General features: G+C 39.7%; 6 protein-coding genes, 4 long non-coding RNA genes, 4 other non-coding genes and 3 pseudogenes across 20 annotated transcripts; 6 read left to right on the forward strand and 11 right to left on the reverse strand.

Moving 5' to 3' along the window:
* Nucleotides 1-8,588: 8,588 nt before the first annotated feature.
* On the reverse strand, nucleotides 8,589-35,764 carry SINHCAF (SIN3-HDAC complex associated factor). 2 transcript variants are annotated; one of them, XM_070453893.1, is made up of 6 exons: nucleotides 35,563-35,764; nucleotides 21,715-21,862; nucleotides 20,198-20,297; nucleotides 18,388-18,514; nucleotides 12,938-13,088; nucleotides 8,589-9,207 (listed from the first exon to the last, which is right to left on the reverse strand). In XM_070453893.1, exons 2-6 carry the CDS (start codon nucleotides 21,840-21,842, stop codon nucleotides 9,048-9,050), a joined length of 666 nt encoding a protein of 221 aa, XP_070309994.1. In that variant the 5' UTR covers nucleotides 21,843-21,862; nucleotides 35,563-35,764; the 3' UTR covers nucleotides 8,589-9,047. The 2 variants fall into 2 exon arrangements, with proteins under 2 accessions (XP_070309994.1, XP_070309993.1); XM_070453892.1 differs by lacking the exon at nucleotides 35,563-35,764 and adding an exon at nucleotides 26,679-32,423.
* Nucleotides 35,765-73,010: 37,246 nt separating this feature from the next.
* On the reverse strand, nucleotides 73,011-76,727 carry LOC139030689 (uncharacterized). The gene is made up of 3 exons (XR_011483098.1): nucleotides 76,284-76,727; nucleotides 75,768-75,886; nucleotides 73,011-73,435 (listed from the first exon to the last, which is right to left on the reverse strand). It is a non-coding gene; the product is annotated as an uncharacterized lncRNA (long non-coding RNA).
* Nucleotides 76,728-76,980: 253 nt separating this feature from the next.
* LOC139030620 (uncharacterized) lies at nucleotides 76,981-119,688 on the forward strand. Its single transcript, XR_011483012.1, has 3 exons — nucleotides 76,981-77,049; nucleotides 108,132-108,211; nucleotides 119,055-119,688. It is a non-coding gene; the product is annotated as an uncharacterized lncRNA (long non-coding RNA).
* DENND5B (DENN domain containing 5B) lies at nucleotides 91,665-310,961 on the reverse strand. 3 transcript variants are annotated; one of them, XM_070453894.1, is made up of 22 exons: nucleotides 310,540-310,961; nucleotides 209,869-209,934; nucleotides 206,892-207,001; nucleotides 196,886-197,552; nucleotides 173,322-173,509; nucleotides 167,638-168,174; nucleotides 164,725-164,956; nucleotides 159,661-159,811; nucleotides 141,270-141,363; nucleotides 136,495-136,626; nucleotides 134,859-135,011; nucleotides 133,886-133,964; nucleotides 124,568-124,649; nucleotides 113,855-113,983; nucleotides 111,164-111,285; nucleotides 105,832-105,977; nucleotides 104,129-104,247; nucleotides 103,329-103,516; nucleotides 101,234-101,316; nucleotides 100,898-101,024; nucleotides 98,164-98,338; nucleotides 91,665-96,683 (listed from the first exon to the last, which is right to left on the reverse strand). In XM_070453894.1, exons 1-22 carry the CDS (start codon nucleotides 310,664-310,666, stop codon nucleotides 96,500-96,502), a joined length of 3,891 nt encoding a protein of 1,296 aa, XP_070309995.1. In that variant the 5' UTR covers nucleotides 310,667-310,961; the 3' UTR covers nucleotides 91,665-96,499. The 3 variants fall into 3 exon arrangements, with proteins under 3 accessions (XP_070309995.1, XP_020735499.1, XP_070309996.1); XM_020879840.2 differs by lacking the exon at nucleotides 209,869-209,934; XM_070453895.1 differs by lacking the exons at nucleotides 209,869-209,934; nucleotides 310,540-310,961 and adding an exon at nucleotides 292,429-292,507.
* LOC110128836 (glucose-6-phosphate 1-dehydrogenase-like) lies at nucleotides 113,990-119,079 on the reverse strand (annotated as a pseudogene).
* On the reverse strand, nucleotides 158,102-158,173 carry TRNAC-GCA (transfer RNA cysteine (anticodon GCA)). Its single transcript has one exon. It is a non-coding gene; the product is annotated as a tRNA-Cys (tRNA).
* LOC139030619 (large ribosomal subunit protein eL24) lies at nucleotides 160,635-161,183 on the reverse strand. Its single transcript, XM_070453896.1, has one exon. The coding sequence runs from the start codon at nucleotides 161,140-161,142 to the stop codon at nucleotides 160,669-160,671; it is 474 nt and encodes a 157-aa protein (XP_070309997.1). The 5' UTR covers nucleotides 161,143-161,183; the 3' UTR covers nucleotides 160,635-160,668.
* LOC139030745 (U6 spliceosomal RNA) lies at nucleotides 285,979-286,085 on the forward strand. Its single transcript, XR_011483147.1, has one exon. It is a non-coding gene; the product is annotated as a U6 spliceosomal RNA (small nuclear RNA).
* LOC139030621 (uncharacterized) lies at nucleotides 310,890-312,971 on the forward strand. The gene is made up of 2 exons (XR_011483013.1): nucleotides 310,890-310,975; nucleotides 311,642-312,971. It is a non-coding gene; the product is annotated as an uncharacterized lncRNA (long non-coding RNA).
* Nucleotides 312,972-339,981: 27,010 nt separating this feature from the next.
* LOC139030759 (U6 spliceosomal RNA) lies at nucleotides 339,982-340,084 on the reverse strand. The gene has a single exon (XR_011483161.1). It is a non-coding gene; the product is annotated as a U6 spliceosomal RNA (small nuclear RNA).
* Nucleotides 340,085-365,054: 24,970 nt separating this feature from the next.
* LOC139030733 (U6 spliceosomal RNA) lies at nucleotides 365,055-365,161 on the reverse strand. Its single transcript, XR_011483136.1, has one exon. It is a non-coding gene; the product is annotated as a U6 spliceosomal RNA (small nuclear RNA).
* Nucleotides 365,162-397,051: 31,890 nt separating this feature from the next.
* ETFBKMT (electron transfer flavoprotein subunit beta lysine methyltransferase) lies at nucleotides 397,052-409,465 on the forward strand. The gene is made up of 4 exons (XM_020879833.2): nucleotides 397,052-397,189; nucleotides 401,629-402,062; nucleotides 403,753-403,883; nucleotides 408,424-409,465. The coding sequence occupies exons 2-4, from the start codon at nucleotides 401,737-401,739 to the stop codon at nucleotides 408,765-408,767; spliced, it is 801 nt and encodes a 266-aa protein (XP_020735492.2). The 5' UTR covers nucleotides 397,052-397,189; nucleotides 401,629-401,736; the 3' UTR covers nucleotides 408,768-409,465.
* An 8,225-nt stretch (nucleotides 409,466-417,690) lies between these two features.
* AMN1 (antagonist of mitotic exit network 1 homolog) lies at nucleotides 417,691-495,511 on the reverse strand. 4 transcript variants are annotated; one of them, XM_070453898.1, is made up of 7 exons: nucleotides 495,378-495,511; nucleotides 457,507-457,639; nucleotides 455,848-455,992; nucleotides 453,184-453,401; nucleotides 452,814-452,870; nucleotides 442,514-442,625; nucleotides 417,691-419,379 (listed from the first exon to the last, which is right to left on the reverse strand). In XM_070453898.1, exons 1-7 carry the CDS (start codon nucleotides 495,413-495,415, stop codon nucleotides 419,306-419,308), a joined length of 777 nt encoding a protein of 258 aa, XP_070309999.1. In that variant the 5' UTR covers nucleotides 495,416-495,511; the 3' UTR covers nucleotides 417,691-419,305. The 4 variants fall into 4 exon arrangements, with proteins under 4 accessions (XP_070309999.1, XP_070310000.1, XP_070309998.1 ...); XM_070453899.1 differs by having other exon boundaries at nucleotides 495,398-495,489; XM_070453897.1 differs by lacking the exon at nucleotides 495,378-495,511 and adding an exon at nucleotides 464,750-464,933.
* Nucleotides 495,512-495,555: 44 nt separating this feature from the next.
* Nucleotides 495,556-498,610, forward strand: LOC139030622 (uncharacterized). Its single transcript, XR_011483014.1, has 2 exons — nucleotides 495,556-496,202; nucleotides 498,440-498,610. It is a non-coding gene; the product is annotated as an uncharacterized lncRNA (long non-coding RNA).
* An 11,679-nt stretch (nucleotides 498,611-510,289) lies between these two features.
* Nucleotides 510,290-512,331, reverse strand: LOC110153039 (protein NipSnap homolog 2 pseudogene; annotated as a pseudogene).
* An 11,123-nt stretch (nucleotides 512,332-523,454) lies between these two features.
* On the forward strand, nucleotides 523,455-524,972 carry LOC110129587 (tigger transposable element-derived protein 5). The gene has a single exon (XM_070453071.1). It carries the CDS (start codon nucleotides 523,536-523,538, stop codon nucleotides 524,970-524,972), a length of 1,437 nt encoding a protein of 478 aa, XP_070309172.1. The 5' UTR covers nucleotides 523,455-523,535.
* A 26,660-nt stretch (nucleotides 524,973-551,632) lies between these two features.
* Nucleotides 551,633-562,118, reverse strand: LOC110153041 (protein Mis18-beta-like; annotated as a pseudogene).
* Nucleotides 562,119-576,716: the final 14,598 nt, after the last annotated feature.

Raw genomic sequence — 576,716 nt, forward strand, 5'->3', positions numbered from 1 at the left:
GGGCTTGATAACTACTAGTCTCTGTTGTATGGCACCAGCTTAATCTCCAAATGTACACTGGGCAGACATCCCAGCTGTCCTAAATCTTTAGGACTATGGCCGCAGTATCTGTGATATTCAAGAACTGAGTCCCCCAGTAGCATATGTTTATCCACAACGGCAGTCTTCTGGGATTGGAAATTAGAAGAAGGAAAACACAAGTATGTTTTATTTCTCCTTTGTGATAATTTAACTGCAGAAAACACTAAGGGTTGGCTTTCAGTTCTTAAAAAAGATTTGTTATCTTGCCCAAGGAAATACAAATATATTCTCCAGACATTTTAAATATGTTTCTAAGACTTATATTTAAACTAAAACAACTGTTTAGCTGATTGTGGATTCAACAATGGATTAGCTCCAGTTTTAGCTCTTCAACTAATGAGCTAGGTGATCCTTTGGTAAATATCTTCCTCTGTAAATGAAAGCGCTAAACTGGATGGCCCTAAAACTATTGTGTGACTAGCACCACCTTGTGGATATTCATGTAATAACATGAGAAGGGAATCTTGGTGGCCCAATGTCCAGCCTCCTCAATAATGGTTTAAGTACTTCAGAAGAAAATGAAAATTAAAATTTTTAATTATGTCAGATTTCTTTAACAATTAACAGATTTTAATCCCCAGGATGGTCTAGAAACAGCCAAAGATACCCCTCATCACTCGTTTATTTGGGAAAGAAAGAAAACATTAGAGAACCGAACTCTGTCCCACGGAGTTTAGGAAGAATTTCAAGCTGCTAGAGCCACAGGCATTCCGGAAATCATGCACTCCACTGACATTATCTTCAGTGCTAGCATAACAGGGGGCGCAGTGGAGGGGGCGAGGAGGAGGGACAGCATTTCTGTAGGATATGAACGGTTCACCCTTGGAGTTGTTCCAGGAGGTTAGGCTGGCCAAAGCAGGCAACTGGTCTGGCTTAAACTAACTGAAGACTTAGGCCTTGAGGCTAAGAGGTATGTTCTACTATTTCACCTTGTTTATGAATTGGTTCCACTGTACTGTTACAGCACAGCCAAATTTAACCATTCAAAAACCATCCTGCAAGCCTATCTTGGCCACTCCCTGGATCTCAGCACACTTTTGGATAGTGTAATTATATTTGGCATCACTTCGTGTCCTCTATACAATTTCCCAATCCTGGAATTCGTGTGCTGCCAAAGGGTAATTATCCTGCAGTGAATACATTCTCTCCTTAAAGCACTGAAACTTAAGAAAGCTTTAGGGTTGTAGTTTTTTAGAGGGGATGGTTTGGAGGAGGTAGTTGTCTTGATGTGAACTCTTGATGACCTTTCCTGTGTTCACCATAACTACAGATAACAAAAAAAGTTTTCATTTCTCCATATCCAAATAGACCTCGGTGCTAAAAAGTACAAGTGATAGCACAAAGCCTCACTGTGCAGTATTCATTTTGTATCACTCATTTCATATTACTACAACTCGGGTTGCTATTATTTACTTCACTTTACAGAGAAGGAAATGATCTCAGAGAAAATTTACCAGAGATCATAACGCCATTAAACACCAAAATCAAGATCTGAATTTGAATCCAAGTCTTCTGACTTTAACTCCATTGTTTATTCATCTATGCCCCAGTGACATTAATAAGCTCACACGCCAAACACAACCCCTATTCCCATCCATCACCCCTCTACTTCTGAACGGGAATCACAGGGAAATCAAGAAAATCAAAGTCAAATGGCAAGAATAAGCAAAGAACCTCAGCAAGCAAGGATTCTCAAAGGAATTAAGGATTACATGATTTCTCAAGCATCAAAGGACTGTTTAGGACATGTAGGAGGATCTTGGACATATGTGCTCAATGAACACTTGAATGAAAATGTATTTTAAAAGGTTTACAGTATCATCCCACTGATTATTCATTTACAAAAGGCAAAAATGTACTTTGAAAATACCTGGCTGTCACTACCTTAAACAAGTGATCATGTTAGCATCACCAGCACCTCTATTGATGTGCTAAGAGATGAACCACACAGAATGAGCAATCTAAATCTATGAAGAAAACAATTAGAAAAAATTTAAGATTTAGGATGTTATACACTGATTTGGAAATGTGAAAAAGTTCAGTGAAATGAAGAAAAAAAAGCAGAAAAGGGCTAATCTTGATTAAATGAAAAGAGGAAGGACATAACCAAATAAATAAACTTCGACTAGATTCTGGATGAGGAAAAGTTTTAAAAGACACGTTAGGATGACTGGGGCAATTATTCCATCCAGATCTATCATATTAGATATTACTGAGCTATTTGTCTCAGGTGTGACAATGGCACACCTAAGGATGTAGAATTCCTAGGAGATGAATGCTTATGTAGTCAGGGATGAAGTATCAATGGTCATAACTTAATTTCAAATGATTCAGCAAAGCAGATAATGTACTTGTGGTAAAATTTAAAAGTTGGTGGGTCAAGTTTTTGGATATTTAAAAATTTTTCAAAGTCAAAATATTTTTTAAAATTCTTGAAATTCATCAAGACCATTAGCATAAAGTCAACTCTTTTATGATCATGACTTATAAAAACACAAAGTTGTAACCAATGAGTCAATTAATAAATATTTATTGTGCTCCTACTCGTATACTACTAACAACCATACTAGATTCTGGGAACTAGTGTGGTAAAAAATAAACATGGTTTCCGCTTTCATGGGACCCACTTAGCATACAATTCTCTGTCTCTGTGTGTGTGTATATGTGTTGGGAAGGGTAGTGATTGTTCTGGAAGCCTTCCTCAGGTGGTGCCTAAGCTGAAACCTGATGGATAAGTAGGTTTTACCGAGCTATAGTAGGCTGGGGAAATGGATCAGAGAGAACAAACAGTATGTGTAAACCAATGATGGTGTAGGTCAATATGAAGTGACAAAAATATTTATTCCTATGGCTTCACCATGTCCCCCACCCTTTTTTACATCAATAATGCCCTACTCCCAACCCTTAGACCCAGGGGTAGTTAACAGCAACCTGAGGTTACTAGCAACAATGTTACCAGTCCTGAGAACTGCATCCTCCTTTGGAGTTTCCCCATGTGCACAGCTCTGTCAAGTCCCTTTATTAAACTTCCCTCAAATTATCCAATTTCAAAATGCCATCTGTTTCCCAGTGGCACCCTGATGAGATAGACTTGGGAGATGCCTGCATGTTTTAGATGTTATTTGGAATCTTGGTAATGGAGATGGTCTGAGAAGAGGGCTGAAGATGCACCCAGGTCCAGTGAACATCTGAAGTAGGAAACCTGTAAACAGCAGCCTTATCAGCCAGGAATGTTTCAAAAGAGAAACTACAATTGTATTAAGTGCTCTTGAGAGGCTGGATGAGTAAAATGAGGGCCTTGGAATTCCCCATGAGAAAGCCATCCTTGGGGTGGTGGGGGCAAAATTAACTTGAGTAGACTGTAATGGTGGTTGGAGGCAAAGAACACACTTGTTACCCTCAGAAAAAGACACAACTGTTCAGGTTCCTATTTTAACTTTTTAACTCTTCCAGGGACTTTCTGAAGAATCTTGAGATCTTAATTTTTGAGGTGTAAGTATAAACATAAAACAGCCACACTTCCTCGCAGTTGCAAAAAAAAAAAAAAAAAAATACCTGGACAATACTAAAGCTAATGTAAGCTACAGAAGTGTAGAGAATCAAAGCTCTAAAACAGAGTAAATTACTTCCCCCTCTTTCAGTCACTGAGACAAAAGGCAAGCTTTGCCAAAGTCTTTTCAACCCACTCCAGCATTCTTGCCTGGGAAATCCCATGGACAGAGGAGCCTGGCGTGCTGCAGTCCATGGGGTCGCAAAGAGTCGGACACGGCTGAGCGACTAAACAACAACAAACAAACTGAAAGATTAAGCTCTTTTACACTGAAGCCTGTAACTAAGCATGTCCAAGACCCCCCTACTCGACATAAAATAACAAGCAGTTTCTAACCAGGGGCAAGATATTTGAAACCTAAAGCATTCTCATGATCACAATGAGTAACCAAACTCCATGGCTTGAGAAATTGTTAGAACCCTCAGATCCCTTTCTTTGAGAACATGAGCCTGTGAAATATCTAACTTTGATTCAGTTTGGCTTTCTCCTCCTTCCCAGTTCACTGAACATCACACAACAATGACTGCCAGGGCAGCACAATGCTAAATCTGGGTGATTGGGAAACCGCTCTAGGGCCGGCGCATCAAGAGGCTCCCCCGGGATCTTCCGTTCTTTAGTACAGAGCAAGCAGTTAGTTCTGGCTCCTTTATTTAGATGATTCTGTGTTTTACTAAGCCTCCTGGAGACTACCTTCCCCACAAAAATATATACTATGCATTTTCAACATCAAAATTATCAGAATTTGAGTAACTGGTTTAGACAAAGGTCAACCTCTTTGCAAGGGTGAAACCTGCCTCATCTGCAGCCTTCAGAGGAGACGAGTTAGAGCAGGGACAGGGGCTAGTCTGGAGAGCAAAGACTTTGCAATCAGGAAAGCTGATTTAAATTATACGGCCCCCTTGCACCCCTTCACTACCTGTAAACGCATTTTTTGTTGTTTTTTTCTTTCACTTGTGAGGTTGCTTGAACAAAGTTTAAAGGTGCCAGGCCCACCACAGTGTTTTTCCTAATAGGAGGAGCTTCTTTTTCTTTTTTCTTGCTACACCAAATGCTTGTATTATAGGACACTTTCAAGTGGTTCATTTATGAAAGAGGTGCTGTGGCAGACCAAACTCGATGGTTCCCAAACTCCACCACTTGTGCTCACTGTAATGACCTGAACGTGGACCAAACGACACTTGCCTGCGGACTGGCTCTGGAGACCTGCCGGCTTGGTGCAGTCTGTGCCAAGCTGGGAAACCTCAACAGATCCTAATTCGGGGCAAGACTGAGGGCAGAAGGAGAGGGGGCAACAGAGGATGAGATAGTTGGATAGCATCACTGACTCAATGGACATGAGCTTGGGCAAACTCTGGAAGATAGTGAAGGACAGGGACGCCGGGCATGCTGCAGTCCATGGGGTCTCAAAGAGTCGGGCACAACTGAGCGACTGAACAACTGGTAAGGACCAAGGGGGGCCCGCCATTCCACAGCCACAGGGAAAGAATTCGGTCAACAACCCAAGCGAGTTTGGAGTGATTTATTCTCAAGTCATCTGATGAGAATGCAACCAAGTTGACACCTATTGCAGCCTTATGAGACCCTAAGCAAAGGACCCAGCCACACTGCACCTAGATGGAAACTGAAATCAATTTCTTGTAAGCCGTTAAATTTGTGGTAATTTCATTAAACAGCAATAGATAATAATGTAGGTGCTATCATCTTTCACTACCTAATTTAGTAGCTTCACAGTAACTAGGTTAGGTGCTGGCAAAATCACCTGGATTATCCCAAAGCAAATTTAACTGTAGTATAAAAGGTTTGACCCACAGAATATACCTTGCCCAAGTAACAATCTGTTTTTAAAACTTTGATATATGAGAGTTCCCTGGTGGCCTAGTGGATAACATTCTGGGCTTTCACTGCTATGGCCCCAGTTCAATCCCTAGGTCAGGGAACTGAAATCCCACAGGCAGAGTGGTACAGGAAAAAAACAAAACCCTTTGGTATGAATTATACCTCTTGGTTTCCTCATAAATCTAGAAAAAATTCTGTGAAGCAAAGTAACATAAGTTAGTCACTCAGTCATGTCCATCTCTTTGCAACCCCATAGACTACAGCCCGCCAGGCTCCTCGGTCCATGGGATTTTCCAGGCAAGAACACTGGAGTGGGCTACCATTCCCTTCTCCAGGGGATCTTCCTGACCCAGGGACCGAATCCAGATGTCCTGCACTGCAGGCAGATTCTTTACCATCTGAACTACCAGGGAAGTCCTTAACAGAAAATTTGGAGACTCACAAAGTCAAGTGACTCACATAACTAATGTAGGACCAGAAATTAGAGAACCTAGGTCTGATCCCAATGCCAAAATCTGTCTCCAAACAATTTTTAGTTTCTCTAAAGTCTCAATGGTGCTTCCCATATGTACAGACAACAGTAATAAAAACACTGTGGTCATTGAATCACCGGAGAACTTTTGTTCTTTATTGTTAAAATCACTTCATTGTGCACATCAATTAAAATGTCTTTTATAGTCCATCTCTGGCTTAATGATGGTTCAACTGAATTTTTTTACTTTACGATCGTGCAAGAGACATGCTTTCAGTAGAAATCAGACTTGGAATTTTGATCCCTTCCCAGGCTAGCAATACACAGTAGGATACTCTTGTGATGCACCGGTAGCAGGGAGCCATAGCAAACCACAGCTCCCCATCAGCCACATGACCCTGAGGTAAACTACCAGTATGTTTAGCCATTCTGGCTTTCACTTTCAGTGCAACATTCAATACATTACGTAAGACATTCAATATTTAATTAAAAATAGGCTTTGTGTTAGATGATTTTGCTAACTGTAAGCTAATGTAAATGTTCTGAGTATGTTTAAGGTAGGCCAGGCTAAGCTGTAATGTATTAAATGCATTTCTAAAATATTTATTTCACTTAGCATGCAGGATCTTTCCTTGCAGCTGACTCTAGCTGCTGTTGCACAAGGGTTCAGTGGCTCTGCAGCTTGTGGGATCTTAGTTCCCAACCTGGGTGTTCCTCACTCCCTCTCCCTCCTCTCCCCCTACTGTAAGGCGGATTCCTAACCATTGGACCACAGGGAGGAAAGTCACTTAAATGCATTTTTCATTTACAATGGTTTCAACTTGTATTTATTGGGGTGTAACCCTAAGGTAAGCAGAGGAGATCTGTATTTTAAAGTCTGTAAGTGTTAGTCGCTCAGGCGTGCCCGACTCTTCGCGACCCCATGGACTGCAGCCCACCAGGCTAGGCAAGGATACTGGAGTGGGTTGCCATTTCCTTCTCCAGGGGATCTTCCAACCCAGGGATCAAACCCAGGTCTCCTGCACTGCAGGCAGATTCTGCAGTCTGTATTCTGTATTTCTTGGAAAAGAGGACTTTTTTTCCTTCATGGCTTCTTACAATACAAAGGGCTTATACTGAGTAACACCTGTGAGGGCCAAAAGTATTAGTTATTCTTACTTAAGAACACCTTTCAAACAAAACCACAAAACAGCCTCTTTTATTTTCTAATAAGACTAAATTTATTCAATACCCTAGTAAAAGTTTTGATTATAAGTATCCAACAGTATAAAAAGTACAAAACAGATTTGTAGATTTCTAATATATTAATACAAAGTGCATGACTACATACAGTACATCCTACAGGCAAAGAGAGGTGGAAGGGGGAAAGAAGACTGTGGTTGAGGTCTAGTAATAAATAAATAAATACAGAAGTAGAGATGATCCATATTATAGTATATTCTACCACCAATACTGCAGCCAAAATGTACAAAAAAAATTTCAAAATAACTCAGGAGGAAGATGATAATGGCTGGGGTTCTTGTAATACACCTCAAAGTCTGTGGGAGCACTGACCCAACTCACTGTGTAGTCTGTGCATATGGTGGCTTGTAGTTTTTTCCAAAGGAAGAAATATAAAATTTTAAGTTGCGATTAAAAACTATAAAACTATAGGGTGCCCATAAAAAGTGGCTCACTCTCTTGTTACGTATACTATCCAATCTTTAAAATCCAGTTTTAAAAATAAGCACTGAGTCATGTTTTACCAGGGAGGCTAACGATCATTCCTCATTATGAAAACGGGTGATATATTTTTCCTGTACTTTTAGAAAAGAGGCAATAGATAGTACTTTGGTTTGGGTTCAAGTAAAAGGCTTTTAATGAAGGTTTTAGAATGGAAGAGCTCCACATTTAGGATGTATCATCTAACACCTCAATGTTCAGAAAGCCTGACTAAAAGAAGCCAAACCAAAACCAACCCACTCAGCATTAACACACACCTCTTTTCTTTTAGTAGAATTTTAATATAGAATGAAAAAAAAAAACAAACCCAAAACCCTAACAGGTTAAAACAAGTCAAACAACCATTCTACACAGATAAAACCTTCACAAAGGTCAACTGAAGTAATCCAGAGCTAAAACTGAATTGTGCAGATTTTCAGTGAAGTCACCAGTCACCTAACATAAATTATTTACATACTTGCAAGCCCTCTAAAGAAACGTGCCCCAAGAAGCATTAACCTTTGTTTTTCTCGTGTGCCATCCTAAAGACTTGCACATTGTTATTTTTCAGATAATCTAACATTTTCAGTAGAGAATGTTCTCTACCAAGTGGTAATGCTTTGGTACTATTCATATAGGATTGCTTATTCTAAAGACTTGACATTTCCCCAAGAGGAACTTTGATTCTGCTTTAAGTTTTGATTCTGCTTTTTAAGTTTCATATAAATTAAAATCTGTATCAAATATCAATATGGAGTGAGGTGACACAGGATGCAACATATACAGTCAAGTTACCTTTGCCTATTTAGAAATTACTCCTTCAAGATATTTGCACCAGAGAGCTGTCTGTCCTGCTTAATATTCAGTAGTACAGGTTTGAATCACCAGAACCTTGGCAAGACCTTAATATTTCAGTTATTAACAACTACCTCTAGGGGCAAGTCCATGTTTACTGAGTTATGACAAATTTATTATAACGAAGGAAAACAAGTGTAGCCAGCCATCTTAAAAAATGCCCCAACCACTGCTTCTCAAAATAGAAAGACTAAAACTACATACGTATATCATACAACAAATCCCATCTCTGTCCCCTGAAAATTCCCCTAATTTCATTCATTAGAAGGGGATTTTTAAAAAAGACTTAAAGAGCACTTTACAGCAGCATTCAGCTTTCCTATGAAATACTCAGCATCTTAAATATTATGTACACTTCTTTTTTATCTCTTAGTAAGCTTCACTGGCTTCAGAGTTTGTGGAACTGGAGGAAAAATAACCCATTCAAAACTATTCTACAAATCCATCTTTTGGCAGAATAGCAGGTATCCAAATTAAAAATAGGAGGGTCATTTTGTTGCTTTGTTTTCCAAAATTTAAATCATTTTTGCTCCCCTTCTACATAAAGCTTAGTCACCACTCCTGAGTGGAGATGGGCAGAGGCTCTGGCCCCTGCTCCTCCGGCTTCTCAGCAGCTGCTTTCTTATTGCTGCAGCAAGGTTTGAATAGATGTGTGTCGATGAGGACTTCCCCAAAACGGCCTTTATAGATAATGCCACAGCATATTTTCTGTCTAAAAGAAAAAATGGAGAGAGAACAAAATATATCAATAAGGCAGAAAAAGAATACAAAAAAATGAACAATCCACCAATCATTCTATTAGTTTAATGGTGGCTCAGATGGTTAAGAACCTGCCTGCACTGTGGGACACTTGGGTTCAATCCATGAGTCGGGAAGATCCTCTGGAGAAGGAACTGGCAACCCACTCCAGTATTCTTGCCTGGAGAATCCCATGGACAGAGGAGCCTGGCAGGCTACAGTCCATGGGGGTGGCAAAGAGTTGGACACAAATGAGTGACTAACATAAACACATACACACCAATCATTATAACTAGTAGAACATGATCAAAGAAAGGTTCTACTTCCATCATCTCATCACATTTCTAACGGACGGTCTCCTAGAGTGACCTCAATTTGCCAGGAAATGGGAAGTACCCAAGCGCCTTAAATCCCACACTGAGTAAGTGAGTGAAGGTCACTCAGTCATGTCTGACTCTTTGTGATCCCATGGACTATACAGTCCATGGAATTCTCCAGGCCAGAATACTGGAGTGGGAAGACTTTCCCTTCTCCAGGGGATCTTCCCAACCCAGGGATCGAACCCAGGTCTCCCACATTGCAGGCAGATTCTTTACCAGCTGAGCTACAAGGGAAGCCCAAATCCCACACTGAATCTTATTAAATATTAAGGGGGAGAAGGCATTCCTCAGTTTCAAAGGCTGCTCCTAAAGTTATTAACTGTTTCCTCCAAAAGTCACCACATCTTAAAGAAAAACAGCCACCATGAACAGGCTGATACAGTTGGCGGTTTTATTTTGATATTGATCAGACAAAAAATATACACACATATTATCATACACATTAAGGCATACAAAATGACAACATAGCAAATCACCCATGGATCACACACTCTAAAGAAAAAAAAAACAATTACTTCCTATGAAATCCCCCTGTATGCCCTTCTCAATCCCACTCCATTCAATCTCATTCTCTCCTTAAAATTTTAGGTTTATCATTCCCCTTTTTCTTTGTATACATGTTTGCATCTCTAAACATATTGCTTGCTATCTCATATATGTAATACAAAAAATAAAAAATATATACAGAAATGCACATATATGGAATCATACTGTATGCTGCAATTTTTTTCCTCAACAATAACTGAGGTTCATATATACTATACTGTTACAGCTTTTTTTCATTTTAATTTATGTACAGTATTCCACCATGTGAATATACCACAGTTTGCACACTCTCCTTTTTAAAACTTTTTATTTTGCATTAGGATACAGCCAATTAACAATGTTGTGATAGTTTTAGGTGAATGGTGAAAAGGGCTATCCACTCTTCTTCTGATGGGACAATTTTTGCTATTACAAACATGCTGTACATATCAGTGCACATGTCTGAAAGTTTCTTCTAGGTAATGTTGCTGAAATATAGGAATGGGAACATGTTCAATTTTACCTGAAAATACAAAGTATTTATCAGTGTGGTTCCCTTCTATCCCTATTTTGCTAAAGGTTTTATTTTAAACCTTGAAGCAAAGTTCAAATTTATCAAATATCTTCAATACACCACTAAAACAATAGGCATTTTCCTCTCTCCTTTAGGAACTATCAAATTATGTTAGTTGGCTTTCTAATGCTTAAAACAATCTCACATCCCTAGAATAAATCTAATATGCTTATAAAAAACTTTTTATAACATATCAAAGTTATGTTAGCCTCACAGAATGCTTGGAGCCTAGGCCTTGTTTGATCCATAGTCTGGAAAAGCCAGTGCAAGATCAGATTCATTTGTTTCTGGAACATTCAGTAGGACTTGTCTACCTTAGCCTTGGGTTTTTTGTGGGAAGACTTCTGACCACTGAATACATTTTATTATGCAACTCTTCAAGTTTTCTACTATTTCTTGGCACAGTTTTGGTAAACTGTCTTCTTCTACTAATGTATCCACTTCACCTGTATTTCAAATTTATTGGCATAAAGTTGTTTATAATATCCTTTGTCTTCTAAACTTCTGTTTTTCTAGGGTTGAATATCACTTTCTTATCCAAGAAATAAGAAGGGTACCATCTTTTTCTTGATCTGCTTTATCTCTAGTAACTTCTTTGGTCATCTTTTTCAAGAACCAACTCTTGGCTTTACTGATACTATTCATTCATATTGCTTTTCTACTCCATATATTCCTACTTCTATCTCTAGGATTTTCTTGCTTTTATTTTTCTTTATATTGAGCTTCATTAATCTATAAACTGGATATATATAACTTCATTTATTTTAAATCTTTGTGTTAAAAGAAAGTATTAAAATCAACTTTTCTTCTATTTACCTCTTTAACTTCATACCACACATTTTGATTTGTGGTATTTTCCAGTTATTTTTTAGTTATAAGGATGTTCTAACTTACACTTTCTTCTTGATCCAAAGTTTCTTAATTTACAAATATACAGAAGTTTTCATCATTTTATCTTGTTAGGTATAAATTCATGGTCTTTCACTTCTTCTCTGGAGGTTTTACATTCTATTTTTATTCTTTTAGTGGTTATACAGTTCATTAACCAAGCTTTAAAGTTATTCAATATATTTATTCTCAACAATACAAAGATATTAGGACATTTTAACTCCCATTACTTCTACTACTTTGATTTACATTCTATTGTTGTCATGTAAGGTCTTCCCAGGTGGTGCTAGGGGTAAAGAATCCGCCTGCCAATACAGGATACCTAAGAGACATGAGTTCGACCCCTGGGTCAGGAAGATCCCCTGGAGAAGGACACGGCAACCCACTCCAGTATTCTTGCCTAAGAGAATTATCTCCCAGCTATTATCTCTGGGGCCACTGCAGGTGTTAAATCTACGGTTTTTTGGCATCCTTTGTTCATGCTGAGAACTCAGCTTGTGTGTTTGTTGTTCCTCTGAAAATAAAGTCATTATTTTCTCACTAACTGTTTTGCCTCCCATGTTCCACAGTTTATGGGTGAATTTTCCTTACCCATAGGTTAACTGCTTATTACCTTGCTTTTAACTTGTTATAGTCTTCCCAAATCTATGAGCTACAAAATCCTTAACCACTTTCTCTTTCAATATTCTCTCTTTCCTGGTCTATTATCTCTTTTTTGACTTTGGGGTTTCTCATTCACATGGCATTTGTCCTCTGGTGATTCCTTATTAGGGGTTTCCCAGGCTGCTAAGGGGTAAAGAACCTGCCTGCCAATGCAGGGGCCGCAGGAGCCACAAGCTCGATACCTGGGTCGAGAAGATCCCCTGGAGGAGGAAGTGACAACCCACTCCAATATTCTTGCCAGGGTAATCCCATGGACAGAGGAGCCTGGCAGGCTAATCTATGGGGGTCACAAAGAGTCAGACACAACGGAGTGACTGAGCATGCATATATATTTCTTATTAACTTGTACACTTGTTAATGCCATTTTTAAAGACATAAAAAATATATATATACTTCTAGTCTTTTTACTCTTTTTCAGTGGGAGAGTTGAATACCTAAGTATAACTCCATTATAGCAAATTTAGATTCCTTAACATGGTTTTTATTTTAAATCAATTTTAATAGGAAAAACACACAAAATCCAAACTCTCAGCTCCATTCTTGCCTAATCCACCTCCAACCACACATGCTACCAGCTGTTTGCCAAATGCCATATAATTGCTAAGGAAGTGGGAAACAGTTGCCTATAATTAAGAAGGTTTGCTGGTTAGAGAGATATTTTCTGTTGCTTTTACCTTTTCCAGTATGTGAGATCTAAAAAGGAAAACACTGGCGTTCTGTTGGAGCCAGAAGCCATCTCTGTATCTGAGCCATCATCTGACTGGTTACTGTAACAGGGAGACTGAGCTGGAGAGGCACTTGAGGTTGTACTGTGAGCATCAGAATCTGAAGTAAAGAGAAAACAAAAATGATCATTTCATTATATGCCATCGCAACTAAGCCTCAGCATAAAACACAGCGAAGGAGATAGTTGAAAATGGAAAAAAATTATTGTCTATTCTACTGTATTTGTACTAAAGTGTATCTAAAAGAAAATGAGCTTCTGGTAAGACTAAGAGTAGACATACTTTTCTCTCTTCTGCTAATAAGTACAACTAGAAACATAAAAGGATGTAACATGCAAAACAAAACTAAAGCCTCCAAAAGTTGGCAACAGCTACAGGGCTTAAGACTTAAGTAAGGATGTGGAGGTGAGCACCCTAGCTTTTATAGGGTTTATTTTTGCCTTATAAATCCCAGTCTTGAGGCTGAAGAAGCCAGCAATTCAGAAAAGCCAGTGGGTACACAGTGAGACACACACACACACACACACACACACGCGCGCACACACACCCCCCAACAAAGTCTGCTCTCTCTCTTCAGAGGACCAAGAAAGGGGCAGTGTAGCAAGACAGGAAATCTTTACAACACAATAACCACTTTACTGCAGCCAAACAGAAAAAAACAGGTCCCTACCCACACCCACCCTAGCAAAGGCCAACTGGAAAGCCTAGATTTCCATCCTATCAAAAGTGTTATGAGGCCTTCCCAACACCTTCACCAGGGTGATGGCAGTGGAAGTGGACTAGAGAGTCTGGGCTTTCACGATGGCCCCCCAAGAACAGGAGGGCCCCACCACGTGGGAGCCTGAATTCCCACCCCACCCCCACCCAGCTGCAGTCAGGAGCCACTCCCACTTCAGATATCTATAGAGCTTGGGTGGGGAACCTGACTTTAACACCACCCGGCAGGAACAAGGCTGTCCCCTCTCCCATTTCCCCCTCTGACCAAAAAAAAAAAAAAAAAAAGCCAGTTAAAACAGAAGGTTTAAATAAAACTCAGTCTCATCACACAATTTTTGAATGTCTAAGTTTCAATAAAAAAAAAAAACAAACACATCATATCCAGAACCAGGGAGATCTCAAATTGAATGAAAAGTCAAGTATATATTAATGCCAAGATGACAAAGATGCTAGAATTATCTGACAGATTTTAAAGCAGCCATGACAAAAATGCTTCAGTGAGCCTTTATAAACAAGCTTAAAATAAATGGAAACATAAGCTCAATAAGCAGGTCTCAGTTAAAAAAAGAAAAAAAGCTATAAAGAACCAAGGAACTAAAATCCAAACTGCAAAAAATACAATAAATGGCAGGACACTGGACAGGCTCAACAGCAGAATGGAGGGGACAGAGGAAACAATCAGTGAACTGGAAGAAAGAACAACAGAAATCACCCGACCCTTACAACACTAAAGAAAATAAATGAAGAGCCGTAAGAGACCTGCAGTCCTGAAGGACGAGGACAAAGCAGGCGCAGGTGAACAAGTACTCAAATATAACGGCCAAAACCGTGCCAAACTCGGCAAGAGACAAACCTGCAGACTTAAGCTGAGCAAACGTCACACAGGATATATCCAAAGAAACCAATGCCAAACTGAAAGTGTTAGTCACTCAGTCATGTCTCTTTGCAACCCCATGGACTGTAGCCCACCAGGCTCCTCTGTCCATGCGGTTCTCCAGGCAAGACTACTGGAGTGGGTAGCCATTCCCTTCTCCAGGGATCTTCCCAAACCAGGCATCGAACCTGGGTCTCCTGCAATGCAGGCAGGTTCTTTACCATCTTTGCCAGAAAACACACTATAATTAAACTCCCAAAAACTGAAGAAGAAGAGAAAAATCTTGAAAGCATCAAAAGAAAAACGAAACCTTACCTATAAACCAAAAACAACAGATTCTAACTTAGTAAGGAATAAAGGCAGTTAATCAGATATAAGCTACACATGATTTAGTATTTTTGCCCTCAGAAGATATCACATACATTTACAAACCAGAATATAAATCTTTTGGTTAATAGTCGCTGAGCTATAAAGCCATCCTACTGCTATTCTCAGCATCAGAAATATCAGTCAGGGGCTGAGTCTACTACACATCTCACCTTTATCTAAAGACTCCCCCCTCCCAGGACAGGTGGATAGAACAATCCTCCAATTTAGAGAACCAATCAAATATTCATGAAGTATCCACTAGACAACAAACCCTGTGTCACACCCTGCATGGGGAGAAACAAGACTCAAGAAAGCTTTTTTGAACAGTACTCACAAGTGTTTTCTATTAACAAAATTTTACATAAAATAGCATAATATTAAGTATCTAAAACAAAGAAAGCACCATTACTGTTTTTAATATGTTCATTTACTTCCAATCTATGAATAGTTTAACTCCATGGGAAAAAAACAACCAAACAAAATCCTTAAGAACAGCAGGCTTCACATAAAAAAGAACAAAATAATACCATTTGCAACAACATGGATACAACTAGAGATTATCATACCAAGTGAAATAAGTCAGACAGAAAGACAAATACCATATGATAACACTTATACATGGAATCTAAAATATGACACAAATGAACCTATGAAACAGAAACAAAATCATGGACATAGAGAAGAGACTTATGGTTGCCAACGCGGGGAGGCTGGGGTGGCATGAAGTGGAAAGGTAAGCTTAGCAGATGGAAGCTTTTACATATAGAATGGATAAACAACAAGGTCCTGCTGTATAGCACAGAGAAATATATTCAATATCCTATGATAAACCATAATGGTAAAAGAATATTTTTTTAATGTTAAAAAAAAAAAAAAAAGAGTAGCAGGTTTTAAAGGAGTAAGGCTATGGGAATACTAAGACTTCCCTAATAATTAACAGCAATGCTGTGCTATGCTTCTGAAGAAAATGCACTATCCTAGTAAGTGCTTCATATCTATGAACCATTTGAAATTACAGTTATATTTATCCATTTCTAACTATATAAGAACTGAAATTTTTAAAATCTTAAACATTAGGTAGGATTTGGAAATCCCATCCCCGACATGGGATAGACGGGGATGATGAGCAAAGTGATGGCAACAGAATACACCATGCACATTAAGGGAACTGACCCTTTCCCTAAAGGAGACATCCAAAGACTTGCTAGGGATTTTCAATTTTATTCTATAGCAGCTAGAATCATGGCAGATTTTAGGGAAAATGACAAAAAAAAAAAAAAAAGGCTAACATTTCTAGAGGAATTTTTTTTGTTTGTTTTACAAAAGCCCTTTTTACTTGCTTTATCCTTACTTCTCTTGATTAGGAAACTGTGGTTTAATGTTAAGCAACACCAGGGTCACATATTTGTTCAAGAACTCAAATCCAGATCTTCAAGCCTTAGATTCAGTGCCTTTCCAGTATATCACAAAGGAAAGAACATCCCAAGGCGATGAATACATGCCAGGTACACGTAAGATGCGCAGAAGTAAATACATAACTAGAGGCAGAGAAACCATTTAGTGGGTGACGTGTAAAAATTCAAATATCTCAAAACTGTTACATTGAGCACAGCTGCTAGCAAATTCACAATGCACCTAGGAAATCTTGTTTCACTGAGTTTCCAAACCCATTAATTTTCAATCTCCAATCCCTCCACAACATAGCTTTATCACAAAAATCTGAAATTACACTGGACATATTCCCTTAGGTAAGGCAAAAGTTAAGTGTCACCTTCCCTATAATTAAAGGAAGATGCTAAGAATATACATACAAACTTTCAATTTCTCTACTCCTCAAATGATAAGAAAATTACTGTTTTCTAAACGTTCACTAAAACATTTACTGAGAATAAAGGGTAGTAGAGTCAGTTTTTATTTGCCCCTTGGTGGTAGTTGGTTAAGAAACAAACATCTATGATTAAAATATACACATATTTGATGTTATCTAAATATTTTACTACCAATGTATTATAAAAGTTTAGCCAACGATTAAATATATATTAATTAAATATATAATTGATTAAATATATTATCAAAATAACTATGGACTAGTAACAACAACAACTTACTAGTAACACCAACTTAGAGCATGGAGTCAGTAGCAGATCTGCAAAGACTTTGGGGCCCTGGGGCATAAGCCAGCTATGCTATCTAAAAGAGCAGGATGATTGTGTAGAAAGGGCACAGTGTTTTGATATTAGACAAACCCCAGGTCAAGTTCATCTCTACCACTTATTAAATGACCCCAGATCAAGGTGAAATCACTACCTTGTTGTACTTTCTATCCTAATCTCTAAAACTGAAATCACTGGGATAATTGTAAAGTGCTTGGTATATATATCAAAATGCTCAAGATATGATAGTTCTCCTTCCTTCCTTTCCTTCTGTCTGATCAGTAAATTTAACTGTCTTTCTCCATTACTCTAAAACAAACATTGGTTAATAATACTTTGTCTAACAAGGGCCTACAGATCTTTTTTTTAGCCACAGCTCATGCCCCATGCAGTGGCATCCTAACCATTAGACCGCCAGGGAAGTCCCCAGATCTTTTTTAATCCGGAAAACTCCAATATAGGTCCACCTACAATTCTGAAAAGGTTCTTAAACATTTATTTCTAACCCATTTGGCCACAAATCGGCCTGATCTGGACCATAATCAGGTGGGCAAACATGACTAGTTTATTTACAGTTAGTTTATCCCACTGATATGAGTATGTCTCCATTTCTCCTGCAGAAACACTATTGTGTTTGACTCAATAGTGCTGCCTCAAACCCCCTGGGGGTAATAACATTATATACAGTGGATTTCCTTTTCAAAAGTTAAATTCCTAAATACAGAAGTACTACAACAGATCCCCTGCCCCCAATGACTTCCCATAAAAGTAGATGAACTTATTATTAATTTATCATTTCTTTCCCATCCTCTGACCCAACACACCAAGCCCCTTTAAACCTAAAAATCTTGAGGCTGCACTATGTGAGTTATGATTTCCAAAATTACTCTCCAGAAAACCTGGGTTTTAGTCTCGGGTTGCCCACTAATTATGTACATGCCTTTCTGCATATCTTCAGGCCTCAATCTCCTTAAGGATAAAAATCAAGTAAACACACTTGAAACATTAATCTTCTAGAAAAGATGTCAATAAAGAGATGAGAATGGTCCAAGTGTTCTAAGTACAGTTTGAAGAAGTGGCTAATGAAAGTACTTTTAAGACATCAAAATCAAAGATAAAGTTCCAAGATTTCCTAGAAATAAAATATCTCTACCAAGTCAACATTGCCTCCCACTCTTTTTTAAAAAAGCAACAAAAGAAAAAATGGTCTACATATGCCATGTGCCACCCGCAGACAAAAACAAAACATCCATTCTTAAATCCTCATGTCTCAATATCCAACTTACTGTGGCGTTTAAATTCCTTCTGCAGTTTACTGATCTGGTTACTTTTTATTCTGTTTCCAGATAGAGTTTTCACTTTCTTTGGTTTCAGTGTAGTCTTTAGACTGGGTCCTGCCCTTGCATCTACCACCTGGAAGAAAATACTGAATATTTAATACCATTTTAAAAATGACACCTCTGTATTCCCTTAGTTCAGATGAGTGCTTATTTGAAGGAGCCAAATTTGAGAACCATAGTTTTCTACTTAGGTTTAAGAGCTCATGTGCACTTTGAATCATCACATGGTATTAAAAACAGTTTATCTACAGTTTTTTTTACTTTGAAGTAGTAACAGCAGGAGTTGCTGGACAAAAAATTTATATAGATTTTATATATGGTGAAAATGAGCCAAGTAGGTTAAGAAAAACCAGACCTTACAACAATTAACATTCCTACTGGATGATGTCTGCAGTTTACAAAACGTTTTCATATACTTTTGATTCTAACTTCACCACAAAGCAGTAAGCAGTAATTTGTTATTCCAATTTTAGGGTAAAGAAAACCAAGAGATATTAAACTATGTATTTTGCCTTATTTCACTAAACTAGTAAATAGGCCAAGGTAGGTAGGGAAGGTGGCCAGACTCAAATCAGGGTTTTCAGGCCTATGCTTTATGCTCTTTTCACTACACACCCTTAAGCCTGAGGTCAGCCACGTGTGGGCAATGGCATGTTCTCCCACAGCCTGGTAAGGCCACTGGTCAAGCCCCATATGGTCTCATTTCTCAAGTCTTCATTCATATTTACTATTTACAGATTTCTATCCTCATGTAATGGACAGAGGAGCCTGGTGGGTTACAGTCAATGGGGTTGCAAAGAGTCAGACACAACTGAAGCAACTTAGCATGCGTGCATCCTGATGTAAAAAGGTTGACATCACCTTCAAAATCACAATTTGGATCTTCCCCACATAAGCTATTAATTAAAGAAAAACTCACAATGTTAGAAGTTAACAGACACACAGAAACCTATTATAATAATGTAACATTGTCACCAAAGAACAGCGTAAGGCTAGCGTAAGAAGAAATGTAAAGAATAAATGCCTGCCTGCTTAAAAGCAAGTATCTTGTATAAATGTCATAAATCTTCTGAAAGTTAGCATATAGAAAAAGAAATAACACTTAACAGTGTTGTTCTGGTCACTGAAAATATTTTCTGAAGAATTCTAGTGACATTATAAAGTGAAATGCAAATCTCAATTTAACATAAAGAATAAAAACAGCTTCTATTTAACTGAGTGATTACTAATTATTCTTTTTACATATCATCTCATTCAGTTCTTACAACAGTTCTGTGACATGGCTATTACCCTTTTTTGCACCTAATAAATAAATGTCACTTGTCCAAAGTTCACTCAAGTAGTGAGTGGTAAAAAAGGAGGGTTTAAATCCAGTTCTGAATGTAAACCCATGTGCTCATTAGTACCAGCTTGAGTTAGGAAATCTGTTGTCCTAAGAGATGAAAAAAAGGATTCATGTCTAATTAACTGGAGGAATTTCTGGGTTGAACCTAAAAATATGTTAAATGTACACTGCGAATCTCCAAAATGGGTATATTCAATACAACCTCAGGGGAAACGCCATACCAAGCTATTAATATTTTGCTCCCAAACATGCCAAAATGTTAAATGATTATATCTAAGCAGCAACAAGTATTTTTATTTTTTTCAGACTTTTCTACCCCAGAAACATATTATTTCCTAAATTAGGGGAAAAACTAGTGTTACTTTAAATATAACAGAGGTACAACTGAGAAAGAGGGAAAGATAAACTCACATGATTCCAGTTTTTTTTTGATCCTGCTGGCAATTTCTTCCATCTTTTCACAAGCAGGACACAGGCATTACAGATATCTCCTGAACGAGTCTCATGTAACCTGATAAGAAAAAGATCAAACCTTTACTTGTCTCCTTTACATAAAAGAATTCATGCAAGTACATTTCTTTTAGAAAAAAACAGTATTTATAGTTTATAGATGTTATTTCCAGTTGTCTGGGGTGATCCAGTTCTACTGTTTCTGTAGAATATTTCAGAAGTCTAATTAATTAACTCCTATGTGCTGCAATTTGGTCATTTTAAAATAAAGAATGTTTTTTTAATTAAACAATGGTAAAATTTAAGACCTAGAGAAGAGCCTGGTCACCACGGTTTTAAACAATGATGTCAAATTAATCTATCTTGAAATGTATAGATACATAAGCAATAAAACGCTACCCTTTAAGTAAAATAATGTGTCATGATATTCTAGTTTCACAACAAACAAAACCATAGAGGCACTGTAATATTATTTTAATGCATGTATCTGCATAAGGGGAAATAAATCTATAGTTTCCAAGTTATTTTTTAATTGTCCCTCTGAGGAATTTTTCATTTACTACACATATTCCTATATTACAAATATATACAGGAAAATACTAACAGCATTTATTATATATATAATTGGAAATAAAGACATTAAGAGAAAAATGTGACTTCAAATGGCAACGTTGGTTGCTGGAGACTCTTTGACAATCTTCAAAATAAATACAGTCTAGGATTAACAATAACTAATCAACAGAATGCTTTGACAAGAAAATGTAGGGGTGAAATTAATTTCTAACATCAAAAATGGCTCAACATTAATATCTTGTTTTGTTGAAGTATTTTTTGGAAAGCAAATTCCATTTTATTAAGCAGAGGTTTACTGTCAAAAGATAAATAAAGAACAAAATTATAAAATAAAACTAATGTACCCTGATAGGTTTCAGGGCAGAATATTAAACCCTGTTAGTATCCTCAGCAGATTGCGTTAAAATTTATTTGTATAACAGAAAAACAATACAAAGTACAGAAAACTAGTAAAGGACAATTACTCTAAGAGAGAATAAGGGTTATTTTTTTAATCTCTTTATACATCTTGAAATTAACAATGAAAGGTTCTATTATAACTTTTTAAAAATATATTTTTAATTGGTGGATAATTGCTTTACAATGTTGTTTTGGTTCCTACTGTACAACATGAATCAGCTATCAGTATACAAGTATCTCCTCCCTTTTGAGCCTCCCTCTCAACTCCCCCATGATTAAGGGCTTTCACAATAAACTTGGTAGTTTCTCATAATCTAGGGGGAAAAAAAAAAAAAGGTATGCTCTCAGTATTGTTTGGATTTAAGAGCAAGTGCCTTGAAACAACCTAGATTAGAATGAGTGATTTTAATTATTATTGCACTGTTCCGATCCCTTTGCTTAGAAATATTTCCTTAGACTGTGATCTTCTTCACTCTAAAAATGGTACAAACATCACATGATCTTACCCAAAGCAGCTCTGGAAATCCTTTTCATAGCGCTTACTGTCAGTGAATCGAGAACTGGAGGATTTAGCTCTGCAAATACAGCAGCCCTCTATACTTCGGTACATCTTTGGCTTGTGAAAACCAAACATCTTTTCTTCTGGGCAATAGCCTGTAAAGCCAAGGGAATTGACACAGCTTTGTTGAGGGCTATAACAAGAAACCATTAAAGCAAGCTCTCTGCTCCACCCCGCCCCCTGCAACATGGTATTACATGACCAAGCCAGACAGCAGGGCTCTGGTGAAGACCTCCTGGATCTACCTCAATTCTTGGCACACGAGCATGCTAAGTGTCTAAAACAAACAGAATAGTTTACATATATAACAAGGCTTCTCCTACCTCCTTCTACTCTCCTGGAAAAACTCACTCTAAAACTGCAGGAAGCAGGCATTTTCTAAAATTCAAGATTCTAAGTAGAGGAGGACAGGGAAGCCTAGCGTGCTGCAGTCCATGGGGTTGCAAAGAGTCAAATGCAACTGAATGACTGACTGACAACAAAGTAGAGAACACAACAAATTCTCTCCACTATCCTGTGAAACGCCGGAATCATACCTAGTGGAGGACACATCCTAAAATTAAAGGTACCCCTTTTTACTCTGCATGTTTGCATTACTGTGATTCCCCTCTTGGAAAGTTCTGAGCATTTACCACAGGACTACAATTTGATACTAAGCACAGAAGTAGCTCAATATGCATCAACCCACATTACTTCGCCCTGTGGGAAATCAGAGGGGATTTCTCTGTGATAAACGGGGAGTTCTAAGCAGGCAAGTTATCCTTGAATTGAAACTACGGAAAGGAGGATGTAAAATATACAAAAAACCAGGGTTATAGTTTAAGAATGCTAATTTCATAAATCATTAAGACAGATTAAGAGTGAGCTCATGTTGCCTGTCCAGTGGTCTGCCCCTCAGTCGTTACAGAGGTTTTTGAAGTTCTTCAATGAAGTGCTGTGCCTGAGAGCTGTAATAGTGGGAGGCAGATGTTCAAAAATGTAGAGTGAGATAAACTGTGATTTCCATGATCAAAAAAAAACCCTCAACATCCATCAAGGAAGGAAGGAAGGAAGAACTCTAGGGCTAGTTGCAACAAAAAGGCAGCTGGTAGTAAACACATACCTTATAAATAATTTAGAATATCCAAACCAAGGACCAACTTCACAAAACATCTGGACTAAGAGGTGATGTAAATGTAATGAACAGAAACTAAACCCCAAAGGACAAATCCAGAGCAGGGCGTGCGCGCGCATGTGTGTGTGTGTGTGTGTACATGTGCACACACAAACATCACATAAAGCGTAAGAGAAAATTATTAATATTAACTAGATTTGTACCCACAGTTTCAGGAGTTGTAACCACGTTTTAAAAGGAATGCCATCCTTTTAAAAGTTCTTTTAGAAATACACTCAAATATATGAGTAAAACAAAAGCCTTGGTGTTTGTCTTTGAATGACCTCTTCCCTAACCTCATTCCACTACAATTCTGGTTAGCCATACCAGAGTAAGTATTTATGAAAGTGATTCAGAAAAATAACCAAATAGTCAGACTCTGTGTGTGTGAGTGTGTGTGTGTTTGAGACGAAGGGATTCTGAAATACAAAAGATTTAAAATTTGCTTTTAAGAAAATAATTTATCAGCAAATAATTAGCCAAACACTTAAGTTTTCCTTTTAAACAGGGACTAGTGTTCTTTGATGTTTTTGAGAGGCAAGTAAAAGAAAGATGTGATGGATTAGAAGGCCACTGATGCATTTCACTAATTAAGTCTAAACTAAAAATTAGTTAAAGAATTGTTAAACAAACAAGAACATAATATTTCTAATTGTTTTCATTAAGTGAGACTTTTTGAAAGGAAAAAAAAATGAGAAAGGTGCTCCATATATAATAGGAAAAGGCATAGACCTGTGAAATGAGGTAGATTTTTTTTCAGTCTAACAAAACTTCACATGATAAATGAAAAGAAAATTGCCTCCTGAAGAAAATGGCCATGCACTGCTTCGGAAAAAACAACGTCAAACGACACAGGTTTTACAAACTTTAAAAGAAGTACTGAGAAAGTAGAAGCTACTGCTTTAATTTGTATATTAAATATAACAATATTTTGAGGCAAAAATGTAACACAACTCTTTCTAGTCCTTACACCAACCTGTGGCCTCTCCAAATTCCCCTAATACCTTCCATTATCACCAAGGTCAAAAGTCCACAGTTCCTCTTGCAGTGGGCCAGCTTCATCAATAACTCTAGGAAACTTCAACCTCCCTTCTCCCTTCTCAGCAAGGACAGAGGAAGTACAGCAAGAAAGGTCAGTTCATTCCATTAATACACAGGCCAAATCCCATTACAGAACAGACTATTTCTACCCTCACAATCCCCTTCCTTCCACAAATAATAAACATACTATCAAAACTATAAAAATTCAGGTCATCTCCAAGATATGAACGACTACCTTCACTGAGGCTGGATTTGACCAAGAAGTCATAATTTGTGCCAGTTATCATGCTGGCAAGCTGCTAAGGAATATTAAGGCTATAGCTAAATATTACTTTCCTTTTCATCATCAGTGACTGTGAATCAATTTTTGTTGGTGGTAGGAATCGCCACAAAACTGACCCAATAGTAAGTGAATCAATCCACTCTTCAGCCTGAGAAATGTTCTTCTTAGACATCAGAGAAAATCTAATGGCCTGATGTCTTCTGACTGATATCTTTTATGTAGCTCTACAACCTTGTTTTTCCTGACAAAATTCTTCTGCCTAAACAGCTGACTGGGGAGTCTAAATTCTAGGGTTCACCCTCTTTCAGTGCTAAGTGCAGTAAGGAGGCAGGCACCTGTCCTGATGCAACACACAAGTAGCACATGAGCCTTTTAATGGATGATTACTTAATAAACCTATTAAACCTTTTCTGAGCTTATTCCTGCACTTGAGAGGCACCTGGGAATCTGCAGCAAATACACAGGGGTTTCATTTTGGGCTTTGTTTACAAGCAGCCCACTTAAGCAGTGATTGGTGTTTAACCATTTTGAGCTTTGGGGAGGCCAGAGATTAACTGAAAGTATTTTCACAAAACCTACAGACCCACTAATGTTTTAAAAAATTAAAAACCTTATCTAATCTCTGGGAAAAAAATAAGACACAAAATGGCTCTGAAACCAAGTTACTTTATATATTTGAGCAGGTGGTGAGTGAGCATGGCACAATTTGATTTTAAACTTGGGATTTCTGTTATCTCAACAAACTAAGTGGTCTTTAGAATACTTCTTCCCTATAAAAATACTGAATCACTATGTTGTTTTGTTTACCTGAAGTTAACATAATAAAAATAATAAGTAACATAATAAAACAATCAACTTCAGTTTAAAAAAAAGAAAAGAGTATTTCTTTCCTAAGCTCACATTTGTGCAGTATTAAATGATCCCTCCAGAAGAACCTATTTGTTCAAATTATTAGTGATTTTTGCATGTATTCTTACAGATGTCACATCACTCAGCAGTGTTTTAATAGAAGGAAGCCAATGCCATCTGCTTCCTAACTGATGAATAGTTATAGATGAGAGGAGACTCCATATAATATCACCCTTAAGCATGTATTTGCAGAAGCAGAAGAAAATTTACCTTTGAAATAAAGGCAAAAAGAAAAAAAACTTAAAATGCTGATTTAAAAACTCATTTGCCTGCTAAAAATAGACAGTAGCAATGGTTGCAAAACTCTAAATATACTAAAAGCTACTGACTTGTATACTTTGAGAGTGAATTTTATGATACATAAATTATTATAATAAGCTTGTTTCTAAAAATAAAAAGATTGGGTTTGGAATTCTCTTGACTTTTATTCATCTTTGTAACCTCAGCACCTAGAATATTATCAATCATGTAATATGTACTCAATAAATGTGTGGATTAAACTTTCTTAAAAAACTGTCATTTGTACAGTACTTCATGTTAGATAACGCACTTTCACTGACATTTCTTTAGCTACTGTCAGCCAAAAAGCCACAATTTTTTAAAAATATTATAACAGTTAAAGACAAACCAACCATGCTGAAATTACTGTTCTCTCCAATTTAATTCAATCTCAAAGATTAAAGCTAATAGCTAAGTCAGCAAGAGCCATAAGAGAAATAACTGTAATTACATGAATAGCATACAGAGACAGCAATGTAAATTTTTAAAATGCAACAATCAATTCTGAACATTTGTTTTGATTGGTTTATTGGGGTTTCATCTATTTTAAGACTGTAAATTTCATAAAAATTCAATGATCAGCTTAATGAAAGGATGCGGAATGCATCCTTAGTGTTGAAGCAAGGAAAGCGTGAAGTAACCACTGTTTACCAAGATGCAAAGGAGCCAATTCTAATCTCATTTAATGAGACTATGAAGCCAAAGAGAGGATGATGTCTTAGCACACTTAATACGGCACACACAATGTAAGTTTACTGAGCAAAATATAATATGATGGGGAAGTCATCTTCACAGTCAATAGTAAAAGGCTGTGTAGGTTTTCTGATAGTTCCAAGCTTAAAGATGATCTCTTATAATTTTTAGTAATACCAAATACTTAATTTGGTATCAACTATGGAACAGTATGATTCAGTATCAACTAAAAAACAGTATGAAGAATCGTGAAAAATGCAAATTTTAGAGCTTTTAGTACCCTTTTTACCATGGAATTAGGAGACAGTGAGGTGAAGATCTTAATTCTGCAGAGTCTTTTCTTATCTTTCAAATCTTATAAGGGTGTGATTTTAATTAACACTTAGGAAAATGGAGAAGGTTCTTACTATGATGTATGTAAGTAACATCTATTAGGTTCACCTCAGTTGGTAGGCTTTGAAGGACACCAATAGTTCCTCCAATGTAATAACTTTCCCAATTCCATTTTCTAGATTCCTTCTGGGCAGTTGTTTTTCTTCTATTCAAAAAATACCTTTCAGGGGCTTCCCTGGTGGTCCAGTGTTCGCCTGCCAACGCAGAGGACATGGGTTCCATCCCTCGTCCAGAAGATTCCGCATGCCCTGTGCCACAACTGCTAAGGCTGCATGCCCTACCTAGAGTCCAAGCTCCACGAGAGGCCACTGCGATGAGAAGCCCGCACACCACAACTAGAGAGCAGCCCCAGCTTGCTGCAACTAGAGAGGTTCCAGTGCAGCAAGGAAGACTCAACACATCCAAAAAACAAAATAAACAAATGTTAAAAAAATTTTTTTTTCAAAACGCAAAATGCACTGGATGGACTAGGTAGAAGAAAACAGAATATGCCAAAGATGATGATAAATCAGCTTTTATAATTAACTTCGTAACTTGTCCATACCATCTTGAGAAGTGAAATTCTGATGCACAAATCAGGGGTGCAACCTCCCAAATTAAAACGTTTCTAAATTGTTCTTCATTTTCAAGAGACCAAACCCTATAGCTTCTAATCATTTTTTGTAAAAAAAACCAAATGACCTAGACTTTTTAAAAAAAGCACACATGTGTGCATGCATGCTCAGGCATTGTGTCCGACTCTTTGTGACCCCTTGGACTGCCAGTCTTCTCTGTCCATGGAATTTTCTGGGAAAAAAATACTAGAGTGAGTTGCCATTTCCTCCTCCAGGGAATCTTCCTGACCCAGGGATCGACCCCACATCTCCTGCATCTCCTGCACTGTCAGGCGGATTCTTTACCACTGCGCCACAATGTAAATGTCCATGGATCCTCAGACTGGTTAAAGTATGGTGTCTTCATACTACAGGATACCCTTTCAGCCCTTAAAAGGCAGTAGATCTACAACACGTGCAGGGAGGGAACTTTTTTTCCAAGATTATCTTGTTATATAGTATGTTTTTAATGAGATCTTGAATACACAAACTGGCTTTTTAAAATAGACTTTTAAGAACCAATAACTAGCAATTGTCTCTGAGGGGTGCAAGAATGAAGGAGGTTTACTTTCACTTTACTCCCTTCTATATTGTTTTTTTTAATCAAGAACACCACACCCCAAAACTTTAGTCATCATCACATACCTTGACTTAACTTAAAGAGGAATCTGAAAAAGCCCTAATAACTTAAATAAACTTCCTCAAAGACATATAGATGAAGAGATACCCATTAGGAAATATACTCCACAAGAGAGCATACAGAATAGTAAAATCAGAACAGACAGAACAGAATGGGAAAGAAACTGCAGAGACGAGACAAGCAAAAGATTTGTAAAGTGGGAAGGAAGCAGCAGTGAATAAAGACGAAAGGAACCTAGAAACCAGAGACAACTCTGAAGTGAAGGAGAGGCATTTTTTAGAGCTGCACTTTAAATGACATGATTCTGGGAAAGGAAGAGAAATAAATACGAAAAAGCACTTCTGATCCAAAGTTAAGTGCCATCTCAAGTGCCTGAAACTGGTAATGCCACCTCCACACCATTTTAGTCAACGGTATGCTATCTTTAATCACATGTTAAGTACAGGATCCAGTAAACACTAACAGTGTAACTGTAGCAACACTCTTCACAAAACGGGTCAAATAAGATTGTTTTGTGTTCTCCCACTGCTAGGCCACTTGGTTGCAGTATTCCCCTACAAAAAGATACATTTCAGTGGTGCTTAAGGAAAACCATGGGGCAATCAAACACTACTATTTCCTTTTACCTGCTTCTAGTAGATACCTACCCACATCCCAATACCAACGTTTCTAAATTTATTAATTCACTTTTTAAAGTGAAATTTAAAAATTTAAACTTGCCTGGAGAAAAACAGAAAGACGTGGTAGATGCCCACTTGTCTGCCAATAGCTTCTCCAAACATGTACCCAGGCTGAGAAATTATATGATAAAATATTTACCCAGTGCTGCCTATGGAATCCACGCTCAGTAGAAGACCCTAGAACTCCTCTGACAGGAAAGGGGTCAAACTCAGAAATTAAGTCTTCAGCTGACATAGCACAGGTTAAAAATAAAAATCACAAATCCAGGTCTCTGCATTTTAGACAGTGTAAAAAGAAATACTAGGTCTTCCCATTTTGATACTGTAAAAACAAAACAAACCTGGGTATTCCAACACTAGATTAAAAGCAATTCCAGTGAATGAGAAAGTTAAAAGGTTGGGGGGATAGTACTTATTTGCTTTTAAAGGATGATTATTAGTTAAGAAATATGACTATTTTGAGTGTGATGAAGTCAAGCTGGAGTCTATATTTCTGCTTTTGTCTTTACAAGTAAATAGGAGGTCACCTCAAATTTTACTTGTCCTCTGTAATATTAGGGTAAAATCTTACTTCTACTTTCCAGGGATGCTGTGGAGCAAGAATATGAAAACATCAGTGTATATATACCATTTATTTCCTTGAATTTATGACTTGCACATTATAGAAATATAAACTCTTATCTGTCCCAAGACACACCCAACTAATTAAAATGAGGGTAGAATCCTGATTTCTGAAGGTTTTAAGAACAAGTTTGTGGGGAAGGAGGAACTTAAAATTTCCAGAGATTTTAAGTTTATGAAACAACCATATTCCTTTCCATGAAGGTTGTTCTCCATTTTCAAACTTGACAAAAATGTTAAGAAAGCACATACCTGGTCTAACCCAAATCTCAGGAAAGTTCCTCAAGTTCTCTGAAGCACCAATAAATACAAGGACTGGCAGTCCTAACCTTTAAATGCCCTCCTGATTATATAGTCTTCTCTTTCAAACACATTCTTTTTGTGTTCACCTAACCTGACTTTAATCCACATAATCACATAAAAAATCTGAAAGTCAACCAGGTGCTCCCTTCTCATCTTCTGCAAGATCTCTACCATCTCCATGATGAAGTCCTTAGAGAATCTGTTTCTTCTTTCACTTCTCTGGTTCATATTCCTTCTATTCCCATTGCCTGTTTGTTCCTCATTATGGTGTTTGAACTTCTGTCACAGCCTCATAACTGACTTATAAGGCTGCACCCTTCAAATAGGTGGTATTGTCCTAAAGTTCAAATATTCCTTCCAAGGTACCAACACTTGGATATCAGGATAATATCCAAACTCCTTGGCAAGAAAATTCAAAGCTTTTCAGGATCTAGTCCTGTCTACAAGCTACTCCCAACATAGAATTCTGATATTCCAGGAGTGTCAAATCAACCTTAATAACTAGCAACATCAATACTTAAGTCTGCTATTTCTGTCCAAATGGTTTCTCCTTCATCCTCTTAACCTAAGAAATTATTTGAGAATTACATCTTTTTACAAAACAAACACACTGGATTTCATGTACTTGTTTAAGGTACTGTTCCCTCTGTGCTTAGTCACTCAGTGATGTCTGATTCTGCAACCCCTTGGACTGTAGCCCACCAGGCTCCTCTGTCCATGGAGATTCTCCAGGCAAGAAAACTGGAGTGGGTTGCCATGCCTTCCTCCAGAGGATTGCTCCCTCTACTCAATGATAAACTGTTACAGGACAGAAACTATTAATAAGCCTTATATTACAACCAGGTGCTGACTGTACATCGTATACAGAACTGGGTGGAACTTGCTAAGTGTGGGGTAGACAAAATGGACTTGGACAGTGTTTTTAAGGGCATGAAATAGGAATGGTGTCCACAATAAATTTTTTTAAAAAGTGTCATTTTTAATATTTAGTTTCTAGACTTTTGCACCCCCCAAAAAAGTGAGCTTTAAAGATTTCCAAAAAATGTAAACCAAATGAATGACTTTAATCAGAAAAGACTAACAGCAGACAAATCAATGTTTTCATAATAATTGGTAGAAAAAATATTTCTTGCTGATTTCAAGCAGGCATGTGTAGAGGAAGGGAGGATTAGGAGAACAATGTGTGTAGAAATGAATCTCAAAACGAGAGCTATTTAAACTCAGCATACATTAACATCAAACAAATTAAAATAACATTAAGCCAAATCAAACTTATAGTAGGTGGAAACAACTAAATATGAAGCTAGAAAAAATTATTTTAGTTAAATTGAAACTTTTGTACTTGAATATGTAATAGCAAATGTGTCTGTGACTTCTATATTTCTAGTACAAAAAGAAAACTCTCCCTTGAAAATAAAACTCCTTTCTTTTGGATTAGCTGCATTTCCATAATACAGAAAACCGCTCAGTTGCAGATTCAATTAAAAGAGAAACTGAGAAAGAGAAATTGGAGAACCAAAAGATAACAAAATATTTTCAATTTATAACAGGACACTCTTATGGACAAATCAGAAAGAAAATGGTATTTTCTAGATTTCTACCGAACTTTTTGATGTTACCTGGTGAATGAGAATTAGATTGGCAACCAGGAATTTAAGGCAGTGTCTTCCCAGAAAGTTTCTGAAGGTGGGGGATGGGGCCAAAAACAATTATTCTTTCCATTTCTCATTTACTAAATTATGCATTCCAGCAAGGAAACTGATCCAAACCTGTTTTGTCTTCTGCAAAATGTCTACTTTCCAAAGTTGTGAGGACAACAGGTTGTATTACCAAGCACATGATTTACTTAATTTACATCCCTGAGAACCAGGTATGATTATTGCTATTTTGCAGATAACAAAATCTGACTACAAAGTGACTTGCTTAAGATGATCACGTCTTTGGAAACCAAGCATTTCAACCCCACAGACTTCTGAACACTGACCTAGTGACTCAACAAATATGCTCCCCTCCTTCTTAGCCAATTATATGCCTAGCACTGCTTAGGGGAATAAAAGAAAATGTAATACTTTTAAAGCAACCTACTATGTGCCTAGCACATAGTAAATTAATTTGTCCTTGCAACAGCTTATGACGTTGGTCTACATTTCAAATTAGCTTAAGTTTTTCCCAGTGAAAAACTTATTTTACATGGAAAATCATTCTCAAAGTGCTTTTGTGACATAAATCTGCCTGACTGTAAGCTTATGAGCCAGGTTTTCCCAGGGTCTGACTGCCAACTCTGGAGAAAAAACTGATCATTCAGGTTCCAGATATACAGAATAGTACTGTGCAATAGCAGCCATAAGACCCACCCAAGATTCTAGGATATACTATGTATTGAACTTTTTATCTCCAATCTCTTGCAAAAGTAACGCAAAAAGGGAAGGCAGCAGAGACCTTGTCTGTGTCCTTCCCACTCTCAACTCATTTACCTTGATAAACCAAATCTCTGCTGCACGTATCATCTGATATTCATAACAAAAGCCTTAAATCCTACATACATTTGATATCTCTCAGAATACTGAAATCTAGCTGTAACTTGGCTACAAAATACTAATTAAGAAAACAAAGAATCTCAGTGTATTGGCAAAGCTCCTCATATGCGTTTTATTAATAAATACCTGACCCAGAGAAATAACTCCCCAAAGGAAAGCTATAAGGTTATTAAATCTGAAGTTTCTCATTCTCTTGACAAGATCTTTCTATTCATTTCAGAAATGTACTAATATTGGCAGCCTTTAGGTGTTTGTCATTTGGTCAACCAAAACTTGGGGGAAAAGAGTATATTGAATAGCAAAACAATGAAAGCACAAAACTGGTTTCAATTTGTATGGATATTCTGGTATGTGTGGGCGTGGCCCTCAAAGGATATTTTTATTTTTCAGTAAAGGCCACCTTTAGATTCTAACCCTTAAACATGAGGAGAAATAAGGAAAGAAACAACAGACACGGTGCTGCTTATCGGATGTCTAGACTGCAAGCAAACCCCAAATACCAAAGAAGCATCCATGTGTCAAACCAGCATAATTTCTGAGCTATGCCTGGGGCCACATACCAAAAAAAAAAAAAAAAAAAAGTTAGCTTGAAAAGAAAATCTAAGAGGGGTAACCAGCAGGTCAATCCCAGTTCACAGAACTAGGAAGAGCTAGCAGGGACAGCTAGCCATTACCTTGTGTCATCCCCCTGAGCAGCTCCCCCCACCATCCCCCACAGAAAATCTCCTAGAAAGGCCTAACTCCTGTGTGCTAGCTTTTTCAAGGTCGTCCAAAGATAACGCAGGAACTGAGCTGAGCATACCTTTAGGCCAAAAGATTCCCCCTTGCCCAAACCATTACGTAAATACTTTAAATGTCATAGCCCACCAGAAACAAAGTCCCAGAAGTTTATTTAGATTGAGCAAGTAATAAACGCATTCGGTTTAGTAACAAATTATGAAAACGCGCTTCAAGAGTGACAAACTCCAGTTAAAAAACAGGTGCTTTGAGCACTTTTAATGACAAGGTCAAATTCTTTTTTTTTTTAATTATTAGGAGAAAGGCGCGGGGGGTGGGGGAACTTTTCTTAAGCTTCCTTAGGATAATTTGACTGAGGAGTGCGGGGGTGGGGGAGGACGGATGGGGAGAAACTGTCTAGCACTGGGTTCATGTTTGGCTAAACAGTAATTCTTGGTCTTCCGGGTGCCTGGAGTAATCGAAGATTAGAACGAGAAAATAAAAACAAAGAAATCTAGTAGGGGTCAGAGTTAGCAGAACAAACTCTGCACCGCCCGACCACCCCAAGTAGCAGCTCCCCAACCAAAACAGCCCTGGCCACAGCCGGCCCCCTCCCACACGTAAACACACAAAGACCAGAGCTGCACGCACGGTTCGCCCACAGTCCTCACTTCCCTTTGTAGGACAACGGGAGCCCCGAAGTTCCCTGCCGTTGCTTTTTGGGTGTCGTCGGGGCTGGGTCCCCTGAACGTGCGGGCCACGGCTCGGCTAGGGGCAATGGGTGCTCGCCGGTTTCCCCGAAAGCAGCAAAATGCCTCCCCGTCCCGCCCCAGTCCTCCGCGGTGGCCCCTGGCTGCGCTTCCCCCCACCCCGGGCACGCGGCGACGGCCGAGAGAGAGACACCCAGGCAGCAAACAGAACCGCTCCCCAGCGGACCCGTGGGTAAATACAGCAGCTGGGGTCTGGAGGAAAGTTCCAGTGGAGAGCTGCCCGCAGGGGAGGGGGTGGCGGCAGGAGGGAAGCGCGTCCCTCTCCGCCGCCTCCCTCACCTGCGCCGGAACAACGGGCCCCGCGCCCGCCCACCCGGTCGGCCCGGCGCCTCCCGCAGGCCGCGCCTCCCGCACGCCGCGCTGCCGGGGCTTGTTCCTCCTCATGGCTTTGCCCTGACGTAATTCAAACATGGCAACAGTTCGACTTCAAAGGCGGATCCACAGACCTCCCAGACGCAGGCTCCGGCCCCGGGGAGCGGGCCGAGCCCTCGCGGCCGCTCTCTCCCGGGCCCTCGGCCGTCGCGGCACCCGGCGCCCCGGCTCCAGCGCCAAGCCCCGACTGCTGCCCCTCGGCCGCCCGCCGCGAGGAAGCACGCCGCCTCCCCCCGCCCCCCCCACCCCCGCCGCGCTCCGGCACCGCACCGCGCACAAGTAGCATCGCCAAAGTTTCCCCGCGAGGGGCCGAAGGACAAAAGCCCCTCCTGAAACTCGCCCAAACTTAGGAGGGCCCGGCCTGCCAGGCGGCCGCCTCTAGCGCCGGCCGGGCCCGCACCGGCACATGCAGCTCTTTGTTTTCTGTCCAGCCGGGCGCTGCCTACGTGCAGCATCAGGGGCGTGGGATTGTTTCCCAGGGGGAGACACTTGACGATCGCCCAGGGGAAGGGTCCGGACCCTGCGCCCCGGGAGTCCGGAGCCGGTCCCGCCGTCCTCCCCAAGCAGTAGGCCCATTTAATCAAAGTTTTGCAATGTCCTTGATGAGAAACGCCCGGATCCCCCGCCCCGCACCGGCCGAGAGTTGGCGACTTTCACTCTGCTTTTTAAACTGGCAAGACGCCATCATCAGCAAGTCACATTGTCCTGCCGGCCGGCCGGCCCCGACAGCGCCCGCATCTCCCCGCTGACCGCGAGCCGGACGCTCAGTCGGACCCCGGACCAAACCGGGTCGCAGCCCTAGCACGTGGTCTGTCACGCTCCGCACAAAAAGCAGTGCCCTCCGGAGTTCCCGCACTCCTCTGGCGCAGACAACGCCGCTGCCTCCATCCCGGAGTCAACTCGGCTCCGACTGGCCATCTTAAGCCGCGCACCATTGCCCTAGAGAGCTCCGCGGCGCCCACTTTATACGCTACAGGTGAATAAATTTGCGAACCAAACTTAAGGCTCCACCGACACCCCGGACGCCCGCGCTGTTTGGGCGCGGCCCGGGGAGAGGCGTTTGCGAGCCGGGGCCGCTTCCGAGCGGCCGCGTGTTGCTCATTGTCGCATCCGCATCCCTCCGGAGTTGGGCGGACAACGCCACCCGCGTGCACTATGGCCACGCCGGCACCGACCCGAAAGGCCGATTTAAACCCCCTCATCCTTCCAGCTCGCAAGTAGGCGGCAACTTAGTTTCCAAGCAAGGGGCGTTCATTGTCCACCCTCATGACAACACGCGCGAGGGGCCGCAAGAAACTAAACCACGAGGGCCAACAACGGCGCCCGGCCACTCCCGGGCGCGCGCCCACGCGGGTGCACAGACCCGGGGCCCCTCTGCAATCGCCAGCAAGTCCTTTTCTCTGGGGCCTTTAAGCCACCGGGCTCCCTTTCGCCAGCGAACACTGCGGCTGCGAAAAGTCATTGTCACCTTCAACGTGGATCCCTCAACTCCGGCGACTCCTCACCCCTTTCCAGGCTCCGTTCACTTCCCCCACCCCAAGACTTTCGCTTTTCCTCAAATACCCTCCCCAATTAAAAAGGGCACACTAAACATGCAGATACAAAAGAATCTGAGGTCTGAAGATCACGAAAACAGCGCTCCTCGAAATGCCATCTCCAAGACAAAACTTCCTGTGTGTATAAATGTGTGCGTGTGTCTGTGGAAGGACTGGGGGAGGCAGTGAGGTGAGGTGAAAAGAGAAAAGAAACCACTCTGAAATCAAAGCCTCGTGAGACAGTTTTGCACCACAGAAGTGGTTCGAGTTACTCACCTTCCAAAAGCAGCCGTTTCACGCGCAATAACGATCCCGAGGGGCGCAGTGCACGCTAAGTCAACCCCCCCTTCAATCGCTCCCTCCTCCTCAACAGCCTTGTCTAGAAAGATTGTCTCCTGCAGTTCTGCAGTTGCTACCGCTGGCCGGGAAGGTGTAGATTCCGCTTTCCCTCTGCGCACGCGCGGCTCCCGGTACAAAATTCTCCTGAATCGAACTTATTTGCATACGGGCGCGCGCGCGTCGAGGGCTGGGAGGGGAAAAGGCCCGGCGGCCGAGCGCGCTCCCGAGGCCTCTATTGTCCTTTTAAGGGGAGAAGCGCCGTGGCGCGGGAAACGCGGCGGCCAGAGGGAAACGGGGGCGGGGGCTGCTTACTACGGCTGACGTCACGTAAACAAACGCCCTCTGCCTGCAGGCGGCGGCCAAGTGGGAGTGGCGGGACGGGAAGGGCGGAGAGGTTAGCAAGCCAGGGAGAATACTAGACTGCGTGAAGTGGTTTCCACCTCGAAGCTCTTCAGGCACACCGTTTCGCGTTAGAGAATAGTTTTGAAAGCTGTTTTTGCAAAATTCTCATACCTGTGGCCGGTTTCTGGCCTCAGTGATAGGGGAGGTGGTCTTGCAAGCGTCCAGACTGAGTTTATATGTTTCCCACAGTTGCTAAATTCTGTTTGAAAACAGGTTTTTGAATCTTTTTTCTGTTTTAATCTTCTGGGGCCAGTAGAGGTTCGTCTGTCTTGCAGTTTTAATGAGTCATTTAGTAAAGTCCCATTTTAACACTATCCATTCACTAACTCCTGTCTGCCCTCCTCAAACAGTAACATAACCCATGACAATCCATTTTTTTTTTCTCCACTTCAGCCTTAAGATTTCAAGCCTGAATTGAATGGTTGTTAATTTCCGTGGGAACAGTGTCGCTTTCCTAATAGACTAGTTAGTGGGAAATCAGTAATCTAGCTAGAAATGTACATACCACCTCCAGCTGCTAGTAAAGGTTGTTCCACTCACCCAGAAATAATATTGATTCTACTAACTGATGGTCTTGGGAATTGAAAAAGTAGCCAGTTAAATGCGGACTTTCCCTTGTGGAATATATAATAAACAATCTAAATGCTTCTTGCCTCAGGAGAGGAAAAAACCTGGAAAAGCTGAAGTAAATCTTCTCAGATTGGTAAGTGAAAAATGCAGAAAGAATGATTGAGATACATCTTTATTCCCAGAACACGTTTAACACCAACAAGCTGAGACCCAGACTTAATGATAGAGGGACATGGGGAGGGAGCAAGGATGTTTTTCCCAGAAACTTGATATTGGTCCCAGGATACAAAAGTGTGGACATCAACCATAAAACTTAATCATCTGCTGACTAGTTTCACTGCTTTCACTGTAGTGTCAACAATATGGATTTAAATAGCTTCTGAAATGCTAATTTAATGCGACAGTCAGTTCCTAGTACAAACAAGACAAACCCACTTTTGAAGTCTTCAACCAATGCTTCTTCATTTTCTTTAGGTTCTGTAGCATCCTACCTGTAACTGTTTGTAAAAACTATATGCTAAATACCTACAAAGGAGAAAAAAACCTGACACCTGTCACTAAAATGTCAGCTCCCTAAGGGCAAGAATTTTCTGTTACATTCTTTTTTGTACCCTAGTGCCTAAAACAGTGCAGGATATGTAATGAACTCTGACAGACTGCTTGTAAATAAGAAATCAATGGACGTTTTCATATTTATTACAGATTTATTTCACATAAAAACAGCTTTAGTTAAGAATTTTTGTATTTTATCTAAAATGATTTTGGAAGTTATGGTCCTTAAATCATAATAAGTAAAGCAGAATAAGATTCATAACCATTTCTGGACTTTGATGGCAAATTGGACTCTTAAACATAAATTTCTATTTTCTTCTTTTTAAAGAGGATTTTTAAAATGTGGCCCAGAATTGTCTCGAGTACTTATTTGGTTTATGACAGATAGTCCAAAAATTATTTCACATTAGTGTATGCTTCTGAAAGGATGGAACTTAACAAGTATAGTAATATTTTTCAAACTTCAATTATTACTTATAGAATATATTTATATAGTTTAATATACATATGTGTGTTGAATATATGTGTAATGCATATTCATGTAAGATATAAATATGTACTTTCAATGCCTTTTCTCTTGAAAATTTATGTAAAGAATATATATTGTAAGCCACTGGTTCTTAATAACTTGAAGCAGAGTATAATCTACAAAAATATTGAATTGCTATGTTGTACACCTGACATTAATATATTATAAATCAACTATAGCTCAATATAAACAAAAAAGGACATATATTTTAATACAGGGATGACATAGGTCCAAATGTGCAAGGAATGTGGTAACTACAGTATTTTGGATATTTCGTGCTGTGGAACTAATACTATACAACAAGACTTCTACTTTCAGAATAGAGGTCAAGAAGCAATCTAGGTAATTTCTGTAGGAAAGGTAGCAACAAAATCCTTAAAGAGAAATTTCAGTTCCTTAGAGTCTTAAAATAAAAACAACTGCTATTTTTGAACAAGCTGGTGCATTCCAAAGGTTCTTTTGTTCCTTTCATTGCTTGAACACGTTGTTATAGCTGGCTCTATCCAGGGCCAGCTAATAGCTTCATTTATGAGCTACTTTTAAAATAACTAGCCTAAGTGAATTTTTTATAAAGAAGGAAGGTAGGACGGAAGAAACTTGTAATATACAAGTTTAGATTATATTTGGATTATAGGAGATTGACTTATACCATGTTCGGGAAATATTTGAGTATTTTTAGTGACTGTAGTGCTATTTTGAACTCATAGTTCTCAAAAATATTGAAATTGAAAATGTAGTAAAAATTGAAATTGAAAATAAGTTACCAGATAAGCCAAGTACCTTGCTTGTGTGTTGTCCCCGTTGTAGAATTATTCCTATTGCCCAGGTGTTTTCAATCATTTAGCAACATTTAATAATCATAACTATGTGCCAGACAGTAAAACCATTTAAGAAGTAGAGAGACTCAAGCCCTTCTTACCTCTTCTAATTTATTCCATTTTACTTGCTACTTTCTCTTCTGTAGCATTTGTTGTCTTGTTTTGAGGATTAACTATTATCAGCAACTTTACAATTTATTATGATCTTGGAATGGAGGATAAATTCTATATAAAGGACTGAAAAGGACAAGTAGTGCTTGGCAGTGTAGGATATCATCAGCAATTTAGTAAGGTTTGTAATGACCACTGAAACTAATGATGATTTTTTAAACGAAGTCTGCTACCCTCATCAGAGGCTGGGACAAACCACATCAAAACATTTTTGTTGAGCCCAGGAAAGAGCTGATTATTATTATTAACCATTGGGTTTGGATCCTTAACAGGTAATAGCTATAAGACTAAACCTTTTCCTCACACCTAAACAAGCACGGTATTTTGTTACTCATTTGTTTAAGTCCTTTTGAAGTTCAACTAGCAAGTGGACAGAGCAAATCAGATAATTTTAAACTTTAAGTATAGAATTGGTTATGTAATCTAAGCAATCCTCCAGCAACTGTTCGCAGCTGCCAGAAAAGGTATCTATTACTTAATCAAAATTAACTTTTCAAATTTCTGAACTTAGACTTAAAGAACTGTCACGAATTTATTCTTAGAGCAACCTCTGAATTTTTTTTTTTGTGTGTGTGTTTGTTAATTGTTTATTTATTGAGAGACTTTCTCACCCCAGATAGTCATAGTTTCATAGTTCAGGAACACAGTAAAGTGACAAACTTCCATGGAACTCAACCCAAGAAATCCTTTATATTCCAAATCACTTTGCACTCTGAAAAATACCAGCCTTCCTCATCTCCTCAAAATCTTTCATGGAATCATAATTCCTGTAGAAATCTGCATATGCCTTCTTTCTTCGTTCAGCCACAGCAAACTTACAGAAAGTTGCAAACCCCAGGGAGACCATGAACGCTCCAACAATATGAAATCACAGACGTTTGGCCAGGAGGCCACGCATCTGAGGTTTTGCCAGAGCAGTGGACATGGTAGTTCTTCTCAGCGGCTCAACCGCAACGTCCTTCTAGGCTGATGGAGCAATGGGGCCGCAACCTCTGAATTTATAGAAATTTTAAATACTATGATATTAGCATACTTTAAAAATTATTTTTAATAATAATAATAATTAGGCTTCCTTGAGAGCTCAATTGGTAAAGAATCTGCCTGCAATGCAGGAGACCCTGCTTTGATTCCTGGGTCGGGAAGATCCCCTGGAGAAGGCATAGGTTACCCACTCCAGTATTCTCAGGTTTCCCTTGTGGCTCAGCTGGTAAAGAATCTACCTACAATATAGGTAAACCTGGGTTCAATCCCTGGGTTGGGAAGATACCCTGGAGAACGGAAAGGCTAACCACTCCAGTATTCTGGCCTGGAGAATCCCGTGAGTGGGACATGACTGAGTGACTTTAAATTTCAAAAATTAAAAAATTTTAAATTTAAAATAAAATTACTGGTAACAAAAGTAATTTTATTTCAAGAAGGACATTGACAAACTGGAATGAGTTCACAGGAGAGGAAATCAAGATGATGAAAGAGTCCAGAAACCACAGCATAAAAGCAATAATTGAAGGAGGGGCTATGTTTTGATTGAGCAAGAGAGCAATCTTTGACTACCTGAAAGGACCATCATTAGAAGAGCAAATGGGCTTATTCTTTTATGCTTAGGAGCCAAATTCATCTTGAAAAGCCCAAGAATGTCTTGCTAAATATAAGAAATATTTCTAAACATTTGAATAGTCAAAGGATGGTTCACGATACTTCAGAAGTCAAGTCCCCATCATTAATGATGGTGTTCACAAAAATAAAACCAAGACTTTTATTTCAGTGAGTTACATTATTTACAGTAGAAAGCTTGCTATCTATTCCTACTGAATTCTGTGAATCTGTGATTCCTTAGGATAAATGAATGGCATCAGCAAGAGGATTCTTAAGTTCAGGAAAGGAATTTGTTGATTACTGTGGCTGGAGAGGTGAGGAATGTCATTTTGGAGTGTGTGAGGTTGGAGTTTGGACATGAATTCATTGATTCATTCAACCAGTACGTACTGAGTATCTACTAATTGCCAGGCTCTGACAGTAAAATGGTGAGCAATGCAGAAACAGTCTCTCATGGAATGCAGCAGGCATTCCAAATAACAGCACAAATATGATGACAGACCATAAGAAATAAAAGGAAAAAGTACTGTGAACCTTATCATGTATAGCAAGGAGATCTGATATAATCTGGAGGTAAAAGCGTCTTTGAAGAGGTAAAGTTGAATTATCAGCAGGATTAGATGGAGGATTGGAGGGTGGGAAGAGTGTTGAACCAATGGCAATTTTAGGAACAAGTTCTTAAAGACAGTCAAGTACTTGGGGTGGTGAGAAAAGACATGACCGGAAGAATCATAAGTTTGATTGAATAAAAATCACACATGAATCTTGTTTGAGGGAAAAGATCATGTCACGTGTTGGAGTCTAGTAGAAATCAGAATGTAAGTCCTATGGATTTGGAAGTACCTGCACTGAGTTGGAAGTAGTTGCACCATGCAAGTGCAGAGACTCCAGAGACAAACCCTTGTGATTAGATTACAACTGGTATGATCAATATATATTTCTTCTGCAAATTTTATTTTCTAAATGTCAATAAGAAATTGATCCCCCAGCCATAGAATCCACTTCCTGAAAGAATCCTTGTTCTCATTATTCAGATCACTACTCAAGGCAAATATGCTACATCAAATGAACAATAGGTGAAGAGGTGAACAAGCAGTTACATAATACAGAAAAGTAAAAGATACATGCTGAGATGCCATTTCTAAAAACTTTGAACCTAGGAACCTAGAAAATTTTGTTGACAGTTAATTTTTTAAAACATTTAAATATATATTTTAAAGAATTTGAATTTTTGTGCATGATTAAAAAAAAAAGAATGCAACTTCCTAGCTTAGCTCAGCAAATAAGAGATACTGGTTTCAAGGTTTCAGATGATGCAAGCATTAGTAGTTTATCTAGATAATATTGCTAATTTGGCAGTGCTTTAATGCTCCAGAAATGGAAATACAAAGCAGAGCAGATGAAACAGAGGTAATCAATGTACTATATTGCATCTGTGGCAATGGTTAGACATGATGGTATCAGCAGAGAATAAAACATTACATACTGTTTTGCTAGCAGGCAAGGTTTAGACTATGAACATAATTTAAATTTCTTTACAGTAATAAAATTAAAACATACCCTCAAGCTTGTTGAAAATAGGGGGTGTGTTAGTACTCAACTGTTGACAACTAAAACTCTACTATAATGCCAGCAATGTAATCTATACTTAGACTAATAATTTACAAAATAATACTTTATGGAGGAGAATACAGGACTCCCAGATCTTTAAAACGATTTCTGAAAAAATGCATTCTTTAAAATTTTACCAGTCATTTCTTCAAATCAGAACAGTTGCCAGTGAGGCTAGAATAAATTTCATGTTTTGAATAATTAACTAATTTTGTCCAAATTCTTGATTTGGAAAACTGAACATAAATAAATCACATTCATTAACTTTTACCATAATTGATATAGTATAATCAGAAGATAAAATTTATAAACTTTTCCCTGTTTTTGTCATATCATGAATATTATTTTAATAGAATGTTGCAATTAAAGACTGGAATTTAAAGTGAAAGTGTTAGTTATTCAGTCATGTCCTACTCTTTGTGACTCCATAGGGTGTAGCCTGCCAGGCTTCTCTGTCGATGGAAATCTCCAGGCAAGAATACTGGAGTGGGTTGTCATTTCCTTCTCCAGGGGATCTTCCCAACCCAGGGATCAAACCTGGGTCTTCCGCATTGTAGGTAGATTCTTTGCCAGCTAGCCACCAGGGAAGCCCTGGAATTTAAAATTTATATCATTTTTTTTAATCCTGGAATGAAGGAATTCAAAAGACTTGAAAGATTAATAAATTTAACTACATAAAATTAAAAAATTTGTACAAGGGGAAAGATATGATAGTGCCAACGAAAAAAAGTCAAACTGAAAAAATCTTGCAAAATAATTTCTTAATATGAGTAAGAATATAAAAAAATAATTCACCCAAAAATATATAAATAGAAATAAACACATGGAAAAAGGCTGAACTTTAGTCATACTTTATAATAAGATTGTTTATTTAAAAATTTCATAGTAACTTTGTTAATAATTTTAATATAAAGAAAATCAACCACTTTTATCTAGATTTGACTATAAATAAATTTGATAACATCCAGGGTTGATGAACATGTAGGGAAACAACAACTGTCATATTCTTTTATTGGGAGTATACATTATTCATTCCACTAGGATACCAATTTAACATTATCTATTGAAATGTGGAAATTTTGTTTGGTTCCGTTTCTGGGAATTTCCCCTAAGATATATTTATACAGAGCACACAGATATGTCTAAGGATATTCATTCCAGCATTATTCATGATGGAAATAGCCAAAGTGCTTATCAATAGGTAACTGATTGAAGAAATGATGAAATGTACATAAAATGGAATTCTATACTGTTATTTCAAAGAATGAGGTTGCTTTATATATACTGACTTAGTAAGATACTGGCACTCTGTTTAAAGTGGATAAAAAGCAGTTTCCAGAGCAGCAGGTAAAGTAGATTTCATTTGAGAGGCAAAAAGAAATACATATATAATGTATTTGTATGTGCACAAAAAGTGATTTTAAGTAGACATACCACATGTTACGTCTGATGAAGATAGAATTGAGAAAGTGGGGGTAGTAAATTTTAGGTTATATAATTTTTCCTCTTTGAACCTTTATGAACATCTATTATATATACTTGTAAAATATTTTAAGGTAGAAAACACCTATTAAAACATATGTGGCACATTAGGAATACAAGGAACATTACAAAAGAAAAAGTGTCTGCATCAGTTTAATGAATGAGTTACTAAGGTGACTGTTAGCTTCTTGAATTAAAGATCCGTATCTGATTTGACTCCAAAGCTTCTAAGTGTTTTGTATGGTACATACACATAAATAGCCATAAAATCATGCTGTCCATAAAAACTCTTCTTTTTTTTACTGGAAACATTTTCCCTCTCAGGTCTGAATGTTTAAATCTTATCCATCCTTCAAGGCCTGACTCAAATGCCAGCTCAGGTTCAGACATAATTATCATTTATTGATTGCCAGCTCTAGATCTGGCATTACTCTATGTGCTTCCACATGTTATATCTCTCTTCATTGTTTAAAATCTTCATAAAAATTCTGTGACAGATGTGAGTCTTTGTCACATTTTTTTTGCATATAAAAACTAGGCTTAAAAAAAAAAACTAGGCTTAGCAGTTATGAGGCTTACTAAGTGTCTCATATGTCATAGTAAGAGGCAAAGATGAAAGGAAACCAGGTCTCTTAGACTGAAATTCTGGATTAATTCCACTGTACTTCTTCATGGACTTCACCCTGATTCCTCAAACAGCAAGTGATATTTTCCAATAGTTCAATCTTTGCAGTGCGTGAAAATCACCAGAGAATATTTTTTCAGTTTTTTTATTGTGCTAAAATATACATAACATAAAATTTATCTTAACCATTTTAAGCATACAGTTCAGTGGTACTAAATACATCCATAATGTGCAACCATTGCTAGCATCCATCTCCATAACTATTTTCATCTTGTAAAACTGAAACTCTATACTCCTTAAATAGTAACTGTCCATTCTTCCTTCTGGAGAAGGCAATGGCACCCCACTCCAGTACTCTTGTCTGGAAAATCCTGTGGATGGAGGAGCCTGGTAGGCTGCAGTCCATGGGGTTGCTAAGAGTCGGACACAACTAAGCGACTTCTTTCACTTTTCACTTTACTTCATTGGAAAAGGATATGGCAACGCACTCCAGTGTTCTTGCCTGGAGAATCCCAGAGACAGGGGAGCCTGGTGGGCTAACGTCTATGGGGTCGCAGAGTCAGACACAACTAAAGTGACGTAACAGCAGCAGCAGCATTCTTCCTTCCCCACAGCTCCTGGCAACCACCATTCTACTTCCTGTCTATGATTTTGACTAGTGTAAGTATTTCATATAAGTGGAATCATTCCATATTTATCTTTTCATGACTGGTTTGTTTCCCTTAGGATAATGTCCCCAGGTTCACTCACATTGCAGCTTATGTCAGAATATTCTTCCTTTTTAAGAATAAATAATATTCCATTATATGTATATTACCACACTTTGCTTACCCATTCATCTATCAAGGGACACTTGGATTGCTTCCCTGTTTTAGCAGCTGTGAATGATCCTGCCATGAACATGGACATATAAATATCTCTTCAAGTACTTCTTTTCAGTTATTTTGGATATATATCCAGAAGTAGAATTGTTGAATCATCAGTTCAGTTCAGTTCAGTCACTCAGTCACGTCTAACTCTTTGTGACCCCATGGACTGCAGCACGCCAGGCTTCCCTGCCCTTCACCAACTCCCAGAGCTTGCTCAAGCTCATATCCCTCAAGTTGGGATGCCATCTAACCATCTCATCCTCTGTTGCCCCCTTCTCCTGCTTTCAATCTTTCCCAGCATCAGGGTCTTTTCCAATAAGTCAGTTCTTCGCATCAGGTGGCCAAAGTTTTGGAGCTTCAGCTTCAGCATTAGTCTTTTGATGAATGTTCAGGATTGATTTCTTTTACGATTGACTGGTTTGATCTTGCAATCCAAGAGACTCTCAAGAGTCTTCTCCAACACCACAGTTCAAAAACATCAGTTCTTCAGTGCTCAGCTTTCTTTATAGTCCAACTCTCACAACCATACATGACTACTGGAAAAAGCATAGCTTTGACTAGATGGACCATTGTCGGCAAAGTAATGTCTCTGCTGTTGAATATGCTGTCTAGGTTGGTCATAGCTTTTCTTCCAAGGAACAAGCATCTTTTAATTTCATGGTTGCAGTCACCATCTGCAGTGATTTCGGAGCCCAAGAAAATAAAGTCTGTCACTGTTTCCATTGTTTCCCCATCTACTTGCCATGAAGTGATGGGACTGGATGCCACGATCTTAGGTTTTGAGTGTTGAGTTTTAAGCCAACTTTTTCACTCTCTTCTTTCACTTTCATCAAGAGGCTTTTCAGTTCCTCTTCACTTCCTGCCATAAGGGTGGTATCATCTGCATATCTGAGGTTCTTGATATTTCTCCCAGCAATCTTGATACCAACTTGTGCTTCATTCAGTCGGGCATTTCACATGATGTACTCTGAGTAGAAGTTAAATAAACAGGTGACAATATACAGCCTTGACATACTCCTTACCCAACTTTGAACCAGTCCATTGTTCCATGTCCAGGTTCTAAATGTTGCTTCCAACCTACATACAGATTTCTCAGGAGGCAAGTAAGATGGTCTGGTATTCCCACGTCATAAAGAATTTTCCACAGTTTGTTGTGATCCACACAGTCAAAGGCTTTGGCATAGTCAATAAAGCAGAAGTAGATGTTTTTCTGGAACTCTCTTGCTTTTTCAATGATCCAACAGATGTTGGCAATTTGATCTCTGGTTCCTCTGCCTTTTTTAAATCCAGCTTGAACATCTGGAAGTTCTCGGTTCACATACTGTTGAAGACTCGCCTGGAGAATTTTGAGCATTACTTTGCTAGTGTGTGAGATGAGTGCAATTGTTCAGTAGTTCGAACATTCTTTGGCGTGACCTTTCTTTGGGATTGGAATGAAAGCTGACCTTTTTCAGTCCTGTGGCCACTGTTTTCCAAATAGTCTGGCATATTGAGTGCAGTACTTTCACAGCATCATCTTTTAGGATTTTAAACAGCTCTGCTGGAATTCCATCACCTTCCCTAGCTTTGTTCAGAGTGATGCTTCCTAAGGCCCACTTGACTTCACATTCCAGGATGTCTGGCTCTAGGTGAATGATCACACCATCATAGTTATCTGGGTCATTAAGATTTTTTTGTATAGTTCTTCTGTGTATTCTTGCCACCTCTTCTTAATATCTTCTCCTTCTGTTAGGTCCATACCATTTCTGTCCTATCTTTGCATGAAATGTTCCCTTGGTATCTCTAATTTTTTTGAGGAAATCTCAAGTCTTTACCATTCTATTGTTTTCCTCTATTTCTTTGCATTGATCACTGAGGAAAGAAAAAGGTGAAAGTGAAAGTCACTCAGTTGTATCCAACTCTTTGTGACCCCATGGACTATACAGTCCATGGAATTCTCCAGGCCAGAATACTGGAGTGTATTCCAGTATTCCCTTCTCCAGAGAATCTTCCCAACCCAGGGATCAAACCCAGGCCACCCACATTGCAGGCAGATTCTTTACCAGCTGAGCCAGAAGGGAAACCCAAGAGTATTGGAGTGGGTAGCCTATCCCTTCTCCAGTGGATTTTCCCACCCAGGAATTGAACCATGTCTCCTGCATTGCAGGCAGATTCTTTACCAGCTGAGCCACAAGGGAAGCCCACATCACTGAGGAAAGCTTTTTTATCTCTCCTTGCTATTCTTTAGAACTCTGCATTCAGATGGGTATATCTTTCCTTTTCTCCTTTGCCTTTAGCATCTCTGCCTGTTTGTAAGTCCTCCTCAAACAACCATTTTGCCTTTTTACATTTCTTTTTCTTGAGGATGGTCTTGATCACTGCCTCCTATACAATGTCATGAACCTCCATCCATAGTTCTTCAGGCACTCTATCAGATCTCATCCCTTGAATCTATTTGTAACTTCCACTGTATAATCATAAGGGATTTGATTTATGTCGTACCTGAATGGTCTAGTGGTTTTTCCTACTTTCTTATATTTAAGTCTGAATTTGGTAATAAGGGTTTTATGATCTGAGCCACAGTCAGCTCCTGGTCTTGTTTTTATAAACGGTATAGAACTTCTCTATCTTTGGTTGTAAAGAATATAATCAACCTGATTTCAGTATTGACCATCTGGTGCTGTCCATGTGTAAAGTCCTCTCTTGTGTTGTTAGGAGAATCATATGGTAATTCTATTTTTAATTTTTTTGGGAAAACACTATACTGTTTCCCACAATATACACCGTTTTGCACCCCCACTAACAGCACACGAGGGTTTCAATTTCTCCATATCCTCACCAACAATTGTTATATTCTGCCTTTTAGACAATAACTATTCCAACATATATGAGGTGATATCTCATCTCACTGTAGTTTTAATTTGCATTTTCCTGAAGATTGTTGCTATTGAGCATATTTTCATGTGCTTATTGGCCATTTGTATATTTTCTTTGGGGAAATGTCTATTTAAAGTTTTTGCCCATTTTGGGGGGACTTCCTGGTGGCCCAGTGGTTAGGACTCTGCTTCTATTGCAGGGGGCCCAGGTTCATCCCCTGGTCAGGGAACTAAGGCCCCACATGCCACTTGGTGCAGCCAAAAAGTAAAAAAAAAAAAATTAAAGCATAAAGTTTTTGCCCATTTTTGAATCAGGTTGTTTTGTTATTCAGTTTTAGTAGTTCTCTTTATATACTGGATATTAATCCCCCATATATCATATGCAAATATTTTCCCCCATTCTTCGAGTTGACCTTTTACTTTGTTGATGTTGTCTTTTGATGCAGAAAATGTTTTCATTTTTGTGAAGTGCAATTTGGCTGTTTTTTCTTTTGTTGCCTGTGCTTTGATGTCCTATCCAAGAATTCACCTCTAAATCCAGTGTCATGAAACCTTTGCCCTAGATTTCATACAAGAGTTTTTTAATGGCCATTTTTTATTGGGGAGGGGGGAAGGGCCCACATGGCTTGTGGGTTCTTAGTTCCCTGACCAGGGATTGAATCTGGGCCACAGCAGTGAACGTGCTGAGTCCTAACCACTGGACTGCCAGGGAATTCCTTTGTCTAAGAGTTTTTATAGTTTTAGGAATTATTTTAAGTATTACAGTCTTTAATGCATTTTGAGTTAGTTTTTGTGTATAGTATTGTATAAGTTCCAACTTCATTCTTTTGAATATGGATATTCAGTTTCCCCAGCACCATTTATTGCAAAGATTACCCTTTCCCCATTGAATGGTCTTGGCATTCTTGTCAAAAATAATTTAGCCATGGGTTAAATGCATCGGTTTGTTTCTGGGCTGTCAGTTCTATTTCACATGTCTATATGTGTCTGTCTTTATGCCAATACCAAACTCTTTTGACTGCTATAATTTTCTGGTGAGTTCTGAAGTCAGGAAGTATGATTTCATACTCCAGCTTTGTTCTTTTTAAAGATTATTTGGCTATTCAGAATCCTTTATATTTTCACATAAATTTGGGTATGGATTTTTCTACTTCTGAAAAAAAAATCATTGGGATTTTTATAGGGATTGCATTGAATTTGTAGATCACTTTGAGTAGAATTGACATCTCTTAACAATATTAAGTCTTCCATCCTATAAACATGGGTTCAGTCAGTTCACTCGCTCAGTCGTGTCCAAATCTTTGTGACCCCATGAACCGCAGGATGCCAGGCCTCCCTGTCCATCACCAACTCTCAGAGTCCACCCAAACCCATGTCCATTGAGTCGGTGATGCCATCCAACCATCTCATCTTCTGTCGTCCCCTTCTCCTCCTGCCCTCAATCTTTCCCAGCATCAGGGTCTTTTCCAATGAGTCAGCTCTTCGCATCAGGTAGCCAAAGTGTTGGAGTTTAAGCTTCAGCATCAGTCCTTCCAGTGAACACCCAGGACTGATCTTCTTTAGGATGGACTGGTTGGATCTCCTTGGAGTCCAAGGGACTCTCAAGAGTCTTCTCCAACACTGTTTTCAAAAGCATCAATTCTTTGGTGCTCAGCTTTCTTTATAGTCCAACTCTCACATCCATACATGACCACTGGAAAAATCATAGCCTTGACTAGATGGACCTTTGTTGACAAAGTGATGTCTCTGCTTTTTAATATGCTGTCTAGGTTGGTCATAACGTTCCTTCCAAGGAGTACATTTCCATTTATTTGTATCTTCTTTAATTTGTTTCAACAATGTCTTGCAGTTGTCACTGTACAGGTTTTCCATCACTGGTTAATTCCTAAGTATTTTATTCTTTCTGATGCTATTGTAAATGGAATTATTTTCATAAGTTTCTTTTCAGATTGTTTAGTGTTTGTGTATAGAAATACAGTGGATTTTTGCAGGTTAATTTTGTATCCTGCTACTTTGCTGATAACCTCAGATATGCAGATGACACCACCCTTATGGCAGAAAGTGAAGAAGAACTAAAGAGCCTCTTGATGAAAGTGAAAGAGGAGAGTGAAAAAGTTGGCTTAAAGCTGAACATTCAGAAAACTAAGATCATGGCATCTGGTCCCATCACTTCATGGCAAATAGATGGGGAAATATGGAAACAGTGATAGACTTTATTTTGGGGGGCTCCAAAATCACTGCAGATGGTGTTTGCAGCCATGAAATTAAAAGCCGCTTACTCCTTGGAAGGAAAGTTAATTCAATGAACATGAGTTTGGGTAAACTCCGGGAGTTGGTGATGGACAGGGAGGTCTGGCAGCTGCAGTCCATGGGGTCGCAAAGAGTCAGACACAACTGAGCAACTGAACTGAACTGAACTTTGCTGAATTCATTAGTACTAATGGTTCTTTTTGTGGAATCTTTAGGGTTTTCTACATATAAAATACATATCTATGATGAGATTTAAGACATGCAACCCCATAATATATGGCTTCCCTGGTAGCTCAGTCAGTAAAGAATCTGCTTGCAGTGCAAGAGACCCAGGTTTGATCCCTAGGTATGGAAGATCCCCTGGAGAGGGAAAAGGAAGACCATTCCAGAATCCTTGCCTGGAAAATACCATAGACAAAGGAGCCTGATGGGCTGCAGTCCACGGGGTCGCAAAGAGTTGGGCACGACTGAGCGACTGACACTTTCACACTTTGACCCCATAATATGGCACCTTGGTATATTGGATATTTTTGGCTAAAGGAGTTTGAGAAAACAGTGTGAACAGGAAAGTAATTTTCAGCTTCCCCCACAAACTTTCTCCCCTGAAGCAAGTCACCTTGTTTCATGAGCAGGTTTCATCTCATGTGAGAGATGCCCTCTGTTTACCAAGAGGAAAGGAGCATCCTCATCTCCAAATAAAGGGTCGCAAAGGGCTTCCCTGGGGGCTCAGCTGGTAAAGAATCCACTTGCAATGTCTTAGACCTCAGTTCTATCCCTAGGTTGGGGTAATGGCTACCCACTCAAGTATTCTGGCCTGGAGAATTCCATGGACTGTGTAGTCCATGAAGTCACAAAGAGTTGGACATGACTGACAGACTTTCACTAAGGAAAATCTAATCAAACTGGCCTTGCTAAGTTTCATTCAGTTTACTATACTTCATACTCTTTGAACTATGATTTTTCTTCATAACTCTCTACACTTTATCAAACTTGGCATAAAAATATCTAGGTTTAACTGTTTCTTTGGGTCTCTGTTTCTTTATGAAAGTTCTCTTGCCACATAAAACAACCAAATTTTTATGGTTTTCTCCTGTTACTCTGTCTTTGCCCATTTAATTTTCAGGTGCAACCAAGGGATAAGAGGGTTGAGGGAAATCTTTTAGTTCTTTGCATCTGCAAGCAGAGATAATTTTATTTCTTCCTTTCCAATTTGGATATTTTGTATTTATTTTTCTTGCTTAATTGCTCTGGGTAGAACTTCTAGTGCTGTGTTGAATGGAAGTGGCAAAAGTGAGCATCTTTGCCTTGTTCCTCATCTTTTTTTTGTTGTTGTTCCTCATCTTAGAAAGAATACTTTCAGTCTTTCATCATTGAGTATGATTTTCACTCGGTGATTTTCACAACATGGATTTTATTATATTGAGGGAATTTATTTATATTCCTTGGTTGTTGAGTGTTTTTATCATACTAGAGTGTTCAATATCCCAAATGCTTTTTCTGCCTCAATTGAGGTAATCATATAAGTGAGGGTTTTTTGTTTTTGTTTTTTGTTTTTTTGGTATGTTGAACCATCCTTTTACTCCAGAAATGAGTCCCACTTGGTCATGGTATGTAATATTTTTAATATACTGATATATTTGTTTTGCTAGTATTTTATTAAGAATTTTTGTATCAACATTAAAAAAACAAAATTTTTTAAAGAATTTTTGTATCAGCATTCATAAGGGATGTTGATCTGTAGTGTTCTTTTCTTGTAGTGTCTTTGTCTGACTTTGATATTAATAGATGTGTTAATTTTTAAAAGATGTTTAGACCACAGACCAATGGAATTAGAATTTCTGCAGTTGATACTTGCATATTAAAAAAAAAACTACATAAGCCATTTTGATGCATACCAAGGGTTGAGGACTGCTAGGCTTATCCACACTTTCCATAGGCTTATCCACACCTTCCATAGTGCTTTGTGAAAAGCAGTTGCCTAATAATATTCGTTGTTATTCATAATCATTAATGATTTTTGTAAATTCAAATGTAAAATTAGAGATACATCTTTAGAAAGAAAAGTCCAAGTGCTTGGGTGATACAAACACTGTGAGGATAAAGTAGCATAAGCTCTAGGGAGGTAGTGGATGATGAAGTTGAAAGGTGAAACAATTGGGGCACAAAGGTGTGCTCAAATGTATTTTAGATGTTAACATGGAAACAGGCATAAAGAATAAGGAAAACAGGCTTATTAGGTCATTCCCTCAGGCTACATTGGAGAAGGAAATGGCAACCCACTCCAGTATTCTTTTTTTTTTTTTTTCACTCCAGTATTCTTGCTTGGAAAATCCCATGGATGGAGGAGCCTGATGGGCTTGGCGGGCTACAGTCCATGGGGTTGCAAAGAGTCAGACATGACTGAGCGACTAACAGTTTCACTCAGGCTACATACTGCCCTTTTATGATGGCTTTGCTCTTCGTTTTCCTTTGAAAGACACCCTTATGTTATCCCAATCACACATGCATAAAAATGTTTATGCTATATTGGGAGAATAAGGAGTTTGCATTCATTCTGCTCCTGGTCCACAGATGTGTCTCTTGTTTCAACAGTATTTGGTCAGAACAGACCAGGGACACTCCTTCTTCCAGACTTCTGTCATCCTCCAACCTTTCTTCTAGTCACAGTCTTCAGAACCAAGCATTCAGCCATCCTCAACCTCCAGGACCAGCCAACAGTATGGAGCTTAGCTCCTTATTGCTGATCAACCATAAACTTCCAGGTTCATAAGAATTATTCTGCCAAGGTGCAGGCCATCGCCATCCTACCTTTCTCTGGGCTTCTGCTTTGAAGGCAGTGATGTGGCTCTGGAGGGTGTGAGCGACTTTTTTCATGAATGGGCCAAGGAGAAGTGTATCTCTTGAGAATGCAAAACCAATGCAGTAGCTGAGCCCTCTTCCAAGACAAGGAGAAGTGTTCTCAAGATGAATGGGGTAAACCCAGAATGCTAGGTTTACAACCATCTCATGAACCAAGCTTTTTGGATTTGCATGCCCTGGGTTCTGCCCTTACAAACCCCCATCTCTGTGACTTCCTGGAGAGCCACTTTCTAGATGAAAAGGTGAAACTCGTCAAGAAGTCAGCCACTATCTAACTAAACTCAACAGGCTGGAGGACCCCAGACTGGGCTAAGCGGGTATCTCTTCAAAAGAGCTCACCCTCAAGCATGCCAAGGAGCCTCTAGAATGGAGCCCAGTGTCATTTAAGGAGCTCTGGCATCCCCCTGCTTTTAGGGCATTGGCCTGAAGACTCCCTGCAGCCACTAAACAACATTTTAAAAAATTTATTTTATTGAAGGATAGTTGATTTACAATGTTGTGTTAATTTCTGTTGTTTGGAACAGTGATTCAGTTATACATATATATATATACATTCTTTTTCATATTCTTTTCCATTATGTTTATCACAGGATATTGACTATAATTCTGTGTGCTATGCAACAGGTCCTTGTTGTTCATCCATTCTACATATAATAGTTGCATCTGCTAATCCCAAATTTCCAGTCCACTCCTCTGCCACCTTCCCTCCCCATGGCAATGGTAAGTCTGTTTTCTATGTCTACGAGTCTGTTTCTGTTTTATAGGTAAATTCATTTGTGTCATATTTTAGATACCATATGTAAGTGACATATGGAATCTATCTATGGTATATATCTTTCTCTTCCTGACTTACTTCACTTAGTACAATAATCTCTAAGTCCATCCATGTTGCTGCAAATGGCATTATTTTATTATTTTTATAGATGAATAATATTCTGCTGTATATATGTACCACATCTTCTTTATACATTCATCTGTTGACGGACATTTAGGTTGTTTCCATGTGCTGAGTATTATAAATAGTGCTGTTGTGAATATTGGGGTGCATTATCTTTCAAATTATAGTTTTGTCTGGCTATATGCCCAGGAGTGGGATTGTTGAATCCTATGGCAACTCTATTTTGACTATTTTTGAGCAACTTCCATGCCATTTTCCATAGTGTCTGCACCAATTTATATTCCCACCAACAGTGTAGGAAAGTTCCCTTTTCTCTATACCCTTCTAGCATTTGTTATTTGTAGAATTTTTTTTTTTTCTCAAAATCGTCCTGAATCAGGATAGAATCCATGTCTTCTGCATTGGCAGGCAGATGCTTTACCTTTGAGCTACTAAGGAAGCCCCCATTTTGTAGGATTTTTAATGATGGATATTCTGACCCATGTGAAATGGTACCTCACTGTAGTTTTAATTTTCATTTCCCTAATAATTAGCAATGTTTAGTATCTTTTTATGTGTACTGGATAGCTTTTTAACCACCATGGAGCCACTCACAAGAAGTGGACCAAGTGGAAATAATATTTCTATGAAAAAAAAAAGCTTGCCTTGACTCTCCCAAATTCTCTTAAATTTGTAAGAAAGCAAAAGAAGACTAGAACATGCTGGCAGTGCTTTAAAATTAGATGAACTTATCTAGGAGGAGAAGGGGATTTAAGGGGACCACAGCAAGAATGTGGTTGAACAGGACTGACTACAAATGCTGCATAAAATATGGTGTTCCTTACCTAAGAAGTTATCTATTAAAGCAGCCCAATTTTGTTGATATCTCTGCCTGTCAGTTGGATACTTTTATAATAACAAAAAAGTTTTTGTGTGTATGTGTAATACATACTAACTGATGCTTCACTTTTCTCAGTCAGTCTTTTGTATTAACGATCAGTATAAGAATTTAGAAGTCTTGTTAGAATCTGTTGTAATTAGATTTTCCTGGAAATGGGCTGCTTTCTTTACATGATAGAGTTAAGATTGCCAAGTGAAATATCAACAACCTCAGATATTCAGATGATACCACTCTAATGGCAGAAAGTGAAGAGGAACTAAAGAACCTCTTGATGAGGGTGAAAGAGGAGTGAAAAAATTACCTTAAAACTCAACATAAAACAAACCTAAGATCATGGCATTTGGTCCCATCATTTCATTTTAAACAGAAGGGGGAAAAGTGGAAACAGTGACAGATTTGGGCTCTAAAACACTGTGAACAGTGACTGCAGCCATGAAATTAAAAGACACCTGCTTCTTGGAAGAAAAGCTATGACAAACCTAGACAACATATTTAAAGCAAAGACATCACTTTGCCAACAAAAGTCCAGATATTCAAAGCTAAGGTTTTCCCAGTAGTCATGTATGGGTGTGAGAGTTGGATCATAAGAAAACTGAATGCCAAAGAACAGATGCTTTTGAACTGTGGTGCTGGAGAAGACTCTTGAGAGTTCCTGTAACAGTTATGAGATCAAACCTGTCAATCCTAAAGGAAATCAACCCTGAATATTCACTGGAAGGACTGATGCTAAAGCTAAAACTCTAATACTTTGGCCACCTGATGCGAAGAGCAGACTCATTGGAAAAGATCCTCATGCTGGGAAAGATTGAAGGCAAAAGGAGAGGGGTGACAGAGGATGATATGGTTAGATTGTATCACCAACTCCGTGGACTTGAAATTGAGCAAACTCCAGGAGATAGTGAAGGACAGGGAAGCCTGGCATGCCACAGTCCATGAGGTCGCAAAGAGTTGAACACAACTTGGCAACTGAACAAATAGTAAAGTATATCCTTGAGGTGTTTTTCATAACATTCACAATAATAATCATTAATTAATATCTTTAGAACATTAGCTCCTGGTGCACTGGGAAGACCCAGAGGGATCGGGTGGAGAGGGAGGTGGGAGGGGGAACCGGGATGGGGAATACATGTAAATCCATGGCTAATTCATTTCAATGTATGACAAAAACTACTGTAATGATGTAAAGTAATTAGCCTCCAACTAATAAAAATAAATGGAAGAAAAAAAAAGCAATTAAAAAAAAAAAGAACATTAGCTATTTGATAAGCATACACAATATTATAAAATATAATTCCTACCTTAAACGGGCTTCCAGTTTTACAAGGGAGATATAACAGTTACATAAAAAGTAATTACCCAAATACACAAAGTAATATAAGTTCTGTATTAAATGAAATATACTCACCATATTACTTTATGAGTTCACATGGTCTGTGTCCGTAAGGAGCTTGTAACGATTTTGGATAGGTAAATAGATAATTTCAACATAACATGGTAAAGTATGCACAAGGTACTAGGGAAACACAAGACTGGAATGTTTAGCACAGCTTGTTGTTCAGAGAAGATTTGGAGAAAATGCTGCTTGAGCAGACCTGGAAGGATGAATGTGAGATTGACAGATGAGCAAACACGGGCAGGCCTTTCAAAGTTACAATAACTGCTTATAAACAAAAGCTCTTAAGTGGGAAAAAGCATGCCATGTTGAAGGAACATGCAGAATTATTACAGTGTCAAGTGCATGATTAGGATTTATGGGGGATAAGTTTGGTCAGGTCATGAAGGGCCTGTGAGCCGTGCTAATGAAGAGCTTGAACTTAGGCTCTAAGCAGTGGGAGCCATTAAAAGCATTTAAGCAGGGGGATGACATAATTAGATTCATGTTTTTAAATATCTAAGTGCAGCATGGAGGACAGATTAAAGGAAATAAGGCCTCAGGCAGGCTGATTACTTAAGATTATAGTGCTGTAGTTTAGGCAAAATATCATTAAGGGCCATAATTGGATATAAATGAACTATCCAAAGAGGACAGATTGGAAGATTTCAAGGAGGGAAAATAAGAAGTACTTGGTTATTTATTGGATATATATGAAGGAGAGCATAGCGTCTGGAATAAGTGGTTTTTTTTTTTTTTTTTTTAATTTAGATAATGGTCACATGAACTGAGATTGAGAAAAGTGGGAAATCAACAGGTTTAGAGGAATATATGAACAGATCTAATTTGAGGAAGGGAAGGAGAAAGGAGAAGCTAGAAAGGAATGAAAGTTCAAAGACAGTTTTTTGTTTATACATTTTGTTATGTTTTAGTGTGAATAACTTGATCATGCTCATAGGCTATGAGACCCAGCATTGTATCTTATGCTGCATAGCACTCAATAAATTATTTGTTGAAAGAATGCAAAGAATGAGTTGAGAGGAAGATGTTGAAGATAAAGAGGGAGCATGTCTGATAAAGCAAGGTCCTGGGAAAACAAGAGATAGAAAACCCAAGGGCAGAGGTAGATGAGTTGGCCTGGAGCAATAGAAGGATATCTCATCCTTTGAGACTGGTGGGAATGATGTGGCCATGGTGGGAAATGAAGCCACCACTTCTAGGAGTGGGAGAAGTTTAGATATCTGTTGCTTGATGACCTTGATTTTGTTAATGAAATGGAAGCAAGTTAGCCAGCTTAAGAGAAAAAGTCAAGTGCTTGAGTGGACTGAGAAGAATTGTGAGGAAACCATTGCTGACTGGAGTGGGGGAGAGTGCTTTCATCACAAGCATCCTTAGAAGGTGGCAGAGGGAGATTTTATTATGAGAGAGAAAGCCATTTGACAATGACAGATGCAGAGATTAAAGTGATGTGCTTTGAAGATGGATGAAGGGGCCACAAGCCAAAGAATATAGGTGACAGCTAGAAACTGAAAAAAGCAAGTGAATATATTCCCACCTTCAGAAGAAACCAAACTTCCTGACATCTTGACCTTAGCCTAATGATTTTTGACCTCTGACTTTCAGAACTATATAGCAGAACAAATTTGTGTTGTTGTTTTAAGCTACTAAATTTGTAGTAATTTGTTACAGTAGAAATAGGAAAATAATACAAGGGTAAAAGAAGACTTGTCAGAAAAGTTAGACATTGGAGGGATGGTAGGACATCTATAAAAGAAAACAAGGGAATGGGGAAATGGGTGATAAAAAATGCAGATAATAAGAAGCTGACAATGCCCACAGCATACTCAGGAACTAGGAGACTAGAAGAAAAAGTGTGCTGGAAAAGGAGGCTAAATTGGTGGGGTCCATCAAATGCTGAGGATCTAGATTGCCTCCATAATGAGTTGTGCTGTGTTCTCAGGCTTAGGAGAGCACCCAAAGGAAGATAACGTTGATGTATAAGACTTTTGAGCAGAGAAATACTTCCAATAGGAAGACTGCATAAGTTTCCATTAGTATAAATATTAGATGATAAGTGGTAGTGGCACCATGTATCTCTCAGAGTTCTCCAGAGAAACAGAACCAATGTATGTATGTATATACAAAGAGACTGATTTAAAGGAATTGGCGTAATCATTTGTGGGGGCTGAAATGTTTAGGGCAGGCCCGCAGGCTGAAGACTTAGAATTCAGGCAGAAGTTGAGGAGACAAAATCACTTCCTCTCTGGGAAACCTCAGTTTTTGTCCACTCAGAACCAAACATTGGTATAAAGATTATCTTAAGTTGAAGATATTTGAAATTCAACAGATGGAGAAAAATTGTTCTCAGAGCTCATCTTATCTGACTAAAAACAGCAACTTCTGGGAAATTAGGCTACCATAAATTCTTCTTCAAGGTAGATCTAGTCCCAGAAGGGAGACTATGAAAAAGAGCTACCGCTTCTACAAAGGTTTCCTTATGGTCCTGAAGGAGTAGGAAAGACTACTCATACCTGTATAGACAAACATCATCACAACCTTTCTTATCTCCTGTTTGTTCTCTCAAAAATCCATTATCTTTATAAAGATAAATGTTTTTCCATAAATGCCTTTCTCCATCTTCCCTTCACCTAGTATTAACATGGTATGTAAATCCCAAATTCTAACCACTCCTTTGAGTTCTTACAGAGTTCTCCTGCTCTATGCACATTGCATAAATAAACTCCATTTTCTCTTCCTGTTAATTGGTCTTTATCAGTCTAATTTGCAGCTCCCATTCACTCAACCTAAGAGGGCAGATAAAAAGTTTTCCTTCCCCTACAATTTCAGTTGATTGTATGAGGCCCACCCACATTAACAAAATAATCTCCCTTACTTAAAGTTAATTGATCGAAGATGTTAACACATCTATAAAATACCTTCACTGTAACCCAAACTTAGATTAGCATATGATTAAATAATTGGGTAGTATAGCCCAGCCAAGTTGACATATAAAACAAACCATCACACAAGGGAAAGAAAGGATGGATAATGTTTAAAAAAAAATTGAGAAAACATTATGAAGATTTGGTGATTGGCTAGAGTGTGGGGGTTGAGGGCTAAAGACAAAGGAGGTCCAAGGTTTTAGGCTTAGATGCAATGGTTTGCAACTATCCTCACTTCTGGCCTACCCTTAACTTCCATCTCTTTTCCTACCCTGAACAATGGCATGCACATTTCTAACAAGGATTGGGGTTAAGGACACAGTGTGTGGCAATGTAACAAAGTTCTGCACAGGGATGATCAATGACTGTGGCCCTATAGGAGTAACGCTTTAGGTAAAAGTAATCATGATGGGGACTTCCCTGGTGGTCCGGTGGCTAAGACCCCACACTCCCAATGCAGGGGGCCCGGGGTTCAATCCCTGGTGAGGGAACTAGATCCCATATGTTGCAACTAAAGATCCTACATGCTGCAACTAAGGTCTGGTGCAGCCAAATAAATATTATAAATAAAAAGTAATCACAATGGAAGTATTACCATGGCTGTTACAGAAAGAGCAGTCTGTTACCTAAGAACTGAATAATCAGACAGGAGAAAAAAAGAGCAAGAAATGATTGTGAGAAAATTTTCTGAGGTAATTCTCTTGAATTGTCACTTTCCTCTGGGCAGTGACATACTGACTGGTTAATGCACTTGGTTTAGTCAATTGAAAGTTAACAATTAGTGTAACCTTGAGCACAGTTTACAAGTTTTCTGCACTTAACATGAGATTCATTTATCTGGGTTGGTGTTTTCCTGAGTTTCATTTCTATTTTTAGGTTTGGGTTTCTTTCTAAGTGACACACGGGTAATACTTGTAAATTATAAGCTTGGCGTTTTGGCAACGGTAATAACGAAAACCTGAAGCATGGAGATTAAAAGCCCTGCCTGGCCAGGTTTTAAATTGAGTCTGGATGCACTTCACTTACTCTGTTAGACTGGTAACTTGTTGCCAACAGAAACCTAAAGAAGCGCTTTCTGCAATTAATATGTTAACTGTCATTAATGGCTTTCTTTTCTCCAGACAAGCCTACAACATAGGCATTAGCCTTTAGTCTTGACAAACTGGTTCTCAGAAATGAAAAAGCACCTGTGTTGGGGAACGAGTACACAAGCAACAGTGAAGCTAGCAGCGAAATGCTTTTTACCTCCAAGGTGAACTATAAAACCTTGAACTTAGAAGCCAATATGAGGGACTTTATTTAATGTGTCAGAAAGGACACAAGCTTTATAGCCTCCAGTCCAAATCTGACTAAGCCAGCAGACCACTTTCTACAGCCCCCAGGGCACCAAGCCTCTGGCACACCCACCACCCACTTCTCCAGACCAACACGTCTTCACTCTGTAGCAGCTGTTCTCAAAACCTCATTTGATTCCTTATACTTTCCTCAAGATGTCTACAAGCCCACTTTCCTACATTTCAGCTATAATGTGAAAGTCACTCAGTCATGTCCGACTCTGTGACCCCATAGACTGTAGCCTGCCAGCTATAGACCAATGGCTATAACACAAAACACCAAGCACTTTGCCTACTTTATCTGGTCTGTCACTTTGTTAGGTAGTTAGAATAGAAAACAGGAGTCCAAAATGGCGGTGGCTAAAAGACAAGGAAGGGAAAAGCCCGCGAAAATAGAACAAAGGAAGGTCCAAGGACCGGAGTGAGGACTTCAGGTAGAACAGCGCTCCTGGCCAAGCCCAATTTGCATGGCCAAGCCCAATTTGCATAGGGCAGGCCCAGGAGGAAGAAAAAAACATATAAAAAGAAGAGCCAAAAGGCTCTTTCTCTCTCTCTCCCACGTATACAAGCGCACTTTCTTCCCTTCCCCCTGCCCCGGCACGCTGTGGCGCTCTTCTCTTCACGTTTGGGTCGACGTGCCCTCATGCCTTGAAGATGGATTTTCCTGCTATTATCTAAATAAAATAGAGCTGTAACACTGATTTGTCTAAGAGCTATAACACGGTCCAATCGAGACCTGAGAGCTGTAACACGGTCTGTCCAAGATCAAGAGCTGTGACACGCCAAGGGCTTTAATGTCCATCACACCAAATCTTCGGTGTGGCAAGACAAGAACCGAGGAGCGTAAACTCGCTTGACAACTTTATCTCTTTACTTTACACTGTTGCTGTGAACTAAGCATTATTATTGTTATCACACTCATTGTATCACTGAGCAAAGTGAGCTTGAGAGAAATAAAGTAAGACCTCACATCTTATAAGTGATAGGAATGAGGTTGTACCCCAGCCCTTTTTTTTTAAATTTATTTTTAACTGGAGGATAACTGCTTTACAATATTGTGCTGGTTTCTTCCATACATGAATCAGCCATAGGTATATGTATGTTTCCTCCCTCTTGAATCTCCCTCCCACCTCCCACCCCATCCCACCCCTCGTCCTTTTGAATCCAAATATTGCACCTATCATTTTATCTTCTTAGTTTATATAGGATCATTTTCTGAGAAAAGGGTGGCTTTTCTCAGTTTGCCTATCAATAAATGTGTGTCGAGTAGTCCTACAACTTAACTACATGGTGGACATTTTCCAAAACCTTTCTTTACTTTGCATAAACAAAGAGTCGATTTAGGCTTCTGAACTGTGAAGCTTCTAAAGTACACTGTCCATCTTCCATTTTGAATCTCTTTGGTGTGATGGAGGGGCTTCCCTCATAGCTCAGTTGGTAAAGAATCCACCTGCAATGCAGGAGACCCCGGTTCGATTCCTGGGTGGGGAAGATCTGCTGGAGAAGGGAGAAGGGATAGGCTTCCCACTCCAGTATTCTTGGGCTTCCCATGTGTTGGAAGAGCTAAGGGCCCATTGGTAAATGGAGCACCACAGTTGGGGGATTCAGGGAGGCTCTGTAGGCTCCACACTCCCTGGGAGGAGGAAGGGTTATTGGCTCACAGACCCTGAACTCTAGGGTAATACCATGAGCTGCCAGTTCCCTTCCCCCACCACCATCACACAGCAATGTGAATGCACTGTTTTCAAGAGGATTTCATATCCATTATCTCATCCCAACTGTAAACACTATTTTCAGAAAATTAAGTTATGAGAAACCTCTATTCTATCCTCCACTTTGTGTGCTGGTACAAGAAAGGTAACAATATAAGCCTCCTCCTGGTTAATTGCAGTTAATTCATGCCTGGTTCCAGTCTGATTGTCCACAGGAACCAAATCATTTCTCAGTCTCAGTTTTGCTTGTGAGAACATGAGCTGAATTCTGTGGAATGATGATTATCTGTGAAAGATTCCCAGGTGATGGGGTTCAGGGCACTCACAAGGGGCTTTCAGAGCTGAACTTCAAATGCGGGCTTTTTGTTTCTACCCCCGTTCCCTGTCCCTGTTCTTAGAGGCTGACAATTGAGGGGTGTTGTCAGATTATCTGAGATTGTTTCATCATCTACATCTATCTCAAGGGCAATGAAACTACATCTATAAAGACACAGTTAGAGCTTTTCTTGGAATTTTGGGTTTAAACTACCAAGGATCTGCCATTTATCGGCTCTAAAAAGTTATGAATTACTTAACTTCTCCTGGTCTCAGTTTCTTATTTTCCTAGTGGAGATAATAATAATAAAGACCATGTCAGAGTTTCTTATAAAATAGGTAAGTAATAAAGACCTGCTATCTTATTAGAGCACAGGGAACTCTATTCAATACTCTGTAATGATTTATATGGGAAAAGAATCTTAAAAAAAGCATGAATATATGTATCTGCATAACTGATTCACTTTGCTGTCCACCTGAAACTAACACAACATTGTAAATCAACTATACTCCAATAAAAGAAATTTTTTTAGTGTAAAAAAATAAAAGATGAAAGGAGGGAATTCCCTGGTGGTTCATTGGTTAGGGCTCCGCACTTGCACTTCCAAGGGCCAGAACTCCATCCCGAGCTGGGAAACTAAGATCCCACAAGCTGTGAAGCCTGGCTGGGAAAAAAAAAGATGAAAGGAGGTAATACCTGTGAAATTAAGATGCTCTTTAAAGGTAACTCCTGTACTTAAGTTAATTATTATTAGTTCTTACTAAATGATACTTTGGGGCAAGAATAAATTTTACTAGGTATTCCAATCACACCACCCAGGCTACCTTGGGACAGAATATTTCTCATTAGTATAGTATCTAAGGAAAATGGAAATTCTTTCCAAAGAACAAAACTATAAAACCAAAACACAACACAAAGACAGACGTAGACTCTGACTCACAGTTAAATGATTCACGAAAATGAAGCATTCTTCTGCCAACCAGAAGGAGTAGGATGAGGAGGAAAGGTCATCAACAAAAGCAACACACAGCTGGAGTCAGGTGTTACCCTGCCCAGAGGAGAGTGCCTTCTCTCAGGCTACTTCCTGGATCCTGGCTTGTATCTCCCCTGTGCTTTATCTCCCGCTCAGTGGGAATAATTCTCATTTGCATTCAGATATGCTTTATTATGGAGGAGGAAATGGCAACTCACTCCAGTATTCTTGCCTGAAAAATCCCATGGACAGAGGAGCCTGGTGGGCTACATACAGTCCATGGGGTCCCATAGAGTTGGACATGACTAAGCCACTAACACACATGCTCTATTATCTTTCATATTTAAATCCTGCCCCTCTTGACCCCATATTCTCTCTTTGGTCACAGTACCATTTCTCTGCCTCCCATGGTGAAAGTGAAGTGAAAGTGTTAGTCGTTAGCCATTCCCTTCTCCAGGGGATCTTCCTGACTCAGGGCTCAAACCTGGGTCTCTGTCATCGCGGGCAGATTCTTTACCGTCCTACTGTCCTAGCCACCAGGGAAGCCCTAGAGGGTTTTGCTGTTATTGTTGTTTGGCTACGCCATGCGTTTGTGGGATCTCAGTTCCCTGATGAGAGGTTGAACCCAGGCCTTCCGGCAGTGGAAACACAGAGTCCTAACCACTGGACTGTCAGGGAATTCCCTAAATAGAGGTTTTGAAAGCACTGTCTACACTTCTTCCTAACTCCATTGCCCACCTCCCATTGATCCTTCTACCCTTTCCTGTCTAGCTTACCCTCCCACTGCTCCGTTGAGGAAGCTCTTGATGAGACCACCAAATTCAATACCTTTCCATCCTCATCCTACTGGACTTCACGAGGAGTGGCTCCTCATATCACTCTCCTTGTAGAATCTGTGACACTGCCTTCTCTTGGTTTTTCTGCCATCTGTCTGGCTGTGCCTTCTCAGTTCCCTTTGTTAACACACTGGCTTATACCCAACTGCTGCTGCTGCTAAGTCACTTCAGTCGTGTCTGACTGTGACCCCATAGACGGCAGTCCACTGGGCTCCCCCATCCCTGGGATTCTCCAGGCAAGAATGCTGGAGTGGGTTGCCATTTCCTTCTCCAGTGCATGAAAGTGAAAAATGAAAGTGAAGTCGCTCAGTCGTGTCCGACTTTTAGCGACCCAATGGACTGCAGCCTACCAGGCTCCTCCATCCATGGGACTTTCCAGGCAAGAGTCCTGGAGTGGGGTGCCATTGCCTTCTCCGTTATACCCAACAACTCACTGCAAAAAGTTCCCTCAATCCTTAGGTTCTGCTCTTGCTCTATACTCTGTTCTTAGGCAGTCTCAACTATCCTATCCCAATTGCTTTTTTTCCAGTCATTCACAGATTTCTACCAGCAGTCTAGATCTTCCCTATATCACAAGACTGACTATCCAACTAGTATTTTCTATCTCCACCTGAAAGTCCTCCAAGAGTCTTAGACTGAACATGTTGAACCTGAAGTCACTCTTTGATTCTGCTTGCCTGTCTCTTTGCAACATCCTTCTTTATTATTTCTCACTTCATTTAGGCACTACCAACCACCAAAAGTTCAAGCCAGTAACTTGAAAGTCATTCTCAATGCCTCCCTCATGTCACCTATGATAGGTACACCAGGCCCAGAGCCATAAATTCTGCCTTCAACAAGTGTCTCAAATGCAGACGTCTCTGCCATCATCCATCATCTTCTCTCATCTGAACTATTGCAAACAACCTCCTAATTGGTCTCTCTTTTCTCTATGTCCTTCAATCACTTCTCTTTCTTAAAAGGTGCCTTGGAACATTAATTAGTTGAGATAGACTCTAGGATCTTTACATTAGGCCTTTGCCCATCTCTCTAGGCTCTTCTTAGGCCACTCTACGCCCACCCTAGTTATTCTTCAGCCATGCTTCTCTCTCATTTCTTGTCAAGCTCCTTCTGGACACAGGGGTTTTGCATACACTGTTTCTTTCATGTGGATTCTCCTTTTGTTTCCTGCCTTACCACCCTTCCCCATACCTGGCTAACTTCTACTCAACTTCAAGCCTCAGTAGTCTCAGAGAGGACTTTCTTGACCTTCTGATCTAAAATTCTCAATTCCCATAACTTTTTCTTCACATTTACTACAAATTGTACGTTTAGTAGAATGTTTATTTGTCAAATATCTTTTTTCCTCCATAGAGTAAAAACTCCATGGGAGGGGAGTTCACATCTTTTGCATATCAGTATATAGTCATTCTTACTGCAGTGCCTGGGACATCAAAGGCTCTTAATAAATATTTGTTGAATAATGAATAGATTAATAGTCTTCTGATAGGCATGTTCTGTTATAAAAACAGATGTCAGAGCCTGGTGCCAGTAAACAGTTAAGTCATTCAACTCATGTCAATACCCCTTGCTAGGATTCTAGGCTCATCAGCCAGCCTTTTGATAACTTGCATTCTCATTGCTAATTCAAGTATCTTCAGGTCCTACAGGGTCATAACTGAGTCCACCTCAGTTTTAACACCAAGTTTTCTGATTCAGTGGCTCTCCTGTAGCAAGCCACCTGCCTCAGCCCACGAAGTGTCCCCAAGTATGTCTCAGGGTTCCCTTCTCTTCTGAAGAGAAGGGTTCTAGCCCCTCTGCTTCTCTGGGGGAAGTTATCCTTCCCAAGGGGCTCTCTCCAAGGTTTTCCCAAATGACACAGCCCTCAAGGATCCACTTAATGCTCTTTACCTTTTGTCTTCTCCTGGGACTCTTTTCCTTTCAAATCATAGGTCCCGACTCAAACTTGTTTGAGCACAGAGAAGGCCTGACTAGTTCTCATGACCCTGGAAGGGCCAATGCTGAGCCTGGGGAAAGCTGGGAGCCAGAACCCCAAGCCTGGGCTCTGCCCTCGTCTCAGCTTCTTCGCTTTGGTGGCTTCATTGGCTCATCCTGTAAACGAGTCCTTTCCACTTATTTGGGGACATAGCGCAGCAGGTCTAAGGTTTCATGCCCAACTACCACATCCCAGTGGGGGAGGGCTTCCCCCACCCTGACTCTGCTTAGAGAAATCTGGGGGAAGGGTGTTAACTGACCAGCCACAGGCCCTGCTTGAGTCCTGTGTGGCCAGAGGTGTGGAATCTCAGGTTTGGAAAGAGGGGACAGAAGGAGGGTGGTGCACTACCAGAAGAAAGAATAAGAGTGTGGGAGGCACCATCAGAATGCCCACCATGCATTCTGGAGAAGTTGCCTGTTATGGGCTGAATTGTGTTTCCCAAAAGAGACACTAAAGTCCTAAACCCTGGCACCTCAGATGTGACCTTATTTGGAAATAAGGTCATTGCAGTTGTGTTACAGTTGATCTTTGAACAAAGCAGTTGGGATGGGGGTGGAGGGGTAGGGACAGTGACTCTGTTGAAAATCTGCATGTAACTTTAGTTTGCCCTCCATATCCTTGGTTCCACATCTGTGGACTCAGTCGACTGTAGATCGTGTAGTACTGTGGACCCATGCAGTTTGAACCCGTGTTGTTTAAGGTTCAGCTGTAGTTAAGGTGTCACACTGTGAGTCATTACCTCATGTAACTTGTGTCCTTATAAGAATTATTCTCAACATCATTAAAAAATGATGAGGGAGATTTTATTCAGGTACCATCACAGTGGGTGGTTTTTACAAGTATGGAAGAGAGCTTGGGCTCGATTTTGAACATAACAAGGAAAAGTGGAAATTTATAGCAAGAAATCAGGGTGGGAGGTGGTCAGTGGATGGAAAATCAATAAGAGGAAAAGGCAGCCTCTCTTACTGGCCAGAAGAGAGATCTTTGATTAGGTTGACTCAGTAACTGTTAAGTTGGGCCATTCTATTTCTCATTGGAAATGAATAATTTGGCATTCTGTTTTATACATTCCTGTTTTTGAGCTTTGTTAGTGAGTTAGTATCTGAGTTCTTTTAACTTGGGGCTACTGATTAAAGATTCCTAATCAGCAAAAGTGGAAGCCAAACCTCTTAGGCCTATATGGAGGGGCAATCAGAAAACCAGGTGATATCTGTCTCCATGACATTATCTTATTCCTTTCCATTTGAATGTCTTCGTGGATAAAATGGACTCTGCTCATAACACTCTTACTGCCCACAGACCCCTCCTCTCAGTCCTAATTGAGGATTAGAACTAAATGTGGCAGTTTTTCCACTTTATCCCTAAAAGCTGCTCTGATTTCATCTCTGATTTATTTTTATCCTATAAAAAGTAAAATGCTCCCAACAGATTAACTCTACTGTAATTTAGTGGTTGCATCAAATTCCCAAGGATATTTGTCCTTGGGCATAATTTTTTATACAACTAAGTAGTTATGAGCATCTATAAGCGGGCATGGATACTTGACTTCCAATGAGATGCTTTACAACATGATAACCTTATGCCATATGTTAGGCAAATATCTTGGCTGTAATTCACAGGCAACTGACACATTAATAGATCCTCTGCCGTCCTCATTGTGGGGACTCTGTGCTAGTGGCCTTTGTCTACTGTGAATCTGACAGAGGGGCAGGATTAGCTCACTGATGCTTGGAACACAGTTGACAAGGGATTTCATGAAAACAAAGCCAAACAAACGAGGCAGCTTCCACAGGCACCTGGCTGAATAAATTAAAGTTGATTGAATCCTCTGTTACAACGATGACAGAAAAGGAGGTAAAATATGCCTCACTTAATGAGTTTCTTTACAATCATTAACTATTTAAGACTTGCTCTTCCAGGAAAGCAGCAACTTTGCACGACACCTTCTACTGATTCTGGGTCCCAGAGGTATTGCTCACGCTTTCGGCAAGCAGAGTCACTCACTAGACAACATTGCTTCCAAGCTAGTGCTGGCAAAGAACCCAACACTCTCTTCCCCTTGGCCTGCCCTGCCCTACTGAGTGGCCACAAGGGTATGGAATCAATGAGGGAGAAATTAAATATGCCAGAAGGAAAAAGACTCAATCGAAGTAGCAGTCTATAAAGAACCATGAAAATAGTGAAAAAATAAACACATCTTCTACATGAAGAAGGAAAAAAAAAAAACAGAATCAAAGTTTACTAATACACTTGACATTAAGAAACACTCTGCCACTGGATTTAACATTATTTATGAATCTTTCATTTGCTATTAGTTGGCATTACCAGCAAGCATGAGGTACTCAAATGCAAAAGTACAAAGGAAAAGCCATTTTCACTTTGTAAAAATGAGCGCATACAAGATTACACAAGTGCCCTGTGGAATGGTGAAAGTCTGCATAGTGTGGTTTTTAATGGAGTCACACCTGTCCAAACAAAAATCCCCAACAACCTGCCATTGTGCTTGCCTCCACTGAGAATATCCACCAACAGTGTCCCTCAATAAGACAACAAGGTCAGTTTCGGAAGAACTGGGTTCAAATACACTGAGATTTAAATGTTACCTGGGGCTGAAAGGAGGTTAGTTTTTGCCCATTAGTAAATTGTGGTTGGCCAGAGGATTAGCTACTCCTCTTAGTGGGCTGATGTTTGATTTTTATGTGGGATTGGGGTGCCAACCCCAAATAGGAAGTGATCAACAGTTGTAGAGAATACAGTAAACAAAGCTTGTGAAACAGCAAGAGAGGTGCAGAGAGGCAGCATGTGTAGTAAGAATACTCACTAAACCAGCTCCAGAAAACTGGTATTACTGCCACTTGCTAAACTATATACTTTTTCAGCAAACTACCTTCATTTTGTGAGCCTCAGTTTCCTCATCTGTAAAACTGGGGTCATTGGACTATTGTCAAAATTAACTAGGATATATATGTCAACACAAACATATGAGACACAGTATGCACATGAAAATACAAACTTCCCAACTACCTTGCTGCAGGATAAGCTGCGGTTGTGCAGGGGAGCAGGGGAGGGCGACCAGTGGAGCATGCAAGGAGCTTCTGAAGTGCGGCCAAAGTCAGAGACCACTGCTTTAACTGATTAATATTAGGCTTCTTCATGTAACTATTATAATCAGTGCTAGACCTCACCCGGGGCTTTTGGCAAACTTTCTCTGTAAAGGGTCACATAGTAAATATTTTAAGCTTTGCGGTTCAGGCTCTGTCTCAACTACTCATCCCAGCAGAGCAGAAAAGCATCCACAGACAAATAAGAATAAGCTTGATAGTGTTCCAGTAAAAGTTTATTTTTGGACACTTAAACTTGAATTTCATGTAATTTTCACGTGTCACAAAATACTATTCTCTTTCTGATTTCATTTTTTCCAACTATTTAAAACTGTGAAAACAATTCTTAGCTCATGGCTCACATAAAATACAAAACCAGGTGACAGGGCTGGATTTGGACTGTGGCTGAAGTTTGCTGACGCCCGTTATGGGCACTGGAATTCTTTTCTTTATATTTGTTATCTTCTTGAATTCAAATATCAATCTGATGAGCTAATGTCAGGAAGGGAGAGAAAATTTTGTGGAAGAGAAAATTGACCTTGGGATCAGCTGGGTGACACTGGCAAGTTTCTTCATGTTTCTCAGCCTCAGCTTCCTCATCTACCTTGCAAACCTGGTACAGAATTAAGTGAGTTCAGACACATAAAGCACATGTGCCTAACACGTGGTAAGCACCTCACAAATATTAACTGCTATTAATACTTTCTCAAGCATTAAAAACTCTTCTACAACATGATATTTAATGACAGCATAGCTTTCCATGTAGATTTTCTTGATTTACTTAACAAAGACTCTAAAGTTGAACTTTTAACTTATCCTTTATTTTCTTTCTTCAAAAGGAACTCATAATTACTTTGTAGAAAACATCTAAAGTGGATATAAGAAAAATAAAAATCGCTCATAATGCCATTACAAAGAGATTATAACTGCTATTAAAACATCATGATGTATGTTTTTCCAGGTTTGTTTTTATTTTTAAACAAAGGTGGGGGAATTCCCTGGTGGTCCAGTGCTAAGTATGCCATGCTTTCACTCTCGAGGGCCTGGGTTCGATTTCTGATTGGGGAACTAAGATCCCATAAGCCACACAGCATAACAAAAAAAGAAAAATAAACAAATAATCAAAGTGGGGGTTACACTGGACATACTGTTTTATAATGTGGGTTTTCATTTATCATGATAGTGAAGGGTTTCTTGACCTCTCAGATCCTGATGTGAGCTCCTGGTCTCTGACTTCTATTATCCTACACTAACACGTGGCTGCCCGCTGCTCATGTCTATTCCCATAAGGGAGACAACTGGGCTGACCATTTGGTCCTCTTGGTATTATAGTTTATTACTATGAAACTATAAATTGGCAGCTGGTTTTGCACATCAGTTTCTTAGGAGTTTAGTTACTGTTAGCTCCCACTGTGAACCCTAGTGATTACCTCCAATACAGCAAAATAGGGAGTTTGGGGATCTTCAAAGCTGAGGATCTGGGCATTATGACTTAAATAAAGTCAGGCATTCCTGTCTGAGCAACCAGTCAAATCCTGTCAGCCTCCTTCCCTGACATCTTTATTTTGCTTTGTTTAAGTGTCTTACCAATGATTATATGTGATGACTGGTATTTATCATTTTAAATGGCAAACAACTCTAAGTGGCTCTGGTGGAGAGCAAGTTCAGACACAGTTGCTGAGACTAGGTGAGAGGAGATGCCCCTTTGGAATATTATTTGAAGTGCTGACTTTATAAAAAAAATGCCAGATTACCTCTCCCACTGTTAAAATATCTTGTTATACTTCCCCTTCCTCTTTATGGTATCAAGGAAGTAAGTATGTCGACTTCAGGACTCAAGTTTTGATTAAACCTAGGTTTACCACACTATGGTAACTTTTCACATTGTTAAGAAAGATGAACAGTTACAATGAATTTTCTGTAGGTGCAGACACTTCTACAGTCGATTTAAATATCTAAAAATCTCACCACAGTGTGTCTGACTCTTCTCATCACGCAGGCACTGGCATGCTCTAGGCCTAAACTGGACTGATTTGAAAAGACTGCTGACTTGTTATTTGACCCCCTGTGTGTACTCTGGGCAATGAAAAGAAAGTCGAATGCACTTAATTTTTGAAGTCAAGCTGTTTATTGATCTGGAAATTGAGTCTGTATACCTGCTGCTAATGGCTGAGCGTAGACCTCATGTGAGCCACTGCGTTTGTCTTCTCCCAGTGACATGAGCAATTCCCTTTCACCTGTGACAGGGCCAAAGCAGAGGCACAGAGGTCTGAATACAAACACGAAAAACACCTTACCACCTGGGAGTCGGAGGCAGGTTCAGGCACATCCATTCCTTGTGCATTTGAGCAGCTGTTTCTACTGTACTGCCCAGAACAGCAGATGGGAGAGTCAGATTAGAAACCAGTAAAACAGTGGTCCCCTAACCCTTCAATCTTTTCCTACTCCACCTCCTGCCAAAAAACCAAACAAAAAACCTAAAGTGGCACTTTGTCAACTAGACATCAACAATCTTCTTTAGCTTAATTTCCAAGGAAAAATTACAAGGATGGTTAAAGTCCTTTTAAAACACACAAGAAGCAATTATTGAACACTTACTACTACAGATGCCTTGCATAGTCATATTCATGGTTTATTTCATCTAATCACAGTACTGGGGTAAACTAATCACAGTACCAGGGCAAACAGCTTTTTAGCTGACCTCATCCAGAGGATGAGGCCTAGCCGGCCAGTAACACAATCAGGGGCAGATATCCTAAATGACAGAATCCAGCTCTGAAAGCAGATCTGCGCCCTCAAAATTGTGTGCTTCCCATGACCACACTACCACATTCTAGAGCAGAACCTTTTTAGCCACAGACAACAGCTAGCAGAAAGCCACTGTAGGAGGAAGGCCCAAAAGAAAACTGCTGGGAGTGGGGCAGGACAGAAGCCCATGCCATGCATGCGTGCAGTGTTATTTAGAAACTTTTCTTCTGAAATAGAGAAGTGTTCAAAACCCAGGCATGTGTCTCAAACATTCATTCATCCAGCTTGGGCACAATAGAGATGTTGGCTGGTTGGCAGCAGGGGTGGGGGGCGGGGCCTTGGGAGATGCCACCTTCCTGATACAGCAGGCATAGGGACGGAAGTGCTGATACCTGCCCTGAGGCGGGTGCTGGGAACCAGGAACTGTATTCAGAGCTCAGGGATAGGTCTGAGATGGCGAGTGACCTGTGCCTTGAGTCACCGGAAAATGAAAGCAGCAGGAAGCACCCTGGGCTAGTGGGGTTTTGGTTTTGTTTCACTTTTTGCAGGGCCTCCCCACCACACTTGGAACAGTGTGACAGTTAAGTTGGCTGGAGGAACTGTGCCGCCCTCCTTCCCCACCTGCCATTCAGCTCTCCAGGCTCTGATCCCTTGCAAAAGCATGGCCTGAGGCTGTGTGTGAAGGAGCAAAGAGAGACTCCATTCTCCACCCTCCTCCTCAGAGAGGGCAGTGCGCCCACAAAGGCCTGTGGGCCCGCTGTGTACTGGCCGGGGCGTGGGGACTGCGGGTGTGGCTCTGCTGCCCAAGCCTCTTCCTCGGGGCGCTTGCTGGGTGTGATGCTGTGGTGTGCAAAGGTGTGGTAGGAGCAGAGTGGGAGTCAGGGTCTCCGGAAGGAAATGGGACCTTCTTCCCTCCTAGCCTACTTTCCCCCATAGTCTGCAGTTTGGAGGCAGATATCAGGAAAAATCCTAATTCTATTACTCAGGCTAAGTTCTGATCATGACAGGTGGAAACTGGAACTCAGAAGGACTCTGAAGTTGGTGTGGAGGGAGGGCAGGGGTCCAGAGGTGGTACTGGTTATTCCTGTGTCACAAGTTAACAAAAGCAGAACTGCTTCACCAACAAACGTTTATTATCTCACAGTTTCTTGGGGTCAGGAATCCAGGTGTGGCTCAGCCAGGTGCCCTCAGGCTGAAGGCCTTTCATGGGGCAGGCGGGGGGCACTACTGCCATTGGCCAAGGCGGTCCTCTCATCTGAAGGCTCAGCTGGTGGAGGACCCAGTTCTGAGTCACTGATAGGAGTCAGTTCCTCACAGGTTGCTGGCTGGAGCCTTCCCCTCCGTCACAGAGCATTTCAACAGGGCAACTAACTTCCCACAGAGCAGGTAAGGTGGGGGAGGGTGCCTGAAAGGAGCAGCCTGTCACTTCGGCCATCTTCTCTTCTCCAGAATCACATCAGGAAGTCCAGCTCACACTCAAGGGCATGAATAGCAGGAGGCCATCTCAAAGGCTCTCTGTCAGTGTCCAAGCTGGGACCTGAAGAGTGAAGAGTAATTGACGGGGTGGAAGAGGAGGGGGTGGGGAGTGGCCGGTAGGGCAGGTTGCAGCTGTAACTCCATGTGGCTGTGGGGAAAGTGCCTTCCATGGGAGGAGAGGTGTGGTAGAGAGACCAGCAGGGCCCAGAGGGTGTGTGACCTTTTAACCCAGATTTGTGAAGGTGAACTTTATCCTGGGAGGATGGAGAACTTAAAGCTGGAGACTAAAATTGATTACCCTGTTGTGGAGAGAATGAGGCAGGCCATTGGGGAATTCTGATCTAAGGAGTGACTGAAGGGACAAAATGGGAGTCTAGAGATTTGAAGGAGCTGGAATCCGTGAGGCTGAGAGACTGACTGTCACCACCTTGTAGAATGCAAGTTGAACAGAGTCTCTGGTATCCCCAGGTTTCTCCTTGAATAACTTGGGAAAGCCTTTCTCTGAGATATGAAACACAGGGGACAAACATGGTGAGAAGCTCAATATTGGAGAAACAGGGAGTGTGAGGTGCTTTGTGGGACATCCGAGAGTAGGTGCTCTCTAGGCAGCTGACACAGGCATCTGGAGGGCTTCCCACAGGAAGAGTGAGAGATGCAGATTAGAGAACAGTAAGCATCCAAATGCCGATCAGTGATCGATCGTGGAAGTGGATAATATGCCCACCAGAGTTTCCAGGACACCTTGAGCAGCAACAGTGCTTTGAAAGACAGTACAAGAAGAGAGGCCAGTGAACAACAGAAAAGCCCAAATATGCTGCCAGGAAGGAAAACCAGGAGTCACAGGAACCAGAGAGAACACAGGGCAGTGAGTGTCAAGCAAGGACTGCAGAGCCTGGAGAGATGAAGCCTGGGCCAAGTGGGGAGGGAGGTGAAAAGGAGTGTTCTCCAGAAATGCAAAGTATTAGTTAGTATTTTAGAAGTTAAAGCTGCCATTTCAAAAGTCCATTTTAAAAGAAAAAAAAAAGATAAACATTTAGGCATAAGTTCCCTAAAAGATCACAAAGGAGGCTTAAAAACAAAACAAAACAAAAAACAGTTCCAGGGGATGTCCCAACCCTATAAAATTAGTCTCTCAAAAAGGAGGCAGGGGCAACTGTAATTTTTTTCTAAAAGTAGCTAAGTGATTTTTGAAGTGTGACAAGATTTTGAAATCACTCATTTAAACCTCTAAGAACTACTGGTTCATATTTGGCTTAAGCTCTTTCAGAAGAATTAAAATGACAGAAAAAAATCACAGATTGCTGAGCTGCAAGAAGCTGATTGTTTAAGACTTTAATAGGAAATTTAAAGCAATCAAGAAAATAAACTCCCCCACAAAGCTAATTTAAAAAAAAACCCACCAACTATAAAACACATCTTGTATGTTTATTATCAAGAAAAATGCTAATGATGGCAATTAGGACTATAAATTTAGTTGAGAGTAAATGAGAGCTAGTTTAGTAAATAAAACTGCCTGTAAACATTTGTAAAATAGTCATCCTCCTCCGTTTGGTTTGTAAAAGAACCCAGTGGACCTCTGAAGAGCTGGGGCTGGTTCCTGGCTCTGGCAGAGTGGGAAGTCCTCATTGTTTCATAAACCAAGAAAAGCTCCCCAGCTCGTGTTGCCTCTTCCCTGGGAAAACCACAAGCTCCTTTCTCAGCACTCTGCTGCATGGCTCCCTCCACTTCCTTACTGCTTTCCTTTGTCCCTGGAGATTTAACTGTGAGCCTCCAAAGTGCATTAAAAGCACTTTCCAGGTCCTTCGGGGACCCCTGTCCTCGTAAGTTCCACAACCAAAGAGCAGCCTTTCACATACAAAGTCTCTAGACCCCATCTTCGGCCCCTCCAGACTGGCAGCAGACCCCCAAGGCCTTACCTCCCATCTTCTGGAAACAAGTTTCACAGTTCACCACTCACCCCTCCCCTTTCTCCAGGGCTTTCACTTAAAATGGTTTTCCCACTTCTACCTTCTCTTGCTGTCCTTAAAGACAGGTATACTGGTTTTTCATTAGTTTTAAAATATTAACTCAACAGGAAATGAAAGTAGCAGAAGGAAAGGTGTAAATCACAGCTCCCCTCCTTGGCCCAGGGGGAGGCTCTCTAGAAAGGCTCAGGTGTTTACATCTTCAGGTCAAATTGCTCCAAACAATAGGTGCCCTTAGGTTTCCCCTAAGGGCATTTCACTGGTCTCCTACCCCACACAAGGATTTCTCCGGGCTCCTTATAGTATTTCTTTAAAATTACTTCAATCTCAATCTTATTAGTCCAAAAAGAAAGGCAAATAAAATACTTCTGTTTTATCAAGATGGCAATAAATAAATAAATAAATAAATAAAATGAAGTCTGTTAATACCTAGTTAGAACCAGCTCGCTGGGAAGCTGACTCATTCTTGCACCGCTGGAGGGGTTCTAAATCTAGAGCCTTAAATGTGTGCATACCCTTCACAGTAATCCCACATCTAGGCAAATATCCTAAGGAAATAATCAAGAGATGCAGTCAAGGATTTATGAACAAAGAATATTCAGGGCAAAGCCATAACTGAGAAAAACTAGAAAAGACAGACTACGTGCCTCCCAGGTGGGGCTTGGCTCCACAAACCCTCCAGCAAACCCTCCATGGTGGATGGGGCGCGCCCAGCCACGCGGTCACTCAGGTGGCCAACGTTTACTAGGTACTCTGCATTAGGCACTTGGCTGGGTAAACAAAAGAGGTTAAGTTCCGCCCCCCCACCCCCGCCCGAAGATGCACTCAACTAAAATTCATGATCTAAAGCAATTCTAAAATTGTATACATTTGTGTTTTTTGGGGGGAAGCCGATTACACACTGTATCACCCCCCACTCTCTCAACCCCTGCCATAAGCAGTTACCAAATCCGAATATTTTTTCCTTCAGTGGCTCTCCCTAACCGAACTCTTCATTCCTTTTCAAAAGCAGATCCTAAGACTCTGAGGTAACCTGATAACAGCGGAAAGAACACCCACATGGAAGTCTTCCGATTGGTTTCTAATTTCAGGAAGTTGCCGACTTTGGGCAAATCACGTCACCTCTGGGACGGTTTCTTTCTTTTTAACCTTTTATTTTTATTGGGGTGTAAGCTGGTTAACAGTGTTGTGATGGTTTCAGGTGAACAGCGAAGGAACTCAGCCGTACATATACAAGTGTCCATTCTCCCCTCCGGGATTGTTTCTAATCAAAATAAAAGGCTGGCCTTCATCTTTCTCTGAGTCCAGTAATTTTTGACTCTATGACTGAACCATCCGTAGATGAGGAAGTCTCAGTCCGTGGCTAAAAGGGGGGGGGCAGGGAACCCCTTGAGGATCTGCGCATTTCTGTCTGGGGAGTTCCAGAACACCGACAAGGCAAGAGGCCGCCTCCCTGGAAGGAGGGCAAAAGCAGAGAAGTAGCCCGGCCTGCGGCTGCGGGAGGCCGGGAGGTGGCGCAGGCCCCGCCCCCGGCCCCGCCCGGCCCCGCCCCCGGCCCCGCCCCCGCCCGGCCCCGCCCCCGCCCCCGCCCCCGCCCCCGCCCGGCCCCGCCCCCGGCCCCGCCCCCGGCCCCGCCCCCGGCCCCGCCCCCCGGCCAGCTCTCTGCGCGCCGCTCTCCTTCCTCTGAGCGGACTCCAGGCCCACACGACTGGTAAGCAGGCAACGTCCTTCCTTCCAGTTGTTATTTAATACTAATAAAGAACAGCTCATAATTATTGAGTGCTTCCAGGTGCAAAACAGTGTGTAGGTGGTTTAGCTACCTCACAACCAAAGTACGAGGTTCATTCTGCTAATTCCCGTTCTTAGGACAAAACGGAGGCTTAGGAATCTTACAAAGTTAATAGAAGTTACGCGGTAGTCGCAGGGTCCAGGGCTCTTCACGTGCATGCTGCCTGGTCTGCCCCTTTTCCCGAGAGGGCAGTAAGACAGTCTTCCGTTTTACCCCTCTTTCCTGCTTGAGAAGACTGGAACTCATTATGTTGGTGAGAATTTGTTGACTACCGACCGGGAGACTGGGTGGCCGAAGTTTACGGCTCATCTTCGAATCTGTTGGAGCCCCCTGCTTTCACTAAGAACCCCCTTCCTCCCGGCCCCTTGTCCCTCACAGTGCCTTTCTCTGCCCGCTTAGGGTGAAGGGTCAGCTCTGAAAGGACAGTCAGGAAGGAATAATCCTCGTCTCTTCAAAAGGAGAAAGAAATTTGCAACCCAGAGGAGCTCTGCTCTTGACTCTGTACTTTGACCCTTAAGATCTGCTCTGAGAAATTCCTGTGACCGTTAAGGTTTGTTGCCACTAGGCAGTATGGAGTTATGACATTCAGGTCCACTTAATTCAGGAATCTAGAGTCTATGAGCTCCTTGAAATTGTACCGGAAAGTAGCTTGTGCATAGGTGTATTTTTCTAGTGTTTATAGCTCTCCTTGGATTCTCAGAGGGGCTTACAGCTGCCCAAAAGTTAAGAACTCCAAGTGATATGTGGGTGCTGCTAAAGGGGAACAGTGATGCAAATCCGGCGGGAGTGGACAAGGGAGAAGGGAAGATGAAGGAGATGGGTATTCAGGTAAGACTTCACAAAGAGGCAGGATTCTGGTATTGGGGGTGGGGGAGCTGACATTTCTTGCACTCTTCCTGTGTGCCAGGCTTTGTTCTAGACCAGAATTTACAAGGATTAATTCATTCTTATAACAACCTTATGAGGTAAATAAGATTATTGTTCTGGCTTTGTAGATTCATTCATTTAATAAATATTTATTGAGCGCTGTGTGTCAGGCACTGATCCCAGAGCTACAGCAATTAACAAAACAGTCAAAAATGCTTCCTTTGTGGAGCTTGCATTCCTGTGGGGAGACAGATGAGGAAACCAGGTTCCCAGAGACTTAAGTGATAAACAAGGGTCTTCAGCTAGTAAGCAGCAGAGATTTGAAGCCAGGCAGTTTGGCACCAGAAGCTGTACCACTTTATTTATTTAAAAGGAATGGTTAATAATTTTAAGCAATTGAAAGCTTAAATTTTCTGTGCAACAGAAAATTCCCAAACCTAAAAGGGAAGTGAGAAAATACTGACATCATATAGAGCAAAGAATAGCTCCAAAATGTTTTAAAACTATAAGTCAAAACCACACATTAAAAATTAATGGGAAAAGATTACTAAAATAACTCAGAAGAGGAAATACACAATCAATAATGTTGAACACTGGCTTCCTGAATTATCATCAAAACTTTCTGTTTATTGCTTGCACAGTAAGGAAGAGCTTTACCTTGACAGAGTCTTAGTAACCTATCGGAGGGCAAAGAGTAGAGTCTGGATACTTACTGAAGTTTTGGAGATTGGTCTAAGGCAGAACTTTCCATGGGGAAGGGGGCTTGGTTAAGTTTGGGTAGGATCATGATACAATAATTTGGGGTTAATGGACACAGTCCTGCAAGGGTTTTAAGGAAAGAAGATTAAAGAGTCACTACAACATGCCAGAGACATTACTTTGCCAACAAAGGTCCGTCTAGTCAAGGCTATGGTTTTTCCAGTGGTCATATATGGATGTGAGAGTTGGACTATAAAGAACGCTGAGCGCTGAAGAATTGATACTTTTGAACTGTGGTGTTGGAGAAGACTCTTGAGAGTCCCTTGGACTGCAAGGAGATCCAACCAGTCCATCCTAAAGGAGATTAGTCCTGGGTGTTCATTGGAAGGACTGATGTTGAAGCTGAAACTCCAATACTTTGGGCACCTGATTGAAGAGCTGACTCATTTTAAAAGACCCTGATGCTGGGAAAGATTGAGGGCAGGAGAAGGGGACGACAGAAGACGAGATGGTTGGATGGGATCACTGACTCAATGGATGTGGGTTTGGGTGGACTCCGGGAGTTGGTGATGGACAGGGAGGCCTGGAGTGCTGCGGTTCATGGGGTCTCAAAGAGTTGGACACGAATGAGCGAGTGAACTGAACTGACAACATGCCAAGCAGAAAACTAGAAGCAAAAATACAGGTTGTCTTTCTTTGAAAGAGTGTATAACTGTGACTGCAATTGTATGCCTGCAGTTCTTTATGCTGGTGCTTGTTGGGTTTGTCTAGATTTACCTGACCTCTTCTAGCTTTTGGCCTTCAGTGCTTGTGGATAAACAGGTGATGGAACTAAGAAGCTTATAGAATGAGGTAGAAGGGAATGATTGGTAAATCAAGTTATTGGGTTTTTCCTTTGTTTAAAATCACATTTTAATTATAATGTGTGTATTCTCAACTTTTCAGTTATATTTTTTAAAAACCTTGAGGTGTCACTGACACTCAACAAGTTTCATATACTTAAAGTATGCAATTTTGACATGAGTATGTACTCATGAAACTTAATCACTGCAATTAAGTTTATGAATATATCGGTTACCTCCAAAGTTTCCTTGGGCTCTGTCAACTCCTCCCCCCAAGCCCCTCTCCAAGCCGCAACTGATTTGTCTTTTATTACTACAACTTATTTGCATGGCTTTTTAAAAAATTGTTTGCATCTGTATTGTTGCATGTATTAATAGTTTACTGCTTTTTTTTGCTGAGTAGTATTTCATTGTATGGATATACCACAAATTATTTATCCACTCATCTGTTGATGATTATAGGGTTGATTCCAGTTTTTGGCTATTACAAATGAAACTGTGATTAACATTCATGTGCAAGTATTTTTGTGGACATATGATTTTATTTCCTTTCAGTAATTAATTACTTCTTAATAGAATAGCTGGATCATACTATTGGTATGTGTCAAAATTTTTAAGAAACTGTCAAACTGTTTTCCAATGTAGTTGTACTATTTTACATTGCCGTCCGCAGTGTATGAAAACTCCAGTTATACATCCTCTACCATTATTTGGTTTAGCCAGTCCTTTCGATTTTAGCCATCCTCAGAGGCGTGCAATGGTATCTTATTTTAATTTGCATTTCTGAGATAATTAATGATGCTGAACATCTCTTTGTGTACTTTTTGCCATCAATATGTCAGGAGGGCTTCCTGGTGGCTCATATGGTAAAGAATCTGTCTGCAATTCTGGAGACCCAGGTTCAATTCCTGGGTCGGGAAGATCCCCTGGAGAAGGGAATGGCAACCCACTGCAGTATTTTTGCCTGGAGAATTCCATGGACAGAGGAGCCTGGTGGGCTATAGTCCATGGGGTCGCAAAGAGTTGGACACGACTGAGCGATTAACACAAACAAAAAATGTCTTCTTTGGTGAAGTATGCTTTCAAATCAGTTGTCACTTTTTGTTGTTGTTGGACTCTTTATTGCATTTTGAGAGTTCTTTATGTATGTTGGATACAAGTCCTTTATCATATATGTAATTTGCTAATGTTCTCCTAACCTGTGGCTTATTTTTGCATTCTTCTAAAAGTATCTTCCAAAAAGTGTATATTTGGGCAGAGACTACTTAGTCTGGGACCTGGCAGATTTGTTCTCATCTCTTTTCAGATCAAAGGCCTTTGCCACAAATATGCTCCACTAGGTCCTTGGTTAGGCCAAGAAACATACAAGCTTGGTTTCTTTCTTTGTATTTATTGGAGCTGGAGGTACTGTAGCAGCACTGTATGCCTTGTATCTGGCATTGTTCAATCAGTTGGAATAGAAAGAATAAGCCAGAAGAAACTGAATCCCAGTCATCACTGTAAGTTCTATTCAGTGAATGTGGATTACAGTAAGCTGAAGAAAGAAGGTCTAGACTTCTAAATGAAATGTTTGACTATAAAGCTGCTTAGAATGAAGGTCTTCCAGAAGTCATTTGTAAAATTTTCTATTTAACCAGGAAATATTTCTCCTTTAAATGCATGAAATCATGATTGTGTATTGTGTTGGGGGTTTACATTGATTATAAATGTCTGAAACTTGAACAAAAAGCATACATACATTCTTAATTTTTGTTTAGTCAAATTTATCAGTTAAGGACTGTATTTATTTGTCGTATCAGAAATCTTTGCCTAACTCAAGGTCATTTACTCTATATTCTATCAGTTTTTTAATTTTAAAATTTACATTTATATCTGTGATCCATTTTGAGTTGATTTAAAATATATGCTGTGAGGTGTGGATCAAACTTCAGTTCTTTTGCATGTAGTTATTCAGTTGTTCCAGGACCATTCCCTGAAAAGACTATCCTTTTGACACTTAACAACCCTTATAACTTTGTTGAGCAATTGAGCATATATGTGTGGGTCTGTTACCAGACTTTTTGTTCAGTTGACCTAAATTTGTCTAGCTTACCTTAATTTTCCCACACAGTATTAATCACTGTAGCTTTAAGTATAAGCACTAAAGGGCTTCCCAGGTGGTGCAGGTGGTAAAGAATCCACCTGCCAATGCAGGAGATGAATCCCTGGGTCTGGAAGATCCCCCTGGAGTAGGAAATGGCACCCCACTCCAGTATTCTTGCCTGGACAATTCCCTGGGCAGAGGAGCCTGGCAGCTTACAGTTCACAGGGCCGCAGAGTTGGACATGACTGAGTGAGCGCACACACACACAAGTCCCCTACATACGAATCTTCAAGTTACAAACTTTCGAAGATGTGAAAGAGCGTTCTGTCAACACTAGGCATGAGTGAAGTTGCCCTTTCTCTCCTGTTGCTGATGATCCTTCAGCTTTACCATCTCCCACCTTCTCTCCCTTCTACAGTCACTAACTCTTCTTGCTTATTCACTTAATGCCAGCCTCTGTATGCCAGCTATTGTACTGTATTACTGCACTTTTCAAAGTACTGTAAGAGTAAAAATGTTTTATTTTTTGTTTTTATGTATTATTTATGTTAAAAGTATTATAAACCTATTACAGTATAATACTCTATAGCCAATTGTGTTAGCTGGGCACCTAGGCTAACTTTGTTGCACTTATAAACAAATTGGACTTATGAATGTGTTTTTAATATGGAACTCATTCATATGTAGGGGGTTCACTGTATTGAAATCAGGTAGTGTAAGTCTTCCAAGTTTGTTTTTTTTTTTTAATCTATTTCCATATTATTTAGGCTCTTCTAGGGCTTTCACATTCCATAAATTTAAGGATCAGTTTGTTAAGTTCTGTGAAAATGATTGCTGAGAGTTTGAATTAGATTGTGTTGGCTCTATAGATCAATTTGGGGAGAATTGACATCTTAATAATACTGAATCTTCAGATCTAGGACCACACTATAGTTCTCCATGTATTTAGGACTTTAGCTTTCCTCAGTAGTTTTCAGTGAGTGAGTCTTGCCCATTTTTTGTCAAATTTATCCCCAAGTATCTCAGATTTGTAATGCTGTTGCATATAGAAATGCAGTTGATTTTTGTACCTTGACTATATATCTTCTGACCTTGCTAATCTCACTCACTAGCATCAGTAACTTTTTAGTAAATCCCATAGGATTGTCTATTGATAGATGGACAATCATTAATCATCTGTGGATAAAGACAGTTTTACTTCTTTCTTTCCGATCTTTATGCCTTTTCTTTTTCTTATTTTATTGCACTGATTATAAACTACAGTACAATGTTGAATAGAAATGTTAGGAGTGGATGTCTTTGCCTTGTTCTTAATCTTATGGGGGAAGCACTCAGTATTTATCCATAAAGGATGATGTTAGCTGTAGATTTTTTCAGATGACTTTCAGCATTTTCTAACCCATGAACCCAGTATATCTGATGAGAGGAAGTCTGCTGAGTTTTTTTTCCTAAACCTTGAATGAACAGTAGAATTTGTCAATTTTTTTGCCTCTATTGGGATGAACTTATAACTTGCTTTTATTTTTTTAGTCTGTAAGTATGGTGAATTATATTGCTTGACTGAATGTTAACCCAACCTTGCTTTCCCTAATAGACCCCAATTAGTCATGACATATTATTTGTATCATTGGATTTGAATTAATATTTTGTTAAGAATTTTAACATCTACCTTCATAAGAGTTCTTGGTCTGTATTTTTCTTTTCTTGTCATTTGTTTGGTATTGGTATCAGGACAGTGCTGACTCACTGGGAAGTTGGCAAGTATTACCTTGTTGTGGGCTGCATTGTATCCTCTCAGAATTCATGTGTTGAAATTCTAACCCCCAGTACCTCAGATTGTGACAGTATTTGGAGATAAGGTCTTTAAAGAGGTAAGTTGAAATGAAGTCATTAGGGTTGGCCCTAATCCAATATGACTGGTGACCTTAGAGGAAGAGGAAATTAGGACCCAGACATCCACTGAGAGAAGCCCATATGAAGACAGAGAGAGGACGGCCATCTATAAGTCAAAGAGAAAGGCCTCAGAAGAAACCAGTCCTACTGACACCATGCTCTCAGAATTCTAGCCTTCAGAATACTGAGAAAATAAATTTCTGTTGCTTAAACCAACTAGTCTTTGTTATGGCAGCCCTAACAAACTAACACGTACTTCTTTATCCATTTTCTGGAAGACTTTGTATGGAATTTTCATTATTTATTCCTTAAACTTTGGATAGAATTCACTAGTAAAGTTATCTGGACCTGGAGTTTTTCTTTGGGAGAAGGTTAATTTGTTGTTGTTCAGGTGCTGAGTCGTGTCTGACTATTTGTGACCCCATGAACTGCAGCACACCAGGCTTCCCTGTCCTTCACTACCTCCTGGAGTTTGCTCAAACTCATGTCCTTTGAGTGAGTGATGCCATCCAACCATCTCATCCTCTGTCACCCTCTTCTCCTCTTCCCCTTGATCTTTCCCAGAATGAAGGTTTTCCTAATGAGTCAGCTCTTTGCATCAGGTGGCCGAAGTATTGGGAGTTTCAGCTTCAGCATCAGTCCTTCCAATGAATATTCAGGGTTGATTTCTTTTAGGATTGACTGGTTTGATCTCATTGTCCAAGGGACTCTCAAGAGTCTTCTCCAGGACCATAGTTTGAAAGCATCAATTCTTTTTTTAAAAAAATTATTTATTTTAATTGGAGGCTAATTACTTTACAGTATTGTAGTGGTTTTTGCTATGCACTGACATGAATCAGCCATGGATGTACATGTGTTCCCCATCCTGAGCCCCCCTCCCACCTCCCTCGGCATCCCACCCCTCAGGGTCATCCCAGTGCACCAGCCCTGAGCACCCTGTCCCATACATTGAACCTGGACTGGTGATCTATTTCACATATGATAATATACATGTTATTATATTCTCTCAATCATCCCACCCTCGCCTTCTCCCACAGAGTCCAAAAGTCTGTTCTTTACATCTGTGTCTCTTTTGCTGTCTCACATAGAGGGTCCTTGTTACCATTTTTCTAAATTGCATATATATATGCATTAATACACTGTATTGGTGTTTTTCTTTCTGACTTACTTCACTCTGTATAATAGGCTCCAGTTTCATCCACCTCATTAGAACTGCATTCTTTTTAATAGCTAAGTGATATTCCATTGTGTATATGTACCACAACTTTCTTATCCATTTATCTGCCAATGGACATCTAGGTTGCTTCCATGTCCTGGCTATTATAAACAGTGCTGCGATGAACATTGGGGTACACATGTCTCTTGAAAGCATCAATTCTTCAGCACTCAACCTTCTTTATAGTCCAACTCTCACATCCATACACAACTACCAGAAAAGCTACCATACTTAGCTTTGACTATATGTGCCTTTGTCGACAAAGTGATGTCTCCTTTTTAATACACTGTCTAGGTCTGTCATAGCTGTTCTTCCAAGGAGCAAGTGTCTTTTAATTTCAAGGCTGCAGTCACCGTCTGCAGTGATTTTGGAGCCCAAGAAAATGAAATCTGACACTGTTTCCACATTTTCTCCATCCGTTTGCCTTGAAGTGATAGGACCAGATGGCATGATCTTCATTTTTTGAATATTGAGTTTTAAGCCAGCTTTTTCACTCTCCCCTTTCACCTTCATCAAGAGGCTCTTTAGATCCTCTTCACTTCCTGCCATTAAAATGGTATCATCTACATATCTGAGGTTGTTATTTCTCCTGGCAATCTTGATTTCAGCCTGTGCTTCATCCAGCCAGGCATTTTATGTAATATACTCTGCATAGAAGTTAAATAAGCAGGGTGACAATATACAGCCTTGACTTAACTTCTTTCCTAATTTTGAACCAGTCCATTGTTCCATGTCCAGTTCTAACTGTTGCTTCTTGTCTGCATGCACATTTCTCAGGAGGCAGGTGGTGTGTTGTGGTATTCCCATCTCATTAAGAATCTTCCACAGTTTGTTGTGATCCACATAGTCAAAGACTTTAGCATAGTCAGTGAAGCAGAAGTGGATTTTTTTTTTTAAAATTCCCTTGCTTTTTTGATGATCTGGCATATGTTGGCAATTTGATCTCTGGTTCCTCTGCCTTTTCTAAATCTAACTTGTACATCTGGAAGTTCTCGATTTACATACTGCTGAAGCCTAGCTTGAAGGATTTTGAGCGTAATCTTGCTGGCATGTGAAAAGAATGCAATTATACATAATTTGAGCATTCTTTGGCATTGCCCTTCTTTGGAATTGGAGTGAAAACTGACTTTTCCAGTCCTGTGGCCACTGCTGAGTTTTCCAATTTTGCTGGCATATTGAGCGCAGTGCTTTCACAGCGTCATCTCATTGTTTTCCTCTGTCTCTTTGCTATGATCACTGAGGAAGCCTTTCTTATCTCTCCGTGCTATTCTTTGGAAATCTGCATTCAGTTGGGCATATCTTTCCCTTTCTCCTTTGCTTTCTTTTCTCTTCTTTCCTCAACTATTTGAAAGGCCTCCTTGGACAACCATCTTGCCTTCTCATATATCCTTTTCTTGGGGATGGTTTTGGTCACCACCCTCTGTACAGTGTTACGAACCTTCATCCATATTTCTTCAGGCACTCTAACAGATTTAGTCCCTTAAATCTATTTGTCACCTCTACTGTATAATCATAAGGGATTTGATTTAGGTCATACTTGAATGGCCTAGTGGTTTTCCCTACTTTCTTCAATGTAAAGTCTGAGTTTTGCAATAAGGAGCTCACATGATCTGAGCCACTGTCAGCTACTGGTCTTCTTTTGTTGACTGTATAGAGCTTCTCCATCTTCGGCTGCAAAGAATATAGTAAATCTGATTTCTATATTGACCATCTGGTGATGTCCATGCGTACAGTTGTCTCTTGTGTTGTTGGAAGAGGGTATTTGCTATGACTAGTGTGTTCTCTTGGCAAAACTCTGTTAGCCTTTGCCTTGCTTCATTTTGTACTCCAAGGCCAAACTTGCCTCTCATTCCAGTTTTCTCTTATTTTCCTACTTTTGCATTCCAGTCCCCTATAATGAAAAGGACATCTTTTTTTGGTGTTAGTTTTAGGAGGTCTTATATAGGTCTTCATAGAATTGTTCAACTTCAGCTTCTTCGGCATTAGTGGTTGGGGCATCGACTTAGATTACTGTGATGCTGAATGTTTTGCCTTGGAAACAAACTCAGATGACAAAGATAAAAGAAAGTTAAATAACAAATTCAATTTCTTTAATACATATAGGCTACTCAGATTATCTGTTTCTTAAGTGATCTTTGGTAGTTAATGTCTTTAAGAAACTTATCTACCATCTAAGATATAGAATTTCTTGCCAAAAAGATATTCATAATATTCTCTTATTATCCTTTTAATGTATGTAATGTCTGTATTTGCATCACCTCTCTCATTTTTATATGGCAATTTGTGTCTTTTTTTTTTTCTGTAATTAGTCTGGGTAAAGGTTTATCAATGTTATTGGTTTCTCAAAGAACCACCTTCTGTTTTCACTGATTTTCTTTTTCTTTCTGTTTTCTGTTTCATTGGTTTCTGCTCTGATCTTTATTTTTATTACTATTATTGTTTTTAGGTTTTTAAAGCTTGAAGTATATGTCATTGATTTGAGATTTTTTTTTTTCTTACAGAGGTGTTCAATGCAATTAATGTCTTTTCAGGAGCTGCTTTCGATGTATCCCACAAATATTGATATGCTTTATTTTCATTCAGTTCAAAATACTTTCTGCTTTCCATTTTGATTCATTTTTTGACCCTTGTGGTCAGAGAACTTACTTTGCATGACTTAAATCGTTTTAAATTTGACATGTTTTATTGAGCTGAATATGGTCAATCTTGGTAAGTGTTCCTTGTGTACTTGAAAAGCATTTGCATTCTGGTGGGTTGGACATTCTAATAATATCAACTAGGGCAAGTTGGTTGGTACTGTTGTGCAAGTCCTCTGTGTTTCTACTGATTTCCCATTTCTTTATCAATTATTGAGAAAGGAGAGCTTTATCTTACTGTAACTGAGACTTTGTCTATTTCTTATTGAGTCCATTGTTTTTGTGTCCAGGCATTTTGAAGTTCTGCTGGTTTTGAACAGGATGTAAGTGGGAAATCAAGGAAGAGTTTTGGGGCACTTAACACAAGTAGATAGGTGGTATGAGTAGTCGGTAGGTAGTATGGGTCGGTAAAGGGCCTCCGGGTTATGTTATTTTGAGTATAAGGAACATCTGGCCCACATGTTGGCTCTGACTAGAGTGATTTATTTTTAGATTACTCTGCTCAGAGAGTAACTGCTCCATCTAGGTTACACTATCTATTTTAATCAAAGTAAAGCACATATCAGAATAAAGAACCAAAAGAATTATCAAAAATATTAGGTTGGATCATATGGAGTTGACATTTGTCTTTGACCTACAAAAATGGTAATTTCTCATAAAGCAAGGATGTTTGTTCATTTTAGTATTGTTCAGAATAGTGAAACAGTGAGAGTAATCTAAATGTCAAACAGTAAATCATGTCATAGTACTGGAAAATTAAAATTAAAGTTTTGAGAGATTATTTAATAACTGACTCCTTTTGTGTCCTCATCCAATTATATAACTTTAAATTCTATCTATACATGCCAGCAACTCCAAAATGCATATCAGAAGTCCAATAGCTCAGAAGATCCAGACTCAGACATTCAATTTCCTGTTCACCATTTTCACTTGGATGTCTAGTCAATATCTGAAATTTAACATGTCCAAAACGGAACTCCTCATCTGTCTTTAAATCCTGTTCTCCCCACATCCTTACTCATCTCAGTTAGTAGAAATTCTAGCCTCTCCTTTCCCATTTGTTCAGGTCAAAATCCTTGGAGTCATTTTTGGTTTTGGTTTTCACATTTTTATTGGGGGCCACCGGGGAGGGGGCCTGTCCCTGTCCACAGAGGAGCTCACAGTTCTTCAGCCATTTCAGCCACTCCAAGGCTCTGAGCGTCTGGGGGTGGCCAGGCATGTTGGGCATGTTCCCATCGTCTTGAAAGAGCACTGGGTAGGTAGGTGTGGGGTGTGGCCTGGTTGATCATGATGGTGTACTTAGTTGTGAGCTGAGTGTGGGCAGAATTAGAGCGAGGACTCTGGTGGTGAAAGATGCCACCAGCCTGTCATTCTTGAGGAAGGTGACGATTCCAGTGGCTCTCCTGGTTTCCCTTGGAGTCATTTTTGACTCTTCCTCATCCCTGATATTCAATCCATCAGGAAACTTTCTGACTTTAGCTTCAAAATATACCCATACCCAATGCTTTTCACCATTGTGACCACTGAGGTCTTCTTTCTCTTACACTGCAAAAGCCTCCTGACCTTATTATAATAACTGCAGTTAGTATTTTAAAGAGCAGTGATGAAAATTGTATACATCTGGACTAAGTTCAAATGAACATGGCAGACAGTGTCAGCTCTAAATCATTACCTCATAAAGTTTGGAGACATTTGCTCACTATCTTCCTATCTTCTCCTGCATTTTCCTACTCCCCTTCTTCGTTTCCTCCTTAACTGACTATAAGGAACTAAACTGTTCGGAGCAGTTATTAATTTATTGCCCCATAGCAATAAAAATCTTGCTCTGCAACAATGGAGCTAGACCTTCTTGTAAATATTTCTCCTTTGACAGGTGGCACAGTGTTAATCTTCGTTAACAGAATGCACTGGAGAGGCTCTGGAGGAGGGAGCTTCTCTCCTAGGTTCTGCCGTGCTCCCTTCTGTGAGCTCCTCCCGTGTGCAGCTCCTGGCCCTTGTGGAAAGTGAAAGTGAAAATTGCTCAGTCGTGTCTGACTCTTTGCGACCCCATGGACTATATGGTCCATGGAATTCTCCAAGCCAGAATACTGGAGTGGGAAGCCTTTCCCTTCTCCAGAGGATCTTCCTAACCCAGGGATAGAACCCAGGTCTCCTGCACTGCAGGCGGATTCTTTACCAGCTGAGCCACGACAGAAGCCCTTGTGCTCTCAGAGGCTAACCTGTTGTGGTAGGGAGGCTTGGGGGCTCTAGTGAGCTTTACTGGTATCACACCTCTCCATGGAGGGCTTCCCCGGCACCTCCTTCTCCAGTGGTTTCCCAGCAAGTTCTGGGCTATGCCACCTCTCCAAGGATGTTTCCTGGCACCTGACAGCAGATTCTAAACAGGTGGCACTGGTGCAGCATCTCAGTAAAGTTCTCTGCATCTAGTGGGCTGTGCTGTGCCCTCTCTAATGAAGTCTGACTCTCAGCCTAAGTAGGGGGGGCTCTGGGAGGTTTACCCCACCTCAGCCCTAGTTGGTAGCCGCTCCCTATACATGCTGCTTTTGTATTCTTTAGAGTTCTTTTTATTGCTTAGTAGTAAATCCTTCATCATTCCAGTTTCTTACCATAGTAGTCTGTGATGGTTAATTTTATGCATCAACTTAGCTGGGCCATGGTGCCCAGATATTTAATCAGACATTATTCTGGAAGTTTCTGTGATGGTGTTCTTCAGATGAGACAAACATTTACACTGGTGGACTTTGAGTAAAGCAGATTACCCTTCATAATGTATCCAATCTGTTGAAGGCCTTAATTCAGCATAGACTGACCTCGTTTGAGCAAGAAGAAATTCTGCCAGTCAGAGATCTTTGAACTTGAACAACAGTTCCTTCCTTGGGTCTCCAGTCCACCAGCCTAACCTGCAGATTTTGGATTTACCATGGCTCCACAACTGTGTCAGTTGACTCCTTAAAATAAATCTCTCTCTCTACACACACACACACACACACACCTGTACACATCCTTAGCTCTGCTTCTCTGGATAATTCTAACAGTTCTAAACATTAAACTACCTCTCCTCAGATTGCTATGTGGTTTCTGTCTCTTGATTTGGATCCTGACAAATACACCATTATTTCCCCCTGAACTCCGAATCCACATGTGCAACTATACAACATCTTTACTTGGATGTCTAACAGGCATGCCAAACTTACAGCTAAAAGTAAGCTCTTGATGTTCTTCCTGCACACTTGTTTCTCTTACACTTTTTCCAATCTCAGCTACACAACTCCATTTTCAGTGTGGCTTTCCGTGGCTAACCCAGTTTACAATTGCAGTCCCATCTTGAAGCAACCCAATCGTACTTTCAATCCTTCTTCTTTGCTTGTTATTAGTTCTCTAATTACTATATGTATTGGGCTTCCCAGGTGGCTCAGTCGGTAAAGAATCTGCCTGCCAATGCAGAAGATGTGGGTTTGGTCCCTGGGTCAGGAAGATTCCCTGGAGAAAGAAATGGCAACCCACTCTAGTATTCTTGCCTGGAAAATTCCATGGACAGAGGAGCTTGGTGGGCTACAGTCCATGGGGTCACGAAAGTGTTGGACATGACTTTGTGACTAAACAACAACTGTATGTATTACTTGTCATGTTTATTAGGTAATTGCTCTATTAGAATATAAATTCCATAAAAGCAGGAATTTGATGTGTGTGTTTGTTTAAACTGCTGTATGGTCATAACCTAAAGTAATGCTTAACATGTGGTGAATAATCAATGCATCTCTGCCTTTCATTTTTACGAAGGACTGCAGTGCTAGTTATTTTTGAATGTCTTGTATAAGAAATACTACCCTTTCCCAAATTCATAAATACATTCTACATTTTCTTTCGAAAATTGTTTTGCTGTTTATATTTAGATTGTTAAGCTAAGAATTGATTTTCCTGTATGGTATGAGATAGGGTTCACATTTTCTTTCTTTTCTTTTTACCGCTTCTGGATAACCAGTTGCCCAGGAGATATTTCTTGTGTGTGTGTGTGTGCGTGCTTCGTGGAATTCTTCAGGCAAGAATCCTAGCGCAGTTTGCCGTTTCCTACTTCAGGAGATCTTCCCGACCCAGGGATTCAACCCACAACTACACTTGTGCCTCTTGCACTGGCAGGGGGATTCTTTACCACTGTGCCATCTGGGAAGCTCGTATTTCTACTACATAATAGTTTCATGTAGCTTTCTCTCTCATAGTGGTTTTGTTGCTCTACTTTTTGGAGTCACTGGCCCTGTGCACTACTCAATATTAAGGTTCTACAATAATGAAGCACAACAAAGTATCAACCCCACAGTTTTATTTGTAAAGAACAAAGCATGAAAAGTCATATTTAAATGTACTCCAAAACCTGAAAAACCCACATCAGTTTCTCTGATACATATGTTAAAGTGCTTGATATCACAATACTTTTAAAATTTTAATTATATTCAGATGAGAAAAAAATCCAGTTCTGATGCATTTTGTTAACAATACAAAGAAAAAAAAATATAATTTAAATGCAGAAATGCCTATTTAAAAAAAAGATACACAGGATACATTTATACATGGTTCAAGTGTAACACAGAGAATTCTTTCTATATGTTTAACACCCTCATTTGATTGACAACAGGAACTCTCACCATACCTCTCTACTGTTAACAAGATCTGTCTGGTGTCTGGAATATACTGGGCCACACACAAATACATTTAGGTAAATATGTCAAGCGTAATTCCCTCCCACATAACCCAAGGATACCCTGGATTCATTCAAATGAGGAGAATGTTTTTGATGATTTTTTTCACTCTGATATTAATTGCTCAGTGTGATACCTTTCTGGATCCAATCTTTATTTTGTCCTTGAGGACAATCAGGTCTGCTAAGATCTGAAAGGATGAGGTTCTCCTTGGATTATTCTGATCACACTCCATTGGTACCCTCCTTCAAAAAGCTTGGAAATCAGTTGGATTCAAGAGTTGTTTTTTTTGTTTAATTCAAGAGTTTTATAAATGGATTTTAATAGGAATAAGAGACCTAGTAGTTTATTATTTGTTTCTCCTTTTACACTAAAAGGTAATATAACAAATACTTATACAAGAAACATGGACTTCAAATGACATGGATGATATGGAAATAGAATTCACTTTATAAAAGTAGAGAAGATCTCAAGACTCCATTCTCAATCAATGAAGGTGTATTAATACTGAAATATAAATAGCTACAGTTCAGATTGTCCTTCCAAATGGTGAAAAAGATAGACTAGTTTCTATAAACCTCACAGAGAAAATACTCAACAGTTCTCAAAATGAAAATCTACTGAAAAATCATAATTCTTAGCAGAAAGAAGCTATTTTATAATTAACAGCTACACTCCCAGTGCTGTCAAATATTTCCCTGGGCAATCTGAGGTCCTTGTCTGTTGCCTCATGTTTCAGAGTATCTCAGAGGGTTAGCATTCACTATACACAAACTGTTATGTGTAGTCTCCATCCCTCTTCCACTTCCATTTACATACAACAGTGCTTTATTGCGAAAAAAGGAAATATGAGCAATTCAGTATTTCCCCTGTATATTCATACAGTGTGACAGAAGTTCATTAAAATGATTTCTTAAAAAGCCATGTTAAAGTAAATACCACAGGGTTACAAAAGGTACAAAGTGTATGAAATATTTAAAATAAAATTTAGAGGGAAATCATAAATTTTGCAAGCTTTCGGTTTCTTCTATCAAATTCTTGCCACAGTGGGAAAGAGGAAGGGAAGGTTGGGAGGCCTTCCTTTTGTTCTCAGTAGCCCCATTTTCTCCACTGAGAACCCTACTTTATTCTACTCCACACTAAGCCTCAGTCATTTTAAGGTGCAGATGAGCCCCCAAACAGAACACAGCTTCAGGGTCTCACACATAATACCAACACTGGTGTAATACCACTATATCAAAAAGGTTATTAGGAGTTTCAGAACATTTGAAAAACACTTGGAAGATAAGTATTTCAAGAGGTAACATTTTTGGCAATTTAATATTAAAATAATTTCTTCTTAAGCTATTTTGTGAAAATACTAATCATGACTCCAGAGGCACAACTTTTTAATTTATTTTGAAGAAAAAAGTCAAATTTGATTTTTGTATACTTTAACTCTGAAGGATGATGATATAGCAATATACTAATTTATTAACAGCAAAAAGTATACCTCTGAGTGACTTTCCGAAGTCAGGTCGGAAGGCTATGTATACTTATATGTACATTTATTCTAAGAGTTCTGCTGTTGTCCTGCTCAAAATAATTTGATACTCAAAGACAGTTATAAGCCATGTTAAGAATTGTCTTACTTCTTTAGAACTGTATTTCTTACATGACCCCAAACTCTGCTTAAGTATCCTTTTCATTCATCAACTTGAGTTTTAAGAACTTTTTGTTGTTTCCAAATATTAAATTTTTTCTGAAAAGCCACCATTACCCATCACTAGAAATATTCAAAAGAATGGGCTATAGGGCATTTGGGCAGCTCTTAAGGAGGTCCCCAGGGGTCTGGAGCACTGGCTTTATTACTGGACTGTGTATGGACTTCCAAGGTGATAACTCTAAAGGGCACAGCATTCTAGAGGATGTGTCCATTCTGGTGTGATTTTATTCTTCTGCAACTCGTCATTTCACTACTGTAGTCAGATAATAGAAAATGGGATGAAACTTCAGGTCAAACTCTTGGGGGGTATTACTTTCTAAAGTAATGGTTTTACTCACAGGTCTGATATCCAATTTTACTACTAATTTTGTTTTTGGCTGTGCCATAAGGCGTGTGAGATTTTAGTTCCCTGACCAGGGATCAAACCCCGGTCCTCAGCAGTAAAAGTGTGGAATCCTAACCACTGGACTGCCAGGGAATTCCTGCTCCTACTTTTTATAACAGGTGTAATTTTCTGTAACTTAAGGACAATTTGTTAAAGTGAATATTAATCCCTATAAATTATTACTATAAATGAATATTAATCATTATCTGCTACCTATATACGTGGATGAATTAAGATCCAAGGGTAGAAAGACTTACTATGAATGCCTTGAAGGCCAGTCTCATGTAGCCTGGTGTAATTAAAAAAACATGAATTCTAGACCTTGTGTTGTCACTGACCAGGTGTGCAGGTAAGTATTTAATCTCTCTGATCCTTAAGTCTTCCCATCTGTAAAATGAGAAGGCTAGATGAGATGACTTAATTCTAGCATGCTAACCTAAGTCACCTCTCTGTTTGCCCAGAATGTGTCAGAAGCAAGGCCTTTGGAAAAGGTAACAAAAACAAAACCCTAGATTGGATCATTCTGTGGTTTCTCCTCACTGAAACAGTAAGCACCTGGTGTGAAACAGGTTCTGGATATGTCCCATAATAGACTCTCCATGTCCCAGGGGTAGCCACACCACTGTGGACAAACTTTAGCTGCAGGCAAACACATTTCTGGTCTACCCAGGTCACCCACCCAGAACCATCTTAAACCCTCTCCATGGTTTCTAAATGCTGCCTTCAGTTCTCCCTTACCTCCTCAAGGACTCAGTCACACATTAAAAGGGAGCGTGCCTTGGCTGAATACAGTGTTTGATAATGGGAGTGGGGCACTTAATTCACTAGTTTCTTCCTCAAGAGAAAAAGGGAAGCAACACTATTGGCTAAAGCCCAGGACCCTCAGATGACACAAGGGTCCTGAGAGGCCATGACTTTGCTTCTCAGTCACAATTGGGAATAACCTGGAGCTCTGCTAAGGCAATTTCACTGCTAACAACCTGCAAATGTCTAAATTACTTACAAGACCAACTGTAACATGAAGACTTATGGTAACGTACTAACACTGTATTTAACTTCCTTAAAAAACACCAAATTGGAAAGTTACTCACAACGTTTGGTCTTCCAAACTGTTGCCTCAAGTTTTGCTTCCATTTTGCCAGTCTGCGTAATACTTTTACCTTCCTGGGCCAGCAGTATTACATTTTCACCCCTGCTTACAAAGGAACATACAGCTGGCCCTGAAACACCCAGAAAGGGTTCATTCTTTCTCTCTTCTTCTGGTATTTGCATTATCATGGTCAACAAATACTTTCACAAAAACATTCCAAGCCACACAGAGTCCTCCTCCTTCTTAGACATTCTTTCCATTTCCTGAGGGGGGATGGGCACTGGAAGAGGGGAGGCGGGTGATTGGAACCAAACAAAGACAGTGTTTGTGGTTATTCTTGAGGGGGTAAGGGACCAATGCAGGGTTGAGATGGCCAATTAAAAGTATAGAATCAAAATGCTGTTTGCAGTTTTTAAGACTGAGGCCAACACTCTGAAATTCACATCTCCCCAAAGTACCTCAAATAACAGGAATAAAAATGTCAAAAGATGAAGTTAGTCTAGGCTAATCTTTCCAAAGTGTAAAGAAGTTAATATAATCCCACAATTTCATATGCTTCTCAGGGCTTTGTGTGTTCTCTTTTCAGTTCAGCCAAGCTCCTGGGGTCCAGTATTTAAAATATTTGAATTATATCTTTATCTTGTGCTGATGAAAAAATTTTTCCAAAAGACTTGGAAGAGTGGCTCAATTCAAATTAGGAAACCATTTGAAACTTAAAAGATGTAAATGAGGGCTACTCTCCCCTACAGTAGGTAAACTGTTTACATTCACAATATAAAGGGTAACACACCAGGATGGCTGGTGAGTACCTAACAATGCTTTCTGGATTCCTTTGTGGTACCTGGAGGAAAATAAAAAGCCCCAATGGGTTGTACTATATTTACATGTTTACTGGCTTCTTCCTGACTAGCACCACTCTCCCCACTACCCAACTCCCAATACTTTTAAGCTACTGATTTTAAGTTACAGGAGTATTCAATCTAAGAAAAGTCTTATTAGAGTAATAGAATTTCTTAAAGAAGAGAGCATATTTACACACATCTAACACATGAAAATACTCTATTTTATACTAAATTCCAGGTTCAAATGAACTACAATACAGCATTTTGCCTTGTCTGCGGTATGAGGACTGTTCACATTGGGGGACACGCCGTGCCGCCCCTGCAGTGACTCACTGCCTTGTCAGACAAGTCCAAATCCGTCCCCATTGTCGGGGAAGGTTCAGGAACAAGGGTTCTGGACTGAGTTTCTAGCTAATTGGGTTACACATCCACTCCTTTGATGAGTGAGCCTTCTAAGACTATGGTGAAGTCCTGAATGGTCTGCAGAATGCGGATGAGGGAGTTGACCGTCATGTGATCTCGCAGGAGGGCGCTCTCCTCATACATCCGGGTGATGGCAGGACACTCGGCTAACAGAGGAATCCACTGTGGGAGCAGGCGATCTCTGCAGACCCAAACAGAAACAAGTCCTGAGCACTGCTGCCCTGCTGCAGAACTACACACACACTGGAGCTGTGGACAGGAAGGTGAGAGGCTGAATGGGGAGAAATCTAGCCAAGCTCTGAGGTCACCAGAGAGAAAATCAAAGTCAAGTAGTTGGATATTACTGGTTAAAAAGATAATGAAACAGTGTACGCTAAGGGGGAAAGGAAACCCATCAGATTCTAAGAGTGAGTATGCACAAATTGGCCATAAAGACTTAGATGTGGTAAAGATATTCTCTATTCTGATTCTACCTCTTTTAAAAAGAAGCAGAACGTCATTTTGTATTGTTTAACAGAGATGTTATCCAGACATCTGTGACAAGTCATGCCAAAGTAGACCTTTTGGGAAGAAAAGACTCCATTAAATTGTAGGGACTAGCACTTAAAAAAAAATTTTACACAACATAAAAAGGTAAGGAACAAAATCAAAGCAGAAAAACATTAAGTAGGTCTTATAAACCAAAAGAAGTGTTGCATTGATCTAATAAATCAAAACAGTAAAGAGAGAAAAGGAGATAAGGATCATGCTCAAAAGGAACTTAAAAAGCACAGCTGAAGTTGGACGGCTTTTATTAAGAAGAAATATAGAATTTAGCTCAATAAACCAGCTGTTTCAGGAGGACAGGATCTCAATTTTTAACGTTTCCTGATTAAACTGACATTAGTATCTGTAACTAAGTTGCTTAGACACCCTTGCTGAGCAGCTCTCAGTACACCTTCATGACAAGGCAGCTAGGCCATCCTACAAGAGGTGTTGGGGCTTAGAAGAAAACAAGCACTGCACAGATAAAAAATCTTCTAAGGATCTGTGTGGTTCATTTCTTACAATTCTGAGAGCTGTTTTATAATGGATTGTATAGGTCCTATGTGTCATTTTACAAAAAGAAAGGGGTAGAAAACTTAAAGAGACGTTCCATGGTAAGAATTCTACAATGTCATCAAATTTAAAGCAATTTGGTAGTGTATACACACTATACAAGCTCTATACAGAAAATATGTATGTGTGAATGTGCTGGTGTGTCTAATTACCTCCACCTGTCTATGGCGCAGTACTGTGTCATGGTTCAGAACTTGGGGCTCTGGGGTGAGACTGGGTGTAAATCTTGGCTCTGCCTCTTTCTAGCTGTGTGACCTTGGGAAAGTCTGTTAACTTACCTGTGCCTCTTCTTTATTTTCTCACCTATAGAGTGGGGATACTGCTTGCTACTTCATGCAGGGGTGATGGTGAAGTGATAGGAGGGTTAAATGAGATAATACATGTGAAGTACTAAGCATAGTGCCCAATACACAGCAAACACCCAATATACAGGAGTCTCATAAAACTTGAAATAGAGGAAATCAACCAGAGAGCTTTGGAAGGGGCATGGTCTGGTATAAACCTTTCTAAATTCTTGTTCAACACATGACAAAGACAGGGAAAGTCAAGAACTGGCTTAATACCGTGTTCCAAGGCAAACTAAGATTTGGAATTTGCCATCCTTCCCAATATTCCGTGGTGCAGTATTGATAGCATTTACATAGTGACAGAAGGTTTTGCAGGATGATTTCTGAATGAGGACATCATCTTCATTATCTAGAATCTGGTCAGTGGTTTCAAAATAAGCAACTGCTCTCTCTGGGGAAGGAAATCAAAAGCATATCACAATACACATTAATACTTCATACACAAAAAGAGGAAACAATTTATTCTGGAAATACTAATGATTCTTTGCATTATAGCCAATCCTAAAACCAAAACCATTATTTTATCATTGGTTTCACAATAAATCCTAAAGGCCCATGTTTCCTGGTAGAACAATATGCTCCCAGGAATTTATTTTCTAATCTAGACTACACTCTACATGGTTGGAAAGCTTACTTTCTTTAGAATACCTTCAAAAATGGCAACTGATAGCAAAGAAAAAAATAAACATGGTCTTGTCTGTTAAGACTGGATCCTTCCAGGAGGAAGTAGCAAAGACATGGCAGCCACTGAGGTGGAGCCCTTTGATCCAGTTATAAAATGACTGGCTAACACTGTGCAGCAAAATCCTTGAAAGAGAACTTCAGTAAATCTGAGGAAGAGTTATTAATATACATATCAGAAGCAGGACTAGTAAGATTCAAAAAGAAAAAGATTTCAAAAGGAAAAAAAAAAAAACCCAATCTAGGGGCCTAGCTCTGTCCACTCTCCTTTCTTTGTCTAAAAGTTCAAATTTGGATAAAACCAACTACTTCATTCAGGTCTTATTTATAAAACATGAAACGATTAATCACTCTGTTAATTGACTGTGAATTGTACAAGAGCTGCATAGCAAAATAAAGAATACAAAGTTTACGGAGCTAGAGAACCACATTCTAATCAAACTTTCCTGAAGATGGAAACATTCTATATCTGCAAGGTCCAATTCTATAGCCCCTTGTAGGGCCAGTATGACTAAGGAGTAAATTTAACATTTGGAAAATACCCTGATGCTGGGAGGGATTTGGGGCAGGAGGAGAAGGGGACGACAGAGGATGAGATGGCTAGATGGCATCACCGACTCGATGGACATGAGTTTGAGTAAACTCCGGGAGTTGGTGATGGACAGGGGGGCCTGGCGTGCTGTGATTCATGGGGTCGCAAAGAGTCGGACACGACTGAGTGACTGAACTGAACTGAATTGAATCTAAATAGCCACATGTGGCTAGTGGTTGCCATACTGGATAGCACAGGAGTAATCTTTTTTTTTTTTTTTTTTAAGAATATCAAAGCAACTTTTAAATGAATTTTGTCAACAGACATCAGAACTTCTAAAGTTACATGAAAGAAGTATCCTCACCTTGTTCAACTGAGTAATTCTTTTTTTTTTTTCATTTATTTTCATTAGTTGGAGGCTAATCACTTTACAATATTGCAGTGGTCTTCGTCATACATTGACATGAATCAGCCATGGATATACATGTATTCCCCATCCTGATGCCCCCTCCCACCTCCCTCTCCACCTGATCCCTCTGGGTCTTCCCAGTGCACCAGGTCCGAGCACTTGTCTCATGCATCCAACCTGGGCTGGTGATCTGTTTCACCCTAGATAATATACATGTTTCGATGCTGTTCTCTTGAAACATCCCACCCTCGCCTTCTCCCACAGAGTCCAAAAGTCTGTTCTATACATCTGTGACTCTTTTTCTGTTTTGCATATAGGGTTATCATTACCATCTTTCTAAATTCCATAGAGTAATCTTTTTAAAAAAAACACAAATTATATCATATTCCTCAGCTCCCTGGTAGCTCAGACAGTAAAGAGTACACCTGTAATGCGGGAGACCTGGGTTTGAACCCTGGGTTGGGAAGATCCCCTAGAGAAGGGCATGGCAACCCACTCGAGTATTCTTGCCTGGAGAGTCCAATCCCCATGGAGAGAGAAGCCTGGTGGGCTACAGTCCATGGGGTCGCAAAGGAGTTGAACACGCCTGAGTGACTAAGCACACCTTAGCTCCAAGTCTTCCCATTCCGTTCAGGACAAAGACCAACTGCTTCCAAAGACCTAGAAGGCCCTCCACAACCTGGCTCTGCAATAAAAATCCTCTCTCCAGATACCCACCCTCTCTCCCTCAGTCTGCTCCAGTCACACTCACCTCCTTGCTGCTCTACAGGAAGCCAAGCACAGCGCCACCCTGCTCTGCCAGGGCCCTTGTCTCAGCCTGCGGTGCTCTCCTCCTGGCATTCACAAGGCTCAGTTCCTCACATGTCTGCTCAACAGTACCTCATCAACAAGGTCTATAACCTTCCTAATTAAAAGAGGACTCCCACTCTGTTTCCTTTTGCCTTGCTCCATTTTTGTCAGCATCAATGATGGCCTTCCAACATATCAGATAAATTACATATCTGTTATGATTTTGTGTATTGTTTGCCCTCCTGACCCCACAAAGATTCTAAGTTTGTCAACCATAGGAATTTCTGTGTCTTGTTTACTTTTAACTTGAAGTGTATACCTTGAGCATCTAAAATAGTTTAGAATATTGTGAACACACACACACACACAGATATATTTGTTGACTGAATGAAAAGCACAGACACTGCTTATTTGATTTTTACTTTGAAAAACATATACCCTTATCACTAACCCTTATTTTGCTCAAATTCTTGGGTTTTATGAGTTTTCTAAGACACATTCCAATGACCTCACAACAATCTACACCAGCTTTAATTTACCTATGAAGTCCCAGATGAAGACATTCTTGTGAAAGATGCGAGCTGATTTGAAGCCATGGTGGAAAACTTGCTCAAGTGCTGCAACTAAGCCACTCTCTCCACACAGTAACACAGTGAGGCTTCCTCTCTGTGAAGAGTAACACAGTGCCCGAGAATAAGCTCCTGCGTTGATGTTTAAGAAAACCAGTAGAGGAACAAGTGCTGAGGGTAGCTATGAGGCATGTTTTTGCAGCTATTAGGAAGCTTGAAAATTAAAGAACCTTTTTATTGCCTTATGTATCATGTATAAAAGCAGCTTTAAAATCCTACCATAGTAAGTTTTATAGCCCATCATACCTCTTTTTCAGGTTTGTGAAAATGTTTCACAATGTTGTTCACAGCTTCTCCAATTCCTTCTTGGATCTGTCCTGCATTGGGTTCTAAAAAATAATGAATAATGGCAGAAATTTCAGGCAAGGCTGCCTTGTCAGGGTTCCATGAAACCTGCCTTGCCAGTTTGGTAAAATGAGGCATATTGGCAGAATGGAAAAGAATCTAAGAGACCCCCCAAGACTCAAATCCCAGCCTTACCATTCAAAATCTATAACTATAGTCACCAATTTTAAGTATGTAATTTGATGAGTTTTGGCAGATGTATAGACATGTAACCACTATAATCAAAATACAGAAAATTTCCATCAACCCCTAAAGTTCCACTGTTCCCCTTTTCAGTCAATTCCCTTTCCCAGCTTGTAACCTCATAACCCCTGTCAACTACTGATCTGCTTTCCATCATTATTATATTGCCTTTTCTAGAATTTAATAAATAGAATTGTATAATGTCTGCTTTTTCTCACCTGGCACAATACTTTTGATTCATCCATGATGTTAGCTATATAAACAGTATTGCTGAATAGTATCCCACTGACTAGATATATCACTATCTGCTTATCCAGTTACCAGCTGGTGGATATTGCGGGTGTTTCCATTCTGGCTATTATGAATAAAGCTGCTTGCAAAATTTGAGTATGAGTCTTGGTATAGCTATATGCATTCATTTCTCTAGGATACAGACATCTAGTTTGAGATTTCTGGGTGAAGTGTATGGTTAGTACATGTATATATCTTTATAAGAAATCGCCAAATGGTTTTTCCTTTTGCATTCCGATTATAATATATGTGTATTCACTGTTGTCTATCCTCTTTTTAGCTATTCTAGTGTATGTGTGGTATTAAGTTTACTTCTGGAGGCAGAAAAGAATTATGGATTAAGGGGATCATTTATTAAAGAATAAGGGAGACTGTTAAAGACTATATCATTCTAATAGTTAATATATCACTATATGCTAACAAATGGATACAGAATAATAATATCTAAGGAAATTGCTTTGTTAACTAAGGACCTCTTCGGTACCTCTTATTAATAAGGTACCTCCAATAACTCATGGTTATTGTCTATGAACTGAAATAAAACCACTTCACTGTCTCTTTAGTTTTCTGTGGCTCCTGTAATAGATGACCACAAATTTAGTAACTTAAAAAAAGGAGAAATTTCTTCTCTCACAATTCCAGAGGGAGAAGTCAGAAATCAGCATCAACGGGTAGTAATCAAGTTGTGGACAGGGCTGTGCTTCCTCAGGAGGCTCAATGGAAGAAGCTGCTCCTTGCCTCTTCAAGCCCAGGTGGCGTTCCGTGGCTTGTGCCCTCATCACTCCAGTCTCTGCCTCCATCTGTCTATTGTCTTCTCTGTGTGTCTGATTTCCTTTTGCCTCTCTCTTATAGCAATACATGTAATTGCACTTAGGGTCTACCTGGATAACCCAGATAATTTCCCTATCTCAAGATCCTTAACTTATATTTGCAAAGATTCTTTTTCTAAATAAAGTAACATTTACATATCTCAGGGATTAAAATTTGATACCCTTGAGAGACTAAAGACCACATTAGTATAAACTAGAAGTTTATTGTAATATTAAAAATGGCATGTGAACACAGGATCCTATCTGTACAAGTCACTTTTTTATGTACTTTGTCACTTCTATAGGAAGTTTGGGGGTGGGCTGGAGAGTGGAATTTTTAAAATTCCCCTTAGAAAAAAGGGCTTTGGATAACTAGATATGAGAGTACTATAACTGTCCTTATTCTTCCTTGAAGTTTCAGGCAAAATATTATTTATTCATACTTTCATAGCATAACTAAAACAGAGCAGGTGGCTTTTTAAATTGGATTTTAACATCTAAATTCTTCAGGTTTTTAATTATTTGTAATTATCCTGCCTTATTTCCCCCCTTTTCTCTCTCCACTCTAAAGTCTTTCTCACAAATTAATTTTCCTCAGCTTTCTTTTTAATCTCCTTACCATAATTCATTTAACACAACAGTTTTCTATGAAATGGCCACATGATGCCTAAAACATCTAAGACACATTGGAAAATAAAAAAACAACTAATTACTGCTAGTTTTTCCTGTCAGTGATGTGATGCTCAGTCTCCTGGCCACAGTGGGTGATTTCTGCTGGGGTGGAGTCCGACACTGCTTTACTAGATCCTCATCGGCTGCTGATGTCATCAATTCTCCAATAAGAATTCTCTCCAGACTTCCATCATCAATGCCTTTTCCCAGCCACCTCCCGCATGGGAACCTAGCGGGACAGAAATAAACTTCAGAATCGCCAATATTTCACTCGCTTTAATCAGAACTTTTAAATGGCATCAAGGGTGAAACCCATTATTTGAGTGGGTGATCAGCCTGTGGGTGATTTTTTTCATTATGAAAAACTGCAGACACTTAAAAAAGAAGACAAAAAAATAAACACTCATGTTCTTATGACTTACAGGAATATCTTCAAACTAGATATTAATGTGGGAGTTAAGTTCCAGGAAAAAAAAGGAGAATGTTCTCAAAGAGGAGTGCTGGCTGCAAAGAGGAGTGCAGGAGTGTCCAAAAGAGCCTTTTGTCTTACTGACATTATTTTAAGCTTCTTTTTTTTTCTTATCAGAGTTCCAATCTTTTTCAACATTGTGGACTAAGTGTTAGCAGCAAACACAATCAGTCTTTTGGAGAAGTATTTTGGGGGTAAATTTGTATTTGGAACAAAATAACATAACTTTGTTGTTACATAAATAAGACAACCCAAAAAACTAAAGTAAAATGCAAAAGGCAGTGGGAAAGCTTTAGAATGAAAATAATTCTCAAACTTTTTCTTGTCTAAAAATATTAAAACAAATCTGAACTCCCAAGGACATTTACTTACCTATATGTATGTCCTGTGATTTCATTTCTGACCATGACACAATCCACTAGCCATTTGGCTAACAGTCCTGAGTTATCGTGACCAATCTGGACAGTCGTCAGCTTCCCCAGGTTCTGGCACTGTAGGGACAGGACCACAGGGTACTCAGTTCCTGATCTTTTCCTGCCACCTCTCAGCTTTAGGGTTGGTTCCAAACAATTTACAAGTGCAGGGGACTCTGCGTAATGTATTCTGCCGTGCACTAGAGAAAAATATCCAAATAGATCCCTTCTAATGAGACAGGAGACATTGAACATTATTTTTTTTTTCCATTTTTTTTATTTGTTGGTTAGGAACATTATTAAATGAGAGGGATGACACAATGTCTGAGAGTAGATATGTAAACAGGTGCTTGAAGAACACTTGGAAAGGAACAATGATTTCCAACTGGAGAATTGAGAAACATCGAGTCAGTAGATTTGTTCCTTTGAAGGATGAGAAGAATTTCAAAAAATGGGAAAGGATGCTATTTAGAGTTAGTTATAGAGAGGTCAGAAAAATAATTATAGACATAAAAAATCACCAACTTTCCCTGCTTTAATAAATACTAAGGTAGAACTGACCTCAAACATCATCTAGAAGTCTCTGAAGCTACTGTTAAAAAAAAAAAAGCATAGTTATCAGCATCGTTCCTGACCCTTTGTGCATAAGTACAAAAGAAAGTGATGATAATAGAAATGGTAAAAATATATGTCAACAAAATTCTGACTTAGAAATTCTGATGAAAGATCACAGACCCCAACTGACTATGTATAGCTGGGAACCTCAAAGCTATGAGTTCTCAAAGCACTTGACATCTTTGAATTACAGTGATCTAGGTGATGGAGGAGGGCATCTTGAATTAGTTGTGGCAGCAGAGATGGAAAGAATCAGGCAGATGTGAGAGTCTGGAAACAGCAATGATGGAACTTATGATGCAGTTTATGCTCTGTACTTGGTAGTCAAAGAAAAGCGAAGGATTTTAATCTTTTATATACGGATAGCTGTGAGCCCACTGGATAGATAGTGTCAAAATAAGCTCTTGGGCAGTGTCATGACTCTGAGTGGAAACTGCCATTCCTAGACCCCAGGAACAGAACGTTCAGTTAGTATCACTTCCCTTCTGAAAGGAGAACAGGTGTTTGTCTCCTTTTTGCATGCCAGGATCAACCAGCATGTGGGCTCAAAAGTATGGGACTACCTTACCAGGTAAGACCTGAAAACTGACTATCATAGTGAGAGGTATTTTCACAAGATCACTTTATAAATATCACCATGTGGTCTAAAGGCCAAAGCATGAACAGCAGCTCCCGTTCCCTTTGTCCAGGTTCAGGCAGGGTGAATTTACAGGTTGGAGGAGAACCACTGTGGGGAAAGCATTCACCTGAATGTTCTCTACATGCCAGGTTCTACAACACGTGTTGGGAATTATGGAAAAGGACCTGGCAAAGCCCCACAGTGCACCACTACAAGTAGAAATACACAGCTTAACAATTAAAATAACAATAAAAATGCAAAACAAATTCATGTGTTCAAGACTTCAGGTATATAATCCCCTAAATGATCCTGCATGCTTAATTACCCCTTTGTATTATTTGACTCAGAGAAAAATGCAAAATTGAAACTGGCATTGTGTAGAATTATGTATGACACTTTGTGCTAAGAAAGCAATTAATTGAACCTACTTCAAAAGTCATTTCGAGGAGGTTTTTGGGAATCTGCATTACTCCCGTGTCTCCTAATTCTCCTGATACACAGATCCAAGGGTTCGATGTGATGATCGCGTTGCTCAGCTTTTTGATGGGAATGATCACTGACCTATATGGAATCACTGAAAGGAAAATGCTGAAATTAATACAAAATTACAATGAAGTTCTCCTGAAGAAAACAAATATATATTCAGAATTCTGTTGGCTTTCACAGATAATTTGATTTTTAATGATCTATCAAGATGTACTTAAGCAACAGGATGAGATCATAACCTCCTCTAGTCTAGAAAGATGAGGTCTGGTTTATAAGCCACAAGTCCCAATACGTCTATTAGTTTCCATACTTATACATCATTATGTATACATGGCATTGTTGTTGTTCAGTTGCTAAATTCTATCTGACTCTTTGCAACCCCCATGGACTGCAGCACACCAGGCTCCTCTGTCCTTCACTATTACCTGGAGTTTGCTCAAATTCTTATACATTGAGTCGGTGATAACTATCTAACCATCTCAACCTCTGTTGCCCTCTTATCCTTTTGCCTTCAATCTTTCTCAGTATCAAGGTCTTTTTCAATGAGTTGGCTATTCGCATGATGTGGCCAAAGCATTGGAGCTTCAGCTGCAGCAACAGTCCTTTCAAAAAATATTCAGGGTTGATTCCCTTTAGGATTGACTGATTTGATCTCCATGCAGTCCAACGGACTCTCAAGAGTCTTTTCCAGCACCACAATTGGAAAGCACCAATTCTTTAGCACTCAGCCTTCTTATGGTCCAACTCTCATACGCGTAACATGGCATACTTATCATCAGCACTACATTTTATAAACAACGTCAGGCATTAGCACCAGAATACCTGAGGACATAAACAGTGACGGTGTAGTAGTTTCATTGCTTTGATGTTTTTATTCATTTTGTTCCAAAATGGAGTACAAATGAGCATGGTTACTGGCATGGTTTCATATAAAGAAGGTGGTGACTTCTTGCATAGGTGACTACTTGCATAGTATCTACTTGTTGCTGATTTTCTTGGGCAATGCTTCACAACACTGCACTTCAGAACTTTCTCATCCCAGTGTTAACAGTCCAATATGCAAAGCCAATAATAAACAACAGTACCTCCATTCTAGTTGTAATATGAAGTCTACTAGCTACAACTTGGAAAGGGGGGTCTAGGGCAAGAGGTGCCTCAGGAAGAGAATCAGGATGCGGAAAGGAATCTGTGTGAAATCGTTCCCTTTGAAGGCTCTTCAAAGGCAGGCCACTAGATGTCACTGGCCAAACACCATCCTTTGCTCAAATGTGGAAACCACAGGCATTCCACATACCTCCCTTTCCTTGAAAAAATGAGGACGGCTCAAACATATTAGCATATTTTTATCCCTCAGAGCCATACTTTTTTTAAAAAAGCAGGCTAGAATCAATATTTTGGTTGGTATACTCTTTATCCAGTCACAAGAGAACTATTAAAAAGTCGTCTTTGAAAGAACTACACGTAGGATTAAAAACAGTCACTGGACAAGGGGCTCAGATACTGCCTCACAACAGGGGTTCATGTTTCAGGGTGCTCTTAGACGAGCAAAATGAATGGGATAAATGGTTCATTTCTCTAATTTTACATAGAGGGCTTCCTTTCTGTTGACGGAATAAACCCTCTTTCTGTTCTTTCATTTTGGCTGAAGGAAAGGAAAATGTCAGAGAAAAAGGCCATATTTTCATGGCTTAATAATCATGAGAATCAAACGATTTTTGAAACTGAAAGCAGAAGAGGTTAGTGCAAGATGTTATTTTAGGTGCCAGAGGCTACTTATTTCTTTCACTGACAGGATTAGAAAAGCTGCAGAAAAAGGCTTGTTTAGGGTCAGCAGTTCTGTTGGCTGCAAAGGGCTCACAGATACACAACAATGATTTCATAAAGCAGAAAAAGAGTATTATTATTAAACTCAGAATATTTATTTCATGAAGTATTTCAATTCCCTAGTTGTAAGAGTTACATGGATAAAGAGAAATCTGCAGATATGGGGAGGAGCCTAGGAGTCCTAACTCCCTCTGCAATTTCTTCTCTTTCAAAATTGTATATAACACCTTAGCTTCTAATTAACTAACACTATCTTGACAGATATTACAGCTTAGCCTAATAACCATTCTAACTCCATTTTCCTTGTCTGCCTCTACCAGAGCCTTAGAAGACCAAAACCTGCCCAGTGAACTCTGCCCAGTGAAATACTGGTTATATTTATTGAAATTTCTTAGAAAACTATGTTTTTCTGGCACAGATTCTGATCCCTCTTCCTTGGCACTGCTTCCTTCTTCAGGCTGGAGGGCAGACTGAGAACAGCCATCTTGTGACCATGAGGTAGGTGATTAGCACACACTGACTACTGTCACAGAGCTTGGGTCCGTGATAGCACTGCAGACTGCCTACCTCAAGACTTCTCACTGTGTAAGAAAAACAAAACTACCGATTTGTTTAAACCATTGTTTTCTGATATTTGCAACTGAAAATAACTCCTAACTGATACAAGTAAAAATTCTCCAAAGTAGGGGAGGGGACCAATGCAACAGAATAAATGCGATAATTTAGTTTATCAAAAACCCATCTGTGTCTGACTCTTTTTGACCCCCATGGACTGTAGCATGTCAGGTTTCCCTGTCCTTCACTATCTCCCAGAGTTTGCTCAAATTCATGTCCATTAGCATTCAGAATCAGTGAAGCTATTTAACCACCACATCCTCATTTTGCTTTTGACTTCAATCTTTCCCAGCATCAGGGTCTTTTCCAATGAGCTGACTCTGCATCAAGTGGCCAAAGTATTGGAGTTTCAACTTCAGCATTAGTCCTCGCAGTGAATATTCAAGGCCAATTTCCTTTATATCAACTGGTTTGATCTCCTTGCAGTCCAAGGGACTCTCAAGAGTCTTCTTAACACCACAATTTGAAAGCATCAGTTCCTTGGTGCTCAGTCTTCTTTAAGGTCCAACTCTCACATCTATACATGACTACTGGAAAAACCATAGCTTTGAATATACGGGCCTTTGTCAGAAGAGTGATGTCTCTGCTTTTGAAGACGCTGTCTACATTTGTCATAGCTCTCCTTCCATGGAGCAAGCACTTTAATTTCACGGCTGTATTCACTGTTCTCAGTGATTTTGGAACCCAAGAAAATAAAATCTGTCATTGCTTCCACTTTTCCCCCTTGTATTTGCCATGAAGTGATGGGACTAGATGCCATGATATTAGTTTTTTGAATGCTGAGGTTTAAGACAGCTTCTTCACTCTCCTCTTTCACCTTCATCAAGAGGCTCTTTAGATTAACTTTACTTTCTGCCATTAGAGTGGTTATCATCTGCATATCTGAGTTTATTGATATTTCTCCTGGCAATCTTGATTCCAGCTTATTCATCCAGTCAGACATTAACTTCCATACAAGAAGTTATAGAAGTTAAATAAACAGGGTGACAATTTACCACCCTGTCTTACTTCTTTCCCAATTTTAAACCAGTCAGTTGTTCCATGTAAGTTTCTAACTGTTGCTTCTTGAGCCACATACAGGTTTCTCAGGAGACAAGTAAGGTGGTCTGGCCTTCCCATCTCTTGAAGAATTTTCCACAGTTTGTTGTGATCCACACAAAGGCTTTAGTGTAGTCAGTGAAGCAGAAGTAGATTTTTTTTTTTTTAATTCCTTTGCTTTCTCTATAATCCAGCTTTTTCTATGGCAATTTGATCTCTGGTTCCTCTGCCTTTTCTAAACCCAGCTTGTACATCTAGAAGTTCGCAGTTCACGTACTGTTGAAGTCTAGCTTGAAGGATTTTGAGCATCACCTTACTAGCATTCGAAATTAGTGCAACTGTATGGTAGTTTGAACATTCTTTGGCACTGCTATTCTTTGGGGTTGGAATGAAAATGGACCTTTTCCAGTTTTGTGGCTGCTACAGAATTTTTTGAATCTGTTGGCATATTGAATGCAGCACTTTCAAAGCATCATCCTTTAGGATCCAAAATAGCTCAGCTGGAATTCCGTCACCTCCACTAGCTTATATTTGTAGTCACATTTCCTAAGGCCCACTTGATTTCACACTCCAGGATGTCTGGCTCTAGGTAAGTGACCACACCATCGTGGTTATCTGGGTCATTAACATCTGCAACATTCAGCAAGATTCTGAAGTCTTTCTGAATCATCAAAGTTTAATATGAGTTCAGTTCAGTTGCTTAGTCCTGTCCAACTCTTTGCAACCTCATGGACTGCAGCACACCAGGCTTTCCTGTCCCTGGAGCTTGCTCAAACTCATGTCCATCGAGTTGGTGGTGTCATCCAACCATTTCATCCTCTGTCGTCCCCTTTTCCTCCTGCCTTCAATCTTTCCCAGCACTAGGGTCTTTTCCAGTGAGTCAGTTCTTCACAACAAGTGGCCAAAGTATTGAGTTTCAGCTTTAGCATCAGTCCTTCCGATGAATATTCAGGACTGATTTCCTTTAGGGTTGACTGGTTTGATCTCCTTGCAGTGCCAGGGACTCTCAAGAGTCTTCACCACAGTCCTAAAGCATCAATTCAGTGCTCAGCTTTCTTTATGGTCCAACATGCATATCCACACAGGACCACTGGAAAAACCATTAGCTTTGACTGACAGACCTTTGTTGGCAAAGTAATATCTCTGCTTTTTAATATGCTGTCTAGGTTGGTAATAGCTTTTCTTCAAGGAGCAAGCATCTTTTAATTTCATGGCTGTTCAGTTACATGTTTATTATTATCATATACTGATTCTTTGAATTTATCGGTTTCAGATAAGACACTGCAATGTTTGCTCAATAAACGATTCCTCTTCACATCCACCCCATTTCCTACTGCAGGATGGGTTTCTTTGGTAAGCAGACTCTGAGTCAGAAATTAGCATGAAGAATGCTGCTTCTGGGTTCAACATGTGAGGAAGAAAGGGTGGGCTGAGGCAGAAACTGAGCTCTGATGTGGTGAGTCCTCAGCTGATACCACAATGAGTTCTGGGGCAGCCCAGGGATCAGGCAGGGATCCTGACTGGCTTTAGTAGGACAGACAGCCTCAGGGAAGGTCGTTTTCTTTGGTGAGACATTCCCCAAATAGCCGAGGGTTGTCTTCAGGAGGTGGGGCTGCTGGGGCATAACCTTTATTGCTAAATGGAGATGGGGTAGGGCAAGGAGGGTGGGGGGGAGGGGTGGATGTTACAGTGTCTGCCTCACTGAACTGTGGTATGTCTCACTTTTAAAAATATAAACTCTTATTCCATTAGTCATCTGAGCAGCACTTCACTTAACATTCACTTCTCCAGACTTACTGATAGTGGTGAAGACACTGGTGAAGCAGAAATAGTCCACAGCATTGAGGGAAAGAAGATGGTAAAGAAATTGTTCTCTTTCTTCTTCACAACGGAGAAAAGCATAACGTTTATAAAGTTTCCTAGGAAAGGATAAGACAAACACAAAGTAATAGTATAGTGTATTTTTTCTTATGTCTTCCGCTAAAAAAATACTTCCTCTTAGACAAACTATGAGTAGAAACTTCAATCTAGAAAGAACAATTCATAAAAATGAATGTATATACATTAATATTTTAACCTACTTAGTAATTAAAGAAACAACCTCCTGTGAATTCATTTTGTCTATCAAAGTAATATATTTAAAATTAATGATCAGTGCAGATGGGGGTGTGGGGGGGTGGCAGTGAATAATAGAAAGTCAAAATCTTCCGAAAATTTCAGAAAAGCAATTTGTTGGTAGTATTTAAGTAATTAAAAAATAATTATTCTTTGACTTATTAATTTTATTTTAAGGACTCAGTCCTAAGGATATAATATGAAATGGCAAAGATTTACTCACAAATGTCCACTTGAATATTATTTGTAAAAAATAAAAAATACTGAGTTGGCCAAAAAGTTCATTCAGGTTTTTCCAAAGGATGGTACAGAAAAACCAAACAAACTTTTTGGCTAACCCAATATATCATAGTATACTAATTTAAAATAAAGTTTAGGACTTTCCTAGTGATACACTGGATAAGAATCCACCTGCCAACTCAGGGAACAGAGCTTCAATCCCTGGGTCTGAGAAGATATCACATGTTACGGCACAACTAAGCACAGGCGCCACAACTACTGAGCCTGAGCTCTAGAGCCTGCAAGCCGCAACAAGAGAAGCAACAGCAGGGAGAAGCCCATGCACCCCAACTGCGGAGTAGCCCCCTGCTCATGGCAACTAGAGAAAGCCAGCATGCAGGAGGAAGACTCAGTGCAGCTAAAAACAAATTGTTAAAAATTTGTTAAAAAAATAAAGTTTAAGAAGAGTTTTAACAATAACAAAACTACTACTCCTCACATCTGCTATTAATAGCCTATGGTGGATTTTTTTTTCTCATCTCATGGCTGAAGGACACTGCATTAACTAAAGATAAATTTTAAAAAATATTGACTAGTTATAATCATCTATATTATAGCATTTGGAAGGTATCTTTCTGGAAAATTTAAACCACTCTGTGTTTCAGATGTTTCATTTCAAATAAGGATTGAATTTTAACTGAGTAAGAAAAAAACTACTGCTCCCTAAAACAGTAACTTTTTATTAAGCACTTACATTTAAGCATTTCCCAAGTATTTCATAGTTATTAATATATCTAGTCCTTGTGATCACAGGAGAGGTAAGTCTATTAGCATTCTCCTTTTATAGATAAGGAAAAGTGATAAAATGAAGTTAAGGATCTTGCCTAAGGCCATTCAAATAGTAAACAGTAAAGGCAGTATTTGAACACAGCCATTCAGATTTCAGAGACTTTATGACATATAAAATGTTATGATATAATATTAACCTGAAAAAAGGGTGAGCTGAATTGCAAATACAGTATAATCTTAACTAAAAGAACATGCATAGAAGAAAGTACAATAGAAAACATGTAAGATACTTAGTAGTTACCTTTATGTAGTAAGATTTTTAAACGATTATCATTTTCTGCTTTGTACTTTGGCCACAAAGGGCAGAAGACTTATCAGCAGGGATAAGGTGTGGGGAGTGTACTCAGTTTTAAGAGGAGAAGGTCAGGTACTCTTTATCTAACCCATTCTTTGGATATTAAGACTCATCCTAAAATGCTCCAAGGGATAACTAACTCCAATCACAAAAAGAATTGGGTTATGGTGGGATTCCAAAACTGTCGTGTTTGAGGTCTTTGCTGAATCCTTTGCATGCCTTTGCTCTAGAGAACCCCAAAGCCCTTAATTTTCAAATTAATTCTACTATACGTATTATCTGGATGATGCATTTCATCCAAGCTTTCTGATGGAGTAAAGGGAATCAATCAAAACTGTTAATAATTAACTAATATGCACTTGACTGGTTTACTGACTCTACACTACTAAATGTAAGTACTGGTAAGACTCTCAGAGAAGCTCTTTACTGTGGACCCTTTAATTTTTTTGCTACTCCTGGTTTTGTTGTGATCTTCACAATATGATACAAGGTTTACATAAATTCAACCCATCTTTTGGATATTTCCCTTGTGGTTCAGCTGGTAAAGCTTCCCTGTGGCTCAACTGGTAAAGAATCCGCCTACAATATGGGAAAACTGGGTTCAATCCCTTGGTTGGGAAGATCCCCTGGAGAAGGGAAAGACTACCCATTCCAGTATCTGGCCTGGAGAATTCCATGGACTGTATAGTCCATGGGGTCGCAGAGAGTTGGACACGACTGAGTGACTTCACTTTTTGGATGTTACCATCAACCTGTGGGACTACTCAGCTTTTTTTTTCTGAAAAAGGTAGCACCATCTGCCTCTGGCTATGAAATCTGTACCCTCCCATATATAATCAAATAGAAGGTCCTGACACAGAGTTTCTGAAACATGTGCCTGTTAGAAAGGAAGAGAGCATGTGCACAGGAGTGAACAGCTCGTGCTGAAGAAGGCAGCCTGTCAGTCTATGCAGTTTATTTCCTAAGCACACAGATCAGGGAAACAGAAATGCCTCGAGGCCACCTCTTACTTTGTGAGCAGCTGATTAGAGAGCAACTGCTTGAGATGCTGGGACAAGAGCTTCTTTTCTAGAGACAATCTTATCCATGCTCGAGCTCGTCCGACATCAGTCTTGATCTCACTCATGTTTTGAATATGCCTAAATAACAGTAAAACAGCAAAGATGTAAATCCTAAGGTTAACCTTGAACTGGAAAATAACTGAAGAATTACAGCACTTTGCACAGAAAAGTTGTTTTCTACTTAGAGGAAACAATAGGCCACACACCATTTATGCTGATTAAACTTCAAGTATCCCATCTGAATCATGAAATTAGTCCCACATCAGAATTACCATAACAACATGACCATATAGACAATATCCTAAGATAAAGCATTTAACACTCATTTACTCTTTCAGGTTTTATTTTGTTCTTGTTTCATGCTTGCAGATACATATAAACTGGCAATTGGTTGTCCCTGACCCTCAGAAAAATAAAAGTAATAAAACAGGCTGAATATTCATGCTCTTACTCAAAATAATTGTTCTACAGTTTAATTAAGTCTCTACTACAACTTTAATTCACTGAATCATTTTTCAAATTGCCCTGACAACATCTGGAAAATATGAAATTCCATTTTCTATGGCATTAGAAGAAAAGCTATATTATACTAATAAATTCAAAATTCTTAAAAATTTGAAAAACTTAGGATACTGTGTGGCCACAAACAAATTGTGTGATCAACCTCCAAATGAATGTTACATATATGTATAAATTAGTATTCTATTTTGAAGTTGATGCTATGCCCAGCAGGACTGAATTAATCTTCCTAAATGATACCCCTCCTAGGGGGAAAAGAAGGATTGAGCAGGAAGGACAAACCTAAGGGACAGGGTAATTACAGAAACAGTACAATGAGTCACTGAAAAGTCTTTGTGATTGTGACCCACCATCCTTTCCTTTGATTTTTTTTTTTTTTAAAGTATAGAATGACTTATCTCAGCTGTAATAAATATTGCAGACTCTTAGATGATTCCAGCATTCGGAATAAGGAATAGCCTCCTTGTAAAACACATCTCCCCCTGCCCAGTTATACTGAGATATAATTGACACACAACATATAAGGTACACAACATAATGATTTGACTTATATAGATTATGAAATGATAATCACAATAGGTTTAGTAAACATCTACCATTTCTTATAGACACATTAAATACAGTTTTTTTCCTTGTGATTAGAACTTTTACGATTTACTCTTAACAACTTTGACTTACATTGTATAGCAGTGTTATCTTGTCACGTTGCACAACACATTATATCCCTATTAAGTACTTAAAACTCAGAGTTTTGACTGCCTTCAGATGATCTCCTTCCAACCCACCTTGGCCTCTGGTGATCACAAACCTGATCTCTTTTTCTATGAACTTGTCTGTTTCTGCAGTGTAACTGACCCACAACACTATGTTAGTTCCTGTTACACAACAGTGATTTGATTTCTGTACATTTCAAAAAGATCACTATGATAAGTCTAGCTATCATCTGTCACCATACAACAGTATTACATAGTTATTGTCTATATACCCCACACTACATTTCATACCTGTGATTAATTTGTTAACTGAAAGTTAGTACCTCAATCTCCCTCATTTATTTTTCTCTGCTCTTCCCAAGCCCCTTCCCTCTTAGCAACCACCTGTTTTCTGTATCTATGACTGATTATGTTTGTTCATTTGTTTTCTTTTTTAGATTCCACATATAAGTGCTATCATGTAGGATTTCTCTTCACTTAGCATAATGCTCTCTAGGTCCATCCATGTTATAATACACACATTCTTTCTTCTGTCCTTCCCTCCTTCTCTCACAATCCCTGGATGTAAGATTTAGCCTCTCAATCCAGGGCACTGACATATGATCAAATACTTTTTTAAAATTCCTATTTGCTGGTTTAATGACAGGGGACTGAGGTGGGGCATCCCACCTACTGCTTGGTTTCCAGTGGGGAGGACATTCGAGGGGGGACACTTGAGGAAGCCAAGACATGGGGGGGCGGGTGCTGGGTAGCCTGGAAGTTCCTTCCAGGGGTGACCAGGAATATCGAATGGCACTGAGGCTGGTGGTGCAGAAGTAACTGGGCCTTCCTCCTGAGTTCCGAGGAGCCTGCTGATAGCCATGGCCCACTGAGGCCTCTCACTGCCCCTCCGTATGGACCTCTAACTCCAGTCATCTGGAAAGAGCCAGGACAGACGAAGAGCCACTCTTTTTCCTTCCACTGGGACTCAGTTTTGTGGACAGAAGCTGGCTCACTGGTCGCTGGGGATGGTCACAGTGTGATTCTCCAGCACTCGTGGTTGAAGAATGTAACCGGGCCGAAGGCAGCCATGGCACAGCATGGCCAGAGCCCAGAACCAGTATTGTAAGGCTGAGGGTTATGGTCTCAAAGTCCTCCTGAAATGGGGTCTGACAGTGGGAAGGACAGAGAGACAGGCCAAGGTAGGCTGGGGTAGGGACCAGGTGCTCAGTGCTCAGAGCATGTGGTGTTCACCCACTTGTCAGTCCCTTTGTACTGGAAGCCCACTTTCTTCATCAGCTCATCGGCCTCTGTGGGGCCTGGGCTACCACAGATGTAGGGGATGGGCTGGGGAATCTCGCGATCGATCTGGTGCAGCAGTGGGGTAAAGATGTGCCTGGCCTGCTGGAGCTCGTCACTGTGCACAAAGTGCATCTGGCTTCCACTGAAGACGTCCAGGATGAGGCATGCTCATATGCATCAGGGAGCTTCACGTTCTTGTATTTGTTCCTGGAGGTCAGGTCCAGCTCTGACTCCTCAGGGTTGAAGAACATGCCAGGCTTCTTAGTCATCACCTTGGCATACACGGCATCCTTGGGCTGCACATGGATTACCAGTTCATTGTGTTTGCATTGCTGCTAGAAGACATCACCAGCCATGTTTAGGAACTACAGACACACCTCAGTCTTGTGCTAATTCAGGGCTCTGTCCCAGCACAGTATGAAGGGCAGCCTGTCCCACCTCTCATTCCCCACGGAGAATATAAAAGCCGCAAAGGTGTCAGTGGTGGACCCACGGGGCACCCTGGGGTCCTCCAGTACCCTCTGGTGGCCTCACCTTCTTCGGTGGGGTTCTCCATATATTGGCTCAGGACCACATTGCTCACCTGCACCTCTGAGATACATTTCAACATCTTGACTTTATCATCACGGATGTCATCTGAATTGGTGGAGGCGGGCTTCTCCATGGCCACCAGACACAGGATCTGGAGGAGGGGATGTTGCATCACCTCCCAGATGATCCCAAATTCACTGAAGTAGCTCCACCGGCCTTCAGTGCCAAATGGCTCCTTGAAGGCTCCATGCAGGCAATGTTTTCACAGTTCCAGATGGGGCCTGAAGATCCTGTTGACAAAACCTCAGCACCATGAGGTTCTGGACCACCTCCTTGCCCAGGTAGTGGTCGATGCAGTAGATCTGGTTCTCACAAAACAGGGAGGCTGCATGGTCAAACTGCTGGTTGGAAATCTGCAGGTCCCTCCCAAAGAGCTTCTCCATGATGATACGGTTCTGTCTGGCTCACGCAGGTGTCATGGATATTCTTGGTGACAGTCCCATAGCCGCTGGGGGACAAGGCCAGGTAGAAGAGGCATTGGCTTGCAGGCCCTGGTGGAGGGCGTTCATGCCAGTGTTGAGGTGCTCCTAGGAAGCCATGTCATCATACTGGCTGGCCATGTAGGAGTTGTGGGCGAAGAACTCCTCCAGCTTGGGCTCCTTCTCTGGGGTAGCTTTGATGAATGGCTCGCTCTGCATGCGGATGTTGGCCACTGTGAAGTGGGAGTGGGTGTAGCCCACAATGAAGGTATCTTTCGGCAGAAACCATCCTGGAACAGCCACCAGATGGTGGGGTAGATCTTCCTCTTAAAGAGGATGTGTACATATGAAGATATATTGTCCCTGATTGATGGAAAGAATTGCTTTGGTATAGCTCTTCCCACACTGTCCCACACGCCTGAGTCCGGCTCAGAGCCACCTGCTCTGCCACGATGCTCTCTGCGCTGGGTGCCTGGCTGCAGGTCACCTGCGGTCTCCAGTACTGCCCTTCCATGTCTGGGATGGCTTGTGAGTCCTCATGTGTTCACACGTGTCCCTCCCTCCTTCCTCCTGCGGTTTGGTTTTCTCGTGTGCCCTGGGCGGAGGGTTCCATATCTGCAGTGTGGTCATGTCCCTTGATCCCAGCTATAGGCCAGCCTTCTTCAGCGCACCCCCCACCCCTTGCTAAGGTCACTTGCTCAGATCAAACCAGTCCCATTAGGCAGCCTCGTTATGGCTATTCCCCGAGCAGGGGCAGGGCAAGGGAGGCTGGCAGTTCTAGCTTCCCATCTGGGGCAGACTCCCTTGCGTCTGATCAAACCCTCTTGACAAACAAAATGTAAAGTAAAGCATTATCACATCACACAAGAGGCTTAAAGAAGTGGCTGAAAAACACATCAGAATAAGATAAAAGAAAATTCTGTTGCCATTTTTGTGTTAACCAACCCCACCTCACCTCTAACAATTTTTTTCAGAAATTATGACAGACTTAATTTATCTTTAAAGGGCTAAGACCATTACATGTGGTCACAAATGAAGAAAATTGGGGTCAGGCAAGCCCCATTTACACCCTGATTATGGTGGTGGTAGCAGTGGTGGGCACTGGACAACCCATGTGGGCACAGCCAATATGAGCCTAGGAAAAAGCACTGGCTGTTCCTCAACCCTGACATTGCCCAGATGAAACAGCTGACTAACAGCAACACTGGGAAAAGCTCAGGTATGTACCACTTAAAGTTCCACAGTACTTACAAGGTCCCCCCATGAGCTCAGTGCCAGATAAGAGCTCACATGATCCAGGAATACCACATTGTCAAAGTGTATCCACCCAAAATGAATCTACATGAAGTTTGGTAAGTACTTATGTTGTATAATCTTTCCCTAAATATTCTTACTGCTCTAACATAGTAAAATCTACTGAAATTAGTTTTATTCTGGCCTTAAACTGGAGACATAATAGATCAAGAACGTCAAAACGGGATATAACACTTTGAAAAACAATGTATGGTTAAGGAAAATGGGCAGAATTGGAATACATAAAGTGAAACGTATTTTCTTTAGGTGGCTATTGGCATTCCCATCATAAAAATGTTTGCACTATTTCTTTTTTTTTTTTTTTTTTGGCAGGAGGCATGGGCATCAAGAGATGAGGCCACCAGACTCTTTTCAAGCTCTTTGTTTACTGGCACTAGGGAAATTTCTTTGCCTAAAAGACTGCTTCCTAATGTAATTAATTGCTTTGTTGCAGAATATTCAAAAGCTCACAGGATATCACCTGAATTGCTCAAGCTTGTATTCAAGGCCCATGAAGCCTTGGCCTCAACATATTTTCCTATTAAAAAATTCTACTCCAAGCAGTTAACTCATAGACTCTGTATTTTATTACCTGAAGTACTTACTTTCTTTGAGCTTCCTTATTTGATTCTATTCATGTCTGAAATCCCAGCTTCTTCTAGAAAGCTTTCCTTGACCTTGACAGCCTTCAATGATCTAATTTATGAAGTTCTATAGTCTAATTCGCATTTATCATGCACTGTCTACTATTTTATCATTTTCTCCTGGTATACATATTTCTCATTTTGACAAAAGCTCCCTGAGAACGACAAGCCCAATACTTCTTACTAGACTTGCATCCCTGTTTGTTCCCTCTAAGGCCTAATATATATTAGAAGCTCAGAAAACTGTTGCTTTGTAAAAGTCTGTATCTAATTTTATGCTTTAAAACAATTTATGCTGTTATTAAACTTTAAATCTATTAAAATGTTTTCTGCAAAGCTATACCATTCAAATCTGTTTTTAATTGGAATAATTTTATTATAGTTAACTATAATGGCATTCAGCATAATATTCTACAAGTTATTACTTATAAAATAGATCCTGTTAATTCACAGCAAAGTATATATGGTGTGTGGTTTAAATAGCTTATTTACTTTGTTTCCAACCCTGGTACAAAGCTTTCTAATTTTTATGTATTCTGTCTTACCTGATTGTCACAATATCTAGTGAGGGGGAGACCATCATTATTTCACTTCAAAGATGAGGAAACTGAGATTCATCGAGGATAAGTGACCCACCCAAGACCACAGAAGTAATACATATTATTCTACAGATGCCACCCATTTTCTACCAAGCATTTCTTCATAGTACTCACATTCTTGGAGAAGTTCTCCTTCTCTAGACCCAGAAGAACCAGAAGAAACAACTCCAGGTACCACCATGACCAGTGCTCCTTATCCGTCAGCTAGAACTGAGTGGACAAGCAGCATCTACCTGATCTAAGTTGAATCAATCAGCTTTTCTCTCACAAACTGGAAATTAGTACACTGAAAAACCAAGTCAGTCTTTGCTGAATGCTTAAAATAAGACGGGTGTTGAGGCCAGGGCTTGGGAGCGCATGTTCACAGTAAAGCAGAAAAGGCGGGAAAGGGGCAGAGGAGAGGAGAAGCCCGCACAAGTGGAGGTAAAAGCAGGGACAGTTCACTTCCAATGAGATGGACAAAGCTGTTTCCAATACAGCAACAGTTCTTGGGCTTGGATTCTGGAAAATACCCTTGCATATCTCCCATAAATCCTCCTTTCTCCTGAAGCTAGTTTGAACAGGCTTCTGTTGCCTAAAACTGAATGATTCTTGAGAGCAGAAGCAACTAAGTTTGAATCCACGTTTTCCAAATCCAAAACTGATCCTTATTTCACTGTTATCACCAGTGAAAGCCAGTAATATTTATTAGAGAAATTGAGGAATTAGCCAATTTTAGTTTAAGCCTACACTCTGTAGTCATAAAAATTCCTCAAATATTCCTTCCTAGGGTAACAAAATTAATCATGCTTATTTTAACTTTAGTGGAGAATAAAGCTGATGCTCACAAGCACATATGCAAACATTATTTATAAAAAGATAAAAGTGACCATCCAGTTTACTGTCAAGTAATTCACTCCCATCTTTATATGAAAACCAAGTACTTCTAGGATATACTTAAGACATCCTGCTCATTTGTTGACATATTCAGAATATCTATACTTAGACAACAGTACTAACAGTCTCCTCAATCATGTAATATTCTACTATGCCCCTCATTATTAATTATATTTTATCATTAACAATAAAAGTTGGTTTGAATGTCTAGATGATATATGCATAGCTACTCTGGAAAGAAATTAGTAATAATGATAATGGCATGGTAATACTCCTCTTTTATATATAGATAACCTGTATAATTATTTATTGTCCCAAGCCTTTCTCTTTGGAAGAAAAGAAATCATTCTATTATTGACAGTACAGTGATACCTAGTATCAATGAAAGTCCTAGAGAATTGTCAGAGATACTAAGATAAAGGGGATAGCCTGTAGACACATCGTCCTGACTCATCCAGCTGCTGAGCAATCTGGTACCAAGACTCTTGACAACTATAAGGACTCAAAGTCTCTAAACTGCCCATGTCTTTGCCTCAAGACAGAAATTTGGGAGACAGGAGGTACTGGCAGGGCAGGAGGCCAACAGAGTGTGAACTCTGAGATCTATGTAATCTAATCTTTAGAAAACAAGTTTTTTTGTTTATCTGCCAAAGTTTAGCATATTACTTAGGTATTTCTCTTTAAGGAAAAAGGTCCACATGAACTATCTAGATTGCAACTAGGGATTACAATGAAGTTCTTGCCAAGAACTTGGAAACAGAAATAAGCATATCCACTGAGATATAGGTAAATATATTATATAGGCTTTCCTGGTGGCTCAGTGGTGAAGATTCTGCCTGCTAATGCAGGAGATGAGGGTTCGATTCTTGGGTCTGGAAGATCCCCTGGAGAAGGAAATGGCAAACCACTCCAGTATTCTTGCCTGGGAAATCCATTGTAAACCTAATACTTTTTCCTTCGTAATTAATAAATTCTTGGGGAAAATACTTTTGAGACTATGCAAATATTCTTGTTTCAGCTTAGATGCTTCAACCACTGATTTTTCTACTTCATTTTTCTACATTTATTAATTGGAGTGCTTCTGTAAAAAACAGCTGTTCCACTGTATTGATTTATTTAACTATTTATATTGGAAAAGGCTCTTGGATATTCATCTTATTTATTTTATTACTACTGTAAGTTACTTTTTTTGCTCAAATTGTTTCAGCTTTGGCCATTTGGAGCTCTTTCAGGCTGGCTCCTATGTCTTTATTACGTGATCCTATACTTTCTGAGCACTCCCTAACTTTTTGGCCTTATCAAAGATACACTTGGTTCATCCTATATTTTCCCTTCCTCAGTTCCTAGAATCAATCACTTTTAGAGTTAGTCGTGGTTCCTTTCATTGGAGAATGGTATCCAGAAACCAGTCTGTGGGCACTAGCTGTGCTCACTAATGCTGGGGTATTACTACTAGGCTCTCTCAGTGGAAGGAACCTGGAAATATATCAGTGACTGCCAAGAGCAGGAAGCTAGAAGAGGGGCTGATGCAAAAGCAGCAGCACAAGGGGGTGATAGAACTGTTCTGCATCACAATTGTGTTTTTATGAAAACATATACGACTACACACCAAGAATGAATTTCACTGTATATACATTTAAGCAAAACCCCAAACAAAAATCACTAGGATGTGAAGGGAACCCCAAATGGAATACAAGGTAACAAATCAACCTAATACTGTTATAAATGAATAGTAAGACCACACTGAAGGGAGTGGAGGAAAAAAGAACGAACATAAGTTTTGGAAAACAATATTTTGACTGGATACTGAAAGGCTCATGACAAAACTGAGCTATGCAAACAGTGTTCTTAGTTAGTACCCCTGTTTCTTACAGGGGTGTGAGGCAACAATTTCAAAACTACCTTACAGGTTGCACAAATAAGTGAATATATTGCAGATAATGAGAGTCAGGTTTCTCATAGTTTGAGAAAAAAATTACAAATAAGGGAGAAGGCTAGAATGACCCCTGTGGTACAGAACTAGAATCAGAGATCTCATTATGAATTTATGGTCTTAAAAACTGTGTGTATAAAAATACATATACACACATATAAATAAATATAGAAACAGAAATAAATATAGATGTATATGTATGCATGAGTGCACAAACATACTTTTATTTCCAGGACAATTCTGAGTGCTTTACATTTATTAACTCACTGAATATTTATACCAAAATTTTTAAGAGAAACACTATTATATAATAGGTGAGGAAACTGGGAATATGAGCAACTGCCCTTGGCCACAGAGCCTAGTAAGCGGCAGAGTTAAAACAGCAACCCTTGTGGGTTGGTTCCACTGTCTGAGATCTTAATCAGCACGCTAGACTGCCTTTTATCAAAGGGATAAATGGACTCCCTTTTATGAAGGGAGTTTATCAAGGCTGGATACCCTTCCCCAAACAAAACCAACAACATAAAGGAGATAAAAGTAAATATGCAGGAAATTGGAAGGAGTAGGGTAGCCTTATGTAATGTGATCCTCTTCTAATTAGGTTTTAGAAGTTTGGTCCTTGAGGTCACCACTGCAAAGCTCTCAACAATCATCACCTTAAAATGATGGCTACTGTGAAATCAAGGCATAACACATGTGGTTTTATGTTTCCATTAAGAGAGCGGGAGTGCATTCCCCTCACAGTTAGAACTACTCATCTCTTGCTGACCTCAAAAGGAATCATAAGCCACATGAGGACAACTACATTTCATCTATCAAGCAATAAGAGCATTTAAGATATAAATATGGAAATGGATTCAGAAAACAAAATCCAACACTTACTGAACTCTTAGGATGAGCCAAGAACTTCTTGAAACTTTTTAGTATAATGGACTAACTTGTTTAAGTCTCACGAGCTAGACAACTGTTTTTATCTTTATTTGAGAGAAAGAACATGGGCAAGCTCCGGGAGATGGTGAGAGACAGGGGGAAGCCTGGCATGAGGCAATCCACGGGGTCACAAAGAGTTGGACACAACTTGGCAATTGAACAACAACGAGAGAAAGAAAAACTGAGACAAAAAGAAGTTACAAAAGTGCCTGGTATCACACAGCTTGTGTGAAGTCAGGATGTGCTACTACTGTATTATGACACTACTCATAAAAGTTATGCTTTTCAGTTGTAAGCCTTTGACAAATCAGATAAACATCAATAATTAAATGTTGTAACATTAAACCCATGTATTTTAAAAGTTAACTAAAAAGGAACCAAAATGTTCAAAAGAAAAAACTTCTGTCTTCCTCATTCAATAAATCTATTTTAGGTATGTTGATGCCTTCTAATGACTTTTAAAACCAGTAACTGCATGTGATAATTTTCAGATTTGCATTTGCTTCAAAGGAAATCTACCTGATGGAGATTTTTCTGTTAAGTAACTTGATATTATTTGCAGATTTTTTGGTTTATATCTGGGGATAGTAGGAATTTAAGGATACTAAAAAGAAAAAAAAAGAACAAAAGAAATTGTAAAATAATTTAGGGATATTTAAAAAACTTCTCAGTTGCATTTTGCCTTTGGATTTAATGTCAGGAAAATCATAACAGTACAAAAATAAAATAAATGAGATTATAAAAAATGTTTTCTTCAGAATACATAGGCAAAAAATACCATAGTCACAGTTATTTGAGCAATTTATATGAAAACCATGAATATTTCAAAAGTTATCACCATATGCTAGCACATATAACAGATACCTCATGTCTTGGATAAGAGAGACCCTGAGGGTTGGCAACATAACTCCTGAGTCAGATTTTCTTCTTTCTGGTCCAAGGGCAACTATGTAGAAAAATATCAGCAAAGTATTAGAAAAACAACAGTAGAGACTTTAAAAAAAATCTACATGGTTCACATTCCACAAATAAATACTTTGAAGCTACTTTGATATGAACAAATTTTAAAGATAATAGAAAAGCTCAAATTTCTTTACCCAGTATTCCTACTTTATTATTACAGTAAACTAGCTATTTTCTTCCTTGTTAATATGGGGCTTTATCTGAAAATTTTAAATGAATCATAAGAAGCCACATAGCAAATAAGACAATGTGTGTACATTTTGGCCAGAAGGGCCAGTCATTTTCTAAAGTTATCATTCTAATAGCTTTGAACAATTACAGGAAAGCAGTGTCTGTAAATTAACCTACTAAGTACATGAATCATCTCTGGTCTCATTAGCTATAATCATAAAATTTCCCTTTTGAAAAAATGTTTAAAAAGAAAAACTTAAGAGTTTGGATTCTATAGTCTGGTAAGTTTCTACTTCAAGTTCAGAATCCAAGTAACAGTTTGTATGATAAACAAAGTGAGTAATCTAAATGGACAGTTAGAAGTACAATGTCTATGAGTCATTCTCTTATGAAGCCTGAAGAGCTAACATTTATGTAAGAAGGAAAGATTATTCTTTTATATAATTATGGCTAAACAATCAATTATTGGCTAATATATTGTACTTGGGCTTCCCTGGTGGCTCAGTGGCGCCAATGTGGGAGACTCAGAATCTTCCCTGGGTCAGGAAGATCCCCTGGAAAAGGAAATGGCAGCCCACTCCAGTATTCTTGCCTGGGGAATCCCATGGACAGAGGAAGGAGCCTGGTGGGCTGCAGTCTATGGGGTTGCAGAGTCAGATACGACTTAGGGACTAAACAGTAACAACAATATTGTTGGAGTGCTCAATCTCACTTTAAGTGAGATTCTGTGGAGTTCAGTGCCCTTTATTTCCATTTCCTCATCTGTAAATGAAAACTAAATTGCAACACCACACTTGGCAGATACATCACAAAATGAGAATTAAGGATGCGGGTTTTCACTGTACATTAAACTTGCATTTTCTCAGTTTTTAGACCCATTCTACTTTCAGGGGCTAGGATACAATATCGGAACACAAGTTTATATGAAGCTGGCACTGAAGGAAGACAGGGAACATTTTGGGGGATAAGGATCTGCAAGTTTTTGGCACTTGATGCAAGAAGCTCAACTGATACTTGGCAGGTATAACATAAATGAACATTGATGGAGTTGCCAGGACAAAAAGAATGTAGCCAGACCAACCTAAAGGCAGTTCTTTTGAGGGCCTTCCCTACCAAGTAGGTAATAAATAGGGCATCTGTCTTGGCAGTTTGGGGAGGGAGTTTTCAATGGGTCACTGAAAACACTGGTTGATCTCAATACCCAAGAGGTAACAGACACTGAGGATACTATTTCAGAGATTTGCAGGCAATATGTTGTTTGTCTTCCTGTTTGAGACTATTACCATGTAAGTGTGTTAATTAATGAAAGCACATCCCTTTTATTGGAGAGAAAGTGAAATGCTTCAGAGAATGCTTCTACACCCAAGATGATTAGACAGCATATAAGATGGCCACACACCTGGTAAGAAATGGGTGGAGAAGAGAAAAAGAAAAAGACCATGAGGCAGGAGAAAGGGGCTGAGTTACCATAATCTGGCAACTTGACCAGAGGAAGACAGGACAACAGAAGGAATCATGCTTCAGGGGGCAGAGAACAGGTGCGATATTAAATAATAGAGGAGCCTGACATTTAAAAAAGCTGCAGCGTCCACAAAAAGAACATTCACAGGTCTAAGCATGTTCTAGGAATCCTATTTTGGAATCCTCTTTCCATGCCATCCTTCACTGATCAATATTCCTTTTTTTTAAAAAAAATAATTTATTTTTAATTAGAGGATAATTGCTTTACAATGTTGTGTTGGTTTCTGCTGTACAAGGATGTGAATCAGCCATAAGTCTACATATATCCTCTCCCTCTTCAGCCTGCCTCCCATTCCCACCATCCCACCCCTCTAGGTCATCACAGAGCACCAGGCTGAGCTCCTAGTGCTATGCAGCAACTTCCCGCTAGCCATCTGTTTTATACATGGTAGTGTATATATGTCAGTACCACCTTCCCCTTCCCCCACTGTGTCCACAAGTCCATTTTCTATGTCTGCATCTCTATTCCTGCTTCGTAAACAGGTTCATCAGTACCATATTCCTTAAACACACAATATACTTTTTCACATCTTCACGCAATTTGTTAAAGGCTTTTGCTTTTACAGTGTTTCTGTATTTTTCTTGTTTATCACCTCAGATTGACAGCAGTACAGCATAATGGTTAAGAAGATGGTTTTCTCAAACCCTACAGAGAAATTAATAGCTCACTGGCCTCAGGTGGGTCATTTAACCCCTCTATAGTCTGTTTCCTCACCTGCAAATTGGGGACAGTCACAATACCTACCTTATTCAAACAGATGTAAAACACTTATAATAGTGCCTGGCACAAAGTAAATTCTCAAAAGAAAAAAAAAGAAATTTAGCTTTAATTTTGCCTCTGTGTGAAATCTTTTCTGAATATACTTTCTCCCCTAGGCACACTGGTAGATAAGTTATTCCCTTTCTCTTGTGGGACTTGTAATACTGAACTTCTATCACAAATCTACCACAATTTAACACTTCTGTTACTCTTATTATTAGATTATATGCCTCTTGAGGCTTGGTTATATCCTATTCTTAGAATATCCAGAAGGCCCCTGAAAATGCTGAGCAAATACTCATTGAAGAAGATAAGATTATTTAGGGCCAGATGGCAGAACCTTAAACAACAAGTTAGAAACATACAGAAATCCTAGGGAGGGGAAAGAGATTTTGAAAATAAATGATATGCTTCTCAGTGCTTTTTTTTTGGCCACATGCTATGGCATGTGGGATCTTACTTCCTGACCAAGGATTGAACCCGCACCCCCTGCAGTGGAAGTGCAGAGTCTCAATTACTGAATCTCCAGGGAAGTTCCCTACCGCTTTTCAGTCAGTCAGGTAGAGGACAGTGTGATGGTGTGTGTGCACTTAGCCCTGTCACCTCTGACTCTCTGTGACCCCAAGGGCTGGAGCTGCCAGGCTCCTCTGCCCATGAGATTCTCCAGGCAAGAATACCAGAGTAGGCACCCATTTCCTTCTCCAGGGGATCTTCCCAACTGAGGAATCAAACCTGGGTCTCCTGCATTGCAGGCAGATTCTTTACCATCTGCGCCAGGGAAGCCCAGTGTAACGGTACAAATGCTACAAGGGAGATGAGCTAGAAGTTGTTTCAGAGGCCAGCTTGTAGATGAACTAAGACAGTGGCAGCCAGAGAAAACAAAGAGGAGAAATATGCAGTGGAATTAAATAACTAGATTAAGGGTAAGCAAGACTCAAAGTCAAAACAATATTAAGTATGAAAATAAACTGTTTTACTATATACTATTCCATAATCATAACTTTCCTTTAATCTTGATTTTGCAAATGAAAAAACTGAGGCTCAAAGAGGTTAAGAAATCTGCCCAAAAAATTCCATTAATTAAAAGGGGTAGAGTATTCTGATGTCATGTCCAGTGGACTGTTACATTAAGGATGACTTTCTGGCTTTCTTGACTGAGAAGAGGGTTATGATGTCATTCAGTGAAAATGAGAAGGAATAAAGTATGATTGGGACAGGAGGGAGAGGTGCTAAGATAATGAGTTTGTTTCAGAATGAGTTGAGTTTGAGGTCCTATGGATGTCTAGGAACTAGGGCTGGAGATAAGAGACTTATGAAAAATCTGCTAATGGGATAGATTGATGGTAACAGTGCATTAGCTGTCAACAAAAAGGTGCTGAAGTCCTAACCCCCCAGTACTTCTACAATCCCATTTGTGGTCCTATATAATGGCAACTACAGGAAATTAATACAGTATTTTATTAGCAACCTTTGGAGGGAAGTTTAGAAGCCTGTGAACAAAAATGTAGATTAGGAGTTAAGGAATGAGGCCATAGTTTTAATCTAGAGATCTAAAATCTAAGAAAGTTTCCAGGAAGTCTCTTCTAGACAGAGGAAAAATTTATAAACTATTCAAATGTATATTTCTATTAGTATTTCTTTCTTTTTTTTTTTTTTTTGCTACACTGCACAGCTTGCAGGATCTCAGTTCCCACCAGGGGATTGAACCTGGGTCACAGCAGTGAAACTCTGGAATCCTAACCACTAGTTCAACAGGGAACTTCTTCTTAGTGTTTCTTAATTCGCTATACTCAAATCCAATAGGCTACTTTCTCCTTCAATACAAACACTGGTTTAATACTCAGCCACAGAAATGTCCTTTGTATTCTGCCTGCATGAATACTACTGCATAGACAGCAAGTACACAGAGCATAGAGACTGCATGTATTATTTTACAGAGTCATAATATACTCACGGGCAGGTAAGTAAAAAAAGAAACTTTTGATGAAGATCAGACGTTTAAAGAGTGACTCCAAATTCTTGGCCAGATCTAGAAGAACCATTTAAACTACTATTTCTATTCCCTTCTGCATTCTACCCCACTCCTTGCCAATAATTTTATTTTTTGCAAACAGAGCATCTCTTAATTTTTTTTCTTTATTTTTTTTTTAATATTGTGGTGGTTTTTGTCATACATTGACATGAATCAGCCATGGATTTACATATATTTCCCATCCCGATCCCCCCTCCCACCTCCCTCTCCACCCGATTCCTCTGGGTCTTCCCAGTGCACCAGGCCTGAGCACTTGTCTCATGCATCCAGCCTGGGCTGGTGATCTGTTTCACCCTAGATAATATACATGTTTCGATGCTGTTCTCTCGAAACATCCCACCCTCGCCTTCTCCCAGAGTCCCTTGCTAATTATTTTAAAAGTGCATTTAAAGTTTAGTCAAAACTTACCTGAGGATGCAAGGTTTGGAGACAACACCCACGTCTAAGCTGGTCCACATTTTTAAAGGTAGAAACTTTTGGGTGATATATCAAGAATGGTTCTCTTTCTAGAATCAACTACATTCTGAGATCCTCTCTCTAAATAGGACTTCTAACTACTAGGTACAGTGACTTTGTCAAAATTTGATGAGGTCAAAATTAAGACAGTTTTAAAAGATATGGAGGGAACTTAAGTGCATACTACTAAGTGAAAGAAGCAAATCTGTAAAGGCCTCATACCACATGATGTCAACTAAGACATTCTAGGTAAGGCAAGACTATGGAGACAATTAAAAAAATCAGTGGTTGCCAGGGGTTAGAGGAGAAGGATGGATGAATAGGTGGAATAGACAATTATTAGGACAGTGAAGCTACTCTATATTACACTATAATGGTGGATCCATGTCATTACCATGTATCTGTCTAAACCCACAGTACACATGACACATCAAGAGTGAAACCTAATGTAAATAAATATGGGCTTAGGGTGCTGATGTGTCGACGAAGTTTCAACAACTGTAAGAAAGGTACTGCTCTGGTGGAGAAGCAGGATAATGAGGGAGGTTATGCATGTACGGGGGTACAGGGTTTAGGGGAAATCTCTGAACCATCTGCTCAATATTGCCATCAACCTAAAACCGCTCTAAAAATAAAATCTATCAAAAAATCTTAAGACAAGTCTACCCTGCTATGGTCCTCTTGCTAAGACAGACTTTTTCCATTCTTCTACAATCCTTAAAATGTTTGATTCTTGTTTAGGGCTGCTTCCTGGCTCAATGCTAGGAAGAGCTGTGTTCAAATTCACTGTGAATCTCTAAGGACTTGGAGGATCTTTGCATAATATGAAGATGCATACTGTTTACTGCCATTAATTAGAAAGCTAAGTAGTTGGCAAACAATTTTTTGGGAAAAAAAAACACACACCAGATTTAAAATCATTAAAGTCAGGGAACTGCTAATTTCTGTATAATTAGAACAGTGTTTCTCAATAATGAATTTTATTTTTAAACTGATGTTTTTATATACATTTCACACTGTCATATTTTTAAGTCCTAACTTCATGGGCTGAATCATCACAAGTGTTAGAGCAATATTTATCAAATCCACCCTTCCAAACAGACAGTCAATTTGATTTCAAACGCTACACAGCTTACATTAATCCTACTTAGGACCAGTGTAATATTTAGCTTGTGTTTATTCTTGGATCACCAGCCCTCACTGACACTTGGCAATGCAGCATGACTGCATGAGGCTTTCACACATTCCGTGTTTCTGAGCCCTGACTCGAGTTTCACTAGTGTCATTACCGACTGCCTGAAGCGCCCTGCAAATGGCTGAGTCTCTGGTCTCTAGCTCAACCACCCAGGACTTGGTTATTCAAAGCCATGAACTTCCTGGTGTTGCCTGGTAGCTGCTCACTCTAGCAGATGGACATTCTCACATGCCTGTTTCAGTCAGTTCAGTCAGTCAGTTGTGTCTGACTCTGCGACCCCATGAATCGCAGCATGCCAGGCCTCCCTGTCCATCACCAACTCCTGGAGTTTACTCAAACTCACATGCCTGTTTCGTAGAAGTCAAATGCCTCCCTGCCTAACAAAGCTTGGTTTTGCAACATTTCATCCTACAAATAGCTATTTCTTCCTAGGAATTTATTCTAATTAGGGTAAACTACATTGAATATCACTACGAACAAAGCTAGTGGAGGTGATGGAATTCCAGTTCAGCTATTTTAAATTCTAAAAGATGATGCTGTGAAGGTGCTGCACTCAATATGCCAGCAAATTTGGAAAACTCAGCAGTGGCCACAGGACTGGAAAAGGTCAGTTTTCATTACAATCCCAAAGAAAGGCAATCCCAAAGAATTCTCAAACTACCACACAATTGCACTCATCTCACACGCTAGTAAAGTAATGCTCAAAATTCTCCAAGCCAGGCTTCAGCAATATGTGAACCGTGAACTTCCAGATGTTCAAGCTGGTTTTAAAGGCAGAGGAACCAGAGATCAAATCACCAACATCTGCTGGATCATGGAAAAATCAAGAGAATTCCAGAAAAACATCTATTTCTGCTTTATTGACTATGCCAAAGCCTTTGACTGTGTAGATCACAATAAACTGTGGAAAATTCCGAAAGAGATGGGAATACCAGACCACCTGACCTGCCTCTTGAGAAACCTATATGCAGGTCAGGAAGCAACAGTTAGAACTGGACATGGAACAACAGACTGGTTCCAAATAGGAAAAGGAGTACGTCAAGGCTGTATATTGTCACCCTGCTTATTTAACTTATATGCAGAGTACATCATGAGAAACACTGGGCTGGAAGAAGCACAAGCTGGAATCAACATTGCCAGGAGAAGTGTCAATAACCTCAGATAGGCAGATGACACCACCCTTATGGCAGAAAGTGAAGAGGAACTAAAGAGCCTCTTGATGAAAGTGAAACAGGAGAGTGAAAAAGTTGGCTTAAAGCTCAACGTTCAGAAAACTAATATCATGGTATCCGTTCCCATCACTTCATGGGAAAATAGATGGGAAAACAATGGAAACAGTGTCAGACTTTATTTTTGAGGGCTCCAAAATCACTGCAGATGGTGATTGCAGCCATGACATTAAAAGACACTTGCTCCTTGGAAGGAAAGTTATGACCAACCTAGATAGCATATTAAAAAGCAGAGACATTTCTTTGCCAACAAAGGTCCGTCTAGTAAGGCTATGGTTTTTCCAGTGGTCATGTATGGATGTGAGAGTTGGACTGTGAAGAAAGCTGAGTGCCGAAAAATTGATGCTTTTGAGCTGTGGTGTTGGAGAAGATTCTTGAGAGTCCCTTGGACTGCAGTGAGATCCAACCAGTCCATCCTAAAGGAGATCAATCCTGGGTGTTCTTTGGAAGGACTGATGCTGAAGCTGAAACTCCAATACTTTGGCCACCTCATGAGAAGAGTTGACTCACTGGAAAAGACCCTGATGCTGTGAGGGATTGGGGGCAGGAAGAGAAGGGGACGACAGAGGATGAGATGGCTGGATGGCATCACGACTTGATGGGCACGAGTTTGAGTAAACTCCGGGAGTTGGTGATGGATAGGGAGGCCTGGCGTGCTGTGATTCATGGGGTGGCAAAGAGTCAGACACCACTGAGTGACTGAACTGAACTGAGGGCAGTGTAGTATCCAATTCCTATTCCTAGCTGTCTCAGTGGATACATTGAAAAAAGTAGGTTTCCAATAATAAGCACCACTTTTAGAGTAGTATTGCCCTCTAGAGGCAGTGAGGGGAATGGAAATAGTGTGCTTCAATCATATTTGCAATGCTTCCTTTTCCTTATTTTTAAAAAAATATTTTTTTTTTTTGGCTGTGCTGGGCCTTCAGCATGGCACACGAGACCGTCAATCCTTGTTGCTGCATGTGGGATCTGTAGTTGTGGCATGGGGGATCTAATTCCCTGAGCAGGGACTGAACCCAGGCCCCTTGCATTAGGGGCATGGAGTCCTAGCCACTGGACCACAGCGAAGTCTCTGCAGTGCTTTGTTTCTAAAATTAGTGGTTGGCTTATGAGTTTGTTGTTTTTAAATAAGTCTTTAAAAAATATTTTTTCAATGTCTAATTCATAATTTTAGAAAATGTTCCCAAATAGCTGATTCAGTGTAAAACATTTTATCTCTACTAACTCTCTACTATTACTTCTTTTTATGAAACAGATGGTTATTTTGCTTAAAGAAAAACAAGCTCCTTTTTATGAAAAATATACAATAGGTAGAGCATCTAGGAATCCTATATAATTAAAGAGCTAATGAAACATGACAGTGTAACATAAGATGTCTCATTATAAATTGAAGAATATGATTTCTGAAGATTTTTGAAATATATATATACACATGCTTTCTCCCCTGAAAGATTATTAACAATGTGATAAAACTTTTATTCAAGAAAAAATCAGTATACACCATACCCTAATACTGGTTAGAGTAGGAATACTACTTATATGATTCTTTACACCTTATTAGAGGTTTTCAAATGTTATCTGATTTGATCAACATTATAGCCTTGGCATGGCTCATATTATTTTCCCAATCTGTGGATGAGGAAGCTGAAGATCAAAACGGTCAAAAGGGACTTTTCCCAGGTCTCAGAGTTAGTGAGTAATATTCTTCCTCTCACTCTACCCACTATTGGAAAGATGGGGTGAGTGAGTGTCAGTCTGAGGGAGAGAGAGGTGAAGACAAAGCCATAGGGACTGAGTTTTCATATGGTCCACTGCTGCCAGTGCTCTAGAAACAATCAAGCCAATGAATTCTCACCTGGCGACTCTGCAAGGTGCTCTTGTTTCTCTTCTCTGTCCTGAAACTGAATTAAATGTGACCACAAAGCTGACTTTCCCTGAAAGTACAAGGCATATATGATTTTTCATTTTATAAGAAACAATTCATTAAAAAATAACTTCTCATCAAAACCATTCACATTGAAATGCCTATTCTTAAGCTGGGAAACTGCAGTTCATCCATTCCTAGGTGTGTGACATCCTGAGCATCCCACTCCATGTGTAGTGAGGGTCACCCTTTGCCTCACTCACAAGGCTGGCAGCAGCCTGGGGAAGGGCAGCTAAGCAAAGGCCAGAAGTGCAGGCATGGAAATCCCCAACTTCAGCTGGGTTGTTACTTCACTGTATGTAACTAGGGCTGTCTACACTCGCCACATCAGTCAGCGTGGAATTAAAGGCTCTAGCAGCACAGAATGTATTTGTGTATGCAATACATGTTTGGATGTATGCAGGAGCAATGAGGGAAGAAAAGTGGGGCAGGAGGAGAAACAGAAAGGATGAGGAAGAAAGAAAGATGCACAGAGCAGGAAAAAAAAAAAAAAAAAAACTGAAAGGGAAATAAGAGGGACAAAAGCAAAGAAAGCATCTAATTTTTCCACCCTGAATTACCAGACAACTTAAAATGGCAAAGAACTGTTGATTCTGACTAATATTTAGATTTTTTTCTTAGACAGTGATGAAAGTAGATACTTAATGGAATCTACAGTGAATACAGTCCCTGCAGTGAATGTGTTCTTTTACCTTTTCCTGTTTACCAGGAAAGGAGCCCCAAACTGCTTGCTAATCATGGGTTGTATTTTCTTTTTCTGAAATTAAAATGTCTGTGGTATATTTCTCATTATCCTGTGACAAAGGGACTTATCCTTTCATTTTTATGGCTTTTTTCCTTTTTGTTACTTTTCTTAACAGGACTTGTAACTGGTCTTGTCAGCAGGGCCTCTTGAACCTGTTACCTGCTTGACCTGCAAGCCGTGGCTCCATATCCTTTCCAACAGGTCACAGAGGCTGGCAATCAGGGTGTTCTCCTCCAAGCCAGTTATGTTTGCTTCCCCATGGCCCAGTTCCACTGCTTCGTGTCCCATCTTCTCCACCAACATGCGTTTCGTCTGAAAATATCACATGTGATCTCAAGTGTTATTCCAGCAATGAGCCATCAAGTCAATTCCTGAATTGGGAGACCTGGGTTCCCTTCACTATATTTCTAACTGCAGATTTGGAATCACTTTGGGGAAAGTGTCTTAATCTCTATGGTCAACTAATGAATAATATCATGTATAACTATTCTATCAGAGAAATAGAGAGCCACTAAAGAGAGAGTCTGATGCTATTTTAAAGTATCCTCGTGAAAATGCTTATGTACAACAATTTTCAGATTACTAACTTGAATGAAGTGAAGTGAAATGAATTCGCTCAGTCATGTCTGACTCTTTGTGACCCCATGGACTGTAGCCTACCAGGCTTCTCAGCCCATGGAATTTTTTAGGCAAGAGTATTGGAGTGGATTGCTCTTTCCTTCTCCAGGGGATCTTCGTGACCCAGGGATTGAACCCAGGTCTCCAGCATTGCAGGCAGACACTTTACCATGTGAGCCACCAGGGAAGCTACTAACTTGAATAACATTGGGCAATTACACCAGATCTACTATCTATCATAGAATCCAAAACTCCATCCTGCCACCACCACTCATGCTCCATCTTAGCACATTAAAGATATTCACACTTAGTTTTGATTGCACTCAGGCAAAAACCACAATACAAACAGGCAGTTCTAAATTTTTTCAGAACTCTGTAATTTGTAAGTGAAGTAGACCTCTTTTTTCCTTCTTCATTTTCCCTTTCATCTCTTCTCTGGAATGAGTATGTACCAGAAAATGGAAAGGAAATGGAAATCAGTTTCAAGTATGGTAACTTACAGCAGACTTAACTATCCTCATAAAATGTAAGTGAAAGAGAATCTAGTTACTTCAGGCAAGGACCATGTCTGTGTGATTCAGCATTGCAAGTTGATGCTGACATAGTGCATTTACTGAACACAGAGAAGGTACTTAAGAAATGACTGTCAAATAAATGAATGGCTGAAATGATGTTCTGAGTTTTGTCAACTTGTAGCGCTACCTCTGATAAACACAGATATCTGAGAGGAGACTCATGTATAACACACAAACCTACAACACGGCTAAGATCTTCTTCCTATGGGTATATGCACACACATATGGGCACAGATGAGGTTCTACACAGGTTCACATAGATACATACAAACACATACAAAAAATGTGCTGCCTTTCACATAAGTTGACAACATCCCTGACAGAACTTCTGATTGGCTTAATATCTGTCCATGTTGGAGAGGAAGACAGCAACAGCTGAAAGGTAAGAAAAGCTGCAGGGCTCCCATGTCACTGATTCTGTGGGTGACAGAACTCACAGAGGTTCATGACTTCAGTAAAGAGCACACGAGGTTTATGCCCCAGTATTAAGTGTCTTTCTAGTGAAGCTAAAGACTCAAGTGGGGATTGGCTCAGTTCATTTTAGCTTCACACATGGAGAGAACATGGATGCGCACTGTCCTGTGCCAGTGAGTAATACGTACCTTCATTCTACATTCTTTTAATAAGCCTTCTACAAATTTCCAGTTGGTCTGTGCAATCACTGCAGGAGAAAGGTCTGACAATTTGGGTTGCCTCAGGTTTTTTCCTAAACTTCGTGCCTCTTGCATGTATTTCTAAAAATTAAAGAGTATTTTTAATGCATAAACATCAGATATTCTTCTAACCTAACCTACTTAACCTTAAAAATAAGTGCAGGAACAAAATGCAAAAAAAGGCCGTACGTCTATATATGTGCAACAGCAGTTCAAGGTTTAGTACACTGAAAGGCAGAGGGTAGTCACACTCCCTCTACTGTTAGTCCCATGAAAATGAGAGTGACAGAAGCCACAGCAAATAAAAACTCATTCAGTCTTTTCAGTGGGAATATACAGTGTGTGATTAATTGGGATCATGGCTAGGATGGAAAAACTGGGGTGTCTGAGTGAATATCAAACTCAAGGTTTTCCAGGAACCCAGTGATTCTCAAATCACTGGTTTCCTCCACTCATTTCCCTACAGATCAAGAGCCGTGAGGCGCTTCCAGCCTCTTGGGCAGTGCTGTCCTTTGTTCTAATCAAGTCATAACAGTAAATTAAGTCAGCTCTGGAAAATGGCTGCAATGAATTTTATGACATCAGGCATATGTGCTTACTCATAAAATGAGCATAAAGCAAGCCCACCTGCCTCTTAACAAAGGCTATGAGACCACTCTGAAAAGTATCATGTACTCCCAATGCAGGAGGTGACCTCTTATTTCCAAGATACTTTGAGACATCCCTACTTTGCCTTGTTCCATGGTCAAAAGAAATCGGAAATATCATATTATTTTAGGAGACACGATGGCTCAGAGAGGACCATAGAAACCAAGACCACTGCTCTTGAACTTTGGTTAGTGAATTTCCAGTAAGAGAAACACTACATGTAATTAGTTCAGGACAGCTGTTATCTCTCTCCTTTCTGTGGCACTTGCAAAAGCTCATCCGGATACCTTATGTTGGTGTCAGGACCGCAGGGCAGAATCTCCAAGAAGTCTAAGTGTCTTAGGTTTGTATTTAGAGAATAATTCCTCTAATTATATAGTAAAACCAGCAGTTTATTGGAGTGAGAGAGACTGCAAGCCAGCACATCCTCCCACAGACACATATGTGAAATCTATCTTTACTATCTTAAGGGGAGATTTGATAGTATAAGAAAAATATGTGTAAAATCTTTTGCATTCTTTAAATAAAAGAGAGTTTTTGCACATTTAACACATTTCCCCTTTGGAAGAAAAATAACCTGCTAAATTTAGTACAATTGTTAAAAATCTCACCAATTAGGGATTCAACAAAGCCATTTACCTTCTACTTCCCGACCCTCCTGACAAAAGGCAGCATTTACAAAATAATCTCTTTTCCAGTGTACTTATTTTAAGGATGGATTTAAAAATTAAATGGACTCTGCACATGGTTAGTTGTGTATATTTCTTCCCGCTTCAAATCCTTTTTAGAGGGTAAAAGGAAGAGGGAAAATTGACAACGAGAGGCAACAATCTCCACCAGGGAAACTAACGGTAACAGAGCTGTGTGAAACATCCTGAAGGTTAGTATAAATAAAAGCAGGAAATGAAGAATTTCAGAAAAATAAACCTGAGATATAAGACAGGGATCATATATGAGACTACAATTACCTGCATTTCCTATCATTTCAGGTTGTACTAATGTTATTTGGAACATTACAACTTAGAGATAAATGGTTGGTAAAAACAAATGTTAACTGCTAATGTTAAAAGGGTTGTTTCACCACAGGCCTCAATTCCTCCATCTTTAGGACTGTGCAAATGCAGAGAGAACCACTACAAGATCCAATTCTCAAGAACACTGAAGTATCACACTTGGCTTAGGAAGGAATACACTAGCTACAATGAAAGAAGTGAGGTACATGATAAAGCAAGAGAATAGGAAGAAGCCTCAGGCGTTTTTCCTTTTCTCTGAAATATATGAATAGATTTTAAAAAGTCAATAATTGGATTAAAAATTAAGCACTGTTTAAAATTTAGGTTCTGTTTTATAATATAAATGACAGCAAGCTAGAATGGGACTGTCCTTTGAGTGGCCATAGTCACTGATCAGCCAGCACATATGAGGCGGATACAGTATTAGCCAACAGTGAATTCCACAGAGTCACATGCAAACTCTCCTTCTGAGCACCTTTGTGGAAGCCACATAACAAGCCACATTCCATGGACATGTGCAGAATGAATACAGGGGTAGCTAAAGACCCCTTCTCACAGCAAGAAGTGAGGCTGCCTCTGCATACTGCAGAAGCAAAGCAGTGCCCTCACAATAAACAAGTGACAATGAAGACGTGCTTTCCTCGGGGTAACTGAGGAAAAGGTGCATTTTAAGATAAAAAACTGAGATGGAAGAAATCTTTCACAGGGAGTGGTTTCATAATAAAGTCCATTTTCCTACATAGGAAGGTCACCCCAGGTTTCTTCTGAGATTTCTACTATGCTGTTCTTCATTTCTGTCTAAGCCAAAAATAGTAGGAAAGTGAGTGAATAAAGTAAAAGTTGCTCAGTCGTGTCCAACTCTTTGTGACCCTTATGTGACTCTTATGTGACTTAATAGTCCATGGAATTCTCCAGGCCAGAATACTGGAGTGGGTAGCCTATCCTTCTCCAGTGGATCTTCCCGACCCAGGAATTGAACTGGGGTCTCCTGCATTATAGGCAGATTCTTTACCAACTGAGCTATCAGGGAAGCCCAAAATAGTAGGAACTACCTATAAAAACATATCCTATTATTCAATAAGCACTGAAGTAATTGCTCTTCAGTACAGGCTTTCATCTAATAAATACCCTGTCCCTCTAACCAACATGGAGCATGTGAAGAGTAGACCAATGTAAAGTTAAGTAAATTTATCTTACTATGTCATAATGGGATAAAATACAACCAAAAGTCCTAAGTAACTCTGACCCTTAGGTGAGTCATGTTCAGTGCAACCCAGTGTGTAGGATCCTGGGAAGAGTACTGGCTTGGAGTCAGGAGCCTGGCCTGTGGGCCGAGCTTTGCCTCTGCGTCCATCGGACTTTAGACAAAGCCTTTTGGACTTGCTTCCCTGGTGGCTCAGATGGTAAAGACTGCCTGCAATGCGGGAGACCCAGATTCGAAACCTGAGTCAGGAAGATCCCCTGGAGAAGGGAATGGCTACCCAATCCAGTATTCTTGCCTGAAAAATTCCATGGACAGCGTAGCCTGGCAGGCTACAGTCCATGGAGACACAAAGAGTCAGACATGACTGATCAACTCACACTTGGATTCAGTTAAATCATGTCAAGCTGAACAAAGATACCTCAACTGTTTCTCTTAGCACTAAGATTCTATATTGGTGATCTGATTTTCTGACCATATAAAATACAGACCAGGAACAAGGAAGGGTAAAATAAAACACTGTAGAGATAAACTCAGCAAAAGAAAAGTTGTTTGAAAATGAATCACTTCTGCACTTTGGAAAATGCTTAAGTAAAAGAAAATTTGAATACTTGATATATTTCCCCTTTTTGGAAGAAAAACAGTGTGCTAAATCTAGTCCCCTTCTTCTCCCTCAAAAATACCACTGATTTGGGATTCAAATAATCAATTTTCTCTGCCAAAAGTAGAGAATACTCTTGTTAGCGCAAACACCATCATGAAGAGGTACAAGTCACAAAAGGAAGTGGAGAGCTAAGATTTCACATCACAAGGTGATGTGAGGCATCTAGAGCTATGTGCACTCACACACGTGGATGATTCAAGGAACGCCACAGACAAGATTCAGGAACATCTGCAAAGGACTTTCAGGCAAAGAACATACCAGGCAGCACTCAGAGAAGGATTTTTTAGGAAGTCGTGCAGGAGGAGGTGGACCCTGATCCCACTCCCAGAATGCCATGGAGTTCTGACAGACCACAAGTTCCCCGGAAGGCTATGAGGATGGAGAAGTGCAAATGATAGAAAAGCAAAAAAGAAAAGGATGGGAGAAAGAGACAAGCAAAACAAGCATGCATATGATAAAGTCACAGCAGAAGGTAAGGGAAAGAAATATAGTAGCACAAAGAAAAGCAGTAGACAGGCTATGTTTCAGTTCTTAAGAAAATGTTTAAAACCATGTATGTATGAACAAATCAACAAAAAAGCAATATATATATTCAGAATGACGTTTTCTGCCTTTTTTTTTTTTACCCATTTGAGTTTAGAAAAGAGTTAACAGATAATTGACTACGTTTTTTTGATCACAAGAAAAAATTAAAAATCACTTATCATTATTCAAATGTATAATTACTGTTTTATTTTCAAATAGTACAAATAAAGCATAAGGATATTAATTTAAAGTAATTTTAAAACACTCCTAAAAATGGTGAGAACAAGCCAAGGACAAATCACAGGCAAATATATATTTATTAAGCTTTAATTATGCCTGAAACTTAGAAAGTCTATGCTTCTTATACCTTTTTTCCCCTTCAGGAGATATACTGACCAAAACTTTATCCTAAGCTCAGCCTCTACTTGATGTGGTCCACAGGGAGACTTGTTTTACAGCCTTATTTTAGATGTATTAAAATTACAAAATGGAAAAAAAAAGGTGTTTCAGCTATGTCAAGTCAGTATAAAAGAATTACTATTTTAAAACATAAATTGAACAATTATTTTTTTTAGAAGAATGCAAGAGGACCTACACAATGATACCTGCTGGACTAAATAAGCCTAGTTAACAGTTCCTGCATCAAGGCGTCCCCAGAAGGCAACCTACATACCTCCCTCAAGTCATTGTCCAGCCCAACGTGCTCGGAATGCTGGCGAAGGCGGTCTTTCCTGCGCTGTGCAGTGGCGCTCCGACTCACCCAGCGACTGAAAGAATAGAAGGGGGTAGGTTAAAACAAACTATCAAGTGAAAAAATAAAATGTGATCTCACCTGTCTTTAAAATAGAAAGGATGTATGGTTGAAAACTAAAGACCAGCAATACTTATTTTTCAATAGATTCTTTTTAAACAAGTATATACCAGCTTTATTGAGATGTAATTTAGATACCAGATATTGGCTCAGTTGTGGCCAGCTCTTTGCAACCCCATGGGCTATATAGCCTGCCAGGCTCCCCTGACAATGGAATTTTCAAAGCAAGAATACTGAAGTGGATTGCCATTTCCTTCTCCAGGAGATACCATATAATCCACCCATTTAAAGTATCCAATTCAGTGGTTTTTAGCATACTCATAGAGATGTGCAACCCTCACCACAATCAATGCTTCTTTCAAACTGAGGTTAAAAAATGTACAGTGTCTGTGGTGATTCTCTCCTTTCTACCTACCTACCCAACAGAGCCCCAAGTCTGGATAGAGACCACCCTAGCACTTTCTTTTGTCATATTCATGTATTAATAGATTAGTTCTTGATTTCCCTCATGACTACCAAGAATCACTGAACCTGCTGCCCTTTATCAAGTTCCTCCATTTCTTTTTTTTTTTCATTTATTTTTATTAGTTGGAGGCTAATTACTTTATAGTATTGTAGAGGTTTTTGCCATACATTGACATGAATCAGTCATGGATTTACATGTGTTTCCCATCCCAATCCCCCCTCCTGCCTCCCTCCCCATCCTATCCCTCTGGGTCTTCCCAGTGCACCAGCCCTGAGCACTTGTCTCATGCATCCAACCTAGGCTGGTGGTCTGATTCACCACTGATAGTATACTTGTCTCAATGCTATTCTCTCAGCACATCCCACCCTCGCCTTCTCCCACAGAGTCCCAAAGTCTGTTCTGTACATCTGTGTCTCTTTCTGTTTTGCATATAGGGTTATCGTTACCATCTTTTAAAATTTCATATATATGCGTTAGTATACTGTATTGGTCTTTATCTTTCTGGCTTACTTCACTCTGTATAATGGGCTCCAGTTTCATCCATCTCATTAGAACTGATTCAAATGAATTCTTTTTAATGGCTCAGTAATATTCCATTGTGTATATGTACCACAGCTTTCTTATCCATTCGTCTGCTGATGGGCATCTAGGTTGCTTCCATGTCCTGGCAATTATAAACAGTGCTGTGATGAACACTGGGGTGCACGTGTCTCTTTCAGATCTAGTTTCCTTGGTGTGTATGCTGAGTGGTATTGCTGGGTCATATGGCAGTTCTATTTCCAGTTTTTTAAGTAATCTCCACACTGTTCTTCATTTCTCTTAAAGACTGTTAGCAAACCTTTCCCTTTATCCTCAAATGCCTCTACTCAACTTGATGACCCAGCCTTGCCTCCTTCCTGCTGCTCCTACTTCATTGATACACACATACAGACCCACCCCCCATTCATCTTTCTTCTAATCCCAAAGTGTAATATATACTGGCCACAGCTCAAAACTTTCTTCCACCAGGATCCCTGACCAGTCCTCTCTTGCCTACTCCAATCTTCTCCATTAGAAATCTCATGTGCCATATCTCCATTTTTTTTCTCTCAAATGAGTATTGCCCTTAAGCTTACAAGTATGCTAGTCTCTCTGACACTACATTTCAATCTGTTTCTTTGCTCTTTCATGTAAACATTCTTAAGAAAAGTTTACATGTAAGGCCTCTGCTTAATTATCTTTGGATCTACTGTTCATCTCAAATCAGCTTCTTTTCCTGAAAATGATCTTGATGAAGCCATTTATAGCCCTAACTGCCAATCCAATGGCTGTAATTCCATTCTTAGCTTACTTACACTTTCTGCTGATCCTTCTACCTTAAACCTCCAGATGTCTTCAAATACCTCAGTGATCCCAATGCGGTAAGATCTCTCACATTTGATCCTTGGAAGATTAAGTTTTCTTCCCTTCTATTCATCTCTCAGACAGCTTTAGATGCTACATAGAAAGTGTTCTATAATTCCTCCAAATTTAAATTAGCTATCCCTCTCCTATTCTCCAATTATAGCTTTTATCAGTGTTTCATAATAACTTAACTCTATTTTCTATATAATCCTCTCTGCTATAAATGTTTGAAGGGTCGATGTCATTTCTGTAAGCCATTTTATCTGCAGAGTCAACTGCATCACCTATTCCTTCTATAAATACACCCTAAATAAATTTAATCAGAGACACAGTCTAATATTTAGGTTTACTGATGTTCATCACAGCATGCATGCAATAATGAATTCTGAGTATCCTTTATTCTAAGACTCACATTTTGAGTAAGTTAGTCCCTCACACTTGGGGCTTCCCCAATGGCTCAGTGGATAAATAATCTGCCTGTAATCTAGGAACAGGAGAAGAAGGTTTAATTCCTGGGTTGGGAAGATACCAACCACTCCAACATCCTTGCCTGGAGAATCCCATGGACTTAGGAGTCTGGCAGGCTACGGTCCAAAGGGCAGCAAAGAGTTGGACATGACTGAGTGACTACACACACAAGACTCACATTTTGGCTTTTAAACGTTGCTGAGGGGACTTCCCTGGTGGTCCAGTGGCTAAGACTCTGAGCTCCCAGTGCAGGGGTCCTCGGTTTGATCCCTGGTCAAGGAACTAGATCCCACATGCTGCAACTAAGACCCAGCACAGCCACATAAATAAATATTAAAAAAAATAAAAGTTTCTGAAACTAGGATGAATCTTCTATGTCATATACAAGTTTAAAGCATAATTTTTCCAAAAAACTTTTGAATTAATAGCAGATCTTACAACCAACAGTTACTCAGAATCAAGTAAACATGCTCAATTCAGTTCAGTTGCTCAGTTGTGTACGACTCTTTGCGACCCCATGAACTGCAGCACGCCAGGCTTCCCTGGCCATCAACAACTCCTGGAGCTTGCTCAAACTCATGTCCATTGAGTCGGTGATGCTAGCCAACCATCTCATTCTCTATTATCTCCTTCTCCTTCCACCTTCAATCTTTCCCAGCATCAGGGTCTTTTCCAATGAGTCAGTTCTTTGTTTGCATCAGGTGGCCAAACTATTAAGAGTTTCAGCTTCCACACCAGCCCTTCCAATGAATATTCAGGCTTGATTTCCTTTAGGATTGATTGGTTGGATCTCCTTGCAGTCCAAGAGACTCTCTTAAGAGTCTTCTCTAATGACACAGTTCGAAAGCATCAATTCTTTGGGGTTCAGCTTTCTTTATAGTCCAACTCTCACATCTATACATGACTACCAGAAAAACCACAGCTTTGACTAGACGAAAGGGTCTTTGTCAGCAAAGTGATGTCTCTGCTTTTTAATATGCTGTCCAGGTTGCTCACAGCTTGTCTTCCAAGGAGCAAGCGTCTTTTAATTTCATGGCTCAATGCAACCTAAATGTTCAACAGTAGGGGGTGATATAATGAAAGACCTTTATAATGAAAGTCATTAAAAAAATTAAGTTACCAGGAATATCAATGGGGCTTCCACAGTGGCTCAGATGGTGAAGAATCTGCCTCCAATGCAGGAGACCTGGGTTTGATTCCTGGGTAGGGAAGATCCCCTAGAGAAGGGAATAGCTACCCACTCCAGTATTCTTGCCCGGAAAATGCCACTGACAGAGGAGCCTGGTGGGCTACTGCCCATGGGGTTGCAAAGAGTTGGACACAACTGAGCGACTAAGACTTTCAATTTCAGGAATATCAATAATATGGGACAGTGGTCATGATACAATAATGAATGAAAAAGCTGGATACAAAGCTGTGTAAGTAATTTTCTAATTAACAAAACAAGTATGGACATGCACACAAGGATCCATGCAATGGAAGGGCATAATACCAAAAGTTAACATTTCGTGGTGATGGCATTATAGGTGGTTTTCTTTTTATTTTCAATTAATTTTTAACTGAAGTATAGCTGATGTACAGTGTTTCAGTATACAACAAAATATTCACAATTTTTTAAAGTTATATCTCATTTACAGTTATTATGAAGTATTGGCTGCATTTCTTGTGCTGTATGATAAATCCTTGTTGTTACTGTTGTTCAGTTGCTCAGTAGTGTCTGACTGCGACTCCATGGACTATAGCGCGCTAGGCTTCCCTGTCCTCCTCTATCTCCTGGAGTTTGCCCAAACCCATGTCATTGAGTCAGTGGTGCCATCCAACCATCTTGTCCTCTGTTGTCCCCTTCTCCTCCTATCTTCAATCCTTCCCAGCATCAGGGTCTTCACCAATGAGTTCTCTTTGCATGAGGAAGCCAGAGTACTGGACTGTCAGCTTTAGCATTAGTCCTTCCAATGAATATTCAGGGTTGATTTCCTTTAGGATTGACTGGTTTGATTTCCCTGCTGTCCAAGGGACTCTCAAGAGTTTTCTCCACAATTTGAAGGCATCAATCCTTCAGCACTCAACCTTTTTTACTGTCCAACTCTTACATCCATATATGACTACTGGAAAAACCATAGTGTTGACTATACAGACCTTTGTAGGCAAAGTAATGTCTCTGCTTTTTAATATACTGTCTAGGCTTGTCACGGTTTTTCTTCCAAGGAGCAAGTATCCTTTAGTTTCATGGCTGCAGTTACCATCTGCAGTGATTTTGGAGTCCAAGAAAATAAAATCTGTCACTGTTTTCATTGTTTCCCCATCTATTTGCCATGAAGTGATGGAACTGGATGCCATGATCTTTTTGTTTTTTTGAATGCTGAGCTTTAAGCCAGCTTTTTTACTCTCTTTCACCTTCATCAAGAGGCTCTTTAGTTCCTCTTCGCTTTCTGCCACAAGGGTGGTGTCATCTGCATATATAAGGTTATTGATATTTCTCCTGGAAATCTTGATTCCAGCTTATGCTTCATCCAGTCTGGCATTTCACATGATGTACTCTGCATGTAAGTTAAATAAACAGGGTGACAATATATAGCCTTGACATACTCCTTTCCCAATTTGGACCCAGTCCATTCAAAGTGGTCTGGTATTCTCATATCTTGAAGAATTTTCCAGTTTGTTCTGAACTACACAGTCAAAGGCTTTAGTGTAGTCAATGAAGCATATATTTTTCTGAAATTCTCTAGCTTTTTCTATGATCCAATGGATGTTCGCAATACGATCTCTGGTTCCTCTGCCTCTTGTAAATCCAGCTTGTACATCTGTAAGTTCACATGCTGTTGAAGCCTAGCATGAAGGACTTTTAGCATTATTTTGCTAGCATGTAAAATTGTGCAGTACAATTTTGAATTCAATTGTGCAGTACAATTTTGAGTACAATTGTGCGGTAATTTGAATGTTCTTTGGCATTGCCCTTCTTTGGAACTGAAATGAAAATTTACCTTTTCCGGTCCCGTGGCCACTGTTGTTTTCCAAATTTGCTGGCAAATTGACTGTAGCACTTTCACAGCATCATCTTTTAGGATTTGAAATAGCTGAGCTGAAATTCCATTACCTTCACTAGCTTTGTTCATAGTGATACTTCCTAAGGCCCACTTGACTTCACACTCCAGGATATCTGGTTCTAGGTGACTGATCACTCTATCGTGATTATCTGGGTCAAGAAGATCTTTTTTGTACAGTTCTTCTGTGTATTCTTGCCATCTCTTCTTAATATCTTCTCCTTCTGTTAGGTCCATACCATCTCTGCCCTTTATTGAGCCTATCTTTGCATGAAATGTTCTCTTAGTACCTTTAATTTCCTTGAAGAGATCTCCAGTATTTCCCACTCTATTGTTTTCCTCTATTTCTTTTCATTGTTCACTTAAAAAGGCTTTCTTCTCTCTCCTTGCTATTCTCTGGAACTCTGCATTCAGATGGTTGTATCTTTCCTTTTCTCATTTGCCTTTTGCTTCTCTTCTTTTCTCAGTTATTTGTAAGGCCTCGTTTGCCTTATGACAATCATTTTGCCTTTTTGCATTTTTCTTGGGGATGGTTTTGATCACTGCCTCCTGTACAATGTTATGAATTTCTGTCCATAGATGTTCTGGTACTCTATCAGATCGAATCCCTTGAATCTATTTGTCATTTCCACTCTATAATTATAAGGGATTTGATTTAGGTCATACCTGAATGGCCGAGTGGTCTTCCCTACATTCTTCTATATCCTTGTAGTATATTTATTTCATACATAGTAGTTCGTACTTCTTAATCTCCTACCCTATCTCCTACCTTAGATTAATCTCCTACCCTATCTCCTACCTTAGATTAATCTTCTACCTTAATCTCCTATCTTGTGTCTCCCTCCCCTTCCCTCTCCCCACTGATAATCATTAGTTTGTTCTCTGTATCTGTGAATCTGTTCCTGCTTTATGTTCACTAATTTGTCTTACTTTTTAGATTCCACATATAAGTGATATCATACAGTATTTGTCTTTCTCTGACTTATTTCTTGTACTTATTTCAAGTACATCCATGTTGTTGCAGATGGCAAAATTTCATTCTTTTTTTATGGCTGAATATTACTCCATTGTGTATATGTACAGATATCGCATCTTCTCTATCCATTCATTCATTGAAGGATACTGAGGGTGCTTCCATATCTTGCCAATTATAAACAATGCTTCTATGAATACTGGGGGGTGTATGTATCTTTTCAAATTAGCCTTTTCTGTTTTTTTTTCAGATAAATACCCAGAAATAGAACTACTATAAAATATGGCAATAGAACTATACAACAGCTTTTAGTTTTTAGAGAAACACCCATACTGTTTTCCATAGTGACCTCTCTGATTTATATTCCCACCAACAGTGGACAAGGGTTCTCTTTTCTCCATTTATTCACCAACATTTGTTAACTGTGGTCTTTTTGATGATAGCCATTTTGACAAGTGTGAGGTGATATTTGGGGCTTCCCTGGTAGCCCAGCTCATGAACAGCCCACCTGCAATGCAGGAGACCCCAGCAGAAGACCATGGTTTGATTCCTGTGTCGGGAAGATAACTTGGAGCAGGGATAGGCTACCTACTCCAGTATTCCTGGGCTTCTCTGCTGGCTCAGACGGTAAAGAATCCGCCTGTAGTGCAGGAGACCTGGGTTGGGAGGAAAGCCTGGAGGGAGGCCTGGCAACCCACTCCAGTGCTCTTGCCTGGAGAATCCCCATGAACAGAGGAGCCTGGTGGGCTGCAGTCCACGGGGTCACAAGAGTTGGACAAGACCGAGTGACATATGCATGAGGTGTTATTTCACTGTGGTTTTAACTTACACTTCTCTGATGATTAATGATGTTGAGCATCTTTTCCTGTGCCTGTTGCCCATTTGTGTATGTCTTCTTTGCAAAAATTTCTATCCAGACTTTCTGTTCATTTCTAATTGTTTTTTTTTTTTTTTTATGTTGAGTTAGATGAGCCAAATTTATTTATGCTGGATATTAATCCCTTATCAGTCGTATCATTTGCAAATATTTTCTCCCATTCAGTAGGCTGTCTTTTTGTTTTTGTTGATGGCTCCCTTTGCTATGCAAAAAATTTTAAGTATAATTAGCTCCCACTTATTTATTTTTGCTTTTATTTCCTTTAGGAGACAGATCCAAAAAAATACTGCTACAATTTATGTCAAATAGTGTTCTATGTTTTCTTCATATATCAAATTATTTTAAAAGACTTTTCAGCTCTTGATTTATCATGCCCATGACTGCATTCATTGCACTATTCTATAACTGTTTACTCTTGATAAATCCCTGAGAGCACAGAGCTATACACAAGAAGTGAATTTATACTTTTGTCATCCAGCAAGTCACACTGCATGACCGACAACTGATGATTTAAAATGTATTATTAATACAGTATCCAATTTACAAAAAGCTTAAAATCAGAGTGCTGCTTCTTTTGTTGCTCTTTACATAATTTATGCATGCCTTTGGTTTCAAACTGATGAATCATCTCATTTCAGTCTGCTATTTAGAGGAACACTGAATAATTATGATAAAAATGGTAGCAAAGTAAAGTAGCCCCTCTTAAAATAGTTTTTTGTTGTTTTAAAAAAGAATAGGTTTATATTGAGAAAAAAATGCAAAGAGCTAGTGACAGATCTTTGAAGTAGAATCCTTGGAAATGTCCCTAAAGCAAAAGAACAATGTAAGACTGTATAAGACTGTAAAAAGGATACCGAAAAGGAAGATTCAGAAAAAAAAGCATATCAAGACACTTAAAAAGATTCTCTGCTTGATCAAACTTTAGTCAGACCCCTGGACCTTCTCCTAAGCCTATCTATGCATTTCTTTGTAAAATCCAGTTTTAGTAAGAAACTTGCTAAGTCAGCTTAGCAGAAACCATTTCCCCTCTCATTATATGATCATTCTGGACATCCGATCAAGTTCTGAATTCTCCACCATCCCCCAAGTGATGTCTAATCACTCATGTCTGTCTTCAGCAAGAATCCTATTAGGTCAGCTCACTCAGAATCCCCCTTTACCCCTGATGTTCCCTCTTGGTAACTTCCTACTCACTGATCTCCACTCTGCTCCTTGGTGATGAATTCCCACGTGTCCATGCAGTATTCAGAGAAGCCTCTAATCTCCCTCTCCACTGCAAGACCCCACTGCAGTGGTCTCTATACCTTAAATAAAGGTACCCTCTTCAACAAGTGTCATGAAATTTTTTTTTAAGAACTCAGAAGCAAAATATAAATACTAGCTGATGAATTTATGTAATAAAGAGAAAGAGTAAAATATAAGTAACACAATATATAAAGAGCTGGAGCCTTGGAAACAGCCCTGTAGCAAAAAAAAAAATTCCGTCATGTATGATAGTAAAATTTCCTCAGATTAAAAAATTAGGGTTACTAAATAAATAGTAAAAGTATGAGGTGCATTATAAACACCAGCTAATGAACTTATATAATGAATAAAGGAAGGCACAAAATACACATGGCTGAACATTTCTCCTGGTAGGCAAACTGAAAAAGCACAAAAGACAAGGATAAATATTAACTTTCAGGATATAACTATCTCATTCTTTGAGACAAAATGCCCAGTTTAATTTTCTTTTCAAAACATGGAAATGGGCATCTGCTTTAAAAATTACTATGAAGTCCACACATTTCTCATCTTGTTAAATAATTTATTCTTTATATTATTAAACCTCATTTGTTAAGTATAATTTTACCAAAGAAGAGTACATTTGCTGAAATACTAGACTGCTTATTTGTTTTTGTTTTGTAAGTAGCATATGGAATTAGAACAGTTGATCAATCATTTGCATAGTCATGGTTATAAATCCCTTTACCCTGTAACTAATTCTGAGATCTATTCTCTTTCAGACTACAATCTAGGTGAAAATGTAATGCTTTCAGACTACAACTCAGTTAAAAATGTAATTCTTGAGGCTCTGTGTGAAAATGGGAAAATTTGAGATTATATGTAAGATTAAAAGCAATAAAATATGGCAGGAAGATTTTAAAACTGAAATCTTTCCTCCTCAGCACTCCTTGCTTCCTTTCCCTACTTTATTTTTCTTCACAAACCTTATCACTTTCTGACAGGTTATTTATTTTACATATTAATAAGTTCCTTGTTTGCTTCCTCATGCTGAAAGCAGTGATTTTTGTTATTTTGTTCACTGCTAAAGTCCCAATGAACAGGACAGTGTCTCATATATAGTATGGGTTCCATAAATATTTTCCAAATGAATGAATGAGCACTCTAATGCTATCAAAAGGAAATAAAAATTATTTTTAATTGTTAAAAATAATTAATAAAAATTAATAGTCTGCCCATGTCAAACTGATTCAAAAAATTAGGATAATTTATAACCATGAGAGAAAATGAATGAACTGATGACTTAGTCATCCACTTGTGAAAAATAAAATACCGTATCTAGTACAATCATTTGGAAGGTCTGAATCCCCATAACAGTCAATATCTCTTAGTGCATTTCAAATTCAGTGTTTATAAAAGCAAGGATAACTCTTCACTGGAGGGTGAAACTCTGCAAATTAACTAAGATAAGTAAGTGAGTAAAATTTTCAGTCATGAGCTATTTACTTCCATCTCATAAGCAGCGTATTAATTCTCTCTGCAACCTTCCTCCCCAAGACTTTAGTATAAACACTTGCATTTCTACAGGAAAAGAAGATTTCATTCTGAACATATAACTTTTCCACCTTTCTAGTGAATCATCCTCTTTCACTGTCTTCATTAGAGTTGAAGCAACCTACTTAAATAACAGAGTTCAATCAAATAAAGCTTTTTAAAAATCCACACTTCACTTTACTGCATAATATTCTTTTTCCAAATATGTAAAAGAATGCTGGTACTGAAGATTTTCCAGACCTTCCCACAGTCCTTATGAATTAGACATCATGAAGGTGCCAGTAATAAGGAAACCCGGGTCCTAATCCTAACTCTGCTACTAATCCAAGCTTGTACACTTACCAACACGTAATGATGACACTGTTTCAGGGTTAGGCTCTTTGATCTCAATCTCATGAAGCAAGATGGCACCTGAGAATGGACCCTGCTTCCCAGGATATTATCCTATCTTCTTTTGGGTCCACCCCTCTTCACAGAGCCCAGGGTGAGGCAGGGCTGAGGCATCTGAGAGATCTTTCATTCTGAAAGACCTCATCAGATTGGTATGACAGGCTGTTGCTGAACTCTCTTACATTCAGTATTTTAGGATATTCAAAATTTCTTAGGGGGCTACCAAAGTAAAACATCCAGCTCAAAAGCAACAAAGGCACACATCACCTTTGTATGAGAGTGACAGAGCCAGGTATATATAGTACAATGGTTAAGTGCTTGGGCTCTGAATTAGTAGACCTAAGTTTGAATCCTAGTTTCACCACTTCCTAGCTGTGTGATCCTGAAGCAGCTTGTTGATCATCTTTGAGCCGCCATCATAAAATGGGTAAAACAATATAGGTTTATATGTAGGGATATGCTTATAATAAGGATCAAAGAACTAATATACTTAATGCAGTCAGCAAAGAAGCTAGTGCAGACCAGCTTAATAATACTAGCTATTATCAGCAGTATCTCCACAACTAACACTCTCTTGGCATGGAGAAGGCTCCACTGGCAGGAAAGGCACTGCTTTTGAAAGCAGGGGGAAAAGGGGGGCTACAAGGAAGGATAATTAAGTAAAGCAATGATGAAAATTTCCAAATATTTTGACTGAGATCTGAAAGGAGGTGGATTATTATAATGATAAATACAAGCATATCTCATTTCATTGCACTTTGAAGATACTGCATTTTATACAAATTGAAAGTTAGTGGCAACCTGTGTTGTCAGGGATCGTTAGCATTTTTTAGCAGTATTTTAAATTAAGGTACCTATGTTGTTTTTTTAGACATAATGCTATTGTACACTTAACAGTCAACAGCATAGTGTAAACGTATGCACTGGCAACCTGAAAACTTCTTACTTTATTGTGATATTCACTCTACTGTGGTGATCTGGAACCAAAATCACAGTATCAGGTGTGCCTGTACTATACTCTGAAAGCAAAGAAAATGGCGATGTATACATTATTGTGACTGTTTGCCTTAATTCATTGTTGTTGTTGCTTAGTCATTAAGTTGTGTCTGACTCTTTGCATTGGAAGAGAGAGTCTTAACTACTGGACCACTGGCGAAGTTTCTGTGCCTGACTCTGCAATCCCATGGATTTAGCCTGACAGGCTCCTCTGTCCATGGGATTTCTTAGGCAAGAATACTAGAGAGGGTTACCATTTCCTACTCCAGGGGATATTCCCGATCCAGGGATGGAACTTCTGTCTCCTATATCAGCAGGTAGATTCTTGACCGATGGGGCTTCCCTGGTAGCTCAGTTGGTAGAATCTGCCTGCAATGCAGGAGACTGTGGTTTGATTCCTGGGTTGGGAAGATCCACTGGAGTATTCTTGGGCTTCTCTTGTGGCTCAGCTGGTAAAGAATCTGCCCATAATGGGGGAGACCTGGGTTCAACCTCTGGGTTGGGAAGATCCCCTGGAGAGGAGAAAGGCTACCCACTCCAGTCTTCTGGCCTGGAGAACTGCATGGACTGAATAGTCCATGGGGTTGCCAAGAGTTGGACACGACTGAGCGACTTTCCCTTTCACCCGGGAAGCCTTTCTTAATTCATACACACCCTCTTTCGTCCTTTGATGTGTTTGCTATCACCATAGTTTTCTCACATGTAAACCTAAAAGAATCAATAATTTGACACATTTCAGAAACATATTTAATGGAACACCTTTAGCTGAGGAAATGGTAAGGATTTCATTCCCTTCAGGTTATTAAAACTAGGACAGTAACTATACAAACACAAGGATCTACAAATATTATCACATATATGCACCCCAAGAAACTCCAACAGCACAATACTTAGCTTAGATAGTATTCAGTAAATTAAACCAAGCATTACTGTCACATATGATAATTTACAAAGTTTCATTTTTTTTCCTGGCAATAAAATCATGACAAGCATCGTGGGAAATAAAAAGGTAAGTACCAAAACTTCTCCAACAAATAGCTCAGCAGATCATCTGGAAGATAGAAACATCACATTTTTTAGCCATTTTTCAAGAACCTGCATAATATTATCAATATTTAGTTTAGGTCACTTAGGTTAAAAGGCATAATTTCACCTGTTTTATTCTCCTCACTGATTCTCTACCTACCTTCTGACAATTCTGGTGGCTCAATGCCATTGTGCACCCACTCTCTATCACAGTCTTTTACCATTTCTTTGCCACTACTTGGCTTTTCCCTTTCCTTCTCTGAGCCTCTTTAAGAAAATCACAGATGTTATAGAATGTTAGTGTGTTTTCAGATCAGAAAAGAGGCAAATGATTCCGAGAGGCAACTGTCCGAGAATCCTAAGTGGTCAGGAATGAACGAAATTTCAAAACTGCCGATTTCCAATTCAAAACCTTCTTTCTAACTTAACATATTCCCCATTACTAGTCTTTGAGTTCTCTTCTTATAAAATACTCCTTTATTACACACCTGTATTCACCTCTTGCCAAAGCAGAAGACTCAGGTTTGATCCCCGGCCTGGGGAGATCCCTTGGAAAAGGAAATAGCAACCCACCATCATTCTTGCCTAGGAAATCCCATGGCCAGAGGAGGCTGGTGGGCTACAGTCCAGTTCAGTCGCTCAATTGGATCTGACTCTTTGAGATCCCATGAACTGCAACACACCAGGCCTTCCTGTCCATCACGAACTCCCAAAGTTTACTCAAACTCATGTCCATTGAGTCAGTGATACCATCCAACCATCTCATCCTCTGTCATCCCCTTCTCCTCCCGCCCTCAATCTTTCGCAGCATCGGAGTCTTTTCAAATGAGTCAGTTCTTCCCATCAGATGGCCAAAGTATTGGAGTTTCAGCTTCAGCATCAGTCCTTCCAAGGAATATTCAGGCCTGATTTCCTTTAGGATGGACTGGTTGGCTCTCCTTGCAGTCCAAGGGACTCTCAAGAGTCTTCTCCAACACCACAGTTCAAAAGCATCAATTCATCGGCACTCAGCTTTCTTTATAGGCCAACTCTCACATCCATACATGACCACTGGAAAAACCATAGCTTTGACTAGATGGACCTTTGTTGGCAAAGTAACGTCTCTGCTTTTTAATATGCTGTCTAGGTTGGCCATAACTGTTCTTCTAAGAAGCAAGCATCTTTTAATTTCATTGCTGCAGACACCATCCGCAGTGATTTTGGAGACCCCAAAATAAAGTCTCTCACTCTTTCTGTTGTTTCCCCATCTTTTTGCCATGAAGTGATGGGCCTAGATGCCATGATTTTAGCTTTTGGAATGTTGAGTTTTAAGCCAACTTTTTCACTCTCCTCTTTCACTTTCATCAAGAGGCTGTTTAGTTCTTCACTTTCTGCCATAAGGCTGGTGTTATCTGCATATCTGAGATCATTGATATTTCTCCTGGCAATCCTAATTCCAGCTTATGCTTCATCCAGCCCAGCATTTCTCATGATGTATTCTGCATATAAGTTAAATTAGCAGGGTGACAATATACAGCCTTGATGCATTCCTTTCCCTATTTGGAACCAGTCTGCTATTCCAAGTTCAGTTCTAACTGTTGCTTCCTGACCTGCACACAGATTTCTCAAGAGGCCGGTCAGGTGGTCTGGTATTCCCATCTCTTTCAGAATTTTCCAGTTTGTTTTGATCCACACAGTCAAAGGCTTTGGCATAGTCAATAAAGCAGAAATAGATGTTTTTCTGGAACTCTTGCTTTTTTGATGATCCAAGGGATGTTGGCAATTTGATCTCTGGTTCCTCTGCCTTTTCTAAATCCAGCTTGAACATCTGGAAGCTCATGGTTCATGTCCTGTTGAAGCTTGGCTTGGAGAATTTTGAGCATTACTTTTCTAGTGTGTGAGATGAGTGCAATCATGTGATAGTTTGAGCAGTATTTGGCATTGCCTTTCTTTGGGAATGGAATGAAAACTGACCTTTTCCAGTCCCGTGGCCACTGCTGAGTTTTCCAAATTTGCAGGCATACTGAATGCAGCACTGTCACAACATCATCTTTTAGGATTTGAAATAGCTCAGCTGGAATTCCATCACCTCCACTAGCTTTGTTCACAGTGATGCTTTCTAAGGCCCACTTGACTTCACATTCCAGGATGTCTGGCTCTAGGTGAGTAATAATCATACCATCATGATTATCTGGGTCGTGAAGATCTTTTTCATATAGTTCTTCTGTGTATTCTTGCCACCTCTCTGTTAGGTCCATACCATCTGTCCTTTATTGTGCTAATCTTTGCATGAAATGTTCCCTTGGTATCTCTATAATATTCTTGAAGAGATCTCTAGTCTTTTCCATTCTATTGTTTTCCTCTATTTCTTTGCACTGATCACTGAGGAAGGTTTTCTTATCTCTCCTTGCTATTCTTTGGAACTCTGCATTCAAATGGGTATCTCTCTCCTTTTCTCCTTTGCTTTTCACTTATCTTCTTTGCACAGCTATCTGTAAAGCTTCCTCAGAGCCATTTTGCTTTTTACATTTCTTTTTCTTGGGGATGGTCTTGATTCCTGTCTCCTGTACAATGTCACAAACCTCCATCCATAGTTCTTCAGGCACTCTGTATATCAGATCTAATCCCTTGAATCTATTTGTCACTTTCACTGTATAATTGTAAGGGATTTAATTTAGGTCATACCTGAATGGTCTAGTGGTTTTCCCTACTTTCTTCAATTTAAGCCTGAATTTGGCAATAAGGAGTTCATGATCTGAGCCACAGTTAGCTCCCGGTCTTGGGTCTTGTTTTTGCTGACTATATAGAGCTTCTCCATCTTTGGCTGCAGAGAATATAATCAATCTGATTTCAGTATTGACCATATGGTGATGTCCATGAGCAGAGTCTTCTCTTGTGTTGTTGGAAGATGGTGTTTGCTGTGACCAGTGCGTTCTCTTGGCAAAACTCTGTTAGCCTTTGCCCTACTTCATTCTGTACTCCAAGGTCAAATTTGCCTGTTATTCCAGGTGTTTCCTGACTTCCTACTTTTGCATTCCAGTCCCCTATAATGACAAGGACATCTTTTTTGGGTGATAGTTCTAGAAGGTCCTGTAGGTCTTCACAGAACTGTTTAACTCAGCTTCTTCAGCATTACTGGTCAGAGGAAAGACTTGGATTACTGTGGTATTGAATGGTTTGCCTTGGAAACGAACAGAGATGATACTGTCATTTTTGAGACTGTATCAAAGTATTGCATTTCAGACTCTTTTGTTGACTATGATGGCTATTCCATTTCTTCTAAGGGATTCTTGTCCACAGTAGTAGATGTAATGGTCATCTGAGTTAAATTCATCCATTCCAGTCCATTTTAGTTCACTGATTCCTAAAATGTCGACATTTACTCTTGCTATCTCCTGTTTGACCACTTCCAATTTGCTTTGATTCATGGACCTAACATTCCAGGTTCCTATGTAATACTGCTCTTTACAGCATCGGACTTTGCTTCTATCACCAATTACATCCACAAGTGGGTGTTGTTTTTGCTTTAGTGTGGCGCTGGAATGGCTGTGAGGAGGTAACCCACGTCCAAGGTCAGAGAAGCCCCAGCAAGACTGTAGGTGCTGGAGTGGCAGCTGCGTGGTGCTGCAGAGGCTGTGAGGAGATATCCCACGTCCAAGGCAAACAAGCCCCAGCAAGATGGTAGGAGGGGCGAATTTGCATTTAGAGTCAAACCCCATTCCCGCCAGAGATGCTTAGAGGGCTCAAACAAACTGTGTGCACATCGGGACCCAGAGACCCCACAGAGACCGAGACAGAACTATTTGAGTATATCCTGTGGATGTATGGGTCTGCAGTAGACTGCTGCAAGGGCAGGGGCTCTGGGTGCAGCATACTTGGGTATGGCATAAGCCCTCTTGGAGGAGGTCGCCATAACCCTACCATAGAGCTGCCAGAACTTACAGGATTGGAAACAGACTCTTGGAGGGCACAAACAGAACCTTGTGTGCACTAGGACCCAGGAGAAAGGAGCAGTGACCCCACAGGAGACAGACCCAGACTTGCCTGGGAGTTTCCAGGAGTCTCCAGCAGAGGCGTGGGTCATGGTGGCCTGCTGCAGGGTTGGGGGCACTGAATGTAGCAGTACATGCATGCGATCTTTTGAAGGAGGTCACCATTATCTTCATTACTTCCACCACATTTTTTTTTTTTTAATGTAGCTCAGTCGTGTCTGACTCTTTGCAACCCCGTGAACTGTAGCCTACCAGGCTCCTCCCTCCATGGGATTCTCCAGGCAAGAATACTGGAGTGGGTTGACATTTCCTTCTCCAGGGCATCTTCCCAACCCAGGGATTGAACCTGGGTCTCCTGCATTGCAGGCAGACACTTTAACCTCTGAGCCACCAGGGAAGCCCAGTTTGGATACATTGGAGAAATGGCAGCCCAATCCAGTGTTCTTGCCTAGAGAAGCCCAGGGATGGCGGAGCCTGTTGGGCTGCCGTCTATGGGGTCGCACAGAGTCAGAGGACTGAAGCGACTTAGCAGTAGCAGCAAATAGCAGGAAGGGAACACAGCTCCACCCATCAACAGAAAATTGGATTAAAGATTTACTGAGCATGGCCCCGCCCATCAGAACAAGACCCAGTTTCCCCCTCAATCAGGCTCTCCCATCAGGAAGCTTCCATAAGCCTCTTATCCTGCCCTCAGAGGGCAGACAGAGTGAAAATCAGAATCACAGAAAACTAACCAATCTGATCACACAGACCACAGACTTGTCTAACTCAATGAAACTATGAGCCATGCCATATGGGGCCACCCAAGACAATGGGTCATGGTGGAGAGTTCTGACAAAATGTGGTCCACTGGAGAAGGGAATGGCAAACCACTTCAGTACTCTTGCCTTGAGAACCCCATGAACAGTATGAAAATGGGCTACAGTCCACACGGTTGCAAAGAGTCGGACAGGACTGAGCATACATACAGGCACTCACCTAAAATCAAGAATTCCCTTAAACCCAAATAGGTGTTTTCCATTCTAACCATATTCAAATATTTTCTGAATGGGATCATCTACCATAAAGAATGATAGGGTTTATCTTTATTTTTGGTTGTTTTGTAATTTCTGCATCTGATACTTAGAAGTACAAAATGGTGTCATGGGTTGAATTGTGTCTCTCTAAAATAAATGCTGAAATTTTAATCCTAACACTATGAATTTGATCTTATTTGGAAATAGGTCTTTGTAGATGTTAAGATGAGGCCATTAGGATGGGCCCTAATCCAACATGACTGGTGTCCTTATAAGAAGAGAGACATTTGAACATAGACATAGAAGGATAGCAGCCATGTGAAGTAGAGGCAGAGACTGAGTTATGTTACTATAAGCCAAATACTGCCTGGCGCCACCATAAGTTGGAAAACACAAGAAAGGATCGTCTCCTATAGGCCTTGGAAGGAGCATGGCACTGCCAACATTTTGATTTTGGACTTCCAGCTTCCAGAACTATGAAAGAATAAACTTGTCATTTTAAGCCACCAAGTTTGTAGTACTTTGTTACAGTAGTCCTAGAAACTAATACAGACAGTGAAGGCGTAACTTTTCTAATTCCATTAGACAGTATTAGCATTATATTTAAACAGTCATTTAAAACTAAGCTATTCCTAAGTGCACATTACTTCAACAAGAAAAAAAATCTCTACTTTTGGCTTTTCTTACATGATGGAATTAAAAGTCAAATACTCATTGTCAATTCATATTTCAAGTGGATTAATTTGGTTTTCAAAAAAGCAATGATTGATAAAATGTTTAATAGTTTAGCAGTCCCCAAAAGAGGTGCAGAGCACTGTGCCCTTCATTCACTCCTTCAATCAACGACTCAAATGAAGAACATGCTTACTTGTTATTAGTTGGTCCTGTTGCCAAGACATCGGACTGTAACTTTGGAAAAAATCCTTGCTCATATTTGCCTTGACCAATTTTCATATCAAGTAGATGTGGGTGGATTGCAGTGTGATCCATTTTCATCAGTCGCTGCTCAATTGACTGGGCTATAAATTAAATTTATAGTATGTTAGAAACATTTCATTGGCTAAACCTTAAAAGATAATGCTTCCTCTACTCATGCAGTGACAAGAAACTCAATCTTTGTGATAGTCTGAAATTAATTTTTACAAAAGCTTTTCAGAAATCAGTATAATGTAAGTATAAAAAGGTTAGTTTTACGTAAATACTAGAAGATGAATTCTCATACTATTTTCTGCATTTGGCAAAAGCAGGGCAGTGGGGTTAAAAAACAATCTATAATTTTAGTACTGAAACAGTTTCCCATGAGTGGGAAATTCATATTCTTAATGAAAATATGGTTCTAAGTACAATATTAAAGAAAATGATGGCAAATAAAATATCTTCCTTGAGCTGAAAGACAAAATTAGGGAAGGTAAAAGCAAGCACTGTAGCCCTATGTTACTTTATTTCTTTTTGCAAAGATCCACTAAATATTCATGCTTTTCCACTTGTAAAAAACAAGGAACTGTGTAAAGTTTATTACCTTCACTTTTAGCAACAGTCACATTCTCATTAGGAGTTATTTAAAAGTGTTCATTAGATCAAAATGGGTAATGCAGAGAAAAATAAAATGAGCAGGCATTTAGAAAATGTCCAGAGAATAAAAAACTGCCATTTCAAGAATACATAGGCCAGAGTTAAAAAATAGACATTACTCAATATTTTTATTTTAAAACCACTGAAAGTTGGGAGATACTTCAAAGGCTCAGGAAAGAAACAGTGAACTATTTCTCTGGTTTAAAAAAAAATCTGATCTTAAATGTCTTTATCAATTGAATTTTTTTTTTTTTTTTTTTTTTTTTTATAATCAGATCTTTATTTAAAAATCCAATCTGCCAACTTAGCGTTTTCCACCAACTCGAGGAGCAGAAACCTTCACAGGCTTCACAATCTTTTGCTTAGGTGCTGCCTTTGTGGGAGCCTTTGCAGCAGCCATTGCTGTCTTTTTAGATGCTTGCTTAGCCTTTTTTGCTTCCTTGGCAGCCCTGATAGCTTGTTCTCGTTGAGCCTTCCTAACTTCAGGTTTCTGATTCCTCTTGGCCATTATATCAGCAAGAGAGGCACCAGTTATGGCCCTCTGGAATTTGACTGCACGGCGAGTTCTTTTCTTTTGAATTTCTTCCGACTGTCCTTTTTTGTGTTTTCTTCTGTAGAGGACAGTCCAGTTGATCTGACGAGGATTCCTCTTGGAAAGGAATGCCGACTCACATTTTGCATTAAGAAACTGGAAAACCTTCCCGTCGGTTCGGGCGTAGCGCCTCCCGTGTCCTGGGTAGATCTTGTACCCGCTGAAACTGCACAGCTCGACCTTCATTGCTGCTAGCGCTGGGGAAAAGGCTATCAATTGAATTTATAAGAGAAAACATAATACTCGTAAACCAAGGTTAGGTCCTCCATCCCTTACCTAGAGATTACTGCAGGGGAGGGCAAGCAGTACCTGTGTCTGTGTGATAAACAGACACATCGTGGGCACTGCTAATCTTGGGATCTGAGAGAAATAAAAAGGTATTTTCTTATACATATTTCATAGAATCAGTTTACTCTGCCACATTCAATACCAGCAGATTGAGTACTGCTGGTTCTTCTCCATATATATTCTAAAGAAAATCTTTTGGGGTGGGAAGAGGTGTGTGAATGACACATTTCACTCTTGTCAAAAGAACCTACTTAAGATCATCTTATGTGAGATCGACGCCTCCCAGCCAGTGTTTGTGTTTGCAGCATTAAAGAGATGTGTACAGAAGGCATTATTACACTAAACTTCGAAGTGTGAGACATCTACTTTAAGCTCTCCTAATTTTTCTTTATAACTCACATGACTTTATCCAAAACTTTAAAAAATTTCATTTTAATGTGTAACTTTTAACTTCTCTCAAAATATAGTCCATATATTCTAGACTGGGCCAAAGGGTGTCATGCTTTAATGTGTATGTGAAGTCGCTCAGTCGTGTCTGACTCTGCGACCCCATGGACTGTAGCCTACCAGGCTCCTCTGTCCATGGGCTTTTCCAAGCAAGAGTACTGGAGTGGGTTGCCATATCCTTCTCCAGAGGATCTTCCCCACCCAGGGATAGAACCCAGGTCTCCTGCACTGCACACAGACGCTTTACCGTCTGAGCCACCAGGGAAGTCACTTGCTTTAGTGTGGTGATATTTAATTTTCAATGATGCCCTCTGACTTTCCACAACAGTATATATATTCTTAATGGTTCCTAATATCTATAAAACACAATTGGGTTTAGGCAAATAATGCTTAGATTCATGGTGTGGAATTCCCTGAAGTCCCTGTCAATTTTATATTCCATGAACTACTACAAAATTCCACCTCTGCCAAGAAGTGCTTCTACTCTCACAAAAGGAAAAAAAGAAAAGTAGCATTAGTTTTTCTGCTGGATTTAAAATGATAGAAAAACCCATCTGATATTGAGTTATTCTCCTTTAGTTAGGAAGCTCTGTAGAAACAAAAATCACGATTCACAATTAATTATCTGGGTTTATAAGATTGCCTCAGGGAGCATAATGCAATGTTACATTTCAGTGATTATACCATCAGTGAATACTGAACATTCAGAAATTATTAAATGCCTGCTTCAAGAGGTCATAGGCCTGTTGTTAGACTTTCAAGGGTATGTGCCAAAACTCATTTTCTGTGATGGGTAAGGAATAGAAAACTGCATTACTAGCAACTTGGTGTCTTTCTGCAAAGTAATCATGAGGTTCTGGTGCCACAATATCAGCAGCAGATAGCCTCTGCCTAAAGCATTCACCTGCAAATCAAAATTCTTTTTAGTTAGAGGCAAAACAGAAACAACAGCAAAACAACAAAGGACCAAAAAAAAGATACACAATAAAATTCAATGTCAACAACAAAAATCCCAATCTCCACAGCTTCTGTTGGGGCTGGGATGGGGGTGAGGGTGAGGTAAGTCTTTTAAAAGACAAAAATCTATTATCTTTTACCTGATAAAAGAAATAACTGTACTCATGAGAGAAAAGATATAGTCACAGTCAATTGCCTCCCTTTAAAGAAAGTCTTAGTTCCTGGGAGACTATTCCTAAACTTAGTTTAATATCTTTTATATATGGTAAATCTATAATGGTACATTTTTAAGAGTATTACATAATTTTTGTGATGACAGTATGAGTACCAAGCTCTGAGAGGTGAACAATCTATTTTAATTGAAAACATTTTCTAGAAGCACACAAATAAAGCAATCGGTACTTACCTTCATTTTAAAAATTCTCTCAGGAAGGGAGGAATAAAATTTGTTCAACAAGGCATTATACTATTTACATGGTTACTAAAGCACTGAAAGCCATACTACTCTCTGAACAAGCATAGACAATTTTGATCACTTTGCTCCCCCAACTTTCAGAAACAGAGGCAACTGTCACTTCCTAAAGGGCTCCAAGGATATATCCTCATAAGTGGGATATAACAGAATGATGTTTCCTCAAGTTATCAGAAACCTCTGAAGGCTACACAAGAGACATCATTTATATACTTCTTTCCTTAAAACATGCAACAGTTACAGCATCACCACACTCTTGTAACTCAGAAAAGTGAAAGTGAAGTCGCTCAGATTCTTTGCGACCCCGTGGACTGTAGCCTACCAGGCTCCTCCGACCATGGGATTCTCTAGGCAAGAATACTGGAGTGCATTGCCATTTCCTTCTCCAGGAGATCTTCCCAATCCAGGGATCGAACCCAGGTCTCCTGCATTGGAGGCAGATGCTTTAACCTCTGAGCAACTCTGCTCTACCTCAAATGAAGTGAGAAAGGCAAGCAACAGAGGCAGAGCAAAGAAAATCCACAGCTGCTGCTTTTTGCTCAAAAAAAAAAAAAGAAAAAGAAAAAAAAGAAGGTTGCTCTCAAACAGCTTCTACACTTGAAGGGGAAGAAATAAAAGGAAGGGGCACTCAAGTGGTAAAAGTCAGTTTATTGGCTGAGAAATGAACTAAGAAAGAGTTAGGAACCGGGTATGAAAGTATAAAACTATGTGGACTGGTACATTTTACATGTTTATTTATTGAATGAACAGCTTAATGTTTTAAGACTCCAGGTGCTAGAATCAGTCAAACTCTGGTTCAAATCAGGGTTCCACCAACCACTAGCTATGCAATCACAAGCAAGTGACTTTACCTTTAAGTTTTCTCAACTGTAAGATGAAGGCAGCAGTAAAACAGACAGTAAAATGTGTCTACACCTCCTCATTATGATCAAATGCAAAAATGCACATAAAACAGCAAGAGTATGCACTCAGTAAACACTATTAATATGATTATTTATTTAACTGACTATAGTATTACACTGCCAGACAAGACTGGCCAAGACTCATAATTCTCTGAGAGAAAAACTAACATCAGGGTTGGGAATCTCTCATTTGAATACGAGAATCTAGAGGTTTAATTTCAATAGATGAAGCTATTTCAATTAATGGTACCACTAAAGTAAATAGTTTTAATTATGTAAATTAGGTAGCAACTCAAATTTACTATGTTAAATTAATACTATTTTCCTTGGATGAAGAGAGAAAAAAAAGCAAAAAAAAAAAAAAAAAAAGCAAAATAAGCAGCAAGACAAAAATTAATATTTTTTCATTAAGGTAATAAAGAGAATAAGACAGAAATTACAGCAACCTAATAGTTTTATTCCATTCAGTTTGTTACTGTTTTTCATCCTCTGAAGGAAGAGGAATGTCAAGTGGGAACAGGACAGACATTAGCTCACAAAACAGAATGAAACAAAACTACAGAAAGCATCTCTTGATATAGCACAAGGATTAACCAGGAAGTCTAAAACCGAAAAATAATTTTGTGGTTTATAAGGTCAACAATGTGTAAAAAGAAATGATCATGGATTTTAAGTTAGTTTTAAAAGGCATGATAAATGTACCTGCTTCTTTTAAAGTGCTGCATTTCTGATAAATAGATGTCCTCAAGGTGGGTGCCCTTACATTATACAGTCTTATCTTCTCAATCCGAGAGTCAAAGACTCGAAGCAAAGGATCTTTCTCCTCCCATTGAGACATAATTTTGTTATCAATAAAGGTGGCAAACATCTGTGTTTCAATGAAGCGTGAAAGAAATGGCAGGTACGGCTCTGGCTGATCAGACAGGAAGGAAGCCTGTAATGAGAGAATCAGGCAATTAGTGCAAAGAGATCATCTCAATACTACATGATAAACCCCAAAATTACCTGTTGCTAAGGTCATTCCTTTTCAATCTTATAACACGCAAAACTAATGTATGAAATTCAAAAATCCTTAAAACACCACTTTTTCCCTCCTATCTTCTAAATTCATGGAATTTAGGTCACTTAAGTCATTAACGCTGCTCCTACCTTTCAAAACTGATTTACGTTCTGGTCCTCATGACCATCACGCAGAAAAGAGAGCATTGTTAATGAAAGATAGTGGATCAGTCACTACATGAACGTCAATTATTCTCTTCACTTGCCATTAAATTTGACACCTTTTCCCCAGTGAGCTGTAATTTTTTCCACTCTCTATTCCTAGACTATGCCAAATACCTCCAAGTCATAAGGCAGCCAGGTGATTAATGGATACAGTAATAGCATTAATATATACATAAGCAATACTCTTAAAAAAAAACCAACAATATGGAATTTGTGCTTATAAGTAAAATCATCTGTTCTTCAAGTAGATGTTTTCCTAGGTGCCCACAGTTAGAAACTGATGGATGAGTACTAATTCAAGATCAAACTCTATCCAGACCTGTGCTGACAGAACAGTCTGGCCTTAACCACTAAAAAAAGCACCGCCTGGAAAACCATCCAAAGCAAGCCAAGCCTGTGGAAAACATGTACAATCAGCCACATGTCCCTGTTACCAGCTTGTCTGCTTGCATGGAATGGCTCAGGAAATAGTAATCAGCTTCTAATTCAAAGGGTTCATTTCTTTCCTTTGACTCTTCAAGGTCCATGCATGTAGAGGAATTCTAGTCACAACTTGGCACCAGCTAAAATTTGGAAGTGGACTACTATTTCAGCTACTGGGATGCATCTGCTTTTCATTCTTTTGATTGGGTGCAATGTGGCAAAAGCCAGAAGGGGAAAGGTGGAAGTATATGTTCTGACCTATGATTACTCTCCTTAATACTCATAGCTTCCTTCCAGCATATTTATTTAGGAAACAAATTCTGATATTTAGGATGTCTTTGACAAACTTCCTTACAGAAATCCATTTATTCAATTTAAGTGCCTTCGTAGCTTAGATGTAGTCACACAAATCCAAATAGCCAAAGAATGGTTCATAGCCAAAGAAGTCAGCTTACCTCTTAAAAAGTTATTTTAGAGATAAATATCAACTTTACTTTTCATAGAACAAACAGCCTTTTTTCCTAAATGGACCAAATATCTGGCTTTTTGATATTCAGATCCTTGTGGGCTATATGACTTTAAGTCAGCAAAGACTTGGCTTGCAGGACTAGTATGTGATAGTTCTGTAAATTTTCCTAGTGAAAAATGAGATGATTACAAGCTTTCTGGAATCCAACATGAAACTTTCATTTCTCTAGGGGTTATATAAAAAGAATTCCATTTATAGTTTGAAGCTACATAAAGATTAAGAGGAAGAATGTACCAGTGCTTGATTTAGAAAATAATTTGAATTGCTACAAAGATAAATCATGAGTATACACAGATTAGTTCCAAGCTGGCCAGGAAAAAATGTGGAGAAATGGTTAAGCTTAATGAGAAAGGAACCTAACAGCAGGAATACATTTGGGTAGGTGAAGGTCTCTTAATTTATTAAAGAAGTTTTCTCTAACATAAAATGGATCAGAACCTAACTGTTAAATGTGGTTTATATAACTATCTAAAAAAATATCTGATGAAATCAGGAAAAAAATCTTTTATACTACCCACCTTTACAGAAATTTTTGTTAATACTTATTTGGCAGATGCTCCAAGATTGTAGATTAGTCTCTTGGAACATATTAGCTTCTCTGAGAGGTCTTCCATGACACAAAGATACCATTTAGCAAAAAGCCATAATTTATTCTAATTGCACATCATGCCTTGGCAACCATAAAGGCAGGGGACTGAACTACACCCTAGTGACCTGAAAGAGTTAATGTACACCCCTAAGTGCTTTTGTCCTGGGCAGGGAGGATAGTGGTGGGGGGAAGAAATCTGGTGAATATGTCCAGAAAAACTAGCAGAAGAACATAGTAGACCTTAGAAAGAAGCTTCAACTTCAGCAGGACAATCAAAAGCTAGTATCACTTTCTGTCTTCCTTTTCTGATACTTCGGAACACAGTCTAATAGTCATAAAACCTCATTTTTCTCATAAAACCTCATTTTTTCTCTTTTGATGCTGAGATAAAAATTTACCTTCTGAAAGTAAACTGTTTGTTACCTTTATTGGGCAAGTTGTGACTTCACTGTGGGATGAAGACAATGATCTAAGGATTTATTAGAAAGGAATAGGCTTCATTTAACTAGACTTGATCCTAAAATATGAGTAAATAAACTCTTACAAGGTGAGGTAGTATTAACAGATTTGAAAAATGAATGAAATTAAAGAGCTTCAATATCAAGTATCTTCAAAATATAGAAAATTTTAAAATGACATTAGAGGCAATTTAATACATGATTCAGTGAGCAGCTTAAATGAGCTAGTTCATTTACTTTCCTGTGAAATTATTTTATCTATTATAAAATAGTGGTTAAAAAAGGTTCTTAAGGGGAAGGGTGGGGAGAAAATCTGTATTTTAAAAAAGTTAACAAAATAAACAACATATACTATTAAGAACCACAAAAAGGGAAACTCTGGTTCTTTTTACTTTATCAAAGTTCTGCATCTGTTCCCGGTTGGTCAGCCAGGATTCCAGGTCCTGGGCAGTCTGAATCACAAACGCTTCATAATCTGCAAACATCTGTGTAAAGCGGTTGGCAAAGACCTCTCGGAGCTGGACATTGAGCTGGTAGTCCCTCAGTTCTGCCTCTTCACACTGCAGTTTTAAGTCTTTTTCTTTTTCACTCAGAGAGGCAGAGAGGTCCATTTTTTCCACAGTCACACCAGTCCGCTTGGCCAGAGCCTGGAGACGGGCTATGGTTTCGTTGCCCTTCAGTAACTCATACATGCTGATGCTATTTGCAGAGACGTTGCCATTCTTCTTGTCATTGACCAAGTCTTTCAGAACCAGATTCTTGAGCTTGGTGGCACTCTCACTGCAATGTAGACTGCCCTCAGGAGGGATCCCAAACTGAAGAAGAACTTCAGAGAGTTCCTGGATAAAATCTACTTTATTGGGGAACTGTGGAAATTCTTCAGGCAACTCAATAAAATGGTTGTCAATATCTACAAAACACAAGTTAGCCTGAAAGAGAAAAAAGAAATACAAAGGTTTTAAAGTAAAGCAAAATTATGTTCTAAAATATTCTTGCCAGCCATTATTAACAAAACCACAGGTTTCTACAGCCTTTTATGCTAACCTTCTCAGAGTTAAGAATTTTTTATTCTTTAAAAATAAATCTCTGTTGCCAGCATTTTCCCCTATGCAAAGGAATATTTTATCTCTAACATATATATAAATTATTTTCCCCAGGTCTCATCAGTTTATTATAATTGATGAGCATATGACTCTGCAATATATGGCATCCAGTAAGTATTCCTTAAACAGGTAAAAATGCACAGATTCATAGTACCTTACAAACAGAAGGCACAGGGTAAAATAAAATGCTCACTGAGCTTGAACTTTCTATGCCATTCCACTGCTCTAACAGCATTTATAACTTAGAATTAATAATTGCTAAAATTTAGCAGCCACAGTACCCCAAAATGGAAAGAAATTGGCAAAGAGCATTACAGTTCACAAAAAATCCACAAATTTTCACTTTATCAAAAATTAGCTTCAATCTCTTACATGGCAAGACCATTTCAGAAGCCAGGACAAAGAACAGGAGGCAGAGAGGGGTGGGGTTAGTGCCGAGAGAAAGGTAAGTGACCCTTGAGTAATTCAGACTTGACTTGAATATTTTTGAGTCAAGGAAAAGAAGAGGTTGAAATAAGAGAAAATGGCCTTTTTTTTTTTTAGTTTGCTTACACTCAAGATTTTGAATTAAAAGACTTTTAAATATCTTTCAAGTAGATAAATAAAATTCAAGGGGCAAAGTACCTGCATAAAATTTGGATTATCCCTCAGGTACCTGATGACAATATATGCAAAAACAGCATTTTACCTTTATTGTTCATACCCTCTTAGTCAGAACAAGCTTGTCAGAGTAAAGGAAAACTGGGCTCCTAAATTGGGGGGGAGGAGGAGGGCAAGGTAGCCCATCACATAAAACTGATCCTGACTGCATTAGCATGCATAAGGTGAAGTCAGTAAACAGAATAGGAAGTCTCACCTTATACTTCCCTCTACCTGCCCCCCAACAATGCCCCCAAGGTCAACAAAGACAGAATTCACACTGTCCTTTGATCTTGAATGCTAATGTCCCTTGTAGCTAAGTCGGTAAAGAATCTGCCTGCAATGCAGGAGACCCAGGTTCAATCCCTGGGTTGGGAAGATCCTCTGGAGAAGGAAATGGCAACTCACTCCAGTATTCTTGCCTGGAGAATCCCATGGACAGAGGAGCCTGGCAGGCTATAGTCCATGAGGTTGCAAGTGTCGGACACGACTTAGCGACTAAACCACCACCACCAAGATGAAAAAAGGAGAGCAAACAATTGGGTCTCTGTTATTCTCTTTTGATCCCTGCTCTTCGTGTTAGATACTGATAAGCAAGAAGTACAGCAGAGTTCCAAATTAAGATCAATAAAAGCTCAAGATTTTCTACTATTCAAAACCAGAGAATTAACAGTGACTCTTTAAGCCTAAGATAACCTTTGAATCCAACCTTTTAATTCTGTAGAGAAGAAACTGAGGCCCAAGAATGTACATGATTTCCTGACACCTGTTCCAGATATGCATCTTCAAACAGCCTAGTAGCTTAAGGGATTCTTTTCTTTTCCATTATGCTTCATCTCCAATGTTAATAGTTTTCTCAAAATAAAGTAAGAGCTGAAGTTGTATCTTACTGAAGACAGTAGTGCTACTTACAGCTTTATTTAAATTCACATCTTTATATGTTTCTATAGTCTCTAGAAAGTAGGATGTATTGTAAGGCTTAAAGGGAAAAACTAGGTCACCATAATTCAAGTGGATGATTCAATATCTTTAAAAATGGAAGAAAAAAATTCACTAACTTGCTAATCTAAATGTTAACCTGCAACCTCTTGCCAGTTAGATTTTGTACTGTCTCCCATCATTAACGCCTTCCTGCTATTCTTTTCTATCCCTCTCCTTCCTCCATAAAAAAAGAAAAATGATACATCTGGGGAAATTTTAAAGCTTGTCATGCTCACGTAATCACTACTGAGCCAAAAATGTACGGCAAGGTGGGTGTTCCTGCACCACAGTTATTGGCTTCTCTCCATATTACTGCGATTCTCTCTCACCCTCCTATGCAGGCTTGCAAGGGCCCAAACTGGGGCTTTATTACAAAGAAGAGATAGGGAGTGTAAACTTGTGTTATAAAAATTAACTGAAGACAAACCAAAAAGCCCTTTTTCTACAACAGAAAAGAACTGCATACAATACGGTATTCTTGTAAGTCAGTTTCTCATTTTTAATACCATTAAATCTAAAAAAATTTTAAAAATTCAAGAACAAAAAATATACTCAACATCTTAATCTAATGTTGTTTTAGGACTAAATACTTCTATAACTTTACTAATCAACCTGCCAGAAGCCTTCATGATATGTAATTACTACCAATTAAAAACAACAAACATTCCCTCAAAAGTAAGGGGACAAAGGATTGAAGCTTAATGATCTCTTTTCCCAGGAAGCCTGTCCCAATCCTAAAGGCATTTTGATTTCCTTTGTATACATTCTTCGATCTTTCATTCTTCTTATTTTTTTTAGCCTCTGCTATTGATATTTGTAAATGTCTTATTCTGGAAAACAGAACAGCTCTTAAAGGTGACTTTTTTCCTTTAGTTATCTCCCAGGATATCACACACTTGTAGTGTATGAGACAACTGTTTGCTCGTTTGAATGAACTCATTGCTTGAATGAATAAGGCTCAAGGAGATGGTCATTTTATGGAACCTTAAAAATGGAGGCGAGAGGACAAAGCATCCAGAAACGTGAGGCCTGGGCAGCCCTCTCCATGTTTGGTAAGAGTTCTGCTTTCTTAATGGCTGAAGTTAAGATGGTATAAGTGTATGTCAGAGAGTATAATTTAACAGTTTCATAGAATTTTAGGGCAAGATATGACAACAAGAAAGTAGCAAAAGCAAGATACTAACAAAAAGAAAATAGCAAAAGCAATGCTATTTCAGTTTTTCTCTTGCTTTTTGTCTACCATTCACTGTAAAGATGGTAGAAAGTGAGGCACCAGTCTATACAACTAATCCTCAGTCCTACATCCTTGCATCATCACTTTCCCATACCCCGCCAAAAACAACGTGAGAAACAGCTACCTGTGCCTATCATTTTGGAATCATGGAGCTAGTGAGTGCGTAGTTAATTTTAAGCCTATGTAGTTACATTAGTTAGCTAACAACTAAAGTCATATCTTCTTAAAATAATCATTTTGTAAACTTATTTTCACAACTATTCTAAGAAACCTTCTCACTATTTTTAGCTATTATTTTATTTTGCAGTTTTTAGGGAAAGGGGAATATTACTAGCCACTTTAAAAAAATGATTATTTTTATAGTCACTTCCTCCTCCAAATTATGTGTGTGGATTATTTCATCTCATTGTAAAACAGCAGAGCAAAGTGATATGCCATTAGCCTTTTCTTCTAAGTCAGTAATGCACACATGTATAGTGCTTTCTATACAGAAGCACTACTATTTTCACAGCTGATTCAGGTTATTCCATATTATTCTACTCTATGAACAGATAAGTATGTATACTTATTAAAATATTGATTTAGTGAATTAAAAATCAGAAAATCACAGATATTACTATAAGAGCTTTCAGAGTATTTAAGTATGTTCCTTTTTAGAGTCAGAGGATACACACAGACACACACACAGAAGATACACACAGACACACAGAAACAGAAAGATTTCCTAACAACAAATATATCAAGCTGACATTTAAAGTTCTCTAAAAGTAAATAAATAAACAAAAATTTCTCAACAATTATTACTCATGCGAAAATGGAAATGTACTATTTGTGTCTAAACAAATATAATTAACATGCAAATAGAACAGATTACTCAACAAAACTAAAACACATCACAGTTTAAATCTTTAAACCAAACTGGATTTGGCTAGTCTATTTCTTTTTCCTTGAAAATTTAAAGGACTTACTTCTTTGAACCACAAAACACTTAAATTAATTTAATATAAGAGAAAACGAGAGTTCAGTTATAAGAAAAAAGAGGTATCTGAGAAAGAAGCAGAGAACATGCACAAGCTCAAAAGGAGCAAGACAGTTTGCATGTATATACTATGTGACCTGAACTGGCTACTTTCCCCTGAACAAAAATGTTTATTTTGGTAAGAAAACACTCATTACGATAAAGCAAGCAATGGATGATTACAGGAATCATTTCTAGGTATAGCAGCTGTGGCTTAGAGTGTTATTTTAAATTCACTTATTAAAATGAGAATCTCTATGGGAAATAAGAGCAACTAAAAGTGAAGCACAGCATGAAAAATTCTACTGAGAAAGGTGCTAATTAAATTGCTAATAATATAATGTAATTAACCATTTTATGTTTTTTAATAGTCCATGGCTCTCTCATCAATATTTTAATTCAAAGGCTTTACATTTCAATTCTGAATACTACCAACAGCTAAAAATTAGATTCAAAGTGCTTTCAAAAATTCCTGTTTATTTTCTTTTGAAACAACATTGGAAAATATAACACACAGAAGTATAGTAATCTTAAGGTGGCCTAAAAGCTAAGGGTTAGAATTTTTATCTCACCCAGCTAGCTAAGCTGACACTCAGAAAAAGTTGCTAACTGGTCTTATGTTTGAAAACACAGACTAAGTATTTAATATTTCCATGATCCTTAGTTTGCAGAAAGATGTTACTTTTCATTTGACAGAGGTCAAGAATCAAATTCACTTCAATTAATACAATAATTCTGAAGGATGTTAAAACTGGGCTGTACCACTTAAAAACAAAATTTAAAACATGAATAAAAAAATAAAATGTTATTAGAATAATAAAGCAACTAGATAATACTACTGTCACTCCATCTTCACAAATTTACAGCTGTGAAAATTTGCCACTGTTCTGTTTTGAACCATGTCTAATTATTGACTATGTCATATAATAACCATCAGAAGTCAGGATCTGAATTCTATGGCCGAGTGTCTGCCCTAGACCTACTTGGAAGATTCAGAATAGCCAGAGACTCCGTTTGGACAAAGGCAATGCTACCTAACAAAAGTGACCCTGACCTAAATTAACAAAGAGCAAAGGCTACATCATTCATTTTAAGTTTTACCTCTTGAGGAAGTTCTAGCTTAGAACGGTCAGTTCCTTCTTTTGACTGAAGGCCCATCAGATAAGGGACAGGAGCATCAAGAAAATGTAGCAGAGAAGCAGGGAGGATGGGTACATACACATGCTGCCACTGAAATGGGAACAGAAGTGTGGTGATGCCTTCAGCCACAGTCATCAGGCGCTGGTAATCTGCACAGAACAACAACAGAAACAGAGGGGGAGATTCCAAGTCAAAACATAATCACTGCATTAAGCTTAAAAACATCAATTTCCAGAAAAATTCTTGTGCTAAAATCCTAAAGTGCTAAAATTCTTGTGCTAAATTTTTGAGCTAAAATGCTTCTTCATGACCACACAGAAAAGAAGTCAGTTCTATCCCATCATAATTAAAGAGCTGAAAGGTTTCACTTGACTGATTTTCAGGGGGTATGAGTAGGTGGGAAACATCATCAAACTTTTTGTTTATGAAAACACTGGTATGTGAACTGACATTCCTTTAAAATGCAAAGCAAACAAGAACTAATAAAACTGCTCTTGGCATTTCTCCCATTGAAAATGTGTAAGAATGCTGCTATTGATCCCTTTTTATATACACATATTATCTATGCAATCCTCAATTCAGAGGCTCTTTTTTTCTTGTATAAATGATCATGGCTATAGCTTATAGTTGTCCTGATTATATTTATTTTAGCCTTCATTTCAGGGATACAAGATATTCATAGTCACACTTCCTATGTTAACCTTCAACTGAAATCCAGAACAAAATGGAAAGTTACTGGAAAATTAGAGGTTGCTTTTCTTATTGTTTTGTTTACATGAGCTAATTTATCAAAACTAAAAACTGTCCACAATATTAAAGTGGCCTCTTTCCTCATCACAGTTTTACTGAAATATAATTAACACATAATATTATATTAGTGTTAGGTATATAACATGATAATTTGATATATGTACAAACAGGAAAATATATTACCACAGTAAGTTTAGCTAATACTCATTAACTCACATAGTTACAAATGAAGTGCCCTCTAAAACCACTATGCCATGGATGCTATACATACATATATCTATTGTTGTTTGTTGTTTAATTGCTAAGACTTGTCGGATTCTTATACAGCCCCATGGACTGTAGCCCATCAGGCTGCTCTATCCATGGGATTTCCCAGGCAAGAGTACTGGAGTGGGTTGCCATTTCCTTCTCCAGGGGATCTTCACAACCCAGGGATAGAACCTGCATTTCCAGCAATTGGCAGGAGCCACCAGTGGTACAGACATATGTCTATAATCCCTATTTAAACCTTTGGAGGCAGACATATTTCATAACTTAATTTAGAAAGGTAATATTGTGCATTCAACACATACGTGAACTACCTAGGGTGGCACCCTATAATCAGTTAATGTTTCTGCAGCAAACTATATGAGTGTCCCAGTATACCCAAAGAATCGAAATAGGGTCATGCTGGTTCAGATCTAATTTTACTAATAAATGAGTTACCAAAAAGTGTTTGGTCTTCAGAATGGATATTGTAGAATTGTAATAATTCTCTCAGAATTCACTGTGCACAAATACAGTAAAATCTGAGAGAGTAGGCTTTGGGGAAGACTTCTTTAAAAAGTTAAGGGAAATGAGCTGATGCTACTTGGTTCATATCAAACTCAAAGAACACCCAACCACACACAAGCAAGGTGCTTTCCATTAAAATTTTTCTTGTGTTGTTTTATAATCTATAAATGACTACTTTTAATAGTCTACAACAGGATTTTGGTCACGAATTATCATCTACCCACAGCCTACATGTATTTAAAATTTTCCTTATCTGATTCATTATTAAGCGTTAGGTGAAAACCTGCTTAGAGGAGCATTTCTAAAAACATACACCAGGCAGCTTGAAGGAAGAGGGTGTTTCGTATTTCATGGGTTGCACAGTGACCTTGCTCGTAGTGGATGGTCCCATGGGACTGCTTATGCTCAACAAAACAGCATGGTTCAACTGTGAGCATCCCATCAGTCTGTGGTGACAGGGAGGCTGAGCTGTGACAGCTACATCAGTTCCTGGGTTTCAGGGTTTTTTTTAAATTTGTTTCTCAATTATAAGCGAGACACAGGTGAAATGTTCCGGGTTTTAAGCAGTCAGATTGTGTGCCAGTTATCTACGGATCTATTTACTGAGCTCCAAATTCACTCCGCAGGTGGTCTATGAAAATGGACTAGCCAGTTAGCATGTTCTCTTTTATGCTGAGCACACCGTGAAGCTTTGCCAGTAGAGATAACTGGAGAGACACTGCAGGAGGAAGGGCTTCTCTTAATGGTTTTGGAGTACAGTGGATAAGGTGCATGCAGTGTTTTGTCTGCTCTTGTTCCTACTGCATGGCTGATCAGTGGTGTGGACTTGTGAGGACATCTGATGGTCCACTTTCCTGGCCACACACCTAGAGTGGGCAGTCTCAGTGACTAGGCTCTCCTAGTAAGGATAGGGCATACTCATATCTCACAGACACTGCTCACTTGGACCTGGGAGGTTTGTTTTCTGCTTGTCTGACTGAGGATCAGTTCCACGCTCAGGCAACCCACTGACCTCCACCATCCAATGAGCCGAAACCACACCTTCTTCAATGAGATATGAACCTTAGCCTTGGGAAGTAGGCCTCCTTCCAAGTTGGTCCTTCCTAGGGTACCCTTTAGAGTGTTCTTCATGTCTTTATAGTTACTTTCCTATTATAGCTTAATAATTCTTCATACCACATTCCTCTGTTTAAATTACTGTGTGGTTTAACCTGTCTCCTGATTGGACCTATGCTGAAAGGCAGAGGGTTTTAAGCACTCAAATCAAATCCCTAGCAGCTTGGCTACTTTATTTACTGTTAATGGGAAAATGTTTAATCTCAAAGGAAAAATAAATTCTTTAAGGAATGGCAACCAGCCATCTTAGGCTATTTTCTTGCTTTAATTGTGGAAAACTTTCACACGGGGAAGTGAAAACAAATTATATGTTTTCCACCTTTCCAGCAGACATGAAAGACTGATATACGTAGTTTATTTTCCCTTTGCCACAATTCTACCCACTTGTTATGGGTGTTCCATGTCTATTCTTCTTTCTAGTTCTGCTTTCTCAAGGACAGTATAAATGCCACACGCTTTTTAATAATACAGTTACTTAGCAGAAACAAGGCAATTCTTTTTAACTGAATCAAGAAATAAAGGCTAGTTTTTGCCTTTAAGCATTTAAAAAAAATTAAATAACAGGAAAATTATTTTTTCTTTGATACTAAATGTGATGAATGTGTATTAAGTTTCCATATTTAAGACAGTGTCTCAGCTTCATAATTTGGTCCTTTCTTGCTTCAATTCTTACCACCACATATGTAGCCAAATCATATGCTAGCAATTCAGTTCTGAACATGACAGGTCCCTGTGCCTCTGTAACCCTTTCCCTCTGCCCAGGATGTCTCTTTCCCTTGCAGTACCTGGCTAAGTTCCACTTTTTCTTTAGGCAGTGGTTCCTTTGGAAAGCACTCCCTAAATACTTTTTATGGGCACTAGAGTCCCTTCCACATGCTTCCACAGTATCCCACCTCTATTTTCATCACAGTAATTATTCCTCCCAGTAAAATTATTAAAATTCTATTATAATTATCTATTTATGTGTCTCTCCTCTCTTCCCTGCTAACCATCATTTGCTAGAGCACCAATGACTATATTTTTAATCTCAGAGTTTCCAGCACTTGGTACGTGGCCTACTATATAGTGAATGGTCAATAAATGTACACTGAGAAATTATGTGAACATCTAAGGCATGTAAAATGAAATAAAACTACCGAACATGATGCTTGACCATGTTTTACAACAAAACACACTGTCAAAAATTTGCCTTAAAAAAAAAAAATTGCTTAGCATCGGCAAAGGCACAGACCCTGAGATGGCCTGGGCTCTGCTATCTCATCCCTGGGACTTGGCCCCTGTCCACCAGCATCACTGTGGAGAATAAGGTCAGCCCTTTGGGGACAGTCAAGCAGCCTGAGGCTGGAACTGAGATTGGGAGCACAGGATTCAGGTTACAGCTTCAGGAGATGGCTGAGTGACACAGGGCAGGTCTAGTGCTGGCTGGTGGTGCAACAGCCCATGGAAAGGCCACACTTACCGGGTTTTACATATTACGAAGCACTGCCAATGGAGGTGTGAAGATGGTGGTGTCCAGCATACCTTTGGTAAACATCCTGATGAAAGCTGGAAGATTACACATGTACTAACCGAGGGCAGTGACTGGTTACTGACTGAGCCAGACTGGCTTTGAGGCCTTCGACATGACTAGTTCACAATCTTTATCTCAAAAGGCAGAATACAAATTCAAATGAGCATTTAAAAAATTACCCTCAATGACGGCTGAGGAGTGAGCTATATTTTGCTTATCAGATTGACAAAGATTAAAAAAGAAAATCACAGCAAAAATGTGGAGGAAAGAGTATTCTCACACATCGTCTTATAAAGGAGGCATAAATTGCTAGACCTCTGTACTCGGCAATATTTTTCAAAAGCTTAAAAATAAACAGATCATCTGACCCAGCAATTCTAGTTAATTTATCGCATAAATAAATAAAAACATATGTACATGGATGCTTAAAGTGTATAAAGTGTTATTTGTAACAGTAAACTATTTGCAATATCCTAAGTAACTAACAAAAGGGTTAGATTTATGGCCACTTATATAATGAAATATACTAAAGCTATTAAGAGTATATCTATATTATTACCATGGAAAACCAAAATGTGTTTGGCAACAGCAGGAAGCAGCTAGGTACTGAAAACTAGCTGAAATTCCCCTTTGGGAATTTGGGTACTTTGGGTACATATACCCAAAGAACTGAAGGCAGAGTGCTGAAGATATAGTCAAATGTCTATGTTTATAGTACCATTATTCACAGCCAAGGTGGAAACAAATGGGTGAATGAATAAACAAAATGTGGTATATACATATAATGAAATGCTTTTTTTCTTTTAAAAAAATTTTATACAATGGAATGTTATTCAGCCTTAAGAAGGAAGGAAATCCTGGCATATGCTACAATGTGGATGAACCTTAAGGATATTATGCTAAGTGAAATAAGCGAGTCACAGAAAGACAAATACTGAAAAATTCCACTTGGATGAGGTACTTAAAGTAGTCAATTCATAGAAACAAATGAAGAATGGTGGTTGTCAGGAAGGGACTAAGAGGAGTAGGAAACGGGGAGTTACTGTTGAATGGGTATAGAGCTTCAGTTTTGCAAGATGAAAAACCTCTGGAGACTGGTTGCAAAACAATTTGAATATACTTAGTGCAATGTGAATATACTGAATTGTTCACTAAGCAGTAGTTAAGATGGTAAATTTATACATCTTTTTTTTTCCATCTTTTTCTTTTTTTACTCCAGTTTTAAAAACTTACTGAATCTAATCTATATGGAAATAATCTGTGGGAAGTAGAATCCCCCCAAAATGGATCTATAAGAATAAATAATTTGAATCTGACTTGAAAACAATTTTTTATTTGATATGAGATGACTTTTTAAGAAAGTATATATAGGCTTCAAAGACAAATAGTCTTGCAAAGTTGGTAATGAAATATATATTCATTGAAAATTATTTTCTACATTAAAGGTCTTGTTTCATTCATAATTTTAAATATAACTTCCTATAAATATCTATACATTCATAAAAATGTAATTTTCTAACACTCATGAGGATCTGTGAAAAGTAGTATCTCTTATTGCTTCAACAATGGTTAAAACAAAAACAAAACATTTACACAATACTGTGTACTTAAATTGTAGGTTAAAAATAATTGGTAATTGCTGGTAAAAGAGAAAAAAGATCTGCATTATTTCCCTTTTTATATTGCTAACAGTTATATTATACCTAGCATTTGTTATATTCTGTAATAACTGTCACAATCAATCTGTTCATTTTTAGCTCTGTGATCTGTTTTAAACATTTCTATTTATGACAGTGTTATGGACTAGGGCTCCAAAACTAACCTAAAATGGTAAATAAAATAACTATTTAACAGCCAGTACGTGACTATATGAATTTGCAAAAAAATATAAAGGAAGTCATTGGAGGGAGCGAGAGCTCAGTGTGGCAAAGCTGAAGTGTCTGGCTGTCTGTGCAGTGCTTACTGAACCAAGGTGGCCTAGAGCGTCAGTATTACTTTTATGCACGCTGAGGGACAGAGCGCAAGAGAGGCCAGAATTAAAATGGAGATTCCCTTGCAGTCAGATCTAAAAAGGGCAAAAACCCCAGGGAAAGGAGACCAAGAAAGGAAAAAATGAAACCAAAATGATTACAACAAAAAAATCTGTATTGCCAACGAAAGTTATATGGTCTGGTCCTGGCCTGGCCCAGGAAGGAAGGTGGAAAAAAGCCTTCCTGCAAATTCCTATCTACTGGCTAGTTTTCAAAGGTGTTTAGGGCTCTCATGCTATTTGTAAGGCCCAAAGACAGACTCACAGTGAGAACTATAACTTAAAGTAAACTAATCTGTGTTGCCAGTGAATTCAGGTACTTGGTGAAAGAAAATACAAACCCTCCCTGGAGGAATAAATCCTCAATCCTCAACTCATGAGACACTGAATTTATGTGAAAAAGAATATGTGTATGTTTAATGTATTTAAGGAAATTAAGGGAAAAATTAGGAGTAAGACTATAGGACCACCAAAATTAAAATGTCAAAGGAAGGGTTAACTATGGATTAAACATGGGCAAAAGGAGAATAAGGTGAGAGATAAATCAACCAGAATACAGCAAAAAGACAGAGAGACAGAAAAAGAGGTTGAAAGATATGGAAGACTGCGCAAGACAGAGTAACACATTTAATTAAAGTTTCAAGATGATAAAAAAAGAAAAAAGACAGATGGAAGTAAAATTCAGAAAGAAAACCGAGAATTTTCCAAAACTGGTGAAAAATATTAATCCTAGATTTCAGGAAAAACAATGAATCACAACCATGACAAATAAAGAAACCCTCATCTAGATAAATTCCAGTCAAAATATGGGACACCAAAGACAAACAGAAAATCATATATACAGCCAGAATGAAAAAAGATTTCTGGCCAAGGAATGATAATGAGAGTGACTGTAACAAATGGCTTCTCATTTAAATGAGAATGGAATGGTTTCAAGAAGATACTGGAATATAATGTGCTAAGAGGGAGAGGAAAACAAACCTTTCAGCACAGAATTTAATATCTAATGAAACCATCTTTCAGAAACAAGGACAAATTTAAAACACTGTTAGATGAACAAAATCTAATAGAGAATGCCACCTCACTTAAGGAACTTGTAAGGGTAAACTTTAGGAATAAGGAGACTAATCCTGGAAGAAATATTTAAGATACAAAATGGAATGTGAATTTTCAACAAATGGCAATTATGAGTAAGTTTAAGCAAAATCAAGTATTGTAAATAAATATATCTAACTTGAGGTATATTAAAATTTTGAACAACTATAATAAGTAAGCCATGATGGGGGTGACTGAAGTCAAAGCATTTTTAGAGTATCTGCATTTCAAAGATTCTTATGAACATAATACTGAGTGTTCACGTTAAAATCTCAAAACTTATCATTAATAAAGTAAAACAGAGCATATAACATCTACAATAATTAAATTAAAAAAATGAATGAGAAAAATCTTTCAATTATTTTAAAAGAAGGCAAAAAAGAAAAAAAAGGATAAAGGCAAATGGTTGAAATAAATGAAAAATTTTAAATCATTAGAATATTGAATAATGAAAATACCAGATACTAAGACTTCATGGCAAATAGATGAGGAAACATGGAAACAGTGACAGACTATTATTTGGGGTTGCAAAATCACTGCAGATGGTGACTGCAGCCTAAAATTAAAAGACGCTTGCTCCTTGGAAGAAAAGCTATGACCAACCTAGACAGCATATTAAAAAGCAGACATTACTTTGCCAACAAAGGTCCATCTAGTCAAAGTTATGGTTTTTCCAGTAGTCATGTATGGATGTGAGAGTTGGACTGTGAAGAAAGCTGAGTGCTGATGAATTGATGCTTTTGAACTGTGGTGTTGGAGAAGACTCTTGACAGTCCCTTGGACAGCAAGGAGATCCAACCAGTCCATCCTAAAGGAGATCAGTCCTGGGTGTCCACTGTTAGGACTGATGTTGAAGCTGAAACTCCAATACTTAGACCACCTGATGCGAAGAACTGACTCATTTGAAAAGACCCTGATGCTGGGAAAGATTGAAGGTGGGAGAAAGGGATGACAGAGGATGAGATGGTTGGACGGCATCACCGACTCAATGGACATGAGTTTGAGTAAACTTTGGGACTTGGTGATGGACAGGAAGCCTGGAGTGCTGTTGTCCATGGGGTTGCAAGGAGTCAGAAACGACTGAGTGACTGAACTAGACTGAAGACTTGTAGGGTACAACTATCACAGCTCTCAAACGCTTAAGATGCTATTATTTGGGGGTGGGGTGGGCCCAACACAAATAAAAAACAAAACCATAAATTAATAAAACAGAGAATAAAGATACAACAGAAAATACAAACAAAGGTAAAAGTTCTTTATAAACAGTAGTAAAACTGACACACTTTATGGAAAAATCATCAAGAGAAAAAAGAGAGCAGGCACAAATAACTAGCATTAGGGATGAAAAAGGGAACAAAACTACAGACATAGCAGAGATTAAGATGATAAGGAAATATAATTAAGACTTTATGTCAATAAACTGAAAGGTAAGAGAATTTTTCCTAGGTAAAACAGAAATGAACAAAAATTGATTCAAGAAGAAATAGAGGAGCTTCTAGGTTGGTGAACACATTGAGGTGGGGGAGGATGCCTGCCCTCCAGGCACGGAAGCTATGCGTTCCTCCTCGCATACGTTCTCCTATACATCTCTTCCATTTGGCTGTTTCTGAGTTTGTAGCCTTTATGATAAATGGTGAGAATAAGTAAAATGCTTCCCTGAGTTCTATGAGCTGGTCTAGTGAATTATGGAACCTGAAGGAAGGGTCATGGTAAATCCCGAATTCACAGTTGGCTGGACAGAAATGTGGGTAACCTGACCACCTATTTGTGGCTGGTGTCTGAAGTGAGGGTAGTTCTGCAGGACCAAAACTTTAAACCTGACGTTAAATCCAGGTGGTTAGTGTCAGAAGTGAACCAAGTTGCCAGTACCACGTCTGACGGATGTCAGGAAAGAAAAAAAACTCTGATTCAGTGTCAGAAAATGTGGGAGCTAATAGAAGACCTAGGATTATAGAAACATGTGGTATGGGGAGACAAAGGATGAGGAGCAGGGCAGAGTATGAGGAACTGTTGACCCCTGGGAGGCCAAGTGGCTAATCACAGTACAGAGCAAAAGCTGTGCTCAGATAAATTACTGAAGGTAAAAGTTATCAATGGAATTTATTGATGGATCTAACTCCTGGGGAGTTGTTTCAATGGATGCATAAAGAAACCAGTAAGAAAAAAAGTGGCATGTGCAATCCCTTGATTGATTTAGCCACAACAGCTAAAACAAAATTAAAAGAGACTGCAAGGTAAAATTTTGTTGCTGGGCAATCTAGCTTCAAAGCTGCCCCCAAAGGGAACAATTATTTGGGAACAACAAAGGTCACCAAGGTTCACGTGTGGGGGGTGGGAAGGGCAAAACCAAGAAACTACTAAGAACAGGGGCTTACTGTGAAGGAACTATCATTTCCTTTGTAGACTGGCACCACCAGCTTCCTGAAGACGTTTTACTAAAGGACTAAGAGAGAAATTTAGGAGCAGTATATTCTTTTCAAATGCTGTACAGTGGAAGGGTTGATGCAGGACCACAGCTAACTATGGGACAATCACAGATGGCTATCCATGACACAGACACCACAGCGGGTTATTCCTGAGACAACAGCCAGCTTAGTGAACTGGATAAAAGCTACTATGTTTACACAAAGAACAGGGACTGCCTTATTCCCTCTAAAAATGTGAAGTAGAACACCCCAGATGAATTCACCCCATATCATTCATATGTAAGCCACATGGGATTGCTGCTATGATAATGAGAATATTTACAACTGAAAATGCCCATTACTCAGGTCATGGTAAATACTGTGGGCCCTTTCTGCATTAGCAACCCATGTAATCTTACAGTCAGAGAAGCTTGTCTCAGCTTCCTGTCATAAATTGTAACAGAAATTAATAAAAACATTTTATTAATTAAAAAGAAAATGTGGAGAGGAGAGGAAGTAGTGGATAGGAGAGGAAGTAATGAAGAGACTCGCCCAGCATTTTTAAACAGGTATTAAGAAATTGGGTGAATAAGCAAATACTGCAATGGAAACCCACTACAGTACTCTTGCCTGGAAAATCCCACGGATGGAGGAGCCTGGTAGGCTGCAGTCCTTGGGGTCGCTGTGAGTCGAACACAACTGAGTGGCTTCGTTTTTTCACTTTCATGCATTGGAGAAGGAAATGGCAACCCACTCCAGTGTTCTGGCCTGGAGAATCCCAGGGATGGGGGAGGCTGGTGGGCTGCTGTCTATGGGGTCACACAGAGTTGGACCCGACTGAAGCGACTTAGCAGCAGCAGCAGAGGAGTTGAAAAGAGAAAAAGAAAGAAAGTCATCACAGGACTCATCCCAGGAGGATGGAAATCTGTGAATGGTTATTAAGAAATGGGATGAATAAAATGGGCGCTGATGGGGTTGAAACAAAGGTCTTTTTAAAATATGTATTTATTTATTTATTTGGCTGCCTTGGGTCTTTCGTGCAGCACTCAGGCTTACTAAATCCATGTGGGATCTGAGCTCTTCCATCAGGGATCAAAATCATGTCCTCTGCATTGCAAAGTAGATCCCTAACCACTGGACCACCAGAGAAGTCCCTGAAACAAAGGCTTTAACACAGTACTATCTGAGACTGGGTGGATCAAAGGGGCCCTGTTAGTACCCATATATAAAATGGCATTAAACTAGCTGAGTCTATCTACCCCAGTTTGGACAAATTTAAGACACAGGGAAAGCAATGATTATAATGAGAAACTGTACAGGGGAACAGGCAGATTATTTGAGATGAAGACTGACAAGAAGGATCAAAGTCTCTTGGCTCAAACCCCCTGCTGGCTAAAATGATAAGGGAAGAGAAGTTTCTGGGACTCCTTTACTTGGATGGGACCGCATGCACTATGATACCAAAACCCTCTGGTGAAGTCTTAACACAGGCTACAATTAAGATTAAAAGAATATGAAAAAAGTTAAGGTTGAATGGATTAAGGTGAAAGTCTGAGTGAAAACTGGAATCTTTCAATAAATAGGCTTTGTTGTTGTTGAGTCTCTAAGCTGTATCCAACTCTCTGCCACCCCATGGACTGGCAACACACCAGGCTTCCCTGTCCTTCACTATCTCCCAGGGTTAGTTCAAACTCATGTCCATTGAGTCAGTGATTCCATTCAACCATCTCATTCTCTGTCACCCTCTTCTCCACTTGCCCTCAATCTTTCCCAGAATCAGGGCCTTTTCCAATGACTCAGCTCTTTGCATCAGGTGGCCAAAGTATTGGAGCTTCAGCTTTAACACTGGTCCTTCCAAGGAATATTCAGGTTGATTTTCTTAAGATTGACTGGTTTGATCTACTTGCAGTTCAAGGGACTCTGAAGAGTCATCTCCAGCAGCAGAATCCAAAAGCATCAATTCTTCTGTGCTCAGCTTTCTTTATGGTCCAACTCTCATATCTATACATGACTACTGGAAAAACTATACAGACCTTTGTTGGCAAAGTGATGTCTCTCCATTTTATATGCTGTCTAGGTTGGTCATAGCTTTTCTCGCAAGGAGCAAGAGTCTATGAATTTCATGGCTGCAGTCACCATCTGCAGTGATTTTGGAGCCCAAGGAAATAAAGTCTGTCACTGTTTCCACTTTTTATCCATCTTGTTTGCCATAAAGTGATGGGACTAGATACCATGATCTTTGCTTTTTGAATGCTGAGTTTGAAGCCAGTTTTTTCACTCTCCTCTTTCACTTTCATCAAGAGGCTCTTTAGTTCCTCTTCACTTTTTGCCATTAGAGTGGTATCATCTGTGTATCTAAGGCTGTTGATATTTGTCCCATCAATCTTGATTCCAGCTTGTGAGTCATCCAGCCCAGAATTTCGCATGATGTACTCTGCGTAGAAATTAAATAAGCAGGGTGGCTATATACAGCCTCGATGTACTACTTTCCCAATTTTGAACCACTATGTTGTTCCACGTCTGGTTCTAACTACTGCTTCTTAATCTGCATACACATTTCTTAGGAGGCAGTAAGGTGGTATTCCAATCTCTTGAAGAATTTTCCAGTTTGTTGTGATCCACGCAGTGAAAGGCTTTAGTGCATCCAATGAGCAGAAGTAGATGCTTTTCATGAATTCTCTTGCCTTTTCTATGATCCAGCAGTTGTCAGCAATTTGATCTCTGGTTCCTCTGCCTTTTCTAAATCTAGCTTGCACATCGGGAACTTCTCCATTCATGGACTGCTGAAGCCAAGCTTGAAGGATTTTGAGCATAATCTTGGTAGTATATGAAATGAATGCAGCTGTGTAGTAATTTGAACATTCTTTGGCATTGCCTTTCTTTGGGACTGGAATGAAAACTGATCTTTTCCAGTGCTGTGGCCACTGCTGAGTTTTCCAAATTTGCTGGCATATTGAGTGCAGCACTTTAAAAGCATCATCCTTTGGGATTTGAAATAGCTCAACTGGAATTTCATCCCCTTCACTAGTTTTTTTTCATAGTAATACTTTCTAAGACTCACTTGACTTCACACTCCAGGATGTCTGGCTCTATGTGAGTGACCACACCTTCGAGGTTATCTGGGTCATTAAGACCTTTTTTGTACAGTTCTTCTGTGTATTCTTGCCTCTTCTTAATATCTTCTTCTTCTGTTAGGTCCTTGCCATTTCTACCCTTTTTTTGTGCCCATCTTTCCATGAAATGTTCCCTTATTATCTCTAATTTTCTTAAAAATATCTCTATTTTTTCCCATTGTATTGTTTTCCTTTATTTCTCGGCATTGTTCACTTAAGAAGGCTTTCTTATCTTTCTTTGCTATTCTCTGGAACTCTGCATTCAGTTGGGTATATCTTTCCCTTTCTACTTGCCTTCTACTTCTCTTCTTTTCTCAGCTATTTGTAAGGCCTCCTCAGACAACCACTTTGACTTTTTGCATTTCTTTTTCTTGGGGATGGTTTTGATCACTACCTCTTTCACAGTGTTATGAACCTCTGTCCATAGTTCCTCAAGCACGCTGTTTACCAGGTCTAATTCCTTGAATCTATTCATTACCGCCACTGTATAATCATAAGGGATTTGACTTAGGTTGTATCTGAATGGCTTAGGCTTTCCTGGTGGCTCAGACAGTAAAGAATCTGCCTACAATGCAGGAGATCCAGGTTTGATCCCTGGGTTGGGAAGACCCCTTGGAGAAGGGAATGGCAACCCACTCCAGTATCCTTTTCCATTTTTATCCCATATGTTTTGGGGGCTTCCCTGGTATCTCAGATGGTAAAGAATCTGCCTGCAATGCAGATCATCTGGGTTTGATTCCTGGATCGGGAAGATCCCCTGAAGAAGTAAATGGCAACCCACTCCAGCATTCTTGCCTGGAGAATCCCATGAACAGAGGAGTCTGGCGGGTTACAGTCCATGGGGTCTTCTGCCCATGAGGTTACACAGAGTCAGACACAACTTAACAACTAATACTTTCACATTCACTGAATGGCCTAGTGGTTTTCACTACTTTCTTCAATTTGAGCCTGAATTTTGCAATAAGGAGCTGATGATCTGAGCCACAGGCAGCTCCAGGTCTTGTTTTTGTTCACTGTGTAGAGCATCTCCACCCTGCTGCAAAGAATATAACCAATCTGATTTCAGTACTAACCATCTGGTAAAGCCCATGTGTAGAGTCATCCACAGGCTCACCTCAATAGTTTATAGGAATAGATACTATGTCTAAACGGGGTACACCTTCCCCCAACGTAAAACAGATGGCATGTCAACTGCCCTCCAAGCAATATTAATTGGACATAATGCTAAATGAGAATAAGACTGCCTGAGTCCATACAGTGTTGCAGACGAGAAGCTGGAGTCTGGAGACAAACTCTGTACAGCAGCACTATAGAAGAGCACAGACTGGCACTTATGGCAAAAGCCTGTGATTGACTCCTAGTGACAAAAAACAACTGGGATTCTGGACTAGAGAACTTCCATTTGAGAGGCAATCACTAGCCTGCTACTGCACGTTAGTCTAAACTGCCCCTATAAACTGAAAGACAAAATGATACCAAAACCCTATATAATCATGGTGTCTCAGGTAATCAGAAAAACACTCTAATGAGGAAGACAATGTACACAAGAGTTTATATAGAATCTTGTTAGGAGGAAAATTCAAGGAGGAGATACAACCAAGAGCTTTTTTTCCCAGAGAACTGACTCTGGAACTGAGTGAGGAGGTGCCAGATTATATTGTCACTTGGATAGCATAAATACTTCTCAACTGACCAACATAGAGCTTCTTGGTTATGGGTGACAGATTCAAGGTGAAGGGCCATTACTTTGATTGAAGCAGGTAAACACAAATGGGCTCAGTGGACTGCCTTGCATGCTGTTTTCTTAGCAGTGATGGAAGAACTAAACAATGGGAAAAGTCCATGCGCGTGTGTGTGTGCTAAGTCGCTTCAGTTGTGTTCAACTCTTTGTGGCCCCATGGACTATAGCCTGCCAGGCTTCTCTGTTGATGGGATTCTCCAGGCAAGAATACTGGAGTGGGTTGCCATGCCCTCCTCCAGGGGATCTCCTGACCCAAGGATCAAACCTGCAGCTCCTGTGCCTCTTGCATTGCAGGCAGATTCTTTACTGCTGAGCCACCTGGGAAACCCAAATGTACATATGTTTAGGTTTTTACTGACTCATGCACAGTGGAAAACTGAACTACTAAAAGGATGTCTGTGTAAGGTGCAGCCATATGGAAATCCCTCTGGGAATCCATGGACCACATTAAATAGGACATGCTAACGCTCATGAGAAGAACCCGCTTTCAGGTTTGGGAGGTAACTGTGACCCCCAAGTGGACCTTCTGGTACACTCCCTTGAAGTGCCCACCTAGAGGACTTCAGCAATGCAGAGATGGGCTGAATCTATACATAATCTTCTTATAACCTCTGAGGCACAAATTACCAACAAGAACTATTTTGTCTGCTAACAAGAGAGACAGAGGCTGCAGATGGCTGTGGGGAAGATTCCCCAGGGGGGAAGGCCCTACTACACATAGCCAGCAAGTAGATTACACTGGATTATTGCCAGCAGCCCTGGTGGGAGGGCTGTAAATGGGTCCTACCAGGAATAGATGCTTCAGACTGGGCTTTGCAGTCTGAAGTAGATGCAAATGCTTAAAATACTAGGAGAGGAGTGGAACAGAAGATACTCCACCAATGTGGGCTGCCAAGTTACACATTTTCAGAGTATGGGACACAACATGCTTCATAGCACACAGTGTCCAACAGTGGGTGAAGAGATACCACATCAAATGGACATATGATACTGTTTATCACCCTCATAGTAATGGCTTAATTGAGAATTAGAAGAGGCAGTTGAAACATCTGCTGTCTAAAAGGATGAGACAAAAGCATAAAGGGCTGACTTATATGCCCTTGCAAGTGTGTGATCACACACAACTACTATACAGATACCTCTGTGCTTCCCAGGGCAACGCCCTGGGAGACATTTTCATACAACAGGATGACAGACTGAACTAAGCAGTAATGACAATGGGACCAGTAATATGCCAACATTGTCTTAACTGTTAGGATCCTTGTACTATAAGGGATCACAGTCAAAGACAATGGCCTGTCGTATAACAAAAATATCAGTTGATGATAGTGACAATGATGATGATGATAATGATGACAGAGGAGGAGTAGGAGGGAGATGGGAAAGGAGAAATCGCTTCAGCTCAGTTCAGTTGCTCAGTCGTGTCCAAATCTTTGCAACCTCATGAACTGCTGCACGCCAGGCCTCCCTGTCCATTACCAACTCCCGGAGTTTACTCAAACTCATGTCCATTGAGTCAGTGATGCCATCCAACCATTTGAGTCATCAGGTAGCCAAAGTATTGGGGTTTCAGTTTCAGCATCAGTCCTTCCAGTGAATATTCAGGGAATACTGATTCCCTGAACTCAAAGGAAATATTCAAAGGAAATACTGATTTCCTTTAGGATTGACTGGCTGGCTCTCCTTGCTGTCCAAGGGACTCTCAAGAGTCTTTTCCAACATGACAGTTTAAAAGCATCGACTCTTCGGTGCTCAGCTTTCTTTATAGTCCAACTCTCACATCCATATATGACTACTGGAAAAACCATAACTTTGACTAGATGGACCTTTGTTGGTAAAGTAATGTCTCCGGTTTTAATATGCTATCTAGCTTGGTCATAGCTTTTCTTCCAAGGAGCAAGTGTCTTCTAATTTCATGGCTGCAGTCACCATCTGCAGTGATTTTGGAGCCCCCCCAAAATTAAATCTGTCACTGTTTCCACTATTTCCCTATCTACTTGCCATGAAGTGATGGGACCAGATGCCATGATCTCAGTTTTCTGAATGTTGAGTTTTAAGCCAGCTTTTCCACTCTCCTCTTTCACTTTCATCAAGAGGCTCTTTAGTTCTTCTTTGCTTTCTGCCATAAGGGTGGTGTCATCTGCATATCTGAGGTTATTGATATAGAAAAACCTAAATAAACCATTAAAGATACTGCACTGGCACTTAACATCTTTCCAATAAGACCAAACAGATTGACAGGTTCCCTCAAATGGTCATGGATCAATTAATGACAATCTTGAATGAATTTTTCTCCATTTTATCTTCCAGAGCAAAATGGAATACTTTTCAACTCATTCTATGAAGCTAGAATAATCTTAATACCAAAACCCACATGAGACAGTAAAAGAAATAAAAATAAGCCAAATCAATAAAATACATAGATGTAAAACTTCTAATCAAAATATTAGCAAGCCATATGTGAAAACCATGACCAAGGCAGGTTTGTCTCAGGAATATGAGGAGAATGTACATTTTTCATCTTACTAAATGATTAAAGTGAGAAAAACAAGATTACCTTACTTGATGCAGAAAGAATACTCAATAATATACAACATGCATTCATGATTTTTAAAAAACTTTGAACATGCTAGGGATAAATGAAAAGTCTTAATCTGGTACAAGATATTTACCAGAAACACCACAGCAAATGTTAAGAGTGAAGCATTAAAAGGATTCTTTTTAACATCAGGAAAAAGACAGGGATGTCCACTACTATCAATTCCATTCTACACAGTACTGAAAAGCCTAGTTAGGACTATAAGACAAGAAAAAGAAAGGTGACAAAGATAGAAAATTAAGAAATGAAAACATCATTATTTGCACCTTATCTTCTACTTTGTAATAATCTTTACCTAGAGACACTAGAGAAAGTCCTTATAAACGGAGAGACACGCCATTTTCATGAAGGGAAGATAATACTCTAAATATGCTAATTGTCTCAAAACTAGATTCACTGAAACTTCAATAAAAAAGAGGTGGTGAAGAGAACTATCCTACAAGATTCTGAGACTTACTGTAAAGCTGTAGTAATTACAACAGTGTGATTTAGTACAGGGACTGAAAAACTGGCAGAATAAACTTACTGTACAGAAATACATGCAGGAACTTCGTATATAGAAACTTATACAAGACAGAAGTGGCACTTCAGATCAGAGTGAAGAATGGTTTATCTAATAACTAGCACAGAATACCTAGTTACAGATATTTCTAAAATATTAAGTTTGATCTCTTATTCACAACATAAACAAAAATCGATTTCTTACAGACTAAGGCCTTACATGCTAGACATAACTTTAAAACATTTAGGAAAAAATGTAGACTATTTTTATGAACTCAGAATAGAGAAGGATTTCTTAAATAGAACACAAAGTTAATTCATAAGGAAGATCAGTAAATTGGAATTTATGATTAAGAACATCTTAATCACTTATGATTAAGAGTATCTTAATTCATCAAAAGATCCCTAAAAGAAAATTAAGAACACGAACTGTAAGGAGATATGTACTAGTCATATAACTGACCAAGTTTCTTGAATATGTAATAAAAATTTTTTAAGAAAAATTTCTTAATATCACGTTTTCATTTACTACAACATAAAACTAATAGTATAAAGATATTGGCCCAAGCTGTTAAAATTCTAATGCTTTTTGGATATTGGCCAGGGGAATCCATTTTTTGCCATCAAAATATCAAGTCTGCTTTTCTGATTTATCAGTTCCATAATAAATAAGCTATAAAGTTTAGTTGAGCATAACTAGCAATCTGTGTTTAGAAGGCTCCCAACAAGAAAGTTTCAAGCAGCTTCTACTTTCTGACAAGGTTAACTCATGGAGGGAGGGGAGGGAGAGGAGCATTGTGAAGGCTCACAGGCAGCCAGTGCAGCGTGGGTTGTGAGTAACTGCTTATTTCCATTGTGACCAATCAGAGGACATAAGCAAGGTCCAAAAGTGTCCTGAGACCTTAATTACTGGTATCAAAAGTTAGACCCTGCTGTTTAAATTCTTTTTATTCTTCCACTGTTTCTTTGAAAAGATGATCAGACTCCAATCTTCCCACTGTCTTGCTCCAAGTATTTCTAGGCCTCAAAGAAAAGTACTCTTTTCTGATTCGGGGTTCTAAAAGAGAGTTTTTACCTCTTGAATTCCTTCTCTGCTTAAAATGTCTAGCCAGTAACAATCACATGAAAAGATGCTCAACTTATTATCAGAGAAATGCAAATCAAAACCACAATAAGGTACCATTACACGCCAGCCAGAATGGCTGCTATCCAAAAGTCTACAAGCAATAAATGCTGGAGAGGGTGTGGAGAAAAGGGAACCCTCTTACACTGTTGGTGGGAATGCAAACTAGTACAGCCACTATGGAGAACAGTGTGGAGATTCCTTAAAAAACTGGAAATAGAACTGCCATATGACCCAGCAATCCCACTCACAGCATTCACACCGAGGAAACCAGAACTGAAAGAGACACGCGTATCCCAATGTTCATCGCAGCACTGTTTATAATATAATAGCCAGGACATGGAAGCAACCTAGATGCCCATCAGCAGACGAATGGATAAGGAAGCTGTGGTACATATACACCATGGAATATTACTCAGCCATTAAAAAGAATACATTTGAATCAGTTCTAATGAGATGGATGAAACTGGAGCCCATTATACAGAGTGAAGTAGGCCAGAAAGATAAACACCAATACAGTATACTAACACATATATATGGAATTTAGAAAGATGGTAATGATAACCCTATATGCAAGACGGAAAAAGAGACACAGATGTACAGAACAGACTTTTGGACTCTATGGGAGAAGGCGACGGTGGGATGATCTGAGAGAATAGCATTGAAACATGTATATTATCAAGTGTGAAACAGATCACCAGTCCAGGTTGGATGCATGAGACAAGTGTTCAGGGCTGGTGCACTGGGATGACCCAGAGGGATGGGATGGGGAGGGAGGTGGGAGGGGGGTTCTGGATGGGAACACATGTAAATCCATGGCTGATTCATGTCAATGTATGGCAAAAACCACTACAATACTGTAAAGTAATTAGCCTCCAACTAATAAAAATAAATGAAAAAAAAAAATGTCTAGCTAGTTACCACTGCAAAGTGACTGTGATTTACACTTTCGAAACAACAGACTGGATAGATTTATATGGGCTGTGGACAAGAATTTCAAATCAGTCTAGAAAGACATCTTCATCACTGAAATCCATCTATACTTTTATTCACTTTGGGTTTTCATGGTAATTGTTCAACATTTGCAATGTTTTCTAATTTTATGACATCAGTGAACAAGAAATGATCAGATATATTAAAAACCCTAAACACAGTCAGGAGAAATGAAAAAGGGCACCAGAGTACAGATCAACCTAACAACTCTTAGTTCATTCCTTTCTTTCTCTAATGGGAGAAGTTAAGTAAAAGTTGCTCAATCATGTCCGACTCTTTGCAACCCCATGAACTATACAGTCCATAAAATTCTCCAGGCCAGAATACTGGGGTGGGTAGCCTTTCCCTTCTCCAGGGGATCTTCCCAACCTAACAATTGCACCCAGCTCTCTCACACTTAGCCGGATTCTTCACCAGCTGAGCCACCAGGGAAGCCCACGGATACTGGAGTGGGCAGCCTCTCCCGTCTCCAGGGGATCTTCCCCACCCACGAATTGAACTGGGGTCTCCTGTTGTTAAGATGTGCACTTACACACATAATCTACAATTATTTAATATGGAACCTTTACAAAAGACCCTCAGAGGTGACTTTATAATTTAAAAATAAATATTGAGACACGGGGACTTCTCTGGCGGTCCAGTAGTTAAGACTCCCAAGTTCCCACTGTAGGAGGCATGGGTTCAATCCTTGATCGGGGAACTAAGGTCCCATATGCTGGGCAGTGTGGCCAAAAAATTTTAAAAATAAACAATAAAAAAAAAATAATGAGATAGATAAGGAGAGGTTAAGTGCAGTGTCCAATACAGCTAACATTGGGTAAGAATTCTGGAGAAAGACAGATCCCAGCCCATTCTCAGCTCTACCACATTACCCAACAGCTATGTGATTTTGGGTAGGTTACTAAGCTTCCCTGAGCATTAATTTCCCCCTACAGTAAAAGCATGGGCAGTAATAACTCACTATTGAGAGGATTAAGTGTTGGGGGAAAAACAGAAATGTACAAGGCATTTTAACATATAATTCCCAATACAAAGTGATTTCTGTAAATAATTAGAAAATTGTAAGGTTTTTTTTTTTTGTATGACACTTTAAAAATATATATATGTAGAATTCTACAATCTCAGGATTCATTCTTCTTCTCAGCATCAAAGACCAAGTTTCAAAAAGAAAAAAAAAACCAACTAAACTCATTTGAGTACAAAAACATGCTCATAAATACTGCCTTCTTAGTTTGAAATTGAAATAAATGTGTAGATATTAATCAATTGTAACTTTTCAACAGATTCCATAAACTAAATGGAATAAGCTAATGAAGTAAAGCAGAAAGACAGTGCAAAAGCACCAAGATATACAGTGCTATTTAAAACAGGAAGTGTGATAATGAAGGGTTTTTTTCCCTTTAAAAAGCATGACTTTCAGTATAAGAGAAAGTTTGTTAAGTTTTCAACCCTGAAACAAATGCCTGGACTATTTAACAGTTAATATTTTAAATGCAGTAATATATGAGACATTAAAAAGCAGAGACATTACTTTGCCAACAAAGGTCCATCTATCTAGACAAAGCTATGGTTTTTCCAGTAGTCATGTAAGATGTGATAGTTGGACTATAAAGAAAGCTGAGCGCCGAAGAATTGATGCTTTAGTACTGTGGTGTTGGAGAAGACTCTTAAAAAGAGTCCCTTGGACTGCAAGGAGATCCAACCAGTCCACCCTAAAGGAAATCAATCCTGAATATTCACTGGAAGGACTGATGCTCAAGCTGAAATTCCAATACTTTGGCCACCTGACGGGAAGAACTGACTCATTGGAAAAGACCCTGATGCTGGGAAAGATTGAAGACAGGAGGAGAAGGGGATGACAAAGTATGATTTAGCTGAATGGCATCACTGACTCGATAGACATGAGTTTGAGAAAGCTCTGCAGGTTGGTGATGGACAGGGAGGCCTGGCGTGCTGCAGTCCATGGGGTCACAAAGAGTCAGACATGACTGAGCGGCTGAACTGAACTGAACTGAATATGTCAGATTCTCATAACTTAAGATGTGCATAATTTATAAAGGATTATGTAGGACTGATAAAACTGATAATAATTATAACAACATTGGCTATCGTTTAGTCAGCACAAATTTCTTACTTTGTCGGAACAAATCAGTGAGAGAGGAAAGAAAAAACCTGTTATCTCCATAAAGATGAATTGATTTACACATAGGAAGATTTTGTATCTTGCCCAAGGTTCAGTTAGCAAGTTACAGAACAGAGATTTGAACACATGATTGTTTTCACTTCAAAAACCAATATTCAAAATTTCACTTCAAAAACCAAATTGCTTCTCTAGGTAGAACAGGACATAGAACTAAATGATTGGGAAGATCTCTTGAAAATTTAGGATCTAAAATTCTTTTTACTAATAAGTTAATAAACCTGAAAGTATTAAGCTCCAAGTCCTGCCCCTCCAAGCAACTCTCCAATCCCAATCCTTTCAGGGAAAAAAGGAAGACATTGAAAAGAAGAGAGAATTACTTAACATTAAATATTTTGGATACCAAAGGGTGATCTGCAGGTAATGACCAGCACTAAGAAAGTGAGAGCACGAGGACAGGAAAGAATTTAAGTTAGTCATTAGAGAAGAATTTCCTGACAACAAAAACTGAGACATTGGAACACATTATCAGAGAACATGACGGGGATAAACTGAAGAAAATACAACCTCGTGAAGGGCTGTCAACACATAAACAGTGTCAACATACACACAAGATGGGGAAGTACAAATACAGCCTACTTGGCTCAGCCTCATTTATAATTTAAAATAGAAAAGAAAAAAAGGAAACTGGTAAAATAAGTTTGACAGCAACAGTCAGAAGACTGCACTACAGTTCTGCCAGCCTAAATACAAGTTAGGAAAATGCTAAACCAAATATTTGTGCCACATTTTTTCAAAACACCCATCAATGCACAGGTACTATTTTATATTATCTGTCAATTCACTATCCAAAAAACACAGTATCTCTATTCTCTATCTCCTCTGCAAATTCAGGTTCAGACTAGAACCAGTGCTTTAGTCTAGGCTCAACATTAGTCATAGCAGGTGCACTGGTAAAATAAAACCCAAATTCTGTTTTGTTTTTAAAGTATGTTTTGGGAGAATTTTGAATGAAAAGCATCACAATGATAGCTTCCTTTGGGATTAAAAACAAAACATAAAAACTCTATCTAACTTTGGTGGAACTGTTAGACCTAGGAGAATCGTGTCTGTTTCACACGCCTGTCCCATTCTCTCACTCCATGAAATCACCCATAGGCAAAGATCCAAAGGTGATCACCTAGGAAGCTTCAGAGTTAACAATTCTGTCTGTCCCTTTCCAATGTCAGCTGAGTTTTGATGGGAACCTTTACTAATCTGTAAAAAAAAAAAAAACAAGAGAAGTCTACATGGTTTTGGTAGTAATAGGATTCTCTCACTTTTATTATAGAGAAATATGCTTCTTTTACAATGAATATGTATTATCAGGAAAAGAGGGTTACTTCCATTAAAAAAATTAATATATGCAAGTCAGCCAAGCTAATGCTTTTATATTTCTTCCCCCCTTTTTTTCTCTACAGCCATTGTCACCTAAAATAGAAGTAACCTCGGCATCTGGTCCTACCTAAAACCCTCTCCTTTTACACAAGACAGAAAAGACTACTGACTATCAATTATTTGGCCCTAATAATACACCCCAGTAGCTGAGAGCATAAGTACTTGGTTTTGGGAGACCTAAAATTTAGGGCAGACCTACCTTGTGAATAGAGAAGGATCTGCATCTCTAAAAGAACACAGGTAAACACCTGCACCAGGTTCTCCAGGCCCAGGAGCTCGAAGACCTCTCGGAGAGGGTAATCGGAGAGGGGAAGCTCACTGAGCCCCGGCCTCTGGCAGATGACAGGTTCATAAACACCATAAAACTTCAGTGATCTCCCTGGAGGTGGAAGGGGCACCTCATAGAGAATATTATGGATGTAGCTCTCAAGAGGCAAAGGTGGTGGCTGCTGTGAGGTAACTGCCTTGTAAAGTTGGATGAGGAATTTCTTGCAGGCCTGCATGAAAGGCAGTGGTGTGATCAAACATATACTTTTTGAAACATACAGGGTGTCTCTGCTGATGTCATAGGAGTTGTATCGCTGGAGTTTCAAAAGGGAAGTTGTGTCTCCCTCATCAATACTGCTTGCCAGTGAATCCATGCTGCAGGAGGATGAAGCATACACACTGCTGTAATGCTCTGCATTGTGCATCTGGTAGAGTGTCTGCATTGCTGTGCAGATTTGTTTACTTGTAACTTCTTCATAAAAAGTGAGAACAAAACCGTAGGTACGAGAACCATCTTCCCGGGTAATTATAAATGAGTGGAACTGAGGGTCTTTGTTGTCAGTTTGTGTTCTGAAAGACAGCCCTTTAGGCATGCACAACTGTGGAGGAAGGAGAAGAAAAGCATCAGAAGGCAGTATATGAACAAATTCAAACCAGAGAAAAATGGTTGTGAAGTTCTATCTGAGCTTATGACCTTCATTAAGTCATGTAACTTCTCTGAGCCTTAGTTTCTTTATTTATGACATTTGCGGCATCAGTGACTTTAAGACAAAATATGCAAGGACACTTTACAAATATTTAATATTAAAGGATTATTTTTAGAGTAAAGTCGATAATGTTTCAGAGGAATACAGAAACAGATGAAGGTTCATTTGATAAATGGGAAAGAGTTAAATACAGAATAATAAAAACAAAAGTATAATTTTTGCTCTTTTGAACAATAAAAATAAAATAAATGTTGAAAACGGATTGATTTACTGAAGGAGAAGGGTAGAGCCAAAACACTTCAGATTATTTCCAGCAGAGATTCTGCCCCAGGTCTTGGGAACCACCCAGGATTGAGTCAAATTTGAGAATAAAATTACCTGAAAATTTAAAGATGCTATATTTAAGATACTTTATAAAGCATAAAAAATTAGAATTGAGTCTAAAACATTTTAAACAAGAAAAATTACAGAAAATTTGAAATATACTAAGGAAAACAGAATTGTAATTTAACTATCCTAAAATAATTATCATTATTAATTTTTCTATTATTCCTTTCTACTTTTGTATTACAATATGCTTTCTGCATAGGAATAATTTTACCACATATTATGACTTTTTTTTCTTTTATTTCAGATTTAATAATCAATCTGGTATAAAATTTAGAAGTTCTCCCAAATCTCCACATTACCAAAAAATTTAATTCCCTTAAGAGTTATGACTTTCATTCAAACTGTGAACAAACACTTATTAACCACCTTTCTGAGCTAGGTCCTATGGTAGTGATACAACAGTGAGAAATACAGTTTCTGCTCCCCTGGAGTTTCCAGTGCAATAAGGATAACAGACTATTAAAAATATATATAAACTACAAACTATGGGAAGTGCTGTGACAGGGTAAATATAGGCTGCTAGGAAAAACACAGTAGGAAGACATAAATGAGAAAAGAGGGAGGGACCATGGCTTAAAAGGCACTTTCCTGGTGGCTCAGCGATAAAAAGTCCGCCTGTCAGCACAGGAGACAGAGGTCCTATCCCTGGGTCAGGAAGATCCCCTGGAGAAGGAAATGGTAATCCACTCCAGTATTCTTGCCTGGGAAATGTCATGGACAGAGGAGCATTTGTGGGCTACAGTCCATGGGACTGCAGAAGAGTCAGACATGACTTCAGTTCTGTTTAGTTCAGTCGCTCAGTCGTGTCTGACTCCCCATGGACTGCAGCACACCAGGCCTCTCTGTCTATCACCAACTCCTGGAGCTTGTGCAAACTCATGTCCATCAAGTCAGTAATGCCATCCAGTCATCTCATCCTCTGTCGTCCCCTTCTCCTCCTGCCTTCAATCCTTGCCAGCATCAGGGTCTTTTCCAATGAGTCAGTTCTTCAAGTGGCCAAAGCTTGAGCATTAGTCCTTCCAATGAACATTCAGGACTGATTTCCTTTAGGATGGACTGGTTGGATCTCCTTGCAGTGCAAGTGACTCTTAAGAGTCTTCTCCAACACCACAGTACTAAAGCATCAATTCTTCGGTGCTCAGCTTTCTTTATAGCCCAACTCTCACATCCATATATGACTACTGGAAAAACCATAACTTTGACTAGATGGACCTTTGTCAACAAAGTAATGTCTCTGCTTTTTAATATGCTGTCTAGGTTGATCATAGCTTTTCTTCCAAGGAATAAGCATCTTTTAATTTCATGGCTCCAGTCACCATCTACAGTGATTTTGGAGCCCAAAAAGATAAAGTCTCTCACTGTTTTCATTGTTTCCCCATCTATTTGCCATGAAGTGACGGGACCGGATGCCATGATCTTAGTTTTCTGAACGTTGAGTTTTAAGGCAACTTTTTCACTCTCCTCTTTCACTTTCATCAAGAAGCTCTTTAGTTCCTCTTCACTTTCTGCCATAAGGGTGGTGTCATCTGCATATCTAAGGTTATTGATATTTCTCCTGGTAATCTTGATTCTAGCTTGTGCTTCATCCAGCCCAGCATTTTGCATGATGTACTCTGCATATGAGTTAAATAAGTAGGGTGACAATATACAGCCTTGATGTACTCCTTTCCCAATTTGGAACCAGTCTGCTATTCCTTGTCCAGTTCTAACTGTGGCTTCTTGACCTGCATACAGGTTTCTCACGAGGTAGGTAAGGTGGACATGACTTAGTGACTAAAAATAACAAATGACCAGGGGAAAAAATGAAGGAAGCCCAAGTGGAGACCTGAGGATAAGTACAGGTGTTAATGAGATGAAATGACGGTAGAGAAGGCACGGGCAAAAGCCCAGAAGACAGAACGTGAGGTTCACTATGGGTGGGGAGCAGAATGGAAGGTGCGGGGAGGGGAGAGTGACTGCAGGAGATACTGAACCCCAAAGGGCCTTGGAGAGTCACAGCAGAAGTCTGAGGAGGGGGATGAGAAACCTCTGGAGAGTTTTTGGCAGGACAGGGACAGAAACAGAGTGCTGCTGAGCACATCAACCTTCTGGCATGTGAGGGCGGTGGCTTCCCCAGAGGTTCTAAGGAGGCAGCAGGAATGCTCAGAGCCTCGGGTCACCCTTGACTCCTTTCTCGCTCACTCCGTTACCCAATCCATCAAAAAAGACCAGTTCTACCTTCAAAAATATATTCAGGAACAAATTACTTCCATCATTACTCTTACTACTCTAATTTAAGCCATACTCTTCTCTCATCTGGATGACTATTTAATATAATAGCCTGTTAACCCATCTCCTTGTCCTCGTCCTCAATAACCTGCTCCTCATGTAGGAGCCAAAGTGATTCTTAAAAAAAATATGTTCGATCTTGCCACTATTCAAAACCCTCCAATGGTCTCTCGTTTTGTTAGAAGGTGAAATCTTCACACTACAAGGCCCCTGTGAGGCCCTACATGACTCGGCCCCAGCAGCTCTTGCTCCACCCTCCACTGCTCTTCAGCTCACCTACTCTGCTGTGGGCCTTCAGACAATCCTAGTCTTCTGCCTTCAATCCACTCTAACTGACACACGCTAGAAAGAGGAGGGCCACTCTGCCAAACCCTACCCAAACTGCAGTTCTGTAAGCAGAATGATGGCTTTGTTGTTTTAAATGAAGAGACTACAGCTTTTAGGTCAAATCCAATCTGCCACACGCCTTTGAAAATAAAATCTTATTGGTACACAATCTTATTGGCACTCCTTCATTTAAGCACTGTCTAGCTGCTTTTGCACTACAACAATAGAGCTGAATCACAGTGAAAAAGATTGCACGGCCCACAACACTCAGCTATTTACTATCTGGCCCTTTGTGTGGGGAAAAAAAACTGCAAGTCTATGTTTTAAGTCACTTAAGTAACACTGAGATGGTTTGGTACACAGCTATAGATAACCAAAACACTTCCTTACTTCCTGTAAGTCTCCATATAACTACCTTAAAGAGGCCTTAATTTTTCTTTCCATAAAAAAATAGTATTTTCATCCCATAAATGCCATTAATATGTCACTTCTCCTCTAAAAAGCTTTTACTGAATGAAGCAGTTAAAGCCTTGCACCACAGTATATATATGTACATTGCATATGTATGACACACATCAGTTGTTTCTCTAATTTTGTTTCATCTCTAGACTGAAAAACTACTCAAGGACTGGTAATAGCTCTAACCATTTAAGAGTACCACACATGGAACAATGTAGTATTTGGGCCATAATAAATGGTGACTGATAAAGGTAAAAAGCAAAAACTGTGAAGCTCAGCATAAATATCTCAGTGAAAATGTTTTTATATTTCACATCACTGAACATGAGAATTGGAAACAGCTATAGTAGCTTTAATCATTATTATATATGTATGTTGACAAAAATTAAATTACTGCGTATATTTGGGCAGAATAAGATACAGATTTAGATAAAACATATGAATATCTCGATTTGTTGGGGGGAAATTTTGCTTATTCCTAATCTTGGAAGAAAAGGCCATGGCAGGATATTTTCATAATTAGGCCTTTAGATTAAGGTTGCTTTCATTATAACAAGTCAATGAGATCCTCTACTGATTATGAATGAAAATTCATCTGACACATTTACTAGAGTCAATAAAGGTTACAGGAAGGATGATCTGAATCAGTCTTGCCTCAGGCTAAGCTCAAACCTGCATGGCATAGTGCACAGCATACATAAGTATCTTTTAAATGAATGAATAAATCAATGAACAAGAAAACAATCAAAAACAACAGCTCAGGGTACAAGATCAGATTTAGTTCATCTCTTCATTCAGTCCATGGTTCTCTTTATACATCAAGTAGGCAATACAGAAACACAGTGACCTCCAAAGTCAACATAAAGACTTAATTTAATTGTCAGGCTTTCCTGACATCATATACCATTAAATTCGAGCTTAAACAGTTTTTGAAGAGCTGCCAAATATTCCCTTAAGGGTTTATGGCTTTCTTTAGCATGCATTCAAACATTTACAGGAAAAGCTTGCCAAAAGTTGTGCCCAAAGTAAAAAATGACTTTCTATGCTACAGATAACAGGGTTAAGAACTCTTAAACTCTCCTACAAATAAAAAAAGTAAGAATTATATTTCTAATCTGGGAACCATAGTTGGAAAATGCTATTGCTTTATCATTTTTAAAAGTGAGAATCATATGACTTGTTTATTTTTCATAATTCTAAGCTATAAATTAAGATTTGCTCACCATGACGATCAATATCTTTTATCCTCTAATACTGATGTTTACTAACAACATCCTTTCCCCACCCAACTCTCACAACTAAAAAACTTAACCAGATTGTCACTGGCTAGATTACTCGAGCTACAGTAGGCTCACAATGCTGTGTACCTTTCCTGGTTTGAGTGACCAAATATCCTTATTATCTCTCTGGACTCTTTTAGTCAGTGTGGCTAGAACTATAACAGTTTTTTCTCCCATTTTCTATGGTTCTATTAATTCCATTCCTTTTCTCTTATACAACAAATAAAAGCTATTCAGAAAACTCTTAATGAGTCAGTCAGTTTTCTGTTCCTTCTTTCCTTCTCTTTCCCTTCTTCATTTAATAAACATTTACTTTATGTCATATATTGCATTAGATCTTGATAGCTCAGAAGACAAATATGAAAATAATTCTTTACTTCTGGGAGCTTACATTCTAATAGGAAAGAGAGACATATAAACCAACAATTACAAAATAATGTGATCCCTATTGCTACAGAGTGTATTCAATGTGTTTCAGGAACAGAGAAGACAGAGCACTTAACTATTCTGCTTAAGAGAGAGTTTTGCAATGGAGGTGATACCTGATCAAAGATGGGGAAGCGAAGTTCTGTAAGTGAGCATATAGTCCTTCATTTATTTAATCGTCTGAACCTCAACTATGTGCAAAGCTAAGGATACAGTGGTCTAGTCGCTAAGTAGTGTTTGACTGTTTGCAAGCCCATGGACTGTAGACCACCAGACTCCTCTGCCCATTGAATTTTCCAGGCAAGAATACTGGAGGGGGTTGTGTTTCCTTCTCCAAGGGATCTTCCAGATCCAGGGATCAAACTTGCATTTCTTGCTAAGCAGGCGAATTCTTTAACTCTGAGCCACCCATCACAATGAATAAGTGTGTGTTCCTGGCCTAGTGGTTCTTACTTTATAGCAGGGGACAAGGAGTAGGACAACCAGCTATACAGTTAATTAATTGTAACTGCAATGGTGCTATAAAAAGGTATAAGGTGCCAAGAGAACTTAAGGGGACCTGGCTAAATGTTGGAAGGGTGGTGGAAGGTGGTGGTCAAGGATGGCTTCTCTGAGGGAATCACGTTTAAAATGAAATCTGAGGGACTTCCCTGGTGGTCCAGTGGCTAAGACTCTGCACTCCCAATGCAGGGGGTCTGGGTTCAATCCCTGGTCAAGAAACTAGATCCTATATGCTGCAACTAAGACCCAGTGCAGCCAAATAAATAAAGCAAAAAATATAATAATAATAAAATAAAATGAAATCTGAAATGTCAATATGAAGAATTCACTAGAGGAAGAAGTAGAAGAGCCTTCCAGAGAGAAAGGAAAGCAGAAACAGAAGCTATAGTATGGAGAATGAAAAAGACAGGAGGCAGGGGGCCAGTTACAATGTATCCTTTACTCATGATTCCATTCTACTCTTCTTTGGGATCAAAGTAAACAGTAAATTGAGCTTTATAAAGAGCTATATAATAGTTATTACTCTTCAATTACCTCAAAATTTATATATCAGATGTTTTATTTACAGGACATATACACAAAATGGAATCTTTATATTTCACAGAACATGCTTAAAAAGGTATTGACCACATTTTCTTCCTAACCATTCCTAGGTTCACTACATTCTTAAGGATAAGCTCTATCTACTAGAACATTACACATACAGTCAGTCACAAACACTAATACACAGATTTCATTCAGTTCAGTTCAGTCGCTCAGTTGTGTCCGACTCTGCGACCCCATGAATCGCAGCACTCCAGGCCTCCCTATCCATTTCATTAGGAGATGTGAAATGGAGGGGTGAGGGGGCGGGGAACTTCAGTTCCATTTGCATTGCTTTGTTTCATTTAAGAGGAAAGGTATGGATCTGAAGCAAATTTGTCAAATGTTGACATCTGTTATTTCTGGGTGGTGGGTATATGATTGTTTTGCTCTCTCTGTTTTATGATATTTCTGTTTTTTTTCCCCACAAAAATCTGTGAATCCACAACCAAAAGAGATAGAAAAGCAATTAATTCAGAAAATTTCAAATGTCACATACCTATTTTCTGTTACATATGCACTGCACTCATATACATGGATTTTTTTGGTTCATTTGTTTAAAAAATTTCATTGCTTTTGGGGACTTAATTTGTATGAAATTAATGATTCTTATTCAAAGCTCCACTTTGTTAGCAGAATGAGTGATATTATAGAAGGCAGTAACTTACTGGAGTAGGGATTTGCTAAAGCTAAGAACAAAGCTTTCTACCTTTAGGTGGGAATAAATTATAGCTTCATACAAATACACTTACTAATAAATCAAAGAGGAAATTAAGGGCAGTAAATCTATGACGCAAATGCAGATTAGTTTAATGGAATGCTTTACAGAGATTTTCAAGGAGTATTACCAAATCCTTTTAGATATGCAGCAATAAACAAAATGCTGTATTGTGTTTAAGCATCAAAACACAAGCCTGCGAGTCTATTCTTCAGAGGGAAATGTTTCCTATTTACATAAAATAACTCAGAGACAAGAGGTAAAGAAAACATTAAAGACAGTCAAGGAAGCAGACTTTAAAGATAAATGCTGCTGCTGCTAAGTCGCTTCAGTCGTGTCCGACTCTGTGTGACCCCATAGGCGGCAGCCCACCAGCCTCCCCCATCCCTGGGATTCTCCAGGTAAGAACACTGGAGTGGGTTGCCTAGCCTAGTTGCATTTTCTAGTTGCATTTCCTTCTCCAGTGCATGAAAGTAAAAGTGAAAGTGAAGTTGCTCAGTCGTGTCCAACTCTTCGCAATCCCATGGTCTGTAGCCTACCAGGCTCCTCCGTCCATGGGATTTTCCAGGCAAGAGTACTGGAGTGGGTTGCCATTTCCCTTCTCCAAAAGATAAATGCTAGACAGAGGCAAAGGTTAACACAGATATCTTACTACTAAGACATCCAAATGATTAATAAAACACATCAAGTGTGGCATTTTGTTCAAAATGACTGTGGATTCATATGATAATAAGAATCTAGTTTTGGACACCATTCTGACTTCTCACAGAATAATTTATAAATACTTTGAAACATATTACCAATTTAAGAAGATTAGTGTTATAATCTATTTACATTCTCATCCATTTTTCCATTGTTTCTTTTAGGTACTCTTTTATATCATTAATATATTTCCATTAATTTTCTGGCATAAGCAGCTGATAATTTATTTTTTGTCACTGCTGTTTGCTGACTATTTTAGTAAGAAGCTTGTCTGCACTTCTTCAAGTCTCATAAGTATGACTAACAGTTGTATTCTACTTAATATGTACAGTGCTATCTTTACCAAAGATGAGGCTAGGCCCTACAGTATTAACTTCTAGCAAAGTGACATCTGTTACTCTGGAATAGGGCCACAGTTTAGAGAAGTAACTATACCATGCTCTGGAAAGAATCAAAGTCGAAGTACCATGTACCTTAGTCATCTGTCCTTAGAAAAGGCACCATGATATTCCCTTCTTGGAGTAACATCAGACTGGAATGGGTTTACTCTGATAGAAATGTATCACTGAGAGCAGGTGAAAACCAAGTTACTGAAAATATACAGCTTTTCTTTGGGGGAAGCAGCATGCAGAGCACAAATCATCTGGACTCCATCTCTGAGACTCCCTGTATAACTCTGGGCAACTAACGTCATCTCTGTGAAATATGAACAATCCTCCTCACTGGGCACATGTGAGCACGTATGTGAAAGTAACATATAAGGGACCTAACAGATATCTACTAAATATTTTCTTCCCTTACAGTATCACATCATAATGGGATCTTTTGGTTTCACCTTTAAAATACTCAAAAAGAACCACATCTATGTGTCTTAGTCCACCTTTAATCATTTTTGTGCCTATGGTGCCTGATCTCTGATTTGCTCACTTTGGGGCCCCCTGATTTTTATAATTGCAGAGTTCATGGAGGTACAAAATATTTTCCAGACTTCTAGGAAGAACTGTTCCTAACTGACCTGAAAATTACGACTGACTAAATTTTTAAGAACCTCTAATGGGACTTACAATCACCACTGGTAACTCATTACATTATTTTAAATTCCTTATAAAACAAATTCCTACTAATGTCTAAATGAAGCACTTAAGTTCCTTTCCTACCTTACTTTGTGAACATGATAAATTACAGACCCATCATATAACATTCCTGGAAACAGAAAAACTGTAATCATGCACCTTCCATCAGGCTCCTCTCCAGGAAACAAACTATTATCACTGTTATCAAAGCATCTATGTATTAATTAATGCAAATTCACCACACAGCTTAATGGCAGGAAAAGAAAACGGACTGCTGAAGGTCTGTTGTATGTACTAATTAGCTGTGGGGATCATAGGCAAGTTACTTAACTTCTCTGAGCTTCATTTTCCACATCTGTAAAATGAGGATAATACCATTAAAAAAAACTTTTTTTTATTTAAAGGGCTAAATTAAATGAAATAACGTATAAATTCAAAATATAGTGACAACTGACATATTAATAAAATAAAAAGAAGGCTCAAGAGGAGAAAAAAACCCACATACCATGTTTACTGCATCTTGATCAAAAGGATTCCATTCTATATTCTGAGGATAGTGGGCCAGAACTTTGGATTTGAATGTTCTTCTCAAAGGACTCTGGTCAAAATTTTCACCTACAACAGATAATTAATAATTAGTTAATATCTAGAATTTTTTCAAAAGCATGTCACAATTTTATTTTTATTTTGTAGATACACTGAGTGATAATGTTGAAATCTGATTCAATTTCTACCTCTAATAGTCTGGCTTGTAAATTTTTCCATGGACAACTAAAAAGGAACTTTTAATAAGGGATGTGCATTTAAAACTTCAGAATACAAATTTTAAAATCCTGGCTAGACAACTGATACTAAAAATCAAGATATGCTAAAATAATCCTTGCTGTGACCTAATTACTGTCCTCATTTCAACACATGATGGCAAAAAAAAAAAAAAAAATTCTTATTTGGAAACATTTAACTCACTAAAGAAACATCTCAAAATAAACTAATTGTAATTAAGATTCTGAAATTTTGTATATAGATAAACTTAACAGTGCAGTGCCCAAAGGAGGTAAGTTTGCTTGAGTTTCCACAAAATCCTCTGATAAATGTGACTGCTTCTCCATGCTTTTACAAGAATTAATAGAATCAGAAACATCATTACTGAGTTATCTGGTTGAGTAAACAGGACACATTAAAGAACACTAACCTCTAAAAAGAAGCTATTCTAAGCCAAATTCATCACATGTTAAAATCCTGAAAAGGTAAAAGGCTACGCTTTGATCACTACATATAACAAAATTCAGAAAAGCTGTCAGCTCAGTTCTTTAAAGTCCTTAACCAAATTAACTTCCATGAGACCTACTACCCCCAAATGCCTTAGTTTCATAAAATATTTTAATATGGATGGATCTTAAATTCTCAGTGTCAAAAAGTTGAGATTAAGGAATTAGAAAGACCTTGGGAGCAATACCATCTGTCTCCTGTGTTTTTTCTACTTTTTAGGTTCTAATTACAAAACACAAGCTGATATATCCAAAGATAAATGCTATTTACAAGTATTTGTACAAGCAAAAATATCATAAAGCAATTCATGAGTCACATGTGGACACCTAGTTAGATTCAGTTTCCATCTCTGGTAAAAATCTAAATGATGAATACTAAAACACCTTTCAGTGTGAAACTTAACAGATCTCAGATGGAGGGAAAAGTCACACTTTAAAATTTTGTTGGAGAATGCAATATAAAACACACAGGGGTGTTTTTGAATAAAGGCCCATAATTTATACAGATTTGCTGCAACAACTAACCTATTACTTCTAATTTAGGCCCTTGGCTAACAATCTTTTTCCTTTGGATTTCTTTTAGTTATTTAGGCAAGCACTCTATCTCTCTTTCTACCTCATATTTTCATCTTCTAAGTGACAGAGTAAAGAGCTTTCACTTCTAGAAGAGAAACTGTCAAAGGTGTCCCCAGTGAAAGTTTATCAATTGCTGCACCGTGCTTCTAGGGTATGTGAACATGGGAAAACTCAGTGGAAAGTGTGAAGCCGTTCAAAAGTCACTATGTCCAAAGAAACGAGTCAGGGTTCACGGTTGATTTCAGAAAGAGTAAATGGTATCTTTAAGCTGGTACTTAATTCTTAGGCAAACACTAAGAATTTTTAGATTATTTACTTCTTCATTAAAAAAGGTTACATTTCACTTCAGTTTAAGTAAGAGAAAAAGCAAAACTAAAATTCTCTCCTGGTTCTAAGGTTTATGCTGCTGACTATGCCAGTGACATAGCAAAAGGATAATCTCACCTTAGATAATACTTAGCCATCAAGAAACCCTCTCCTTTACCTGCCCTCACATACCAAAAATGCTTATTTTATCATTCACAAATGTAAATAAAAGATGAAATACTGCAGGGGCAGAAGAAACAGCATATAATGAGGATATAAATCCTTGCAACACTTACCTTTTAATGAATTCCTGCCTGAGTTTGGTTAAAATAGTAACTTTATCTTCATTCATATATCAAGTTATTAATGTGACAGGAAATAAATCAGAAAAAGTCATGACACTGCTATTTTCAATATAACTGTCCTGTTAACTAAGAAACACCACACCCTCAAGGAACAATGAATCAACCAGAAGAAAGAGAAAGAAACCACCTCGAGAGAAAAAGAATTTCACAAAAACAAAGCCCCAGGAAACAGAAACACAAATCTAACAAAAGAAAAACAGAACCACCACCACCAGCACCACCACCAGCACCACTTCTTATTAGACTGCTCTAAAAGGGGGGAAGATCATTGCTATATATACAGCTGTCTTGGCAAATATTATTTTGAAGAAAATTTGGAGACAAGCTGACTGGAAATTCTGATAACACTGTTAGGGATTTAGAAGTGAGTAAATGCAGGTATTCCTCTACTAATATCAGTCAAAGAAAAGAATCGTGGAGATGACTTTTGGAGATGTGAGAAATAGGAACAACCTAACTTTTGGATTCTGAACCCATAAACCTCTAACTTAGAATTTACTGTTAGCACTTAGCAGGAAAAATGAACCAGTCTAAGAATCTGGATTCCCAGGAAATGGAAATTACATAAGGATGCTTTAATTAACCTAAAATCCACCTTTCAAACACTATCCTGAAATAAACAAGGAATATAAATTTGTGCAATTATTAATATCCCTGCAACAACTACAAGTAGACTTAATTTCACGTAACATTGTCAAACAACCTCCTACTAAACTTAAACTACAATTGAGCCTTTCCTCCTAAGAAAATAGAACATATCTGCCAAGAGAGCTTAAAGACTAATGAATTAATTTCTTCAAGGCTTGAAGCAAATGAGATCTTTACAAAAATTAAGACATAAATAAGAGAACAGAAATACAAAATAACACTTTTTTTTGCCTAAGCAAAACTGAATAATGAAACAATTATGATGGGCTTGGGGTGAATTAAAATAATAACTTCTAATACCTCAACTTTTTATTTTTACCTGAAGTCGTATTTGCAGCATCTTGGCTCTTGCCATGACGATCTGCTTCTAGCCATTGGTACAAAACTACATAATGTAATAGAAACAAAAAAGCTTTTATGAACAAAGAAACACAAACAAAAACGCAATAATGACTTTGAAGAATGGAAAATAAGAATTAAAAAAATTAAACAAAAGCAATTAAACATGAGACATTAACATCAACAGAACACAACACCAACAGTATGTAGCTTATAGGCTATTAGTGATAAAGCAAAGAGAGTAAGTAATTGCATTTTAATGTAATAAGTGAAATGCCATTTAAACATCTGTAACACTTATTCATATGGGAAAAGGTACATGTTCTTTTCTTCAATGTTAATTTAAAAAGAAGTATCAGGAGAAAGCTAATGTTTCTACAGCCAGATACAATAAAATATGATAGTAAGACTAAATGATGAACTAGGGAAATTGCATCCCAATTTCTGTAAACCAATAAGATTGGCTGAAGTTCAAGAAACTGACTATACCAAAATCTGACAAGTATGCAAAGAGACAGAAATCTCATAAACTGCCGGCAGTAATGCAAAAAGGTATAACCCCTTAGGAAAGACAGTTTGGCAGTTTTTACAAGGCTAAACATAGTCCATATGATCCTACAACCCCTGTCTAACCAGTAGAAAAAAGTAAGACAAATTCCAAGAGGAGCAACCTATAATACACCTGGATGAATACTTGTCAAAACTGTCAAGGTCATCAAAAACAAGTAAGGTCGAAGAAACTATCACAGCTGAGAGGAGCATAAGGAGAGAAGACAGGTGTAATGTGGTATATTGGATGGGCTCCTCCAACAGAGAAAGGACACTAAGTAAACACCAGGGAATTTGAATAAAGTATAGATTTTAGTTAACAGTAATACTGATTCATTAACTGCAACACATGTATGGCACCACCCTAGGATGTAAACGATAGGGAAAACTATGTGCATGGATGGAGGGGGGTGTGTGGGTGTGTGGGAACTCTGCATTATCTTCTCAATTTTTCTGTAAATCTAAAACTGTTTCTAAAAATCAAGTCTGCTTTAAAAAATTTTTAAAAACAAGTCTTTAAAATTTTAAAAAATTGTAAAGTTTAAATTTAAAAAAATTTTAAAAATTTAAAAATGATTTAATGTTAAGGACAAAAACATATATTACATCCAATCTTTTAATTATTATATCTTTGTAAATTACTATGCAAACATGAGCTGAAGTTTGCTCAGTAGAGATTCCATGAGTCAACTATATCCTCTTAGGTACTTTAACTAAGAAATATCAACTCTTGGGGAAAAGTTTTACTACAATGAGGACACGGGCTACTAAAATATTCACACCTGGGGGTGAAGGGGGGAATTTACAGTAGAGCTCTGTGACTTGGAAGCTTTGAAGAGTGTTCAAACTTCCATATTTTATGGGTTACCCAGATGTCTACAGTTTTTAGACATCTTTAAAAAGATATCAGAGTCTTTCCTTTAAAGAGCCAAATAATGATAATCATGGGTCCAAATCTTCCCATCCACATCTCAAAGGCTGGAATGATCCCAAGAGAGTAGCACAGGCTAAGCTGCTACTTTGGGGGGCTATTTACCCACAGATATTGTGACAGTTCCAGATTCCAGACAAGGTTTGCAGAAACTTTCTATGCCGGCCCTCCACGAAATAACAACAAAAACAGGACTGGGAAAGGTGCCTGTGGAACTTCTGAACCGAAGGAATAAAGGAGCTGATTCATTAAAAATGGCTGAAAGCGAAAGTGAAAGTACACTGCTCAGTCCTGTCCGACTCTTCGCAACTCCACGGACTATACAGTCCATGGAATTCTCCAGGCCAGAATACTCGAGTGGGTAGCCTTTCCCTTCTCCAGGGGATCTTCCCAACCCAGGGATCAAACCCAGGGATCAAACCCAGTTCTTCCGCATTGCAGTGGATTCTTTACCAGCTGAGTCACAAGGGAAGCTCATAAATGGCTGAAGGTACTCTGAAATCACGACGAAAGTTATTTGGATCTTCAGGGATAGTCAGAGCTGTGAATTGACATTCATCCACTATCAGGGATAGATGACCCAAAGTAGACCTCTGAAGAGCCCCTACACATATACTCAGCATGCAAAGCCCTCGGCTGAAGGTGTACCAGTGGGGACACAAGTCAGTGTACTCCTTCACTTCTCTGGCATTCCAGGGAGGCAATATTGTTGTAACCGGGACCAACATGAAAGAACTGGAGAAGCAGATCTCAATCACTAAATATACACTATGGCATTTCCTCTTTCTGGGTCAAAAGAATAACAACTACAAGCAGTGGCCACAGGACTGGAAAAGGTCAGTTTTCATTCCAATCCCTAAGAAAGGCAATCCCAAAGAATGCTAAAAATACCACACAATTGCACTCATCTCACACGCTAGTAAAGTAATGCTCAAATTCTCCAAGCCAGGCTTCAGCAATATGTGAACTGTGAACTTCCAGATGTTCAAGCTGGTTTTAGAAAAGGCAGAGGAACCAGAGATCAAACTGCCAACACCTGCTGGATCATCGAAATAGCAAGAGAGTTCCAGAAAAACATCTATTTCTGCTTTATTGACTATGCCAAAGTCTTTGACTGTGTGGATCACAACAAACTGTGGCAAATTCTGAGAGAGATGGGAATACCTGACCACCTGACCTGCCTCTTGAGAAACCTGTATGCAGGTCAGGAAGCAACAGTTAGAACTGGACATGGAACAACAGACTGGTTCCAAATAGGAAAAGGAGTACGTCAAGGCTGTATATTGTCACCCTGCTAATTTAACTTATATGCAGACTACATCATGAGAAACGCTGGGCTGGAGGAAGCACAAGCTGGAATCAAGATTGCCGGGGGAAATATCAATAACCTCAGATATGCAGATGACACCACCCTCAAGGCAGAAAGTGAAGAGGAACTAAAAAGCCTCTTGATGAAAGTGAAAGAGGAGAGTGAAAAAGTTGGCTTAAAGCTTAACATTCAGAAAACTAAGATCATGGCATCTGGTCCCATCACTTTACGGCAAATAGACGGGGAAACAGTGGAAACAGTGTCAGACTTTATTTTTCTGGGCTCCAAAATCACTGAAGATGGTGACTGCAGCCATGAAATTAAAAGATGCTTACTCCTTGGAAGGAAAGTAATGACCAACCTAGACAGCATATTATAAAGCAGAGACATTACTTTGCCAACAAAGGTCCGTCTGGTCAAGGCTATGGTTTTTCCAGTGGTCATGTATGGATGTGAGAGTTGGACTGTGAGACAGCTGAGTGCTGAAAAATTGATGCTTTAGCACTGTGGTGTTGGAGAAGACTCATGAGAGTCCCTTGGACTGCAAGGAGATCCAACTAGTCCATCCTAAAGGAGATCAATCCTGGGTGTTCATTGGAAGGACTGATGCTAAAGCTGAAACTCCAAAACTTTGGCCACCTCATGCGAAGAGCTGACTCATTGGAAAAGACCCTGATGCTGGGAGGGATTGGGGGCAGGAGGAGAAGGGAATGACAGAGGATGAGATGGCTGGATGGCATCACCTTCTCGCTGGACATGAGTTTGAGTAAAATCCAGGAGTTGGTGATGGACAGGGAGGCTTGCTGTGCTGCGATTCATGGGGTTACAAAGAGTCAGACATGACTAAGTGACTGAATTGGACTGAACTGAGCAGCAGAGTAGAATAGTACTGGACTACTTCAAGCAGCACAAAAATCTCCCCATTTGGAAAAGCAAGCATGAACTTTACTACTGATACTGAATATCCTTCTTATAAAAATGAGACACAAAGCAGGGAAACTAATCCATTCAATGGTCTGACAATTCTACCCAGCTCTCATCTAAGGTCTAAATCTGCCCTGATAAAGGTAGAAACTCTTGGTTGTGTTCAGAGTATCGATGCCATTACATTTACCAATAGTCCCAATTATTTCATATAGCCGTTGTTTCTGGTTTCACTGGCCAAAAATAAAAAAAATACAAAAGTTATTTCAGATCATTTTATTCTGACCAGTTATACAGAAAATGGTACATAAGCAAAAATAATGTTAATAGATTTGAGGTTCAATTATTTTATCACTACCTCCAGATCACCAAAATCCAAATGGTCTAAATAATTGAGAGAACTTCCAGTGAAATAAGTGCATCTACTTCATGCAAAGCTATAATGAGAATCACCATTAGACCAAATTTGGATTTCAGTCTACTTTATAGCATATATATTTAAAAAGATAATGTATAACTACAAAAGAAATGTGACTAATATTTCAGTTAACATACAAAAATGTATACAGGCAGATCCAGAAGGATTGAGCTCTAAACATTTCTTAAACTCTCACAGTTTCTGAAATATGGCATATTACAAAGAGTCTGAGCCTCCTTTCACTTTGCAGATGACGTGAGAATATCAGTAACATACCTCTTTCCCCTGTGGTTGGGAGCACAAGATCTGATCTTCTGGAAGCTCCACGTTTCCTTTCAACTGGCAATGGGAGCAGGGACACTGCCCCTGCTCCAAGCTACTGGTGAGGATTTCTCTAGTCTGTGCATGACATTGTAAGCAGAGAGAGATCTGTGAATCTCAGAGCTATTTCTCAGGCTGAGTGTCCCTGTTATATATTTCTTCACTCATTTCCTCTTTGAACCTTCTCACTCCTAGGGCCCCAGTGAATTCCCTCCCTCATTATCCAATTCCACCACAGCCTATTTCTGAGCAGTGTATATCTCTACAAAACAAGGCCAAGGCTCCCAATACTTCCCTATGTGCCTGAAGGATGTCACTGAAGTCTAGATGTTTTAAAGAAAGTTTGTTGATGGGAACAATGAAAACAGAAGGGAAGTTGAAACAGGTAATCTCTTCTGCCCTTTTTTTCATTTTATTCCTTTTCTCTTAAATGAAACACACACACACACACACACTCTCACACAAGTGGACAGAATACTCACAATCAGTAAATCTTCCTCAGTATGATAACAAAGGCGACAGAAGGAAATGGAGACACTATGGATGCTACCTATGATGAAACCCATGCTGAGTCAAAGAAAAAGGGATGATGTGGTGGTCACAACTCCTCCTTCCCATGTCTACCCCCACAGGTCTCCAAATGTTTGTCTCCAAAGACCCAACCTGAATTGGCATAAGCGGGAGCTGGGAAGGGGAACACTAGGCAGTGGGACTTCTGTGGTGGCTCAGACAGTAAAGCGTCTGCCTACAATGCGGGAGACCCGGGTTCAATCCCTGCGTCGGGAAGATCACCTGGAGAAGGAAATGGCAACCCACTCCAGTATTCTTGCCTGGAAAATCCCATGGACGTTGGAACCTGGTGGGCTACAGTCCATGGGGTTGCAAAGAGTCTGACATGACTGAGCAACTTCACTTTCACAGGGAAAGCAAAGCAGGCGTGGGTGAGGAGGAGAGGGCACCATCAGGGTAATAAAATAAGGGGGCACTTCTGTGACATTCATAGAAAGACATTTGCTACACATGCACTGTCTCTACACCAAAGTAAGCTGTCCTCTTCAAAGCAGGTCCCCTAGGAGGCTGCATATTCAATATTCATTCTGATGATCCTACAACTAAACACCTCTGAACAGGCGATGTATAAGCAGAGACCTTATGAAGTAGTAACCATCACACAATTAACACTCGGAGCTTACTACAGGCAGGTGTTATTCTAAGTGCTCTACATATATCAGGCCATTTTATCATCATAATTACTATATGAAGGAGATCCTATTATCATTCTCATCTTACTGATGTAGAAACTGGGGCACAAAAAGATTAAATAACTTGCTCAGGTCAGATAACAAGGAAATTCAAACCTAAGCAGTTTGACTTCAGAGTCTGTGCTCTTAATTCTATGTACGAGGTCATCTCAGGAAAGAGTATTTCTGGCAACGGAAATAGCAAGTGGACAATCCCAGCGGTACAAGTGAGCTTGTCCCAGCTGAGCTGCAGTAAGACCAGGACACAGATGCATCTAGTGAGGTGGTAGAAGATGAAGTCAGAGATACACAAGAGCCAGATAAAACAGGTGAGGATTGTAAGCAATGGTGAGGATTTCTGATTTTATATTAAGTATCATGGGAGGTCCTTGGAGAAGGAAATGGCAACCTACTCGGTATTCTTGCCTGAAGAATCCCACAGACAGAGAATCTGATAGGCTATACAGCCATAGGGTCACAGAGCTGGACATGACTGAAGCAACTTAGCATGCATTGTGGGAAATAACCGCAGTGTCTTCCACAGAGATGTGACTTTGTTTTAAAAAGATCACCCTGGCAGCTGAGAGAACAGATTATAGTGGGCAAGAGTAGAAGAAAAGTGATCAGTTAGGACCTTCACGAACAGTACAGGTAAGAGATGATGGCAGTATAGATTAGAGAGACACTTAAGTGCTAGGGTGGTGAGAAATGATAAGATTTTAAATATATCCTGAAGGCATAAAACAGATGATTTGCTGATGAATTAGATCTAAGAGAAAGAAGTAGTCAAGAAGGATATTGTGATACCATGAATTTTGGTCTAAGCACCTGGATTAACAGTGTAGCTACTTACTGAAAGAAGGAAGACAGAGGTTTTGCTGGGGGGAGGATAGCGGTCAGGGAGCTGGAATGAAGAATTCCGTTTTGGATATGTCAAGTCTGAGAAGCCTACTAGATAGCCAAGAGACATTTCTGAATAAGCATTTAGATATATGAATTTAAATTCAAGGGAAAAGCTTAGAAACTCAGGGGTCTACATAAAAGAGACCATATTTAACATCACAGGGCTGGATAAGATCACCTAGGAAATAACTGCAAATGGAGACAGAGGCTGAGGTCAGAGCCCTAGGGGACTCAAGCAACATTAAGAGGCTGGGAAGAAGAAGAAGAACTGGCAGAAAGGTAAAAGAGACAAAGCAGTCAGTAAAATAAGAGAAAACCGGAAGTATCATAGAAGCCAAGTTAAAGAAGGTTGTCAACAACAAGGAAGTCACTGTGACCTGGACAAAGAGATTTCTGCGGGGTGTGGGGGTGAAAACCTGCCTGGTACGGTTCCAAGAAAGACTGCAAGAGAGAGGAAGTCAAGGAAGAGAGTATAATTAACTCTTCTCCAAATAGGAAAAGGAGTATGTCAAGGCTGTATATTGTCACCCTGCTAATTTAACTTATATGCAGAGTACATCATGAGAAACGCTGAGCTGGAGGAAGCACAAGCTGGAATCAAGATTGCCAGGGGAAATATCAGTAACCTCAGATATGCAGATGACACCACCCTTATGGCAGGAAGTGAAGAAGAACTAAAGAGTCTCTTGATCAAAGTGGAAGAGGAGAGTGAAAAAGTTGGCCTAAAGCTCAACATTCAGAAAACTAAGATCAAGGCATCCGGTCCCATCACTTCATAGCAAACAAAGGGGGAAACAGTGTCAGACTTTATTTTTTTGGGCTCCAAAATCAGCTGCAAACTGCAGCTATGAAATTAAAAGATGCTTACTCCTTGGAAGGAAAGTAATGACCAACCTAGACAGCATATTAAAAAGCAGAGACATTACTTTGCCAACAAAGGTCAGTCTAGTCAAGGTTATGGTTTTTCCAGTGGTCATGTATGGATGTGAGAGTTGGACTATAAAGAAAGCTGAGCGCCAAAGAATTGATGCTTTTGAACTGTGGTGTTGGAGAAGACTCTTGAGAGTCCCTGGACTACCAGGAGATCCAACCAGTCCATCCTAAAGGAGATTAGTCTTGGGTGTTCATTGAAGGGACTGATGTTGAAGCTGAAACTCCAATATTCTGGCCACCTGATGTGGAGAGCTGACTCATTTGAAAAGACCCTGATGCTGGGAGGGATTGGGAGTAGGAGGAGAAGGGGACGACAGAGGATGAGATGGTTGGATGGCATCACCGACACAGTGGACATGGGTCTGGGTGGACTCTGGGAGTTGGTGATGGACAGGGAGGCCTGGCGTGCTGTGGTTCATGGGGTCGCAAAGAGTCGGACATGACTGAGCGACTGAAATGAATTGAACTGAGAAATTCTGTTGGAAAGATGATGAGCGATAATACTGGAGGAGAATGTGGGGTTGAGGGAAGGGTTTCAGATTTTGTTTTCTTAAAGACAGCAGAATGTTAACACATTCAAGCAACATTCCCACTGTGCCTACGCTGTGTCTGGTTCCTCCACAAGGAACATACATAACAAAACACCTTTGAGTTCCTCTGCAAGAACTAAAGCCCCCACCAAGATGGAGAATGGTAACTTCAGGCTGATCTCCAGAGTCCTGGAACACTGTCCTGTTACCTCACCACTAATCAATTAGAAGAACGTCTGCACACAGTGAAAGACAACAAAGACTCTGAACCCCTTCCTGAGTAATTCTCCTTTTAAAAAATTTCATGGTAGAGCAAAATCCCTGGAGCTGGTTTTTGGACACAAGCCTGCTCTGTCCAAAGTTGCTGTCCTCCTGAATGCAGCAACACTTCCATTCTTAGCAGCACCTGTACTGGCTTTCAGGCACTGGACAGCCAAACCCGAGTTTGATAACATTTATACAGGACACTAAATCCATAAGGGATTGCATCTTTTCTCCCTCTGCGGCACTCCTTGAAACAATCCCAAATCATTCTCACTGGATAAGCCACGCCAATTATCTTAGCACCAGGGAATAGCTATCACTGATCCTGAATTTATGACAGAGAGCAGGTGCTCACCAACATCCCTATTCTCCTCTCCTTCCCAACATCCTTGCATCTGGGTGGGGGCCAAAAGACTAGCTCTTGCCAGTGACATGTGAGCAGAAGTGATGTGTATCACTTCCAGCCTGAGGCACACAATCTGTCTTTCTTCTGTGACTCAGCAGCTAAATGCAAATAGAAATGGGGCTGTAAAGATGGATGGTCACACATGAAAGAAACCTGGGTCATTGAATGTCTCTGCAAATTAGAGCCTCTCTCCACCTTGGCCTACATTAGACTAAACAAGGAATGAGAAGTAAGTTTCTATTGTTTTGAGCCACTGATAGTCTATGGTTGTTATTACAGTAGTTAGCTGTTTTATGTTTTATGTTTTATGTTTCTGGATTAGTATGAGTTTTAACTTGCATTAGTCTTGACCTTCTGACTCTAATGTCAATCCCTGACTATATTCCACCTTCGCTTCCTTAGTAATGTTCTACATTGCTTACTGCTGTGTTCAAATACATGATGAGTATAGTTCTTCAAATACAGGACAGAATTAACCCATTTTCTGTGAATGCTCTTTATCTTTCATATACCAATCATTAAGCTACTAATCAAGACTAGAGGTATTAATTCATGATGGGCTTATTAGCCATTCTAAATCTAAAAACTCTAAATCAATTTGCAATCTTGCAGGTACAGGCTGCTGGTCACAAAGAAAATCAAGCAAAAAGAAGGTAGAGCAGTCTCTGAAAATTCATAGGCCCTACTGAAGAATGTTCATCGATAAAGAAACCTGAATTCTGGTAATCCTAAAAGTTTATCTCGATTAAGAGCTTAATAAAGTACATCAACAGCAATCCAGTAAGTTGCTAATCTCTAAGAGACTCATAATACTGAAGTTTATTCACTGGGAATCAAAAGAGTACACAATACAGATATTTTGCTTCAAACTCAACCAGAGGTATCCCAATTTAATCTTGGAGTTAGTGCAGGTATTAACCCTCCAAGGGCACCATTCCCAATAAGATTGCCCTGATTTCAGAGGCTCCCCAGGCCACCTGCACTGCTCACAGACTGGATATACATCTTGAAGTTCCCCCAAATCCCTCCGGTTTGGCAATTAATAACCAAAATCACTGCAGATGGTAACTCCAACCACGAAATTAAAAGATGCTTGCTCCTTGGAAGGAAAGCTATGACAAATCTAGGCAGCATATTAAAAAGTGGAGATATCACTTTGCCAACAAAGGTCTGTATAGTCAAAGCTATGGTTTATCCAGCAGTCATGTACAAATGTGAGAGCTGAACTATAAAGAAGGCTGAGCATCAAAGAACTGATGCTTTCAAAGTGTGATACTAGAGAAGACTCTTAAAGAGTCCCTTGGACAGCAAGGAGATCAAACCAGTCAATCCTAAAGGAAATCAACCCTGAATATTCACTGGAAGGACTTATGCTGAAGCTGAAGCTCCAATACTTTGGCTACCTGATGCAAAGAGCCAACTCATTGGAAAAGATCCTGATGCCTTTAATCAAAGGCAAAAGGAGAAGAGGGTGGCAGAGGATCAGATACTTAGACAGTATCACTCAGTGGAGATGAATTTGAGCAAACTCCAGAAGACAGTGAAGGATGGAGGAGCCTGGCATGCTGCAGTCCATGGGGTCACAAAGCGTCAGATACAACTTAGCGACTGAACAGCAACTCACAGAAATCATGAAAGCACTACACTTATGATTATAGTTTTATTTTAAGGCATACAAATCAGAAGGACTAGACAAATGAAGATATACACAGGTTGAGATCAGAGAAGAACTTTCATGCTCTCTCCTTGTGGAATCAGGGTGTGTCACACTCCTACTCCCAACAATGTGTTCATCGACCAGGAAGCCCCACTAAGCTCTGGTGTCTAAAGTTTTTATCAGCACACCATTATATAAGCACGACTTGTTAAATCATAGCCATGTTACTGAAACTCAATCTCCAACCTCCTCCCCTCTGCTAGGTTGGTTCTGTGACCAAGCCCTACCTGAAGTTATCGAGGAGCCCATCAGTAGTTGCTTCATTAGGATAACACTCCTGTTACCAGGAAATCCTCAGGGTTCTGGAAGTTTTGCTCCAGGAACTTGGGACAAAGACCAGATAAATCCTTATGAGGCACTGTGCCTCCTACCACCAAGCATAGAATATAACAGTATATTATTTACTTGTAAAAAATCTTAACAATGAAACCAGGTTCTATGGTCCTCTGCTAAAGATGAAATAATAAATCATTCTGATCGGAACCCATGCTTGTCATAATATCCCTTTTGCAATAAAATGATGAAACAAGAAAAAAAAAACTTTAAAAAGCCATTGAAATAGTATAAGTAATATCATGAAACTCTCTAAGAGGAAAGGGTCATAATTTTTAGGTAAATAATCAAATAAGTGTCATGTGTTCACTAGTGTTTAGTAAATGATTTCTATTATTTTTATATAGAAGTGATTTTCAAATAATAATTATACCCAAGAAAACAAGATTCTAGTTCTAGTAGCCTAGGGCAAATCACAATTTCTTTGAACAAAAATATCCTCATACACAAAATACAGATTATTTTATTACTATAACAACACATTATTAGCATGTAGTATTATTAGATAGCTGCTGTGAGAATCATTTTTCCAAAAAAAAGCATGTTAATGTTACTATTCATGCTGCTTTTTATCATACAAAATAAAATGAATCTTCCTCTACTGCTAAAGAACTTATTCTCTGCTAAAGAGCCTACAAGAGAGCCACCCTTTGCCTTTAGGAACAAAAGAAAGTCACCCACTGTTAAAATATTTATAGCTGACAAGTAATACTACAGAGCTAGAGTAGAGACATTCAAACTGAAGGTGTCTACTGCATGACTCCAAGAAGCACTATGTGCACAGAGCTAAAGCAGACCTTTTCCTCCATTTCCATTCATTACTATACTTACCTACACACACACATTTAGTTTACACAGAAATAGCAATTAACTCTCCCAGGAATACCACTTTACCTTCCCCCTACACTTTCAAAAACAAAAAAATTCCTGCATAAGAAATCAACAATGTTCTCCGAAGGAGATATATAGATTATAAGATAGGGAAGGATACATTTGTTTTACTAACGCTACTGCCCCACGGTATATGAAATTGTTCTAACATCAGCAAAATCAGGCAAAATAAGTATCAGTAACAGGATTCACTGGGAAAGAGAATATTCCTACAAGAATCAAAGAGAAGAACTATTATTCCAACAATTACCTGAAGCTGCTGGCAGCCAGAATGTTCCACTGATGTGACCACCTCTGAGTCTCTCTGCATCGGTGTGCATTCACCAAAGGCCTTCCAGGCCTCCGCTAATATGCCGAGTGTGAACTAGAACACTTGGGCTTTAAAATGAACTAACTATATGTTTTAAAATGGTATTGAGGTTGAGCACAGACCCAATGGTCCACATACACTAGGGGTGTGGGGGGTGGGTGGGGGTCAGAGGGAATGTGACCTATATGATGACTAAGACCTTCCCATTTCTACAAGGGACTGTGATTCCTAAAGCTACTATATAGTATATTACGAAAGAAGAAAATCAACTTTGGCGGGGAAAAAAGTCCTTTCAGTCACTTTCTGAAGTTTTCAAAATTAACATGAAACAAAACCTACCAAGAAGGATAAAAATGGGATGGAGGAGTAGAATTTTCCTCTTCTCTACAGGAAAAACAATCTCTTCCTTCCTCTCTCCACCAGAAAAACACAGAAGAAAACCCTCAAGATGATCTCTAGCCCTGAGTTTCAATTCACAATTCTTACTTCTCACCAAGAATCTTCACTCATCTGTCTCAGTACCAGCAGCCTGAACTTCATTTTTAAAGCTAAACTCCCTCCCCTAAAGGTTTTCTGCTGTTAACAGTGCCATAATCCATGTTGTTTTCAAATATTACTATCTACTATTCATCTCTGAAGAGGGATGAATTTAACTCTAAGAATAATTCTATCAAAAAGGTATCACATTCACTACTTTTTTTCTAGTACTTGGCACACAGCTTGGACAGCTGACTGACTACAAGCCATTCTAGATTTAGATTCTAGATTTCTCCCCCTTCCTTCATCTGGACCCCATCCCTTTCCTTCTACATTCAAACAGTCATTAAAATTTATAATTTATGTTTCCTTACTATCCCTCCCAATGAGCCTTTCCTTTCTACTTTCACTGCCACTTTGTTAATTCTGAATCTCAAGCCGGGCTCAGAATACTTACAGTTTCCAAAATTCTAGTCTCCCTGCCACACACTGTACACAATTCCCTTCTAATTCCTCCTCCTCCTCTCTTTCTCTCACTTACTCATTTACTCAACAAACATTCATAGAGCTCTACCAGCCAAGGCACTGTTCTAGCTTTGGAGATACAACAGCACACAGACCATATTTTCCAAAGATGGTCACAACAATATCTCCTATCCACATGCTCTTCTGACACTCCATCAGGAGGTGAGTCCGTGTTCCCTGCTCTTAAAGCTGGAAGGACCTTAAGACTGCCTCAAACATAAGCATACCAGAGAAATGAGGTTATGGCTTCTAAGGCTAAGTCATAAAAAATGCCAGGCATTTCCACCGTATGCTCTTGGGACACATGCCCTTACAACACAGTCACATGTTGTGGGAAGGAGAGAAACTGGGGGCCCAGCCAACAGTGAGCAACAGTTGCCAGCCCTGGAAGTGAAGTGAGCCACCTGCAAGTGTGTGCTCTGGCCCTGTCAGGCCACTCAGCTGATGCAGCATGGAGCACATACAAGGTGGCATCACCACGGGCTGCCCAAATCGCAGACCTGTGAGTCAAGTAAATGACCATCATTTAAGCAGAGTTCTCTGTCTGGTTTGTTATGCAACAATAAATAACTGGAACAAACAGTGAACAAAAAGGCAAAAAAAATCCTTGTCCTCATGGAATTTATATTCTAGGAGGAGATAAACAAAAATAATAAATTTAAATTATACAGTATGTTGAAAGACAAAAAGTGCAATGGAAAGGTAAAGAAAAGAGCCGAGTAAGAAGGGCAGCATAGAGCACCAGCTGCAATATTAAATGGGGAGGTCAGGTGGCTTCATTAAGATGATGATGTCTGGTCAGAGACTCAAGTGAAGATAAGTGAATTAATCTTGTCTCTCAGGAAAATCAAAGACACCAATCTCCTGAGTTCAGACCCCTGTCACCCAGAGCCCAGATTCCTCAGATGGCACTTGAGGACCATTGTGATCTAGCCTTAGCCTACATGTTCAGCTCCAGGTTCTGAATCTCCTCACTCCCTACACACCTGCACTTAAGTTCAATGACTGGCAGTTCCCTTTAAGTACTGTGGTCTTGTGTCTGGAATGTCTTCTTCCATCTTGATTTTCTATTACCCCCTTAATCAATTACGACAAACTTGGCAACTTAAAACAATACCCACACTTCTTATCAGTTTCTGTGGGTTAGAAGTCTGGGCACAGTGTGGCCCAACAGTTCCTTCGCTCCAGGTTTCACAAGGTCTTTAAGCACACAAAGAGTAAGGAGTTTTTTCAACACAAAACCTTAATTAGAACAGCTAAGTTTTATGGTCCAACATCTTTTAAATTCCATGAGCTTAATTTTTAAGTAAATCACAATTGTACAAACATTGTACTATATATGTATTAGTTGATGTGTTAAAATAAAGCCTTTCCTTGATATTAAGGTTCAGGACACTGCATTTTTCTTCTTGGTTGACACATAATATGTAAATATAATGATTTTTTTTTTAAAGAAATAGAACTGTTTAGGTTTTGGAACTCTGTTCTCATAATTGCTCTGCATACTGCTATCCACTTAACATACTGTATTAAAACTGTTCAATTCTATCTCCTCCTTTAGACTTTAATCTATACAACATATTATTCATTCTTACATCTTCAGCATCTACTTAATACTGTGCCTGGTACATATGTTCATTAATGTTTGCTGCATAAACGGATAAATGAAAATGAAAATTGTACTTGGATCTGAAGCATATACTCCAGAATTTGGAAAACTTATTTAAAGAGCTGATAGCTGTGAAAATGATTCACTTCCAAACTTTGACTATATAAACTGAAAAGTAATATAAGTAAAGGAATAAAATTAGTCCATTTTCTTTAGAACATTTTCTTTTCCCATTTGTACCAACTTATACATTAAAATTTGATACCTACCTTATGTCAAACATAAGACATAAGGATATTATTATCATATCATATGCCCATGGTGGTATCACACAACCAGAACTTTATTATTCTTTACTTTGAACCCAGGACTTCATGGCTAATTTTTTTTTTTTTTCCAAAGTAAACTTTAGTTTTTGGAATAGTTTTAGATTTACAGAACTGGGAAGACAAGTATAGAGTTTCAATATACCCTCCAACCAGTTTCCCCTATCAGTAAGCATTCTGTTATAATTAATGAAGCAATACTGACACATTATTATTACCCAATCTATTCATTTTTCAGGGCTTCCTTGGTGACTCAGAGAGTAAAGAATTCACCTGCAATGCAGGAGGCCTTGGTTTAATCCCAAGGTCAGGAAGATCCTCTGGAGAAGGGAATGGCTACCCACTCCAGTATTCTTGCCTGGAAAATTTCATGGACAGAGGAGCCTGGTGGGTTACAGTCCATGGAATTGCAAACAGTCAGACACAGCTGAGTGACTAAACGTTCACATATTATTTAGGCTTTCAGATTTTTTATCTAAGGTCCTTTCTTTGCTCCAGAATCCCATACAGGATACCACATTGCATCATGTCTCTCTAAGCTCTTCTTGGCTGTGACAATTTTTCATTCTTTCCTTGTTTTAGATATCAATTGACAGTTTTGAAGAGTAGTTGTCAGGTATTTTGTAGAAAGTCTCTCAAACGGGATTTACCTGATGTTTCTCTAATGATGAAACTGAGGTTATGGGTTTGGGGAAGAAGACCATGGAGGTAAAAGTACCATTTTCATCACATCATATTAAATACACATCAACATGACTCATAACTGTTGATGATCACTTTGATTACCTGAAACAACATTTCTCCATTGTAAATGTCCAACTATAACCTTCATAAGGAAATCACTGTAACCAGCCCACACTGGAGAAGAGAGTTGTGCTCCACGTCCTTGAAGGCAGAGTATCTACATAAATTATTTGGAATTCTTCTGCAAGGGAGATGTGTCTCTCCTCTTCTATTTATTAATTTATTGGATTGTTTATATCAGCAAAAACTTATGATATTTTATATTTGGGGTCATAACCAACGGGACTTCTATTGTGCTGCTCACATGGCCAATGGGAACTCTTTCATTTGGCTCTTGTGGCCTTTTGACATACTCCTATTTATGTGTTTTATTTATTTTGGTTTTAGCATTTCCTTAATTTCCAACTCTATGAGATGCTCTAGGCTCATCTTTGTTTCTTCCTCTAGTTCAAGAGTTAGTCCTTTCTTCAAGGATCTCTCTTAATCCATTAACTGGGGAATCATATTAGAAATCAAGACTGGGCACTCATTTGTACTGGGATACCATTGCATCTAAGCCCTTTAGAAGTTAACTTGTTTTTATCTTCCACTTAAATATTCAGAAATAGGAGATGGTTGGCAATGCTAATTTATAAGTAAAATTTAAACTTCTTCACAACAATATCTTATGCAGGATTTGTTCTTTGTAATATTTTCAGCAGTTGCCTCATATTATGATTGCACCATTCCCCTTTACCCTAATAACTTATCTCTACATATTCCTCAATTCTTAACCTGGAGGATCAATGGGAGATACAATTTTTAACATCGTTGTTGAGATCCTCAGAAAAAAGATGCCAAGCATATTTTTATAGACTTAATACTGATTTTATATAAATTTACAAGTAGTTTTGTACAAATGTAGTTGCAAAACAGGTGAAACTCTTAATGCAAATAATACCCTATGCTGCCCACATGTGAAAAGATTTTATGAATCTCATCCATCCCAGATGGAGACAAAAATTGAGCATATTTAAGACAAGAAATGAGTAAATTAAAAATGAGTATATTCGTATTTCTGTGGAATTCCTGTATTTCTCAGAATTTTTTATTTTGGATGGTCTTAAATCTTTCAAATACTAAAAAATGTATTTATTATTATATAGGGGACTTCCCTGGTAGCTCAGACAGTAAAGCGTCTGCCTACAATGCAGGAGACCTGGGTTCAATCCCTGGGTCAGGAAGATCTCCTGGAGAAGGAAATGGCAACCCACTCCAGTATTCTTGCCTGAAAAATCCCATGGACGGAGAAGCCTGGTAGGCTACAGTCCATGGTGTCGCAAAAGTCGGACACGACTGATCGACTTCACTTTCTTTCATATTATTATATAGGAGGGCATTTTAAAGAAAAAAAATTTCTATTCCCCAGCAATCTCTTCACTATGCTCTTTCAGCAACACTCAAGGTAAATTACTATTAAAACTTATTCATCTTATCCCGTTTTGTCTATACTATACAATCATTATTTAACTTCTCATGAACTCTATGATTCAAGTTGTCCAAAGAGTTTTATAGAGACCTTTGAGTAGTTTCCACTCTAATATCTTATTTATTTTCTAAAAAGCTTTCCCAGACTTCCCTGGTGGTCCAGTGGATAGGAATCCACCTGCCTGTGCGGTGGACATGGGTTCGATCCCTGCTTTGGGAAGACTCCACACGCTCGGAGGAAACTAAACCCATGTACTACAACTACTGAAGCCCGCAGGCCCCAGAGCCCATGCCCTACAACAGAAGCCACTGCGATGAGAAGCCCATATGCCACAGCTAGAGAGTGTCTCCTGCTTGTTGCAACTAGAGAAAGCCTGTGCACAGCAACAAAGACCCAGCACTAAATAATAAATTTAAAAGAAAAATTTCTAAAAAAGCTTTCCCATTACATTTCAAGTATCTTTACAATGAGACTTACCAACTTGACAAATGCAATGCTACCTTACATTATTGTTGGCTTCATTCATAACTGTCACAAAGCTCTACACAATCCTTTACATAATTAGTAAATTCACGCAACATTTGTTTTACATTGCCACTTGGTTAACATAAAATGGATCATGTAACTTGGTTTATTTACAGAATTGTCATGTTTGGTCATTTAGATGTAAACTATAAATTTCTGAAGCAAGTGGGAATTTGAATACAAAATAATGGCATTTTAAAAATAATATTATTTTAAAATTTTAGGTTTGGTAATTGTACTGAAGAAATGGAAAACCAAAGAGGCCTTGTTATCTGAAAACTGGGTCTGCCTCTCAGTGGTGTCAAGCCAAGATTGGGAAAAGGACCCACTATTTACAGCAAGTGGCGCTAGTGGTAAAGAACCTGTCTGCCAATGCAAGAGGCTAAGAGACAGTTCAATCCATGGGTTGGAAAGATCAATCCATGGGTCGGAAAATCCTCCGAGGAAGCTCACAGCAACCCATTCCAGTAGTCTTGCCTAGAGAATAACATGGATGGAGGAGCCTGGCGGGCTACAGTTGCAAAGAGTTGGACACGGCTGAAGGGATTTAGCACACATACACACAAGGAGAACACCAAGGATCTTTCCCAATGCAGTGTCTCCTGAACAGCAAAACTGGGAAGTTTTAAGCTAAAGATACATGCATATTCATGAAAAGGCTTGGGCAGTTGATAGGTCTAGAGTCCAAGCTTCCTGATTGAAGTCAGGAAGGTCAGAAAAGCTCAATATATTTATCCTTTGAGTTTCAGTTGATCTAGTGGTTGAACACTTCAGACTAATTTATACCACTTTAACAGAACTAGCAACGTTTACAACTGATTATCTTTCCAACAACAGCAAGGTTACTTCTTTTGCCCGATAACAGTTTGTTTGTGCATTGTTTTTGTCCCTTCTAGATAATTTCTGAGACCTATTCAAGGACAAGCACTAGGACAGGCTTAGATCACAAAATGGCTCAGGCCAAAAATGGCTTCCCTTATGTCAAGAAAGCAATGCTTGGCTCTCTTTCTCAGGAACTCCCTACCTTATCTGTTTACAGCCTTACTTTTCAGAGATATATGCTGAGATATTTCAAATAAAATCACAAAACGTCTAGGATTTGCTTATAAAACATAATATGGGGATGTGAAGAGGAAACAATGTTGGTCATGAATTGATAATTCTTAAATCTGGATAATGGGTATATGGGGATTCACTGTACTACTCTATCCACCTGCATGTATTCAAAATTCTCCATATAAGAAGTTTTTCTTTTTTTTTTAAATCAATGCTAAAAGAAAACAGGTCATTGATGAAAAATGTGGTAAATATAAGCTTAGCTTCAAAGGGAAGGAAGTAAATACTTCAACATCTTTCTAAAAGATAATGACTCACACTCCTCCTTTTGTTAAGACAATTACAATGTATCATGATGCTTAAAAAAATACAATAATTCCCTAATACCAAAAATCTAGCTGTTATTCAATTATTTCATAAATGTAATAAATATTTTTAACAGTTTGTATCAGGACTCAAAGTCCATACATTGTGATTTGCTGATATGCCCTTTAAGTCTCTTTTAATCTTAGGATTTCCCCTCCACATCTTTTTCCCTGCTCGGAGTTTCTCTGTTGAAGAACCTGACAGAGTTTCCCACAGTCTGAATTGTGCTGACTGCCTCCCCCTACTAGAGTTTAACATGGTCCTGTCTTCTAATCGGTAATCTAGAGCTGCACTGTTCAATAAAGTAGCCACTATTAACACATGGATATCTACATATTATTTTATTTTTTTCTACATTTTAATGAAAATAAAATAAAATTTAAAATTCAGTTCCTCAGCTCCATAAGATACATTTCTAGTAGCTATAGTATGGACAGACCAAGAATCATCCAAGCCAAGACCTGGGATTGACTCTATTCTCTTGAAAAAGGTTGAAAAAATAGAATGAATATAAATAGAATTCATCTAGCATACAAAGTATTTTCTGAAATGAAGAGAGTTTAACATTTCCACAATGCGGGGAATGAATCTTAGCTTTCTGTTTCAGGAACATAAATATATATACAATGAGCAAGCCATATGTGACCCTCAGCAAACTAAGTTTTTCTGTGCTTTCCAGAAAGGAAAATGCAATGATGAGTGAAGTTATACCATAAAAATGATAAATATTATAAAGGTTATTTTCAAAATCCTCCTCCAAATGCTGGGAAAAGAGAACACAATAGCAAGCATGTCTAAAAAGCATTCTTGATGTACAAAGCTAGCTCTCCCAGGGTCTCTTCTGAAGAGTCAGTTCTTTGAAGCAGGTGGCCAAAGTACCGGAGTTTCAGCTTCAGCATCAGTCCTTCCAAGGGATATTCATGACTGATCTCCTTTAGGATGGACTGGTTGGATCTCCTTGCAGTCCAAGGGACTCTCAAGAGTCTTCTCCAACACCACAGTTCAAAATCATCAATTCTTCGGTGCTCAGCTTTCTTCAGAGTCCAACTGTCACATCCATACATGACTACTGGAAAAACCACAGCTTTGACTAGATGGACCTTTGTTGGCAAAGTAATGTCTCTGCTTTTTAATATGCTGTCTAGGTTGGTCATAGCTTTTCTTCCAAGAAGCAAGCATCTTTTAACTTCATGGCTGCAGTCACCATCTGCAGTGATTTTGGAGCCCCAAAAGATAAAGTCTCTCACTATTACCACTGTTTCCCCATCTATTTGCCACAAAGTGATGGCACCATATGCCATGATCTTAGTTTTCTGAATGTTGAGTTCTAAGCCAGCTTTTTCACTCCCCTCTTTCACTTTCATCAAGAGGTTCTTTAGTTCTTCATTTTCTGCCATAAGGGTGGTGTCATCCACGTATCTGAGGTTATTGATATTTTTCCCGGCTATCCTGATTGCAGCTTGTGCTTCATCCAGTTCAGCGTTCCTTATGAAGCGATCTCCAGTCTTTCCCATTCTATTGTTTTCCTCTATTTCTTTGCACTGATCACTGAGGAAGGCTTTTTTACCTCTCCTTGCTATTCTTTGGAACTCTGCATTCAGAAGGGTCTATCTTTTCTTTTCTCCTTTGCCTTTTGCTTCTCTTCTTTTCTCAGCTATTTGTAAGGCCTCCTCAAACAACCATTTGACTAATTTGTGTGAGTGCGCGTGCGTGTGTGTATGTGTTTGAATAAAAGGTAACCCTGAACAAGAGATGATTCACACATCAATATCACCCAAAGTCCATAGTTTACAATAGAGTTCACTCTTGGTTATGTACATTCTAGGGGTCTTTATAAATTTGCAATGCCATGAATCCACTGTTGTAGGATGGTACAGAACAGTCCACTGCATTAAAAGTCCTCTGTGCTCTGCCTATTCATTCTCGTCTCCTCCCTAATCCCTGATAAGGATCTTTTTACCATCTCTATTGTTTAGTCTTTGAAGAAATTGAAATCTTCTCAGGCTGGCTTCTTTCATTTAGTAATATGCATTTAGGTTTCCTCCATGTCTTTGCAAGGCTTTGTAGAGGCTTTCAATTTTGCACTGAATAATATTCCATTGTATGAACATACCACAGCTTCTTTATCCATTTACCTACTTAAGGACATCTTGAATACTTCCAAATTTGAGCAATTAAGAATAAAACTGCTAGAAACATTCATGTGTAAGGGTTTTTGTGTAGATGTATGCTTTTGAACTATGGTGATGGAGAAGACTCTTGAGAGTCCCTTGGACTGCAAGGAGATCCAACCACTCCATCCTAACGGAGATCAGTCCTGGGTGTTCATTGGAAGGACTGATGCTGAAGCTGAAACTCCAATACTTTGGCCACCTCATGCGAAGAGTTGACTCATTGGAAAAGACCCTGATGCTGGGAGGGATTGGGGGCAGGAGGAGGAGGGGACGACAGAGGATGAGATGGCTGGATGGCATCACCGACTCGATGGGCATGAGTTTTAGTAAACTCCGGGAGTTGGTGATGGACAGGGAGGCCTGACGTGCTGCAATTCATGGGGTCGCAAAGAGTCGGACATGACTGAGCAACTGAACTGAACTGAACTGAAGCCTTCGATTCCTTTGGATAGATAACAGGGAGTGTGACTAATGAAAGATGGTAAGGTATGTTAAGTTTTGTAAGAAACTGTCACAATGACTTCTAAAATGGCTATTGCATTTTGCATTTCCACTGGCAATGAATGAGAATTGTCAAATGTTTACTTTTAACATTAACTTATTCAGATATGTTTATGTTGTCATCCTTGTCAACAGTGGCTTTGTTATCATTACAGTTAATTTTGGAGTCATTTGATACATGGCTATGTTGCCTACAAAGGGTTATATATAACAGTTACAAACGCAACTAGACAAAATTATACACTACCTACAGAAAACAATATTCTCTTTAACAAGAAAGCCAATGAGCTCTAACAATGAATTCCAAGAGTAATTAAGGATACAGGCATCTCAGGAATGACTTTCGTGTAAATGGCAATAAAAATATATATATATTTTTATATATAGGATATATAATGAGCTGTAGGATATATAATGAGCTTCCTTAGAAAAGTTAAGAATCACAAATTCTGAGATTTGTGAGAACTGTTCCCCACAACAGGACAATTCTTAGAGATCAAACAGGAAATCACTTCCAAAGCCCTGAGCTGTAATTTCTCCATCTCAATTAGTACAATCATTTTAACCAGTGGCTGAAGATGGATAGCTGCAGTCATCTTTGACTCCTTTTTCCCTCTGATTGCCTGCATCTAATCAGTTGCTTCATCCTACTGATTTTACCTCCTATTTTTCTTAACTCTATCTAGCTCTCTCCATCCCCTCTGCCACTGCTGTGATCCAATCCAATGCCATCTCTCACCTGAATTATTAAAAATGTGTTCTGCCTCCAGGCTTACTCCCTACCAACCCTACACTCTGTAATGCAGCCAAGAAAACTTTCTAAATGCAAATCCAATACTTTCCTTCAATACTACTTCATTATCCTGATGTTAAATCTCAAATTGCCTAGTATCACTTCAAAATTTCTCACAACCTGACTGCTTATGTCTTAATCCTTTCTGCAGAATTTTTCATATGCTTTGTATTCTGTATTCCAGTACTGTACTTCTGTACTCCATATTTACTATGCTCTCTCAGATTAGCTGACTTTTACACATGCTGCCTGTCTGCCACAAACACTTCTTTTAGTATTGCCCCCACTCCATAGCCCACCTGTAAATTCGTGACCACACTTCAGATCTAAGCTTATAGTCATTTCTTCTGGAAAAGGCTGCAGCTCTGTGAAGGTAAGAGTTGCTCACTACTGAATCCCCAGGACCTACACAGGGCCAAGGATACATGAACTCAAGGACCACTCACTAAGTAAGCAAACAAGTATGAACACAGGCTAGCAGAAAGAACATGAGTCACTACTGACACTGTGTAAAGATTTTTATCATGTTTATACCAATTTTAGGAAAACAGTTTTGTAGTAATATTAAAAATTATCACTACTACTATTGTAAAGTGTTTCTTTCACATATGTACAAATCTTTTTTGGGTGTTAGTTCTAGAAGGTCTTGTAGGTCTTCAAAGAACTGTTCAACTTTAGCTTCTTCAGCATTACCGGTCAGGGCATAGACTTGGATTACTGTGATACTGAATGGTTTGCCTTGCAACCAAGTACTGCATTTCAGACTCTTTTGTTGACTACGATGGCTATTCCATTTCTTCTAAGGGATTCCAGCCCACAGTGGTAGATATAATGGTCATCTGAGCTAAATTCACCCATTCCAGTCCATTTTAGTTCGCTGATTCCTAAAATGTCAATATTCACTCTTGCCATCTCCTATTTGACTACTTCCAATTTGCCTTGATTCATGGACCTAACTTTCCAGGTTCCTATGCAATATTGCTCTTTACAGCATCAGACTTAACTTGCATCACCAGTCACATCAACAACTGGGCACAGTTTTAGCTTTGGCTCAGTCTCTTCATTCTTTCTGGAGTTACTTCTCCACTCTTCTCCAGTAGTACATTGGGCACCTACCGACCTGGGGAGTTCATCTATCCTATATGTGTCCTATCTTTTTGCTTTCTCATACTGTTCATGGGATTCTGAAGGCAAGAATACTGAAGTGGTTTGCCATTCCCATCTCCAGTGGACCACATTTCGTCAGAACTCTCCATCATGACTTATCCATCTTGGGTGGCCCTAAATGTCATGGCTCATAGTTTCATTGAGCTAGACAAGACTGTGGTCCATGTGATCAGATTGGTTAGTTTTCTGTAATTGTGGTTTTCAGTCTGTCAATACCAAAATGACCAGATGGTCAATAATGAAATCAGATTGATTATATCATTTTCCAGCCAAACAAGGAGAAGCTCTATATAGTCAGCAAAAACAAGACCGGTAGCTGTGGCTCAGATCATGAACTCCTTATTGCAAAATTCAGACTTAAATTGAAGAAAGCAGGGAAAACCACTAGACAATTCAGGTATGACCTAAATCAAATCCCTTACAATTATACAGTGGAAGTGACAAATAGATTCAAGGGATTAGATGTGATAGACAGAGTGCCTGAAGAACTATGGACGAAGTTCGTGATATTGTATAAGAGGCAGTGATCAAGACTATCCTCAAGGGAAAAAAAAATGCAAAAAGGCAAAATGGTTCTCTGAGGAGGCCTTACAAATAGCTGTGAAAAGAAGAGAAGCGAAAGGCAAAGGAGAAAAGGAAAGATAAACCATTTTGAATGGAGAGTTCCAAAGAATACCAAGGAGAGGTAAGAATGCCTTTCTCAGTGATCAACAAAAAGAAATAGAGGAAAACAATAGAATGGGAAAGACTGGAGATCACTTCAAGAAAATTAGAGACACCAAGGGAACGTTTCAAACAAAGATGGGCACAATAAAGGACGGAAATGACAAGGACCTAACAGAAGCAGAAGATATTAAGAAGAGGTGGCAAGAATACGCAGAAGGACTATACAAGAGATCTTCATGACCCAGATAATCACGGTGGTGTGATCACTCACCTCGAGTCAGACATCCTAGAATGAGAAGTCAAGTGGGCCTTAGGAAGTATCACTATGAACAAAGCTAGTGGAGGTGATGGAATTCCAGTTGAGCTATTTCAAATCCTGAAAGATGATTCTGTGAAAGTGCTGCACTCAACATGCCAGCAAATTTGGAAAACTCAGCAGTGGCCACAGGACTGGAAAAGGTAAGTTTTCATTAAAATCCCAAAGAAGGGCAATGCCAAAGAATGTCCAAACTACCACATGATTGCACTCGCCTCACACAATAGCAAATAATGGTCAAAATTCTCCAAGCCAGGCTTCAACAGTACCTGAACTGTGAACTTCCAGATGTTCAAGCTGAGTTTAGGAAAAGCAGAGGAACCAGAGATCAAATTGCCAACATCTGCTGGATGGCTGAAAAAGCAGAGGAGAGTTCCTGAAAAACATCTTCTTCTGCTTTATTGACTATGCCTAAGCCTTTGACTGTGTGCATCAAAACAAACTATGGAAAATTCTTCAAGAGATGGCAATACCAGACCACCTTACCTGCCTCCTGAGAAATCTGTATGCAGGTCAAGAAGCAACAGTTAGAACTGGACATGGAACAACAGACTGGTTCCAAATCAGGAAAGGAGTACGTCAAGGTTGTATATTGTCACCCTGCTTATTTAACTTACATGCAGAGTACATCATGAAGAATGCTGGACTGGATGAAGCACAAGCTGGAATCAAGATTGCTGGGAGAAATATCAGTAGCCTCAGATGTGCAGATGATGCCATCCTTATGACAGAAAGCAAAGAAGAACTAAACAGCCTCTTGATGAAAGTGAAGAGGAGAGTGAAAAAGTTGGCTTAAAACTCAACATTCAAGAAACTAAGATCAAGGCATCTGGTCCCATCACTTCATGGCAAATAGATGGGGAAACAGTGGAAACTGTGAGAGACTTTATTTTCTTGGGTTCCAAAATCACTGCAGATGGTGACTGCAGCCATGAAATTAAAAGATGCTTACTCCTTGGAAGAAAAGTTATGACCAACCTAGACAGCATATTGAAAAGCATAGACATTACTTTGCCAACAAAGATCCATCTAGTCAAAGCTATGGTTTTTCCAGTAGTCATGTATGGATGTGAGAACTGGACTATAAAGAAAGCCAAGCACTGAAGAATTGATGCTTTTGAACTGCGGTATTGGAGAAGACTCTTCAGAGTCCCTTGGGTTACAAGGAGATCCAACCAGTCCATCCTAAAGGAAATCAGTCCTGAATATTCACTGAAAGGACTGATGCTGAAGCTGAAACTCCAATACTTTGGCCACTTGATGCAAAGAACTGACTCATTTGAAAAGACTCTGATGCTGGGAAGGACTGAAGGCGGGAGGAGAAGGGGACAACAGAGGATGAGATGGTTGGATGGCATCACCGACTCAATGGACATGAGTTTGAGTAAACTCTGGGAGTTGGTGATGGACAGGGAGGCCTGGTGTGCTGCAGTCCATGGGGTCGAAAAGTCCATGGGGTCGCAAAGAGTCGGACATGATTGAGCAACTGAACTGAATTAATTATGCAGAAATAGGTGAGAAATAACCAGGGAAGTACATTATGGATTTCGTGCTCCTGCCATGACCATTACAGATACATATAATTTTGTAGATAAACTTGTATTGTGGTTAAATTTTATTGCCATAAATGTCTGTATTTCTGTGACAGAATACAAGTCAAATTCTTTTTAGGATACTTTTTTCCTTCAATTTTTTCATTATAGCAAAATACACATAATGTAAAGTATACCATTTAAACTATTCTTATGTATACAATTCAGTGGCATTACACACATTTATAATGTGTAACCATCACTGCAATCCATCTATATAATTCTTATCATCTAGTAAACTGAAACCCTATTCCCATTAAAAAAAAAAATTACGCATTTGCTCCCATGCCTCAGCCCCTGGCAATCATCATTCTACTATCTTTATGGTTTTGATTATTATTGCTGTTGCTGTTCAGTCACTAATTAGCTTTTGAGTACTTGTGACCCCATGGACTGCAGCATGCCAGGCTTCCCTGTCCTTAACTATCTCCTACTCAACAAACTCACCACTCCTTCGGTGATGCCATCTGACCATCTCATCCTCTGTTGCCCTCTTCTCCCTCTGCCTTCAGTCTTTCTCCTCAGACAACCATTTTGCCTTCTTCCATTTCTTTTTTTCTGGGATGGTTTTGGTCACCACCTCCTGTACAATGTTATGAACCTCTATCCATAGTTCTTCAGACACTCTATCAGATCTAATCCCTTGAATCTATTCACCTTCACTGTGCAATCATACGGATTTTATTTAGGTTGTACCTGAAAGGCCTAGTGGTTTTCCCTACTTCCTTCAATTTAGGCCTGAATTTTGCAATAAGGAGTTCATGATCTGAGCCACAGTCAGCTCCCAGTCTTGTTTTTGCTGACTGTATAGGGCTCCTCCATCTTCAGTTGCAAAGAATATAATCAATCTGATTTCGGTATTGACCATCTGGTGATGTCCACAGTCATCTCTTGGGTTGGAAGAGGGTGTTTACTATGACCAGCGTGTTCTCTTGACAAAATTCTGTTAGCCTGTGCCCTGCTTCATTTTGTACTTAAGGCCAAATTTGCCTGTTACTCCTGGTATCTCTTGATTTCCTGCTTTTGCATTCTAGTCCCCTATGATGAAAAGGACATTTTTTTTTCTTTTTGGTGTTAGTTCCAGAAGGTCTTGTAGGTCTTCATGAAATGAAGTAAAGTGACATGAAAGTCTGTCAGTCATGTCTGACTCTCTGTGACCCAAGGACTGTAGCCCACCAGGGTCCTCTGTCCATGGGCTTCTCCAGGCAAGAATATTGGAGTGGGCTGCCATTTCCGTTTCCAGGGGATCTTCTCAACGCAGAGATCGAACCCATTTCTACTGCATCGCAGGCAGACTTTTTACCATCGGAACCATCAGGGAAGACTGTAGGTCTCAACAGAAATGTTTAACTTGAGCTTCTTCGGATTAGTGGTTTGGGCATAGGCTTGGATTATTATGACGTTGAATGGTTTGTCTTAGAAACAAACCAAGATCATCCTGTCGTTTTTGAGACTGCACACAATTACTGCATTTCAGATTCTTTTGTTGACTATGAGGGCTACTCCTAAGTACCTCATGTGAATGACTGATTACTCTAAGCACCTCATATGAATGGAATCACAGAGTGTTTTTATGCCTGGCTTACTTCACTTAAATATATAACATTCTCAAGGTTTATTTATGTTGCAGAGTACTGAAGAATCTTCCTTTTGAAAGCTGAATAATTCCACTGTATAGCATAAGCCACAATGTGTTTACCCTTTCATTTACTGATGGGACACCTGGGCTGCCTCCTTGTCAGAGTCATTGTGAATAATGCTGTTATGAACTGACAAAAATATCTCTTTGAGACTCTGGCTTTCAATTCTTTCAGGAAGGTATATGCCCTCTGTTAGATCATATGGTGATTCTATTTTTAACTTCTTGAAGAACAGTCATATTGTTTTCCACAGCAAGTGTACCATTCTACATTCTAATTAACTCAATTATTTAGTTTCTCCATATCCTCACCAACATTCCTTGCTTCTGGTTTTTAGAAAGAAGACATTCTAATAGGAGAGAGGTACTTTTAGAACGAGTTTTAAAGGCCTTTCCATTTTGCATGAACGAATGAACAAAAATCCATTAAATTCAAACTTCACTCAGTACATATAATCAGTAGTGTATCAATCTGAAAAACTACATTACTGAAGTAGCTCAGTCATGTCCAACTCTTTGAGACCCCATGGACTGTAACCTACCAGGCTCCTCCGTCCATGGAATTTTCCAGGCAAGAGTACTGGAGTGGGTTGCCATTTCCTTCTCCGGGGATCTTCCTGACCTGCAGATCGAACCTGGGTCTCCCGCACTGCAGGCAGAAGCTTTACCATCTGAGCCACCACGGAAGCCCAGAACACAGTAAAACTAGTAGTTAATATACTGTTCACAATTCTATATTGCCAACCAACAAATATATCTAGCTCTTTCTATAAAATTAATCAAGCATATTAGGAATACAGAAAGATTATTAGTAATGGTTTCCCCCTCAATGCTTATAGAAGAAATTCCTGGGAGGGCAATAATTCAATCTGGTAAAGAGAGAATTATTTCAGAAAAAGAGAGGCCATACAGTATATTTTTACAGGATTTAAAATTTAAAATTTAGAATTTAAAATTTAAAAGGTGGGGCTATATCATATCAGATCTTAGTTTCCCAATCAGTGATCAAACCCTTGCCTTCTGCAATGAAAGAGTAGAGTCCTAACCAATGGACTACCAGGGAATCCCTATATATATATGTTTTAAAGCCAATCTCTCAAAAAAATAATTCTTATGCTTATGGTTATTTTTCATGATAAACATAGGTGTGAAAACCAAGTGGTTATGCTTACTTTCTTTGCTCCTGAACTTGCTCCTTTTGATTATAGTGACTAAAATATATAATTTATTGGAGGAGAAAGGGATAACAGAGGACAAGATGGTTGGATGGCATCACCAACTCAAAGGACATGAGTTTGAGCAAGCTCCGGAAGATGGTGAAGGACAAGGAAGACTGGCATGCTGTAGTCGATGCGGTCACAGATAGTCAGACACAACTGAGCGACTGAACAACAATTCACTTCCTCCAATGATACATAACGTATTTTCTGTGTTAGCATACCTCCAGACCTAAAGGTGGTTAAGCCCAACCCATGAAGATGCTTTGGTTTGTTATTTACTTTTTCATTAATTTGATCTTTCATTATGGATCATTTTGATCATTTATCAGTTCTTTGCTTGGAGAAAAATATACTATTTGTATGTTTCTTCAAGACCCTTGATAAAATGACTACCATTACCACCTCCCTACTCAAGAGTTGGTTACTGACTTGTATGTTATTTAGGTTCTTTCATTTGTCTCTTGTTGCTGTTGTTTAGTCACTAAGTCACATCTGACTCTGCAACCACACGACTGTAGCCCACCAGGCTCCTCCGGCCATGGGATTTCCCAGACAAGAATACTGTAGTGGGTTGCCATTTCCTCCTCTAGGGCATTTTCCTGACCCAGGGACTGAACCTGCGTCCTGCACTGGCAGGCAGATTCTTTACCGCTGAGTCATCTGGGAAGCCCATTTTTCTCTTGTACTGCCCAGCTCTAAGGCTATTTATTTTCCCTTTTGTAATTAAAAAAACATTTCAAACACAGAGAAAAGTAAAAGAAGAATAATCAACACTTGTGTGGGTATCTTCCACGTGAATTTAACAAATGTTAACATGTTGCTATAGCTTCTTCACAATTTTTTAAAAACAGAAATAAAACTTTAGAGATAAAAGTCCCCTTTATGTCCCTCCCTCACCCCTTTAGGCCTGGAACTAAGAACACTAGTCCGCCCTCACTCAGTCAATCCTCTTTCAGGACACAGTCTAAATTATAAACTACCCTACTACAGTCCACAATGATTCCTCTTTTCTCTAAATCCAACCCACTTTATTTCCAGTACAGGCAGATCTTATTTTTCTGTGAGTTCTCTCCAGCCTGAACTGATAATGCCCTGTGAGTAGGTAACATGTTGATTATGCTGCTGTGTCTTAATACTCCTGTTGCTTCCTTGTCTTGCGACATTAGGTACATTATCTCAGTGGAGGTGACGGATAGTGAAATGTACAGTACAGTGCTGAATGAGAAGTGCACAGTTGGTAAAAAGCTCTCTCTCTACCACACAACCTGTAGTTTAATAGCCTTAATTTAATCAATGGTTACACTCAGGGACTGGTCTATAAGAGAATTCATTTCCCTTAGGAAAAATGTTATAGGTGGTTAAGTGTCTCTCTCTCTCCAGCCCTAAACTAGCAGGGGTAAAACACCTAACAATCTAGGACAAGAACTTGGGATGGTTAGAGCAAGGAGAAGATCTGGAGCTCTCAAATCCACAGATAATGAAGGACGGGGGGGTGAAGCTTAGCGGCTCGGGAGTCAGATGAGACACTGTACTTTTTGTCTCACACTCTTCTCTGTATGTGCCTTTTCTTCCTTTTCTACTCCTATACTTCTTCTTCCACTCCTCAGCTAATTACTCCACCTCTTCCCCTCAACTTGCCCTGAATGTAAGGGATGGAAGTTTTGGGTTCCCAAGAGAGGATCTGTGCGCAGGCTCTGCACAAAAGAGGAAGGGAGTCTCGTATACTTAAGTTCTGGAAGTCAGAAACCTCTTGGGTTCAGGGTTCTCTTATTACATAGTTCACCTTGCTTTCTCATCTAGTCTGGAAGTCTGTCTGCCAGAGATCGTTCTATAAATGCATAAAACCTGATTCAAATATTTTAGAAAATAACTTCATAAATGAGTAATTCATACCATGCTATACCTGAATAATCTTTCAAAGATTATACAGTCCACTTATACCCCCGCCCCAAATAGAGCAAGCAATCTGTCAAGTGACTTTTAATCAGCTTTTAGTGCTGTATACTACCTTACCTTTTCAAATTAATTTAAAATCACCTGAATTCCACACTCACCGCATCCTACTCAACTAGCACAGCTAGCTTTAATTTTTTTTTTTTTAATCTGTTTTGCTTCATGCTGTGCTAAGTTAACCTCATCTTGGTAAACAAGAAAACGGCCCGTATTTGACAGGCTCAAGTTGCAGCAACTGCAGCTGGCCTTGTGCAAACCAATTTTATTCATTCTTTATCCTGGCAGGGAGCTCTGCCCTAGAATTGTTTGGGAACTAATCAGCATTAAACCTGTGTCAGAGAGGTTGCTGAAAGCAGCTCTAGAGCAAGGCCGCGGTAACAAGGCTGTGCAAGGAAAAGGATTAGGACAAATGCAGCAGCTGTGTAAAAATCTATTTGAAGAGCTCTGCTTTTGACAGAAAAACTGGTGCCTAGCTTCACTCCTGTACCATGGCAGTTCTGTGGAAATGACTCGGAAAGAGGTTGTAGAGAGAAAAAAAGCTGCACCAAATCCACCCTGCTTCTTCCTTTCTGAGATGATAGGTGTGTGGTGATGAGCCAGAAAATCCTCCTTCAGATGGTAGCAAATGGAAAAGAAATAGTAAGGCATTCTCTGCCAGTTTCTGAGTTGAAAACAGTCCATGGCTGTTCTCTGGGTATTTAGTGAGTCAGACGGCATGGTATTCTACAGGATGAACCAAGATACAAGAAACAGGAGATATGCCTAACAAAATCCAGAGTACATAAAAACCAACTCTTAGAACTCTTGTCTAAAAACTTTAAGAAATTCCTCAACATCAAATGATCAAATATCAGAGTATTATTTTTTCTACTCACATCCATTGTGTACTAGAACATGAATGAGAATCAAGTGTACTTAATCTTTCACTCTCTTAAGCTAAACAATGCTTAATAGCCTGACAAGTACTCACCAAAGGAGGCTACTAGGCTTCCCTATATACCGCCAGATCTGTGAGGCCAGTACAGAAGCCAAAACAGGATAAACTGTTTTTGTCTGATCACAGTAATTTTTGAACATATGGTTGCTTTTTATGTATCTGTTCACATAATTCTCATTAAATAACTAGGAAATCAGTAACTACAATAGATGTGCATGTAAAGATTGAGCTTCTTAAATAACAGCTTTATTGAGATATGTTTCATACACACTAACATTCACCCTTTTAAAGTATAAAATTCAGAGGTTTGGGGGATAGTCACAGAGTTGTATATCCGACTCTTAGCAACCTCATGGACTACAGCCTACCAGGCTCCTCCGTCCATGGGATTTTCCAGGCAAGAGTACTGGAGTGGGGTGCCATTGCCTTCTCCGAATTTTAGAATGTTTCATCATTTAAAAAAAAAAAAACAAACCAAAACCTCTGTACCTATGAGTAGACAAGAATTTTTGACAATAACAGCCATCCCTGTTAGCTATGAAAGTTTGTTACCTGTGAGGGCATTTCTTGGCCTTATCAACTGGAACATGGTAGGAAAAATTCTAGTGTTTAGACAACACCTAAAAAGTTTCAAAAAATGTTTTTCAGATAAACTTTTTCTCTAGTCCATTCTTATCCATGCATGAGCTTTGGAGTATTTGTTGTAGAAATAATTTATTTGTAGAAGAGTGAATAAACATTATCTAACAATGAATTTCAAAATGCCCTGTGACCTCATCTGCAAAAGCCAGGTTCCTGCAGATACTCAAGTGTCGAGGTTCTTATTAATAAAATAAATTAATAAAAATATGGTCTTACAGAGCTTTTCAACCTTGTTTCCCAAATATATGAAACTCATTTTGCATTACTACAGTTTTCAGACCTATTACAAATTAAAATGAAACACTTTCTAGTCAAACAGCTAGCATAAATTAGGCAAGCAATTTGAAAAAGGTAAAAATACAATGTGAGCCATATATGTAGTTTAAAATTTTCTAGTAGCCACAATCTTGAAATAGTAAATAGTAACAGGAAAATTTAATTGTACTCATATACTTTCCTTAACCCAATGTATTCAACATATTGCTTCAACTTGTCATCAATATACAAGAACATTCTGCTGAGACACCAAGCCTCTGAAATCTGGTGAGTGTTTGCATCTATAGCATATCTCACTTTGCAATAGTCAAGTTTTAAGTGCTCAAGAGCCATGTTTGGCTAAGTGCCCCCATACTCAGCAGCACAGCATTAGATTCCTGAAGTTAGCTTCTCTTTTAATTCAATGTAAGGAGTGCCTTAGTTACGGTAGTCATCATCTCTTGCCCAGAGTATTCCAGTAGACTCCGAACTGGCCTCCTTGTCAATCTTGCCTCTATACTGCTGTTATTATTCTAGTCTGATCGTTACAATCCTGTGCATGAAATCCTTCAGTGCCCCTTTAATGCTGAATAAAAACCCAACTGCCTTGTGTGTGTGCTAAGCTGCTTCAGTCATGTCAGACTCTTTGCGATGCTATGAACTGTAGCCTGCCAGGCTCCTCTGTCCATGGGATTCTCCAGGCAAGAATCCCGGAATGGGTTGCCATGTCCTCTTCCATGGGATCTTCCGGACCCAGGGATTGAACCTGAGTCTCTGTGTCTCCTACAGGTGGGTTCTTTACCACTAGCACCACCTAGGAAGCCCCAGATTCCTTAACTTGAACATCTGGTCCCTGACTACCTCTCCAGTTCTACTAACAACTCATCTTCTTCCCTCACACATTAGCTAGAGTGAATTACGTCTGTCATATTCTTACCCCTTTCTGCCTTTACAAATATTTTCACTCAGTTTAAGACATTCTCCTCTCAATCCCTGCCAAGTTAGCAAACATCTGCTCCTAGTTCAGTGATACAATCTCAGGGAAATGCTGCCAGGGAATGTTAGATGCACTTCGCTAAACCTCCTTTTTCAACACCTATCACGGTGTGCATCGGAGTCAAATTTTACAAGGCTTTGTCTATAATGTGATCACAGAAGGCCAAAATCAAGGTTAAAATACCTCTGGAAATTTCTCAGGATACCATGGCCTTATTGAGAACGGAAACTTGCTGTATTCTGCAGTCCTAAATGCACCTTTCTCTGGGAGTAAGGTAGATCTCCATTTCATAGATGAGGAAAATATCAAATAAGTTATGACTGGTACTACATCTTAATTAATAAGCTTGCTAATATTATTCTTGGTGTGCCCCATAATCATCAGCACTGCTTTTCCAACATCTTGTTGGAAAAAAAAAAATTACCGCATTACCACTATCTAAGGTGGCACTAGTGGTAAAAAACCCACTTGTCAATATAGGAGACTTAAGAAACATGGTTCAATCCCTAAGTTGGGAAGATTCCCCTGGAGGAGGGCATGGCAACCCATTCTGTTATTTTTCCTTGGAGAATCCCATGGACGGAGGAGCCTGGAGGGCTACAGTCCATGGTGTCACAAAGAGTCAGACATGACTGAAGTGACTCAGCAGCAGCAGCAAGGAGGTTATATTCTTTTTAATCTTCTTGCTTCTATTCCATCCTATTCTAATCATTAAGATGGATATTGGAATGACTGATTCTTCTGGGCAAAGTATCTCTTTTTCCTCACAGATGTCTCCTCCTTCTCCCCATCTCTCCACCCCTTTTCAGGTCAAGGGAGGTGGTAGCTAAGTCCTGAGACTATTTTAAGTGTGTAAGGGCAAGTATAGCTAAATTTTTAAGACATCTTTATATCTCGAATGACTTACCATATCTGTTCAGGTCTTACCAGGTCCCAGTAAAGCACCAATGACAAAAACATCTAAATATCTTTCCATTTTTAGGGGAAAAGGGAGCTGGGCCTCTTCAAGTAAACTTTAAGTTCACTTCAGGTGGCCTTGGACCTCAGGACAACTGTGTGTCAGTCATTCTGAGGCAGAGAAAAGGACCAGGAGAGGCTAACGATGCCCACAATCCCTGCTCCCAGGAAAAGCACTTCTCTCAGATCTGGAATAAAGATCTGTGAAACTCCCAAGCCATGTGATACAGAGGACCAGTGTAGTGAATTCCCTGAGACTGCTTACCATCCCTAGAAGAAGGAAGGTAAGATAAAGTTGAACTAATCTTGCAATTTTGGAGGATTTAGGAGACTGGCAGGAGATGAGAAGGAGATTGCTTAGGCCACGCTGTTGCTGATCAGACACTGGCACTTCAGTGGGAAAGCAGTGGTCCCAGCGTATCTCTTAAAGCATTCCACCAAAGAAGAATTCTTTCTGAGTTAATATTTAGACATCTTATTAGTCTGTTTTGCCCTAGTTTTCATGAGAGTGTGCTCAATTGTGTCTGACTCTCTTTGGGACCCCATGTGTTGTAGCCTGTCAGGCCCTTCTGTCCTTGGGATTTCCCAGGCAAGAATACTGGAGTGGGTTGCCATTTTCTACTCCAGGGGATCTTCCCAACCCAGGGATCAAACCCCCATCTCCTGCATTGCTAGGTGGATTAGCATCACCTGGGAGGCCCGAATTTTATTGTTCATTTCCCTGAAATAAACACTTCCTTTATAAAGTAAGAGGAGAGGATACATACAATACTGTGAATATACTAAATGCCACTAAATTGTGTACTTTTAAATGATAAATGGTTACCTTTATGTTAGGGGAATTTTACCCCAATTTCTGAAAGTGAAAAACACTGCAGGACTACCAAGGCCATCCTCCCGTCCTTCACTGTTTGTACATGACACACTTGGCCCTATAATGTCACCCAGCATCTTATCCTGAATCCTAAGACTGCTCTGATGGGCTCTGAGAGAAAAGATTATAATGTCAGAATATTTAGCACCTAGGATGTGATTAAGCTCATTTTGTTCATCAGTAAAGTGGCATCATAACTTCTCTCTAGCATATTAAAGGAAATGAACCCTAATTAACATCTGTAATAGCTCAGTAAGCCTCCATGTTGTTTTTTAAGTGAAAACTACTGAGTTTTTTTTATCATCTCCAATTTTTAATTGTGTCTGAGAAACACTGCTAGCAGAGTATATGCAGTAGGGATAAATAAATGCATGAAATAAAAACAAATTAGAAAGATACTTAGAAATAAATATAGGGACAACTTACAGATTATATTTTTAATGAAATCATCTTTTATTAGGGAATTCTAAACATCTCCACTGTGATAAAATAGCACAAAAAATTACCACCCAAAATTCTCCCCTTTCCCGAATGTGTACATGCTGCCTCTTCCATCAAAAGAAGGGCTGTATTTTCCTCCCCTTAAATCTGGGCTGGCCCTGTGATTTGCTTTAACCAGCAGAATGTGACAGAAGTGTCACTGTGCCAGTTCTACACCTAGCCCTTAAGAGTCCTGACAGCTCCTGTTTGTTCTTAGAATCAAGCTACCATATAAAGAGACTTGGGTTAAACTACTAAATAACAATGAGAGATGACATGGAGAAGCAGAAGTCGACTTAGTCTATAGCCATTACAGCCACCCAAATCAAGTGACAGAAGCCATCCTGGGACATCAAGCCAAATAAGCAACCCCTGTAGGCACTGTGTGAAACAGAGAACCTGCCTAACTGACCCAGAAAATTGTGAGAAACAGCAAATCACTGGTGCTTTAAGCCACTATGGGATAGCTTGTTACACAGCAATAGATAACCAGAAAATCTACATACCCCTAACCAATTTTCTTCTGGAACCCTAGATTTAGAACTGGAATGGAATTTCTGCCAATAATAAATTGACCTTTTACTCTGATGCCCAAAGAATCTCAAAACATCCAAATTGAATACTTTATTAATTTTTAAAACCAAAAGTCCTTACATTTAACAAAGGATTTGTTTACCAGAATATTAAAAGAATTCTTATAATAATCAGTAATTTAAAAAAGACAACCCATTTTACAAAAATGGACAAAAGAGCTGAACAAGAGAATAAATTTTATATATACAAAAAGCCAATAAGCGAATGAAAAGGTGCTCAGCATCATTAGTTATTAGGGCTTCCGAGGTGGCTCAATGGTAAAGAATTAGCCTGCCAAGCAGGAGACATGGATTCGATCCTTGGGTCGAAAAGATTCCCGGGAGGAGGAAATGGCAACCCACTCCAGTATTCTTGCCTGGGAAATCCCATGGGTAGAGGAGCCTGGTGGGCTACAGTTCATGGTATAGCAAAGAGTCAGACAAGACTGAGCATGCACACACACGCAACTCACAGAAAATACAAAGTAAACCACAATGAATCTCCATAGTGGTTTTATCAGTTTGCATTCTCACCAAAAGTGTAAGAGGGTTCTCTTTTCTCCACACCCTTTCCAGCATTTATTATTTGTAGACTTTCTGATGATGGCCATTTTGATGGGTGTGAGATGATACTTCACTGTGGTTTTCATTTGCATTTCTCTAGTAATTATTACCACTATTACCCCTACCCATCAACAGAAAACAGGGAATACAGCCCCACCCATTAACAGAAAATTGGTTTTAATATTTAAATCATGAGCACGGCCCCGCCCATCAAGGACAAGACCCAGATTCCTCCACAGCCAGTCCCTCCCATCAGGAAGCTTCCATAAGCCTTTTATCCTTATCCATCAGAGGGCATACAGAATGAAAACCAGAGAAACAGAAAACTAAACAAACTGATCACATAGATCACAGCTTTCTTTAACTCAATGAAACTATGAAAGATACTGTGTAGGGTCCAAGATGGAGGGGTCATGGTGGAGAGTTCTGACAAAACGTGGTCCACTGGAGAAGGGAATGGAAAACCACTTTGGCACACTCGCCTTGAGAACCCCATGAACAGTATGAAAAGGCAAAAAGATATGAAAGATAAACTCCCCAGGTTGGTAGGTGCCCAATATGCTACTGGAGAAGAGTGGAGAATAACTCCTGAAAGAATGATGAAGCTGAGTCAAAGCAAAAACAGCACCCAGTTGTGGATGTGACTGGTGATGGAAGTAAAGTCCAATGCTGTAAAGAACAATATTACATAGGAACCTGGAATGTTAGGTCCACTAAGCAAGATAAATTGAAAGTGATCCAAAAAGAGTAAGAGTGAACATCAACATTTTACGAATCGGCAAACTAGAATGTGCAAATTTAATTCAGACAACCATTATATCTATGACTGTGGGCAAGAATCCCTTAGCAGAGATGGAGCACCCTCACAGTCAACAAGAGTCTGAAATGCAGTTCTTGGGTGCAATCTCAAAATGACAGAATGACTTCTGTTTGTTTCCAAGGCAAACCATTCAATATCACAGTAATTCAAGTCTATGGCCCAACCACTGGTGTCAAAGTTGAACTTGACCAGTTCTATGAAGACCTAAAAGACCTTCTAGAACAAACACCAAAAAAAAAAAAAAAAGATGTCTTTTTCACCATAGGGGACTGGAATGCAAAAGTAGGAAGTCAAGAAAATCAAGATATACCTGGAGTAACAGGCAAGTTTGGCCTTGGAGTATAAAATGAAGAAGGGCAAAGGCTAACAGAGTTTTGCCAAGATAATGCACTGATCATAGAAAACACCCTCTTCCAACAACACAAGAGAAGCCTCTACACATAGACATCACCAGATGGCCAATACCATAATCACACTGATTATATTCTTTGCAGCTGAAGATGGAGATGCTCTATATAGTCAGCAAGAACAGACTGGGAGTTGACTGTGGCTCAGTTCATGAACGCCTTATTGCCAAATTCAGACTTAAACTGAAGAAAGTAGGGAAAACCACTAGACCATTCAGGTATGACCTAAATCAAATCCCTTACAATTATACAGTGGAAATGACAAATAGAATCAAGGGATTCGATCTAATAGACAGAGTGCCTGAAGAACTATGGTTAGAGGTTTGTAACACACTGTACGGGAGGCTGTGATCAAAACCATCCATAAGAAAAAGAAATGCAAAAAGGCAAAATGGTTATCTGAGGAGGCTTTAAAAATAGCTGAGAAAAGAAGAGAAGTAAAAGGCAAAGGAGAAAAGGAAAGATATATCCATATGAAAGCAGAGTTCCAAAGAATACAAGGAGAGATAAGAAAGCCTAAGATGGTAACGATGACCCTATTCACGACAGCAAAAGAGATACAGGTGTAAAGTACAGTCTTCTGGACTCTGTGGGAGAAGGCAAGGGTGGGATGATTTGAGAGAATAGCATTGAAATATGTATATTATCATATGTGAAACAGATCGCCAGTCCAGGTTCAATGCATGAGACAGGGTGCTCAGGGTTGGTGCACTGGGATGACCCTGAGGGATGGGATGGGGAAGGAGGTGGGAGGGGGGTTCAGGATGGGGAACACATGTACACCCATGGCTGATTCATGTCAATGTATGGCAAGACCAATACAATATTGTAAAGTAATTAGCCTCCAAAATAAATAGTTAAAAATAATAATAATAATAAATTTTTTTTGTAAAAAGAAAGCCAAGCAAACTTGCATGGCTCCATGTAACCCCAGTTTTGCCCTTTATGTACATTGTTAAAATAAATTTACTAGCAATTTGAAAAAAATAAAAATAAAAAGAAAGCCTTTCTAAGTGATCAATGCAAAGAAATAGAAGAAAACCATACAATGGGAAAGGCTAGAGATCTCTTCAAGAAAATCAGAGATACCAAGGGAACATTTAATAAAAAGATGGGCACAAAAAAGGACGGAAACAGTATGGACCTAACAGAAACAGAAGATATTAAGAAAAGGTGGCAAGAATACAGAGAACTATACAAAAAAGTCCTTAATGGCCCAGATAATCACAATGCTGTGATCACTCATCTAGAGCCAGACATCCTGGAGTGTGAAGTCAAGTGGGCCTTAGGAAGCATCACCACGAACAAACCTAGCAGAGGTGATGGAATTCCAGTTGAACTATTTCAAATCCTAAAAGATGATGCTGTTAAAGTGCTGCAATCAATATGCGAGCAAATTTGGAAAACTCAGCAGTGGCGCCATGACTGCAAAAAGTCAGTTTTCATTCCAATCCCAAAGAAAGGCAATGCCAAAGAATGTTCAAACTACCACACAACTGCACTCATCTCACATGCTAGCAAAGTAATTCTCAAAATTCTCCAAGCTAGGCTTCAATAGCACCTGAACTGAGATCTTTCAGATGTTCACGCTGGGTATAGAAAATGCAGAGGATCAAATTGCCAACATCTGCTGGATCACAGGAAAATGTGAGTTCCAGTAAAACATCTACTTCTGCTTTATTGACTATGCCAAAGCCTTTGACTGTGTGGATCACACAGTCCACAAACTGTGGGAAATTCCTCAACATCTGGGAATACCAGACCACATTACCTGCCTCCTGAGATATCTGTATGCAGGCCAAGAAGCAACAGTTAGAACTGGACATGGAACAAAGCACTGGTTCAAAATAGGAAAAGGAATACATCAAGGCTGTATATTGTCACCCTGCTTATTTAACTTATATGCAGAGTACATTATGCGAAATTCTGGGCTGGATGAAGCACAAGCTGGAATCAAGATTGCCGGGAGAAATATCAATAACCTCAGATATGCAGATGACACCACCCTTATGGCAGAAAATGAAGAGGAACTAAAAAGCCTCTTGATGAAAGTGAAGAGGAGAGTGAAAAAGTTGGCTTAAAACTCAACATTCAGAAAACTAAGATCATGGCATCTGGTCCCATCACTTCATGGCAATCAGACTGGGGAAACAATGGAAACAGTGAGATACTTATTTTGGGGGGCTCCAAAATCACTGCAGATGGTGACTGCAGCCATGAAATTAAAAGTTGCTTGCTCCTTTGAAGAAAAGCCATGACCAACTTAAACAGCATATTCAAAGGCAGAGACATTATTTTGCTGACAAAGGTTCGCCTAGTTAGAGCTATGGTTTTTCCAGTAGTCATGTATGAGTGTGAGAGTTGGACCATAAAGAAAGTTGAGCACTGAAAAATTGATGCTTTTGAACTGTGGTGTTGGAGAAGATTCTTAAGAGTCCCTTGGGCTGCAAGGAGATCAAACCAGTCAATCCTAAAGGAATTCAACCCTGAATACTCATTGGAAGGACTGATGTTGAAGCTGAAGCTTCAATACTTTGGCCACTTGATGCGAAGAGCTGACTCATTGGAAAAGACCATGATTATGGGAAAGATTGAAGGCAGGAGGAGACGGGCACAACAGAGGATGAGATGGTTGGATGGCATCACGGACATGATGGACATGAGTCTGAGCAAGCTCCAGGAGTTGGTGATTGACAGGGAATCCTGGTGTGTAGCAGTCCATGGGGTGGCAAAGACTTGGACATGACTGGGTGACTGAACTGAACTGAACTGATGATATAGTATCTGCTTTCCATCAAAGTTAAAAATTAAATGGGGAGATAAAGAATCACTTTTTCTCCTTAATGTCCAAAGACCTATAACAGCTTATAAGTAAACGACTGATGAAGAATATTAATGCTATGGAAGACTGAAACAAGAGGTTACAGGGCCTCAATCAGGATGAATTTGGCTTGTCTAGATAAACCAGTCTCACACTTCATACAAAAATTTATATTTCTTACATCCCTGAAATAAGTTATTAAACATCTGTCCCAGTGACCTCATGAAACAATTCATTCTATTTTTCTATTTTTTAAGTCCTAATAATTAGAAAAAAGTTAAGATACCATCGGCTTTTCTACCATTTATATTCTCTAGTTTCAGTCTAGTTCTAGAGCTAATGAGATCCACATTCTCTTCTGTATCACTAGGCCTCAAATTTGGTTGATATATTCACTGATTTCCTCTTCTAAGGAAGCACACCCTATTCATTTTACCATTCCTCAAGAAATACTAAAGAAATGTCACCATCCTATCCTCCATTGTTTGGATTCAGTAATTTAAAAATTTAAAAAACGGTATACCTTTGGTCTGCCAGGCATTAATACTCTATCTTATAATGTACTGGAGATACAGCAGTACATAAAACAGACACAGTCTCACTGAATTAACTTTTTAAGGGATGTGCTCAAGTTAGTCAACATGGATCTTAAAATCTATCACCCTAGTTCAAAACAACATGAATACAGTGGAACTATTTTGAACACTATAAACAACTAAGTGCAACCTAGGAATCACACTGAACTGGTCATATTATTGAATTATATTGAGCTTACAGTCAATTGTTTTTTAAAAGTGAATGAATAATTACATGCCAAGAATATACTAGAAACTATGAATATAACAACAAGAGAGTATACCTTTCCCTCAAAGACTATGAAATCCCATAAGGAAGACAAACAAGTAGATGACTAGAGAGCAGTGTAAGTGTTATAAAAGAGGTCTCCATAGAGTACTAGAAAAAAACAGTGGAAGAGGACTTAGCTTGGAATATATAAAAGCAACAATCCTAACCATTTCTCCTTAACCAATAGCCTGGATTGAACTAATCCTGCTTCTGTAAAACACTATGGCTGATGGCCACAGGGCCAAAAATGGTAATATTCAGTAGCGCTTCTGCTTCCCGTCCTTGAATTTGCTTGCCACAGCTATTCCCAACCTGTTTATGCAGCCTGATATGATACTTAATTCATAATTTAATCAGTAAATAATGAAATATGTTTGTGAAAGGATTCAGAATTTCTATAAAAATGAAGCTAAATCATAGGCAAGTTGCTACAAAAATAATAAGCTATCTAATTAGATGAGGGTGGAAAAATCATATAAATCTAAATAGAATTTGCACTCAGATTTCTTTGAAATGGCTTTAAATTCTCACTCTACTGTAAAGAAATGGAAACCAAAAACCATAGGTGATTCATTTTTTATGCAAGGTTTACATAAGAAACATCACAGAACTTTCTTGTGACAAAGAAGCCTGTGTGTGGCAACGAAGAGCCTGTGTTCCACAACTAAGACTCGATGCAGCTAAATAAATAACTGAATATTAAAAAAATAAATATCATAGAAAATTACAGTCAGCAGATTCTTATTCAAATGAAAAGCCTTGATCCTAAAACAAAACACCTATGAAATATACATAGTATGTTCTAAGAGAAAATGTCTAAAATACTTATGTAACTTTTCTTTATATTTCATCAGACTTTTTGACTAATTCCTACAAACAACAGTGGAAAAAAATTGCAAGTGTAACACTACCAAAAAGAGGAATAAGGATGCCAAGAAGGATTTCAGGCTGCTGCTGCGTAAGAGATTATTAAAAATTAAAACACTGGTCTGAAAAACTGAAAGCTGAAAGGTGCTATGACCCAAGCCAACAAAATCAGCAACAGCATGAGCAAAGTAGACCTGGATTTGCTTATCAAGCCTAGAAATGCTGGATAAAGGCAGCCTCTAACAGGCAGGTTTTCACTGGTACAAAAATCACCCCACTGGAAAATAAGGTACATGAAAAGCAAGGACCTTCCCTGTTTTTGCTCTGATGTACCCCCCTCACTGAGGCCTGGAACTCCTGGAACGAAGTAAGCCCTCAATAATTTTTACTTAAGATTGGATGAATCAATCAAGTGAGCTAGCCACAACACTCTGACATTTACAAGAAGAATAAGCTTGAAATTCGACCACTGTAAGTTTAAGATAAGCAGAGGGCAGAGTGACCTGACTCATCAAAAAATAAAAAGATTCAGGGAGTGAAAGTCATTCAGTCATGTCCAACTCTACAATCCCATGGACTGCAGCCCTTCAGGCTCCCCTGTCCATGGAATTCTCCAGGCCAGAATACTGGAATGGGTAGTCATTCCCTTCTCCAGGGGATCTTTCCAACCCAGGGATAAAACCCAGGTCTCCCGCATTTCAGGCAGATTCTTGACCATCTGAGCCACCAGAGAAGCCCAAGAAAACAGACTCAAGGATCTCTAAATTTTCCAGTGTTCTCTCTCACTCCCTTCATCTGGAGACCCGACTATCTACTTTTACTGACTTCTCACCATTTCTCCGGAGAAGGCAATGGCACCCCACTCCAGTACTCTTGCCTGGAAAATCTCATGGACGGAGGAGCTTGGTAGGCTGCAGTCCATGCGGTCACTGAGAGTCAGACACAACTGTGTCTGACTTTCACTTTCACTTTTCACTTTCAAGCATTTGAGAAGGAAATGGCAACCCACTCCAGTGTTCTTGCCTGGAGAATCCCAGGGATGGGGAAGCCTGGTGGGCTGCCATCTATGGGGTCGCACAGAGTTGGACATGACTGAAGTGACTTAGCAGCAGCAGCACCATTTCTCAGGTCTTTGATCCTGTTATCTTAGGCTGAAGTGTTCCCTTCCCTTCTCCTTTCTTCATCTATTAAAATTCTATGCTTCAAAAGAAGACCTACAAATGACCAATAAGCACATGAAAAGATGCTCAGCATCATTAGTCATTCAGTTCAGTTCAGTCCAGTCGCTCAGTCGTGTCGGAGTCTTAGCAACCCCATGAATCGCAGCACGCCAGACCTTCCTGTCCATCACCAACTCCCAGAGTCTACTCAAACTCATGCCCATCGAGTCGGTGATGCCATCCAGTCATCTCATCCTCTGTCATCCCCTTCTCCTCCTGCCCCCAATCCCTCCCAGCATCAGGGTCTTTTCCAGTGAGTCAACTCTTCGCATCAGGTGGCCAAAGTACTGGAGTTTCAGCTTCAGCATCAGTCCTTCCAATGAACATCCAGGACTGATCTCCTTTAGGATGGACTGGTTGGATCTCCTTGCAGTCCAAGGGAATCTCAAGAGTCTTCTCCAACACCACAGTTCAAAAGCATCAATTTTTCGGTGCCTAGCTTTCTTCACAGTCCAACTCTCACATCCATACATGACCACTGGAAAAAACCATAGCCTTGACTAGATGGACCTTTGTTGGCAAAGTAATGTCTATGCTTTTCAATATGCTATCTAGGTTGGTCATAACTTTCCTTCCAAGGAGTAAGCGTCTTTTAATTTCATGGCTGCAGTCACCATCTTCAGTGATTTTGGAGCCCAGAAAAATAAAGTCTGACACTGTTTCCACTGTTTCCCCCTCTATTTCCCATGAAGTGATGGGACCAGATGCCATGATCTTAGTTTTCTGAATGTTAAACTTTAAGCCAACTTTTTCACTCTCCTCTTTCACTTTCATCAAGAGGTTTTTTAGTTCCTCTTCACTTTCTGCCATAAAGGTGGTGTCATCTGCATATCTGAGGTTACTGATATTTCTCCCGGCAATCTTGATTCCAGCTTGTGCTTCTTCCAGCCCAGCGTTTCTCATGATGTACTCTGCATATAAGTTAAATAAGCAGGGTGACAATATACAGCCTTGACATATTCATTTTCCTATTTGGAACCAGTCTGTTGTTTCATGTCCAGTTCTAACTTTTGCTTCCTGACCTGCATACAGGTTTCTCAAGAGGCAGGTCAGGTGGTCTGGTACTCCCACCTCTTTCAGAATTTTCCACAGTTTATTGTGATCCACACAGTCGAAGGCTTTGGCGCAGTCAATAAAACAGAAATAGATGTTTTTCTGGAACTCTCTTGCTTTTTCGATGACCCAGCAGATGTTGGCAATTTGATTTCTGGTTCCTCTGCCTTTTCTAAAACCAGCTTGAACAGCTGGAAGTTCACGGTTCACATATTGCTGATGCCTGGCTTGGAGAATTTTGAGCATTACTTTACTAGTGTGTGAGATGGGTGCAAATTGTGCGGTAGTTTGAGCATTCTTTGGGATTGCCTTTCTTAGGGACTGGAATGAAAACTGACCTTTTCCAGTCCTTAGGGAAATGCCAATCAAAACCACTTCACATTCACTGTTACTATTCAGTTGCTAAGTACTGTCTGATTCTTCACTTGCAACCCCATGAACTTTAGACTTTCATGTCCTTCACCATTTCAAGGAGTTTGCTCAAACTCACGTCCATTGAGTTGGTGATGCCATCCAACCATCTCATCCTCGGGTCGTCCCCTTCTCCTCTTGCCCTCAATCTTTGCCAGTATCAGGGTCTTTTCCAATGAGTCAGCTCTTTGCATCAGGTGGCCAAAGTATTGGAGTTTCAGCTTTAGCATCAGTCCTTCCAAGGAATATTCGGGGTTGATTTCCTTTAGGACTGACTGGTTTGATCTTGCCGTCCAAGGGACTCTCAAGAGCATTCTCCAGCACCACAGTTAGAAAGCATCAATTCTTTGGCTCTCAGCCTTCTTTGTGGTCCAACTGTCACATCCATACATGACTACTGGAAAGACCATCACTTTGATCATACACACCTTCGTCAGCAAAGTGATGTCTCTGGTTTTTTAATACGCTGTCTCAGATGGTAAAGAATATGCCTTAAATGCAGAAGATCCAGGTTCGATTCCTGGGGAAGATCCTCTGGAGAAGAGAATGGCAACCCACTCCAGTATTCTTGCCTGGAGAATTGCCTGGACAGAGGAGCCTGATGGGTTACAATTCAAGGGGTCACAAAGAGTTGGACACAACTGAGCGACTAAGACACACACATTAGGTTTATCATCGCTTTTCTTCCAAGGAGCAAGCATCTTTTAATTTCATGGCTGCAAGTTACAAGATCCCCTGGAGAAGGGAAAGGCTACCTACTGTAATATTCTGGCCTAGAGAATTCCATGGACTGCACAGTCTATGGAGTTGCAAAGAGTTGGACACGACTGAGCAACTTTCACTTTCACTGCAGTTACCATCACAGTCATTTTGGAGCTCAAGAAAATAAATTTTGTCACTATTTCCATTGTTTCCCCATTATTTGCCATGAAGTGATGGGACTGGAAACCATGATCTTAGTTTTTGAATGTTAAGTTTTAAGCCAGCTTTTTCACTCTCCTCTTTCACCCTCATCAAGAGGCTCTTTAGTTCTTCACTTTCTGCCATTAGAGTGGTGTCATCTGCTTAACTGTGGCTGTTGATATTTCTCCCAGCAATCTTGATTCCAGCTTGTGCTTCATTCAGCCTGGCATTTCAAATGATGTACTCTGCATATACGTTAAATAAGCAGGATGACAATATACAGCCTTGATGTACTCCTTTCCCAATTTTGAACCAGTCTGATGTTCCATGTCCAGTTCTAACTGTTGCTTCTTGACCTGTATACAGGCTTCTCAGGAGGTGGTCTGGTATTCTTATTTTTAAGGTAGTCTGATATTCTCATCTCTTTAAGAATTTTCCAGTTTGTTGTGATCCACAGAGTCAAAGGCTTTAGTGTAGTCAATGAAGCAGATGTTTTTCTGGAATTGTCTTGTTTTCTCTATGATCTCATTTACTAGGATTAGTAAATTTAAAACAAAACAAAAACAAAATGGGAATTCCCTGGAGATACTAGGACCTGCACTCTCACTGTCAGGGCCTGGGTTCAATCCCTGGTCAGGGAACTAAAATCCTACCAGCTACATGGATCAACTAAAATAAAAAGCAACACATGCTGGCCAGGATGTGGAAACACTGGAATCCTCATGCACTGCTGGCAGGAATGTAAACAGTACCTTAGAAAACAATCTGACAGTTCCTCAAACCAGCAATTCCACTCCCAGTTTCAATACCCAAAATTACTGATAATATATGTTCCCCCAAATTCTTGTACATGACTATTCACAGCAGTATTATTCATAATACTAAAAAAGTAGAAACACTCAAACATCCATCAACTAATGAATGGAAAAATAAAATACAGTATTTTCAATACAATGGAATAATGTTTGGCAATTCAAAGGAAAGAAATGTTAAATTATACCATAAAGCAGATGATCTTTGAAAATGTTATGCTAAGTGAGAGTGACATTGCTCAGTCATGTACAGCTTTCTTTGATCCCACTGACTGTAGCCTAATAGTCATGCCTCTGTCTGTGGCATTTTCCAGGCAAGAGTACTGGAGTGGCTGGCCATTTCCTTCTCCAGGGCATCCTCCCAATCTGGGGATCAAACCAAGGTTTCCTGAATTGCAGGCAGACACTTTACCCTCTGAGCTACCAGGGAAGCCCAAGTGAGAAAAGTGAGACATATACTGTATGATTCCACCTATATGGATTGTCCAGAGTAGGCAAATCATAGCTTTGTAGTCACCAGGAGTTGAGAGGAGGGGAGAACAGGGAGCCAACACAGATACGGAGTTTCTTTTCAGCATAATGAAAATGTTATAAAATTGATTTGTGCTTATGGTTTCATAACCCTGTGAATATACTAAATGCCATTGAATTGTTTGCTTTAAATGGTATGTGTGGTGTGCATAGGGTATATAAATTACATCTCAAAGTGTGTTATATTATCAAGGGTGAAACAGATCACCAGCCCAGGTTGGATGCATGAGACAAGTGCTTGGACCTGGTGCACTGGGAAGAGCCAAAGGGATGGGGTCGAGAGGGAGGTGGGAGGGGGGATCGGGATGGGGAATACATGTAAATCCATGGCTGATTCATGTCAATGTATGACAAAAACCACTACAATATTGTAATTAGCCTCCAACTAATAAAAATAAATGAAAAATAAATAAATAAATAAAAGCTCTATGCAAGAACTTCCCTGGCAGTCCAGTGGTTAAGACTCTGTGCTTCCACTGCAGGCGGCATAGGTTCCATCCCTGGTCAGGGAACTAAGATCATGAATGCCCTGCTGTGTGCCAAAAAGATAAATAAAAAATAAAAATGTAATATTAAAAAAAATTTTAAAAGCTCTATGTGTACTTTAAGGGCAAGTTCAAATATGATCCTCCCCCATTTCTTACCTTACCTAGGAAAAATTAATAATTTCCTCTACAGTGTCAAACCAGTTGTTATTATACTCCATTAGTTCTTATTACACATTTTAGAATGCAAGCTTCTGAACAGTAAAAACCTGTTACTCTTCTTTGCATCTTTTGCACCCACTCTCCCAAGACCTAACACAATGCATTACAGAGTAGGTGCTCAACCTATCTCTACTTTAGTGCACTACAGAATTAACTACCCTCAAAGAGAGACACAGGCAAATAATATGAAGCAAGTTAAACATACTGAGTCGAATTTACCTGTTAAAAAGTCACAAATGGTTAGGATTTGTCTAGGATTCATCTCTTTATAGTGATAATATGGATGGGGTGGGAAGTCCTGATGGCAGAAGAAAATGGACTAGACAGGTATATTCTGCATCGAAACCAGAAGTACTGTCAAATCCTGTGATCTGAAGTTTAACAGTGCCCATGGCTACATAGTCTAGTGCTCCTGAGTTGTACCATCTTTCTTTCTCTTGACATAGCCACGTGCTCAAACAATGAACAAGCTGCAGTGTTTTACAATAATTTACACAAGGTAGTATTCTTAGGAAAGATTTATCTTTTTGAATCAGCCTCTCTACAGAGTAGAGCACACCAAAGAGACAACCAAATGCAATGTGTGGTACCCTAGACTGGCCCGAGGAACAGAAAGAGGAAGGTGGTGGAAAAATTAGTGAAATCCAAATAGAGTCTGTAGTTTAAGTAAGCACTATTATGCTAATGTTAATTTCTTAGTTTTGATAAATGTACCATGGTCATGTGGAATGTTAACATCTGGAGAGATGGGTGAAGTATACAGGAACTCTTCTTTCAAAATAAAGGGTTTTGGTTACTTTTTTTTAAAAGTAGGTTCCGTTACCTATGGAGTAAGGTAAAGTTAGATACATTCATCTAAAGTTCTTTTATGCTATTGTGTACTTGCTATGAACGTAAGATCATGGAATGACTCTGTGAACGAAAAATAAAGACTTCTGCTTTACGGCTCTTGCATTCCAAGTAGGAGAAGTAAACAATAAATAATAAATTTAATAAGTAAGTTATATGATGTGTGAAAAGGTAACAGTGCTATGACAAAACACAACATAAAGCAGTTCTGGGAGAACAGAAGTAGAGAAGGGGAGGAAAAGTTGGAATTTTCAAAACCGTCGTATGGAAAGGCCTCTCTGAGAAGATGACATGTGAACAAGGTCGGTGAGGGGCCGGCAGGGCAAGGCTATTCTCTGGAAGAGATTTCCAGGCCAAGGAGAAGATCTAACAAAGGTTCCAAGACGGGAGCAGCCCATCTTGTTCAGAGAGCAGCAGAACAGTCAGTGAGAAGGTAGAACAGGGAGGGAGGAGGGGGAGGGAGGGGAGAAGGCCTCAGGAGCCAGACCACAGGAGGGCTTTGGCTTTTCCTCTGAACAATACGGGGGCCACTGGATACCACCCTGAGTCCATGCTCCAACTCACTGTTTTAAAACAGGATGGCTCTGGCAGTTGTACTAAGAATAGTTTTTACACATCACCTATGTGATAGTCTTGTCAAAAAATGTTTAGCCTGAACCTGACCATGAGAAAACAATCAGGTAATTCTAGGATATGGGACATTCTACAAAACAACAGGTCCAGACTTTTTAAAACAGTCATTGTCATGAAAAACAAACAAACAAAAAAAGGTGAGGGGACTATTTTGGATTAAAGGAGCCATAACAACGAAGCAAAACGAACAACCCCGACTGGAATCCTTAAGCGGCCGTGGATCTGTTCCCTGTGGCTGCTGTGACAAACTAAGATAAACTGTGGCCTAACACAGCAGAAATTAAATGCCTCACAGTTCTAAAGGCAGAAGTCAGTGTCACTGGGTGGAAAGCAAGGTCCTAACAGGACCGTAACCCCTCCACAGGCAAATCTGTTCCTTGCTCCTGGTGGCTCTCACATACCTTAGCTTGTTGGCTGTATTACTGCAATATTTACCTCTGTCTTTACATCACTTCCTCCTGTATATGTGTGCGTGTGTGTGTGTGTGTGTGTGTGTGTGTGTGTGTGTGTGTGTGTGAAGTCTCTCTCTGCCTCCCTCTTATTTAGAGTCCACTGGGATAATCCAGGATAATATCTCCATCTCAAAATCCTAAATGTAATCACAACTGCAAAAATGCTTTTTCTAAATAATGAAACATTTAGGTTCCAGGAATTAGGATCTGATATTTTAAAGGACTACCATTCAGCCTACTACAGAAGGGAGAGGCATAGAAAGACATTTCTTAGACATCAGAGGATACTGAAAATGAAAGTGAAAGTCATTCAGCCGTGTCCGACTCTTTGTGATCCCATGGACGATATAGTCCATAGAATTCTCCAGGCCAGAAAACTGGAGTGGGGAGCCATTCCCGTCTCCAAAGGATCTATCTTCCCAACCCAGGGATCGAACCCAGGTCTCCCGCACTGCAGGCAATTCTTTACCAGTTGAGTCACTAGAGAAGACCAGATGATACTGAATTAACATTAATTTTCTTAGGTGTGATAATAGGACTGCAGTTACAGGGTAATACCCTGTTCTCAGGGGTTAAATGCTGAAAGAATAAAGCATGTAACTTGCTTTAAAACTGTACAGCAAAAACAGAGAGAAAAAGAGAGCACACACTAGATAACATGCAAATACAGCAAACTGTTATCAACAGGTGAATCTAGCAGGAAGGGTTTATGGGTTTTTATTAAACTATCCTTTCAACTCTTCTATAGATGTGATATTCTTTTCAGAATAAGAATTTGCAGGAAAAAAAATTTAAGTATAGATTAGAGAGGGCAAACGAAGTAGAAGCTGTAGATGCTACAGAAGCTGTAATCTAGGCAAAAGATGGAAGAAACTCTAACCAGGGTGGTAGCAGTGGAGTTAGTGAGATGCAGTTGGATTCTGGGTATATTTTGATTGTTGAGGCAATAATTACTGATAGATTAAACACAGTGTGAAGTGTGAGAGAAAGAGAGGAATCAGGAATGACTCCAAAGCCTTGAGACTGACATCATCAACTAAGAACGGGAAGATAAATTTCAGGGAAAAGTAACAGAATTTCAGTTTTGGACATACTAATTTTGAGATGGTAATTCAATATGGAGATGTTAGAAAGGCAATTAAATACAAGTCTGGATTTCAGGAGAAAACTCTGAGTTAGAGATATAAACTTAACATTTAATCAGTAGAGTGCTAATATTAGATCATATTAAAATCATGATATTGGACTAGATTACCAAAGGAGAAGACAGTTACACCATGCCTATAAAATCACAAAGTGGTACATATATATCAGGGCAGAAAAGAACCAAAGAAAATTTGATAACCTCAGTCATCCTAAGATTAAATGGAGCTATTAGCATTTCTTTAAGGAAACTGGATCCACTGAAGAAAAGCCTAGCTTACTTAATATCTTGGAAGATCTGGTTTTTCCCCAAATTTTACAATACATACTGCTATATAGCCTTCCAATTGCTACAAAAATAAATATCCATCATTCAAGAGAATACCTTTTGTTTTTTTTCATTTATTTTTATGAGAATACCTTTTAAAAAATATCCTACATAAAATTATGTCAAGAATGTTTTTTTAGAATCTCTAATACTACATTTTAAAAAGTAAGACAAAGTATATACAAATATATAAAGTATATAAAACAAGTGAAAGTCACTCAGTCATGTCCGACTCTCTGTGATGCCAGGGACTATGCAATCCATGGAATTCTCCAGGCCAGAAAACTGGAGTGGGTAGCCAGCCTTTTCCTTCTCCAGGGGATCTTTCCAACCCACAGATCAAACCCAGGTCTCCCACATTGCAGGTAGATTCTTCACCAGCTGAACTACCAGGGAAATCATATAAAATGATAGCTATATTTGCCTTAGTAGTCACTGCTTTGAATTCTGCACCCTCCAAAAAAAAATCCATTGAGTACAACTAGCCTTCCTCTATTTTATTACTACTTACAAACAGACAATCTAGAACTTCTATGTTATGCAAATTAAATACTATAGCATTGTAGTTCAATTTTAAAATTTAATATAATAAGACATTAACGAAATGGAAACAGACTAGTAATATAGCTAAGGAAGAGAAACAGTTTTTCTTTTTTTTTTTTTTTGGTAGAAGGAGTCTTTATTTTATTTTATTAACTTAGGAGGAGCAACAGTTTTTAAAAACAATATATGGATAAGTTCCAGGATATATGTGAAAAGTCTCACACTATATACAACATTTTGAATGTACATACATCTTTCCAGAAAGAAGGTTCAGATATTTTATTATATTTTAACATAGTATAAACTTTAAGGTTTGAAAGTTAACATCACTAGAGATCTGGAAATCAAAATAAACCACAAGTTGAATGTGTCAGGATTGAAAAATTTATTGAATTTTAGGAAAAGAATATACTTTCACACCTTTAAAAGCAATTACATTGATAATACGGGAAATCTGTCAAGTTCAAGTCAGGTTTAGATACCAGGAAAATTTTCTAATGAAAGCATGCTCCAAAGAATGTCCTTAACAGAGTAAGTACATTTATTTCTGAACACTTTAAACCTTAAAGGAACAGAAGCCTAGGACCTTAAATTTAAGTTACTGCTCTCAGTTACCAGTGAGGTTATTAGCTAATTCCCCCTGCTTCTAATAGTAAGATTCACCTCCTCCTATACTCTAGGAATCTAAAAAAAGACTTAAAATAGAGAAATAGGTAACACTGAGAAAGGTCATCAATAACAGGGGTAAATCATGAAAGAGAAGGAGAGGCAAACAGGCTTAATCATTATTTTCAACTTGGTTCAGCATATTCAGTGTTCAAAGAAACTGAACTTTTACTTACACTACTTTTAACATTAAACATAAAGCTGCCTTAAACTCTCTTCAGTTCTTTACACAGTATTTAACATTTATATTCCTACTATGTGTTAAGAATTATTCTAAGCACTTTATTGATCTCAGTTCACTTAATCCATGTTTGTGTATACAGACTTTTTGTTTTGTTTTGTCGTCTGCTGAGACTTGAACTCCCTGGACTGACAAGAATCACCAGTATCGTATCCTATTTATCCCCAATGGTTCACTTTGGGGTTTGATTCAGAAGTGTGACTTCCCTATGAAGAGCCTTCCAAGTGCTGGATCCTGGCATCAGAGCTGTCACTTGTCTGGACTTTATAAAAGTCCAGTGTGGCTCCGTTCAACCTGGGATTATATTCTTTCACAGATGAATATAAAAATTTCATTCAGTTCAAAATTCAAAATATCGAATAGACCTTGCAACTGCCTTGATTTTTCCAACAGAAAATTACTTTCTATCTCCATTTCACTCATCATAACAGGTAATCTAGACCTAATCAAAGTGGATACTTCTAAACTATCCATTTGAGATCCATGAAGGTCTTTATCCTGACCTGACAGAAAATTACTTTACTCAGATTATATCTATAAAAGACTGTATAATAACAAAAGTGCATATTTTAAAATATTGAATGAAAAAAAAAACAGGATAAAAGGATTAATCAAGAAGGAGAAAAACTATAAAAAATCACATTAAAAACAAAAAATCACATTAAAAACAGACATACAAAGAAATATTAACAATGGTTGTACATGGGGCTTACACTTCTAAATTTTTTTTTCTAGTTTTTGTTATTAACAGCAAAATTTGTGTTTTTTAAGTATTTATTTTCAAAGTATAAACTATATTGTGACCTATATAATAACTAATCTAGATAGTTGTTTATCTCATATGAAAATGTTATTTCCTAAATAGGGTACCATTCTATAACTATTTTCTGATTATTTCCTTGAAATCTTACCAAAACAAAGCTCTGATATTCTTTCTCCATTTTGTTTTCAACTCCTCCCTGAAAAATGCATGTTTAGTCGGAATCAAGTTTTTGATGCTCAGAGTGTAAAAATCACTCTGGCTTTAAAAGCAACGTCATAACCCCATATCTAAAAGCCCCTGGATTTGTGGGAAACATTTGTTGAATGTGTACTTCCTGTACACTAAGTATCTTTGTTCTACTAAAAAAATACAAAATTTGACTGATATATCCAACTATAGCAACCAAAATTTATTCTGAGTTTACAGTTTGCAAAGTCAATTTCCAAAAATATCATTTTAACATACTGAAGTTTAGTTGGCAGAAGCATATTTGCAATGTTTAAAAGAAACAAAGAGTCTAAGACTTGCACATGAAGAACGGCAGCTCTGAGTTTTCTTTCCAGCAAATGTGCTTCATTAGCTATTGTGCTTTTTTCCTTCAAAGAGCTTCTCTCAGGTCACTGCCACTGTTGTTTCATATTAGACAATTTAGTACTGAGAAATGGTGCCTAAAGCTATATGTGTACGTATTTATTTATATCATCAGCCTGTGATCCTGGAAAATTCAAATTTATTATTGCTTGTGATTTCTTTTTTTTTTTTAAATAAATTTTCAAACATTCACATAAGGACAGTGAATAACGGAAAAGTATAATTAACCCCTATGTGCCTGTCATCCAGCTTCAACAATTACCAACATTTGTTATTTTGGTTTTATCTATGCCCCATGCCCCACCCTCGCAACTTTTTAAGGGAGGGAGTGAATACTGGACTACTTGAAAACAAATCTTGGACATGATTAGAAGAAAGTCTCTCATTAGCAAACTTAAAATTTGTAAAGATACTTGTCTTCTTTCACTTAAAGATAACAATATTAAAACCACTTAAAATGGGGACTTCTTGGTGGTCTTGTGTTCAAGATCCCTACTTTCACTTTCACTGCAGGGGGCTTGGGTTTGATCCCTGGTACGGGAACTAAAATTCCGCATGCCGTGTGGCATGGCCAAAAAAAAATTTAAATGTCAAGATATTAAACAATGTCTACTATAGCTTCCCTGGTGGTGCTAGTGGTAAAGAATCTGCCTACCAATGCAGGTAATGAAACAGATGTGTGTTTCATCCCTGGGTTGGGAAAATCCCCAGGAATAGGAAATGGCGACCCACTCCAGTATTCTTGCCTGGAAAATTCCATGGACTGAGGAGCCTGGCGGGCTACAGTCCAGGGGGTCACAGAGAGTCGAACACAACTGACTATGCATGCTACTATAGCCTCAGTTAGACTTTTGGAGCTAGAAGAAACACAGATTATTATATATTCCTTGCTACTGAAACAGACTTGGCCCAGAAGCACTGGCGTTACCTAGAAGCTTGTTCAAAAGGCAGAACTTCAGACCCAGCCCAGAATTACTGAACCGACTCTGTCCCCAAGACAGGGATGCTTACTGAAGTCCCAGAAACTGAACCAACACTGCTCAGCTGAGAAAACTGAGGCCGAGAGAGATCAAGTGAGTCTCCCCACAGGAGTAATACAAAGAGTATCTGATTCCGAGATAAGGTTTTTTTTTTTCCTTACATGACATACTGCCTCTCAACAAACCTGATTCCCATCACAAGACCTTCTGAGGCTTTCACATCCTTCTGGAAACTAATTCAATTAACAAGTAAGTAAATTTCCCATAGTACAGGTTTTTTAAATTCATAAGAGCCTGACATTTTCCCAAATACTAGATAATATGCTACAGTAAAATCTGTAAATTAATCAAACTTCCTTCTTTGTGTAAAAGGATGGACCTTTTCAGCAAGAGTGCCCTCAAGGGAACCAATTTAATTAATTTATGGTTATGTATTTTTGAAAGGTCAGTACTGCAGTTTCCTTATGCAGAGAATATATTATTGGGTGCAACTGAAAACTTAAGCCTTTCATCGTAGGATCAATAAGCACAGTAGTGAAAGCCAAACTCATTTTCTAATGTGGCTTCAGTAAGAAAATTCAGAAATGAGTTACAATGTATCATCCACTCGCATCAGCAATGATAACCAAGTCTCCTCATTACACTAAAAAGGCACCAACTTCTTTTTCTTCATTCTAAGAAAAGGAATTATAATTTTGAAAGTCGTGCACAAAACCTAAGATTATTAAAATTATTTTAGAAGGCAAATACTAATTAATATTATCTACGTATTTCTTTAGAAAAATTTTTTTAATCAAATGAGTTTCTTTAAGAGGCCCCTCTTAATTTTCAGAGAACTTTACAGCACCAGAAATTCCAGAGGATTTGCAGGACACTATTAGGAAATCCATCTTCTACAGAATAAAGAGATTCTGAAACCTTCAGTGGAATGTGTTTTCTTAACAAAATAAATAGTGGAGGATTAAAAAAATGTCAAAACCATTAACATTCCTTCAAGAATACAGGTAAAAAATAGTACTGGTAAACAAGTATAGCCCTTATAGAGGGCAGTTTGGCAAAATACATTAAAAAATAAAAAAAAATATATCACTGGACCCAGTAACTTCCCCCTTAGGAAAATGACCTAAAGAAATAATTTAAAATGTGTGCAAAGATTTTCCTACTAGGCAGTTTCATGCAATACTGTTTTTCTTTTAACTGGATGATAACTGCTTTACAATGCTGTAAGCAAGTGCGTTTGCTGGCTTCTCCCACAGGACAACATGAACGAGCCGTAAGGATACATACATCGCCTCCCTCTTGAGCTTCTCTCACTCCACCCCACTATACTGTTTATCAATAAAAAATTCAAAACAACCTAAGAATCTCTTGGAAGAGAATATGTAAATAAATAAATGCATCATAAAATATATCTTGCTGCTGTTCAGTCACTCAGTCGTGTCCAACTCTGTGACCCCATGGACTGCAGCACGCCAGGCTTCCCTGTCCTTCACCATCTCCCAGAGTTTGCTCAAACTCACATCCATTGAGCTGGTGATGCCATCCAACCATCTCATTGGATGGATAAAACACATGGCATTCTACTATTAAAGGAATAGTGTTAGTTGCTCACTCATGTCTGACTTGTGCAACCCTATGACTATAGCCTATCAGGTTCCTCTGTCCATGAAATTTCCCAGGCAAGAATACTGAAGTGGATTGTTATTTCTCTCTCTAGGGGTTCTTTCTGACCCAGGGACTGAACCTGAGTCTCTTGCATCTCCTGCATTGACAGGCATATTCTTTACCACTAGTGCCACCTGGGAAGCCCTCGCATTGTTTTTATACAGTGAAAAAAAAATTATAATTATGAAAATATATTAAATGACATTTAAATCATATATATTAAAGTTGCTATTAATATTAAATAAATAATTTATTATATGTTGTATCTTCATGTATAGAGAGTGGAGATATGACATCCAATAAAATGTATCAGTGGTTATCTCCTCAATTGTTGGGCTGCTTTTCATTTTTATCTCCTTTATATTTCCCTGTACTGTTTGAATTTTCTACAAACCATATATAATATATTTATAATCAGTTTAAAAATACTATTCTATTTTTTTTGACTGCACCATGAGGCATGCAGAACTTTCCAGACCAAGATTGAACACAGACCCCCTGCAGTGGAAGCACAGAGTCTTAAACACTGGACCACCAGTTAAGTCCAATGTATTCATTTTTAAAGCCAAAAAGTAGAAGTGCAAATTCAAGGCTTAGAATAAATAAGGAAGCTTAACAATGGAAAAAAATAATAGAAACACAAAGCCCTCCCCACCTCTCTACTACATTTCAGGTCTCTTAGAGGGCAGGGAAAAGGAGAAATGAGAAAAACAACTGAAAGAGTGGGAACAATGAGCAACCTGTTACGCCAGAGAGATGCTCACCACTTTTACCACAGCAGAAGCAGCACAAGGGAAGCTGCTTCTAAGCCCACCACCCCACCCAAAACAAAACCAACCACAGAGACCAGTCTCAGGAGCTCACCATCACGATAATCTAGCTTTGGTTATCCTCAGACACTGAACCTGTTCTAAAGTTATATGGAAACATATCACAAAGCTCTACTGTGATATTTACAGTAAAATTACATAATTCCTCATAAAGGGCAGTTCTAAGTTTCCTCACATACAATGTATCAATGGGGATTCCCTGGTGGCTCAGCAGCAAAGAATTCGCCTGCAGTGCAGGAGATGCAGGTTCAATCCCTGGGTTGGAAAGATCCCCTGGAAGAGAGCATAGCAACCCACCCCAGTATTTTTGCTGAGAAAATCCCATGGACAGAGGAGTCAGGCAGGCTATGGTCCATGAGGTTACAGAGAGTTGGACACACACAAGCAAGCTTCTCTCTCCCTCTTCTTTTTCTTTTTCCTAGGCTTCAAACAAAAAACAACCGCAATGATATCATTTCACAAAGATTACTGCAGTGAAAGTGAAGGAATAGCAAAAGAAGAAAACTGAACCCCAGCTCTCTGATCTATGGAGACTTACAGATGTCCAAAATCAGACAGAAAGTCTTCCCTAGAACTTCTAAATTTTAGATGCAAGATCCAAATTACTCCCTTCCCTAGACTTTCAGTTTGTACCCAAGTGTTACAAACTTATTTTCAAAGTTCATTCTGACTTTGGAAATAAAACTGGGCATTTTAAAACTTCTTTGAACCCATGACTTCATGAATAAAAGAAGAAAAATACCTACAATGATTTTGTACAGTACTCTAAATCAACTCCCCTCTGCTTCCCTCCTCCTAAAGGACTGACTTAATTATAGAAGTAAAGCCCCCAAACCAATCAGCCTAATGACTAAGAATCCATTTAGCAATTGAAAGTTTTAGTATTTTAAACTGTGATTCTTCAAACTAGAAACCTCATGAATATGGTCTGTTACCGATTTTTATTAACAAATGCAACTAACACAATTTCATTCCTCACCAGGAGTGATTAAAGACTCTTAACTGCCAACTTAATCAGCATTGTTGAAGCATCACCTGTGAGGAGAGGAAAAAAAGTACACTTGTCTTCCCAAATATCACACGTTCAATAACCAAATATACCTTCATTCAATGGTAAATATATCATTTAGAACAGAAGTTTTAACAACAGGTGAAAAACGAAAAGCAAACTTTCTATCATTTTAGTACTGATAATCCTTATTACTAGTGAAGGAAAAAATAATCAGTCTCCAGCCTATTTTAGCTGAGCAATTAGTAGAGGAAATGAACTGATGGCAAGTCAAGCTACTCTCTCTAAGTTACTTTTCCTCAACAAATTCAAAGACAAGCTCAAGAACTGGATACAGAATGGAAGAAGAGATAAGAAAGGACATAGTCCTCTAAGTCACATTATAGTTCAGAATCAGCTCCATTCAACTCACTAAAATTATCACTAAGAATTTTCCAGCTGCTGGATCAGCTACTTTCTATCATTCATTATGAATACTGCTTAACTACATAAAATTATTGAAACACAAATATTTTAGCACTCACTTCACACGCTAGCAAGGTAATGCTCAAAATCTTCCAAGCTAGGCGTTCAACAGTACATGAACCGAGAACTTCCAGATGTTCCAAGCTGGTTTTAGAAAAGGCAGAGGAACCAGAGATCAAATTGCCAACATCTGCTGGATCATCGAAAAAGCAAGAGAGTTCCAGAAAAACATCTACTTCTGCTTTATTGACTATGCCTAAGCCTTTGACTGTGTGGGTCACAACAAACTGGAAAATTCTGAAAGAGGGGAATACCAGACCACCTTACCTGCCTCCTGAGATATCCGTATGCAGGCCAAGAAGTAACTGTTAGAACTGGACATGGAACAAAGGACTGCTTCAAAATTGGGAAAGGAGTATGTCAAGGCTGTATATTGTCACCCTGCTTATTTAACTTATATAGAGAGTACACCATATGAAATGCTGGGCTGGAAGCACAAGTTGAAATCAAGACTGCAGGGAGAAATACCAACAATCTTACTTATGCAGATGACACCACCCTTATGGCAGAAAGAGAAGAGGAAATAAAGAGCCTCTTGGTAAAAGTGAAAGAGGAGAGTGAAAAAGTTGCCTTAAAACTCAACATTCAAAAAACTAAGATCCTGGCATCCGGTCCCATCACTTTATGGCAAATAGATGGGGAAACAATGGAAACAATGACAGACTTTATTTTCTTGGGTTCCAAAATCACTGCAGATGGTGACTGCAGCCATGAAATTAAAAGACGCTTACTCCTTGGAAGAAAAGCTCTGACAAACCTAGAGAGCATATTCAAAAGCAGAGACATTACTTTGCCAACAAAGGTCCGACTAGTAAAAGCTATGGTTTTTCCAGTAGTCATGTACGGATGTGAGAGTTGGACCACAAAGAAAGCTGAGCACCAAAGAATTGATATTTTTGAAATGTGGTGTTCGAGAAGACTCTTGAGAATCCCTTGGACTGCAAGATCAAACAAGTCAATCCTAAAGGAAATTAGGCCGGAATATTCATTGGATGGACTGATGCTGAAGCTGAAGCTCCAATACTTCGGCCACCTGACGCAAAGAACTGACTCACTGGAAAAGATCCTGATGCTGGGAGAGATTGAAGGCAGAAGAAGGGGACGACAGAGGGTGAAGTGGTTGGATGGCATCAGTGATTCGATGGACATGAGTTTGAGCAAGCCCCAGGAGTTGGTGATGGGCAGGGAAGTTTGGCATACTGCTGTCCATAGGGCTGCAAAGAGTCGGACATGACTGAGCGACTGAACTGAACTGAGTAGGTTCACTCTGACCTTCAGCTTACTACCAAAGGAAAAATTTTAAGAATTCTGTAAACACAGGAAGAGCAGGAAGAAAAAAGAACCCCTACAGTTCAGTCTCTGATTACAGCCACCATCCTTTATTATCCTATTCTTTAAAAAATACTCATAATTTTTCTCTAAAATGTTTTATATTTGCTTATTGATACAGTATTAATGTTAGCGTGTCCATGAGCTATCTTTGGCTCTTTTCCTCTTCTCTATCTATAATTCTCTCTAGGTAGTGTTATCCAGTCTCAAGGATTTAAATACATGCATAATTATATTTTAATTTCAGCTCAGTCTTTTCTAACTTCAAACTCATACACTTAACAACATATTTGACCAAGATATCTAATAAGCATTTCAAACTCAGCATGTCCATGTCCTGATCTGCACTGCCACCCCTCCAACCTTTGTAACCCACTGTATTCCCCCATTTAAGCTGACAGCAATTCCATTTTTCAGGTTGCTGAAGTTCAAACCTTTGGAGTTGTTCTTGATTCCTACCCTTCTGTCACATCCCAAAATTTGGTAATGAAATCCTATTGCTTCAATCTTCCAAATATATCTAAAAACTAATCATATCTCACCATGTATTCTGAGCTACCACCATCTCTTACCTAGATTACTACACAATTCCTAACAGATCTTCCTGCTTCCACTCTTGTACCCTTACAGTTCAGTCTTGAAACAGCTGCCAGAATGATCTTTTTAAAACTAAGCCAGAGGTCTCTCTTCTGTTCAAACCCTGCCATGGCTCTTCACCTCTCAGAGTTAAAAGCCAAAGTCCTTTCAGTGATATAAGGCCTTTCAGGATCTGACCTCATAGGGACCCTTCTGGGGCTTCCTTTGTGGCTCAGGGTAAAGAATGCATCTGCAATGCGAGAGACCTGGGTTTGATCCCTGGGTTGGGAAGATTCCCTGAGTAGGGAAAGGCTACCCACTCCAGTATTCTGGCCTGGAGAATTCCATGGACTATATAGTGACCCTTCTGTCCTCCTCTCCTGTTATCCTTCTTCCTGTTCATTCCTCCAGGATGCTTAAGGTTCCTTGGAGACACAGACAACCACCAGAACCACACCGAGAGTCCGTGCTCTTCTTGTTCTCTCTTTTCATCTTGAATTCAATTTATTTGCTTTTCTTACTCCCAATTTCCAGTTTTGTTAAGAATTTCCCTCCTCCTTTGGAAAGGCTCTCAAACATCATCAGATTTTCTATCCATCCTTAAAAACTCTTTTAATTCCTACTATGAAACACCCTGTGAAGAGAAGCTCCTTGGAATGGTCATCTCAAACTTCAATGTTTTTTTTTTTCTCCCTCTCCTTTTTCTTTTCTATCTTCTGTAAATACAGAAATTATCTGTCAAAATTTTGGTTGACAAAGCTTATGTTTGCACAAAAACTTGTACAAGAACGCTTGTAGTGGTTTTTTTGTAATTGCCAAAATCCATAAATAAGCAAAATGTTCTTAAATGGGTGAATGGATAAACAACCTATGTTGCATTCACACAATGGAATACTACTCTGCAAGACAAGGGAATAAACTGATGCATGCAGCCATACATTACCTGATATTCTAGAAGAGCCAAAACTATAGTGACAGAAAACAGATCAGTGACTGCCAGGTGCTGAGGGGTTGGGGGGAATGCTGGAACTGTTCTGTGTCTTGATTACGGTGGTGTTTATGCAACTGTATGAGCTTATTAAAATGCACAACACCGTGAGCTAAAATGGTTTAATTTTACTTTGTGGAAATAAACCTCAATAAATCTAACTTTAACATAAGTAAAATGGAATAAAAATTCTTACCTGGAAGGCACTTATCCCAAACATTCACTTGGTTGACTTCCTTACTTCCTTAAGGTCTTTGCTCAAAGATCACTTCTCAGTGAGGCCTACCCTGGCCAGTATGCTTAACATTGTGGGAAGGAAGGAAAGAAAGGAGAAGGGAGGAAGAAATTCACCCTCAGTGAACTCACTTCACCTTGCAAACACTGTGGAAGATAGTACTAGAACTAGGAGTATATTCCCATGAGAAAATGGAATAAGAGATTAGCTGGAACCTTTTGTCAAGACTCCAGTCATGCTTAGAGACTTGAAAAGAAGAACTCTATGCAAAGGACAAAGAAAGGAGGAATTCTGTTACCAAGAAGGAGGAGTTCTGTTACCAAGAAAGATCTACACTCAGAGGCTCTGAGTCACATATAAATACCGGGTACGCACTAATGTAAGAGTTTCATGGGGAAAAAAAAGCAAATCAAATATAATTTAAAGCTTAGCAAGCATTTCCTTACCCAAACATGGCAAAAGAGAAACAAGGAAATAAATCTCAATGCCAGGTAAATGCAAATAAATTAATAATTTCTGCTAGAAGTATATACCTGTAACAGTCTGTTTTACCTGAAAACCTAAAGCTGAGATGATCAGCTTTAGAAACAAAAAAACAAAACAAAACCAAGACTCATCACCATTCTGAAATCTTAGACAGCATCTAACACCCTGAATTTATAGTTTCAGTCTTCAAAAAGGACACCAAAAGCTCCATTCTATTTAGCATAACATAAAGTGACAAACAGAGAAACTTGCCATTTCAAGGATAAGTGAAAAATCAACAATTTATTCAAACACATCTTGGGTACCTAATATTTGTCAGGTCTGTGATAGGAGCTGATATGACCTTGAGTGTAGTGACTACAGTCAAAATAAGATACAAATATCAAATCATAAGCATTTGCTTTTCTTTTATGCATATTTATTGACTATATTGGCAATGATTATGCATTCTGGCACTGTACTAGATGCTGAGGGATTACAAAAGTAAACAATAGATTACATTTACTGTTTTCCTATGTATCCCTGACAGTGCATATTATTCATTTATTAATCTAACAACTTTATGAGTTAAACTTCTTTGTTTTAGAGATGAAAGCTTAGAAAATTTAAGAAGCAAAACTAGCAAGAGTCAGAGTTGGGGTTTAATCTCAGGCACTTCAAACTCCAGAACGCATATACTCAACTGCTATGCCAAACTGTTTCCCTCAACTAGCTTCAAGTCTGGAGGACAGAAAGATGAGCTTAGAAATGATGTTAATACATGTGGGCAGCTCCACCTCATTAGTGCCCAAAAGTCTACCTGGAAAATAAAAATGGCAAATTAAGTACACACAGGTAAAGAATGCACACATCTTACAGTACACAATTACTCCCTAAAGGACAAACTTAAAAGAAATAAATGGCTTGCACATAATGATGGCAATTTTACATGAGTAATAAAATGAATGAAAATAACACATAAAAGCAACTAAGTCCTTTCTACTCTAAAAAGACTGCTCTGCAATAATTTAATTCCTTCAGTGACAAGACCTTCAGTTCTGTTCAACACCTCTTTCTAACATATGAAAACAAAATCAGGTGATTTGGAATATAGAACAAAACTGAAAGTCATTTTTATGTATTTACCTAGAAACTTTTTTCATAAATTCTAAATACTTATGTAGAAAAGGCTTCATTTTGCCTCTAAGTAAAACTTCTTTCTACACGTTAGCTATACAAAACTTCCTAGGACAGATGGGCAGCCTGCAAGGCCTTCAAATCCTTTGTTTAAAAGGTGGCAAATGGGTCCTATTGACCAATAAAGCCAGCCAGGTTTCTGGAAGCAATGACCCCAAAAAAGTCATTATGTCTCTTCATCTTGCAAGACCAAAGCAGACAAAGGAGCCAAAGCTAAAAGAGAAACCAAAGGAAGATCACACAAACATTAAAATCCATATCATAAAAATTTGTGACACAAACAGCCCCTGTTTTTTAATTAACACCACTGTCATAATGCTAACCTACAAAAATGAAAAGACTGACCTCACTCTGTTAAAAATTTTAATCTATCATTCAAGTAGGTAAAATCTCAGCAGTTGGTATGCATAAAAACTGCGAATCTCCTTTAAAATATATACAAGAGTTTTCTTCCCATGTAAAACAGGGAGCTAATAGAAGAATGTCATATACAACCACTGAAGACATCCCTAAATAGTGGCAAGGTTTCTTTTTAAAAAAGAAGTGGGTATGTATAGAACACCCTGATGAAGCCATCAAAATTCTATTAGAACTAATAAACAAATCCAGTAAGGTTGTAGGACATGAAAGCAATATACAAAAAAACTGTTGCAATTCAGTCCCCTTTACAATTGCATCAAAAAGAATAAATACCTAGAATAAATTTAACCAAGGAAGAAAAAGACCTATATATCAAAATTTTCTGTATATATCAAAGACATTAATAAAAAAATTGATGATACAAATAAATGAATCTGTATATTGAAAATGTCTGTATATCAAAGATCTGTATATTGAAGATATTTTTTTTTAATTGAAAATGACACAAATACATGGAAATATATTTCATGCTCATGGACTGGAAGAATCAAGACTGTTAAAATATGATAACTATCTAACACAATCTACAAATTCATTGCAATCTCTATCAAAACTCCAATGACATTTTCCACAGAAACAGAACAAAAAAAAAATCACAAAATTTATAAGGAACCACACACACAAAAAATCCAAATAGTAAAAGCAGTCCTGAGAAAGAACAACAAAGCTAGAGGCATCACACTCTCTGATTTCAAACTATATTACAAAGCTATAGCAATTAAAAGAGATGTGACTGGCATAAAAATAGACACACAGATCAATGGAAGAGAAGAAAGCATGTAGAAACAAACCCAAATATAAATGGTCAATTAATTTACAACAAAGGAGCCAAGAATACAATAGGGAAAGGACAGTCTCTTCAGCTAACCATGTTGGGAAAACTGAACAGCTACATGCAAACAAACGAAATTCAACCAACTATCTTACACCATAAATGGATTAAACTCACCATTCATAGATTTAATCAAGTGGATTAAAGATCTGAGCATTAGATCTGAAACCATTAAAATCCCAAAAGAAAATATAGGCAGTAAGCTCCTTGACATAGGTCTTGGCAATGATTTTTTAAAATCTAATACCAAAAGCAATAGCATCAGAAATAAATTAGTGGGACTATATCATACTAAAAAGCTTCTGCACAGGAAAGAAAACCATCAACAAAATAAAAGGCAAGTTACTGAATGCAAAAAAAAAAATCTGCAAATTATACATCTGATAAGCGGTAAATATCTAAAATATACAAAAAACTCTTACACTAGCAATGGGGAGAATATCTGAACTGACATTTTTCCAAAGACATTCAGATAGCCAACAGGTGCATGAAAAGATGATCAACATCATTAATCATCAGGGAAATACAAATCAAAACGACAATGAGATATTACTTCACACCTGTCAGAATGGCTATCATCAAAAAGAACAAAAATAACAAGCATTGGCAAGAATGTAAAGAAAAGAGAACCCTCAGGAAGCTAAAGGCAAAGGTTAAAAGATACACCATCTGAATGCAGCGTTCCAAAGAAGAGCAAGGAGAGATAAGAAAGCCCTCCTCAGTGATCAACAAAAAGAAACGGAGGAAAACAATAGAAAGGGAAAGACTAGAGATCTCTCCAAGAAAATTAGAGATACCAGGGAAACATTTCATGCAAAGATGGGCTCAATAAAGGACAGAAATGGTATGGACTTAACAGAAGCAGAAGATATTAAGAAGAGGTGGCAAGAATACACAGAAGAACTATACAAAAGAGATCTTCACAATCCAGGTAATCACGATGGTGTGATCACTCACCTAGAGTCAGACATCCTGGAATACGAAGTCAAGTGGGCCTTAGGAAGCATCACTACGAATAAAGCTAGTGGAGATGATGGAATTCCAGTTGCGCTATTTCAGTTCCTTAAAGATGATGCTGTGAAAGTGCTGCACTCAACATGCCAGCAAATTTGAAAAACAAAGCAATGGCCACAGGACTGGAAAAGCCAGTTTTCATTCCAATCCCAAAGAAAGGCAATGCCAAAGAATGCTCAAACTACCGCACAATTGCACTCATCTTACATGCTATCAAAGTAATGCTCAAAATTCTCCAAGCCAGGCTTCAACCTGGCTTGTGAACCAGGTATGTGAACCAAGAACTTCCAGATGTTCAAGCTGGTTTTAGAAAAGAGGAGCCAGAGATCAAATTGCCAACATCTGCTGGATCATAGAAAAAGCAAGTGAATTCCAGAAAAACATCTACTTCTGCTTTATTGACTATATCAATGCCTTTGACTGTGTAGCTCACAACAAACTATGGAAAATTCTTCAAGAGATGGGAATACCAGACAACCTTACCGGCCTCCTGAGATATCTGTATACAAGTCAAGTAGCAACAGTTAGAACCAGACATAGAACAAGCAGTACGTCAAGGCTGTATATTGCTACCCTGCTTATTTTACTTTATTTTATATCATGAGCAATGCCAGGCTGGATGAAGCACAAACTGGAATCAAGATTGTTGGGAGATATGCAGATGACACCACCCTTATGGCAGAAAGTCAAGAGGAACTGAACAGCCTCTTGATGAAAGTGAAAGAGGAGAGTGAAAAAGTTGGCTTAAAACTCAACATTCAAAAATCTAAGATCCTGGCACCCGGTCCCATCACTTTATGGCAAACAGATGGGGAAACAGTGGAAACAATGACAGACTCAATTTTATTGGGTTCCAAAATCACTGCAGATGGTGACTGCAACCATGAAATTAAAAGACGCCTGATCCTTGGAAGAAAAGGTATGACCAACCTAGAGAGCATTTTAAAAATCAGAGGTATTACTTTGCCAACATAGGTATGTCTAGTCAAAGCTGTGGTTTTTCCAGTAGTCATGTATGGATGTGAGAGTTGGACTATGAAGAAAGCTGAGCACCGAAGAATTATTGCTTTAGATCTGTGGTGTTGGAGAAGACTTGAGAATCCCTTTGACTGCAAGGAGATCAAACGAGAACATCCTAAAGGAAATCAGTCCCGAATATTCATTGGAAGGACTGATGCTAAAGCTGAAACTCCTATACTTTGGCCACCAGATGCAAAGAACTGACTCATTGGTAAAGACCCTGATGCTGGTAAAGATCGAAGGCAGGAGGAGAAGGGAACAACAGAGGATGAGATGGTTGGATGGCATCACTGACTCGATGGACATAAGTTTGGGCAAGCTCCAGGAGATGGTGATGGACAGGGAAGCCTGGTGTGCTGCAGCCCATGGGGTTGCAAAGAGTCGGACACTACTGAGGGACTGAACTGAACTGACAGGAATTCCCTGGGTGGTCCTCTAAGCCATGCAGTGGGGCCAAAAGAAAGGAAGTTAAACTGGTGCAGAAACTATGGAAAATAGTATAGAGGTTCTTCAAAAAAGTAAAAACAGAACTACAATATGACCTAGTAATTCTACTTCTGGGCATCTATCTGAAGAATGCCGGGAGCCACAACATGAGATCCCACCCATGACAAGGTCATGAGGAGAAGACCTGACAAGCAAGGCAGATCAGGACTTCAGGAATTTCGAAAAGCTGCCCCGGCGCTCACCTTAAAGATGGTCTCTGTCTTTCTTAGGCTTGCTGTGTTAAACTACTCCCTAATTTCTGTGACACAGGTAGAAGGCCTTCCCCGATCTCACTCCAAACAGAATCAACTTAGAACTTTAATCATTATGTCCCCCGGAAAGTGGTATCCTATAGGATTATCCAGGATGAAAGGAGTGTTTCAATTTAGACCCCTTTGCTGGCATTCTAGCCTGCTTGGCAAATGTGTGCTAATACACATGACTGCTCACAACACCTTATTATCAATAAACAGCATAAAGAACCTGATCTTACTAAAGGCCCTAATAGGCACAGAGCCCCTTGGAGGGTGAGGAAGTCCTATTAGAGAACACAAAAATATTATTTTAAAAGAGATTAGAATTGTTCATTTTAACCAGGAATGCTAAACAGGGGCTGCCTCACTGGAGCTGCAGAGTCTTTGTGTTGTAAACCTTTTAGATAAATTCGACTAATAACTTCTGCAAAAGGACTAACCTTTGTGTTCATTAAAGAATAAATTACAGGAAAACAGCTTTGCATTCACCTAGGTCATAAAATGTCAATAGGCCCCGAGGCCAGAAGATAATGTATAAGACACTCACAAAGAAGTTACTGGAAACACCCTGGTTTCCTGAGGGACAAGATGATGTAATGTTAAACTTTCTTCCTCTAAAAATGTACTAACTTAGAATATAAAAGCTACAGTAAAAAATAAAGATTTGCCAGACTCTCTACACCCCCGTCTGGTCATTCTCTCTCTCTCTCTCTCTCTCTCTCTCTCTCTCCCTCGCAGACTTGGCCCTATCAAGGCTGGTCTCACGTGTCTTCTCTCTCTCTCTCTCTCTCTCTCTCTCGCCAACGCCGTTCATCCTGAGGGTATCCCCTGGATCCTGCTGAGGCTGGACCCCGGCAAAAGAAAATGAAAACACTAACTTGAAAAGATATTTGCACCCCAATATTAATTGCAGCATTGTTTGCAACAGCCAACATACTAAAATGACTTAAGTGTCCATCACTGGACAAATGAATAAAAAACTGTGAGACAGACATACACACAAAGACACATATACATATAATGGAATATTATTCAGCCATAAAAAGAATAGAATCCTGCCATTATGACAATATGGATGGACCTCGAGGGCACTATACTAAGTGAAGAAAGTCAAAGACAAAGACAAATACTGTATGATGTCTTTTACATACAGAATCTAAAAACTATTCAAACACACATATAAGTGTATATACATGTATGTGTGCTCAGTCCTGTTTGACTCTCTACAACTCCATAGATTGTATAGCCTGCCAGGCTCCTTTGTCCATCGGATTTCCCAGGCAAGAAAACTTACACAGTGAAAATAGCTCAGTTGTGTCTGACTCTTTGAGATGCCAAGGACTACACAGTCCATGTAATTCTCCAGACCAGAATACTGGAGTGTGTAGCCATTCCCTTCTTCAGCGGATATTCCCAACCCAGGGATTGAACCCACGTCTTCCACAGTGCAGGCAGATTCTTTACCAACTGAGCTATCAGGGAAGTTTATATAGCAAACATAAAAATTATATATAATATATATTATATACATATGTGTATACACACACACACACACACACACACACATATATAAACCCAAGTTCACAGAACAGATTGGTGGTGCCAGAGGTGGCAGGGGTGGGGAGAAGTTAGAGAAATTGCTGAAAGGAGTCAAAAGGTAAAAAGAAAAAATAAAATTAAAAACAAAAACAAAATTTTTTTTTTAAAAAAAGAAGCACAGAGTAAGGGGGCTCTTAAGCTTCTCATAAGATAGCCCTTTTAAGACATCAATATCCCCTCCCAAGTGCTGGATATCCCTCCATTAAAGCCCACATTAAAGAATTTGAGATAAAACAGTAACAGCAAGCCAAAAAAAAGGGGGTGGGGAGAGAGAAAAGTAGGAATAACTATAATAGATGTGTAAAAAGAGCACTTTTGTGAACCTGGAGAGAAATTTATAAGACCAGTTTTCAGAACCTTTTTCTGAATATTAAAAACAATTCCAACATCAATGATCTGGGGTAAAAGAAGTTAAACAACCTACTGAAAGGGAGAAGATATTTGCAAATGATATGACTGATAAGGGGTTAATACCCAATATATATAAACAGCTCATATAATCCAATATTTAAAAAAACAACAACCCTGAACAATCCAATTTAAAAAATGGGCAGAAACTCTGAATTGACATTTTTTCCAAAAACATACTGATGGCCAATAAGTACATGAAAAGATGCTTAACATCACTAATCATCAGGGAAATGAAAATCAAAACCACAGTGAGATATCACCTCACACCTATCAGAAAGGCTATCATTAGAAAGACAAGAAATAAGGATGTAGAGAAAAGGGAACCCTTGTGCACTGATGGTAAGGATGTAAACTGGTACAGACACTGTGGAAAACAGTATGGAGATTGCTCAAAAAATTAAAAATAGGAAAAAAAATTAAAAATAGGACTACCACATAATAAAGCAATTTCATTCCTGAGTACATATCCAAAAAAATGAAAACACTAGTTCAAAAAGATACATGCACTCCAATGTTCAAGTTAGACAGAGAAAGACAAATACTCTTATCTCTTATACCTGGAATCTAAAAAAAAGCAAACAAATATATATAACAAAAAAGAAACAGACTTACAGACACAGAGAACTAACTAGTGGTTAGTGGGGAGAGAAAAGAGAAGGGGGACAAGTTAGGAGTCTGGAACTAAGAGATACAAACTACTTGTATAAAATAGATGAGCAATAGAATACAGTGTACAGCACAAGGAAATACAGCCATTATTTAAATGGAGTTTAATCTGTAAAAATACTGAATCACTGTATTATACCTGAAATTAATATTATAAACCAACTATACTTCAATGAAGAAGCTAATTTTAAAATATAAAAGGATTGCTTATATTCTCTTGACCTACATTCTAAATGACTTCAAGAGATCTCTGAGAAATAAGAAACATGCAAATACCTTTACAAACAATTTTTTAAAGTTTACTTTACTAATCCCATGCTCTCTAAATAAAAAATAAAATTTATTTAATGAAAATGAATGGTACTGCTGATGATCAAAAGAGATGCATAATTCAGAAATGCTTAGAGTATCATAGATACTTTTAAGCATAATGAACTGTAGTGATTACTTTGTTCAAATCCTACATTATTTAATTTGGCTCACAGTTTATTTTTCAAGAGAATGTGAGTATACACAAAGTTTTCCTTGGGTGTCTATTCTTTATTGATTACATCCACAGCAACAAGGAAACAAAACAAGGGCAACTCACTGCAACTCCAGATTGGCTACCAAACATGAGAATATGTGAGGAACTAATGGAAACAAGGCAGGGCCTGTTAGAGCCCATGAATATTTCAGAAGAATAATGAAAAAGGGTGCCAGATGGGTTTGCTTGCAGCTGGCTAACAACTAAATTTCTGACCAAAGCTAAATGCTTCCTTACATAATTTATCAAGCACTTTTCAGTTCCCTTCTACTACCACCCTTTTTGTTCTTTCTTTTTTCATTTTCCTTTTTTAAAGAGCGATACCACCATCGTTTCTCTTTCAAATGGGACTGTTTCTTGGTTTGGTGTTTTTTTTTAATTTTTAAAGAAAAGAAAAGAATACCTGTATCCTCTGTACTGCTAAGGACAAAATATGAGTCTAGGTGTTATTACTGAAGCAAAAATGAACAAAGGAAGTGCTAGAAAATCCTAACCACTCTTTTCTAAACAAAGTAGTTTAAAATAAACACTAATTGCCAAGCGTTATCAGGCATAAATACAAATCAGCTCTGCTTAGCTAGCAGAGGTGAAGCTTCATCCTTCCCAGAGCATACAGGTCCCTGCCTACCTCTCCAGACTCATCTTCCAACACTCTAACCTATGTTCCAGAGACAAAAGCAGCCGAGTTCACTCAAGCTCTTTTAACAATAAAAATTAAAGTTACAAATAAGAATTTAAGTGCCTACTGTGTGCCCGGAATAGCTCAGTTGGTAAAGAATCTGCCTGCAATGCAGGAGACCTGGGTTTGATCCCGGGGTTGGGAAGATCCCCTGGAGAAAGGAAAGGCTACCATTTCAATATTCTGGTCTGGAGAGCTCCATGGACTGTACAGTCCAAGCCGTCGCAAAGAGTTGGACACAAATCACAAAGAGTTGGACACAAATGAGTGACTTTCACTTTCATTTTCATGTGCCAGGCACTGTTCTAAGCATTTGACCAGCAAATCCCAAGAGGAGTTAGAGTTCTATTATTATTAGGTAGAGGAAATCTAAGTGCCTTGCCCAAAGCAGTCTGCTTCAGAGCCTGCACTCAAATTCTGCTCGCTATGCCTCTCTGAAACAGCAGATCAGTATTTCTCTTTCAAATACAGATTGCTCAAAATCCTGCACACTACTACCACAGCTTTGACACATTCTATTTAAAACCACTCCTGAAGGTTTTAAGTCCTAAATCAGAAATTTAAAGGCTTTAATATTGCCAAAATCATTGTGGTAGCCAACCTGCAAGATAGCTCAATCCCCGTCATCTGACATTCACAGCCCTGAGGATACCCTCTCACAGTGAACCAGGGCAGGACTGTGGGTCCCACACATAAGACAGGAACCATGGTATGCCACTTCTGAGATAAGGTATAAAAACCCCACAGATTCCATCATAAGCCCCCTCTCCATCAGTCTATTTGTGATTGTCTGTCTGTCTCTCTCACCACTTGCTCTGAGGGAAGTCAGCAGTCGTATAATTAGGACGAACAGGCAGTCTATAAAGAGGCCCAAGTGGTAAGAAACAGGCTGCTAACAGTTACACAGCTGAGTTTAGAAGCAGACTCTTCAGGCACAGTTGGGCAGGGCCTTGGGGTGACTGCACTCCCTGCCAGCAGCTTGACTGCAACCTTGCAATAGACAGACTCTGAGCCAGAACCTTCCAGCTAAGTCCCCCCTGGACTTCTGACCCTCAGAAAGTATGCAAGATAATAAACACTGCTGTTCAGTGCTAAATTTTAGGATAATTTGTTCCATCGCGATAGTTAACTGATACAAGCAAGTGGCCCTACTGACAGCTTACTTATAACAAGATGTTAATAGAAAGAGCCTTTTATTTTACAATACAGAGAATACAGTCAATATTTCATAGTAACTATAAGTGAAGCATACTCTTTCAGTTCAGTTCAGTCGTTCAGTCATGTCTGGCTCTTTGCGACCCTGTGGACTGAAGCACACCAGGCTTCCCTGTCCATCACCAACTCCCAAAGCTTGCTCAAACTCATGTCCATCAAGTTAGCGATACCATCTAACCATCTCATCCTCTGTCGCCCCCTTCTCCTGCCTTCAATCTTTCCCAGCATTAGGGTCATTTTCAGTGAGTCAGTTCTTCGCATCAGGTGGACAAAGTATTGGAATTTCAGCTTCAGCATCAGTCTCAATGAATATTCAAAACTGATTTCCTTTAGGATTGACTCGTTTGATCTCCTTGCAGTCCAAGGGAATCTCAAGAGTCTTCTCCAACACCACAGTTCTAAGGTATCAATTCTTCGGCGGTCAGTTTTCTTTATGGTCCAAATCTCACATCCATACACAACTACTGGAAAAACCACAGCTTTGACTAGACAGACCTATGTTGGCCAAGTATTATCTCTACTTTTTAAAATACTGTCTAGGTTGGTCATAACTTTTCTTCCAAGGAGCAAGTGTCTTTTAATTTCATGGCTACAGCCACCATCTGCAGTGATTTTGGAGCCCAAGAAAATAAAGTTTGTCGCTGTTTCCACTGTTTCCCCATCTATTTGCCATGAAATGATGACAGTGGATGCCATGATCTTCATTTTTTGAATGTTGAGTTTTAAGCCAATTTCTTCACTCTCCTCTTTCACTTTCATCAAGAGGCTGTTTAGTTCTTCTTTGCTTTCTGCCATAAGGATGGCATCATCTGCATATCTGAGGTTATTGATATTTCTCCCAGCAATCTTGATTCCAGCTTGTGCTTCATCCAGTCCAGCATTCCTCATGATGTACTCTGCATATAAGTTAAATAAGCAGGGTGACAATATACAGCCCTGACGTACTCCTTTCCTGATTTGGAACCAGTCTGTTGTTCCAAATCTGATTCTAACTGTTGCTACTTGACCTGCATACAGATATCTCAGGAGGCAGGTAAGGGGGTCTGGTATTCCCATCTCTTTCAAAATTTTCCCGTTTGTTGTGATCCACACAGTCAAAGGCTTTGGTGTAGTCAATAAAGCAGAAATAGATGTTTTTCTGGAACTCTTGCATTTTCGATGATCCAGTGGATGTTGGCAATTTGATCTCTGGTTCCTCTGCTTTTTCTAAATCCAGCTTGAACATCTGGAAGTTCTTGGTTCATGGACTGTTGAAGCCTGGCTTGGAGAATTTTGAGCATTACTTTGATAGCGTGTGAGATGAGTGCAACTGTGCAGTAGTTTGAACATTCTCTGGCACTGCTTTTCTTTGGGAATTTAATGAAAACTGACCTTTTCCAGTCTTGTAGCCACTCCTGAGTTTTCCAAATTTGCTGGCATGTTGAGTGCAGCACTTTCACAGCATCATCTTTCAAGATTTGAAACAGCTCAACTGGAATTTCATCACCTCCACTAGCTTTATTCGTAGTTCCTAAGGCCCACCTGACTTTGCATTCTAGGATGTCTGACTCTAGGTGACTGATCACAGCATCGTGATTATCTGGGTCATTAAGATCTTTTTTGTATAGTTGTTCTTTGTATTCTTGCAACCTTTTCTTAATATCTTCTGCTTCTGTTAGGTCCATACCATTTCTGTCCTTTATCAAACCCATCTTTGCATGAAATGTTCTCTTGGTATCTAATTTTCTTGAAAATTACCTGAAATTTATGATACTGTAAATCAACTAAATCTCAATTATAAAAAAAGTAGAAAAAGATCAGCAAAAAAAGGTCTAAATTTCTAAGCCAGAATAACATTGGTACTTTTAATAATTAGTTACATCTTGGGAATTCCCTGGCAGTTGAGTGGTTAGGACTCCACACTTTCACCACAGGGGGAACAGGTTTGAGTCCTAGTCTGGGCACTAAGATCCCACATGCCACATGGTGTGCCCCCCCCTCCAAAATTAGTCACATCTTTAAAATCTATGTCAATTTAACTTTCAAAATGTTAAAAGATTTACTTCTAGATTTAATTACTGCATTTGGTTAATGAGACATTTCATATTGTTTATCTATCACATAAACTGTTTGCAACTGGGATCTGAAGATTAAATAGAAAACCAAAATTCATTTTACTAAAAGTGCACATAAAAGAGTACTAATCTTGTGCTCACTTCGGCAGCACGTATACTAAAATTGGAACAATACAGAGAAGATTAGCATGGTCCCTGTGCAAGGATGACATGTGAATTCGTGAAGCGTTCCATATTTTTATACACTATGGAATATTACTCAGCCATTAAAAAGAATTCATTTGAATCAGTTCTAATGAGATGGATGAAACTGGAGTCCATTACATAGAGTGAAGTAAGTCAGAAAGATAAAGACCAATACAGTATACTAACACATATATATGGAATTTAGAAAGATGGTAATGATAACCCTATATGCAAAACAGAAAAAGAGACCCAGATGTACAGAACAGACTTTTGGACTCTGTGGGAGAAGGTGAGGGTGGGATGTTCTGAGAGAATAGCATTGAAACAAGTATACTATCAAGGGTGAAACAGATCACCAGCCCGGGTTGGATGCATGAGACAAGTGCTCAGGGCTTGTGCACTGGGAAGACCCAGAGGGATGGGATGGAGAGGGAGGTGGGAGGGGGGGATCGGGATGGGGAACACATGTAAATCCATGGCTGATTCAAGTAAATGTATGGCAAAAACCACTACAATATTGTAAAGTAATGAGCCTCCAACTAATAAAAATAAATGAAAAAAAAAGAAAAAAAAGTACTAATCTTTAGGGTAACATTTAAAAGATTGTGGTTGAAATGACAATATGTGGCATTTATTTCAAATAATTCTATACTGGTAGGTAGGAGGAAGGAGGGGAAAGCTAAAATAATATGCTAGCAAGCTGACGGAAACGTATGTTTGTGCATTTTTAATCACTCAGTCATGTCCGACTCTTTGTGATCCCATGGACTACAGCCCACCAGGCTCCTCTGTCCATGGAGGCACATGAGGGTTCATTAAACTACTCTTTCTCAAGTATGTGTTAAACCCTCCATACTAATGAGGGATTTAGTTTTTGTTGTTTTTGGCCTTTTTTTTTTTCTTCCTAAGGAGACAAAACAAAATATACTCTACACTGCCTAATTTCCTAATTAACTACCAAATCCACCAAAACCTCCATTCAGCATACCAAGACTCCATGAAATCAAGGTGATGTCACATAATTTATAGAAATGCATCTTACCAAAGAAAAAGATTAATCAAACGTGTTCTGTACTTCTTTAGATAATATTGTTTGCTTTGGCTGCAAGGTGTGGCTTGTGGGATCTTAGTCCCGACCAGGGATTGAACCCAGGCCCTCAGCAGTGAAACCACTGAACAGCCAGGAAATTCCTGATAATAAAGTTTTTTTTAAGTAAAATTTTCATTAATGCAGCACATGTAGTTCTACTTGTGAATTATTTTCAAGTATCTATTAAAAGAAAGAATTATCTTATTTTCCAGTCCTCTGTTACTTTGCCATACTTGGCCAGCCAGTCTCATAGACTTTGAGGCCCACCCAGGGGATACTGGTGTCAGCAAGGAAGGATGCAACTGCTGTTAGGCATAAACATGAAAATTTGTGTTCAATGTGTTAAAGCACAGTTAATGAGATTCCAGGCATTTCTCTGTAATTTGAAATGGAATCTGAAACAATATGCTTGTCTAAAACTATGCTATTGCAACTACTGGGCTTTCATTATAAACAAAAAATAAATAAATATGAAGACACTTAAAATGAAAGAAAAAAAGAAAGGATTATATCTATTGAGTCCTTTTACATTTATGTCATTGATCCCTTTTGACCGACATATAGCCCTTTTGACTGAGCCTGTAGCCTGCTAGGTTTCTCTGTCCATGGAATTCTCCAGGCAAGAATATTGGAGTAGGTAGCTGTTCTCTTCTCCTGGAGATCTTCCTGACCAGGAATTGAACTGGGGTCTCCTGCACTGCTGGAGGATTCTTTACCAGCTGAGCTACTGGGGAAGCCCTGAAGATACTTAATATGAAGGGGAAAAAAAGAAAGGATTATATCTATTGAGTCTTTTTACATTTATGTTGTTGAGCCCTTCCGACATACATATGTAAGTCTTGCGTATGTGGGCGTCTTTGGTCAATCAGAGGCATACCTCAGAGATACTGTAGGTTTGGTTCCAGACTATCAGCACTGAAGCTAATATTCCAATAAAGTGAGTCACATGAATTTTTTGGTTCTCCAGCATATATATAAGTTATAGCTACACTATCCTGTAGTCTAAGTGTGCAGCAGCACTATGCCTAAAAAAAAAAATGTACATACCGTAATTTAAAAATTCTTTATTGCTAAAAGTGCTATGCATCATCTGAGTCTTCAGTGAGTTGCAATCTTTTTTCTGTGGAGGTTCTTGTCCCGAGGCTGATAGCTGCTGACTGATCAGGTGGTGGATGGTTAAAGGCTGGGGTGGCTACAGCAGTTTCTTTGTTTTAGTTTTTAGTTTTTGGCTGCACTGTGTGACTTGTGGGATCTTAGTTCCCCTACCAGGGATCAAACCCACCCTCTCAGCCATGAAAGCTCGGATTCTTAACTACCAGACCACCATGGAATTTTCTGTGGCAACTCCTTAAAATAACACAACAGTAAAGTTTGCCCCATCCTTTCCTGAATGATTTCCCTGTAGTATGCAATGCTGTTTGATAGCATTTTACCCACAGTGAGAATACTTTAAAAATTGGAGTTAATTCTCTCAAATCCTGCTGCTGCTTTATCAACTCAGTTTATGTAATATGTCATTTCAACAATCTTCACAGCATCTTCACAAGGAGTAGATTCCATTTCCAGAAACCACTTTGTTTATCCATAAGAAACAACTGCTCATCCATCCAAGTTTTATCATGAAATTACAGAAACCCAGTTATATCTTCAGGTTCCACTTCTAATTCTACTTATCTTGCTATTTCCACACCAAATCATCCATGAAAGCTGGGACTGACTTCTTTCAAACTCCTATAAATGTTGGTATTTTTACCTCTTTCCATAAATCACAAATGTCCTTAATGGCATCTAGAATAGTGAATCCCTTCCAGAAGGTTTTTAATTGACATTACCCAGTTCCAGCAGAAGAAACACTGTTTTTGGCAGCTATAGTCTTATGAAATGTACTTCTTAAATAATAAGACTTAAAAGTCAGAATTACTCCTTGATCCATAAGTTGTATAATGAATGCTGTGTTAGCAGATATGAAAACAACATGAATTCTCACTGTACATCTCCATCACAGTTCTTGGGTGACCAGGTGCATAGTCAAGTGAGCAGCAATATTTTGAAAGGAATCTTTTTTTCTCATCAGGTCTCAACAGTGGACTTAAAATAATCAGTAAACCATGTTGTAAACAGATGCTGTCTTTGTTGTTCCATTTACAGAGCACAGGCAGAGTAGATTTAGCATAATTCTTAAGGGTCCTAGGATTTTCAGAATGGTAAATGAGTACTGCCTTCAACTTCAAGTCACCAGCTACATCAGCCCCTAACAGAAGAGTCAGCCCACTTTTTGAAGCTTTGAAGCCAGGCACTGACTTCTCCTCTCTAGCTATGGAAGTCCTACATGGTATCTTCTTCAAATAGAAAGCTGCTTTATCTACATTGAAAATCTGTTGTTTAGTGTAGTCACTTTCATTAATTATCTGAGCAATAGCTTCTGGATAAACAGCTTCAGTTTCTACATTACCACTTGCTTCCTCACCTCACACTTTTATGTTAGGGAGATGGCTTCTTTCCTTAAACCTTATGAACCAACCTTTGCTAGTTTCTAACTTTTCTTCAGCAGCTTCCTCACCTCTCTCAGCCTTCAGAGGATTTAAGAGAGTTAAGGCCTTGCTCCGAATTAGGCTTTGGTTTAAGGGAATGTTGCGGCCTGTTTTTCTCTCCAGATCCCTACAACTTTCTACACATCAGCAATAAAGCTGTTTCACTCTCTTATCATTCACGCATTCACTAGAGAACTTTAAAGTTCCTTCAGGAAATTTTCCTTTGCATTCACAACTTGGCTGTTAGGCACAAGGACCTGGCTTTCTGTTTGCCTCGGCTCTTGCCTTTCTCACTAAGCTTACTCATTTCTAGCTTTTGATTTAAAACAGGAGACATGCAACTCTTTCTTTCACTTGAACATTAGAGGCCATTGTAGGGTTTCCTGGCCTAATTTCCATATTGCTGTGTCTCAGGAAACAGGGAGGCCTGAGGAGAGGGAGAGACACAGGGGAAGAGTGGATTTATACAGCAGTCAGAATACACACATACATCGATTAAGCTCTACCTTATATGGGCTTGGTTAGTGGTGCAATTACAATAGTAACATCAAAGACACTTATCAGATCACCATAACAAATATTACAGTAATAATGAAAAAGTCTGAAATATTTCAATTACCAAATGTGACAAAGGGACAGAAAGTGAGCAGCTGCTATTGGAAAAATGGCATCAACAGATTTGCTGGACATGGGGTAAAAAAAAAAACAGTCCATAAGGTCAAAAGTAATAACGCAAAGTGCACACACACACGAAAACTATGTCTGTATGTGTAGATAATCTATCCCTAAAACAGACGGTCAACCAATAAAATCTGTAATTCTCATGTGTACAACAGCCCAAAGTTGGTCCTGTGTTCATTTAGAATGTGATTTAAGTTTAATGAGTTTACTATGATTATTTTTAAGTACAATGTAAGTGACATACTTTCCATCAGATTAAAGGGGTGGGCTCTTTTACTCATGAAAACCGTTAAGTTCTTCTGTAGGAAAAGGGGCCTAAATTTGGACCCAGAAGACCCTTTCTGGTTCTTTTTTTACCACAAGCAATGCAAATTTAGGCATATTACTTAAAATATCTGAACATGACTGCCAACAGCGAGCCAGGGTTAGTACCTGACCTGTTATAAGCAATAAAAAATATAACTTGGGCAATATCTTTATCATTAATGTTACTCATTAAAGTGGGGTAAAAGGGCAATTAATATGGGTAAGAGAAATATATCAAAGATCAGAGGTTAAGAGTACACTCTGAAACTGATAAGAAACATGTCATGGAACATAGTATGTCTATAGAAGGATACACAGGAAAGTGATAACTAAGGCTGCCTCTGAGGAAAGGAACTAGACAGCTGGGAAAAGGGGATATATTGTTTAATGTAATCTTTTTGTATCTTCTAAAAATGATACCACATGAGTATATTATCTATTTCAAAAATAATTATGGATGTCCCTGGCGATCCAGTGGTGAAGAATCCACCTTGCAAAGCAGAGGATAACGGTTTGATCCCTTGTCAGGGAACTAAGATCCCACAGGCCACTGAGCAATCAAGCTGTGTGCCACAACTAGGGAGCCCATAGACCACAACTACTGAACACACACACAGCGACTAGAGAGTCTGCACGACACAATGAAAGATCCCACATGACACAACAGGGACCCCAGGCAGCCAAATCAATCAATAAATAAACATTTTAAAATAAAAATAATGGATAAAATTAGCTGTCATTTTAAAGAAAGGACACAGCCCTAGGGACTATCTTTTAATGTCTAAAGGAGAGTTCCAGAAACATCTTAAACCTTACCAGTGTCTGGGGTTTGATCCAATCAATATGTTAATAAGGGTAGTAGCTAATGTTTATTGAGCGATTATATCTTACCAGCCTCTACAGTATGCACTATACATGCAGTTTCAGCCCACTGGTAGGCAGAGTTCTACCGCAGTAACAAAAGGCCTGAATGCTCTAGGTAGGAATGCCTAGAACCCTGTACAAGCACTTACAAACTGGGGAGGGAGCTGTTTGCTGTACAAACTCCAGAGAGTTTATGCAGCATATGGTTCACTGCCTCACAGCTGAAGAATACAGATGCGTTCTAAATGCTCTACTAAAGCCTGCCACAAAGGCTGCGCATTTAACTACGAACTGAAGCGCTGGGGAGAAAGGTAAATTATTCACTAATTAATGCCCAATGAATTATCCTAACTCAAAAAACACGTCTCTCAGCTTGTGTCCTGGGCAGTTTTCATATTTTCCTTAATAATAATTTTGCTTTGTTTTGGCTGTACCACACAGCATGTGGGATCTTAAGTTTCCTGACCACTTAAGGATTCTTAAGGATCCAATCACCACCCCCTGCAGTGAAAGCTCGGAGTCTTAACCACTGGAGCACCTGTGAAGTCCCTGTGATATTGTTTATACTTCATGTTTAAAAACAGAGACTTAAATGAACATACATACATTCTTGGCTCCAAGGAAAAAAAGGAGGGAGAGAAAAGGAGAAGAAAGAGTGCATGAGTTATGCCTATAAATAGTGGTAAGTGTGACATAATATAAAGGCTATGGAATTCTGGGTCTGAAGCCCTGAATTCAAGTTCTAGTTCCAATACTTGCGTGCACGCACACACACACACACACACACACACACACACACACATCCTTTAACAGTTAATCACTACTATTACAAGATGTGGAGAATATGGTTTCAGTTCACCTCAATATAAAGAAAAATAACATCACACCAGCACCATCACTACCACAAATTCAAAACTAAACTCACCTCTGTCTCTCAAACTTATTTCCTCCTGTGTTCCTGCTACGAATGACACTCTTAGAGCTCTGTTGCCCGGGCACAAAGTCTAGTTATGTGCATCTCACCTCCCTTTAACCTCACACACACTAGTGTATGTCTATTCTGTTTCCTACATCCATCCTCGCTTCTTTACTCCCACCGTCACTACCCTAATTCAGGCCTTTCCTCTCTAGTTTGTTTTGTAAAACAATCTAATTGGTTCCCCTTCTCTAGTTTCTCCCCAGTTTAATTCTATTCTAACCCCTCATCCAGAGTGATATTCCTAAGAACTCAGCCCAGAAGCACATTCTGTCTTCAAAGTCTAGCATTCAAAGAGGCTGCACTTCAGCAGCCAATCTTCCACTCTTCCATTGTGAAGGGGTCCTATACTTTCATTCCAAACTGGTCTCTAAACAGTCAGCTTAACCCCATTTTCCTTGGCCACACTAATGGTTCAAGGATGCCCTCAAGGCAGTGTGATCTAAAGTGGACCGGTCATAGCAAAGACCCAGGTTCTTATTTCAGACATGAGTGGGGCGTGGAGGAGGAAAAGTTAAATCTCCTCTAGGGAAGATGTGAGGTGCAAATGTGAAGTCATTTTAATACTATGAAGGAAGCCAAACTGAAGAGGAAGTAAACACTGGGGACAGACAGAGCGTAAACAACTGCAGTGAACTGGGACGAGTGCTCTGTTTAAACTAGACCTGATCACCTCCACCCGAAGAAAACTGCTGTGTGAACCAGTCAAATTCCTTCATTTCTTAGGTACTCTTTGACCTGTAGTCACAAGTATTCTAACTGACAGAAAAAACTTCTAAAAGCTAGACTCAACTCATCTCCATTGTATGAGATGCTTAAAGGAGGCTAGTCTATATACCTCTTTTTACGTGTGTAAGGTACATATCCAGTTATAGAAACAAAAAGTGGGAGCAGAGACCTGGGCATAAATAAACCCTCTCTTCACCATGGTTTGCCTCTCTACTTTCTTTTGTGAATGTGTTAATATTCTCAAAAAAATTTTTCAAGAATTACTGCTACACACAGACCTTAGAACAACTAAAATTCACCTCCATTCAGCCCATCTTAAAAAAATAAAAATAACTAAACAGAAACAAAAATGCAAATAATATCTCTCCAGATAAGAACTAAAGCCCTCTCTCCCTCCCTCCTTATCTGTCTCTCTCTTCCCTTAAAAAAATTTCTTTTGGAGGAAGAGTTTTGCCTCATTTACTCATACAATTTTTAGAATGCATAATTATTGACAAAACTCACATTCACGGCAGGAAACGGACAGGTTTAAAGAAAATGAGAGAAACACATTTGTTCTTGTAAAGTTTTTTTCAGTTATGATGACAAACATCCCCTCTTTGGTATGTGAAGGTCTCTGGTTGGTTAGTTAAACATATGACTCTAAACATCTGACTAAGTATCTTTTAGGAGGAAAGTAGTTAACAGAAAAGATCTAAAAGAACTAACAGCCAAAACACTGCAAGACAATCAAAAGACTGTCCCTGTTATCATTATTCTGCTACATGAAAAAGGAAACAGCAAGCCCTCTCTGCAGCCAGTGCCAGCACTGCTCCTGAAATGTTTACACAGCCCTCCCTGAGAGTCAGGCCAGGAGCTGTGAGGGACAAGTGTCAGATTTGCTGCTGCTTCCAGGCTCAGCAACCTGAGGGGGGACAAGCAGCTTTTCCATCAGAAGTTTCTTATGCCATCTAAACACATTCCCATTCCACTACGTGACTATAAATAAGCTGGATTCCCAGGAGGATGGAGATCAAGAGTTTACCTCATTTGTTACCAAGCCGCCTCTTTTGCTTACCAGTTTCTCCTTCCTCTACCTATCTCATTTGTCACCAATGCTTTTCTTTTCCCACAATGAAAAAATATATATTAATCTCAAACTCTTAAGATTCAAAGCCACTATTTCTTTTCCTATTTCATTGTAATTACTGATCTTATAGAGGATTTTGGTTTTTTAAAAATTCTGTTTTAAGTACTAAGTATTTAATTTTTATCCCTCAAAGTAAACACCTAGGTAGACAGCTCTGTATTATTTACTCATTCACTCCTTCAACAGTTCTTCACAGAGGTCATCACAACTGTCTCACTAAATCAACGGCAATGACTTGGACAAAAGAAAATCTTATGTGTTTCTCAGATAACTGCTCAGCTCATTTAACCACAACACCTTAGTAAAACGACCACTGTGGCTTCTAACTAGTGATCAGAAATCAAACCTTTTATTCTTATTTTAAATTCCACCCCTCTGGGATAACAAATGCTTGTTACAATCCTCTACCTACTTCAGTTTTTAAATTAAACATACATTATTTTTATAATTTAAAAGCCTCATCTTTTTAAAAAAAAAGCACTTTGTCTTTTATTATCTCAAGACAATTGTTTTGCTTATCCTCACTTTGGTAGGATATTCAGTAGCAGGAAAATGCCATGTAAACAAAAGTCCAAAAGCTTCATTATTATAAATCCTTCAGACAGCGTGTAAACAGACATTCTTCAGAAAATGTTTGAAGAGCAAATGCACAGTTTTCTGCATAATCTTGAAGACTGTATGTAAAACAATAATAAAATACACAATCAACAAATCTTTATTTTTGACACTATATTTACCCTCTTTCCGAAAAGAAAACAAAAACTATCACATTAACTACAAACGAGTAGCAAAACTAAATGAGTTTATCTCTTTTTGTCTGTTCTTGATTTTCTTGCTTCTCTATTTTGGACATCTGGCAAGGTGTCTAAAAAGTATTTACTGTAAGATTAACAGGTGAAAGCATTGATTCTCTCTGGAAATATTTGATTTGTTGCTCTTGTATAACACTCTCTGTATACAGATTTTTAACTTCTCATGCCTAAAAAGACAACAATGGAGAGCAAATAGTTGGGTCTCCTTTGGTTCCCTTAAGCTAGGAAATTTGAATTTTAAGTCTCTCCCTAAATAAACACTGTTACTTTGTGACACTTTACTCCCAAGGGGGGAAAAACACATTTAGTCATATATACATCCACAAAACTCTAAAGTTCCTATTAGAAAATATATTTACAAAAGCTCATGCCCACAATTAAATCTGAATGTTCGCCTCAATTCTAAAAACATCTTTTAAGGAAGCTTAAAGCTTTATGTTTCTGTGTAACGAAACGTAAGTCTGGGTGGACTGGTGAAAAGCTCAAAGGCCCATAATCTCGTCACAAAGCAGCAGGGTCAAAAGGCAGAGGTCAGCGAACAGGGGAACAGGGTGCAAAACAGTTCCCACACTTGAGAGGAGCCTATATCTCATTATTTCAGAAGACATTAAAAAACTATTCAGTCACACACACTAAAATAATACAACCATTTCCTTTAAGTCCCAGAGCAAATCTGAATTTTATGAAAATATTCCTTATTTTTAAGAGCAAGGAATTTAAGAAGTTACTTCTTTCCCCGACACTGAAAAAACACCAGTCCCTTACACTCACAGACCCATGCTTCAGCTGCCCCTCAAAGACTGACTTTCAGATAAAAGCTGTCATCTGATCTATTCAACAGGGTTCACTGGGGCACAGAAATAAATAATATGCATACACGTCAACAGACATTTCACAGCAAGGCTTCTACTCCCTAATGATTCAACAAAACATGTCTACTTCTTGACCTTATGGCCACATTCAGAAAAGGCTACATTTTTATTTAGGTTACAGGAGACTTCATTCCAGGGAAGCCTGAATATGATTCTGTGAACCTTTCAGCAGGTGTGACATTTGTACAGGAGACTCTGTAATGACTTCTCTCACACAACTACTGTGGGAACTCCAGGATCTAGGGCATCTGTCTGGATATCTGTGTACCATTTATCACACTCTGACCACAAAACTGTGTTCCAGAAGACAGGGTAACAATACCAGATCAGCAAGAACAGGAAAAGAAGATTTCAGGATAATAAGTAAGGTTTTAGCTTTTTGTTTTCCATTACCTTCCACCCTCTATACACACATACTTTACCTCTCTGCCCCGTGGCTCCTTCTACCAGGGGCAAGACAGCTTACTAGTGCTTCAGAGTAAATGAGACCTCTCAGTCCTTCACTGTGAGGAATATGCAAGATTTTACGTTCGAGCCCACGGAGCTTTCAGGTATTTATTTAAAACAGAATTACAACAGGGCTGCCAATGGAAAAATAAGCACTGCCAGACAGGAGTGAGAACAACTAAACAAAATAACCTATTTTGGCATAATCAAATCACCTCAATGGTACCAATGCTTTTGTTTTAATAAACTGTGAAATCACAGTCATTGTTCTAACCAACAATGGCACAAAGCGAACAGTCAAGTACCAAAGCTCATTTCCCTGGAGCTGAGCCAGAATATTTTAAAATCTGAACAAAAGTTTATTTATTAGGAACAAGAACATACCTGATATAGATGGGGAAATATTTTTAAACAATTTATTATCTTGTTACCCCAGCCATTTAAATTTCCTTAAAAGTTAGGGTTAAACTTAAAATGAAGCAAATTAACCAAGAAAGTAAAACAAAACGTGGTGCTAGAAGTGCATCATCCATAAACTTTAAACATATGTTGTTGTTTCTAGTCACTAAGTCGACAGGACTCTTTTGCAACCCCATGGACTATCACCCGCTGCTCTGTCCATGGGCTTTCCCAGGCAAGAATACTGGAGTGGGTTGCCGTTTTCTTCTCCAGGGGATCTTCCCAACCCGGGGATCAAACTCAATCACAGTCCTAAATTCCTACTGCCCAAACTACTCTTATTAAAGTCAATACATTATTCTCATGGAATTCCAGTTGATATGTTGGTGTTGATTCTTGTAACAGGGAGGACTTCCAGGAGTTTGTGATGGACAGGGAGGCCTGGCGTGCTGCAATTCACGGGGTCGCAAAGAGTCGGACACAACTGAGCGACTAAACTGAACTGACTGAGTGGGATGATTATGAAACAACCATGTTTCATCTGCCTATAGGGACATGATCTGTTATTTTAGTCCTGGGAGAAAAAAATATATAATTTTAATATATAGAAAGAATATTGTTGATCTAGCAGACTGTCCCTGTTTTCCCAAAAGACTATGAGGGAAGAAAAAGGAGGGAAATGGAAAGGATACTAGAAACAGAAAGTATGAAACCTGAATAGCTGTGGGAAATAAGAACTCCTCCCTGGGAATCCCCTGGCAGTCCAGTGGTTAGGACCTGGTGTTTTCACTGCTGGGCTGGAGTTCCATCTTTGGTCAGGGAATAAATATCCCACAAGCCACAAAGTGAGGCCAAAAAAAATAAAATAAAAACTCCTCCTTGTTCTGCTAAGGATGAAGGTCACTGGAGGATTCACTGAGACCTTAGAATTTCTTCCCTATGAGATTTTAATGACAATTAAAAATTATGACCAAAAAAAAAAAAAGCTTCTCCCCATTATTACAGACAAAAGAACCAAAAGAGCAAGCTGTGGCTTCATGAGGACTAAAGTAAAAATAAGGGTGATCTCTGAAGAATGGATTGGGGGGAAAAAAGTACAAAAACCTGGCCTGTGAGCAAACCTGTGCCATGATGACTATCTGAAACTTAATTCAGATACCAGTTCTACATGATATTTCTTCAAACTATAGAATAATTTTCTGTGTTAAATAAATGACAGTAGGAGTGTCCTGTACTAGAAAAGAGGGAGATAAAGAGGGCAAGAAAACAAGATCTTCGTAGCAGAAACCTGGATTCTTTTGGCCAGAGCACCAGAAAATTATACAAGACAGATGGATTTACATCACAAGGCCTCTGGAATATAGAAAAAAAGTTAAAATATCTCTAAACTGGGTTTCAAATTTAAAACCTAGAGGTCTACAAGCTGTATCTAAGGGTTCGGCCTACTAGTTCACAGCAGGGTTGAACTTAAAAAATTCTACAACTCTAAAATTATAATTATACCTCATATTTTTATCCCATAGTTTAGAAAGCTCTTTGGCAAAACACTGTCACATTTCATAATTGAGCAAAGTATCGAGAAACAATCTAGATCAGCATGAAGAGTTCAAAAACATACTCCCATACGTGTCCTTGAACTATGAATAACTTAAAAAAAAATCTACACAGAAGGGAAGCAAACAGACTACTTTTGCAATGGTATTCCTAATAGAATACGATTATGTGAAAACTATTCACAACTCATGAATAACCAGTTTGGCGGTAGCATAACAAGATAGATTTCCCATCCTGTGTGGGGCTATTCACAATTGCTGGCATAGTGCATGTAACGCCAACTTTCTCTTCCACCACTTAATAAAAGCACATAGGAATGGAAGTGAGAATGACATCATTAGAGGGCAGATACTGAATTAATTCCACTTATTTAAAAACACCACTTAAAACCTCAGCATTTCACCTATTCTTTATCGATTAATTTTTGGCCACGCTGGGTCTTCACCGTGTCAGTAGGCTTTCTCCAGTTGCAGCAAGCGGCAGTTACTCTGCTGCGTGCAAGAGCGTCTCACTAGAGTGGCTTCTCTTGTTGCGAAGCTCTGGCTCTAGACTACGTGCTCAGTAGTTGTGGCACACGGGCTTAGCTGATCCATGGCACATGAAACCTTCCTGGACTAGGGATCGAATCTGTGTCCCCTGCATTGGCAGGCAGATTCTTTATCAATGGACCACCAGAAAGTCCTCAACTATTATTAATAATTGTCACCCAATTCACAGCCGCCAGGCCTGGAAATATGTCACCACCAAGCAGCTGAGGACAGCTGGTCTGGAGGACTTGGAGGAGCAGCAGGGAAAAGTGGAAGAGGGCCACCAGGATGCAATTCCAGCTTTGGCCTTCACTGTCTCTGTGACTCTGGGCAGCAACTCACCAAAGTTCAGCCTCCTCGCCTATAAAGTGATGATAGTAATACACTCAAGTTATTGTGGGGATTCAAGATAATGTTTATAAATCATCAACCACAGCTCATGGCCCAATAAACATTAACTATTTTCATAGCTTCATTATATAAAGGGGATTTCCTGGAGCTACTTCTGACTTAATAGTGCTAGCATGTATCTTTGAAAGTTATTTTAAAAAAAGCATTATTTCAAACTTAACTTTCTACACCAGTGATGTATAAAAATTTAAGAAAGGAAAATAAAAGGCACTAACTTAAGAAATCCATTAATTAAAACAGTTACAATATTTAATTCAGAATAAAGTTAGTAAAAATCATGGATTCTTGGGAAAAGTGCAGGAATGAAGGGGAAAGCAACTATTTCATATTTTTCTAGCCTCATGATGTGCTGTCTCAGCAGTACATAAAACATTTCCATTTTTATTCCGAGAACTCTCAGTTCTTATCTCCTCACACTAAAACAGCTATCCTTGTATTCTGTTTGAAAAGTAGTATAGAATATAGCCTCATACTGAAAATTTCTGGAATCTCGGGCTAAGAGGTTATTAAATCTTAAAAAGTCAAGTCTCAGGCAGAAGAGAACATTATACAAAGTACAATAAAAACAAAATATAAATGGGGAAAAATTACAAAGGATTAAACTTTATAGAAAAAGAAAACTGTCCTCGCTGACCAGGCCCAAAAACGATGTGGATGTCCACAAAGGAGGAAATGGAATGCAATTTCCTGAAGTATCCCTCTAAAGACACAACTGAAGTTATCAGTGTTCTTTCATACAGCCACTTTCTGAAACTTCAAGAACACTACTCACCATTTATGTGTTCATCACTCGGCACTAGTTTAGAAATAAATAAGACATGTTGTCTGCTTAAGAGGAAAAATCAAAGACTTGCTGATATCTGCATGCTTGCTTAAAATTGGTGTTTACGAAAAAGTTTATTAATTTTATTTACCTATCATAGCTTATTCCAAGAAGAAAGGAACAGACTAAAAATATTATAAACATAAGAAATTTTAATAGCTTTCCACAAAGCTGATATAGACCTTTTAAAAGATTAATCATTCTTCTATTCTCTTGCTTTTTTATCAATTTCAAGTTTCCCATTAAAAAAAAAAAAAGCTAGTCCTCTTTAGAGGTTAAAAAACTCACAAATAAACCAAATATACTAACTTTTATTATTGGTAACAAAAAGAAAAGTTCTATATTTATCTATTTCAAGTGATTTCATTCATTTATTCAAACAATCTAGTCACTGGGTGAAAGTGAAAGCAAAAGTTGCTCAGTCATGTCTGACTCTTTGCAACCCCATGGACTGACTATACAGTCCATGGGATTCTCTAGGCCAGAATACTGGAGTGGATAGCCTTTCGCTTCTCCAAGGGATCTTCCCAACCTAGGGAGCAAACCCAGGTCTCCTGTATTACAGGTGGATTCTTTACCAGCTGAGTCACAAGAATAATGGAGTGGGTAGCCTATCCCTTCTCCAGTGGATCTTCCAGACCCAGGAATCAAACAGGGGTCTCCTGCATTGCAGGTGGATTCTTTACCAACTGAGCTATCATGAAAGCCCATCTCAAGTGATTTCATTCATTTATTCAAACAATCTAGTCACTGGATATACAGAACTAAACAAGAGAGACATGGTCCTGCCCTCCAGGAGCCGACAATCGAATGAGAAATATTGACATGTCAAGTACAATGTACCTGGAAATAAATAATGTGGAAATAAAGCAGGGAGACTGCAAGGGTTGGGCAGGCATAGAGAGGAAGGACACAACTTTATATAGGATGGTCTGGGAAGGCTACTCTGAGAAGGCAACACTTGTGCAAAAACCTGAACAGGAATAAGTCAATCTTGCAAAGATGTAGGGCTACCCTGTGCAAAGGGTGGCTACCTGACACATGTGGTTACTGAACACTTGAAACATGGCTACCAAACACTTGAAATGTGGCTAGTCCAACTGAGATGTTCTGTAAGCACAAAATATACACTGGATTTTGAAGATTTTCTAAGAATAAAAGAATGTGAAATATCTCACAAATAATTTTTATGTTGATTATATGTTGAAATAATCTAGATATATAAATAAAATATATCATTAAAATTAATAATACCTGTTTCTTTTTACTTTTCTAAATGTGGCTAGAAATTCTAAAACTATAAATGTGTCTCACATTATATTAATAATTATAATGGACCATGCTGGTCTAGGGGAAGAGGTTCTAGAGAGAGAACAGAAGATAAACAGGCCATGAGATAAGAAGCTTGCCATGTTTAAGAACCTTTAAGAAAACCAATGCAACAGGAAAGATTGTTCCAATCAGAAAAGGTTGGAAAGATAGGCAGAGAGCAGATTATGAAGGGCTCTGCCAACCAGGATGAACAGACTGAGTATCTGTGCCCCACTCCCCTAATTCCTATGTTGAAATTTAATCCCTCATGTGATGATATTTGGAGCTTGGGCCTTTGGGATGTGCTTAGGTCACGAGGGTGGAGCCCTCAAGAATGGAATTCATACACAATCCTTATAAGAGAGATCTCGGACACACCCTCACCCCTTTCACAGGAGACAGTCATCTAGGAACCAGCAAGTAGGACCTCATCAGCACTTCATCTACCAGCACCCTCCTCTTGACTTCCCAACCTCAAGAACTGTCAGAAATAAATTTTTCTTGTTTATGTACCAACCCAGTATATGGTATTCTTTTATAGCAGCCTGAATAAACTAAGATACCAATAAAGAATCTGAATCTTGATCTGAATACAAAGACAGTTACTGAAGAATTTTAAGTGGAAAAAATTATTGTAAGATCCCACTGGCTATTTTGTGGAGAACTGGCAGTATCATCCACACTGCTGGAATACAGACCTCTAGAGATTACTTAACATGGTCATTTCAAACAGAGATCTCTGGATTTCTAAGAGTCCATGCAGATAACAACTGAGCGCACATGGACAAACATTTCAAAAAGCTTACTAAAAAACTGCACAACACAGACTAACTTATTTTTTTCCATTCCTTGTGGCTGAGATTATAATTACTCATCAATCCTCATGTGAAATATGGGGTATATTCAGTCTTCATGTTCTATGTCATTTAGGATTAATCTTTTAAAAAACTGATACACTTAGTTTTTCATTCAAAAACAATTTCCCACCCATAAAGAGAGGAGTGGCAAATTCAGAAACCAAGTACCTCATTTAACACCTTCAATACATATAAAAACACGTGAGATCCACAGCTGTCCTAAATAACAGACCCAGGACCAGATTCTCAGCTTCTAACTGTGCATACAGCTTTAACAATTGTACTGACAGTCACACAAGCCAAGGTTTCACAAACAAGCAACATTCTTTTTAAAAACTATAAACTTATCTAAGGACAGGTAATTTATGCCAAGAAAAGACAGGTATAAAATCCAATAAGAACAAAAGGTTTAAAATTTTTTGGAAGTAGTGTTTTTATTTGTGCAGTAAATATCTTATACTTCCATTATATCTTATATTCATTAATAAGAACAGGAGTAGTATCAAATATATACTCTTCTTTTTTTATTTTTGTTTTGATAAATGAATAAAAGAAAACATGCAGTGCTGCCTGCAAGGAGACAAGCCAGGCCAGGTCTTAAAAGGTAATAAAGGCTAGTCTTCTCCTTCTTAACACCTTTTTTCTACAGAGGTGTTAAACAATAATCACATTTTATTATAAGGTTATCCATGTAGGGTACTGGCAGAATTTATAACCTCTGTGATACAGTATGTATTATGAAGGAGGCATCAAATGTACAGGTTACAAGCATGGACGGATCATGTCAGACTTTTAATTCAGGCTTCTCACTTCTTATATGAACCTAGGCAAAGTACTTAAATTCTCTAGCCTCAGTTTCCTCATCTGTAAAATAAAGAAAATAATGCCATCTCCTAAGGGTGTTGTCAGGATGAAATGAGGCAATAGTTATGAAGCATTTAGCCAGTGCTTGGCATACAGAAAGTTATTTTATTATTGCTATTTTATTGTAGATTCTTTCAAAACAGTGACTGTCACCTACATACTCCTCAACGTGGCACACTCTAAGTGTTTAACACTGAACAATTAACCCAAAGCATAAAGGCTAGCTATGGCTTTACCAAAAACAAAATTTAGGTCATTATTAATCCAAACTGCTAAGGATTCGGACATACAGCACTTGTTTCCTAAAGTACCTATTTTTTAAAACTGAAGTATAGTTGACTGAAGTACCTTACGTAGGAACTGCCTCTACCCTCTAACAAATTATAGAAGAAAATGTGTTCTTCCATATGGAGTTCAATGGAAATTATGACTAACAATGCATTGTATTCTAGACATTTATTTCTATTACTCCAAGAGTGTCTGTGACCAGAAGTGGAAATGCAAATCAAAGAATATACTCAGGGATGTCAGGACAGTCTGTCTCAACTCCTCAGCACTGGATATTATGTATGTGCCCTCCTCCAGCCTCCTTTTTATCTTCTCGTCCCCGTTCTTCCCCTTTCTCTTACTATTTCTCCTCCAAAGACACTTATGTTCCTCCCCCTCCCCTCTTTCCTAACCATCTCATCTTCTCTGCTCTTCTGAGCTCCCTATGCTGGTTATGTCTTGCATGAACCAGGGCAGCAGATGCCTGAGTCCTAGGGTTACCACATGGACTTAGCTGCCCTCACTGGTGGGACAATTTCACTATAAAGAATTTTATTCCAAGTGGAATTTTAAAATCAAGTATCACTATACCACAGCAATTAGACCTTGAATCCTCTTTGGCCCCATTCGAATGGAAATCGATCCTTGTATTATTCCTTCCCCAGCACCCCAGTTACCAGGCCAGACCTTCCAAACTCCCAAAAATAATCTACTGTGGACCAAGGATGTCAGCAAAGTTAACAACTGAGGCACTACCAATTGTGCTCAGATCAGGAAAGCTCCTATCCCACCCAGCCCTGTACGCCTGGCATTGGTTTTTATTTTATTTTTTTTTAAATGGTATTTTTAATTTTATTTTTTTTAATTAGTTGGAGGCTAATTACTTTACATCATTACAGTAGTTTTTGTTATACATTGAAATGAATTAGCCATGGATTTACATGTATTCCCCATCCCAGTCCCCCCTCCCACCTCCCTCTCCACCCGATCCCTCTGGGTCTTCCCAGTGCACCAGGCCCGAGCACTTGTCTCATGTACCCAACCTGGGCTGGTTATCTGTTTCACCCTAGATAATATACATGTTTCAATGCTGTTCTCTTGAAACATCCCACCCTCGCCTTCTCCCAGAGTCCACAAGTCTGTTCTATACATCTGAGTCTCTTTTTCTGTTTTGCATATAGGGTTATCGTTACCATCTTTCTAAAGTCCATATATATGTGTTAGTATACTGTAATGGTCTTTATCTTTCTGGCTTACTTCACTCTGTATAATGGGCTCCAGTTTCATCCATCTCATTAGAACTGATTCAAATGAATTCTTTTTAATGGCTGAGTAATATTCCATGGTGTATATGTACCACAGCTTCCTCATCCATTCGTCTGCTGATGGGCATCTGGGTTGCTTCCATGTCCTGGCTATTATAAACAGTGCTGCGATGAACATTGGGGTGCACGTGTCTCTTTCAGATCTGGTTTCCTTGGTGTGTATGCCCAGAAGTGGGATTGCTGGGTCACATGGCAGTTCTATTTCCAGCTTTTTAAGAAATCTCCACACTGTTTTCCATAGTGGCTGTACTAATTTGCATTCCCACCAACAGTGTAAGAGGGTTCCCCTTTCTCCACACCCTCTCCAGCATTTATTGCTTGTAGACTTTCGGATAGCAGCCATCCTGACTTTCGTCTAATGGTACCTCATTGTGGTTTTGATTTGCATTTCTCTGATAATGAGTGATGTTGAGCATCTTTTCATGTGTTTGTTAGCCATCTGTATGTCTTCCTTAGAGAAATGTCTGTTGAGTTCTTTGGCCCATTTTTTGATTGGGTCATTTATTTTTCTGCAGTTGAGCTGGAGGAGTTGCTTGTATATTTTTGAGATTAATCCTTTGTCTGTTGCTTCGTTTGCTATTATTTTCTCCCAATCTGAGGGCTGTCTTTTCACCTTGCTTATAGTTTCCTTTGTTGTGCAAAAGCTTTTAAGTTTCATTAGGTCCCATTTGTTTATTTTTGCTTTTATTTCTGAAATTCTGGGATGTGGGTCATAGAGGATCCTGCTGTGATTTATGTCGGAGAGTGTTTTGCCTATGTTCTCCTCTAGGAGTTTTATAGTTTCTGGTCTTACATTTAGATCTTTAATCCATTTTGAGTTTATTTTTGTGTATGGTGTTAGAAAGTGTTCTAGTTTCATTCTTTTACAGGTGGTTGACCAGTTTTCCCAGCACCACTTGTTAAAGAGGTTATCTTTTTTCCATTGTATATCCTTGCCTCCTTTGTCGAAGATAAGGTGACCATAGGTTCGTGGATTTATCTCTGGGCTTTCTATTCTGTTCCATTGATCTATATTTCTGTCTTTGTCTGACATTGGTTTTTAAAAGACTTTAGCACCGTCTTGACTATGACATTCAGTCTGGATTAAGAGTAACCCTGAAATGCTTGCTGAACCCAGGTTAAGCTCATCTTTTTTTGAGTTTAAATAACTATGCAGCTTTGTGCATTACAACAACCAAGCTTGGAACTGGTGGTCCAGTGGTTAAGGACTTGCTGCTCTCTCTGCTAGAGCCCTGGTTTCAGTTCCTGGTTGAGGAAGCAAAGTTCCACAAGCTGAATGGCACGGCCAAAAAAAAAGAACAACCAGACTTTAGTCTGGTGCCTGTTCTGATCAAAAGGGATCTCTGAGATCTTAAACTCTCAGTCTTGGTTTCTCTACTCTAAATGATGTCTAAGGTCCCTTCCAGTACTACTGTGGCATGATACTGTCAGTTTTAATGAAATTTTATATCTGAATTCAGAGCATGGTCTCCACTGCCTCTAAGATCTAAACCACAACCAAGACACCAAGGCTAAAAATAAACAGCTGGAGGCACCAAGGAAGATCTCAAAACAAAGCAGGGATCTCATCCATCAGACTTCCATATCTATCAGCATTCCTGAATCCAAGCTACCATGGAAAAGCTTTAAGAATATTCTGGTCACCACACAATTTGCAGACTCATTAAACACTATGTACAAGGTACTATGAAAGAGAGCGGCAAAGACCTTTCCCTCTCGGGGGAAGACATATTTGGGGGCTTGCATATTTACTTTACTTGAATAAAGGTCTAATTACATCCTTCATTTTTCCACTGCCTAAAAGATCTGTTGCTGTAAATCAAGTCACATAAATTCCTACAGCTTGGTCTTAGAGGAAATGAGAGACATAAAGGAAAATTTCAAAATGATCTACTTCCCTTCACATCAACTAATTCCAGTGACTTCTATTTACACCTCCTTTCTTCTTTATGCAATAGTCAGTCTGAAACATCTTATCTTTAACATTAAAGGAAATTTAAATATTTCTGCTTTAACATTTAAGGGACATTTTTGTTTATGGATCAAATACATCTTGAAAATACACAGTGAGTAGAAACACAACAGCTAAGACATGGCAGAGAAGAACAACAGGCAATACTGCTGTGCGTGATTGCATGCTAAGTCACTTAGTTGTGTCCGACTTTTTACCACCCTATGGACTGTAGCCTGTCAGGCGCCTCTGTCCATGGGATTCTCCAGGCAAGTATACTAGAGTGGGTTGCCATGCCCTCCTCCAGAGGGTCTTCCTGACCAGGGATCGAACCCATATCTCTTATGTCTCCTGCATTGGCATGTGGGTTCTTCGCCACTAGCACCACCTGGGAAGCTCAATACTGCTATATCAGTAGACATATAGAGAGACATCTCCATAAAATCTCTAGGACTTCCATATTTTAAATTTATATATATTTAAATTATTTTCAGTTGTTAAAAGACCTATATGCGATGAAAGAAGTCTTTTCCAATGTTGGTAAAGCAAAGCTTTACTGGAGGAGTGTCTAAAAAGCAAGCTAGAGCCCAGATCACTGAATTACAAGATCTCATTTCTCATAAGATCTCAGTCTATTTAACTGTTACTTCATGATATGGATGATGCCTTCATTTGATAACAATGACCCATCACCTGCAAAGTGTAAAGTCTAGGAATATGCATATGTTAAGAAAAAGTCTACAAAGCAACTGGTTTATGTTTAACAGAAGTCAATTAAAATCTTCTAAAGGCAGGGTGACAACTTGCTAAGAAACAGTACAATAAAAATAGATTAGTTCCAGAAAAGTAAAATAGAAACCTAACTATCTTTGAAATTAATGCAGCAAAACAGAAACAACCTTGTGACTAATTTGCTTAATTCACCAGCCTTGTTTCCTGATCCCTAAATGTAGCTCTGTGGAAAAAGTTAAGAACTTGGTAGTTGGGTTCATGATACTGCCTTCTCTTGTTTTCCTCTTGTCACACTAGCTGCATTTCTTAAACTCCTCCGTTGTTTCCACCTCATCCTTCTCACCTCAGAATGTTGCAATATCCCCAGGACTCAATCCTCAAGCCTCTTCTCTTTTCTATCTACATCCACTCCCTGGGTGACAACACCCAACTTCAAGGTTTTCAACTTACACCTAAAAATAAAATTAGGGGCCCTGACAGATGTCTTGCCTACTTGGTATTTCTATCTGAATGTCTAATGGGCACCTCAAACTTAATATGTCCAAAGCTAAACTAATCTCCAGCCAGCTTCTCCATCAGTCTTCCAATTTCCATAAACAGGTGCGTGTAATTGTTTAGGGAGAAAATTTTAGAGTCATTTTTTTAAAATCATTTTCTTTTATTATGAATACCATACTCAATTCATCACTAAGTCCTGCTGGCTCTACCTTCAAAATATACTCAGCTTCTAACCACATAACTTGGTTTAACCCCCAACAACTTTCGCCTCAAAGAGTGAAAAAGAGCCTCCTAACTGGTGTGCCTTCATCTTGCCCTTGATATAGTCCAGTCACCATGGCAGCCACAGCCATCTTTTTAGAAGGCAGGTCAGATCTCACTACACTGCTCAAAGCCTAGTGATATGGTTTCCCGTCTGGAAGTCTAACAGTCTATGAAGCCCTACTTCTTCTCAATGACAACAGCTACTACTCTCCTTACTCAGTATCAGTATGGCCTCCTTGCTGTTACCACAAAACGAGGAACTCTTCCACCTCAGCTCTCTGCACATGCTGATTCCTCTGCCTACAATGCTGTTCCCTGAGACAATCCACATGGCCAGCTTCCTCAGCTCCTTTAGGGTTCTTTTCAAACATCACCTTATCAGTGAGGCCTTCCCTAACCATCTTATTTAAAATCATTACAACCCTACAAATTCCATCATTCTGTTGGCACTGCCCTACTCTCATCTCCCAGATGTATTTTTCCTCACAGCACTTAATAACCTCTGACAAAATTACATATGTTTATTATTTCTTTACACTACAATGTAAGCTCTATGATGACAGTGATTTTTTTTACTGCTTTGATTACAGCTGAGCCCAGTGCCTAGAACACAATCTACAATTAAAGGCTTTCAAAACTACTTACTGAATGAATCCATTAACTTTTTTTTTTTTTTTTTTTTTTTACTGTTTTGTTAAAGCCATTTGCACTATGCCCAAAGAGATTCAGGTCACACTTACAGGTGTTGTTTTAGCTTTACTAGGCATACAGACTCAATGAAGAAAAAAATACAGGCTTTTTCCATCATCAGTAGCCACTGACAGAAGGTCTCCAAGTGACTCAGTGTCATAAATGTTCAGGGAAATGTTTAGGGGGAAAGGAATTCTAGAAACCTAAAATAACCCCTTCACCAATCCCGAAAGAGGAATCTCTCCAAACATTTCTTTTTTCTAACTCCGTAACACTTAACAAAGCCATTCTTAATATGTACATGAAGAAACGACAGGAATATATAATCACACACAGCCTGGTACTCATCTATCTTTTCAAATAAAATTTTTAAGTAAAACTAGACATAGATTTTGTTGAAAATGTTTTGCTGTGAAACTGACTTAAGATATTCATTTAGCCAAGAGGTGAGTTAGTGGGTATTGTTCTAAAGGCTGAACAGTTCTGTTTACTACTGTTTATTATTTAATACATTCTTCACAGTCACTCCCTACCCGCCAAAAAAGGAAAACACACACACACACTGGTGCAATCAAGAATGCTATGTCCAAAAAAGCTGTTCTGAAAGGCTATGACCTAAGTGTTTAACACTGACACAGATAAAGTTCAAGCGGTAGATGTCACTTGTCTCACACGTTTAAAAAAAAAAAAAAATCGAGATTCAGAACCCAAGAAGGCAAGCAGAAAGAAATAGGCGTGAAAAATGAAATCAGTCATTTCTCCCTAGGCTCCTCCTGACACTGCGCACACACCCCTGCCCCCTCCACCGCCAGCCTTTAACAACCCCCTTTCCAGAGGCTGCTCCCCAGCTCAGCCCCGCACTGCGCCATCAAATAATGAGTCAAGAGGACGCACGATGCCCCTCCGGGAAAACCCAGGCAGCAATACTCGGTGCACCCAGCTGAGTGGAAATGTCTACTAACTACTTAAACTCGGAACCCTATAGGCGGTATCAACAAAGCATAGTCCTAAGTCCCGAGGTTCAAAGATCTTCGCCAGCCTCCGCGATACTGCCAAATCGACAGGATTCCAAAAGGTGACTCCACCGTCAGCGCAGAACCCGAGGCCGGAGGCGGCGCAGACTGCGAACACTCAAGGATGAAGTCCAATCAGCCTCCCGCCCGGCGCTCGCCCCGCGGGCCGCCGCCGCCGCCAGGGTGGACTCCCGCCCGGCGGCCCCGCGGCCTCGGACGCCCCCTCCCCAAAGGGTCGGGGCGCCGCGTCACGTGCAGAGGCTGAAACTTCGAGGTCCGGGCTGAGGGTGGGGGGCGGGAGCACAGCGAGGCCGGGAGTTAACGCGCCCGGTGACTCACCGGCCTCCCCCGCGGGCAGCTGCCGGCGAGGGGGCCGGCTTGCGGGCACCCGCGGGCTCAGCAGAGCACCCTGCACGCGGAATAAATAACAATGTCATTAAATCGCTGCCCGAGAGCCTGGCCGGCCGGCGAGCGAGCGCCGCCGGGAGCTGACTTTGTCTGGAGCCGGCACCCCGCCTCCCGCGCGTCCCCGCAGCGTCCCCCGCGTCCCTGAGGGGACCCCGCGCTGCCGCAGCCCGGCCTTACCCGCCAGCTCGTCCGGCTCCAGCCCGCTGTCTGCGTCGATCCCGCACAGCACGAAGTAGTGCGCGAAGCGGCAGGCGGCAGGGGAGGAGCCCGAGGCCGGGCCGGGCGCCGCGCCGCTCCCGCTCATCCCAGCCGCGCTGCTCCTGTCGCCGCCGTCGCCTGAGAGGACTCGCTGCTGAAGCTGCCGCTCGGGCTTCGGTCTCCGCGCGCCCGCCCTAGGGCGACCCGGGCGAGCCCATGGCCGCGCAGCCGCCGCACGTCAGCGCAGCCTCGCTCCTCGCTCGGCGCCGGGGAAGCGGCCTCGAGCTCGTGCCCGGTCGGTCCCGCTCCCGGTGGCCGGCGCGGGAGGGGCAGACGGGGGGAGTGTCGGCGTGAGAGGCCCGCGTCGCCGCAGCTGCGCTCGCGAGCTGGGAGCCTCGGCGTCTGGCGCCCGCCGGTCAGCTGAGCGGCGTTCTGGCGGTGGGAGCGCGGGGAGGGCGCGGGCGCGGGCGCGGGCGCGGAGGGGAGGGCGCGCTCGCGAGGGGCGGGAGCGCGCGTTTCGGCTGTACGTGCGCGCGCGTCCAGCGGGCTCGGAGGGAGCACCGGATGCTGGCGGGATTCGTGCCAGCCCGGCGGTCGGGGCTGCGGCTCAAGGGCGACCCCACACACGCGCCTCCGGCTGCCAGCGAGAGGCAAAGCCGCAGAGGGGATGCTTCCTATCCTGAATTTTTAAAAAAGAAATGCAGCTTGAGGAAAGGTTAACGGCTGCTCCGAAATCATTTCCCGCAACGATCTGGACCATCAACATACTTTAAACTGACAAGTGCGGATGTCCATCTTATTTTAAGATCGTAGTCCTTGAATCCTTCCACCAGCGCTCAACCCCGCTCACAAGCCATCCTTCCTCACCGAATCGGTGCCTACTCAATAGAAAACAAAGAAAACAAAAAAAACCCACTCAATATCCACAAAGCTTTAAGACTTCTAAAATGACCACAGTTATCAACTTCCCCTAGCCGACTCATGCCGTAATTTATCCTGACATTTTCCAGGTCAGTGTAATGTAGTCAAGGCGCTCCAGTTCCCCGGCTCTGTACTCATTTGAACTTATCTGCTCTTCCAGCAGGTACAATCGGCGGCTGATAAGGCAAAAGGAATTAAACCCTGAACCCCTCTTCACAAGGCTATGGCTTTCTTACTCTGCTGTTTCCTCTGACTCCCCCCTCTTCACAGCGACATCACAGATCTACTCTTACTCCTTTGAAAAGTGGAAAACTAAATCCGTACTATCTCCACATTGTCACCCCTTCCACACCGCTTCGGTACGCTTTTTTAGGGATTTGGGTATAAGGTACGCGGTGGGGTGAGGGGAGCGTGTGGGTGTGCGTCGTGACACTTCCGGTAGACACGCAAACAAATATTCCAGGAAGGCGGACTGAGGGACTGAACCTCAGTTATTTGACTGGAAAATGTTCTCCCTGGAAGATATGTATGGAAGTTCAGTGGGCTTCCCAGGTGGCGCTAATGGTAAAGAGCCCACCAGCCAATGTAGGAGACTAAGGGACAGGGGTTTGGTCCCTGAGTCTGGAAGATACCTCGGGGAAGGGCACAGCAACCCACTCTGTAGTCTTGCCAGGAGAATCCCATGGACAGAGGAGCCTGGCGGGCTACAGTTCACCGGGTTGCGAAGAGTCGGAGTCAACTGAGTGACTGAACACTCACTCAGGTAAAGAACCTGCCTGCCAGTGCAGGAGACCCCAGGGACAAAAGCTGGGTTGGGAAGATCCGTCTGAGAAGGAAATAGCAACCCACTCCAGTATTCTTGCCTGGAGAACCTCATGGAGGAGCCTGATGTGCTACAGTCCATGGAGCACACACATGCGTACCATCATTTGCTGTAGCTTGTACCCTCACTTTCTCTTCAGGTTTGCAGTGTAAGAAGAATTAAAAAAATCAGAATGAGCCGCAGCCTGGGTAATGCACCTTTAGCTCCTACTGCACCCTGCACTTTTCTTTCAAAACACTTCCAATGACCTTTTCTGTGTCTGTCTGCTCCACTGGATTGTAAGCTCCACAGAGCAGGAGTCAGGATCCTGCTAGGTTCAGCCTGTTAGTGTCTAGCAGAACCCTGGTCCACCTAGCCCCTCAATTCATGTTTATTAAATGAATAAAAGAAGGGTGGTTATCTCAGTAGTAACAAGTTGTTGATGCTACTAGGAAAATACAGAAACTCTATCTGTGACATATTTATGCACATATGCTAATTTGCTATTATAAAATGATTGCTTTTTCTCATATAGACAGAACTGAAATATGTAAAACAATTTCACTAATAAGGAGGGGAGGGAATGACAGGATGTGTGTGTGTTTCTCCTATCTTCGTTGGTAGATCCTTACAGAATGTTTGTTTGATTCTAGATTAATAGAGGACAATAAAAAACTAATTCACTGTTTGAACTAGCCAAGGGATATGGTACTTTTGTTGATTTGAAAAGCAACTGACTTTTTAAAAAAGTTTATTTGGCTGTGCAGGATCTTAGCTGTGCTATGTGGGATCTTTTAGTCATGGCTAAAATCTTCCCTAAAGGTTTCAATAGAGTTATCACATATTACAAGGGTAAAACTTTAATTTGAAAATACCTGGGTGTGTTCCTAATTATCGCTTCAGAGCAACACTGTGGTCTATTCTGCATTAAGCTGCAATAAAACAAAGTTGAAAGAATAACCGAGAGAGACTTCCTTAGCGGTACAGTATTTAAGAGTCCGCTGTGCAGTGTGGAGGAAGCGGGTTTGAGCCCTGGTCAGGGAAGTAAGAACCCACATGCCTTGGAGCACCTAAGCCTGTGTGCCACAGCTGGAGAGCCTAAGACAATAGAAGATCCTGCATGATGAAGATCTCAGTAAAAACAAAACAAAAAAAAAGAATTAACTATACATCAATGCACATATGTTTTCCTCTAAAGTGATGACACAGAAATAAATTAGCTAAGTGAATAAAATGACTTAAATCTTACAAGTTATTTAAACTGTGTTGAGGAGGGGAGAGATCATATCCCTATTCCCAGGCTAAGTTAAATCCTTGTTGGTACCATTCTTCATTTCCACCATGTCATCTACTCATATTCATAACCAGGAGACATAGGATTGCTAAATAAACTACTCAGAGCCCTAGACATTCCTTCGACCACGGTTTACTAGTAGTCAGAGTCACCATATGGTATGCCAGGTTAGCAGTAATCAGGTAGTTCCTCATTCCTGTGCCTCCTGCAGGCAGCAAACCCTGGCATGGCTGAACCTCTCCACACATAAGTCATCCCCTCCATGGGAGGTTTTACCAGAGAGTCCTTTAGAGATCATTGCTCAAATACTTACAGCACTGCCTTCCATTCTGCTGCTGTTCCTGGTACATATGCTGCCCGACTGGAAACCTACAGTGGAGGCAACAATCCCATAGCACCAAACATGCCAATTGTGATTACAATTCCAACAAAAGATTCTCTTTTGTGGTAGAATTTTTTTGAGTAACATTTTCTTCTGCTAGCTAAAAAGCTTTCTGGGAAAATCTTACTGCAATTAAAAAATTATTTGGAAAATCAATAATCATATTCCCTCATCATTAGTTTCAGAAAAAGCATTAGTTTATGCCAATAAGAGTCTGGTGGCAGAACTTCTCTGGTGGTCGAATGGTTGAGAATCCACATTCCAATGAAGGGACACGGGTTCAATCCCTGGTTGGGGAACTAAGATCCCTCATGCCTCAGGGCAACTTAGCCTGTCAGTTCAGTTCAGTTCAGTCCCTCAGTTGTGTCCAGCGCTTTGCGACCCCATGAACCGCAGCATGCCAGGCCTCCCTGTCCATCACCAACTCCCGGAGTTTACCCAAACTCATGTCCATTGAGTCGGTGATGCCATCCAACCATCTCATCCTCTGTTGTCCCCTTCTCCTCCTGCCCTCAATCTTTCCCAGCATCACAGTCTTTTCAAATGAGTCAGCTCTTTGCATCAGGTGGCCAAAGTATTGGAGTTTCAGCTTCAACAGCAGTCCTTCCAATGAACACCCAGGACTGATCTCTGTACTCTGCAATTATTGAGCCCATGCAATCTGGAGCCTGTGTGCCACAACAAGAGAAGCCCAAGCACTGTAACCAGAAGCCCCATGCAAGGTACAACTAGAGAATGCCCTTGTACTGCAACGAAGATCCAATGCAACCAAAAAAAAAAAAAAATTGAGTTTGGAAGCAAAACAGCCAACTCACAGTTTTGCATAAATCTGTTTCCACCTTAAATGATGGGTCTAAGATTATAAAAATCCTTTTGTCTAAATCATAATGCTAATGATCTGAGAATATGAAACTAAATAAGACACAATCACTCTTCTTTAGGAGTTTATAGTCTAGCAGGAAGGAAAATAGATGGGTAAACTTCATGGCAAATAGATAGGGAAACAATAGAAACAGTGACAGACTTTATTTTCTTGGGCTCCAATGTCACTGCAGATGGTGACTGCAGCCATGAAATTAAAAGATGCTTGCTCCTTGGAAGAAAAGCTATGACCAACCTAGACAGCATATTGAAAAGCAGAGGCATTACTTTGCTGCCAAAGGTCCGTCTAGTCAAAGCTATGATTTTTCTAGTAGTCATGTATGGATGTGAGAGTTGGAGCATAAAGAGGGCTGAGTGCTGAAGAATTGATGCTTTTAAACTGTGGTGTTGGAGAAGATTCTTGAGAGTCCCTTGGACTGCAAGGAGATCAAACCAGTCAATCTTAAAGGAAATCAGTCCTGAATATTCATTGGAAGGACTGATGCTGAAGCTGAAACTCCAATATTTGGCCACCTGATGCAAAGAGCTGACTCATTAGAAAAGACCCTGATGCTGGGAGAGGTTGAAGGCATGGAGAAGAGGAGAGGAGAAGGGAATGACAGAGGATGAGATGGTTGGATGGCATCACGGACTCAATGGACATGAGTTTGAGCAAGCTCCAGGAGATGGTGAAGGACAGAGAAGCCTGGCATGCTGCAGTCCATGGGACTGCAAAAAGTTAGACATGAGTGAGCAACTGAACAACAACAAGGAAGGAAAATATTTTTCAAAACAAATTAAAATACCATTAGAAATAGTAAAAAATAAAATATTACATATTCCACATGACACATTCTATAAATATGTGGAATGTAGTGAACAGAAGTCAGATCTTATTAAGGAATCCAGTATGACGCCACGAAAGTGGTCATATTTGAAATGGTCTTATAAGAGAAATAGGAGGTAGAATTGGGAGGGAACATTCAGGCACAGAAGAAATGACTGGAGTATAAAAGTGCATAGAGGACAGAAGTTCAGCTGGAGCCAGAACATGAAGAGCCTTGAATGCCGGGCGGTAGGGGTGACTCACTTTCTTGGTTTTGCTGATACCTGAGAGCTTGGCCTAGCTAGCTTTGAATGAGTTTAACACAGGATATTTGAAATCAACTAAGCTAGCTCCCTCATTTTACAAATGAAAATATCTTAAATTCCACGGGATTTTCGTGACTTACCCAAACACACACTGTCAGTGGTGGGACCGGGAACAAAACCAAAGACTGGATTGTAGACTATTTAAGGCCTTCTCAGGTCTGATGTCTGTGTGTATGTGTGCACACACACTCCGTCATGTCTGACTCTTTGCAACCCCATGGACTGGAGTCCCCCAGGCTCCTCTGTCCATGGAAATGTCCAAGCAAGAAAATTGGAGTAGGATGCCATTCCCTTCTCCAGGGGATCTTCCAGACTCAGGGATCGAACCTGTGTCTCCTGAGTCTCTTGCATTGGCAGGCCAATTCTTTACCACTGAGCTACCTGGGAAGTCCTCTGATGTCTGTAAGTCTATGAAATCTCTCTAGCTGAGTTGACTAACCTTTTCCCTCTGTGCTGCTTATGACTTCTCATCAGAGGTCCATTTCAGAGTTTGATTATTTTTTTCTTTTGTGAAGAAAATTTTTCAAGCATATGGAAAGACTAGAATAATGGACACCTGTATACCCATCACTTAGTTTTCAAAAATTTTTTGTTATGGTAAAGTCACATTATATAAAATATACCATTTTAACTATATTTAACAGTATAGTTCATGGGCACTAAATACATTCACATTGTTGTACAACTCTCACCATCATCCTCCTGAATTTTTCATCTTCCTAAATTGAAACTCTGTCCCCATTGAACACCAACTACCCATTCTCCCTCCCCCGTCCCAACCTCCTGCCCCTACCATCTACCAGGGTACTTTATGATTCTATGAATTTGACTATTCTCCCATCACCCAGTTTGAATATTAACATTTTGCCCTTTAATTGTTTCATTACTGAAGTGCGTGGGTGGTTAGTCACTCAGTCGTGTCCGACTCTTTGTGACCCTGTGGACTATAGCCCACCAAGCTTCCCTGTCCATGGGATTCTCCAGGCAAGAACACTGGAGCAGGTTGTCATTTCCTCCTCCATTTGACTGAAGTATTTGAAAGTAAATAAGGCACAAGATTAGTCAACATTTTGAATATGTCTGTCATATCTAAAGTTTCACGTAAATGTTTCCTTACTTTCTCAATGAAATATCTAGACCTTCTTTTCTCCTTTTGCCTCACATAAAATACCCAACATTAGTTTCTTTTCATCATCTAGTCCTGTTCTTTCTCTTTTTCCAAATAATACTTTAGTAGATTTATGTGTAATTGTTTTCTTGGGACTGCCTCCTTCTGAGAACCTCCTTCCTTTCATTCCAACCAAATTGCTCTCTCAGGAGCTGCAATGATATGATACAACACCACACACATGCGTGCACATGCACGCGCACGCGCACACACACACACTCCTCTCAGAAGAATTGATTCGTCTAGAAGACGGCTTATGGCTCAAACTGGGCCAATAAGCGATTCCCCATTGGTTTTGGACTTAGGGCCCAGAGAGTTGAGGTGGTCTCTCTGCAGATGGCCAGTGTTGTAAGCTGAAAACCTCAGGAGACACCAGTGGTCATGTTTCTGTTATGTGAAGAAAAATAGTCTGCAGCGAGAGAGAAGAATGAGACTGACACCCAGGACAAAGAAGACAAATGCAGCAAACATCCTCCACTGTTACTGTGAATTTGACATTTTTTTTTTTTTTGCCTAAGGTAATTTAAGTTGGGATTCTGCCATTTGCAGCCAAAAGAGCACATATTTAAGTGTGATTTGGCCTGGAGAATGTTGATAGGAAGAATTGGACAAAACCTTCAGGCTACCCCAGGCTAAAAAATATAAAGACTTGTTTACACATCCACTCAGCCCCTGATTCAAAAGCTATGAAGAGAAGCTCTATTTCTGTATGTTTTAAAGATCTCTGAATGTGTGCACGCTAAGTCACTTCAGTCGTGTCCAACTATGTGCAATCCTGTGGACTGCAGCCTGCAAGGCTCCTCTGTCCATGGGATTCTCCAGGCAAGAATACTGGAGTGGGTTGCCATGCCCTCCTCCAGGGGATCTTCCCAACCCAGGCATCGAACCTGAGTCTCTTAACATCTCCCCACAGTGGCAGGCAGGTTCTTTACTGCTAGCACCACCTAGGAAGCCCTCAAGATCTCTATGTAACTATGAATACATAAACCTATAGAAACTAAGTGTACCTTATCTGTCTACTTCTTGAAACAATAGCAAACTATATTTAAAATATCATAGATTTATTTCCTCAATTGTTGATAGATTGCATTTTGTGCTCAGAAATCTTCCCCCAGGCCATACTCTGACACAGCACACAGAAGGGAACATTTGAGACTGAAGAGCAGCTACGTTTACCCTAGTATTGCCATCCCATGTAAGTTCTAGGAGGAAAGAAAACAGCTGAATCTTCAATGCTTGCAACATTTAATTAGATTAGCTTCTTCCATCAGAGAAATGAGGACCATGAATGTTAGACTTGGCTATCCGTCACCCACGAGAACAGTAAGCAACGGGTAAAAGAGGTGCCACGAGTGTCACAGTAGTAGAAGTCCCTCCTTATGGAAACATGAGGCAAGAGGAAAGGAAGTTCCTCCCTAAGGAGTGTTTGTTTAATCAGAATCCATTCCCCTCCCTTCATTGTGTAGCCTGGATGTTTGGGTGGGATTGGCCTTACCACTAACTCTAGGGTGAGGCTTTGTGAACCTATGACCCTTTCAAGGGTTAATGATTTGGAGATGTACAATTGTCCTAAGCTGGTCTACTTAGTGTGAGGTTCAGAACATTTGTTTGACAGTTGCAGGAAGGAGCACCATCTTCTCATTTTGGATGTCAGTAAGGAAGAATACAGAATTGCTGGTAGCCCTATGGGGGAAAGCCAGACCAAGGATGAAGCCAACACACAGGTCAGTGCAGAGAGTAGAGAAACTCTGAAAAGCAGATTGTATCATGAACTCTGGGTCAAAACACACAAGAAGCCAGCTCAGTATCTGAAATTTGTCGGTTGATGTGAGCCGATACATTCCTTTTAGTGTTTCAACCAGTTTGGGTTATTCTTCTTTTACTTGCAACTAAAAGTATGCCCCCCAAATAAGGGGATTGATCTGTAAGATCCTTCCCAGTTTTAAAGAAAAAATCGTACATATTCTATACCTAAAAGAAAGAATGTGTAAGTCCAAATTTTGGAGGAAAAAACAACCCAGGCTTATCTCTTCCCAAGGAGGTAACAACAATAAGCCACTAGAGTCTTGGGCAACTAGGGCAGGGCCCATACAATGAGGAAGAAATTGATAGTTTTTTTGGTTGGATGGATTCCTTGCCACAAAGCCAAGATTGAGAATGTAAGAGTAGCAATTAAAATACAGATGTTCCATCAAAATTTAGAACACTCCTACCTTTTGGTTCAACAGTTCTGCTTCTCAAAACCTCTCCTACAAAAACGCACAAGTAAAGGATACGTGTGCAATGATATTACCTGAAACATTGTTTATGAAATTTAAAAAAAATGGAGACAACCTTATTTCTACCAAGAGGAAGTGGTTATATAAATTATAGTATATTTATGTGGTGTAATGCTAAGAAAGAAGTTGCATTGATGGAAAAAAAAATTATCCACTACATGGTTGAATGGAAAATTAAGAAATAAAATATGTAGCATGATTCTGTGTTAAAAATAAACTATACATATGTTTGTGCTTAAAAATATGAAAAGCATCTACTTTTTATTTTTCATATCTCTGAATATTAAATTTATAAATTATTAAAAATTGTACAACAGGCATCTATTGCTTTTTTGTAATTCAAAATCTTTCTTTTTAAGTGTGTGTGTGTATTTTTCTGTGAGAAAAGATTATCAACATTGTGAATCATAGACATTCTCATATACATAACTCACACTTGCAACTATTTTGCTGGCTTATTCTTTAGGGTAATTTGAATGACTATAGATAAAGTCATATTGAATATATGCATACATACACATGCATGCATAATGGAGAATGAATTGACAATTCTTTTTTAAATAATTTCATTTATTTGTTTTTGGTTGCTCTGGGTCTTCATTGCTGCATTGCTGCATTCAGGTTTTCTCTAGTTGAATGCACAGGCTTCTCACTGCGATGGTTTCTCTTGTTTCAAAGCCCGGGCTCTAGGTCATGTGGGCTCAGTAGTTGTGGCACACAGGCTCAGTTGTCCCAAGGCATGTGAAATCTTCCCAAAGCAGGGAGCAAACCCATGTCCCTTGCATTAGCAGGCAGATTCCCAATCCCTAGACTATCAGGGAAGTCCTCAAGAATTCTTATTGAGTGCCTACCATATGTCCGGCAGTGTTCTAGTGATGTGCCAAAGAGTCCTATAGATTTAGTGTTGCACACAAGAAGATCCAGAATAGTCTCAAGAATACAATTAACTATAAATGTTGAAATATAGCGGGGTTTAATGTTTATGTATGCATAATTTTCAATCATCAAAACTATTTAATTTGGCTATTCAGTAATGAACTCAATTTCATGTTATAAATGTGTAATCTTCCTCAGTTTCAACTATAAATTTCATGGTTGAAAGCACCAAATTGAAGAGTCAACTAAATAAAACTACCAATCTTGATTTGGGTGTATTTTGGATCCACCATTTTTAGACTCTTACCACATGCCGGAATTTAAACCTGAGTTCTCAGTTTGACTTCGTATACAATTTCGAATACCTTCTCTAAATCACAAAACTCTCACTCATCTACTTTCTCCCACTCTGAATTCAGAGGCATTTGTATTTAGTTCTACATAGTTTATTCCTGCAATATTAATTAATTCATATATATATATATCTTTTTCTTCCAACTTGTGTAGCTGAGAGCTTATGGAGGTTAGGAACTGTTTTCTCTCTCCTCACATCCACACATCACAGTTTACTCTTTCAAAAAGTTGACTAAATGCATCCCTTGGCTTCCTTGACAAAGAGCATATGTTCAAACTAAAAATAGAACACAGATCCTCTGTGTTTTTCAGTCATAATCAATAAGACTATTCATGAGGCAATTATTTTAAGCTTAGCAATTTAGACATAACCACATCATTGAATTAGCCTTGAAATCTCAGAAAGAAATCGTAGGATGTTTATTCACCTTAGTTGCTTCTAAGCAACTGTTATCCTCCAAGCTTAGAACTCCCTCAATCATTTCCAGGGAGCAATTTTAGATTACATAACAGTTTTTAGAATACATTGTGGAAAGTACCACTTCTGTTTTAGGAAAACTATGGACCCTTTCTCTCACAATCTCTCTCCCTGTCTCCCCCTCTTTGTAAAAGAATTCTTCTCAAAAAAAAAAAAAGAATTCTTCTCCTATGACTGTTTCCTTGAACTTCAGACTCCAACGATAATTAAAGGTAACAAGAAAGATGCTGGGAGAAAAGCCAATTTAATTGTACTATCCTGAATAATTGTTTCTGACTTCCAGCTTGCCCATTGTGATTTTTTGGCAGGAAAGAATTAATATCAGACTCCAACAATCTTCAAACAAGTAAAAATTATAATCTGGTGGGTGCCTATTTAAAGTAACAGAATCCAAGGCAACACAAGAGGCTTAATTTTAGATATGCATGTTATTAACTAACAGTAGGAAAGAACACTGTCTAGTACCGAAGAACCAAGAGCAGGAAACAACCATTTTAAATTTACACTCCCATTTCTTCAAGGTTTGAGCTAGATAATACAGTTTCAACTCTCTGTATTTAGCTGTTCTGTCCTTAAATTTTGTTGTTTGCTTAACTTTTATCACTTTACAAAATTGCTATCTAGGCTTATAAAACACAAAGCTCCATGTCTTAGTTAAGGCTGCAAGTAATAAATTATCATAGACTGGGAGGTTTAAGCATAGAAATTTATTTCCCACAGTTTTGAAGGCTGAGAAATCCAAAATCAAAGGGCCAGCTTAGTTATTTGGGAAGAGTGCTCTTCCCGGTATGCAGACAACCATCTTCAAGTTACATCTTCACATGGTGGTGAGGGGGTGTTGGTGGTAAGGGTGGCAAGAGTGTCTAATTTAGGGATACAAAAATTAATTGATAGCTAGAAATGTTAAAATATTGTGGAACCATCTTTCGAACATTGTTGGGTAAAAATTGAGTTCTGGAGACTCCTCTACGACAAAATGTGCCCAGATTATAATAAAGAATTAAGCCAATAACAGAATTAAAAATTTTTCATCTTAAAAAAAGTAAATTAATAAGAAATGAAAAACTTGCTAAGTTAATATTAGATTTAGATTCTAAATTTAGATTCTAAAATGTCTGTCTTGTCTAGTAATGTATTGCCAGGCAGCAGCTACACAAAGGTAGCAATTAATGTGACAGCAGTTGAGAGTTAAGACCAAATTAGGGGGAATTATTTACTCTCATTGCTATAATCAGAAGTATATAGGAGACACCCAGAAACTACTAAAAGGAAATTATGGATAAATACATACTACTTTTTATATTCATCTTGAAATGTACGATTTCACAGAACCCTTTCAAGAAAAAAAAAAAGAACCTAAAGCAAGTGAAATACAGAAAATAATTTACTGTCTGGTATCCTGTGTCCCTTTTTTTTTAATAGTAGCACTCTCCAAAGATCGCATAAATATTGAAATTTTTTCTTAAATTTTTTGTTTTGGAAATTTCCAAACATAGACAAAGTAGAAAGAATGAAATAATGAGCCCCTATGTATTGATTCCCTCAAAGCTACATACTGGGCTTCCCTCATAGCTCAGTTGGAAAAGAATTTGCCTGCAGTGCAGGAGACCCGGGTTCAATTCCTAGGTCGGGAAGATTCCCTGCAGAAGGAAATGGCAATCCACCCCAGTATTCTTGCCTGGAGAATCCTATGGACAGAGGAGCCTGGCAGGCTATAGTCCATGGGGTTGCAAGAGTTGGACACAACTTAGTGACTAAGCTGCTAATATGTACTGATTACCTGGATTCAACATTTATCACTCTATGGCCAATCTTGTTTCATTTATAACCCCACACTCCACTACGTTAGATTACTGGAAATTAACTGTCAGATATAAAATATCTCATCAGAAATACTGTAGTATGTACATCTAAGATATTGACTCTTTTTTAAAAAGCACAATCATAATGCCATTTACAAATGTGAAAAAATGAAAACTTTAATACCAAATAATATACAATAAGCAATATTAAGGTCTTACTGATAGTCACCTAGCTTAGATAACAATAGTAATACAAACATTTTTTCAGATTGAACTTGCAGGAATTTGAATTTTGAGTTTGTCTCCATGTATTGTTTTGTATGCTGAAATTATATTTAAATGAATATATCTTATAAATCACATTCCCATATTTGATAGATTGGTTGCGTAGGTGGTTTATTTTATCCAAGGATTAGAAATAGAGCAAGTTGATTATTTGCAAGACAAGAAACAGAGCAAAACTGAAACCCAATCTCTGATTTTGAAAACAATTTCTCTGAATCCAGAGTGAAAGGGGAAATATTTTAACACCAACCTTACTAACATCACGGCTGACTTTCAGCTGGCTTTACACTGCAGTTGTTGCACTCTGTTAAAATATTAAAATTCTTCCTAAAAGGTGAAAACTCACCCTAGCACTTCCTCCTCCTCCTTCTCCCCCGACCCAGGCCCTGGCTTCTCTGGCCCTCTGCGGTGCAGGATTGGGCTCTGATGGGCCACACCTAGTGGACATGCTTGATGTCCACTTGATCACTCATCTTGTACCATCTCACAGGAAACCTGCCGTGGCTACCTGTGGGAACTGAAGCCTTCACAGGGTACCAAAACAGTTGCTACACACTTTAAATATCACTTTTACCTAAATCCCTTTATTAGTTCCTCCTATTTGGGAGTTTGTGTGGGTGTGTGTGTGCGCGCGCTCAGTCATGTCTGACTCTGCGACCCCATGGACTGTAGCCCTCCAACCTCCTCTGTCCATGGAATTTTCCAGGGAAGAATACTGGAATGAGTTGCCATTTCCTACTCCAGGGGATCCTCCTGACCCAGGGATCAAATCCATTTCTCTTGCACCTCCTGCATTAGCAGGCAGATTCTTTACCACTGTGCCACCGGGGAAGGTCATTTGGGAGTTTAGGTGAATTTAGTTTAGGGAAACTGAGATAAGCGTGGATTTCAGTCAGACCTAGTTCAGAGCAGGATTCATCTCCTGCTTTCTAGGCAAATTCTGAGTTATAATGTCTTCATATGTAAAATGAAGATAAAATATCTAATTCATCAGATTGGAGAGAGCATTAAATAAGGTCGTCCTTCAATGTCTGAGTATCTAAATTTCTGATGTAGAAGTTAATTTTTCTCTGTCAAACTTCTTCCTCACATGTTGCTGTTGTTCAGTTGCTAAGTCATGTCCAATACTTGTGACCCCATGGATTGCAGCACACCAGGCTTCACTGTCCTTTACCATTTCCCGGAATTTCCTCAAACTCACGTCCATTATTGAGATGCTATCCAAAAATCTCATCCTCTGTCAAGTCCTTCTCCTGCCCTCAATCTTTCCCAGACTCAAGGTCTTTTCCAGTGAGTTGGCACTTCCCATGAGGTGGCCAAAATATTGGAGCTTCAGCTTCAGCATCAGCCCTTCCAGTGAGTATTTAGTTATTTCCTTTAGAATTGACTGCTTGATCTCCTTGCAGTCCAAAGGATTCATAAGAGTCTTCTTCAGCACCACAGTTTGAAAGCATCGGTTGTTTGGGCTCAGCCTTCTTTTTGGTCCAACTCTCACATCCGTACATGACTACAGGAAAAACCATATATTTGACTATACAGACTTTTGTCAGCAAAGTAATGTCTCTGCTTTTTAATATACTGTCTAGGTTCGTCATAGCTTTGCTTCCAAGGAGCAAGGGTCTTTTAACTTCATGGCTGGAGTCACTGTTCACAGTGTTTTTGGAGCCCAAGAAAATAAAATGTCACTACTTCCACTTTGCCCCCTTCTATTTGCCATGAAGTGAGGCACCAGTGAACCCTAAAGTCAGTCTCTCCCATTAGGAAGCTTCCATAAGCCTCTTATCCTTACTCATCAGAGGGCAGACAGAATGAAAAACACGATCACAGAAAACTAACCAAACTGATCAAATGGACCACAGCATTGTCCAACTCAATGAAACTATGAGCCATGCCATGTGGGGCCACCCAAGATGAATGGGTCATAGTGGAGAGTTCTGACAAAACGGGGTCCACTGGAGAAGGGAATGGCAAACCACTTCAGTATTCTTGCCTTCAGAACCCCATAAACAGTATGAAAACATAAAAAGATATGATACTAAGAGATGAACTCCCCAGGTCAGTAGGTGCCCAATATGCTACTGGAGAAGAGTGGAGAAATAACTCTAGAAAGAATGAAGAGACGGAGCTAAAGCAAAAACAATGCCCAGGTGTGGATGTGACTGGTAATGGAAGTAAAGTCCGATGCTGTAAGAACAATATTGCATAGGAACTTGGAAAGTTAGATCCATTAATCAAGGTAAATTGGAAGTGGTCACACAGGAGATGGCAAGAGTCAAGAGTGAACATCGACATTTTAGGAATCAGTGAACTCAAATGGACTGGAATGGGTGAATTTAACTCAGATGACCATTATATCTACTTCTGTGAGCAAGAATCCCTTAGAAGAATTGAAGTAGCCCTCATAGTCAACCAGAGTCCAAAATGCAGTTCTCGGGTGCAGTCCCAAAAGTGACAGAATGATCTCTGTTGATTTCCAAGGCAAACCATTCAATATCACAGCAATCCAAGTCTATGCGCCAACCACTAGTGCTGAAGAAGCTGAAGCTGAATGATTCTATGAAGACCTACAAGACCTTCTAGAACTAACACCAAAAAGAGATGCCCTTTTCATCATAGGTAACTGGAGGGCAAAAGTAGGAATACAAGAGATACCTGGAATAACAGACAAGTTTGGCCTTGGAGTACAAAATGAAACAGGGCAAAGGCTAACAGAGTTTTGTCAAGAGACTACACCGGTCATAGCAAACACCCTCTTCCAACAACACAAGAGAAGACTCTACACATGGACATCACCAGATGGTCAATGCTGGAATCAGATTGATTATATTCTTTGCAGCTGAGGATGGAAAAGCTCTATACAGTCAGAAAAACCAAGATCAGGAGCTGACTGTGGCTCAGATAGTGAGCACCTTATTGCAAAATTCAGGCTTAAATTGAAGGAAGTAGAGAAAACCACTAGACCATTCAGGTATGACCTAAATCAAATCCCTATGATTATACAGTGGAAGTGACAAATAGAATCAAGGGATTAGATTTGATAGACTGCCTGAAGAAATATGGACTGAGGTTCATGACGTTGTATAGGAGGTAGTGATCAAGACCATCCCCAAGAAAAAGAAAGGCAAAAAGTCTGTCTGAGGTTGTCTGAGGAGGCCTTACAAATAGCTGATAGAAGAAGAGAAGTGAAAGGCAAAGGAGAAAAGGAAATATAATCCCATTTGAATGCAGAGTTCCAAAGAATCTCATCCTCTGTCGCCCCCTTCTCCTCCTGCCCCCAATCCCTCCCTGCATCAGGGTCTTTTCCAATGAGTCAACTCTTCCCATGAGGTGGCCAAAGTACTGGAGTTTCAGCTTCAGCATCAGTCCTTCCAATGAACACCCAGGACTGATCTCCTTTAGGATGGACTCGTTGGATCTCCTTGCAGTCCAAGGGACTCTCAAGAGTCTTCTCCAACACCACAGTTCAAAAACATCAATTTTTCGGTGCTCAGCTTTCTTCACAGTCCAACTCTCACATCCATACATGACTACTGGAAAAACCATAGCCTTGACCAGACGGACCTTTGTTGGCAAAGTAATGTCTCTGCTTTTTAATATGCTGTCTAGGTTGGTCATTACTTTCCTTCCAAGGAGTAAGCGTCTTTTAATTTCATGGCTGCAGTCACCATTCGCAGTGATTTTGGAGCCCTCAAAAATAAAGTCTGACACTGTTTCCACTGTCTCCCCATCTATTTCCCATGAGGTGATGGGACCAGATGCCATGATCTTAGTTTTCTGAATGTCAAGCTTTAAGCCAACTTTTTCACTGTCCTCCTTCACTTTCATCAAGAGGCTTTTTAGTTCCTCTTCACTTTCTGCCATAAGGGTGGTGTCATCTGCATATCTGAGGTTATTGATATTTCTCCCGGAAATCTTGATTCCAAGCTTGTGCTTCTTCCAGTCCAGGGTTTCTCATGATGTACTCTGCATATAAGTTAAATAAGCAGGGTGACAATATACAGCCTTGATGTACTTCTTTTCCTATTTGAAACCAGTCTGTTGTTCTATGTCTAGTTCTAACTGTTGCTTCCTGACCTGCATACAGGTTTCTCAAGAGGCAGGTCAGGTGGTCTGGTATTCCCATCTCTTTCAGAATTTTCCACAGTTTATTGTGATCCACACTGTCGAAGGCTTTGGCATAGTCAATAAAGCAGAAATAGATGTTTCTCTGAAACTCTCTTGCTTTTTCGATGATCCAGTGGATATTGGCAATTTGATCTCTGATTCCTCTGCCTTTTCTAAAACCAGCTTGAACATCTGGAAGTTCTCAGTTCACGTATTGCTGAAGCCTGCCTTGGAGAATTTTGAGCATTACTTAACTAATGTGTGAGATGAGTGCAATTGTGAGGTAGTTTGAGCATTCTTTGGGGTTGCCTTTCTTAGGGACTGGAATGAAAACTGATCTTTTCCAGTCCTGTGGCCACTGCTGAGTTTTCCAAATTTGCTGGCATATTGAGTGCAGCACTTTCACAGCATCATCTTTCAGGATTTGAAATAGCTCAACTGGAATTCCATCACATCCACTAGCTTTGTTCGTAGTGATGCTTCCTAAGGCCCACTTGACTTCACATTGCAGGATGTCTGGCTCTAGGTGAGTGATCACACCATTGTGATTATCTGGGTTGTGAAGATCTTTTTTGTACAGTTCTTCTGTGTATTCTTGCCACCTCTTCTTAATATCTTCTGCTTCTGTTAGTTCTGTTGGAACTCTGCATTCAAATGGGAATATCTTTCCTTTTCTCATTTGCTTTTCACTTCTCTTCTTTTCACAGATATTTGTAAGGCCTCTTTAGACAACTCTTTTGCCTTTTTGCATTTCTTTTCCTTGGGGATGGTCTTGATCCCTGTCTCCTGTACAATGTCACGAACTGAGATGGCTAGATGGCATCATTGACTCGATGGGCATGAGTTTGAGTAAACTCCAGGAGTTGGTGATGGACAGGGAGGCCTGGCATGCTGAGATTCATGGGGTCGTAAAGAGTTGGACACGACTGAGTGATTGAACTGAACTCCAAAGAATAGCAAGGAGAGATAAGAAAGTCATCCTAAGTGATCAATGCAAAGAAATAGAGGAAAACAATAGAATGGGAAAGACTAGAGATCTCTTCAAGAAAATTAGAGATACCAAGGGAACATTTCATCCAAAGATGGGCAAACATCTTGCAAAATTCCAGGCTGGATAAGCCCAAGCTGGAATCAAGACTGTCAGGAGAAAAATCAGTAACCTCAAGTACGCAGATGACACTATCCTTAATGCAGAAAGCAAAGAGGAACTAAAGAACTTCTTGATGAAAGTAAAAGAGACTAAAAAATCTGGCTTAAAGCTCAGCTTTCAAAAAATGAAGATCATGGCATCTGGTCCTATCATTTCATGGCAAATAAATGGGGGAAAAGTGGAAACACTGTCAGATTTCATTTTCATGTGCTCCAAAATCACTGTGGATGGTGACTGTGGCCATGAAATTAAAAGATGCTTGCTCCTTGGAAGAAAATAGACAACATATTGAAAAGCAGAGACATTAGTTTGCCCAAAAAAGCTCCATCTAGTCAAAGCTATGGTTTTTCCAGTAGTTGTGTATGTGTGTGAGAGTTGGACTATAAAGGAAGCTGAGGATTGAAGAAATGATGCTTTTGAACTGTAGTGTTGTGGAAGACTCTTGAGAGTCTCTTGGACTGCAAGGAGATCAAGTCAGTTAATCCTAAAGGAAATCAGACCTGAATGTTCACCGGAAAGGCTGGTGCTAAAGCTGACTCTCCAATACTTTGGCCACCTGATGTGAAGAACTGTCTCATTGGAAAGGACTCTGATTCTGGGCAAGATTGAAGGCAGGAGGAGAAGGGGGTGACAGAGGATGAGATGGTTGGATGACATCAGCGGCTTGATGGACATGAGTTTGAGTAAGCTCCAGGAGTCGGTGATAGCCTGGCATGCTGCAGTCCATGGAGTGGGACACGACTGAGCAACTGAACTAAACTGAACTGATGGCACCAGAGGGTTTCCACCCTAGGGCACCAGATGGCACTAGTGGCACAGAACTCGCCTGCCAATATAGGAAACATAAGAGATGCAGGTTCAACCCCTGGGTTGGGAAGATCCCCTGGAGGAGGGCATGGCAACCCACTCCAGTATTGCTGCCTGGGGAATCCAAGGATAAAGCAGCCTGGAGGGCTATAGTCCATGGGGTCGCATAGAGTCAGACAGGACTGAAGCGACTTAGTATACACGTATGATGACACCTGATGCCATGATCTTGTTTTTTTAGATGTTATGTTTCAAGCCACCTTTTTACTCTCCTCTTTTACCTTCATCAAGAGACTCTTTAGTTCCTCTTTGCTTTCTGCCATTAGAGTGGTATCAAATATCTGAGGTTGTGGGTATTTTTCCCAGGAATCTTGATTTCAGCTTGTGATTCATCCAGCCTGGCATTTCACTTCATATACTCTGCACATAAGTTATAAAGAAGCAGGGTGACAATATACAGCCTTGATGTACTCCTTTCCCAATTTTGAACCAGTCTGTTGTTCCATGTCCAATTCTAACGGTTGCTTCTTGACCAGCATACAGGTTTTTCAGGAGACAGGTAAGTGGTCTGGTATTCCTCTCTTTAAGAATTTTCCAGAGTTTCTTGTGATCCACACAGTCAAAGGCTTTAGCGTAGTCAATGAAGCAGAAGTAGGCATTTTCCCTTGCTTTCTCGATGATCCCATGAATTTTGGCAATTTGATTTCTGGTTCCTCTGCCTTCTCTAAACCCAACTTGTACATCTGGAAGTTCTCATGTACTCCTGAAGCCTAAGCTGAAGGATTTTGAGCATATCCTTGCTAGCATGTGAGATGAGTGTAACTGTATGGTAGTCTGAACATTCTTTGGCATTGCCCTTCTTTGTGACTGGAATGAAAACTGACCTTTTCCAGTCCTGTGCCCACTGCTGAGTTTTCCAGATTTGCTGACATATTGAAGTTCTCCTGATTTCAGCTCATGGCCCCACCATGCATACTTGCTTAGGCCCCCCAACCAGAAGCCATCCTTGATTCTTTCTTCCTCTTACTACTAACATCTAAATCCCCAGCAATGAAGCTTATTTCAAAATACTTTTTAATGTTTCAATTGCTATCATTCTACTTCAGCAATCCTCAAACATTTTAGTCTCAGGGTTCCTTCACATTCTTGGAAATTGCTGTTATGGACTCCAAAGACCTGTTATGTTTATGTGAGTTGTATTAATATTTATCATTAGCATCAGAAATCAAAGCTGAAACAATTTAAAATATTTATTTACCCTCTAAAAAATAAGTCTGTATCATTTTAATATAAATAATACACTTTTTAAGTAGACATATCCCCCCAAATTTAGTGTTAAGAGTAGCATTGCTTTACTTTTTTGCTAATCTCTTTAATGTCTGACTTTTTAAAAAAAAGGCTGCATTTTCATTCATAGCTAATTCTGCATTCAGTCTGCTGCAGTATCACATGTCACATAGCCTCTGGAAAATTCTACTGTATACTCATGAAAGAATGAGAATAAGAAAAGCAAATAATGTCTTACTGCTATTACGAGAGTACTTTTGACCTTACAAACCCACAAGAATGTCTCAGAGGGATCTTCAGGGCTCCCCAGAAAGCACTTTTCAACATTAAAAAAAAAAAGGAGCTATACTTTAAATACCATGAACTTCACCCTTTTAAGATCAACAGGGGATTCTCTGATGGCCCAGTGGTTAGGACTCAAAGTTCCAATGCTGGGGGGTCTGGCTTCAATCACTGGTGGAAGGACTAAGAGCACATGAGATGCATGGTGAAGTCAAAAAAAAAAAAAAAAGGAAAGGAAAGACTGATGGTTCAATAGTTTTCAGCATGTTTACAAAGTTGTGCAATTATCTCTGCATTAGCAATCTTTACCCATTGACTCTCATATCAGCCCCTGATAACCACTGATCTACTTTCTTTTTCTATGGATTTGCCAATTCTGGGTGCTTTATAAAAACTGAATTGAACAATTCAGTGGTCTTCTTTTACTTAGCATAGTATTTTCAAAGTTCATGTGTAGCATCTATCAGTGCTTCATTTACTCATATCGCTTAATAATATTCCTTTACATGGATATATACTACATTTTATTTATTCATTAGTTGATAGACATTTGAGTTCTTTCCACTTTTTAGCTATTATCAATAATGTTGCTATGGACATCAGGGTGCAAGCTTTTGTGTGGACATGGGTTTTCAGTTTTCTTTGGTATACACCAAGAAGTAGAACTGCTAGGTCATATAGCAATTCAATATTTAGTTTTATAAGGAAACACTACACTACCAAGACCATACTTTGAGATCTACTTCTCTAGCCTGAACCATCCTTACATACTACCTGGACTATGGCAAGAGTTGGCTAATTTCTCTGATCCTGTCTGGTGGCCCTACAGTTTTTATTCCACATGGCTGCCAGAATCATCTTTAAAGGGACAACATTAGACAATATTACTCCACTTTGTTAAACTCTCCAATAAATTCCCTGTTACACATAGAATAAAATCCAAACTCCTCCAGGGCCAAAACATGATCTAGTCCCTGCCTACCTCTTTGACTGCATCTCTTCACCATCTCTGCAACATGCTTCCTTCTAATCTTTGTATAGCTGGCTCCATCTAATCATTTAGATCTCTACTCAAAACCAACTTCCTTAGGAAGTGTATATCTATTTGTTTAATTGTTAATTTTCAACACTGTATCCAGTTCCTAGAACTGGAACTGTTGGAGATTCAAGCCTTTGACTGTGTGGATCAAAACAAACTGTGGAAGATTCTTAAAGAGATGGGAATACCTAATTAGGGAATACCTAATCTGCCTCCTGAGAAACCCATATGCAGTTCAAGAAGAAACAGTTAGAACTGGACATGGAACAATGGACTAGTTCTAAATTGGGAAAGGAGTATGTCAAGTCTGTATATTGTCACCCTGCTTATTTAACTTATATGCAGAGTACATCATACAAAATGCTGGGCTCGATGAATCACAAGCTGGAATCAAGATTGCTGGGAGAAATATCTACAGCCTCAGATATGTAGATGATACCACTTTAATGGCAGAAAGTGAGGAGGAACTAAAGAGTTTCATGATGAAGGTGAAAGAGAAGAATGAAAAAGCTGGCTTAAAACTCAACATTCAAAAAATGAAGATCATGACGTCTGGTCCTATCATTTCATGGCAAATAAAGGGGGGGGGGAGTGGAAACAGTGTCAGATTTCATTTTCTTGGGCTCCAAAATCACAGCAGAAGGTGACTATAGCCATGAAATTAAAAGATGCTTGCTCCTTGGTAGAAAAGCTATGACCAACCTAGAGAGTGTATTAAAAAGCAGAGATACCACTTTGCCGACAAAGGTCCATATAATCAAAGCTATGGTTTTTCCAGTAGTTATGTACCAATGTAAGAGATGGACCATGAAGAAGGCTGAGTGCTGCAGAATTGATGCTTTTGAACTGTGGTGCTGGAAAAGACTCTTGAAAGTCCTTGGACAGCAAGGAGACCAAACCAGTCAATCTTAAAGGAAATCAACCCTGAATATTCATTGGAAGAACTGATGCTGAACCTGAGGCTCCAATACTTTGGCCACCTGATGTGAAGAGCCGACTCATTTGTAAAGACCCAGATGCTGGGAAAGATTGAGGGCAAGAGGAGAAGGGGGCGACAGAGGATGAGTTGGTTGGATCACATCACTGACTCAATGGACATGAGTTTGAGTAAACTCAGGGAGATAGATAGTGAAGGACAGGGAAGCCTGGAGTGCTGTAGTTCATGGGGTTGCAAAGAGTTGGACATCACTTAGCTACTGGACAACAACAACAACAGATTCAATAAATATTTTGGAATGACTACATCAAAAAAAGGCACAGGTATCTGGTGTTTCTGTTGCTGCATAACAAACTATCCCCAAACTTAGTGTTGTAAATCAACTGTTCACTTGGGCTAGGCTCAGCTGAATAATTTTTCTATTGATCTTGCCAGTGGTCACTTGTGTATCTGCAATCAGTTGGCATATTGAGTAAGGCCTCCCCCCTCCCTGGTCAGCTGACCTCCTAGCTTTATGTGGTCTCTACAACAAGGTAATTGGATTTTGTACATGGCAGTTCAGGGCTCCCAAGAGCAAAAAGTAGAAGCTACTATCATTTCAAGACTGAAGACTGGACCTAGCACAGCATCAGTTCTGGCATATATCATTGGTTAATAGGGTCAACAATGTCAGCCCAGATTCAGGAGACTGCGTAGAGGCTTCACTACTGGGAGTGTTTCATGGGAGACAAGGTTAGAAGTAGGGGTGGTGTAGATGGAGTTATTATGAAAAAGATTAAAATATCACCTTATATTTTATGTTATAGTAGCTTTTTAAAGTATTTACAGCCTCATATCATGAACAGCCTTAAGAACATAGCAAGGCTAATATGACAATTCCATGACAATCAGCATTCCAAAAGTGAGAAGTCAAAGCAGAAAGTTAATTAAACACAAGAATGTCTGTGGATCCTCTGACCTGGCAGTTTATCTGAATGAGTGAATTACAGGGAGAACTGTGTGTTCCCTGTACCTTCCCTGGACTTCTACATGTACCTGCCAAGCACTGAGCACTGACAATTAAAGCTTTACTTCTTTTCTTCTCAATTTCATTTTTCATGAAGCTGTAACAATAGAGAGGAAAATGGAAGGTATGTAGAATCTTACCACCTCAAGGCAATAATTTTCATTTCTGCATATTTCCTTCCAGACTTTACCCAGATGTGTGCAGGGTTTTACATAATTATCATCATAGTACATATGCTTTTCAATTGTACATTTTCTCCTTTTATAGTAGTAGTAGTTTAGCTGCTAAGTCATGTCCGACTCTTGCGACCCCATGGACTATAGCCTGCCAGGCTCCTCTGTCCATGGAATTCTCCAGGCAAGAATACTGGAGTGGATTGCCATTTCCTTCTCCAGGGAATCTTCCTGACCCAGGAATTGAACCTGGGTCTCCTGCACTGCAGGCAGATTCTTTACCAACTGAGCTATAGGTAACATTTATTCATGTTGTTTCATAATCTTTTCAATTATTATGGCTTTTTATTCCTGTTAGTTGGTGTGTGACAATTGATGTAGTCTATTGGTAGACTTGTAGGTTGTTTCCACTGTTTGGAGGTTTTTTCCTACAAAAGCTGTGATGAACTTCTCTGTTTTGTACTTCTCTGGCATAATTTCCATGTGATATATTCCTAAAAAGATTATGGGTTGTGATAGGTTGCATGTTCTAAAGATGGCCACATAATATCTCCCAACCCCATTGCTCTTCTGCAACAAAGACTTGACACTCCCCTTGAACCTAGATGGGCTCTGTGACTACTTTGACCATTAGACTGTGGCAATGGTGACACTGTTCCTATTTCAGATATAGCCCTTAATTGGCCTTAGTAACATCTATTTCCTACTTCTAGAAAGTGCAGCTTTCTTGAAACCACCATGCTATGAGAAGCTCAAGCCACATGAAGAAGCCCTGGGGTCTGAAGCCCCAGGTGGGCATCAAGAAAAGCCCAAGGATCACTGAGACGTCAGACACATGAGCAAAGACACCACCTAGAAGGCTTTCACTAGACCTTGCTGCCCCCACATGAAGCCAGGCAGACAGATGCCCTGCGGAGTCCTCAAATTGCTTATCTGTAAAACCACTTGCAAAATAAATGGTTGAAAAGGGCTTGCCTGGTGGTCCAGTAGTTTAGGATCCACCTGCCAATGCAAGGGACACTGGTTTGATCCCTGGTCCAGGAAGATCCCCTATACTGCAGAGCAACTAAGCCTATGTACCACAACTACTAAGCCAGCACTCTAGAGCCCAAGAGCCACAACTACTGAGCCCATGAGCTGCTATTGTTGAAGCCCATGTGCCTGGAGCCTGCGCTCCACAACAGGAGAAGCCAGGGCAATGAGAAGCCTGCAAATTGCAACAGAGTAGCCCCTACTGGACCCAACTAGAGAAAACTCTTTCACAGCAACAAAGACACCCACCACAGCCAAATCAATCAATCAATCTTAAAAAAAAAAAAAAAAGGTTATATTAAGCCCTACAACTTGTGATAGTTAGTTAGCTATTAATAGGTATTTAAAACGTGGGTCAAAAGGTAGAATTTTCTTTTCTCTAAATGCTAACAAATGCATTTCTAACAGGATTGAAACAATTTATACAGTTTGCAGTGCCTCAGAAAGTCTATATGCTTGTCAAGGTGCAAGACTTAGAAGGATTTTGTTCTCCAACTGTTCCTGTGTCTCTTTGGGAGGAATTTTACTTTGCCTTTCATCTGAATAGGTGGCCACTCACTGAGGAATCCTCCTCGGCTTTCTTAGCTTATGTCTCTAGTTTGCTTCCTGTCAGTCCCCCACTGTAAGCTCAGCTCATCTTCAAGCAAAACTAATACTTACCATTCATCGATTTTGAATTTAAACACACAACGCTCTCTGAGCTCACGTGAAGAAAGGAACCAGAGAGGACTGAGTGTGTGCGGACACCTGCAGTTGTGCTTAAGTAGCTCAGTAGTGTCTGACTCTTCGTGACCCCATGGACTGTTAGCCCACCAGTCTCCTCTGTCCATGGGGATTATCCAGGTAAGAATATCGGAGTGGGTTGCCATGCCCTCCTCCAGGGGATCTTCCCAATCCAGGAATCAAACCCAGGTCTCCCGTATTGCGGGTGGATTCTTTACCGTCTGAGCTGCCAGGGAAGCCCCTAGAAAGATTCATAGTTAGAACCTTCCTAGATGTAAAGAAAAAGGGCGGAGCTAACTTTCCAAATGTGGAACCACCAGTAGTTTCCCAAAGAAGGGAGGGGGACCTGACAACTCAGTCAAGTTCCTTCCAGTTAGGGATCCTCTGATTCACATCCTCTCTCTCAGAACAGGCAGGGTTTGGTTTTGTTTTCAAGACGAGGAGAGCATTGTCTCCTGACAAGGTGGGGAGGAGGGGGAGAGGAATCTCTTCAGGAAAGAGGAAGGGGCGGTCAAGCGGGGAGGGTGGTGAGACCCACTGCACACACTTCCTGGCTGAGGATGTCAGGCTGTTTCTCCTCACGCCCTGCTTGGATTTTGAGCATTTTCATAAATCCTCAGCACTAGTTCAAATCATCAGCTTGTACTTGACAGTTTTATTCCCTTGGCTCTCGGAAGGGAAAGTAAATCAAAGCTTGACTGCTCAGAACCTGACAAGAGCGTGTAATAAAGACGTTCCCCGAGGTGGAGGGCAGGCATGGGGAGCCTCTCAGGTCTACCGCAGATCCAGGCTGCCTCCAGGACACATTGCAAAATGCAGGAGTTACAAGATTGCCCAGCTCCACAGTGGAATATGTGAGCAGCCTCAAGCTGTGTTACTGCAGATGGAAAGGCTCTGAAAGCAAGAGAACAGAATGAGAGGGAGATGGTCTACATGAAGGCTGGACTCCTTACAGGCAAAGGGAAGTAGGCAGCATAGCAATCGCCCTGCAGGGGGTGTGGGCTGAGCAGGATTTTAACACTGAGACTCCCCAAAGCCCTGGAAGAGAGCTGGGCCCTCAACAGGGTTTGAACTAAAATGTGGTTTCAACATATGTGTGGATGTTGCCTCATTTCAAGTTTTAGTTTTTATTGATCCACTCGTGCATGCGTACGTGCATGCTTAGTCACTCAGTTGTGTGACCCTATGTATTGTAGCCTGTCAGGCTCCTATGTCCATGGGATTATCTCAGCAAAATACTGGAGTGGGTTGCCATTTCCTTCTCCAGGGGATCTTCCCGACCCAGGGATAAAACCAGTGTCTCCTTGTATTAGCAGGTGGATTCTCCACCACTGAGTCATGAGGATTCACCTGTAGGCCCAAAGAAATGCAACAGCCACAGAAGGTATACGTTCTAAACAGTTCAGTTTGCCAAGGGCTTTGCAAATAAACCAGCCCTTCCCTGGCCCTTCTGCTTTACAGACCTGCACCTCTATGCAAGTCTTCATGATCTCTCAGGATATTTCATCCTTTATGTGAAACACAGCAATTTAAGAAATAGGAAACATGTATTATAATTTGCAACCTGAATAAATGCTGAATCTTACCTGAGCCCTGTTATCCTGGAAAACATTGGTGAGGATTAAGAAATCCCCCAGCAGCCTTTGTTTAATACTAAGACCTGTCCTTTCCTGGCCAATGTAGACAAGGTGTCCCTTGTTCACTGTGACAAGGCCAGACATAGACCCTCATGATTTCCTTTCTTTGCCTCATAAATGATTAGCTGAACTTCCTGTCCCCACCAATAAATGCAACACAATGTTAATGTTTTAACAAAGTTAACCAAAGTTTGGTTAATGTTAACCAAACTTTGGGTAAGCTGTCTCCTTCCTCTAGGTCCTTGAACTTTGGCCCACCCTCAGTGACTTCCGTGGTGGCTCAGACGGTAAAGCACCTGCCTACAATGTGGGAGACCCGGTTTCGATCCCTGGGTCGGGAAGATCTCCTAGAGAAGGAAATGGCAACCCACTCCAGTATTCTTGCCTGGAAAATCCCAAGGACAGAGGAGCCTGGTGAACTACAATCCATGAAGTCACAAAGAGTCGGACATGATTGAATACACAGCACAACACACAGCTTCTGAGAACAGGGTCAAATATTCTCTAATCTACCATCCATTCACGCCACTCGTTTTTAAGTTCTTTTCTTTTTTTCCCCCAATTTATTTTTGACTGCACTGGGTCTGCATTGCTGCTCATTGGCTTTCTCTAGTGATGGCAAGCAGGGGCTACTCTCTAGTTGCGGTGCACAGGCTTCTCATCGCAGTGGCTTCTCTTGTTGTGGTGCTTGGGCTCTAGAGTTGTGTCACACACGCTTAGTTGCTCCATGGCATGTGGGACTTTCCTGGACCAGGGATTGAACCTGTGTACCCTGCATTGACAGGCACATTTTTAACCACTGGACCACCAGGGAAGTCCTCACACCACTGTTTCATCCCACTTCCCTGAGTCTGGCTCTTCCCAGACTTGTTTACTCCTCTCTATAACAGAGGAAAATCTTTTTGCCCAACTCTGAGATGCTTGCGGCAAACCTATGTCACAGCCTTCTCTTACTGCAGTATTTTCCTTCCCCCCTTGCAGTAACCCTTTTGAATACAAGTCTCTTCTTACTAAGTCTGGAATAGATATTCTTTGGACAAACCAGAAATAAAAGAGAACCCTTCAAATTCATTTATGAGTAATCTTTTTTGTTTTCTTTTTAATATTCTGATTTTATTTTCAAGTTGTCAGAAAAAAGAAAAATGTTATGTAATGAACACATTTAAAAAAATTTACTGGCATATAGCTGATTTACAATGTTGTGTTAGTTTCAGGTGAATAGCAAAGTGAATACATACATCCCTTCTTTTTTCCCATATAGGCTATTACAGAGTATTGATGGAGTTCCCTGTGCTATATAGTAGGTTCTTATTATCAGTAGTTATCCGCATTATATATAGTAGTGGTATATGCACAAGCATCTTCTGATAGTAGAAGTGTTTTTACAAACTGAATATTACTTGATTCTTCAGTCCCCTGATGGGTTTCCAGAGTACATTGAGCATTGTGACCTTTGACAAATAATGAACAGGGTTGTTGTTGTTTAGTGGCTAAGTCATGTCAGACTCTTTTGTGACCCCATGGACTGTAGTCCCGCCAGGATCCTCTGTCCATGGGATTTCCCACGCAATAATACTGGAGTGGCTTGCCATTTCCTCCTCCAGAACAGGTAGATTAGTCTTAGTTAAATGCCTATCATGTGTTAGGCACTATTGTAAGTGCTTTACATATGCTATCTCATTTCATTCTCCCAGTTTCCCAGTTTCAGTTTCCATGTACTATTTTTATTTTCTTTTACAAAAGAGGAAACAGGCACAGAGAAGTTAAGTGCTTATCCAAGGTCCCACAGCCAGTGTGAATGGTAGACTTGAGAAGCACAGTCAGGTCAGTCTGAAGCCATGGGCCAGCCATTTAGCTACCATGCCACAGGCTTTCCTGGGGATGACTTCCTAGGATGCTCCTTCTGACAGCGGGGAACCGGAGGGCATGCAGAAGCATGTGAAGAAAAAAAAAAAAAAAGAAGTTTCCACAGCTGTCAGCTGGCAACCGGCCTGGCCCCCATAGCTGGGAACTGGTTTAGTACTACCAATCATAAACCTTTTCTCAGAAAGGCACTGTCTCCTGAGAGCCCTCTGTGGGGTGAGGCAGAGACCATTCTGCAACCATGCCTTCAGCACAAACCAAAGCGGCTCTTAGAACCACAGGAACAACCAAACTCCCGCGCCTCCTGCGCCGCGGGCCACCCGCCCCCCCACCATTTCCTAGCTAACACGGTAACTACCGCTTCTTTATGGTTCTTTCTGAATGACGGCGTTAGCTTGGTCCCCTTCCTGTCATGTCTTTGATGAAAATCATTAAGATAATCACCAAATTACCCCTCCTTTCTGACGGCACCTGGTCCAGAGCAAGCCTCACCCTGATAAACTCTTCCCTAAATCATCTAACAGAAACCCAAACCCTTTTATGAGCCCCTCCCAATTCCCTCCTGTCTATGCGGCACAGTTTCACGGCGTTTACAGTCACCCTTGCTTTATTTTTTATAGTGAAAAATCACAAGTTCAGAATTAAGTGCCAGGCGTTGTGGTTTTGACAAAAAAGCGTTTCCTTGGGGGCTAAGACGCAAACGGTGTCTGGACGCTGGGGAAGGGCACAAAATATGGAAGGCTTCAGGAATTTGCGTGTCATCCTTGCGCAGGGGCCATACTAACCTTCTCTGTATGGTTCCGGCTTTAGTACATGTGCTGCCAAAGCGAGACCAGCCTTGCTTTGTTTGACTACTGGTGGGGACCTAAGAGGCTGGTGGCTTTAACCCAAGACTGTAGTCCGACTCGATGGACATGCGCAAGCCCCGGGATTTGGTAATGGAAAGGGAAGCCTGGCGTGCTGCGGTCCATGGGGTCACAAACAGGCGGACAGGACTGAGTGACTGAGCTGCTGTAGTCCGCCGAGGCCCGAGTTTGATGCTTTCCCGCGCGCCACCTGGTGGTGATGTTGTGCAATCGCAGGAGCTTTCATCTGGGCTGGTTCCTCAAAGGCCACTCCTTTCCTTCCCTTTCTCTTTTTTTTTAAGGCAGACGTTTTTGTTTGTTTGTTTGTTTGTTTTTGCCTGTATTGAGTCTTCATTGCTGCTTGGGCTTTTCTCTAGTTGTGGTGAGTAGGGCTACTCTCTAGATGCCGTGGGAGGGCTTCTCATTGGGGTGGCTTCTTATTGTGGTGGCTTCTCTTGTTCTGGAGCCTGGGCTCTAGGGCCTACTGGCTTTAATAGTTGCAGCACCTGGGGTCAGTCGTTGCAGGTCCCAGGTTCTAGAGCACAGGCTCGGTCGTTGTGGCCCTTGGGCTTAGTTGTTTCTCGGCATATGGGACTTCTCTGATCAGGGATTGAACCCCGTCTCCTGCATTGGCAAGGGGATTCTTCACCACCCCTCACCTCACACACATCTGTCCCCAACCCCCGCCCCTGCTAATATCCCTCTGGAAAAGGCTTTATTTCCTTTGGGATAGTGTGAATGGTTGACCATACTGAAGAAGTTTCTCTAATTTAGTTATCGTCTACTCAATTTCATCAGCTGGGGAATCTCAAGCTTCAGCCTTTACTGTCCCTGTGCTTTCCCTATATACCTGGAAACAGAGGAGGGGTCAGCAGGGGCCTCCGTGGATACAGTTAGGCTCCGTCTGGGGGAATAGGAGCTCCAGAAGCATCTCTACCACAGCTTCTCTTCCCAGAGTTTACACCCTTGAAATAAGGGATAAACTGCTCAGGTAAATTGTTGTTTTAATATTCCCAAACGTGAGGCACAAAAGTCACCAGAAATACTCTGGACTAGTGCAGAATATTGGCTTTAAATTTAAAAGTTTATTTTTGTTGTGACTTTTATTACCTATAATAAAACGTGTCCTATATAATAATGCATGGCTGTGGCCTAGGTGAAGTAACGACAGCGGCATGTTTCTTTTTTTGTCATATAAGTATGTTTATGGTGTGGAAACTCAAATAGTCATGATGATATGACGGCAGAAGACTAAAAGCAATGACCGCTCTAGACAGTGACACAGTAATGAAAAAGGTTGGCATTGTCATGTGAGAACTTCCATTATAATTATACCACAAGAGGTTTCTAAGATGTTGTGATTGGAGCACATTAATACACTTTCCTATGACTCTGCTTTAGCTACTTCCTAAGGCAATCCTCTCCTATGGTAAAACCAATATGATTTTTTAAAAAATCAGATTTGTATTTTTAAAAAGATATTTTCTGGTTATTTTAGGAAATACAAAACCTGTTTTACTTGATTAAATGATAGGTACTTTCATGTACATCTTTTAGTACATGATGTGATTTTTCTAACCCTACTGCAAAGGTTGACTTATATGTGTCAGTTTTTTTTATTAAAAAATTTTTTTATTTGGCCGTGTCAGATGGCTTTTGGGTCATGAGGCTTGTGGGATCTTAGTTTCCCTACCAGGGATCAAACATGCCCCTTGCAGAGGAAGCTCAAGGTCCTTACCACTGGACTGCTGGGGAATTCCCACTTTTAAAGTTCCACAAATAATTCATTGATGAAGAAATTCTCATTGAAAAAAATTAAAATTCAGGAAAATACAGAGTAAATGGTAAAAGTCACCCATCATTCCCATCCCTTCCCCAAAATCCCACTCCCCTTCCCTAGAATAACAACTACTACCATTTTTGCATGCTCCCTTCCAGAGCATTTTTTTTTTTTTGCATTTACATTCACATTCATGTATATGCACATGTTTAGTAGATAATAATAGTGTTTCTTTCATATGAAGGTGTTTCAGATACATAGTTATCCTGCTTAATCCCTGTAGAGGAGGCAAAATTTTACCTAACCTTTGGCTGAAGAATTGATGCTTTCGAATTGTGGTGCTAGTGAAGACTCTGGAGAGTTCTTTGGACTGCAAGGAGCTCAAACCAGTCAATCTCAGAGGAAATCTACCCTGAATATTCATTGGAAGGGCTGTTGCTGAAGCTGAAGCTCCAGTACTTTGGCCACTTGAGGTGAACAGCCTTGTTGGAAAAGACCCTGAAGCTGGGAAATATTGAAGGCAAAAGGAGGAGGGGACGGTGGAGGATAAGATGGTTAGATAGCATCACCAACTTAATGAACATGAATTTGAGCAAACTCTGGGAGACAGTGGAGGACAGGAGAGCCTGGTGTGCTACAGTCCATGGGATCGCAAAGAATAGGGCACGACTTAGTGACTGAACAACTTAGAGTTTTCATCTGGGCATTAGATTTAAATTTACATGAGGCAGATTAACGAGAGAAAAGCATACATATTTATTTAGTATAATTTTAATGTGACAGGAAAGCCCTCATAAGGAAATTAAGACCTTATTATGAACAAAGACAGGTAATTGTGGAAAACTAACTAAAATAAACAGGGAAGCTAAAGAAAGATAAGAGTGTTTTAACAAGGTCTGCTTGCACAGAAGTCTTTTGCCTTCCCCTTCCCACCCTTGATTATAACGTTGTTTCCTTTCAGTAGGAGGACATCTCTCATGGGCTGGTTTCCAATCCCAACAGTGTATGCCTGCTCAGTCGTGTCCAACCCCCTGGACTGTAGCCCGCCAGGCTCCTCTGTCCATGGGATTTTCCAGGCAAGAATACTGGAGTGGCTTGCTGTTTTCTCCTCCAGGGGATCTTCTCTGCTCAAGGATCAAACTCGAGTCCCCTGTGTCTCCTGCATTGAGGACGGATTGTTTACCTCTTGAGCCATCAGGAAAGCCATAGGGCAGTTTATCTCCTGCTTTTAGGAAGAAAAGAGAGCTGGTCAGCTCACTTGCTGTGTACCTTTAGCTCAAAATAATCCTCAGGCCAAAGTGGTCTGTTTTGAGCAGGCTTACTCTGCTGCCCTTCATCTTCACAGCCACCTCCGAGGCTGTGCTATTAGTTATCCATGTACAGATAAGGAGCCAGAATCATAGAGGAGTTCGCAGTTCAAGTTGCACCACTGGTAAATAATGAAGCCAGATCTTGAGCTGTCTGGGCTCAGTGTCCCAAACTCTCAATCACAACTCTGTATCACCTCCCAGTGGCAAGTTCATTGTTACCTTAGCTGCTTTTTGGTTTTAACCACAGGAGTTGAGTGGGTTACATGCTTGTTGCTATGTGGTTTTTCTGTGGTAAGTGATGAGACTGCAACGGTGGTCACCCGGAAACTTTGTGCAGCTGAATCCAGGCTGTTGCAAAGCTTCACTGTGATATAAATACAATAGGAATGCAATAGAAAGCGCTGCTAACTTGAAGCAACAAATGCAGTGGGTGAAACTACTGAGCCATGCCAAAACAAGAGAAGCTCGAGGGCGGCAACAAAAACCCAGTCTGTTCAGTTCAGTTGCTCCGTCGTGTCCAACTCTTTGCAACCCCATTGACTGCAGCACACCAGGCTTTCCTGTCCATCACCAACTCCTGGAGCTTGTTCAAACTCATGTCTTTCAAGTCGGTGATGCCACCTAACCATCTTATCCTCTGTTGTCCCCTTCTCCTCCTGCCTTCAATCTTTCCCAGCATCAGGGTCTTTTTCCAATGAGTCAGTTCTTTGAATCAGGTAGCCAAAGTATTGGAGTTTCAGCTTCAACATCAGTCCTTCCAATGAATATTCAGGACTGATTTCCTTTAGGATTGACTGGTTTGATCTCCTTGCAGTCCAAGGGACTCTCAAGAGTCTTCTCCAACATCACAGTTCAAAAGCATCATTTCTTCGGTGCTCAGCTTTCTTTATAGTCCAACTTTCACATCCATACATGACTACTGGAAAAACCATAGTATTGACTAGATGAACCTTTGTTGTCAAAGTAATGTCTCTGCTTTTTAATATGCTATCTAGGTTGGTAATAGCTTTTCTTCCAAGGAGCAAGCGTCTTTTAATTTTAGGCTGCAGTCACCATCTGCAGTGATTTTGCAGCCCCAAATAATAGTCTGTTACTGTTTCCACTGTTTCCCCATCTATTTGCCATGAAGTGGTGGGATCGGATGCCATGATCTTAGTTTTCTGAATGTTGAGCTTTAAGCCAGCTTTTTCACTCTCATATTCACTTTCATCAAGAGGCTCTTTAGTTCTTTGCTTTCTGCCATAAGTGTGGTGTCATCTGAATATCTGAGGTTATTGATGTTTCTCCCAGAAATCTTGATTCCAGCTTGTGCTTCATCCTGCCTGGCATTTTGCATGATGTACTCTGCATTTAAGTTAAATAAGCAGGGTGACAATATACAGCCTTGACATACTCCTTACCCAATTTGGAACCAGTCTGTTGTTCCATGTCTAGTTCTAATGGTTGCCTCTTGACCTACATACAGATTTCTCAGGAGGCAGGTCAGGTGGTCTGGTATTCCTATTATTTAAGAATTTTCCACAGTTTGTTTTGACCTACACAGTCAAAGGCTTTGGCATAGTCAATAAAGAAGAAGTAGATGTTTTTCTGGAATTCTCTTGCTTTTTTGATGGTCCAGCGGATGTTGGCAGTTTGATCTGTGGTTCCTCTGCCTTTTCTAAGTCCAGCTTGAACATCTGGAAGTTCACGGTTCACGTATTGTTGAAGCCTAACTTAGAGAATTTTAAGCATTACTTTGCTAGCTTGTGAGATGAGTGCAACTGTGTGGTAGTTTGAACATTCTTTGGCATTGCCTTTCTTTGGGATTGGAATGAAAACTGACCTTTTTCAGTCCTGTAAGCACTGCTGAGTTTTCCAAATTTGCTGGCATATTGAATGCAGCCAAAACCCAGCAACAAAAACCCAGCGCAGCCAAAAAGAAACAAATGGGGTTTTTACAGTCAGTCTAAGCCTTTAGGTATTGTCAAAAACTGGGATGGGTTTCTCCAAACTGAAAGATTTACTTTCCTCTGTCAGTTGGGTAAAACTAAATTTGGGAATATTTCATCACCGTCACTTTCTTGCCACATTCTTGACCAGGGGCGTCAAGCAGGGGGGTTCCACAAAGACTGTTCCAAAATTTACCAAGAGTGAAAGAGTAGATTTGTCCTTGGATTTCATTTTATGCCCCTGTCTTTGTTTCATTTATGTAATAAAGATAATCCTGGCCATATCCCTTCAGAAACTTGAGGATTATATTAGAGGATATGTTAGTGACACTTTATAAGTTGGAAAGTGCTCCAAGTTCCTTTCTCTGACAGTTCCTCAAGCCTTCCTCTCTGGGCTGCAAAGATGGATGAATTAGCTCTTAGCACCAATCATTAAGAAACTGTTAATGAAAGTGCTCAGATATGATTAATGCTTTCTAAATAACATTCAACCAACACAGACTCTACCTCTGTAACCTCTTGTTATGCATATCTGGTTAAAATATCATAGTGGTAGAGCACTACTCTTCACCATTGATGTAAGCACATTCTCTTCTAGAGAATATAAAGAAATAAAATGGAAACTGCATTAAGTGCCTGGCACTAGTAGGCATTCAGTTATCCATTCAAAGAATAAGAAAGAAACACTGATTCTGATTCAGCTGTATTAAAAGTTGACCTGTTTAAATTTATCACAACTTTCACATTCATCATTTTTTCTCATCTTAAGATTGAGGAAATAATGCTGTCATTGTTTTCATCTCTCAGATGTGTTATGAGATTGAGATCTTACATAAAGCATTTTATTTCAATCTGTAGATTTAATATATTGGTTTTTTCTTTTCCATTATGACACGTTTATTACAAGTACTGAATATAGTTTCCTGTGCTATGTACAGTGGGATCTTGTTGTTTATCTGTTTTATATATAGTAATTTGTATCTGCTAATCCCAAACTTCTGATTATCCCTTCCCCCCTTTCCCTGTGGTAACTGTAAGTTTGTTTTCTGTGAGTCTGTTTCTGTTTTGTAAATAATTTCATTTGTATCATATTTTGCATTCTACATATAAGTGATATCATATGATATTTGTCTTCTCTGTCTGACTTCCTTCACTTAGTATAATAATCTTGAGGTTCATCGATATTGCTCCAGATGGCATTCTTTCTTTTTTATGGTTGAGTAGTATTTCATTGAATATATTTGGACCTTTAGTTTGCTTCCATGTCTTGGCTATTGTAAATAATGATATGAACATTGGGGTGCATGTATCTTTTCAAATTAGAGTTTTCTTTGGATACATGCCCAGGAGTGGGATTGCTGGATCATATAGCAACTCTATTTTAGTTTTCTGAGGAACCTCCATATTATTTTCCATAGTGGTTGTACCAGTTACATTCCCACAACAGTGTAGGAGGGTTCCCTTTTCTAAGATATTGTTTATACTTGTATCTTCCATGAAGGCCCACATAGGAAGGTTAGTTATCAGGATCAATGGGAGGCATCAGTGGTAATGGAAGCTGGCAGTAGGTACAGCAGGGACTTGGGGAGGGTGGGGAGCCTGAGAAGGGACACCTAGGGGAAAGAAGCATTTAGAGCTCAGGGGGTCTCACCAAATGGATGGGAATTAGTCAGCATTGGGAAGAGGGTAGAAGGCAAAGGACTCATCAAAAGTCAGACATAAGGCAAGAGACTGGCAATCAGCAGGAGCAGACAGTTCTAGTGCAGGAGTTAGCTGAACTTGTCCCGATTCACCATGTCTGTGCCAGAATTCTGTTGAGCTTTGCTTAGTAAGGTTTTGCTGACGCATGGAGCTGAGGCTGGAGTCAACACTTAGAGAGAAGTGGTCACCATCTAATCAGGCCATGTTGCTTGCAGCTGTTGCCATGTTACACGGGTGTATTCATGGTCCCGTCTGCTGCTGAGTCATTCTTGCAAAGAAAGTATCAATTCATTTATGTGCATCATATACCTTACACAAATTCTATGAGTGCTGTTACAAAAATAACCTGTTTGAGAAGCACAACAAATGCTTAAGTTGGCAATTTTCACACGTGATTCTGATAGTGCTGTTCACCTTTCTGGGAGATGTGAATTCAAGTACTATCAAGTTATTCAAGTTATTCAATCTACTAACATTCACACACTTTTCTTCAGTGTTTTAATATTTGCCACAGGCTGTAGTTATCAGCAATACCACTAAACTTAATATTTATTAATTATTATATTTGTTTCCAATATTCATAATCATGAATAAAGAGTAGGAAGAATGTTGGCAGTATTTTAAGGAATATGGTTTCTGGGCTACTTGGGGATTCTGATATCTCATTCCTAAATCCCAAAGATTAATATGTATCAGGAATTTGAAAACTCTACTCTAGTTTAATGCTCTCTGTTGTGTTTGGGAGAGTTAAGGCTTTGCAACTGTGGAGAAGCAAGGCCTTGCAAAATGATTGTAGGTTCCAATTGTAACATGCTGTGAAGTCTCAAGGTGGAATGTTAAGGTGAGGAACAGTGTGGTCAATGTTTTTCCATCTATGAAGGGTGGCTTATAATTAAAATATTCTCCCAGGTTAAGTGAAACCTTACATAGATTAAGTTACTTATATAGGTTATACAGGCAATAAAATCACAAGGATGAAAAATTTTGACTTAATTTCTCCCTGTTATTAGAAATATTATAGAATCCAAGAAGGTGAGATTAAAATGGAAGATGAACTTGATGTTTACAGAAAGTTCCTTTTTAGAAATAAAGATTCATGTTCATGGCAGAGCTGATTCTATGTGTTCACCAAATCATTTCATTTCCTTTTCAATGCACAGGAAGTCTACGTTTCCCAGGACCCCTTACATAAAACTTCCTCATGCTCTTTTAGTTGGGCTGTCTCTTCATCTGTGAGGCTGAAAGTGAAGACTGTGAGATGGCAGAGGTGTGTGATAGGAGCAGCGCCAATCCTGGAAGTTGCCGCTTAGAGAACAGTTGTCCCGGAAAACCCTCTGACCAGGAACATCAGCACGATCAAGAAACAAATTTCTATACTATTCAGCCATTGAGAGTTAAGGGTTTGTTTGTTACCTGGCAGAGCCTAACTATCTTAACACCATGCTATGTTCATCCTTACTCTTTATTGGAAAGAGGGGCCACCTCAACATGAGGAGGAACAGTGTGTGGGGTGTACAGTGTGGTGAGTGACTGCACAATAAGGCACATTCATACTGTTTTAAGGGCTTCCCTGGGCTTCCTAAGTGGTTCAGTGGTAAAGAACCTGCCTGCTAATGCAGGATCTTCTGCAAGAGATGTGGGTTTGATCCCTGGGTTGGGAAGACCCACTGAAGAAATGGCAACCCACTCCAGTATTCTTGCCTGGGAAATCCCATAGACAGAGGAGCCTGGTAGGGCTACAGTTCATGGGGTCACAAAAGAGTTGGACATGACTGAGTGACTAACGCTTTTACTTTTAACTTTAAAGGGCTCCCCTGGTGGCTGAGGTGGTAAAGAATCTTCCTGCAGTGCGGGAGACCGGGGTTCTATCCCTGGGTTGAGAAGATCCCCTGGAGAAGGGAATGGCTACCTGCTCCACTATTCTTGCCTGGAGAATTCTATGAACAGAGGAGCCTGGTGGGCTATAGTCCATGGCATTGCAGAGCGGACTCAACTGAGTGACTAAGTGTGCATACACGCACGCACACACACACACACACACACACTCTAGTATGTGAGGGACATTATAGGAAAATGCATCCCCCACATGTGGAAATGCTGCGCCCCTTGAGAAATGAACAAACAAAACTTGCTTCTGATGGATCAGGCTACCATCAGTTGAAACAACTCAATAAGAGCTCTTTTCATCAAACCATGGAGGAGTCTCCATCAGTGCTCCTCTACCCTGTTTATTTATTATGCTGTAATAAATGTGTATTGTTCTTTGTACAGTAGACTCTTGGGAATGTGGCAGTGTAAGTCTCTATCTTTGTGTCTTGTCAAAGCTGACTTTGGGGCCAGATCCTGAGTGTGAGGTTCCCACCAGCTTTCTGCCTCCCAGGAAGACCCTCTTTAGCAGGCAGCAAGGCTTACCAGCCAAAGCTTCTCACACCAAGTTGTCTTTTAAATGGTTTATAGTACCTTAGGCCTTAAAATAAGCAGATTGTCAGCAACAGGAAACACCTGAAAAGGGAAGGCATGCTGGACAGCAATTAGTGCAAGATCACTCAGCAATACTGGATGTCTTCCTGGGAGCAGAGCCGTGGGAACCGAGACGGCTGCATGTCTGCCATTTTCTTGACTGAGAGTTTAGTTTGGTCTAGAATCTGCCTCCTGTCTTGACACAAATAGCACTTATGTAGATAAATGTAAGTGCAACAGTTTATCTAATTTAAATAAAAAATCTAAGGTCAGATTCTTAGTTAGATTCGGTGTTTCAGAGTTCAAAGAGATAAGAGAATCCACTCTAGCAGATGAAGCTACTGGGGCCTTGTCAGAAATGGAATAATTCTATAAGCCCTTAAGAGAATGGAGAAGTGAGAATCAAGACTATATTTATACAGGAGATGTGTTCAGTGCCACAGCAAAAATCAAATTGCATTCTGAATCTCTGGCAGTCTCTCAGCTACAAATACTAAGTTTTACAAGTCCCAACTGAATGAATGCGTGAAGCAGCTCCTTATTAAACCACAGTAGAAACAGCTCTCCCTCACTTATAGCTCCCTGAGCAAGTTATTTATGAATGAGCTGATGGTGCCCCTCGGCGGCCGCCCTGGGGAATCACCTGGCACAGGTGCTTCCTTGCTTTGTACTGGCTATGTCTTTACTCTTGTACTTACAGTGCAGCATTTCTGAGAATCAAAAGTTTGAAAGTTGGATTTAGGTACTCTATATGAACTTATGTGTTATGGGAGTTTTAGTTGTTAAAACTAAAAAGAACTAAAATGAGTAATCAAATCTTTAATTTTATCTCACACTCTTCAAATATTTATTTATAATACTTGGCTCATATTCTTTTTTTTTTTTCTTTCATAGTTTGACTAGTGAACATTCAACTGAAACAAAAGAGGTGCTCTTTTGAGAACGCTTTCTGTCTCAATTGTATTATTAATGTGGTCTACATGTTGTTTTCATTTTGAAATTTTCTCTGATTTTTTTCATTGAAATAAGGGAAAATCATGGCTCAGGGAGCTCAAAACCAGTGCTCTGTGACAACCTAGAGGGGTGGGATGGGTGGGAGGTGGCAGAGAGTTTCAAGAAGGAGGGGACATATGTGTACCTATGACTGCTTCATGTTGATGTAAGGCAGAAACCAACACAATATTGTAAAGCAATTATCCTCAAGTTAAAAATAAATTTAAAAAGGCAAAAAATAAAAAATAAAATAAGAGGAAACAGGAAAGTATTCAACCACATGGGCAAACAGTGCCACAGATGGCACCCTGTACTTCTGGCTGGCAGGAACCTTTGGACAAGAGCCCAACTGCATTATTTGCTGAGTACCATTGTTTACCATGTGAAAGTGTAGGTGTGAATGTACAGTGCTTGAAAATCAATAACTATTATAATATTTTCTTTTTCCTTTTGGAGATTCTATCTTTTTTTTTTTACTTAAAATGGATTTACTTGCCTTCCAGGTTTCTCTTCCACATGTATACATATTGTTTTAAGGAAAATGTCTTCTTCTGTTTCTTTTAATTCCATGTACAGTTGCAAGACCACTGCTAATAGTGACTGGGGACAGAAGCCATAGAAGTCCTGAGTGAAACAGGACTTTCTAAAAACATACGGTGTCAACTTCTAAAGCCTTTCAAGTACCCAGATGTTTCTTTTCATCTTGTCAGGAATTTCCATATTCTTTTTCATTCATTTAAAATTCTATTTTCTTTTTCTTAAAGTGTCAGCTTTCAAGATAAATAAAAAGCTACTGATTATATTTAGAATAATTTTTTGTTATTTTCTGCTATTAAAACAGAACGGTTTTTTTCATTTTTTAAAGTTAATTTATTTCTTTTGTTGAAGGATAATTGCTTTACAGAATTTTGTTGTTTTCTGTCAAACCTAAACATGAATCAGCCATCAGTTCAGTTCAGTTCAGTCACTCAGTTGTGTCCGACGCTTTGCGACCCCATGAATCGCAGCACGCCAGGCCTCCCTGTCCATCACCAACTCCCAGAGTTTACTCAAACTCATGTGTATCAAGTCGGTGATGCCAGCCAGCCATCTCATCCTCTGTCATCCCCTTCTCCTCCTGTCCCCAATCCCTCCCAGCATCAGGGTCTTTTCCAGTGAGTCAACTCTTCATATGAGGTGGCCAAAGTATTGGAGTTTAAGCTTCAGCATCAGTCCTTAGGTATACATATATCCCCTCCCTTCTGAACCTCTCTCCCATTTTCCTCCCCAAAGAATGGTTTTAAATTTGTTTTTAAACTGCAAACATGAAAGTCTTAAGTGACAGCATGGCTTAAACAGTCATTTTGTTTGAGGGCCTAGGAACTGAATATTATCTATTACAATGTTTCTGTGTAAAGATATACATATTCTAATTTCTGAAGTAACAACACTTACTATCCTTGAGCTATTTAAGATATTTTTGTTTGATTTTTTAAAATGTACTTATTTATTTATTTGGCTGTGCTGGCTCTTAGTTGTGACATTCAGGATCTTTAATTGCAGTGTGTGGGATCTAGTTCCCTAACCTGGGATCAGACCAGGGCCCCTTGTTCATATTGGGAACTCTAAGTCTTAGCCACTGAGCTGCCAGGGAAGTCTCTTCTTTAATGTTCTTTACGCTTCTAAGGATCATTTTGGGCTGAGAGTGTGAGACTGACTTTGTGAAATACCGCCTGTCCCTCTTCTCAGTAGCAGCTAGACCTGGACAGGCCAGGCTCTGGTGAGGTTCAGATGTTGTAGAGAAAATTCAATGATAGCGTGGATGATAGTAAAGTTGCTTTTCATTCTAACAGCCTAGGATTCTAGAACTGAGCATCAGTTTCCTCTCATGAACAGGTTGCTGTGCAGATTAAATGAAATGCTTCATGTAAATGATGTGAAATGCAGTATTCGGGTGCGACCGGTCATGACTGCATCATCACTATTCACAGTGGCAACCCCATGGACTGCAGCCTGCCAGACCCTCTGTCCATGGGATTTCCCAGGCGAGAATACTGGAGTGGGTTGCCATGCCCTCCTCCAGGGGATCTTTCCCATCCAGGGATTGAACCCGCATCGCCTGTGTCCTGCATTGGAAGGCAGATTCTTTACCACAGCACCACCTGGGAATCCCAGTTATGGACTGACTAGGTCTAAATCTGTCTGCTGGAGACAGGAAAGTTGATGAGGATTGTCAGTACCCTTCATCTGTTTAAAACACATAATTAAAATACAGAGTAAAGCTTTTCTTTCACCCTCCCAATACTAAGTGTGTCTACTTTATTTTCAGAGGCCGTTAACATGCCCACAGCTACTGCACTGCTGTTGACATATTGTTACTCCTCTGATCACATATCTACCATGACTCCCAGTTGAAATTCTTAATGGAATCGAAGCTTCTAAGTCTGGCAATTGAGCTGTCAGCCAGCTGGCCCCACCCTGTCTTTCTAATTTTGTCTCCCGTTTCCTGGAGCCCATGAATGCTCCTCTCCAGTTAGACTGGGCTCTTTATTCTTTCCATAATGAACTTGTAAATTCTGGCCTTTCACTCTGTGCCCGAAATATCTTTCTCCTCTCTCACCCCCAAGTCTAAATCCTTAAAGGCTAAGGGAATAGAACCTGATCTTTATGTGCTCAGTTCTGGAACCAGACTGCCTATGTCTGTCATCTCAGCTCTGCTGTGAATTATGTATGAGACTTCAGGTACATGACTTAGCCTCTCTGTGCCTCCAGAGGTCACAAGAACACCTGCATTCTAGGCCCATTTTGAAACTTAAAAGACCATTTATGTAAAGTACTTAGAACAAAATCTAGCGGGCAGTATGTGAGCTCCTATTGTTCATGCTGCCTTCTTGGACCTAAGCCTTTTCTGACCACCACGTCCCAGCAATTCATATGTTCTAAGTTCATATGTTGTCTCTGCTACTTGTTTGCCACATATTCATTCTTTCCACAAATATTGGTTGGATGCCTGTTATGTGCCACACAATGTTCTCAGTGCTGAAAACAAAGCAAAGGCCTTGTTTTCGTGGAGCTTGTAGTCTAGTTGTGGGGAGACAGGCAGTGGACGATTAAGAAAGTGAGAAGAATGGTAGGTCAGGTGGTAATAAGTGCCATGGAAATAAATTAGGCAAGGGATTGGGAGTGCAGAGTGCCCATGGTGGTATTATTTTATATCAGTTGGTCAAGGAGACTCCTTGAAAAGGTGATCTGAGCATAGAAGGAGGAAGGGGGAACTTAGATATCTGGGGGAAGAATGATGAGCCGCTGGAGGGAGGAGAAGCAAGAAGGCCTGGACGGAAGCCTCAAAGGGGTGCGGGGAGGAGGCTGGGGATGGAAGCCCCCTGTAGAGGGGGCCTTGAAAGCCGGAAAGGACTTGGCTTTCTATGAGAAGAAAAGCAGTTTGTACATTTGTGGTTTCCCTGCCCCTGAATACTGTCTCTATCAATTAACTCCCATGTCTTTAGCTTTCCCCTGTCTATTGTTTTTTACTTTTCCTCAATGTAAAACAAGCTTAGTTTACGAGTTTCATCCTCTGGTTTATATCCCTCATTTGGCGGTTGTGCCCTCTTCTCACCTTTCATTTCCACACCAGGGTCCCAAAAAATGTGTGATCATGTGATCATAGCTCTGCTGAAATGGCCCTGATCAAGATCACCATTAGACACTTTTCAAACATTTATCTTCCTTGGCCTCCCTGTAGCATTTGAAACTGTTAACTTTCCTTCCCCTTAGTTTCTAGGACACAAAGCTTTATGACTTTCTTCCCTCCTTTCCTTCTTTCCTTTTCCACCCCTGTTTGGCTGCTCAGTGATGTCATAAAAAATCCAGGCTCTTTCCCTTGGATTTGATTCAGTGGTATCTCCCTCTGTGGTCACCAGGTGGCGCTGAAATCTCTGGTAGGTATCTGCCACCAGGACAGTGTCCCATGTATTTCATATCATTTTACCACTGAGGCCTTTCCATTCCTCCAAATAAAATTTTGGTTTAGCTCAACCCACATTAACCTATTCCCCTTATTCTGCCTTTTCTTCTTAGGGATTATCAATAGCCGACACATGCCTTTCTTTCTTTCTTATCCATGAAAAAGTAGACTCCGTGAAGTTAAGGATTTTCATCTCAACTGTATCCCCACAGCTTTGATGACTGGTAGGCAATCAGTCCTTGCTTGCTGAAGGGACCAATGACTCTCATTTATCAGAACTGGGTCACATGCCCACCCTTAAACCCATCCCTGGAAAGGGGGAGACGATTGCCGTTAACTGGCTTGGACTGTCCACCGCTTACCCTCAGCTGAGTACATTGTGGCCCAAAACTAAAGAAAGGAGAATGGCTATTGGGTAAACAACCAACAGAGAGCCAGTTTTTTATTTCTCTGCCTTTTCATTTAGTGTTAGCAATCCTCGTTCCTTGCAGTTTTTTCTTTATACCACAAATATCTTTCTTGGGTGATTCCATCCCTTCCTGGCTGTCACTTATAGACCGTGCTGCCCACACATATGTTTCTAACTCAGCTTTCTCTCTGGGGTCCCCAGACTTGTCCAAGGGTGACTAGCTGTCCTGCTCTGCCTGCAACTGTCCTGATTTTAGCACTGAAAATCTCATGTTCCAGGAAACCTCTCAGGTCTGGGCACCTGGTCATCTTGCAGACTGTCTACACCACATCCAAACCAGAACTCTCTTGAACTCCAGATATATATCCAGTTGCCTCTAGAATATCCCTTAATCCCAGATTCCCTCAGTTACCTCAAACTCAAGATGAACTCAAACTGAATTTATATATTCCATACAAAATTTTTTCTTGGACTTCTCTACTTAAGGAAGTATTGCCACTTCCCATTGTTGATGGTAAAGAATCTGCCTGCAATGCGGGAGACCTGGGTTTGTGCAGGAGACCTGGGTTCAATACCTGGGTTGGGAAGGTCCCCTGGAGGAGGGCATGGCAATCTACTCCCCAATATTCTTGCCTGGAGAGTCCCCATGGACAGAGGAACCTGGCGGGCAACAGTCCATGGGGTCACAAAGAGTCGGACATGACTGAGCAAGTAAGTACAACTAAACACACATACAATTCTTCAAGTCAGAATGATGGGTGTTATCATCAAAGGAAAAGAGTCTACAGTGCATTTGCCTTAGTTATCTGCAAAATTTCTAGATTCTACCAAGAATCTGAAAAGGCCTCTTAGAGTGTGTTGCTCAGGTAGAAAAACAGCTGACCGCCACATTTCTGAGTATAATGTTTCTGTGTCTCTTGAATCTGTTCTTTCCATTCCTGCTGCAATCTTCACTAAGGTCATCATTTTTGCTGGAATTAAGCAACCATCTCTTGTCTGATTTCCTTGACTCTAGTCATACACTTTCCATGATCTGTTCTGCATACTGTCAAAATCTTATCTTAGTTCTTGATGCCTAAAACCATCCGTGGTTCTCTTTTATGAGTCCCTCCTCCAACCTACTGTTCCTGTCCTTTCCCTCTTCACTCTCTCAATCTAGCCACTCTGAACTTCAGTTCCAGAACACATCCTGCACTCTCACCCATCCACCTTTCTCCTCCTGACCCCCTTTACTTGAAGTTCCCCTTTCCCAATCCAGCCCCATGAACTGCTAGAGAGCTGCAGCAGCAGAGTGGTTATGAATATGGGTGGTTAAACTCATTCTGCCTGGTTAGAGCTGCTCAGCATTACCACTTCAGAGCTGCGTGACCTTTAACAAGTCCCTGAACTTCACCAAGGCTCAGTTTCCTCATCTGTAAATTGGACATAATATTTGTACTTAACACATAGTGTTGTCGTGTGCTCAGTCGCTAAGTTGTGTCCGATTCTTTTTGACCCCATCGACAGTAGCCTGTCAGGCTCCTCTGTCCATGGGATTTCCCAGGCTTGAATAATGGAGTGGGTTGCCATTTCCTCCTCCTGGGGATCTTCCCATCCCAGGGATTGAATCTGTGTCTCCTGCGTCTCCTGCGTTGACAGGAAGATTCTTTACCCCTTGGTCACCTGGGAAGCCACATAGTGTTATAGAGAAGATTAAATGAGACAATGATCTGTTAATAAAGCTAACTACTATTATAACAAGAATGAGCTTAGGCTTCTCTTAAAGAAGCTTCTTCCCTGGCCCTGAATTTGGATTTGGAAGACCACTTCTGAGTGCTTTCAGCACCCTATACTTAGTGCTAGAATTGATCAAATTGTAATTGTCCTTCTGATAATTTTCTCCATAAGATGATAAGTTTCCTGAGGACTTTGACTAATTTATTACTGACTCTTAGGAACTACCTTATGACCTGGGCACAATATGAACTCCCTTTTGCTCAATTTATCTTTCTTGTCCCTTCCTTGAAGATAAGAACAGTTTAATAGTTCTTTGTATCTTCCATAGGCCCTGGTTACACTGTACCTCTCCAAGCATGACTTTATCTATTCAATATATCTACTGTCCATTTCCCTTGGTGGGAAATGTATTCTGACAGCTGCTAGTAGTCAGGTGGTTCCAAGGAGTCTTCTTGGTTCCAAGTCCAAATTCAGTTATTTCATCTCTTAGGCCATTTGAATCAGGAGGCAGGGTCACAGTGCAGACAAGCTGGAGGAGACAACCCTCTAGAACATAGTACGGGTCCTTCTGTGGCCTGAAGGAAAGGTGGTTACCAAGAAGGTGGGTTGTGAGCTGAGGGAACTTGTCTATTTTATTGTATTTATTTATTTTAGAAAAGATTTTATTTATTTATTTATTAATGACTGTGCTAGGTCTTTGTTGCTGCTCACAGCGTTCTCTAGTTGCAGTGAGTGGGGGCTATTCTGTAGTTGCAGCGTGTGTCTCATTATTGGGTGTCTTCTCTTGTTGGGGAGCATGGGCTCTAGGGCCCAGGGGCTTCAGTAGTTGCAACATGTGGGTTCAGTAGCTGTGGCTCGTGGAGTCTAGAACTGGGGCTCAGTAGTTGTGGCACCCGGACTTAGTTGCCCTGGAGCATGTGGAATCTTCCCGGACCAGGGATGGAACCCACGTACTCCGCATTGTCAGGCGGACTCTTAACCACTGGGTCACCCAGGGAAGTTCAAATTTGTCTATGTCAGAGAAATTAAGATATTTCCAGATAAACAAAAACCAAGAGAATTTGTTTACAGCAAATGAATAGTAAAATAAATCTTTTGAGGTTGAAATAAAACTAGAAATATGAAAAAAAACTAGAAATATGTTTTTTGTTGTAACACTTTTTTCTTGTCCTATATGATTTAAAAGGCAACTACAGAAAGCAGTAAGTATAAATTTATGCTGATGGGCATAGAAGGGCTTCCCTGGTGGCTCAGACAGTAAAGAATCGACCTGCAATGCAGGAGACATGGGTTTGATTCCTGGGTTGGGAAGATTCCCTGGAGAAGGGAATGACAACCCACTCCAGTATTCATGTCTGGAGAACTTCATGGACAGAATGGGCATAGATTGTATGAAGATGCAATATGTATGACATTAATGGCACAAAAGAGAGAGAAAGAAATGAAGCTATGTAAGAGCAAAATTTTTGGATACTATTGGAATTAAGTTGATATTAATCTGAACTGGTTTTATAAGTTAATATATTAATTGTAATCCCAGAGGAACCACTAAGAAAATATAAAACATGAATACCAGAACAACAAAGGAATTAAAACAGTACACCAGAAAAGATCTGCTTAACAGAAAGGAAGGCAGAAATGGAAGAACAAAGACAGAAAAAAAAAAAAAAAAAAGACATGAGACAGAGAAAACAAGTAGTAAAATGGCAGAAGTAAGTCCTGCTTTAGCAGTATACACTTAAATGGATTAAAATGCCAATTAAAAGGCAGAAATTGGCATAATGAATTTTTTAAAGACCATGATTTAACTATATGCTGTCCAGAAGAGATTTGCTTTACATTTAAAGACATAAAAGAAAGCAAAAGAATGGAAAAAGATATTCCATGAAAAGAGTAAGCAAAGAGTGGCTGTAACAATATTAGACAGACAACTAAGACAAAAATACTTACAAAAAACCAAAGAAGGACAGTATATGATGACAAATAACCAATCCATGTAATATGTTAATATTATAAACATATACACATCTAATAATTAAGCCCTAAAATAGATGAAGCAAAAACTGACAGAATTGAAAGAAGTAGAAAATTTAGTAATAAGTGGGGATAACTCACTTTCAATAATAACCAGAACAAATAAAGTGAAGATCAATGAAGAAATAGAAGACAAAGTGTATTACAAACCAACTAGACCTAATAGGCATCTATAAGTTCAGGCTCAATTGAAGAAAGGAGGGAAAGCCACTAGGCCATTCAGATATGACCTAGATCATATCCCTTATTATACAGTGGAGGTGATGAATATGTTCAAGGGATTAGATGGAATTCTGTAACACTGTACAAGAGGTGGTTACCAAAACCATCCCCAAGGAAAAGAATGCAAGAAGGCAAAGTGGTTGTTTGAGGAGGCCTTACAAATAGCTGAGAAATGAAGAGAAATGAAAGGCAAAGGAGAAATGCAAAGATGTATGCAACTGAATGCAGAGTTCCAGAGAATAGCAAGGAGAGCTAAGAAAGTCATTAGTGAAGAATACAAATAAACAGAGGAAAACAATAAAGTGGGAAAGACTAGAGATCTCTTCAAGAAAATTAGAGATGCCAAAGGAATATTTCATCTGAAGATGGGCAAAATAAAGAACAGAAATGGTATGGATCTAACAGAAGCAGAAGAGATTAAGGAGAGGTGGCAAGAATACACAGAAGAACTATACAAAAAAGATCTTAATGACCCGGATAACCACAATGGAGTGGTCCCTCCCCTCACCTAGAGCCAGACATCTGGAGTGTGAAGTCAAGTGGGCCTTAGGAAGCATTACCATGAACAAAGCTAGTGGAGTTGATGGAGTTCCAACTGAGCTATCTCAAATCCTGAAAGATGATGTTGTTAAAGTGCTGCACTCAATGAGTCAGCAAATTTGGAAAACTCAGCAGTGGCCACGGGACTGGAAAAGGTCAGTTTTCATTCCAATCCCAAAGAAAGGCAATGCCAAAGGATGTTCAAATTACCATACAATTGCACTCATTTCACATGCTCAGAATCCTTCAAGCTAGACTTTAGGAGTATGTGAACCAAGAACTTCGAAATGTACAAATTGGATTTACAAAAGGGAGGATCCAGAGATCAAATTGTCAATATCCGTTGGATCATAAAAAAAGCAAAGGAATTTGAGAAAAACATCTACTTCTGCTTCATTGACTAAGCTAAAGCCTATCACAACAAAATATGGAAAATTCTTAAAGAGATAGGAATACCAGACCACCTTACCTATCTCCTGAGAAACCTGTATGCAGGATAAGAAGCAACTGTTAAAATCAGACATGAACAACAGCCTGGTTCCAAATTGGGAAAGGAATACATCAAGGTATATTGCCACCCTGTTTATTTAACTTATATGCAGAGTACATCATGTAAAATGCCAGGCAGGATGAATCACAAGTGGGAATCAAGATTGCTAGGAGAAATATCAACAACCTCAGATATGCAGATGATACCACTTAAATGGCAAAAAGTAGAGAGGAACTAAAGAGCCTCTTGATAAAAGGTGAAAGAGAAGAATGAAAAAGCTGGCTTAAAACTCAACATTCAAAAAATGGAGATCATGGGATCCTGTCCCATCACTTTATGGCAAATAGATGGGAAAGATGGAAACAGTAACAGATTTTATTTTCTTGGGCTCCAAAATCATGGAGGACGGTCACTGCAGCCATGAAATTAAGACGGTTGCTCTTTGGGGGGTGGTCCGAAGATGGCAGAGGAATAGGACAGGGAGACCACTTTCTCCCCCACAAATTCATCAAAGGATCATTTCAATGTTGAGCAATTTCCACAAAACAACTTCTAAACGCAGGTGGAGGACATCAGGCATCCTGATGAGGACATCAGGACATCCCTGAAAGGCAGCCCAATCTCTTCAAAAGGAGGTAGGACAAAATATAAAAGACAAGAACAGACAAAAGATTTAGGGACAGAGACCCATCTGGGGGAGGGAGTTGTGAAAGAGGAGAAGTTTCCACACAGTAGGAAACTCTCTTACAGGTGTGTCTGTGGGGAATTTCGGAATCTCAGAGGGCAACATAACTGGGAGGGAAAACAAACAAACAAACAAAAAATCCAAAAAAAAAAAAAAAAAAAAACCACAGAATATGTGTTTAATTGCAACTACAAGTGAAGACAAAGAAGTGCCACAGATGTTCGCATCTGCCACCAGCGAGTTGGGGCTGGGCAGGGACGTGCAGGCTGCATCATCCATCCTTAGGATAAGGACTGGGTCTGAATGCCCTGAGGACAATCTGAGGGAGCTTATGTGAGGTTGCAACCCAAACTGGAATTGCCAGAGAGACCAAAAAAAAAAAAAAAAAAAAAAGAAGAAGAAAAAAAAGAGACCTTTCCCACGAAGGCTCTAATGCACAGTGACCTCACAGTGCACTCACAGAACAAAGAATTGAGAGAGTAGCAAAGGAGAGCAAACTGGCTGCCTCATAGGGCCCTCTTTTCCCAGAGGCGTAGAGGCAGGCATGTGACAGCCTGACCCGGAAGGCAAGGGGATGCTGCACTTTCAGCCCCAGAGTCCTCATCTTCCATCCAACTGTGAGCAGGTTCCTAGTTGCTAACCACGTCTTTCTGGGATCCCGGATGGTTGATATCTGCCAGGAGTGTCACCACCTGAGAACAGCTCCCCAGAAGAGATACATCGCACACCTGGGAAACCAAGCAGCCGGGACCAGGGAGGTGATAAGACGCACAGCCCACTGGGACAGTGCACTCGCCAAGCACCCGGCTGACTCAGCTGCTCGGACCCAGGATGGGCACAAAACGCACAGCCCATCTGGGTCTGTGACCTGCTGAGCACCGGAGAACCTGAGTGGCTTAGACCTGGAAAGTGCACGACATGCAGGGCCCCCTGGGACAGTGCCCTCGCAGAGCAGCCTGGAGCCTGAGCAGTGGAGACCTGGGAAGCTCACGCTGGCTTGGGTTGTGGCAAATGCAGTGCGGTCCATCCACTGAGAGCGCTCCCCACCCGTGACAGCAGTATTTGTTTGCAGTGTGTTTCTCTCCCCACAACACAACTGAACAAGTGAGCCTAAATAAGTGGCCACCTTCATCCTTGTGTCAGGGCGGAAATTAGATACGGAAGAGACTTGCAAACAGAGGAAGCCAAAATAAACAAAGAAAGGGGAACCACTCTGGAAGTGACAGGTGCAACAGATTAAAATCCAGCAATTAATACTGAGACTGTGCATTTGAGGGACACCTATAGAACTTGAGAACAAGTACAAGCCAGAACAAGGGACTGTCTGACACTGAACTGACCCCACATTGCCCACAACAGCTCCAGAGAAATTCCTAGATACATTTATACTATTATCACTTTTTAATTAAAAAGAAAATTTAGTTCTTTATTACCCCTTTAACTTTCATTTTTTTATAGCCTACGATTACCTTTCCAAAAAACCCCCTATTTTTTTAAAACAAATTCCTTATATATATTTTTAAATTTTTGTGATTTTGTTGTATTTTTTATAATGTGTTTTTTGAGAGTCTAACCTGTATTGTAGCTTTTTAATCTTTGCTTTTTGATATTTGTTATCAATTTTTTACCTTTAAGAAACTAATCAGTATCCATTTTCACTTAAGGATTTAATTACTGGCTTGATTGCTCCCTCCCCTTTTGACTCTCCCTTTTCTCTACCAGGTCACCTCTATCTCCTTCGTATCTCTGCATAACTTTGCAAATCTCTCCGGGTGTTCTGGGCTGTGGAGAGCACTTAGGGATTTAATTACCAGCTAGATTTCTCTCTTCCCTTTCGACTCTCCCTTTTCTCCTCCTGGTTACCTCTCCCTCCCTCCTTGCTCTTCTCATCTCTATATAAACCTGTGAATCTCTCTGGGTGTTCCTGGCTGTGGAGAATTGTTTCACCATTAACCTAGGGGTTCTATCTTCTGTGCTGTATGGATGGAGAAATCTGGAGGCTACTGTAAGAGAAGGACCAAAAGCCAGAGGCAGGAGGCTTAACTCCAAAACTTTAGAAATCAGAGAACTCCTGACTCCAGGGAACTTTAATAGACAAGTTCAGTTCAGTTCAGTCACTCAGTCGTGTCTGACTGTCCATGACCCCATGAACCGCAGCACGCCAGGTCTCCCTATCCATCACCAACTCCCAGAGTTCACCCAAACCCATGTCCATTGAGTCGGTGATGCCATCCAACCATCTCATCCTCTGTCGTCCCCTTCTCCTGCTGCCCTCAATCTTTCCCAGCATCAGTGTCCTTTCAAATGAGTCAGCTCTTCACATCAGGTGGCCAAAGTATTGGAGTTTCAGCTTCAGCATCAGTCCTTCCAATGTATATTCAGGCCTGATTTTCTTTAGGATGGACTGGTTGGATCTCCTTGTAGTCCAAGGGACTCTCAAGAGTCCTCTCCAACACCACAGCTCAAAAGCATCAATTCTTTGGTGCTCAGCTTTCTTTATAGTCCAACTCGCACATCCATACATGACCACTGGAAAAACCATAGCCTTGACCAGGTGGATCTTTGTTGACAAAGTAATGTCTCTGCTTTCCAATATGCTGTCTAGGTTGGTCATAACTTTCCTTCCAAGGAGTAAGCATCTTTTAATTTCATGGCTGCAATCACCATCTGCAGTGATTTTGGAGCCCAGAAAAATAAAATCAGCCATGGTTTCCACTGTTTCCCCATCTATTTGCCATGAAGTGATGGGACCAGAGGCCATGATCTTAGTTTTCTGAATGTTAAGCTTTAAGCCAACTTTTTCACTCTCCTCTTTCACTTTCATCAAGAGGCTCTTTAGTTCTTCTTCACTTTCTGTCATAAGGGTGGTGTCATCTGCGTATCTGAGGTTACTGATATGTCTCCCAGCAATCTCGATTCCCGTTTGTTCTTCCTCCAGTCCAGCGTTTCTCATGATGTACTCTGCATATAAGTTAAATAAGCAGGCTGACAATATACAGCCTTGAGGTACTCCTTTTCTTATTTGGAACCAGTCTGTTGTTCCACGTCCAGTTCTTCTTCTTTTTTTTTTCATTTATTTTTATTAGTTGGAGGTTAATTACTTTATAGTATTGTAGTGGTTTTTGCCATAGATTGACATGAATCAGCCATGGATTTACATGTATTCCCCATCCCGATCCCCCCTCCCACGACCCTCCCCATCTGATCCCTCTGGGTCTTCCCAGTGCACCAGCCCTGAGAACTTGTCTCATGCATCCAACCTGGGCTGCTGATCTGTTTCACCCTTGATAGTATACTTGTTTCAATGCTGTTCTCTCAGAACATCCCACCCTCTCCTTCTCCCACAGACTCCCAAAATCTGTTCTGTATATCTGTGTCTCTATTTCTGTTTTGCATATAAGGTTATCGTTACCATCTTTTAAAATTTCATATATATGCGTTAGTATACTGTATTGGTGTTTATCTTTCTGGCTTACTTCACTCTGTATAATGGGCTCCAGTTTCATCCATCTCATTAGAACTGATTCAAATGAATTCTTTTTAATGGCTGAGTAATATTCCATTGTGTATAGATAGCTTCCTTAACCATTCATTTGCTGATGGGCATCTAGGTTGCTTTCATGTCCTGGCAATTATAAACAGTGCTGCGATGAACATTGGGGTACACGTGTCTCTTTCAGATCTGGTTTCCTCAATGTGTATGCCCAGGAGTGGGATTGTTGGGTCATACGGCAGTTCTATTTCCAGTTTTTTAAGGAATCTCCACACTGTTTTCCATAGTGGCTGTACTAGTTTGCATTCCCACCAACAGTGTAAGAGGGTTCCCTTTTCTCCACACCCTCTCCAGCATTTATTGCTTGTAGACTTTTGGATAGCAGCCATTCCGACTGGCGTGTAATGGTACCTTGTTGTGGTTTTGATTTGCATTTCTCTGATAATGAGTGATGTTGAGCATATTTTCATGTGTTTGTTAGCCATCTGTATGTCTTCTTTGGAGAAATGTCTGTTTAGATCTTTGGCCCATTTTTTGATTGGGTCATTTATTTTTCTGGAATTGAGCTGCAGGAGTTGCTTGTATATTTTTGAGATTAATCTTTTGTCTGTTGCTTCGTTTGCTATTATTTTCTCCCATTCTGAGGGCTATCTTTTCACCTTGCTTATAGTTTCCTTTGTTGTGCAAAAGCTTTTAAGTTTCATTAGGTCCCATTTGTTTATTTTTGCTTTTATTTACAGTATTCTTGGAGGGGGGTCATAGAGGATCCTGCTGTGATTTATGTAGGAGAGTGTTTTGCCTATGTTCTCCTCTAGGAGTTTTATAGTTTCTGGTCTTACATTTAGATTTTTAATCCATTTTGAGTTTATTTTTGTGTATGGTGTTAGAAGGTGTTCTAGTTTCATTCTTTTACAAGTGGTTGACCAGTTTTCCCAGCACCACTTGTTAAAGAGGTTGTCTTTTTTCCATTGTATATTCTTGACTCCTTTGTCGAAGATAAGGTGTCCATAGGTACGTGGATTTATCTCTGGGCTTTCTATTCTGTTCCATTGATGTATATTTCTGTCTTTGTGCCAGTAGCATACTGTCTTGATGACTGTGGCTTTGTAGTAGAGCCTGAAGTCAGGCAGGTTGATTCCTCCAGTTCCATTCTTCTTTCTCAAGATTACTTTGGCTATTCGAGGCTTTTTGTATTTCCATACAAACTGTGAAATTATTTGTTCTAGTTCTCTGAAAAATACTGTTGGTAGCAAAAATATGGAACACTTCACGAATTTGCGTGTCATCCTTGTGCAGGGGCCATGCTAATCTTCTCTGTATCATTCCAATTTTAGTATAGGTGCTGCCGAAGCAAGCACTCCACGTCCAGTACAAACTGTTGCTTCCTGACGTGCATACAGGCGTCTTCTTCTTCTTCTTTTTTTTTTTTTTCATTTATTTTTATTAGTTGGAGGCTAATTACTTTACAATATTGTAGTGGTTTTTGTCATACATTGACATGAATCATCCATGGATTTACATGTATTCCCCATCCCGATCCCCCCTCCCACCTCCCTCTCTACCCGATCCCTCTGGGTCTTCCCAGTGCACCAGGCCCAAGCACTTGTCTCATGCATCCAACCTGGGCTGGTGATCTGTTTCACCATAGATAATATACATGTTTCGATGCTTTTCTCTTGAAACATCCCACCCTCGCCTTCCCCCACAGAGTCCAAAAGTCCATTCTGTACATCTGTGTCTCTTTTTCTGTTTTGCATATAGGGTTATCATTACCATCTTTCTAAATTCCATATATATGTGTTAGTATACTGTAATGGTATTTATCTTTCTGGCTTACTTCACTCTGTATAATGGGCTCCAGTTTCACCCATCTCATTAGAACTGATTCATATGAATTCTTTTTAATGGCTGAGTAATATTCCATGGTGTATATGTACACAGCTTCCTTATCCATTCGTCTGCTGATGGACATCTAGGTTGCTTCCATGTCCTAGCTATTGTAAACAGTGCTGTGATGAACATTGGGGGTGCACGTTTCTCTTTCAGATCTGGTTTCTTCAGTGTGTATGCCCAGAAGCGGTATTGTTGGGTCATATGGAAGTTCTATTTCCAGTTTTTTAAGAAATCTCCACACTGTTCTCCATAGCGGCTGTACTAGTTTGCATTCCCACCAACAGTGTAAGAGGGTTGGTTCCCTTTTCTCCACACCCTCTCTGCATACAGGTTTCTTAAGAGGCAGGTCAGGTGGTCTGGTATTCGCATCTCTTACAGAATTTTCCACAGTTTATTGTGATCTCACCCAAAAATCTCCATACCTACACTGAAATCAAGCTCCACCCAAGTGCCAACAAGTTTCAGTGAAAGACGTGCCATGCTAATTCTCCAGCAAAACAGAAACACAATCCTGAACGTTAAAAGATGGGCTGCCCAAAGTCATGCCAAACCAATAGACACTCCAAAACTCACTACTGGACACTTCATTGCACTCCAGAGAGAATAGATCCAGATAAACTCGGCAGAACACAGATGCAAGCTCCCCCAGCCAGGAAATCTTGACAAGCCACTAGTCCAACTCCACCCATAGGGACTCCACAATTAAGAGGAACCATGAACTTACAGCCTACAGAAAGGGCACCCCAAACACAGAAATGTAAACAAAATGAAAAGGCAGAGAAATAGTCAGCTGGTAAAGGAACATGATAAAAATCCGCCAAACAACAACAACAAAAAAAAAAAAAAAAAAGAAAAGGAAAAGGAGTTAGGGAGTCTATCTGAAAAAGAATTCAGAATAATGATAGTATAGATGATCCAAAATCTTGAAAACAAAATGGAGTTACAGATTATAGACAAGGATTAAGATGATTCAAGAAATGTTCAACAAGGACCTAGAAGAAATAAAGAAGAGTCAAGCAGTATTAATCAATGCAATAACTGAGATTAACAACTCTGGAAGGAACCAACAGTAGAGTAAATGAGGCAGAAGAAAGGATAAATGTTGTGGAAGATAGAATGGTGGAAATAAATGAAGCAGACAGGAAAAAAGAAAAAGAATTAAAAGAAATGAGGACAACCTCAGAGACCTCTGGGACAATGTTACATGTCCCAACATTTGAATCATATGTGTTCCAGAAGCAGAAGACAAAAAGAAAGGGTATGAGAAAATACTTAAGGAGATAATAGTCAAAAACTTCCCTAAAATGGGGAAGAAAGTAGCCACCCAAGCCCAAGAAATCCAGAGAGTCCCAAACAGGGTAAACTCAAGGCAAAACACCCCAAGATACATATTAATCAAACTAACAAAGATCAAACACAAAGAGCAAATATTGAAAGCAGGAAGGGAAAAGCAACAAATAACACACAAGGAGATCCCTATAAGGATAACAGCTGATCTTTCAATAGCAACTCTTCAGGCCAGAAGGGAATGGCAGGACATATTTAAAGTGATGAAAGTGAAAAAGCTATAACCAAGATTGCTCTAACCAGGAAGGATCTCATTTAGATATGAAGGAGAAATCAAAAGCTCTACAGACAAGCAAAAGCTGAGAGAATTCAGCACCACTAAACCAGCTCTTCAACAAATGCTAAAGGATCTTCTCTAGATAGGAAACACAGACAAGGTTTATAAAAATGAACCCAAAACAATAAAATAAATGGTAATGGGATCATACTTATCAATAATTACCTTAAATGTAAATGGACTAAGTGCTTCAACCAAGACAAAGACTGGCCACATGGATACAAAAACAAGACCCCTATTTATGCTATCTACAAGAAACCCACCTCAAACCTAGGAATACATACAGACTGAAAGTGAAGGGCTGGAAAAAGGTATTTCATGCAAATAGAGACCAAAGAAAGCAGGAGTATCAATACTCATATCAGATAAAATAGACTTTGAAATAAAGACCATGCTAAGAGATAAAGAAGGACACTACATAATGATCAAAGGACCAATCCAAGAAGATATAACAATTGTAAATATACATGTACCCAACACAGGAGCACTTCAATACATAAGGCAAATGCTAGTAAGTATGAAAGAGGAACTTAACAGTAACTCAGTACTAGTGGGGGACTTTAATACCCCACTCACACCTATGGATAGATCAACAAAACAGAAAATTATCAAGGAAACGCAAGCTTTAAATGATGCAATGGACCAGTTAGACGTAATTGATATCTATAGGTATTTCACCCCAAAACAATGGATTTCACCTTTATCTCAAGTGCACGTGAAATATTCTCCAGGAAAAATTACATCCTAGGCCATAAATCTAGCCTTGGCAAATTTTAAAAAATTGAATCATTTCAAACATCTTTTCTGATCACAATGCAGTAAGATTAGATGTCAACTACAGGAAAAAAAAAAAAACTATTAAAAATTCAAACATATGGAGACTAAGCCACACGCTTCTGAATAACCAACAGATCACAGAATAAATAAGAAGGGAAACCAAAATATGCATTGAAGCAAATGAAAATGAAAACATGAAAACCCAAAACCTATGGGATTCAGTAAAAGCAGTGCTAAGGGGAAAGTTCATAGCAATACAAGCCTACCTCAAGAGTCAAGAGAAATAACAAACAACCTAACTTTAAACCTAAAACAACTAGAAAAAGAATAAAAGAAGAACCCCAAAGTTAGTAGAAGGAAATAAATCATAAAAATCGAGCAGAAATAAATTAAAAAAAAAATGAAGGAGACTGTAGCAAAAATCAACAAAACTAAAAGCCGGTTCTTTGAGAAGATAAAGAAAATAGGCCAACCGTTAGCCAGACTCATCAAGAAGAAAAGGGAGAAGAATCAATTAAACTAGAAATGAAAATGGAGAAATCACAACAGACAACACAGAAATTAAAAAGATCATAAGAGACTACTATGAGCAATTATATGCCAATAAAGTGGACAACTTGGAAGAAATGGAGAAATTCTGAGAAAAGTATAGCCTTCCAAAACTGAACCAGGAAGAAATAGAAAATCTTAACAGAGATATCACAAGCACAGAAATCGAAACTGTAATAAAAATCTTCCAATAAACAAATGCCCAGGACCAGATGGCTTCACAGGTGAATTCTACCAAAAACTTAGAGAAGAGCTAACACCTATCCTACTCAAACTGTTTCAGAAAATTGCAGAGGAAGGTAAACTCACAACTCATTCTGTGAGGCCACCAGCACCCTAATACCAAAGCCAGAAAAAGATGCCACACAAAAAAAGAAAACTATAGGCCAACATCACTGATGAACATAAATGCAAAAATCCTCAACAAAATTCTAGCAAACAGACTCCAACAACGTATTAAAAAAATCATGCAACATGACCAAGTGTGCTTTATCCCAGGGATGCAAGGATTCTTCAATATTCACAAATCAATCAATGTGATGCACAATATTAACAAACTGAAAGATAAAAACCATATTATTATCTTAATAGATGCAAAGAAAGCCTTTGAGAAAAGTCAACACCCAGTTACAATAAAAACTCTCCAGAAAGCAAGCATAGAAGGAACATACCTCAACATAATTAAAGCCATGTATGACAAACCCACAGCAAACATAATCCTCAATGGTGAAAAATTGAAAGCATTTCCTCTAAAATCAGGAACAAGACAAGGGTGCCCACTCTCACTACTACTATTCAATGTAGTTTTCAAATTCCTAGCCAAAGCAATCAGAGAAGAAAAAGGTATAAAAGGAATCCAGACTGGAAAAGAAGTAAAACCTTCACTGTTTGCAGATGACATGATCCTCTACATAGAAAGCCCTAAAAACACCACCAGAAAATTACTAGAGCTAATCAAAAAATATAGTAAAGTTGCCGGATATAAAATTTATACACAGAAATCTCTTGCATTCCTATTCACTAACAATGAGAAAACAGAAAGAGAAATTAAGGAAACAATCACTTTCACCTTTGCAATGAAAAGAATAAAGTGTCTAGGAATAAATGAAAGAAATCAAAGATGATACAATTAGATGAAGAAATACACCATGTTCATGGATTGGAAGAATCAATATAGTGAAAATGAGTAGCAATCTATAGATTCAATGCAATCCCTATCAAGCTACCAACAGTAGTTTTCACAGAACTAGAACAAATAATTTCACAATTTGGAAATATAAAAAACCTCGAATAGCCAAAGCAATCTTGAGAAAGAAGAATGGAACTGGAGGAATCAACCTGCCTGACTTCAGACTATACTACAAAGCTACAGTCATCAAGACAGTATGGTACTGGCACAAAGACAGAAATATAGATCAGTGGAACAAAATACAAAGCCCAGAGATAAATCCATGCATGCATGGACACCTTATCTTTGACAAAGAAAGAAAAAATATACAATGGAGAGAAGACAATTTCTTTTTTTTTTAGAAGACAATTTCTTTAACAAGTAGTGCTGGGAAAACTGGTCAACCACCTGTGAAAGAATGAAACTAGAACACTTTCTAACACCATACACAAAAGTAAACTCAAAATGGGTTAAAGATCTAAATGTAAGAGCAGAAACTATAAAACTCTTAGAGGAAAACATAGGCAGAACACTCTCTGACATAAATCACAGCACCTGTGATGCAAAGAACTGACTCTTTGGAAACACCCTGATGCTGGGAAAAACTGAGGGCAAAAGAAGAGGCTGGCAGAGGATGAGATGGTGGGATGGCATCACAAACTCAATGGACATGAGCTTGAGTAAACTCTGGGAGAGAGTGAAGGACAGGGAGGCCCAGTGTGCTGCGGTTCATGGGGTCAGAAAGAATTGGATAGACTTAGCTACTGAATAGCAATAGACACTACAGACAATAACAGTAAATATACATGCTTCTCAAGTGCACATGAAAAGTTCTCCAGGATGGACAGTATGCTGGGTGAAAAATGATATCAGTGAGTCTCAATGATATCAAAAGTATTGAAATCATACAAAGTGTGCTCTCTAATCCCAATGGAATGAAATAAAAATCAGCAACAGATGAATCTTAGGATATTCTGATACCATCCATTTGTAGTTAGCATCAGATCCCACAGGTCCAAGGGCTCAGTCTCACAAGACTGCCCTCACTGCAGACACCAGTCACTGGGACCCAGTCCTCAGGTTACCAACACTTCTGTCCAACTTGACTACAAAGTCAGAGCTTCCCACAACCCTTTTCAGTTTCAGTAGATCACTACAACCCACAGAACTCAAGAAAGTGATTTACCTTACTGGGATTCCCAGGTGGCTCAGTGGTAAAGAATTTGCCTGCCAGTGCAGGAGATGTGCAATCTATCCCTGGGTTGGTAAGTTTCCCTGGAGGAGGAAATGGAACCCCACTCCAGTATTCTTGCCTGAAAAATCCCATGGACAGAGGATCCTGATGGGTTATAGTCCATGGGGTTGCAAAGGGTCATACATGACTGAACACAGCACAGCACTAGTTACAACTGAGGAACAGTCAAATGGAAAAATATGTAGTAGAAGGTACTGGGGAGGGAGGTAGGGCAGAGTTTTCATGCCTTCTCCAGGAGTACCACCCTTCCACAATCCTGATGTGTCTCCCAACCCAGAAGTTCTCCGAAACCCCATCATTTAGGGGCTTTTATGGAGGTTCCATTAGGTAGACAAGATCAATTAAACTATTGGCCATTGGTAATTAGCTCCATCTCCAGTCTGTCTCTGCTCCCCTGAGTTCTGGGAGTGGGGTTGAATGTTCCAGCCCTCCAGTCATAAGGTTTGTTTCTCTGATGACCAGCCCCCATCCTGAAGCTGTCTAAAGGTTTACCAAGAGTCAGTTCATCAACTTAAACTCAGGATTGGTTGAAAAGGGATTGTTATGAGTAATAAAAGACGCTCCTATAACAGGAAATTCCAAGGGTTTTAGAAACTTTGTGCCAGGAACTGGGGACAAAGACCAAACACATATTTTTATATATGCCACAGGTCTGAGGATCCTAACAGTTAAGAGATGTGGCACATGACTAGAACTGACTCAGTCATTAATAATTATTCTGGACTGGAATCCTTACTGAACAAAAATATCTCCAGGGAAAAATTTCTCCAGGGAAAGTCACTCAGGTTTGCAAACTTTCATTTCATCTTGTCGGGTTCTAAAAGCAGGAGCACTGCCAGCAGTATCTGGCTTCATCCTTTCAGGCATTTGATAAATTGAGCTAAGAGACACTGTCATCTCTTGCTCTGAATCTCTTTTGAGGTATTAATGTAATATTGGGATTCCCTTATTTAATAACTCATTTGTTCATTCCTATACTGCTATTCCTCCTCTCTGCTACTGCTAAGTCACTTAAGTCGTGTCTGACTCTGTGCAACCCCATACCTGGGATTCTCCAGGCAAGAACACTGGAGTGGGTTGCCATTTCCTTCTCCAATACATAAAAGTGAAAAGTGAAAGTGAAGTCTCTCAGCCATGTCCGACTCTTCGCGACTCCATGGACTGCAGCCTAACAGGCTCCTCTGTCCATGGGATTTTCCAGGCAAGGGTATTGGAGTGGGGTGCCATTGCCTTCTCCGTTCCTCCTCTCTACTTATACCCAAACTTCTCCACCTTTGGAAGGACATAGGGTTTGGCTACACGCTGGTTTAGTCTGCAGGCAGCAAAACCAGTCTAGCAGGAACCTCCCTTCAGTGCACCCTGATTCATATAGTAAAGGGTTATAAGATCAGTGAGCTGTTTCTATCACTAGGTAATATAGCTACCTCACTGTTAACCCAAATTTTGTCAGGTAGGGTGAAGCTACAACCTGTACCAGGAACAATGACCAAATATATATATCTTATGATATCATAGTCTTTTATAAGCCTTTAGGAAGTCTTCTGTAAGATTTCAGATGATATCTCTGGAATGTGATCCATCCATCCAAACCATATTCCTAGGAAACCTTTTAAAGAAGGAACATTGAAGTGAGCCAAAAACCTTTATGTCCTTTTAAACCTCTACAGATGAATTTAACTCAGCTTTTTTTCTCATGGAATTCTAAATGTGTTCTTACTACTCTGTCTCTGTTTTCTGGTTGGGTAGAAGCCTTCTCTTATAAAGCAACTGCTCTCACGGTAGTAAAATTTTTTTTAGTTCTTATGTTCCCACTTGGAGAAAATCCACCTAATTTGTCTAGTGAGAGAGGAACCCAATTCACTGAAATAGTTAAGGAACTCTCTAGGTCTCTGTCACACATAAGCTTTGATGCCTTATCACCATTAGTCCTCAGAGAAAATTGAATAAATGGTAATTTATGAAACTACCAAAGGAACTCTGGTTACTGCAGCCAAAGGCTCTCCTGGCCTTTAGGGTCACTCCAAAAAGAACTCATAGACAATCCCCACTTAAGCTACTCACTGAACTCTTCAGTATCTGTGGATCTCACCCTTACCCTTGAGGTTGCTCTTGTACAGTCCAATATGGCAAAAGGTGAGGGTGAATGCAGAATTTCCCAATTTATAAAATGGGTTCAGCAACTTTTCTAAAAGGTAAACCTCTGCATGACCTTCACCCAAGAGAGTCTGGCTTATTGAAAATCATAACATTGTAAGACTGTCTTGAGCATCACTGGGAGGAAATTTATCAGAAACAGAAGCATCACGAAGGAAACCATTTTCCCAAGAGCCTCAGACTATGCAGCAGGTGGCTAGCTGTGGATAACTTCTACCCAAGACCTGGGAATCAGGATCCAGGTGTACCTGAAGTCAGTGGCTGCCACACTCTTCTTTGTCTCTTTCTCTTCTTTTGCTTGGCTATCTCTTCTTTGTGCATTAATTTAAAGCTCTTATTGCTAAAATGAAAATTTTAAAGTTTCTTCCCTTGATGTTTGTTACTTTGGGAAAATGAGAAGGATGAGCAAAGAGAGTGTTACAAAAACACATTAATATAGAATCTTATTTCTCTATAGACTCAGGGGCCAGCAGGTTGGGCTCTTGATGAGGACCCTTTTCCCATTTCCACACAGCCATCTTTTATCTACATCTTCACATGGTCCTGAGCAGAAAGAACAAGCTTTCTCCTGTCTCTTCTTATAAGGGCACTAATTCTATCATGATTGCCCTATCCACATGACCTAATCACCTCCCAAAGGCCCCATCTCTAAATTCCACCACACTGGGGATTATGGTTTCAAATCTGAATGGGGGGGGGGGATGTAAATGGGCAGTCCATGACAGCTGACAGTCATTTACTATTTTCTCCTCTAGGCAACCACTCACTCATCTGGTGACTGGAGTTACAAAGGCAAAAGTCATGGGAATCCTGAATGTCTGTGTTTCGGAGAGTCTTCGGGGGCAGTACAGATTTAGTGAATTGAACAAGCCAAGATGTAGTTAAGACCTAGTATGAAACTCAGTATCCCCATCAACCAAAACAAGGGACTGAAAGACTAGAAAATTTCCATTGAGAACCTGGAAGGATAGTTCTTCTGCCCAACCTTCAGGCACAGGACTTTAGCCCTTATCTGTTCTTCCCTAGCACTGCAGGCAAACTGCAGATTGCTAAAGATAATGGCTGCTAATCCTCAAGAATGATTCTTCTCTATTCCCAGAACAATCTGAACTTTGACACACTTGGCTTGCTAAAGTCCCATAAAACATTCTACTCTTTTCCCCTAAATTGACTGCTCCTCTTGAGATTTCTCATGCCAGATATTCTCAAAAAAAGATGCTTAGATTCTGCAGTTCACTTTTTCCTCCACAGATAATAATTAAAATTTCTCAAATGCCTGGGAGATGCCTACAGTCCTTTCAAAATCATTATCTGAAAGTCTGATTATGGTGAAGAAGAAGAAATAGAGTTTATCAAGCCCTGACAAAGCTAATTCAGAAGTTAACATGAAACTATCACCGGGAGGAGACCCATACCTATACGAAACTAACCTACTTTCTCTTTTCCCACCACAATCCATTGATCTATGCCCACATCTGTGCTCACTTAACAGAAACTAAGGCAGATGACACATAGCAAAACCACAGAACCAGCTGGAGTCAGAAAGGCCCAAGATGGGGAGAGGCAACTGCCCTGAACCAGTTTCACCTGACCATGAATGCAATGCCTGCCCAGAAGACCCAAAGTGTCTAAAAGTTGCCTTTGCCCCTTACCATGCTAGAAGCTCTGCCCAAAGGTGGAACTTGCATGTCACTAGGCGCCATTAGTTGTATGCAAAGGAGCCTACCGCTTCATGGATTGCAGTCTTGTCATGGTGATGGGGCTTGTGTAACTCAATGAAGCTATGAGCCATGCCATACAGGGCCACCCAAGACAGACAGGTCATGGTGGAGCGTTCTGACAAAACGTGGTCCACTGGAGGAGGGAATGGCAAACCACTCCAATATTTTTGCTGTGAGAATCCAATGAACAGCATGAAAAGGCAAAAAGAGACAACACCAGAAGATGAGCCCCCCGCCCCCGTCAGAAGGTGTCCAATACACCACTGGGGAAGAACAGAGGTTTTACTAATAGCTCCAGAAAGAATAAAGTGACTGGGCCAAAGTGGAAATGATGCTCAGATGTGGAAGTGTCTGGTGGTGAAAGTAAAGTCTGACGCTGTAAAGAACAATATAGCATATGAACCTGGAATGTTAGGTCCATGAATCAAGGTAAATTGGACTTGGTCAAGCAAGAGATGGCAAGAGAGAACATTGACATCTTAGGAATCAGTGAACTAAAATAGAAGGGAATAGGAGAATTTAATGTAAATGACCTTTTTACCTACTGTGGGCAAGAATCCTTTAGAAGAAATGGAGTAGCCCTCATGGTCAACAAAAGAGTCCAAAATGCAGTACCTGGGTGTAATCTAAAAAATGACAGTCCTCCAACTAATAAAAATAAATGGGAAAAAAAAATGACAGAATGATCTTGGTTCGTTTCCAAGGCAAACCATTCAACATCACAGTAATCCAAATCTATGCCCCAACCACTAATGTTAAAGAAGCTAGAGTTGACTGAAGTTCTATGAAAACCTATAATACCTTCTAGAACTAACACCAAAAAAAGACACCTTTTTCATCCTAGGAAGTCTAGAGATACCTGGAATAATAGGCAAGTTTGGCCATGGAATACAAAATGAAGCAGAGTAAAGGCTAACACAGATTTGTCAAGAGAACGCTTTGGTCAGAGCAAACATCCTTTTCCAACAACACAAGAGACAGCTCTACACATGGACATCACCAGATGGTCAATATTGAAATTAAATTGATTATATTCTTTGCAGCTGAAGGTGGAGAAGCACTATACAGTCAGTAAAAACAAGACCTGGAGCTGACTGTGGCTTAGGCCATGAGCTCCTTATTGCAAAATTCAGGCTTGAAACTGAAGAAAGTAGGAAAAACCACTAGGCCATTCAGATAAGACCTAAATCAAATCTCTTATGATTATACATCAGAGGTGATGAATAGATTCAAGGGATTAGATCTGATAGACAGAGTGCCTAAAGAACTATGAACAGAGGGTCATAACATTGCATAGGAGGCAGTAACCAAAGTCATCCCCAAGAAAAAGAAATGAAAGAAGGCAAAATGGTTGTTTGAGGAGGCCTTACAAAAGACGAGGAAAGAAGAGAAGAGAAAAGCAAGGGGGAAAGGAAGAGATACACCCAACTGAATGCAGAGGTCCAGAGAATAACCAGGAGAGATAAAAAGGCCTTCTTAAATGAACAGTGCAAAAATGGGAAAGACCAGAGATCTCTTCAAGATAATTAGAGATACCAAGGGAACATTTCATGCCAAGATGGGTATGATAAAGGACAGAAGCAGTAAGGACATAAAAGAAGCAGATGAGATTAAGAAGAGGTAGCAAGAATACACAGAAGAAATATACAAAAAAGGTCTTAGTGACCCAGATGACCATGATGAAGTGGTCCCTCACATAGAGCCAGACATCCTGGAGTGTGAAGTCGAGTGGGTCTTAAGAAACATCACTACAAACAAAGCTAGTGGAGGTGATGGAATTCCAGCTGAGCCATTTCAAATCCTAAAAGATAATGTTGTTAAAGTGCTGCATTCAGTATGTCAGCAAATTCAGAAAACTCAGCCGTGGCCACAGGACTGGAAGTGGTCAGTTTTCATTTCAATCCCAAAGGAGGACAATGCCAAAGAATGGTCAGACTACAGTACAATTGTGCTCACTTCACATTGCTAGCAAGGTAATGCTCAAAATTCTTCATGCTAGGCTTTAGTAGTGTGTGAACTGAGACCTTCAGATGTACAAATTGAGTTCCAAAAAGGCAGAGGAACCAGAGATCAAATCACCAGCATTTGTTGGATCGTAGAGAAAGTAGGGGAATTCCAGAAAAAAATCTGGCTTTGCTTCATTGACTACATGAAAGCTTTTGACTGTGTTGTTGTTCAGTCGCTCAATCATGTCCAACTCTCAGCAACCCCATGGACTGCAGCATGCCAGGCACAACAACAACAAACTGGAAAATTCTTAAGGAGATGGTAGTACCAGGTCATCTTACCTGTCTCCTGAGAAACCTGTATATTGGTCAAGAAGCAACAGTTAGAACCTTACATGGAACAAATGATTGATTCAAAACTGAGAAAAGAGTACATCAAGGCTATATACTGTCACCCTGTTTATTTAACTTATATGCAGAGTAAATCATGAGAAATTCTGTGCTGGATGAATCACAAGCTGGAATCAAGATTGCTGGAAGAAATATCAGCAACCTCAGATATGCAGATGATATCACTCTAATGGCAGAAAGTAAAGAGGAACTAAAGAGCCTCTTGATGAAGGTGAAAGAGGAGTGTGAAAAATCTGGCTTAAAGGAGGGGACCTTCAAGATGGTAGAGGAATAGGATGGGGTGAACACCTTCTCTCCTACAAATGTATCAAAATATCACCTGCATGTAGAACTACTCCCAGAGAACATTTTTTCAACGCTGGCAGAGGACCCCAGACTTCCAGGAAGGCAAACAAATCTCATTGAAGTAGGGTAAAAGAGAGAGCCTAAAAGAGAGACAAAGGATTTCAGGATGGGGACCTGCACTCTGGGGAAGGGAGCCGTGAAGGAGAGGAGGTTTCCACACAACTAGGAAACCCCCTCACAGGTAGAGTCAGTGGAAGTTTCAGAACCTCAGAGAGAAATGCAAAACAGCAATACAAGTGCTCCAAAGGCAAAGCAGAGGAAATTCAGCACAGAGATTGCACCTAATGGCACTTTCCAATTGAGAAACGGCTCATGTGCTCGTGTCTTCCCACAGCGAGAGGGAGCTGGGTGCTGAGGCCCAGGCTTTCGGGCCTCAGGGAGAGGGCTGGGGCTGATTGACGTTAAGATATTTTGAGGGGGAAAAAAAAAAGGATATTTTGAGGGGGCTGGCACAGCACAGGAGAGGAAGACAAGGAAAACTCTGGTTCTGTGAGAAACAAAGTATTGTTCCCCCAGGAAGGCTCTAATGCCAGGCTTTGATTCCATGCACTCAGGGAACAAGGGACCCTGCCCAAGCGAATGCGGAAGCGTGGCAAGCCAGCTACGGTTTGTGGCCCCAGAGACAGTCAGGTGTGGTGCCTGAGGCAGAAGGCAGGAGATAGCTACAATCTCGGTCCCAGAGGTTGCAATTACTGTCAAGCTGAGTGGCTGTGGGTAACCACCCACGGCTACCTGGGAGCCTGAGGGGCTTGGGTGTGCCCCACAGCCCAGAGCCAACTCCTTTGGGGAAGTACACGACCGTCTCAGACTGTGGCGACCTCCCGCGCAGCCCAGCTGAGGCAAGTACTCCCCACATATCACAGCAGAGTCTGCTGAACCCCTCTCCCCAGCACAACTGAGAAAGTGAACCTGAATAAGTGGCTCCTTTCACCACCTCCTGTCTGGGCAGTGAACAGATATCGGAGAGAGATTTAAAAGCAAAGGTGGGCCCCAAACCAAAGCAGAACACCAGGGTCTGTGTGAGCAAAGAAAAAAAGGGGAAGTCACCCCAGAAGTTATAGCTGTGGTGGTTTAAATCCCAGCATTTAGCCTGAGACTATGCTTTAGGAAAAATTGTAGACTATGAGAGCAAGTACAAGCAGGAGCAAGACAAGATCTGAGACTAAGCAGACCCCCGAACAGCCCAAAACAGGTCCAGAGACCTTCTTAGATAAACTGGAAGACTTTCTGAGTAGACAAATCAACTGGAGCAGGAAATCGGAGAAACTACGTGCACATTCCTCTGACTGTATTCCTCTCACCTTTCAATATATATAAATCCTCCCCTCCATTTTCCCCGTTTTTATTTTTTTTCTCATACTGTCCTAATGTCATTCTTTATTACTCCTTTAATTTTTATTTTTTATAGCCTACTTTTACCTCTTTTTTTTTTAAAGACCTATTTTAAAAATAAACTCCAAGTTTTCGACTTTTGTTTTAGATGTTTTATTTTTGATTTTGCAGTTATGAGAGTCTAATTTTTTCTACATTTTTGATCTGGGGGTTTTTTTTTTCTTTTGTTTTTGATTTTGTATTTTTGAGAGTCTATTAATATTTTTTGTATCCATTTTCATTTAGGGGTTTAATTATTGGCTTAATTGCTCTCTTTTGACTCTTCTTTTTATCTTTTTCTCCATTTCCCCTCTTTCCTTCTCTTTCCCCTCTTTTCTTCTCTGTGTGAATCTCTTTGGGTGATCTTCACCATTTTGTCTTCTGTTGTGTGCCCTGTGAAATCTTGATGCTGCAGTAAGGGGTTGGGCTTAAACCACAGAGGTGGGAGACTCGACTCCAGGACTTTGGACACTAGAGAACTCCTGACCCCACAGAACATTAATAGGTGAGAACCCTCCCAAAAACCTCCATTTCAACACTAAGACAAAGCCCCACCCAAAAGCCAGCAAGCTCCAGTGCCGAATGCCCCACACCAATCCTTCAGCAAAACAGCACAACCTTGCACATTAGCAGACAGGCAGCCCAAAACCACATGAAACCCATAGACTCCCCAAAACACACTACTGGACACAGCACTGCCCTTCAGAGACACAAGATCTAGCTCCATCCACCAGAACACAGGCATAAATCCCACAAACCAGGAAACTTGTACAAGGCATTGCATTGGTCCAACCCCACCCAGGGGAGGCAGACTCCAAAATTAAGAGGAACTACAACCTTCCAGCCTGCAGAAAGGAGACCCCAAACACATTAAATTAAACAAAATGAAAAGCCACAGAAACATCCAGCTGATGAAAGAGCTTGGTAAAAACTCACAAACAAATGAAGAGAAAATAGGCAGTCTACCTGAAAAAGAATCAGATAATAAAGATGACACAGAATCTTGAAAATAAAATGGAGGCATGGATAACTAGACTAAAGGTATAGATTAAGGAGATGCAATAAATGTTTAACAAGGACCTTGAAGAATTAAAGAATAAACAATCAACAATGAACAACACAACAACTGAGATTACAAATACACTGGAAGGAACCAACCATAAAGTAACTGAGGTGGAAGAACACATAAGTGAGCTGGAAGATAGAATGGTGGAAATAACTAAAACAGAATATAGGAAAGAAAAAAAATAAATAAAAAGTAATGAGGACAAGCTAGAGATCTATGAGACAACATTAAATGTAGTAACATTCTAATCATAGGGGTCCTAGAAGAAGAAGACAAAAGGAAAGGACATATGAAAATATTTGAGAAGATTATAGTTGAAGAGTTCCCTAAAATGGGAAAGGAAATAGCCACCCAAATCCAGACTGCCCAGAGGGTACCATACAGGACAAACCCAAGGAGAAACATGCCTAGACACACATTAATCAAACTAACAAAAATTAAACACAAAGAATAAATATTAAAAGCAGCAAGGGAAAAGAAACAACATACAAAAGGATTTCCATGAGGCTAACAGCTGATCTTTCAACAGAAACTTTACAGATCAGAAGGGAATGGCAGGACATACTTAAAGTGATAAAAAGGAAAAACCTACAACCATAATTACCCTATCTAGCAAGGATCTCATGCGGATTTGAAGGAGAAAAAAACTTTACAGACAAGCAAAAGACTGTTGGCTTTTTGGCTGAATGATTACAAAAATAAGACCCCCTATATATGCTGTCTGAAGAAACTCACCTCAGACCTAGGGACAAATATAAATGGTAAGTGAGGGGCTGGAAAAAGATATTCCATGCAAATGGAAATCAAATTAAAGCAGGAGTAGCAATACTCATATCAGATAAAATAGACTTTAAAATAAAGGCCATTATAAGAGACAAAGAAGGACATTACATAATGATCAAAGGATCAATCCAAAAAGAAGATATAGCAATTATAAATATATATATACACCCATAATAGGAATACCTCAACACATAAAGCAAATGCTAATACCAATTAATGGGGAAATTGACATTACACAATAATAGTGGGAGACTTTAATGCCCCACTCACAGCAATGGACAGATCATCCACACAGTAAATTAACAAGAAAACATAGGCTTTAAATGATACATTGGACCAGTTGGACCTGATTGAGATCTGCATGGCATTTCATCCAAAAACAATAGATTTCAAGTTTTTTTTTTTTTCCTCAAGTGCACATGGAACATTCTCCAGAATATATCACCTCCTGGGCCACAAATTAAGCCTTGGTAAGTTTTAAAAAATTGAAATCATTTCAAGCATCTTCTCTGATCACAGTGCTGTAAGATTAGACATCAATTACAGAAAGAAAAAAAAACTATAAAAAACACAAAAACATGGAGGCTAAGTAACATGCTTCTGAATAACCAACAGATCATTGAATAAATCAAACAAGAAATCAAAATATGCCTAGAAACAAATGACAATGAAAACATGACAATTCAAAACCTATAGGGTGTAGTAAAAGCAATGCTAAGAGGGAATTTTAAAGCAATGCAAGTCTACCTTGAAACAACAGACATAAAATAAACAACCTAAGCAACTAGAAAAAAAGAACAAAAAACCCCACTAAAATCAGTAGAATGAATGAAATTGTAAAGATCAGATCAGAAATAAATGAAAAAGAAAGGAAGAAGACAATAACAAAGATGAATAAAACTAAAAGTTGATTCTTTGAGAAAATAAAGTTGACAAACCATTAGCTAGACTCATCAAAAATAAAAGAAGACTCAGATCAATAAAATTAGAAATGAAAAAGGAGACATACAGCAAACAACATAGAAATATGAAGGATCATAAGGGAGTACTATGAGCAACTCTATGCCAATAAAATGGGCAACCTGGAAGAAAAGGACAGATTCTTAGAAAAGTAAAGCCTTCCAAAACTGAACCAGGAAGAAATGGAAAATATGAACAGAACAACAGAACAAATGTGGAAATCAAAACTGTAATAAAAAATCCTCCAACAAACAAAAGCCCAAGGCCAGATGGCTTCACAGGCTGTTTTTACCAGAAGTTTAGAGAATAGCTAACACCTTTTGTGCTCAAACTCTTCCAGGAAATTGCAGAGGAAGGAAAACTCCCAAACTCATTCTACAAGACCACCATTACCCTGATACCAAACCAGACAAGATAGCACACACACACAAAATTATAGGCCAATATCACTGATGAACACAGATGCAGAAATCCTCAACAAAATTCTAGCAAACAGAATCCAACAACACATTAAAAAGATCATACATCATGATCAAATGGGCTTTATCCCAGGGATGCAAGGATTCTTCAATATATACAAATCAATCAATGTGATACACCATATCAACAAATTGAAAGATAAATACCATATGATCATCTCAATAGATGCAGAGAAAGCTTTTGATAAAATTCAATACCCATTTATTATAAAAACTCTCTAGAGAGTAGGCATAGAAAGAACATACCTGAACATAATAAAGGCCATATGCAACAAACCCAGGCTTCCCAGGTGGCACTAGTAGTAAAGAACCCGTCTGCCAATACAGGAGACATAAGAGATGTGGTTTTGATTCCTGGGTGGGGAAGATGCCCTGGAGGAGGAAATGGCAACCCACTCAAGTATTCTTGCCTGGAGAATCCCATGAACAGAGGAGCCTGGCAGGCTGCAGTGCTTAGGATCGCAGAGTCAGACACAACTGAAGCAACTTAGCATGCACAGCACAACAAACCCACAGCTAACATTATTCTCAATGGTGAAAAACTGAAAGCATTTCCTTTAAGAGCAGGAACAAGGCAAGGGTGCCCACTATTGCCACTATTATTCAACATAATTTTGGAAGTCTTAGCCACAGTGATCAGGGAAGAAAAAGAAATAAAAGTAATCCAGATTGGAAAAGAAGAAGTAAAACTCACACTATTTGCACATGGCAAGTTTCTTATATAGAAACCCTAAAGATTCCACCAGAAAATTATAGTGCTAACCAATGAAAATAGTAAAGTCACAGGATATAAAATTAATACACAGAAGTCCTTTGTATTCCTATACACTAACAATGAAAAGTCAGAAAGAGAAATTAAGGAAACAATCCCATTCACCATTGCAACAAAATGAATAAAATACTTAGGAGAACTTACCTCAAGAGACAAAAGGCCTATTTGCAGGAAACTGTAAGATGCTTTATGAAAGAAATTAATTAACAGATGGAGAGATATACATTGTTCTTGGATTGGAAGAATCAATATTGTGAAAATGATTATAGTACTCAAAGCAATCTATAGATTAAATGCAATCCTTATCAAACTACCAATGGTATTTTTCACAGAAGTAGAACAAATAATTCCACAATTCGTATGGAAACACAAAAGACCCTGAAGAGCCAAAGCAATCTTGAGAAAGAAGAATGGAGCTGGAGGAATCAACCTCCCTGACTTCAGGCTTTACTGTAAAGCTACACTCATCAAGACAGTATGATACTGGCACAAAAATAGAAACATAGACAAATGGAACAAAATAGAAAGCCTGGAGACAAATCCACCCACATATGGACAATTTATCTTTGACAAAGTAGGCAAAAATGTACAATGGAAAAAAGACAGTCTCTTCAAGAAGTGGTGCTGGGAAAACTGGGGAGTTACATGTAAAAGAATGAATTTAGAACACTCCTTAACACCATCAATTCAGTTTAGTCAGTCAGTCGTATCTGACTCTTTGCAAACCCATGGACTGCAGCACACCAGGCTTTCCTGTCCATCACCAACTCCTGGAGCTTGCTCAAACTCATGTCCATCGAGTTGCTGATGTCATCCAGCCATCTCATCCTCTGTCATCTCCTTCTCGTCCTGCTTTCAATCTTTCCCAGCATCAGAGTCTTTTCCAATGAGTCAGTTCTTCGCATCAGGTGGCCATAATATTGGAGCTTCAGATTCAGCATCAGTCCTTCCAATGAATATTCAGGACTGATTTCCTTTAGGACTGACTGGTTTGATCTCCTTGCAGTCCAAAGGAATCTCAAGAGTCTTCTCCAACACCACATTTCAAAAGCATCAACTCTTTTTGGCGCTCGTCTTTCTTTATGGTCCAACTCTCACATCCATACATGACTACTGGAAAAACCATAGCTTTGACTATACAGACGTTTGTCAGCTGAGTAATGTCTCTGGTTTTTAATAAGCTCGGTTGGTGATAGCTTTTCTTCCAAGGAAAAAACATCTTTTAATTTCATGGCTGCAGTCACCATCTGCAGGGATTTTGGAGCCCAAGGAAATAAAGTCTGTCACTGTTTCCATTGTTTCCCCGTCTTTTTGCCATGAAGTGATCGGACAGGATGCCATGACCTTTGTTTTTTGAATGTTGAGTTTTAAGCCAGGTTTTTCACTCTCTTTCACCTTCATCCACAGGCTCTTCAGTTCTTCTCTTTCTGCCATTAGGGTGGTGTCATCTGCGTATCTGAGTTTACTGATATTTCTCCTGGCAATCTTGATTCCAGCTTGTGATTCATCCAGCCCAGCATTTCACATGATGTACTCTGCATATAAGTTAAATAAGCAGGATGACAGTATACAGCCTTGACGTATAGATTGACGTACTCCTTTTCCAATTTTGAACCAGTTTGTTGCTCCATGTCTGGTTCTACCTGTTGCTTCTTGGCCTGAATACAGGTTTCTCAGGAAGCAGGTAAGGTGGTCTGATATTCCCATCTCTTGAAGAATTTTCCACGTTTGTTGTGATCCACACAGTCAAAGGCTTTATCATAGTCAATAAAGCAGAAGTAGATGTTTTTCTGCAATTCCCCTGCTTTTTATATGATCCAACAGATGTTGGCCATTTGATTTCTTGTTCCTCTGCCTTTTCTAAATCCAGCTTGAACATCTGGAAGTTCACAGTTCACATACTGTTGAAGCCTAACTTGGAGAATTTTGAGCATTACTTTGCTAGTGTGTGAAATGAGTACAGTTGTGCAGTAGTTTGAGCATTCTTTGGCATTGCCTTTCTTTGAGATTAGAATGAAAACTGATTTATTCCAGTCCTGTGACCACTGCTGAATTTTCCAAATTTGCTGGCATATTGAGTGCAGCACTTTCACAGCATCATCTTTCAGGATTTGAAATAGCTCAGTTGGAATTTCATCACCTCCACTAGCTCTGTTTGTAAAATTGCTTCCTAAGGCCCACTTGACTTCACACTACAGGATGTCTGGCTCTAGGTGAGTGATCACACCATCATGGTTTCGTGGGTCATTAAGATCTTTTTTGTATAGTTATTCTGTGTATTCTTGTCACCTCTTCTTAATACCTTCTTTTCTTTTAGGTCCATACCATGTCTGTCCTTTACTGAGCCCATCTTTGCATGAAATGTTCCCTTGGTATCTCTAATTTTCTTGAAGAGATCTCTAGTCTTTCCCATTCTATTGATTTCCTCTATTTCTTTGCACTGATCACTGAGGAAGGCCTTCTCATCTCTCCTTGCTATTCTATGGAACTCTGCATTCAAATGGGTATATCTTTTGTTTCCTCCTTTGCCTTTTGCTTCTCTTGTTTTCTCAGCTGTTTGTAACTCCTCCTCAGATAACCATTTTCATTTTTGCATTTCTTTTTCTTGGGAATGGTTTTGATCATGGCCTCTAGTCCAGTATTACCTCTGTCCATAGTTCTTCAGGCATTCTATCAGATCTAATCCCTTGAATCTATTTGCCACTTCCACTGTATAATCATAAGGGATTTGATTTAGGTCATACCTGAATGGTCTAGTGGTTTTCCCTACTTTATTCAATTTAAATCTGAATTTTGCAGTAAGGAATTAATGATCTGAGCCACAGTCAGCTCCCAGTCTTGTTTTTGCTAACTGTATAAAGCTTCCTCATCTTCAGCTGCAAAGAATATGATCAATCTGATTTTGGTATTAACCATCTGGTGATGTTCATGTGTAGAGTTGTCTCTTGGGTTGTTGGAAGAGGGTGTTTGCTATGACCAGCATGTTCTCTTGGCAAAACTCTGTTAGCCTTTGCCCTGCTTCATTTTGTACTCTAATGCCAAACTTGCCTGTTACCTTAGATATCCCTCAACTCCTACTTTTGCATTTCAGTCCCCTATGATGAAAAGGACATACTAATACCATGCACAAAAAAATCTCAAAATATACTAAAGACCTAAATATAAGAACAGGAACTATAAAACTCTTAGAGGGAAACATAGACAGAACACTCTTTGATGTAAACCATAGCTAGATCCTCTCTGACCCACCTCCTAAAGTAATGGAAATATAAACAAAAATAAACAAATGGAGCTAATTAAACTTAAAAGCTTATGCACAGAAAAGGAAATAATAAATAAGAATAAAAGACAACCTTCAGGGAGAGGATGTATGTATACCTATGGTTGATTCATGTTGATGTTTGGCAGAAACCAACAAATACTGTAAAGAAATTATTCTTCAATTAAAAATAAATAAAAAAAGAGACAGCCCTCTTTTCTCCCTCAGAATGGGAGAAAATAATAGCAAAAGAAACAACTGACAACCAATCCCCATAATATACAACCTATTTGTTCAGGTCAATACTGCAAAAACAAACAACCCTATCAAAAAGTGGGCAGAAGATTTAAGCAGACATTTCTCCAACAATGAGACATTTCTCCATAAAGACGGCTAATAAACATATGAAAAGATACTCAACAGCAATCATTATTAGAGAAATGCAAATCAAAACTACAATGAGATATCATCTCACACTGGTCAGAATGGTCATCATCAAAAAGTCTACAAACAATAAATGCTTAAGAGAATGTGGCGAAAAGGGAACCCTGTTCTACTGTTTGTGGGAATGCAAATTGATACACCCACTATGAACAGTATGGAGATTCCTTATGAAAAAACTATGAATAAAGCTAACATATGAGCCAGAAATCCCACTACTGGGCAAATACTCTTAGGAAATCATAACTGAAAAAGACACATGTACCCTAGTGTTCATTGCAGCACTATTTACAATAGCTAGGACATGGAAGCAACCTAGATGTCCATCAACAGATGAATGGATAAAGAAGTTGTGGTACATATACACAATGGAATATTACTCAGCTATAAAAAGGAATTCAAAAAGATTCTAATAAAGTGGAAAAATATAAAGCCTATTATACAAAATGAAGTAAGTTAGAAAGAGAAAGACAAATATCGTATATTAATGCATATACATGGAATCTAGAAAGATGGTACTGATGAGCCTATCTACAGGGCAGCAATAGAGATGCAGACATAGAGAACAGATTTTTGGACACAGTCGGGGAGAGAGAAGGCGGGATTGTTTGAAAGAATAGCAATGAAACAAATATATTACCACATGTAAATTATATAGCCAATGAGGAATTTGTTGTATGACACAGGGAACCCAAAGCCAGTGCTCTGTGACAACCTAGAGGGGTGGGCTGGGGAGGGAGTTGTGAGGGAGGTTTAAGAGGGAGGGGACATATGTATACCAGTGGCTCATTCAAATTGATGTATGGCAGAAACCATCACATATTGTAAAGTAATTATCCTCCAATTAAAGATAAAATTAAAAAAAAATTTTTTAAAGGAAATAAAAAAGGATTACTTTCTTCAAAAGTTCTAAGTATAGCAAAGCCTATTTTAATCATTTCAATGTTACATTATTGATTACAACATTATAAATGAATGATTTAGTGATACTTTTTTTTGCTATGATCCATTTTTATACTTGGATTTCGAGAGGTTTAAAATGTAATCAATGAAAATATAGTAAAAACAAGCTATAGATGGAATACTATTGATTAAAGGACTTTCCTCAAATCTTAAAAAAAATTCTGGCTTACAATTCTATATTAACTGATTGCGGCATCCAGTCCCACCTGTTATAGCTGGTGAGAATCTTAAAATATTATAACCATTTTGGAAAACTGTTTGGTAGTTTCTTATAAAGTTAAACATACACCTATCCTATAGTCCAGTAATTCCCCTTCTATGTATTTACCCAAGAGAAATGAAAACATATGCCCACAAGAAGAATTCTAGAAGAATATTCATAGATACTTTATTGATAATGGCCTCAAACTGGAAATAATACAATTGTCAGTAATCAGCAAAAGAAGTAAATAAGCTGAAATATATTCATATAGTGGAATGCTACTGAACAAGAAAAAGGAGTGAAGGATAGATACAATACAAGCAACAGTGTAGCTGAATCTCAAAAACATTATCTGGAGCAAAAGAAGCCCAGATACAAAAGAGTAAAAGCTGTGTAATTTCATTTATGTGAAACTCTAGAACAGGTAAATTAATCTAGATTTCCCTGGTGGTCCAGCAGTTAAGAATTCGCTTGCCAATGCAGGGGACACCGGTTCGATCCCTGGTCTGGGAAGATTCCACAAGACTCAGGGCAACTAAGCCCATGTGCCGCAACTATTGAGCCCTTGCTCTAGAGCCCACACGACACAACTGAAGTCTGAGAGCTCTAGAGCCCACGCTCTGCTACAAGAGAAGCCATAGTCAAGAAAAATCCGCACACCACACCCGGAGAAAAGCCCGCCCGCAGCAATGAACACCCAGCACAGCCAAAAACAAAACAAAACAAAACAAAACAAAACAAAACAAAACAAAACAAAACACTTAAGACAATTGTTGAAGGAACTCCCTGACCATCCAGTGGTTAGGGTTATATGCTTTCACTGCCAAGGGATGGGGTTCAATCCCTGGTTGGGGAACTAAGATCTCACAAGCCAGGCTTCCTGGTGGCTCAGTAGTAAAGAATCTACCTGCAAATGCAGGAGACATAGGTTCAATCTGGGAAGATCCCACATGCCGTGGAGCAACTAAGCCCCTGTGCCACAACAGCTGAGCCTGTGCTCGAGTGGGGGAGCTGCGACTACTGAAGCCCCACATGCCCTAGAGCCCTTGCTCCGCAACAAGAGAAGTTCTGCGATGAGAAGCCAGCGCGCCGCGAAACAAGGGTAGCTCATACAGCAACGGAGACTCCGGAGAGCCAAAAACAATTTTAAAAAGTAATTAAAAAAAAAAAAGATCACAAGCCACACACCACGGCCAAACAAAAAACAAAACAGTAGAAGTCAGTCGAGTGTGTATGAAAGGTCGTCAAAACGGGGGAAAGCAGTCGGAGTGGAAGTCAGAGAAGGAGCTGGGCTGGACAGGCTGGGAAGGAACAATAGGGCATTGTCAGAGAGCTCCAGTGAAGTGCTGATAACTTCACTTCCTTCTCAAAGGATCACTTTTGCTTTTTTGTTGTTAATAGACCACTGGGAGAAGAAGGGCAGAAATCTAGGAGTTGGTTCAGAGACTGTCACAATAATCAGTCCTGACAGGGGCTGTACTGGAGGGAAGCACTACAGGTGGTGAAGAGAGCTCAGATTCTCGTGAATTTTGAAGGCAAAGCCTACGGATTTCCTGATGGGTTAGTTGTGGAGTGTGTGTGTGTGTGTGTGTGTGTGTGTGTGTGTGTGAAACAGAGATAGAATCATGAGTGATACCAATTCTTTCATAAAGTTCAGGCCTTAACTTTAATCAGTGGTATTTCTGCTGCATCTTACAACTAAACATGTATACCAGTGTGTAGTCAAATTGTGGGTGAGAATCCTGTGTATTATTTTTAAATTTTTACCATTTTTGCTAAGACACACCTAAATTACCACTAGATGGCACTATGGATTTAGTTGGTTGAGGATTTCGCATCTCTGTAGGTCCACAATCCTTTTTTGTAACAGATCGGTCTTAAAAGGTTAGATGTCAGGATTTTTAGGCAAGATTTAGTGACAGGTGTTCAAAGTTTGTCTAGAGATTGCCCTGGTGGCCCAGTGATTAAGACTCTGTGCCCCTTCTGCAACGGGTGTGGGTTTGATCCCTGATTGAGGAAATAAGATCTCATGCACTGTGAGGTGCAGCCAAAAAAATAAAAGTAAATAAAAAATAAAAGCTTGCCAAGTGACCAACTGAAGACTGCAAATGCAGATAAGGAACTGAGAAAAGGAAGCCTAAAAAAAGACATGGCGCTATAGACTTTTTGCAAGGGCAGTTTGAGGGGAAAAAGGAGGAAGTCAAAGCTCTAGAAAATCCAAAACCTCGAACTTCATTTAAAAGTCTGGCAAGAAACACATTCTGGGATGGCAGAGTCAAATCACACTTTCCTGAGTACAGTTTATCTGTTGTTCACATCTCAAGGCTGATTGAAGTAAATATTTTATTAGAAATGTATTTACAAGGATTTACCTGATGGTCCAGTGGTTAAGCATCTACCTGTCAGTGCAGGGGACACAGGTTCGATCCCTGGTCAAGGAAGATCCCACATGCTGAGGAGGAGCTAAGTACTGAGCCTACACTCAAGAGCCTGTGCTCCACAACAAGAGAAGCCACAGCAATGAGAAGCCTGTGCACTGCAAACCCCACCTCACAGCAGCTAGAGAAAGCCCACACACAGCAACAAAGACCAAGTGCAGCAAAAACAAATAGATAAATAAAATAATTTAAAAATAACTATATTTACAAATTTATTTAGAATTAGTATTTATAAACATCTGCCAATCATGTTATATTTATAAATAAATTCTCTAAAAAAGGCTATTTTTCTCTCATAATTTCAAATAATTCCACTAGCTTTATTGAACTATTCTTTCAGCACTGAGGAAAACATAGATTAAAAAAATGCCTATTTTTAATGTGCCCAAATTATGAAAGATCAGGAAAATAATGCAACAATTTGGATGCTCAGACATTGTTAGTCTTTGAGGAAATGCAAATTAAAACCATGATGAAATAGCACTTCATTCCTACTAGGATGTCTATAAACAGAAAGAAAGAAGTGTGGATGAGGATGTGGAATGTGTTGAGAAGCCAGAGCTTGTGTACTGAGTTAAGTATATGTAGAGGGCTTCCCTGTTGGCCCATTAGTAAAGAATCTGGTGCCAATATGGGAGACACAGTTTCTATCCCTGGTCCAGGAAGATTTCACATGCTACAGAGCAACTGGTTCTGTGCACCACAATTAAGCGTGTACACTATTGCCTGGGAGCCACAACTACTGAGCCTGTTTGTCCTAGGGCCCGTACTCTGTAATATGAGAAGCCACCACAACAAGAAGCCTGTGCACCAAAACTAGAGAATAGTGCCCACTTGCAGCAGATAGAGAAAAGTCCATGCAGCAACAAAGACCAAGTGCAGCAAAAAATACATTGTATGTATATATAAGAATGGGCTTCTCTGGTGGCTCAGTCGACCTGCAATGCAGGAGACTTAGGCTTGATCCTTGGGTTGGGAAGATCCCCTGGACGAGGGCATGGCAACCCACTCCAGTATTCTTGCCTGGAGAACCCCCATGGACAGAGGAACCTGGTGGGCTGCAGTCCACTGGGTCACAAAGAGTTGGACATGACTGAGTGACTAAGCACACATGCACATATATAAGAACACGTAGATTATGACCTGAATGGGGCATAATGAAGGGGCGAAAGTCACTCAGGGTCGGCATGTAGCTCCCTCAGCAAATAAGCTCCCACTTTGGGGAAGTGAAGCCCATGGATCATGTTAACTGAAGATGCAGTTTCAATATACCCACACAAAGGAAGTAGAATCACAAAATTTATTATTACTTACAGATCCCAGAAGCAAGGCAGGGTACACTGAGCTGTAGGAAAGGAGAGCTAGGCAAGCAGGAGGTGGAGAGCAGGGTAGCAAGCCCCTGTTACTCAAAGCGATTGGGCAGAGGTTGCTAACTTTCATCAGGCTTTCCCTAAGCTGTTATTTTAAAAGGTGCCCTGCAGAAAGCAAATCAGGAACTTACTGTGAATATCCTCAATTCAAGTTTTTTCTAAATGTCCAGACTCGGTGTGAGTGGTGTTTTCATATTGTAAAACGAATAGGTAGCAACACTTTGGCCACCTGATGTGAAGAGCTGACTCATTTGAAAAGACCCTGATGCTGGGAAAGATTGAAGGCGAGAGGAGAAGGGGATGATAGAGGATGAGATGGTTGGATGGCATCACTTTCTCAGTGGACATGAGTTTGAGTAAACTCCGGGAGTTGGTGATGGACAGGGAGGCCTGGCGTGCTGCAGTCCATAGGGTTGCAAAAAGTTGGATGTGACTGAGCGACTGAACTGAATGGAAGCAACTCAGAAAAATGAAATTATTTTTCTCATCTCTTTGAAAGACTGGGGTTTTCATTCACTGACGATTGAAATGTAAAATGACAACCCTTTTGGAAAAGGTTTGCAGTTAATCACACCACTGTGTGACTTAGCCATTTCACTCCTAAGTATTTGCCCAATGAAGAAAAGAACATATGTCTATAAAAGACTTGGTGCTCTGAAGGTGATTCTAGTGGTAAAGAACCCGGCTGCCAATGTAGGAGATTTAAGAGATGCAAGTTTGATCCCTGGGTCAGGAAGATCCCCTGGAGAAGGAAATGGCAACCCACTCCAGTTTTCTTGCTTGGAGAATCCCACGGATTCTATGGGATTGCATGAAGTCAGACATGACTGAAGTGACTGAGCACATACAAAGACTAGCGCACAAGAGTTTGCAGCAGTTTTGTTTGTAATAGTAAACAAACAAAATCCTCCAGATATTCATCAACAGATAAATGAATAAACACATATTATACATACATACTGGCTTTTCCAGTAGTCATGTAGGATGTGAGAGTTGGACCATAAAGAATGCTGAGCACTGAAGAATTAATGCTTTGAATGGTGCTGGAGAAGACTCTTAAGAGTTCCTTGAACTCAATCAGTCCTAAAGGAAATCAACCCTGAATCTTCATTAGAAGGATGGATGCTGAAGCTGAAGCTCCAATACTTTGGCCACCTGATGGGAAGAACTGACTTATTGGAAAAGACCCTGATGCTGGGAAAGATTAAGGGCAGGAGGATAAGGGGGAGACAGGATGAGATGGTTGAATGGAATCACCGACTCAATAGACATGAGTCTGAGCAAACTCTGGAAGATTGTCAAGGACAGGGAAGCTCGGTGTGCTGTAGTCCATGGGGTTTCGAAGAGTTGAACACAACTTATCATCTGAACAACACGGCAACAACAAAACATACATGCAATGGAAAATTACTTTTCAATGAAAAGGAATGAATAACTGATGCATGAAATAGCGTAGATGAATCTCAAAATAATTATGATGAGTGAAAAGAAAGACAAAAAAAAGAGTACATACCGTAAAACTGCATTTATATAAATATCTAGAAAAATGCAAACGAATCTATACTGACAGAAAGCAGATCAGAGGCTACCTGGGGATGGAGAGGATACAGGGAAGGGCAAGAGGGAGGGATAACAGAGGTCACTGAAGATGTTCAGTCTCTTGATTTTGGGGGCAATTTCATAGCAAGATATCAAAGTGTACACTTGAAATTTGTGAAATTTATTGCATGTCAAGTCTACCTGAAAAATCTATTTAAAATAAAATTTGGAAATGAGATACTGGTATGTAATATTTGTTAATTTCCTCCTTTATTTGCTTTTTCTTTCACTTAACAGAATTTAGTGAGTGTCTTAACTGTGACAGAAGGTAAAAGAGGGATGAAATGGTCTTCCTCTAAGTCTAGTAGATGAGCCAGACAATGACAGTTTGTATGGTATTCTTGCTGGATATGCTCATATGAAGCTAATGAAATGTCAAGATCAGTGTGTGTGTTGGGGATGGTTTCTGAGGGCTTTAACTCTGAGCTGCATTCTGAAAAATGAGGAGGTGGTTAGGGACGTGAGGAGGGGATGAATGTGTGGTGGGCCCGACAACTTTGTTGGAAGCAAGGCATGAAGTGAGAGGACAAGGGCTTGCTACAAGGAAACAAACTGTAGGAGAGAAAGGGTTTTCTAAAGGCAAGATGAGTAAGCCCGGACTGATTACTAAGAGCTTAGGAAGCTGTGATCAGGAATTTGGCTCTGATATTGACTGTTTGGGAAGTCAGACAGGATTTCAAGCAGGGAAGAATGAGATCAGAGAGCATGGTGATTAAGAGCCCAGGTCAAGTTGATAAAGAAAAAAATGACATCTTGTCCTTAGATTGTCTATCATTATGGTTAAGCATAGCTAGCTTAACCATGATGGCTCAGACTGTAAAGAATCTGCCTGCAGTGTGGGAGGCCTGGGTTCGATCCCTGTGTTGGGAAGATCCCCTGGAGAAGGGAATGGCAACTTCGGTATCTTTTCTGGAGAATCCCATGGACAGAGGTGCCTGGCAGGGTGTAGTCCATGGGGTCACAAAGTCGGACACAACTGAGTGATTAAGCACACGCATACACATGGTTAAGCAAGCATATTTAATTGGTCTCCAAGTCCTGCCAGTGGCTTTTGCTGAGTCACACTCAGATGTGTCCATTTCTTCCCATGCCTTCATCAGTTCTTGCTTGGGTTACCACCAGATTCTTCAACTAAAGTCTCCTTCAGTCCAACCTCTCTCTTTGATACCCACAGTTTAAAACTGTTTCTAAAACTCAAATCTGATTCTGTCCCTCTTCACTGAAAACCCGATCTTCACCTTCCAGTCTTGTGTCTTATTAATACCAACACTAACTCCATAGTTTCAATAATGATAATCATACTGTTCACGATATGTCAGGAACTGTGCCAAGTACTTTACTTTCTATCTCATTAAATCCTCTCAATACATTGTTATTATCATCATCTTTTATTTTACAGATGAGGAAAACTGATACTTAGTGTAGGGGAGGTAAAACTCTTCTTTACCTTCTTATGTTCACTGTCTGGGATCCGTAAGTTAAACTGACAAAAGACAGATTAACAGGAGGAAAAAACCCCGAGTTTACATGTGCAACACATACCATACACACAGGAGAATTCAGTGATGAGTTGCTCATAGGGAGTGGTTAAATTTTTGTGTTTATATATCTAACTCAGTTGGTGTTGATGAAATATTAATCAATAGTCAATCTAAAGAAGAAATAGAGTTTTTTTTTTCCCTAGCCAACCTGAAGGCTATAACACTAGAGACAGTCAGATAACTCTGCAGACTGCTCCCCTTGGTTAGAAGTCGAAAGTACATTTATATAAATTTTTGAGACAAAGGATCGTTCATCAAACTGGTACACTGACATTTTACAGTTCAGCAGAGATATGAAGTCCAGACCTACATGTAGGAAGAGAGCAGCAGGTCACCATGACCCCTTATAGGATTAGGAAAGGAATGTTATCTTCTGAGCAGTCACATTGCTGGCATTAGAAGAAGGGAAAAACAAACTTTATGGTTGAGCAGACATTCCTATGTTTGAAGAGGTCTGGTTAATGTATAATGAAGAAGCACATTGCACATTAGGGAGAGCCCTGTCGGGGAGGGCATGTGTTATGCTTAAATTTTCTTGTCCTGCCTTAAAAACACATACATTTTATTCCATCATAGGTGATAGCGAAAGAGAGAAAGGGAACTTATAGGAATGACATTTTGGAAAGATAAGTGGTTTTCTAGGAGAATAGATAAGAGATATGATAATCTTGAGACAATGTCTGTTTGGGTGTGGTGTCCATTTTTCAAGTCCAAGAAGATTAAGGGTGTTCTCAAGGAGGGGTTTTATGACAATTGAGTTCTTTGGGGAGAGTCTGCTTTAGGCAGATAAGAGATTTCAGAAACTCAAATCTCTTTCACTCAAAACAATTCCTATGCCACAGTGGCATATCTCGATCCCCTTCATTAGGAAGGTTTAATAATGTGCCCAAGGTCACACAGCTAATAAGTATACTCAAATAACTTTTCAAAAAACCTTTAAAGACAAATTTGAGTATGAGATATACATTTTTTTTTTTTTTACTTGCAAGAGCGTCCAGTTATTAGGGAATTGGAACGTGTACAAAGATGTAGGCAGATATTTGAAGGTCACATGATAGCTCAGTTGTTACCAAACAATTGATGGGTCTGATTGGTTGCATTTGGGTCAATTTTGATAAAAGAGAGACAATTCTTTCTCTAAATTAAAAAGAACAAAAGGGACTTCCCTGGCTGTCCTGTGGTTAAGACTCCAGGCTTCCACTGCAGGGAGCACAGGTTCAATCCCTGATCAAGGAACTAAGATTTTGCCCTGTGACAAAAATAAATAAATATATAAAAATTAAAAATAAACAGCAAGTAATAGAAAAAGAAAGTCCAGGTTTGCTTCTCAGGGCCTACAGTCTGTTTCTCTTGGCTTATCTGCTTAGCTTATCTTGTATGAATCCTTTTTTTTTTTGGACTATGGAATGAAAGTTTCAGAAAAAAACATTCAAACTGCACAATAGTGAATGGGATAGAGGAAAGCAGGATTGCAGAGAGACCAATTGCAGGAATTCAGGCAAGCAATCTTAAGGCAGAACTAAGGGAAAGGCAAGTGGAATGGAAAGAAGATCAATTTGAAAACTGTCTCTGGGACAGAATGCATTAGCTGGTTAAAAACTACAATCCTTAGACAAATCGATCTGGATTTTTTTTTTTTTTTTGCCACACTGTGTGGCATGTGGGATCTTAGTTTCCAGACAAGGGATCATGCCCCCTGCATTGGGATAATGAGAGTCTTAACTAACCACTGGCCAGCCAGGGAAGTCCCTAGATCTTGAACATCTATTAGGAATTATTACTAACAATAGAATCAGTAGCGTTAATTGAAATGACAAGTTACAATTAAAGAAACAAAAAAGATTGTATGTGTATGAAAACTATTATAATAAAAGGGAAGACATTATGATTTAATCCCAGTTGAATGTGTCATTAAGTTTATGCTGTGTCTATTTGGCTCACCACCATATGCGCAGTACCTAGAAGTGTGATTGGCACAAAGCAGATGCTCCATGGCTTCAGAGCGTATTTTTTAGAAATCAGTATTTGACATTCCCTTATTTTCCAAGCGAGGTCACGGCACCCTCTGGTTTCACACTTCTGTCCCTTTAAGAAGCCCGTATGAAGGGAGAAAGCCTGCCGGGAAGGAGGGCGGGGCAGGAGGTCGGGGCAGGGGCGGGGACAGGGTTGTGGGTAGCAGGCTCCTCCGGAAACTCTGGATCCGGAGTGCCCTGGTAAAGAAAGCGCCAGAAGGGGCGCAAAGGCAAAGTGACTGACTTGCCCTGTGCTTTGCTCCCCAGGGTGGTGTTAGCATAGACAGGTAAGGAGAAAAGGAAGACTGTGTCTGCCCCTTTAAGATTGACTCCCGTCCTCCTCAGAGGAAAATAACGTGCTAACACTTTTGGAGCTTGCACTTTTAAATCTGTCTTCTTACTAATTAATCCAAATACCCAGTGTCCACCGCTTAGTCACATATTCATAACAGATGCTTCATTGGTGCTTGGCGTGGGAGGGGGTGGCATCGACGACACTATGTCCAAAATCGTCTCGTATTTGCTCTGCTTTCTTTTTAAACCTTAGACTCAAGGGCTGACCCAATCCTTCCTACGCAATTAGTCCAATGAGGTCAGGCTGTTAAGAGAGCATAAATTATGTTAAGAGCATAAAATATGTTAAGGGCATAAATGTGGGCATAAATATGGGCTGACACCCACTTAAAATCTATCCTGAGTTCACTGACTAGTGGCCTGACAGGCATTTTGACCCTCCTGTCTTGATATTTCAATTAATTTCCTGCGTTTAAAAGTGGGAATTTGTTTTTTTTTTTCGGGTGGGGACTTGCAGCAGATAGGATCTTAGTTCCAGGAGCAGGGATTGTGCCCCCTTCATTGGGAGTCTTAGCCACTAGACTGCCAGGGAAGTCCGTGGATTATCTTGAAAAATGGAAAGATCTGGCCCTATGTCCCAGGACAGGCAGCAGCTTGCTTGCTCCGTTGGACTGTTTTGAAACACTTTCTAGTTTGCCTGCTGGCTCCGTTGGACTGTTTTGAAACACTTTCTAGTTTGCCACAGCCTCTCTGTTAATAGTAACCAGCCTGCGTCACTCATTTATCACCAGTCTGGCCCCAGGTAGGTATTTGAGTTTGGGGCCCCTACCCTTGGACAGCAAGGAGATCAAACCAGTAAATACTGAAGGAAATCAGACCTGAATATTCATTGGAAGGACTCATGCTGAAGCTGAAGTTTCAGTACTTTGGCCACCTGATGGGAAGAACTGACTCATTGGAAAAATCCCTGATGCTGGGAAAGATTGAGGGCAGGAGGAGAAGGGAGTGATAGAGGATGAGATGGTTGGATGGCATCACTGACTCAATGGTCATGAGTTTGAGCAAACTCTGGAGGACAGGGAAGCCTGGAAGTGCTGCAGTTCATGGTGTTGCAAGAGTCGGACATGACTTAGTAACTGAACAACTCTAAATATTTGGGTGAATTTAAGACTATTAAAATATTTATGCAGAACAGACCAAAGGTCCCAAACAACTTGGTGTATAATTTGTGTTTAAACTTCTCTTCCTCATTCCTACTTATTCTTTTTTTTTTAAATTTATTTTTATTAGTTGAAGGCTAATTACTTTACAGTATTGTAGTGGTTTTTACCATACATTGACATGAATCAGCCATGGATTTACATGTGTTCCCCATCCCGATCCCCCCTCCCACCTCCCTCCCCACTCCATCCCTCTGGGTCTTCCCAGTGCACCAGCCCTGAGCACTTGTCTCATGCATCCAACCTGGGCTGGCAGTCTGTTTCACACTTGATAATATACATGTTTCAATGCTGTTCTCTCAGAACGTCCCACCCTCGCCTTCTCCCATAGAGTCCAAAAGTCTGTTCTATATCTCTGTCTCTTTTTCTGTCTTGCATATAGGGTTATCGTTACCATCTTTCTAAATTCCATATATATATGCATTAGTATACTGTATTGGTGTTTATCTTTCTGGCTTACTTCACTCTGTATAATGGGCTCCAGTTTTATCCATCTCATTAGAACTGATTCAAATGTATTCTTTTTAATGGCTGAGTAATATTCCATGGTGTATATGTACCACAGCTTCCTCATCCATTCATCTGCTGATGGGCATCTAGGTTGCTTCCATGCCCTGGCTATTATAAACAGTGCTGCAATGAACATTGGGGTACACTTGTCTCTTTCAGTTCTGGTTTCCTCGGTGTGTATGCCTAGGAGTGGGATTGCTGGGTCATATGGCAGTTCTATTTCCAGTTTTTTAAGGAATCTCCACACTGTTCTCCATAGCGGCTGTACTAGTTTGCATTCCCACCAACAGTGTAAGAGGGTTCCCTTTTCTCCACACCCTCTCCAGCATTTATTGCTTGTAGACTTTTGGATAGCAGCCATCCTGACTGGCGTGTAATGGTACCTCATTGTGCTTTTGATTTGCATTTCTCTGATAATGAGTGATGTTGAGCATCTTTTCATGTGTTTGTTAGCCATCTGTATGTCTTCTTTGGAGAAATGTCTGTTTAGATCTTTGGCCCATTTTTTGATTGGGTCATTTATTTTTCTGGAATTGAGCTGCAGGAGTTGCTTGTATATTTTTGAGATTAATCCTCTGTCTGTTTCTTCATTTGCTATTATTTTCTCCCATTCTGAAGGCTGTCTTTTCACCTTGTTTGTAGTTTCCTTTGTTGTGCAAAAGCTTTTAAGTTTCATTAGGTCCCATTTGTTTATTTTTGCTTTTATTTCCAATATTTTGGGAGGTGGGTCATAGAGGATCTTGCTGTGATTTGTGTCGGAGAGTGTTTTGCCTATGTTTTCCTCTAGGAGTTTTATAGTTTCTGATCTTACATTTAGATTTTTAATCCATTTTGAGTTTATTTTTGTGTATGGTGTTAGAAGGTGTTCTAGTTTCATTCTTTTACAAGTGGTTGACCAGTTTTCCCAGCACCACTTGTTAAAGAGGTTGTCTTTTTTCCATTGTATATCCTTGCCTCCTTTGTCGAAGATAAGGTGTCCATAGGTACGTGGATTTATCTCTGGGCTTTCTATTCTGTTCCATTGATCTATATTTCTGTCTTTGTGCCAGTACCATACTGTCTTGATGACTGTGGCTTTGTAGTAGAGCCTGAAGTCAGGCAGGTTGATTCCTCCAGTTCCATTCTTCTTTCTCAAGATTACTTTGGCTATTTGAGGCCTTTTGTATTTCCATACAAACTGTGAAATTATTTGTTCTAGTTCTCTGAAAAATACTGTTTGTAGCTTGATAGGGATTGCATTGAATCTATAGATTGCTTTGATTAGTGTACTCATTTTCACAATATTGATTCTTCCAATCCATGAACACGGTATATTTCTCCATCTATTTGGGTCCTCTTTGATTTCTTTCATCAGTGTTTTATAGTTTTCTATATACAGCAAACATTATCCTCAATGGTGAAAAACTGAAAGCATTTCCCTTAAAGTCAGGAACAAGACAAGGGTGCCCACTCTCACCACCACTATTTAACATAGTTTTGGAAGTGTTGGCCACAGCAATCAGAGCAGAAAAAGAAATAAAAGGAATCCAGATAGGAAAGAAGACGTAAAACTCTCACTGTTTGCAGACGACATGATCCTCTACATAGAAAACCCTAAAGAGTCTACCAGAAAATTACTAGAGCTGATCAATGAATATAGTAAAGTTGCAGGATATAAAATTAACACACAGAAATCCCTTGCATTCCTGTACACTAACAGTGAGAAAACAGAAAGAGAAATTAAGGGAACAATACCATTCACCATTGCAACAAAAAGAATAAAATACTTAGGAGTATATTTACCTAAAGAAATGAAATTCCTACTTATTCTTAATCTGAATATCTTTCTATTAAGTCCAGGTTTGGTAAAGATGACTCATCAGAGGTCAGAAAGTGATTTGATAGTCTTTTATCACAATTAAATCCATAGTTTTTGTTTGTTTTGTTTTAGGAAAAAAGCAATCTTAATTACATTGATGTTTTATGCTAGGGCTATCTTTTTTTTTTTTTTTTGGGTTGGGCTTTGTCTTTGTTGCAGCAGGCAGGCTTCTCTAGCTGTGGTGCACTGACTGTGGAGCATGAGGACTCAGTAGTTTAGACAAGCAGTCTTAGTCCCAGACCAGGGATTGACTCTGTTGCATTGAAAGGTGGATTCTTAGCCACTGGACCACCAGGAAAGTCCCCATATGCTAGGGTTATCTTTATTGACCAGTCAGTATAGTTTATATATCTCTAACCACAGTTACAGTTTGATAATCTGCACAACTCTTGGCTACACTCCATAAAGGCAAGAACTGTGTTTGCCCTGATTACCTGCTCTATTCCATTGCTAGAATCTAAGTTTCCTGAAGATGGGGACTTTTGTTTATTTTGTTCACGGTTATCAAGCACAGTGTCTATTTAAAGGAAAACGATTTATTAAATGAATGAAAGAATGTTAAGGGTATACCTTATTTTATGTAACAGGGATGTTCCTTGGGATTCTATCAAAATCAAATGCTTGTCTATTTGGTTTTCTAAATTATTAAAAGGATTCTGTTGTTCACAAAGAATGAAAAAGTTTGTTTTAAAAGATTGGGTTTTCCTAAATTAATGCACAGAAACTTTCATCTAAAGTGAACTTGCACTTGTGCATCATCTGCTACAGAGGTAGCACTAATATTTTCTTCCTATGTGAAAGGATTGGGAAGTGTCAAGAGTTTTCATTATTATTATGTTTTTAGAGGTCCAGTGACTCCAGCTGAGATCAGTTTGGCAACCAGACTCTTTCCCCAGGAGAAGCAGCTCTTATCAAGAGCACACCAGCATACCTGTGCTTTGGGACCAGACTGATGGCTTTGAGCCCAGGCTGGAGAGTGTCTGCATCATTTCCTGTGAACCGCTATGTTGTCCTCTGGAAGGCTGTGAGAAGCAGTGGCTTCCCCTTGTTTCCCTGCGGTCACTGCCCCTGGAGAGGAACTGGAAGCCTTTTGGACCCTGAGATGAAAGCTTTCCTGGAGGAGAACACTGAAGTCACCAGCAGTGGCAGCCTCACCCCTGAAATCCAGTTGCGGCTTTTGACCCCCAGATGCAAGTTCTGGTGGGAGAGAGCTGACCTGTGGCCCCTCAGGGATCCTTACTGGGCAATCTACTGGCCAGGGGGCCAAGCCCTGTCTAGGTACGTATGGCCTTAAGTGAAGCGGGAACCTTTAAGGCTCCTCACCACCTCTCTCTTTTCTGTCCCTTCCAACTCCACTTTCTCCCTGCTCCTCAAAAAAACCCCAAATTCTTTTATTAGAGTTTAGAAACACTTTTGGGTTGCTTTGTTTCATGCTTTTCCCTTCTATTCCAAGCTTACCAAGGTGTTTCCTGATATATAGTTCTCTTCCCAAGAGAAATCCTAGGTCAGCTGTCAAGACCCTAGGTAACTGGTAATGATCCAGAAATCTCACACTGTTCTCAGGTCCCTGGTTTGTGATGCCCATGCAGATCCTTGGTGGAACATAAAGCCCCCACTCCTTCTCCGGGTTTAATTCTGTAAATGTTGTTCCCTCCACCACTGCCTTTTCCCAAGCTCCCAAAGAATGAGAGATATGAGTGATTGGGACACCACTCAGGTGGACTTGAATCTGCATTTTTAAGGTCCCCCCTTCCAACTCCCCATACTGCAAATGTCTTTAAGACATTTTCTCACATATACACACAATATTTTTTATTAAAACAGTCGCTGAAACAAATGCAAGAACTTTCAGCATTTTAATCTAGTCTTTGCTCTTAGGTTGGTAAATGATTTAATTTTTTAATGCTTTCATGTTAAAAAACTGTGAAAGGAAATGTATAAGAACTTCTCTTTCACAGGAATGGTGTGGTCTAGCAGAACTCAGATTGTATTTAGTTTTTAATTTTTATTTCTTTGGCCATGCTATGTGGTGTGTGGGGTCTTAGTTCCCTGACCAGCGATCGAACCTGCATCCCCTGTATTGGAAGTATGGAGTTTTAATCACTGGACTGCCAGGGAAGTCCAGTTTGTATATAGTTTTAAATGCAAAATAAATAAATGCAAACATAGAGCTTTTTGGAAAATCCTGAGTTCTGGAAAACTTTCCAGGTGGTATAAATTCCAATTTTCTGGCTGTTGTGTTGCCAAATTTTCCTATATTTACTTGTATCATTTAACAAAATAAGTGGTATCTTTGCAAGTGATACCTATGCAAATTGTTGTGTATCAACTCCAAATATAAGGGCAATCAGATTCCTTAAGAGACTGAATCAGAGGTCACAAACTGGTGATCCACAGATGTGTTTTCTCTTTAAAAAAAAAGGATATGTTTTTGTAAACTTGTAAACTTTACTTATAAACTTTAAAACAATCAGGTGCTATCACTTAAAACTTGAAGTAAGTAAAAATTTACTTCAATTGAAAAATAAGAATCTCTGGGGAGTTACTCAGCACTTTCACTGCCTGGTCCAACTTCAATCGCTATTCAGGGAACTAAGATCCTGCAAGCCAAAACACCAAAAATACAAAAAAAGAATCTCTGCTAACATCAGATATAAATCTCTGATAACACCTAATTTCTGTTGTGGCAACTGTTACCTCAAGATGGGTAACAGCTGTCCCTTTAAATGGGGCACTACACCCCTGACTTGCCATTGTTCCTTAGTCTTTTTTTGGATTGCAGGATCTCAGGGATAGGTCCTTGGCAGTGAAAATGTGGAGTCCTAACCACTGGACCACCAGGGAATTTCCTTTGCTCTTCTGCTAAGTTTCACTATTTCCTTGTCCAATCAATCCAAAGAAAAAATATTGGACACCTCTTACTGACCTCCCATCTGTCTTAGACTATATTTTCCCTTTTCTAATTTAGGTATCTTTTGGATAATCCTGATGTTGTCAGAGGAAAATCTGTGTTAGACATTGGGAGTGGATGTGGCGCTACAGCCATCGCTGCTAAGATGAGTGGAGCCTTAAGGATCTTGGCCAATGACATAGACCCTAGTAAGACTGTCATATTTTTAAATATTTTGAGCTCATCTTTTTTTTTCCTTCCAGGATAAATATCTACAGTTGCTCCAACACCATAAGCCATTTCCATGTTGTATTTCATAATCTAATTTGGTGAACTCAGTGGGACATTGTCTGTGGGAACCCTGTAAGGCCTGACTTGATGGTGCATTTTTGACAGGAGGACTTCTATTTGTGTCTGGCAGATATCCCAAAGTGATACCAACCTGGGAACAGTTACTGTTGGTCATCTCTTGGCTAGGGATTTCCTGAAATATGTAGGTAGTGTTTATTTGACCAAAACCCAAGTGAAGATAGATCTGGGCATTTGAGGGATATTTTATTCCATTCGAACCCAAGTTGAGACAGGTAAGTGTTAATTTTACCTGATTTTCTCTAGTCTTCCCTGTCATTGAGGATCTAGCCCTTGAGGAGCCTTATTATATATAGAACTCTCAGTTCCAGGTTATCATCCTGTTCAAACATAAGCCTTGTTTTCCTGTCTCTTGTACATCTGTAACAAACCAAAAGTCTTCATTGTTGTTGTTATTTAGTTGTTAAGTCATATCCAACTCTTTGTGACCCCATGGACTGCAGCCTGCCAGGTTCCCCTGTCCTTCACTGTCTCCCAGAGTTTGCTCATATTTATGGTGATGCCGTCCAACCATCTCATCCTCTGCTGCCCCTTTTCCTTTTGCTTCAGTCTTTCCCAGCACCAGGGTCTTTTCCAGTGAGTTGGCTCTTCCTATCAGGTGGCCAAAATATTGGGGCTTCAGCATCAGTCCTTCCAATGAATATTCAGGGTTTATTTCCTTTAGGATTGACTGGTTTGATCTCCTTGCAGTCCAAGGGACTCTCAGGAGTCTTCTCCAACACCACAGCTCAAAAGCATCTATTCTTCAGTGCTCAGCCTTCTTTAAAGTCCAACTCTCACATCCATACATGACTACTGGAAAAACGATAGCTTTGACTATATGGACCTTTGTTGGCTTTCTGATGTCTCTGCTTTTTAATACACTGTTTAGGTTTGTTATACCTTTCCTTCCAAGGAGTAAGCATTTTAAAAAATTTCATGGCTGCACTCTCCATCAGCAGTGACCTTGGAGTCCAGGAAAATAAAACCTGTCACTGCTTCCACTTTTCACCCTCTGTTTGACATGAAGTGATAGGACCAGATGCTATGATCTTAGTTTTTTGAATGTTGAGTTCTAAGCCAGTTTTTTTTTTTTTTAAACTCTCTTCTTTCATCCTTATCAGGAGGCTCTTCAGTTCTTCTTTACTTTCTGTCATTAGAGTGGTATTATCTGCATATCTGAGGTTATTGATATTTCCCCCAGTAATCTTGATTCCAGTTTGTGCTTCATCCAGCCCAGTATTTCACAAGATGTACCCTGCATAGAAGTTAAATAAGCCAGGTTGATAATATATAGCTTTGGTGTACTCCTTTCCTAATTTTGAACCAGTTCATTGTTCCATGTCCAGTTTTAACTACTGCTTCTTGACCCACATACAGGTTTCTCAGGAAACAGGGAAGATGGTTTGGTATTCCCATTTCTTTAAGAATTTTCCACAGTTTGTTGTGATCCACAGAATCAAAGGCTTTAGCATAGCCAATAAAGCAGAAGTAAATGTTTTTCTGGAATTCCCTTGCTTTCTCTATGACCGAACAAATGTTGGAAATTTGATCTCTGGTTCTTCTGCCTTTTCTAAACCAGACTGTACATCTAGAAGTTCTCCATTCACTGACTGCTGAAGCCTAGCTTGAAAGATTTTGAACATAATCTTATTAGCATGTGAAATGAGTGCAATTGTATAGTAGTTTGAATGTTCTTTGGCATTGCCCTTCTTTGGGATTGGAATGAAAACTGACCTTTTCCAGTCCTGTGACCACTGCTGAGTTTTCTAAATTTGCTGGCACATTGAGTGCAGCACTTTAACAGCATTATCTTTGAGGATTTGAAATAGCTCAGCTGGAATTCCATCACCTCCACTAGCTTTGTTCATAGTGATGTTTTGTAAGGCCTGACTTCACACTCTAAGATGTTTGACTCTAGGTGAGTGACCACACCATCATCATTATCTGAGTCATTAGGACCTTTTTTGTATAGTTCTTTGGTGTATTCTAGGCACCTCTTCTTTTTTTTTTTCCATTTATTTTTATTAGTTGGAGGCTAATTACTTTACAGTATTGTAGTGGTTTTTGCCATACATTGACATGAATCAGCCATGGATTTACATGTGTTCCCCATCCTGAACCCCCCTCCCACCTCCCTCCCCATCCCATCCCTCTGGGTCATCCCAGTGCACCAGCCCTGAGCACCTGTCTCATGCATCCAACCTGGACTGGCGATCTGTTTCACACTTGATAATATACATGTTTCGATGCTGTTCTCTCAGATCATCCCACCCTCGCCTTCTCCCACAGAGTCCAAAAGTCTGTTCTACACATCTGTGTCTCTTTTTCTGTCTTGCATATAGGGTTATCGTTACCATCTTTCTAAATTCCATATATATATGCATTAGTATACTGTATTGGTGTTTATCTTTCTGGCTTACTTCACTCTGTATAATGGGCTCCAGTTTTATCCATCTCATTAGAACTGATTCAAATGTATTCTTTTTAATGGCTGAGTAATATTCCATTGTGTATGTACCACAGCTTTCTCATCCATTCATCTGCTGATGGGCATCTAGGTTGCTTCCATGCCCTGGCTATTATAAACAGTGCTGCAATGAACATTGGGGTACACTTGTCTCTTTCAGTTCTGGTTTCCTCGGTGTGTCTGCCTAGGAGTGGGATTGCTGGGTCATATGGCAATTCTATTTCCAGTTTTTTAAGGAATCTCCACACTGTTCTCCATAGTGGCTGTACTAGCTTGCATTCCCACCAACAGTGTAAGAGTGTTCCCTTTTCTCCACACCCTCTCCAGCATTTATTGCTTGTAGACTTTTGGATAGCAGCCATCCTGACTGGTGTGTAATGGTACCTCATTGTGCTTTTGATTTGCATTTCTCTGATAATGAGTGATGTTGAGCATCTTTTCATGTGTGTGTTAGCCATCTGTATGTCTTCTTTGGAGAAATGTCTGTTTAGATCTTTGGCCCATTTTTTGATTGGGTCATTTATTTTTCTGGAATTGAGCTGCAGGAGTTGCTTGTATATTTTTGAGATTAATCCTTTGTCTGTTGCTTCATTTGCTATTATTTTCTCCCATTCTGAAGGCTGTCTTTTCACCTTGCTTATAGTTTCCTTTGTTGTGCAAAAGCTTTTAAGTTTCAATAGGTCCCATTTGTTTATTTTTGCTTTTATTTACAGTATTCTTGGAGGGGGGTCATAGAGGATCCTGCTGTGATTTATGTAGGAGTGTTTTGCCTATGTTCTCCTCTAGGAGTTTTAGTTTCCTGCCACCTCTTCTTTGTCTCTCCTGCTTTTGTTAGGTCCTTACTATTGCTCTCCTTTATCATGCCCATCCTTGCATGAAATGTTTCCTTAATGTCTCCAATTTTTCTTGAGATCTCTAGTCTTTCTATTCTGTTGTTTCCCTCTATTTCTTTGCATTGTTCATTTAACAAGACCCTTCTTATCTCTCTTGGCTATTCTCTGGAACTCTGCATTCAGTTGGGTTTATCAGTCCCTTTCTCCCTTGCCTTTTGCTTCTCTTCTTTCCTCAATCTTTTGTAAGAACTTCTCAGATGACCACTCTGCCTTCTTGCATTTCTTTTGCTTTTGGTCACTACCTCCTGTACAGTGTTTCAAACCTCTCTCTGTGGTTCTTTAGGCACTCTGTCTACCAGATCTAATCTCTTGAATCTATTCATCACCTCACTATATAATTATAAGGGATTTGACTTAGGTCATACCTGAATGACCCAGTAGTTTTCCCTACTTTCTTCAATATAAGCCTGAATTTTGCAATAAGGAGCTCATGATCTGAGCCACAGGATCCAGGTCTTGATTTTACTGACTGTATAGAGCTTCTCAGTCTTCAGCTGCAAAGAATATAATCAATCTGATTTTGGTATTGGTGATGATGGTGATGATCTGGTGATATCCATGTGTAGAGTTGTCTCTTGTGTTGTTGGAAAAGGATGTCTGTTATGACCAGTGTGTTCTCTTGACAAAACTCTGCTAGCCTTTGCCCTGCTTCATTTTGTACTGCAAGGCCATACTTGCCTGTTACTCCAGGTATCTCTTGACTTCTAGTTTTACATTCCACCCCCCTAGGTTGACAAGGACATCTTTTTTTGGTGTTAGTTCTAAATGGTCTTATTGAGATAAGCAAATATTCCTTAAAACCTCTCCTTTTCCAGGTGTGTAGTACTGTTTGCTTTGTTTTCAGAATAGTCATATATTTGAGCATTGTAGGCAATAGCTTATTTTGGCATATAGTTTAGGCTTCTTTACCTAAAAACACAGCTTTCAACACAAAGGGGAAAAATCTATTGGAGATTCTCTAAATTATTTAAATTAATCAGTAGGTAATTAAAATAACCTAGCATATACCAATTCACTAAGTCCTTTTTTTTTTTAAAGTTGCAGGAATGGCTATTAAACTAAATTGTGAGTTGAACCAACTGAATCCTTTTCCCATTTTAATTAAAAACATTTTGGATTTGGAACAAGATAAGTGGGACCTTGTTGTGCTTGGAGATATGTTTTATGATGAAGACCTTGCAGACAGTCTGCTTCAATGGCTGAAGAACTGCTCTGAGGCCCACAGAACTCAAGTACTGATTGGTGACCCTGGGCGACCCCAATTCAGTGGACATAGCATTCAGCATCAACTGCACAAAGTAGCAGAATATTCACTTCCAGAGCCTACAAGGCAGGATAACAATGGACTGACAACAAGCACAGTGTGGCAGTTTCAGCCTTGAGCTGTTGAAGTTCCTCCAGTAGGGGATGTAGCTATGTTTGGGTTTAACCTGAAAAGACTCTCTGGTTCAAAGAAGGCAATTTGTGTTAAATGGTAAATCTTGCTTTGAAAATATGAAGGTTAAAATTTTGTCAGCCTTTGTCATATAACTTGTTCTACAGTAAGCCAAATGCAGAAATCTCTATCTGTAATTTTTTTTCTAGTTTTACTGCTGTGCTTAATTGTTCTGTCACGTTGAACTCTTTGCAATCCATGGACTGTAGCCCACCAGGCTCTTCTGTCCATAGGGATTCTCCAGGCAAGAATACTGGAGTGTGTTGTCATGCCCTTATCCTGCTATAGGAATATAATTATACAAGGCAGTATCCAATAGTGACCACATGTAATTTAAGTAGCAGAGAGGAATTAGATTTTTTTAAAGTTTTTTGGAATTAGATGTTTTAGCAGAGTCTGTTTCTATGGTTTAGAACAACTACAATGTATCTTTGAATTAAAATAAAAAATACAGAATACTATATTAAAAAAAAATTACCTGTAAATATCAGAGATGCAGTTAGTATGGTACTGAATACATGGGCTTTAGAGTGTGACCACTCTGTCACTTTCTAGTTGGCATTTTGGGTGAGTTAAGCTCTCTTGAGATTTCATTTCTTAACTTATAACATGTTAATAGTAATAAATTTTTACTGTACTTCAAAAGGTTATTGTATTAAATGTAAGTACAAAGTGCCTAGTATAGGTTAGTATACAATAGGGCATCAATTAAGAAACATAGATTTAAAAAAAGAGTTTAGAAGATTTATAACATTGTACAAGAGACAGTGATCAAAATCATCCCCAAGAAAAAGAAATTAAAAAAGGCAAAATGGTTGTCTGAGGAGGCCTTACAAATAGCTGAGAAAAGAAGATAATCAAAAGGCAAAGGAGAAAAGGAACTATATACCCATTTGAAAGCAGAGTTCTAAAGAATAGCAAGGAGAGATGAGAAAGCCTTCCTAAGTGAATAGTATAAAGTAATAGAGGAAAACAATAGAAAAGGAAAGACTAGAGATCTCTTCAAGAAAATTAGATATACCAAGGGAACATTTCATTCAAAGATGGGCACAATAAAGGACAGAAATTGTATGGACCTAACAGAAGCAGGTGTTGGAGAAGACTCTTGAGAGTCCCTTGGACTGCAAGGAGATCCAACCAGTCTATCCTAAAGGAGATCAGTCCTGGGTGTTCATTGGAAAGACTGATGCTGAAGCTGAAACTCCTGTACTTTGGCCACCTCATGCGAAGAGTTGACTCGTTGGAAAAGACCCTGATGCTGGGAAGGATTGGGGGCAGGAGGAGAAGGGGACAACAGAGGATGAGATGGCTGGATGGTATCACCGACTCAATGGGCATGAGTCTGAGTAAGCTCCAGGAGTTGGTGATGGACAGGGAGGCCCGCCGTGCTGCGATTCATGGGGTCACAAAGAGTCGGACACGACTGAGCAACTGAGCTGAACTGAAACGGAACTGAACAGAAGCAGAAAATATTAAGAAGAGGTAGCAAGAATACATAGAAGAACTATACAAAAAAGATCTTCATGACCCAAATAACTACTATGGTGTAGTTATAGGCATCAATAATATGTGAACCAAGAACTTCCAGATGTACAAGCTGGATTTAGAAAAGACAGAGGAACCAGAGATCAAATTGCCAACATTCACCTACAGCCAGACATCCTGGAGTGTGAAGTCAAGTGGGCCTTAGGAAGCATTACTACGAACAAAGCTAGTGGAGGTAATGAAATTCCAGCTGAGCTATTTGAAATCCTAAGAGATGATGCTGTTAAAGTGCTGCATTCAAATTTAGAATGCCAAACTCAGCAGTGGCCAAAGGACTGGAAAAGGTCAGTTTTCATTCCAATACCAAAGAAGGGCAATGCCAAAGAATATTCAGACTACCACACAATTGTACTCATTTCATGCTAGCAAGCTAATGCTTAAATTCCTCCAAGCTAGGCATCAACAGTATGTGAAGCTAGATTTAGAAAAGACAGAGGAACCAGAGATCAAATTGCCAACATCCACTGAATAATAGAAAAAGCAAGAGAATTCCAGAAAACCATCTGCTTCTGCTTTATTGACTATGCTAAAGCCTTTGACTGTGTGTATCACAACAAACTGGAAAATTCTTCAAGAGATGGGAATACCACCTTACCTGCCTCCTGAGAAACCTGTATGCAGGTCAAAAAGCAAGTTACAACCAGACATGGAACAATGGAATGGTTAAAAATTGGGAAAGGAGTACACCAAACCTGTATATATTATCATCTTGCTTATTTTAACTTCTATGCAGGGTACATCATGGGAAATGCTGGGCTGGAAGAATCAGAAGCTGGAATCAAGGTTTCTGGGAGAAATATCAATAACCTCAGATATGCAGATGACACCACCCTAATGGCAGAAAGCGAAGAGGAACTAAAGAGCCTCTTGATAAAGGTATAAAAGGAGAGTGAAAAAACTGGCTTAAAACTCAACATTCAAAAATGAATATCATGGCATCTGGTCCCATCACTTCATGGCAAATAGATGGAGAAACAATGGAAACAGTGACAGACTTTATTTTCTTGGGCTCCAAAATCACTGCGGATGATGACTGCAGCCATGAAGTTAAAAGACAGTTTCTCCTGGAAGAAAAGTTATGACCAATCTAGACAGCATATTCAAAAGCCTCTGCCGACAAACATCCATGTAGTCAAAGCTATGGCCAATCTAGACAGCATATTTCTCCTGGAAGAAAAGTTATGACCAATCTAGACAGCATATTCAAAAGCCCTGCCGACAAACATCCATGTAGTCAAAGCTATGGTTTTTCCAGTAGTAATGTACAGATGTTTTGAGAGTTGGAGCATAAAGAAAGCTGAGTGCCAAAGAACTGATGCTTTCGAGTTGTGGTGTTGGAGAAGACACCTGAGAGCCCCTTGGATGGCAAGGAGATCAAACCAGTCAATTCTAAAAGATATTAACCCAGAATGTTCATTGGAAGGGCTGATACTGAAGCTGAAGCTCCAATATTTTGGTCACCTTGTGGGAAGAAGTGAGTCATTAGAAAAGACTGCAATGCTGAGAAAGATTGAGGGCAGGAGGAGAAGGGGATGACAGAGAATAAGATGGTTGGATAGCATCACCGACTCAATGGACGTGAGCTTGAGCAAGCTCTGGGAATTGGTGAAGGACAGGGAAGTCTGATGTGCTGCAGTCCATGGAGTCTCAAAAAGAGACAGGACTGAGTGACTCAACAACAACAACAACAACAACAACAACAACAACATACTCAGTACTCTTATACCTTATGATGTATTTTTATGGTTTATTAAGGTCAGTAACCTTTATTATACCACCAGTGCCCTGGATTGTCAGGATCTTATATATCAATGAGAACATTAGGACATAAATGAGAAACAATGTTAAGGACTACCACTATTTGTGGGGGGGGGGGGGGGAAGATGTGTATATACCTACATATGAATGTATGTGTAAAGGATATATATTTACTTGCAGTAGACATATTATGTCTTTGGAAAGGTAAGTAAGAAACTGATCAGAGTGGTTGTGTTCTGAAAGGGTACCAGATGGCTGATGGATGAGGGTGGGAGGGAGACCTAGTTTTTACTTTTGGGCCTTGTAATTTTGTACTGATTTTAGGTACTATATTTCATATTCTTCAATTTAAAACAAAACATGACCACAATACATATTACAAGTGCAGTATAAAATGCAACTTTGTACACACATGGGGGTTAGGGTGCTGACAATCGCCAACTGCCCCCTTAGAATTGAAAATCTATGTATAACTTTACATTACAAATCCAAGTTTCTGCGTCTGAGGATGGATTGCATAATACTGTAGTATTTATTGAAAACCAACCAACCAAACAAAAACACATAAAGTGCAGTTCAGACCCATGTTGTTCAAGTGTCAACTGTACTCTCTTGTTCTTACTACTTAGGAATTGGTTATCACGCTTGCATTATGTGCTTTCTAATAATACACACATGCCAATGGGATTGGGATACCAGGAAGATGTGATCATAGTTACAGTCATTCAACAGAAATGTAGAGAAAGCAGTTAGGAGCAAGTTGTTGCTTAGATAGGAAAACAGGATCATTACATGGGAGTTTTGGAGCTGGGGTCACAGAGGATCTTCTGATTCCTGAATTTGGAAGTCAGAGATTACTATAACCCAATAAATCAATTCTTGTATCCAATTTCCATTGATCTACTGGGGGTCACTTATGAACTCAAAAGTTTGATTCCACATTGGTAAACATTAATGGAAATTATAGGTTACAGTGGTATTAGATGGTATCTGAGGAGAAAGAGTTTTGTTGACATATTCTTTGAAAATTCAGGATATTCTGCTGGATAGTGTCTTTCTCAGCAGGATAAGAAGGAGAAAATTAAAGGGAATTATACTCTGGAGCACTGTTGGACATTGACTTGAAGAGGCCAAGAGTAGATTTAATTTTAAATATCTACAACCCTGTTTCTGTTATCTTCTCTTAATTATTTATGAGGAGGGTACAAGAAGGTGTTTGAGATATTCAAATATTACTTCAAATATTTAAAATCTCCCATATATATATATAAAACAGTGATCCTTGAAATGACTTAATAGCTAAAAGGTTTGTACTAAGACTGTTCACATATGAGCTTCCCTGGTGGTGCAGTGGTTGAGAATCTGAGAGTCAATTCCTAGGTTGATAAGAAGTCTGGGGTCTCCAAGAAAAAGATAGGGGTCTGGAGTTCTCAAGGAGGAGAAAAGGACAAATGTTTTTTCTTTAAATCCAGAGCTGATGATTGCACAACAAAACAACTCATCTTGCTCAAGGATATGTTTTTCCTTAAACTCTATACCAATGATGATATAACAACAATGTATCCTGCTTAAGGACATATTTCTTCCTAAGAACCTTCTGAATAATCCTTAGAAGAAATGGAGTAGCCTCATAGTCAACAAGAGTCCGAAATGCAACTTAGAGGCAATCTCATAAATGACAGAATTCTCTCTGTTTCCAAGGCAAACCATTCAGTATCACGGTAATTGAAGTCTATGCCCTGACCAGTAATACTGAAGAAGCTGAAGTTGAACGGTTCTATGAAGACCTACAAGACCTTCTAGAACTAACACCCCCAAAAGATGTCCTTTTCATTATAGGGGACTGGAATGCAAAAGTAGGAAGTCAAGAAACACCTGGAGTAACGGAAATTTGGCCTTGGATTACAGAATGAAGCAGGGCAAGGCTAACAGAGGTTTGCCAAAAGAATGCACTGGTCATAGCAAACACCCTCTTCCAACAACACAAGAGTAAACTCTACACATGGACATCACCAGATGGTCAGTACCGAAATCCGATTGATTATATTCTTTGCAGCCAAAGATGGAGAAGCTCCATATAGTCAGCAAAAACAAGACCAGGAGCTGACTGTGGCTCAGATCATGAACTCCTTATTGCCAAATTCAGATTTAAATTGAAGAAAGTGGGGAAAACCGCTAGACTATTCAGGTATGACCTAAATCAAGTCCCTTACGAATATACAGTGGACGTGAAAAATAGATTTAAGGGATTAGATCTGATAGAGTGCCTGATGAACTATGGATGGAGGTTCGTGACATTGTACAGGAGACAGGGATCAAGACCATCCCCAAGAAAAAGAAATGCAAAAAAGCAAAATGGCTGTCTGGGTAGGCCTTACAAATAGCTGTGAAACAGAGAAGTGAAAAACAAAGGAGAAAAGGAATATAGAGTTTGAATATAGAGTTCCAAAGAATATCAAGGAGAGATAAGAAAGCCTTCTTCAGTGATCAGTGCAAAGAAATAGAGGAAAACAATAGAATGGGAAAGACTGGATGTCTCTTCAAGAAAATTAGAGATAGCAAGGGAACATTTCATGCAAAGATGGGCTCAATAAAGGACAGAAATGGTATGGACCTAACAGAAGCAGCAGGTATTAAGAAGAGGTGGCAAGAATACACAGAAGCACTATACACAAAAGATCTTCACGACTCAGATAATCATGATGGTATGATCACTCACCTAGAACCAGATATCCTAGAATGCGAAGTCAAGTGGGCCATAGGAAGCATCACTACGAACAAAGCTAGTGGAGGTGATGGAAATCCAGCTGAATTTCAAATCCTAAAAGATGATGCTGTGAACATGCTGCATTGAACATGCCAGCAAATTTGGGAAACTCAGCAGTGGCCACAGGACTGGAAAAGGTCAATTTTCATTCCAATTCCAAAGAAAGGCAATGCTGAAGAATGCTCAAGCTACCGCACAATTGCACTCATCTCACACCCTAGTAAAATAATGCTCAAAATTCTCCAAGCCAGTCTTCAACAGTACGTGAACCATGAACTTCCAGATGTTCAAGCTGGTTTTAGAAAAGGCAGAGGAACCAGAGATCAAATTGCCAACAAACATTGGATCATCAAAAAAGCAAGAGAGTTCCAGAAAAACATCTGCTTTATTGACTATGCCAAAGCCTTTGACTGTGTGGATCACAATAAACTGTGGAAAATTCTTCAAGAGATGGGAATACCAGACCACCTGCCCTGCCTCTTGAGAAACCTGTGTGGTTAGGAAGCAACAGTTATAACTGGACATGGAACAATAGACTGGTTCCAAATAGGGAAAGGAGTATGTCAAGGCTGTATATTGTCACCTTTATTTAACTTGTATGCATCATGAAAAACGCTGGGTTGGAAGAAGCACAAGCTGGAGTCAAGATTGCCGGGAGAAATATCAATAACCTCAGATATGCAGAGGACACCACCCGTATGGCAGAAAGTGAAGAAGGACTAAAGAGCTTCTTGAAAGTGAAAGAAAAGGGTGAAAAAGTTGGCTTAAAGCTCAACATTCAGGAAACTAAGATCATGGCATCCGGTCCCATCACTTCATGGCATATAGATGGGGAAACAGTGGAAACAGTGGCTGACTTTTATTTTTTTTGGGCTCCAAAATCACAGCAGATGGTGACTGCCACCATGAAATTAAAAGATGCTTACTCCTTGGAAGGAAAGATATGACCAACCTAGATAGCATATTAAAAAGCAGAGATTACTTTGTCAACAAAGGTCCATCTAGTCAAGGCAATGGTTTTTCCAGTAGTCATGTATGCATGTGAGATTTGGACTATAAAGAAAGCTGAGCACCAGAGAATTGATGTTTTTGAACTGTGGTGTTAGAGAAGACTCTTGAGAGTCCCTTGGACTGCAAGGAGATCCAACCAGTTCATCCTAAAGGAGATCAGTCCTGGATGTTTATTGGAAGGACTGATGTTGAAGCTGAAACTCCAGTACTTTGGCCTGATGCGAAGAGCGGACTCATCTGAAAAGACCCTGATGCTGGGAAAGATTGAGAGCAGGAAGAGAAGGGGACAACAGAGGATAAGATGGTTGGATGGCATCACTGACTCAATGGACATGAGTTTGAGTAAACTTGGGAGTTGGTGATGGACAGGGAGGCCTGGTGTGCTGCAGTTCATGGGGTTGCAAAGAGTCAGACATGACTGAGCTACTGACCTGAAGTGTCACATGAAAATGTAAATTGTGGGAGTGGATCTAGTAAGATCTTTGTAACCTTGAGACATTCTTTTGATTTATTGTTATAGCCAAATAAAAAATATATAGCTCCCTTGCTAAGACTAGCAAGTGGGGTGCTGTCCATTCCCCTTGTGATGTCTATGTTAGAAGCTTTCTCTCTCCCCTCTTATACTTCAATAAAACTGTGCTACACAAAAGCTTTGAGTTATCAAGCCTGGTCCCTGGTCCTGAAGCTAAATCTTCTTCAGAGATCCTGCCAGTGCAGGAGAAACTGGTTTGATCCCTGCTCTGGGAAGAACGCACATGCCGCAGAGCAACTAAATTTGTGTGAAGCAACACTAAGCCTGAGCTCTAGAGTGCACTTGCTGCAACTACGGAAGCTTAAGTGACTAGAGCCTGTGCTCTGCAACAAGAGTAGCTGAGCACTGTATCAGAGCAGCCCCCACTCATCACAACTAGAGAAAAGCCTGCATGCAGCAACAACGACCCACCACGGCCAAAACCTTAAATAAATAAATCTTTTAACAGATAGATTGTTCACATTTAAACATTTAAAGACATTATTGATATAGTTGGATTAACTTCTACCATCCTTATAGCTGTTCCCTATTCCTGCCTTTGTTCTTTTTTGTGTTCTACTTTTTCTTCATTTTCTGATTTTATCTTTTTTTGCAGGGTGGGATTGGGGCTGCATTGCAAGTCTTGTGGGATCTTAGTTCCTGGACCAGGAATAGAACCCAGGCTCTTGTCAGTGAAAGTGCAGAGTCCTTAGTCAGTGGACTACTGGGGAATTCTCCTTTATCTTTTTTTGTTTTTTTGGCTGTGCTGGGTCTTTGTTGCTGCTTAGGCTTTCTCTAGTTGTGGTGTGTGGTCTCCTCATTGCCATGACTTCTCTTCTTGTGGAGCATGGGCTCAAGGGTGCGTGGGCTTCTGTAGTTGCGGCTCGTGGACTCCTGAGCACAGACTCAATAGTTGAGGCACACTGGCTTAGCTGCTCCACGGCATGTGAGATGTTCCCAGACCAGAGATCGAGCTCGTGTCTCCTGCATTGGCTGGTGGATTCTTTACTACTGAGCCACCAGGGAAGCCCCCTTTTCTGGTGTAATTGAGCATTTTATATGGTTTCATCTCCCCTCCCTTAGGACATCCATCATATTTATTAAAATTTATTTTACCGGTTGCCCTAGAGTTTGCAGTATACATCTACAATTAATATAACTCTACTTTCAAACAATGCTGTACTGCTTCATGATTTTCAGCTTGTTCAGCTTTTGTCTTGTGGGGACAGGAGTGATGACTTCCAATCTCTGTATATGTCACAGACCAGAAACTTGAAATATGGGTATTACTTTTACTTATTTTCTTGTCTATTTATTCAACAAACATTTGGGTGCTTATTATATATCAGACACTGTTCTAGGTACTGGAGATACAGCAGTGAAAAAAGAGAAATAATGTCTGTCTTCATGAAGCTTATATACTAGGGTGGAAAGACAGATGATAAATAAAAGATAAGATGTCAGATGGTAAAAGATGGAGAGGGGAAAAACAGAGTTCAGAATGACAGGCAAGCGTGACAGTTATAGGTAGGATAGGGATGGGAGACCAGACTTTTAAGCAGGGTGCTGGAAAATAGCTGATACAACCAGTGATATAAAAGAAGATCAAGCCACAAGCTGCTTTAGGATGATAAGGCCTTTATAGACCTTAAAAATCTGACACTTTAGATCTTGAAACTAGTTTCTTCAAAAGGGGGAAAAGGTAGTGACTTGGTTAGGTGTTCAATATTAAATCTTACTGAATTTGTCTTTATAGAGAAATTTCATAGATGGAACAGGCCTTACCCATTTTATACATACACACGTGTACCACCTTCGCAGTGGCAATACACCATATTGTATACTATACACTATAAACATAGCACATTTATAAAGTAGTTAATAGTAAGGGGAAGAAGTAGAGTTGAATATGTAAACCTGTCCCTCTACATATGTCCAATGAATCTACCATACCATACTTTCCCTGTTATTCACTATATCACAGTTAAAACAGGAAGTGTTTAAGAAGGTCCCACTGACAAGTGTTTAAGAAGGTCCCTGCTTTTGGCACAGGGAATATGGTGAATTTGGGGGTAGTTTAAACACAATATGTTTCAGAGAATTTTGTGATTATAGATAGTAATACATTTCATTTGAAAACTAAGACCTGTGCTGTTTATTTTACAATGTGAAACCAGTAGAGCTTCAGGATACAACCTCTGTGATGCTATTTCATATTTATTCATTCTTACACGTTCTCGAGTGCAGTTTTTAAGGAAGAAAGTTTGTAGATTAATAGCATGTATTGGGGGAAAGTAGCCATAAAAATCAATGTAATAAGTGGCCAGGCAAAGGCCTCAGTATCACGCATATGCTAAATGGCTAAGGTATGATATACGAGATTCTGACATTAAACTATTACATTTCTTTGTTTCATTGAAATAATAATTTTTGTGAAGAATATACAGGCCTGATCTTCAGCTTTGCTTTTTGGCCCGTGGACATTTAAATACTTTGGAAGGCAGTAGCCAGAAAATAGCTAGGAAGGTAATTATGCTTTTAGAAATAACTTAGAATTCTCCTGTTTATCCAGTGATAAATATCTCTTATAGCAGCTCAAATACCTAGTTAGGAGAAGGAAATTTCCTGGGGAAACAGGTAACTTAAAACTTTCTTATTTAGGACAAAAAAACAATACCCTCCCCCAATATATCAGAGGGCATGCTATAACTGTCATTTCAAGAACACTCACTCATCAACGAACTTATATATAGAAATAAAAGCACTATTAAAATGTTTAAGAGCCAGGTTAACTTCAACACATAAATCATACTATTGGAAAGCCAATCTCTGAGACCATTGTTTCCAGGGAAAGTAGTATGAAGATCATAGATTTGATAAGCTCCAGTAAGCATCAATACACAGTCCACGTCACTTGCTTTAGTTTGTTCGGGCCTACTAATTGCTCCAAGACTTCTCGTGAATGATCTACAAAAGAAAATAATGACAATATATTAATTCACAGTAATCAAAGATATTGAATGTATCTTCATGTATAAACTGGAGATGATGACTATTATACTTCATAGGGTTAAAAGACTTACATGATACACAAAGCATAGTATAAACTAAAAATACATTTAATGGTAGCCATCACTATTATTGGATTTCTCTGCTGGTAGTTCAGATGGTAAAGAATATGGCTGCAATGTAGGAGACCTGGGTTTGATCCCTGGGCTGGGAAGATCTCCTAGAGGAGGACATGGCAATCCACTCCAGTATTCTTGCCTGAAAGCTTCCATGGACAGAGGAGCCTGGTGGGGTTGCAAAGAGTCAGACATGACTGAGAGACTAACACAGCTGCAGTAAACATAGTAATACTTTGAACAAACAGGCATTTCTTGTTTTCTCAGTAATCTCATCTTTTTTTTTTTGTTTTTTGGCTCTGCTGAGTCTTCACTGTTGCTCAGAGGCTTTCTCTCATTGTGGTGAGTGGGGGCTACTCTTCTTGCAGTGAGCGAGCTTCTTGTGGTAGCTTCTCTCGTATAGCACATGCTCTAGGCACAAGGGCTCAGTAGTTGCGGCTCACAGGGTCTATCTAGAGCATGGGCTCAGTAGTTGTGGTACACGGGCTTAGTTGCTCTGCAGCATCTGGGATCTTCCCTGACCAGGGTTCAAACCAAGTCCCCTGCTTCGGCAGCTGGATTCCTATCCACTAGAACACCAGGGAAGTCCTGTAATTTTATCTTAATTACACCAAACAGGGAGTAACAGGGTTAAACTTTCTCAGGGTCCTGCCAGGAATTAGATGACACACTACAGTAGCATGTTTGAACAGCAGTTAATGAAGTGACTATTCACAAAGGAGTGATTAAAGAAAGCATGATTAAAGAAAGCCAGCAGGTATGGTAAAACACCTCGGGAAGCTTCAACATGCTGAAAAAAGTTAGGGGAGAGAGTAGTTACTAGAACAGGACAACTTAACCAATTGTTGAACATGTTCCATGTCATATACTTACAAAACATGATTTTAAATAGATAACTATTATATGAATTCCTTGTAATTTAATCAATGTATATGACTAGACATTTAGATGGTTTTCAGTTATTCACAATACATAGCAGTGATTTTAACATGGTTTATGTTTACAAAGTCAGTTTTATAATGTCTTCTAATGCAAAAATACTGTTAAAATTTTATTACTTTAAAAATTATTCAGGATAAATGCGGGAGAGGATATGGAGAAAAAGGAACCCTCTTACACTGTTGGTAGGAATGCAAACTAGTACAGCCACTATGGAGAATAGTGTGGAGATTCCTTAAAAAACTGGAAATAGAACTGCCATATGACCCAGCAGTCCCACAGCTGGGCACACACAACTAGGAAATCAGAATTGAGAGACATGCTGGGGTCTCCCCAAGAGAACATTGGCGTCAATGTTCATTGTACTACTGTTTACAATAGCTAGGACATGGAAGCAACCTAGATGTCCATTGGCAGATGAATGGATAAGAAAGCCATGGTATATATACACAATGGACTATTATTCAGCTATTAAAAAGAACACATTTGAATCAGTTCTAATGAGATGGATGAAACTGGAGCCTATTATACAATGAAGTAAGTCAGAAAGGAAAACACCAATACAGTATATTAACTCATATATATGGACTTCAGAAAGATGATAATGATGACCCTATATGCGAGACAGCAAAAGAGACACAGATATAAAGAACAGACTTTTGGACTCTGTGGGAGAAGGCAAGGGTGTGATAATTTGAGAGAATAGCATTGAAACATGTATATTACCATATGTGAACTAGATGACCAGTTCAAGTTCGATGCATGAAACAGGGCACTCAAAGCCAGTGCACTGGGCCAACCCTGAGGGATGGGTTGGGGAGGGAGGTGGGAGGGGGTTCAGTATGGGGGACACATGTACACCCATGGCTGATTCATGTCCATGTATGGCAGAAACCACTATAATACTGTAAAGTAATTAGCCTCCAATTAAAATAAATTAATTAAAAAATTTACTCAGGAGTTTCAGCCATAAAAAGGAATGAATTTGGTCAGTTCTAGTGAGGTCGATGAACCTAGAGTCCATAAGTTAAGTCAGAAAAACAAATATTGTATATTATCACATATATATGGAATCTAGAAAAATGATACTGATGACCTATTTGCAGGGCAGCAATAGAGACACAGACATAGAGAATAGACTTGTGGACACAGCGGGGGAAGGAGAAGGTGGGGCAAATTCAGAGAGTAGCATTGAAACATACATTGCCATATGTAAAATAGATAGCCAGTGGGAATTTGCTGTATGACATAGGTAGCACAAGCAGTGCTCTGTGACAACCCAGCGGAGTGGGATAGGGTGGGAGGTGTGAGGAAGGTTTAAGAGGGAGGGGACACATGTATACCTATGACTGGTTGATTGGATGTTTGGCAGAAACCAACAAAATATTGTAAAGCAATTAACAATCTATGTTTTATGTATAACATATCTCTAACCTAGTCTTAGTGGGTTTCAGACTTAAAGAGACTATGCTAAAGCCTTTGACTGTGTGGATCACGGCAAGCTGTAAAAAATTCTTAAAGAGATGGGAATACCAGACCACCTTACCTGCCTCCTGGGAAACCTGTATGTGGGTCAAGAAGCAGCAGTTAGAACCAGACATGGACTGGCTCAAAATTGGTAAAGGAGTACATCAAGGCTGTATACTGTCACCATGTTTATTTAATTTATATGCAGAGTACATCATGTGAAATGCTGGGCTGGATGAAGCACAAGCTGGAATCAAGACTGCCGGGAGAAATATCAATAACCTCAGATATGCAGATGACACCACCTTAATGGCAGAAAGCAAAGAGGAACTAAAGAGCCTCTTGATGAAGGTGAAAGAAGAGAGTGAAAAAGCTGGCTTGAAACTTAACATTGAAAAAACTAAGACCATGGCATCTGGTCCCAACATTTCATGGCAAACAGAAGGGGGAAAAATGGAAACAGTGACTGACTTTATTTTTTTGGGCCCCAAAAATCACTGCAGATGGTGACTACAGCCATGAAATGAAAAGACACTTGCTCCTTGGAAGAAAAGCTATGACAAACCTAGACAGCATATTAAAAAGCAGAGACATCACTTTGCTGAGAAAGGTCCGTATAGTCAAAGCTATGGTTTTTCCAGTAGTCACGTATGGATGTGAGAGTTGGATCATAAAGAAGGCTGAGTGCCAAAGAATTGGTTCTTTTGAATTATGGTGCTGGAGTTTACTCGTGAGAGTCCCTTGGACTGCAAGGAGATCAAACTAGTCAATCCTAAAGGAAAGCAACCCTGAATATTCATTGGAAGGACGCATGCTGAAGCTGAAGCCCCAATACTTTGGTCATTTGATGCAAAGAACCGACTCACTGGAAAAGACCTTGATGCTGGGACTGAGGGCAGGGGAAAAAGGGGGCAACAGAGGATGAGATGGCTGGATGGCATCACCAACTCAGTGGACATGAGTTTGAGCAAATTCTGGGAGATAGTGAAGGACAGGGAAGACTGGCATGCTGCAGTCCATGGGGTAGCTGAGTTGGACATGACTAAACAACAGCAACAACAAGGCAAAAAAGAGGGCCCAACATATGGTTACTAAATCTTATTTTAAGTAAAACAAAAATAACTCAAACATTAAGATTTAGTACAAGAAAGAGAACCATAGAGTGTTTGGAAACAAGAAATTATAGTTGTGAAATCAAGGTTTACATTGGCAGCAAATTTTGTTAAGTGCCTAAAAATATAACAAATGGAGTTTTCATTGTTTTAAAAGTACAATTAGTTATTACAGAAGAAGTCTATTATTACAGGAAATCTTGATTAATGGCAGATTTCAAATATGTTGAAAGTAAAAGGATGGATAAAGACAGCAACTATAACAAAACTATGTATAGAAGTTTATACCTCAACTATAATAGGAGAGGGAGGAACACTTTCCAGTTTATTCTAGGAGGACAGTATTACCTTCACACAAAAGCCAGACAAAGACATTACACACACAGAGAAAAAGAACAACAGGTCAATACTTCTTATGAATATGTATTCAAAGATTCTCAATAAGACAAGAGCAAACCAAATCCAGCAACACAGAAAAAGGATTATAGGACATGATCAGCTGGGATTTATCTTAGGAATGTAAGGTTAGCTTGACGTTTGGGAATTAATTAATGTAGTACACTATTTTCCCCTTCATGGACAGTCTTGTTATGGTGACAGGACACATTAATTGTCACATTAAAAAATCTGATTATAATGGCAAATTCATAAAGACAGAAGATAGAGGTTGCCAGAGGCTGGGGGAAAGGATAATGTGGAGTTATTTTTTAAAGAGGTAAGAGTTTCTATTTGGGATGATAAAAAAGTTCTGGGGATAGTTAATGGTGATGGCTGCACAACGATGTGAATGTACTTAAATCCACTGAATTGTACCCTAAAAATGTTTAAAATAGTAAATTTTATGTATATTTGCCAATAACAATTTTTTTTAAACAATTCTGAAAGTAAGATTCACCTAATAATTGATATGTATACCTATGGTAGTAGTTTTCTTTTCTATTGAAAAGTTGATATTATGTTGGTGTACATATTATTATAATTAATCATGTCTTAAAGGAAACTTGAATATATTGAAAATTCTTGAAAACTGAGGAGAAAACATCATATATTTTACATTGGAAAAGGCATCCTATGATATGAATTCGCAAGGTGACAGACAATGAACCCCTTCATGGATCACAGCCTTGTTGTGGGGCGGGGGCTTGCATAACTCATTGAATCTATGAGCCATGCCATGCAGGGCCACCCAACAGACAGGTCATACTGAAGAGTTCTGACAAAACGTGGTCCACAGGAGGAGGGGTTGGCAACACACTCCAATATTCTTGCCTGGAGAACCCGATGGACAATATGAAAAGGCAAAAAGATATGACACCAGAAGATGAGCTCCTCCAGGTAGGAAGATGTCCAATATGCTACTGGGGAAGAGTGGAGGGCAATTATGAACAGCTCCACAAAGAATGAAGCGGCTGGGTCAAAGCGGGGACAACACTCACCTGTGGATGTATCTGGTGGTGAAAGTAAAGTCTGATGATGTAAAAAACAATGTTGCATAAGAAGCTGGAATGTAAGGTCCATGAATCAAGGTAAATTAGATGTGGACAAGAAGGAGATTTCAAGAGTGAACATTGACATCTTAGGAATCAATGAACTAAAATGGATGGGAATGGGCAAATTTAATTCAGATGACTATAATGTCTACTACTGTGGGGAAGACTGCTTAGAAGAAGTGGAGTAGCTCTCACAGTCAATGAAAGAGTCCACAGCGCAGTACCTGGGTGCATCCTCAAAAATGACAGAAAGATCTTGGTTCATTTCCAAGGCAAACCATTCAACATCACAGTAATCCAAGTCTATGCCCAAACACTGATGGCGAAGAAACTGAAGTTGACCGGTTCTATGAAGACCTACAACACCTTCTAGAACTAACACCAAAAAAGACGTCCTTTTCATCCTTGGCGATTGGAATACAAAAATAGGAAGTCAAGAGATATCTGGAGTAACAGGCAAGTTTGGCCCTGAAGTACAAAATGAGGCAGGACAGAAGCTAACAGAGTTTTGTCAAGAAAACACAGTGATCATAGCAAACACCCTTTTCCAACAACCAAAGAGATGACTCTATACATGGACATCACCAGGTGGTCAATATTGAAGTCAAATAATTATGTTCTTTGCAGCCACAGAGGGAGAAGCTCTATATAGTCAGTAAAAACAAGACCTGGAGCTGATTGTGGCTCATATCATGAGCTCTTTATTGAAAAACTCATTCTTAAATTGAAGAAAGTAGGGAAAACCACTAGGCCATTCAGGTATGACCCAAATCAAATCCCTTATACAGTGAGGTGACAGAGATTCAAGGGGTTAGATCTGATAGACAGAGTGCCTGAAGATCTACGGACAGAAGTTTGTAACACTGAACAGGAGGCAGTGACCAAAACCATCCCAAAGGAAAAGAAATGCAAGAAAGCAAAGTGGTTGTTTGAGGAGGCTTTACAAAGAGCTGAGGAAAGAAGAGAAGTGAAAGGTAAGGAAGAAAGGGAAAAATATACCCAACTGAATGCAGAGTTCCAGAGAATAGCAAGGAAGAATTAAGAAGGCCTTCTTAAATGAATAATGCAAAGAAATAGAGGAAAACAATAGAATGAGAAAGACTAGAGATCTCTTCAAGAAAACTGGAGATATCAAGGGAATATTTCATGCAAGGATGGGCACAATAAAGGACAGAAATGGTAAGGACCTAACAGAAGAAGAAAAGATTAAGACGAGGTAGCAGGAATACACAGAAGAACTGTACAAGAAAGGTCTTAAAGACCCAGATAACCACAATGGTGTGGGCACTCAGCTAAAGCCAGACATTCTGGAGTGTGAAATCAAGTGGGCATTAGGAAGCACTGGAAGTCTCAACCATAGAGCAGACATGCTGCCTGGGACACTTTTCCAATTGGGACACGGGACTTTGCAGCACTTGTTTAAGTCTGGATGTTGGTCAAAACCCAATTTGGTGATGTACTCTCTGCTCTTTTTATTTCTCTTTTCTTTTAATGTTAGTGTATTGAAAGTAAGGTAGATTGTCCTCTAATAAATATCTGTATTATTTATTTGTATATAACAAGTGGCTTATTTTGTTAACAAATCCTTTGAACCTGAGATGAAAGTGAAAACTTTTGGCAAAACATTAATTGGTGCTGTGAGCAGGATTTGTGAAATAAAATGCCACTCTTTAAGAAAAAAAGAGATTAAGGTTGATGAAGTTTTTATTCCTAGATGGGAAGATTCACCCTCTTGCTCATTAGCTAGTGAATGGGATGTATTCACTGGATTATGTGAGAATTGGAACCTTAAATTAAAGCAGGCCAAAACTTTAAAGGGCTTCCCTGGTAGCTCAGCTGGTAAGGAATCCACTTGCAATGCAGGAAACCCCGGTTCGATTCCTGGGTTGGGACAATTGGCTGGAGAAGGGACAGGCTACCCACTCCAGTATTCTTGGGCTTCCCTGTGGCTCAGCTGGTAAAGAATCCACCTGCAGTGTGGGAAACTTGCCTTCAATCCCTGGGTTGGGAAGATTCCCCAGAGAAGGGAAAGGCTGCCCACTCCAGTATTCTGGCCTGGAGAATTCCATGGACTGTATAGTCCATGGGGTCACAAAGAGTTACCCATGACTGAGCAACTTTCACTAGGAAGCATTAGTGTTAATATGAACAAAGATAGTGGAAGTGATGGAATTCCAGCTGAACTATTTAACATCCTAAAAGATTATGCTGTTAAAGCACTGCACTCGTATGTCAGCAAGTTTGGAAAAATCAGCAGGGGCCACAGAAATTGGAACAGGTCAGTTTTCATCCCAATATCAAAGAAGGGCAATGCCAAAGAATGTTCAAACTACCATACAATTGCACTCATTTCACATCCTAGCAAGGTTATGCTCTAAATCCATTAAGCTAGGCTTCAGCAGTACATGAACTGAGAATTGTTAGATATACAAGCTGGGTTTAGAAAAGGCAGAGGAACAAGAGATCAAATTGGCAACATTCATTGGATCATGGAGAAAACAAGGGAATTCCAGAAAAGACATCTACTTCTGCTTCATTGACTATGCCAAAGTCTTTGGTTGTGTGGATCACAACAAATTGTGGAAAATTCTTAAAGATACTGTAATACCAACTCACCTTACCTGCCTCCTGAGAAGCCTGTATGAGTCAAGAAGCCACAGTTAGAACTGACATGGAATAACTGACTGGTTAAAAATTGGGAAAGAGGTATGCCTAAGTTGTATATTGTCTCCTTGCTTATTTCACTTCTATGCCTCATGTGAAATGCTGGAATCAAGCTTGCTGGGGGAAATACCAATAACCTCAGATATGCAGATGATACCACTTTAATGTCAGAAAATGAAGAGGAACTATAGTGCCTCTTGATGAACATGAAAGAGAAGAGTTAAAAAGCTGGCTTGAAACTCAACGTTGAAAAAAACTAAGATCATGGCATCTGGTCCTATCACTTCATAGCAAATAGAAGGGGAAAAGTGGAAGCAGTGGCAGATTTTACTTTCTCAGGCTCCAAAATCATTGTGGATGGTGACTGCAGCCATGATATTAAAAGACACTTGCTCCTTGGAAGCAAAGCAACGACAAACCTAGACAGCATTTTAAAAACCAGAGACATCACTTTGCCAACAAAGGTTCATATAGTCAAAGCTATGGTTTTTCCAGGAGTCATGTACGGATGTGACAGTTGGACCATAAAGAAGGCTGGTCTCCAAAGAACTGATGCTTTTGAACTGTGGTGCTGCAGAAGACTCTTGAGAGTCTCTTGGACTGCAAGGAGATCAAACCAGTCATTTCTGAAGAAAATCAACCTTGAATTAGAAGGACTGAGGCTGAAGCTGAAGTTCTAATACTTTGGCCACCTGGTGGGAAGAACCAACTCACCAGAAAAGATCCTGATGCTGGGAAAGATTGAGGGCAGGAGGAGAAGGGGGCAACAGAGGGTGAGATGGTTGGATGGCATCACCAACTCAATGCACAGGAATCTGAGCAAACTCTGGAAGACAGTGAAAGACAGGGAAGCCTGGTGTGCTACAGTCCATGGGGTTGCAAAGAGTTGGACATGACTGAGTGACTGAAAAACAACATGTATGTTTGTGAGAGTTAGACCATAAAGAGAGCTGAGTGCCGAAGATTTGTTGCTTTCAAATTGTGGTGCTAGAGAAGACTCCTGAGAGTCCCTTGGACAGCAAGAGAGATCAAACCAGTCAATTCTATAGGAAATCAATCCTGAATATCCATTGGAAGGATTGAGGCTGAAGCTGAAGCTCCAATACTTTGGCCACAAGGTAGGAGGAGCTGACCCATTGGAAAAGATCCTCATGCTGGGAAAGATTGAGGGCGGGAGGAGAAGGGGATGACAGAGGACTAGATGGTTTGATGGAATCACCAACTCAATGTGCCGGGAGCCAGCACACGAGATCCCACCTATGACAAGGTCATGAGGAGAAAACCTGACGAGCAAGGTGGATCAGGATCCCAGGGATTTTGAAAAGCTGCCCTCGATGCTCACCTTAAAGATGATATCTGTCTTTCTGATGCCTGCTTTAATAGACTACTCCTTAATTTCTGTGACACAGGCAGAAGGCCTTCCCCGATCTCTTTCCAAATAAGAATCAACTTAGAACTTTAATCAATATGTCTCCCGGGTGGTGGTATCTTATGAGATTATCCAAGATGAAAGGAGTGTTTCAATTTAAACTCCTTCGCTGACTTTTTAGTTTGTTTGGCAAATGCATCCATTCCCTTGGTACGAATATGCATGACTGCTCATAATACTTTAATCATTAAACAGCATAAAGAACCTGATCATATAAAGGCCCTAATAGACATAGAGCCCTTTCGGGGGGTGAGGAAGCCCTATTAGAGAACACAAGAAAAATTATTCTAAAAGTGGTTACTGGGTTAACATTTGCTTGCTGTGTTTTTACTCTTAATGTGCTAAGGTTGCGCTATGGAAACCATTGTTAATATAGTTAAAGATCTAGAAAAATAAGAGCTTAGCCCTAGTGTGGTAACAATGAGACGGTTGTTAATTATTAGCCAGGAGTGCTGGGCTGCCTCACCGAAGCCGCAGAGTCTGTGTGGGATAAACCTCTTAGATAAATTTAACTGACAACTTCTGCAGAAGAATTGACCTTTATGTTAACAAGGTTATATTTCTACTATGTTGTGACATGCTGTACTGTTGCCCTATGAGACTGCAACTTTTCTGTTAAGATCACCACAGAAACAGAAAATAAGTTTACATTCACCTGACATGCATAAAATGTTAATAGGCCCCAAGGCCAGAAGATAATGTGCAAAGATTTATTATAGAAATAGAATGCAGGAAACATCTTGTTATTCCTAAAGAACAAACTGATGTAATGTTAAACTAACCCTGTGTAAGCATCTCGTACCTTGGATACATTCTGAGTGACGGTATATAAACTGTTGTCAAAAAGTAAAAAGCTAGACTTTGCTTCACAAAGGCTGGTCTCACGTGTCTTCTCTCACCAACGCTGTTCATCCTGAGGGTACCCCTGGATCCTGCCGAGGCTGGACCCCGGCATCAATGGACATGAATTTGAGTAAACTCTGGGAGATAGTGAAGGACAGGGAATTTGGTGTGCTGCAGTCCATGGCATGGCAAAGAGTTGGACATGACTTAACAACTGAACAACAATGATTGCATTGGGCTGACCTGGGTAACTCAGGATCATCTTCCTATTGTAAGATCAGTATATTTGTACGTTCTAACCATTAAAACATGAACATATTTGGGTGGGGACATTATTTTGCTTATGGCTATACCATGTAGCCAAAAAATTGATGTTTTTGAACTGTGGTATTGGAGAAGACTCTTGAGAGTCCCTTGGACTGCAAGGAGATCCAACCAATCCATCCTAAAGGAGATCAGTCCTGGGCGTTCATTGGAAGGACTAATGCTGAAGCTGAAACTCCAATACTTTGGCCATCTCGTGCGAAGAGTTGACTCGTTGGAAAAGACCCTGATGCTGGGAGGGACTGGGGGCAGGAGGAAAAGGGGACAACAGAGGATGAGATGGCTGGATGGCATTACCAAATCGATGGACATGAGTTTGAGTGAACTCCAGGAGTTGGTGATGGACAGGGAGGCCTGCCGTGCTGCGATTCACGGGGTCACAAAGAGTCGGACACGACTGAGCGACTGAACTGAACTGATACCATGTTAGTAGAATAAAGGATAAAAACGACATGATCATTTCAAAAGACAGAGAAAAGACATTTGACAAAATCCAACATTCATGCTAAAAACATTTAGCATACTAGAAACAGAAAGGAACTTCTTCAACTTGATAAAGGGCATCTATGAAAAAGCTGCCACTAACGTCATCCTTCCTGGTGAGAGATTAACTACTTTCCCCCTAAGATCAGGAACAAATACAAGGATTTCTGCTTTTGTCACTTCTATACTACAGTGCACTGGAGGTTCTAACCATGGAAATTAGGGAAGAAAAAGAAAAACCATTCATGTTGGAAAGGAAAAAGTAAAGCTTTTTAAAAAAATTATAGATACATAATACAGTATATAGGATTTTCTAAGGAATCTACTAAAAATTAGAATTAATAAATCAGTTCAGAAACATTGCAGTGCAAAAGATCAATATACAAAAATAAATTTATTTCTATACAATGAACAATCCAAAAGTTGAAAGTAGCTCTTTGCCCCTTTCGTGTTTGTCCATTTCTGTTCCCCTCTAATTGTAAAAGAACTAATTATAGAAATGAAATCAGTAAGCAATTGAAATGAACACCTGACTTATGCTCTCCTGAATGCACATTGTGCCTTGTCTAACTTGTTGACTCTTTTCCTGGATAAAAAAGAAGTCAGAGTGAAGAATTAAGTAGTTTCAAAATGACAGGCTCTCTAGCCCCAATAGCCCCCTTAGCAATCCTGCAGGCAGATCATGCAGGCAAGGTTTTCTTCCCTCTGAAGAAAGAGTCAGCCAGTCTGCACTCTATGGAGAATGATGTAAAACCCAACCTCCTACCCTGATGTGTCACTGAGATTCTTTCTCCCATCTTTCTCTTTAAAAACTGTGATCGCTGAGCAGAATCCTTGGAGTTGGTCTCTAGACATGAGTCCACCATCTTCCCAGATTGCCACTTCTGTGCTTTCTTTCTTCTTCTCCTTCATTATTATTATATTATTTTGGCCATATTAGGCGGCTTGCAGGATCTTAGTTCTCCCACCAGGGATCAAACCCAGGCCCTCAGCAGTGAAAGCATGGAGTCCTAAGCTCTAGAATGCCAGGGAATTCCTCCAGGCTTTCTGATTAAAGCACTTTCTTTTCTATTGACACTTGCCTCTTGAATTACTTGCATGTGAGAGGCAAACAGCCAAACCTGGGTTTGGTTACAAAATGAAATTAAGAAAATAATTTCACTTATATTACCATCAAAAAAAATACTTAGGAATAAGTTTAACAAAATAAGTGAAAAACTTATACTCTGAAAAAAAAAAAAAAACGTATACTCTGAAAACTACAAAAGACTGTTGAAAGAAATGAAAGTAATTCTAATAAATGGGAAGATGTCCATTTATTCAAAGATCAGAATAAATGATTCATGGATCATTATCCATTTTTTCATAGATCAGAAGAGTCTTCGTTAAGATGGCAGTACTCCCCAAACTGATCTACAGATTCAATGCCATCCTTAGCAAAATGCCACCTAATTTTTAAAAAAGAAATTGACAAAACGATCCTAGTATTTACACAGGAATTTAAGGGAATCAGAACAGTCAATACAGTTTTGAAAAAAACAAAATGGGAAACATATACTTCCTGATATACTTTAGTTGGTGTTTCTAAGACTATTTTAGCATTTTTACTAATTATGAATTATCAAATATATATAAATATTTATCTTCTGATTATATTTGTGTCATTCTTCTGTAGGAATCTATTATTACACATAAGTAGAAAAACACTTTTCCCTCTAGCTCTGAGTATACAGTATATGTTAATGTAATTACAAAATTTGATGCTAGAGGGCAGTTGTCTCATTGTGCCTGACTCTTTGCAACCCCATGGACTACAGCATGCCAGGCCTCCCTGTCCCTCACCATCTCCTGGAGTTTGCCCAAGTTCATAGCCATTGCATTGGTGATGCCATCCAGCCATCTCATCCTCTGATGCCCTCATCTCTTTCTGCCCTCAGTCTTTTCCAGTATTACATTACTCAGTCTCTTCAGGCAGCTTTTCCTCATAAATATATAGAGTACTAAGGGCAGTGAGTCAATAGTAGGAATATTTGATGCCTATAAGTTTCTTATGCTATAGGGAGAAACTGTGGCATCTCTAAGTATTTTATGATCTCTTGCCAGAATATTTTGTAGAAACTGTGGAAGAGGAAAAAAATTCTTTACCCTTCTGAGCTCTTGGCTGAGATCCCCTGGTAACCAAGGATGAATTAACAAAAGAGAAACAAACAGAAGATTATCAACAAGAATACTTTATGTATATATGGGAGATAATCAGGAAAAATGAGTAAACTTCTTGAGATGGCCCAAGTTACCACCATTTTCAGCTAAAGACAATTCAGAGATGTTGGGATTGTTGGGAAACTGGTTATGGAAAGTTATCAGTAAGAGTACAACAAGGGTAATGAAACCAAACTCTGCCAGGCCCTCCTAGGTACAAGCCCCTCTATGTCTCCCACTTCTTATTTATTGAAAAACCTTGTGTCTACTAGGCCTTCCCTGAGTTCCAAAGAACAGACTTGTACAGTTAATGATTAGAGAAATAGAAAATGCAGAAACAAAGAAAGCAGTCAAGCAAGAAAAGTAATAATAGCTTGAACAATAGAGTCACAGGACTCCTAGTTCCTCCTGAAGGAATACAGATAACAATCTGATGCATATCTTTGAGTTTTTATGCAGAAACTAACACTCCTTTCACCAAGTGGAAGATGTTGACTATATGATGACCACCAACATTTTGGCTGACCCCAGACTGGCTGAAACCAGGAGATTCCAAAACATCAACCTGCTATTTCACCACCAACCAATCAGAAAAACATGCAGGAGTTGATCATGCACCCTGCGACCCTCATCACTTGTGTTGTCTTTAAAAACCCTTGGCTGAAAGCCATCAGGGAGTTCCCGCCTTTTGAGAATCAGCTGCCCATGCTGCTTGCTTGGAACCCTGCACTTTCCCTCACTACAACTTGGTGTCAGAAGATTGGTTTTGCTGCACATGGGGTGAAGAGACCCGATTTCAGTTTGGTAACAGTAAGATTCACTATAAAGATTTAAAGTGCCTTATCCACTGAATATGATTCTGATTTAGAGTCACCCCTCTCTTCTCACTTTCACTTTCCTTTTGGTACAGAGAGGAAGACACAGAGGGAGACATTTTACAAATGAAGACTTTTAAAAAAATGTAAACTCTCTTTACAAAAGGGTAACTTCTACTCTTTTCAGAGCTCCTTCTGTGTCCGCTGATTCTCAGGAAAAATAGCTTAAAATAGTCCTTATGCCAAAGAGGCATATTTGGGATGGCTTATTCTGCTACTTGGGCTTCTCTGGTGGCTCAGTGTAAAGAACCCACCTGCCAATGCAGGAGACCTGGGTTCGATCCCTGGGTCTGAAAGATCCCCCAGAGAAGAAAATGGCAGCCCACTGTAGTATTCTTGCCAGGATATCCCATGGGTAGAGGAGCCTGGCAGTCAGACATGACTAAGCAACTAAATAACAATTCTGCTACTCACCAAAACCAGACTCAGGACTGAAAAAGACTCTAAAGATCATTTATACCAATCACACTACTGATGCTTGATGTCACTCTCCTACTTCCTTCCCTTCTCTACTAGTAGTTAAGCCACTTGACACCAAAGGCTTAGGAAACTGCTCTATTGGAAAAAGAAGTAGAGATTGTGGATTAGGTGATTTAGGTTTTTTACTTCCAGTTCTACTAGTACCTATTTCTAATATCTTGGACAAGCCACCTAAATTCACTGTATTTCTGTTCCCTTATCTTTCAAACAAAGAAACTGTGTAGATGACTTCTGAGGAATCTTTTACTTTACCATCTTTTTAAAAATCTATGACTAATGTAAGATGGAGACCACTTTTTGAAAGAGATTCACCATGGGAGCTGTTGGCGCCCCAAGAAAAAGAAGAAACGATGGGAATGTAAATTAACAGACTAAGTTTTTCAAATGATCAAGGGAAATGTAATTAACACATTTTAATGGAATACACAGGTAAAAAAGTGAGGCTGTGCACATTTTTTCTAATACGCCATTACAGTGTGTGGCATAAAGAAGTTCTGTCATGCTGGATTAGTAACAGATGACTAAAGAATGATGAAGAAACAGAATAATACAGGATGTAGAAAATGAAATATATGAAATTTAAAAAGTAGTTGTCCTTGAAGCAAGGAATCAGCTTTAATTACAGGAAATTCTGAAACAAACCACTTGGCTCAATGTGGTAAATCCTGACATATTTATTATCCAGGAATCTAAAGAACTTGCTTGTAAAATAATCAGGCTGAAACAAATCCTCAGATATCACTAAAATTTGAGTTAAGTCAACCAAAAGTGGCAGATTTCCTGTTGGGTTTTCCTGCCTTTCAATATAAACAAAAGGATGTTTGTGCTAATTGCTTTATTGGCCTTCTAAAATCTAAACCTAGATGGCTGTGAATACCATGAAACATGTTTAGATAATGGTTAGAAATAGAAATGCATATCCAATTAAGGAGATTAACAGAACTATGTGAGTTGATATTACTGAAAATCATAGCAGACATAACTAAATTTAAAATAATATATTTTAAAATTATTTTCCTGTTTTCTGTAATGTCTATGACTTACAGTATTTTAAACAGCAGCTTAATTTTTTGTCTCTTCTGCAGATATAAAATCAGAGTGCTTCTAATAGTTTCAATACCTAATTTATAATGTGTAGTTTTCCTTACTGTCTGATTGTAATGTTAAGAAATTTTATAAAAACTTAGAAACATGGAGGAGAAGATAAACATTAATTCAGGGAATCAGATGAGTAACTGCCAATTTGGGGGTCAGGTTGCTTTGAGGATAACATAATACTAGAATTGCACAAACATATGTATATACATACATTCTTTTTTTAAAGTGGACCATTTTTAAAGTCATTATTGAATTTGTTACAATATTGCTTCTGTTTCATGTTTTGGTTTTTTGTCCTAGAGGCATGTGGGATCTTACCTCCCTGAGGAGGAGGAGGAGGTTTAGTCGCTAAGTCGTGTCTGACTCTTGCGACCCCACGGACTGTAGCCTGCCAGGCTCCTCTGTCTATGGGATTCTCCAGGCAAGAATACTGGAGTGGGTTGCCATTTCCTTCTCCAGGGGGTCTTCCTAACCTAGGAGTTGAACCCAGGTCTCCTGCATTGAAGGCAGATTCTTTACCAACTGAGCTACAAGGAAAGCCCCACCAGGGATCAAACCCACACCCCCTGCATTGGAGGTGAAGTCTTAACCACTGGACTGGCAGGGAAGTCCTATACATACCTTCTTTTTACAGAATATAAATCATATTTTTTATCTAGTCAGATGTGACAAATCCCATAAATATAAAAGAGGAAGCATATAAAGTGTTAGGATAGGGAAGAAGAAAGAAATTCCATTTATCAGGTAAAAAAAAAAAGCATTTGTCTTCTTTGGAGAAAAAAGAAATTAATAAACATAAGGTGAATATATTAACTCATTTTATCTTTATTGAACTGTGGTGTTGGAGAAGACTCTTGAGAGTCCCTTGGACTGCAAGGAGATCCAACAAGTCCATCCTAAAGGAAATCAGTCCTGAATATTCACTGGAAGGACTGATGCTGAAGCTGAAACGCCAATACTTTGGCCACCTGATGTGAAGAACTGACTCACTAGAAAAGACCCTGATGCTGGGAAAGGTTGAAGGCGGGAGAAGAAGGAGACAACAGAGGATGAGATGGTTGGATGGCATCACCAACTCAATGGACAAGAGTTTGAGTAAACTCTGGGAGTTGGTGATGGACAGGGAGGCCTGGCATGCTACAGTCCATGGGGTCACAAGGAGTTGGACACGATGAGTGACTGAACTGATTTATTTTTATTCAATGATGGTAGCAAAAATATACAATGGTGCAATGCTGACAGGAAAGAGTGAAGAGTAGAGACAATCTGGGTAGTTGAAAAACTTCAGCTTTTTTCTCCTTAAGAACCTTTAATGATAAAAACCATTGCATAGGAACTCCTGTATTATTATCAGAACACCCAGTTTTATGACTGACAGTTATAAGGGAAAGTTGAGGTCCATAAAGTTATTCAGTGTTTTGGAGAGAAGAGAGTTCTGGAAAAACATCTACTTCTGCTTTATTGACTATGCCAAAACCTTTGACTGTGTGGATCACCACAAACTGGACAATTCTTAAAGAGATGGGAATACCAGACCACCTGACCTGCCTCTTGAGACATTTGTATGCAGGTCAGGAAGCAACAGTTAGAACTGGACATGGAACAACAGACTGGTTCCAAATCGGGAAAGGAGTATGTCAAAGCTGTGCACTGTCATCCTGTTTATTTAACTTATATGCAGAGTACATCATGAGAAACGCTGAGCTGGATGAAGCACAAGCTGGGATCAAGATTGCCGGGAGAAATATCAATAACCTCAGATATGCAGATGACACCACCCTTATGGCAGAAAGTGAAGAACTAAAGAGCTTCTTGATGAAAGTGAAAGAGGAGAGTGAAAAAGTTGACTTAAAGCTCAACATTTAGAAAACTAAGATCATGGCATCTGGTCCCATCACTTCATGGCAAATAGATGGGGAAACAGTGGAAACAGTGACAGAGTTTATTTGTTTGGGCTCCAAAATCACTGCAGATGGTGACTGCCGCCATGAAATTAAAATATGCTTGCTCCTTGGAAGAAAAGTTATGACCAACCTAGACGGCATATTATAAAGCAGAGACATTACTTTGTCCACAAAGGTCCGTCTAGTTAAGGCTATGGTTTTTCTGGTAGTCATGTATGGCTGTGAGAGTTGGACTATAAAGAAAACTGAGCACTGAAGAACTGATGCTTTTGAACTGTGGTGTTGGAGAAGACTCTTGAGAGTCTCTTGGACTGCAAGGAGATCCAACCAATTCATCTCAAAGGAAATCAGTCCTAAATATTCATTGGAAGGACTGATGTTGAAGCTGAAGCTCCAATACTTTGGCTGCCTGATGCGAAGAACTGATTCATTGGAAAAGACCCTGATGCTGGGAAAGATTGAGGGCAGAAGGAGAAGGGGACGGCAGAGGATGAGATGGTTGGATGGCATCACTGACTCAATGGACATGAGTTTGAGTCAACTCTGGGAGTTGGTGACAGACAGGGAGGCCTGGCATGCTGCAGTCCATGGGGTCGCAAAGAGTCGGACATGACTGAGCAACTGAATTCAACTGAACTGAGGAGACCAATGTTGACTTAAAAAAAATGCATAATGTGAGAGTTACGAGATAAATTTTATTTGGGGGCAAAATAAGGACTGCAGCCCAGGAGACAGCACCTCCGAGAAACTGCTCCAAAGAGTTAGGGGGAAAGGTCAGGATATATGTGATTTTGGGAAACGGAGGGTATATGCAATCAAGCACACATTTTCCCAGAAAGTTGCCTCAAGTCTCGTGAAGCTTTCTGCTGGTCATGGGAAACAATCATCTCCATGAAGGATTTCGGCGCTTTTCTACAGATGAGGAGATACAAGAATTGGGTATATAAAATTGGCTCTTGAAAATATCTAACTATCTGAAGAACTGACCTGCCAGTTTCCCCCTCCCCACCAGCACAGAGTGCCTCATTTCTCCACCCTGAACTCCTTTCAGGGGGTGTTGAAGGTCAGCAGCTACAGTAGCATAAGACTGAATCCTTGTAGAGGTAGATGGCAGGCTCCCATGGCAAGTGCCTATGTGTGGCTGACACTGAGGATTGGTGCTCATTTCACTTCATCCTGAGATTTTTGTTTAATCTTAGCACTATTATTAAAAACTCTGTCACAATGGGCAAGTACCATTTCAGTTTCTCACTTTCCTATTCTGTGAAAGCAGGGATAAAAAAAAAAAAAAAATATCCTGTGTTAAAAAAATTTGAGAAATGCTTGTTTAGGGGAGCAAAACTTTGTAGCCATCCCAAAGTGTCTGGCATCAGGATTATTTCAAGCCGAAAACAATCAAGGCCCAAAAGGCTCATGAAGAAACTTTGCCCTTTCCCCTTACTGCCTGAAGGAAGTACAGATCAAGTCCTCCTACCCCCATCAGAGATTATCTGCAAAGAATCTGGGCTAGGTATGGTGGGGGAAACTCAGTGAGGGGCCTAGAGTTCAGAGAACCTTTATGTTACACTGTCTCTGCATGGCCCAACAAATATTTGTTTACTAACCATTTACTTTTTTATCTTCACGTGAATTGCCTTCCTCTCCTTTGAAGGTCCAAACGTCTACCCCTGCACGTCCTCTCTAGCGTTTCAGACATTTTGGCTATTTACTCAGTTCTCTTGGGTCTCTCCCATGTATGTAAATTCTGATTTTCTCCTCTTTACCTGCCTCCTGTCAATTTAATTCTTAGATAAGCCAGAAGAATCTAAAAGGGTAGAGGAAAATTTCTAACTCCTTGACACTCGGATAAAAAAAGTTTCTTAGAGCCTTTGAAAAATGAATATTCATTATAGTGATATATTTCCTACACTTTTTTGGACATATAAACATATTTTGTTTTATGCTGCATACCTTGAGCAAGGGATTGTGTGGCAGAACAAGAAAAAAGATATGACCACAAGGTAGCAGTAGCATACAAGGAGATTTACTTGGGCAGCCCTTTGCTAGGTTTGCAGGGAAGGGGAGTCCCACACAACAGAAGAACTTTCAAAGGGGTGTGTGTATGAGTCTTGGCAAGGAATTAAGGTAAGGGAACTCCCAAGAGACTGAGGAGGGAGGTTATCTGTCATCCCTTTCTAGGCCACATGAGAGTTGGTAAATTCAGTATTTTGAGTCATTATATGGATGGGAAAAGAGTGGGATTAAGCTTTCCTAGTGTCTATAGTCAGGGGCTTCCCCGGTGGTGTAGCAGTAAAGAATCTGCCTACAATGCAGGAGACCTGGGTTTGATCCCTGGATCAAGAAGATCTGGAGAAGGAAACAGCAACCCACTCCAGTAATCTATATCCAGTGTTATATAATCATACCAGACAGGCTGATAATATATCTTTGATTTCCAGTGATCTAATTATATAATTTATCTCAAAACTGTCTTTTTGCTTTAAAAATCAGGCTAATCATTATAACATATTTTCAATTCATATTCATTAGTCATTTCTATATTAATACAGGCACATTTAAGCATTTTAATATTGGTCTTATACTCAAATTTTCAGTTTTTGGTTGTACCTTCTAAATATTTCATTACCTATAAGGTGTTTGATAATTGTTTTAAGCAGTTTGCCTAAGGAGAAGCTTTTCTGGTTGACTGTATAGTCTGTTTTCACTTCTATTAAAAGTAGAGACAAAATGCCAAATTAACTATTTCCAAATTGTAACCAGAAAGATGATCAAGGTAAAATTAACAAAGGTTGAGTTTATAATGTGTTAGGTAGTCAAGCTGATCTGAGACAAATATAGCAGAACATTAAACCAGAATTATTCCAGCTAAGGTTCTAGGACTAGAGGTACCAGCTACTCTCTCATTCTAAAATGAGATACCAGACCACTTGTACATGACTTGCAAATGCTTGGCTGAAAACTGATTTTGGAATCTTTGGTGGCTTATCCATTCAAAGATATAAAAGTGTAAAAATGGGAAGTGATGGAAAATTGGAAATTAAAGAAAGGATTTCTTTGAAGACAGTCGTGATTTGAGTTCTAGAAAGAGGGCTGCAGGTGTTTGCTCTTCCCTTCAAGCCTAGTGAGAGAGGGCTCCAAGAGGATCAGTTGGAGAATCTGATACGTCTCCTGGAGCTTGGGGAACACAACACACATCACAAACAGTACACATCAGACCTAAGAAAATAAAAAGCAGGCTATGTTAAGAGTCCATGTGGCTAAGGAGAGGACTGAAGCAGGGAAATATCTGCACTCTCACCATCTAATGTATTGTGTTCCCTGTGGACAGGTGTGAGCTAGCATGGATTGCCTTGTATTTTGCTCATGAAAGCAACCTAGATGGTCGAGGTAACCTCAACAGAAAGAAACTGAAGGTATGCTGCTAAAGGCATGAGGGCAGAGGAAGAAAATGCTTGCTACTAGCCAGCAGACACATTTGCTTGAACCAAGAGAACTGTAGATAGGAGATAAACACAGGGAGGAGGGGAGTGGCAGAAAGTGGACTCTGAAGAAGGTCACCAGTGCCCCACTTTTGTAAGAGTATGGATCAGGATTAGCTCACCCACTGAGCCCATGGTGCTGCCACCAGGTCACAGTGGCAGTGCTCAAGTAAGATTTTTCTTTCCCTTACCTGCCCTCCTGCTCATCGCAGTCCTACCCTGCACTAACATTGCTGAGGTCAGAAACCATGGTGGGTGAGTTAGGAAAGGAAGAGGAGAATCAGGAGGGAAAGCAGGGAAACTAACAATGTTCCCTTGACACAGCAGCCTTTCCAGCTACAGCAAACCTGAGCTAACTGGAGGAGTGAAAATCTTTAATTTGAATTCATTTGGGGTATTACATGGGATGAGAATGATAAGAAAAGTCAGGGGCACATGTTTGAGATTTTCATTTGGGTTTGGGAAAAATTAACTCCTATAGAGCAACTTTATAATTAATATAGTGAGAGGAAAATGGAGTCACTTTATGAGTACCACTTTCTTGTTCAGTGTATTGATTAAACATACATATACCTCACTGAGTAGATTTACACACTTTTAGTTGGTATTCTGAAAAGACCTATTATAAAAAATGGCTGCAATTACATTTCACATATTGTGGTCTCTTCCACCTTACAATAATAGCCTTCTTGTTAAAATACAATTTTCTGCCTTGTTTGATGACTAGAGAGCCTCTGCCTGCCTTCTCTTAACCCTCAGAATAGTGTTCACATTAACTGATTCCCTGTACTCAGTCACATGAATTTTTCTGGTTCTAAATTATTTTCTTAAAATTATGATTATTAATTTTTAATAGGTAAAATCACTCACATGGTACAAAATTCAAAAGGACAAAAGGGTATATGGTGAAGGCTTTTTCCTACTCTTGTCTCTCCAAAACCTTCCCCAGAGGTACCCACTGGTAATAATTTCCAACTGAAGTTTTGGCATTAGTGTTCTGAAAAATGTCTACCTAAAATAAGATTTTAGTCTTCATTACAGATGTCTTTGATAACCAAATATAACCCATTACAGGCTTAGTTTAGATTGACAGTTCAAACAGAAAAAGTGGAAGTTGTCAAAAAGACAGTAACTATTAAACCATAATTAGGAAAATAAGCTGGAAGGGCAGGGCATTAAGTACTGACTTACAAGTGAGAACCAGGTTATATTGTGGTAGGGGACCCATGTATAGGAATAATGTGAAAGAGGTGTCATGGCTCTTATACAAACCAAAGGCTGTGACTAATTAGTGAAGTACCACATCAGCCAAATGATTCTGAATCTCAATGGTTACAGTTTGGTGTGTTTACAGTTAACAGGTCATTTAGCATATTTGATAGATTTAATATTATAAGTGACTACATAAAGCATCATGTTTAATATCATGACCACTACTACTGCCACCATCATCCTTATCATCACAGTTAGCATTTATTGAGCCTTGGCCATCACCGCCATCACCATCACCATCATCATGATGATTAACATTTACTGAACCCTCAGTATGTGCTAGGCACCAAAAAATGTGTTGTCATGATCAAGTTTATAAGGTAGGTACTGTCATTATACTCACCTTCAGATGAGGAAACTGAATAATGGAATGGGTTAAGTAATTTACTCAAGGTTACACAGTTATTAAGAAATGAAACCAAGATTTGAACCCAAGCAGCCTCATACTTACCCTGGTGGATCAGATGGTATAAAGAATCTGCCTGCAGTGCAGGAGACCTGGGTTCAATCCCTGGGGTTGGGAAGATCCCCTGAAGAAGGAGGGGCTTCCCTGGTGGCTCAGTGGTTAAGAATCTACCTGCAATGCAGGAGCCTCAGGAGACATGGGTTCGATCCCTGAGTTGGGAAGATCCCCTGGAGGAGGGCATGGCAACCCACTCCAGTATTCTGGCCTGGAGAATTCAAATGGACAGAGGACCCTGACAAGCTACAGTACATAGGGTTGTAAAGAGTCAGACACAACTGAAGCAACTTAGCGCACACACACACACACCTGGAGAAGGGAATGGCAACCCACTTCAGTATTCTTGCCTGGAGAATTCCACAGACAGAGGAGCCTGGTGGCCTACAGTCCATGGGGTTGCAAAGAGTCAGATATGATTGCTCAACTAACACACACACACACAGCCTTATACTAACCTGTTATTAAAGGGCATCCATGGAAGAGTAATATACATATCTGAGGACAGCAAGTAAGGACAGCTTCTACAGCCTCATCAGTCAGATTCACACAATGCCCCATATGAATCTCCTGTTTAAAAATAAAATATAATCAAAAGAAAAAACAGGACAATAAGAACAATGTGAAATGCTTGGGAAATATGTACTCTGATAACAAAACCCCCAATAACCACTTGCAAGAAAAACTCTATAGGAAGGACCAATGAAAGTCTATAGTTGTAATTAGCCTCCAACTAATAAAAATAAATGGAAAAAAAAAAGATTGTTCATAAAAACAAACAAAAAAAATGAAAGATCACTTTTGCTGAATCTCTCTCTAAAAAAAAAAAAGAAAGTCTATAGTAATTTGGAAGGTATTAGCAGCTTTAAAAGTGAAATGCCCAACTACTTTATAAGGCAATTTGGCAGTATATATTAAAACTGACAATAAGTATCCTCCAGAACCCAGCAATTAACTCCAACTGCAGACGTTCACTATAAAGAGAGAAATGCTTGTACATGTGTGTAAGGAAACAACTTGTAAATATGTCAACTGAAATATTACTTGTAATAGTAAATAAATGGAGACTGGGTAAGTAAATGGTGGTTCATTAATATATTGTAATAAGATAAAACAGTTACAAAGAAAAATATTTACTTGTATTAATAGACATAAATCTTAAACATAATGTTCGTTTAGACACTTTAGAAAACTGTTGTAGCATTTTATAAAGCTAAACATGTACTCACTGTATGACACAGCAGTTCCATTCTAGTTATTTACCCCCAAAAATGAAACCATATGTCTACACAAAGACTTGTATGCAAATGTACACAGCAGTATTTATAATGGTCTAAAGTTGGAACAATCTGAAAGGTGAATATATGAGCAAGCTGTGTTATACCCAGACTATGGAATACTACTCAGTGAGAAAAAAAAGGGATGAAACATTAACATGTTTAACAACATGGATGAATCTCAAAAATATTATACCAAATGAAAGAAGTAAAGAAAACAGTAAAAAACCAAGAGATGATACACTGCATGATTTCATTCATATAAAATACTATAGAAAAAGCAAAACTATATTGACAAATGAGTGGTTGCTTGGGGGAAGGCCAGAGCAGAGCATTGACTTCAAAGAGATGGGAGAAAACCTCTTGGGGTGATGGAAATATTCTATACTTAATTGTGGTAGTGGTTGTAAGATTGTAAAACAACTACCAACATTCATCAAACTGTACACTTAAAATAGGTGAATTTTATTGTATGTAAATTAAAGTCCAATAAAGCTTGAGAAAATTTTTAAAACATGATTTTGAATAAAAAATCAAATTGTAAAACAATACATATGATATGAAACTATTATGCACTATTTAAAAACACATGACTCATTTGAAAAGACCCTGATGCTGGGAAAGATTGAAGGCAGGAGGAGAAGGGGACGACAGAGGATGAGATGGTTGGATGGCATCACTGACTCAATGGACATGAGTTTGAGTAAACTCTGGGAGTTGGTGATGGACAGGGAGGCCTGGCGTGCTGCAGCCCATGGGGTCGCAAAAAGTCGGACATGGCTGAGCAACTGAACTGAATTGAACTGAAAAGCACATAAAACAATATAATATCTTGTTTATGAATATTTTACAATGAAGGCAGCAGAGAAGGGGACAACAGAGAATGAGATGGTTGGATGGTATCACTGACTCAATGGACATGAGTCTGAGTAAACTCCAGGAGTTGGTGATGGACAGGGAGGCCTGGCATGCTGCAGTCCATGAGGTTGCAAAGAGTTGGATATGACTGAGCGACTGAACTGATCACAAACGATGAAGCCCAAGCTGAAATCAAGATTGCCAGGAGAAATATCAATAACCTCAGCTATGCAGATGATACCGCCTTTAGGGCAGAAAGCAAAGAGGAACTAAAAAGCCTCATGATGAAGGTGAAAGAGGAGAGTTAAAAAACTGGCTTAAAACTCAAGATTCAAAAAAGAAGATCATGGCATCTCGTCCCATCACTTCATGGCAAGTAGACGGGGAAACAATAGAAAAAGTGAGAGACTTTATTTTCTTGGGCTCCAAAATCACTGTAGATGGTGACTGCAGCCATAAAATTAAAGGACAATTGCTCCTTGGAAGAAAAACTATGACAAACTAAAAGAGCACAGTAAAGACCAGAGACATTACTTTGCCAACAAAGGTCTGTATAGTCAAAGCTATGGTTTTTCCAGTAGTCATGTATAGATGTGAGAGTTGGACTATAAAGATAACTGACCGCCGAAGAATTGATGCTTTTAAACTGTGGTGTCGGAGAAGACTCTTGAGAGTCCCTTGGACTACAAGGAGATCAAACCAGTTGATTCTAAAGGAAATCAGTCCTGAATATTCATTAGAAGGACTATGCTGAAGCTGAAGCTCCAATACTTTGGCCACCAGATGCGAAGAGCTGACTTGTTAGATAATACCCTGAGGCTGGGAAAGGTTGAAGGCAGGAGGAGAAGGGGATGACAGAGGATGAGATGATTGGATGGCATCACTGACTTGATGGACATGAGTTTGAGCAAGCTCTGGGAGATGGTGAAGGACAGGGAAGCCTGGCGTGCTGCAGTCCATGGGGTTGAAGAGTCAGACACGACTGAGTGACTGAAGAACAGTCACAGATATACACACACATACGTAGAAACATGTAGAAAGAAAGATGAAATATTCAAACATGGAAGGAAAGATACACAGGCATCTTCAGAAGAGTGGTTACCTCTGATGGAAGAAGGGGAATAAATGAGGGGAGGGAGCTTCAGATATCACATTTAATTATTTTTTAATAAAGAACTGGCTGGAATAAATGCAGACAATGCTAAAATTCAAGTGGTTGGCTCACAGGTCTCTGTTATAAAAATTTATATACATTTTCATATATTTGAAATATTATCTATCTTTTGTTTAATGTTCTAATTTGAAACACTTTCTCATTGCTAGTGAGAATGTAAAAGGGTACAGTTGCTATGGAAATAGTATGGCAGTTTCTTAAACAATTACATATAGAATTAGAATATTATCTAGCTATTTCACTTCTAGGGATATACTCAAAAGAATTGCATGCAGGGATATAAATAATGTCTATTTAACTACGTTCATAGTAGAGATATTCACAGAAGACAAAAGTTGGAACCATATCAGTGGATGAATGGTTTTTAAAAATGTCACTATAATGGTAAATTCATAATGACAGAAGATAGAACAGAGGTTGTCAGAGTCTGGGGGAAAGGATAATGGGGATTATTGTTTAAAGAGGTAAGAGTTTCTATTTGGGATGATAAAAAAGTTCTGGGGATAGTTAATGGTGATGGCTGCACAACAATGTGAAAGTACTTAAATCCACTGAATTGTACCCTAAAAATGGTTAAAATAGTAAATTTTACATATATTTGACAACATCAAAAACTTTTAAACAATTCTGAAAGTAAGATTCAACTAATAATTGATATGTATACTTATGGTAGTGGTTTTTCTTTTCTATTGAAAAGTTGATATTATGTTGGTATACATATTATTATAATTAATCATGTCTTAAAGGAAACTTGAATATATTGAAAATTCTTGAAAACTGAGGAGAAAGCATCATATTCTACATGGAAAAGGCATCATATGATATGAATTCACAAGGTGACAGACAATGAACCCTTTCATGGATCACAGCTTTGTTGTGGGGCAGGGGCTTGCATAACTCACTGAAACTATGAGCCATGCTATGCAGGGCCACCCAAGACAGACGGGCCATACTGAAGAGTTCTGATAAAAGGTGGTCCACAGGAGGAGGGGTTGGCAACCCACTCCAGTATTCTTGCCTGGAGAACCTGATGGACAACATGAAAAGGCAAAAAGATATGACACCAGAAGATGAGCAACCCCCCCCCCCACCCCCAGGTAGGAAGATGTCCAATATGCTACTGGAGAAGAGTGGAGGGCAATTACGAACTCCAGAAAGAATGAAGCAGCTGGGTCAAAACGGGAACAGCACTCACCTGTGGATATATCTGGTGGTGAAGTAAAGTCTGACAATGTAAAAAACAATGTTGCATAAGAAGCTGGAATGTAAGGTCCATGAATCAAGGTAAATTAGATGTGGACAAGAAGGAGATTTCAAGAGTGAACACTGACATCTTAGGAATCAGTGAACTAAAATGGACAGGAATGGGCAAACTTAATTCAGATGACTATAATGTCTACTACTGTGGGGAAGACTGCCTTAGAAGAAGTGGAGTAGCTCTCACAGTCAATAAAAGAGTCCACAGCACAGTACCTGGGTGCATCCTCAAAAATGACAGAAAGATCTTGGTTCATTTCCAAGGCAAACCATTCAACATCACAGTAATCCAAGTCTATGCCCAAACACGGATGCCAAAGAAACTGAAGCTGACCGATTTTATGAAGACCTACAACACCTTCTAGAACTAACACCAAAATAGATGTCCTTTTCATCCTTGGGGATTGGAATACAAAAGTAGATAAGTCAAGAGGTTCCAGGAATAACAGGCAAGTTTGGCCTTGGTGTACCAAATAAAGCAGGGAAAAGCCTAGCAGAATTTTGTCAAAAGTAAACACTGGTCATAGCAAACACCCTTTTCCAAAAACACAAGAGATGGCTCTACACATGAACATAACCAGATGGTCAATACCAAAGTCAGACTGATTATATTCTTTAAGCTGAGGATAGAGAAGCTCTATACCTAGAGCCAGAGTTGAGTGTGGCTCAGATCATGAGATCCTTATTACAAAATTTAGGCTTAAATTGAAGGAACTAGAGAAACTAGGCCATCCAGGTATGACCTAAATGAAATCCCTTATGGTTATACAGTGGAGGTGATGAATAGATTCAACAGATTAGATCTGGTAGAGAGAGTGCCTCAAGAACTATGGACATTTATATGAGGTTATTATTAAATGAGGTTTATAACATTGTACAGGAGGCAGTGACCAAAACCATCCCAAAGAAAGAGAAATGCAAGAAGGCAAAGTGGTTACTTGAGGAGGCTTTACAAATAGCTGAGGATAGAGGAGAAACAAAAGGCAAGGGAGAAAGGGAAAGATACATGCACTGGATGCAGAGTTCCAGAGAATAGCAAAGAGAGATAAGAAAGCTGTCTTAAATGAACAATGCAAAGAAACAGAGGAAAACAATAGAATGAGAAAGACTAGAGATCTCTTCAAGAAAATGGGAGGTATCAAGGGAACATTTCATGCAAGGATGGGCATGATAAAGGACAGAAATGGTAAGGACCTAACAGAAGCAGAAGATATTAAGAGGTGCAAAAATACACAGAACTATACAAGAAAGGCCTTAATGACCCAGATAACAATGATGGTGTGGTCACTCACCTAGTGTTGGACATCCTGGAGTGAGAAGTCAAGTGGACCTTAGGAAGCATATTATGAACAAAGCAAGTTGAAGTGATGGAATTCTAGCTGAGCTATTTCAAATTCTAAAAGATGATGCTGTGAAAGTGCTGCACTCAACATGCCAGCAAATGTGGAAAACTCAGCAGTGGCCACAGGCCTGGAAGAGTTCAGTTTCCATTTCAATCCCACAGAAGGGCAATGCTAAAGAATACTCCAACTACCATACAATTGCACTCATTTCACATACTATCAAGGTAATGTTCAAAATTCTTCAAGCTAGGCTACAGCAGTATGTGAACAAAGAACCTTCAGATGTACAGGCTGGGTTTAGAAAAGGCAGAGGAACCAGAGATCAAATTGGCAACATTCACTGGATCATGGAGAAAGCAAGGGAGATCCAAAAAAACATCTACTTCTGCCTCATCAACTATGCTAAAGCCTTTGACTGTGTGGATCACAACAAACGGTGGAAAATTATTAAAGAGATGAGAGTAGCAGAACACCTTACCTGTCTTCTGAGAAACCTATATGCAGGTTAGAAACAACAATTAGAAATGGACATGGAATAATGGACTGGTCAAAATTAGGAAAGGAGTACAAGGCTGTATATTGTTACCTTGCTTATTTCACTTATATGCAGAGTACATCATGCAAAGTGCCAGGATGGATGAAGCACAAGCTGGAGTATAAGACTGCTTGGAGAAGTATGAACAATCTCAGATATGTAGATAATACCACTCTAATGGCAGAAAGTGAAGAGGAACTGAAGAGCCTCTTGATGAAGGTGAAAGAGGAGAGTGAAAAAGCTGCCTTGAAACTCAACATTCAAAAAAACAAGATCATGGTATCTGGTGCCATCACTTAATAGCAAAAAGTGGAAGCAGTGACAGGACGCAAAAAGTGGAAGAAGTGACAGGTTATATTTTCTTGGGTTCCAAAATCACTGTGAAGGGTGACTGCAGCCATGAAATAAAAAGATGCTTGCTGCTTGGAAGGAAAGCAATGACAAACCTAGATAGTGTATTAAAAAGCAGAGACTTCACTTTGCTGACAAAGGTTCTTTAGTCAAAGCTATGGTTTTTCCAGTAGTCATGTATAGATTGGGAGAGTTTTTTAAAAGGTCCTAAATTCACATTACTAACTTGTTTCCCATGAAGTTTATATTGCGAATTTGAAATTTTTGCTGGGACCTGTATTTGTCAGAATTGAATATTTTCTTTTTTAAAATGTCTTAATATATTTTAAATGAAACCTGTGTTGAACACTGTTCCTTCCGTCTGTTGTTCTCATTGTATGTTATTGTTGTTCAGTTGCTAAATTGTGTCCAACACTTTGTGACCCCATCCTGTAGCACACCAGGCTTCTCTGTCCTCCCAAGAAAGGCTGAGTGCCGAAGAATTGATGCTTTCAAATTGTGGTGTTGGAGAAGACTCATCAGAGTCCCCCGAACTGCAAGATCAAACCAGTCGTTCCTAAAGGAAATCAACCCTGAATATTCTTTGGAAGGACAAATGCTGAAGCTGAAGCTCCAATACTTTGGCCACCTGATATGAAGAGTTGACTCATTGGAAAAGACTCTGGTGCTGGGAAAGATTGAAGGCAAAAGGAGAAGGGGGTAGCAGAGGACAAGATGGTTAGATAGCAACACCAATCCAACTGACATGAATGTGAAAAAACTAGGGGATGGTGGAGGACAGAGGAGCCTGCTGTGCTCTGGTATGGGGGTCACAAAGAGTGGGTCATAACTGAAGAGACTAAGAACAACAACAGACAATGACATAAAATTGATCCACTTGTGTTGTTTTAGGGGCTTAATTATAGTAAAGGAAGAAAAAGTGATATGTCCCAACACATGATTATTTCCAATCATGCTTATTTAGCTGTAAATAAGCTAAAGTACCAACATCAGGAAAACAATTAAGGAAAAGTGATACATAACATGGACAGATTTTGTTCTCTGATATGACAGTGCCTAGAACTTAGTAGATACTCAATAAATATTTAATAAATAATAATTTTTTCACAGCAAATTAAATTTTAACCATGAAGATTGTAGAAAAATAAAATGACTGTGATATAAAGTTAAAAATATGACAGTATTTATTGAGGTACTACTGTGTGACTGGAACTGTAGTAAAACCTAGGTATAGAATAATGGCCAAGTGATGAACAAAATGATCTGCTCTCACTGAGAGCTCAGACCAATAGAGATTTCAGAGTCAATACTGACATTCAATTAATGCTGTGTGTGTGTGAAAGGTGCTCAGTTGTGTCCAACTCTTTGCAACCCCATGGGCTGTAGACTGCCAGGCTCCTCTGTCCATGGAATTCTCCAGGCAAGAATACTGGAGTGGGTTGCCATTTCCTTCACCAGGGGATCTTCCCAACCCAGGGATCAAACCCAGGTCTCCCACATTGCAGGCAGATTCTTTACAGTCTGTGCCACCTGGGAAGCCCATAAATGCTGTAACATATATTTTTACTAAATGGCAATCTTTAGGAGAGGTTCTTAGACTTTCAATCAAATTTATTTTCAAATTATAAACTATTTAGCAACCTTGATATTTAACTTCCCAGAAAATGAAAGTCGTGTTCAACTCTTTGAGACTCCATGGACTATGCAGTCCATAGAATTCTCCAGGCCAGAATGCTGGAGTGGGTAACCTTTCCCTTCTCCAGGGGATCTTCCTAACTCAGGGATCGAACCCAGGTCTCCCACATTCAGGTGTATTCTTAACCAGCTGAGCCACAAGAGAAGCCCAAGAATACTGGAGTGGGTAGCCTTTCGCTTCTCCAGCAGATGTTCCCGATCCAGGGATTGAACCGGGGTCTCCTGCATTGCAGGTGGATTCTTTACCAACTGAGCTATGAGGGAAGTCCCTAACTTTTGGGAACTGAACAAATTAAAAGCAACAGGTTAAAAATGGGGTATCTGAAAAATGTAGGTATATATATTACCCCAAAGAGAAGAATCAGTTAAAAAAAATGAAAATGTTTGCATTTCAATTTGTCAGAAATTGTGGTCACAAAGATGCAATGGGTCAAATGTTAAAATATATTCCTTTGTTTAAGGAAGGAATTAAGTTCTAACTAATTTTAGAAAGATTTTCATTAAAATATTTTGATACTTACAGAAATAAGCTTTGGAAAGCTGAAAAAATGAAAAATTCAATAACATTACAATGACCAATGCACTGGTTATTGGATTTTTTCCTAAGTCTGCCTAGGTGCTCTTTATTTTATAAAGCTGAAGTAAATATGTAGGTATATTCCCTACCACTGCACAACAACTAATTTCCTGGTGGTTTTATTAGGAAGTGATAAACTAGGCTAACTGTTCGAGAGCTTTGATAAAATTGATGGTGATTATAGGATAATGTTGTAAAAATAAAATAACCTAATGAATACAAGGCAGTAGCATGGAGGATAGCATATCAAGTGCTCAACAAATTTGTGTATTTAAAACAGTAAAAATTTTGGCAGTTTATTGCCCTTACAGTTAGAATGCAATTTGGAATTTGAAACTTCATTTTTTTTTAAATTTCTTAATGAAAAGATTCATAAAAATATATGTGCTATTTTATATATACAAACACACACACACATATATATATACACATAAGCAGGATGCAGATATATAAACATCACAAAAAAATTCTTTGGGCAATAAATCAAGCAGAAATATTTTTGCAAAAACATGGCACCACAATTCTAATAGTGGTTACTAACATGTATAATTCATTTATAGGCTGCTTACTTTCAAAAAGGATCTGATGTGACTTTTTGTTGAAAAGCACGGTTTTTAATTAAGAGTAAAAACAAACTAAAACACAGTAAACTGGGAAAGGAAAAAAATTAAAATCTTGGGACAAAACATTTCTTAATATTTAGAAACAGGTTATAGGTACCACATCCATCATTAAATACAAAGGAGGAACACTAATTTAGGATCTTTTTAAACAACTGCACAATGCGGCTTCTGGGGGAGGAAAAACCTTTTCTCTACCCGCTTATTTGTCTCTGGAAGCCTTTAAATTAAACTGACAAAAAGGCAAGAGGAAAGGCAAAATTTATTCACAAGCTCACAAAGGTCATGGTTCAAAGAAATGGCTAGAATTTAGTTTAAATACCATCTTAATAGGGGAAGAGGAGGGGGAGAAAGGATACTTAACAGTCATACAAATGACTTTTAGGGAAGACAAAATGGACCTTTAGGAAAATAGATGGGAGTTATGATAATCTTGTGACAATGTCTGTTTAATGCGATTTCTCATCTGGAAATCTTCCTTAAAAATGATTAGAGGCATTTGAATTCTTTGGAAGTGTCTGCTTTTAGACAGATAGTGGGGGTGGGAGGCGGTTCAGACGAAGTCTTTTTTTTAACTTCTGTTGTTTCTTAGACATCTTCAGCTCAAAATAATCTTTATGCCATAGTATATTCTGGATGCCTTCATAGATTCAGAAAAAGATGATCAAGAGAGAATAAATATGATGTCAAGAAAAATACACTGGCAAGCTCATAAGTAGTCCTAGTAAAAATATCAGTCAGCCATGAAAATTCTAAAGGATATAATTTTACATTGATAAATTTTCATTATCTTTATCCATAATAAGACTATCCTTAAATGTATTAGAAGTTAAAACCTCTGGAAAATAAGAACATTTATTGGAAGTAAAATGGGTTTTTTATAGAGCATACTTTATCTCCTAACTTTACCAGTTTTTTTTTTCACTCTGGAATAAAGAGGCGGAGGGGAAAAAAGTCCTTGGAAATACCTAATTGAGAATAAGGCACTGGTTGTCTTCTAGGTTTAATAAAGAATTTCTGAGGATAATATAAATTCAGTTATCATCATCTTTATAGATATTTTAAACTTACCTCTAATTTCTTGGCACAAGGTCCACTAACAAGCGCAACCACACCATGGTCAGATACCTAAGCAAAGGGAAAAAGAACACAGCACATAAATGGAGAAGATGGAAGCATATTTTTCTAAAAATTGTTATTTAGATATTGTTTTATTTCCTCCCATTTAGTAAACATGTGTTTTATCCACACATACCTTCCACCCTTACTTAAAACAATTGAGGGGAGGGTGCAAATTATATTGCAATTATTTAACTATCAAAATATGAAGTCAATAATTTCAGCAACAACAAAAAAATTAATTGTGTTCTGATGCGTTATGGAAATACACTGGGCAAATAAATACATACAGTCTCTACATGTCAAGTGTTATTTCATTTACCTGAGTAGCTGAAAAATCAACACACTGCAAAAATGCGCAGTTTTCTCCTAATGCCTGCAAGGACACATCAGTAATACCTAAGCAGCCTCCTAAATCAATGATCTTTAACAGCCGGCAATTGAGTGCAAGAGCAAGGACTCCTTCATCAGTGAGATTGCAGCATCTTTTCAAAGAAGCTTCATGCAGGTAAGAGCAAGATGAAGCCACAGCTTTTATTCCTGAGGGAAAATATAATTCTGTATCAATGAGCTATAGATGTTTATATATGAGAAATGTGACTGATTTTTATTTTAGTAATCACCAGTACTGATACATCCAATTAGCCTTTTCCAAAGTAGTTCATGTGGGGAATATACTATTTTTTTCAGTGATGCTGTCATTATTTAAAACTCTTTTAGAATGTTTCAAGAATTCTCTATACAATCTGTAGTATATTCTTCAGAATATCTGCAATTAATGACATGACTTTTTATGATTAGATTTGCTTTTAGGAAATGACCAAAAATCATTCAGAACCAAATTAGGTAATTAAATTGTAGATGATTCTCCTTTTTGTTAAAAGTTTTAAAGTAATAAAGTTAATTTTCTTATAGACTCTGAAAAGAAATCAAAAGTTAAATCCCACAAATGTCTTAAGTAATAGCTTTCATGCTTATCCTTAGAAATCATACCCATGTTTCTGGGTTTTCTCCTCCCTCCTTGATTCTACCCTTTCCTACCACCATGCTCCTTCTTTGGTAGCCTGGACGAATCTCAGATTTTCTGGGGGTCAAGAAAAGAGAGGCCCTTAAATCCAATTAAACTGATGTAAAAGCATTTTGGTGACAGGTATATGATGATGTGCCATATAAATAAAAAGAGTACTCAAGGAATGCTGGGCTCTTCAATCATGGACAAACATTATAGCACTGTTAAAAGACATCTTTATGGGCAAAATACACAAAATGGAAGATGGTAAATTTGTGTGTAGGTCATTTTTATTGTTTACTATGTCTTAAGAAAGAACTCTTACTTTATTCATTAGTGTTCAGCATGAAAGTTCTTTTTAGAGAGTCAGTATTTGTGTAAACATTTTAAAACTTATGCTTCCTTGCAATATTATGAATATCCTAACTTGCTAACCAAGCTAATTGTAAAATAGAGCCAACTACCTACAAAATTCTCCAGAAACCTAGGTAGCCAAATAACTCCCTCTTTCTTATATTGAAAAGAGTAAAAATTTTAATATTTTTAAAAAATGGTAAAAATTCATTAATTCATGTAACAGTCACACTGATACATGCAGTGTGCCTGGTTATAAAACACTGTAACTAGACAAGGTCGGTACCAAACCCAATTTCGGCTTCCTGCCACTCAGAAGATCAATACTCAAGAGACAAGTGTAAATGGAAAAAAAAAAAAAAGAGAGACAAGTGTTGGTGGAAAACTTAAAGTTGCTTTAGTCAGGAAGCCGGCAAGCTGGGCAGATGGTAGACTGACGTCCTTAAGAGCATCTCCAAGTTGCCAGTTGGGAGATAAAGGTTCTAAAGACTGTGTGAGGGAGGGGGCTGCAAGGTACACAAGCAGTTCATACACAGTTCTCAGATTGGTTGGCATCAAGGTAAAGTTTCAAACATCACCAGTCTTCTGGTTTCAACTGGTCTGGGGTCTACATGCTTGCAGTCAGCAGTTTTCATCTGGTCTGCTTCCTGTGAAAACAACTTATGAGTGTGTGTTAGATCTTTATATCTTTCAGAGAACTGGGCATTTAGTGATTTTGCTATGTGACTGGCTTATAGTTTAAATTGTTTCAGCTTCCCTGCCCATGTCCTTGAGGTTGGTATCTGGAATTAAGCAAGCAAGATTAGTTCTTTCTTAGTCAATTAGTCATTGTCTAAAATAGTTTTGAGGCATGCTTAGGTCAGCAGGAGTGGAAAATACATGTTTCAAGTTTTGTGCAGCTCAAAATGGGGCAACTTGAAAATATACATTTCAAGTTTTGTGCAGCTCAAGATGGGGCATTTCTGGCTACAAAACTATGTGTTATGCAGGCTGATAGGAGAGAACCTAGTAAATATTTGCTAATGATTTAACTTTCTGTTGTAATATTACAACAAAAAAGTCTTAACAACGTTATGAACTGGTCATTTCTTGTTTCACTATACTAGGCAAAACATTTAAAATATTTATCTAGTCATGTTTATTTTAAATATGTTTAAAATTTAAGTAGTGACAATGTATTTCCTAACTTTCAGCACTGATTATAAGCAAGAATTCTAATTAGGATTCTCTAGTTTATTTTGAATATTTTTATTGATAAATATAGTTTCTATTTCTTTGACACCTTCAAACTGTTCATGGGGTTCTCAGAACTGACTCATTGGAAAAGACCCTGATGTTGGGAAAGATTGAAGGTGGGAAGAGAAGGGGACGACAGAGGATGAGATGGTTTGATGGCATCACCGACTCAATGGACATGAGTTTGAGCAAGCTCTGGGAGTTGGTGATGGACAGGGAAGCCTGGTGTGCTGCAGTCCATGGGGTAGCAAAGAGTTGGACACGACTGAGTGACTGAACTTGACTGACTGACATCTTCATACTATCTTTTAACATATTTTCCCCTTCTCTGCTCCAAAACTATGGTGAATAGTTCTCTACCAATTCGTTCAGTGTTAACAAACATACCTTTTGAAGTTATGGAAATTCGGTTTTCTTTTGAGGAATTTAAATTTAATTTCTTCAGTTTTCTGCAGTTACATAGGTGCAGGAGAGCAGTATCTGAAATATCACAGCTTCGTAGATCTAGAGTTTGGACTTCAGGATGTAAAATCTATAATACATACATTATTTTGAAAAATTAAAATTTCCTATAAACATAAATATTTATTCCATATTCAGTGTTTACATGGTCATAACAGAGAAGTGGCAGGTGAAAACTATAGCAAAGAATACAGAAATGCATTTGTGTGAAGACAGATACAAAAAGCAAAAAAAATCAAGTCAAGTCTACTTCCAACTGAGGGTGCAGCTTATAGTGTCCCAAAAGTCTTATTGTGACACAGAGCTCTACTGAGACAGCTGGTACAGAATAAGAACACATTAGATATGGAAGCAGAACCAAGGTAGTGGGGTGCTTATCCTCTTCCAGTAGTTTCTGACTATTATGAGAGAGTCTAGCTATGTGCCTCTTTGCTCAGCAGGTACGACTCTTTAATTTCTGTAGGCAGGGAGTGATGATAGTTGCAAACTCATTTTACAGTTAAGAGAACTGAGGTTCAGTGTCAGAAAGAGTGGCAAAGCTGGTATTTTTATTCAGGTCAGAAGCTTTACTATACATTCTCCCTTATAGAATTGTTAATTTTAGCTTAATTAGGGAAAGGGCTTCCTAGGAAGCTCAGTTGGTAAAGAATCTGCCTATAATGTGGGAGACCTGGGCTCAGTCCCTGGATACAGAAGATCCCCTGGAGAAGGGCATGGCAACCCACTCAGTATTCTTGCCTGGAGAATCCCATGGACAGAGGAGTCTAGTGGGTTACAGTCCATGGGGTTGCAAAGAATCAGACACAACTGAGCAACTAATATATATATATATAGGGAAAGAGAGTAAGTATAAGTTAGATGGAGTGAGGTAGCCAGAAGAAGAATGAAGAGTTTAGAAGAATGATTTTTAACTGATTGTTATCCCTGAATGGATAAAATCAATCTAGTAGGCTATGATCAACATTTTTTAATTGAAATAAGACATACTAGAATAAAATAGAAAATATCTAAGTGTACTGCACACTGTACTGTTACACGTAGGTGTGGTTTGTGTCCTAGAGTCACAATGTAACATTCCTATTTCTTCTTATGGGTCTTTTTTTTGTCATTTGTTTTTTCACTCTGCATTTTAATTTTTTGTAGATTTACTAAGGTATACTTAACCAAAAAGTTTAAAATTTCTTGAAAATATGCAGTTCATGGATGTTGATACCATGAAGACAAGGGGAATAACTGAAGGAACAGTGGGAGAAGAGTTTTAATTTTTATTTTATTTGTTTTTTGGCTGCTCGGCATGTGGGATCTTAGTTCCCCAACCAGGAATGAAATCTGTACTCCCTGAATTGGAAGCGCTGAGTCTTAACCTCTGGACCCCCAGGGAAGTCGAGAGATTTCCCCCAGGAAGTCAATGGGAGATTTTTTTAGAAGCTATTACACAAGGACATTATGGTTATCTGGAGAAAAAAGAACTTTAGTATATTCTAAAATTACTCATCCTAATATAAAACATTGTTCCAAAAATCTGAAACCATAGCTGAACAGTAAAATATAATAAGTTTGCTTTACAGTTGTATATATTCTTACCTCACTTATGTTTGAATCTGTTATCTGCCCCTGCACGCTCATAATTTTGATGAGTCTATCTTTTATGTTGGGTGGCAAAGGCTTAATGTCTGTGATATATCTAGAAATATTCTTCATGAAGCACCAAAGGCATCTGAAATACAAATACAATACAGTAAATTACACTATACAGATATTGACTCCTAATATTTGTTTAATGCAGTTGTTAGTACTTAGTTCTTTCATAAACAAGAAAGAAAAAATGGGTGTATATTTTATATGAATATTTACAACTTAAGTTTGATAAGATTCAAAAGCCTCAGTTATGAACAAGTTGCCCTTTACCTCTATAACTTTTTCTCAGCATCCATCACTTACTAAAATGCATTCTAAATGACAAAAAATTTTTCTTAAGTCAGTCTCTCTAATTCCTAAGATATGCAGTTACCACCAAGCTTTCAGTCACATATATTCCTAAGTACACACTAAACTAGGGCTGATTAATTGACAAATTTTATGTGTTAATCCAACAAACTTGCTTTCACTATTTTTCTTAAAAATTGTACAGGTATAAGAACCAAGAAAGAACTGTAACCACAAAGATTCCACAAACAGTACAAATCAGAGAGAGAGTAACCTTAGTGCCAGTATTATATATCACAGATTTATAGCAGGCAACAACCAAGACCCATACAACCAACATACTTCATATTGATATGTGGCCTGAAATTCCAACTATCTGAGATACTTGTATTTTAAATAAATACAAATATTTCTTAGTTTCTGCCCATAAATATTTTCACATATACACACTTCAATTTTTTTAGTGCAGTCTTTTCTTTTCTTTTGTTTGCCTCTGCCTTTCTTTCTCCTATCTTTCCCCCTTCCATTAGTTTAGTTCCTCATGCTATTCCTTGTATATTCTTATTTTTTCTCTGTGCTTGTACACACACACACACATTCATTCATACATGTATCTATGTTCTCACACATACATTTAAAGGTTAGGTTGGGGGTGGGGAGAGATCACTGTTTCTTAGAATGGCATCAGTGTATACTCACTTTTCTACAAACTCTTTCATTTAATAATAATTCTTCAAAGTATCAAGTATAGTTTTAATTCTCCTTTAGTGGCTAAATTTTATAGGGTGGATGACTTAGTCATCCCCTGTTGAGGAGCATTCCACTGTTTCTAGGATATATTAACAATGTCGTCAGATTATTTTCTTCATATTTCCATCAGCAGTGTTAGAGAGTTCCTTTTCTTCTATATCGCTAAGCAACAGATGTTATTGTTCATTTTACTTATTTATTTTTCCATTTATTTTCATTATGTCCATTTCCCAATCTCATCCCCCCGCTTTAGGAAATCATTCTAATGTTCTATGGAAGTATTTCTAATTTATGTGTGTGATATTTGTCATAGATTTGTTTAGTTTTTCACTGAACACTATTTTTAAGATCTGCTTACTCTTAAATGTTGGCAGATATCATGGGTGAAAAGTAGTATCTCATTACCACTTTAATTCTTATTTCTCTAATTGCTAGTAAATTTAACATCTTTTCATAAAGTTGCTGGCTATCTAGATATTCTTTCCTCAAAATAATCTATTCATATCCTTTACCTATTTTGCTATGTTTTTTACTTAAATTTATGAGCTATTTTTGTGGTCAAATACATGACTGATTTTGTATACTATGCTCTATAAATATTCAGAAAATGTATATTTTCTGAGAGTTGTAATGTTCTCTTTCTGTGTTTTATATATGCATGTCTAAATATCTCTCTCCATGTACGTACATGTATGTGCACACAAATATATTATGTGTGTTAGTGTTAATCTCTCAGTTGTGTCCAACACTTTGCAACCCCATGGACTGTAGCGTACCAGGCTCTTCTGTCCGTGGGAGTTTTCAGGCAAGAACCCATTTCCTTCTCCAAGGGATCTTCCCAACCCATGGATCGAACCCAGGCCTCTGGCATTGCAGACAGGTTCTTTACCATCTGAGCCACTGTGTATGTGATTATTCATTGATTAGTATCATTTAATTCTTCTATGTTCTTATTCTTTCTACTATATCTGTAGAATTCTTAGTTTGCAATACTTGTATTTTTTAAAAAATAGTTATTTATTTGGCTGTGCTGGGTCTTAGTTGCGGCATGTGGGATCTTAGTTCCCTGACCAGGGATGGAAGCCATGCCGCTTGCAGTGAGAATGTGGAGTCTTAATCACTGGACCACAAGGGAAGTCCCTTACCTTTCATTTTTGACTTAAAAACTCTCTTGTAATTGATTTTTGTAATTGTCAAGAGTCGTGCAGAATCTGAGAGTTGATCCTACTTACTAGTTTATGAGTTAGCTTTAATACCATTTTATGAATGCTGGCAGAAGAATGCTGGGTCAGTGAAAAACAACTATATTACTCATGATAAGAACAGTAGCCAGGGAACTTCCCTGGGGGTCCAGTGGTTAAGAATCTGCCTGCCGATGCAGAGGACTGGGGTTTGAACACTGGTCCAGGAATTAAGAACCCACATGCTGCTGAGTAACTTAACCCCACACTTCACAACCACAAGCCTGTGCACCCTAGAGCCTGTGCTCCATAACAAGAGAAGCCACAGCAATGAGCAGAGTAGCCCCTGGTTGCAGCAACTAGAGAAAGCCCATGGGCAGCAACAAAGACCTAGCTCAGTCAAAAATAAATAAATTAAAAAAAGAAAAAGAGTAGTAGCTGGAGCTTCGTGTTTGTGTTGGTTCTCCACGCCCCAGGCCCTACAGTAGGAAGGCTGGTCCAGATAGATGTTTACTCATGTAGTAGGTTTGTATTACAAGACAGAAACACTGAGCTTGAGGGGGTTCATCATTTTTATGGCAAACTGAAGCAAGATTGCTCTTTTTGGAAGGAGAAAATACTTCATCTTTCAAGGCTGTTTACTACTAATGCAACCTTGAGAAATGGCCTAGGTAATCAAGGCCCTGCATTCTTGGTATACCCAGCAAGAATGTGCAGGTCCATGTGTTGCCTCTTCCAACAATCCATCCCAATAAGTTCTTGGCTGAATTCAAATATTCATGGAAGTATGCCACTCTATCAGCTACTTTAATTTGACCAACAGAGGCTAAAACCTAATCTGTTCAATTTGTCTCTTAAAGCACTTAATTAAAGCTACTATCAATAGCCAACTCATTGGAAAAGACCCTGATCCAAGGAAATATTGGAAAGCAAAGGAGAAATGGGTGGCAGAGGATGAGGTAGTTAGATAGCATCACTGACTCAATGGACATGAAATTGAGCAAACTGTCAGAGATAGTGGAGGACAGAGGAGCTTGGTATGCTACAGTCCATAGGGTCACAAAGAGTTGGATATATGACTTAGTGAGTGAACAACTATCAATAGTACTCCAAGTAGCAGGATAAGGCTAACCTGCAGTAATGACCTCAAAAGTAACTGCTGGGCCCCAGATTCAGCTAACTGTGAAAAAGTGTGGAGTGGGGGAAGGGAACCAGTAGGTCTTACTTGCAACACACAGGATGTGGTCAAAGTCCAGTCTATCACCTCTTATGAAACATACAAGGGAATTTAGGTGGTTATGTCAATGACTACATTTTTCTTTCTTAGGGCTTTTAATTGTTTTTATCTGTTATTTTATCTATATTCATCTCTTAAGGATAACTGTTCCTTTGTTTTTGAACATTTCCAATATATTTGTTTTAAAATATTTTTCAAGTTATTCTATTGTCTGTAGTTAATAACGTGTCAATTGTCCTATTTTCTGTTGGGTCTCTTTCATGCTATTTTTGTTCTTTAGGTACTTTGTAAATTTTGACTGTTAACACTTCTTTGGCAGAAGTAGTTTGCGTGAGAATCCTGTGTTCTTTGTGTTGTGAAAGCAAACCTCATGGTGAAAGTTTGAGTTTTCCTCCTCTTAAGGACATTGTTTTTGTCTGGTTGAATCGCAATAACAAAATGCCATAGATTGGATAGATTTGTTAAACAAAAGCACTTTAATTTTCACAGTGCTGGATGCTAGAAGTGTAAGATCAAAGTGGTTAAGTTAGGGCTCTCTTCCTGATTCACAGCTGGCACCTTCTCTATGTGTCCTCTTATGGTAGAAGGGGCTAGGGATTTCTCTGGAGCTTCTTTGTAAAGACACTAATCCAATTTGTAAGATTTTGAAGTGGAGCAGGACCCTATCATCCCTACCCCTACCCCATGTCCTCTGTCTGCCTTTTGTCTGTGGAAAACTTTAGTCAAAGAGAAAGTGAGAAATGAGAATTTAATCAGAGAAGTGAGAAATGTGGAAAACAAAGAAAAACAGTCAAAAGAGATCAAATAATAATGTAGGCATTAAGCACAGTCAAGGACCTTTAGTTCTTTCTCAAGGGCTACAGATAATATTCTGAGCCATATCCTGTGAACTGTCTTATAGATATTAAAACATAGGCACGAAGAAGTTAACTACATAATGACCAGACTGTACCCATGACATGAGCTGTCATAATTCCTAGAACTGGCCTCAAGGAAATGGTAACAAATGGATTTTGGAACTGAAGATTAACTGTACCTAAAACAAACAATTAAAACCAATTAAAAGACACTTGCTCCTTGGAAGAAAAGCTATGACAAATCTAGACAACATATTAAAAAGCAGAAATATTACTTTGCCAACTAAGGTCCATATAGTCAAAGCTATGGTTTTTTCAGGAGTCATGTATGGATGTGAGAATTGGACCATAAGAAAGCTGAGTGCCAAAGAATTGATGCTTTTGAACTGTGGTGTTGGAGAAGACTTTTGAGAGTCCCTTGGACTGCAAGGAGATCCAACCAGGCTATCCAAAAGGAAATCAGTCCTGAATATTCATTGGCAGGACTGATGCTAAAGCTGAAGCTCCAATACTTTGACCACCTGATATAAAGAACTAACTTACTGGAAAAGACTCTGATGCTGGAAAAGATTGAAGGCAGGAGGAGAAGGGGACGACAGAGGATAAGATGATTAGATGGCATCACCGACTTGATGGACATGAATTTGAGCAAGCTTCGGGAGTTGGTAATGGGCAGGGAAGCCTGGCATGCTGCAGTCCATGGGGTCACAGAGTCAGACATGACTGAGCGACTGAACTGAACTGAACTGAAAACAACCAAGATGACATTGGTCAGACCACTAATGACCAATTTGAGGATGACCGTCAGAGATAACTTCTGTTTCTCCATGTAGCAACCCCCACTCCCGACTCTGTGTATAAAAGCTCTTACTCTCTGCTTGTTGGGGTGGGGAGTTGGCCTTTGGACATATGTTCGCCCTCCCCACGAGTTGCCAGCATCTGAAATAAAGCAAACATTCCTTTCTACCAACCTGGCCTGTTTACTGGATTTTGGGCGGTGAGCAACCAGACCCCACACTTTTTGGTAACAGCTCCACCCTCGTGATTTAAACACCTCCCAAAGGTTCCGGTTACTAAAGGCATCACCTTTAGGGGTAGGAGGGCAACATATAATACAAAAACATTTAGACCATAATAGGGCCTTATGAATATTCACAAATTCCAAAGCATAGTTAAATGGTACTTTTCCATCTGAGGATATTAACAGTGAAAATTCAGACCATATACCTGTGCATAATAAAGGCATGAGACACTAGGTTTTTTTTTTTTTAACTGTAATTTATTTTTTTATTTTTTTTTCTTTCCCAATTATTTTTATTTGTTGGAGGCTAATTACTTTACAATATTGTAGTGGTTTTTGCCATACATTGACATGAATCAACCATGGATTTACATATGTTCCCCATCCTGAACCCCCCTTGCACCTCCCTCCCCATCCCACCCCTCTGGGTCATCCCAGTGCACCAGCCCCGAGCACTTGTCTCATGCATCCAACCTGGACTGGCGATCTGTTTCACACTTGATAATATACATGTTTCAAAGCTGTTCTCTCAGATCATCCCACCCTTGCCTTCTCCCAGAGTCCAAAAGTCTGTTCTGTACATCTGTGTCTCTTTTTTTGTCTTGCATATAGGGTTATCGTTACCATCTTTCTAAATTCCATATATATGTGTTAGTATACTGTATTGGTTTCAAACAGGAATTCTAGTTTTGACTGGGATTTTATATCCTTGCCATCGATGTGGGCTGCTCTTGGAAGAGTGTGACTTGAAGTGAGGAGACTGCAGAGTCAGCAGAGGTAGATTCTGAAGGTGGGCAGAAAGTCCTTCCTTGAAGGGTGATCTGGGTAGCACAACTCCATGGATATCACTCTCACTTACCAAAACTATGTATCATTATATTTGTACATTTTAAGTAATTCATATTCAACAGACTGCAAGGAATAAGAAGGGTGACAAGTTTAGACACTCTCAGCTCTCATTCTCTTCAACTCTGTTATGATGTTGAAATCAGATGCTCTACCATTAACATAAATTTATGTCATTTATTCTAAAAGTTAAAAGCTTAGCAAAAAAGGGTCATTTGGAGAGTAACTGCTTTATTAAGATATAACTGACATAACAGTGATTTTTAGTGAATCTACAGAGTTGTGTATCCATCATCAGTATCTAATTCCAGAGAACTTTCAATACACTAAAAATAATTTTATACCCATTAGCAGTCACCTCCCAATCCCCCCACGTTCAATAGCCCAGGGAACTATCAGAAGCCCCAGAGAAATCTCAAGCCCTTCTACATGTGAGGACACATAGAGACAGGGTGCCACATTCTGTCTCTCTAGATTAGCCTATTCTGCACATTTCATATAAATGGAATTATAAAATATGTGATATTTTATTACTGGCTTCCTTAACATTTTCAAGTTTATCTAGTTGTAACATGTATCAGCACTTCACTCATTTTTACTGCCAAATAATATTCCATCATGTGAATACACCACCTTTTGTTTATCCATGCACCAGTTTATTGATATTTGGGTTGTTTCTATTTTGGGGCTATTATGGATAATTCTGATACAAATGTTCATGTATGAGTTTTTGGGTGGACATATGTTTTCATTTATTTTGGGGACATATCTAAGAGCTCACTTGCTGGGTCACATAAAACTATTGAATCATACAGTAACTCTAAGTATAAACATTTGAGGAATTGCCAAACTATTTTTACAAAGTGGCTACAACATTTTATATTCCTACCAGCAGTATATGAGGATTCCAAGTTCTCAACATATTTCCAATATTTAATATTATCTGTCTTTTATTATTGCCATCCTAGTGGCTATGAAGTAATAATAGCTCATTATGGTTTTGACTTACATTTCACTGCTAGTCAATGATGTTGAGCATCTCTGCATGTGCTTGTCAGCCATCTGTATATCTCCTTTACAGAACTGTCTATTTGGATCCTCTTTCCACTTTTAAGTTGGGTTTTGCTGTTTATAGGATTCTTAGTTGAGGTTTTTCTTTCAGCACTTTAAACATGTCATCCCATTGCTTTCTGCTTTCATCGTTTCTGAAGAGGAGTTCATTGTTAATCTTATTAAGGTTCTCTTATACATGAGTAATTTTTCTCTTACTGTTTTCAGGATTTTCTTTTGGCCTCAGCATTTTTACTATGATATTTTTGTTTTGTTTTTGGCCATGCCATGCAGCCTGCAGGATCTTAGTCCCCTCATCAGGGATTGAACCTGGGCCCTCAGTAGTAAGAGTGTGGAGTCCTAACTATTGGACAACCAGGGAATTCTACTGATATGTATGTTTATATTTCTTTGTATTTATCCTAAAAATTCATTCAGTTAATTTCAATTCACTGAGTTCCTTGGATGTGTAGATTAATATTTCTCATTAAATCTGGCTTTTAGCTATTATTTCTCAAAGAATCTGTTTTCTTCTCTTTCTTTTTGTTTTCATGTTCCCATCACATGTATGTAGACATGCTTATCCTGTACTTCTCTGAGGTTCTGCTCAATTTCCTCATCCTACTTCCCTTCCATTCTTCAGATTGCATACTATTATTTATCTTAAGTTCATAACTTTTTCTTCTGCCAGTTCAAATCTACTACTGAGTCCCTCAAGTATTTTTAAATTTCAGTTATTATACTTTTTCAATCCCAGAATTTCCATTTGGTTCTTTTTTATATATAGTTTATATTTCTTTATTAACAGTCTCTATTGTACCTCTAAAGTAATAGCCTCTATGGTGCAAAGATAGGCACAATCAAGGAGAGAAATGTATGAAACCAACAGAAGCAGAAGCAATTAAGACGTGGCAAGAATACACAGAACTATACAAAAAAGATCTTAATTATGTGGATAACCATGATGGTGTGATCACTCACCTAGAGCCAGATATCTTGGAGTGTGAAGTCAAGTTGGCCTTAGGAAGCATCACTACAAACAAAGCTAGTGGAGATGGTGGAACTTCAGCTGACCTATTTTATATCCGAAAAGATGATGCTGTGAAAGTGCACTCAGTATGCCAGCAAATTTGGAAAACTCAGCAGTCGTCACAGGACTGGAATAGGTCAGTTTTCATTCCAATCCCAAAGAAGGGCAATGCTACAGGATGTCCAAACTACTGCACAATTACACTTATTTCACATGCTATCAAAGTAATGTTCAAAATCCTTCAAGCTAGGCTTCAATAGTACCTGAATTGAGAACTTCTAGATGTACAAGTTAGATTTAGAAAATGCAGAGGAACCAGAGATCAAACTGCCAACATCTGCTGCACCCTAGAAAAAGCAAAAGAATTCCAGAAGAACATCTACTTCTGCTTTACTGACTACACCAAAGCCTTTGACTATGTGGATCACAACAAACTGTGGAAAATTCTTAAAGAGACAGGAATACCAGACCACCTTACCTGCCTCCTGCAAAACCTGTATGCAAATCAAGAAGCAACAGTTAGAACCAGATAGAACAACAGACTGGTTCAAAATTGTGAAAGGGATACATCAAAGCTGTATACTGTCACCCTGTTTATTTAACTTATATGCAGAGTACATATATGCCCAGTATGTGAAATGCTGGGCCAGATGAAGCACAAGCTGGAATCAAGATTTCAGGGAAAAATATCAATAACCTCAAATATCAATATTATCTGTTATATGCAGATGTCAACACTCTTATGGCAGAAGGTGAAGGGGAATTAAAGAGCTTCTTGATGAAGGTGAAAGAGGAGAGTGAAAAAGCTGGCTTAAAACTTAGCATTCAAAAACAAAGATCATGGCATCCAGTCCCATCACTTCATGGCAATGGATGGGGAAACAATGGAAACAGTGACAAACTTTGTTTTCTTGGGCTCCAAAATCACTGCAGATGGTGACTGCAGGCATGAAATTAAAAGACACCTGCTCCTTGGAAGAAAAGCAATGACAAATCCAGAGAGCATATTAAAAGCAGAGACATTACTTTGCCAACAAAGGTCTGTATAGTCAAAACTATGGTTTTTCTGGTAGTCATGTATGGACGTGAGAGCTGGACAATAAATAAGGCTGAGCACCAAAGAATTGATGCCTTTGAACTGTGGTGCTGGAGAAGACTCTTGAGAGTCCCTTGAACTGCAAGGGAGTCAAACCAGTCAATCCTAAAGGAAATCAACCATGAACATACATTGAAAGGACTGATGTTGAAACAGAAGCTCCCATACTCTGGCCACCTGATGCAAAGAGATGATTCATTGGAAAAGCCCCTGATGCTGGGAAAGATTCAAGGCAGGAGGAGAAGGGGACAACAGAGATGGTTGGATGGCATCACTGACTCAACGGACATGCATTTGAGCAAACTCTGGGAGATGGTGAAGGACAGGGAAGCCTGGCGTGCTGCAGTCCATGGGGTCCCAAAGAGTCAGACACCACTGATCAACTGAATGACGATGACGATTTTATCTATATCATGAGACATTGTCATCATACCTTTACTTCTTTTATTTTCCTTTTCTTTTGAAATTGAGGTGAAGTTCACATAATATAAAATTAACCTTTTAAAGTGTAAAATTCTTTGGCATTTTGGATATTCATGTTGTGTAACCACTACTTCTATCCACTTATAAAATGGTTTCATTAGTCCAAAAGAAACTTTACATTTACTAAGGAGGCAGTTTCCATTCCTCTCTTTCCCCAGTACCTGGAAACCATCAATATGCTTCCTTTGCTATGGAATTTTCTGTTTCAGGTATTTCATATAAATTTATTCATATAAATGTGAAAATTTATGTCTGGTTTCTTCCATTTAGCATAATGTTTCTCAGGTTCATCCACATTGTAGCATGTATCAGTACTTCATTCCTTTTAATGGTTGAATGATGTTTCATTGTATGGACATATCACATTTTGTGTACTGATTCATTGGTGATGGACATATTGGTTGTTTCCACCTTTGGATTGCTGTGATTACTGTTGCTATGAATATTTGTGTAGAAATACTTGAGTACTCAATTTCAATTATGTTGGGTATATGTCTAAGAGTGCATTTCTGGGTAAAAAATGGTAAATCTATGTTTAACTTTTTGAGGAACTGCCAATCTATTTTTACCCTTACTTCTGTAAGTATGGCATAATTTAGTTCTTTGAACATATTTATAGTAGTTTCTTTAAGACTTTGCCAAGTCCAACATCTGAGTCCTCTTAAAGGTAGTTTCTGGTAAATAAAAGCTGTTACCATTATCCTGGGCCTCCCTTAGGTCCAGGGGTCAGAAAACTATGACTTATGGGCCAAATCTGGCCTGTTATCTGCTTTTATAAATGAAGTTTTCTTAGAACACAGCCAAGTCTGTTCATTTATGTGTTGTCTATGGCTGCTTCCACACTATAATGACAGAGCTGAGACTGTATTTCTTGAAAGGCTGAAAATATTTACTGTCTATAACTTACAAGCAGTTTGCCAATACCTACCTTAGATAAGCTTCCCTGGTGGCTCAGAGGTTAAAGCGTCTGCCTGGAATGCGGGAGACCCGGTTTGCTCCCTGAGTTGGGAAGATCTCCTGGAGAAGGAAATGGCAACCCACTCCAGTACTCTTGCCTGGAGAATCCCATGGAGGTAGGAGACTGATAGGCTACAGTCCATGAGGTCGCAAAGAGTCAGGCATGACTGAGTGACTTCACTTCACTTCACCTTAGATAATGTAATACTACTAAGATTAAGCCATGTGTTTTTACTGACTTTGGGACTTTTGCCAACTGCCTAGTCACTTGGTCTGCAATTTGGAAGACTACAGATGGGCAGATTAAAGATATTCCTCTTTAGGACTGTGAACTATAGAAACAAAATTATAGCTGATATATATATGGCAATGGCTCATTCTCTAATGGTATGACACTGTTAATTAAGTATGCCCTACCCAGATCCCTGTCATTTCTACTGGAAATTCATCATTATACTGAACATGGTGACACATCTACCATCATGGCTTAGGAAAGTAAGGATTACATGTGCCTGATGTTTAAACTACCATTACATGCCAGTCTTGTGCCTCCTTTCCAAAGTTAACCTGTTTGTCTCCAAGTGAAATAGGCACTCTCACTTCTGACAAGCTGATTATTTTGGGCCTTTGACCACTTGTATTGGCGTCTCCACTGATGCCTCTTGTTGATATCTTTTCAGTTTAAGGTGTCACTGTTCCAATCTGATCAACCAACTCCAGCCACAATGACCGTAACATAAAATGTATTATGTTTTTGGCCTTTTAGACCATATTCCGTCAGACTGTGTGATATCTTTTAATGCAAAGGTCCACTCAATACTGGACCAACAGTCAAGGTATTTGATGGACACTTTATATCCTTTATCATCCTTGAGCTGTTGGTTTCAGTAAGAGATAAATGGAGTTTTTAAAAAAGCCAGCTTGAGAGATTTCTAACTCTACCTGCTTCACCTTCTCCTGGTCCATACGTTTTAATGAGGTAGTTTGGTCACTAAATGTAAGCATCCACTGAAAGAGTTCACATCTTCTTGGCCACCTTCTAGACAAAGATCAGGACGATATTTTGAAATTTGACCTATTTTGACCTACTTTGAAATTTTAGAATTGTACTTTTTACAGGCTGTTTGGTGGGGCTAACAGTGGCTTCTGGGAGGGCTCACAATGATGAGTACTTCTTAGAACTGCTGCTTCCAATGTCTTTGTTCTCACAATTGGCCAGAGCCTCCCCTTGCCTCTGCAGTTCAGTTCAGTTCAGTTGCTCAGTCGTGTCCGACTCTTTGCAACCCCATGAACCGCAGCACATCAGGCCTCCCTGTCTATCACCAACTCCCGGAGTTCACCCAAACCCATGTCTATCGAGTCAGTGATGCCATCCAACCATCTCATCCTCTGTTGTCCCCTTCTCCTCCTGCCCCCAATCTTTCCAGCATCAGGGTCTTTTCCAATGAGTCAGCTCTTCGCATTAGGTGGCCAAAGTACTGGAGTTTCAGCTTCAACATCAGTCCTTTCAAGGAACACCCGGGACTGATCTCCTTTAGGATGGACTGGTTAGATCTCCTTGCAGTCCAAGGGACTCTCAAGAGTCTTCTCCAACACCACAGTTCAAAAGCATCAATTCTTTGGTGCTCAGTTTTCTTTATAGTCCAACTCTCACATCCATACATGACCACTGGAAAAACAATAGCCTTGACTAGACAGACCTTTGTTGGCAAAGTAATGTCTCTGCTTTTTAATATGCTGTCTAGGTTTGTCATAACTTTCCTTCCAAGGAGTAAGTGTGCTTTAATTTCATTGCTGCAATCACCATCTGCAGTGAGGAGACCCTCTAATACTAGCAGCTAGATGCAGAAAACTCTGAGGTCCTTGATGATAGTACAGTTACAAGATGTGAGATGCCTGGGACCCTGAATTACCATGTGGAGGAAAGCCATCAGCCAACTAGACTATCCACACTGGGTATTTACATGAATGAGAAATAAGCATATTGTGTGTGACATTGCTAAACCCTTGGAGTTTATTGGTTATAAATAACAGCCAGTATTACCTTAACTAATTACCTTAATATTTATTAGTCACTCTCAAAAAAGAAATAGAATTTTACTCTGACATTTCCTGAACATGATGCATTTTTCTTTTCTCTAACAGCCACCCCAAACCAGCCCAGTTGGTACACCTGAGTGGCAACCTGGCCAAAAAGGAGCTTACGAAATTCAAACTTAATCTGGTTTTAGTCACTTGGTTTCTCCTTTCAGACTGAACTGATACTAGATCAGAGTCACTAGAGTCTAGATGTAGATCAGCAAACTATAACCCATGGGTTGAGCCTGATCTTTTGCTTGTTTTCATAAATAAAGTTTTACTGAATCATAGCCATGACAGTTTATTATATATTATCTATGGTTGCTTTCACTCTACAAAAGCTCTCCTACAGAGCTGAAAATATTTCTCTTTGGCCGTTTATAGGAAAAGTTTGCCAACCTCTGTCCTATGCAAATAATGACCACTTGGTTGAATAAACTGCTTAATAAGTCTCCCTGCAGTAGCCCATGCCCATCATGGTGGGAAATATAATGGATCTTCTTTTACTTTTGTAAAAATACTCTTATCCCTTCTGCACTTGACCTCTGCTGAGTAGGAGATGATTGGAAAAAAGTGATAGCATGTGTACTGGTAAGGGGCACACCAATTTTGTGATCATAAGGATAGCAATAACTCCAGAACCTGGGGAAGGAACACTTTAGATTCTGGGAAGTACTTAAGGAAGGGAAGAAATTCATGTTCCATTCATCCTCTAGGGAGAAGACAATGGCAGCCCGCTCCAGTACTCTTGCCTGGAGAATCCCATGGACGGGATTGGAGCCTGGTTGGCTGCAGTCTATGGGGTCGCTAAGAGTCAGACATGACTGAGCAACTTCACTTTCACTTTTCACTTTCACGCACTGGAGAAGGCAATGGCAACCCACTCCAGTGTTCTTGCCTGGAGAATCCCAGAGACAGGAGAACCTGGTGGGCTGCCGTCTATGGGGTCGTACAGAGTCGGACATGAATGAAGTGACTTAGCAGCAGCAGCAGCATCCTGTAGACTCACCACTGCACCTTGGCAAAACAATTAGTATGGTCCACCTGGGGCAAGTAGTAGCTGCAGCTGACAATCTGACCCACTACTAGATTTCTCATCATTGTGTTTGTGCTATGATTACAGAAAAATTCATGTGAGTATGGAAGACCCTGAACTATTCTGCTTTGCCTAGCCTCTCTTTATAAGGGTATGAAAACATGGACCAACATAATCTTGTTTCAATATGACAGATATAAACACAGATTTCCCCTGATGTTCAAGTGATCTTGGGATATTTTACGTGTAACAATCAAGGCTGCAACTACTCAGAGATGTTTTCCCATGTGATAAAAACAAAACAATGTCATGGTGATCCAAATCAATTTTATATGTTTCTATGTACAGAATAGGCCATGGAATATCTCTCAGTTGGATTTCTTTTTTGGCCCATCTATTGTTCCTGTCATTACTGATAATAGCACCAAAATTAACAGGAAAACTTAAATGTCCTTGTGCAGGTCATAAATGGAGACTGTCCTGGGCTTATGCCGTCTTGGTTGTCTGAAATAAGACCTACTGGTCTCCCCTGCGATTATTCCCAGTTGCTTGAGTCTGGGATTCTAGAGGCATACTTGAAGTCAATATTGCTGGTTGGCTCATCATCCTTTTGAGAGCAATATTAATAGCCTTAGTTGATTTCTATATGCCATAAATTAAATACATTTGGTCCTAGCCTCTGCCAATTAATCAGCATGATAAAGAAGTGTCATGCCCATGTGATAATCTGTCAGATGCCAAGGTGGTAGGGCAAAAAGGTGAAATGTTGGGAAGGGCACTACCCTGTGAGTTTTTCATGGCCCTGCCTGTTTTGCTGAGAATGACAAGAAAACAAAACCCTGATACTCTATCTGGGCCTCTCTCAGGGTTCTCTTTACAATGAGCAACCTGTGGGATAAAGTAATGTCTCCCTCCAGGACAAAGAGGTTATTACTGCTTGCTATAAAATACAGAATTTCCAAATTCAGAGTTTCTCTCCTGTAACACAACCCATCCTTTGGGTAAGCATCTGTCTTGACCTTCTATGTTGCTGCTGTGTGTCTTGGAGGTCAAGGGGAAGTGACATAAGCATGCTAAGGCTCATGCTGCTTGCTGTGCAATGAATAACAAAGTTCTTGGTATCTCTGACCCAAGACCCAAATCTTCTACCAACATCCATGAAACAAGACCAAGTTAAAAACATTAGTTTGAAGAAAAGAAAAATCAAATTCCATCATCACTCCTCTTATATTTTCCTTTATACACAATTCATCTATATTTTTAATTTTTTCAATAATAGTACCCTTTTCTCCCCCCTCTCTTTCTCTTGGTCTTTTTCATTTTGTTTTTTGCCTCTTCTCTGAACTCAGGCTGTGCCATGCATTCCACATGGTAAATGGTTTCCTTTTTCTGTTCCAGTTCCCTCCAGCAGCACTAGCAGAGATCTGGGACAGAAACAAATGAAATATTTCTTAAAATGCTGCTATGAGAATTATTAAATGGCTCACAAAGACCATCCAAAAAATCTGTCAAACAGAGCAAGGTTATTAAATTAACTGCAGTGAGGGTTTAACAGGGTTTTGATAATGTTTCAATAGGGGAAAGCTAAAAAGGAAAAGCTACCCAGACTGGGGTCTCTTGCATTGCAGGCAGATTCTTCATCAACTGAGCTATCAGGGAAGCCCTCAGGGGAAAGCTAGAGAAGAGTACATTCAGGATTTGGGGATGTAAGCTTGAGTGGTTTAAGAAGGTCTCCCCATCCCAGATAGGGAATGGGATAGGATTAAGCAAAATTTGTGACATAATAGTTTAACACTGATGGACATGGGGTCTTAAAGTAAGCCTTTTGAAAAATCTATCCTAATAAACATAATATTTGCCATACCAATCAAAATGTTAATCCTCATAACCAACTGATGGCAAAAATTTCCTGGAGAAAAAAGCTATATTGACATAAATCATTTTAGTTCTTAATCCCTAAGCTTAACACAGGTGGTCTCAATTCTCAAGATAAAAATAAAAAGCAGTCAGCTAAAACTTAATAAAGCTGCAAAAGCTGTAAAAAGGGGGGTGGAGTGGGAGATGGGAGGAGAGATAGATTTTTCATCCAATAAATTGCCCTAAGCTTTATAGTTAAAACTTATTAATATTTAGCCAATCAGTTATATGGTGAATTAATCTAACAAAGAAATGACTGCAGGCAAAATGCCTGCTTTTAATGCAAGTGCTGCATAAAATTTGGCTTTTGGCCTCCTTTTCTCTCTATATCCTCTTCTTTAAACTTAACCATGGCTTCACCTACCATCTATAAAGAGTTTATTCCTAATCTTAGGCGTAATCCTTGATACCTCTTTCAAGTTAAAACATATTTTTTTCAAAGAAGACACACAGATGGTCAACCAACACATGAAAAGATGCTCAGCATCAATAATCATCAAGGAAATGCAAATCAAAATCACAATGAGATACCACCTCATACCTACCAGAATGGCTACTATCAAAAAGACAAGAAATAACAAGTATTGGAGAGGATGTAGAGAAGTGGGAAGCCTTGTGCGCTGTTAGCGGGAATGTAAATTGATGCAGGCACTGTGGAAAAGAGTATAGAAGTTCCCCAAAAAATTAAAAATAGAACTACCACATGATCCAGGAAGGAATTCCACTTTTAGGTATTTATGCAAAGAAATATTTATTTATGCAAAGACTGCAAGGAGATCAAACCAGTCAATCTTAAAGGAAATCAACCTGAACATTCAGTGGAAGGACTAATGCTGAAGCTGAAACTCCAATACTTTGGCCACCTGATGAGAAGAACTGGTTCACTGGAAAAGACCCTGATGCTGGGAAAGACTGAAAGCAGGAGGAGAAGGGGACGACAGAGGATCAGATGGTTGGATGGCATCACTGACTCGATGGACATGAGTTTGAGCAAGCTCTGGGAGTTGGTGATGGACAGGGAAGCCTGGTGTGCTGCAGTCCATGGGGTCGCAAAGAGTCAAACATGACTGAGTGACTGAACTGAACTGATGCATAGAAAATGAAAATAATAATTTGAAAGGTATCTGCACTACCATGTTCATTGCAACATTATTTACAATATTAAGATATGGAAATAACCTATGTGTCCATCAATGAATAAATGTATAAAGAAGTATGTGGCATATATACAATAGAATATCACTCAGCCATAAAAAAGAATTATATCTTGCCATTTGCAGCAACATGGATAGACCTAGAGAGCATTATGGTAAGTGAGATGTCAGACAGAGAAAGCCAGATACCACGACTTCTCTTATTTGTGGAGTATAAAAACAAAACAGAAAACCCAAACAAAAGTTCATAGATGCAGAAAATAAACTGGTGGTTCTTGGAGGTGGAGGCTGGGGCTAGGGGCTGGGGAGAAATAGGTGAACTGGTGGGCTTTTTTTAGTTTAAATAAATCGAATTAAAATTCTTAAAAATTATATTTTTAACTGCCTATTTGTTATTTCAACTGGATGTCCTGATTAATTTTCCTGATAAGGCACTCCTCCATAATTATCTAATGATATCACCATATTCCTGGTCAACAAAGCTAAAAACTTCAGAGTAATTTTTAACTTCTGCCTTTCTTTGTTCCCTTTATTCAAAACTGCTCACCATATCTCAGAGCCAAAGGCAGTGCTATTAAAATGCTGGCCCAATGAGGATATTAGGAACTTACGTAAGGATGTAAACCAAGCAGTTTACATCATGGAGAAGACCCGTTCCTCTGGACTAAACAGCGCACTCAGAAACAGTTGGCTGCTATTCTGGATAGCAAATAACAAATTTCTTACCTTGTTAGAAGGTAAAAAAAACCAAGGTAACCCCAGAAGTAGCTTGCTGAATAACTAGTCTGAACATATTTTGACCCCAAAAAGTTAGAAAATATTATCCGAAAATATGGGACTTAACATGGGAGACAACACTCCAATATGACAATGAAGGTCATGGAGTCAGTCTTTTTGTTTTAAATCAACGTTTGAGATAATTTTTCTTCATATGTTCTCTTTTCATTTTTTTTCACTAAGTGCTATGTTTTCAAGTTCCATCCAAGTGAACATATACACATCTATTCTTTACTCTCCTAGCAACTGCATACTACTTCATGGCACCTCTCCCAGTGATGGGCATTCCAATTCTCTTCTACCAGGATAAATTTTATAATGACCATCATCACATATGTTTCTTGGTTTGGGCTCTCTCTACCCCTTTCCAAAATTTTAAAACAGTTTCCTGTCTCCTTATTCTTATCCTTATGCTCCCTAATTCAACTGTCTCTCTGCTCCCAGCACAGTTCTAAAACCTTCAATAACTTCCCATTGCTACATAATTAAACACTCATTTCATTCTGGTGGCCAACATTCTGCTCCTAATTACCTGGTTTTATGTCTTACTATTCTACTATTAATATTGTATTTTCCAGCCAGACAGAAATACTACTTTCTGTCTTCTCACATATTTCTAACTTTTCTGTTTGTCAGACTTTGTTTTTATTACTTCATCTTGAATGTACTTCCATTTGTTAATCCCTCTTTTTGTCATTACTCCACCTATATTATAGTTATTTATATACTTGTGCTAGTCCCATGAGACTATACCTCTTTCATGCTAGTTATTCCCAACAATCATTGGCATAGTGGTTCATACACCACATGTGTTTTTAAATGCATGCTTAACTGAATTTGTTGCTGTTCAGTCACTCAGTTGTGTCTGATTCTTTGCAACGCCATGGACTGCAGCACGCCAGGTTTCCCTCTCTTTCACTATCTCCCGGAGTTTGCTCAAACTCATGTTCGCTGAGTCAGTGATGCTATCTAATCATCTTATCCTCTACTGACCAACCCTTCTCCTTTTGCCTTCAATCTTTGCCAGCATGAGGGTCTTTTAGAATGAGTCAGCTCTTTGCATCAGGAAGCCAAAGTATTGGAACTTCAGCTTCAGCAACAGTCCTTCCAATGAATACTTAGGGTTGATTTCCTTTAGGAGTAACTGGTTTGATGACCTTGTTGTCAAAGGCACTCTCAAGGGTCTTCCCCAGCACCACAGTTTAAAGCATCAATTCTTTGGTGCTCAGCCTTCTTCATGGTCCAACTCTCACATCCATACATGAATATGGGAAAAATCATAGCTTTGACTATATGGACATTTGTCAGCAAAGTGGTGTCTCTGCTTTTTAAGATGCTGTCTATGTTTGTCATAGCTTTTCTTCTAAGGAGCAAGCATCTTTTAATTTCATGGCTGCAGTCACTGTCTGCAGTGATTTTGTGTTTTCCCATCTACCTGCCCTGGAGTGACATGACTGGGGGCTTCCCTGGTGGCTCAGTGGTAAAGAATCCACCTGCAATGCAGGAGCTGCAAGAGATGTGGATTCCATCCTTGGCTGGGGAAGATCCCCAGAAGGAGGGTACAGCAACCTACTATAGTATTCTTGCCTGGAGAATCCGGTGGACAAAGGACCCTGATAGGCTACAGTCCATAGGGTCGCAAAGAGTCGGACACGACTGAAGCGACTTAGCCTGTATGCAAAATGTGACTGGATGCCATGATCTTAGTTTTTTGAATGTTGAGTTTTAAGCAAGCTTTTTCACTCTCCTCTTTCATCAAGAGATTCTTTAGTTCTTCACTTTCTGCCATTAGGGTGGTGTCATCTGCATATCTGAGGTTACTGATATTTCTTCCCGAAATCTTGATTCCAGCTTGTCCTTCATCCAGCTTGGCATTTCAATGATGTACTCTCCACATAAGTTAAATGAGCAGAGTGACTACAGCCTTGACATACTCATTTGCCAATTTTGAAACAATCTGTTGTTCTATGTCCTGTTCTAGCTGTTGTTTCTTGTCTTGCATAACTGGTTTCTTGGAGGCAGGTAAGGTGGTCTGGTATTTCATCTCTTTAAGAATTTTCTACAGTTTGTTGTGATCCACAGAGTCAAAGGTTTTAGTGTAGTCAGTGAAGCAGAAGTAAATGTTTTTCTGGAACTCTCTTGCTTTATCTATGATCCAGCAGGTGTTTGGAAATTTGATCTCTGATTCCTCTGCCTTTTCTAAATATAGCCTGTACATCTGGAAGTTCTCAGTTCACATGCTGTTGAAGCCTAGTTTGAAGGATTTTGAGCATTACCTTGCTAGCATGTGAAATGAATGTAACTGTGGCATAGTTTAAACATTCTTTGGCATTGCCTTTCTTTGAGATTGGAATGAAAACTGACCTATTCTAGTCCTGTGGCCACTGATGAGTTTTTCCCATATTTGCTGGCATATTGAGTGCAGCACTTTCACAGCATCATCTTTCAGGAATTGAAATAGCTCAGCTGGAATTCCATCACCCTCACTAGCTTTGATTGTAGTAATGCTTCCTAAAGCCCACTTGACTTCATACTCCATGATGTCTGGCTATAGGTAGTGACCACTCCATTGTGGTTATTCACATCATTAAGACCTTTTTTGTATAGTTCTTCTGTGTATTCTTGCACCTCTTCTTAATCTCTTCTGCTCCTGTGAGGTCCTTGCTGTTTCTCTCCTTTACTGTGCCCATCTTTGCATGAAAGGTTCCCTTGGTATCTCTGATTTTCTTGAAGAGATCTCTAGTCTTTCCCATTCTAGTGTTTTCCTCTACTTCTTTGCATTCATTGTTCACTTAATAAGGCTTTCTTATCTATCCTTGCTACACTCTGGAACTCTGCATTCAGTTAGGTATATCTTTCCCTTTTTCCTTTTCCTTTCATTTCTCTTCTTTTCTTAGCTATTTCTAAGGCCTCCTCAGACAACCACTTTGCCTTCTTGCATTTCTTTTTGGGGGGTGGTTCTGGTGGCCACCTCCTGTACAATGTTAGGAACCTCCATCCACAGTTCTGGCACTCTATCAGATCTAATCCCTTGAATCTGTCAGTCACTTCCACTGTATAATCTTAAGGGATTTATTTAGGTCATACCTGAATGGTCTAGTGGTTTTCCCTACTTTCTTTAATTTAAGTCTGAATTGTGCAATAAGGAGTTCATGATCTGATCCATAGTCAGCTCCTGGTCTTGTTTTTGCTGACTGTATACAGCTTCTCCATCTTTGACTACAAAGAATATAATCAATCTGATTTTGGTATTGATCATCTGGTGACCATCTACACATTGGCCATGAGTAGAGTCATCTCTTGTGTTGTTGGAAGAGGGTGCTTACCTGAATACTAAGTCCTAAAAATAAAAAACTATAGGTACAAAGAGACAGAACACTTGATTCTACCCACAGAGGTTCAGAGGATCATTTGCATGGAACCCTCACGGAACCTTAGAATACAGTTCAGAACTAAGAGATAGGAATTAAGCCACATCTTAGGAAAGAAAGGTCAGGCCTTAGGTAACAAAGTCCTTGTTACACTGCATTCCATGGTAAGTATGAAATAAGATTAATAACTAATATAAATGAATATTTACTATGTGCCAACCACTATTTCATGGAATTTACATGTACTGACTTTTAATCTTCATAGCAGTTCAATAAGGCAGGCAATATTACCATGATCTTTCATTTACAGATGAGAAAACTGAAACCTAAACAAGTTATATCATTTGCATAAGGCTATATAACTAGTAAATGTTACATGTATGTATAGAACCCTGGTAGTCTGTTTTTCTAACTTCTACTCTTAACTTACTGTGTCTTTCAGTTTAGTTCAGTTTAGCCACTAAGTTGTATCCAACTATTAATGACCCCATAGACTGCAGCATGCCAGGCTTCCCTGTCCTTCACCAACTCCCAGAGCTTGATCAAACTCATGTCCATTGAATCGATGATGCCATCCAATCATCTCATCCTCTCTCATCCTGCCTTTATCTTTCTGAGCATCAGGGTCTTTTCCAATGATTGCTCATTGTTCTTTGCATCAGGTGGCCAAAGTATTGGAGCTTCAGCTTCAGCATCAGTCCTTCCAATGAATATTCAGGCCTGAGTTCCTTTAGGATTGACTGGTTTGATCTCTTTGTTGTCCAAGGGACTCTCAAGAGTCTTCTCCACCACCACAGTTCAAAAGCATCAATTCTTTGGCACTCAACTTTCTTTATAGCCCAACTCTCACATCCATACATGATTACTGGGAAAACCCTAGTTTAGAATACACTGACCTTCGTCAGTAAAGGAATGTCTCCGCTTTTTAATATGCTGTCTAGGTTGGTCACAGCTTTTCTTCCAAGGAGCAAGCGTCTTTTCATTTCATGGCTGCAATCACCATCTGCAGTGATTTTGGAGCCCAAGACAATAAAGTCTGTCATTGTTTCCACTGTTTCCCTATCTATTTGCCATAAAGTGATAGAACCAGATGCCATGATCTTAGTTTTCTGAATTTTGAGTTTTAAGCCAGCTTTTTCACTCTTCTTTCACTTTCATCAAGAGGCTTTTTAGTTCCTCTTCGCTTTCTGCCATAAGGGTGATATCATCTACACATCTGAGGTTATTGTTATTTCTCCCGGCAATCCTGATCTCAGCTTGTGTTTCATCCAGTCCAGCATTTCACATGATACACTCTGCATAGAAGTTAAATAAGCAAAGTGACAACATACAGGCTTGACGTCCTCCTTTCCCAATTGGGATCAGTCCATTGTTCCATGTCTGGTTCTAATTGTTGCTTCTTGACCTGCATACAGATTTATCAGGAGGCAGATAAGGTGGTCTGATATTCCTATCACTTGAAGAATTTTCCACAGTTTGCTGTGATCCACACAGTCAAAGGCTTTAGCATAGTCAATGGAGCAGAAGTAGATGTTCTAGAATTCTCTTGCTTTTCTATGATGAAATGGATGTTGGCAATTTGATCTCTGGTTCCTCTGACTTTCCTAAATCCAGCTTGAACATCTGGAAGTTCTCAGTTCATGTACTGCTGAAGCCTAGCATGGAGAATTTTGAGCATTACTTTGCTAGTGTGTGAGATGAGTGCAATCGTGCAGTAGTTTGAACATTCTTTGGCATTGCCTTCCTTTGGGATTAGAATGAAAACTGACCTTTTCCAGTCTTATGGCCATTGCTGATTAATCCATATTTGCTGGCAATATTAAGTGCAGCATCATCTTTTAGGATTTGAAATAGTTCAGCTGGAATTTTATCACCTCCACTGGTAGTAATGCTTCCTAAGGCCCTCTTGACATTGCACTCCAGGATGTCTAGCTCTAGGTTAGAGACCACACCATCGTGGTTATCTGGGTCATGAACATCTTTTTTTGTATAGTTCTTCTGTGTATTTTTGCAACCTCTTTTTAATATGTTCTGTTTCTGTTAAGTCCTTGCCGTTTCTCTCCTTTATTGTGCCCATCGTTGCATGAAATGTTCCCTTGATTTATCTAATTTTCTTGAAGAAATCTCCAATCTTTCCCATTCTATTGTTTTCCTCTATTTCTTTGTATTGATCACTTAAGAAGCCTTCCTTAATCTCCTTGCTATTCTTAGAAACTCTGCATTCAAATGGATATATATTTCCTCTTCTCCTTTGTCTTTTGATTCTCTTCTTTTCCCAGCTATTTGTAAGGCCTTCTCAGACAACCATTTTGCCTTTTTGCATTTCTTTTTCTTGGGGGTGGTTTTGATCACAGCTTCTGGTACAATGATACAAACTTCCGTTCATAGTTCTTTAGGCACTCTATCTACCAGATCTAATCTCTTGACTCTATTTGCCACTTTCACATATAATTGTGTAAACTGGGCATTGTTTTCACCTTGCCTCAGCCTCTTCATTCTTTCTGGAGCTATTTCTCCATTCTTCTCCAGTAGCATATTGGGCACCTACTGACCTGGGGAGTTAATCGTTCCATGTCATATCTTTTTGTCTTTTCATACTGTTCATGAGGTTCTCAAGGCAAGAATACTGAAGTAGTTTGCCATCCCCTTCTCCAGTGGACTATGTCTTGTCAGAATTCTCCACCATGACCCATCTGTCTTGGGTGGCCCTACACATCATGGCTCCGTTTCACTGAGTTAGACAGGACTGTGATCCAAGTGATCAGTTTGCTTAGTTTTCTGTAATTGTGGTTTCCATTCTGTTTGCCCTCTGAAGGATAAAGATAAGAGGCTTGTGAAGCTTCCTGATGGGAGGGCCTGGTTGTGGGGGAATATGGGTCTTGCTCTGATGGCCCATGCTCAATAAATCTTTAATCTAATTTTCTGTTGATGGGTGGAGCTGTGTTTCCTCCCTGTAGTTTGGTCTTAGGCAACTATGGTATGGGGTTGGTGACCTTCTTCAAAAGGGCTTATGCCAGGACTGTTGTATTTAGTGCTCCTTACCCCATGGCCGGCCACTGTCGATCCACGCCTCCCCCAGAGACTCCTGGACACTCACAGGGAAGTTTGGCTCAGTCTCTATTGGGGTCACTGCTCCTTTCTTCTGGGTCCCGGTGCACACAAGGTTTTGTTTGTGCCCTCCAAGAGTGTTGCCCTGGTCCTGTGGAAGTTCTGTAATCAAATCCCACTGGCCTTCAAAGTCAAATTCTCTGGGGGTTCTCAGTCCCTTTACTGGATCCCCAGGTTGGGAAATATGTTGTGGCCCTAGAACTTTTGCAACAGTGCGAGAAATTCTTTGGTATAATTGTTCTGCTCTGTGGGTCTATGGTGGGGCTTACATGCCACGCCTCCCAGGTCTGCTGCAGCCAGAGTCCCTGTCCTCACAGCAGGCCACTGCTGATCCATGCCCCCACAGGAGACAAACACTCAAAGGCAGGTCTGGCTCAATCTCTTATGGGGTCCCTGGGTCCTGGTGTGCATAATGTTTTGTTTGAGCCCTCCGAGCTTCCCTGGTGGGTATGGGGTTTGATTCAAAACACAATTTTGCCCCTCCTACTGTCTTGTTGGGGCTTATCCTTTGCCCTTGGACATGTGGTATCTTTTTTTGGTGGGATCCAACATTCTCCTGTCAATGGTTGTTCAGCTATTAGTTGCAACTTTGGAGTTCTCATAGGAGAAGATGAATGCATGTCTTTCTACTCTGCCATCTTTCTGGTAACTTTTGCTTATCAAGTTCTTTGCTTTCCATGAATTTGACTGCAGCTGTTTTGACTTGTGGATTTATTTGTACAGGTTTTGTCTTACTCCTGGCTTTTTTTCACTTTTGTGAAGCCTGAAGCTGATGCTATGGAGGAAGGTTGAGGTGTCGGTGGGTGGAGAAGACCTCTGAGGCCTCCATGGGCCTTGGGAAACCTCTGAAGTGGCCCCATGAACCCTTTGAGGTGCCATGGCTGCTCAGCTTTCTCAGATGCCGAACCACTCTTTCTTTACTGATAGAAAAGATATTCTGTTCAGATGAAATATAAAAACTATGCCAAGAACTAAACCAAGATACTTTATTCAAGACTCTATACAAGTCTGAGTCTACATAAAGGAGAATCAACAGATTTCTCTTTTATGAAAAGCGATTGTGGATTGAGGGTCAGAAGTTTATGAGATATAACATAAATGTCATATCTTGTTCTTTTAGAAGGAATTTGGTAGATTAAAGCAATTGTTCTTCTCAGTCTTTTTTTAAAAATACATTTATTTATTTAACTTGTATATTTGGCTGCATCAGGTCTTTGTTGTGGCACATGGCATCTTCATTGTGTCATTAAGGATCTTTCAGTTGCAGCCCATGCTTCTCCAGTTTTGGCACATGGGCTTAGTTGTTCTGCAGCATGTGGGATCTTAGTTCCCCAACCAGTGATTGAACATGCATCCCCTGCATTGCAAGGCGGATTCTTAACCACTGGACTACCAGGGAAGTCCCTTCTCAGTCTTTTTTTGTGGCAATATTAATAGAGTGAAAGTTCCTAGAGACAAACAATTGCCTTTATAACTGCAATTTCCAGCACAATTTCTGGTGTGAAATAATTAATAATAACAATAACTAGCATTTAGTAGTATATATTACTTGCTAGTGTTAAAATAAAATGGAAACCAAGCTTGAAAATCCTCCAAGAAAACAAAACCAGTTATGCTACATAAGTGAAACTTTAGATTATTTCATGAACTTAAGCAAAAGCTAACTTAGGCTATTTCTTGTATATACTTTTGATAACAATAGGCAAAACTTATATCATCTTCCAAAACAGTATAAGATAAATATTTTTAACCAAATTCTTGTCATCCGTAAACTTCCACTGTAATAACCAATCATTGTAAATATTTAATGACTTTCTCATTCTTGCTTTATAAACCATCCTGTAACTACATAACTCTGAACTTCTAACCACTTTCAGTTTGAAGTCTCTGTTCATGGATAGCTTCTCCTTCATTCAAAAAAATATTCATAACAAATAAATCTCTCCTTATTTTCTTTTGACAGTTTTTGGTGTCAGAAGTGAGACCTATAGACAATCCCTGATTAGTCAAGAGCCTGGTGAGTAAACAAGCGCCAGTACTAATAGAGTTCATTATGCTCACTATTTTCTCATTGACCGCGGAGTTTCATGGTAAATCTCTCTTGGATCCAAGCATCACTCCCTTTTGTGTTGAGCTCTCCAATTTTATTTTATTATATTATTTATTTATTAATTATTATTATTATTATTAGCTCTTTATTTATTTTTTATTATTATTATTTTTAGCTCTCCAATTTTACTAAGAATTGTTACTGAAACTTTTTGGTAAGTACCTGACTCTATTCAAAAAGTGGGGGGTGGGGAGGAGTAATCCCCTGATTTCAGAACAGCTGTTCAAAAACAGGACCCCTCAGAGTTAAGATGTCCTAGAGAATCTAAGGTGAAGATGGGTTCTACCTGGTCCAAATCACAGACCAAGATCTTGAGACTTTTTGAAAAAATGGGTGAACTCTATGAAGGATAACTGGATTTGCAGTGGCCACTTTGGGGAATCTTTAATTTAGATATAATAGTCTACCTTAGTGACACCCTTAAAAAAAGAATATCCCAAACTTCTCAGAGACAATGGTAGGCAAAAACTTCTAAAAGACAAAACGACACCAAAAATAGCTTCCCTAAAAGAATCCTTACAGCACACAAACAGAAAAATTTTGGTAAAATAAACTCTGGCCATAAGCAGGTAACCTTAATTTATTCCATCTGTCAGAAACAATTTAGATTCAGCTATTTAAAAAAAAAAAATTTTTAAGCTTTATATTATTGTACCTGACGCATGGCTAAAATTTTAAAATGAAAGTTATATGATCTCTGTGTCTATTTATGCATATAGATGCATTATGAAAATTTTTAAAGAGCTCTATTTAATTTACTTAAAGGAAAATAAGCACTTATATAAATTATAGAGACTAACCCACATGTTTTTCAAGTTTGTATAATCTGGAATAAACTTTGCTAAATAAAAGCCAACTTAAATGTGTCGGTTTAATAAACAGGCTTCTTCAGGGTTGTCAATATTAAATATAATGTGAACACACAACCATGTCTACCCAGGTTTAATAGTCAAAGAAGTTTGTGCTATTTCTATGCTATAAGATTTGTCAGCAAGAAAAACAATATAAGATGATTATTAGCAGTTTAATGTTTAAGGCCAAGCATATTTATTAAAAACAAGTAGAGTAAATAGATGTAAGATAAAAATCTATACTAAGTTAAATTAAATGATGGATAGTCATTACCTAGCATAGCTTTTCTAAGCTGCTTCTAAATATGATAATATACTGAAACATTAATTTTTACCTACTTTTGGCTTTTTAATTTTTACAATTGTTTATTTTTTAATTTTTAAAAAAAATTATTATTATTTTATTTTTAGTTATGTTGGATCTTAGTTGCAATACTTGGGACCTTGCTTGTGGCACAAAGGCTCTTCATTGTAGTATGAGGGCTTCTCTCTAGTTGTGGTGTGTGGGCTCAATAGTTGTGGCGTGCAGAATTAATTGCCCTGCAGCACGTGGAATCTTAGTTTCCCAACCAGGGATTGAACTCAAGTCCCCTGCATGGGAGGCTGGTTCTTAACCACTGGACAGCCAGAGAAGTCCCTACTGAGGTTTAGTAATAAACACACCTCTTGAATATTAAAAAATTACACTATAGAAAATATGGACAGGCCAGTTATGAATTTGAATTAAATTGAATCAGTAATTAAAAAATCTCCCAACAAACAAAACTTCAGGACCAGATGGCTTTATAAGTGAATTCTACCAAACATTTAGGAAAAAAGTTAACAGCTGTTCTTCCCAAATTAATCCAAAAAATTGAAGACCAAGGAACACGTCCAAACTCATTCTGTGAGTGAATATCATCAATCTGATACCCAAACCAGAGAAAGATACCACAAAAAAGAAAATTACAGGCCAACATCACTGATGAACATAAATGTGAAAATCCTCATCAAAATATTAGCAAGCTGAATTCAATAGAACATTAAAAGAGTCATATACAATGATCAATGGGGGTTTATTCCAGGGATGGGATGAATCAATCTCATCCTTGAATAGTTCAATATCCACAAAGAAATCAATGTGTTATACCACATTAACATATTGAAGAAAAATATCATCATCTCAATAGATGCAGAAAAACTTTTGACAAAATTCAACATCTAGTTATGATAAAAACTCTCAACAAAGTTGGTATAGAAGTAATGTACCTTAACATAATAAAGGCCATATATGTCAAGCCCACATCTAACATCATACCAGTGAAAAGTTGAAGGCATTTCCTCTAAGATAAGGAACAAGACAAAGATACCCACCCTCACCAATTCTAGTCAACATAGTATTGTAAGCCACAGCAATGAGAAAAGAAAAACAAATAAAAGGAATCAAGATAAGAAAGGAAGAATTAAAACCATCACTGTTTGCAGATGACATGATACTACACTTAGAAAATCCAAAAACCACCATCTAAAAAACCATAATTGATCAATGAATTCAGTAAACTTGCAGGATACAATATACAGAAATCTGTTGCATTTCTGTATATTAACAATGAACCATCAGACAGAGGAATTAAAAAAAAATCCCATGTTCAACTACATCAAAAAGAATAAAGTACCTAGGAATAAATATAACTAAGGAGGTAAAAGATCAGTACTCAGAAAACTATAAAGCACTGATGAAAGAAATTGAAGATGATACAAATAGATGAAAAGATACACTGTGTTCATGAACTGAAAGAATTAATATTGTTGCAATGATCATACTACTCAAGGCCATCTATAGATTCTATGCAATCCCTATCAAAACACCACTGGCATTTTTCATAGAACTAGAAAAAATAATCTGACAATTTGTATGGAAACACAAAAGACCCCCCAACAGCCAAAACAATCTTGAGTAAGAAGGACACAGATGGAAGTATCATGCTTCCTGATTTCACACTGTACTACAAATCTACAGAAATCAAAACAGTATTGTACTGGCACAAAAACATACACATTAGGTTAAATGGAGCATAAGATAAAGTCCAGAAATAAACATTTTTGGTCAGTTAAACTATGACATAGGGGCAAGAATATACAGTGAGGAAAAGATTCTCTTCAATAATCATTGCTGGGAAAATTGAACAGTTACATTTAAAGAAGTAAAATTAGAACATTTTCTCATGCCATATATAAAAATAAACTCAAATTGGATTAAAGACTTCAATGAAAGGCCTGAAAGCATAAAAATTCTAGAATAAAACATAGGTAGTTAAGCTCTCTGACACTGGCCCTCGCAATACTTGTAGGGTTATGTCTCCTCAGGCAAGGGAAACAAAAGCAAACATAAACAAATGAGACTAAATTAAACTAAAAAGGTTTTGCAAAGTGAAGGAAACTATCAACAAAACAAAAGGCCACCTAGTGAATATAAAGATATTTGCAAACAATATATCTGATAAGGGGTTAACAACCAAAATATACAAAGAATTCATACATCTCAACATTAAAAAACAAACAACTTAAAAAATGAGCAGAGGACCAGAATAGATTATTTCCAAAGAAGACACACAGGTGGCCAAGAGGCATGTGAAGAGATGATTGTTTCACTAATCATCAAGGAAATACAAATCAAAACCACGAGATATCAACTCACACCTGTTAGAATGGGGAAAACGGAAGTCATGTGCACTGCTGGTGAGAATGTAAATTGCTGCAGCAACTATGGAAAACAGTATGGAGATTCCTCAAAATATTAAAAATAGAACCACCATATGATCCAGCAATTCCACTCCTAAGTATTTATCTTTAGAAAACAAAAACTAATTTAATAAGATATATACTATACTATATTCAATGCAGCATTACTTATAATAAAGATATGGATGCAACCTAAGCACCCATCAAGAGATGATAATGTGAAATATATTGCAAAATGGAATATTATTTAGCCATTAAAAAGAATGAAATATAGCCATTTGCAACAATATAAATGGGCCTAGAAGGCATGATGCTTAAGTGAGATAAGTCAGACAGAGAAAGACAAATACTATGTAATTTCACTTATATGTGAAATCTAAAAAACAAAACTGCACATAACAAAACAGATATAGCTACAGATATAGAGAACAAACAGATGGCTGTCAGAGGGGAGGGGATGGGGTGAGGAAAAAATAGATGAGGGGGATTAAGAGGCACAAACTTCTAGTTGCAAAATAAATGAGTCATGGGTATGAAATACACAGTGTATAGAATATAATAAAAAACTATAAAATATCTTTATATGGTGAGATCATGTAACTAGATTTATTGTGATTATTACTTTGAAATGTGTAGAAATACTGAATCACTATTGTGTGTAACAGGAACTAATGTAGTGTTGTAGGACAATTATACTTTAAAAACAAAAAACAAATTCATAGAAAGATATCAGATTTGTGATTACCAGAGGCTGGGGGAATTGGATGAAGGCATTAAAAGGTACAAACTTGCAGTTATAGGATAAATAGGTGCTAGGGATGGAATGCACAACACAACAAATACAGCTAACACTGTATGTCACATATAAAAGTTGTTAGGAGAATAATTCCTAAGAGTTCTCATCATGAGAAAAATCTTTTTTTTTCTATTTTATTTTGTATCTATATAAGATGATGGATGTTCACTGAACTTAACTGTATATGTCAATCAAGTCATTATGCAGTATATTTCAAACTTACACAGTGCTGCATGTCAATTATTTCTCAAAAAAACTGTGAGAAAAAGTTGTACTGTAAAAAAACATGTCTCTAAAAGTATGTTTTGTAATTACGTATTCATGAATTTGCTAATCTACTACAGGATGCTGCTATATGACAGTTCAACAGCTGCATGCTTCTGAGTTTCCACTGGAAAATAAAAGTTAATAAAAGTTAAATTTAATAATCAATATATAAAAATAAATACTAGAAACAAAAATGAAAGAAAACAACTTTGTATACAAGGTACGAGACAGAAATGGGATGTATTTTTATACAAAAGGGAAAGCCGATCAGTTGTGTCCAACTCTTTGAAATCCCACTGATGTTGGCTTGCCAGGCTCCTCTGTCCATGGAATTCTCCAGGCCAGAAAACTGGAGTGGGTAGCTGCTTCCTTCTCCAGCGGATCTTCCTGACCAAGGAATCAAACCCAGGTCTCCTGCACTGCAGGTGGATTCTTTACCAATGGAGCCACCAGGGAAGCTCAAAAATACTGGAGTGGGTAGCCTATCCCTTCTCCAGGGGATCTTCCTGACCCAGGAATCGAACTGGGGTCGCCCCATCACAGGTGCATTCTTTACCAACTGAGCTATCAGGGAAGAATATGTAAAGAATATAGGTTGTGTTTTTGTTATGGAAAGAATGGGAGTAATTTTATACAGTAACTTTGTAAAGTAAAATTACTGATTATTCCAAAATGAAAAAAAGGACTAATACAAAGTCTAAGTGAATACAGAAAGTTGCTTGTTTATAAATTTTATGTTAAAAGGTCAAATTTAGCTAAACATAAATAGATTTATTTATAAGGGTTTTTAAAATGAGCTCAGTAATAAACTGATACAAATTGGAGGTTCCCTGCCCCCCGTGTTAAAAAGTTTCTTAGATTACTTGTCTGCTCTTAATATTACAAAAGGTTTTTCTTTACCTTTTGTATAATCTATCTAGAAACTAGAGATTTTGTGTCTTAGCAAAATAATTTCCTATGCTTCATGTTATCTTTATCAGGTCTGTAATTAGTTAGGAAAACTGAACCTTTGCAACATGACAAGAGATAAGGCTTTTGGGCTTTATTTTTTAAAATTATTTATTTACACTAATTTCTGTCTGAATTTTCATACTGTTCATGGGGTTCTCTAATGAGCCTCTTGATGAAAATAAAAGAGGTGAGTGAAAAAGTTGGCTTAAAACTAAGCGTTCAAAAAACTAAGATCAGCCCAGGTTGGATGCATGAGACAAGTGCTCTGACCTGGTGCACTGGGAAGACCCAGAGGGATCAGGTAGAGAGGGAGGTGGGAGGGAGGATTGGGATGGGGAATACATGTAAATCTATGGCTGATTCATGTCAATGTATGACAAAATTGTACTACAATATTGTAAAGTAATTAGCCTCCAACTAATAAAAATAAATGAAAAAAAAAAAAAAACTAAGATCAAGGCATCTTGTCCCATCACTTCATGGCAAGTAGATGGGGAAACAATGGAAACAGTGACAGACTTTATTTTCTTGGGTTCCAAAATCACTGCAGATGATGACTGCAGCCATAAAATTAAAAGATGCTTGCTCCTTGGAAGAAAAGCTAAGATCAACCTAGACAGCATAATCAAAAGCAGAGACATTACTTTGCCGACAAAGGTCCATCTAGTCAAAGCTATGGTTTTTCCAGTAGTCCTGTATGGGATGTGAGAGTTGGACCATAAAGAAGGCTGAGCGCAGAAGAATTGATGCTTTTCAACTGTGGTGTTGGAGAAGACTCATGAGAATCCCTTGGACTGCAAGGAGATCAAACCAGTTAATCCTAAAGGAAACGAATCCTGATTACTCATTATAAGGACTGATGCTGAAGCTGAAGCTCCAATACTTTGGCCACCTGATGCAGAGAGCCAACTCACTGGAAAAGACCCTGATGCTGGGAAAGATTGAAGGCGGGAGGAGAAGGGGACGATAGAGGATCAGACGGTTGGATGGCATCACTGACTCGATGGATATGAGTTTGAGCAAGCTCCAGGAATTGCTGATGGACTTCAGGGAAGCCTGGTGTGCTACAGTCCATGGGTTGCAAAGAGTCGGACACAACTGACTGGACAACAGCAAAATGTCATTAATATGTGTTCCAGAAATTGCATGAAATTCTTAGAAATCTGACACATCCTAGTATAATGTTATCAGTCATCTTAAAATATCGTTTGTCATAGAAATAGCTGAATTTATCTGACAATTTCATCATTTTTTTTAACAGGGAATTCTCATCAGATCTTTAACCATGGCTATTTTTAAGTCTTTTGTCATTCACAGAGAGTTATTGTTCTACTCTCAATTCTTCTCAGAAAGTATTTACAATCAACTGTAGCCCAGAATGCTTTGTCTTTGTGGAGATTCACAGAAAGGACCCTGACAAGTACTCTAGAATATTGCTTTCTGATAACTTTAAGATGACACCAGTAAACTGAGTAAGAATTTCTAGAACTCTAATGGAGAAACTGCTTAATTCATAAAACTGCTAACCCAAGATAAGGGAAAATAAAGTTTAATTCCAAGGAACCAAATGAACTGATGAAAATAACTAACTTTTATGACTTTCCTTGAAACACTGTGGTTCTTTAATGCTTGTTTTCCAGATTTAAAATCTTTTTTTCCCTCTCCTTCTAAGTTATCTAAACCTACAACAATTTGGTATACTTTTGTAAACAAAAAGGAAACATTTTTCTTTTTCTCCTTATCTGATTCCTTCAGAATTAAAACAAATTTTAAAAACCCTGTTATTGAGTATTCCTATTTTCATGGCAATAGACATTTGCACAAATTCAATAAGAATTTGTTCTCCCTGTAATAGGACATAACTGCTAAGTCCTTGGCTTGGCTTCTTAGCATAAAGAGGCTTTTAAAGATGTAACCTGAGTTTCCTTGTTAAGTCAGTTTTAAGTATCTAAAGTTGACTTTAAAATATATATATTTGTTTGTTCGTTTTTGGCTGTGATGGGTCTTAGTTTTTGCACGAGGGATCGTTTGTTGCCACACAGGCTTCAGAGATAGTGGGCTCCGCAGTTGTGGTACATAGGGGCTTATTTGCCCTAGGGCCTGTGGGATCTTAGTTCCTGACCAGGGATCGGATCTGGGTCCACTGTATTGGAAGGTGGATTCTTAACCACTGGACCACCAGAGAAGTCCCTAAAGTTTACTTTATAGAGTCAATAAAGGCCCTTGGATATTACCAAAGCTTTGCTTGGAATATCATATTTGAGAATGCACATAAAATCTATTCTTGCTGTACTTCTGTAAATAACAAATCAAGTTTAAAGAGATTGGACTTATGTTACAAACAAATTACTTACTATGATTATCATTGGTAAAAATGACTATAGAGAGAAAAATTATGTTTAAACAGAAATCTTTGGCATACCCATAATCAAATTCTAGTCCTGCTTATTTTCTTTGGGGTTTTGTTTCTAACTGTAAACTAGACTGGATCCTGAACTCTTATGGTTTTCTCTAACATCTGGCTACAACTCTCCAAATGAATATTTTCAATTTTCTCCCACCCTTCTGACTTGAAATTAAAACTTAAACTGTTCTTTTCCTCAAACCCTACAAGATAAAGCTATAGGTCTTGATATAGACTTCAGAGAATTCACCACAATGGATCATGTACAAACAAAAAAACAACCTTCATACTTCCTTCTATGTAGGCCACTCAGACCTCAGCAGAACACCTGATGACATCATCACTGACATTCAAACTGCAAACCAGGAAAATCTATCAGTTTAAAACTGCCGTCTTCATTCCACCATCTAAAAATCTAGGCTCAGCTCTCCAAATTTTCTTGACTGGCTGCTCTCTAGACTCAACAACTGCATTTATACTTTGTTCCAACTAATCTTTAATCTTTGCCTTTCTTTTGTTTCCATAGTAATACTTATTAAATAACTGATTGCTTACACCATATAAAAGCTTACTTACATGGAAGCTTACCTATCACACTTCTTCCTAAAATAAGGCATCTTCATGTTAATCCCATCCTAAGTAACCATAACAAAGTTCAGTACTATAAGACACTAATGTAATACTGAAAGGCTTATTTCCACCAGGTCCATAAAGCTTTCTGTGGTCTGCTTCTAAAACAAGACAATGCCACATATATTAAAACCTAGAAACTCAGTTTACTGGAAAAGACACCAACAAAAAACTGCACTTAAATCTCACTAGGTGAGACCTTATCCTATGCAAAATCCCTATAATCACAGCAAGAATCTAGACATTGTTTAGCCAGAGTTATTTTAGGCAACTGCATAGCCTTAGACACCCTGACTACCCAAGACGGAGGTGTATGTACTATTATGAGAGAGCAAGATGAGCACAGCCCTTAGCAGGCAGCCGTTGCTGTGCCTCACTACTATGCACCCTGTTACTAGGCAACAGGTCTTGCATAGTCATTGCTCAGTGCCTCAGTGGGCCCTGCCCACAAGTAACTGTCAGTGAGGGACCATTAGGGAAGTGATTTACCCAAGGGTCATTGGTGTGGTGGTCATTAGGTGGAGAGTGAGGTAAAAGGCAGATTCAAGCCTTCTCCTGGAGGCCCTCCAGCTCACTCAGCCTTGGCCCAGCAGGTGAGCTGGAGCGCCCAGGGAACACACTAAGAAATACGTTCTTCTATAGGGCTCTAGAGCCCTTACTAAGGCCCTCCACCAGCCTTGGCCCAGGCCTTGAACCTGGTCTCCCTATGTGGGTGGCTTGAGGAGACTGAGGGCCAGTTGGATTGGGCGCCTGGCTCCCTCAGAGATGACATCTGGGCAGGATGTGGGAACCTGTCCCTGAGAGAGCTGCCAACTGAGATCTGCCTCCTATTAGCCAGGACTGGGCTATTGGAGGGTAAAAGTTATGCCTTGGGACCTTGCCCTTTTTTGTCAAGACACAGAATAACATTCATTTGGTAGAGATTTACAGGAGTGTTGTTACCTGACCATGACCTGACCTCAAGAGCAAAGGATCTTACACAAGAAGTTTGTAACAACTAACCACGCCCCTCCCTCACCTTTTACTTTTAAAGGGGCTTGCTGAAAGCTTTCAGTAACTTTGGGTTTCTTAGGGCATGAACCACCCATCTCCTTATATGAATCTGTAATAAATCTCTGTTTCAAACTCTAGTGTTTTAGTATTAATGCGCCTCACTGGGCACACGGACTTAACAGAATAACTGGTTAAAAAAAAAAAATCCGAAGACTAGATGCCAATCTTTTATCAAACAGGCAACACTTCTGAAACACGGGCTCAATCCCTGGATCAGGAAGATCTCCTGCAAAAGGAAATGCCAACCCACTCTAGTATTCTTGCCTGGAGAATCCCATGTACAGTGGACCCTGGCAGGCTACAGTCCATAGGGTCGCAAAGAGTTGGATATGACTTAGGTGACTTAACACACACATGCTTCTCTTGATTATTTAGTTGGAAATCTCTGCTCTGGAGAATCCTTTTCAATACTTGGCTGTTATTCTCCTGATAGTCATCATATTAGCCTCCTTAATGCAGTGTATCCTCTCTAGAGTTCTAAATGTCTTCAGTGGCTACTCACACATCAAATGTTATCCATTAGTGTTAGACAACTGGAAGAACAAGAAGATCCTACTGCCAGTGTCCAGGGTGACTATGCAACTGCTGGTAAGGGCAACTACAAGACCATTCATCCCAGGGCCTACATTGAAGGAGTAGTGAGAGTAACACTATATTGGTTCACTCTCAGCTTGCTGAGAGAATGACTGAAAGTCGGGGATTTTTTTAAAATAAAATAAATCGAGACCAGGCTTGAAAAAAATCCCTCAAGGTGACCAAACCAGTTAAGTCACATAACCAAAACCAAATCTAGTTTATATCATGAACATAAGTGAAACTTATTTCTTGTAAATGCCTCTGACAATCAACTTAAATCGTCTTCTTAAAATAGCCTAAAGTAAGCATTTTTAACCAATCTCCTACCATCTGTAAACTCCTAATGTCATAAACCATTGCAAAGGTTAAAGAACTTCCTTATGCTCACTTTATAAACCATCCTATAATGACATGCCTATAAAGTATTCATATCAAGTTAAGCTTTCTGCAATTTCTTTTAATACTAGGCAGTTACAGGCCATAGCGTTACCGGGAGGGTAAATTTAACACACTTAAATCCTTAGAAGACTACTTAGTATTAAAAGAAATTGCAGAGAGCTTAACTTGATATGAATATTTCACAGGCATGGAAAATCCCTACGGACAGAGGAGCCTGGCTGGCTACAGTCCATGTGTTCGTAGAGTCAGACACGACCGAGCGACTAAGCACAGCACATAAACCCATGAGATAGGTACTGTTATTATACTAATTTTGTAGATCAATAACTCGGGCACAGTAAGGTTAAGCTACTCTCCCATAGTCATACAGCTGGAGAATGGCAGACCCTGGGAGCTGAACCCAGCAAGCGCAATCAGGGATTTAAGCACTGTGTCAAAGAATCAATAATTACCCCCATCACAGTAACTGGCTGTAACTCTGCTGAAGGCTTTTGAGAGCCCCATCCAGTGTTTTGTTTTATTTTACTAAGGCTTTAGCTCCCGTCAGAGACAGGCCACTGCCAGGAATCGCCTGGGCGAGGAGCTGTCAAGGCTGAGTTCGGACACCTATCGGAGGTCAGAGGGGCAAGCCTGCCGGGCAGCCCACTTGACACGATTGTCCTCAGCCAGGACAGGACAAATCACGAACCCAGGAGCAGAAACAGCCTGTGAACCTCCTCGAGGGGAGGCAGGAAGGGGGCGGGGATGGGGTGCCCTGAGGGCTGGCGGGCGCGGGCTGTGCCGGGGCGGGGCGAGAGGAAGGCGGGCCGGGGCGGACTCACAGATCCAGGAGCTGACTGACCCGCTGGGGGCTGGGCATCGCGGCCGCCCTTCGGAGCCTCTTCCGCGGTCCCCGGGCCGCGGAGATTCAGCCAGAGACCGTCTGTCAACTCCCGCCTCCAGCGCAACGCGTAGTCCCTCGTGACGTCACCCGGCTCTTCCGGTGACCAGGCGCCGGCGCGCTCGCGACTACAGAGGGATGGCGTAGCCCCCTCGGGGCGGAGCCCTGCACGCTGCGCCGGAGCGACAGTGTGATAAACTAGAGAGAAGTCTTGGGCTCTGAGAAGGACTGCGGGAGTTGTCATTCTGCAGTCCCTCCGGCGCGGCTCGGGCGATTTCCCTGGTGGGCTAGCCAGGCGCCGGACCTCTCCAAGACCCCCTGGAACCTCGCGGCTCTGCGCGTGGCCGCTATTACTACATGGGTGCATTCCATGCTGGGCCCAGCATTAGTGGATGCACACCGGAGACCCTCTTAGATACAGAAACCATGACCGTCAAAGGGCGTGTTTTAGGGACTGGAGAGTGACGTTTATCGAGCACTGAACTACCTGCTTTCAATAATTAACCATATTCTGGTCTTCCCTGATGGTACCGTGGATAAGAATCAGCCTGCCAATGCAGGGGACATGGGTTTAATCCTTTGTCGGGGAGGATTCCACAGGCATCAGAGTAACTAGGGCCGTGAGCTGCAACTACTGAAGCCCATTTTACTGGAGCCTGTGCTCCAGTAGAAGAGAAGAGACCACAAGGAAGAGTAGCCTCCTACCCCCTACTGCAACTGGTGAAAGCCTGCGTGCAGCAACGAAGACCCAGCATAACCAAAAATAGTAAAAAATTAACCATATTCCTTTAATCCTGTGAAATTGGAATTTGTTTTTGTTAGTCAAGTTGTGTCCAACTCTTTGCGACCCAATGAACTGCAGCTCGCTAGGCTTCCCTGTCCTTCACCATCTCCCTGTGCTTGCTCAAACTCAGGTCCATTGAATTGATGATGCCATCTAATCATCTCATCCTCTCTCGGCCCCTTCTTCTCCTGCCTTTTATCTTTACCAGCATCAAGGTCTTTTCTAATGAGTTGGCTCTTTGCATCAGGTGGCCAAAGTATTGGAGCTTCAGCTTCAACATCAGTCCTTCCAATGAATAATCAGGATTGATTTCCTTTAGGATTGACTGGTTTGATCTCCTGCTGTCCAAAGGACTCTCAAGAGTCTGAGTCTTTCCCAACACCACAGGTTGAAAGCATCAACTCTTCAGTGCTCAGCCTTCTTTATGGTCCAACTCTCACATCCATACATGATACTAGAAAAACCATAGCTTTGACTTTATGGACATTTGTGGGCAAAGTGATATCTCTGCTTATTAATACCTTTTCTAGGTATGTCATAGCTTTTCTTCCAAGGAGCAAGTGTCTTGTCATTTCATGGCTGCCGTCACCATCCACAGTGATTTTGGAGCCCAACAGAAATCAAACCAGTCAATCCTAAAGGAAATAGCTGTGAACTTTCATTGGAAGGACTGATGCTGAAGCTGAAACTCCAGTATTTTGGCCACCTGATGCAAAGAGCTAACTCATTGGAAAAGGCCTTGATGCTTGGAAAGATAAAAGGCAGGAGAAGGAGGGTACAACAGAGGATGAGATGTTTGAAAGGCATCACCAACTTGATGGACATGAATTTGAGCAAGCTCTGGGAGTTGGTGATGGACAGGGAAGCCTATTGTGCTGCAGTCCATGGGGTCACAAAGAGTCAGATGTGACTGAGCCACTGAACTGAACTGAACTGTTTCCATTTTCCCCCCACCTATTTGCCATGAAGTGATGGGAGTGGATGGCATGATCTTAGTTTTTTGAATGCTGAGTTTAAGCCAGCTTTTTCACCCTCCACTTTCACCTTCATCAGGAGTCTCTAGTTCCTCTTCCTTTTTTTCCATAAGGGTGGTGTCATTTCTGTATCTGAGATTGTTGATATTTCTTCATGCAATTTTGATTCCAGCTTGTGGTTCATCCAGCCGGGCATTTTGCATGGTGTATTCTGTGTCAGTTAAATAAACAGGTTGAGAATATATAGCCTTGATGTACTTCTTTCCCAATTTTGAAACAGTTGTTTCACGTCCAGTTTTAACTGTTGCTTCTTGACCTGCATACAGGTTTCTCAGGAGACAGGTAAGGTGGTCTGGTATTTCCATCTCTTTAAGAGTTTTCCACAGTTTGTTGTGATCCACAGAGTTAAAGGCTTTAGCATAGTCAGTGAAGCAGAAGTGGATGTTTTATGATCCCACAGGTGTTGGCAATTTGATCTCTGATTCCTCTGCCTTTTCTAAATCTAAATTGTACATCTGGAAGTTCTCGGTTCACATACTGTTGAAGCCTGGCTTGAAGGATTTTCATCATAATCTTTCTAGCATGTGAAATGAATGCAATTGTGTCGTAGTTTGTACAATTTTGGCATTGCCCTTCTTTGGGATTTAAATGAAAATTGACCTTTTCCAGTCCTGTGGCCATTGCTGAGTTTTCCAAATTTGCTGGCATATTGAGTGCAGCACTTTCACAGCATCATCTTTTAGGATTTGAAATAGCTCAGCTGGAATTCTATCACCTCCACTAGCTTTGTTCATAGTGATGCTTCTTAAGGCCCACTTGACTTTGCACCCCATGATGTCTGGGTCTAGCTGAGTGATCACACCATCATGGTTATCTGCATCATTAAGATCTTTTTTGTATAGTTCTGTGTATTCTTGTCACCTCTTCTTAATATGTTCTGCTTCTGTTAGGTCCATACCGTTTCTGTCCTTTATTGTGCCCATCTTTGCAGAAATGTTCCCTTGGTAATTGGAATTATTTAGCTTTATTTTACAGATGAGAACAGTATGTGACTACAAAAAGCTCAGTAAGAGTTTCATCATAGAGGGGTCTTGTGTTCAAATCAGGAAGAATTTTAAAGAAGGGGAAACTTTCACCTGGTGAAATTCTCTCTACTTGATTATACTGCAGAATACTTGCTACTCTTTGATGCTTTTTAATTCTCCTTTGTAAATTAATTTGTCATTTATATGTCTTCCTTTGCAGACTTTTGAAAGTTGGAACACAGTATTGTTCATTTCTTCAAGATGCTGCTAATTCAATCACCACACTTTTACCAGTGCTGAAGAAGGGCAAGAATTGTGCTGGGTGCTGAGGATTCAGTGGTGAACACTTGAACCAGACAAATAAAAAAGGGCAATCAAAGCAACTGTTAAATGTGAAAATGGAGTTAGTTCTGTTGAAACACCATGGAGGGGTGGGAGAGGAGAGCAGATCAGAGAGAAAAACAGTCTGTTAGGGACTGAAAATAGTTTGGGTTTGCTACAATGGAAAGTGGCGAGAGGCAAGTATAGAGGAGGAAATAGGCAAACTTTTTCTATGAAGGGTAAGATATTAATAGTACATATTTTCATTTTTGTGGGACATTCTTTGTCACTGAATCGAACTGAGCTCTTGCTCATCCTACCTGAAGCCAAGCCAATCTACTGACAGTGGACTGTGGTGAGAGAAAGTACAAGGCTCCAAGCAAGGAAAACAGGCAGCTGATGTGCCAAACATCAGAATTTTCTTCATGGCTTTCAGGCAAGATTTCTTAAAGACAACCCTGGGGGTGAGGGTGGGCTTCCCAGGTGGCTCAGTGATAATCTGCCAGCCAATGCTGCAGACATGAGTTTGATCCCTGGGTTGGGGAGATCCCTGGAGAAGGAAATGGTAATCCACTACAGTATTCTTACCTGGGAAATCCCATGGACAGAGTAGCCTAGTGGGCTAAAGTCCATGGAGTCGCAAAAGAGTCAGACACAATTGGTGACTAAACAACAATAAAGGATGAGGGCAGCAGGTGTGTGATCAGCTTGAGGAAATTTTTTCTGATTGGTCAGTGGTGAGGTAACAGGATGACTGATGTTTGGGGAATCTTAATTGTAGGGGAGGGATTGGTTTTATTTTATTTAAACAACATTATGTTATTTGTTTGACCTTGTGAGATATAAAACTTATTCGACCCCATGGTGTTGGCCAGACCTCCAGGGGCTCAAGAGTTCCCAGACCGACTCCCTTTCTTATCTAAAGTGCCTTCTGACTTGCTGAGCTTGCAGGCAGGCACATAATCCCGGCAGTGTCCAGGCAGGTCAGAGGCCTGCTCTCCTACTTCTGAAGGCAGAACACGACTTCCTCCATTTTAATTTCCTAACAGTCAGCCTCAAGATTGTTTAGGCTGTAGAGCACAGAAATAAAGCAGATAAAATGAGCAGTCTTCTTAATTCTATAAATCAAATGTTAATAGCAGTTCTAAATAGTCAATAGAAACAAATGATCAAAGAAACAAGTATGGGTTAAACAATGCAGAAAACAATTTTTGAGCAGTAGGGGATTTAGTAAAGGAAAAAATCCCATGAATGAGAAGTTTGTTTTTGTACATCAACTCCTGCATCTATTAACTTATTTGCAGCAATAGTAATAATAACAGAATGTTCTGTCAAGGTACAATTATGTTTATCTATGAAATTTTGTGACTCTGATTCCTTGAAAAATCTTACTTAAGGGGAAGCTAATATTGGGAATAGAAAGAGTAGGGAATAACATATAAGTCCACAATACCTGAGTTCTCCTGGGGGAGTAAGAGAAAATAAATAGGTGAATCCCTTCCAATATAAGTGCTTCCCCTGGTAGCTCAGATGGTAAAGAATCCACCTGCAATGCAGAAGACCTGGGTTTGATCCCTGACTCAGGAAGATTCCCTGGAGAAGGGAATGGCTACCTGCTCCAGTATTGTAACCTGAGAAATCTCATAGAGGAGTGTGGAGGGCTATAGTCCATGGGGTGTCAGAAAAAGTTGGACGTGACTGAGCAACTAACACTTTCACACTACTATCACTTCCAATATAAATGATCAACATGTGTTAGGCATCTGAGAAAAGGGGTTCCTAACTGATATGTAAAAGTAATTTCTATATCATTGGTTATGATACATACAAATTGAGGGGCTATTTCAAAAACATAGGATTTAGGGAAGACAGCCCATTCACAGTAGTTGATGGAGTTCTCTAATAAGCACGGATCCCAAATGTGAAAAGTTGGTCCACATAGCAGTCCCTCAGTAGCCTTGTTACAGTCTATCAGTAAGTGAGTGCGATTATTAACATCCAAATAATTTCCAGTGAAATGAGGTAGCCAGTGTTCTCCAAAAAGGATAGGTAAAACTGGCACATTAAACTCACATTGACTAAACCATAATGGTGTAGAGTTCCTTGGCCTCAGGTGTCAGTGCATTTGGTAATGCCTTCAGGGATAAATACCCAATGATTTTTAGGAACAATTCTCTAAATAATTTTTCCACTCATATGCATTAGTAGACATTAAAATTCCTTGGGCCTTATCCTTTTGAGCAAGGTAATATAACAGGTGCATAGAACAATCCAATCAAACATGTCAGTCAAGGATTTAGTTTGCTATAGCTGAAATATTACTGAGTCATTAAAACAACTGTAAAAAGTCTTTGTAGTAAGTTAAAAGTTAAGTTCATGTGGTTTTAATGTTATAGGCATCCACTTAGCATTAATGGTCAAGGCTTGAGCTATGTCTTGACCAATGCTGTGTAATCTAGCAAACATAAATTTTGTCCTTAGAAAGTCAAAGTTAAGAAAGACAAGCTTACTTGCTGGGCAGGAAAAGTTATCCTGAGTTCAGGTCCAGCTCATGTTTCTCCAGCTAAAGATCCTTGAAGGTGGAGGTGCAAATGACAGTCTGCATTGCAGTCAGGTTTCTAAGAATAATCTATTTGTGAGAATTAACAGTGGGTTAATGGCACATATTTCCATCTTTCCTGTCCAAGGATCATCACTAATACAGTGTTATCCTTTCCCTGTATAATCACATCAGCAGGTATAGGAGGACTGTTAGGCTGCTTCACCCAAACTTTAGCTCCAATTACATGTATTTCATTTGTGGGCCCAAACCCTCTATCACCTCTGTTAGTACTGTAGGAGAATTTCCTTTTTGTACTTTTCCAATTACATCAGAAAAATCAGCAATTTGGCAATTTTATTATGTTTATTAACAAATAGATCATCTTTTCCTTCAGTTTGTAAAACTGCTAAGATTTCTCCTTGGTAATCTGGATCTATAACTCCCCTATGGACACAGATCCCTCTTGGCTACACTGGAACACTCTTTGATTAATCCAAAGTGTCTGGGAGGCATTTTAATTACAATACTAGTTGAAATAGCACATGTCAATCTTTCAGTAAGTCTGTGTTCAGATATAGAGTACAAATCCTGTCCAGTGGCCTCAGGAGTAGCTCGGAAAGGAGCTAATTCTCCTGGGCTAATTTTCCAATTTGTTGTTGTTTAGTCTCTCAGTTTTAGTGTCTGGCTCCTTTGCAACCCTGGGGACTGTAGCCTGCCAGGTTCCTCTGTTCATAGGATTTCTCAGACAAGAATACTGAAGTGGGTTGTCATTTCCTTTTCCAAATTTCCCAATACTCAGTTTTTCCAGGAAAGAAGTGTATTTTATGAATTTGTAAATTTGGAATAATCATCCTCATCAAAGGAGTTTCTGATTCTCCTCATGCTCATGCTCAATTGCTAAGTCATGTCTGACTCTTTTGCAGCCTCATGGACTGTAGCCTTCCAGGCACCTCCTGTCCATGGGATTTCTGGAGTGGGCAAGAATACTGGAGTGGGTTGCCATTTCCTTCTCCAGGGGATCTTCCTGACCCAGGGACTGAACTCGTGTCTTCTGCATTAGTAGGCAGGTTCTTTACCAAAGAGCCACCTGTTCTCCAGTTTTTATAAAAGCCCTCTCCAAGTTTAACGAATCACTGTATAAGCAGACCATTCCTTCCTTAAATCAAACCAGCAGCTTGCAGATAATACGGAATATGAAAAATCTGTTGTATGTTATGTTCCTGGGCAAACTCATGCATTAACTTACCTTTAAAATGTAACCCATTGTCACTCTCAAATTGAAATGGAACACCATAATATAAATTATCTCCAATGTTTTAATAGTTTTAGCCTAATTGGCTTTCCTGAAGAGAATGACCACTAAATATCCAGAATAGGTGTCCACAGCAGTACACATGTGTTGACATCCTTTATCTCAAATTAATGGATCCAGTATAATCAATTTGCCATATTTGCCCACATGCCAATTGTCCTTTGATAGGTGTGGCAAGCTTCTATGCTTAACATGTTGACAAATTGGACATTGTAAAACAGCAGGTTTAATGAGATTGATAGTTAAAGAAATACCTTGATCCTGAGCCCACCTGTATCTTGCTTTTTTTCCCCCCAGATGGCCACATTTTTTGGCGTGCCCATAAAGTCAAATCTTTTAAGTCGCCAGAGTCTCAGTCAACTTCTACTGTTTGGATTTGGGCTTATTCATCTATAATAGAGTTATACCATTGTTCCATAGATTTGGAATACTGTGAGCTTCTACATTGAAGACTGAAACATTAGAGATTTGAACAGGTTCCCAAATGTTGGACCTTAATTCCTTTCCCCATAATTCCTTGCAATGAATTTACATTATTCTTTACCCACATGGAAAGCTAAGTGGCCAATCCATTGGCTACTGAATAAGAATCTGTATAAATTTGACATTCTGTTAATGTTTTAGAACCTGATATATTACATATAGTTGAGCAAATTGACTCCTCTTAGTATAACTCTTTTCACCTCTGGAAGTTTCCCTGTCCCAGAGACCTAAAGGCTCTCTTTCGCCTTGTTGTTTTTGCCATAAGCTCCAATTAGCATATAATTCATTGTAAGATACATGTAATTTTATGTCCCCTGGTTGTAGTTCATGATTTCCATCCAAAGATAGTTTACTGAGTTAAGCTTTAGAATAGTTCAATTAAAACTTTTGGCCATAAAACATAACAGCAAGTAACTATTGGTGAGTGAGTCTTGGTCAACATAGATCTCAATGAACAAAACTAGAAACTTTCCATTCAATGAAACAAAAAATTTTGTGAGGGCATTAACCTTGAAGCCAGGGAAGGTTTGATACCATCAAATTAAAAAACAAAAAAAATGAAGTTTGCCAGAGAGCCAGAAAAAGTCCAGCAGCTATCTTAGATTTCCCACAGCCCTGACTGTTGATCTACAGCTATTGCTTATCCATTCAAAATTCCTTGATTTCGGAGTAGACCGTTGCCATGTCCTAAGGACATGAAACTGAAAGTGAAAATGTTAATAGCGCTGCCGTGTCTGACTCTTTGCAACTTCATGGACTGTAGCCCGCCAGCCTCCTCTGTCCATGGAATTCTCTAGGCAAGAATTCTGGAGTGGGTAGGCATTACCTTCTCCAGGGGATCTTCCTGACCCAGGGATCAAACTCAGGTCTTCTGCACTGAAGGAAGATTCTTTACCATTTGAGCTGCCAGGGAAAGTCTGACAATGAGGTGTTAATTTTTTGTAGAAACAGAATGAGCTTTATTTATGTGTGCTACAAACTTCATAGATCATTGTGAAATAATATTTATTTACTTTAACAAAGTAACAAAAGCTTTTAAAAACATGTAGAAATTATTTAAAGACAGAGAAATTCACCTAATGTGTTATCAAATGCTGCATGCCAAGAAAACTTTGTTGCCTTAACAGAGAAAACCAAATTCCAGTCTGATAGTAGCTTACTGGTAATAAAAATATTTGTTTATCTGGTTAATTTTAATTTAATCTTAGAAAGTCCTTTCTATAAATCTTGAAGAGGCAGTATTTTTGCAAGGCATCAGGGTGAAACCATAACTCTCTATAATAACAAAAAGACTTAAAAAAACACTTTTAAAATCTGATTACAATGCAATTGACAAAGTAACTTGGTTACTACTGTGACATGTAACACTTTAGTATAGTAACTAGAGTTATGATTGATAAAATTTTACCAGAACATATCAAATCTTTATTATTTCTATTTACTTTCTAGAATATCTATATTAGTAACTTTTATCATATAATATAACCTGAGAAGATTTATTAGTTATTTTATAGTACTTCCCATATACTTTAACATACCAAATGAAATTAATTGATTAGTATCTTTCTTTGGGATGCCCCAGGAATCCTCTGAAGCACCCCAAAGTGGTTAGAAGTCAGAAGAATTTCATTACAATTTGATTTTAGGAAGAGTTATTTAAGAAGGTTATATTTGATCAAAAATATCAAAGGGTTAAGAACACTCAGTCAGGTAAAATCACAAGTCACTATGAAACAATAGTTATTCACTCAGCCAAAGTAACAATAAAAGTTTTCAAAGCAAATACAGAACAGACCACTTAAGAGGTAAAGAAACAGAATCTGTTATCAAAGGAAGCTCAACATCCCAAGAAAACTTGTACCATGAATAAAACTCTTTTCCTGGGTCCACTTTCCACAAACCTTTCTTTTACTTTCTGTACCCATAACTTTATTTTCCCATTGAAAAATAGACACATGTAAGTCAGACCTACTTCTGTTTCCCTTAACATAATGCAGTTCCATTCATCATACCTTCTTTTCTAAAAACACATATCCCACTTTCCTTAAGTAACCATAAACTGTCCTTTATATTAGCACTCAGTAGATTGGTGAACATAAACATCAGTGATAATTTCTAAAAATATTTACTTTCTTATAGAGAACAACTCAGGATGATCCCAAACATACTCACTATTAGTTTTAAACTTTTTGTTTCTCCATAAAAGGAAACTAGTGTTTATTAATTAATATTTTAGCATCTTATTTGCAAGTGGCCTAGTTATTTAATAAACTTGCATCATTTAACTTAATTTACCAAAATCCTAGAATTTCAATTTACCAAAATCTGGAAAAACAATTTTAGGTAGATATTCCTAAAGCCCAATTATTCTTAGTAGAGTTTAACCTAAAAGCTCTTATCTCATTTACATTTTCTTTCCTTAAAAGTTTCTTCACATTGAGTTACTTTCTGACAAATTTGTAACAGATATAATAAGATTTTATTTAAATTATATTAAACATAGGCACAGTGAAAGTATTACACTTAATATCAATGACTACGAAGACTTGTCTCAGTTCAGTTCAGTTGCTCAGTCCTGTCTGACTCTTTGCGACCCCATGGACTGCAGCATACTAGGCTTCCCTGTCCATCACCAACTCCTGGAGCTTGCTCAAATTTATGTTGGTTGAGTCAGTGATGCCATCCTACCATCTCATTCTCTCTCATCCCCTTCTCCTCCTGCTTTCAATCTTTCCCAGCATCAAGGTCTTTTCCAATGAGTCAGTTCTTTGCATCAGGTGGCCAAAGTGTTGGAGCTTCAGCTACAGCGTCAGTCCCTCCAATGAATATTCAGAACTGATTTCCTTTAGGATTGACTGGTTTTATCTCCTTGCTGTCCAAAAGATTCTCAAGAGTCTTCTTCAACACCACATTTCAAAAGGATCAGTTCTTTGGCACTCAGCTTTCTTTATGGTCCCACTCTCACATCCATACATGACTACGGGGAAAACTGTAGCTTTGACTAGATGGACTTTTGTCAGCAAAGTAATGTCTCTGCTTTTTAATTTTCTCTCTAGGTTGGCCACAGCTTTTCTTCCAAGGAGCAAGCATCTTTTAATTTCACATTACTGTCACCATTCACAGTGATTTTGGAGCCCAGGAAAATAAAGTCTGTCACTGTTTTCATAGTTTCTCCATCTATTTGCCATGCTATGGTGGGACCAGATGCCATGATCTTAGTTTTTTGAATGTTGAGTTTTAAGCCAACTTTTTCACTGTCCTCTTCACCTCATCAAGAGACTCTTTAGTTCCTCTTTACTTTCTTCCATAAGGAGGATGTCATCTACATATCTGAGGTTATTGATCTTTCTCCCAGCAATCTTGATTCCAGCTTGTGATTCATCCAGCCTGGAATTTCACATGATGTACTCTGCATAGAAGTTAAATAAGCAGAGTGACAATATAAAGCCTTGACATACTTCTTTCCCAGTTTGGAACCAGTCCATTGTTCCATGTGTGGTTCTAACTGTTGCTTCTTGACCTGCATACAGATTTCTCAGGAGGCAAGTAAGGTGGTCTGGTATTCCCATCTCTTGAAGAATTTTCCACAGTTTATTGTGATCCACACAGTCAAAGGTTTTGGCATAGTCAATAAAGCAGAAATAGATGTTTTTCTGGAACTCTCTTGCTTTTTCTATGAGCCAATAGATGTTGGCAATTTGATCTCTGCTTCCTTTGCCTTTTCTAAATGTAGCTTGAACATCTGGAAGTTCTCAGTTCGTGTAGTGTTGAAGCCTAGCATAGAGAATTTTGAGCATTACTTTTCTGGTGTGTGAGATGAGTGCAATTGTGCGGTAGTTTGAACATTCTTTGGCATTGACTTTCTTTGGGATTGGGATGAAAACTGACTTTTTCCAGTCCTGTGGCCCCTGCTGAGTTTTCCAAATTTGATGACCTAATGAGTACGGCACCTTCACATCATGTCTATGTTAATTACATGAACAATCATAATGCCAGCTGTTAATTTAAGACTAAATATTTCCCAGTGAACCTGAAATTCATTTAGCTTAGTTCTTTTGTATTTATAATTGTTTGATTTGTAAGCAATTACTTTTATTTAAGGAATTAAATAGAGTTCATTTACAAATTACCCTTAGCAATATTTCCAAAGATAACAATACATACTGAGACATATACATATATCCAGACAGATGGAGATTTCATAGTTTCTGTTTGAGAGTTAAAATATCTCTTGGTCTCTTTGCTTTTTCTCCCATCATTTTCCAAGAATGAACTTTCTTTTGTTAACCTTACCATACCACTTTTGACACTTACCTTGTGCAAACTTTACACCAGCTTTTTTCAGTTACACACTAGAAAGTGGAGATTTGGTCAGCTAAAATGTAATTTTGACATTCTAAGATAAACAATCATACTTGCAAATCACATTACTTTCTCTCCAATTTTAATTTTTCTTCAACCAATTTTAATCATGTACCTCATGGTAGGCAGGGAGGAGGATCCAGCCTCTCCAACCCAGCGTGGTACATTTTTTTTTCCTTTCTCAATTGGCACAGCTGCAAACATTCAATAACTTCTAAAGATTCAGCCTGCCTTAATCTAGGGTCTTAAGCAGTAAGCAAATCATCCCATCTGGGAATAAAAACTTGATTAGTATTAACCTCTTATTTATTTTTTCATTTTTTAAAAAAGTAGCATTTGGTTTCATGAATCTGGCTCACAGCACCAATTTAGTTTTGCCAAAAGTTTTAGTTTATTTTAGGTTTAAAGGATTCCTTAACAAAAGAAACCACTCATTACACAAAAATAAATGATTTCAACTTTTAATAGAGGATTATTTAACCTAATTTCAATACATGGTCCTTAGAAGAAAAAAAGATATAGAAAAAAAATAGAGAGAAGTAACAGGTCATGGTGGAGAGGTGTGACAGAATGTGGCCCACTGGAAAAGAGAATAGCAAACCACTTCAGTATTCTTGCCTTGAGAACCCCATGAACAGTATCAAAGGGAAAAAAGATAGGACACTGAAAGATGAACTCCATAGGCCAGTAGGTGACCAATATACTACTGGACATCAGTGGAGAAATAACTCCAGAAAGAAAGAAGGGATGGAGTCAAAGCAAAAACAACACCCAGTTGTGGATGTGACTGGTGATAGAAGCAAGGTCCAATGCTGTAAAGAGCAATGTTTCATAGGAACCTGGAATGTTAGGTCCATGAATCAAGGCAAATTGGAAGTGGTCAGACAGGAGATGGCAAGAGTAAATGTTGACATTCTAGGAATCAGCGAACTAAAATGGAATGGAATGGGTGAATTTGACTCAAATGACCATTATATCTATTACTGTGGGCAAGAATCCCTTAGAAGAAATGGAGTAGCCATCATAGTCAACAAAAGAGTCCGAAACGCAGTACTTGGATGCAATCTCAAAAATGACAGAATCATCTCTGTTTGTTGCCAAGGCAAACCATTCAATATCATGGTAATCCAAGTCTATGCTCTGACCAGTAATGCTGAAGAAACTGAAGTTGAACAGTTCTATGAAGACCTACAAGACCTTTTAGAACTAACACCCAAAAGAGATATCCTTTTCTTTATAGGAACTGGAATGCATAAGTAGGAAGTCAAGAAACGCCTGGAGCAATGGGCAAATTTGGCCTTGGATTACAGAATGAAGCAGGGCAAAGGCTGATACAGTTTGCCAAGAGAACGCACTGGTCATAGCAAACACCCTCTTCCAACAACACAAGAGAAGACTCTACACATGGACATAACCAGATGGTCAACATCGAAATCAGATTGATTATATTATTTGCAGCCAAAGATGGAGAAGCTCTATACAGTCAGAAAAAACAAGACCAGGAGCTGACTGTGGCTCAGTTCATGAACTCCTTATTGCCAAATTCAGACTTAAATTGAAGAAAGTGGGGGAAACCACTAAACCATTCAGGTATGACCTAAATCAAATCCCTTATGACTATACAGTGGAAGTGAGAAATAGATTTAAGGGACTAGATCTGATAGACAGAGTGCCTGATGAACTATGGGTGGAGGTTCATGACATTGTACAGGAGACAGGGATCAAGACCATCCCCAAGAAAAAGAAATGCAAAAAAGCAAAATGGCTGTCTGAGGAGGCCTTACAAATAGCTGTGAAAAAAAAGAGAAGCAAAAACCAAAGGAGAAAAGGAAAGATATATCCACTTGAATGCAGATTTCCAAAGAATTGGAAGGAGAGATAAGAAAGCCTTACTCAGAGGTCAATGCAAAGAAATGAAGGAAAACAATAGAATGGAAAAGCCTAAAGATTTCTTCAAGAAAATTGGACATACCAAGCAAACATTTCATGCAAAGATGGACACAATAAAGAACAGAAATAGTATGGATCTCACAGAAGCAGAAGATATTAAGAAGAAGTGGCAAGAATACACAGAAGAACTGTAAAAAAAAAAAGATCTTCAAAACCCAGATAATCACAATGGTGTGAATACTCACCTAGAGCCAGGCATCCTGGAATATGAAGTCAAGTGAGCCTTAGGAAGCATCACTATGAACAAAGCTAAGGAGGTGATGCAATTCCAGTTGAACTATTTCAAATCCTAAAGGATGATGCTGTGAAAGTGCTGCACTCAATATGTCAGCAAATCTTGAAAACTCAGCAGTGGCCACAGGACTGGAAATGGTCAATTTTCATTCCAATCCCAAAGAAAGGCAATGCCAAAGAATGCTCAAACTACTGCACAATAGCAGTCATCTCACATGCTAGTTAAGTAATGCTCAAAATTTTCCAAGCCAGCTTCAGCAATACGTGAACCATAAGCTTCGAGATGTTCATGCTGGGTTTAAAAAAGGCAGAGAAACCAGAGATCAAATTGCTAACCATCATTGGATCATCATAAAAACAAGAGAACTCCAGAAAAACATCTATTTCTGCTTTATTGACTATGCCAAAGCCTTTGACTATGTGGATCACAATAAACTGTGGAAAATTCTGAAAGAGATGGGAATACTTGACCACCTGACCTGCCTCTTGAGAAACCTGTATGCAGGTCAGGAAGCAACAGTTAGAACTGGGCATGGAACAACAGACTGGTTCCAAATAGGGAAAGGAGTACATCAAGGCTGTATATTGCCACCCTGCTTATATGCAGAGTACATCATGAGAAACACTGGGCTGGATGAAGCACAAGCTGGTATCAGATTGCTGGGAGAAATATCAATAACCTCAGATATGCAGATGACATTACCCTTATGGCAGAAAGTGAAGAACTAAAAAACCTCTTGATGAAAGTGAAAGAGGAGAGTGAAAAAGCTGGCTTAAAGCTCAACATTCAGAAAATTAAGATCATGGCCTCCAGTTGCATCGCTTCACGGCAAATAGATGGGGAAACAGTGGAAACAGTGGCTGACTTTATTTATTTATTTTTAAAAATTAAGAGGATTTTTATTAATTTTTATATGTTCTTGGAGAAAACCATTCACATGTAAAAGCTTGACATTTGATATGAGATTTATTCACACTTTAACATAAATTCTTTGATCTGGGGGTCAGACATAATTTTTCATTTCAACAGGACTTTCACATGATTACAGTCACAAAATTGGCACTATTAAAAAATGAAATCAGAGCTAGACAAAGTATGCAGTTTTATGTCAATTTAAATCTCAACATGCACACCCCCCTCCCCCCATTCATGATCTTGGAAGAATCTGCTGTGAGCTTACTAAAATGCAGGGCACAGATGACTGTTTACAAAATAAAACCTCTTTTCCTAGTGCTACTCGTTTTGTTGTAGAAAAACATTACAAATAAAAATTAGTGCTATTCAAGGTGTTCATCAAAGTCACATATGATACACAGGTTCAAGCCATCTTTTCCTCGTGTATAAAGACATCACAATACATAAAGTGGAGACTGAATTACTGATCAACCACTTCCCCCTCAGTAATGACACAGTTTACTATGCTGACATTAAAAATGAGAGTGAAGCAAAACATTTCCAGGTATTGAGTACACTTATAATTTGTTCCTAGTCTGAAACTCAGGAAAAAAATGCTACAGAAACATGATGAAATTTATATTTCTTCCTGATACAAGAAATCTGTCTAAAAAATCTGTAATTATAAAACAGATTTGCTCTTTATAAAGAAATGGCTAACTTTTTTTTCCCATGGTTAGATTCTTACTTGGAGATGACTCCAATTTTCAACTGGGCTCTCTTTTTCTGGGGGGGTGGGGAGAGGTGTCTTGGTGTTAATATTATACGGTACATTCGACAAACCTAGGGATATTTCAGAGGACTACAGTGCACTTTTACAATCAGCCGAACTTTAACAGTTTCCTGTCCTGTGATTATGTAAATTTTAAAGAAAAGAGGTCTTTTACAAGCTGTATACAGCAGTTGACACTTCAGTGTTTCTCTCTCACTGTAACACAGTTCAAGTTGATTGATGACAAGCACATGTCACCTAAACTTCTGTAGGCACATCTCCAGTCCGTTGCTTCACTGGAGGGGCGAGGTCTTCTGTGGGATCATGATTCTGGATTCCATTTCCTGAATAAGTGGGACTGTATAATATACTAGTTCTTCCCAGCCATGTTTATGCCATGCTGCATTCCGTATATCTTCCCTGGTCTGAAGATCCTTGTAAGCCCAAAGATGGTGCACCATATAGAGCTGCCCAATCTGGGAGAAGAACCCTCCAACTGCTTCATTACCATCCTGTCTGAAGCGAATGGCACGAGCCCAGTAATTGCCCCATTCAATCATAGTTCCTGGTCGGAGCCGGTAGGATCTGAGTTCGTATATGTTCGGTCCTGACCGTGGGATGGGTTCATTCCAGAAACTGAGCTCCAACAGCAGCTGATTCTTTCTCGAGAGAAGCATGTTGCTTCTTGCCTTACGGAATTCTGAAAATTCCTGATTTTCTTTGAGTTTACTCATCACCTCTGTGAGGGCTGGAGAGCCTCCTTCATATCTCCAAAGGTGAACAGCTTGATCCTGCTCGCCATACCACGTGTTCCAAGTCCCCACCAAAGTACAAGGGTAATGTTTATCTTCATGAATCTTTGGCAACACCTCTTGACAAATTTTGTTGTATGCTTCTAGGCATTCCGGTTTAACATTGTGAAACTGTAATTTGTACAGACTGCTGGTTTCCTTTTTGGCTAGGAGATTAGAGTGAGCATCTTTCCTTGGGTCAACTTTTCGGACAAACAAGGATTTTAACCAGCTGTCCTCTCGAGGTCTGTTATTGGAAGATGTCAATTTCTGGAGCCCGGGCAGGAGGCTGCCGGGGCTGGCCCGCCGCAGGAAGCCGCTGACTGAGGCCGCTCCGCCGGCGCGATCTTTTTCCGGCGCTCCTCTCCCACCGCCCCGGCCGCCGCTGACGCCGCCGCTGACTTTATTTTTATGGGCTCCAAAATCACTGCAGATGGTGACTGCAGCCATGAAATTAAAAGACGCTTACTCCTTGGAAGGAAAGTTATGATCAGCCTAGATAGCATATTAAAAAGCAGAGACATTACTTTGTCAACAAAGGCCCGTCTAGTCAAGGCTATGGTTTTTCCAGTGGTCGTGTATGGATGTGAGAGTTCGACTATAAAGAAGCTGAGTGCCGAAGAATTGATGCTTTTGAACTGTGGTGTTGGAGAAGACTCTTGAGAGTCCCTTGGACTACAAGGAGATCCAACCAGTCCATCCTAAAGGAGATCAGTCCTGGATGTTCATTGGAAGGACTGATGCTGAAGCTGAAACTCCAATACTTTGGCCACCTGATGTGAAGAGACGACTCATTTGAAAAGACTCTAATGCTGGGAAAGATTGAAGGCAGAAGAAGAAGGGGACAACAGAGGATGAGATGGTTAGCTGGCGTCACCATCTCAATGGACATGACTTTGGGTAAACTCTGGGAATTGGTGATGGACAGGGAGGCCTGACATGCTGCGGTTCTCGGGGTCGCAAAGACTTGGACATGACTGAGCAACTGAACTGAACTGAACAGTGTATTCATCACCAAATTGAGTCAACACCTACATCCAGACTTGTACAGCACTGGGAAGTTCCACATTAACAGCAATCTGGAGTCTTAACTGAGAAAGGGGTCCAAGTAGTGTGTCTACTCCATGGATGAGATGTCAAATTTCAGTTTGGGGGAGGCTCCAATTTATAATCCCAGACTACAAATTGTTATCATCATCAGTTTGGTTACAAAAATGCAGCTATGGTTTTACTCAAACTTTTACAATGCTGTTTGTTTCACTTGTGAGTCATAAGACTTCTTAGATCCCAGGAGATTGGCTAGGCCTCCAGGGTCTGAAGAATTCCAAGACGCACTCCCTTTCTTATCTGAAGAACTGCCTGACTTGATGCACTTGCAGACAGGCATAGACTGTGGGCAGTGTCCAGGCAGGTTACAGGCCTGCTCTTCCGCCTCTGAAAGCTGAACAATACTTCTTCTTTTTGAATTTCACTAGCAATTGGTTGGAGTGAAGGGGAAAGAGATGAGTTAAGGCTAATATCTAGAATTTAGGTTTGGAGAACTGAGGGACATATGGTGGTGCATTTAATGAGTTGAGAGGATTAGAGAGCTTTTTTGAAGAGACAGTGATGTTAAATTTTGGACATGTGAATTTTGCTGTTGTTCAGCCACTCAGTCATGTCCAACTCTTTGTGACCTCATGGACTGCAGCACACCAGGTTTCCGTGTCCTTTGCCATCTCTTGGAATTGGCTCAAACTCATGTCCATCGAGTTGGTAATTACATCCAAACATCTCGTGCTCTTTTGTCCCCTTCTCTTCCTGCCTTCAATATTTCCCAGCTCAGGGTCTTTCCTAGTGAGTCAGCTCTTCTCATCTGGTGGCCAAAGTTTTGGAGCTTCAGCTTCAGCATTAGTCCTTCCAATGAATCTTCAGTGTTTATTTCCTTTAGGATGGACTGGTTTGATCTCCATGCAGTCTAACGAGCTCTAAAGAGTCTTCTCCAACACCACAGTTTGAAATCATCAATTCTTTGGCACTCAGCTTTCTGTATGGTCCAACTCTCACATCTGTACATGAGTGCTGGAAAACCATGGCTTTGACTAGATGGACCTTTGTCAGAAAAGTAATGTCTCTGCTTTTTAATATGTTGTCTAGGTTTGTCATAGCTTTTCTTCGAAGGAGCAAGCATCTTTTAATTTCATGGCTGCCATTACCATCCACAGTGATTTTGGAGCCCAAGAAAATAAAGTCTGTCACTGCTGCTTCTATTGTTTCCCCATCTATTTGCCATGAAGTGATCATACCAGATGCCATGATCCTCATTTTTTGAATGTCGAGTTTTAAGCCAGCTTTTTCACTTTTCACTTTCACTTTTATCAAGAGACTCTTTAGTTCCTCTTCACTTTATGTCATAAGGGTGGTGTCATCTGCACATCTGAGGTTATTGATATTTCTCCCAGCAATTTTGATTCCAGCTTGTGCTTCTTCTAGCCCAGTGTTTCTCATGATGTACTCTGCATATAAATTAAATAAGCAGGGTGACAATATACAGCCTTGACATACTCCTTTTCCTATTTGGAACCAGTTTGTTGTTCCATGTCCAGTTCTAACTGTTGCTTCCTGACCTGCATACAGGTTTCTCAAGAGGCAGGTAAAGTGATCTGGTATTCCCATCTCTTTCAGAATTTTCCACAGTTTCTTGTGATCCACACAGTCAAAGGCTTTGGCATAGTCAATAAAGCAGAAATAGATGTTTTTCTGGAACTCTCTTGCTTTTTATATGATCCAGTGAGTGTTGGCAGTTTGATCTCTGGTTGTTCTACCTTTTCTAAATCCAACTTGTACATCTAGAAGTTCTCAGTTCATGTACTGTTGAAGCCTATCTTGAAGGATTTTGAGCATGACCTCACTAGCACATGAAATGAGTGCAATGGTGCAGTAGTATGGACATTCTTTGGACATTCTTTCTTTGGGACTGGAGTGAAAACTGACCTTTTCCAGCCTCGTGGCCACTGCTGAGTTTTCCAAACTTGTTGGTATATTGAATGTAGCACTTTCACAGCATCATCTTTTAGGATTTGAAATAGCTCAGCTGGAATTCCATCACCTCCACTAGCTTTGTTTGTAGTGGTGCTTCCTAAGGCCCACTTGACTTTGCACTCCATGATGTCTAACTCTGGGTAGTCATCACATTATCATGGTTATCTGGGTCATTAAGATCTTTTTTGTACAGTTCTGTTTATTCTTGCCATCTCTTCTTAATATGTTGTGCTTCTGTTAGGTCCATTCCATTTCTGAATTTTGTAGGGTATGGAAAATATAGGCTTGGCACTGTAGATCTGGAAATTATGCTGGTTTGCTTTTAGCAGAAATATTGAATACCAGCAATAGTATATGTATTTACATATGAATTCAGTAATCTGGGGGAAGAATCCTCTGCTTCTCTGATCATTTAGACCTCAGAAGACCTTGACAGATCAGATAACAGCAGACTTCATGGTTCTTCCTGTCTGTTTGTTGAGGGCTCCCCAGCTTGAGTGCTACACAGCTGTCCATCTAGGTCTTCCCATTGATTACTTCATTCTTCAATACCAGAATAATGCAGGTCACTGCTCCAGTCTTATGAGGTGTTCAACTTTGGGTGCCTGCATTCTTCAAGATTAACTATATTCTTCTGAATAGTCAAAGAAGATGTCACAATTTTTTTTTAAGGAAATGTCAGTTATATAAAAAAGTGGGATAAAAAAGTCCTAATTATTTCTAGCCAATTATTTTAAACGTCAAAGATGTATAAATCCTCATGATATCACAATTCTTAGAACTAGAATGGATTTTACAATAATTTCCTACAGATTTTAGGGCCTACAATTTGCAAACTAGCCTCTCAGATACTTGCCACAACTATATCAAGAATATGAATATCTTGCTCCTGAATAAGATAGGTCTGATGTCTATTATAATTGCCTTAACATACTCATCTCATTCCTCTCTTATTTTCTACCAGCTATATGGTTTGGGGACTGACCCCATCTTCAGAGATGGGTCTAGATTAATGCTAATCAGTGATTATTGTAGTAATTGATTCAAGGGTTAGCAGGCTTAGACTAATCAAGAAATTACAATATTCTCTATCCATCTAAATTGATTCAAGAATGGTCACATGGGCATAAGATTCATTCATGGCCAATAAGAAGCAGGAAAATTTTTCTGAGGGTTTCCCTGGTGACTCGGCTGGTAAAGAATCTGCCTTCAATGTGGGAGACCTGGGTTCTCTCCCTGGATTGGGAAGATCCCCTGGAGAAGGGAAGGTCTAACCACTCCAGGATTCTGGCCTGGAGAATTCCATGGACTGTATAGTCCATGGGGTCCGAAAGAGTCAGACACAACTGAGTGACTTTCACTTCACTTCACTCATGTCTTACTCCAAGTTGTAAACAGTAGAGCTCATGATCATAGGTTCTTCTGCATTGTTAAAATTTTCCATTATCTTGATCCTTGATTTAATTTGTTTCTAGGCTATAAATTCATGTCTTTCTAATTCTCATGGATTTGAGGCATACAGTGTTTGATTCTGTATCTAAGGCAGGAAACAGCTGGGCAAACTCAAACAAGAAAAGCAAGACCTTAATGAAGAGATTGTTTACAAGGTTTGGGTACAGGAGTAATAATGTTTCAATACCTTAGAACTACTATAGCAGGAAGCCCTTACCTCTCCTAGCCCTGAAAGGATAGGAAGGGCGCAATTACCAAAATCTAGAGAGAATTAACATAGGTGGGGCCACCAGAAAGGAGCTATGGCCTTTGGGTCAATAAGGGAACACAGTTGGCATGTGCAACCCAGACAGGAGGGAACTGGAAAAATAAACAGTCTAACTCATTCTCTATCTTCTCTTTTGATCTGCTGGTGCCATCATGCCTTCAACCCAACCAGAGGTTAGAGGTCAAGGGATCCAAGTTTACACAATCTATCAAGGTCAGCTTATTAGAGCCCAGAGTACAGAAGGATTGTTGTTCTTCAGTCACTCAGTCGTGTCTGACTCTGAGATCCCATAGACTGCAGCAAGCCAGGCTTCCCTGTCCTTCACCATCTCCTGAGCTTGCTCAAACTCATGTCCATTGAATCGGTGATACCATCCAAGCATCTCATCCTCTGCCATCCCCTTCTCCTTCTGTCTTCAATCTTTCCCAGTCAGGGTCTTTTCCAGCAAGTTGGCTCTTTGAATCAGGTGGCTAAATATTGGAACTTCAGCATCAGTTCTTCCAATGAATATTCAGGCCTGAGTTCCTTTAGGATTGACTGGTTTGATCTCCTTGTAGTCTAAAGGACTCTCAAGAGTCTTCTCCAACACCACAGTTCAAAAGCATCAATTCTTTGTTGCTCAGCCTTCTTTATGGTTCAACTCTCACATCCATACATGACTATTGGGAAAACCATAGCTTTGATTATATGGACATTAGTTGGCAGCATAATGTCTCTGCTTTTTAATAAGCCATCTAGGTTTCTCATAGCTTTTCTTCCAAGGAGCAAGCATCTTTTAATTTCACAGCTGCAGTCACCACTTGCAGTGATTTTGGAGTCCAAGAAAATAAAGTCTGTCACTGTTTCCATGTCTATTTGCCATGAAGTGATGAGACCAGATGCTATGATCTTAGTTTTTTGAATGTTGAGTTTTAAGCCAGATTTTTCACTCTCCTCTTTCACTTTCATCAAGAAGCTCTTTAGTTCCTGTTTGCTTTCTGCCATTAGGGTGAAATCATCTGCATATTTGAGGTTATTGATATTTTTCCCGGCAATCTTGATTCCACCTTGTGCTCCATCCAGCCCAGCATTTCGCATGATGTACTCTGCATATAAGTTAAATAAGCAGGGTGACAATATACAGCCTTGATGTACTTCTTTCCCAGTTTTGATCCAGTCGTTTTTCCACCTTCAGTTCTACCTGTTGCTTCTTGACTTGCATACACATTTCTTAGGAGGTAGGTAATATGATCTGGTATTCCCGTTTCTCAGGAGGCAGGAAAGGTGGTCTGGTATTCCCATTTCTTGAAGAATTTTCCACAGTTTGTTGTGATTCACACAGTCGAAGGCTTTAGTGTAGTCAATGAAGCAGAAGTACATGTTCTTCTACAATTCTTTTGCTTTTTATATGCTCCAACACATGTTGGCAATTTGATCTCTGCTGAAAAGCCTTTTCTAAATCCAGCTTGAACATCTGGAAATTCTCAGTTCACACACTGTTTAAGCCTAGCTTGGAGATTTTTGAGCATTATTCTGCTAGCATGTGAAATGAGTGAAATCTGTGGTAGTTTGACCATTCTTTGGCATTGCCCTTCTTTGGGATTAAAATGAAAACCAACTTTTTCCAGTCCTGTGGACACTGCTGAGTTTTCCAAATTTGCTGGCATATTGAGTGAAGCACATTCACAGCATCATCTTTTAGGATTTGGAACAGCTCAGCTGGAATTCTATCACCCCCTCTAACTTTGTAGTGATGCTTCCTAAGGCCCACTTGACTTCACACTCCAGGATGTCTGGCTCTTAGGTCAGTGATCACACCATCATGGTTTTCTGGGTCATGAAGATCTTTTTTGTATATTTCTTCTGTGTATTCTTGCCACCTCTTCTTAATATCTTCTTTTTCTGTTAGGTCCATACTGTTTCTGTCCTTTATTGTGCCTGTCTTTGCTTGATATGTTCCCTTGGTATCTCTAATTTTCTTGAAGAGATCTCTAGTTCTTCCCATTCTATTGTTGTCCTCTATTTCTTTGTACTGATAACTTAGGAAGGCTTTTTTTTTTAATCTCTTCTTGCTATTCTTTGGGACTCTGCATTCAGATGGGTATATCTTTCCTTTCCTCCTTTGCATTAAGCTTCTCTTTTTTTCTCAGCTATTTGTAAGGCCTCCTCAGACAACCATTTTGCTTTTTGCATTTCTTTTTCTTGAGGATGATTTTGATCATCACCTCACTAGACCGCCAGGGAAGTTCCTACAAGACAGAGTGGACAATATCCAATTCATAAATAAACCACTGATTTTTGGATAAAGTAATTAAATATCACTAACATTTTGAACACTAATAAGAATAATAGTTAAATAAAGCCTAAATGACAATGATCAGTTTTGTAACAGAGAGAAGATGGCAGTTGGTTTCCTTCATCAGTATGCTGAGAGCCACTGCAAAGATAACCTTGTCTTTTTCTCGTTAGCTTCATCTGTTATTTTTATTTTTACAATATTACATGACTCCTAACTCATATTTATCAGTCACTTACAATGGAAGCAAATGCTTGATATTTCTGTCATACAGTCAGACTTTTTAAAATACATTCATTACATTCATTCAAACAAATATTTAATGCTTTCTAGGTGCCAGGTAGCATATATTAGTAAGCAAACATATCCTCTTGGAGTTTAGATTTTAGTGTGAGAGATAGAAAACAAGCACACAAACAAACAATGTGTGGAGATGAGGACGATAAACAGCAGGGTAGGATCAAGGAGAGAGAGGGTGTCGGGGGAAGGGGAGAGATGATAGAGGGATTACTTTTGCTGTGGGTAGTCATGGGAGGCATCTCTGAGACTGTGACATTTTTTCCAAAACCTATTGAAAGATAAAATGAAACATATTAAAAATCTTTAGAGTTTATTTGAAAAAAAATTGATTAGCTTTAGGCAGTGCTAAACCAGAAGTTGTTAGGAGTGTTCTGCTGATAGGATTTGGGATGAGAGACTTACACAGAGAAAGTGCAGAACCAAAGAAGGAAATTATTTGATTGGCTCTAGCTAAAAGCTATTTGTGATTGGTTATCTTTAGCTATTTGTGATTGGTTATCTTTAGCATTATGATATAATCTTGACATTCACAGGCTTAGATTTTGGTTTGCTTAAATAGGTTGCCATGGCACTAGCGTGTGTGAGTGCTCAGTTACTAAGTCATGTCTGACTTTTTGTGATCCCATGAACTGTAACCCACCGGGGTCCTTTGTCCATGGAATTTTCCATGCAGATATATTGGAGTGGGCTGCCATTTCCTACTCCAAGGGATCTTCCTGACCCAGGGATCGAACTTGTGTCTTTTGTGTCTCCTGCACTGGTAGTGAGCCACTTGGGAAGCCCCATGGCATTAGAGTCAATCACAATCTAGTTGTTTCCCTATTTATTTGTTTTACACTTCATACTTGAACTATAAAAAGGAGCTAACAATGCAGAGATCTGGGGACTGAGGGAGGAGACTCTAGTGAAAGGAAAATAAAAATAGAGTCAGTATGTCTAAGAGAGCTCTCTAAAATGGAGCCAGGAAATCATTAAGAAAGTATGGCTTTTGCACATTTCAGCCTGGATGAAATCTGACATTTTGACCTGATGAAGTAATCCAGAACACCTGCCAGAAACTGAAGATGTTTGTTGGATCCTTACCATAAAACAATTCATGATAGTCTATTTACTTATTAGACCACTACCCTAAAGCAACTTATGATTCCTAAGGACAAATATTTTCTGACTCACATCCAAGTCAATCACAGTTCTTCTTAGGCAATTTTTAATAGCCTTGAGTTTTGTCTTTATAAGCTTCTAACTCTCTTCCTTAGAACTCTCCTTTGGGTTTACCTAAATCTGTGTCTCATGAATTGCAATTCTTAAGACTCCAAATAAACTCTTTTCTTATTTGCAGCCTCCTGCATTATTTTTTCAGTTGACAATCTGAAGCAAAAATATGTGCTTAGTAAAGTTTGAAGGACCAAAGGAGGTCAGTATGGAGGAGAGAGTGGTAGGAGATAAGATTGGAAAAGCCAGAAGCCAGGTGAGGCAAAATCATGATGACCAAAGAACTGAATCTGAATATTATTCAAAAGGAAATGGAAGCTAAGCAAGTAGTTACATCAGTTTCATTTTTTAGGAGAAAGGTAGAAAACTACAGACTACTGAAACCAAAAGCATTAAAATTCAGATGCACTTCTACTTTTCAGCTTAAAGCTATAGATGATCTATGTTTTATGTTGTGTGTGACTAAAATATATTATTAAAAAGTATTTAAAGTATATTTCAGTTATCACTGTGGCCAAACAAACATCGAAATTCCTCCACTCTATGTGCGTGTCAGTTTTGAAAATGCAGGAGGAAAGATATTCTTCACAGTTATTAAAGTCAAAATTTAAACACTTTCAAAGTCTAACTAGAATAAATAACCAGTGCTCTCTACTACCTGCATAGGGTTCATTATGTACTATTTTTGTGAGAGTTACCACAGAAGATTCACAGACACACTTTAGATCATATATGTAGCAGGTTGCCATTTACCCTTGTGAAGCTAGATGGAATACCTGTGGAATACCTGTATCTATTAGTAGCAGTGACTGTAATGGAGGAAGAAAAAGCAATATTACTGCATATGAGCCCTCAATCCCAATCAACTATTCTTCCCACTGCATACATCTGTCCTCATGGGTAACTTTAAATAAATATATTTTTACATTATATAAATTTTAATCAGTCTATCTTGCTTAGATTGTATACATCATTATATCTGAAATTCTTGCGACTACCATGTGATCAATAAGAATCCTATACGAATTCTGCTTTTTAAAGACAGAAATACTGAGCTAAGAGGAGTGACTTATATCCCACATTAGTCAAAGTGTACATGTGTACTCAGTCACACAGTTGTGTCTGACTCTTTTGTGACCCCATGGGCTGTAGTCAGCCAGTCTCCTCTGCCCATGGAATTTTCCAGGCAAGAATACCGGAGTAATTTGCCATGTCCTACTCCAGAGGATCTTCCCAACCCAGGGATCAAACCTGTGTCTCTTGCATTGGCAGACAGATTCTTTACCACTGAGTCACCTGGGAAGCACATTAGTGGGTACTCACTCTAATTACAGGACCTTTAAAATAAATAAATTTTTTGGACTTCCCTAGTGGTCTGGTGGCTAAGACTCTGAGTGCCCAATGCAGAGGGCCTAGGTTTGATCCCTCATCAGGCAGGGAACTAGATCCCACATGCTGCAACTGAGAGTTTGAAAGCCACAGCTAAACATTCTGCATGCCACAACAAAAATCGAAAAGCCCACATGTCACAACTAAGACCTGGAGTAACCAAATAAAAAAAGTAAAATATTTTTTAAAGTACATTTTTAATGAAGTAGGGTGAATAAAGGCAGAACTAACAATTGCCCTCTCCCCCGCTCCCACCACCCTCCCCACCACCCCCCCCCCCACACACACACAAGAAATGGAAACCGCTAACGGTTTAAAGGGAATTAGTATCACTCGGGCTGTAGTGTGAAGAATGGAGGAAGATGTGGGGAGTGAATCACAACCTGTCTTGAACAGAGCTGAGTCTGGTGGTGGTTTTCCCAAAGGTTATATCTCTCCAGAGCCCCCACCTAGCATTCTCAGCTCCCTTGCAACCAAGCAGAAGATGCCCTCCAGGGAAAAAGAACAGTGGTGCTTCTGGTGGCAGTGGTACTGCTAGAGATGGTGGTGGTGGTGGTGTTAACCAAACACAAGCTTTGTACCTGACACAGGCCAAATAACACTGAAATGTCAGAATTTGGTGCAAAGAAAGGCTTTTTTCAGGGCCATGCCAAGAAAAAGATGGCTCATGCATCAGAGAAAGCCTGAACTCCCCAAAGGCTTTCAGAGAAGCTTTTTTAAAGGACAGGTGAAATTATTTGTTCTAGTTCTGTGAAGAATACCATTGCTAGCTTGATAGGGATTGCATTGAATCTATAGATTGCTTTGGGTAGTATAGCCATTTTAACAATATTGATTCTTCCAATCCATGAACACAGTATATTTCTCCATCTGTTTGTGTCCTCTTTGATTTCTTTCATCAGTGTTTTATAGTTTTCTATGTATAGGTCTTTTGTTTCTTTAGGTATATATATTCCTAAGTATTTTATTCTTTTTGTTGCAATGGTGACTGGTATTGTTTCCTTAATTTCTCTTTCTGTTTTCTCATTGTTAGTGTATAGGAATGCAAGTGATTTCTGTGTGTTAATTTTATATCCTGCAACTTTACTATATTCGTTGATTAGCTCTAGTAATTTTCTGGTAGACTCTTTAGGGTTTTCTATGTAGAGGATCATGTCATCTGCAAACAGTGAGAGTTTTACTTCTTCTTCTCCTATCTGGATTCCTTTTATTTCTTTTTATGCTCTGATTGCTGTGGCCAACACTTCCAAAACTATGTTGAATAGTAGTGGTGAGAGTGGACACCCTTGTCTTGTTCCTGATTTTAGGGGAAATGCTTTCAATTTTTCACCATTGAGGGTAATGCTTGCTGTGGGTTTGTCATATATAGCTTTTATTATGTTGAGGTATGTTCCTTCTATTCCTGTTTTCTGGAGAGTTTTAATGATAAATGGATGTTGAATTTTGTCAAAGGCTTTTTCTGCATCTATTGAGATAATCATATGGTTTTTATCTTTCAATTTGTTAATGTGGTATATTACATTGATTGATTTGTGAATATTAAAGAATCCTTGCATTCCAGGGATAAAGCCCACTTGGTCATGATGTATGATCTTTTTAATATGTTGTTGGATTCTGTTTGCTAGAATTTTGTTAAGGATTTTTGTGGCCCCCGGCGCCGGCCCAGCGCCGCCGGCCGGGAGGGCGTATGGCTCCGGCTCCAGCGGCACCGCTGCCGTCGCGGTTACCGCAGCAGCCATGTACCCTGCGGGACCCCCGGCCGTCCCGGCCCCTCGCCGCGGTCGCCGACCCCCGCCCGGACGCCCTATGCAACCGCCGCGGCCCCCCGCGCCCGCCCCGGTCCCCGCCGCGCGGCCGCCGACCCCCGCGCCCGGGCCGCGGCCCCGCGTCGCCGTGAAGATGGCCTTCCGCAAGGCCTACTCTATCAAAGATAAGCTGCAAGCCATCGAGCGCGTCAAGGGCGGCGAGCGGCAGGCCAGCGTGTGCCGCGACTTCGGCGTGCCTGGCGGCACGCTGCGCGGCTGGCTTAAGGACGAACCCAAGCTGCGCTGGTTCCTGGAGCAGCTGGGTGGCGAGGTGGGCACGCAGTGCAAGAAGATGCGGCTGGCCAACGAGGAGGAGATCGACCGCGCCGTCTACTCGTGGTTCCTGGCGCCGCGCCAGCACGGCATGCCGCTGTCGGGGCCGCTCATCCAGGCGCAGGCCAAAGCCTTCGCGCGCCAGATCTACGGGCCCGAATGCACCTTCAAGGCCAGCCACGGCTGGTTCTGGCGCTGGCAGAAGCGCCACGGCATCTCCAGCCAGCGTATCTACGGCGAGGCCGAGCCCGCGGCCGCCGGCCCCGCGCCTGGCCCACCCGTCAAGCAGGAGCCCGCGCAGCCCACCCGCGCCGGTCCCCTGCCCGACCTCGCCGCTAGTACCCTGGCCCCCGCCGAGGGCGGCTACGGCGACGAGCAGATCTACAACGCCAACGTCACGGGCCTCTACTGGAAGCTGCTCCCGGAGCAGGCTGCGCCTGTGGGCGCGGGGGGCTGTGGCCACCGCTGGCGGGGCGACCGGGTGACGGTCCTGCTGGCCGCTAACCTGACCGGCAGCCACAAACTGAAGCCGCTGGTCATCGGGCAGCTGCCAGACCCACCAAGCCTGCGCCACCACAACCAGGACAAGTTCCCCGCCTCCTACCGCTACAGCCCCGACGCCTGGCTCAGCCGTCCGCTGCTGCGCGGCTGGTTCTTCGAGGAGTTCGTCCCGGGTGTCAGGCGCTACCTGCGCCGCAGCTGCCTGCAGCAGAAGGCCGTGCTGCTGGTGGCCCACCCTCCCTGCCCCAGCTCTGGGGCCAGGATGCCCGCCCTGGAGGAGAGCGAGGAGACCCGCAGGAAGTACCGGCCCGAGCCCATCGGTCCCCCGGAGGAGCTGCAGACCCCCGACGGGGCCGTGCGGGTGCTGTTCCTGTGCAGGGGCAGCGGCCGGGTGCACATACCCGCCCCCCTAGAACAGGGGGTGGTGGTCGCGTTTAAGCAGCTGTACAAGCGGGAGCTGCTGCGGCTGGCCGTGTCCTGCGCCGGGGGATCCCCGCTGGACTTCATGCGCAGCTTCATGCTCAAGGACATGCTCTACCTGGCCGGCCTCTCCTGGGACCTGGTGCAGGCGGTGACATTGATTGATGCGCTCTAAAGATCCTTGCATGCTGGGTAGCCCTTCGGCCGATGGCTTTAAGTGTTGGGATTCTGTTTGCTACCAATTGTAAGGATTCTGGGGCCCCAGGCGGCTCAGCGCCTCGGCACGGGCCATGGTTTACACGCTCGGCTCCGCAGGTGCGCGAGGTGGCGCACAGCCTACGTACTGGGGCGGCCGACCGTGCCGCCAGAGCCCTGCGCGCGGCCGCCGATCCCCGCCTGGTCCCCGTAGCAACCCGCGCCTCCCTGCCCAGGCCCGCGCCCGGCGGCCGGAAGAATGGCCTTGCAGCAGGCCTACCATCAGTAGAGCTGCAAGCCATCGGGCGTCAAGGGCGGCCAGCGCAGGCCAGGGGGCTGGCCGACCGGCCTGCCGGGGTGGAGCTGCGCGGTTGGCTAGAGACCCAGTGCCTGGTCCTGACAGCACTGGTGCCGGTGGGCCGCAGGGCAGAGTGCGCTGGCCAACGAGGGGGATGACGACGCGGCGTGTACCAAGCGCTCCGGAGCCGCCCCCAGCCGGGCCATCTCCGGCAGTGGGGCGGACAGACCAGAGATCCGTTGCCTAGCCTTCCGCTGAGCCCAACCACGGGCTCAGGATGTTACCTTCAAGGCCAGCCACGGCTGGTTCTGGCAGGGCCGTTAGGTAAGGGGCACTCCACCACGTATGCACCGCCATCTGATGCCGCGGTTAGCTGGACGGCCCATGCGCCGCCCCTCCCCGTCGCAGCCAAGGAGCCCGCCAGCCCACCCCCCGGGCCCCTGGCCCACCTGCCACAGTACCTTAGGCCCAGCCGAGCGGTGCTACTGGCGCGGCAATCTACACGCCCCTGTCAGGGCCTCTCACGGAAGCTGTCTCCCCAGCAGGCCCGCCTTGGCCGGCGGCTGTGGCCACCCTGGCGGGGCGACGGGAGGTCCTGCTCCGCTGTACGTCCCAGGGCAGATGCTCGGGGGGCTGGGAAAGAAGGATGGGGCTTTGAGTTTCTGGGTGCAGCCAAGGTTCCTGTGTTTTTTGTCTTTAAGGAAATGCCATGCTAAACAGCTTTCATTCTGTAGGGTTGAGGAGCACTAGACCTGGGCCCCTGCCCCACACCCCAGCAGCCTCAGGGCCCGGAGCCATGCTGTCTTCTCGGAGCACCCCTGTGGCACCGCCAGCCATGCCAGGACAACCCTCAGTGCCTTAGCTCCCCTCCAAGGCTGCCCGGCTCCCGGCACTGCCAGGGGCGTAGCTGAGGAGCCGTTTCCCACAGGCCATGAATTAGGCTTCTGGGTGGCACGGCTTGAAAGGAGGCGGCGAGGGCTCCGTGTGACCCTCCAGCTCCCACACTGTTTTGCTGCTCCACTCAGCTCTAGATTCAGGACCCTGTTGGGGGCCTGAGGCTGAGACACCCAGGTCTCCCAGGGGCTGCCCGGCAGAGACGCCCAGAGCCCTGAGGAGGGCTGGATTTGAGGTGCTGCTGCCTGCCTCGGTGCTCTGCCCTCCTCTTCACCTGCCCCCGCCTCCTGGTGCTCCTGGGCTGTGGAGGCCACACCCAGGTGATGTGTTTCTGGGAGGGAAGGGCCATGCATGGTGGCAGGGCCACGGGGGTGCCCCCGGAGCAAAGATGTCAGCTCTTCCTTGGAACCACCTCTAGTCAAAACACCCACACATGTACGTGTATATGTCCGATCTGAAAGCTGATGGATGGTGCAGAGGATTCCAGGCGAGAAGGGAGGCATGGCCACCAGCCCCGGCTAAAGCCTCCACCTCACCTGCTGCCCTCACTCCACTAGCAGCTGCGGCAGGCCTGCACCCGGCCCGCGCCTCTGGCCTCAGGATGTCTTGCATGTCATACCGTCAGGGGCCCGGGCGAGAGCGCCTGTTCACCATAGCCTGCCTGCGGGGCCTCTGTCCTGCAGGGCCCTGCGAGGGAGTGGACTCGGAGCCCGGGTGGGCGCCGGGCCAGAGTAGTCTCTGGTGGTATCCTCGGTGCCACTCCTCTCGCCAGGTTCCCGGTCTCACCTTTGGTCCTCTGTCCCCGGGGTCTGGGCAAGGGGGCTGCGGTTGATGTTGGGAACTGGGTGTTGGGACAGAGCCTCCTGCCTCACCCCCTCTGGGGCACTGAGGCTGCACCCCAGAAGGCAGCTCTGGCCAGTGCCCGGCCCCAGATGGCAGTGCAAGAATGAGGCACAGCGCAGGCTGGTCTGGGCCTTGAAGAGCCAGGGCCTGGTCAAGGGTGGGGCTGAGGACACCTCACGCGAGGGCCCCTGAAGTCCTCCTCCCTAGAGTGCAGGCCCAGCTCCTGGAGCTCAGCTCTGTGAACCGTGGGGAGAACAGCTGAAGTGCCTTGCTGTGGTTACCGCTGGGCCCGAGGCATCTCAGCCGCCAGGCTCTCCGCTCCTGTTCACCTTAAGGCAGCGAGGGTCACGAATTTCAAGCCAGCAGCCCCCAGGCAGGACCTCAGGGCTGACCTGGCAGAATCAGCAGCGGGCAGAAAGTGCCACCCATGACTTCTGCTGATACCAGCCCACCAGGGGGGTCGGGAGAGTGAACCCACCGTGTCAGGCCAGCCTTGCCCGAGGGACCACACACTGGGGAACAAGCCCCCAGGTGACAGCGGACCACGGATGGAGCCCTGGAGCCTGCGGTGAGGAAGGGGCCTTGCCAGTGCGGGGGTTGGCCCTGAGCCTGTGGGCCCGAGAGCATGTCAGGATCTCGGGGGCAGGGGGGGCTGGAGTGGGCTCTGAGGTGCTTACTCTGTCAAGGGGCCCTTTCACAGCCAGCCTCACTTTATAATAAAGGCTGAACATGCCCACTTCACACACACACACACACACACACACACACACACACAAAAGAGGATTTTTGTATCTGTGTTCATCAGTGATATTGGCCTGTAGTTTTCTTTTTTTGTGGCATCTTTGTTTGGTTTTGGAATTAGGGTGATGGTGGCCTCATAGAATGAGTTTAGAAGTTTACCTTCTTCTGCAATTTTCTGGAAGAGTTTGAGTAAGATAGGTGTTAGCTCTTCTCTGAATTTTTGGTAGAATTCAGCTGTGAAGCCATCTGTTCCTGTGTTTTTGTTTGCTGGAAGATTTCTGATTACAGTTTTGATTACCTTGCTTGTGATGGGTCTGTTAAGATCTTCTATTTCTTCCTGGTTCAATTTTGGGAAGTTATACTTTTCTAAGAATTTGTCCATTTCTTCCAAGTTGTCCATTTTATTGGCATAGAGCTGCTGGTAGTAGTCTCTTATGATCCTTTGTATTTCAGTGTTGTCTGTTCTGATCTCTCCATTTTCATTTGTAATTTTGTTGATTTGGTTCTTCTCCCTTTGTTTCTTAATGAGTCTTGCTAACAGTTTGTCAATTTTGTTTATTTTTTTAAAAAAACCAGGTTTAGCTTTGTTGATTTTTGCTATGGTCTCTTTAGTTACTTTTGCATTTATTTCTGCCCTGGAAATACAAAAAACCTCAAATTGCCAAAGCAATCTTGAGAAAGAAGAATGGAACTGGAGGAATCAACCTGCCTGACTTCAGACTCTACTACAAAGCTATAGTTATGAAGACAGTATGGTACTGGCACAAAGACAGAAATATAGATCAATGGAACAGAATAGAAAGCCCAGAGATAAATCCATGCACCTACGGACACCTTATCTTTGACAAAGGAGGCAAGAATATACAATGGAGAAAAGACACTCTCTTTAACAAGTGGTGCTGGGAAAACTGGTCAACCACTTGTAAAAGAATGAAACTAGAACACTTTCTAACATCATACACAAAAATAAACTCAAAATGGACTAAAGATCTAAATGTAAGACCAGAAACTATAAAACTCCTAGAGGAGAACATAGGCAAAACACTCTCTGACATAAATCACAGCAGGATCCTCTATGACCCACCTCCCAGAATATCGGAAATAAAAGCAAAAATAAACAAATGGGACCTAATGAAACTTAAAAGCTTTTGCACAACAAAGGAAACTATAAGCAAGGTGAAAAGACAGCCTTCAGAATGGGAGAAAATAATAGTAAACGAAGCAGCAGACAAAGGATTAATCTCAAAAATATACAAGCAACTCTTGCAGCTCAACTCCAGAAAAATAAATGACCCAATAAAAAATGGGCCAAAGAACTAAACAGACATTTCTCCGAAGAAGACATACAGATGGCTAACAAACACATGAAAAGATGCTCAACATCACTTATTATCAGAGAAATGCAAATCAAAACCAAAATGAGGTACCATTACATGCCAGTCAGGATGGCTGCTATCCAAAAGTCTACAAGCAGTAAATGCTGGAGAGGGTGTGGAGAAAAGGGAACCCTCTTACACTGTTGGTGGGAATGCAAACTAGTACAGCCACTATGGAGAACAGTGTGGAGATTCCTTAAAAACCTGGAAATAGAACTGCCATACGACCCAGCAATCCCACTTTTGGGCATACACACTGAGGAAACCAGATTTGAAAGAGACACATGCACCCCAATGTTCATCGCAGCACTGTTTACAATAGCCAGGACATGGAAGCAACCTAGATGCCCATCAGCAGACGAATGGATAAGGAAGCTATGGTACATAAACACAATGGAATCTTACTCAGCCATTAAAAAGAATACATTTGAATCAGTTCTAATGAGGTGGATGAAACTGGAGCCCATTATACAGAGTGAAGTAAGCCAGAAAGATAAAGGCCAATACAGTATACTAACGCATATATATGGAATTTAGAAAGATGGTAGTGATAACCCTATATGCAAAACAGAAAAAGAGACACAGATGTACAGAACAGACTTTTGGACTCTGTGGGAGAAGGCGAGGGTGGGATCCTTTGAGAGAACAGCATCGAAACATGTATACTATCAAGGGTGAAACAGATCAGCAGCCCAGGTTGGATGCATGAGACAAGTGCTCGGGGCTGGTGCACTGGGAAGACCCAGAGGGATCGGGTGGAGAGGGAGGTGGGAGGGGGGATTGGGATGGGGAGTACATGTAAATCCATGGTTGATTCATGTCAATGTATGGCAAAAACCAGTACAATATTGTAAAGTAATTAGCCTCCAGCTAATAAAAATAAATGGGAAAAAAAATAAATAAAGGCCAGGTGAGAGAGGGGCATGGTTAGTTTTGCAAACTTGTTGTTGTTGGATCCTTTGTTATGCCAGTTGTCCAGTAGGGCAGGTCACAATGTTCCTGTAAACCTCCAATGGGATAAATTACAGGCTGTTCTGCAACTTTTTATCTCTACATGAATGGATTCTTAAAAGTCAGAGGCTTGAGATAGGCTACATTGTATATCTCAGGCTATAGGCAACATTCTTTTACCAAAAAATTGTGAAATTGTGTATAATCCCCTGTGTCCTTGTCTTTTGAAGTAAAATGCTGACTTGAGTAAATGATTGGGAAGTATGAAGATGTAGAAACAAAGAATAGCTGTTGGGCTAGGGAACTGGTAACAATCTAGACTACAGTTCTGCTACATAGCAGAATCACTGAACTCCCAGTTCCCTGAAAGATATAGATAAAAGCCTGACACATATTCTTAAATTGCTTTTACAGGAAGCAGATCCCTTTCTGATGAAAACTGCTGACCACAAAATGATAGATCCTACACTGGTTGAAACCTGAAGATTGATGATGCTTGAAATTTCACCTTGATGCCAGCCAATCCAAGAATTGTCTACAAGTTGATCACATTCTGCTCCTTGAACACTATAAAATTCCTCACTATCCCCTCCAGGGTGGGTCACATAGACTTGAGGGTATTGGGTTCCTTTGCTTGGCAAAGCAATAAAAGCTACTCTTTTTATTTCACCCAAAACTTTGTCACCAGTGAACAGAGGCTGAGTTTGGCAACATGTGCAAAGCCAGCTTGACTGAGCACAGGGAACAAAGCACAAACATTAAAGTAAAAAGGAAAATATTTAATATAGAGTCAGATTTGTTCTTCCTTATTACAGTGGCAGCAGGCAGGATGTGTACCTGCAAAACCTCAGTGCCTGGGACTCTGAAGTCTTTGACTGTGGGTTGCTGTCATGGCAGTGTCAGGTTGGTTTACTCCTCTTCCTCAGTTCTTGTCTTGCCATCACAAAGATTTGGAACAATATAATAATTACAGCTCAAGCAGGCAGGATTTCTTGGCTCCTGTCTTCTTGTAGCAAGGATTCAAAACAATAGACTGGTTACAGCTCAAGCAGACAGATCTTTTATCAAACAGCAGATAGTACACTCCTGAGATGTGGGAGCTGGCCAACCCTGAAGTAGAGGCCGTGATCCTTCTTGGGTTCCCTTTGTAATCTCTGTCTCCTCCTCTTGGCTCTGTCATGTGCAAAACAGAGCTTGTGCCTGCCACCAGTCAGGAAAGGGAATGCAAATGGGCATATGCTCAAGGCCAAGTGACAGCTGCAGGTTACATAACAAGAGGCTCTATTGCACATCTTTCCCATAATTCAGTCTGTTACAATCAGATGTACATACGTATAGAATATTAATGGGCTCCTGGCTGCCTAAGGTTACTTGAGGATGGAACTGTGCATCAAGTGTGCATATGCTGGAGTTGGAGAAGCCCCTGTGGTTATATTCATAGTATATCTGTGACCTCTCCTGAGCCTGACTGGGGTGGGGTTTAGAGATCAGCTTGCATCATTTTCAGCTAGGCCACCCCTCATTGCTCATACCTAACTTCCTACCTAACAGCAGTAATAACACTTGGAATCTCTTCATTATGGACCCCTAAATCTCTGAACTGTGGACCCTGCATATAGCTAAAAGCTTGAACTCTGATCTCAGAGTCTGAACCCTTATTTTAGCCTGAGGTGACTGGGAAATTGTGATTTATGATAAGAAATATATATATTTATATACTTTATATATATATATGTTTGTTCTTTGTCCTGTTCTGGCAAAGAGCTCCTAAAACCCTCTGAATTCCTAAGCAGTAAGAAGTAATGGAAGCATCTTTCATTATAGTGATAGTTTACAGTGAATGATGTTGGATTCATGATCTCTGAAGATTTAGCTTCGGGACCAGGGACCAAGTTTGACCGCTCAAGAGCTTTTGTGTAGCAGAGTTTTATTAAAGTGAAAAACAACAGGTAAACTTCTGACATAGACATTCAGAAGGGGGACAGAGAGTGCCCTCCTCCCTACTCTAAGCAAGGGAGTTATATACTTTTAAAATTAGCTATTACAATAAATCAAAAGAACGTCTCAAATTTGTAAAGATTTTACCAGACCCACTCCCACGATTTATGCTTTCAGATGACAGAATTAGCCAGAAGGTTTTCAAGGAGAATCTGTCCTCAAGCAGGACACACTGTTGTTATATAATCCTTAGTACAGAGTTTAAGCTGAGTTGTGTTGTTGTGTAATCATCAGTTCTGGGGTTAAAGAAAAAAATGTTTTATGTGACTAAGACTAAGGAATGTAGAGAAAAAAAAAAATGATGTTTGTCCTTTTCTCCTCCTTGAGAATTCCAGACCCCTATCTCCTCCTCGAGAACCCCAGACCTCTTTCTCATCCTCGGAGACCCCGGACTTCTTATCAACTCTCCTAGGAATTGACTCAGATCATGAACTCCTTATTGCCAAATTTAGACTTGAATTGAAGAAAGTGGAGAAAACCACTAGGCCATTCAGATATGACCTAATCAAATCCCTTATGATTATACAGTGGAAGTGACAAATAGATTCAAGGGATTAGAGCTGATAGACAGAGTGCCTGAAGAACTATGGATGAGGTTCGTGACATTGCACAGGAGGCAGTGATCAAGACTATCCCCATAACAGTCTTTATAGACCAGGACCTGGGGACTGGAGTTGACGAAAAGAAGGACACAGGGGACTCAAGACTCGAGTGAAACAAGGTTGCTTTATTTGTAGCAGTGTATGTTTATATATCTCTATACAAGGAAGTTTTAGGCAGCAAAAACAAAGTTGAGCAAAAACAGAACCAGGTGAATAGCAATCGTCACAGGACCAAAAGACAATCCATATCCTGAGCAATAGGGACGTGACTGAATAGCTTATATTAAAGTAAAAAGTCACTGAAGGGAATCCATGTATGTGCTCTGTCTCATGACCTCAGTCCTGAGAACTGCGTGCAGCTCTGCTTGTTCCTATTTTCCAGGAACTGATAAGGAACAGAGGGCCCTTGAGAAACAGCACATAAAGGAAGAAAACAACATATTGGATTCCTTAAAGTTGAATGTCCCCTGACACATCCCCAAGAAAAAGAAATGCAAAAAGGCAAAATGGTTGTCTGAGGAGGCCTTACAAATAGCTGTGAAATGAAGAGACTCAAAGGCAAAGGAGAAAATAAAAGATATACCCATTTGAATGTGGAGTTCCAAAGAATAGCAAGGAGATATAAGAAAGCCTTCTTCAGTGATCAACACAAATAAATAGAGGAAAGCAATAGAATGGGAAAGACTAGAGATCTCTTCAAGAAAATCAGAGATACCAAGGGAACATTTCATGCAAAGATGGGCACAATAAAGGACAGATATGGTACGGGCCTAACAGAAGCAGAAGATATTAAGAAGAGGTGGCAAGAATACACAGAAGAACTATACAAAAAAGATCTTCATGACCCAGATATGAGCTAGCGCCAGATATGGCTCTAGGTATGATCACTCACCTAGAGCCAGACATCCTGGAATGAGAAGTCAAGTGGGCCTTAGGAAGCATCACTATGAACAAAGCTAGTGGAGGTGATGGAATTCCAGTTGAACTATTTCAAATCCTAAAAGATGATGCTGAGAATGTGCTGCACTCAATATGCTAGCAAATTTAGAAAGCTCAGCAGTGGCCTCAGGACTGGAAAATGTCAGTTTTCATTCCAATTCCAAAGAAAGGCAATGCCAAAGAATGCTCAAACTATCACACAATTGCACTCATCTCACACGCTAGCAAAGTGATGCTCGAAATCCTCCAAGCCAAGCTTCAACAGTTTGTGAACCATGAAATTCCAGATGTTCAAGCTGGATTTAGAAAAGGCAGAGGAACTAGAGATCAAATTGCCAACATTCACTGGACCATCGAAAAAGAAAGAGAGTTCCAGAAAAACATCTACTTCTGCTTTATTGACTGTGCCAAAGCCTTTGACTGTGTGGATCACAACCTGGAAAATTCCTAGAGATGGGAATACCAGACCACCTGACCTGCCTCCTGAGAAATCTATATGCAGGTCAAGAAGCAACAGTTAGAACTGGACGTGGAACAGACTGGTTTCAAATCAGCAAAGGAGTTCATCAAGACTGTATATTGTCACTGTGCTTATTTAACTTATATGCAGAGTACATCATGAAAAATGCTGTGCTGGAGGAAGCACAAGCTGGAATCAAGATTGCTGGGAGAAATATTAATAACCTCAGATATGCAGATGACACCACCCTTATGGCAGAAAGTGAAGAAGAACTAAAGAGCCTCTTGATGAAAGTAAAAGCAGAGTGAAAAAGTTGGCTTAAAGCTCAACATTCAGAGAACTAAGATCATGGCATCCAGTCCCATCACTTCATGGCAAATAGATGGGTAAACAGTGGAAACAGTGACAGACATTTTTGCGGGGGGGGGGGGGGGGCTTCCAAAATCACTGCAGATGGTGACTGCCACCATGAAATTATAAGACTCTTGCTCCTTGGAAGGAAAGTTATGACCAGCCTAAACAGCATATTAAAAAGCAGAGACATTACTTTGCCAACAAAGGTCTGTCTAGTCAAAGATATAGTTTTTCCAGTAGTCATGTATGGATGTGAGAGTTGGACCATAAAGAAAGCTGAGCACCAAAGAACTGATGCTTTTGAACTGTGGTTTGGAGAAGACTCTTGAGAGTCCCTTGGTCTGCAAGGAGATCAAACCAGTTTATCCTAAAGGAAATCAGTCCTGAATATTCATTGGAAGGACTGGTGTTGAAGCTGAAACTTCAACACTTTGGCCACCTGATGTGAAGATTTGCCTCATTGGCAAAGACCCTGATGCTGGGAAAGATTGAAGGAGGGAGGAGAAGGGGATGACAGAGGATGAGATGGTTGGATGGCATCACCAACTCAATGGACATGAGTTTGAGTAAACTCCGGGAATTGGTGATGGACTGGGAGGCCTGGCATGCTGCAGTGCATGGGGTTGCAAAAAGTCTGACACAACTTGGCAACTAAACTGAACTGAGGAATTGACTCTGTCAATAGTATTTGGTCTTTGTTCCTGAAATACCTCCAGAGGAAAATCTTGTTTAAATAGGGAAGAACAAATCTGACACCATATTAGATCTGCTCCTTTCACTTTAACCTTACTTTAACCTTTTTGCTCTGTTGCTTGTGCTTAGTCATGCTGGCTCTGCACCTTCTGTAGAAGAATTTGCCTATGACCTGAAATATACAGGGCTAACTGACCATGATCTGACCTGAACAGAGAATAACATTTGTCTTGTTGGAGCTTTACAGGTACATCATGACATGACCTACGTGGACAGTTGCAAGAACAAAAAAACCAACACCAAGAAGTTTGCAACAACTAACCATGCCCCTCCCTCAACTTCCCTTTACAAGGACTTTGCTGAAAGCCTTCAAGGGCATTCCGGCTGTTTAAGGCCGGAGCTACCTGTCTCCTTGCTTGGCCTTACAATAAACCTATCTTTGCTCCAAACTTCTATTGTTTTGGCCTCACTGTGAGTTAGGCACAGGGACTTGAGTTTGGTAACACTGCTATTCATAACAAGCCCCTTTGGACTAACGCTTGAGTTGATGCTAATGAGCTGACTTTTAGAAAGCTCCTAAGGATGGCGACTGGCTGCCAGGGAAAACAGCCGTGAGATTAGATGGTTGGAACTTTCAGCCCACTGCCCCCCAACCTATGAGGAGCAGAGAGGGGTGGGTGACAGAATCAATCACCAATGGCAATGATTTAATCAATTGTGCCTATGTAGTGAAGCGTTCATACAAATCCACCACCACACAGAGCACAGAGGAGAGGGGCTCCTTGCTTACCTAGTCTTCTGTGCAGCTGGAATAGGAAGTGCAGTTCTCCACCCACCCAGACCACCACACTCACCTCTGCATTCCTCATTTCTCACACAGAAATGATCTGTCAGTATTCCGCTCCCACCTCCCCAACTCGACTATGGGTTGTCAGAGTAAGATGGTTCCAGGGCTGGTCACTCAGTGGCTCAGTGACATTGTGAATGTCACTCTTTGATTCTCTTGAGCTTTCCTCTCAGGCTTGTAAGATGGCTCTGTGGGTCTAAACAATACATTGTTGCACTAAAGAGTCTGGAGGTAGGGGAAATGGACTTTCCCCCGCCCCCCCTCACATCTCCCTTTCTAAAAGCACAAAATAGATAGCTAGAAGAATCCCCAGCAGTACCCTTGTATTATAGCACTTACCATGACTAAACCAATCAAGGGAAATGAGACATCACCTTTGACTTAGGTTGGTTGTGCTTTATGTCTTGGGATGGGTATGGGCCTGACTGCCTCTGTAGCTTATGGCTACCTGATACCTGAACAAAATCAAAGTTCTGTTAAACAAGAGAAAAGGAGGGGACAGGGAGTTACTGTAAGCAACAAACACTGTCATCCACAGAAAGTCAGGGAATAAAAGGAGAGGTAAGGTAGCTTTCCTGGAAATGGTAATGTTTCACTTGAGACTTGTCAAGAAGTTGTCAGTCTTATGAAACCTGGAGACTAACACTCAGGCATAAAGAGCAAATTCATTGCTTATGGCTACAGGGTTTCTATTGAGGGTGATAAAGATGTCCCAGAATTGATTGTATATTAGTTGTACAACTCTGAATATATTAAAATTTATTAAACTATATACTTTAAATGGATTAATTGCACAATATATGAATGATATCTCAAAGCTGGTAGTTTTAAAAAAACAGTAAATACAAATGCCTTGAGACTAGACAAACTTGGTCATAAGAACTTTTTGTTTCACTGAGTCACATTGAGTGGAGACTTCTCAGAGAAAGACCTTAATCACATTACATCTATTAATGAGGGGTATGGAACTCAATGTCAGAAATTCTAAGAAAAGACAGAGAAATAGTATTCCCTATATTTTCAGGTGTGATATTCCCAGTTGGTGTTTCTTCCCAGGAATGCAACCTTCAAGTCACTCAGCTAGTGTGGTCTCCAATAGACCTGCGGCCAGTAGTAGGTTGGACTTGGCCTCATCTGAAGGGCTTCCACTGTGATTTATATAATTCTCCTCATATGTAACATCTGGTCTACTATGTAAGTTGAAAAATTTCCGTTGGATACAATCATTAACAATAGACATTACTTGAGTTAGTTTCTGTCTTCCTCTTTTGTTGTTGAGATTACGTTTGTTGTTTTTACTCTCTGGTTTTACAAAATTGCAAGAAAACATTTTTTATCAGTGCTAGTATTATGCACCTTGCAGCTCAGCCTATCTAACTTTCTGCAGAAGTGCAAGTGAGCATTTGCCAAGAATTTGCACTTATTCAAAGCTGAGCAAGAGAAGGAATTCACACACATACCTCACACAAGCAATTGAGGAATAAGAAAAAAGCCAGTATTGCTGGAGCTTAGGGAGGCAGGAGATTAGTAGGGACTGGATCATATAGGGCCTTGAGGATCATGAAAGTTTAGATTTTATAGTCAAATGCAGTTGGGAGCCGCTAGAAGTCTTTAAACAAGCATGTGACTAGATCTGATTGGCATTTTTAACAGATCAGATCAATTTGGAGCCATAAATTTGGGAAAAGTATCTGCAAAACAAATAACTGAAGGCCTTAGCATCCAGAGTATTAAAAGTACTTACAAATCAATATAGTAAAAGACAAAGAACATAGTTAGAAAATTAACAAAATATCTGAGAAGGTTGTTCTCCAAAAGAGGAAATTCAGACGGTCAATAAAGACATGAAAAATGTTCAGTATTATTAATTAACCAGGGAAATACATGTTAAAACTGCAATAACAATTGTATAAGCCACTAGCTTGGTAAAAAGTAGAAAAAAACACATTACCAAAACATTGAAGAGATCAATGCAAACTGACCCTCTACTAGTTGTCAGAGTATTAAATTGGTATAACTATTTTGGGAAAATGAGGATGCATACCTTCATGGTTATGAGACAGTCCAATATCTACAGCCACGTCGATATAGGTCTTAGAGAAACTCGCACAAAAGTACCAAGATTCATGTATCAGAGTGTTTATTGTAGCACTGTTGATAACTTAAAACAGCCCAAAGTCCATGACTCTGTGTGTGTGTGTGTGTGTGTGTGTGTGTGTTAGTTGCTCAGTTGTTTCTGACTCTTTGCAGCCCCATGGACTGTAGCTCACCAGGCTCCTCTGTCCATGGGTTTCTCCACTGGAGTGGGTAGCCATTACTTTCTCCAGGTGATCTTCCTAACCCAGGGGTTGAACCTGGCTCTCCTGCATTGCAGGCAGTCTCTTTACCATCTGAGCCATCAGGGAAGCCCGTTAAGTATGGTATAAATATGCCCATAATTATGATATATACTACAAAATTTTATACAGAGCTATAGTTATATCCATTAGGATGGATGAAGCTCACGAACATAATATTGAGAAAAAAGAAAGTCACAAAAGAACGCATACAATGGATTCCATTTATATAAAGATATATACATATAGATATGTATACCTATATGTATATATATATGGTGAAACTGAAGTAAAGCAAGTGAATGATCCAAAAAAAGAGAAAAGAAAAAAAAAAAAGGACTATGGTTATCTCAATAGGAGAGAGGAGATATAAGTGGAAGTAGCCTCATGAAACCCTGAAAGTGTTCCATTTTTATGAAGCACAAAAGCTTTTAATTTTGATGAAGTTCGATTTGTATATATTTCCCCTTTGGTTGCTTACAGTTTGGGTGTCATATTTAAGAAATCCTTGTTAGACCCAAAGATACAAAGATTTATCCTTATATTTTCTTCAAGAGTTTTACAGTTTTAGCTCAAACATTCATATTTTTGGTCCATTTTAAGTTAAATTTTATATTTACTGTGAGGCAGAAAATCTGATATTTCTTTTGTATATAAGGTTCAAATTCTAAAGCTGTGTGTAGATACATGAACATTTGCTTTATAACATATCATATATACTCTTCTGTATGTAAACAATATTTCATAGATTTAAAAGTATAAAAGGAAATAATTGATTGGATACTGTATGTGGAGAGCAAATTGTAGTGGAATAAGAGACAAATCAGGAGCACAGTTTAGAAGGTTCCATGGGTTTTTGGCTGAAGCAAAGGGTTGGTGGTGGTCCCATAACTGAGATAGTAATGAATGCAGAAAGACCAAGGTTTGAGGGGGGAAGAAACAAAATTATCTTTAGGATATGTTAATTTTAAGTATCCTTTTTCAACATCCAACCAGAGAATTCAAGTAATTGGGTAAATTAATCTGTAATTTAGTGAGGGAGGCAGGGCTATAGGTATAAGTGATACAGGAAAAAGCCTGATTTGGTTTATACACACTGGGGAGATGAACAAGCCGCCAACCTTTGGTTTATTCACATTTTTTACAGTTTCCTTTAAATAAGATCAGCAGGCATATTATTGACCAACCATTTTTCTTTATAAAGCAATGCATGCATTGCCCTTCAAGTGCAACTTTCATTGTTACATCTAGTTAGCTGGTGTAATGCTGAACTGAATCCAACATACCCTTTCCAGTCTATGTTATGGCCTACAACACAGTGAAAATCTACATTAAAAAAAAATTCTTTTTTTTTTCTCCAGAAGCACTGAATTTTTAGTAATGAGCAGAACGAAAAACACTTTACCACTTCTTCATATACCACACATGCCAAGAATTGATTCATTTTCTAGTGGTTAGTGGCTTCATCCAACTCTAAACAAAATCTTCTCTTTCTTAAAAATGTAAATGTATTTATTTCTTCTCAGTTGCTCTAGGTCTTCGTTGCGCACCAGTTCCTCTCTAGCTGCCATCAGTCACAGGCTGCTCTCCAGTTGTGGTGCATGGGCAGCTCACCTTCGTGCCTCTTCTGCCACAGAGCATGGGCTCTAGGGCAGCGGGCTCTAGAGCACAGGTTCAATTAGATGTGGTGCACAGGCCCAGCGGATCTGCCGTATAGGATCTTCCTGGACCAGGGATTGAACACAGGCCTTTTGCATTAGCAGGTGGACTCTTTTAGTCACCAGGGAAGGCTTCAACAAAATATATTCTAGTATACATCAGTTCAGTTCAGTTCAGTTCAGTCACTCAGTCGTGTCTGACTGTTTGCAATCCCATGAACCACAGCACGTCAGGCCTCCCTGTTCATCACCAACTCCCGGAGTTCACTCAAACCCATGTCCAATGAGCTGGTGATGCCATCCAACCATCTCATCCTCTGTCTTCCCCTTCTCCTCCTGCCCTCAATCTTTCCCAGCATCAGGGTCTTTGCAAATGAGTCAGCTCTTTGTATCATGTGGCCAAAATATTGGAGTTTCAGCTTCAACATCAGTCCTTCCAATGAACACCCAGGACTGATTTCCTTTAGGATGGACTGGTTGGATCTCCTTGCAGTCCAAGGGACTCTCAAGAGTCTTCTCCAACATCACAGTTCAAAAGCATCATCTTTGATGCTCAGTTTTCTTTATAGTCCAACTTTCACATCCATACATGACTACTGGAAAAACTATAGCCTTGACTAGACGGACCTTTGTTGACAATGTGATGTCTCTGCTTTTTAATATGCTGTCTAGGTTGGTCATAACTTTCCTTCCAAGGAGTAAGTGTCTTTTAATTTTATGGCTGCAATCACCATCTGCAGTGATTTTGGAGTCCAGAAAAATAAAGTCAGCCACTGTTTCCACTGTTTCCCCATCTATTTGCCATGAAGTGTTTGGACTGGATGCCATGATCTTAATTTTCTGAATGTTGAGCTTTAAGCGAACTTTTTCACTCTCCTCCTTCACTTTGATCAAGAGGCTCTTTAGTTCTTCACTTTCTGCCATAGCTGAGGTTATTGATATTTCTCCTGGCAATCTTGATTCCAGCTTGTGTTTCATCCAGCCCAGCATTTCTCATGATGTACTCTCAGTTCAGTTCAGTCCAGTTCAGTCGCTCAGTCATGTCTGACTCTTTGTGACCCCATGAATCACAGCACGCCAGGCCTCCCTGTGCATCATCAACTCCCGGAGTTTACTCAAACTCATGTCCATCGAGTTGGTGATGCCATCCAGCCATCTCATCCTCTGTCATCCCCTTCTCCTCCTGCCCCCAATCCCTCCCAGCACCAGAGTCTTTTCCAATGAGTCAACTTTTCGCATGAGATGTACTCTGCATATAAGTTAAATGAGCAGGGTGAAAATATACACGCCTTGAGGTACTCCTATTCCTAGTATACATACACGACCGTAATTCCTCTTTCACAATGAATGGCATTGACATAATGCAATGATACGTAATCTGAAAATGGAATTTTGCCAGTAGTTCATTTTGCTTTCTCTCATGAGATTTTCAATAACTTTGCAGCTGATTTTTACAGATTTTTTAAGGACAGTAAGAGCTACCTATTTTAGTGTAAAAGGAGTGCAACTTTGAATAAAATATCTTCAGTTTTGGCCTCCTTTTGACTTTAGCAAAAGAATTATTTAATTTTATACCATATTTTTTGTTTTAGCAGTAAAAAATTTTATTGTGTTACTCTAAGGCCCAGTGTGTTGAAATGAAAGTATTAACTTCATGCCAAAACTCGATGAAGTTTCTTAGAAGATAACACAGTGAGGAAAAAAATAGCTGGATTGCTAATTTTTAGATATCACTCTTATACTTGTGTCTATATTTTTTCATTTTTTTCTATGAAATTATCACATTTGTATCTTCATTTACCTGGAAATGGAAGTCTTGTTCATATTTTTACATTTATGACATTCTGAACTTTAATATTTATATTACTCATTATGTCTTTGTAATAATGTAATAATTAATATAATATAATAATGTATTACATCATTTATATTTTCATCATTATGTCTTTGTTTTAGTAAAACACTTTTGAAGTCCTCAATAACATTTTTTTAAAAACACTGAAGATATAAAGCCACATAATAGTCATAACACAAAAAGTTAAAATAATGTGAAAATATTTTAAACCAAGGTGAGTTGCACCTGGTAGTTGAATGTTAGTGGTAACAAACTACAAAGCACAGTTTTAAAGTGCATCTTGTACCCTCAAAAATGACAGTATCTCAAAAGATGTAATGGGACATAAGATTTAAAAACAGTAGTGCAAAGTTAGAATGTTTCCTTTTGGGGGGAGTATCACTCAAAAGTGACTAGTAGAATGAGGAGAAGAAACTGAGACAAATCCCTGAATTACAAATAAGCAGAAGGACTGAGTATGGAAGGATGTTAAGAATGTATATTTTAGAAAGATCTTGTTAGATTTGGGGTTTGGGATTGGATACGGGTCAGGGTTAGGATTAAGTAGCAAAATATACTTCTGCAAGGCTAACTTAATATACTGCTGAAAGGAAACTTAAATCTCTAGTTAGAGACGAGATAAATAAATCTTTTTATTTATAAATAAATAAATCTGAAATAAACCTTTTATTTCAGAAGCAGGAATGAGATTCATAGGCTGGTTGCTGGAGCTTCTCTAGACCCTTTACAGTTCCAAGAAGCAGAGAAAGTATAGCAACCTACTTATCACATGGAAAAGTTGCATTTACAGAAAACAGTCTGCATCTGTGACAGTCAGGGAGAAGAGACTTTACATTGTAAACATCCCTGTAATGACCTATTTCCATTGGCCGAAGTGTAGTCAAAGTCAAACAGAGTTATGCACAAGTTACAGGGTCATAAGCAAATCCCTGATGGCTTAAAAAACTGTAGACAGCCAGGATAGCAGAAAGCTGCCTAAGTGAGCAGGAAACCAGAAAATACAGTATTGACCTGAAGAAGTATTCCTATAACAACACACTTTTTGGTACCAAACCTTGGAATGACAGTTGTTATATATAAACTGAACCTGGATAAACTTTAAGCCAAAACTCCAAGAACTGATGGTCTTGGTTACCAACAGAAATAGAAACAAACCTTGTCTGGACAAGAGTTCTCCAAGTTTGATTCAGAGAACTCCTATAGATTATGATCAAGCAATGAACTCACAAACAGTACTATCAAACATACAAGAAGGCAATAACCATAAATGAGAGTCAGCAGAAACAAGAAGCATCAGCTTTAAATTTCCCAAAGATTTCAAATATTGAAGATATAATTACACACACATGACATTAAAACACATATGTGGGAAGTGTTTTAAGTAAAGCATGTAATTTAAAAAGTGAACATTCAACTAGAAACACTTAGGAATGACTAGAAATATTTTGGAAACAATCCAAAAGAAATCAGAAATAAGAAATACAATTGTTGGCAGCAGAAAAATCTCAGTGGGGAGATTAACTAGATTAGATAACTCAAGTGAGAATATGTGAATCAAAAGTTATATTTGAAGAACTGACCCAGAATGCAGTAAAAAGTAACAATAAAAAATGGGAAATATGATTAAAGGATTAAAGGACATGGAAGATAGAATAAGATCCTACAATTTGATAGCATTCTAAGTAGAAAGAATAATGAGGAAGGAAGAGAGGTAATATATAAACAGATAATGGCTGTCAATTTGCGAGAACTGATGAAAAACATAAACCTACATCTTTAAAGCAAACAAGAAAAAAATAATGGAACAGGAAAAAATAATTAAAGAAAAAATTGCAGAATAAAAGGAGACTTAAGTCTGAAAGTGTAAAAGGACATACAGTAATCTAAAAAATGATCCCATATGGTTAATGCCAATATATGTTCAAAAATAAAGCATTCTCTGAAAGTTAAAAAATTACTTATAATGAGGAAGACTTAGGCTTATTTTGTATTGTATCACAATATTCATTTTTAGAAGACATTGTAGATATAGCAATACAGACAAAATCCTCAAGGAAAGAGATGTGACCCAGAAACTCTATAACCACTTAAATTGTTTCTTGAGTAAAAAGCAAAAAAAAAAAAAAAAAAAAAAAAAAATTGAAAACACAAAGTTTTAGGGGTATTGTTTCCATAAACTCACTTGAACAATCTGCCAGTGGACACATTTTATTAAAGAGATGACTAGAAAGCAAGCATAGGGGAGACAGCATAAAGACTGCAGATAATTAAGACTAAAAATAAAACAAATGTGGGGATTATTATTATTAAACAGAAAGATAAATATTAAAAAAGATAATATAATTAACTAAGATTGGAAAGCTGTGGAGAGAAAGGAGAGAAGGAAGAGAAAAGCTATCAATTCAATTATTCTTTAGAATAGAGCACTTATAATGTCTAAGGAAATAGAGATTAGACATTACAAAAAATTGCAAACATTCATAATCATTGGAAGACAGGCATGTATAACCATACAAAATCTCACATGGGAAATTATTTTTAAACCTTGAAAACATGAATCATAACATGGTATAACCATGACTAAACATGTCTTTCATATCAATAATTGTAATTGACTGGTTAAAAAATTGGGAAAGGAGTACAACAAGGCTTTATCTTGTCATCTTATTTAAGTTCTATGCAGAGTACATCATGTGAAATGCTGGACTGTATGAACCATAAGTTGGACTCAAGATTGCTGGCAGAAGTAGCAACAACCTCTGATATGCAATGATACCACGCTAATGGCAGAAAGTGAAAAGGAACTAAAGAACCTCTTGATGGGGGTCAAAGAGGGGTGAAAAACTGGCTTAAAACTCAACATTCCAAAAACTAAGATCATGGCATCTGGCCCCATAACTCATGGCGAATAGAAGGGGAAAATGTGGAAGCAGTGATAGATTTTCTTGGGCTCTAAAATCATGCAAAAAATTAAGACACTAGATCCTTGGAAGAAAAGTTATAACAAATGTGTGACAAACTTGTGTATTAAAAAGCAGAGACATCACTGTGCTAACAAAGGTCTGTCTAGTCAAAGCTATGGTTTTTCCAGGAGTCATGTATGGATGTGAGAGTTGGCCCATAAAGAAGGCTGAGCACCAAAGAGTTGATGCTTTCGAATTGTGGTGCCGGAGAAGACTCTTGAGAGTCTCTTGAGCTGCAAGGAGATCCAGCCAGTCAATTCTAAAGGACTGATCCTTTGGAAGGACTTATCCTGAAGCTGAAGATGCTCAACCTGCTAATTATTAGAGACATGCAAATCAAAACAATAATAAAGTAACACTTCACACCTGTCTGAAAAGCTATCATCAAAATGTCTACAAATAATAAGAGTTACGGAGGATACGGAGAAAAGGGAACCCTTATACATGGCAGGAATGAAATTGGTACAGCCACAATGGAAAAGAGTATGGAGGTTCCTTAAAAAATGAAAAATAGAACTGCCATGAAAGTGTTAATCACTCAGTTGTGTCATACTCTTTTGTGTCATACTCATGTGTGACCCCATGGACAGTAGCTTACCAGGCTCCTCTGTCCATGGAATACTTCAAGCAAGAGTACTGGAGTGGGTTGCCATTCCCTTCTCCAGGGGATCTTCCTGACCCAGGGATTGAACCCAGGTCTCCTGCATTGCAGGCAGATTCTTTACCAACTGAGACATTAGGGAAATCCTATGGTAGGGAAGAACTACTGTATAATCCAGCAAATGTACAAAAACACTAATTTGAAAAGATATATACACCTTGGTGTTCATAGCAGCATTGTTTACAATAGCCAAGATATGGAGGGAAACCAAATGCCCATCAACAGATGATTGGATTGGAACTTCCTTAGTGGTCAGTGGTTAAGAATCCTTCCAGTGCAGGGGACATAAGTTCAATCCCTAGTCAGAGAATAAGATCCCACATGCTGTGGGGCAACTAAGCTTGCCTGCCACAATTAGAGAAGCCTGAGTGCTGCAACAAAAAAAGCACAGCCTATAAATATATATAATTGTGATAAGAAGATGTACTATGTATATATGTACACAATGGAATATTACTCAGCCATAAAAAGGAATGAAATTTTGTCCTTTGCCATATGGACTGACTTGGAGGGTATTATGCTAAGTAAATAAATCAGACAGAGAAAGACAAATACTTTGTGATAGCACTCATATGTCGAATCTAAAAAAATGGTACAAATAAATGTATATGCAAAGCAGAAACAGACTCACAGATATAGAAAACAACCTAGTGGTTACCAAAGGGGAGAAGTAAGGGAGGAAAGACATTAGGAGAATGAAATTAATAGATACAAATTACTATGCATAAAGTGGTAAGGGAATGAGGATATATTTACTGTATAGTACAGGGAATTATGGCTATTTGCTTACAATAACTTTTAATGCAGTATAAACCAAAAAAATACTGAATCACTAGAATGTGTACCTAAAACTAATTTAGTATTGTAAACCAACTCAGTTCAGTTCAGTTCAGTTGCTCAGTCGTGTACGACTCTTTGCCACCCCATGAATCACAGGACGCCAGGCCTCCCTGTCCATCACCAACTCCCAGAAGCTACCCAAACCCATGTCTATTGAGGCGGTGATGCCATCCAGCCATCTCATCCTCTGTCGTCCCCTTCTCCTCCTGCCCCCAACCCCTCCCAGCATCAGGGTCTTTTCCAATTAGTCAACTCTTCACATGAGGTGGCCAAAGTATTGGAGTTTCAGCTTCAACATCAGTCCCTGCAATGAACACCCAGGACTGATCTCCTTTAGGATGGACTGGTTGTAAACCAACTATACTTCAATTTTTTAAAAAGTCAGTGTAATTCGAGGAATCAAAGTATTTTTCAAACTGTTTTGATTTCAAAGCAGAACTGTGAGTCTGGACATTAGCAAGGCAACACTTCGTTAAAAGAGACTACGGCAATATGGAGATACTCAAAATTTAAGCCAGAAACATCTATGAGAAGGAATGCCCAAGCACAGCTTTATATGCAGAGACCATGGGGCAGGTGGCTGTGAAAAGAGGAAGTGGTATGCTAAAATTGGTAAGGAAAGTCCTGACCTTAATGAACCATGGCAAACATTGCAAAAACAGGAAGATCATGGGAGGAAATATTAGTCAGTGGTTAGGTACGTGGGGTGGAGTTTGGGTCTTAGGCGGAGCAAATTACAGCAAAGAAAGTTTGCATAAAGTTCAAGGTCTACTTCCTTTAACAGACAAAAGTTATGTCAAGCAATAAGTTTGACCAACCTTTTATCAGTGCCTGCTTAAATAATTTTTATTTTTAAGCATATATAAATTGCATATATTCCAAGTTATTCTGACACAAACATATCCTAGAATCTAGCCCTACAAATATTCCAAGCTAGGTCTTATTCACAGGGGAGTAAATCACAAAGCAGCTAGAAAATTTCACTATATTAACTAATAAGAAAGAATAAAAACAAATGAAATTGGTGTCCAAGTGAAATTAAAGAAAGATCAGCAAAATTAGTCCCAAGAAAACAGAAAGAAGGGATTAAAAAGATAAAAGAAACCAGTTAGTTGGAAAATAAAACCAAAAAACTATAGAATTAAATAACCCAAAAGCTGGTTGCTTGAAAAAGCAAACTGTTGGCTAAGTTAATTAAGAACAAAAGCAAAAAGCTGGAAATTCTAGATAAAATGGTTTCTTTTTCAAGAAAATATCATGTACAGACACTGATCTCAAAACAAATCTAAACAATTTAATTACCATAAAAGAACGTACAAATGAGGGACCTAGTTTTCTCCCTCAACTCTCCTGCATAAACTATTATTCCTAACACATCCTAGAGGAAAGATGACCCCGACCTAATGAGACTGCACAGTTTGGGTATCCTTAGTGACCAGGCAAGGGCTTCCTAGGTGGCTCAGTGGTAAAGAATCCACCTGACAATGCAGGAGACCTGGGTTTGATCCCTGGGTCAGAAAGATCCCCTGGAGAAGGAAATGGAAACCCACTGAAGTATGCTTGTCAGGAAAATCCCATGGACAGAAGAGCCTAGCAGGCTACAGTCCATGAGGTCCCAAAAGAGTCAACACAACTTATTGACTAAACAACAACAACAATGATGACCAGGCAAATGCCTTAAGTAAACAAACAAGAAATGTCTTAACTATACATCCTGAGTAAATACATTAGAGGATGTATTTACTAATATAATTATTTGTTAAATTGCAAAATGTGTAAAATATGTACATATCCAAAGATAAACAGTCTGTACATTTTCTGTAAAAAGTTTAGAGGCCGCCACTATATGAATATAAAACTAATATATTTCAAAATATATTGATATATTTCAAAATATATCTATTTTGTCAGTAAAATGACTTTTGATAAATGATTTTTTTTTTTTTTAAATTCAAAGAAGAAAGTACAAAAAAAGCACCAAGTGCTTCTCATAGGTGGTTATGTTGCACCTTTCAGGAACACACAATGCCAAAATTATTTAAGCTATCCCATCACATAAAGAAACAAACTGTCCAAATATGTTATACAAAGCAAGAATAATTTCAATACTAAATCTGACAAAGACTGGAGGGGGAAAAAAACTAATTATTAACCTCACTTGTGAATATGGATGAAATAATACTAAATAAAATATTAGGAAACAAATTCTGCAATATTATAAAGCAATAACTCGACAAAATGGAGTTTATTTCAGGAATACAAGAATGATTAAATCTTATGACAGATATATATTTTAAATTCTTTATTCTTTCTTGCTTTGCTGGGTCTTTGTTGCAATTCAAGGGCTCTTTGTTGCTCTTTAGGGGCTTTCTTTAGCTCTGGTGAGTGGGGGCTGCTCTCCAGTTGTGGTGCCGGGCTTCTTATTATAATGGTTTCTCTTGTTGCAAAGTATGGTCTCTAGTGTCCATGGGCTCAGTAAATGCAGCATGTGAATAAATGTTAGTTCCCAGATTAGGGAACATGTATTCCCTGTATTGGCAGGCAAATTCTTAACAACTGGATCACCAGGGAAGTTCTCAGGACATATATTTTGTGAATAGATCTGAGAAAGATCAATTCCACAGACTGAAAATAATTTGATAAAACATGTAACACCTATTTTTGAATCAAAAATGTCATTAAAAGAATAAGAATATAGGGCACTTCCTTAACATGAATTTATTTTAACCCCCAAACTAGCTTATGTTCAATAGGAAAATATTACAGGCACTCTTATTAACAAAAGTTTTAAAAAAGGATGACTACTATTTCCACTAACACTTTCTAGCTAATACAACTACCTTTATAATTTCAGGAAAAATTAAAAGTATAAAGTATACCTGGTCTTGTCAGTTCTATTCAACATTGTACTGAAGTTTCTAGTCAGGGCAATTATGCAAGAAGATGAAATAAATAACATTCTTGTTCTGCAGATAACAATCTTTTTTTTTTAAAAAAAAAACGTCTTTATTGAATTTGTACAATATTTCTTGGGGTTTCCCAGGTGGTGCTAGTGGTAAAGAACCCACCTGCCAATGTGGGAGAAATAGACACTGGTTTGATCTCCTGGAGAAGGACATGGCAACCCACTCAGGTATTCTTGCCTGGAGAATCCCCATGGATGGAGGGACCCAAGCAGCATAGCCAAAAAAACTATGAGTCGGACATGACTGAAGCTACTTAGCACACACATACTTATAGTATTGCTCCTGTTGTTTATGTTCTAGCATCTTTGCTGTAGGGCACATGGGATCTTAGCTCCCAGATCTTGGATCAAACCCGGATCCCCTGCACTGGAAGGTGATGTCGAGTCAAGCTCAACAGCACAGGTTCCTGAAAGCACGGCATAGGGAAAGAATGAGAAACACTCAAGAAAGTTACAGAGTGGATTAGGGGACCAACACCACCACGAGGTGAAGGTGCCCAAACTGATCTCAAGTCTGCTTTATTATACTTTTTGAGACTTGCTTGTACGTGCTTACATGAGCATAGCAGGTCAGATGGCCTTCAATGGTAACGCTGGGCAGTTAACATTTAAAATTTTTGTATTCCTGTTTTTCTTCCTCAAGGACAAGGACCTAGTTATCTTTTTTTTTCCGATGTCAAATCCAAGCATTTAATTTTCTATTGCTGCTGTTGCTGCTGCTGCTAAGTCGCTTCAGTCGTGTTCGACTCTGTGCGACCCCATAGCCGGCAGCCCACCAGGCTCCCCCATCCCTGGGATTCTCCAGGCAAGAACACTGGAGTGGGTTGCCATTTCCTTCTCCAATGCATGAAAGTGAAAAGTGAAAGTGAAGTCACTCAGTCGTGTCCAACTACTAGTGACCCCATGGACTGCAGCCTACCAGGCTCCTCCGCCATGGGATTTTCCAGGCAAGAGCACTGGAGTAGGGTACCATCGCCTTCTCCAAATTTTCCATTGAAAGCTTACCAAAACAGCAAATCCAAAGGTTAAGGAAAATAGCTACGTAAGAAGAGCTTAATTTAGGTAAAGAAAATATGTTGAGGTAGACATACCCATACACAGTACAAATCCCAGGATGATTCAATAGAGACTATTATTGTGTCTCATTCTTCAGGAGTAGAAAGAGCTTTTCTGGTACTGTTTGTTGCCAGAGGCTTCCTCCTTACATAACCAAATTTTGCAAACTGAAAAGCATAAAGCAAGTCAGAATTTTCTCTCTAACATACTTTTAAAGGAAAATATCCTTTATGAAGTCAAAAAGGGAAAGAACTTGCAATTAAATCTACTAGCCACGTCTGAACCATGTTACCCTGTCTGCACACCACCCTTTGGCTGTATCGTCTCTTGACTGTACTAGTGCCAGCCCCTCCAGGTCTGCTTGCTACCCTCTCACCTGTTCCTCACAGGACAATCATAAGGAGATTCTGAAAAAGAAAATTTCATTCTGTCATAGGCTTCCTCCTTTAAAATTCTTCAAGAGCTTTTCATTGTTGTTGGGATAAAAACAAATATCCTTCATGAGGCCAATAAGGCTTTGCTCTGGTTTCTGGACATTATTACAACTCCTACATGCCTTTTTAGGGGCCTCACAGGGCCTTCATATAAGCCGTCCCTCTATCAGCTTATTAACCCTTACTAATCTTCCAGACCACTGCTGAAACACTTCCACAGAAAGACCTTACCTGACCCCCAAACCAGGTCAGTTACCTGCTATATGTGTTTATTTCTCTATGTCCCTTTTCTTCAAAACTCTTACCACAGTTATAATTTTAAATGCCTTAATGTGGTTATTTGAATGTCCATCTCTAACTAGATTTTAAGCTCCAAAGATACAGAATAGGTGTTTTTGCTTATTTCCGGCAGCTAGCATAATATTTTATAGCTATTTATTAAATGAATACTATGATAAGCTACTGAGCCACAGTGCTAAATAAAGCAAAATAATGAAAAAACAGCATTCAGTGATTATTTGATGTTTTTATCATTCCTTTTATTACTATCCTGCTAAGTTCAGTTTAAAACTGAAAAGGTAAAGATAAATATATATTATGCAGTTAACTTATTAAACATTACCTAAAGAATATGTATGTACTTGTATTTCATGTAAGAAAAAAATGATTTCTCAGTATTCATATGACAATTGCTCCATGTAGAAATAATAATTAATTAACAGAAGTACAACTCTATTTTCAGGCCAATCATGCATCTTTAGGTTAGAGCATTCATGGGATCTTGGCTCTTAATTCTTAAATTTGCAATCAGAATGTTTTCAAAAATAAATATTATGAAACTGATAAGAAGCCAAAATGAATTCTTAAGACAAATAGCTATGAAACCTGGACAAAAGATAGCAATAAGGCCTGCCTCTGATACTCAAGCTTTGATTCTGAATTAGTTAGCTTGGACTGGTCAAGAGGCAGTTCCTTCAAATCTGTATGAGTGAATTTAAGCGAGTATGTGTTAACACTATCTTCTCTTTCAGCTCTGCAATCTTTTCTTGTAGAGGTACATTGGGGATATCCATCTCAGATAAATTTACTATGGATTTCTTTTTTAAGAGGTAAGGCTGAGGAACCAGAGATCAAATTGCCAACATCCGCTTGATAATCAAAAAAGCAAAAAGAGTTCCAGAAAAACATCTATTTCAGCTTTATCAGTCAGTTCAGTTGCTCAGTCGTGTCTGACTCTTTGCAACCCCATGAACCGCAGCACGCCAGGCCTCCCTGTCCATCACCAACTCCCAGAGTTTACCCAAACTCATGTCCATCGAGTCGGTGATGCCATACAACCATCTCATCCTCTGTCATCCCCTTCTCCTCCTGCCCTCAATCTTTCCCAGCATCAGGTCTTTTCAAATGAGTCAGCTCTTTACATCAGGTGGCCAAAGTATTGGAGTTTCAGCTTCAGCACCAGTCCTTCCAATGAATACCCAGGACTGATTTCCTTTAGGATGGACTGGTTGGATCTCCTTGCAATCCAAGGGATTCTCAAGAGTCTTCTCCAACACCGAGGTTCAAAAGCATCAAATATTTGGTGCTCAACTGTCTTTATAGTCCAACTCTCACATCCATACATGACTATTGGAAAAACCATAGCCTTGACTAGATGGACCTTTGTCAACAATGTAATGTCTCTGCTTTTCAATATGCTGTCTAGGTTGGTCATAACTTTCCTTCCAAGGAGTAAGCATATTTTAATTTCATGGCTGCAATCACCATCTGCAGTGATTTTGGAGCCTCCAAAAATAAAGTCAGCCACTGTTTCCACTGTTTGCCCATCTATTTGCCATGAAGTTATGGAACCGGATGCCATGATCTTAGTTTTCTGAATGTTGAGCTTTAAGCCAACTTTTTCACTCTCCTCTTTCACTTTGATCAAGAGGCTCTTTAGTTCTTCACTTTCTGCCATAAGGGTGGTGTCATCTGCATATCTGAGGTTATTGATATTTCTGCCAGCAGTCTTGATTCCAGCTTTTGCTTCCTCCAGCCCAATGTTTCTCATGATGTACTCTCCATATAACTTAAATAGGCACTCAATATGCCAGCAAATTCGGAAAACTCAGCAGTGGCCACAGGACTGGACAAGGTCAGTTTTCATTCAGCTTTATTGACTATGCCAAAACCTTTGACTGTGTGGATCACAATAAACTGTGGAAAATTCCAAAAGAGATGGGAATTCCAGACCACCTGACCTGCCTCTTGAGAAACCTGTATGCAGGTGAGGAAGCAACAGTTAGAGCTGGACATGGAACAACAGACTGTTTCCAAACAGGAAAAGGAGTATGTCAAGGCTGTATATTGTCACCCTGCTTATTTAACTTATATGCAGAGTACATCATGAGAAACGCTGAGCTGGATGAAGCACAAGCTGGAATCAAGACTGCCAAGAGAAATATAAATAACCTCAGATATGCAGATGACACCACCCTTATGGCAGAAAGTGAAGAACTAAAGAGCCTCTTGATGAAAGTGAAAGAGGAGAGTGAAAAAGTTGGCTTAAAGGTCAACATTCAGGAAACTAAGATCATGGCATCTGGTCCCATCACTTCATGGCAAATAGATGGGGAAACAGTGGAAACAGTGGCTGACTTTATTTTTGGGGGCTCCAAAATCACTGCAGATGGTGATTGCAGCCATGAAATTAAAAGACGCTTACTCCTTGGAAGGAAAGTTATGACCAACCTAGACAGCATATTAAAAAGCAGAGACATTACATTGTCAACAAAGGTTCATCTAGTCAAGGCTATGGTTTTTCCAGTGGTCATGTAAGGATTTCAGAGTTGGACTATAAAGACAGCTGAGCAACGAAGATTTGATGGTTTTGAACTGTGATGTTGGGGAAGACTCTTGAGAGTCTCTTGAACTGCAAGGAGATCCAACCAGTCCATCCTAAAGAGATCAGTCCTGGGTGTTCATTGGAAGGACTGATGTTGAAGCTGAAACTCCAATACTTTGGTCACCTCATGTGAAGAGATGACTCATTTGATTAGACCCTGATGCTGGGAAAGATTGAAGGCAGGAGGAGAAGGGGATGACAGAGGATGAGATGGTTGGATGGCATCACCGACTCAGTGGACATGAATTTGTGTAAACTCTGGCAGCTGGTGATGGACAGGGAGGCCTGGTGTGCTGTGGTTCACCAGGTTGCAAAGAGTCGGACACAACTGAGCGACTGAACTGAACTGAACTGAACTGAAGCACACCATTTTGTCACTGGAAAGGCAGAAGTGACCTCTCAAGGCAACCAGGGCAGCATGGTAGAATACAGGTGGAAACCAATGGGAATTTCACAGGAACTATAGAATAAAAGGTTAAGTGTTGCCTTTGAGTGACCTTCAATGCCTACTAGGAACGGAGCCTCCAAAACTACATTATTTGTGACTCTGGAGAAGACCACAGCCCGAGGTACTGCAACAGGTCCCAGGCGAGGTGAACACAGTCAGTGAGCACGGCGTGGCACTGCGTGCACCACCTCTCGGGCTGCAGTCATCGCAGCAGATGACAGCTCCTCCAGTCCCAGCCCTGTGGGGCCAAGTGGTGAAGACCCTTTCACCACGTGCGAAAAAGAAGGTTCATCAATCGCCTTAATAGCCCCATCACAGAAGTCACCCCGTGGCTGCTTTGCAGTTCCAGAAATATGCCTCCACGGCCAAGCAGCCTTCTTCCTGATGTCAGTGCTACCATTCTAATTAATCTTTAAGTACCTCCCAGGTGCTAAAGATAGGAACAGTCTGTTGATGGCTTTCCACTCCCAGGCCTACATCCTGCTTTCAAGATTTCTTTTGTTCCTTCTTGGATTCCTTCAGGAGTTACATGCTGAGTCATATCCTCTCATCAAGATTGCCTAATTCTTTAGCCAGGCCTTTTAGTAGGCCTGTCTCCTACAAGGTTGAAGTCTTAATCATTGGACCACCAGGGAAGTCCCAGCATATAACAATCTTATTTAAAGACAATTCTGAAGAAACTACAAATTTACTAGGACTAATAAATGAATTTAGCAATGTTGCAGAGATATAATATCAATATATAAAATAGCTGTATTTCTATAAGGTAGTAATACAATCCAAAAATGAAATTAAGAAAACAATTTCATTCACAAAGCATCAAGAAGAGTAAAATACTGAAACTTAACCAAAAACAGTGGATGGTTTATAGTCAAAAAACAAAACACCACTGAAAGAAATTAAAGAATTATTTGCTAAAGACAGTTCTTTCTCCTGTTTATTGCCTTAATACCATTATTAACAATGAATTGATCATAATTATATAGGTTATTTCTCAATTTATTCTATTTATGCCAGTACCACACAGTCTGATTACTGTAGTTTTGAAATAAGTTTTGAAGTGGGGAAGTGTGAGTCCTCCAACTTTTCTTTTCCAAGATTGTTTTGGCTATTCAGAGCCCCCTGCAATTCTATATTAAAGAAAACTTGAAATTGAAAAGGTACCTGTGTTTATGAATTGATGATATGCACCCAAATCAATCTATTGAAATTCCAATAGCCTATTTTTCAGAAATGGAAAATATAGTCCTTAAATTTGAATATTCAGAAATCATTCCATTTCATAGATACAAACAACAATCAGTTCAAAAACATCTAGTTACAATAGCAACACAAAAGATTGAATTCTTGGGAATAAGCTATTAGAAAATGCAATACACAAAGAAATCTTTTAACTAACTACCAAGGGAAACAAAAGCTTTGAATAAATGGAAAAGCATAGGATAGGATGACTTAATATCATAAAACTTACATTCTTCTAAATTAATCTATAAAATCTACCATGATTCTAAGAAAAAATTTTAAGAGACAGACTAATTCTAAAATTTATAGAGAAAAAATTTAAATGAGAACATGTCTGATGAAGAAGAAAAATGACAGCGAGCTAGTAAAACCAGAGACGAAAACCTGCTTTAGAGCTGTAATTATAGCAGTATGGGCTAGTGTGCAAATAGACACATCAACAGAGCAGAACGGAATCCAGCAATAGATGCAATTGCATGAATAAATTAGCCTGTGATAAGGTGATATTTTAAAGTACTATGGACTATTCAATGCATGTTTGAGGATCAGTTCAGTTCAGTTCAGTTTCTCAGTCATGTCGGACTCTTTGCAATCCCATGGACTGCAGCATGCCAGGCCTCCCTGTCCAATACCAACTCCCAGAGTTTACTCAAACTCATGTCCACTGAGTCAGTGATGCCATCCAACCACCTCATCCTCTGTCATCCCCTTCTCTTTCTGCCTTCAATCTTTTCCAGCATCATGGTCTTTTCAAATGAGTCAGCTCTTTGCCTGAGGTGGCCAAAGTATTGGAGTTTCAGCTTCAGCATCAGTCCTTCCAATGGACACCCAGAACTGATTTCCTTTAGGATGGACTGGTTGGATCTCCTTGCAGTCCAAGGGATTCTCAAGAGTCTTCTACAACACCACAGTTCAAAAGCATCAATTCTTCAGTGCTCAGCTTTCTTTATAGTCCAACTCTCATATCCATATATGACTACTGGAAAAACCATAGCCTTGACTAGATGGACCTTTGTTGGCAAAGTAATGTCTCTGCTTTTTAATATGCTGTCTAGGTTGGTCATAGCTTTTTTTCCAAGGAGTAAAAGTCTTTTAATTTCATGGTTGCAGTTCACCATTTGCAGTAACTTTGGAGCTCAAAAAAATAAAGTCTACCACTGTTTCCCTATCTATTTGCTGTGAAGTGATGGGACTGGGTGCCATGATCTTAGTTTTCTGAATGTTGAGCTTTAAGCCAACTTTTTCACTCTCCTCTTTCACTTTCATCTAGAGGCTCTTTAGTTCTTCACTTCCTGCCACAAGGGTGGTGTCATCTGCATATCTGAGATTATGATTATTGATATTTCTCCCGGTAATCTTGATCCCAGCTTGTGCTTCCTCCAGCCCAGGGTTTCTCATGATGTACTCTGCATATAAGTTAAATAAGCAGGGTGACAATATACAGCCTTGACGTATTCCTTTTCCTATTTGGAACAAGTCTGTTGTCCCATGTCCAGTTCTAACTGTTGCTTCCTCACCTGCATACAGATTTCTCAGGAGGCAGGTCACGTGGTCTGATATTCCCTTCTCTTTCAGAATTTTCCAGTTTATTGTGATCCACATAGTCAAAGGCTTTGGCATAGTCAATAAAGCAGAAATAGGTGTTTCTCTGGAACTGTCTTGCTTTTTGATGACCCAGCTGATGTTGGCAGTTGTTGGATGTTGAGTGTTGTTTGAGGATAACTGGTGTGAAAAAAAACCCAAAAACTTGGATCCATATTTCACATTATAACCAAGATAGATCCCAGGTAATCAAAGATTAAAATGGAAACACTGCTTATCAACTATAATTTTTTAAATGTAAAAAAAATTAAGATGGAAAAAATGCAATTATCCAAATACTAGAATAAATCTTCTGAGAAATTTAAATGTAGTTTCCTACATTGTTGCCACTAAAATCTTGACTTTGTCTGCCTACCAAAGCCAAATAAAAAACCATAGAGACAGAGTTTGGAAGAAATAGAAAGGTGGCTTTAATCTTAAGCCAGTGGAGGCTCATGCATCAAGAACTGTGCCTCTCCCCTCTCCATGAGGGGTTGCAGGGGCTTATATAAGAAGATGGCTCCCAGACAGGGGTAGCTGATGAGGAACAAAGGTGTAAGGATCTTGTATTCTTCCTTTTGCATTGTTTCACAAACAGTCATAGGTTGGTGTCAGGTGGCCCAGTAATTGGATCTGGCAATCTGGTAGCCAGATAGTTGGGCCCATTGTCTTTTGTGTATTGTTCTGTAGCCTTCTTTCTGTAATGCAAAAAGAGAAAAAGCTGCAAGGCGTGATCTTCAAAGAAAGTGCTATAAAGGTGAGCACCAGATACAGGATGTAACTAGCATTGCGTCAAAAGACAATAGGTTCAAAATGTAGTTCATGCAGCGTTAGGGGACAGAAAAGCAAATTTAGTCACAGACTACAGATTAGGAACAAAGTAAAAACTAGGAGTGATCATGCCTGCCTCCTGTTATCTTCTTTGTTCTCAGGAAAGAAAAGAAAAACTCATTTCTCTTTTATCCTTTTAATTGCAACACAAGCTCAAAAGAAACTAAGGAAAAGCTTGAGAAATGCAGTCATATATTTAAAAAAAATCTGCACAGGAAAAGTTATCATCAGTTCAGTTCAGTTCAGTCGCTCAGTTGTGTCCGACTCTTTGCAACTCCATGAACCACAGCACGCCAGGCCTCCCTGTCCATCACCAACTCCCGGAGTTCACCCAAACTCATGTCCATCGAGTCAGTGATGCCATCCAACCATCTCATCCTCTGTCTTCCCCTTCTCCTCCTTCCCTCAATCTTTCCCAGCATCAGGGTCTTTTCAAATGAGTCAGCTCTTCACATGAGGTGGCCAAAGTATTGGAGTTTCAGCTCCAACATCAGTCCTTCCAATGAATATTCAGGACTGATCTCGTTTAGGATGGACTGGTTGGATCTCCTTGCAGTCCAAGGGACTCTCAAGAGTCTTCTCCAACACCACAGTTTGAAACCTATTAGGTAATGTAATCTGTTGTGTAGACATGAATATATTGTGACTATCATTCTCAAGAAGTTTACAACCATGCTAAAATACTAAACTATATTCAAATATATAAAATATATTCCAAAAACCCTAGCAACACCATGGCAATTGGTTAAAATAGGCTTATTATAACATCTTGTGCCTAAATCTATATCTGAAAAAGTACACACAAAATTGTTATTAGCAATCACCTCTGTTGAATGGGATTGGTAGGAAGTAGATCAGGGAAGACTTTATTTTTTAATATTAATTTCTATTGAAGTATAGCTGCTTCCCAGGTGGCTCAGTGGTAAAGAATCCATCTGTCAATGCAGGAGACCCAGGAGATCTGGGTTCAATCCCTAGATCAGGAAGATTCCCTGGAATAGGAAATGGCAACACACTCCAGTACTCTTACCTGGAAAACTCCATGGACAGAGGAGCCTGGTGGGCTGCAGTCCATGGAGCTGAAAAGAGTAGGACATGACTGAGTATGCACGCGTACACACATACACTTCATTGCTTCACAATGTTGTATGTTGGTTTCTACTGCACAGCAGAGTGAATCAGCTATACATACATATAAGGACTTACTTTCAATATTTCAAAACTAAAATGTGGGATCATGAATGACTTTATTTTTAGGGTTTTTGTTTGTCAAACAAAGTGAAAGTCGCTCAGTCATGCTCTTTGCAACCCCATGCACCATACAGTCCATGGAATTTTCCTGTCCAGAATCCTGGAGTGGTTAGACTTTCCTTTCTCCGGGGGATCTTCCAACCCTGGGATTGAATCCAGGTCTCCCTCACTGCAGGCAGATTCTTTACCAGCTGAGACACCAGAGAAGCCCAAGAATCCCGGAGTGGGTAGCCTATCCCTTCTCCAACGGATCTTCCTGAACCAGGAATTGAACTTGGGTCTCCTGGGTTGTAGGAGGATTCTTTACCAAATCTAGAGTTCTAAACAACAAACATATAAAGTTATTTGCTCACATTATTACAACAAATTCTCACATACCACTTCCCACTTCCCTTCACTTAATAGTAGTACTCTGTGTTACTTGACTCTTGTTAAAGTAAGAACAAGACTGTCTTTTCCTTAGAAGAATGTACAATATATCAAAATATGAGACCATCACCCAAAATCTGAAACCTAGAAACTGAATTTACCATTTAAGTAAGGGAAAGCTTATGATGATAAAAGTCAAGTTGACTTGACTTGCAAATACAGGGTTTATGAAAATTATTGTTTGAGAAAATACTTATACGAAGTAGAAGTAGTTGAAAATCAGTCTTAGAAGCATGGATTACAGAAAGTTGTTTCCTGTTACTGAGGTGTTTACTGAAGCAAGTTGTCACTGATTAAACAGGTTTAAAATCAGCTTTGGTGTTTGCCTCCCAGGTGGCGCTGGTGGTAAAGAACCCACCTGCCAATGCGGGAGACTTCAGAGATGTGGGTTCGACTCCAACACATTCCAGTATTTTTGCCTGGAGAATCCCCATGGACAGAGGAGCCTGGCGACCTGCAGTCCATAGTGTTTCACAGAGTCGGACATGACTGTAGTGAGTTAGCACACACACACCATGGCTATAAAAAACTGTCATTCTTTTCCTAGGCTGGTGGGTTTTTTTTTTCTTTAATTCTTAAAAAGTAAGTTATATCTCTTTTTTCCTTGTTCTTGACTTTAAAAAGGCTAGAGGAATCTTGCACTGAGAAGAAGCAATTTCTTTGGACTTAACCATAATTTGTTAAGAGACCTTAGTATAGTGCATTCATTTTCTATTGCTGCTGTAACAGATTACCACAAATTTAGTGGCTTAACCCAAATTCATTATCTTACAGTTCAGTAGGTTAAAGTCTGACACGGGCCTCACTATGTTAAAATCAGGCTTTTATAAATGTTGTTTTCTTTTGGAGCCTCTAGGGGAAAATATTTCCTTTCTTCTTTCAGCTTCTAGGGGATGCCCAATGTGGGGAGAAAGCAAATTAGCCAAGATGGTGTGTTCAGGCTCTCTCAGCCCACAGTTTTGTAAATAGTGACTATGTAACAGCTGAAATCATTTGTAGCACTGTGCATGCATGTCACGAGGTACTCGCTTGGTTACAAGCTACTTTGTACTGTAGGGATATATGAGCTCCACCTAGAATGTGGCAGCATTAGTGCTGTGTCATGGTTGTGTCCATTGGGTTAGCCACAAGAGGAGAGAATATAGCAAGTTTGCTGCTATACCTGCTGCATCAGCCAGGAGATAATACTATTATGGCTGCTGTGTCAGCCAGGAGAGAGGTGATGTGTGTTAGGTTATGTTATGTCTGCTGCTATGACTGCCACTTCAGCCAGGAGAGAATAAATGTGTCTGCAGTTCCTACAGCTCCTTAAGTCTTTTTCCAGACTCTTTAACTCATGCCTTACCTACCCTGGGTTTAGTGAACTGAGTGAACGGTGAGAATGGTGAGACAATTGGCATCAAGAACGGGATCAGTGAGACACCCACATTCTTTAGCTTATGGCCTTCTTCTTCCTTCAAAGCCAGCACATAGCATTTCTCTGACCTTTCTGTTGTCACATCTCTTTCTCAGATCTTCTTTCTGCCATCCTCTTGCACGTAAAAGGACTTTTATCATCACTTTGGGTCCACCTGGAGAATCCAGGATGCTTTTCTCACCTGGAGATCCTTACTTAACCCTGACTGCAAAGCCCCTTTTGCCATGAAAGGTGATACATTCACAAGTTCAAGAGATTAGGACACAGACATCTTTCAGTTCAGTTCAGTTCAGTCTCTCAGTCGTGTCCCGACTCTTTGAGACCCCATGAATCGCAGCACTCCAGGCCTTCCTGTCCATCACCATCTTTAGGGGACCATTTTTCTGCCTACCATACATGGAAATGGAATGGATGAATGTATCAATTAAGACAGCACTTGACTGCCAAAAACAGTAAAGAATTTCTTTGTCTCACGTACCAGTAAATCTAGGAAAGGGGAAATTTAAGACAGTCATGGTTGCTCAATAAGGCCATCAAGGAAACCAATCCCTTTTGTCTTGTGCTCTACCATACTTAGTAATGATTGCCAGGCCTCAAGCATCACTTGTGTTCTAGGGAAGAATAATGAACTAGAAGGGGCTGTACCAGAAGAAAATCAGTTTTCATTTCATCTGCCAGAATTGAGTCTAACAGAAAGGAAATATGAGAGGGAAAGTTTTTTTTTTTAATTATTATCCTGCTTCTCTGAAAAAGGAAGGAAAGGACTTTCCTTGTGGTCCAGTGGTTAAGTCTGCATGCTTCCACTGCAGAGGGCATGGGTTTGGTCCTAGGTCCCCTGTGCAGGGAAGTTCCACATGTCACTCGTAGCCAAAAAAATATTTTAATAAAAGTAAAAAAATTAAAAAGGAAGGAAAATTGAAATAAGGGTTGAAATGAATGATAGATGGACTGCAAAAACCAAGTGAACTTACAAAGACTTCATCTCATTATTGAAAAGCAGGTACCAAGTATTAGAATTTTCCTGGACTGCTTATTGTGTTACTCAATATTGGTTGGTCTTATTGGCTCAAAATTGACAAAAAGTCAAGATGAAAAGGAAAATTTAAAACTTAGATCCAGCTAGAAATAACTTCATGCTCCCTTCTGCTGCTGTAGCTTACTCTTTGCAAAGTCAGGTAAGTTACATAGTTTCCAGGAAATGGAAACTTAATGTTAGGAACTGAAACTTACCTCACTCACCCTTGTCAATTACCCAGCTCCTGTAATACCGCTTAACCATGTTTGTTTATGTAAAGGTCAGGCATCCCCCCTGCTGTGTCCTAACAGCTGTTCTCAGGGGTGAGCAGAGCCCCTAGTTTAAACTGGCCTGTTAACAGTGGGCACTGCTCACCATAGTCTGATGTCATGCACTGCCTATAAAAACTGTAACTGCTTTTTTGGGGCTCAGAGCTGGAAGTGTTAACTCCTCTGGGCCCGATGTCCTATCTCCAACTCTCAGAGTGTGGTGCTTGGTTTCTTCACCCTCCTTCACCTTCCGACTTCTGCAACAAAGACATGTTCCCCACCTCCACACCAGTTTCCTTAACTTTGAAAGATAAACTGTAATAATGCACAAAGCCAAATAGCAGAGGCCTCCTGACATCTGGCAACAAGTTAGGTTCAGCTTCCACTTTCTTCCACTCCCCAGGGTTCAGTCCCAAGAATGAGGTAGAGCCGGCTCAGACAACTTCACCTTGGGGCAGCCTCCCTTCCTATCCCCAGCCTGGGTATGTCTTACGCTTGCTGCCCAGTCTCTTTAGGAATGGGTGCCAAGTCACATGCCTGCCTCCCAGTGCAGCTGCAACTCATGAGTCAGAGATTTCACAGAGAATGCTCCTGGAACCAGGTGAGGTCTGATCTGCTAACATTCCACATTTATCTCACATCACTACACTCTGGAGAGTAAAGTAGCAAGAAGGCAAATCTAAGGTCATACCTCCAGGGTCCCTGGGCCTGACCTAAGAGTTCACACCAGCTGAAAATCTTTCCCTTGCAAGTACCAGGTACCTAATAAACATTGTCCCATTCTTCCTTCTGAATTCAGAATCAATTGAGATATGAGCCACAAAGATGAAGGTCAAAATATTATCTTAATAAAGCTGACTGGAAGACATGGCCACGTGGACACACACTTTTCCCAGACTTACTCACTGGTCACTGGCATAGTTGAAAACCACAGGCTACCAATAGAACAATAGAGGCCCATGTGAGGAGATCAGACCCACTTTCTGCAAAACATAGGCCTATTAATAGAAAGGGTGGGATGGGCTGAGCTGTTTATTCTCCCCAACTCACATGTCCAACTAGTCCTTCCTATTCCCCTGGGGAGAAGTATGAATGAACTGTTAGTATAAGTTTGGAGATTAACCCTTTTTTGGTCACTTCATCTGTAAATGTTCTCTTCCATTTTGTGGAAGAAAATATTGTTTTTGCAAACAATTTGTTTATGCAAAAGCTTTTAAGTTTAATTAGGTCCCATTTGTTTATTTTTGCTTTTCATTACTTTGGGAGGTGGATTGAAAGAGATATTGCTTCAATTTGTATGAGTGTTCTGACTGTTTTTCCTCTAAGAGCTTCACAGTTGGGCTTCCCAGGTGGCACTAGTGGTAAAGAATACACCTACCAATGCAGGAGACAGAGGAGATGCAGGTTCAATCCCTGGGTCTGGAAGATCTCCTGGAGAAGGGCATGTCAACCCACTCCAGTATTCTTGCCTGAAGAATTCCACGGACAGAGGAGACTGGCGGGCTATAATCCATAGGGCCACCAAGAGTCAGACACAACTGAAGCAACTTAGCACCCATGCCTTACATTTAGGTCTTTGATCCATTTTGAGTTTATTTTAGTGTATGGTATTAGAGAATGTTCTAATTTCATTCTTTCACGTGTAGCTGTCAAATTTTCCAAGCACGACTTATTTGAAGAGACACTTTTTTTCTCCAGTATATATTCTTGCCTCCTTTGTCATAAATTTAATTCATCATAGGTGCATGCTCTGGGGCTTCCCTGATAGCTCAGTTGGTAAAGAATCTGCTTGCAATGCAGGAGACCTGGTTCAATTCCTGGGTCAGGAAGATCTGCTGGAGAAGGGATAGGCTACCCACTCCAGTATTCTTGGGCTTCTCTTGTGGCTTAGCTGGTAAAGAATCTACCTACAGTGCGGGAGACCTGGGTTCGATCCCTGGGTTGAGAAGATCCTTTGGAGAAGGGAAAGGCTACCCACTTCAGTATTCTGGCCTAGAGAATTCCATGGATTGTATAGTCCATGGGGGTCGCAAAGAGTTGGACACCACTGAGAGACTTTCACTTCACATGTCCTGACAACTTTTGTATATAATATGCAGCAATGTTAATTGAGTGGAGTGATCCAAAGACATTAAATGATTTACATAAGCAGCTATGTCCTAAAGAGTTAGTTTATCCATTTCTACTAGTGAGACCTATGAAAATGCTTTGGTTTCATCCTTTATATATTGGTTCATTAGCCAATATGTTTTGTCAGCTTTCAAACATCCTTTCAAAGAAATTTCTTTTACCTTATATTAGCCAGAGTAATTTTCTATTGTCTGCAACCACAAAACCCTAACTAGCTAGCTATGGAAGCTTATATTAGTGACTTACATTCTGTAAATCAAGAAAATTATATTTACATATATGAAAGTCATGAAGATTAGATGTGCAAACAAACTTAAGGGATCTGGCATGCAATCACCACAATCAATCTGTGACCTCTAAACTCAGGTGAACCTCCAATAGAACTTGGCAATATTTTTATTGCTTTGAGCCGTCTGCTTCTCCAAAATCCTTTCAGATTTTAACGAACATTTACAATGTTCTTCAGGCTGTCCATTCAGCCTCCTCCTCAGTCTCAACAGCCTGTCTCGATTGTAATAGGAGAATGTCAAGGAGACAGAGGTACCAGGTTTGCAGAGTCTTGAAAGGTTTTATTGACCTTGTGATTCATGTCGGTATCATAGTTTCTTAGCCATGCTTGTAGGAATAACTTTTCGAAAAAAAATACATAATTAAAGCCATCTCAAATTTATAACATTAACCAGGGTCTTCTTACCATTATCTACATCCTACAGCAAGTGTTTGTGATACTGACATGGTTCCTGTTGCACATAGACACCATTCTAATATACAGTGTTAACTGGGGAGATCAATGGAATGAGGTTTTAATGTGCTCTGCTGCTGAAATTCTTCCTCCTGATTTGATGATGTCAGATTTTAAGGTCAAATCTGGTAGTTTATCTTCTTTTTGTGGGCTTCTGGTATGCAGTGGAAGTCAGAACTATTCAGTCTTTGAACAACTGTTAGGATCATAATGCTCCTGGTTTGTCCTGGCACCAGAGATACTATTTGAAAATTTTTTGTGCCTTTTTCCCAGTCAATCTTCAAAACATCAGATTACATATGGATACAAATAATTTATGTAGTAAAAAATGTGAATTATTAAGTCTTAGTCACAAAAGCGTCCACGAAGCATTCTCAACAAAACAAAAATACAACCATACCAGTATAAAACAACATCAACCATAAATTTATGCAATCCCAATGATAAAGAAGAAGTACTATGCTGTGAAGGAATGTTAACTAATTGGAAAAGGTAGTTTCAGTGTATCTAGAACCAAGGATTATAGCTTTCTCATTGATTTCTGTATAAAAATGCTCCCTTTTTATAGTTTTTCTTTCCTCTCCCTCCCCACTTCCTTCCTTCTTTCCTCTCTATCTTTTTAAAACTCCGAAAATAATCTAGGACTAGCATTAATTTTGTTAGACACAGTATTTTCTCAGTATATATATGTGTTTCAGTTTTTTTTTTTTCTACTTGGAATTTCATTTTATTTTGAATCAACTCCCCCCCCCACCACACACGCACACATGCGCACTACTGAAGTTTTTCAGTGTTTAGATATTTTTCTTGGATGAAATGTGAGTTTCTTCTTGTTGCTCCTGGTCAGTTTTAAACCTCAGGACTGCAGTCGCACTGCTGATTGGCTTCTGGGCAGTGTCTTTGACTAATTGGGCTTGAAGTAGAGGGATGGCTTCATCCGTCTTAGAATGAAGGCTCTGGAGTGTGCAGCACAAGAAGTTTTGAGTGCACAGTCTCAAGGCTAGTGATTACTCTGGCAAAAATAAGGATTATGGCTTGAATAAGAGGAAACACCAGTCCATTTGACATCTGATTTCACCTAGAGGAACGGCACATATTGACATGGAAATCTTGGAATTTTCTGATCTTGTTTGTCAAGCTGTTGCCTGGTACCCTGTGACTGGGCATTACGGTATTAATGAGCATGGTGAACTCTCGTTTGCAGCATGTTTATATGGTAGAAATGTAGGACAGCAGGAGTAAGAGCAGTAGTACCAGCTGCAGGATATGGACTCAGTGTCTATGCTAACACACTGTAGGACATAACTCTTAGTACTTGGTCTCATAACATTGGTTGAGGAGAAGTTTAGGTCTGAAAACCTAAGCATTCCAGGAAGAAGCTGGTCTTACTTGAGCAGTTGTGTCTAGGAGGACTGAATGCAGCAAGGTTCTGGGAGTCTTGGGACAGCCACCAGAAAGTGTCTGAAGGAAGTGCTGGCACATAGGAGTTGATAAGAAGCTAGTACAGTTCTTATTTTTACCATTCTCAGCAAGAACTAATTATTAGGGTGAGCCTTCTATTCTTCTTTATGTTGAACTGAAGCTATAAATAATGGCTTGGTGAACATATTGGTAGCTTCTTTTGGGAAGAGGGGGAAATCCTTTGCTGGATCCACATTCCATCCTTCCTTTGCACTAGGGATTGTAGCAAATGGATAAAACAGTTTTTAGAGATAAAATTCTCTCTAGAATATTCTTTAAAAAGTACTCCTCCCAATCAGAAGTTCTCAGAAGTAGGACTTCCATGGCAGTCCAGTGGTTAAGACTTTGCACTTCCATTGCAGAGGGTGTGGGTTTGACCCCTGGTCAGGGAACTAAGATCCTGCATGCTACTTGGTACAGCCAAAAAATTAAAAGATAAAGAAGAAATTCTCAGAAGTAATGGATCCCCTCAAACTGAGCTAACACATCCATCAGTTGAGAAATTTTCATAGATTTTAGTAATAACAGAAGTTCTTATTGTTACCAAAAGTTATGCATAGGGGGTCTGGCTGCTCTTTGCTCAAAAGCCAGTGAGCAGGCCAGCTTGGTGGAAAGGAAAGTTTGCTTTATTTCAGATGCCAGCAACTTGAGGGGAAGGCGACAGACATCTGTCCAAAGGCCAACTCCCCCTACCCCACCCCTGCTGACAGGCAGAGGGTAAGAGACAGAGTTGGAGAGGGGATTACATGCAGAAAGAGAACAGTTATCTCTAACAGTCATCTTCAATTGGTCATGAGTTGCCTGACTAGCATCATCTTGGTTGTTTCAGGTACAGTTAATCTTCAGTTCCGGGGTGCACTTGCTCCTGTTTCTTTGCGGTCAATTCTTGGAATTGTGGCAGCTCAAGTCCTGGGTATAGCCTGGTCATCCTGTAGTTAACTTATCCACCTGGTGTTTTGGTATCTATAAGACAACTCACAGGTTATGGCTCAGAATATTATCTATAGCCCTTGAGAAAGAACTAAATATCCTTGACTATGCTTAATGATTACACTATTATTATTTAGTCTCCTTTGACTGTTTTCCTTTGTTTCAGCATTTCTCACTTCTCTGATTAAGCTTATTCGTTGACTAAAGTTTTCCACAGGTAAAAGGCAGGCAGAGAACATGGTGGCAAGGACCATATGGTCCTGATCCATTTCATTCTTCAGTGGTACAACGTATATGTTTTATAAACCCAAACATCTTTAGTTTCCCTCTTACAAGAAGACAAAGGTAGGTAAATTTAGATTTGTTTGATTTATGAATACTTTTTTAAGGCCAATTAAATAGTTTATTTACAATTAACCTCAGAGATATTATCCAAAGACAAAACACACATTGAGACATACAAACATCCAGACAAACAGAGATCTCATTGTTTCATCTTTTTACATTTCATGAATTAGGTATTGCAATTAAACTTATCATTTTATGGATAACAATCAGAATATCCAAATTACACACTCGATTTTAAAAGACTTCCCTTCTTTTTTATCCCTTAGCTTGAAGTTTTACAATTAACCAGAGGCTAGAGTTCCAGGCTATGTGGACTGTGGTTGTATTTCAAGGACATGAGAAGCATTAACTTCAAATTTTCTCCTAAGTATATTTTTGTTTCTTCAGGATCTGAAAAAAAAAAAAAAAGTTTTAACAAGCTAGTTCTCCCTAACTGCATATGCAAAAAGATCTTGTTTTTTTTTTTAATTTCAAGAGTTTCATCTTAACCAATCTGGAATCTAAAGAATATTGTTGCCTTACATTGATAAAAAAGAATCATAATTCCACAGCTTTTTTCCTTAGTCATAATTCCACAGCTAAAATGTTTTTTAGTCATCATTTCTGAAGTCATAATTCCACAGCTAAAATTTTTCTTAATGAATTTAACCTGAATTTCCCATTTTACATAAGGCAATAAGGATACCAGTCATACAAATGGAATACACACTCACACACCAAACGACAGATCTGTCATAAACCCTCTCCAAGGGTGACTGGTACAGAGTTCCAAGCAAACATTTCCCAGACACAAATGGTCATCAGTGGTAGTGAAATATCAGAACCAATTGGCAAAATACCTAAATGACACTTGGTCACAAAGGGTGCTCAACAGTAGTCAGATGTCAGAACCAATTGGCAAGAATGCCCAAAAGCATTTATGCTCATAAACCATCCTCAATGGCAGACAGACATCAGAACCAATTGGCAAAAATGCCCAAATAGTACTCAGTGTTCATAAATGATCTTCAACATCAGACACAAGTCAGAAAGAAGCAACTGGCAAGAATGACTAAATAGCCCTGGTGCTCACAGTTCTCAACAGCAGTCAGAACCAATTGGCAAGAATGCCCAAATAGCACCAGCACTCACCAATGGAAAAGTTGCCCATGCGCACACCGGTGGACTTAGCCAGTCTTGGAGCGCATCAGCTCATCCCAAATGCAAGTTTCCATTCCACCAAGAAAAGCGTAATTTGGCAGCCAGTGCCGAGCAAGGCAAAAACGGAGGATCCCCAAAACAAATAGTTTCAGTAGCTGCTAGGAACGTTCTCCAAATCTCCTACCTGGGGCTAGCTAGCTACAAGCTGCAGGCTAATACACTGTCATAGCCACAGCACGCCCCAGAAAGACCCAAGAGAGTCAGGTGTCATGAAAGCACAGGAGCCCAAAATCTGTTACCAAAAGGAGGTGTATGTTGGGGGCTCCAGCTGCTCACTACCCAAAAGTGGAAAGGAAATTTTGCTTTATTTCAGATGCCAGCAACTTGAGGGGAAGGTGAGAGACATCTGTCCAAAGGCCAACTTCCCCCATCCCCGACAAGCAGGGGATGAGAGCTTAAACAGGCAGAGTCGGGGAAGGGGGGCCGGGGAGAAAGATGCAGAAAGAGAACAGTCATTTCTAACAGTCATCTTCAACTGATCATGAGTTGCCTGACTAGCATCATCTTGGTTGTTTCAGGTACAGTTAATCTTCAGTTCCGGGGTGCATTTGCTCCTGTTTCTTTGCAGTCAATTCTTGGAATTGTGGCAGCTCAAGTCCTGGGTATAGCCTGGTCATCCTGGTTTATCCACCTGGTGTTTTGGTATCTATAAGAAGGCTCACAGGTTATGGCTCAGAATATTATCTATAGCCCTTGAGAAAGAACTAAATATCCTTGACTATGCTTAATGATTACACTATTATTATTTAGTCTCCTTTGACTGTGTTCCTTTGTTTCAGCATTTCTCACTTCTCTGATTAAGCTTATTCGTTGATTAAAGTTTTCCACAGGTAAAAGGCAGGCAGAGAACATGGTGGGGGGCAAGGGCCATATGGTCCTGCTCCACTTCTTTATGATGGGGTAGAACTCAGGAACTAACTTGGGAATTTTGATTTGGCAGTTAGCAGCATCCAGAGAGTAGCTGAAGAGAATGGTATAGAAGACATTATAAAGAAAAGTGTTTAGAATAACAAGAAAAAAACCAGTGAGATTTGAATTGTGGAGAATATCAATACGTAAAGAGGGGTAAAGGAAGGAGATCTGCAGTGGAGGCAGAGAAACAGTTATGAAAGGATTAGAACAAAAGCCAGGAAAGAATGGTGTCAGCACAGTCATGGGGAAATAGATTCATGGAAAACAAATGCTACAGAGATTAAGCAAGGACTGAAAAATGTATTGGGGTTTTCAACCAAGAAGTCCTTGCAATGTTCCAGTGACCCTGGGATGGCAATTCCATTGGAGAAGTTGGGGTGCAGGTCAAATCTCCATGGACCAAAAAAAAAAAAAAAAAAAGGGAAGTAAGGAAGTGAGAGATGTATGAAGACTTCTCTTTCAGGAGCTCAGCCTTACAGATAAAGTGGTAACTAGAGCAGAACAGAAGGATTTTGGTTTCTTTCTTTTTTTTTTTTCACAAGAAGGTATACAAGTGAAGCTTCAGGACTATAACTTCAGAGCATCTACAACCAAAATAGGGAAAGAGCTAGTAAAGTGGAAGTACTCCAAGTTGTGGGAGCAGAAGGGTGATTGATGGAGGTCCGACTCCAAGACGGCTTCCAACGTTCCCTGCTTGCTGGTTCTCCCCTCTGGTGTCTCTCCCATCTTGTACCAGGGATGTGCTGCCTGGAATATGGCATCACTAATTTCTGTTTTAGTGCCATTTCTCTTTCTCACTCTGTCTCTCAACACTTGCTCTGAGGAAAACCAGCTGCCATTTCATAAGCAGCCCTATGGAGAGGCACAGATGGTGAAGGAGTGAGACTTTCTTGCCAGCAACTATGTGACTGAGCTTGAAAGTGGATCCTCCAGCTCAGCTAAGCCTTCAGATGACTACAGCCTGGCTGACATTTTGGTTGTAACCACATGAGATGCACTGAGCCAGAAACACTCAGTTAAGCTGTTCCCAGACCTTACCATCTCAAATGGTGTGAGACATTAATAATAAAGTAATTTGCTGTACAATGCAGGGGAGGAAAAAGATTTTCTCAGGCTTCTTAAGATCCTTGGCTGGGTCTGAAAATTCCAGCTGACAGATTATCAGGAGAAAAGCATAAACATTTATTTCATGTAAGTTTTATGTGGCACAGGAGCCTTCATGAGGAAATGAAGACCCAAAGAGACAGACCTGTGTATTTTATGCTAGGTTTTTTATTTTTAAATTTTTGATTATCTATTTTTTGGCTATGCTAGGTCTTCATTGCTGTGCAGGAGCTTTCTCTAGTTGCAGCGAGTGGGGGCTACTTTCCAGTTGCGGGCCTTAGGCTTCTCATCACAGTGGCTTCTCTTGTTGCAGAGCAAAGGCTTTAGGTGTATGGGCTCAGTAGTTGCAGCTCACAGGCTCTAGAGGGTAGGCTCAGCTGTTGAGGTGCAAAAGCTTAGTTACTCTGAGGCAAGTGGGACCTTCCTTGACCAAGGATAAAACCAGTGTCTTCTGCATTATGAGGTGAATTCTTAACCACTGGACCACCAAAGAAGCCCCCTTTATGCTAGGTTCGATGGAGAGTGTGGGCACCCTATGAAAATATGGTAGGTTAAGGAGTATGAGGTATTTGTAGTAAACTCGGGGTGACATGCGAAGAGTTGACTCATTGGAAAAGACCCTGATGCTGGGAGGGATTGGGGGTGGGAGAAGAAGGGGACGACAGAGGATGAGATGGCTGGATGGCATCACTGACTCGATGGGCATGAGTTTGAGTAAACTCTGGGAGTTGGTGATGGACAGGGAGGCCTGGCGTACTGTGATTCATGGGGTCGCAAAGAGTCGGACACGACTGAGCGACTGAACTGAACTGAGGGGTGACTTAGGAAAGCCTGTTTGTTGGAATTATTTTTGATGTCTTTTGTCTTGAGATAAGGATCCTTCTTTCCTCTGGGTATAGGGAAGGCACTTTGCACATGAGGTTTTATAACTTGTTTCTATGATAAATGGCAGAAGGAAGGTCAGAACAACCTTATTGCTACTCCTGTTTTCTCAATCTTCTTCAGCTCAAAATATTCAACATACAAAGGTGTCATATTTGAACTCCAAAAGCAGAAAGAGATAAATAATACAGGAGAGCTTGGCTTTGGGCAGGTGGATGGACTCTGCTTCCTCTGGGAAGCTATCGAAGCTGGTCATTTTTACAAGTTTTTGTTCTTTACATCTACACTTTATTGCTTAGCCATGATTTCTTTCTTTCTCCCTTTCTCTCTTTCTTTCATCTTTTGTCTGTGCCTTGAGACATGTGGGATCTTAGTTCCCTAACCAGGGATGGAAGCTGCATCCCCTGCTTTGGAAGTACAGAGTCTTAAACACTGGACCACCAGGGAAGTCCCTAGGCATCATTTCTTAAAATGTCTCAAATTCTAACCTACAACTAGACTTAAACCATTTTTATTGCTCTTCAAATAATATTTAAAATGTTGGAAGCTCCTACTTTTTGTAACATCCACTCAAAGTTGACCATAATACTTCTTTTCTTAGCTGATATTCATTTCACTTAATCATTCATTTGATGAAGATGTATTGTGTGACATTATTATAAACTTTAGAGAAAGCAGTGTTGCTTTTAAAGTGATTAGTAGAGTGATAGGTGAGCCATTTTCTAGGATATTCAAATTATCCAGCAATAAGGGTTTATTGAACAAAGTGGTAAGGGTGTTAGCATAAAAGCATGGACAAATACCCAGACAGCATACATGGGAATTATCCAGGCAGATATAGATATACTAAAAACTCACACATGTGTGAAGTAAAATCTGAGAATGTATCAAAAAATCGTGTTTTCATAATGCACAGTAGAATACCAGTTAAGATAAATGAATACCCTTGATCATAGAACAAGGAGAAATTCTTCCACGAAGTGTGTGTAACTGCCAAATGGGATCATACTAAAAAAGTATGAAGGGAAAACTAATTTTGAGTATGTAACCAGGTGGAACTGAAGGTGATTCTTGATGTTCTGCTTCAGATTATTCAAGAGAGTTGTGCTCACCTTTTAACCATTTGTGAAAGTATAAGATTTGAGCATAAAAATTAAACAGTGAGAGACTTTATTTTTGGGGCTCCAAAGTCACAGTAGATTTTGGGCTGGTGACTACAGTCATGAAATTAAAAGACACTTGCTCCTTGGAAGAAAAACTATGACCAACCTAGACAGCATATTAATAAGCAGAGACATTACTTTGCCAACAAACATCCACCTAGTCAAAGCCATGGTTTTTCCATTAGTCATGTATGGATGTGAGAGTTGGACTATAAAGAAAGCTGAGCACTGAAGAATTGATGCTTTTGAACTGTGGTGTTAGAGAAGACTCTTGAGAGTCCCTTGGACTGCAAGGAGATCCAACCAGTCCATCCTAAAGGAAATCAGTCCTGAATATTCATTGGAAGGACTGATGCTGAAGCTGAAAGTCCAATACTTTGGCCATCTGATGAAAAGAACTGACTCGTGGAAAAGCCCATGATGCTGGGAAAAATTGAAGGCGATGACATCATTGACTCTATGGACATGAGTTTGAGTAAGCTCCAGGAATCACTGATGGACAGGGAAGCCTGTTGCGCTGCAGTCCATGGAGTCGTGAAGAGTCAGACACGACTGAGTTACTGAACTGAACTGAGATGTGACTTATTGCAGTAATAAACTTGTAAGTTTTTCAGCTATTTCCATTATTTATCTCAGACCTTTACTCTTGTCTTCATTTTAGTATAAGCCATTGTGCCAACTTTTGAATACCGAATATGCCTTAAAAAATAGCTAAAGAATGTGGGATTTTTCCTTAATGAGAGAGTTTTTAACCACTTTCTATTTTCCTTATTGTGTTTTGGATTTCACTAGGTTGGAGCAGGCTGGACCATGGTGAAAGCCTGGTGCTTGACCAGATCATGAGGCTGTGCCAAGGTGGCAAGATTAACAGGCTCCACTGTGATTTCAGAGATAGGTCTAACCCAATGAGCAAGACATGATTTTCTTGGTTTCCCATTCTTAATCTGTAGAAACAGTTATAGGTCCTGGAAATGGAAGACCTTAATTTGAAATCTGGGGTGGTTTGGGTTTTTTTTTTTTTTTTTTTTTTTAGTCTTTTGGTTTTGTGAAATTTTTTTGGCTGAGTTGCTTAATTTGTGGAATTTTAGCTCCCTGACCAGGGATTGAACACTGGTCCCTGGCAATGACAGCATAAAGTCCTAATCACTGAACCAGCATGGAATTCCTTCCTCATTTTTTTTAAATACAATTTTTACATCTCGTTTTTTATTTATTTTTGGCTGTGCTGGGTCTTTGTTGCTGCACTTGGGGGCCATTCTCTAGTTGTGGGGTGCAGACTTCTCATTGTGGTGGCTTCTACTGTTGTAGAGTATGGGCTCTAGGGTGCAGGGACTTCAGTAGTTGTGGCACATGGACTGAGTTGCCTGTGTATGTGTAATCTTCCTGGACCAGAGATCCAACTCATGTCCCCTGCATTGGCAGGCAGATTCTTAACCACTGAACCACCAGGGAAGTCACCACATTTTTAATTATAAGCAGTACCATAACATTATATAATCTTTCAAAACTCAATTTTTTTCTTTGTAAAATCTAATTCCTTTTTAGAGCTAAGGTCTAAAAGTCTTTCTAGAAAATATCTGAATTTGTTTCAAAGTTAAATATTTTTCCTCCAAGTATATTTCTAAGAACTCAAGCTCAAACCCTTGCACTACTCTGAACTCTTTTTTTCTTATGGAGAATTACCTGAATTGACTTGATTCTGAATCAAATCTGAATTCTATTAATTCTTTTCTTTCTATACCTATTCCCAGGCTCTTGTTTCCTCACTCTAGATCATTGAAGGTGGTTTTTGACTGGATTCCTTCTTTCTAATTTCTTTGCTCTTTAATCTGTCTTATAAACCTCTTTAATGTATCATTACCCTCCTCAAAAATATTGACTGACTCTACATTCTATAGCAGAGGCCTCAAACTGGAGCCTCAAGGTTGGATATAATCTGCAAATTTGTTGCATTAAAACTCTCCAGTATTCAGAACATTGTGTTTTTGTCTTGTTTTATTTTAAATTTTATTTATTTATGGCCCTGCTGGGTCTTTGTTACTGCACATGGACTAGTTGTGCAAGCGAGAGCTACTCTCTAGTTGCAGTGTGCAAGCTTCTCATTGCCGTGGCTTCTCTTGTTGTGGAACTTGGGCTCTAGGCATTCAGAGTTCAGTAGTTGTGGCATGCAGGCTCAATAGTTGCAGCCCATGGGCTCTAGGGCCTGGGCTCAGTAGTTATGACACACAGGCTTAGTTGCCCCACAGCACGTGGAATCTTCTGAGACCAGGGATTGAACCTGTGTCCCCTGCACTGCTAAGCAGATTCTTAACCACTGGACCACCAGGGAAGTCAGGAACATTGTTTTTTAATTAGTTGGAATCCTTTAGATGCTTCACTGACTTTTGTTACTTGCCTGGTCTCTAGGTTTCCAAGTATGACTGAGCGGACTTAACTGTATAACTCCAGAGGGACAATGCATATACCACCCCCTAGAGTTGTACAATACACAATCTGCACAATCAGCACTACTCAACCTGGTAGTCCAGCTAAAACCTATGGACCTTTGAGGCTCTACACATATACTATATATATAATTTCTTCTCCCCCTGCTCAGCATGTGAGATCTGAGTTCCCTGACCAGGGATTGAATCCTTGCCCCCTGCAATGGAAGAGCAGAATATTAACCATGGGACAGCTGGGGAAATCTGTCTAAACTCTAATCTCTACAATATGAGAAAGAAAACTGATATCTTGTCTCACCTTGCCTACCATAACAGCTAATGAAGCACATCCTGTACCACAGCCTGGAAAAGGCTGACATTCCTAAAAGCCTTGCATGCTAAGATAAGTCATGAAAAACAGGAATATTCTAAAAGCCTTGAATTCCAAGATAAGCCATAAAGTTGTTTTTTTTTTTTTCAAAAGACAGAAACATCTTTTTTCTCTTTTTATCAAAATGGAACCAAAATTTACCCAATCAGAACTGCCCACTATCATATAACAATCTGAGTTATCACCTGACCTTGTGATTTTTTTACAGAAATGCTTCTTATGTTCTTGATTACATCTCCTTTGCAAATGTAAGTTAAAACTGTAGTCAGTTCTTCAATTTGTCTCTGAGTTTTGCATAATAAAGTGCAAAAACCCTTAAATCCTAATTCCAAGTTCTTCTGATGTGGACCCTAAAGTTTTCTCCTTTGCCTAAATATTATACATGAGACAAAATTACTTATTTCCCTCTTAAGATAATCTTCTGAATTCTTTGTTGTATTTCCCCTTCCCCTGATCCTTCTGCTCTCTTCTTAACCTACATCATTTCCATTCCTTAAGGCCCATTTCAGTTCCTCTTTCTTCACCAAGTCTTCTTAGCCCTTGTAGTTTTCATCCTTTTCCCCCTAACTCTTTCTGCCCTTATAGTCTACTTTATTATTTATTTGACACTATGCACATCCTATATGTATTTGTATTTTTCTTATTCTTTTGTAATTATTTTTTCTTATAAAAGTAAAATTTTCAATTTAAAATACAAAAGTAGAAAGGAACAAAATGAAATATTGAAACACTTGTAGTAAAACAATAAATACCAAAGAAAGCTAGTTGAATATTTGTATTATCTTGGTATAGATGAGGGTCCTCTAGTCTGATGCCAAAATGTATAGATCTTATATTTAGGAAACATTTGACTTTGTAGAAGTGTTGCATTTATATAAATATTTGTTCCATGGAATAAAACATGAAG

The sequence above is a fragment of the Odocoileus virginianus genome, chromosome 23, assembly GCF_023699985.2.
Source record: "Odocoileus virginianus isolate 20LAN1187 ecotype Illinois chromosome 23, Ovbor_1.2, whole genome shotgun sequence".
Taxonomy (NCBI): Eukaryota; Metazoa; Chordata; class Mammalia; order Artiodactyla; family Cervidae; genus Odocoileus; species Odocoileus virginianus.

Bases quoted from the DNA above. Each gene is read 5' to 3' on its own strand.
- ETFBKMT (XM_020879833.2), top strand. From the start codon at position 401,737: ATGGCTTTGAGCCCAGGCTGGAGAGTGTCTGCATCATTTCCTGTGAAC. The intron at 402,063-403,752 runs GTACGTATGGCC...TTTCTAATTTAG, and splicing joins GGGGGCCAAGCCCTGTCTAG to GTATCTTTTGGATAATCCTG. The intron at 403,884-408,423 runs GTAAGACTGTCA...TTTTTTTTAAAG, and splicing joins GGCCAATGACATAGACCCTA to TTGCAGGAATGGCTATTAAA.
- DENND5B (XM_070453894.1), bottom strand. From the start codon at position 310,666: ATGAGCGGGAGCGGCGCGGCGCCCGGCCCGGCCTCGGGCTCCTCCCCT. The intron at 168,175-173,321 runs GTAAAACTTAAA...TTTCTCTTTCAG, and splicing joins AGCTAGAACTTCCTCAAGAG to GCTAACTTGTGTTTTGTAGA. The intron at 103,517-104,128 runs GTAAGTAAATGT...CTGTCCCGCTAG, and splicing joins ATCACAGGACATACATATAG to GTTCCCATGCGGGAGGTGGC.
- SINHCAF (XM_070453892.1), bottom strand. From the start codon at position 26,763: ATGCGGAATCTTCTGGACGAGGGATGGAACCCATGTCCTCTGCGTTGG. The intron at 21,863-26,678 runs GTATTTTTTGAA...TTGGCTTTACAG, and splicing joins ACCAGGGAAGCCCCTGAAAG to GCTATTGCCCAGAAGAAAAG. The intron at 20,298-21,714 runs GTAAGATCATGT...TTTTCTTATCAG, and splicing joins GATTTCCAGAGCTGCTTTGG to GTTACATGAGACTCGTTCAG.
- LOC139030619 (XM_070453896.1), bottom strand. From the start codon at position 161,142: ATGAAGGTCGAGCTGTGCAGTTTCAGCGGGTACAAGATCTACCCAGGA.
- AMN1 (XM_070453897.1), bottom strand. From the start codon at position 464,802: ATGGCTGACAAGCACATGCAGAGATGCTCAACATCATTGACTAGCAGT. The intron at 455,993-457,506 runs GTAAGAATATAT...TATGTATTATAG, and splicing joins CAGATTCAAACATAAGTGAG to ATTTTACATCCTGAAGTCCA. The intron at 452,871-453,183 runs GTAAATGAAATA...CCCTTTGCTTAG, and splicing joins TTGATTTTTCAGCTACTCAG to GTATCTGACCATGGTGTGGT.
- LOC110129587 (XM_070453071.1), top strand. From the start codon at position 523,536: ATGTACCCTGCGGGACCCCCGGCCGTCCCGGCCCCTCGCCGCGGTCGC.